Raw genomic sequence first — 451,613 nt, 5'->3', positions numbered from 1 at the left:
CTCGATTCCCAATTTCTATCGCTAGTATTTCAAAAATTAGCATTTCGCCGTTTTCCACCGATTTCCGAACGATCGAACGATCGAATTTCAAAAATCGGCCCCCTGGAGTGCCGACAGAAGTGAAAACTCAATGACTAGTCCAAAATGTCTGCAGCACTACCTATGTATAATTGACCCATCCTCCTTACTATTGAAAAACTTTAGTTCCGAAATTGCTGGCTAGTGAGCTTAAATTTGTAGCGTTCATTGTTTAAAATTCGAATAGAAATTGTAAAGTTACCTTGCAGACCTCGCATCTAAATATATTTGGTCATGATATTCTGAGTTTTCACTTTTATTAGCGATTTTATCAAGATGCAGCTTTATTGAATTATATTTGAATAAAGTTAGAATGTAACTGAGATTCTCGTATTTCAGCCCGTACAAGATTAGAACATTGAGCTTTATTGCTTAAATAATATAAAAGTTCCAGTTTTAAATAATTCACCTGATTATGATACGTTATGACCTGGTTATGACTAAAGTTCTTTGGTGAATAACATTGTGCGTGACACATGACGTCAGCCGTCGTCGTCGTCGTTACGCGTTATGTGTTACGCTGTATCGAGTTTATCATTTTTTCCCCACCTCAAAAAGTGCTCAGCGCCGCTAAAGAAGTTTTCACTTCAAAAAAATGTATGGAGCAGGAACAAAAAATCATTATTACTTAGTCAAGAAACAAAACAAACCGTAATATCTTCGCAGGTGGTTATACTACGAATTATTTGTGATTTTTTGGCATACTACATATTATTATATCCGTCACGGGTGCGGCTTTTTTTAAAATCATTAATTGTTTCTATGGGAAAAGCACAAAAACCAAAGTCAACATAATATATATTAAGATTTTTTTTGACTGAAATGGGTCTTGCCCAGTATGTTTATGCTAAGTTGTAAGTTTCAGACGATTTGAGTCGAAAATACTAGTTATGATTTTTTTTCAAACAAAATGTATTTAGCCGGTACAAAAAATCAAAATATCTCACAACAGTTGACTTTGGTTTTCGTGCTTTTTCCATAGAAACAATTAATGTTTTTTTTTAAAAAGCTGCACCCGTGACGGATATATGTAATATGCCAAAAAATCACAAATAATTCGTAGTATAACCATCTGCGAGAATATTACGGTTTGTTTTGCGGTTCTTGAGTAGGTACTTAATAATGATTTCTTGTTTCTGCACCATACATTTTTTTGAAAAAAATTCGTAACTCGACAATTTTCATTCCAAAGCGTGTAAAATTCATAGAGTCGGACCAAAAAAAGTCTGCAGCGGATTTGATAGCCCACGCAGTGCAAGTGTCATTTAAACGTCATAATTTCATAGAAGTTTGACGTTTAAAATAACACTTTCACTGCGTGGGCTATCAAATCCGCTGCAGACTTGTATAGTACGATAGCTGCCTTTTAGGACAGTAAAAAAAAAAGTGGTCGGCCAAATCCTGTGTTGGCAGGTTAATGTGTCCGACCAATTTTGTGGTACCACGTAAGAGCTACAATTTACCTCATCGAAAAATAGAATGAAACAAACGGATTATAATAGCTAAAATAAGCCTGTTGACTTATGGCTTAGTCGGCCTCACCTTAGCCGGGCAGTTTTTGCAGTCCGACCACATTTATAAAGAATAATAATTTCTTTATTGAAAATATGGTTTCTTCGCAGCTTGAACTTAACTTAATAATGCTAACTGAAAAAAGTCATAAGTAAATGAGTCCATGGAGGTCTTAGAGGGCATTAAAAAAAAAGAAAACATTTAGTTCAAATTTTATTCATAAATCTATCTACTTAATATCTAAATAACGTTTTCTAACTACCGACGTGGTTTCAGAGTAACACTTACGTTGAGATGATGTCTCACAGATGTCAAAAATAAAAAGGTTTTCATCGATTTTTGACAAGTTTTGAATCGTATATCCTACTTTTCCACTACAGATAGAATGAGGAGGCATAACTGACATTTTATCACGCCAGGTGGCGCCTCCATAGTGGAGTTGCTGTCACTGTCAAATCACATACATTGTTTCCAATAAATTGTAAACATTCTCCTTTTTTAACCGACTTCCAAATCCCAAAGGAAGAGGTTATCAATGCGGTTGTATGTTTTTTTTTCTCCACAATACTGCAATAGTGTGCGACAAATTGTGGAAATATACCTATAGGATCTCCCTTTTTTCCCAAGGACCCGATATGCATAAATCGGTGAGAAAAAGCTTTGAGTACCAAAAACTAAGGCAAATGACAAAGACCGTTTGTGTAGGCTGCAATTTAAGGAAGATAAATATTTTGGAAAGAGTAAATACACAGGTAAGCTAAGTTTTAACGAAGTAGTACATAATTTAGGGCATAATGGCTTGGCTACACATGCTGTATTCCATACGCATCATGACTTTGTGTACCTATCTGATGGGCGGGCGTATATGAAACGCCTTCTTGTACATGCAGGTGATCTAGGTATACACCAAAGCTTAGTTTTCAATCGAACACTTGTAATATAACAGGAAAAACTGCACGTGAGCCTTCCAAAATTTTAATAAATGGTAAAATACACAAGATAACCTCACATATATTAAGTGATTATCTTTGTATCAAATCAGCCTTTTTTCCATCAACTGTAGCATTCCTCCTTCGAAGCTCGGTTAGTAGAAAAAAAATTCCCACCTTTTACCAGTGGTAACTACTGGGAATAAAAATTCCCAGTAGGTACCACCAAACCGAGTTGGTGGTAACTACTAGGATTTTTTTTCTCAGTAGTTACCAGTGGTAAAAGGTGGGAACTAGTGGAAATAACCCTTTTATTGTTAATAATTACTGTTAATCATAATCATCTTGTTATTTCTTCGACTCGCAAAGGCGTTATGTGCCCTTCAAACCATTTTATCTTATACATTTCATCTTTTAATGTCCAGTCACAATGTGTGGCATCAAATTTGATGCAAGTGGATTCTGCCGCACACCGCCACATTGAATTTGTGAAAGCCATCCGTAACAAGCCATACGTCAACAGGTTTATTTTAGCTATTATAATCCGTTTGTTTCATTCTATTTTTCGATGAGGTAAATTGTAGCTCTCACGTGGTACCACAAAATTGGTCGGACACAGGAACCTGCCAACACAGGATTTGGCCGACCACTTTTTTTTTACTGTCCTCAAAGGCAGCTATAGTACCATACAAGTTTCATACGATTTTTCGATAATAAATTTTTGATGTTTTTTTTATAATTTTGGTCGGACTGCAAAAACTGCCAGGTTAAGGTGAGGCCGACCAAGACGTACGTTAACAGGCTTATTTTAGCTATTATAATCCGTTTATTTCATTCTATTTTTCGATGAGGTAAATTGTAGCTCTCACGTGGTACCACAAAATTGGTCGGACACAGGAACCTGCCAACACAGGATTTGGCCGACCACTTTTTTTTTACTGTCCTTTTGAGGCAGCTATCGTACCATACAAGTTTCATACGATTTTTCGATAAAAAATTTTGATGATTTTTTAATAAATTTGGTCGGACTGCAAAAACTGCCAGGTTAAGGTGAGGCCGACCAAGACATACGTTAACAGGCTTATTTTAGCTATTATAATCCGTTTGTTTCATTCTATTTTTCGATGAGGTAAATTGTAGCTCTCACGTGGTACCACAAAATTGGTCGGACACAGGAACCTGCCAACACAGGATTTGGCCGACCACTTTTTTTTTACTGTCCTCAAAGGCAGCTATCGTACCATACAAGTTTCATACGATTTTTCGATAAAAAATTTTTGATGATTTTTTAATAAATTTGGTCGGACTGCAAAAACTGCCAGGTTAAGGTGAGGCCGACCAAGACATACGTCAACAGGCTTATTTTAGCTATTATAATCCGTTTGTTTCATTCTATTTTTCGATGAGGTAAATTGTAGCTCTCACGTGACCCAATAAATCTGGTCGGACTGCAAAAACTGCCAGGCTAAGGTGAGGCCGACCACTTTTTTTTTACTGTCCTCAAGGTCAGGTATCCTACCATACAAGTTTCATTCTATTTTTCGATGAGGTTTTTTTTGATGAATTTTTGTCCAACGTTTTTGCCATTTGTACAAAATCTGCCAGGTTAAGCCTAGGCCGACCAAGTGCGTTGGAAGCTACTAAATGTCAGGTACAGGGTAGGTATATTCTATTTTTTGATGAGGTTTGTTTCATGCAGCCGGCCACCGGACTATTATTAAACGTCAAAACTTCTATGAAATTATGACGTATAAATAACATTTGCACTAGTTGCACTGCACTGCTTATAATGCTATCAAAATCATTGCAGAATTTTCTTGGTCTAACTCTATTCATTCACCAGTCAAGCTAACATGTAGATCAAGGCCTGTTCACTTCCTAAGAAAGTTATGTCCCCAAACAATTGCGCATGTGTGCACCTGAAGCTTCTATGTGTGCGTTGGCCTCCGAGAAAAAGTTGCGAGTAATAAAAATAAAAACAATTTTTCTACAGCAACATTGCTCCCAACTCTGATTTAAATTATCACGAATTTTATACATTATTAATCATAAAACGGGACTTAAAACGCTTAAAACTTAATTATACGCGATTCAGTTTTAAAATTGAATATTTGCTTCCAACTGTCTTTATCAATGTCCATAAAATATAATATGGAGGGTACGTCATAATAAAAAATATATTTGTCAATGACTCTGTCCAACTGCTGTGGTTAAAGTTCATAACGAAAATTTTATTTATTATATCTTTAAATAATAAATACAACGTAGCGGTACTACCACTTAAGACTGTAAGTCTGTACCTACATGGATTACAGCAATGCACGTAGAAAATGTGCTAAATGCGGAGCAACGGCTGTTGAAGCAGCCAGAGTGAAATTCACAGTTTTAGTGGGTTCAGAAGGACCTGAGTCATAATGCATCCGGAAAGCGTATTAATTAACCGTGAAGACATGTATGAATACAAGTTGGAAATCTGTGTAAAATGCCGGGCGTAAAGTGTAGTGTATATGTGTGTAAAGTGTAATAGGTAGGCATGCCTAATGTTATTTGTATTACACTGGAAACTTTGTGAATGCGCTTTATTAATGTCAATTTTTTTTATTAAGTTGTCAGGGTTTAATTTTCAGTGTATATTACTATATGTAAAACATATTTTTAATAAATAAAATTATACAATGTTATAAACATAAATATGCCTTTTATTTAAATCAATTGATAATACCACAAACAAGGGGTAATATTTGCATCTTTCATATATTTCGTGATATGAAGATAACAAATATGTTTATCAACAGAATTACTACCTACCAATACCCGCCAGGCTAAACCGGTTGTCAACTTTAGTTCTTGGTACACAACGCGGCGCTACTAGTATAAACGTATAAACGTTTGGGGACATTTTTTTGTATGGAGTTATCGTTCTTCTCCTAGTGAGTATTATATTCTTTGATGTAGATACAGGGTCAACCAAAACAGCCAAAAACGCGAGCGCAGCGAGCCCCAAATTTTTTGTTGACAATATCGCAAGGCTGGGTATCGATCTTCACCTGGGCCTAAAAGTCTGAAGTGCCCCCGTGAGGGGAACTTTCATGTGGAGTCAAAGCCGTGCTTCAGGCTTCAGGATAAGTAGTTGAGCACAGACTCCAACCTTCGGTCGGACACTAGTTTTGTGTGAGGAGAGAGATTAAACAACGATGCTGGCGGAACCGACGCTTCTATGACGTTACAAATACAAACCCGTAACGGTTCTTGCGGCCCTCAATTTACCGGATTTTTCTTTGATTTACCGGTATTATTGATTGACATTTCGGGCTTTTACCGATCAGCATCGGTAAAACTTGGGGTTTTCCGGTAAATCCTAGGTTTTACCGTACTTCGGGCTTATGTACAATTAAACGACGCATTAACACGGCAGGTGCACTTCGCCCCCCTCATCTTGGCAATGGCCGCGTAAAGCATCATCATCAGGCCTTTTATATATTTACAGATGATTAAAATAATTAAGCAGCATCTGTGATCTAGCGACAGGACCGCTCGTGGCTATATATATATATGACACAATTTTTGAACGGCATAATCGTCCACATTTCTGTCAAGTAATACGAGGGTCCGCACCAGGGATGTTGCGAATATTAGCATCCGCATCCGCGGAACATCCGCATTATTTTCAACATCCGCATTCGCATAAAATCGATGCGGAGCATCCGCATGATGCGGATGTCGACCAAGTAGGTAACAGGAACGTATTAGAGACGGCACCGCTGGCGTAAGTGTAAAGGCTCCAGTACACAGTGGTCAAGGATGGTCCATGCCAAGCCATGCTTTGCAATGCGCAACAGTAGGCCTATATCACGTAGGTGTTCACACAATGGTGCTACAAAAAAAAAAAAAAAAATTGCAGGCTCTGATTCATATAAATCTATAATAAACTGATAAGTCTCTTCATTGCTCCACAATGATGACATTTTGTGCTATTAACATTGAATCAAGCGGTCAAAAATTCAAGAAACTAAACAAACAATGGCGACTGTGTGAACACCACAGGCCACGGTACGCCACGATTCCTTTGAAGTGTGCCAAAATACCGACAACTCCCCGATTGCTCACCACGGCTGATACAACTGACGGCAGTCGTCCGCCATTGCATACCATAGCATAGCCCCCTGTACACAATGGCCAGGGTGTGGCATGGCCCATCCTTCACTGTGTACTGGGGCCTTTAGGTAATTTCGTCATTATATATAACGAAACCGTCTAGATCCCGAAAAACCGGCCAAGTTATTGTTTATTAAATAAAACACACCTATGTGACGTCCCACAGGTAAAGGTACCTTATGGCGGTTGGCGCTTACGCTATTATTAACGCCGCTCCAATATTATTGCGGCGCCATGCGACGTAAGCGCCAGCCGCCATAAGGTACCTTTTGCCGTGGAACGTCACCTATATTCTTGTTCAAATACTAAACGGTTCGTTTTTTTGTAAATAAAAAATACTAAATATGTAATATTTGACGTTTTTTGAGTACCAAATCTTGACATCCGCATCCGCATCCGCGGATGTGAGGCTTTAAATATCCGCATCCGCGGATGTCATAAAAAATCTGCATCCGCAACATACCTGGTTCGCATTAAGGCGACCCTCATCGCACATATATGTCTTATTGCTCGTTTTCGGGCCAAGTCTTGAAACCAGGACCTAACATTGGTTACGCGACCTCTTAAAAGGTGTTCTTCCACTCAACGCGGTGTGTTGCTAGGTCTTTCCATGAGTTGCAGTGCTTTATTGTTAAACGCAATCATATTACGCTTTACGCAGTCTTTAAAGCGGAGTAATGACGTCTTACGTTGCACTTGCCCAATAGCACTGTCCATTCGTTAAACATGCCCTAGCCGCCGCAAACGTCTCTGTTTGAGTAGCGCGGTCTCAGATTATAAGCGCGGTGATACTAGGAAGCTTAGCAAACTCCAGCGCACTTTCGTTGGTAACCAGTAACCCTGTCTTTCCATGTTATGTTTACTATACCATACCTACCTACTCCGAAGGCAGCGCACGTGGAAGGTGTTAATTAAGTCTTCGTTCCTGATTAGCTTACGACGTCCAGGTTTCGGCCCCCTACAAGAGTATTCTCTAAAGACACAAGTTTGGTAGACAGTTATTATGGTCTTTGTCGTAAGGTGTTTGTTATTCCATACGAGTACTCTTGCATATAGCCCTTCGGTTTGCATTATAAGAATTCAGCTGTGACCCAGTTACACCTATACAAACTCTTTAGATAGAAATAGGTTTTTTTACCTTTTATTTTAGCATAGGTTTTTTTTAACGTAGTAGTTCCCTACGGTAAGTACCCTAAAAAGGGCAGCAAAATTAAGCCTACCAAAAATAAACGAAGTATTAAACACATTGGCTGCCCACCATCCTTCACCTAAAGTGTATCTCCCACGCCCCTTACAAATTTAGTGATCCCAGCATCTGACTATACATTTATTACTGAGGTCAATAAAGAGGTAACGAGCTTTCGATTCCACTGGTGATGCTCATGGGCACACAGAGAAGATTACGTGATCCCAACGGTGATGTTCAATGTTCATGGCAGCCAACGTGTTAAAAGATTAGCCTGCCAGGCTTTCCAGTTATATTAGATATAGCCTAATATATCTAGGTGTGCATATAAGTGAAACAACGACATATGTGCAACGTCTTGTAATATATTGATAATGATAGTAAATATATTTATGGAAGCATAGATTAAGTACATTTAATGTAGGCAATGACTAATGACATTCATTTATACAAATTAATAATAAAAATATCATTTAAAGTATATAATTATGGTCCTATTTTCCCGCACTAGTGCGTAAAATAGCACTTTTCGTGCGTATGTCAAAAGCTTAAAGGGCCATGTGCTGTAAAACGTTGTACGATACACGTGCGAATAGGTAATTTGCAAATCGTGTGGATTTAAAACACTCCCTTCGGTCGTGTTTTAATTTATCGCCACTCGTTCGAATTTCCTCTTTTCCGCACTTGTATCGTAAATAACTATTCGCCGCCCTAGGCCCCAGGCCCTGTATAGCCGCCTCTTTCAATAGCACTTGAAAGAGGGTTCTATGAGGTTCATGTTGTTCTAACTAAACAGTGATAGTGATACGTTTCAGCATTAGAACATTATATTTTTCACCACACCTACTCGGAAAGGCTTTCTTAGCACTTCAAAAACTGATAGCAAAGTTGCATTTTATTCACATGTGAGGCAAAGTAATCAAATGCAAATTTTGAGTTGTTTTCTTATGTTTGCCGGTAGAACTGACTTTTATGATGATTTTGGATGATAAATATTTAATAGGTAACATTAATTTGGATTTGATTTTGTTTGATATTTTACATTTAATATTTGCTTCGGGTCGGTGTGGTGAAACATTTTGTGTTTCACTCGGGAGCAAATTTTGTTTAACCCTCGCGCTTTGAAACCCTCGCAACGCTCAAGATTCCATTTTTTTAACCACTCGCTACGCTATCGGTTCAATTTTGGAATCTTTCGCTTGCTCGGGTATCAATATTAGCACGAGCGATTGAACAACAACTTTGCCCCCGAGTCAAACAGATAACTGTTACTGCGGGGCGGGGGCGGGGGCGGGGGCGGGGGCGGGGGCCGGCTGCTCGCGCGGCGGGCGGGGGCCTGACACTAGGGCTGTCGACATGAATCGCGAATATATAACATGTTATATGTTTACCATACCATAATATTAGAATGCTGCAAGTGTATATTTGCAAGTGTAAATATGCTTAACAAATTATTTAAAAATATTAATCAATAATTATCATGATAGTATTAAGGTTCAAATCTATGTAACGGCTCATACGAGTTAACATGTTTTGGTAATGTATTTAGGACGATCGACCACCTCGATGTAGACGAGTTGAATCTTAATACTATCACGATACGGGATACGGATTTAAAGGACATTGTTGCTTTAGCACGTGGCTAGGTATAATAGAGGTAGGTACGGGAGCTAAACCGCCCGTAGGTATAAAAGAAATAATGGTTTTTGTTAAAAGCTTAGGGTCTTAGGCGTAAAAATAAGGCATAGGTATATACTATAATAGTAGATGCAAATAATCCAATTAGCTCCAGGATGGTAGTGTAATATGTGGTTCGTATACTTCGTATGCGTGCATGTGCCTCCATCAATTGGTTGAACGAGACAGATTCGAACTGTCGACCTCCGTCTGTGGTGATGTGAAGAGCATCAAGCATGCCAAACCGAGAAATCTACCAAAACCAAACCAATCTACTAAAAGTTTGCAAAGCTCACCGTTTCTACTACTGTTTTAACATTGTTCTATTGATAAATTACTTGGCTATCGGCTACCATAGTATTTGCGGATTCCTGAATTCGACGCCACTTTTATTCTACACGTCGTGGAAAATATTGCGGCGTCGATTTTGGCGTCCTTTGTGTGACGTAACACAAAAAAAAACACATACATTTTCTTCATTTTGTGTTACATTCTTTCATATTTTTGTGAATATTCCATTGTGTTACCTACACTTTTTTGCAATTCACTCGTTTACGGGTTTTACTAGTGCTGCACTCTGGCAACAGAACATTGTATTCTCTATCGCCATAATTTGTGACGTTTTCAACCAAAAGGTTAACATTGTCGGTTGTCGACGAGGCTGATTTCAAATTGAAGCTTTATGGAAATAGCGCCTTATTGACAACAGATAATAAGAACCCATTTGGTTGAAAATGATACATTTGTCCCTATTAACATAATTTAGCCATAATTTCATGAAAGCATTTTTCAGCTTTAGATGTGCATATGCAGTCATGCACATCTAAAGCTGTAAAATACAGACTTATAATTCGAAATGTAATAAGTGACTTAGGAACATATTCCGATTGATCAAACTTTAATTATTCTATGTGCGGCAATTAGCACTGTACGTAAATACATACCTATTTCGAAAATTTAACCGGCCATATGTAAGTACTTACTGCAACTACAAAACGTTGTGCGAATAGTTAAGGTGGTTCGCTTTCCATACAAAAAACAATTGCGTTATATTAAGTAATTACACACTATTAGGTACTTATGTAATTGTTTTTTTTGTATGGAAAGCGAACCACCTTAATTGCCAACGAGAGGCGATAAATTGAAACACGATCTATAGGTCAGGAAATGAATGCTCAAAAAACGTTGTAGAGGGAAATGCTAGGAACACAGTTTTTGACTCCGTAACTTTGTTTGGACTATAACTAGTCTACCCCCCAGCACCGGGGCTACAGCCGGGGACTTTTGATATGTTCACCTCCTAACTAGTCCAAACAAAGTTACGTAGTCAAAAATTGTGTTCCTAGCATTTCCCTCTATAACTTCTTATTGCTTGGCCTACTAAGGGAGTTCTACTTTTCGAACATGTATGTTTGGGACTGCTTCAAACTCGACCTAGCAGAGATACTATTTTCTTGCGCATGATTGCCAGAAAACTTCTAGCTTCGCAAAACATGCCAGATGCACTACATCTACGAGGTAAGCCCAACAGCATTCTGAATGCATTGTTATACTGCACTTTTAATGCATCGTAGGCTCGCTTCGTATAGTTAACCCACAGGCCATTCGAGTAAAAGGAATGGCAATATGCTCTAAAGAGCGTTGTACCTTGACATTACTGATATTTATTAACATAAAAGGTTTACATTTGCTCCATGTGAAGCTGTTGGAGGAAAGAAAATAATAAAACTCATGAACTTTCCTTTTCAATATTTTACTGACAGGTGAATAGGTTCTAAAAATGTAGTGCAATTTCCTTTACCTTCGTATTTTCACGGATACGTCCGAACGTCTCATATATGCTACTTGTATTTCAGTCAATACAAACAGTACTGAGGCGAGGTTGACTAAAGTAGCTTTTATACCTAACTATTCGTATCTTCCCCTGCAATTGGCGACTCACACGAAGACGTCAGTCGCCCGAGGCGCGCGACGCACGTCCGGCGCCGGCGACTCAGCAGAGACTCATTCTGGCTGCTTGTATCAGCTCCTGAAATTTGAGAATAATTATATTTAGAATATTTGTTTAAAATAATTTTATCAGTGCAACATGAACTTTAATTCACTTTCATAACTTTCCTGGCTTATTTTATATAGGCCCTACATACATAGATGTCGCTAGAAATAGGTACGTAACTTTTCTGAAAACCTAAATGTTAAATGTTTTAAAATTATGCCTGCTTATATGACCTTGTATTATCGTAGTTTATATAAACTGATATGTCGTTTTTACAAACACTCCCTCAGTGGACTTGTTGTACAAAGTAGCAACAAAGGTCTTTCAAATTCTGAAAGTGTCATTACGGGATTGTCCATATGAGTATGACACCAACGAAACGGCCAAGCCGTACTGTTTGACCAAGATGTTGGCTTTATACTGTTAGAGCTTATAAAGTTAGGAATGACAGAGTAAAAGTCTTGGTACCTACTACGGGATCTGATAACTTTTTTAGTGTAAAAGCTTTATGCAACTAGTCTTGGCAACACTTTACATTAAATGTTTTCGTGGGTTGTTCTAACCTCAAAAGTAGTAAGGTTGTCTGGAAGAGATCGCTTTTTAGCGATAAGACCGCCTGTTGTTTAATCTCTTCTTCCTGTATTATTTGTATTGTTTTCTGTAATGAGGTGTGCAATAAAGAGTATTTGAATTGTATTGTAGTATACTGTAATTGAGGTAATCTGAAAAAAAAACCGGCCAAGTGCGAGTCGGGCTCGCGTTCCAAGGGTTCCGTATATTACACAATTTTTAACAATCAGTGCCGGATTAAGATATTTTGATGCTTTAAGCATTTCTAGACCATGGTGCCCCCTCTCCCTAGGGTCATCAAGATTACATTGATTTTTTTTGGTAAATTGAGAGAAGTTCAATGCCGCATTACAGCTGAGAATGGAAATCAGTCACATCATTTTATCACGAAAATTGACAGTGCCGTTGCAGTACCTAATGTTGCAACAGAGTACCTAATACTGCTGCAGTCGCCACCCGAATGTCACCTTTATCATATCTAAGAAAGTGATTGAAACGCGAGCGAAGCGAGCGCGAAAATTTTTCGATATAAAAACGCAATATGATAGACAGTTGTACATTTTTACTTTTAGTATGGAAATCAGTCACATCATTTTATCACGGAAGTTTTAATCATTTTATTTGCGATAAAAAAGGTTATATACAAGTTGTTTCTGTAAAATTATACATTTTTAAGTCCCATCTTTCTTAACTGACTATGCAGCATGCAAATTTTAGTGTAATATATACCTAACTTAACCTACTTAAACTAGTTTAATACAAATTAATTATCAACAACAATAGAAATAAAAATACACTGTCAATTATGAAATAATAATATATCATGTATCTATCTCAAACAAAACCACTTCAATTAACATAATTTAAAAACTAGATTGTTGATTTACAAGGTATTCATTAATAGAATAAAATGTCGTAGACAGCAGCCATTGAAAAAGTGCTCTTTTAAATTTACTATTGGGCAATTCTCTTATGTTGTTGGGTAACTTATTAAATATATTGACACACATAGCATAACAATTTTTCTTAAAAGTGGCAGTTCTTTGCATTTTATTTATGACCAGCCTGTTAGTGTTCCTAGTATTTCTTAGGAATACTTCGTTGGCTGTTTTAAACATAGGCCAAGAAATAAGAAGTTATAGAGGGAAATGCTAGGAACACAATTTTTGACTCCGTAACTTTGTTTGGACTAGTTAGGAGGTGAACATATCAAAAGTCCCCGGCCGTAGCCCCGGTGCTGGGGGGGAGAGGGGGGAAAGAAGGTCTCATTTTTCGGTTTTTCTCTAATATCTTGGAAAATTTGCGTCTTAGCGACATGACTACTGAGACAAACCAAAAGCTGATAAAATTTGTTACAAGTTTTATTCAGTCAAGTTTTTCGATATCTTGAATAGTTTTTGAGATATCCGCTCTTGAAAGTTTATTTAGGGCTTTCAATTTTATCTTGATATCTACATTAGTGAAGCTGCTAGGCCGTGTTTGGTATCATTTTCGTATAAATCGGGGGTGTTGACTTCATTTTTGGTATCACATTGACACCATTCCTTAGAAAAAACATATAAACTTTAAACAAATACCTTTTTTTTAAATTCCTCTTCACGCTTAAACCGCTCAACCGATTTAATTGTAATTTGGTATACAGATATTTCGAGTCCCAAGACAGGACATAAGATACTTTTTATCTCAATAATCATCCTTTAAAGTTGTGAAATGGAGTATGGGGGGAATTCAACTTCGTCAACGAAACTGAATTCCTGAGGTAAATACTGCTTAAGATAAAGTTTGAAGTCATGTTAGGTATCATTTTCATCTAAATCACAGATGTATACCATCCTAAATTTCACCTAAACCGGTTCAGCGGTTATTGACTCCTCATACAAACTTCCACCCCACTTTTCACATCCTCAAAAGATGCTTTTGGTTATAAAAACCATCCTATGTCCTGTGTCGAGACTGAAACTATTTCTATACCAAATTTTAACGAAATTGGTTCAGCGGTTTAAGCGTGAAGAGGGATTCTTAATTTTTTTTTTTTAATTTTGGTTTTACTTCGGAATAGTGCCAATGTGATAACATAAATGAATTCAGCGCCCCCGATTTATACGAAAATGATATCAAACATGGCCTAACAGCATCACTGATGTAGATATCAAGATAAAATTAAAATCCCTAAATAAACTTTCAAGAGCGGGTATCTCAAAAACTATTCAAGATATCGAAAAACTTAACTAGATAAAACTTGTAACTAATTTTATGAGCTTTCGGTTTGTCTTAGTAGTCATGTCGCTAAGATGCAAAGTTTCCAAGATATCAATGAAAAACCGAAAAATTCGACCTTCTTACCCCCCTCTACCCCGCAGCACCGGGGACTTTTGATATGTTTACCTCCTAACTAGTCTAAACAAAGTTACGGAGTCAAAAATTGTGTTCCTAGCATTTCCCTCTACAACGTTTTTTGAGCATTCATTTCCTGACCTAACAGGTCTATATTTAACTTAACTAAGTTGACAGTACTTTGCAACAGAGTAATGTTGCTGCAGTCGTCACCCGAATGTCACCTTTGTCATACCTTAGAAAGTTATTGAAAAGGCGAGCGAAGCGAGCGCGAAAATGTTTCGATATAAAAAACGCAATTTTACTTTTAGGCCGAACCAGGCCCGAATCCTGGCATTTTGGTGCTCCCCCCTGAACGTGGTGCCCTAAGCACGTGCTTGTTTTGCTTATTGGTTAATCCGGCACTGTTAACAATGTATTTTTTATGTGAAACGTGAGTGAAATCTAACACTTTAAACTCTCGCGTTTTGTACATATATTTAATTACACAAACGGGTCTACCGCGTTTGGACGCGCGTTTGGTTGGCGTTTGTGGGTTTGTTGGGACGTCAGTCTTTCCGTGACCACAGCTAGTGCAACTCAGCTGAAACGTCGGAATTAAAGGTAAAAACAATGAAATTATATCGCGGTAGACCCGTTTGTGTAATTAAATATGTGATTGAAATCTCTTTAAAAAATCCGTAGGGGTCGGATCTAAAACTGTAATTAAGTCCGACTCACGCTTGACTGTACATTTATAATAGGTTTTCCTGTCATCTATAGGTATAGACCTATTTTATGTATTTTTTTCAAAATTTTAGACTTAGTAGTTTCGGAGATAAAGGGGGGGGGGGCGGAATGGTCATTTTTTGCCTATTTTCTTGAATAACTTCTAAACTGTTTATTCGAAAATTATAAAAAAAATATATTTGAGATCCTTACAATAAGCTCTTTAATTTGATATGTAACATGATATAATTTGAATTTTTTTTTTTATAATTTTTTCATTTACCCCCCAAAAGTGGCCCCCATGTTTAAAATTAATTTGTTTACGTTACATGTCCATATTTGGGTCACAAACTTACATATGTGTACCAAATTTCAACTTGATTGGTCCAGTAGTTCCGGAGAAAATCGGCTGTGACAGACGGACAGACAGACAGACAGACAGACTGACAGACAGACGCACGAGTGATCCTATAAGGGTTCCGTTTTTTCCTTTTGAGGTACGGAACCCTAAAAAGGACTATAATTATTAAAATCATTTAAATTAATTAAGGTAAATGTGTGGAAGACTGTCAGGTAAGACGACAAGCTCTTTCAATCCTTCAACTCTTGCACTTGTGCATTCTCTACTTACAGAAGTTTTGTAGAGCAGAATAAGCGAATCCATGTAGATGTAGTGTAGGGACGCTCGGCAGGAAGCAGGTGGGCTGTCGATCACGTGTTGCGTTCATTCAGCCCAATTCCCTAGAGTTGGAGCTGCAGCTAGGTTACTGTCCCGGCGGCATTAAGTGCCACACCATTCTCCTCGAATCTTCTTGTTTTCCTGCAGAACAGAAGAACATCTTTAAGTTCGTTTTCTTTCAGTGTGTCTTTACCGAATGTATTATATCGCGGTGCCGCATACATGAATTACATGATAAGTTCGCCTTTGTGTGTGTGATGTGTGTTCTTTCATGTTTTATGTTTCTTTTTGTACAAGGACTATACCAAACAAATTTAAGAATATCCACAGATGGCTCAAAAACAAATGAAGGGACCGGATGTGGTGTCTTCTCGGAGGACCTGAACATATACATCTCAAAACCCCTGGGTTACACTGGGAACACAATACGGGATTCCAAGCTGAATGTGTAGGAATAATGGAAGCTTGCAAAGCGATAAAAAGACGAGAAGTAAAACAAGAAAATATACTAATACTGTCAGACAGTAAATCAGTACTGTAAGCACTAGGTAGCTACAAACTTACATCGGAACTCATACTTGAATGACATCGAGGCCTCACTGAAGTGAGCAAAGAAGGCAACAAAGTAACAGTATAATGGATAAAGGGGCATAGTGGATCAAGAGGAAACGATGCAGCGGATGAACTGGCCAGGAAAGGTTCAGAAACCAGCTTCACAATAAGTTGTTGTTGTTGTTGTTGTCCTAAGGCACCCCAGAGGTGCAAAGGGCCTTCACAAGCTCGCGCCACGCCTTCCTATCTTCAGCGACCACTCTGGCCTCGCTCCAGCTCAACCCGACCGCTCGTAGTTCATTTGTGACGGACTGCTGCCAAGAGTGTCACAATAAGTACTGGACTAAAATGAACACCTGTAGGCAGACCAAAGAACAAAACTACAAGCTTACACCAAAATATTATTAAAAACACCCAGACACGTTTTACGATTACAGTGAGTTTTTTAATATTCCATTAGTAATTTAATAATTAATACAGGCGTGACATTTGTATAGTACCGATATAAATTACATTCTCATTGTTAATAATAATTTCGATATATTGCAAATTTTAACGATTAATTTTATTTATATAATTTGGATTATGTTTACAGGTATATGCACATAGAATACTAGACCAATACTAGTACTTATATGGAAAAAAAGACATGTAACAAATTGTTATCAATAAATTTTTCATTTCATTTCATTTCATTCATTTCATTTCATTTCACACCAACTACGCAAAATAGTAGGATTAATCACAGGTCATAACAGACTAATCCAGCGGTCGGCAACCTTTTAGCAGCCAAGGACCAAATAGTAGTTACCGAAGTTGATGCGGGCCGCACTTTGTTAATATTTATGACTTTATCAGACATTGTTGTTTGTCAATATTACATACAAAATAGCCTAGGAGGCACGCGGGGTGCAAGTGAGAGGTTCGCGGGCCGCTTGTTGCCGACCGCTGCACTAATCAAACACCTACATAATATGGGTAAAACAGACAGCCCCATGTGCAGAGTGTGCATGGTAGAAGAAGAAACAGTAAAGCATATTCTCCTACACTGTAGGTAGAAGGTAGAAGTATACAGGAACCAATACCTAGGGACTCCGTGCACATTGAAGGAGGCAGTTAGCGACCTGAAGACACTGCTAGGTGTCATGGAGGAGCTGGGGCCACCCCATAAACACAATTGTTTTTGCTCTTAAGTAGTAGTTTTTGATGGTGTTTGACCCATTGATCAGTGACCCAGTCTCAGTTTTTCTGATAAACAGCTGTCTTAATGGACTCACCAATATGTTTTGCAGAAACCTCCACCTTGTAGCATACACCTTGTTTTCTCAGTCAATCTCAATATAAATAAATATATTGGGACATTTTTACACAAATTGACCAAGTCCCACGGTAAGCTCAAGAAGGCTTGTGTTGTGGGCACCCAGACAACAATATAATTATTCAATATACAAATATCTGTCTCATCAAACAAATAAATTCCCTAACCAGGATTTGAACCCATAACCATCAGCTTCACCGGCAGGGTCACTAGGCTAGGCACCCACTAGGCCAGACTGGTTGTCAAATATAACCAAGATATTCTTTTGAACAAACTGCCATGTCACTGCTGGTTTCAATCTGTGCCCTTCATAATCTACATACTTACTGCTGTCTGTCTCTCATGCAGTCTAAAAAAATTAAGTGTGGGGTACAAACTTTGTGTCGGTCGAAAGTCGAAACCCTCTTGCCTTATCTCCTGATCCACCTTTCAATACTGGTCATCACTCAAGTAATTTTCCAAATTTCTGGGAATACTTCTAGCTCGAGACAGAGGTTAAATATGTGCCATAGCGGCTCCGCCAGCACCATGCTGTACAGTCCATACGCACGAGGGAATACCATGCGGACACGAAGATTTTTTTAGCTTAAGTTGTTGAATTGCGGCACTTACCTCCAACTTCGGCTTCTCCATTAATTAATATTTTTTCAGTACCTCGTACCTCTACTGAGTCTACTGTTTCTTTTATTAGAATTCATTTTATTGTATTTGTAAACCAACAAGTGTCAATACAATACTGTCAATGTCACTGAAAGATGGCACTAGAAAAAACCGATTATTTTTAAATTGTCAAGAGCTAATGTCAGAACGTCCCTACTAATTTTGACAGCTCCCTTAAAAAAAAGAATCTCTCTGGTTTTTGGCTTCCTATTATTGGGTCGTACATTATTGGGTCGGGCTTTCTCGACCTGTACCAATAATGCGCAGCCCAATAATTGAAAGCCAAGGGACTCAAATTATTGGACGCGAATTATGGGGTCGTACATTATTGCCCTGTGAAAAGAGTGGCTTCGTATTATCGCCCCGGACCAATATTGCGCGGCCCGAGAATGCTCAACCCAGGAATGTACAGCCCAATAATACGCGTCCACCATGGACGCCTATTATTGGGCTGTACATTCTTGGGTTGAGCATTATTTGGTCGTACATTAGTGGCTCCCGACTGGCACTGGCAGCTGTCAAAGATGATAGGCTTGTGAATTGCCAAAATAAAAAAAGTATGGATGCATTCAAGTTATTGAAAAGTATTGCACACGGAGCATAATGTATATGTTGAGCATCATGGTAAATAAAGTCTATTAGGATATTTTGGACTCAGTGGAGCGCAGAGCCAGGAGGATGATTGGCGACAAGAAGCTAACGGCTAAGCTTCAGTCTTTGGCCCATCGGCGGAAAGTCGCCAGCCTGTCGGTATTCTACAGGCTGCACTTCGGGGAGTGTGCCCAAGAGTTACACGAGCTTATTCCACCGTCCCCATTCTACCATCGGAATTTTAGACGCACGGCCGGTTTCCATCCTTACATGGTAGATATTCCACCAATTCGCACGAAGCGCTTTGCTTCTACTTTCCTTATGCGCACTGCCAAGGAATGGAATTCCCTGCCGGCGTCTATATTTCCGTGTTCTTATAACCCGGCAACCTTCAAATCAAAAGCGAACAGGCACCTTCTGGGCGAGCTCGCTCCATCGTAGGCCACGTCTACGCCTCGGCTAGTCTGTGGCCATGAGTAAGCCCATTCATAATAATTAAAAAAAAAAAAATTAAGACATTGGACCATTTTAGGTACTTACTATGAGTGCTTGTCGTTCTTAATATTATTGATGCGCATGAGATGCAGACTTCATAATTATTGTCAAAAATTATCTATTTATACAAAAGGTTAGTTGCTAGATATATAAAATCATATACAAAAATAACTTAAATATGTATATCTAAATATTAAAATATTTTTATCTAAAAGACCTCCGCGAGTTATACTGGATGCAAAGGTGCCCATCACACTTACCGCGTTACCACTCTCATATACATACTACTCGTTGGTTACCAGTTACCACCAAGTTACCATGTTGGATAGCGATTTTCTAGCGATGGTACATAATGCTACAAAAAAGTATGTGTAATATACATACTTTACTTTAGAAAATATTATAATTTGCCTTTTCTTTTTTATTTGACATTATTGTGTAAAAAGCAATTTATAACAATACCAAAGAACAATACGATAAATTCTTAAGCTGTAATGTGTAAAATTTTCAATTAAACTGAATGAAAAATACAATCAACTCGCGAATAACTGCGCTTTATTTCAGCATACCTACTTAATAGTAGGTACAATTTTATGACTTAACGCATACTTAACGTTATACAATAAATTCAGCGCATAAGTGCTATAAAGTTACAGTTAAATGTTACACAGTTGCTGTACAATTTTGAACTAAATGCCTTATCAAAGAGCTCAGATCGTGGGCATGTGTTTTACGGTGTAATACCATCGTCCACACAATTCAACAGATACTTCTTAACATAAACCTCATTGCAATGATATCGTCTGGCCAGCAGCAGAAGTCGCTAAGCGGACGAGGTGTTCAAAATTACCTCTACGCGCTCTTATTCTCTTAAATAAAGTCGCGGCAAGATCATTTCTGGCCTGCTTAGCAACTTCTGCTGCTGATTGTACTGATGTAGCGACGAAAAGTTTCCATTTCCACATGGAAAAATTCCGGACGTTTCTCATAGTTCTTTATGGGGAATGGGGATGGAAATTTTTCATTTCAAAAATGAAGGATCCTTATTATTTGTGATATTTTCTTGAAATTTCCAACAATATTTCCAACTTTTTGGAAAATTTCCGCAACTTGCATATCTGTAATTTAACATCTACATGTGGTCATGGGGTTAGTTAAGACTCGGGATGGCTTGTCCGAGATTTTTGTAACCTCTTTCCTCTATAAACGCGTCTTAAAACCTTTTTTTTATTACAGCCAACTATGGGCAGTCAAAGAAGCAGACTATGCGAGTGTTGTGTGACAAACGTTGATATTTTTTGCGTACAAGTTGTTAAAAAGTGTTCAACTGCACGTAGTTTAAAAGACTATCGGCCCGATTCGGGAAATGAATTAGAGATTCACTAGATTTGAAATAGTAAAGATATGTGACGTTCTACGGCAAAAGGTACCATTGCCCCGGCTGAATATTGGAGCGGCGTTAATAACAGCTTAAGCGCCAGCAGCCATAAGGTACCTTTTGTCGTGGAACGTCACATATCTTTACTATTTCATATCTAGTGAATCTTTAAATCATTTCCCGAATCGCACCGTATTGCATCTTCAAAATGTCGACAGCCAACCTCCATCCAGTCTTCTTACAATCACGGAAGGAACAACGCACTTGAAACTTTAAGGTAAGTAAATTCAAATTCAGCTTTGTTTCATTAATACTAGATATCTGAGTGAGATGGTTATCTCTAATTACTTAGTTATATGTATGTATATGTACCTATGTATAATATTTTACTCTCCAGCCTCCTGACTGCAACTACAGGAGCATGAGTACTAGGTTTTAAGGATAGGTGAGTGAAATGTCAACGCATCCATTGCATTTCGTGATTTTTTTTAATCAATTTCTTTTAAAGCTGGTCAAGCAAATCTTGTCAGTAAAAAAAGGCGCGAAATTCAAAGTTTCTATGGGACGATATCCCTTCGCGCCTACATTTTTCAAATTTGCCGCCTTTTTCTACTGACAAGATCTGCTTGACCAAGTATATATGGCTGCAGAGTTGCCGACTGTTCCCAGCAGGCGCGGATTTTCATCTACACGTGAAGTCATAAAATATTTGAGCGGCCTCGCCAGAATGGAAGGATTTACTGCTTCATTCCGCCTCGCCTGATTATTTAGTGTGCGACATGAGCCGTGTACGTATGTGAGCGGCTGGTTAAAAATGCTTTTCATTTTTTGTAGCCGCAGCCAAAGAGAATTAAGCACACAGGTTTGAAATAATTTGTATCGTAGGTACTTAATACTTAGTAAGGGAGCGCAAATTTAAAATTGTTCTTAGTTTTTTTTGGTAATGTGTTAAATGTAGGCATGTTTATTTACCTAAGTCATCAACTCATCATCATCATTTTATTTAAGAGTTAGACTCTGATCGGTCAGTATACCTATGTGAAAACGGTAAGTAGATTACGTTATTCAAGCGGTAAAGCCTACGTACGGCTAAGGCTTCCCCTCACTAAAAAGTATGGGAATTTTCAGCTCAATTGAATAATGGGAAAAAGATCTAATTTAGCTCGCTAGATTTGATTACAGACATACTTACAGACAATGGGACAGGTGAGACTGAAATAAAAGCTTGTATAGTAACAGCACCAGTCATGGGACATTTAAGAGGAAATTTGGAGTATTTATGATATTTCCCGTATACATGTAAATGGTCTACCGCTTGGCGTGTTAAAAGATGAAAGTCCTATCCTTCTTTCATGTTTTAGGCGTGTTGTATGAAAGATACAGCAATTAGTTTCCACATATTTAACAAATTAAAACTATGCTTTTTTTCTCCAGTCATGGACACCAAAGCTCCAGTAATGGGCCCCCGGTAATGGACGTGGATCCAGTAATGGCCCCCCTATAATGGACATTGCTCTATCAGTATAAAATATTGAAATGGGGAATAAGTTACGACAAAAAAATCAATTTTTGGTATAAGCTTTTATCGCTGAATGTATTTTTCTTTCCACAGCCAATTATTATTGTATTAGATCCATCGAGACAATTCTAATATACCCAAACACAATTAGTTAGGGTTTATTGCGATAAAGTTCCCATGGCCACCTCCTGTCTCCATCATCAGATTAGGTCCATGTTATCATAATATTGCATTATCATCCGATTTGCATACTTAATTACGTACTTACACAAAATTTCAACGGAATCGGAAATCGAAAAGTGGCTCAAATTCAGCTACCAAGATTGGACCCACACTAACTAACAGGGCAAGTTAAATAAAAGTTTGAAAAAACGATATTAATTTATCCGAAGTCCGAGAATGGTGTACCCTTGTTTTGCCGACAAACTTTTCATCGAATATTATTTCATCGACAACGATTCATCGAAACGTTAGTACTAGTAATATTGTTTGGCGTTATTTTGTTTCATATACTATTTATTTCATTTTTTCTTACTGCGTAGAAATACTATTCAACGAATATTACTTGATCGCTAATTCGTTTCAAAATATTTTAATTGGCACAACTACTAAACATCGCAATTCATTTGTTCGACGAATTACTTTAATACATTTTTATATGTCGTACTATACATTTATACATTTTTCTGTTGTAAGAATTTTAGATTTAGGTTAGGTTAGAACTGCAACCCCACACAGAAACGAACGGCTATCAAAGTCGGTTTAGGTTAGGTTAGAACTGCAACCCCACACAGAAACGAACGGCTATCGAAGTCGGTTTAGGTTAGGTTAGAACTGCGACCCCACACAGAAACGAACGGCTTTCAAAGTAGGTTTAGGTTAGGTTAGAACTGTGACCCCACACAGAAACGAACGGCTTTCAAAGTAGGTTTTGGTTAGGTTAGAACTGTGACCCTACACAGAAACGGACGGCTTTTAAAGTAGGTTTAGGTTAGTTTAGAACTGCGACCCCACACAGAAACGAACGGCTATCAAAGTAGGTTTAAGTTAGGTTAGAACTGCGACCCCACACAGAAACGAACGGCTATCAAAGTAGGTTTAGGTTAGGTTAGAACTGCGACCCCACACAGAAACGAACGGCTTTCAAAGTAGGTTTAGGTTAGGTTAGAACTGTGACCCCACACAGAAACGAACGGCTTTCAAAGTAGGTTTTGGTTAGGTTAGAACTGTGACCCTACACAGAAACGGACGGCTTTTAAAGTAGGTTTAGGTTTGTTTAGAACTGCGACCCCACACAGAAACGAACGGCTATCAAAGTAGGTTTAGGTTAGGTTAGAACTGCGACCCCACACAGAAACGAACGGCTATCAAAGTAGGTTTAGGTTAGGTTAGAACTGCGACCCCACACAGAAACGAACGGCTTTGTATGTATGTATTTACTTTATTGTACATAGAAATATAAACACGAGAAACACAGTTACAGAGTCAATTAAATACAACAAAGGCGAACTTATCCCTGAATGGGATCTCTTCCAGTTAACCTTTGAGGAAATGAGTAGAACAGAAGTAACGATGAATGACAAACAAAGCAAAAGTGTACAATCCCTAAAATAAATAAAATGCACGTTTTGAATACACATTACTCCAAATATACATAAATAGAAATATAACAATACAAGAGTACATATACATATAATATATATAGGTATAAATAAAAATAAATAAATACTCAACATATAATATAAATAGATATATAGATATTATTTCGAACCAGAAAAGTAAAGGAAATGAAAGAAATAGGTACTTAATCGGGAAAAACAGAATTATCTAAGTATCGGAAAGCCACAATTTTCTAAGCCTCTCCTTGAGTGATACTACAGATTGGGATTGCCTCACGGACACCGGAATCTCGTTCCATAACTTAGCGGCGTGGACAGTAAAGGATTAGGACATAAAGGCTTTCAAAGTAGGTTTAGGTTAGGTTAGAACTGCGACCCTACACAGAAATGAACGGCTTAAATTATACCTATTTATAATTTGGCCAAAATGAAAATGGCAGCCTTGTTTCGATAAGAAATATTACAAATTGAAGTAATTTTACGCGTAATAAATTTTATTAAATACATATACAAAATGAAATAAGAAAACCCGTAAAGAAATACCACGATATAAACTATATACAAAATAACTCAAGTACCAATTAAAAGTCTCCGATTTAAATTTACTAGTATCGATTCTTCGACTCAATAACTTGTCGATGAAATCAAAATACTTGAAACGTTGACTTCGAAATAACATTCGATGAAATGTCTGTCGGCAATTCAAGGGTAAACCTCCGAGAATACCTCCTGATTGACATATTTCGTAACTACATTTTACTTTTGTATTGTTTAAACATGAAATTATGGCATGGCAAGCATCATTCTGTCAATTGTCCCATCATAGGAGGTACGCAGTTTTACAGCTCCTATAATGGGATTGGGCCAAATACCACTATTTTTTTTACATCTGTGGAGTCACAACATAGTGTGTTGTATACCTTATCTCATGGTAAATTAAATTACCAAAACACATTCTAGTTTTCATCAAGTATTAATTAATTGAAATTTAATAAATTAACTCACCTCTCTTAGCGAAGTTGTTAAGAATTCGTAGTGGTATTTTTTTTCAGTGACACGACAACTTTTGGGTTGACGCCAATTTCTTAAAAAGCAACCAAGTTTAATGAAACTTCAAACTGAAACAGCTCTAGGACTCTTATTTATGATAATATACAGCCAGTGTTTATAAACTACTTTTAGATACTTATTTTAGAGGAATTATGTTTTTTTGTCCCATTACTGGTTCCACGCCCATTATAGGGTATACTACTCTTCTTCTTCCTCGCGTTATCCCGGCATTTCGCCGCGGCTCATGGGAGCCTGGGGTCCGCTTGTCAACTAATCCCATGATTTGACGTAGGCAACTAGTTTTTACGAAAGCGACTGCCATCTGACCTTCCAACCCAGAGGGTAAACTAGGCCTTATTGGGACTAGTCCGGTTTCCTCACGATGTTTTCCTTCACCGAAAAGCGACTGGTAAATATCAAATGATATTTCGTACATAAGTTCCGAAAAACTCATTGGTACGAGCCGGGATTTGAACCCGCGACGTCCAGATTGCAAGTCGCACGCTCTCACCGCTAGGCCACCAGCGCTTTATAGGGTATACTACTATATATAAATAATTAACGCCATCTTACAATTATTTTTCCAAATGACTCCAAGCGAAGCTCTATCGACTCTGGACCTAGCATCCCAATTTATTTATTAACCTTTTAACGCCATAAGGGTGTCAGAAATTATGCAAAATGTAATCCTATCACTTTGCAATTCTAAATTATATTGGGAAATATATTCCCTCTGCCTTTTAAAGGCTTAATGGACGCCAAAGCGATTCCGCATCCAGGGACAGGAACCGGTTACCTTAACCGGGGTTTTTCATAGGGTTATTTTAGAGGTGTTTATAAAAACCCCTATCATAACGGTAACCGTTTAATAAGGTAACACTTTGATTCGGTAACCGTATCAGATCGAGTTAACCTCTGTTACCGGTAACCGAAATAAAAACCCAGTCTATTCAGTTACCTCATTATGAGGTTTTTGACCTGTTCAAACGATTGTAATCTTTACGCACACTTAAATTCAACTTATTATTGAATAACCGAGGTTGGCATGGGCGGTCTATGAAGCCTCCAGCACAAACAAGTTTTTTTGCCGTTCCTTTGTTAATCTTTATACCTAACTGTGTGGTGTGTTCTTATTATAAATATTATTATATTATTAATAAAATTGTTAAAATAAATAAAGTAAATTTTTATTTACTAAAACTAAAATAATTAATATAAATAAAGGGAATAAATTAAATAAATTAGATTAATTAAATAAATTATATAAATAATATATATTAAATAAATAAATTAAATAAATTGAAATTATTCAATGAATAAAATTAATAAAATAAATAAAATAATTAAATACAAAAAAAAAATAACGAAAATAAATAAATAAAGTCAATAAAATCAACAAAATATAAATAAAGTAAATAAACTATTTTTTTAGTTCTGACGGCACATCATTAAAACTACTTTAAATGTAGCAAACCAGTAAGCAACCGATAATAAAGGTTACCATAACTGAATGAAAACCTGTTAAAAACCCTTAACAAAAACCCTATCGCGATGGGGTTTTGAGATTAACTCGGTTAAAGGTTAGGGTTACCGTTTCAATAAGCTTACCATTACAATCAGGTAACAGTATGATAGGGTTACCGAATGATAAGGTAACCGAATCGATTGGGTTACCGAATTGATAGGATTAAGCGTAAAGAGGGGTTTTCCGGTCCTTGCCGCATACAAATCATCGCCATTAAACTATTGCTTGAAGCATCCTGCGTCTTGGGCTGTTATCCATTTATTCCCTTCGTCAAGTAACCAATCAGTGGAGCCAGAATAAGGTGGACCTCTAAATTGGTTAACAAGACGTGTAATAGGAGATCAATCTTACACTGGTTGGAGTGGTTGGTTTTATTTAGATCAGGGAATAAGTCTTGTCAGGACATCCTGATGTGGGATTCTACTTGTGGACCAACGACCTTTGCAAAGGACATGATTTAGTCACTCGGCATGAGGGCCTACCGCGAACCACGTTCGACGTCTTACCTCTCGTCGCAGTTGTAAATTCGTACTTAAGAGTGACAGGGAGGCAACACGTCGAACGTTGTTCGCGGTAGGCCCGATGATTCGAACAATGCTTATAAGAAGTCATTCATTCATTCTTTTAAAATTATGGCTTCAGTCCAGTCCAGTGGGACTATTTTGCCAGTATCAATGTATTAGGAGCTAAATACGACGACTAAAAATTGTACGGTTAGTACAAGATAGTGTACGGTGAATTGAAAATTTCGATTCCCATCCAAAATTATGAGATTTTCACGATGTAGAAATTTCGAAAATTTTGGAAATTTTCCGATGGCACATCAGTTAGCTATAACCCATGACTTGACGCAGCTACGCAGTAGAACGAGATCAGAATAACTGCGCCTCGTACACTCACCAAGATCTGCCCAAAAACATGTATGTCGGGCTTAACGGTTATTCCCATAGTAATTTTTTTACGTGCAAACGTGTCCTGTAAGATCATTCAGTTTTTTATAGTCAAGCGGGGGATAATAAAAACCTTCTTCTATGGGGGTAATGGAGGGCATTAATTTTATCGTAATAATGTAACGCTTTCAGGGATGGTTTCTTTATTATTTGGGAAAATGCATGGGAAATTGTGTAGAGAAATGTGAAAATTACCTGTTTGTTACACTTTACAGGCTATCACCTACATGTAAGTACGTATCTACGCTAATGGGTACTTACTCGTATTTATAGCTTAGGTACGTATTTATAAGCAATTTTTTTTGGGACATATCTTATTAATTACGTGACAGATGTAAAATTATTTAGCATTGTTCAATTATACATTCGATCCCATAACTATTTTATTTTTGTATGTTAATTCAATGTCCATGTTAAATTTTATGTTATTTCAAAATTATTTTTTTAAACGAGTGCGTAATTTCGATTGCAAGGCGGTTAGGTTTGAGTGACTCTTAATTCTAGACACCACTTGCTGTTAGAAAAGTCATGCTTCAAAAATAATTCTGCAGTCATCATACAGATGTTCGGCAAAAAATGAAAGCCGACGTCTTCCATTATTCAAACTAGATAAACATTGTTCTGCGGTAAGCATTTTTAACGTCACATCGTTTGAAGTAATTTTCTGATTCATGGTTATGGTAAAATTATAAATGATCCGTCTACCGCTATACCTCGCTACGAAACCAACCGTTACATTATTCATCAAATAATCGCAGGTTTACCTTTGGTATAGAAACTAAAATTAACGAAAAAAATGCGTTACATTCCAACAGTTACAGCAATTACGTTTTTGCTTGGCAATTGAAAGAGATCCAGACAAACGAAGAAACTAAAATAAATCAAATTCGTTCCGTGCAATTGCCAGCCAGTGTATACAAACAATAATATTCCCGCTTAATTGCACATACGAATCTTTTCATTTTGTACAATCAACTGAAATAGAACAGTGTTAGACCAACGTCTGTCGCATCGGGACGTGTGTGTCGGACTTTAAAAAAAACAAACGCTCGTTGGCGCGATAATATTGACGCGAACGACTTGTAACTTTTTCGAAAAGGTTCTTTTTTGGTAAACATACTTAGTCGTGATAAAAATAGGATTAAAACGTAAAATTATGAGTACTTATAAATATTTATTCAGTGTTTTCGTGTGAAGACATGCGTGACAAGGTCGATTTAGCGACAATTTTAAGTGAGTGAGCTAATAAAATCCAGTGATTTGTGTGTGACAGTGTTTCAGTTATTATCATGGCCGACACAGAAAATCCAGTGGATAAAAATGAAGGTAAACGTAATTTGTCGTCGAAAATGCTATGTACCTACCGATATTCCGAAGGTCGCTTTTAATTGCCCGTTAGTTTAGTATTTTATCCAAGGCAAAGCCACAACTAAATACCGCGTGCACCGCCAACCAATAAATCTTCATTTTCCAAGAAATTGCCATTAGACGAAAGCCGTACGAAATGATAACATATTATATTCGTAAGTACTATGTTGGTAGCAGGCTGTAAAATAAAAATAACTCTTGATTACACCGTTCTTTATAACACGGCAGGATACGCTGTTCCGTGACAATAACGCTGGCTGAATAAAGTAGATATTTAAATGTCGACTGAAGTGTCTATGGCTATAGAAAAAAAAGATAAATATTTGATATAGTACACACCTAATTGCACACCTAGAAGGTACAATTTCAGGAAAACAATTGATTAAAAATCCACAGACGGACAAAAAAGTTTATTAAAAAATACCTATATTTCGTTTTTTAGTATGTAACTAAAATGTGTTTCTTTCAACCAGGTTGTTACATTAAAATCCCGCTAACACCAATTTGTTGTTTCCACCGATAACACCAAACAACATTTACCGTCATAACCGACCAATCAAATCAGTGCACTTTTCATATTGCAAGTTCCGTTCCATGGAGACTTATTCTGCTTACAGGTGCAATTAGATCAGTATTTACCGAATTTACGTCATATTATAGTTACTAAGAAAAAAATAAATGACCGAGGCCTCCATTGCCCAGGGCTGGAATCGAACCAGCGTGCTCTGCTATCGCGGCTGGTGCCTAATAAGCAATCTAAATAAGCATAGATGGCCTTACATGAAGGGCTACCAAGCTTCAACATTTTCCATGGAAAATTTAGCCACAAAAATGCGTCATGCCCTATGGAATTATAATGATGTTAAACTCTCGAATAATTCCAACGTAAACCTTGGAGATATATAAATAAATTCCGCGTAAAATCTACAAAATACCGCCAATTAAAACCCTAGAAAGGCTAAGGAGCTAATTATACTTGTAAATTTAATAATTACCAGGCCGCTAATGAATAATTTGAATGGATATTAGAATTATAGTATAAATTAGCTTGCTACGGCTTGGCAAAGTTTTAGAGATTTAATTAAATATTCAATAAAAGTAGAACATTTTGTTTAAATGTACGAGTAGGTCTCAGAATTTTGATAAACGGCGCACTTGGTGCCCATTCATAATAAAAAAATGTATGTTAGTATGTAAGGTATTTGTAATATGGGCCTTGTTGTCTGATTTAAATTTCAAAAAAAAAATCAATGGCCTCTCAAAACGTCACCGTTAATTGATTTTCAATAAATTGCGGTATTTGATTGGTCGATTGAATTCGTTACTCCTACCACCAATTATCTTAATTTTAAATTTTTAAATTTTTATCACAAAAAGACTTACATGGTACATTTACATTTTTATATTCCGCCAAACTGAGGACAGTTTGTTGGCGGATAAAACGCTCTCTATCCTCTTGTGTTCTACCCACTTAATTTACATACTTATACCAGTTATACCTTGTACAAACACTACTTATACAGCCATTTATTGCAAGGTCTGTAGAAGCCTTAAGGCAATCTCGTAGCGCTACGTCGCCGACGTCGTTGTAGCGCATAAAAGCGTTTTTACATTGTCCGACACGACATCAGATGTAGGATCCTGATCCTGATCCTACATCTGATATCGGATCCTCTGTTGCAATGATAAAATATAGTGTTTAATAGCCCTGTGTTGGGTGAAAAGTAAAACTATACCTACGTACCGAACACACATTTCCATCCCATTTCAAATTTCCCAACTGAAACCCATTTTTATTGTCATTGGACCATTCCGTATCAATGACAAACCATAGATCACTCTTAAAACTTTTTAATAAACACGCTTTTAGTTGCCAGTACACCCACAGTACCACTGGTCGAATATAAACGGTTAAACGCACGAATTATAAAAGCGGGGTCGCAATTCCCGCCATTTAATAATTCATAGAGTGAGCTCGTGTCTCTGGCCGCGTAGCCAAGATGCCGATCGCTTACGCTCCGTAGCGATCGAAACGTAACTGTCACTTTCGCACTAATATGGAAGAGTGATAGAGAGACATAATGCTTTTCGTTGTCGAAGCGATAGCGATTGTAACCTTGGCTAGGCCGGCTGGCTTGGATTGAAAATAAAAATGTTTCGCTTTTGGAATGAGGGTGCGATCATTGTAAAAATATTTGATCATTTTGATGTTGTTACTGGGTTCCCGTGTGGCTGAGATTTTGTTTGCATTGCCATACGCGGGATAATATTTTATTCAGTGCACAAATATAAAGTGAAAGTCTGCAGCGATTTTGATAGCCCACGCAGTGCAAGTGTTATTTTAAACATCAAACTTCTATAAAATTATGACGTATAAATAACACTTGCACTGCGTGAGCTGTCAAAATCGCTGCAGACTTTTCTTTGTAGAACTCTAGTTAGTATCGCCAACAAAACTTATTGGCAATAATTTTAAAAGTGTAACAATTTATGTTTTAATTTTCACGGAATATTTCATTTACTGATACCACAAAATTGTCTATAATAAGTACGGTGGAATGTGGAATGAAGCAAAGTCATACGAAGAGTAGGGTTCGGAGCTCATTTATGTACAGTCGCCATCAGATATATCGGAGCGGTCAAGGTGTTCACAATATCTGAACACGCCTCTAACGCCCTGACAATAGAGGCGTGTTCAGATATTTGTGAGCACCTTGGCCGCTCCGATATATCCGATGGCGACTGTAGCTCTTGTTCACATTTATTCGGACTACGATATGCAATTGCTGTCTTTAAATGTACATTTACCCGTTGATAAATTGCTTGTACACAAAATAACAGGGTCCTGTTTATTCTCACCGGTCCAAGACTGGATCACGTAAACGTCCCTGTCCAGTTTGACGGCTATTAATGGCACTTCAAAGGCTATTCATGACACTGACTGTATCCAAACATTGGGACAACGAGCTTTATGCGTGAAACAGGAATATCACAGAGTATGGAATATCCACTGGGGAAATCTACGAAACATGCTTCGTTCGAAAAACATTCAAGTCCAAAAAATTATCAACAGGGTTTTAAGGTTTATCCCACTCCTATTTTAGAGTTATCGATTATAGGATGACTCACGTTAGACCGGGCCGTGTCTGGGCCGGAGCTTCCGGCGCTTAATTTTCTATGACACGATAGGCGATCAGATGATGCTTTGCACAGTCAGCAGCAGAAGTTGCTAAGCGGGCCAGGTGTTCAAAATGCTCTTGACGCGACTTTATTGTTAAGAGAATAAGAGCGTGTCAAGGTAATTTTGAGCACCTCGCCCGCTTAGCAACTTCTGCTGCTGACTGCACATAGGAAACGATGCCCCGGAAGCTCCAGCCCGGACACGGCCCGGTCTAACGTGAGTCATCCAAGAGTGTAAGGGCAAAATGATGACATAATTTCTGTATTCTATAATTTGGGGAAGGCGTTAACTCTTTCAAGGGCAAACAATTTTTAAAGGTTCGGTTTAGGTTTAAAGATATTTATTCTCATAAAATACAATACAAGTCACTTACACGAGAAAGGTTGTGAGTTCAAGCCTCCTTGACGCTAAATTGTTCTAGAGATTCTGGCTAACTAGGAAAGGAAAATACAGTTATACCTAAATTGCGTCATAAAGAGTTTATTAAACTGCTCATCCCACTTCAATCCCACTTCCTGATTTTATAACGAATGATAAAAAAAGGTATATACGGACTTTTTCTATCAATTTGATTGATCAGTTAGGGTTTGATCACGTAGAAGCGTTAAGAGTTAAACGGCGTTCTTGGTAGGAATTTCTTATCGTTTGAAATTTCACTAAACATGCCTGATCGTAAAACTTTGTCGTGTACTAAAAGCGTCACTTGCACTCTTGAGTGACCATGTGTGTGCCTTATATCGTTGCAATAAGATACTCGAACGGTCATTTAATAGTGACAATGGAATTTCAAGGTGAACTTTAAAAAATATTTGTATTCTTGTTTGTCTCAGAAACTTTCCTACATACTATGTAAGTGTAAGCACGTACGTAGACCTGCTAATTTCACAGTATGGAACATCAAAATCATAATACAATACACAACACTGGCAATTTCACGGTTTACATCACTCTGATTGCAATGGGAATTCTCCAGCTGTAGTTTAATTTCAACGAATTAGTTTAATTAAATGTTAGTTTTGGATTTAGTTTCTGCTTGCCCTTAAATATCCAAGGGTAACTGCTGGTATCATAACATGACCTTAACTGCTCTATTATTAATGTAATTCAGAATCTAATTTTCTAATTTAAAATTAATCTAATTGGACAATCTAGTAATACGAAGTTGTTACCTAAAAACACAACTGAGTCCTACATTTCGAGTATAAATAATAAAGAATAAGAAACCATTTATTGCAACACAAAAAGCATACAGGTTATAAAAATAATAAGATTAAAAAATTGCGTGGCAAAAGGAACGGGCTCAGCATAAATTATGCTGCACGCTGATTTCATTACAAATTGCCTGCGCAGCGCTGATTTTCAGTCCGTCCTCTTCACTGTCACCGTCATCAAAGAATTCCGTAATATGTATATGGTTATTTCGAAATTATTGCAAAAAAATCGCTTTTGATCCCTCAGATCTAAAGCACGCGGTTGTTTTACGCGATAAATGCAGCGTTAAGCCGACCACTGACTAACAGTCCGCCGGACGATATCGGCCGGTCAGTTGTTCGGAACTGTCAAATTTTTGTTCTAATTGACAGGCCGAATCGTCCGGCGGCCTTAGTCAGTGGTCGGCTTTAAACGCAATGCGTTTGCCACACACCCATTTTACATCAAAATCTAATGAAATGACAGTACCCAACAAACAATTAGGCGACACTTAGCACTTATTTTATCACCTAAAGACATATAACGGCTGTAGAATAGCTATATACTCTAAGCTTACAGGCTTTGGTGACATCAAGGTCTTTAAGAGGTCCATGTATAGCTTTAAGATCCACAGTAGCCGTTTTGGCCGCTATAATGGATCTTAACCCTTATCTTGGCAAGGCTCAAAATATCTTAAATATAAACATTTTTTTAGTTTTTCGTCACCTATTGAGCTTACTAGACTATTAAAAAATAAGGAAAAAAATCCAGGATTTTCCAATTTCGGAAAATCATATGTATCATATTTGATACAGTGCCAATCCGTCGACAAACTAGTTACCTACTTTTTAGAAGAAAAATGCGGATTTTAATAAAAATAAAAGATGTAATGCAACAGAAATTATCATTTATTGCTAATTAAACGCAATCCAAAGCATCAGATAACTATTACACCTGTAAAAATAAATTATATCTACGAATACCTGATCACATGGGCGGAAAATTAGATCCCGTAAAGTTTCAAAAAATCCGTCAGCAAAAAGTTGAGTAAAATATGAAAAGTAAACAAATAATTTAAAAGTCAAAAAATTTTTTTTTTTTACTTTTGGGGCATTTTTGCCATGCACAGATTTTTCCGTGCTACGGGCTACGGCGTAGCAATTATGCTACAGCGTACGAATATACAGTTAAATAACATCTAGTACTTAAAAAAAAATCAAAGTTCAATGACTAAATAAGACGACAACTAATATTAAATACTTGAAACATGTTTTGTAACCCCACAAATATAAAAAAATAATAAAAACCTGTAAAACTATTTTGACGACAACTTGGCAATGTATTATATGTAATACAATCCTTTCGATATGTACATTTCCGAGTTCTTGGCAATGTATCAAATATAATACATAACAGTTTTATGTCAGCTTCTGTGTATTAAATGTTTTTAAATTCGAAAGCATTGTAAATATTTATGCACTAACAAATAGTTAATGCATCAAAATGTAGATTATGGAAAAATATATACTAATCTAAGAAATAAATGCAAAACATCCAGTGCGAACCGAAATCTGTTGTTTCCGTGGCGCCATGTTGATTATTACTAACTAATTTACAATGACACTTGTGTCCATTATTTTTTTCTATAAGTAAGGAGGGTACCTCGACTTATTGAGGGCAGAATTATTTTGTTAGGTACTACAGTGAATCTGCTAGATTTTTTTAAGTTCCATGTATCACGGGTGTTACGATGCCAAGATAAGGGTTAAGCAGCTAGTGTTATAGCTCAAAGTGAATTCTACCACCTTAACATCTATATGAGTAATAAGCAGCTGCAATTTTCACTTAAGGTTCTAAACAGGCGATAAAAACTCTTTTATAGCTCCGTTACTCGCAATCGCTTCTTAACTCTCTTGTCTCACTTACAGTCGAAAAGAGAAGTTATGAGTCACTTTTATAGATCATGTAGTCGCAGACGGGCGTTATTCAATACCTTAGTACATCTTATAGTGTTATGTTATTAGAGTCTTACTTACAACCTAAGCCTATAGCGCCATGTTAATATGACCGATGAATCGATAAGCAAAACAAAAACTGTTAATTAGAACGTAAATACTTAATAAAAATCGATACTTTTACTCAATATAGACATAATGTTAGTATTGTTGTATTTAAAACCGGACTTCACGTATATTGTGTAATTTTGCGAAAATTAAATACGGTGGACCACAATTTAAAAAATATTATATTCAGATAAATATGCAAAGGATCAGAGGCCCTTTAAAATTTTGTTAGTAATACATATAGTTATTGACAGTGTAATTAATTTCGCCATCTTAAATCCGCAGATAACACCGGCATCAGTGAACTAAAATAATTATTTGCTTTTATTTATCCGCCATTACATTTCACTTCAAGCTGTCACAGTGCAAGCTTACAAATAATAATACAAAATGGAAACATCTGCAACCAAAGCAGGCAGGGCTAAGGAAAAAATGTGCAATTACCTTCTTGAGTGTTACAAATATTGACTTTAAATGCTAATATACCATCTAAAGTTGAAAGTATCATCTATATAGCTCTACACTACTACTCAAACAGTTGGTAGTCGCTTATTTGGCACCCTTTTAAATCCTAATTTGTTAATCAACGCTATTACAGTACTACTTTAGCGCTCTTCTACTACAACAGTTTGTAGTCACCTATATGCAACCCATATAGCTCCTAAGAATTAATTAACACTATTGTAGCTCCACTATACCGCTCTTATGTCTCTTTTTTTATCCGCTAACCCTACTGTATAGCACTGTTATAAATCTTATGGTGATAAAATTTGTGCCCACACTCTAAAAAAAATTTGGTTGGCCCTATCAATATTTTGATAGTCGTAATCAAGCATCTTGATTCCATACGAGCCTAACAAGGACTTCGACATTTCAAATAAGGTAATTCTGATTGATCTTACTATTGCTATGTAACTGAGCCAACTAAGATCTTGTTCAATATATACATGAAAAAGAATTATGGTAACTAATTGACCCTAGTAAGATCAACTAAGCTTGATATTTATTGAATCAACCTACGTTACATAATTATGTCAACAAGTTAATAATAGATGCAAGGTATACAATTGTTAGGATTAATCAATACCTACTTTATTAGTTCAATCACAGATACACTTATTGTTTTAAGTAATCAGCTTTCATTGATTTATATAAGATCGTAATTGTTGTAATTAACTTAACGTCAACTAAGAAGAAACTGCTCTTAGTTGGTCTTCATTTTTTAGAGTGCAATCCGGGGTTAAAACGGGGTTATAGCCGGCTATAACTCCTATTTTTAGAGCACTAACTACACCTAAAGCGTAAATAGGCGCTTATATAAATCTCTTCTAACCCTTAAATTTAGCGCCTAATGTTAGTTGGGTAGAGTCGGATCAAGAAAAGTCTGCAGCGGATTTCATAGCCCACGCAGTGCGTCATTTATGCGTTATAATTTCATAGAAGTTTGACGTCTAAAATAACACGTGCACTACGGGGACTATCAAATCCGCTGCAGACTTTTCATGGACTGACTCTACATTGTTTTTTTATTATTATTGTGTTATGCAGTACCTAAACGCAGCGGTATGCGCACTGTTATTTTTCCTACATTCCGCTGATGCATGCGTTCAACTCTGCGTTTATCGTATAAAACAACCGCGCGCTTTGCTCAAGACTTGAAATATAAACAGAACCAAAAGAAGCTATGATTCTCGGCTTCATAAACATGGCAGTATTTTTAGTATTTCATTCGTTGATTCGTTTCTTGTTAAGGTGCGGATGCGGGTCGCTTCCAACCGGCACGTATGGAGGTCTAAGGGGGAGGCCTATGTTCAGCAGTGGACGTCTTATGGCTGAGATGATGATGATTCGTTGATATCTGACTCAGTCTATGCGACCTTCTTATTTTATTTCAGACTAGAAGGTTCTAGCAGCCTTATAGCTTGAGGACGGCTTTTACGGACGGAAACCATAAAAAATATGAGGAACCTGTAGGAAGTGTCACAAAAGTAACAGCTGACATTCGGGCGCGGCGCCAACATTGAAATCTTACACACGTTTTCTGTCATTGGCGCCATTGCCGTTGATTCTAATAAAATTCTAAGAGCCTAAACAAATTTATTTTGGTTAGGTACTGATGCGTACAAAAGGTCGGTCCCCTCATGGGCAACCAAAAATGACGCGGACAAAGCCGGTCCCCTCATGGGCAACCAAAATGATGACGACAAAGGCGAGCAGCTGCGTCAGCTACTCTCTCTCTCTCTCGTCTCTCTTACTCTAAACATGGGCCACCAACATGGGTTCCTGGCGCTTCCCTGGCGCGCAAGTACACATGTACTATAGGAGCTGCCCCAGCTATCTTTCCTATGATCTAGTACTTAGCCTTCCGTATACTCTTGACCTGGAGACACGTGGCTGCGACGACCAGCTACCGGCCGTCAAGTGTGCCATCGCTGCGCTCCGCTGACGACTCCAGCTCTCCTGCCAGCTGCGGGACGTACAGTCGCTGCCCTAGCGGCTGTGATGAGGATAGAACCCGTTCAGGGTTAGGACCACGTGACGTCGTTATTGAAAGGCACTGAATTTACTGAACTATTATATTAACTGAACTTAACTCTAGCGATACATCTTATTTTAATACGTAAACTACTGACTTGTTAACTATGGGCCGCCGCGGCATAATGTAAGACAATTATACTGAGGACAAAATGGCGGAGCTGACTTGACCCGTCAGCTCCGACCCGCGCCCTGGGCACGCGTCCACTCGCGACGAGGAATCGAATAGAAGAGCGCGATGCAACGGGGTGTATGAATGTCCATTGCAACGAATGAATGAACGAATGAATTGACTGACTTTACTTATACCTTTTAATTACATTGAGCCATGGATTCTCGTTGATTTGGCGTGAACAGGTACTTTGATTAAATAAATTGAGTTCTAATATTTTAAAAGTCTGGATTGGATTTAGGTTTAGGTGTAAACACGTAGAGTGGACTTGCTAATACGACATACCTAATGTCACGACGTCATGACAGTAACTACCTATTACATTATTTACTAGAATATTAGTACGGAGGGTAATAGACATACGGAGAACAATCTACGTATAGTACGTATGTGTCTGAAAAGTATCCATAAAAAAACCATTAATAGGAGGTGCCACAATTATACATGGCGAACAAATTTTTCACTTCGTCAATTATGTCTAAGTTCATGTCACGTCCTTGTACAACCCTAGCGCCACCGGAGAGATTTCGAACTATTATTTACCTACAGTCGCCAGCTGGACACTTTAGCAATAGTTCTCCCATAAGAGATTGCTCTCCTTACCCCGACCCTCCATATAGAATATGAATTCGCATTTGACGCTCTTACCGCTCTACCACCAGCGCTCTTCAGTGCTTCACAGTAAGTACAGGATATAAATACAAGTAGCATTAGTTCAGTATTAGCGTCTAGTTTGGTTTTTATAGCCAACATATAAAAGCAAACGACCAATACAATACAAGTGCTAACTACTAATTTGAGCGGCTATTAAGTTGTTTGAACAACAATACTGCTTCTATCAATTCCACCAGAGACCAATTTAAATTTACATTGTTATATCAAAATTATATCTAAATAATGTCAGCCGCCTGCACGTTTCGCTCGCGCCAATAAACGGAAAAGTACGAGCGCAATGCACGCGCGACTGACTGACATCATATAGATAATATAATTTTGATATCACAATGTCCTCAATTTGATGTTGAAGCAAGAAGCGAGCCATTTACGAGTATAACATTGGGTACCCGGGTGTAAACTTCTACCACCGTCCACGTCAAATTTGGCGGTGTAAAAATCAACGCTTTTCTTTTAGTTGACAGCTGTCAGCGACTTTTTAAGATTAAGTAACTAACACTTTTGTGATTTTACATTTTAATGACGTTCTCATGTAATCCATCTGTTTTTGTTTGTTTTGGAACGGTGCGGTGGAATCATATTCCGTGGTTTTTGTTTTTGATTAACAAGCCAATTAGGTACTTTACATTTACGTTGTCGTATCAATTTAAAAAAACTACCTGTTGGTAATACAGGAGGCGCTTAAAATAAGGTATACTTAAGTTATCTGATAGTATTTTCTGCGCCTTGTCTTCTTCACCTTCTGTACCTTCTAAATATATGCTTCTATTTATGATCTTTCTCACTTGTTTGCAGACTTATGTAGTCTTATTTTTAAACTCGAAATCTAAATCTCGAACATGTTGGGTCGTTTCGATTGCCGCGTCATCTGCGTTGAGCTTTCCCGTAAAATCTTTTATTAGTACCTATAGAGTCCATTCCCAGCTTACTCTTTGTGGAAGTACCTAAGTAATAGTGATGTTTTCATGGAAACTTGACGTTTACGGTGACACCTTTGTTATTGCAAAGAATGTGCAGAGTTTGCCTACTTTGCCTAGTCCTTCTCTAATAGCCTAATAATACAAATACAAATAATTTATTATCATAAAAGATGTATACATGTGCAGAAAAATATCTATCAGACTCCAAACCAGGCTAAGCCTGTATCTTGGAAGTCTGCGAGAGCGATTGACAAGACAACTATATTCAAATTTTTGATAAAAGTTATTAAGCACTGTACCCATGGGTACAGTGCTTAATAACTTTTATCATCGTATGCAACACGAATTAAAAAAGGTGCAACGAATAAATAAACTAATTAACCATCGACAGATCCCAAATGTCATCCGAACGCGATCGGTTCGGTGACATCGGCCGAGAATAGATTGCTGGCCCGCTTCCAGGCTATTCGGCCCTAGTTGATTCAAGTTCACTGCCGGATCTACGAGTTACGTGAATCATTGTATCTTATGGATTCGCAGACATTGAGATCTATTCTGTCTACACAATTATATTTGATTATACTCATGGACAACTTTAGAGACACGCAAAAAAAGGTTTAATTACTGGAATACAGCACTTAAAAAAGTAATTTTTAAATTAATTAATATTTAAAATTTTTTTGTGTTCCTCTAAATTTCTCTTCAATTTCCTTAATTCAGGAGAGCACCAGAAAGATTGGTGCAGTTATTTATGTAGGTTGATAAATAACTGCTTGATGGCCTATTTCTTTCAGTTCAATGGTTAAATTGAGGGAAATTACTGTCATAGTTTTACGTTAGCGATCACATTCACAAGCCTAATATAGCCTATAATAAATCGTCGGGTGACAAGCAAAAGTCACTAACTAACATCATTGAAATTATTGGTCAATAAACAGTGTTACAAGTGTAATAAAGTGCATTGTTGCTTTAATTTTTTGGTAGTACTTAGTGAGTTTTGCTTGTCACCCGACGAAATATTAATAATGTACCTAAACAAATAGAAGCAGAAGTTAAGACTTTCTCAAGGCAAGAGTAAATTCTAGCTGAGCGATAGCAAGCCAAATATTATTACATCTGGCCTGAAAAGTACGTGTATTTCAATTACGAACTTTTCCCCAGAGGCACTAAAATTTGAAGGGCAAATACACCCACGTATCCAATAAGAAAATTTCACTAGAGGAAAATTTCACATAAACAAAATGTAAAAAGCGAACATCTAGACACGTAGGCATTATTAAATCCACCTAACTACAGGCTCATTCGAATGTATACACTGACCACTGACATTAGAATTATGTTTGAACCATATTATTTAGTTATCGTGCGTCTCGTTTGAATCATATTATTTAGTTATCGTTATGTAGGGACGGACACAGGTACGAGCGAAATGCATGATATTTCAATGATATTATAGTCTGATATCATCAAATCACTGTACGTTCGCATTGGCCTGTTAGATAATTTAATTTATTAGGCACGGCTTCGGAAATGACTATGCTAAATAACGGAAAATAGCATAATGGTGTTGCTTTTGTTAACAGTTAATATGTTTGACACACTAATGTAATTACATTCGGATCCATCAAAAGCTGAAAAAGATTCTAGGTATTTACATTTCGTAAACAAAATTAGATAATTAATTAAATATGATTATCCTTGCGTGCATTTTCATGTTATTTGTTATATTGTTAATAATATTAAATTAACCTTGTGCTTGGTAGCCAATCTAAACACATACATATTTTAAAAAATCAGTAGAACTACAGTTTTAAATAATAAGATTAATATCAAGATTTTAAATAATATAAGATAAATATCATTTATTATCAGGCAACTAATGCGCATAGATACATACCCAAGATTCTTTAAAACTTGAAAGCATTATTGGAATCACAAAACGCCTCAAGGCACAATAAATATAATACCTAGATAGTTTTACGAGTCACGAAAGACAATACTCTGCCAACTCGTTTTGACATTACATTAGGTATTAGGTACTATTACCAAAGATAATAGATAGTATAGAGGGCTACTGCCAAAGTAAATTTTGTAGTCACGGTACATTTACTGCCATCTATCGACACACGATTAAAACTTAAAATAAAATTGAAAATGTATAAAATAATCAAAATATGTTTACGGATAAATGATTTTTAAAATATGAAATTTAAAATATTTACGGTGTCGTCAACGCCATCTAGCCGAGAATAGGCTAAAGGTGTGTGCGCCATCTATTCGAGAATGACTTTTTCTTGATTTCCGAGGCACTTTTTTTTCTTAGACTTTATTTATCTTATACGGAATTATATATATATCTCTGCTATTACTGTTTAATTACAGTAGGTAATAACGTTTTAGTTTTACTGCATAGGTAAGTAGGTACCTAAATTGGTTATTTTCTCTTTGATAGTACTTAGGTAATTATTTATTTCGTCCGGTGCTTACTTTACACACATTTGACGAACTCACACCTCATTTGTTAATAGTTTAATTTAAATACATGTTGTAGCAGTAGGTATAATATGCGGAGGTATTTCAATATAGAGCCTTTATACTATATGTATAGTATGTATTACATAGTAAAACGTAAAGGTTACCTCCAACTAAGTAATAGTTGAGAAGATGTTTTGGCGGCCCTAAAATAACAACCTTGGCTACCCTTGATTAAATATGGTTTTAATACCTATATAGCGGCCGCTCAGTGAGACGTGGTTTAAAGGGCAAGATACCTATTATATCTTGCCCTTGCAAGTCTATCCTTAAATGACGATGAATCGATAAAATTTTGTGAGGATCTACTAGAATTTAGATGAATGAGAGTTCTTTGATATAACACCGGTAACGGGGAGTGGTAGGACCAGAGAATACACTATAAAGAGAAAAAAAGAACATGTTTATACTATACTATTCAAATATTCACTGCCCTGGACTTTAGAAGTCGTTAAACTGCCCCAACCTGTACCCTCGTAAATTGCAACTAACGTTGCACCCCTTTGAGGATAAATTTCAAGATACAAAGTATCTTATGGCCAACATCGAACATCCAAACGTGCAAATATTAATAAGAAGGCTACAAACTTAATACCGAAGTTCCGAATACCATGGGTCTAGCCAAGTTGTAAATCGTTGATACAAAACACCAATTGAAACTTAAATAAGTAATGTACTTTTTGTAGTCCGCTTGTCTGTCATTCAGATATATTTTCTCTTTTCGTTTAAACGTCGAATGATGTACGATGGTCACCTTGGCCAACAATTACAATTTGCTTTATGTCCAGCTAGAAAACTATATATAATATAAGTCCGAGACCAACAATATTCGTCGTCGTTAAATCAAAGCGAGCAATCAAAATGCTAACCCTACGTCGCGTTATCCCGTTTCCTTCTGAACGCATCTGTGAAATTGCTTTCACGCAGGATAAACACGCAGAAGATCCACTTCTTAGCGGGTGCTTTCTTCTGGTACCATCATAGCTTTATTTTTAAAATAGCTTCTGCTTACGACTTCGTCTGCGCGTGGAATGATGATGATTGATAAAAACCATCCTATGTTCTTTCTCGGGCCTCAAACTATCTCAATAACATCAGTCATTTTAATCGATTCAGTGGTATAAGTGTGACAGACAGCAGTTTTAGGCCAAAAAGTAGTAAGTCACTTTAAACAGACAAACAGACAAAGTTACTTTCGCATTTATAATATTAAGTAGGGATCTAGGGATTAACCTTTTAACCGCCAAATAAGACAAACAAAATCTGGCTCATTTTGCCTCGGTCTCATAAATAATTCAAAACTTCGCGTAACTTCGTTCCGCCGGCGACACGAACACGCTCGATGAAATATTCTATGGCGGTTAAAAGTTAAGGAAAAATCTGTGTCTAGAGCAAGATTTGAACTCGTAAGATACCAAAGCTTTCTCCATCTACATAATAATAGTTACACACAGAAATAAATGCCCTTACCGATTCGAACTCGGGACCTTTTGCTTACGGAGTGGACATTCTGCACATAATTCAGTTGTACAAAGACGTCACGTCTGTCGTTGAAGTTACAGGGGTGGAAACTCGTAGACGTTATGGCTGCTATCCGAGTGTATGTCAGTAGTCGATGCGTCTCTGATTTCATGTCAAGTTCTTACAAAGTGGACTTTCTGCTCATAATCCAGTTGTACAAAGACATCACGTCTGTCGTTGAAGTTAGGGGAGTGGAAACTCGTAGACGTTATGACCGCTATCCGAGTATGTGTAAGTCGTCGATGCGTCTCTGATTTCATGTCAAGTTCTTACACAGTGGATTTTCTGCTCATAATCCAGTTGTACAAAAATGTCACGTCTGTCGTTGAAGTTAGGGAAGTGGAAACTCGTAGACGTTATGACTGGTATATTTGTCAGTCGTCGATGCGTGGTATGATTTCATGTCAAGTTCTTGTGCTCGATGTGAGCTATAGAGAATTTTCTTAATCTACCTACACCTCTGCCCAAAAAGATTAAAATCCCCTCAAAATTTTAGGAGAGTACCTATCCAAATATGGGACTGGCATGAAACTCGGCGGGATACATCTTTCCAAAATTATAATAGTCCATTTTTTCTCATTCTTTGTTCTAAGAATACTTAACTAACATTCTTAGGAAGGATGGAAAAGACTTAGCACGTTCGTTACCGTTTTTGATTGACCAATGGTTTATATAGCCCATAAATTGCGATGGCTGCTTAACATCACGCGGACCGGACGCTTGTTTGCCACCGTACTGTTGAGCGGCGTATTTCCAATATGTTCTGTATTTTGTTTGTGCTAAATTTACTACACGAGGATTTGATATTTATTATCTTTGCTTTTTTATCTGCTAACAGTCCAGTCAGTCCATGCAAACCTGCGAGGGGAATGATCAAACTATCAGTACGGCTCATTACTCGTCTAACACCAGTCACAGCTTCATCGCAATCGGATACACGCGCGTCAGTATCAAGCAACAGGTGGCGTTATGTTTATTCCTGCTGTACCGACAGCAACGATGTACATTTAGTACACAAGGATTTGATATTTATTATCTTTGCTTTTTTATCTGCTAACAGTCCATGCAAACCTGCGAGGGGAATGAGCAAGCTATCAGTACGGCTCATTACACGTCTAACACCAGTAACAGCTTCATCGCAATCGGATACACGCGCGTCAGTATCAAGCAACAGGTGGCGTTATGTTTATTCCTGCTGTACCGACAGCAACGGTGTACGTTTAATATGAAAAATCTATCAGCTACTAATAAGTGAAAGTAACTGTCTGTTAGTCAATTATCTCTATACTAAAACCTAATCAGGTGGTGGTACTAGTACTCGACATGCTAATGCCTAATAGATTACACCCTGCACCTGTGTGTGATTCTGTGTCACCTCTATTACAATGACAATGACTTAAGTTTCAAGATGACATTGACATGTACTGGGACCGCGTCGAGCACCAGTACCACCACCTTACGGTGAGTTTACATCGCGTTCTAAGACCCATTTTTTGTGTTGCTATTTAAAATTGTAATTTCGTTAGCAAAGCGATTCTCCGGAGTACAATAATGTAGGTATAGTACATTCCTTTTTAACACTTCATCATATATTATTATGATGTTAACAGTAAATCAGTAGGTATTTCTAACAACACATCAAATTTTAGATGATAATAAGTAATAATTTTGGAATCAGACACATAATAAATTTAGCCTCAATAATAAATTTAATCTAATTTAACATATCTAGTTTTATTGTAATATATTTTATTTGTATAAATTTTTAAGTTTTATGTGGTTGTAATTTACTGTAATTTAATTCAATTCAATTTATTTTAATTGTGATCGTGACAATGTTATAAGTTTTAATTTTAAATATTATTATTTTAAATTTAATGTAATTTAGCTACGATATGGATTCCATGGTCCGAAATAAATGTATTTTTTTTTATAAAAAAATATCAGTAATCACGCTGACTGTTTTGCTGACGCCCCGCATCCGTCTCCGTTTTATTTGGCCGATGGGTTTATTGCTTTTCTGCGACTGTCCGAAATAGACGAAGGTCTCGGTTAAGTTCGCTAAACCGAACTAATCCGACGTGAAAGTTCCACTTCACTGCGTTAAATGACAAGAGTCAAATGAAAAAAAAAATGTTTCTCTTATTATGAACACAGCACAGTACTTAAGTAATAACAGGACTTTGAATATATAGTGAGTTAAAACATCTTAACCCTTAATCGGTAGCGTCCATAATACTGTACATAACCTTTGAACCTCTTTTTGTATTTTTTCTTGACCAATCAATCAATCAAAACCCGATATAAACATACCTACTTGATATTTTGAGTTTAATTAATAAAGCAATTTCTTTATTCGCGGACAAAAGCTATTTAGAAACACTTTATAGCTCGTTTCTTTTTGTAAAAATAAACCACACTCAACCTTCATATTTACCTTCTAAGTTACCCTGTTATAAAGTACTTAAAAATGTCTCTCTAGATGTAACTTTCCTTTGTGTTTGTAGTCAGAGTCAGTTTAGCCCTCTTTGAAAACTAAGCATTGTGACACTGATACAAAAGAAGTAAAGAAGTACAGGGTTCCCTCTTTATTGTTATATTTTACCTCTTTGTCTTTTCTTGTTAAAACTAGAAAGTTGGTTAGTAATTAGTAAAAAAAAAAATTTTTTTTGTAAAATTTTGTAGACGAAATGTCGCATGTCTCGGTTACTGTGATGAACAGCAGGTAATTATTACGGGGCCTTCCGCTAAGCATGGTCCGTCATGCTCTTGGCCGGTTTTACTACAGAATTAATTAGCGAAGCCCCGGGCTCGTGTTGGGTGTTGGGCCCTGCTCGGCGTACGTAGTAATCTTTTTACCGGAACAAAGCAAAAAAACTCGATACTTATAGTCCGAGAGTGAAATCAATTAATGGACCCTTTCATGATTTTATTTCTATAGGCAGCAGTGATACAGTGATCCGATCATAAACCTTATTTATTTTATTTTATTTTATTTAACCAACTTTACATTGACAGTTAAACCAAACATGCAAGTTATGGGTTACAAATATAATATGTACTTAAAACTAATTATCATAGACTTATCACTAAATTTACCTAATTAATATTAATAGTTGTGGGCGTAGATATTGACTCTATATAGCGGGCTGCCGTGTCTAGGAATTTCGGTTCTGTTTGTGAAAATATGTCAAGAGTGGGATTATGTAAAATAATATTATTAATGTGGTTAAGTGCGACGTATAGTGGACTAGTGACTAGTGTCATTGGGAATTACGAATAGGGGTGAAATGCGAGGTCTGAGAGTAGTTCTAACAAATAGTGATGGTACCTTAAAATGAATATATTCTAGTAGCAATGGATTAAATATTGAACCACGTATTAGTCTAAAAAAGTATTTTACTGTTGCAAGCTGCCTACGTACTTCAAGAGTTTGATATGAGACCATTCCCAATACAAACGGCGTGGGATACATGTAGGGATAGTACCCGAGTATTTTCCAGTAGAGATACCTAATAAAGGACTTTTGGATTTTTTCTAGAAGAAGAATGTATTTTTTTTTCGTGCGGGTTCCATAAAATACTGTTAATTTCTAGTAGGCTACGTACAAATGTATTAAATAATAAGGTAATGACATGATAATTACTAAAGTATTTTGACGACATAAGGGTTATCATTAGTGATTTAAAGGTTTTCATGTTTACTACAACCAAGGCAAAACATGATAGCAAACCAAAGCATAAAAACAATCAACATTTCTCTGACAAACGGATAAGTTCGCCTTTGTACTAATGATGTACCTACTGTGTTCTTTTATGTTTTATGTAAATTTTGTACAATAAAGTATTTTACTACTACTACTACTACTACTAAAATTCGCTAATATTACGCACGGACATTGTTATCAGGTGCGTAAAGGGGGTGGGTGCTTTTGTCTGCTGCAGATTCATATAAAATAGCCGATTGAATACCTTTGTGACGAAATGTAAGTTAATTTATTTTTAGGGTTCCGTACCCAAAGGGTAAAACGGGACCCTATTACTAAGACTTCGCTGTCCGTCCGTCCGTCCGTCCGTCCGTCCGTCTGTCACCAGGCTGTATCTCACGAACCGTGATAGCTAGACAGTTGAAATTTTCACAGATGATGTATTTCTGTTGCCGCTATAACAACAAATACTAAAAACAGAATAAAATAAAGATTTAAATGGGGCTCACATACAAAAAACGTGATTTTTGACCAAAGTTAAGCAAGAAGTGGTCAGTACTTGGATGGGTGACCGTTTTTTTTTGCTTTTTTTTGTTTTTTTTTATTATAAGGCATTTTTTCATTCATGTAATTGCAAAAATATATACATATAAAATTATGTATTGAGCCAGGAGTAGTCCTATCCATGTTTAGCTCTGAGGAAAAAGTTGGGTACTTTCCAGGTAATCAATAAGGGCGATTTTTTATACCATTTCTATGCCATTATCGCCTTATTGGCAACCGACATAAGTTACCTGTTGATCCAACCCAGCACAGCAGTGTTGTTTAGGTCAGTTGTCTACATTGTTTATTTTTCAGTCCACTGAGCCAGAAAAACGTTTTGGTGATGTCTTTTTTGAAGTATTTATGCATGTAATCCTGGTTTAGTCATAAAATATTACATTGTAATAGCAGTTTACAATACAAACACTATTTTCGTGTTTTCATTTAAGGAAAGAGATTTCTTTATATGATTCCCAGTTTTGTACAGTCGACTACAAAGTGTAAACATGTCTTTGTAGTACACTGCACATAAATCTTTTTATCTCAAAATTTACATAGTTTTTTCCTGAAAACAAAATATCTATACTAAAAAGAACCAATCTCCATATTTTTATTATGGATCTAGTGTTAATGATTTTCAAAAAGAAAAACCCAAAAGAAGTAAATCCTGTTCTAAACCGATTTCTGTACCGAAATTTGTAAGTATCTTCACGAACATAAAATATTTAAAAATACATATCCACAACTGAACAGAATAAACAGGCAAGGTCCGAAATAGCTTTAAAATATTGTTGAACTGGTTGGCTCTAGATCACGCAATAAATATCCGCGATATATTACCGCATTAGCGTGCTGAATTATGTATAAATAGTCGGTATCTTTAGGTATTTAAAAAAGAGTAAACAAAATCTACCCTCAAATGGCTTCTTAAGCCAGTTAAGGGTACGTAGATGAAAACATTACATGATCGAATAATGTACGTGTAGGTAGGCTACAGACAGGTCGTTCAGTGACTGCTCCAGGTGGTTTTGTATTTGGTTGGTTAGTCAATAAATGTTATAACTACCCGAAATTCTACAAATTATTTGTTTACTTTTATTTAAGTACCTAAAAATACAGAGTTATAGGTACCTGTCGTGGTAATACATATTAGCATCACAGGGATGCCAGATATCTTCTTCTTCTTTTCATCCAGTACGGTTACCATCAGTTTGTCACTGACATAAACGCCGTCGAGAACGTAATTTACTTTCTATACATCCCGTTTGCACTAATATGCGAGTGCGAGCGAGATGTATAGAAAGTAGATTACGTTCTCGACGGCGTTTATGTCAGTGACAAACTGATGGTAACCGTACTGAACCCCTAGTGTTAATTTCATTCGATAGCGTGACGAGCGTTTGCGATATGTCTATTTTTGTATAGGGTTTAGCACAGCGCGCCAAACGTGACGTTTTGTAAACTCAAAATCCGCGTACCTACGTCAAGTCACGCTGCCGAATGAAATTTACACTAGGGGCCCGCTTCGGATTTTGAAATAGATATCCTTTAGACACCACCAAGCGATATGGTTTACGACTTCCACAGGATATGACTTAGAGATCCAATTCACATCTAATAGATATCTTACGTAAAAGTGACATTGGTTGCCCGAATTGCGCTGCAAAAGAGAACTAGTTGATATCTAAACTATACCGTATCTAGAATGGATCTAGTACGTGTCGTCTCTTGTGAATATCTTGAAGTTCGAATACGGCAGTAGGTGTACTGTTACCCTCTGCGGGGACTCGGCTACTGGGACCCGTAGGGCGCTATTTATAAAGGCTACAAATATAATGACCACCAAAAAATACTTTGGTACCCTAAATAAAAAAATCATGCTTACCAAAAAAAATTACTGAACACCAAAAAAATAAGGCCTAAAATTACAAATGTACCACCATTTTAATTACGACTGCACTTCAAATTGTATTTGAATACCAAATATATTGAATGATTACCAAAAATCATTAATGATCACCAAATCTTGAAGACCAAATAAATGCGATATTTTCACCTAAATAAACCACTATGATACCAAAAAATTTATACATATTAGCAAATAAAGTAAAATGATGCCAAAATTACTAGCCCCTCCCGCTCAACCCCCGTACCCCGCACCGCATAACTTAGGTAGGCATACTGAAATGCTACTAGAAAAGTATGTTAGGTTAGGTTTGTACTGCTATCAGTTAAGTGGGCTAGGTTAACACTGCGACCCTTACAGAAACGTATTGCTACTAGAAAAGTGGGTTAGGTTAGGTTTGAACTCCGACCCACACAGAAACGAAATTCTACTAGAAAAGTGGGTTAGGTTAGGTTTGAACTGCGACCCTTCCAGATAAGAAATGCTACTAGAAAAGTGGGTTAGGTTAGGTTTGAACTGCGAACCTTACAGAAACGAAATGTTACTAGAAAAGTGGGTTAGGTTAGGTTTGAACTGCAACCCATACAGAAACGAAATGCTACTAGAAAATTTTGCTTTGCTTTAATAGGATAGCAAGATTTAAAAATTTGGTTATAATTTTACATTAAAATGGAGTTCTAATTTTGGTGGTCATTTACTATTTTTGGGTTTTCAATGATTATTTTGGTGTCATTTTATTTAATAGGATAGCACGATGTAATAATTTGGTTATCAATTGACATTAAATTGGGGTTCGAGATTTGGTAATTATTTACAATTTTTGGGTTAATAATGATTAATTTGGTGTCATTTCCTTTAATAGGATAGTAAAATGTAATAAAATTGGTAATCATTTCACATTAAAATGGTGTTATAATTTTGGTGATCATTCATTATTTTAGGGTGGTAAAGTTTTTTGGTATTAAATTTTATTAAATCTGGTGATCAGTTAAATAGGTAGCAGCCATTTATAAATAGTCTAAATTTGACTTGTCCTTGCACATTTTAAACGTCATACCGTGTTACACCCGTCCAACCGGATTAACTTCTGATTCAGTCATGATGTTTTATTGATGTTACTTTATAATTTTGGTTCAGTCACCTGCAATGATATATTATACAATAAAGGGCGCAAACATATCTGACACGATCTTATTTTTAGAGCCATGAGAACGCGTCACATATTTTTGCGGCTTTCGAAGAGTAACATATTATTGCAGGTAACGCACAAGCGATTACAAATTTATAACTTTATTGTCAAATCTTAACGCCCGATAAAACCCTGATAATTGGTCGTCAGCTACGTGACGACGTAATAAACGTTTATGGCAGATTCGCGGACACTGTGGGCTGATACGCGCACACAGAGTTATATTTAACACTGTTCATAGGAAAATCGTCATAAATTAATTTTAAAGTTTGATGCGTGGTTTGATGCTAAATATTACGTCTTATTTTTTAAACATAATCTTGAGGAAATCTGTTTGCAAAAAATTCATGCTTACCTGTTTAGATATCTTATCTAATACATTTAAACGAGCAATTCTTGTTTATTTATCATGTATATATTTCGGGGATCTCGGAAATAGCTCTAACGATTTCGATGAATATAGGGGGGTTTTCCGGGGCGATAAATCGATCAAGCTAGGTCTTATCTCTGGCAAAACGCGCATTTTTGAGTTTTTCTTTTTGTATGTTTTGCTGGCAAAGCTTGGTCTTTTATATATTGTACAGTCAGCCAAGAATTAGGGGTTGTGCACAAATCACGCGAGGTGTTTTCGGCTAATTTTTGATCCCCCCCTTGGTGACATTTGTAGAGATTTTTGATTTCCCCTCCCCCATCTAACCTCACGTGTATTTTTATATCCGACCTTTTTTTCGTGAACCCCTCCCCCCCCTATCGAACCTCGTGTGATTTGTGCACAAGCCCAAAGTAGTCTATCACTTTTCGACTCTATCATCTGATTGATATAGTCGAAAGTGGTAGACCACTTTCTTGGCTGACCGTGACCGTACACATATAAATATAAAGCTTAATTTTTTATAAACAATCGTCTGCGAGCGATACCTACTACAAATTTTTAAATGAAAGGAAAAGCAGCATGGTTTTTGTGCAGAAAAGTAACTTGTCCAATGTGGTGATTTTTCCGTTTTTACCTTAAGACGAAACAGGAGTTGAGTTTTAAATATTCTAGGTAAATATTCCCGTCTCGCTAACGGAAGCGGCTCCTAAAACTAGTGCGATAAGGACAAGGCGAAAAATCCCGCGTAAAAATCTCAAAAATCGAGGTTTCGTACTCGACTGTTTCCTCCTCCAAAACTAAACCAATCCTAACCAAACTTGGAAATGTAAATGATTATGAAATTATCTGTGTCGGACCGTTTTGCTTTTTTGGCTAATTGATATTAGTTTTGAATACTACGCCTCTCATTGCAGCATAGTCGATTAGGCCATTTTGGCCATTTATGAAGATTTACAGATATTGACAATAAGTATTAAACTGTGTTGAAACCCACGGAGGAAACAGTCGAGTACGTTTGTATGGAGAAATAACCACTCCTGTTGGCTCTTAAGAGAGAGTTGTTTCATAATCTATATTTCTATAAGGTTGTCACAAAAAAACTAATTAGTTTTAAAACCACATAGTTATTTGACTGCTCGTGACATCGCAAATGTTACGTGTGACATGGCTGCCATGTCATGCAATTTGGCAAAACTCCACTTAAATTTGAAATGCATAAAAGAAACGATATATAATAATGAACTCCGGACACAAAAACATAGGCATTTGTCTGGGCCTGCCACATACACTGTTAACTGTACATCGGTGGACCTTGTGCCTTTTGTAATAAGGTCCACCGATGTACAGTTAGAAGTGTTGCTGTCTGTACATATTCGAGAATAGGGTCTTGGCTTGCCGTCAATATTTATAATACTTGCACTTTTGTCTTTAAGCATAAGTGTCTCACAAGTTCATTGAAATTTCAGCCTAAAGGTGTACAAAATGAAATCTATAATGAAAAAATCTGATCTTTTTAGGCGTTATTTTGATCTTAATTAGCGATACTAAATATTAGAGACTTTGTTTACATATTTGGGATCACCTCGGCTGCTCCGATATATCTGATGGCGACTTAGGGCCCCCCCACATCTAGCGTCTTTCGAGCGTCGGCGTCTGTCGGCGTCTGGTCAGCGCTATGGAAAATGACGTCGCTGCGCAGTTGCGTCGACGCTGCGTCGACGTTGCGTCGAGCAGCGGCCATAGAATTGAGGACGCCGACGCTCGAAAGACGCCAGATGTGGGGGGGCCCTTAATAGCTGCCATGTTCTCTGATTAAAAATAAAGATTGTATACCATAGGTAATTGTTTAATATATTGCCAATATTTTTTCTACCTCTTACACCATAGCAGAGGCAAGACTAGCCGTATTCGAACTTCAAGATATTTACAAGAGACGACACGTACTAGATCTATTCTAGATCGTTATAGTTTAGATATCAACCAGTTCTCTTTTGCAGCGCAATTCGGGCAACCAATGTCACTTTTACGTTAGATAGAGTAAGATATCTATTAGATGTGAATTAGATCTCTAAGTCATATCCTGTCCTGTGGAAATCGTTCAAGAGTGTCTCCAAAATCGCGCAAATGTCAAATTGGACAGGTTAGATCTTAAACATATCGTTATCGTATCTTGGTTGATGTCTAATATTAATAATAGATGTCTATTTCAAAATAAACTATTACCATAGTTGGGATCAAGATACTTCAGGTGCCACAAATATGCCAGAATGCTGTACCTTTTACATATAACTATACGTTACTATATAAATTCCTTTATCGAGAAACCATCCTTGGAAATATCTAAAAGACCAATATCGCCACCTTTACCCTAGCTATCACCGTTGAATTTTAAACCATATTGAAATGACTGTACGGTCGGAGTTGCTTTGAACTTATTTAATTTACTGCATAGTCGAAGTTTGAAGTGTTGGAAATTTAATCAATATCCGATACGGTGAGATCGAGTTTGTAAACGGAGCTTAGCTTATTTTGTGCACTCTGTATATGGGAACGTACCTACATTCTACATTCTGTATGAAGGAATTCATGTAAGATATTTCCTATATTGTGTGATCTACTGAGAAAAGTAAATTAGGTTTTCAGTGCGTTTTTGCGTATGAAATTCGTTTAAAAACATATTTTGCTATGTCATACCTATACCTAGTTTTAAACATTTCTTTTCAGTCTTAAGTCTCAAGTGAAGGAACAGGTACATGATGATATTATGATATTATTTACCTAAATGCTAAACAATGCTAGTCATTTTTGCGGTTTTTGGATTCCTGGTTAATTTATTTAAAATTGAATTAATCACTAAACATAATGTCAATGTTAATAACTTAATACCCGATTTACAGGTGTTCACGTTTATGACTAAATTGTGGTATGTGATTCAAATAATAAGTTATTTTTAGCTGTCCAAAAATTATAATACCATTTTAAAAATAAATAGGGATACCTTAATGATGCAGGCTGAAAAGAAAGAAACATAAAACACCGAGAAGAGATACATTTAAAGTTTATACACGCTTCTAAAATGGGCCGCAGGGTCTTGTATAATCGCGGGTATATTTAGCAAATGAATAATCTGTGGGCTTATGATCGTCGAGTTGTTCGCTCAATGTCATCCTGATGTTAATCCTAATAAACATATGTCCCTCTGCCACTGCATGCTCGATAGTATGAGATCCAACTGTGTTCGCACGCCTTTCCCCACTTTTCGGGCTCGTACTTAATCAACACGTAACCAATAAGAGCTGTTTCCCACTGACGTCCAGTATTTTGCAGGATCCCGATTTAGTAGTATAGGTGCTAATATAGTAACTTTCACACGAGGATATTGTTTGCGGAATCCTGCATGCATACTACAGAAAACTGGAAACAGGGTTATAAGGGATATTTAATTTGGAGTTAGATTTTATTTATGAATCATCACTTTACCTTGAGCTGCACATAAACCAAGTTGCACAGATGTCTGATCTTGTCGCGCGATTATTAGCTTGACCATAATAGGCCCGCTGAACATCAAGATGTATAAACAGGTAAATTTTCCACCACATTTCCTCAAACGTACTACGCCATTCCTTTATCTATGGGCCCGATTCGGATTTTGAAATAGACATCTATTAGATATCTTTTATACATCAACGATACGATAACGATATGTTTAAGATCTAAACTGTCAAATTAGACATTTGCGCGATCCTGGAGATACTCTTGAACGATTTTCACAGGATATGACTTAGAGATCCAATTCACATCTAATAGATATCTTACTCTATCTAACGTAAAAGTGACATTAGTTGCCCGAATTGCGCTGCAAAAGAGAACTAGTTGATATCTAAACTATAACGTATCTAGAATGGATTTAGTACCGGTCGTCTCTTGTGAATATCTTGAAGTTCGAATACGGCAGTACGAACACAGTCATACATTTAGTAATGTACTGGCCCTAGTTTATATCCAATTTTCCTGTGAATGATACTGTCCATCATCAGGTTCTAAATATCCGTTTGAAAATAGCCCTTACTGCGTTGTAGTAATATCCATGTGGATCAAAGTGCGCGGTTAAGGTGGATTAGGCAATATTTTGCTGTGAATCGTCAATAGTGGATGCTGTGATGACTGAGATTGACCGGCTCTGACTGAAATTGGGATGAAAATAAGACGAAGGTATATTCAAGTTTGTTTGTTCGTCAAATCTGTTTAATCGAAAAATAGCCACATAATATATTTAATTTAGGTATACAACGTGGGCCCGCGCCGCGTGGGTCCACTGGCCCCGAATAACTCTGTGTATGAGTATTTTTATCGATGTACAAAAATTAGTCCTGTAAATAACATTACATGTTATGCTAGCGTAACATGTAATGTTATTTACAGGATTTAATGTTAATTAAACAATGAAATACATTTTGCATTGCTGTCAAAATAACACATTTAAATAGATACCACATCACAAGATGTACTTTCGCGGTCACTTTGCACGATTCCTGGTGACCTCTTTTCCGAGCCAGTTTTCGCTGTTGTCGGCCTTCACGACGTCCAGCTATAACATCTTCCTTAGTCTGAGGGACTTTGTCGAGGTTTACCTATACAAGGATTAACTTCTATATTTATTTTATAAGTAGCATAGAGAAATATTGTAAGACAAGTCTAATGTTGTTGAACATTAGACTTTCCGGTCGGTGCTATATGTGCGGCATAGTGCTGTATTTTTGCCGGGTCAGTAAGGTTGCGACCTCAACAAGGGTGTAGGTAGAGTGCTAGGGTCGGCATATGCAACGGTTACTGCTTACCATCAGGTGGGTCGTATGCTTGTTTGCCACCGAAGTAGAAAAAAATATCCATTTATATTTATAAATTCCGAATGTCACTCCTACAATCGATACCTACAACTGAAGGTTCAAGGTTATAAGAAACATTTATGAATTGTGTCATGTATTGTACTATGGTATTTCTTCTTTGAAATTGGGTAATATTTTTGGTTTGATGAAGAGATAAGTACTCAAGTTACAACCGTTTTTAAGAGCGTGCAATATCTCTTGCAAGAACATTTTTTATTGCGGCGAATAATTAATATCTTAGCTCAAATCATTACCGTTAAAAATGTGTAAACAAAAAACTAAGTAATTTTTATTCTCCTTTAAAAAAATCATGATGTTTTTAACTCAAGACATATTTATTGGACTAAGTAATTTATTATTTTTCTTAAGCAACCGTGCGCAAGAGAGTTTTGCGTTTTGAATTAAGATATATTTTTTATCTGTGTAAGTAAACATGAGGGCTACAGAGATTCCAAGGTCACGTTCAAAGAAAGATGAAACGATGATTTGCTAGAGGAAAACGGGGAATTATTTCTTTTTAATTTCCGGCGTTACATTGTTTAAGAAAGTCGCAGATATTTCGGCATTTAGGTAATACCTACTAACTTCTTTAAGCTCCTTAGATTCTCTTATATTAAATGGAATCGTCTATCTAAAGGCTCCTCTTCACGTTGGGCCAAACGCCAACGCCAACGAGGGACGCAGCCATGCGGTAGAATGAGATAGCAATATCAATTGCTCCCTCTAACGCATAAATGCGTCCCTCGTTGGCGTTGGCGTTGGCCCAACGTGAAGAGGAGCCTTTATGTGTGTTTTAGTGAGAACATCTAACTCAGGATGCCCAGACCATAGTCAAAGTCAAATACATTTCAAACGTACAACAATATTTAAGTAGCTGCTGTCTTTTAAATAATGAATAGAATAGGTTTTTTTTAGGTTAGTTTTAGTTTTGTAGGTAGTTTTAATTTTAGGTTACGTTTTATGTTTAGTTTATGTGTTATTTTAACCGTATATTAAAGAAACTAAGAGAGAGAGAGTAAGTAACTGGTTTGGTCTGATGAATATACTAAAAACGCGCATGACATGGGATAAATTCAGAACCTACAAAAAAAACAATAAACGATCATTAGTTCTATAGTATCTTTTGAGATGAATAAAAAATTATTTTATCTACGCACATATCATTACTGCTCTAAAATGCATTCAGAAACCGTAGGAAATGACCAGCATTATCAGTATTATCACAACCAATTTTACTATGAGAACTTTCTTATCTGTGGTAGTAGGTAAAATTTGTACTTTAAAGTTATAACTTTACAGATTTTTGTAAGGTTATGAGTTTTAAATTTGGAACAGCTGTCAAAACTCAAGTGGGTGTCTATTCTAGTATCCATAGATATTAAAACAATTATCGATACGGAACGTCAATTCGGTATATTTTTTTAATATAAACCGTACGACATTTCATCTCGAGTGACATGAGAATAGGGACTTCATTCTTTTGTCTATGAATTAAAAAAAACTACGGATGCGTGACATTTGTGAAAAAAAGTTTTCATTTACCGCCATTTGACTTACAGTTTCATCTTTTAATTAGTTTTAGGTTATAAAATTGATTTGATAGTTGTTTTTAAACAAACTTTAAGCAAAAGTATCGTGTAAAATGAGTGATAAAAAGATATTTAGGAGCCGCCACCTCTCAAATCTGCGAGTTAAGTCAGACAGCAACGATGGATGTCGGTTGAAATATGAGGTTAGTGAATATATAATAGAAGGTAATAATATGTGTGTAGATAAAGTAGTGTATGTAACTGTACATAATTAGGCATTAAAACACTCGTGTGATCCTTTTAAGAAACTCACTTCGTTCGTTTCTTAAACCCACACTCGTATTTTAATGCCTTTCATTATGTAGCAGTCACATAAACTACTATAACCACATTAGTTTATCTGATGCACATCCATGCGCAATGCGCATTACCGACCCCAGTCAAAAGTTTCAAAGATATTCAAACGGCAAACATCGTTAATAAAAACCGTACGATTAAGTGCCCTATAATAATGAAAATGTGTGAAAGTCGTAAAATAATTCTCTGTAGACTTAACGGTGCTTTCCACATCTGGAAAATTGCTGAATCGGATACTTACGATTTTGTGGGTTGAATAATAGAACGATATGGTTAAGATCAAAGGGCATTATTGGTTGAAGGCAGTGCAAGACCTGTCATTATGGAAAATGGAGAAAGCCGAAATGTTCAGCAATGGACGTCTTTTGGCTAACACGAAGGATTTGGATAACATGATGTGTCAAGGGGCAAAACAATACATGCATAGAATCCTGTTTTGAATTTTAAAGTATACCATTAAAGCCGCTCTTCCTTCCCTAAGCACTTCATTAAATGACTCCATGTTAAGTCGCCATCAGATATTTCTGAGCAGTCAAGGTGTTCACAATATCTGAACACGCACTGTAATGCCTTGACAATAGAGGCGTGTTCAGATATTTGTGAGCACCTTGACCGCTACAATATGGCGACTGTTGTTTTTGTTACGGGAAAGTACCTAAATATTTCCACGGGATAGATTCGACAGCGCAACAGGTGACTAGGCACTAAAAGCTTAACTAACTCAATCTGCCATAATGACCCAATAAATAAGGAGTCGGCTAAACCAACCAAAATGAGTCCGCAATTTTATTAGTTAAGTACTTCCTTTTTATACCAAATACGTGTATAACTTTTTATTACAACTGGCTTAGTTATACCTTCTTCATCTGTGTACGAACTGCACGAGGAATAAAAAAAACTGGAAAAGTGCGAGTTGGACTCGCGCACGAAGGTACGGATACCATTACGCAAAAAACGGCAAAAAAATCACGTTTGTTGTGGGAGCCCCACTTAAATATTTATTTTATTTTGATTTCAGTATTTCTTGTTATAGCGGCAACACAAATACCTACATCGTCTGTGAAAATTTCAACTGTCTAACTACCTATACGATTCGTGAGTTACAGCCTGATGACAGACAGACGGATGGACGGACGGACGGACAGCGGAGTCTTCTTAGTGTTAGGGTCCCGTTTTTATCCTTTAGGTACTGAACCCTAAAAACTCAAAAAGTAATTCGGCGTTCGCGTTTGGTTTGGTCTGCCCGATTCGAACTTTAAGATACGTCAATTAATAGATCTAGAAACGATATGGATTAGATGCATCAGTGTCAAAAGTGAAGTTTTTATTTGAATTTTGTTCGAATCGGGCCGTAAGCTGGTTGACTAGATTTTCCCGCTAAAATGGCAACGGTTTTCATATTTTCCTTCTAGTACCGCTCCGGCTGTGCTGTAGGGAGGTTGCGTTCCGTCGCTCCCGATCCTTCATAAGTTGCGTCGCGAAATATTCCGGTTGTTTTAGTTTTGTGTTTGCGTTGTTGCGGTTTTATTGTTGTTTTTTGTGTGTTAAAATAATGAGTTTTGTGCGTTTTTGTTAATTTTTTTATGGAAATGGCCGATTTGGACAAAGAGGAGGATGTCGAAGGTATGTTTATATTTTGCCATAGGTATTTGATTACGTTGTGTTACACAATAGTCATGTGATACTTATGATCACATTTATTAAATTAAGCGACAAACGATAATTCGAAATACATACAAGCCGCAAATCATAGTATGCCATTTGTTTAATTTTTAAAGAAATTGAGATACTGGGCACCTCTATTTATTAGAATAACATTAATTAAAACGGCCACACTATGGATCACACGAGTGTTTTAATGCCTAATTATGTACAGTTACATACGCTATTTTATCTACTCACATTATTATATAAGATCTTTATGATGTGTTCAGGAACCGCATTTTACGACTATTACTGAATCGCAATTAAAAAGGGATTGAGATAGCTGTCAATCCATATTGATTTAGACGTAAGTGTATGGAAATCTGTCATTTCTAATCCCTTTCTGATCGCGGCATGATAATAGCATTGTGGCATGGTTGATCTATCGCGAAATGAGGTGGCGTCTCCAAAATATCTTGATTGCTCATTTTACACGAAAGTTTTTCTATAAGTACTTAGTTTATAAACAACAAAACAATACAAACAAATTAATACATAAACTGAACGTAAAATTGCAGTAAATGCAAACTTTTTTCACGCATGTTACGTGATCATTATTAGGGTTCCGTACCCAAAGGGTAAAAACAGAACCCTATTAACTAAGACTCCACTGGTCTGTCTGTCACCAGGCTATATCTCATGAACTGTGATAGCTAGACAGTTGAAATTTTCACAGATGTTGTATATCTGTTGGCGCTATAACAACAAATACTAAAAGTCTATTAATCCAGGGTTCAAATTGATCGGACTCCATCTTTAGAGCCTAGGAGACGGTACCCGTCTCACATTGCGAGAAGTTGCCAACGTCTCCCTTTAATGTAAATATCGAGAAGAGAATCATCACGAGAACGGACAATAAACGGTACAAGGGGACGAAAACACAAACAAATTGTAGAGTTAGACCGTAAAAAGTCTGTAGCGATTTTGATAGTCCACGCAGTGCAAGTGTCATTTTAAACGTCAAACTTCTATGAAATTATGACGTATAAATAACACTTACACTGCGTGGGCTATCAAATCCGCTGCAGACTTTTATGTGCGACTATTATAGAGTCTGGCTAGCAAAATATTGTTGACGGATATTTCCTTGCTGTATCGCCAATTGTCTATGATTTTAAAAAAAGCTAAAAGGCAGTTGTCAATTTATTCAAATTGTTTGCGGTTTATAAGGAGTTTATATTAAATAATATTAATAATGACTATACCAGGTGAGGTCCGCAAACTGCTATTTAAGCTCGTAAACAATTCCGACGATGTGCGAAGTCGACGTGAAGCGTGGTATAACGAAAAACTGCAATGTTTACAAGTCATTAACAATTTAGTAGGTTGGTGCTCTATATATTTTGATACTTTAAGTACTAGTTCTAACATTTGCCTAAGATAACTTTGATTAAGTACGTGAATTTATTAATACCAGAATCTCATAAACAGGATAAGTGTGTAAAGAAACGGATAAACTAGAAGTTCTGGAAAATATCAATAAAATCAAAACATTGGAACATAAACATGTGTGTTTGTCGTTGACTGTACTTTACATAGTGGATTTTTTTAATTTCGCGCCAAAACTTTGTCATATTTCAACAGCCAGACTCTATTAATACATTCTAAAAAAACAACTTTTTAACACATAAAATTAAAGAAACGTGCCCTGCACATGCACCACTCAAATGCGCGAAGCAGAATCGTGCGAGATTCATCACTCCTTCTTATTTATAAAACATAGTACCCCACCGCGTCTGTCTGTATGTTCGCGATAAACTCAAAAACTACAGAACGGATTTTCATGCGGTTTTCACCTTCAATATAGTGATTCTCGAGAAAAGTTTAAGTTTTTTAATTCTTTAAGGTTCACCCGTGCGAAGCCGGGGCGGGTCGCTAGTTTCGAATAAAACGTCATCTCGACTGTTTTTAAAATAGAGGTCAAGTCAAATTGCTTTGTTTTTTATAGATGTCCGAAATTTTTATTCAAATTTAAAATTGACGTTGATGTATTAATTATGCAGTAGCATTTTCACAGTTATGAAATTTGTTCTAACAAAACAGTTTATATTTTTGTGCTGATCGTAATTTGCGGTTTTTGAACTCATCATAGATGATATATACGTAGATAAAATTAATGTAGTCTGGGGAGATCCCGCAGTCTGGAGGGCGTACCTACTCTGGAAGCTACTCTGGAGAGTACCAAGTGGCCGAAGGCCGTCTGGACGCCCTAGGTACCGCTGGAGATACGAAGTACAGAAAAGATGCTCCAAATGGTCGCAAGTTCGTATCTTACCCGAAACGGTGAATTTTTCCATTTTTCCTTTAACTTAACAATTGGTTACTATTTCAACCAATCGAATCCAAATGGAACTATTGACGAGATGGCAAAAACGTGCAATTAGGTAGGTACCTAATCATTTTGCAGACGGGGATTAACCTACAGTCAAATAAATATACAAAGAAGATAATATTTTTAATATTTAAACGAGCTAACGGTTTTCCCCAAACCGCATCCTTATTACTCTTATTAGTTTATTACTGGGTGGTGATTTAAATCTATAAATACGAGTATTGAGGTGATGCGTTCGTGCGAATCAGTATGGCACACAAAGTTAACAGCTGTATTCTGAAAATGTATTAGATCTCTACTAGACCTCAACAAGTTACGATATGGATAATTTAAAGATATTTGTAAGATAGATATGTCAAATTTGACGTTTCCGCGATTCTGGAGGCCTTCTTAAACGATTTCGACAAGTTATGACTTAGATATCCAAGTCACATCTAGTCGATATCTAATGTAAATCTAGTTGATCTCTATATCGTTTCTAGATCTTGTGATTATCTCGTTTCCCGAATACGCGTGTAAGAAGGTTATGGCGGTGGGTTCAAAGTTTCAAACTCCGGCTCGTATCGATGATTTTTTTGGGAGCGAGCTGCAAAAGTGAATAGCCACTTTGTAACCATTTATAATGAGATTAATGAGCCCATGCATTGCTCGCTGTACATTCACATCATTTGTTTTTTACAAATTGCTTTTCTGTGAAGGAAAAAATTGAAGTGAAAGTTGCTTATGCAAAAAAGACTCGCTTGCACACATTGGTGTATTGGGTAATATTTAAAGCTGTGGGTAATTTATGGAAAAGGGATAACCATCAGTGAACATGTGTCAGATAAGTATCAGTCATATGGACCGTTTTTAGGGTTCCGTACGCAAAGGGTAAAAACGGGACCCTATTACTAAGACTCTACTGTCCGTCTGTCTGTCCTTCAGTCAGTCTGTCTGTCTGTCTGACACCAGGCTATCATGTCATGAACCGTGATAGCTAGGCAGTTGACATTTTCACATATGATGTATGTTTGTTGCCGCTATAACGACAAATACTAAAAACAGAATATAATAAATTTTATATTTAAGTGGGGCGTTGACAATGTCATACGATCATTGGTAGATAAAATCTAATTAAGATTCTGCGTATAAAAATACAACAACTGACCTTCTGCCCGTATCTTCTTGAATTTCACGAGTCCAAGCAATTTCCAAAAGCAACCAATATAAAATGACCTCTGTTTATTCTTAATTTATCACAGATTTGAGGTCAACTTATATTAGAGAAATGCTATTCATTGGGTATGAATGATCGCCTAATCAGTCTCGCCTTTTTACTGGCGAGTGACAACGATTGTTAGTCAAGGTGAAAATACTTGGTCTCCGTACAGCGGGCGCAGTGGACACTTCCTGGACAGTACGAGTGACAAACGAGTATTGTAAACTTCCTGAAGATTGTTTTTTATAAGGAACTAGCTTCTGTCTGCGACTTCTGAATAAACTGACATTTCCGTGATAAAAATAAGTAAATAAATATTTGTAGATATTTTTATACTGATCGAAGTACACGATATACATCATACATACATAGATAACAATGATAACATCCATAACTCAGGAACAAATATTTGTGATGAACCCATAAACTTCAAACTTCAAAAATAATTTATTCAAGTAGGCTTAAAAATAAGCACTTCTGATAAATCATAAGTGTACAAATAAAATATAGCAAACATCCATTGAATTTTAAACAAGAAATAAATAAATACAATTGGTAACAATTAATAAATTATTAGAACATCAATGTCAAAATTACACACAAACAGGGGAATAAAATGTCAGCACGAGAAATAAAACAATCACAAATATCATTAATGCTCTTACCCGGATTCGAACCCAGGACCTCCTGCTTCGTAGGCTGGGTCACTACCGACTGGGCTAGGAGGATCATGTATTCCGCCCCGGGATTCAAACCGTCGCCATATAAAACTTCTGAATCGGTTCATTTGTTTAAGCATAAAGAGGTACTTTCGTATTTCTAATAATAACTAGTAGGAGTTAGTAAGGATAGTAGGGATTAGTAGGAATAAGATATAGATGGCTAATGGTAGAGAAACACTGTTTTTTTCAAGCCAGTGCGTGATTGGAATGGTAGGTATAGGAATGTTGGCCAAGTTTATGGTATGCTGTTTTAGAAGGCTACTGTTGCGTCCGAACACAAACAACTAGTGGCACTATGAGCTGTAGACTTCGCGATAAGATTGATAAGCTTGAATGAAACATGTAAAAACAAAAAAATACTTTGTTGACTCATTATCACGGCGTACTCACAATGGTCTTAAGTGCCACAGACTCTATTTAATGGCACTCAAGCCCTATATGACAATTTCCAAACAACTCGCACAAAATTACACGAGAATCGGTTGAGATGAGAATTGCGACCTGTAGAGGAGAACATCCGGACATGCGAAACTAGATTGTCTAAGTCAAAACGGAGACCTTCGCTAGTAATATAAAATTGACATTCTGGCCGACATACATTTATCATATCTTTATTTTTTGCCCTTATAATATCACTATAATAAAATAATATAGGTTATTTAAGTAAAATCTGTGTACTTATTCGATCATTGCAATTATTATCATAATCATCTCGTCATTTCTAAAATTATTATTTGCTTCATTTGTGTGTCAAGTACATTTATAAACTACATAAAATATCGCCAGTAATTCTCGCAACTTTTCCTTACTTTTTGCTCAAACTTGTTGCTCAGTTGAAACACTGTTTCTTATCTTTCACTGTGCCCGGTCATTGGCCTTGGAACAGATTTGGCAGCATCCCAATATATTTTTGCGAATTCTAAACCCTAAACTAATCCTAATACAAAGGATTAAGGTTTGTATTTGGATAACACGACTGAAAACTCTTTGTTTTGATCGTGTCCGGGCGGGGACAATAAAATTTGCACTAGTTTTCTTGTTAAATGTCGCATCTCAATTTGGGTTTAATACTGGAGTCAGTTACGGATCGCTGCCATATATGACCCAAAAATTTTTTATTAAGCTATGAGCTTCATCACATATGATCTCTGAGTAATTCTAAGCATTTCTAGCCTCGGAGGCGATAAGAAGCGTGCGTCTAGTCGAGGAGAGCGGAGTACAAAGATGGCCGCCACCCGTCATCATACAAAAAAATCTGTTCTGGTCTTGGTGGCTACTAGGGCAAGTTTGGTATCATTTTCGTATAAACCGAAGACGTGGAATTCATTGCTGATATTTGTTTTTTTCAGTTTCATAGTAATTTTGCAAGAAAAACGTAAAAAGATAAAAAATTGGGATGGAGGTTTTTGCTCTGAGAGCTAATAACTTTTGTATAGTGGCCAAAAGTATCATACAAAAAATACTATAATAAAGCGCAATTCATGCAGCTTCTAAACATATACATGTTTAGTAATATCCTACTGCAAAAAGATGGTGAAAAAATAATTAAATGACCGCAGCGCGGGTAGTTGGACTCTCGCTAGGCAGCGTTTATCTTACAAAATGGTCGAGTACGATTATCTACGTAGGTAACTATGCTTACTTTGCTAGATTTTATGATGACGAATAAAATGCTTTCTGTATATTTAATGTCCGCAGTTTCCAGTACACAGACATAATTCTGGTATAGGTTAAAAAAATACACACAGGTATCCCCATGTCTAAAGAGGAGGGCGGCTCGCTTAACAAATAAGATCATGTACAACCGCAATTTCAGGTTGGGTTAGGTTAGGTTCGTTATTTACCTTTTATCCCTCAGAGCAGAAAATAGAAGTATGACAAATATACATAGCTGTTATGATTTCTAAATGTAAGCTCTCCGCATAATAGTTATTTGTTTTACAAGGGGGCAAAGTTGTTGTTTAACCGCTCGTGCTAATATTGATACCCGATCAAGCGAAAGATTTCAAAATTGAACCACGAGCGTAGTGAGTGGTTCGAAAAATGGAATCTTGAGCGTTGTAAGGGTTTCAAAGAACGAGGGTTAAACAAAATTTGCCGCCGAGTGAAACACAGAATTTTTCACCACACCAACCTGAAGCAAATATTAAATGTAAAATATCAAACAAAATCAAACCAAATCAAATCCAAATGAATGTTATGTGCAGGTTGAAGTTATTTATTAAAAACAACAAGTAAGTACCTATAAAATTACTTAAAGTGAGTTATAGCATGAAAATTATCGTGAAAATAAATATTTTGCCTCTTCCTAAGTAGTACAATTTCTCTCATAAATTGTGTTTTAATATTATCAGCAAAAATAAGAGCGCTATTTTATTAGAATAATTTCATTTATAATATTTCTCGGACCCAATTTTGGACCCGGGTATATCCTTAAACTACGTTCAAAAGAGGGGTATGGGCACTGTAAATGTCATCTCGCTTTGTGTGGTAGGGCACAGCACAGCGGATGTCATTCCAGATCTATCCGAGCAGAGCCCAACTGGGGAACTACGTAGTACGTACTTACCTCCACCTTACAGAAAACACCGGTCAAATAACACTAGGCCCCACTCAAATCGTTGCAAGTGCATTAAAATTAAAGTGCATAAAATTATGTCTGTATGATGAATTATGTATGGATGAAAGTATTTTATTCATCATCATAAAATCTAGCAAAGTAAGCATACCTACGTAGATACTCGTACTCGATCATTTTGTAAGATAAACGACGGTCCGCAAGATAAACGAATGTCCAACTACCCGCGCTGCGGTCATTTAATAATATTTTCACCATCTTTTTGCAGTAGGATATTACTCAACGTGTATATGTTTAGAATCTGCATGAATTACGCTTTATTATAGTATTTTTTATATGATATTTTTGGCCACTATACAAAAGTTATTAGCTCTCAAAGCAAATATCTCCATCCTAAATTTTCATCTTTTTACGTTTTTCTTGTAAAATTACTATGAAGCTGAAAAAAACAAATATCAGCAATGAATTCTACGTCTCCGGTTTATACGAAAATGATACCAAACTTGCCCTAGTAGCCACCAGGACCAGAACAGATTTTTTTGAATGATGACGAGTGGCGGCCATCTTTGTACCCCCCCTCCCTTTATTGCCTCCCAGGCTTGAAATGCTTAGAATTACTCAAAGATCATATGTGATGAAGCTCATAGCTTAATAAATTTTTTTTGGGTCAACTTCATAACTGACTCCGCTATAAGTACTATACGAGTACACGTACGTGACTTGTCAACAGTACCTTATATTGTTTGGTTTATCTGTTACAGTTAAAGTTAATTGCAGTGTCATTATGGTACAAATACTACAAATACAAAGTACAAATACTCCTAATGACACACCTCAATAGAAGAAACTACCTACATTAACCTACCCAATATCCATAGGTACTTACTAATATTATAAATGCAAAAGTAACTGCCTGTTTGTCTGTTATTTCATTCACGCTTGAACCCCTGAATTTTTGATAGGGTTTTGTACAATACTAACGTAAAAGCGACTTACACAAACGCAAACATGTCACATTGTATGAAAATCCCCATGAAAAGTAAGCCTTTTTTATTGCTCTCCAGTGTACGAGTGGATCCATTACTTCATATCATGACAGCGTCGCGTGTGACATCAGTTTATTTGCGCCGAGGACCACTCCTCGGAGCAATTAACTATAGTCGGGGAAGGGTTATGATTATGACTGTGTGGCTCCGATGTTCTAAAAACAATGTGGTATAATACCTAGGTACTGCATATCGTAAAGTGTGATAGGGGTGAATCTACTTTTTATTGCCATTCAGTGCCATAGTTAAGGTCGCTTGGGTCACTTTAAAACGCTCGTCGTAGAAAGTAATCAAGATCCAAAAGTTAGGCTTTGCGACAACACAAAGCAGTTGATTTCTCCACAACCATAAATTTTACGCTAAACATCCAGCCTTTAACATTAAGGGGCCCACAGATTACCAGTTCGCCGGACGATATCAGCCTGTCAGTTGTTCGGACCTTTCAAATTATTCTTCTAACTGACAGGCTGATATCGTCCGGCGGACTGCAAATCAGTGGGCCCCTTTAGCCTTCGTATGATCTGTACTGAAAGCAACAGAGTATTACACTAATTATTCTAAATTAGACTCGTAAGAATCGAGATCTTTCCACCTCTATACTTGTAGTTATCAGCTGCTTGATATGCAATATAGGTTCTTAATATCGGAACAACAATGCACAATAAATCGTATGCAAACAGCTTCGCACTGTAATAGGGCTTCTAAACATTATGGCTTTTAATACAAAGTAAATAAAGTTGCTTTTGGTTTGAATTGTTCTTAATAGTGACATTTAAAATACACGATGGCTCCTATCCTCATCCTCATTAGTATGGGACCGCATACATTGAAGAGATAATCAGTGATAGATCGGGACAAGAGTAAACACATATATTATAATGAAGTATAGTCAAGTGTAAAAACATGGGTGTAGACAACTTTATACTCAAAAATAGTTATGTCCCATAGTTCTTAATTCGCTGTCATAAGAGTTATGGGACATATTTTTATTTTTTGAGTAAACTCTACAAAATATACAGAATAAAATTTAAATAACACTTAGAAAGGAGAGAGAAAGGAAGTAATGTGAGCGGTTTCATCAAAAAACCTTTGTTGAGGTTTAAGTACTATCGATTTTGATATTACGGAGTTTAGCGTCTTTAAATAAATTAAGGTTAGTGATCTAAAATTGAGCCTCACTAAAATTAAACTTAATTATATGTGACGTTCCACGGCAAAAGGTACCTTATGGCGGCTGGCGCTTACGTCGCATATATAGCGCCGCAATAATATTGGAGAGGCGTTAATAATAGCGTAAGCGCCAACCGCCATAAGGTACCTTTAACCGTGGGACGTCACATATCGCAATGTAATATGGTTAATACGGGTAAATGGGGCATTCAAATTGGGGCCTGTTTAACACATTGATTAGTGATTATAAATTGATATAGATGTCATAAATTATCCTAAAGAAAAAAGTCACTAAGCCCTCTGGTGGCCGAAGCCAGAATCGAACTGGCGTCTTCAGCTTAAGCTGCTAACATCTTGCCCACTAGACCACCTGCCACCTACTGGCCAGCGGACTAGCAAAAAACTTATTCCCTAGTTACATTGATAGTAGGTAATTGAGAGATCATACATTTGCCACTAAACGCAAGTAGCAAGTATAAAACACTTTAAACTCTCGCGTTTTGTACACATATTTTATTACACAAACGGGTCTACCGCGATATAATTTCATAGTTTTTACCTTAAATTCTGACGTTTCAGTTATGTTGCACCAGCTGTGGTCACGGAAAGACTGATGTCCGTCCCAGCAAATGTAAACGGAGATATTATAAATAAAAAAACACTAAACTACTCGAAATTAGTTTATAAAAATGTTCGGGGTAGAAAAATATTATCGCTAATAAATAATAAATATATGTATCGCGGTAGACCCGTTTGTGTAATTAAATACAAGTAGTAAGTATAGTTAGTAAATTAATTCATCATCATCATCATTTCAACCTATTTACGTCCCACTGCTGAGCGCAGGCCTCCTCTCATGCACGCGAGGGGTTGGGCTATAGTCCCCACGCTAGCCCAATGTGGATTGGGGACTTCACATACACCTATGAATTTCTTCGCAGATGTATGCAGGTTTCCTCACGATGTTTTCCTTCACCGAAAAGCTAGTGGTAAATATCAAATGATATTTCATACATAAGTTCTGAAAAACTCATTGGTACGAGCCAGGATTTGAACCCGCGACCTCCGGATTGAAAGTCAGACGGCATATCCACTGGGCCACCACTGCTTCCAGTAAATTAATTAACTCGCAATAAACACAAATAAATGGCTCCAATGTAAAGGCCAGACAGAGTTTAGGTGTCCGTATTGTATTGTGTATTACTGTAATAAAAAGCTACGTAAACATATATAACAAGTTAGTTTTTATATCATCTTTTAGATATTTTATCGTATTCAATTCAGTTGTTACTAGACTAGATGAATCAGCTAATGGAATACTACATGTTACAAGAGGCATTAATTAACAGTCTGACCATAACAGACGTAATTAAATGTAATTGATAGTATCTCACTGCTGTGGTACGACGACCCGATGTGGATCTTGGTCTCTGAGGGCCTACCGCGAACCACGTTCGAAGTGTTGCCTCTCTGTCACACTTACGGACAAATTTACATGTGCAATAGAGAGGCAACACGTCGAACGTGGTTCGCAGTGCCCTCTGATCTCTGACTCCAAAGACCGCCGCTTCTCTCTCCAGCGTTAGGATATCCTGTTCTGCCATAGTTAGAGTATAGAAAGTAAAGATAGAGTGGTAACTCCATACATTAGTTTTCTTACCAAAACGCGCGTTATTTCGTACTCGATATCTAGCGTCAAATAGCGCAATTTATCAGTACTGCTATTGCAGTTGATAATACTTAGATGACTTGCAATCTGGAGGTCGCGGGTTCAAACCCCGGCTCGTACCAATGAGTTTTTCGGAACTTATGTCCGAAATATCATTTGATATTTGCCAGTCGCGCAGTCAACATCGTGAGGAAACCGGACTAATCCCAATAAGGTCTAGTTTACCCACTGGGTTGGAAGGTCAGATGGCAGTCGCTTTCGTAAAACTAGTGCCTACGTCAAATCATGGGATTAGTTGTCAAGCGGACCCCAGGCTCCCATGAGCCGTGGCAGAATGCCGGGATAACGCGAGGAAAAAGAAAAAGAAGAATACTTAGATGATTATAGATTATTATATGGTGCTGCAGACTGTACTATCATCACATATCTGTACTATCCATCTCGTGTATATAATTTTGACACGATTCACGTCAATGCAAGTGTGCAGAGCTGCAGAGATGTGTTAACAGAAACGTTTGCGTTTTTGTTTTATTTGAAAACAAAATAATTAGTACCAAAATGCAGGATTTTCTGTTTTTACCTGTTCGCAGAAAATATTTGTAATTCTTGGCAGAAAAGTGGTTAGCCAATTTGTTATGGTTTTGATGTGTTTTAACACGACACGTGCATCGTACACGCGCCAGTAACCGCAAGCGATATTATGTAATGACATGACTTCTTGTGCATTTCCATCGCACAAATCAGCGTGAGCTTTCATCAAGATCGTATCAAAACAAGTTCTCCGTTTCAATTTCTTGCATTGGAATCGGCCTCGACGTCTCCATTTTGTTAAACCGGAGCGCACATGGCCTCTAAACTCTTGATTAAATCTTTTGTGTTTATTCTTCTGGTTTTAAGGGTTGCGCTCTCTTGCCAGCATTACAAGATACAAGATATTTATTGATAAAAGTCAATGTTTTACAAGTCAGTAAATAATAAATTAATAATAATATGCAGTAGGTATTATTACTATTATTAGGTATACTTCGTATTTTTCGTTCATTCAATTCAATTCAATTCAATTTAACAATCGTATCAACTAGTTTTACAAAATATAATAGAAACGTCTTATTTCTTACTCTAACTTATAAAATAAAAATAAAACTATTACTACATTTTCGCTATCAGACATCGGCTCTTCGTCTTGCTTTCCAGTATATCTTCGTTCATATCTATCAGGAAGATCCTAAGTGACATACGGCCCGATTCGGATTATGAAATAGACATCTATTAGACATCACCAAGATACGATAACGATATGTTTAAGATCTAACCTGACAAATTTGACATTTGCGCGATTCTGGAGTTACTCTTGAACGATTTCCACAGGATATGAGTTAGAGATCCAATTCACATCGAATCATCATATCAGCCCTTTATCGCCCACTGCTGAGCATAGGCCTCTCTTCTAGTACGCCACTTGTCCCGGTCCTGAGCTAATCTCATCCAGCAGTGACCCGCAATTTTCCGGATGTCGTCCACCCAACGAGCCAACGGACGCCAGGCGCTTCTTTCATTTGAAAGCGGCCACCATTCTGTTAACATTTTAATCCAACTGCCATCACTCTGCCTAGCAACATGTCCTGCCCAATTCCATTTTAGTTTGGTAATGACGAAACCCACGTCATGCACCTTGGTGCGGCGACGGATCTCGACATTCCTTACTCGATCTTGAAGCTTGATACCGAGCATGGCGCGCTCCATGGCTCTCTGTGCTACGCGGATTTTATGCACAGCCCCCTTAGTGAGCGTCCATGTCTCGGCACCATAGGTCATGGTGGGCAGGACACATTGGTTAAAGAGGCGAGTCTTCAGGCATTGTGGAACGTTAGCAGGTTTCAGGATGTCCGCTAATTTATTGAATGCCGCCCAACCGAGCTGGATTCTCCTGGAGATCGATCACATCGAATAGATATATCTTACTCTATCTAAAGTAAAAGTGACATTGGTTGCCCGAATTGCGCTGCAAAAGAGAACTAGTTGATATCTAAACTATAACGTATCTAGAATGGATCTAGTACGTGTCGTCTCTTGTGAATATCTTGAAGTTCGAATAAGTACAGCACATACTTACAGTCCGTTTTTTTTAGCATTAGAAAGAACTTCGCAGAAGTAAGCTTGTGGTTCCAAATCCGGCACTTTTAGCGGTGATAATTTGAAGTAAATTATATGTATTGACCATGCTACATCAGATAATTCAATAATTATTAACAATTAAAAAGCCTGATAAAAACTGCACGCTTGCTTCTGTGGAGTTCTTTCTAATGCTAAAAAAAAACGAACTATAGACGTTATTGTACCATCCCAAATGTTACATGTCCAGACGACATTCTCATTAGGTTTATTATTAGTAAAGTTTACGTCGAAAACCTATCCCAGTGCTACCAAAAAGTCCTATAACCTCCATAGCTCATACGAAAGAATGCCTTGTGGAACTTAACGATTGTCTCGCCGTTCAGTTTCATTTTTAGGGTTCCGTAGCCAAATGGCAAAAAACGGAACCCTTATAGATTCGTCATGTCTGTCTGTCTGTCTGTCTGTCTGTCCGTCCGTATGTCACAGCCACTTTTTTCCGAAACTATAAGAACTATACTGTTGAAACTTGGTCAGTAGATGTATTCTGTAAACCGCATTCAGATTTTCACACAAAAATAGAAACAAAACAATACATTTTGGGGGTCCCCCATACTTAGAACTGAAACTTAAAATATTTTTTTCTTCATACCCATACGTGTGGGGTATCTATGGATAGGTTTTCAAAAATGATATTGAGGTTTCTAATATCATTTTTTTCTAAACTGAATAGTTTGCGCGAGAGACACTTCCAAAGTGGTAAAATGTGTCCCCCCCCCTGTAACTTCTAAAATAAGAGAATGATAAAAACTAAAAAAAATATATGATGTACATTACCATACAAACTTCCACCGAAAATTGGTTTGTACGAGATCTAATACGTAGTTTTTTTTTTAATCGTCATAAATCGTAAACCGCAATTTTATTATGTTACTTGCTGATACGGAACCCTTCATGGGCGAGTCCGACTCGCACTTGGCCGCTTTTACGTTATTATCTTTTCTGCCGAACCTAATTCCATTTTGGTCGAGTTCATAAACTGATTAGTTGGACATGCGATGTTACTCGTTGATTCGGTTTGTTTTGTTTCTATACTTTGTTCAGTTGTGTATTTATTTGATTACTATCCTATACGATATCTTTCGAGATTTTCTTATGAGATTGATGTACCTAGTATACCTACCTACTTACAGCCAGGCTGTTTTCCGGGCATCCACTATCTATCGCGGTTACACTAGTGATTTGCGAGCGCAACGAGTTCGCTCGCAAATCGCTAGTGTGGCCGCGCTCCCCTCAGGAACTTTGGCACGAAAGAAGGCGAAAAAGAAAAGTCAATGCCTACTTTTCTTTTCTCTGAAATAGGTACCATAATAAATCACAAAAATCTCCAAATACCGTCACACAACACGGGTGAAGGACCGATTTTGATTTTAAATTAGGTAAAGTTTTCATCTTGTTAATATTCGACCTTGAATGCTGACATAGATATCCCACGCGCAACAAGACTTGACGGATGTCTTTTCAACTTTCAAAGTTAAAATACTTATAAAATAATTTCAGGAAGTGTTGAAAAGTTCTTTCTTTACAACAACTCGAAAGTGATACATTATTAGCTGTTATTGACGTTATTGTGCACAAACAAGCAAGTACAATCGAGTTAAATAACATCTACCTATATAAGCTAGAGTCCAAAAATAATTATATTAACAAACCTCTTAAATACCGACCAAAAGTTCGTGTTAATAGATATATGAAATTTTTGGAACGTTGGTTTGTAAAATAAAGATGTACATTCGGCAATAAAAGCGTAATTTCCTGAAACTTGTTCGAACCCTATTATTATTCACACAGGTGTCTCTTTAATTAAGACCCTTCTGACAAAATTTCAAAGCTACTTAAATACGTTAGATGTCTACATGATGTTTAACTTAGGAAAATTAAGGGAAAAGTTTGTAACTCGAACATACGTGTTAGGCACATTAGGCAGCCAAAATTGCTGCTGGATAGAAAATCCTATTTATCTTATTAAGTGATATTCTTCTTCCAGGAAAATCATTATTTTTCAATATTCATATTCATATTCATATTTATGTATAATATCATTAATATTACATGTCAATTTACATATTATTAGGTACAGTATCATATTATATTTATCCACGTACCTAGTACGTGATTTATTCAACATATTATAATATACTATGTATAGGTAGTATATTATATCTTTACATTTAAAAATTCATTAAAACTATAAAATGTGTGCACGCACCCTTTTAGCATGAAATATGTCCCGGTTGACGGTTTTAGTAGTACCTACCTAGTACGACCAGTAGCTCTACTATGAGTTCCGTGAATGACAGTGAGAAGTGAAGATAGTGAGAAAGTTAAGGAAAATGTATGGAGTAATTGTACAGTGCCTCTACCGGTCACGTAAAGAACTAAAAATTTCAATTTGTACCATGAGTTACAAATGTTTTTACGCGAGTTTTCCATACTTGCCTAACTTCACACCTAAAACGCTCTCTTTCTAATTATATAATGAAAACTGAGCCAGAATTATTCTGCGTAAATACTTTACGCGAGTAAACGTGACAGATGTTATGGAAAAATACGTGCGTTTCCAACGTGACATTTCTGTCAACTTGTAAACACAACAAATACGCAGATTTTTCACGAATATCAATGCAATTTTCAACGTAATATGTATAAATTTATAACAGTATGTGAACTTCAAGCAAAACTTTAAGGGATAAATCAATTAATAGTTCGATAAAAGGCTGATTTAGTACAAAGGTAATGAGTTATACTTGACATCATATTTTCCTATTTCTACTGCTACATTTGCGAAAATCACATTGCTTACGAGCAGTTTTTGGTTTTAGGCAAGAAGCTGATTGAAAACAACATTTCCATGAAAACCCCGATTGCATCATGTATGCATGTAGAAGTTACATATGTATTAAGAATTAAGGCTCAATACAAGGAGCGGTACATAGACATGTTGCTGTTTTTGTTGCTGGGTGCACATAACACATAGTAAGAATAAGACATACCGCAAGACCTATTTTAATATTTACACAAGAATTGCTACGTATTTTATTAAGCATTATTATCTTAAATAAAATAAAACATACAAATGTTCTGTGGGTTTATTTATTTTTCTTTACTAAGTATTATTTTATTTTCCGTTGTTCAAATTATTGTGTTTGGTACCTAGGTAATCGTTTTTCATGTCAACTTGGTAACAGGAAATATAAAACTTTCTTCAAAAACTTTTGCTGGTGGTTCTGAATCTGAAAATTTAAATAAGATTTAAACACATTTATTGCCAAAAACCCGCTGCGTGGGTTCATTTTGTATTGGAAATGGGGCGCTTGGCACTGAAATATACTCGAGATCATATAGGTACTATAAAATTAAAATCGCTATTAAGGTCATACGTAGGGTCTGTGCGGAAAGAGAAGAGTCGTAGGTATAATGTATGGGCTCCCCTAAATTTCACGACTTTTCTCTTTCCGGACACTCTATTAGATAATGTTACTTAGCAGTAGGAGACGGCCGCTGTCATGATGCGGACTGAAGCGGACCATTATAATACATACCTATTTTAATATTTTAAGATTTCTTCTCATGTGTGTATTATTTTCATCATAGGTAATAAATATGTAGCCAAAAGTAGCCTGTATAATCGCGCCGTATACTTTGCTTCCTATTTTTTAACACGCAATGTCATAATTTTAACTCGATTATTAATGATGTTTACGTAATTATCATATTTTGCAATTTTTGTCTTGAATACAATTATATTTTAATTTATACATTGTTTACTAACATTGATGTGTTTATTATTTTCGTAACTATGGCAACGTCAAATCTTTAAAAAATTGTAGAATGAAGGTTGAGTCAGTAACAAAGTGACAAAACTGGTCTTAGAGCATTTAGTAACTGGAGTGGCCATTGAGTGCTTACTGTTAGGATTTAGGATTAGGGTTCCAAGCAGGAAAGAAAAGCTTGTTTTAACACCATATTGGTAATGTTTATTAATCTCAAGCAAGACTACATAGTAATGGCGTCTCATACGAGAAGAAAGAACACCTACATTTGTTTTATATTGACAACCGAATAAATCAAATATCATAGTCGTAGTAGTCTCGTAGGTATACTCTTTATTTTTTTCCTGACATTATTACTTACCCCTCTGCCGAAAAACTTGCACAATTGTGCAAACTTTTGTATGGACTGACATGGCTATTTGTACGTTACGTACAAATCATGTAGAAATAGCAATACATTTGACGTCCCCTCCCCCGCAAAAATCGGCAGACTGTTTTGTAAAGAAAATGACAGCGATGACATGTCCCTTCTAAATGCTCTTAGTGGATGGTAGAGGTAAGGAATACAATCTCCATGTAATTAATAATGAAAAAGTGTCCGTCAAAAACCTTAAGAGGGAAGTATACTACGTAATCGTCCATACAAAAAGAAAAAACGTTTTCCACTTGTAAATACGAGTATCTTCCATTCCCCATGATTTTTAGTACGGTATTGATACAATGAAAAACTAGGTTTATGGGTTTTCTTTTTTTCGCTACTCTGGAGAGATTTAGAAAAATTATAATAGCTGACAGCGTGCCCAGTTTTTGCAAATATTCTCCCATAAAGGAGTTTTCTCATAAAGTCATAAAGGATTCTCCTTACCTCTACCCTCCATATTCACGGCTACCATCAGTATATGTAACATTACTTTCTGTGCATCTCACTTGCACTAATATGCGAGAGCGAGATGCATAGATAGTAAATTACGTAGACGTGAGAAAATGTGTCAATTTTGTTATTTAGTTCTTTAGGTGAATCCTAGAGGCGCTGTATAAAACTCCGATAACTCTTGCTCTGTTTTTTAGTATACTTAGAAAGGGACAGCATCGTTTGGAATGGGGTGAAGTTAGGTACATAAGACCGTAAAGAAACGTAAAACGTGACTCACGGCACGTTTATTCACTGAAAGTAAGTGAAAATTACTCTGCCAACTGATAGTAGAGCTACAGCACAATTTTTAATCTTTATTTATAATGTGAATGAGTCTTATGGTTTGCAGAAAATACCAGAAGGCACGAGCCTTTGTATTGTATAATTGGCTTAAATTAATTTATGTAGAAAATACATATACGGCTCGATTCGAAAAATGAATTAGATCTCTACTAGACCTCAACAAGTTACGATATGGATAATTTAAAGATATTTGTAAGATAGATATGTCAAATTTGACGTTTCCGCGATTCTAGAGGCCCTCTTGAACGATTTCGACAAGTTATGACTTAGATATCCAAGTCACATCTAGTCGATATCTAATGTAAATCTAGTTGATCTCTATATCGTTTCTAGACCTTTTGATTATCTCGTTTCCCGAATACGCGTGTATAAATCTCACTTTTAAGTCTAATTTTTTTTATTATAAGGTAGGTAGGTACAAACATTAAAAATAAAAATACCTTACTACCCTACGACTTACGACTCATCTATAAAATAAAACAAAATTAAAACTAAAAACTAATACTAAATAAAATTAAAATATGTCCAAGAAATTGGGCCCCTTGGCATGTATGTTTACTTTTAAGTGTATTTTTGCCAGCCAGATATGCTGTGGGTGGTAACATATTACTCATATCTACTTATATAACAGATTTACAGATTTTTAAATTCTACTTGTAGGCATTCGCATGCCCAATGCTCTCTAGCTTATTATAGCGGAAGCAGTTATAAAGTTGACCCAAAATTTTTTTATTAAGCTATGAGCTTCATCACATATGTTCCTTGAGTAATTCTAAGCATTTCAAGCCTGGGAGACAATAAGAAATGTGTGTCTACTCGGATTTGTAATGGATTCAAACTTTCAACCCCTTTTTAACCCTGTTAGGGGATGAATTTTACAAAACGCTGAAATTACTTTTCCTGTCTTTTAATAATATCCCCAAATACAAAGATTCAAGTCCCGTGTTCGAAAAATTTTTTGATATCCATACAAACTTTCAACTCCTTTTTCACCACCTTAAGGGATGAATTTTCAAAAACGCTGAAATTAGTTTTCTTGTATATAAATAATATATCGTTTCACGAAGTTTCAAATTCCTAGCTTAAAATAAAACTTGAACCCCATACAAACTTTCATCCCCTTTTTAACCCCCTTAGGGGTTGAATTTCTCAAAATCGCTTCTTATCTCTTGTACACTTTATAAATGTAATCTAGTGTGCAAATTTCAACTTTCTATCTTTTGTAGTTTCGGCTCCGCGTAGCAAAAATCTCCAACCAAATTTACGTTTACGTTACTATGAAACTGAAAATAAAATATCAGCAATGAATTCTACGTCTTTCGTTTATACGAAAATGATACCAAACTTGCCCTAGTGCCCACCAGGATCAGAATAGATTTTTTTTAAAGATGACGGGTGGCGGCCGTCTTTGTACCCCACCCTCCCCCCCGCTTCAGGCTAGAAATGCTTAGAATTACTCAAATATCAGATGTGATGAAGCTCATAGCTTAATAAAAATTTTTTGGGTCACGTATGGCAGCGTTACATAACTGATTCCAGTATTATGTACAGTCAAGGAATTTAAATTCCGACCCATTTCGGACTTTGTCACAGTGACAACCGTATGAGGTCTCTAGCGGCTTTCATATTGATTGTCACTGTGACAAAGTACGAAATGGGTCGGAATTTAAATTCCTTGACTGTATGTTCTACGCGGAAACTATTAGGCATAGAACCGTCTGTAAGATAAATCACCTCGTTCGCTTAAACATATTTGCCCCTGACTGTACTTATCTTCTTAACAATAGATGGTGGCAGATAAAATACTTCGGAAAATTACGCTGGCACAAATGCTTCTGAAATTTTAACTTGCAAAATTTTGAATATCATATTTTACAATTTTACAATAGGATATTTGGTACAATCAATACATTAATTTCTCATATAACAAGTATTATATTTGTTTAAATTAACATTGTGACGTAGCACATTTCAAATGCTTTTACTATATTGAGCCTGCGTTATTTAGAAACCAGTTAATGTTTTCGTAAAAGTACCTAATAAAATAACAACAACACAAACTCTTTTCAAAAGCAATATTATAAAGAAATGTTCATATTGTATCGGTAATTGAACAAAAAATCCATTGTCATTTTTCCCTTGTGGAAAAGTTAAGATTTATTCTCGAATAGTAGATTTCTGAAACTTCCAGATCCTAAGGGATGGCAAATCTGCGAGACCCTTTTTAGCTCCCCGGGGTGAGGTATGCTGTAAGAATTTTGATGGCGGCAAATTCTATCATGTAAAAATATGTACATTTGCGACGTTTTCAATCAAAAGGTACGACATTGTCAGTTGTCGATAAGGTTGATTTCAAATTGACGCCATATAGAAATATCGCCTTATTGACAATTGACAATAAAGTACCCTTTTGACAATGACACTTTTATTGGATAAGGTAATTCTCACCTGATTTCGCGACCACAATGAACGCAAGTATGATGCGTGAAAAATATGGAGTGGTCTCAAATATGGATAGAGACACAGAGCCAAAAATACCTATGCAATGACTTATTGTATCTAGGCCATAAAGTCGTGTACACACCTACAAGGTGTTACTGACCATCGGGCTTTAAATCCAGGGCTCGATTCTACTCGCTAAACTGAGCTACTTTTATTATGGCATCAACCCCGAAATCCCGTATTTTTTTTTTACGTTTTCATACATTTTGTCTGATTAGATGTCGACGTTTTCTATGGAAAAGCCAAAATTTTTTCCCCGATTTTAGGGATGGTCCCATAGTAAAAGTAGCTCAGTATAGCGAGTAATATCAAGCCCTGGAATTAAAGCCCCATGGCTGACAATGGGGCTTTAATTCCATTTTAATTGTGTCTGAGACACATACTGTATATTGTTGGTGCTTTCTTCGTGTCGATATTTCAGACCATGATGATTGATGAAACATGAAGCAAACAAAACAGGAATAACATTAAGGAAATATTTAGTTACGATATCAATTAAATAGAATAGAATAGAATAGAATAGAATAGGTTTTTATTCGTAAACACACAGAGAACAGACATACATAAGAAAAAACAGTGTAAAATAAAGTGTCACGAAATGGTACCATCTCAGCATGTTGCTGGCGACTTCCAGCGCTGATCTTCCGATGAGACCATCAAGTGAGAAATATTCACGGAAGGTAACAGACAAAAACTAAAATAAAGAAACATAAAGGAAAGAAACATAAAATAAACCAAAAAATAGATTACAAACATTTTACACAGCTAATACAAAAAAGAGATACAACATGACGACATAAGTGAATACATGACAATGAGAACCGATCGAACTTGTACCATCCGGTCGGGTCATATCGTGGCGCGGCATTAAGCGCGCATAACTAGCGCCAGCGGTAGCTACATGAAATTAAATTCGATGACAGATTTGACAAACAATAAAGTGAGTTAACCTAATATAAAATCTCAATCAGTTTTTACTTCTTACAAGTTACAAAGTTGGCACACATAAACAAAAACAACACGAAAGAAACAAATATAAACATTATAATGACATGACACAGATAATAAGGATGGCGTGTCGGGAATGGTGTCGTCTCCTATGCGGAAGGAACAAAAACATTGTGGTAAGTAACAAAAATACAATACAATACAGTACAACAATAGCAAGAGTTTTGACTACAGGCAACTGGTTTCTAATCTGCAGGTTTCCTGGTTAAGCTGGTGATTGAGCATAAACTGTTTGAGCTTTGTTTTAAAACTATATATACTTTGCAGGTTTCTCACTGGAGGCGGAATGTTGTTCCAACAGCGGGACGCAGAATATTTAAAGCTTCCTCGGAAAGCGGCTGAGGCATGACGCGGCGTCAACAGATGAATCCCACAATCACGGCGTTCGCGGAGCTTGATGCAAGATAGCTTGTTGAAGAGATATGAAGGAGTTTTATAGTTCAGTACGCCAAAGAGCAAACAAGCCAAGTGTAGTTTACGGCGGTGTTGCATTTTGAGCATCCTATGGCTATTCAGATATGGGGTCACGTGAGCTCTCAACGGAATATCGAAACAGAAGCGAGCACAGGCATTTTGAACACGCTGTATGAGTCGTTTAGTTTTTGCAAGAAGTCTAGGCCCAAACACAACATCCACGTAGTTCAGCTTTGATAAGACGAGTGATTCAATTAATTGAATGCGGAGGTTTTCACTTAAATATGGCCGAATTTTATATAGTACCTTAAGTTTATAAAAGCAACTCCTAATGGCCTCAGCGGTATGTTTCTCATATCGTAGTCCACAGTCCATTATGAGACCTAAGTTACGCGCCTCATACACCCTCTCAACTGGTTCGTTCATTAGCAGAACATCCACTGAAATGCCGGCACCAGCCAGTTGCTGCTTGCTGCCAAACACAAGGTATTTTGTTTTGCTGGGATTAAGTAGTAGGCAGTTTTGTGTAGCCCATCCAGCAATTCTGGTGAGATCTTCATTTAGTTTCCCTATGGTACTGTTGATATCGGCTGGCTTACATGATATATACACTTGTATGTCATCTGCATAGATGTGGTATTTGCAATGCGTGATGTGAGATGTAATATCTGCGGAATATAATATAAACAGGAGCGGGCCAATCACGGATCCTTGCGGAACTCCTCTAGTTAGCTCAGCTTTCTCAGAAAAAAGTGAAGAACCATCACTGAGATGCACTTTTACAATTTGCGATCGGTTGGACAGATAGCTTGCAAACCACATTATAGTTTTATGGTCAAAACCATAGTAGCTCAACTTCGATAATAGCAGGTTAATATTCAAACAATCGAATGCCCTTGAAAAATCGAGGAGTACTAAAAGTGTACACATTCCCTTGTCTTGAGCATCCAAAATGTTATCAGTGACATCCAATAGAGCAGTCATTGTACTTCGTCCTTTGCGGAAACCTGATTGGACATCTGGCAAAATATTATTTTTTTCTAGGTAGGTGGTTAACTGTGAGCAGACAACTTTTTCCAATATTTTAGATAGGCAGGGTAGTATGCTTATGGGCCTGAGGTCTTTAGGCATGGTTGGGTTTGATACTTTAGGCAAGGGGTTTACTAATGCTAACTTCCAGATATCTGGAAAGGTGGATGTAACAATAGAGGTATTTATTAGGCTTGTAATGATGTCAATTGTGTATGGGAAAGTTAAGAGAAGCATATTCAAATTTATCCCATCAAAACCCTCAGCGTTAGATTTTAGACATTTAATTATTTTGATAATCTGGCTAGAATTAATAGTGTCTAAGTGAAAAACAGAGTCATTGTACTTATGGAACTCAAAATAAGTTAACTGTGATATAGTGACACCTGTAGTTCCCGGCAGCTCTAGAAAATGTTTATTTAAGATATCAGGGTTATTGAAAAAAGTAGGTAATTCTTTATCCTTTTTAGGTAAGACTGCTGATTTCAAGTTTTTCCATAAAGTTTTAGGTTCTTTTATTTTATTATTTATATTTTGTTTGAAATAAGCAACTTTTTCAAAATATAAAGCTTTATTTACAACAGATTTAAGATCTTTGTAGTATTTCTTTATAACATCACTCTGGTTTTTGTGGAAGTCTGCCGCAGCACTGTCACGCAGCCTCATCATATGTTTGATGGTGTCAGTAATCCAGGGGTAGGAATGTGTTGTAACTAGGGACGTCTTTATAGGGGCATGTACATTAAATAGACTAAGTACTTGTTGATTAAAAGCATTAATCATGTCATTTACATTTTCAAGATTTGATATTAAGTCCCATCTCACGCACTGCAAGTCCACATCTAAATCTATGTCGCAGATATTTTTAAAAGGCCTGTAGGTAATGTGGTAAGGTTTTAGTTTCTCGCGCTTAATATTAAAATTACAGATAACAAGACAATGACCATACAGGGTACCCACATGATCCATGTTAGTGCTAGCAGCCCGCAAGTCAGAGCACACAACGTCGATCAGCGTCTGGCTGGTGTCAGTGAAATGCGTAGGCTGTGACACCAATTGAGATAATCCAGTACTCGTTATGAAGTTATTGAACTGAGTGGTTTTTGTGTCGGTGCTATTCAATAAGTTAACATTGAAGTCACCAAGTATAATTAGATTATCGTAGCTACGGATTGCACTAACTGAGTCAGTTAAGGCATCAAAAAATAATTGCACTGTCTGCTGCAGCTCCACCGTTGCTCCTGACGGCGATCTGTCTCCTGGCTCACCGTCGACGAGCTCCACGGGCCGCTCCTCCAGGCGCCTGACCTTCTCCTCCAGGACATCCAGACGGCCAGTGAGACCACCAAGGAGCTCATTGAAGCGCGCCACCTCTTGGCGCAGGCCCGCAACTTCATCGCGCACAGCGCCGAAGTCCCCACGAAGCAAGCGCAGCTGCTCAGCGACATCGGGCTGCAGATCCAACGGCGCATCGCCGTCGCCGGCCCCACTCGGCTTCACCGGCGTATTGTCGGAGTTGTCACGCCGAGGGGTCGTCGCTTTGCACGCCGGGCACGCCCATGTGCTTGCGACACGCGCATTTTGGCCCATGCCCACACAAGCTTTATGGTATGATTGGCCGCAGCCGCACTTAGCGACACCTGTCGCACCAAGGGGTTTACCACAAGCCGCGGCGCAGACAACCATTTTGCTCGCTATGGATTAGAGCTGAGAAGTTCCTACGGGAGCCACTAGATGGCGCTAATATTAAAGTTGTGTCTATATAATTTATATAAAATGATAATATTCCGATTGCGGTGGTATTATTGAGAGTTTGTAAGTGTATGCCGTCGTAGTACCAAATTGTATTTCTTTAAGAAAAAGTTTCAAAGTTATTTACTGAATAAACGGCTGTATTTTCTTAATTAGCACCTACCCCCACACGCAAAAAAGTCACTTAGTGTTACACAGTAAACAGTCGCTATCAATTTTATTGCACTATCACAAGCGCGCGCGGATCACGCACACTCACACAGTTTAGGACAACACAGATACACACAGCGATGACTGCGGATGCAGGTAAATATCACGTTTACTATTTTAATCAAATAAAGTACCGCGAGTGTGACAGTGTGTGTTACCGTCCGTGACGTCACTGGAGCGTCACTGGACGTCATAAATATACTTATTCATTAACTTAACAGCCAACCCCTTGTTAAATTCAAAAATAATTACTTGACGTTCTTAGCTATGACTTATACTTAGTAGAGACTAACCAACTAATTTTTCTTTGTTTTTATGTCGGTTTAAAACCATTATCAATTTATCACTCAACTGAGACCCTCATCAAAGTCTGCCTTCGTGAACCGGCTCCTAGCTTATTCATGAAGTAATTACCGAATATAATTGTGTCGCAAATAGACTTTGTGGTTACCTATTGTATAAAGACTAACCTCATTATTTCTAAAATTTACAATGCCTCTAAATGAAATCAATCCAAATACTGACTTTTCTAACGTATACATATGTACATAATTGTTTTCCAACGTATTTTTTCGGATACGTTCGTATTTGTCATGCTACTTCAGTGAACCTCAGCACTTTTCGTACAGAGACTGACTGAAATAGCAAGATTAGAATAGAAAATTTAAAATAGAAATACGAGTAAAATAAGTTTTTTTCAAGCAACCAATGTGTAAAGCGCTGGACAGACCTAATAAAATCTGCGACACAAACCACCATAGTCCAACGTTCCCGTAACGTCGAAGACCGTGGCAAATGGAGGCGCATTGCGAGGGCTGCGTTATCCACGATAGATACGTCTCATCATACAACCACGACTACTCTGTCAAGAGCATAGACCTAGAATTCGCTCACGCTTGACAGACACCTTAAGTGTGCGAAAGGGAAGCCATCACGTATATGAACATCCCATGAGTGCGAAAGAGTCAGACTACCAATGAGAAAACGTAACCACTTTTGAGTTTGACGACGGCCGCGGACGGCCAAGAGCGTATCACGGTAATTTTCAAATTGAAAAATATACACGGATTAGTACGAAAAGTATTAAATAAAGTAATTCAGTGAAGATGGTGTCTTGTAGTATGCCGGATTGCAGTGTCGCAGGGCCAAATAATCCAAGCAAATACTCATTTCAGAGGATTTATGATATTCCGAGCGAAATTTTCATAGCGATATTTTGTCAAATTAACAGCGTAAAAAGTGTAAGAAGCCGGTTTATACAGTTCATTATAAGTTTTTCTTCCGTTCCGTGCTAATATTTTATCATATTAGTCAATGATTTAGAATCACCACGTTTCCACCCACGCCTACGCCTCGGCTAGTCTGTGGCCATGAGTAAGCCCATTCATAATAAAAAAAAAAAAATATTTTGTGTAAAAACATAAACTGTTAGTTTACGCTAGGGCTTCACAAAATGTTCATATGACAGTATCGATAACTTGTCGGTATATTAATAGCTATGTAATTATTTCTTCACAAAATATCATTAAGATATTATCTTTTATAACCGACTTCAAATAATAACGATTGTTATACTTTTTTGAAGGTGTTCATGTTTAGCGTGTCATGATAACTTCACTTTCCAATACAGTAAGAGTTACATTAAGATAAGTCTGCAACGATTTTTATGGCAAACGCAGTGCAAGTGTTATTTATACGTCATAATGTCATAGAATTTTAGTGTTTAAAATAACACATTTGAAAAAGTAGTCGATAAAGCAATCAAACATCGACAGATTATTAATATGTTGTAACATGACATCACTATTTTTGATCTCACATAGACAATTTACGCACACACTTGCATTTCATTTTTGGTCACACTTTTGAAGATTGACAGTTGTTCATTGTCATCTACAAAAAATCTACACAAGTTTAATATACAAAAAAGCAATCCGAGAATAACGTCCAAACTCCATGGCTTTAACTTGTGCTATCCCATTGATCACAAAGCAGCTTACTTTAGAAAGAGTGTGTTTTATATGTCTGTTCACACATTTAACCACTTGCCTAATGAAATTAAAATACTTGAACAACCTGAATTTGGACGTAAACTTTATAAATGGTGCCTAGAAAAATCTTACTATAAAATAAGTGACCACTTTATGTCATCGAACAATAATTAGTACGAATAGTAATATTTATTAATTTACTCATTGACATAGTACCAATCATTTTATTTGTATCACATGTAATGACACGATATTTGTATAAGTATTTAGCTGTAAGATTAGTTTTAGTATCAACATTGTACTCCGCATCGCGGTTGATTGTGATGATTCTACCTTAATAATTTTAAAATCATTGTAACTCACAATATGACAATAAAGATTCAATTCAATTCAATTCTAATTCTATGGTCAAGAGTGAACGACTGAGGAGAGAGAATGTGTAAAGCCCCTAGCTATTAGTGAAAGCGGGCTAGAGTCTGTGCGGGAGAGTTTAGAAGCGAGTCGTAGAATATCGTCACTACTTTGAAAAAATCTCTTATCTCACATTGTTACTTAATGTTGAAAGGTAGTAACTCTGTATGCATCTCATACATATATATCACAGTTTTCTTTTGATTGACCGAACAAGATACGAGTTTTTTTTTCAAAGTATTGCCGATATATTGGATCCCATACATTTCACGACTCTTCTCTTTCCGCACACTCTAGTGAAAGCAACACAGAAACTAGTTTCTGTTGCAATGTCACTCGTTAAAATTGTTCCCTTTTCGGAGCTTGTTAGACAAAGTTGACAAAGGATGAGCGGCAAACTCGAGGCTGCAACTTTTGTAATTATTTTATATTTATGTACAGTCGCCATCAGATATATCGGAGCGGCCAAGGCCTTCACAAATATCTGAACACGCCTCTATTGTCAGGGCGTTAGAGTGCTTGTTCAGATATTGTGAACACCTTGGCCGCTCCGATATATCTGATGGTGACTGTACGGCGAGATCCCGGCTGTTGCTACGTGTTCCATTTTAAGCTTATTATTCTTTTAAAATAAATGTGAAAGTAAACACAATCTTGTTTTATGATTGTTAAACAACGTTTTTGTGTTGCCATATCACTTAACTCTCTTCTTCTTCTTTCCCTTGCCCTTATCCCATGTCATGTGGGGTCGGAACAACATGTTTTTCTCTTCCATTCTCCTCTGTCTTTCGTGTCCTCAGCACTCACTCCTTTCTTTCTCATATCCTCTTTCACACAATCCATCCATCGTTTTTTATATCACTTAACACTTATCACTTAACATAATAACATAATTTCTAGCTCAAAAACAACAATTTGTTTGGGGGGCCAAATTGTTCTTTAAGAGCTAGTCTGTGACCTAAGTACTAAGCCAGGCCGGAGACTACTCAAAGGCTATGTGACTAATAGCTTTACTAATCCACTTCCACCTAGGGCTTAACCAAACTCTCATCCAAATTGAACTAATGCAAACAGATAAAGATAACGGCGATTTGAACAATGTTATGAAAGACAAACAGATTCAACAAGAATTTAAATTACTTAGCACCTTTAATGTAACAAGGTTGTAAGTGAGACGTTGCTCAAAGTGAGATGGGACTTTGTCTCATTTAGAATACGACTTGTCAGTTTAATCGGTAGCCAGCTTAGCCGAAAACTTTTTAAGCCTTTTCGCTGAAGAAAGCCTTTCTACTGGGTGATTGCAAGATTTATACAAATTGATCATGACAATTAAAAATAAACCTTATTACGCCTGGAGTAAGGCTAATTTTAAAAGTATTCTCATGGATTGAATAACAGATAACGAACTACGATAAATCTTCTAAACTGTCAAAAGCTGTTACTCCACAATCATTAAAGATTACCTAAAGTAAGGACGATAAGCACGAAGAATTTCGTACATTGACCCGCCTGTTCCTATCTCTATCGCACGTGCATAATTTATATTGCTGTCCCGCCCATATGCCGGCGGTTAATGACATTGTGCGAGCGTGCCTATTGTTTAATTATTAAAACAGAAACTGCTGATGGAGTTAACTATTATTGGGGTTTAATCTACTATAGAGTTAGTTTCTATAAAATTATATTTATTATATTTGTTATAAAGTTTTATTCGTTATATTTACCATGTCATGTATTTCCACAGCTAATGTAGCTAACCGGTGTATACTAAGATTAATAACAATAAGTGTAGTTGTATTCTAATTACGTTCGAAGTAGCTATGGAAGGTAGAGGAATACAATCTACATGTAAGTATCAAAAACTGTCCGTTAAAGGTGGCGCCACAATACCTAGAATATTTGATAATAAAAAAATTCAAACTATTGACAGCGCACTTCACTCCGTCAACAATGCCAGACAATGCCTACGTTCAAAGCTACTCTAGCGCTACTCTGGAGAGATTTGGAACTATTATTTATAGCTGACTCTTTTGCAACATTACAGTTCTGCCATAAGAGATGGTCGTCCATAGAAGTAGCATTGAAATTAGTTGTCCATCAATTCTTTAGTCTATTTTAAACAGATTATTCTATAGAGTAAACCCGTAAAATCAAGTAATAACATTGAAGAGTCCTCAGCAAGCTCGGTTCTTTATACAAACGTAGTTACGCTCTCATTTTAAAACGACTAGCTAAGTCGCTCTGAAACATTGTACTTAATAAAATAGGATAAGCTACATCTATATCTATGCTTGTAATTAGTTTTTGTAGCTCCAGATACCATAGTCCAAAAAATACAGGGAAATTAGTTTTTCATACAAAAACTAATGCGATTTTGCTCACTCATACTGTCTCACTAAGTGAGCAAAATCGCATTTTGCTCACTGTTTTTAAGAAGCAAAGTACCCTTGTTCGAACTGCTGAGGTGAAAAGAGACTTAATTTTCATTTCTTCTATTTTAGTGGAGGTTCTACTTTATTTCATCACCTCTTTTTCGTACATTTATCTCGTACATGTATCGGCGCGAGTAAGATGCACGATAACTAAATGATATCATTTGGATGTCATTCCGATGTCAGTGTACGTTCGAATAGGCCTGTAAGTCAGCAAGAACCGCTGACACTTTGGCAAACGAACTAAACATAATAGCTGACGCCACCGGTGACCGTAGATCTGGCAGCTTCCTCGCGCAAAGAATAAGTATTGCGATACAGCGAGGAAATGCTGCCAGCATCTACGGCACCATGCCGCAGGTGGATATTTTGTAATCATTTATTTTAAGTTTACTTTTATTTATTTTTAGATATAGTTTAAGTTTTGTAGGTTAGTTATTTAATTATGTTTTTATAAGTATGTATATTAAGTTCGAAAACATAATAAGTACATATGTGATATAAAGCGACTTCAAACAATAAATACCTACATGAAGTTGTTAACGTAGCAATAGCCTTTAGTACAGTCATCTGCGATAACAACGTCAGCGTGCAGTTCCCATACAAGTTGCAGTCGGGTTGCAATCCGCCTGTACCGGCCCCAAGAGTAAGTCGTTTTCATTGTTCTTAAGTACAATCGATAAGATAAGTACGTGAACGGCTTTGAATTCATGAAACTTGCAAAGTTTGTTGTTTCCCTCTCTATCTTTATACTTTAAACAGCATATCGCTATTGCATTTCTACGGCATCTATGTCGTTTCTCTTCTAGTTACATTCATTTAGTTTACAAAAGTCGTAACTCAGTATAAGCTTTGTGGTGGTTATAACCTTTTGGTATTGTGTTAGTGGGTGCCAGGTGTTTGTTCCAAACAAATATGTTAGTAGCGTTGTACATTATAATTAGTCGCTGTGTGGTTAGGGTATACGTTGCCGTAAGGGTTCATACAAAATATATGACGGTACAGTACATGACTACAATTAAATAGGTATTGACTTCAATAGTCATCTGCATAATATCTTGCACATTTCACACAATGATAATTGACAAGAAAAAAAACCGGGCAAGTGCGAGTTGGACTCGCGCACGAAGGGTTCCGCACCACAATGCAAAAAAAACAAAAACAAAAAAAAAGCAAAAAAAAAACGGTCACCCATCCAAGTACTGACCACTCCCGACGTTGCTTAACTTTGGTCAAAAATCACGTTTGTTGTATGGGAGCCCCATTTAAATCTTTATTTTATTCTGTTTTTAGTATTTGTTGTTATAGCGGCAACATAAATACATCATCTGTGAAAATTTCAACTAGCTATCACGGTTCGTGAGATACAGCCTGGTGACAGACGGACGGACGGACGGACGGACGGACGGACGGACGGACGGACGGACAGCGAAGTCTTAGTAATAGGGTCCCGTTTTACCCTTTGGGTACGGAACCCTAAAAACAATTGAGCGTGCAAAAATGACTCGAATGACACGATAATATTTGTAGATCCATAAGAACGGGTCATATATTTTTGGTTGCTTTGTTGTGATAATATTATTATTGCAGGTGACTGTACATAGACGGTCGATATAAAATTTTAGAGTTAGACCAAGCTAAGTTGGCAGTAATTTTGATAGCTTAGTCAGTGCAAGTGTTATTTAACGTCAAAATTTCATTGAAGTTTGACGTTTAAAATTGTGTGTGTACAAGACATTATTTAGCATAATACCTAGCTATTATAATATTAAAGGAATAGGTGTGTGTGAAGTGTAACACACACTACAAAGCCTTGATTATGTTAAACGACTTTCAACCAAATTCGATCTTAATTGTTTTGGCCTTGACCTCAAACTGATACGTGTACAAATTAATATTGACTTTGGGAAGTACCTCTAAATATTAACGAGGTGTCTGAACACTTAGTTAATCAGCGTGTAGCATTTGAAGTCTGAAACGTTACGGTAATAACATTACCTATAGTTAATTCTCTCACTGCACAAAACGATTTGAATTAAATATACCGGGTGTGGCCTGTACACACTGTACACGAGCAAATAATTAAAACATAGATTGTACTCCTCAAACGGTGACACTTTTGTTCAACAACTTTTAAAAATTATGAAGTAGGTATTGAGGCTCGCTATTTTGCATACAAAATAAATATTATTTTCAATGGACGCCATCGCCACGCCATATCATTATGATTAACATTGCTTGTCATGCCTTAAACATAACAAAATTCGCAATACATTGCGTCTTAGAATAAACTTTAAAGTGTATTAAAAATCAAACCACAAGTTATTTTTAAAAGTCACTGAACAAATGTTGGTCAGTATGAGGAGTACAGCCTACAGTTTAATTTTATGTTCATATTACAGGCCACACCCGGTATATCTCAATACCTAAATATAAACGGAATTGGGGACTTCATACGCTATGAATATTACAGATTCCCTCACGATGTTTTCATTCATCGAAAATCAATTGGTAAGAATAAATAATATCAAATGATGAGTGGTCTCTGTCTACCCCTATGGGAAATAGGCGTGATTATATGTATGTATGTAAGGTTTGATGATGAGTCATTGAGGCTCATTATTAAATATCTACAAAGCTTTAATTTCTGTATCATAAGCAAATTATTTAATTTATATATCATTTTGAGAGGGTGAACTTATTTATGTAATATATTTAGGCCCACTTGCACCATTTCACTAACCCGTGGTTAACCGGTTAAACCTGTAGCCTATTTTATAAAGTTACAAGTTACAATTTACAAGCGGAAGTCTCTTTCTAACCCTATGTGTTAGAACGAGACTTCCGCTTGTAAATTGTAACTTGTAGCATTATAAATTAGGCCACTGGAGTTACCATGGTTACAAGTACAATTTTACACTGGATTGACGGTTAAACCGCTTAACCCCGGGTTAGTAGGATGGTGCAAGTGGGCCTTAATATAATTATTTAAGATGCTTGTTTCTAACATTGTATCTCGTTGTCCACAGAAGAGGAAGGCACAGAGCTTGAACTCGAGGCTCTATACCGCCGGTACTGCGTGCGGTTGAAGCATGCGCTCTTCGTGTCCGCGCTCTGCGTGACGCTCCTATTCACGCTCATGTTGCTGTGTGCTGTGTGCATACTACATGCCGACGTAAGTAACTATAGTATCAGAGCTTGAACTCAAGGCTCTATACCGCCGGTACTGCGTGCGGTTGAAGCATGCGCTCTTCGTGTCCGCGCTCTGCGTGATGCTCCTATTCGCGCTCATGTTGCTGTGTGCTGTGTGCATACTACATGCTGACGTAAGTAACTATATTATCAGAGCTTGATCGAGGCTCTATACCGCCGGTACTGCGTGCGGTTGAAGCATGCGCTCTTCGTGCCCGCGCTCTGCGTGACGCTCCTATTCGCGCTCATGTTGCTGTGTGCTGTGTGCATACTACATGCTGACGTAAGTAACTATATTATCAGAGCTTGATCGAGGCTCTATACCGCCGGTACTGCGTGCGGTTGAAGCATGCGCTCTTCGTGTCCGCGCTCTGCGTGACGCTCCTATTCGCGCTCATGTTGCTGTGTGCATACTACATGCTGACGTAAGTAACTATATTATCAGAGCTTGATCGAGGCTCTATACCGCCGGTACTGCGTGCGGTTGAAGCATGCGCTCTTCGTGTCCGCGCTCTGCGTGACGCTCCTATTCGCGCTCATGTTGCTGTGTGCTGTGTGCATACTACATGCTGACGTAAGTAACTATATTATCAGAGCTTGATCGAGGCTCTATACCGCCGGTACTGCGTGCGGTTGAAGCATGCGCTCTTCGTGTCCGCGCTCTGCGTGACGCTCCTATTCACGATCACGTTGCTGTGTGCATACTACATGCTGATGTAAGTATAAAGCTATAGATTTTTGTGACATATAAACAGCTAGCAACTTGCTCCGGCTTCGCATGGGTAGTTCAACCAATTTACACAAAACCTTAACAATGTATACACGTACTTACATCTTTCTCGCAAATCACTCTATTCATAGGTGAAAACCGCTTAAAATGAAAACCGCTTAAAAATCCGTTCAGTAGTTTTTGAGTTTATAGCGAACATATATGTAAGTAACTATGACTACAGATAGACGCGGCGGGGGACTTTGTTTTATAATACCTACCTATGTATTGAAATTAAATGATTAAATGAAATGAATTCGAGGACGCCACCTGATGTCCGCGACAGAGCGTCGATGCCGCAATGCCGGTCGTAACATGCGGTTCTTGAACACATCATACAGAGCCTGATAGGCATGTGTGTAGATAAAATAGTATACTTATCGTTTTTATTATTACCCACTTTACTTTACTTTTTGTTTTTATTGTTACTTTTCGTTTTTATTATTATTATTCTTTTCTTTTCTTTTTCTTTCATTTGCTGTTGGTACAGTACGGATGTCTACCGTCTCTAATTCTCCCTCAATTGTTCAAAGGTTAACTGGAAGAGATCCCTTAAAGGGATAAGTTCGCCTTTGTACTAAAGACGAATGTTATTTTTCCTTTTCTGTTTTCATTTTTGTACAATAAAGTGTTTTACTACTACTACTTATGTAACTATGTACATAATGAGGCATTCAAATACTCATGCGATCCTTTTATGAAATTCACTTTGTTCGTTTTATAAAACCATTCATATTTTACGGCGTTTCATTATGAAATACCAGAAAGGCGTTATTTGCGTCCACGCTTTATAAATATAACACTTTCACGTTGTTGTTAAATTAGAGAATAAGCTAAAGGGCAATCACTTTAACCTCATTATCTCCAGCGAAATGCTATACATGGAAGTATTCTGTCCGCTCAATTATGACCCAACGCAAACTACCCCGCGATAGGCGGTACTTACAAACTGCTCGATTGGCAATCTCAGTACCACCGAGATGACAGTCAGTGACAAATGGCTAAATTGATTTATAAAAACAACGTTTTTTTGTAATTAAAAATATATTCATGTGTCGTGAAGTGGTGCAAAAGTTATTTTAGTTCATACCAAGGACAGTGGAATCACTTTTCACTTGTAGTAAACAGATAACTTCAGTAGAATTTGGAAAAAACATGATTTGTTTTCAATACTACCGTGCTAAGCTAAAACGTAACAACTGCATACGACTTTCATAACAACATACGACTTTTTAAATTGCGAGGATATTAGGGATGGTGTTATGCTAAATAAAGTAGACTATTTTATTAACTTGTGTTTGGTTTAGGTATTTTCTATATAATTATAAATGGAATAATAAATTCCTTCTTACAGATTTGTATTTTCCTTTTTTATTTCATGAGATGGAGCTATAAAAAAACTACCTAGTTATTTCAAATTAATAATCAAATTTGGTATTGTCATTTTACATTACTTTCCATTCAGATTCCCACAAGATGCTATTCGCAGAGAACTATGAAAAAAAGCTGTCCAATTAGAGAGACATGAAATTGAGTGGATGCCTGGCAAGATATCTAGAATATGTTCTATTCATGAGATATAACCCGTGAGATACCCGGTCTCCTATATGTAGATACATTTTTCCTATCATGCTTTCACTGAATTAATTTAACAAATACACACATTATCTGAAAATGTTGATCATTTGAATCCACCCTCTACTGTCACATATATGTAGGTTCTCTCTCCAGCCATTTCCGTCAGTAGAAAAGAGCGGCAAACATATTAACTCACATTATAGACGGGTCTAACGCGAATTATATTCAATCCGACTGATTATCGTCCAGTATCTGTATTGCCAGCATTTAGCAATATATTTGAAAAAATAATCCTTGTGCAATTAATTTCTCACTTCAATTCTAATAAAATTCTCCATACACAACAATTTGGTTTTACCAAATATAGATCCACTGCTGATGCGGGTATAAGTTTAATTAAATTTATTTTGCAAGCTTGGGAAGAGTCGCAGGATGCGATTGGCGTCTTCTGCGACCTTTCCAAAGCCTTCGATTGTGTAGACCATAAGACGTTAATTGCCAAGCTTTGTTTCTATGGCATTCAAGGACAAGCATTAAATCTAATACACTCTTATCTATCAGAGAGAAGCCAAAAGGTTGCTGTAAATGGTGCCTTGTCGTCAGATGAAGTGGTAGAGTTGGGTGTGCCACAGGGATCAATTTTAGGTCCTTTCCTGTTTCTGGTTTATGTGAATGACCTGCCTTATATGGTAAGCCGAAAGTCCGGCATTGTCATGTTCGCCGATGACACTTCTTTGCTTTTCAAGGTGAACAGAAAAAACACTGAGCTTGCTGAGACAAATGACACTCTTTCTAAAGTATTTGATTGGTTTGCTGCAAATAATTTAATGTTGAATCCAAAAAAAACCAAATGTATGAAATTCTCTTTAGTTAATGGTTCTAATCGAAATTTAGTCTCTAATATTAAACTTAATGGTCAGTCTGTTGACTTTGTAGAAGCAACGGTGTTTTTAGGAATAACCCTAGATTCAAAATTGCAATGGGGATCCCATGTAACTACACTAGCTAGTAGGTTGAGCTCAGCTGCTTTTGCAGTCAGAAAAATGAGACAGTTAACTAATGTAGAGACGGCACGATTGGTTTACTTCGCCTACTTTAATAGTTTGATGTCATACGGTCTTATACTGTGGGGTTCTGCTGCCGATATAGAAACTATATTTATACTGCAAAAACGAGCAATAAGGGCAATATATATCTTAAGAACGCGGGAGTCATTGAGAGAAATATTCAAGAAAATTGACATTTTAACGCTACCGTCACTATATATTTTCGAGATAATAATGTATGTCAGGAGGAATTTGTACAATTTTCCAATAAATACTGATAAAACAAAGGTTACCAGAAATTCGGGTAAGCTTAAAGTCTCATCCTACAGGCTAGTAAAAACAAAAAAGTCTTTCTTGGGGAATTGTACAAAGTTCTACAACAAAATTCCTTTAGAAATTTGTAAGTTAACGGATGCAAAATTTAAAACAGTTGTAACACGAGCACTTATTGCTAGAGCGTATTATAAAGTTAAGGACTATATCGAGATATATGGAAAGAAATTGACATAAACCAAAAAACGGTTAAATAATTGAAACTGATTTTATTTTATTTGGTGCTAGGTATGTATACCAATTATGCAATGTGTTTGTAATTATGTATTTGATGTTTGTTGTGATTGTTTAATTTAATTTAAATTGAATTCTGTACAAATGTACTTTTTTGACCTTCATAGGTGCATTATGTTAATGCCTAAATTGAATAATAAAGAAATTGTAATTGAAATTGAATTGAATTACCTTGATTTACCGACGTAAATCAGTTTCGTTTCGTATAATGTGAGTTAATATGTGTTCAAAACGCGAAAGTTTAAAATATTATAAGAGCGGCATATATACATATAAAATATTCTGAACTGTAAGTGGGGATTTATTGTTTCTCCGCCTGTTCAAATATTTTTGACCCGATTCGTGTACCCATGTTAATTTTGCAGACTGTATAGCCAGTCCGATTTTTAAGATCAAGTTCGCCGTACATTTACTATGGCGTACTTGATCTTAGAAAAACGGACAGACTATACCTGAACGTGACTTCGCACTGCCATGCAGATTGATAATAAAATATACAAAATACTTATTATAGCGGAATACATTTATACAACAATGATATATTTACTTATGTTGAGTTAGTCTGTCATGTCATAACAACATTTTAACTAGTTATCTTTTAATCTGCATTAAATTATTATACGTGAATTATTTGACTGGTTCTTCACTGTATGGCATAAACCTATCCCTGTCCAAGTCATATTCTAATCAAATATGAACCGCGAACTCTCAGCGGCCAGTAAGCGCGTACAGCAAGAAGGTTATTAGCGGATTAATGTCGCTGATTGGTAGTTATTGACATTATATGCATTTAATCTACACTTAGCTATGTACCATTAGTGTAATAAGGTATTGTGTTTGGGATTTAATTAGAATTAAAACACTCGGATAGCAACGTAACGGTCATGTATTTCACGGCAAACTGACATATGACATATTTTTACGAGCTACCTACATTACCAAAATACTACAATCCCTCCACCAATATTTATCCAAACCATGTAGTTATTTAGATTTAAAATAAAATAATAAGCAATAATAAATCATTGCCAAAGAAGCTAACAAATAATAAGAACATATCGTCGCCGTAGAGCGAAAAGTCACCAAATCACAAAATGGCCAAAATTGACTTAATAATGTCATCAAAATCGCATTTTTTTTCTCCAAATTTCAGTCTTATTGCGGTAGCAATAGCGATCATAGTATCAATTTTACAAAGTTAAAGAACTAACTAAAAACTCACTTGGGATGCAATATTTTAGTCGAAAAATACCTAATTCCGTTATACATTTTTAAACTTCTTGTAACTTATTTAGGAGCGTACCTAAGTCATGTTAGTTATTTTTTCCCTAAGTATTACTAAACTATTTAACCACGAAGAACCTCATTCAAAAAGTCACTTAATTTACTTAGTTACTTTTTGAATACCTGGTATGTCAAAAGTGTGAAAGCGAAAATTAACTAACTCTATTTAGTTATTTTTTATTCATAGTTGTAAGGCAATGTATATCATTTAACCAAAGCGATAATTAATTATACAATTTTAATGAGTTTTGACCTACAAAAAAATATATAGTACAATAATTAATCATATTTAATTAATTTTACAATAAAGACTGTACTGTACGTCGACGTGATTTGATTGAAATTCGCTCGCAAGTTGGTGACTTTTCGCCCAGTACCGCAGGCCTCCGCACCGATACCGACCGCTGCGACTCCCTCCGCCGCGTCGACCTGCCAGTAAGTAGTTGCGCATAAGCCGACAGTGAAGCTACTGTTACACATGCTGATTACTAGCACGAAAGCATGCCACTATTGAGCAATTGCTACTTAATAGTATGTGTGTCGAAACATTGCTAATAATGAGCATGCTCATTTTGAGTTTGCTCAAAAATCAACGGTCGTGCGATTTTTGGTCATGCTACCTGCAGCGCGGATGGAGGGGGGGAGGGGGGAGTGCTTTTAGCGCGTGTGAACAGGTTTGCTTATTGATCATGCTAGTATCTTGTTTCTGTATAGCGCTTTCAACTTGAGAGAGTAAAAAGTCAAATTGATGCGGTAGCATCCGCAAATAATTTTTATAACCCGCAGCATCTTCTATTCGCATTTCTGTAAGCAACTGAGCACTTGCTCCAAAGTCCTGTCTGCTAGATATCCAATCACGGACCCAAATCTTTCTATTTATTTTCTTTTTTTGTCGAGCTGATATAAGCTTCTGGATGCATTGCATCGCCAGCAAAAGGATGATCTTATTCAGCTTCATACGGATAGCTGTTTGATTGTCCATGGCTTTATTTGAACCGACAGAGAGCGAGAGAGCACGCTATAAAATGGCATGTGTATTGGAGTGTTTGCTTTGAGCATGCTTATTCAGGAGCAAACTTAAAACTAGCATACCTATTGCTAGCAAATGTAAACTGCTCATAAGCATGCTCGTATTGAGCATACTCAATAGCACGCTTTTTAGCATGATACTTTAGAGCATGTGTAAGTTACGTACTTGCTAGTTACGTGTAGTTACTGTTTGCTACATAATAATTGCGTGTACCGAGATTAAGTATGAAACGCGCTAAGTTAATTTTGGATTTGATAAAAAAGAAAGATGATTTGGATAACGAGGTAAGTGTTTTTGGTGTCAGTTTGTTATTTTATTGTAATTTTTTTTTATCAAAAACTGTTTATAAAATGAAATGCTATTTCATAGATTCAAGTTTAGAAGTACTTGTATGGGGTAAGCCAAAAGGAACAGGATTATGTGGAACGAATCAAGTAAAATTTTGTTATATCGGTGTGATTACTAAAGCTTGTGGGTGTGTGTGCCTAATAACAAAATGCTTTTTTATGAATATAAATGAACAATCATTTCGCATACATAAGAGCATGTCATGCACCACTTGATATTACGCATCATGCTAAATGAGGTCCAGTACGGTTACCATCAGTTTGTCACTGACATAAACGCCGTCGAGAACGTAATTTACTTTCTATACATCTCGCTCGCACTCGCATATTAGTGCAAACGGGATGTATAGAAAGTAAATTACGTTCTCGACGGCGTTTATGTCAGTGACAAACTGATGGTAACCGTACTGGTTTAAAGATGACTCATGCTAGAACGGTAACGTGCTGTGTCCGGCCCGAGAACGGTCCAGGCCGACGACAAGCGATTGTAATAGGGTGGTATTTTCTTCAGTGCGCATTGTTAACGGCCTGGACTCGTTAAGCCCTTGTTCTAACGTGATCATCCCTTAAACGTAACTTATCCAACTTAACCGCAAATTGGCTTAGTAACTAATTAGTTGCATCTATTTCAGAATTTTTTAGCTACCCTGGAAGACAAAGAAGCAACATAGACATTGGAGATTGAGGACTTATTTCAGGAGAAATATTTGTATGAGTCAGCTCCAGCATCTGCTGTGTTCAGTCCTTTTAATTTGATTTGTAGGTCAACTTTATTTGATTTGTAGTTCATTTTAATTTTATTTGTTGTTCATTTTATTTTAATAAAGTGTTCGCAGAATTTTAAATGACGTGATTTCATTTGATCCTTAAATTAAGCAGAATCCAAAAAAATATTATAGTGAGTAGTTTTTAACTAACACGTATTTTCACTTTATCATAGCAGTCATAATACGACTAACTTTACTTAGTTAAATCTAGACGCACTAAAATGTGGGCAAAAAATCAATAACTTCGTTCAAAAAATCACTAAGTCATAATTAAGGTGTAATATTTAAGGGCAAAAATTAATTATCGCCTATAGCTCCTAAATCGTTAGTGTGAATAATATAAATCCATTTTGAGCCCAAAGAATAGCAGTTTCCAATGAATAAACACATATAAAACCACAATTTCATCTTAAGATAATTTCAGTAAAAAAATTTTTAATTATTTTTTCTTTAAACCCTCATAACTCAAAAATGACCAATGAACGATTTGGTGACTTTTCGCTCTACGGCGACGATATCGCCTTCTACACCCTCCCCCATCAATTATGACACTAGTCTTAAGTTTTCAATTCTATGCAATTTTCAACCCAATTGAAAGACATAATGGTACAGTTTCGGTTGGCAGGATTCAAGCGAAAAGTTACAAAAAAAAAAAAAACCAAAACAAAAACAGTTAGTACTTAATCACTAGATAATACATTAATAACCTACTTAGTACAATCGTTTTATAATTTTAAGGTCCATTAAATTTTATAATTAACGTCCTTGTTCCTAGTACTCCTTATTGGCCGTTGTCGCCTGTTGTCAAGGTCGACTAGGCCATGACTTTCAGCCGGAGCGTCAGGCTCAACACCGTTGTCGTCCGCCTCCATAACCTCCAACGGACAATCTGACGACATTATTGTATCTGTGTTCTCTTGCACTGATTGTCTCTGCGGAGAGCTGACAGATGAAACGACACTCTCGAAAGACGTGTCCGGAGACGTGTCGTGGGGATTCGCCACTCCGCCCTCCGCCAGCTCGACAGCTTCTTGCTCTTCAGGCAGAGGTGCGTCGGTTTGCGCGTCTTCGACGTTGTCGTCCTGGGCGTCGTCGTCGTTTTGTAATGTCGGAACGTCGCCTTCGGAATCGGACTCGTTGGTGTCGTCACAGCCTTTGTAATGTAACAATTGGTCGACGTGTTTCTTTACTTTTATTTTCAAGTCCGTTATATTTACGATATACATTCTGGATCCCACTTTATTCTCAATAGTACCTCTTTTCCATGTATACTTAGTACCATTCTTAAAAAATGATTTTACTAAAACATTATCACCCCGTTTAAAATTACATTTTCTCTGCCCGCCGTATTGTTTACATTGTGAGATCTGTTTGGAGATAACATTTTGATTAGCCGAGGAAGCCAATGACAACGGAAGGCGAGGAGCTTGGGTGTCGGCGTCGGCGTCGGCGCCGGCGCCGGCGTGAGTATTAAAGTGACATTCCATTTCCAACTGCAGCTGCAATACTGTTCATTTTACTATGGAAATTGACAATGACAGCGACGCGTTTCCATAGTAAAATGAACAGTATTGCAGCTGCAGTTGGAAATGGAATGTCACTCTTAGCGTCGGCGTCGGTACCGCGCGGCGCACGCAGCAAGTCGTGTCGAGAGTACCATGAGCAATGAGCCAGTAGTACAATGAGCCGAGTTCCTATAGTCGAACAATAATTTACTTAATTTAATATTAAAACTAGACTGGGACGGATTTTGCGCAAGTATTGCCTTTATGCCTTTTTTTACGAATTTTACACTATTTTCGGCTTGGCCGTTCGAATTCGGGTGATAAGGTGCAATAGTTAAATGTTTAATTTCATTTAACGTACAAAACTCTGTAAACAACGTAGAACTAAAATTTGAGGCATTATCTGTAACCAGGGTGCGAACAAGTCCAAATCTACTAAACATGTCTGCTAATTTCATAATTACACTAGCGGTGTCTGTTTGTGTCATTACATAACACTCGACCCACTTGGAATGCGCATCTACGGCGATAAGGAACTGCCGACTCTGCACCGCGCACATGTCCAGGTGCACGCGCTCCCAGCGTGCCGGGTACGGCCACGAAACCAGCGGAGACCGCGCCGGGGCGTTTCTTAGTGTAATGCACACGCTACATGACCCAATTTTTTGTTCAATGTGCCGGTCTATATTAGGCCACCACATTCGTTTCCTTGCTTCCGATTTAGTTTTTACCACACCAAGATGAGAATCATGCAACTCATTCAAAAGTTGCTCCCGGAAAATGGAAGGTATGACAACTTTATGGCCGCGCAAAATACAGCCTACTTTTAAAGTCAACTCTGTACGACAGTTAAAAAACATTTTTAAGTCATTATCCTTCAATTTTCGTGGCCACCCATTTTCTATATAAGACTTAACGCGCAACAATACCGCATCTTTTTTTGTTGCTAAACAAATATCTTTCGCCGTAACTGGTTTCAATGAATCAGATATAAAATTTATATATGTTGCCCGATCAACTATATCTCCTTCGGGACACCCTTGTGTTTCATCCAGTGTGGCCCTAGACAAGTAATCTGCAACGTTATGCTCGCTTTTTACATATTCGATCTCATAGTTATAAGCCGACAGAAATATAGCATAACGCTGCAACCGATTTGCTGCTAATTCGGGGACACCTTTTTTGGATCCGAAAATTGATACTAAGGGTTTGTGGTCCGTTCTTAAAACAAAAGGCACCGATCTGCCGTACAAATAATAATGGAATTTCTTTATTCCAAAAATTAATGATGCCGCTTCTTTTTGTATCTGAGCATAGTTTTTTTCGCTGGGCGTGAGCGAGCGGGAGGCATAAGCGACAACGCGCTCGGAGCCGTCCGGCTGTTTTTGAGCTAAAATAGCCCCTAAAGCCGCCGGTCCGGCATCCGTGGTCAAAAATCGTGACGTAATCCGGGTTGTAGTGTGCTAACATTCGCTCACTCGCTAACTCCTTTTTTATTTGCACAAATGACTCCTCTTGCTCGACGCCCCAATACCATTTACAATCTTTTTTTAGTAACGCATACAACGGGTTTAAAATACCCGAAGCATTAGGTACGAATGCCCGATAGTAATTTAACAAACCTAGAAATGATTGAAGCTCAGATACATTTTTCGGATTTTTAGCATTAAGAATGGCTTGAACTTTATTTTTGGATTTATGTAATCCATGTTTATCGATTACAAACCCTAAGTATTCTACAGAACTCCTAAATAACTCGCATTTATCCTGTTTTAAGCACAAACCGGCGTCATTAAGTCGACTAAGGACTTGCTCGAGCCTCTCGACGTGTATTTTTCGGGTCGGTCCAGTTATAAGTACATCGTCGAGAAAAATGCAAATTCCGTCGATTCCCGAAAGTAATTTTTCGATAATTTGCTGAAAAATACACGGCGCAGAGGATAAGCCAAAAACGAGGCGTGTGTAACAATAAAGTCCTTTGTGTGTGTTTATACACGTCAATTTCTTTGATGCCTCATCGAGCTCACACTGGTTATATGCCCTAGATAAATCCAATTTCGAGAATTCTTCCCCCCCATGCAACCTAGAAAATAGGTCTTCGATACGTGGTAATGGATAGTTATCGATAAACAATGATTTATTCAAGGTCACGGAATAGTCGCCGCAAATTCGTATATTGCCGTCGGGGCGTAAAACAGGGACAATGGGTGTGGCCATATCGGAATGACTAACCTTTTCCAAAATACCTAAATCAACCAATCGGTTCAGTTCCTCCTCGACTTTAGGTTTCAAAGCCAAGGGCACGGTTCGAGGTTTAAAAAATTTAAATTGCGCATCCTCTTTTAGTTTTAGATTTATTTTATATTTATTAAACCTGCCCAACTCGTTAGAAAAAACTTTCGAATACTTATTCTTTAATGACCGGATGACGTCATCCTCGCTATTCAAATGATTACAATTCTTACTGCACAGATGTAAATCAAACTTGCTAATGAAATCTCTTCCTAACAAAATTGGCTGATCCTCTGTATCCTCGATAATAAACATGTCAATTTCCTCTGTTCTAGTTTCAAAGGTAATCGGTAATAAAACTCGGCCTAAAGGAAATATTTTGCTACCATTATAACAGTTTAATCGTACGTTGGATCTCTTTAAGGCATATTTTCCTTTAAATAATGAGTCATAAACACTAACAGGTAGCACTGAGACAGCGCTTCCGCTGTCTACCTCGCATACTACGTTTTCGCTAGCCATCGACACCACCTGCTGCATAGGCTCCCCGTTATCACATCTGATACTATATAAATAAACATCTACGATACCTTCATGTATGTCATCGGTTTCTTCGGCAATGAAGTTAAACTTTTTATCACTCATTTTACACATCCTACTTAGGTGTCCTTTAGTGTTGCACTTTTTACACGAGTAATTAATGTAACGGCACTTGTCCTTGGTATGGTTTTTGTATCCGCATACTGCACAGGCTCGTCTTGTATTATTCGAGTTGTTTGGTTGGGAGGGCGCGGAGGCCGCGCGCACCGCGAACACCTCGCCGCCGCTGGCTCCCGCCGCCTGCCTGGCCGAGCCGGTCGCTTGCAGGCCCTGCCGGGCGCTGCGAGTAGCCTGCGCCAGATGTAACGCCTTGCTAAAAGTCAGCTTGTCCACGCTCTCCGCAAACAACTTCTCTCGTTCTTTAGCGTTCTCGAGCCCGAGAACGAAACGATCCCGCAGCGCTGTGTCTAGCTCCGTCGTAAACCCGCAGAACTGTGCCAAACTTCGCACTCGCGCTGCCCACTCCCCCAGATCTTCGCCGGTCCGTTGCTCCGCTTTATAAAATTTATATCGTTCAGCAAACGAACACCTAGGTGACTCAAAATGAGCATCCAGCTTTTCAAGGAGGGTAGAATATTCAATGGTGTTCAACGTTTTTGGATACACCAAATCTTTGGCAACGCGGTAAGTTTCTTCCACAAACGTCGTAAGGAGTATGGAACGCCGCTTTGTGCCCGCTTTGTCGGTGGTGTCCGTCAAATCATTTGCAAAACACATCGCTTCAAACCGCTCCTTAAAAATCCTCCATTCTTGCGCGTTGTGGTCGAACGTGAGATTGCCGCCATAAATCACGTTAGCGCTCGCCGCCATCGTTTTTAACTATTATTCCACTAGTTTATCACTTATTATAACGCGTTAGGTACTTCTCGTCGCCAATTATTGTGTTTGGGATTTAATTAGAATTAAAACACTCGGATAGCAACGTAACGGTCATGTATTTCACGGCAAACTGACATATGACATATTTTTACGAGCTACCTACATTACCAAAATACTACAAAGGATGACTCTTATTTTGTTTACCAGCTTTGATTACAGGCTCTGTAAACGCGTCGTCTTATTTGAATGTAGGCGTAATTGTGTATGTGTGCTAATTTGGCCCGAGAATTTGAACGGTAATGTTCCTAAAGGCGGTATCCATAGTTATATATGATCGCAGATTATCTCTGAGTAACGTGCTTCCTTAGCCCTTTAACCCTTTGACCACTAAATAGATCAACGGCCTACAACGGGCTACAGCCGAATATCAACCTTCATGCGTGTCCTCAAGGCTCACAATAACGCGCCGCGCACGATAGCAGTGGCCTTCAAAAGGTTAAACGCTTATTAATTTACCTAATTACGAAACTTGTATACTAAATCTCAAGCAAACTTCCCCTAAGTGATGTTTATTAACTGTAAACTAAATGTGTGTGTGGATTAAATTCGTTAAAGACGCGGCTTGCGGCTTGCGAAATTAGCTTAAAACTATATGGCGCCATGGTGCGTATGGTGGTAAAACATAATTATGACTAAATATTTGCACGTAATTTAAAAAAGCTGCTCCTAGAAAAAGCTTACTACACTACCGATGAATTCCTCACAGGGAACAACCAACATCTGTAAACTAAATTGTAATATGACAAATAGATACTTAATTAAATTGTAAATATGACATTTATTATTTTAATAATTTAATTTGTTTGAATACAAGCATATGACTTTTCTTGATTAAAGTACTTACTTAAATTATTACAATGAAATTAAATTTAATGCACTACGTAAATACTGATGAACTATATATCTCAACTGTTGACATGTAAAATATTACTTTTCATCAATAAACGCTATCTATCTATCTAAGTACAAAATGGACGAACATGGATAACGCAGCCACGCTGGCAAGAATGGCTAAGAGCAGGAGGGAGATGGCAAAGGTGGTCGCCGACGTCCGTTAGGGCATGGCAAATGAAGAAGATTTAAGTACATAATTAATTCTTGCCTTAATGGCGTAAAAGTAACGTATTTGTAGTTCGATAAACTAATTCTGTTAATTAGCTTTGAAGTGGATGAGACTCAACGAGACCGCTGATTTTGATATCCCAACTAAAATTTTATGGTAATTTTTAACTAAAAATAAGTTATTAAATTAATTAACCAACTAACCAGCCAAATAGTTCGTTGCCAAGGCGATGTAAGTAAATGGGCACATCACATGTTTTCAATTCATACAAAAGCTCTATTTTAAATTTCACAGATTTAATTGGATATTGATAATAGGCAGTTATTCGTAACGAATTTTATTTTAACAATAATAACGTTGTCAATAACAAATTGGAACAAGATTTTCAAAGTTAAAAAACCGCTCCGCTGCCGTGTCACGCGCATCTCACGTAACTTTAAAAGTTGAGTTTCGAGAAGCCGTATAAAGTTTTAAAGGTTCAAATGCTGTTATCGTTGACGGTTCATCGTAACTTTTTTATTTTTTCTAATCTACATGTAGTAAATATGGTCACAGAATAGGCCCTTTAATTTTCTTTTCGTATAATTGAATAGTTTTCATTTTATTCGAATGAAATGGTTCCGCATGATCAACTCTTCCATACTATAGTGGTGACACGAAGTCATGTAAGTCAAGTTACATGACATACGCGTGATCAAACGTGACACGTATTACTTGACCAATATTGTCGTCGTATAAACCAAGCGCTCGGCCAGTCATGCCTAACTCCGGCAACTTAAGAAACAATGGTGATATGTATTTTGGTTGTGTCAGTCATGCAGCTCAAGTTAACTGAGTTGTGCCTGATGCCATCGGCAAACAAATGAAGTTACATGAGTTAGTCATATGCTTTTCTCAGTAAATAAAAAAGATTTTCAAAATTTTCTTTTAGAAGATATATCTTTAATGGTTTTTAAGACGATTTTGATTGGTTATCCGTAACTCACGTAACTCGAGTTAACGGAGTTAGGCGTGACACGGCAATCCGTGGCTTAGAATAATTCACGTAGTACGTAGTTTGCGAGATGCTGTAATTAGTTACAGAATTTATAATCAGAGCGAACGTTTCAGCGGGGAGCTTTAGCCTGCTTAGGTATTAAATTTCATCAAGAGCTTTCCGGACCTAAGCCTCATGTTAACTAAATAAACGCCACTAAACTGTCAGTGTGGTCAGAGAGAACAGACCAGTTCAGATTAGTAAAACCGGTCGGTTTTTGTCAAGAAATAAATCCTGGTAAAAATAATTTAAGAAAATGTCCTCGGTCTAACATAGTAATTGAAATTATAAATATTTATACTTACTAAAATGTTATAATATAAAATGCTAGTATTGAATATTAAACTAAACAACTAAATAGAATGACAACACATCATTAAAGACAATCTACAGAATTAGCAATAAATCAATTTATCACTCCGTATTTTTATTAATATGAAAGTTGCGAAGTTAGCGATCGAACTTCTTCTTATTTGAATAGGCAAGGATGCGTTTTTTCACAACTCTCTTACGCAGATAGGTAAAATCTGGAAATTTACATTCATTACAGGCCAATTCGTTAAAATCTTCGAGCAAAAACATAATTTTTGATACTGACAAATCAGTATCATATTGGAAACAGATCGAATAACTAATACACGAATTGGCCTGTGAGTGCTATTTGTAGTCTTCAAGTCAATACACTAACCGCGCATAATATACTACCTAGTAAATATTCTGCACTATCTGCTAAGAGCATGATACTTCGGGAGTAATCTCATAAACCATAATTGTGTGGGATGGAGACTTAACACGATCTGCAGCGTGACCTTAGACCTAATCCTGTTACTGTGTACTAAGCGAAAGGGCATCGGATTAAGGAAGATATGAGTGCTTGCAACTGAAAATTGTGGAAATAGTTGGGAAAGGAAAGCCGTTGCTTAAGGAAATCGTGGGTATTATCTAAGAAGGGAACAGGGTTACTGTGCAGCTGTATACTTTTTACCTGACTACTGGAATTATGATACATAATAGCAGTATATGTACATTGTATATGTCTGTGAGTATGTTTTGCCGTATATTTTACGGAAGCGTCAAAATTACTGAGTATAATTTGTGTATGATCTATTCTATGATTCTATATTACTAGCGACACGGTACATTTATAACCTTCATTCTACGTTTTTTTACGAAAGAAACCGTAGTCTGACTGTGTTTTGCAAGGACAAACAGAAATATGCGATGCTGATATTAATAGTCCAAGAGACATCCGATCCGAAAAAAAAGTTCAGATGAAATAATACAAATCAACAAATTAGGTTAGTTTGGCACAGATAAGTTACTTAAATAATTTAGCAGCAATCTAAAAAAACACTGATGATAAGTAACATTTTGCTAAATTTCCAAATGCCAAATTTTCTAAGTTTATTTTTGTAACATAAAATTGCTCGTGATTCTGAGCAAGAAAAAATTCTAGGAATCGGAAGAAAACCGGAACACAATTAAATAATTAAAGTGTCATTCTATGGAACTTGCTAAGTATGTAAACAAACCGCGATATTGCAATTGTCAAAGAATGATGAATTTACAATTGACTTGTTTACATAGCAATAGCAAGTTCCATTGAATGGCACTTTAAAGTAAAACGGCCACTGCTGAAAAACTGACTAGTCTGACTTATCTGCTCACAAGCAATGGAGCCTGCAGTAATCCGATAAAGTTGCCTGGAGACATGGCATTTGACCCTAACAGTGTTGGCATCAATCTGAACTAAATCAATCCGGATTGATCAATCGAATTGACGCGTCAATCCGAATTGATCAATCCGGATTGATCAATTCGAATTGATTCAATTCAGATTGATGCGTCAATCCGATTGAATCAATCGGAATTAACGCATCAATCCTCAATTCGGATTAAATCAATTCTCAATCTAGATTAACCATAGTCCCTAAGATTACTTTTCAAAGGTGTCCTTTTTTGGGACTTACTTACTGGACTTAAAGTCGATATCTGAGGTTCCCAGAGGTTCGAAAACAAGTTCCTGATGTCAGTATTGAAAGATGTCCTTTTTTGGGACATTTTTCGAAATTGGCCGATTACGTTCATATTCGTAATCGATGTCGACCATAGGTCCCGAAAGATGTTCCTTCCATTTCGGGACATTTTTTTAAATTATTCGTTGGCCCTTTAAAACGATATCTGAGATTTCCAAAGGTTCACATGGTAGGTAACATGTTTCCGACGGCAATACAGACTTCCTTTTTTTTGGACATTTATGGGACATTTCTTAAAATTAACATATTGCGTTCAAAATCGATATCTGAGGTGCCTAAAGGTTTCGAAACATGTTTCTGACGGCAATACCGAGAAATGACTTTTTACCTACGCTAAGGTTCCGAATCATGTTTCCGGTAATATTCCGAGATGCCCTGTTTTGGGACATTTTGGGACATTTCTTGAAACCAACCGATTGCGTTCAAAATTTATATCTGAGGTGCCCAAAGGTTGCCCAAAATGATTTATTTTTATTGAATGCCTTGCGAGTATTACAGTAAGTATCGGGATATCCCCCGGTATTCACTGTAATACTGGCAAGGCTTTATATATTAAACTTTACTTGTTATTATGGATATTATTTATTCATTTATCTCACACTAACAATCTGTCATAAAAACATAACAAGCATCAAATGAAATCGAAGGGAGCCCGAAATATGATATTTTTTTTATTGATTTAGACATAATTATAATATCGTATAGAAGTTATCTTACAGATGTATTCTCATAATTATTTTTTATCCATTAATCTTGCACACGAAAATAACAAAGTGAAATTTTTAAACCCACATAACATTGTTCTAGAATAAAAAATGTACCTATAGATATTCAATGTTAACCTTTACGACAAATAATAGTTGGAAAATTTTACTTACCGTAAGAACAACTGCGATGTCCAATCCTCAAAGTCACGCCAAGTTAATCGTATGAAACAGTCCAGAAGTAAATCCAAAAGTCCGTATAACAAGCCAACGCCAAAAGAAAATCCACAGTCCAATTTAAAACAAACACACACAGTCACAGACCAACAAACAACAAGGGTTGAAGACCGAATGTCTTATCTCTACTGGATTCAAACTGGACACCACTAGAACAATAAAAGGATTAGAATCATGCTATCTCTTTCGCACTCGTACGTTTTTAGAACTCATCTTGTTATCAGCAGGGTGGCGTAATGCAGGTAGTAAAGTAAGTACGCGGCTAAAGTGAAGAATCTAAATATTGCCGTTGAAACCATGTTTTGCACCTCAGATATCGATTTTGAATGTGCTTGCATTCACTTTCAAAGAATGTCACTAAAATGTCCCAAAACAGGACACCTTTCAATATTGCAGTTGAAAAGATGTTTAGAAACCTCTGGTTACCTCAGATATCGATTTTAAACGCAATCTGGTAATTTGTAGAAATGTCCCAAAAAAGGGCATCTCTCAATATTTCCCTCGGAAACAAGTTTCGAAACCTTTGGGCACCTCAGATATCGATTATGAACGCTATTGGTTAATTTCAAGGAAAGTCCCGAAAATGTTCCAAAAAGGACATCCTTCATATTGCCGTCGGAAACATGTTTCGGAACCTTTGGTAAACTCAGACACCGCTTTTGAACGTATTTGGCTAGTTTCGAAAAAAGGCCTAAATAAAAAGGACATTAGGTAGGTACATACAAAGTAATCGTCAATCCGAATTGACGATTGAGGATTGAGGATTGACCGATCAATTCGAATTAACGATTAGTAATCGTCAATCCTCAATCAGTAGATTTAGAATTAGTTTCGTCAATCGTCAATCGTCAATTCGGATTGATCGGTCAATCCTCAATCGTCAATCGTCAATTCGAATTGATTTTTTGCCAACACTGGACCCTAATGCGGTTAATGTACGGCTCGAGTGGGCAACTGAAAGGGCCATGACCATAGTCTAATAAGACATGGTCTTCTCTTCCCAGAGTGACACAAGCCTACGTCACAATAACATGGCCGCTATATATTGCGCTATCGCTGTCACATATGATAACGTAGGCTTGTGTCAGTCAGGTGACCTAGAAAAGACGGGAAGAGAGTACCAGGCGGAGTATATTATTATGCCATGGCCATGACGGCATCCGAGTTGGACAGCTCGCTGACGCCCGTTCGCGTTCGCTGACAGTGCGTCGGCGGGGTTGTAGGCTTAACGATGCTTAACTTTAACTGTCAGCGAAAGTGTTAAGTAGACAGGCACCAGCGATGATCATAAATTGGTTGTTCAAAAATAAATGTAGAAGTACGCTTAGTTTTATTCAATAAAAGCCTAATTTTCATCTTGAAATAAAGAAATCTAATCTAATCAACTCACATTTATAGACAACTTAAATTTATTCAATCACCTTTATTTAACGACGTTTCGACACAGGTTTCACTGGTCGTGGTCGCGGCTAACTGATGTCCCAACAAAATGTTAAAACAGAGATTTGTGCAACTACCCGACGAAAAGTGTATGGAAAAGTTTGGGGTGCACCATTTTCAATAAATGTGAGTTAATATGTGTTCAAAATGCGGACTTTATATTATAATCTAATAAAGTCCTTAATGATCATGTGCATAAGGACCATTTTCTGTTGGAATGCCGTAGGTTGGTCGTGGGGCGTACGGAGATATTGGAATTCCTGTCGCGTCCATGTTTTCATTGCTTCTCTAATTATCGAGCTGTCGCAATCTGAATGTTATTGCTGTCTCTAATTGAAAACTGTTAGATCGTTTCTTATGGTTTTTGAAGTTTTACGTTATTTGTTCTGGCGAATAACTTAGGGGTTAAATTAAGACGAAACAGGGGTGAGTTTTAAATGTTTTAGGTAAATATAAATATACCCGTCTCGCTAACGGAAGCAGCTCCTAAAACTAGTGCGATAAGGACAAGGTGAAAAATCCTGTGTAAAAATCTCAAAAATCGAAGTTTCGTACTCGACTGTTTCCTCCTCCAAAACTAAACCAATCATAATCAAATTTGGAAATCTAAATGATTATGAAATCATCTGTGTCGGACCGTTTTGTTTTTTGGCTAATTGATATCAGTTTTGAATACTACGCCTCTCCGCAATGAGAGTCCGCAAAACTGATATATACTGATAGTCAATTAGGCCATTTTGGCCATTTTTGAAGGGCTCTAGCGCCTTAAAACACAAAAATATCAAAAAAAGCTAAACGGTTCGACACAGATATTGACAATATTAATCTGTGTTGAAATAATCATTGCTCTAGCATCAAAACCCATGGAGGAAACAGTCGAGTACGTTTGTATGGAGAAATGAACTCTCCTGCTGGCTCTTAAAACCTAGGCCATCACCATCAGGCCACGCCTGCACTTGCGTGTCGACTATAGAGTAAGAATTGGGTATATTTTATGATATTAATTAGCAACAATGGCTGTCATTATTTTAAGTAAACAACATTTGAGGAACGAATGCGTGGCGCACGAACATACAATAATTACTGAAAATTTCAATTATTAAACAATTATAAAATATTGAAATCGTTTATAACATTGCAATTTCTAGCATCGAATCCAATAGGTACAGTCACCTGCAATAATATGTTACTATTCGAAGGCCGCAAAAATATGTGACACGCTCTTATGGCTCTACAAATAAGGTCGTGTCAGATGTTTTTGCGGCACTCGATGTGCAACATATTAGTGCAGGTGACTGTACCTATAAATGTAGTGCATAATTTTATTGTTTTCCATCGTATTTTCACGGAAACGTACGAGGGCGTTTTCAGAAATAAATATCGTAAACCCGATTCTCGCAGATCCTCGTGTTTTTGGGTTCTTTGAACTCAGAATCACTAGCATATTCAATTCTGATGATAAAATAAAATGTCCCAAAAATTTCAATGAAAATTGTACATTCCACTACGTCACGCACATACAAGTGAAAAATTTTTTCATACGTTTTTTTTATATACGTGACGTAATGGAATGGGCATTTTGGGACATCTATTTTAATGGTGGGATGGAGAATGCTGTCGATTCTGAGTAGAATAAGCCCAAGAACGTCCAGATGTGAAAGAATCAGGTTTTCAATATTTATTTCTGAAAACGCCCACGAACGTATCTTGCTATTTCAGTCAGTCTCGGTACAATAAGTACTGAGGTTGAATAAAGTAACAGGACAAACACGAACGTTTCCGAGAAAATACGATGGAAAACAATTAATGCACTACGTCTGTACAGTCACCTGCAATAATATGTTACTATTCGAAGGCCGCATAAATATGTGACACGCTCTAATGGCTCTACAAATAAGATCGTGTCAGATATTTTTGCGGTCTTTGTTGTGTAACATATTATTGCAGGTGACTGTACCTATAAATGCAGCAGCGATGCCGACAGCGAAATGTCAGAAACATCGGAATGCACTAATTAGTAGGTATAACTTGTGCTATGCTCCATAGCTTTCTGTTAATTACGATTTGCTAATTAGTTTTAGCTTTGCTTTGTATCTGAACGTAGAAAGGTACAAATGTAGGTAGGTAAGGAGTTAAAATCTTAGTTTACTTATGTGTGCGATAGAATTAATATTAGATTAGGGTTAGAGTTCTTTCTCCAAACATAAGTCAAAACAATGTACAGTCACCTGCAATAATATGTTACACTTCGAAGTTCGCAAAAACATGTGATACGCTTTTATGGCTCTATAAATAAGATCGTATCAGATATTTTTGCGGCCTTCGTTGTGTAACATATTATTGCAGGTGACTGTACTTACCATATAATTTGTTAGATTATAAATATGATACCGTACCTACCTGATTTATTGAAGTCCATTAAAAAAACTTTGACACTCGTGGGTAAAATACAAATTTCACATTAGTTTTTGAAGAGCCTTTGAAAAAGAACATAATTTTGTTGTAAAATATCGTCTCTGAAAAGGCAATTGCCTTTTCGTAGCATGTATGACTTTAATCACCTCAGTTTAAAGATTTGCTACGATATCCTCGGCGCGTGCTACGAATGTTACTTGCTACGACGTAGCCGCCTAGCTTTTCTCGGCGTGTTTCTTTAGATTGGAACAATGCAATTACATTATTTTAACTTCAATTGGGTTTTAATTAAAGTTTAAACGATAAAGTAGAGAAATGGGTTTTAATTAAACATTTGTATAAGCATTAGAAAGAAGATAAGCGGTCTTGAGATGTCTTTTAATTGAAAAACGCTTTAAAAAAACAGTAACTATTACTTATGAAAGCAGAAAGAATATAAATGATCATATTAGATTCATAATTGATACGTATATTTGCCGTGACCTATTTTTGAAACGTGTTTTTCAATAAAATACACATCAAGATTATTTACCTTATTTCTAATGCTAAAAAAAAACGAACTATAGAAACTTTGAATTCCTCCCATTTGCACTACGTGGGCTATCAAAATCGCTGCAGATTTTTCTTGGTCTAACTCTAGTGACAAAAATTGATAAAATATTTTTTGTTTTTTATTCACTTATCTCTGCCTATTTGTACAGCGCCAGCGCATATTTTATTTATTTAAGGGCTCACCTAAATGGATGTATGAACAAAATGGCAAAAATAATGATACTCAATAACTATTTGCCATCTGCCAACTGACATTAACACCTACACTATTTGTTCACGGATCTGTTGTGATGTGTCTAGACTCTAATAAAACACGGCTTCTATGTGAAATATGGTTCTATTTTTTAGTCTAGGTATTAATGAAGCTATATCGTCGGGAGACAAGCAAAAGTCACTAACTACCACCATTGAAATTATTGGACAATGAACCGTGTTACAAGTGTAATAAAGTGCATTGTTACTTTAATTTTTTGATAGTAGTTAGTGATTTTTGCTTGTCACCCGACGATATATGTAACATAACTAATAAGTGTTTTATGTGAACACTATCTCTTTTATCGCAATCATTCTAAATTATTCGTATCGCCTATGACAGGTAACAAGATAATCTCATTACGGTACCATCGTATAAGTACCAATAATACCTACATATATGTATACAGACGACATTAAAGATAGGTATGTTTACACTTTTACTTAATTTGTAAAAACTAGCCAAGTCAAATCCTTTATAATTTCAGGATTATCTGCACAACACAGAACTTGGCACCCATATAAGGTTTACTCGGGTAATTCCGAATGTCGAAAACTGTCGGATAATTCCGAAAGGAGACTTTTATTATGATGGAATTAAGGGTGATTTTCATCTGAATTTCGGAATTATCCGACATTCGGTATTACCCGAATACACCTTAGATCTCAATTCTTTTGTCAGCGAGTCAACAACGACACATATTCTTAATATTGAACTTTGCTCTCATTTCACATTTATGTTTTTGTTGGGATATCTTTGACGTCGACTGTACTCATCCAATTCAAAATGATATTATAGGTAATGGTACCATCGTTATCATTCATTCAGGCCTTTAGCATCTTGACAGATTATTTATGCAGCGTCTGTTAGCGAGGAACAATGTCTCTCGTGGCTGTATAAGCCAATGCGGGACCGGCATTTGCGACCGCATTTGTGGCAGCTGAAGCAGGGAGCCATGTCGGCATCATCAGGTGGATTGTGCCTCTTTGCGCGTTTTCGGGCAAGGTCTTGGAACCATGCATTATCGTGGATTTCGCGACCTTTCGCATACGTTTACCATCGTTATACGTTTGTGTATACTCACCCAATCACCCAAATAAACATTTATCAAATATCAACTAAAAGTTTAGATATTCCTCATATGGAGACACCAAAGTCAAAACTGTATTAACGCCGATAATTTGCTAAAGTATAGCGTTCGGATCGTGTATCGTGCTATGTATGTACCTAATTCTTAAAAATTATAGCTACGTAATGTATTTTTAAATAAAATATATTTTTCACCACACCAGCTCGGAAAGGCTTACTTTGCACTTCAAAAACTGATAGCAAAGTTGCATTTTATTCACATGTGAAGCAAAGTAATCAAATGCAAATTTTTAGTTGTTTTCTTATGTTTGCTGGTAGAATTGACTTTTAAATGATGATTTTGGATGATAAATATTTAATAACATTCATTTGGATTTGATTTGATGTTGTTTGATATTTTACATTTAATATTTGCTTCGGGTTGGAGTGGTCAAAAATTTTGTGTAACACTCGGGGGCAAATTTTGTTTAACCTTCGTGCTTTGAAACCCTCGCAACGCTGAAGATTCCATTTTTCGAACCACTCGCTACGCTCGTGGTTCAATTTTGGAATCTTTCGCTTGCTCGGGTATCAATATTAGCGCGAGCGGTTAAACAACAACTTTGCCCCCTTGTAAATAAAACAAATAACTATTATCCTTCAATAAAATTGTTAAAAAATCTTTCGTTTTCTCTAACTTGGAAGTCAAGTTGAAGATTTTATGGAAACTAAAACATTTCAATGCAAACGGTTTCTCATATTTTCCGTAATAAGGCCTCTTTTATTAATATTATTCTTGTTATTGCTAAAGTTTCCCAATTTAAAGCAGACTTGACGCCAAGACAAAGAAGGTCAAACACAAAACTGTCACCTCTTTCCTGTAAACCAGCGGTTCTCAAACTTTTTTGGTGACGGAACGCTTTCGGCAAGCGAAATATTTGACGGAACCCCAAATTAAAATTTTTCGTTCATCACTGAGGACCAGATACACCTATAGAAGAGCTGGTTTTTTTCTTATTATTACAAGTATATTTTCGCGGAACCCCTACAGAGGCTTTGCGGAACCCTAGGGTTCCGCGGAACACACTTTGAGAATGGCTGCTGTAGACATTCCCAAAGTTCTTTTTGCCTGACTCATAAAAGCCTGGAGTCCGCTTGACAACTAATCCCATGATTTGACGTCGGCACTAGTTTTTACGAAAGCGACTGCCATCTGACATTCCAACCCAGAGGGCAGACTAGGCCTTATTGGGATTAGTCCGGTTTCCTCACGATGTTTTCCTTCACCTAAAAGCAACTGGTAAATATGAAATGATATTTCGTACATAAGTTCAGAAAAACTCATTGGTACCTCCGGTCGCACGCTCTTACCTCTAAGCCCCCAGCGCACAAACACCTTTAATAGCCCTTAACTTTTGGGTAGTCATACGGGTCATACCCACCCAAAAGTTAAGGGCTATTATACGTGTTTGTTACCACAACCTTTCTACACTACTCTCATCTCAATCACGATCAATTGTCTAGGCTTCAAGAGTCAGTATATCATCATCAGTAGTAGTATCATCATCATCATCATCTCAGCCATAAAACGTCCACTGCTGAACATAGGCCTCCCCCTTTTTTGGGGGGTGAATGCCATAATCGCCACGCTTGGCAGGCGGGTTGGCGATCGCAGTCGAGTACACCGAATTTGAGGGACGCTGCTGCCCGTCCACCGGTGGTCTTGGACGTGGTTTAAGGACATACCCGGGTCCTGGACGTAGTTTAAGGACATACCCGGGTCCGAGGTCAAGAGGTTAGGTTATGATATATTCTAACCTCAAACTTTGTCCTTTAGTGAGACTTCGTCCTCAGTATAATGAAAACTTATCTGCTAGTAGATTTCCTTTTTCTTACGCCCTTTTCATCTATAAATGTGGTGTCTTTTATTCTTATCGAATTACTTCGATTGTTCCCAGCGGTCTATTTCATGTGTTTTGTCTCGCTTTAGGGTTCTCCGGCTCTTTCTAATGAGGACAACCGTAATTAAGTTAGGGAAGTAGAACCTGTAAGCAAGTAGAGTAATGATCATTCTTATTAGGTCTGTCGCTGCCAACTATTTACTGATTACTTACTGTTTACATCTAGATGGCGTATATAATGTTCAATGACATTATAAAACGATTCAACGATTTTATTTACCTACATTAGTTTATAAAAGACTGAAAGCAAATATACTTAATTAAAATAAAAAGTTCAGTTTTCAATTAATCCTTTTTTTTTTGCAATCGTGGACGCCTTATATGTATACTTACCTATTTCTCAAGAGAAGGCCTTTCAGGTCGGTATGCGAACAAAAGGTAACTAATCAATAATTATTTTTTTACCCGTAGAAATTGCTGCTGCAGTGCAATGTGCAGTCTGTTTTGCAGTGCTGTCAAACTGGTTTAACTTGACAGACATTCAGAAACTCTTTGAGTAACCACTGATGAAACTCACCGTACACAATGTCAAATTGGAAATTTTCAATTCAAATAGGTACCTTGGATTTTTACATATAGGGGCGTATTTTTATTTTGAAAATATGAGACTAACGCTAACGTCGCTAACGACTCTGAAGGCTATAAATCAAGATTATAGAACCGTAGTTAAGTTGATTAAAGGGATATTTACTTAGTCCACTAGTTGACAATTTGACGACATGTTATACAAATTCTCGCTTCGCGAAATTAGTCTTGTAATCATATCTAGCCCCTCTATGGTAGGGGCTTGTCAACTGATTTCTTGATCTCATCCGTATTATTGGATAATGATTGCTTGAAATATTGCCGGGTAATAAAACAGTCGCCGCATCCGCTGAACTGAGTCACGGCCGAATTTGAACAATGCTTCTTCTTCAGTCGGTCCCTCAATACTGAGGATCGTGACATCATATCCTTCAGTTGAAGACCAGGTTCCTCAATAGGGTTCTATTCCCCGCCATGCGCATGGCCTCGTGCAGTTTTAATTGCATAGGTGCAACAATGCTTATAAGATGTCATTTCCTCAACCAAAAACGTCACTTTTGGCACTGCCTGATCGGTATCGTATCGCTGTGAGCCTGTGACATCTTTTTAGCATTGTTCGAATTGGGCCGTCAGTGTGATAACCGTATAAACCGTATATGAACTGTAAAAATTGAAATGTTATAATAAAATGCTTGAATTGCTTTTTACTTTTTAGCAAGTATTTCGTCGGTCGCGGGACTCGCGGGGAGGAAAAAAAAAAACTCTAATGTATTAAAATATATAATTAGATTACCCTTCGCTTACGATTTCGTCTGCGTAAAAGTCGTTAAAAAATTTCAAACTCATTTTGATGCCATAAGGAAATGAATTTCAAAAATCTTCCTTAATGTTTCCTACCTCTAAAACATTTTAAAATGGATCCAAACCCAAGGTTCTACTTTAATGATTCAGGATGTACCGTCTGTGTACGTGGTGTACGTTGTCTGTCACTATAGTTCTGTTCTGTTGTCGTTACGCATCTAAGAATGAAGTATTAAACAAAATAGGTATTTGAAAAATTATTCTACAAGCCACATAGCGCTACAAGCATAGCTTAGCAGTGAAGGAGTTTAACTGGTGTTTTTTATGCCCAGGAAACACAAGTTATTAATTAGAGGAAGATTTCTTAAAGTCCTGCCACAGGACCGAACATAGCACAATGGAGCGGATTCATTCACTTTAGAACCTAGATCTAGGATTAAAAAATAATTGCTACTTTAATTAACTGCGGAGAAAAAGAAAATGTGCTTCAAGCTTTTACAGACTTGTTATTTGTTAACTTGAAAGACTATCTAGTTTGACCCGGGGAATTAAGTTCGACTTACACAAAATAAAGCACATACGTTTGATAAGCTCTGGACTTAGATTTTTTTAGTAAAAAAAATCTTTCGTCCGCGTCATACACACACGAATGAACGTCACAAAAAAGTTTTGATTTGAGTTTGGATTTTAAGGCAGAACACACATAGAGAAGCAAACATACATACCCTTTAGGCGGAGTAGGTTACTTTCTAATAAGAAATGTGTATGTTTGGGTGGGTATGGACGTCATTTTTTAGTACGTCACTTTCTGATGACGTCCATTTTTTAGCAATGTATCTACGATCTAACCACATACATATATGTATCTGTACGAAAAATGGATGCCAGCAACCAGATTTAGCTGTACAACGTAAATCGCGTTTATGCCCGACGCCAGGGTAAATTTACATTTCGGTACTTACATTGAGGGAAACCAAAACTGTAAAATCTTTATATCATACTTTGAAAAAAAAAAATGTTTTGGCTAAGTGTGACTAGTCCATGAAAATATGTTTTCTTTTGTTCCAGGAACTGCCTCAACAAGTCCGTTCACTGTCCACGCTCTCCGTCATCGTCTTCATTCTATCCATCGTGCTGGCGATGGCGCTGCTGCCAGCTGCGCCGGAGTGGGAGGCGCTGGCGCTCTCCGGCTCCGTGCTGGTGACGGCCTGCCTGGGCGCAGGCACGCTGATGGCCACGCACCATGCGCCGTTGCCGCTCTTCGCCCTCATATTGGTGAGTATCCATCGTGCTAGCGATGGCGTTGTTGCCAGCCGCACCGGAGTGGGAGGCGCTGGTGGCGCTCTCCGGCTCCGTGCTGGTGACGGTCTGCCTGGGCGCAGGCACGCTGATGGCCACGCACCATGCGCCGTTGCCGCTCTTCGCCCTCATATTGGTGAGTATCCATCGTGCTGGCGATGGTGCTGTTGCCAGCTACGCCGGAAAAAGTGGGACCCCATGTTTAAAATTCGTTTCTTTACGTTACATGTCTGTCTTTGGGTCACAAACTCACAAATCTACATATCTATGTGTAAATAATTTCCGAAAAAAAAGGCTGTGACAGACGGACAGACAGACAGACAGACAGACGTACGAGTGATCCTATAAGGCCTAAGGGTACCGTTTTTCCTTTAGAGGTAATAAAACCTAAAAACAAAAAATATGCATTAAATACGATTTTCTGACGCAATATTCTTTTCCACTCACTTTACCGCAATTTCAAAAGGGTAAATGTACTCTACAATTTGTACCCCAAATTTTATATTTCCTTAAATACGAGTCATCAAAAAACTAGTTTACATCCCCACTTGACCGACGTTAGGTACCTCAAAAGCCACAAACTATAATTGCGTACACCTCTATTAACTTTTCAGGTAAACTTCCCAAACAGCCAATAAATAAATCGCAACTACTTTCTCCAAATCCCTTGAGAGCTTGGGAGCGTAAGAGGGGACGCCTGTTACCCGGAAATTCAGGATAGCTCAGGCGACGGCGACAGTCATCCGGTTATTATCCGGATTAGGCCGATATAAGAGCATATTGGGTGTGTGAGGTTTGGTGCTAAATTCCGGAAATCTGAGTTATGTGCTTGTGTGTTTATGGATGTGTTGTTGTTGTACATTTTCGAGTTAGAACATTTATTGGTTAACCATCCAAATAAAAAATCGCCTGAATCTCTCACTGAACGATCTGACTTTAACCTACATTATGATTTCAGGAGCTATTTGAAAGATTTTGTTTACTCTTATATAAGTACCTAAAGATACAGACTATACTTAAACTAGTTTAAGTACTGCTAATATAAAAAATGCGAAAGTAACTTTGTCTGTCTGTCTGTCTGTCTGTCTGTCTGTCTGTTACCTCTTCACGCTGAAACTGCTGAAACGATTTATTATTATTAAGTAAACTTAATCATTCAGTGCCAAAATAGTGAGCAGGAACCCATGTTCCTGCTCAGAATGGCGTGAACGTTTATCCAACTGCCACAGTAATAGCGGGACAGGAAACAAGCGTTTTCTGGCCCGCCCGACGCCCGACAGACACTTTGACGGCTAATGTATCCAAAGTGACAGGAATGAACGATTTATTTCCCAATATTATTATCTGAATTATTAGTTTTTGATGTTAAAGTTGATTGATGAATATGTAATTGTGTTGTTTCTTTGGAGCCATTTACAAGCTTTATTAGCAGTCGATCGTAAGGGGAATTTGAACTTTAACTATCTGACCTTGAATATTTACGAGTAGATACATACTCACACAGGCCAATTCGAACATCAAAACGGGATCTTGCTCGCGCTAATACTTGTAAGGACAAATTCGAGCAAAATGGACGCACGAATGATTACTAGGTCATACTCATTCATGTCAGGTTTTATGTCAGGTCAGGAATACAATCTTAACATTGGATGCAGAACCGTAAGTCGCTTCGGTATGCGAGATCAAAATCAGATTTTTCAAATTTGAATGCAGCTCCAGTATGTAAAACGCTTATCTCTGGCGCCGCATCTGGTTCCTGTGCTAGTGTGAAAACTTGAAAAGTACCTAACAATGCTGACATTACTGTGCTCATTCACACTTGCATAGTCGTAGTAGGAGTGAAAGAGATGGTAACATGACCTCGTTCGTCAGTTTGGTTTGCGGATAAGCAGCTTATACTCATAAACGCCGCAATGTTGTGTGTGTTATGACTTAACTTTAAGTAAAGTTAAGTGCAGAAAGACGTTTTCTACATAAAGATAAGTTAAAGTAACAAATGAAAATGTTATTTCATTCCTAGTAGCTTACTTAGGTACCTCAGGTAATATTACTTAACTAAACGAGTCAGGCTTTTAACGGTTTGACATGTCATGAGCACTTTCATTATAGACATTAGGTTGGGAAATAAATAAATAGGTAATTCCCTCTGCAATAATACTTTTTAGTAACTTCACCGAATTGTTTTATCACCAAACCTCCTTATCAATCATGCATAATACTCTTTTTACGGAACTAAATTTTATTGTAAATTCAGTAGATATCAGATTTCTGATAAAAACAATATATTACTTGGGCGTAGTTGGGCACTAACGGCGAAGTTAGGCGGCGGTTAGGTGGGTTAGGGGGAAGTTAGGGACATATGTCGACGCGAAATCGGCAAAATCCGATAGAAAGAAGCTTTATGAGCGAAAAAGACTGGCATCGGCCGTGTCGACGCATCGAAGGTTTTTCCGCTCTTATTTCGCGAGCATAAAGATTTTCCTTTCGGATTTTGCCGAATGCGCGTCGATATATCTGGGGACACCCGTAGGGTTCCCTACGGTAGATAGTTTTGCCAGCCCTGATTTTCAATGAATTGCAACCCTCAAAACGGAGTTTGGCCATGACCTACCTACAGTACCTACTAAGTTAGCCAGCGAGCGATCGTACCCGCGGGACAAAACTATTCTTCTTATTTTCATCAGCGAATGGTCCCAAGGGGGATAAATGGATTAACACGCTACTAATTTTTCGTTGGCTTGCCAGTTTATGTGGTTCCTTTATTTATTTTTCGTCTTAAGTTAGGTTGTTTATAACATGAATATAAAAGTAAAATACAAAAGCACATAAAAAACAATAAAAAATACATATAAACACATTATAAAAAACCTAACCTAGGGTGCCGCCGGCAGCGGGGCAGGGCCCAAGCTGCCGGTGGTCAGGGCCGCAGAGTGAGGAACCGACGCACTATACGCGCCGTGTCCAAAATTACCACCTTCTGCATCTGTCCCTTATGTGACTTATTGTTATTTGTTATTCTTCATTCGTTAAGTACAGTCGACAGTATTTTCTTGTAATATCATGAACCATCGTAGTAATTCAATCCCTAAAAGGGGTATAGTTTATTTTTAGTGAATGCAGACTAGTAGGTACCATCGCCCACACTGTTAACTATACATCGGTGGACCTTATGCCTTTTTGTAATAAGGCCCACCTGTACAGTTAGGAGTGTTGCTGTTTGTACTTAGATAAAATATTGTAGATGCAAAAAAGATGCAAATGAGCACTATGCAAAATGAAAAAACAAAACCCTTTCGTACCCAAAAATCTAGTAAGTTGCCCATAATAACTCACTAACAACCCAACAGCCCTAATGTACCGTCCGTGGCGGGATTTATTTTTCAATTTTCCGCCCTTGGTTTTGCCTGAGCGCTCCATTTGTTACCCCTTTCAACTTCGTGTAACAGGTTCTGTGAAGAATGCCTAATACGGTTTTGCGATTCAGGTTAGGCACGACAAAAACAAAATTTTTCTCTCTTAAAAATGTTTGCTCGGAAATTTATTTCATTCTTCCATTTTATAGTTCTACAGCAAGGGAAAGTCAATCAATTGTTTCGTATTAAGGTGCCGTAGTTTTAGAAAGCGGAGTGTTTGAAAAATGGAACCGTTGGCAAAAAAATGTTAGCAATCTTAGATTAGATTGTTTTATTAAAGTAGGTATAAATAGTTAATCACTGACCTGAAGACTTTATCAAAATCAAAATCATCCGCGTTGAAAAAATACACATATAGACGGTCAAGCAAATTTTGTCAGTAGAAAATGCCGAGAAATTCAAATTTTCTACGGGACGATAACCCTTCGCGCCTACATTTTTTAAATTTGTCGACTTTTTCTACTGACAAGATTTGCTTGACCAAGTATATCTCGCTAATCGTCAGCGGTGTAAAGACTCAAGTATGACGTAAAATGATAGCTAAGATAATATTTCCCGAATTGATTAAGCTTGCGTACATTATTGATGTCCCCTACGGGACAGGCCGGGAAGTGTTCCGTTTCACTGAATTTTTGACGATGATCAAGAATGCCCGTTACTATGTGGAATACGTTACTTGCGCCCAAGAAGGCCCATCTTTATTTTTATTTTGTATTTTGTTTTTTTTATTATAATGAACTTACAAATTTGTCTGTGGTATTAGGAAACGTGGACACGAAATTTGAACTTATTCACACTTATAAGTTTGTAATTTTGAAAGTAGACAACCAAGCTAAATAACCGGGCCTTATTTGGCGCAGGTATAGTATCTACACGACTATTCTAGTTTAACTTTTTAATTACTAAAGTTTGTAACATTGTAACATAGGTACCTATCTACTTTACAACGGGGTTAACGAAACAACTGCGTTTTACATGCAAAGCGTGATTAAATGCAAAATGTTGGTAAACATTTAGCTAAGTAACTTTTCCGTGCTGTATTACCGTCAGCAAAAACTCGGCAACGACTCTCTTAACGTTAATTTAATTAGGTGGGTACTTTAAACACTCACGCCAGGGAAAAATATTATTCATTATGAGTATATTAAAAGGACAAACGTAAGTGCGTTTTGTCTTTGAGAATAAAAGTTAGCCTTAAAAATATTTTTGTTTTAAATAGGTACCTACATCTTTTATGTCAAATTACTTGAGAGTCGTAGAAGAAAAAGATACTAGTGTAAAATCGTGAAATAAATATATAGATACACCAGCGAGTGGAAAATACCTAATGCATCAAATGCGGGTGTTTCAAAGGTAAGCTGGGCTCTTCATTAAATCCTCAGAGATCATTATGCAGGTAACTAATACCTAAGGATCCGAAAAGATAAGATAGTAGTGTACTTACAAAAAGTATTTGTCTCGTAAAATCTAACTTCATTATCAAAGTAAATGCACCAAATAGTTTCCTTAAACACTACAACTCCTTTAGAAGTGACTTCACAAACACAGCTCTTGGAACAATTTCATACTTGAAATAATTTCCCATCCTAGCTGTGTATTCCTTAAGAACAACGCCAAAGAGTCGGGTGATCAACCGCCAGTATCGCGTGGCCTCGAGAACTATTTATGAAATAAAAATCGAAAATTGCTGCCTTAGTCTTAGGCACCTTTATTTTTTTATATTATGTATAATGGTATTAATGGTATTCGCCAAATGAGTGTCTATAGATCCCTTTACCAAAACACAGTCATGTTCGTTCGTAATAACCAATTTATAAAACTTGTACGAAGTATTGTTTAATATTTTTCAGTCACTTTTTTCGTCGAAGGAAAACATCGTGAGGAAACCTATGACCCAGTTTTCCCAATATTAAGGTAAACTTGACTAAATTATGCTCTAATAGACATCAGGTTGCCAATCCCAGGCTCTATGACTGACAAAAACCCGGACTACGCTAGAAGACAATCATCATCATCAATAAGTAATTAAGAAACCTCATCGTCATCTTATTACAGATTACCAGTTCGTCGGACGTTATCAGCCTGTCATTTGTTCGGAGCTGTCAAATTTTGAGTTCAACTGGCAGGCTGATATCGTCCGGCGAACTGTTAATCAGTGGGCCCCATTAGGCTCTGTTAACACTTTCCATCAGATGAAACTACTTACTCGTAAAGTTAATGATGGTATTTTATCATTGAATAATTTTACAGTTTAGACTCACTTGTTTTTAGTCACTCGCGCGACATGTTTCGGAGAGCCTAGGTTTCCTTTCTCAAGCACTAACAGTGCGAGCAGCGTTCACGACGGCCGTGTATCGCGTATTGCGGCTCGCCGCGTCGCACGCTGCCGGCGCGCCGAGAAAACAGGTTGGGGGAGGTCTTCCGCTGTTATTGTAGGCGGGCATAGTGGTGTATTTGGGCTTGGGTCACCTAACACTTGTAGCGATACACAGCACGAACTCACGAAATTATTCAATGTTTAGTATGTCTCACAACAGCTTAAATTCGATGTTATTTTAGTAATTAATTCGAAATCGAAAAGTGTACCTATTCTACTGGTAAGTGTGAGCGTTCCGACTCGCCGAGAAGCAGTAATAACTCCCCCGTCTACTGCAAGTTGCACAAGTACTTTACACTTTATCGTTACACAAAACCATAACGTCGTATCTCCGTACAATTGTCATACTAACTTAGGTCTGTTACGGATTATAGACGGGACTGTCGCAAACGATACTTGTTTCGAGTTTCTTTCTGCTGCTGACGCTATTCTTTCTTAATTGGTTTGTGTTCGAAGTTTAATTTAAAAATTGCAATAAGTTGGAACTAGTTTCGATAATGCTAGAAGTATTAAATTCAGAAATAATAATATATTGCCTTTAATAGATTGCCTAAATTATTTGCTTTTTTTTTAAATTATGAATGGGCTTACTCATGGCCACAGACTTAACTAGCCGAGGCGTAGACGTGGCCTACGATGGAGCGAGCTCGCCCAGAAATATGCTTGCTTTTTTAATAGTGTCTGTATTATAAGATCCCACCAAAAACATTTTCATGTTGCCAAGACGAAACCATAAGGCACGCACTGACAAAAAGTTATCAGATTTCTTGTAGAGCCAAGCTTCTAACTCTACAAGCCCTAACTTCACAGAATCTACAGCTTAGTCAAAATATGTCCCTTTTGCACAGTTAAATTATCTTAAAGCGTAAACTTCATTCTAAATCTGTAGTTTTTCCGACGACGCAGCCACAAGTCTGAAACAAGCGAACGATGCAAATTGAATTTGGAATGCATTTCTTTTTCAACGACTGTTTTATTTTTACTGGCTGGATACAAATTGCCAACCGCATATTCCCGTTGCTTCAAACAATTCGCCGAACCAGCATAACTGGGGCTTCAAGCCCTATACCTAATGTAGGTAACTGGAAAGCTCTGTTATACTGGATTGAGCATTTGTTTAGCCTGAATTTGGTTAGCTATTGGAGTAACAACGTTCGAAACGTTGAATCTTCAACTGTTTTTTCTCAAAAATGGACGGCAAAGTCGACTTTGCCATCTAAAAAATAGGTCGCGAAGCGCGGAGTTTATGGTCAGCCAAAAATTAAAAAGTTAAAAACATTGCAGTCTCGATTTTAGGACTGCAATGTTGCATACAAATTCCATTATTTGTCGAGTTCCAAACTTTTTAAAAGTTGAAATGGCCATATCAAATGAAGGCACAGGCCTATTAAACAGCCAAACAGATGATTCGTACCGCGACTATTTAGCTGTCTCAAATAGGTTGGCGTATTTTCGGCAGAAAAATACACTTCTATTTTTTTATTAAAAAAAAATAAAAAGGCGGCAAGGGCTTTGTTCTGTGAAAACATATACGTAAGAATGTTGTTTTTGTAAAATATTTCTATGATATTTATATTTCTTGCACCATTTTTGAGAAAAGCACTATATATGACTCGGCTGGAAGGCTACTTGCTGGCTTCGGATTCAATTAAACGGACTCCCAAGGTCGTCCGTTTAAAACGAATCCTCAGCCTGCAAGTAGCTACTTCCGAGCCTCGACAATAATGTACTATTATTCGACCGCATTGTAAGAATGTAATTATTTTCAATCTCTTGCGTTGGCGGCTTGGTTTTTATGCCATTTAATCTGTTTTTAATTAAACGGTTTTATTTAGCTTGACCCCGTATCTTCTTTGTATATATCTACATATATATATGTGCTTCAAATCTTGCAATCGATTTTTCGACCACTTCTACTCAACCGATTTCGATGAAATTTGGCATCCGTATCAAGTCCCGGTGACAATGACTTTTTATGATATTTTCAACCCTGGACCTTAAACCCTGATGCTGCAAAAACACTGCTTACCATAACCGAGAGTATTACAGACTTGCTAGTTTAACTATATTATTGTTGCTATGAAACAAATCCTTAGTGACTTATTACTGACTTCCAACTCTTCAGTTCTGATGCTGCACGGTTACTGCCTGCCTTAACCACCAGGATTTATACAGTTCTGATACTAGAATAGGATTTTAAGTATTAGGCAGGGGCACTTGCATTTAATAATGGCCTCCAACTCCTCGATCGTGATGATGCAACATTACTGCCTGCCATAACCGACAGGTTGGAGAATGTGTCAATTTTAAAGTAGTGCTCATTGTTTTGGGTAGAGGCATTTGCGCTTCATATTGTCCTCCCAACTCATCAGTTCTGTCTGATGCTGCAGGGTTACTGCCTGCCTTAACCACCAAGATTAATACATTTCTGACTTCAAAGTAGGATTTGAAGTAATAGGCAGTAGGGGCATTAGCATTTAAAAATATGCGAAGTCCCAAGTAGGTAATCATTTTAGTACGAGGGCGCTTCAAGCCTTCGACCTTACGCGGCGCTCGGCTTTTGGCCTTCGCATTTAGACATGAGCACTAACCTGCCGGACGCTTCGGGCCTTCGGCCCTACGCGGTGCTCGGCCTTCGACCTTCGCAATTAAGACACTTAACCATTGTTCTCTGTTCGAACCTGCCGGATGTTTCGGGCCTACGGCCCTACGCGGAGCTCGGCCTTCGGCCTTCGCAATTAAAACACTTAACCATTGTTCTCTGTTCGAGCACTAACCTGCCGGGAGCTTCGGGCCTACGGCCCTACGCGGAGCTCGGCCTTCGGCCTTCGCAATTAAGACACTTGAACCATTGTTCTCTGTTCGAGCACTAACCTGCCGGACGCTTCGGGCCTTCGGCCCTACGCGGAGCTCGGCCTTCGGCCTTCGCAATTAAGACACTGGAACCATTGTTCTCTGTTCGAGCCCTAAACCTGCCGGACGCTTCGGGCCTACGGCCCTACGCGGAGCTCGGCCTTCGGCCTTCGCACTCAAGACACTTGAACCATTGTTCTCCGTTCGAGCACTAACCTGCCGGGCGCTTCGGGCCTACGGCCCTACGCCGAGCTCGGCCTTCGGCCTTCGCAATTGAGACACTTGAACCAATGTTCTCTGTTCGAGCACTAACCTGCCGGACGCTTCGGGCCTACGGCCCTACGCGGAGCTCGGCCTTCGGCCTTCGCAATTGAGACACTTGAACCATTGTTCTCTGTTCGAGCACTAACCTGCCGGACGCTTCGGGCCTTCGGCCCTACGCGGAGCTCGGCCTTCGGCCTTCACAATTAAGACACTTGAACCATTGTTCTCTATTTGAGCACTAACACTAACCTGCCGGACGCTTCGGGCCTTCGGCACTACGCGGAGCTCGGCCTTCGCAATCAAGACACTCGAACCATTGTTCTCTGTTCGAGCACTAACCTGCCGGGCGCTTCGGCCTTCGCAATTAAGACACTTGAACCATTGTTCTCTGTTCGAGCACTAACGTGCCGGACGCTACGGGCCTTCGGCCCTACGCGGAGCTCGGCCTTCGGCCTTCGCAATTGAGACACTTAACCATTGTTCTCTGTACGAGCACTAACCTGCCGGACACTTCGGGCCTTCGGCCCTACGCGGAGCTCGGTCTTCGGCCTTCGCAGTTAAGACACTTGAACCATTGTTCTCTATTTGAGCACTAACACTAACCTGCCGGACGCTTCGGGCCTTCGGCCCTACGCGTAGCTCGGCCTTCTGCCTTCGCAATTAAGACACTTGAACCATTGTTCTCTGTTCGAGCACTAACCTGCCGGGCGCTTCGGGCCTACGGCCCTACGCGGAGCTCGGCCTTCGGCCTTCGCAATTAAGACACTTGAACCATTGTTCTCTGTTCGAGCACTAACCTGCCGGACGCTTCGGGCCTACGGCCCTACGCGGAGCTCGGCCTTCGGCTTTCGCAATCAAGACACTTGAACCATTGTTCTCTGTTCGAGCACTAACCTGCCGGACGCTTCGGGCTCTCAACTAAAAACATAAAAATAAAATTAAGGTAAAAAAGTTTTAAGTTAAACGGTTTTATTTTAATGAGATGTGTACCAAAAACTAGAAAATAAAAATTATTATACTAATCGGAGTTCTATACGTATATGTACTACCTATGTTTCTTTTCTGGGCAGTATTCATGCAAGACGTGTAGCAAAATGTAGTTTTCTCGAGTCTGATTCTAAACGCCACGTTTCGACACTATGTCAGTGGATTAAGTATTAATCGGATTTTTTTCTCAGACTAAAATAAAAACGTGGGGCATTGGAATAAAAATACGTTGGGAAATATAATACATTCATATATTTGGAAAAGAAATATTAGTAAACATAACTAGAAATCATTATAACACAATTTTACCTTTTTCTACGTCATACCTAGCTCAGAAAGGTCCACATTTCATTGTATATTTTTACTTTTATAGATCTTACTCAACATTTTAAAATACTAACGCCCCACGTTTTTATTTTAGTCTGAGAAAAAAATCCGATTAATACTTAATCCACTGACATAGTGTCGAAACGTGGCGTTTAGAATCAGACTCGAGAAAACTACATTTTGCTACACGTCTTGCATGAATACTGCCCAGAAAAGAAACATAGGTAGTACATATACGTATAGAACTCCGATTAGTATAATAATTTTTATTTTCTAGTTTTTGGTACACATCTCATTAAAATAAAACCGTTTAACTTAAAACTTTTTTACCTTAATTTTATTATTTCCATAAGAATGTGCGATCTATATTCCGAAAAAATGGCAGATTTTATTGGCCATTACGAAGTTGGTTTTTGGGCCCTATAACAATAATTTTGTTTATTAACAAATGACTGATGTAAACTTTCACGATAAATAAGGACGGGTTAGGGTCTCCCCAAATATATCGACGCGCATTCGGCAAAAGCCGATAGGAAAAAGCTTTATGTCCGCGCAATAAGAGCGAAAAACCGGTCGACGCGTCCGGCGTCGTCGGCCGTCGCGAGCCGAGCCAAACGACGACTTTTTCGCTCTTATTGCGCGGACATAAAGCTTTTTCCTATCGTATTTTGCCGATTCCGCGTCGACATATCTATAGTTCGTTTTTTTTAGCATTAGAAAGAACTCCACAGAAGCAAGCGTACAGTTTTTATCAGGCTCTTTAATTGTTAATAATTATAGAATTATCTAATGTAGCACGGTCAATACATATAATTTACTTCAAATTATTACCGCTAAAAGTGCCGGATTTGGAACCACAAGCTTACTTCTGCGAAGTTCTTTCTAATGCTAAAAAAAACGAACTATAGGGGAACCCTTAAGTCCCGTTTTGCAGTTTGATAATACATATTAACAAATGCACTTCGTCGAAACGAGCATCGTTTCTGATAACGATTTTGTGATGCTTACGTCGTTAGTCTCAATTAGCTATTAATCGTTTGTTTTAATCTGAATTGTAAGAAAGAAATAAAATATAAATTAACTAAGTAATTGAAGCTTGCCAAGTTTTATAAATATGGGGGTTAAAGATTCCATTATATAGGGTGTGGCCTGTAATATGAGCAAAAAATTTAACCGTAAGCTGTACTCCTCATACCGACCAACATTTGTCGTCAGCGACTTTTAAAAATAACTTGTGGTTTGATTTTTAATACACTTTAAAGTTTATTCTAAGACGTAATGTATTGCAAATTTTGTTATGTTTAAGGCATGACAAGCAACGTCAGTCACAATGATAATGGCGGGGCGATGGCGTCCATTGAAGATAATATTAATTTTGTATGAAAAATAGGGAGTCTAAATACTTCATAATTTTTAAAAGTTGTTGAACAAAAGTGTCACCGTTTGAGGAGTACAATCTATGTTTTAATTATTTGCTCGTGTTACAGGCACACCCGGTATATGAGTCAGTTCGGTACAACATTTTGATAAATATAACACGTTCGTTTAAAAAGATCATACCAATTTAGACTAATTTTAAAAATATTGACCTCTAAGAAGTACGTGGAAATCTAAAAGAAACAGATACGGGTTACGATTCGCAGTTTGCAACCCTTGCTTAGCACAAATAGCAAAAGAGTTTTGGAACCAAAGTTTTTTAGTAGGTTGAGATTACAAATGGGGCCGAGCTAAAAGTATGCTAATGGCCTAATTATGCGTACTCATGCGTAATTGCGTATGATAATAGGTTTTTTCAAAGCTTGGTAGAGGGAGATAGTAATATTTTCTTAAAATGTACTTGCGCTTTTTCATCTTTTCAGAATAGGTATATAGACTCCATTAGATAATTAACTACATTAAAACTTTGTGCAAAACGCTTTATCAATTGCAAAAAAAAAAAATGCAAATTAATCCGCATGTTTTCGATTTATCGGGATTCCTTCTTCAGCGGGTCAATCGTATCTTAAACACTCTTGAAAATTAAATTAAGAGCGTACTTAGATGCAGATGCACGATATTTGTTTAAGTTAAAAGTTGCATAAAACTTTAACTTTTACAAATAGAAATTTAATAATTTGTTAATGTGACTCTGGCTTTCGCGTATAGTCAACAGCAGATATTATATGTAACCACCTTTGCCGCCTTATATACATAGCGGTCATATATCTCTGCGTACTGTACGAGTACATAAGGATTTTACCCTGGATGGAAGCCGGCTTCCTCGCGGTTGCTTTGCTACATGAATTTATAGTAACGAATTGCAGAGAAAATCAGTCTTGTTGCTTTGCCACGTGAATTTAGTATAGAAACCTATTCCCTGTTGCAACAAACGATGGTTAAGCTTTGTGTGTTTAAGAGCCTTGTGTCTGACAGAACTGTGGATTTCAGGCACGAACAAAGACTAGATTTATGCACGTGGCCTGCACGTAGCTTAGTGGCTTAGCATTCCCCGTTGTAGCGTTTTTCATCCGGCTCCGGAACGATTAACTGCAAATTGTAACCCAGATTGAAACCATTGTCAATTGCAGCTCGATTTAAAGCGACTGATTGTTTCTCTATATGCAATCCGAATTGCTTTTTATTGTTTCGTTCTCACTAGGCAGGCTTGAAGCTCTAGGAAAATGGATGCATTGATTTTAATCCTTTACGTGTGCTTAACAACTCGTCCCGGGGACGATGTGCGAAAACCCTCAGCTCGTACTAACTAATTTCTTGTAACTTGTGAATTGTGAAATATAGTAGTAGTAGTAAAACACTTTATTGTACAAAAATAAAAACAAAACAGGAAAAATAACATTCGTCATTAGTACAAAGGCGAACTTATCCCTTTAAGTGATCTCTTCCAGTTAACCTTTGAGCAATTGAGGGAGAATTGGAGACGGTAGACATCCGTACTGTACCAACAATAATATAATATGTTTTGATAGACCAGTTCTTCCGTTGCAAATAAGCATTGTGAGGAAACATATTAACCTAAGATAATTAGCTTAGCTTAGTATCAGTCTTACCTAAATGAATTCATGCTTTTCTTAGTACCTTATTCCTTCTCCTTGCTTCGTTCTCCTCAGTGCTGAGGGTCATCACCTCCTAGACAGTGGAGCACATGATTCCGGATTGTAAATTTCCAGCCTATCCGATCCCTTGCGACTTCTAAGGCATCATGGACCTTCAGGATAGCGATTTGCTAACCTGCCGGCCTAGCCAAGGTTACAATCGCTATCGCTTCGACAGCGAAAAGCATTATGTCTCTCTATCACTCTTCCGTATTAGTGTGACAGTGACAGTTGCGTTTCGATCGCTACGGAGCGTAAGCGATTGGCATCTTGGTTACGCGGCCTGGTCCGACCATCGCGTTAGACTGCGGCCCCTTCTCTTTCCATCCACCGAACCTGTGACCATTAGCTTTCTTTCATTAGCTACCTACGTGTCCGAAGAACTCAAGTACCTTCAATAATCGCATAATATATTGCCAACTTCGCCTTTTGTTGCAGATGGTACACACAATGATGCCCATAGCGCGCTCCATAGCCCTCGCCATGTCTGCGGCCCTCACGATAGCCTACATGGGCCTCGCCCTCGGCCTCGGGCCTCACAACGCGGAGAACAAGTTTCATTTGCAGGTTTGTTGATAAATAATAATAATAATTTTGCCTATATTCGCTATGTGCACAACTGGTGCTGCCCCCATTTTGTCGGAATTTCTACGTTAAATCTTATGGAGTAAAATTAGTTCAAGCGGCTGCCGCTAGTACTAATGTCGGACATTCCATAAGATTACCTGTGTTTGTGACGATCAGCGCCACCGACTTCGCACGTTCCCAATACGTCCCACTGCTGATCAAAGGCCTCCTCTCAAGCACTCTGTTTATTGATGAGTGTTTTTAATCCCATCAAAATCAGAAACATTAAAATGAAGCTTTTATTTGACTTAAGGATGACTCACGTTAGACCGGGCCGTGTCCACTGTCCAGGCTGGAGCTTCCGGTGCTTTTTCTATGACATAACAAGCGATCACGTGATGTTTTCCATAGAAAACGATGCACCGGAAGCCCCGGCCCGGACACAGCCCGGTCTAACGTAAGTCATCCTTTAAGGACCCGTCACCAATTTAAAAAAGTGTAACATTATGTAGGTTGACCCTAGAGTAGAGAGCTATAGAATAAGAAACTTGTAATAATAAAAAAAAACATAACTACTAAAAGATGTAGGAGAAATGAGATGTTAAAGCTTGGATGAATAACAAACAACATATAATATACATAATAAAAAAGTATCGAGCTCTAAAAGTACACTTACCCACTGTCAATAAATATCTAGCGAAGCGGACACCTATTCAGCTAACCAAGCATCTAAAAAGGTTCTAACTCTACGGAGTTTAAATGCGTCTTTCGAACAAAAAGGAACCGTAATCGAGTAGGCGCTTACGCCTTTTTTAATACAGCACCAATATAAATAGGCCCATTTACGATATAAGCACCTAAACATCAAGGTCCCTTTTGCTTAGAATGACTCAAATATGTCTTAGCACCTTTTTCCAATGGGAAAGTAGTTGTGGACGCCCCATTTAACAAAGTTTGTTCAGGTCATTGATGAACTGAGGCTAACTGTGTTTAACGTCACTCAGCGAGGTGTTTGTGAAAAAGTGTACGAGTAATATTTTAAACTAAATTCAAAAGATAACCCAAGCGTTAATACACGCACGGGTGCGAATTCCGTATCGATTGGTTTTTTGAAACCTACGGTAAGGTAAACGTACTAGTGCTCGACATGCTAATGCCCAATAGATGACAGCATGCTGTCACCTCTATAGACAATGTCTTAAGTTTCAAGATGACATGTACTGGGACCGCGTGTACGTTTACCTTACCGGTCTAAGATATTTGCGGCTAGTACAAACAGTGTTGCCAACTCGGATTTTGAAAAAATGCTAGACTAATGTCTAGAATATGCCAAAATTATGCCAAAGTTTTTTGAAATACCTATTAAAAAAAAATGCTTAAATATCACTTGAAATTAGACACTTAAAATACAAAAAAAAACAAATTTGTTGCCTTTCTCTACTGACATGATCTGCTTGACCAACTTTACATAGTCAATCGACGTCCATCCGTCCAAAAAAGTCAAAATTCATATGAAAATATGAACCACATAAGGCGATGGCGCATATTGTTGCTGCCAAGTTGGTGCAAACTTGGCTTAGACTAAATTATGCTAAAAAGTATGCCAGATGCTAAATGGAAAATGTTGGTGCCAAAGCAAGTGAAAATATGCCAGATCTGGCATCATTTATGCCAAGTTGGCAACACTGAGTACAAATTAGGTACGTGGGACGGTCCGGCAGAGAGAACTCTAATTTTGCATGTTTTGGACTAACAACCATTTCATTATTAGGTACCATAAAGGACGACTCACATTAGACCGGACCGTGTCCGGGCCGGAGCTTCCGGCGCATGGTTTTCTATGTGAAAGCATCACGTGGTCGCCTGTCATGTCATAGAAAAGTAAGCTCCGGTAGCTCCGGCCCGGACACGGCCCGGTCTAACGTGAGTCATCCTTAATTGTATTTCTTACATCATTTTATCTTATACCAATTTCGTCAACAAATACGCACTTGATAAGGTAGAGTCAGACCAAGACAAGTCTGCAACGATTTTGATAGCACACACAATGCAAATGTTATTTTAGGCGTCAAACTTTTATGAAATTATGACGTATAAATAACATTTGCACTGCGTGCGCTATCAAAATCGTTGCATACTTACCTCGGTCTAACTCTATCATATTGTAAGGTAATTTTTTTAGTAACAAAGAAATAATAAAATCAAATACGCGAAAAAACGAATGCTTAGTTTAGTTTAAACAGATTTCATAGTGCATTTCGACTTGGACAGTCAGCAACGAAAAGTTGTAGGTCCGTAATTAAAATGAAAATCTGTACGGATATGATGGTCGTATTTGTCTACATGACAGCGTGATAAAACGGTGTCCGTCTTTTTCTATCCCGCAGAGTTAAAAAGTGACAGTTGTTTTATCACGTGGATAAATGTGGATAAAGCGATCCATAATAGGCTTGCTAGTGTAGTAAATAAAGGTAGTGGACCCCGCAGTAATTCCTCAGCCAGAAAAAGCTTTACAGTATGATAAAGTATCAATAAATAAAAAGTATTGTATAAATTTCCAAAGAATAATAATAATAGTATTTAAGTAAATACCTAAAGTCTTAAATCGTTAATATCTTTTTACGGAAAATTGCTCCGTTTAAACTTTCTTCTCCGGACATGTTGATGTAACGTATTGCAACAATATATGAAATATCAAAAAAAAATCCCCGCAGAAATACTTACCAATATTAACAAAATATATTTTTTTGGCGTGGCTTGGACCGGAAAATTGCTCAGTCGAATTTTTTCACTGGAATGCCATTTCATTGCTGATTTATACATACAAATTGAAAATCTAAAAAAATTACCATGTAACTATACTTTTTTTCAGAAATTGCCTTTTTACTCGCTGTGGAAAATTTCTCTATCCATTTTATTTATTGAATTAAGTTCACAGTTTTCTTTCCATTCAACTATAAAAACATCCAAAAAAATAACGAGCGTATTCAAAACTAAACATATCGGGAGCAGTGTATAGGGAGCGGGGTGTATTGTTAAAATTTTTTGAACTGATCTTGTTCACTTACCTGTACTAACAATGGCATTGTTCTATTACAATCCTATTATCCGCTTTTGTTCTCGTAGGCGCCAACCAATTTACTTACAAAATAAGTTAGAAGTACATTGCATGTATATTGAATTTTAAACCTTATTTCTTGTTGAATGGGGTTAAAATGGTCTAAAAAGATAATATCATATTCAATCTTTCGGAAAGTCACATGCACCTTAGCCACGACAGGTGTCGATGGTTGTTAAATGCAAAAAAAGTTGGGTTAGCCATTATTTAGTTAGTGTATTTTGTAGTTTATTGGTTAAAGAAATAGAGTCGTTAATCTATACTAACGTTTCAAGGCGGTTATAATCTGCTTTTACTACGAGGTGATTATCCTAATTTGTGGTTTACCACTCAATGGTATTGTATTCTTGAGACTCTTTGAGTAAACTAGCTCAGATCGCCTGATTCAGACTATACAAGGGATGACAGTTCTTTTGGATATTTTGGATTTAAGTATATACGTGACTACTTAGTATATATTTAAAAAGAAATCAGGCTGAGAAATTTTCCACTCTCAGTTTTTTATAGTTCTAAAATACATTAACTTGGGTATGCATTTTTTTTTGGATTTTCTTACCCACTACGCCAAATTATATTCTAAGATCATATAAGAAGGAAAAAATGGCAGAGCAATTTTCCGATGAAAATGAGCGCCAAAAAAGGAATTATCGTAAAAAAAAATATTCTCATGTTTGACAAAAGTTTTAGATTTTTTTCTAGTATCACATACTGATACAAATAACTTATTTGGTAAAATAATTTTGGACGGAGGAATTATTCGGTTCAATATATATTGTATTTTTACGTATAAATACCTAACTTAGGAGTGGTTTTTTTTTTGGATATTTATATGTTAGTTTCGGCTCATACTATACAATAATCAAGCAAAATTTCATCGACTGAGAAATTAATGCATGGGTCTCCATACAACAACTTGCTTCGTTTACTACACTATGCTGGTCGTCGGTACACTTTTATACCGTCGACTATAACCATTTTGTTCAATCGCCCGGGAGGTTGTAACATGCAATGTCTGTTGAATATTCATGCATTTCGCACATTTTTGTTTGCACTGTTCTGCTAAACTCAGCCATGTACATTCCGAACCGAAAATAAAATGACGTGAAATATATAACGGTAGGTAGATACTTATACCGTAATTCGTGTAACTAAAAACTTAGGGATATTTCGACACCAACTACAGTAGAACCTCAATAATTTTATAAAGATTGGTTAAATATGATCTGCTTATATAGACCACCCGCTAGATGGAGCGCACAAGTCACTACACCGTTGCATCTACATCTGCAGGAAGCCGTACATATGGCGGGTGACAGAAGCCTATGGAAGAGACTGGTCAGCAACATTAGGACATGATGTCACGATCCTCAGCATTGAGGGAACGACTGATGATGATGATGATATAGACACAAAGCAGACACACATGAAATCATTCTTTATAACTTTATTGGGCAAAGTTTAAAAAAAATATCACCCTATTCTTGTATTTTTTTTCTTGTACAGAATTTTTAGGACTGCCTATACAGATAGGCGATGAGGCTTGAATTGAAGAATTTTTCAATCGTGTACTAGTACGTTAAATGGTTCAGTATATTGGAGATAGATTATCTTCCGCTTTTCCTTATACGAAAGGAAAACAATCCTGAAGGAAAATAATATTTGTCTACAAGTTTTTCCCTAAGAAACTTAGTACCTAAGGTAGGTAGGTACAGTTGCCATCAGAGGGCCTACCTCGAACCACGTTAGACGTGTTGCCTCTCTGTCACACTTTTGTACGAATTTACAAGTCAGACAGAGAGACAACACGTCGATCGTGGTTTGCGGTAGGCTCTCAGATATATCGGAGCGGCCAAGGTGCTTTAGAGTGCGTGTTCAGATATTTTTGAGCACCCCAGCCGCTCCGATATATCTGATGACTCTACTGTTGGCTCCTTATCCCCTTTGAAGCTGTAGAGCGTAAGAAAATAAATGAAGGGCGGAAAACCAGGTTATTGTTGTGATTGTTCGTTCTTATCTCCTGGAGATGAGAGCAAAATCCAGTCCAAGTGTTCGTATTGGTCGCGCGAGGGCGGGCGGAGCGAGTTGTCCACTGAACATGACCTCGAATTCGGTTACTATTCGAAACAAGGTAGTCTACTGGACCCTTACAGTGAGATGATCAACTCGTTACTCATTAGCGAGACCGTAGGAGACCTAACCTAACCTAAACAAATTGTATGTAGAAATTGTACAGTGCCCCTAGCGGTTACCTTAGAAACTATTTTATTAACTACATGAGCCATATACGTTTTTACTATACACGCTAACGTTAACTCGATTGCTCGGGAATAGTAGGTACATAGGTAAGTACCTACTTTAAGCAAGATAACCAAGATCTTTAACATAGTTGTCAAATCGGCAATTATGCGTAGAATTGATGACCGCTGGAACTAATCCGCGAATTGGAGGACGCAGTTAAAGTAAGGCTTTTCCCCAAAAAGGTGGTCGTGATAAAATAACTGTTACTTTTTAACTCCGCGGGATAGAAAGTGACGGACACCGTTTTATCACGCTGTCACGTAGGCAACAACGACCACCATATCCGTACTGGTTCAAGTCACCAACTCGCTCCTTCTTGTTAGGCCATCGGAATAACGCCCCTAATCTCTAGCGTGGAGAACAATGGGTTTGGAGCTCGGTTGTACAGGAGACGGTTAAGTTAGACTAAAGCTCTTGGGAATCTCTACATTGTCTCTAGGGAAACTGGTTTAAAGCTCTTAAAATTGTCAAGAGCAAGACCTTTAAATTGTGCTTTGTTCTTGTTGACTTCTGAAGAAAATAGGTTAATTGCTTTAATCAGATTAACGTAGATTTGACGTGGTATATCATTGAATCATTGTTAATTATTTCATCGTTTAACTTGATTTTGATATCAATAGTATGGGGTAATAATTTTATTATCATTAAGTTATAGTTACCTAATGATAATACCATTTTGTACCATTTGGAGTTGAAACTTGGTACAATTTGAGGTATTGTGGGCCTGTTTTAAATTTAAGCTAGTTATTAATTTCTTTTAGTAATACCACTGTATATATTATATATGTCGCAGTCGGATCGTATAATCCGCCGTATTACATTACGGCTAGCCGTTTTCAAAAACAGGGGCGTTTTGAAATGCGGCGGTTTAACGATTAGCCGTATTGAATGCGGCTGAATGAGAATCCGCCGGAATGTATTCGGCGCCATACGTTCTTCAACACGGCTAGCCGTAATGTAATACAGCGAGTCATTAGCCGCCGCTTTGACAGTTTTTAGTTCCCATTTTTAACACTCGTGGCGCTGCCTGACAAACGCTGGGGTGTCCATCAAATTGAGTTTGTCGGACTGTATCTTTTCAAAAAAAAAATTCCTTCGCAACTTAACTAGACGGAGCCCCGCTTCGCGGGGCTCCTATTTCTGAGCGGTTTGCCCTTCGGGCATCTGAAGCTACCTAACGAACCTAACCTACCTACCTATTGATTAAGTGAGACGTCCGTGAAAACATTACACTTTGGGGAAAAAAGCGTAGGTAGGTAATTAGGTTAGGTTCGTTAGGTAACTTCAGATGCCCGAAGGGCAAACCGCCCAGAAATAGGAGCCCCGCTTGCGGGGCTCCGTCTATTTAAGTTGTGAAGGAAATGTTTTGGAAAAGAAACACATGTAGTGCGGTGGGACCATGGTAGAAATAAATTAAATTGCAAACATTGTCAAACTCCGGTTACGTAGGCGACCGAAAGAACTGGTCACTCTACAATGTACGATGCGGCTAAACGTGGGCCGCCTTATTGAAGAACGTATCGCAGTGACAATCCGGCTAATCGTCGTACCGCCGCATTTCAAAACGCCCCTGTTTTTGAAAACGGCTAGCCGTAATGTAATACGGCGGATTATACGATCTGACTACGACATATATATTGTTTGTAAATAAATTAAGATTAGATTCTAAAATGATATTTAAGTACCTATGCGCAGTGCAGGACTGTAGTTAAGTGTCGTTGAAGGATTGTTACCTATACGCATAAGCAATAGTCAAACTCTAGTTAGAATACAACTCAACCAGCTATCTACCTACCGTATCTCATATATTCCTAGACGTGCGAAGCTGCGAACCTTTTTAGTTCAATGTGAGCGCCTGCCGACGCGCGATAAGCTACGTGTCGTAATTGGAAATCTTTGCTCATTTGTTTTGTGTAGGCGCTTGCATGTGCATCGTGGAAGGATGTTAAAGGATGAGCTTAATATTAATATGAAGCTTGTATGATAGAGAAACTATTATACTGATCTGCAGTGTCTTCTTTATTTTCTAGGCATAGATATTGAATATAAAGAATCCGTTCTCATTCTTTTATTAAACGTCAGTGTACCTAGCTCACATTGTTACAAATTATACATGTACTCACAGTATATTCTATCTCCTTAAATCAGATTTCATAGTCAGTAGTTTCGTAATTGTGTGTATTGATTAATAATGAAACTAGAATCGACAGTACCTACCCACTAATAAGTATTGACAGAGCGTAACCGAAACATTAGTTCATTAGAGTATTCTACATCTAATATTCTCTACGATCGTACTAAAAGTTCCAAATCGTGGACATAAACTGAAGAACTTCGCGTTCAGGTTACTAAACTTACAAAAACTTTTACGACTTCTTTGCGAGTAACATCTAAATACGAGAATTTGTAAAGTCATTTAAGTTTGTTTAGAGATAAAACTTTGAGGAACAGGTAATTACCTACGTAGAGAATACTACCTGTTTATTATATTCTGTTAGGATTCGAGCGTTTTCATATTGTCTTATAGAATAGAATAGTTTCCTATTTGTAAACACACAGACAATAGACATACATAGAAAAACATAGTGACAAAAAAAGTGTCACGAAATGGCCCCATCTCAGCATGTAGCTGGCGACTGCTACTATTACTACTACTGCTGGATACTATATCGGATGTCGGATACAACCACAAAGAAAGCTACAACTATTTTATCTTTACGTATTTAGATGGTAATATTAGGCCGCGTAGCCAACATGCCAATCGCTTACGCTCCGTAGCGATCGAAACGCAACTGTCACTGTCGCACTAATATGGAAGAGTTGGCTAGGCCGGCAGGTACCTAACGCCAAGCGCGCACCACGATTTTAATTTTTGCGACACGATTTTAGAATCGCGCTGTAATTTATCGCAGAAAATTCAGTGCGCGCACTGCGATGAAAAAGTCGACGATTTGTTCATTCTCGACATGGATGTCGTACCAGTCGCTTGTCGTGAAACAATATGCAATCGCTGTATGACTTTGAGTATTTATACCACAAACGTGATCTCCTTCTATTTCTATAATTAAACGGTCAACATCTAGCGTCTCATCTTGTAACTCCATTGGAGAAGCAGGTTCCGATATGTTGACGCTTGGATAGCGAAATGCCGACTGAGGTCCCGGCTGCGATTTTATTATCGCAGTGCGCGCGGGGCCATACAGCTTCGTATGCTGCAATTCACTTTGCGACAATCGCGTCGCGCGCTGTCGCGGAAAAATGTAACAAATCACAATTTTAAAATCGCTGCGATTTTTTTGTCGCATATGCGCTCACCGCCATATAAACCCATACGTTACATTTCTGCGACTAAATTATCGCGCGACAAAAAATCGTGGTGCGCGCTTGGCTTAAGTGGGTGCTTAACTAAAATCAGGAATTTTTATTCCAACAAAATTAATATTTTTTTTTGATAAACATACCAGATAAGATTTAGTTTCTTTTGTTAAAGTTTGTAACGGACGGAAAGTAGTTATTATTCCACGTATTCATGTGATAGGATTACAGGGCAAGGAACTTTATGGACAGACAGACAATATGTCTGGCGGTGCCGTGTCTACAATGTACTCATATTTCTACTTCAGGAGATTTAGAATGCTTAGCGCATCTTTGCTTGTTTTAAGCTGGTGAATTTGTAACGTGTGCTTGTAATGTGTTATTTCAAAATCTAGTTATATGCTCAAATTAAACGCTTTGGGCTTCCTTTTCATAATCAAGGGATTGTTGAAACGATAGCCAAGTAGGTACAGTATGCGGCATTCACTGCCAGCGGCTTAACCAGCTGCGCTAAATGTTGTATTTAATTAGAGATGCAACGGATAGTTGTTTGGCCGGATACCGCGGATACTGGATATTCGGCCTGACCACCGGCCGAATAATAAAATACAATCTACATACAATTTCGTTCAAAAATTGTATGGCATTCTTCGCTACATTGACCCTTTTGGCACTGTCCAAAATACTGTACAAAATTTTTGACCCTCTTTGGTATTTTTTTCTTAACCAGAATCATTGGTTACTATTGAAAGAGAGGTTTGAACACACGACCTTCCGTGATTTCTGCCATGTGGACTTTCCATAGACTATATAAGTAAATTTGAAGTAGGTACCTACTATTATACAGCACAGATTAAATACTACCTAAACCTAACCATGACACTTGTAAAATGATAAATGACATTCGTTTACTACGCTGCATTCCCGATCCTGACAGTTTCCTCAATTTGCATGAAATGATACTTTGTATTCTAGTCCAGACACAGCTCTCTTCGAAATGGAGCTCGCGCACACTTTGTCCATTTCAACTTTACCTCTAAACTTGATTTACTTACTGTCACGGCTCTGACTGACCAACTTCATTTACATACACTTGTAAATGCATGTGTATGTAGGTTACCAAACTACGTAACCTAATCTAGGCACAAATATGATAAAAATTGGTACTAGTTAATTCATCATCATCATCATCATAATATCAGCCAGAGGACGTTCACTGCTGGACATAGGCCTCCCCCAAAGAGTGGGGGTCTAACCAAGCTGCGCCTTCCGGTACTAGTAAATAAAATATCATCATCATCATCTCAGCCATAAGATGTCCACTGCTGAACATAGGCCTCCCCCTTTTGGGGGGTATTATGCCATAATCGCCACGCTTGGCAGGCGGGTTGGCGATCGCAGTCGAGTACACTGAATTTGAGGGACGCTGCTGCCCGTCCACCGGTGGTCTTGGACGTAGTTTAAGGACATACCCGGGTCCAAATAAAATATAATTATAACTATGTACCTAAACAAAAAACTTATCACATTATATTCTGCTGCCTACTACTACTAGTTCTGAACCTGATATGTCTATTAGGGCCACGTGCTTCATGTCAAGCTATTCCAGCCATTTTATTAACGCGAAGACAAGTGCACGTGGAAATGGAACTTCTTCGCCAATATTTGCGCCATCGCTCCAGCAAACAATGAGCTCACGAAGTGCAATAGCAACATATAGGTATCTACGAGTGGTTGTGTTAGTAGTTCGTTAGTGAGAAGATAGCCGATGGGGTCGAAAAGTGCTCGAGTGGAGACCACGGACTAGCAAGCGCAGCGTAGGACGTCCACCCACAAGATGGACGGACGACCTTGTTAAGGCCGCCGGAAGACGCTGGATGCGGGTCGCTTCCAACCGGTACGAATGGAGGTCCAAGAGGGAGGCCTATGTTCACCAGAGGACGTCTTATGGCTGAGATGATAGTTAGTGCTTTTGGGAATTTTTCGCAAATCGACAACCATTGTGCCGTTTTTGCCGCTACCTCCTCCATCCTCCATGAAGCCTCGCAATGCGTTCAGGTTGCTGACTGCGTCTTTTAGTGTGCTCGGAGTCCCTAGGTATTTGCTCTCAGTGGTTGTTTAATATATGTGTGGCGTCTAGACTCCGTTGTGTACTGGGTGGTTAAAAAAACGCCTCCATCGACATCTTCTTAATCGACTTTATAAAACCGGCCAAGTGCGAGTCGGACTCGCGCACGAAGGGTTCCGTACCATAATGCAAAAAAAAAGCAAAAAAAAAACGGTCACCCATCTAAGTACTGACCACTCCCGACGTTGCTTAACTTTGGTCAAAAATCACGTTTGTTGTATGGGAGCCCCATTTAAATCTTTATTTTATTCTATTTTTAGTATTTGTTGTTATAGCGGCAACAGAAATACATCATCTGTGAAAATTTCAACTGTCTAGCTATCACGGTTCTTGAGATACAGCCTGGTGACAGACGGACGGACGGACGGACGGACGGATGGACAGCGAAGTCTTAGTAATAGGGTCCCGTTTACCCTTTGGGTACGGAACCCTAAAAAGGAGAAAATTCTTTAAAAAAAACTTAAATCGAGTTGACCTTTTCATAACATATTGCTTGATATCAAAGCAGACAGATGTGCGGATAGAGAATATCGATTGCCAAACTAATTTACCTAAAGATATCTTGAACCATGTCCTTTTGTCCAAAAATCAGGACTCTCGACCTGTGGGGTCAAAGAAGGGCACATCCCCATATTAATAACCGTCATCATACCTTCTTGACATTTCTTCAAACAAAAACGTCACTTTTGACACTTGTTTGACACTGACATATCTATTCCATATCGTTTCAATATCTAGTATTTGACGTATCTCATTGTTCGAATATGGCTGTAACTCAATATTCAGGACATATCGCCACGTAGTGGGTGAGTTAAATTATGTTATCTAAAGTTGCTCGAGGTACGTACATGATGATCCCCTTGTATAAAACACGGTCAAGTGCGAGTCGGACTCGCGTTTAACTTCTGAACTATGTTTCTTTTAATTAGAAAAAAAAGTATAATAGAGATTCTCAAAATAATCTCTTTAATTTGATATACTTATAACACGATATAGTTTAAAAAACATTAGTTTTTAATTTTCTCATTCAAAGTTTCACAGATGATATATTTCTGCTGCCGCGATAACAACAAATAATAAAAAGAACGGAACCAACCGACTCGCACTTGTCTGGTTTTTTAAACCATCGCTACTTACGAAATTTCTTCCATGTCAATAAGGGGTCATCCATTAATTACGTCACACGTTTAGGGGGAGGGAGGGGGTCAAGAAAATGTGACATATTGTGACATGGGGGAGGGGGGAGACACAAACTTTGTGACGTCACTTTAACTTTATCAGTAACCGAAAATTTATTTAAATTATTTAGTTCGCTGTACATTTAAATAACAAGTTTTTAAAACGAAAATAGTTTTTAATCGTTTAATTTTCTTTCCTAAGAGGTTTTGAGTTATAAAATTACTAATATTTATATCGTCAAAAATATTTTGATAAAATATTAACAATACTTAGGTATTTACTTAATTCGATTTGGCGATTTCGTAGAAAAAATGTGACGTCACACTAGGGGGGGAGGGGTTTTCCAAATGTGACCAAGTGTGACAAGGGGGGGGGAGGGGTCAAAAAACCTACAAATTGGTGTGACGTAATTAATGGATGACCCCTAAGCAGTTTGTCTTAAACCTCATTATTAGATAAACAACTACTCTGTTTCAGGTCCATATTTATGCACACACAAACACATGCTTTCCAAATCTTAAAATGAAATGGGGAAAAGATGCCGTGAGTCAAGTCAGAAATGTTATAAGTGTTCGCTCACGTGCGTGCGTGCAGAAGCCTTGGCATTGTGACCTTCGGACATGTGGAAGGGAAGTAAAACATTAAAGGGTCGTTATAGGCGTGAGCAAGGCGTGACAAGTGACAGTGATAACCGATAATGAAGTGGGGGGGGGGGGGGACGTAAAACACGTGGAAACCATAAAGGTACACAATGAAATCGTGAAATTCTTTTCATTCGTTTTTTGCTTTTTCGTTTATTTCGTCCGTGTCAGATGTCTAGTCCGTATCACTTTACTTAAAGCACGGAATAAATAATAGTTACTAGGTATAGAAGACTCACTCTCTAACAAAACGCCTCTGTTACGATCAGGACAGATATATTATGGCCGCTAGGTGGCGACAGCGCCACGCGCGGCTTATGGCTATGGCTAGCCACCAAAATCGGTGTGAAACGGATGTACTTTTAGCTACCTGTTGCAAAGCGACGAAATCGCGGAGTGAGCTACGCCTGCTTAATGTCCAATCCGTTCACGTATCCACTAACCCACAAGTTCAAAGTAGCTCAATCTGAAATGTTGTTATTTTCCCATACACTACCCATCACGGAACAAGGGTGTTCCAGACATTTGGGAGGCGGGTGCAAACACGTTGAGGCCATTTTGACACTTTAATGAGATGTAAGGGGTACACAGAGCGGATGCTGCCCTTGCCCTTGTCATGGGACGCACGCAGAGGCAACACCCGCCAGGATGTAAGGGCTATTGAGAGTTGATGGAATCTAAAATTAACTAGGCTATTGGGTGAAACTGATGGATAAAATACATGGCTATCCATACAATTTATTATTATTAAGTGCGGCAATCAAAGCATACATGACGTCAGTTGGCGACCAAGGAAACTTTTACTTACTTACTTAATTACTGCTTTGGCGTAACGACCCGAAGTGGATCTTGGCCTCCAACACTATAGCTAGAGCTCCCGATACACGTGTTACACGCTGACACGGGTACCCGTGTTCTTAAGCCCGCCGGGCTTAAGAACCCGAACTACACGAACCCGCCCGGATTCGGAAACGTTTACACGGGTACCCGTGTACACGGGTACACGGGTACACGGATATACGAAATAACGGATCTTATTTACCCGCCGGTTCGACCCTTCACTCTCGTGTAGCGGAGATTCGTGCTATGAAGACATACGATTGAATATGTGGGAGGTTAGGAAGATTCATTACCTACTTTGCAGTTTTACTGGATTGATTGGTGATGTCAATAATAGGTAGGTAAGTGGACTTTGTTTTAATAATCATAAGATTAAAATTAACAATATCTTAGTAACCGTTGACCTCATTGATAGGTATTTAATTTTCTTCATTGATGTAGTTTTTTAATAATTAAAGTAAACTTAAATGATTATCTAATAAAAAAGTAGATAGTTATGCTTACTGAAACTACAACGAACGGAATATGTTATATTTTCCTTTAGCAAAATCGAATTTTGCTCGCTGTTTTTAGGGTTCCATACCCGAAGGATAAAACGGGACTCTATTATTAAGACTCTGCTGTCCGTCCGTCCGTCCGTCCGTCCGTCTGTCACCAGGCTGTATCTCACGAACCGTGATAGCTAGACAGTTGAAATTTTCACAGATGATGTATTTCTGTTGCCGCTATAACAAATACTAAACACAGAGTAAAATAGAGATTTAAGTGGGGCTCCCATACAACAAACGTGATTTTGACCGAAGTTAAGCAACGTCGGGCGGGGTCAGTACTTGGATGGGTGACCGTTTTTTTTGCCTTTTTTTGCATTATGGTACGGAACCCTTCATGCGCGAGTCCGACTCGCACTTGCCCGGTTTTATCAAGTAGCATAGTACCCTTGTTCGAGCTGCTGAGGTGAAAATCAATTAAATTGGTACAACACATATCAATCACATTGAACATCCGATAAAATAAAACTGCTAAACAATCGGAGCTCCTGAACCTGAACCTTTGTTTTATTTAAAACTTTATACATTACTTCAACCTCCGCTACACGCCAAGGACAGGTTAGGCCCGCGTGTATTTAAGGTCCGTTTCGCCGTGTACACGGGTACACGGGTACCCGGATACACGGATCTTAATTACACGTGTACCCGACTACACGTGCAGAACGGGTCAGAAAACCGTGTACGTGTAGTTCGGAAACGGGTACCGAACACGTGTACACGAAACCCGGACACGACCGCGAGCCCTACATAGACCGCCATGCTACTCTGTCCAAAGCATGGCATGGTGTGGCTCGGGCTCGTAGTCCGGATGGGGGGCGATCGCGCAGTCTGGAGGGCGTACTCCGGGTCTGGAGTACCAAGTGGCGGAAGGCCGACGGACGCCTTAGGTACCGTTGGAGAAATGAAGTGCAAAAAGACCTTAGAGAACTCGGCGCCGTCGACTGGACAAAAGGAAACTTTTGGGTCTGAGAAATTGTTGCAGATTGCGCATTGAACAGTAGAATACATCAAGGCGTGTCATAAAGATTTTAATCAACCAGAACCACATTTGAGTACACTTAGGTACTTAACCTTGGTAGGTATCAAAGTTGGTATGATGATTTATGTAAATTTTCCAAGAGCTAAGGAATAAAATACTTACCAAACGAGTCAGGCGCTCCATAAAAATTAACCAACCATGACTCAAGATACATACCTACTTGCGTGTCTACGTCACTTTGAATCAGAGATGACTTGTATTAAATTTTTCATCTTGTCCTCATCCGGTTTTTGATGTGTGTCCGTATAAAAGGTCATGGTCATTTATTATGTCATTATTAGGTCATTTATTATGTGTATAAATTACGTTAAAGTAGCTGCCTAAAAAGTAATTTTGATTTCTTAATGTGTAAAAGTTCGAAAAACAATGTGTTTTTGCGTAGCGAAAGTAAGACGGCACTAGGGGGGGTATACGTAGGTATTTAAAATGTCTATTTCATCGGTTTTACGAATTTTAACGAATAAGGTGTCACTAAATATGAATGCGACAATTAAAAATAAAAGACCAAAAGAAGCATTCCATGAAATTATCTACCGATGTTCCGTACAAACGCGAGTTTTCTGGAGTTTCTTTTTCTGTAACAAATGGTCAAAAATATGGCCAGAAAAATAATTGTTGGCTTAAATCACCGAAAAAAAGTTCTAATAAATAAATAAATAAATAAATAAATAAATAAATAAATAAATATTATAGGACATTCTTACACAGATTAAGTCCCACAGTAACCTTAAGAAGGCTTGTGTTGTGCGTACTTAGACAACGATATATTTAATATATAAATAATTAAATACATTGAAAACAAACATCACTCAGGAACAAATATCTGTGTCATCACACAAATAAATGCCCTTACTGGGATTCGAACCCAGGACCATCGGCTTCACAGGCAGGGTCACTAAATAAATACCCACTAGTATGTATGTAATATATATAAATAATTAAATACATTGAAAACAAACATCACTCAGGAAAAAATATCTGTGTCATCACACAAATAAATGCCCTTACTGGGATTCGAACCCAGGACCATCGGCTTCACAGGCAGGGTCAAATACCCACTAGCATGTATGTAGTTCTAATATACAAACCAAAATAAATAAGGTATAGTTACTATTACCTTTCGATTTCCTACTTTCACCGTAGATTATTATTATTAGGTAAACTTATATTAAAATACGAACAGCTTTTGGTTAATACAAGGAAACTTCCGATTTTTAATTAGGTACATTTTTTCTTCCCAGCTATGCTGTGAACTGGCCTTGCTTATGTCAGCGAGCGGGATCGGGCTGTACTACCGAGCGTTGACCGAGCGAGCGCATCGGAACACCTTCGCTGGCACCAGGACTTGCCTGGAGCAACGCGTCAAGCTGGAGTGCGAGCGAGAGCAACAAGAGAGGCTGTTGCTCTCTGTCATACCTGCGTACATCGCTGCTGAGGTAAGTGAAATACCGATGCAGAGTTTCGGTACCAAGTGACTGCTTATGTCAGCGAGCGGGATCGGGCTGTACTACCGAGCGTTGACGGAGCGAGCGCATCGGAACACCTTCGCTGGCACCAGGACTTGTCTGGAGCAACGCGTCAAGCTGGAGTGCGAGCGAGAGCAACAAGAGAGGCTGTTGCTCTCTGTCATACCTGCGTACATCGCTGCTGAGGTAAGTGTAATACCGATGCAGAGTTTCGATACCAGGACTGCCTCAAACAGCGTGTCTGGACTGCAAGTGAGAGAAGAGGAGCTGTCGCTCTGTTTCACTGTCGCGTACGCCCAGCTGCAAAAGTGCTTAACCACGCTATGAACGGAATTCATTCTTAAAGAGGGTATGCACTTTTGCAGCTTATAGGGGTAAGACTAGATGTCTTATGGAGCATTGACTGAGCGAGCGCATCGGAATACGTTCGCTGGCAACCATGGTATAGGTACAGGGCCTGCTTCGAGCAGCAGTTCTGGAGTGCGAGTAAGTGACGTGAGTGAGTGAGAAAGTGCTGTTTTTTGTCACACTCACACACGTACGTAAGTAGCCGAGGCAGGGAAAACATTCTCGTTCCAGTTCCTTTAAGTAACTAATTATAATAAAAGTAACTTCACAAAGGGGATAAAAATACCATAGAAGTTTTCCTTAATTTATTTAGCTAAATACATGCAATCATTGAAATATAATCAACCAAACATTAAAAAAACGGCAAAGAATTACTTTATGAAGTTGGTTCGTTTCACGGGATGAAAAGTGAAAAGAAAGATTAAAATCTAACAAAAAGCGGCTTAAAAGGTCTGAAAGAAATGAGAGCATTACCTCCCCGTGTTTTCAGAACAATATTATCCCGAGATAATGAATTATAATGGGCGACATTTTGCTTTGTGAATGACAAATGTCTTGACTGTGTCCATTGTCGTACGGTAAACTAATTTAACGAATATATTTTTAAAATAATTTGAAAATAATCTACATGATAATTTGAGGCTGACAAATGTTTGAATTGTAATTATAAGATTGAATTCCGTAATGATATTACTAATGATTGTCTACGATATTGACATTGGTTTGGTCTTTGGTGTTAATTTCTCGAAATAAATAGTAGCAGCTATGTCTAGAACAATAAAAACGTCCTTTCTCAAATTCTACGAGAATTTAAAGTTCTTGTTCATAATTGTTCTATGTAAGGATCGTATGAGACGTTGTCGACTCCGTTTCGGATTTCGAACAAATTATGCACGCTATAGTCACAACTAATGTGCCTAATTTGTCCGAAACCTAAAACGGAGTCCCTAGTAACAGTGGGATTCTGAGACACAGAAAAAGCAAGGTAATTCATAAACAGGTACTTTATGAATAGGTATAGTAGTAGACCGCCCATACAACCATTTCCAGTCGCCGTTACGACGCGGTGTAGACACATCTTGTGTCGACACCGTCTGTTTCGGTCACAATTCCAGTCGCAGAGTCGTCGCCGTGTCGACACAGTTACCAGAAATGGGGAAGGGTCGACACATGACACAAAGTGACATAAAGTGTGGTCGCCGTGTGCACACATTGTTACTAGTTTGCGACTACTTTATGCCAAAATCATTCGTTCATTCGTTCATTTTGTTCCTGTCAAATGGAAACTGTCAGATGGAAAAATAGTTAAATAAAAATAAGTGACATTAATACGCCATCTCTAAAACGGATTACAAGACGTAATTATATATTGTTTGCATTTATATTACAATAGGACTTCAATTATTATGGGGAATTAAACTGCTCGAGTGATTTGATAAACTAAGTGTAATATAATCAACGCGCCACCACATTGTTTTAGTTTAGCCGGAAATGAAATTGTTTACTTCTCAGTGCTTGTGTTCATAAATATATTATTTGATGCATTTTTAGTACTTCGATGCGTATAATATACTTAGATAACAGAAATAACGCTTTACGTACTACGAAACTTGTTAATTATGATGTATAAATATTGTTTAAGGCTGAGAAATATTGCAGTTATAAAGTAGTCGCAAATGTTTCGACTTTGTGTCGACTCTGTGTAGACACATGACACGCGCTGTCAAAAGTAATAACAAAGTTACTGGATTTGCAAAATGGCTCCTTGTGTTCATTTGTTTTCAGATATTCTCAAAGTGTAAAAATGACGTGGTCAGAGATGGGACTTAATAGATTAACTGTTTATTCGACTAAGGCCCACTTGCACCGTCCCACTAACCCAGGTTTAACCAGTTAACCCCGGGTTAGTGGAATGGTGCAAGTGGCGCTAATTAATGGAATAAAAAAAGTTTATCCTCAAATTTTAATCACGATTAGTTTAGTCGACCTAACATAGATTGAAATTGAATTAATCTGAACATTAATCGAATAAATTATCGATTAAATCTCGGTTGGAAGTTGACAGGGGGCCATTTTTGTACGTAAAAATAATAGAAATGTCTTGCATGCAGATGGTAGCCAAATACTTTGTCATAAAAGTTGTCATGGGTGTCGTTTTATAGGTTTTGGGGGGCGCAGATTTAGAAAATGATGACCATTTTGGATTCCAAAATGGCGGCCATGCACTGTGTCATAAAAGTCGTCATGGATGTCGTTTTATAAGTTTTAGGGGGCCCCAATTTTGAAAATGATGACCATTTTGGAATCCAAAATGGCGGCCATGCACTATGCCATAAAAGTCGTCATGGGTGTCGTTTTATAGGTTTTAGGAGGCGCAGATTTCAAAAATGATGACCATTTTGGATTCCAAGATGGCGGCCATGCACTATGTCATAAAAGTCGTCATGGATGTCGTTTTATAGGTTTTAGGGGGCCCCGATTTAGAAAATGATGACCATTTTGAAATCCAAAATGGCGGCCATGCACTATGTCATAAAAGTCGTCATGGGTGTCGTTTTATAGGTTTTGGGGGGCGCAGATTTAGAAAATGATGACCATTTTGGATTCCAAAATGGTGGCCATGCACTATGTCATAAAAGTCGTCATGGGTGTCGTTTTATAGGTTTTAAGGGGCGCAGATTTCGAAAACGATGACCATTTTGGATTCCAAGATGGCGGCCATGCACTATGTCATAAAAGTCGTCATGGATGTCGTTTTATAGGTTTTAGGGGGCCCCGCTTTCGAAAATGATGACCATTTTGGAATCCAGAATGGCGGCCATGCACTATGTCATAAAAGTCGTCATGGGTGTCGTTTTATAGGTTTTAAGGGGCGCAGATTTCGAAAACGATGACCATTTTGGATTCCAAGATGGCGGCCATGCACTATGTCATAAAAGTCGTCATGCATGTCGTTTTATAGGTTTTAGGGGGCCCCGCTTTCGAAAATGATGACCATTTTGGAATCCAGAATGGCGGCCATGCACTATGTCATAAAAGTCGTCATGGGTGTCGTTTTATAGGTTTTGGGGGGCGGAGATTTCGAAAATGATAACCATTTTCGATTCCAAAATGGCGGCTATGCACTATGTCATAAAAGTCGTCATGGATGTCGTTTTATGGGTTTTAGGGGGCCCCGATTTAGAAAATGATGACCATTTTGAAATCCAAAATGGCGGCCATGCACTATGTCATAAAAGTCGTCATGGGTGTCGTTTTATAGGTTTTGGGGGGCGCAGATTTCGAAAACGATGACCATTTTGGATTCCAAGATGGCGGCCATGCACTATGTCATAAAAGTCGTCATGCATGTCGTTTTATAGGTTTTAGGGGGCCCCGCTTTCGAAAATGATGACCATTTTGGAATCCAGAATGGCGGCCATGCACTATGTCATAAAAGTCGTCATGGGTGTCGTTTTATAGGTTTTGGGGGGCGGAGATTTCGAAAATGATAACCATTTTCGATTCCAAAATGGCGGCTATGCACTATGTCATAAAAGTCGTCATGGATGTCGTTTTATGGGTTTTAGGGGGCCCCGATTTAGAAAATGATGACCATTTTGAAATCCAAAATGGCGGCCATGCACTATGTCATAAAAGTCGTCATGGGTGTCGTTTTATAGGTTTTGGGGGGCGCAGATTTCGAAAACGATAACCATTTTCGATTCCAAAATGGCGGCCATGCACTATGTCATAAAAGTCGTCATGGATGTCGTTTTATAGGTTTTGGGGGGCGCAGATTTAGAAAATAATAACTATTTTGGAATCCAAGATGGCGGCCATGTACTATGTTAAAAGTCGACATGGATGTCGTTTTGTTGGTCATGGTCATCATTTTCGAAATCTGCTCTTCCTAACACCTATATTTATTATTATTATTTATTTATTCATGAACAATGTGACAATTGTATTTGAATATAACTACATACTAAGTTGCTTAAATCTAGGTCCTTAAATGTAGGAATTTTAAAATCTAACATGCAGTACAATATCATACGTATTTATCTAAAATAGTTAATACCAACATTACGAAGACAAATTACTAAGGTAGGTTGTAAACTCCACTATAGAATAAAAGCACTCTTTCAGCAGCAGTGTTTTTAATTTATTTTTAAAGATAACAAGGCTATCGATGTTCCTCCACTCACTGGGAAGCTTGTTGTAGAGCTGCACACTCTGAAATTCTGCGCAATGAGTGACTATATTAAGTTTAGGCTGCAGTTTACAGTGTAGGTATTTTCTTCTAGTACTTACACGTGTCTCCCTCTCTTCATTGGTCTCGTACTCCTTTAGACTTTTGACCAAGTCAGTGAGGAGCAGAAGGATGTACAGACACGGGACAGTAAGTATTTTGAGATTTATGAAATATTCCTTGCAGGACTCAGTTTGTGGAATACGCACTATAGTCCTCATGGCTCGTTTTTGGATAACAAAGGCGTTGTTCATGTTATACTCATAGCTATTCCCCCAGCACTTGACACTATAACGAAGTTTTGATTCCACCAGTGCATAGTATATCATCTTGAGGTATCTTTGCTCCACTATGTTCCGTAAGCTTCGTAAGATATAACAAGCCGAGCTAATGGAGTTTACTATGCTTACGAGTTCGTTTTTCCACGTAAGTAAATCGTCTATATGAGTACCGAGAAACTTTACACTGCTTACGTTTTCTATTTTATCGCCACAGAACGACAGATTCAAATGGTCTCTTTGCCTGACTGTAGACCTCAAGAGCATAACGCAGGTTTTACCTGGGTTCACCTTCAGGTAGTTACAGCTAAACCACCAGTCAAATAATTCCAGCACTCGATTCGCCTTTCTGTTCAGAGCCTCAAGTGAACTAGCGCTTACAATTGCATTGGTATCATCTGCAAAAACTATTAGGCCGATATCCCGAATTTCTTTGCTTATAAATTGTATCAGGTCGTTAGTGTAAAGCACAAAAAAGACTGGGCCCAGGATAGAACCCTGTGGTACTCCTCGCATTAGTTTGATTGATTTGGATTTGATAACATTCTCATATTTACCTTCTACGTTTGTAATTTCCACAAATTGAGTTCTATTGTGAAAGTAAGATTTTATAAGATTTAAGGCCTGGCCTCTAATGCCGTAGAACTCCAGTTTCGCTATGAGAATATTATGGTCGACCATGTCGAATGCGGATATAAATCAACATCTATGACGGCTTATATGACAAAGTGCACGGCACACATCTTGGAATCCAAAATGGTCATCATTTTCGAATTCTGCACTCCCTAAAACCTATAAAACGATATCCATGACGACTTTTATGACAAAGTGCACGGCACACATCTTGGATTCCAAACTGGTTATCATTTTCGAAATCGGCACTTCCTAAAACCTATAAAACGATATTCATGACGACTTTTATGACAAAATACGTAGCCGCCATCTTGGATTATAAAATGATCATCGTTTTCGAATTCTGCACTCCCTAAAACCTATAAATCGACATCCGTGACGACGCAAGTTATCTTTATTTTCAGATCTAACAAATTGCTACAGAATACAAAGGACAAAAAAAGAAGCGAGGAGGTAATGAAACAAGCAAAAATACAGATGATTCCTCGACGCAATGGGATGCTTCTTAAATTGTGTCCAGATTTTTTTGTCATAAAAGTTTTTATTTTTCACATATTACTCTCACAAGTTCCGTGACATTTCGACCTTGTAATTTTTTAAGTAAATGTTTTTGTTTATCTGTGAGGATCTCACTAGAATGATATAATCAAGGTATGTTTATATTTGATGATTGAAATACTAACGCAAAAAAAAAGTTATATTTGTGTCTTATATTCCTGCCGAAGACTTTTATTTTTCCTTTTCCTTCTACACAAGTTTGGTCAAGTAATAAGAATTTAGGGCTCTCAATTTTATTTTGACTTCTACAACAGTAAAGCTACGAGGCCATGTTTGGTATCGTTTTCGTATAAATTCGCAGTACCAAATATAGTTATGGTATCACATTGACACCATTCCAAAGTAAAAACATGTACTTTCTTTTAAACTCCTCTTCACGCTTAAACTGCTGAACAGTTTTAATTTAAATTTAGTACACATATATATTGAGTCCCGAGACAGGACATAATAAGTTATCTCAAAAATCATCCTTTAAAGGTGTGAAATGAGGTGTAGGGGGGAATTCAGAATTGACTTCTTGAAGTTAATACTGTTTAAGTTTAGGTTTGAAGTCATGTTTTTTTTATCATTTTTAACTAAATCAAAGATGTAGACCATCCCAAATTTAATATAAATCGGTTCAGCGGTTATTGATTTCCCGTACAAATTTCCACGCCACTTTTCACACCTTCAAAAGATGATTTTGGTTATAAGATCTATCCTATGTCCTGTTCCGGGACGCAAACTATTTCTATACCAAATTTCAACGAAATCGGTTCAGCGGTTAAGCGTCAAGAGGAGTTTAAAAAAAACCGGCCAAGTGCGAGTCGGACTCGCGTATTAAGGGTTCCGTACATTAAGTCCGACTCGCGCTTGACTGCACATTTCTAATAGGTTTTCCTGTCATCTATAGGTAAAGAACTATTTTGTGTACTCAGACAGACAGACATGCGTCTGTACGCACGAGTGATCCTATAAGGATTCCGTTTTTTGCTTTTGAGGTACGGAACCCTAAAAAGTTTTTTATTTTATTTTGTGGAATGGTGTCAATGTGATACCTTAAATGGATTCAGCAAGCCAGATTTATACGAAAACGATACCATACACGGCCTAGCACCTTCACTGATGTAGATATATCAAGATAAAATTGAGAGCCCTAAATAAACTTTCAAGAGCGGATATCTCAAAAACTATTCAACATATCGAAAAAATTGACTGAATAAACTTGTAACAAATTAAATTATCTTTCATTTTGTATAAGTGGTCATGTCGCTAAGATGCATAGTTTCCGAGATATAATAGAAAAACCGGAAAATGGGACCTTCAAAGCCCCCTCTCTTCCCCCCGCTCAAGGGCTACGGCCGGGGACTTTTGATATGTTCACCTCCTAACTTGTCCAAACCAAGTTACAGAGTCAAAAATTGTGTTCCGAGCATTTCCCTCTACAACTTTTTGGAGCATTCGTTGGCTGACCTAAGTAGCTTATTGCATTTCTTTAAAAACTTTTCTGTAAAAGGTTGACGGGTGTTGGGTGTTTATATGGTTTTGGTCGATTATTATCATTTGCATCGCCCATGATGACTTACTAGAATTACTTACGAGCACACGAGACACTAATAGTAGTTTGACAAACCTTGGTTTTCAAGAGGTATTTTATATTGACATTTGCTGTCACAAATTTGCTGTCAGATTTAGTCGCAAACCGCACGCAAAGTGCACACAAATGTGTCGACACCTTGTTACGGAAAAGTGTACACACGGCGACGACACTTTGTTTCGAAACAATTCTAGACACATTGTGTGGACTCTGTTACGACACATCTGACATTTAGTTACCACTTTGATGATTCTGCGACTGGAATGGTTATATGGGCGAGCCACCAGCATTGTGTGAGTATCCGTGGGACACGGCACAAATTCAAACCCATCCAACATTTCTTCGGTCTCAATGACGGTGCAGCCCTACCTAACCCGTCTACCGTCTACCTCCACTCTGCACTAGCGCCATCTTTTTGTTGTTGTTGTTGTTCTTTCTGTTTTTTACATTTTTGATGAATAAATAATACTCTCCTCGGTACTTTATGAATTATGATGTATGAAACAGACGAATGACGTCTGTTAGACGTTTACGCTACGTCAGTTAAAGGTCGAAAGTTCATGTCAGGTCAGTCAATAGTACACAATGGAAACATTCTCGCTCCGTGCGCGGCATGTCAAGTGGATGACCGTTACCGCCCCAGTTGCAATAAGGCCGTCTGTTACCATTTGGCCAAGGTCACGCTATATGCTCGTGTGGTTAAAGACTACGGGCGTGTGTAATCGTGGTGTTAGTGTTAACTCTTGTCTATGTTGAGTCGACAAGCTGTTTATCATCACTATCAAAAATTGAAAATTTTGTAAGTTTGAAGTTGAACAGCTCGTTATTCTGAACTAACACAAAATCCCAATTTGGAAAAAAAACATTAATTTTCCGTTGAGATCCTAATACGATTTTTTTTATTACAAACGGTGAAATTGCGCTTATACAGGGTGAAATCTTAACCACCAGTCATATTTTGTGTCTGTGTCCCATAGAAATCAGCGGCATCAAATCAGCCGGACTGTATGAACAGCCAAATTATTTTTCTCGATATCGGGATTGGTGCCATACTAAAAGTTGTTCAGAATTACCTATAAAGACACTACACCGAGTATGGCTGGTAGTTAAAATTTCACCCTGTATTGTACAGAAGTACAGAATAAGGAGATGTATCTATTCACCAACTTTTGATATATTTACCAAAATAAAAACCGGCCCAATATCACGTGATGAGATCACGCGTTTAGTGACCATGTGGTTTTATGTTGTTGTAGTGTCACCTCTACTTATAATATATCTTATGTATTGGTTCGACGAACTATTTATCATCTGGTTTGGCAGGTCACGTGCACAGCTGGATTTTAAGCCCATATCGCTAAACACAAACTTCCTTTACGAAATGGATATTTTCCTATCTCCTTTTATAGAAACAGGCTGAGAAAGGGTAGAGGCATATACGACATGGGTTCCGTATTAAAGTATCAGTTTAGTTTCATCATCTCAGCCATAAGACGTCCACTGCTGAACATAGGCCTCCCCCTTGGGCCTCCATTCGTACCGGTTGGATTGGTTGGATTAGTTTTAGTTTCAGATCCTTGGAATTCTAGGTTGACAATAAAAAATGTTACAAACGAATAGCTGTTGAAATTTTGTCATGTAGGGATTGGGGCTTATGTCCTCGATTACTTACGAAGAATATTGCCAAATAAAATAAGATGCGCGACGTGACTTCAGTGGCAATAAACTATAAATGCCGTATTGCAATGTCACCTCCAAACGCTCGAAAGATTAAACTAGAAAAAACAATTCGCATAGAAAATGAGAATGAAACTCTGGTATTTATATGAGTTCTTCAATTTAGATATAAAATAAATATGTAACCACGACATATATCATTTTAGTCGCAAAATGTATATTTAAAAATGCGTATAATTTAAATATGTATAATAATTGAAAAAAGTCTTTCCCTAAGAACGTAATTATATTTGGTACCTACCTACTTACAATTAAACCAAATATTTGAACTGTCGCTGTTATCAATTATAAAATCCTAGAAATTTTGTTTTTATCTTGTAACTGTATTTAAGTAAACCACATCATTTAATATGAGCTCAACTGTATTTGCCACCAACTTTCGGGATAGTTTCCATGTAAGCGGAGTATATCTACAATATTTTAATAATTGAATTTACCAGTAGGTATCGTTTATCATTAATATTTTTATTCCTCCCGGCCTAGCACAGGAGGGACGCGACAGTATCTCGCGAGATAGACTACCCGTCCTTTTTTACTGTATTAATTAAACAGGGAGCTGCTGGTAGCCAGGTAAAATAGAAGTAGATAGAAATAAAAATGCAATGTTGTGTAAAAAAAATCTAAGTACATATTTATTAATAATTTTATTATACTAATCTTAGTATTACAATACAATTAAGTTTAAAACTAGATCAGTCACAATTGGTCGTTTACATAAAAGAAACCTGGAACTTTGCTTCATTCATTCATAAATTTAATACAAATAAATTCATGTAGGTATTGAATTATTAAGAAATGGCTTTCGATGGCAATATAATATAACCTGACGTCGAAAAGAAATGCTTTGAAATGTATATTATATTTGGAATGTTACTGTTCCTTGAAATTTGACTAAGAGATAATTATTATCAATTTCTTGAGTTTTACACTGACTACATAAAACATGTGTTCATACCGTCACATAATGAGACCGATAACTGAGAGACGTCACTCGTTTTATCGAATTTACTAAACCTCTGACCTTTTTAACAGGAAATGATACAATTTAAGCTCACAGATCTCTTAAGGCCGAAATAATTAACCACATTTACGATATCGCCAAAGCCGAATTGACCTTCGTTAAGAGTTCCGGCGCTGATTAAAAATAAGACAGCTAACTCACTGAGATAGTTGAGCAAAGTGTCTATTTATTTAAAGGAATGACACATCAAGCTAACAGATGGCACCAGTGTCTTTAGAACTTCAACCGACGCTCTAATTGGTCAAAACCGTCCACCTTTCATTGACCAACAGTAGCACATTAGCTTACTAGTATTCTTCCCTTATATCACAATCAAGTCTCAAGTTAGACTTCTCAAAATTGTTCAATTAGCAGCTTAAGTTATTCATCGTCACGCCGACTATGATTCCGCATAATCTTTCCTTTCAGCATCAGATTTACCAATATTAACGTGAATCGTAATAGCCTCGTCGTTTTCCGATTTCATGATTACATCATTCCACTGTATTTCAGCTTTCTTGCTATAATTCTCATTCTCAATTAGTATGGCTGACTTTGTACTTAGTGCTTTAGATTGGAACTCGACTAAAGCACAGTAGTCGCTTTTCCTAGATTCAGACTTGGCGTCTGCGATGTATCCTAGTTTTCTCCTCATCACTTCTACTCTGACGTGGTAATTGTAGATGCATACTTTGATGATGAACGCGCTCTTTTGATGAAGCAGAATGATCTTGTATTTAGTTCTGCAGCAAGCGGTTTTCTTCAACTTGGTTTGGAAGTTTTCTATGAGGATCTTGATTTTTTGTGAGTAGACGGCAATGATGTTGTGGGTGCCCTGGAGATGAGCGGAGAGTTCTTCGAAGGGTATGGAACAGCAGTTTGCTGTGATGGGACAGGTCATGGTGTCAAATTTGCAGTCTTCCTCATGCTTCGGTCTGGTGGCCGCTGTGAGGAGCTCTGTGCAGCCGCGTCTGTTGACAAAGAAAATATATGGTTAGTTTTAAATAATTAAAAGAAATAGGTAAGTAAGTAAGTAAGTAAATATTCTTTATTGCACCAATAATCATACAAATCATATATCATATAGTATGATTAAGTACGAAAATGTTTCTTGGTACTGGCCTATAAGTAATGAACGCATTCCTTTCTACAATAACAATTATGACGAAATGAAAAGAATATGAACCTTAATATAGTACATGTATTTTCCTTATCTGGCTCATTTTTTTTGTTCTTATGAATTGTGGAGGAAATAAATAGGCGTGCCTACTGCTAATTAAATAAATTGCAACAATTTGGGTTGGTAAAGCTAAGCTATGTTTTCATTTTAAATAGACTTTCTTTTTAAATTGCTCTCGTATTTTCTTACAATAAAATCTTTACATTCTACGTAGTTTGAGTAGTTTCGTTTAAATTAAATACAAGAAGCACATCAATTATGCCCTGTGTGTAGATGGCTACAGTCACGTAGGCTCTAGGCATGTTGAGTAACATGAGGTTATTCCACAATTTCTAGTCTTATTTAATACGTCTACGTCTTAGTTCTAGTTATGCTAATAACTTTAAGTACGTGTCTAAGACTCAATAACTTTAAGTACGTGTCTGAGACACAGTTATTAAGTCTATTTTTAGATGGATATTATACCAGCTGCTAATTATTTTATATTTTATGGTATATAGCTAATATAGTAGCACGATTATGCGGTTGTTTTCGTGAACTCATTCGTTAAACTACTAGAGTGCCCTAAAAACATCGACCTCACTATCACAATGAATGTAAAAATTTTACAAAATATAAGTACGTAATTATTTTGTCACCAATAACCAATTAAATGAGCCTTGCCCTTTTGACCTCGTCATTTATCAAAAATACATGACCAATATTTTTATCAATTACGCTGATAAAAACGATTGAAGCAAAAAAGCACGTCATTGGTTATTCCAAAGACGTTATACTTGTACTTTAATAACTTAATGGAAGTCAGTTTCCATCGTTTGGAATTAAGTTAGGTAGTCTAGAACATGAACATGACATTAGAAAAATTGCTCGCACGCTTCACTTTGAAAGTTGGTTAATATTATATACATATTAACTTTATGTTGCGTGTCAAAGTTAATGTGACTATCTGTTCAGCCGGCCTAGCCAAGGTTACAATCGCTATCGCTTCGACAACGAAAAGCATTATGTCTCTCTATCACTCTTCCATATTAGTGCGACAGTGACAGTTGCGTGTCGATCGCTACGGAGCGTAAGCGATCGGCATCTTGGCTACGCGGCCAGTCTGTATTCACCTACTATCTAAGGAATCATCTTGGTCTAATAATGTAATATGGATTTTTTTAACGGGACACGGAACGCTTAAGTATTTGCATTGAACTTTATATGTAGGTAGGTAAGTAGTTGTTGCTAGCACAAGTTCGCGTAGTCGTCTTTTACGACGCCTTTGGAAGAAATGGGTCCAAACAATTGCCTTGTTACTTATACTAATGGTTATGACTAATGCTCTGTTTACTTATTTATAGTTTAGTAATATTGGTATTAAGGAAATATTCGATTTTTTATTAGAATGATGGCGCATAATAGAGCACCTCACTGGGGGCCTGCCAATATAGTGAATAATGTATGGAAATTATAGTGTTCCGTTTCGATTTCTGCAAGCGATTGTCATCTTGGCTAGACCTCTGCTTATCATTTTCCATATTGAGCTGCTGACATTAATTGTCAAAAGAAAACCTCGTCAAAACTACTAAAGTTGGTGAGCAATTTATCTTTATTGCTCTATTTGTATTGTATTGTATTCTAAAGTCAACATTGTTACCCAAATACACCTGTTTTAATTTTCCTTCGCAAAACAACTTCAGTAATAAATTTTAATATTTACAGTTTTAATTTTCCACTCTTTCATTAGTTTCGTACAGTCGACGTCAAAGATATGTTTACATTTTTCGCCTTATTACAAAGGAGTAAGGTGCAAAAGTGTAAACATATTTTTGAAGTCGACTGAACAATACAATGGCACTGCACGGGTGGTCTTTCATTACATAATGCGCGCTTTGGGGCGAAAATTAAAGGTATACTTAATTAGAAACTAGTTTATTATTAATAGTAGCTACCTTATATTAATTAGACTAAGTATTACATAGTTCTCGTCACAGGGGATATACTTACTTAAGATATTTATGAAAGGGATACAGTTTAGACGATTTTTAGAGTTTATTAAAAATAACTCATTAAAAAACGCAAATTACAATCTAACTATAGTAACTAGTCCCAGATTCATCTATAGTTTTTACAAGAATTAAGCACGAGTAAGAATCAATTTATATATTTTTACTAAGTAACTGTATTCGTTCGTTGGTATGGCCACGTCTCGCGCAGACCGGCAAGTTACGTGGGTAACAAATGCCTGGCCATGCCGCCTCCTCCCGGTACGGGAAGAAGAGGCCGGCCCAAGAAGCGATGGCTTGATGTCGTCAAGGAGGACATGCGTGCCAACGGACTCACTACCAGGGATGCCGAAGATCGGGCAAAGTGGTCACGAAGGAGTCGGAAGGCGGACCCCGGGTCCTCGCGCCCCGCGCGGGGGCACAGCCGGGATTGACGCCAGGATGATGATGATGATAATGTATTCATACAAAATAATAAATGATTTATAAAGACAATGTGGTTCAATCAATGTATAAGTACATTGTAAATTAGTTTTCTGTTTGAATGAAAACAACGAATTATATATCTAAGCTTAACCCAATTTATTTGGCAATATAAGAGAAGTAAAATTGGTATTGGTCTCAATTTAGATGAAACAAAATAAATATGTTTCAGCTGTTAAGTAAAACAGGATTTAATTAACACGAAATGAGATTGGACTGTTTATTTATGGCTTTATATAAATTTACCATTTTAAGTCACTTGGGACCTTTATATACAGTAGGTACCGGTTAAAAGTTTACCCTTTGTTTTCGATATAAAGGAGTACTTTTGTGAGATATTATTTTGTAGTTCGGATATCGAAACTGATCCGTTATTTTCCTGAGAAACGTTTGATTAGTTGGACACAATTAACGTACATATTTCTAAACAATTACTATTCCTAAAATCTTATAGGCATGACGGGTTAGAATTAAAATCACAACGAACGTTGTACACGTAGGTAGCGATTAAATATTTGAACTGTGGGCTTATCCAAGATGACAATCGTTTGCAGAATACGAAACGAAACGATATTGTCTCTCTATCACTCTTCCATATTAGTGCGATAGAGACAGTGTTTCCTTTTGTTTCACTGTGAACTATTGTTAGACATTTTGGTTAGACCCGAAGATCCAATCGAATCGAATACTCGAATAATCACCGTAATGGGTTTGTCCATTAAAGGTTATTTTATAACATACTATCTAACGGTTTTCATGTGAATGGGGGGGGGGGGGTATTATAGCAGCAGCATTATATACGATTTCTTCGCACGGTGATTAACAATTCATTTTGTTTTCAAGTGTTTACACTTTATTTCTCGGATAACTATCTAGAAATAATTGATTTAGAAATCCCATCACGGTTCCGTAAATTTCCCATAGGTAGGTACATATTTATTAAATGCTTGGGCTCACTGCCGTGTGTATAACTTTTTAGATTAGACTCACGGCTCGATTCGGAAAATGAATTAGATTTCTACTAGACTTCAACAAGTTACGATATGGATAATTTAAAGATTTGTAAGATAGATATGTCAAATTTGACGTTTCCGCGATTCTGGAGGTCCTCTTGAACGATTTCGACAAGTTATGACTTAGATATCCAAGTCACATCTAGTCGATATCTAATGTAGATCTAGTTGATCTCTAGATCGTCTCTAGAACTTGTGATTATCTCGAAATCCGAATACAGGCATATGTTTCCTTAGTAGACATTAAGCTGCCTCAGTCTCTTGTTACAATATATTAGGTACTAATTTTTACCACCCATTTCACCCGCTTAGGGAATGTGATAATAATATCCCAAATATTACCTACTCATATTTTACTGAGCAGTTTATGCGTTATTCCTAATATATGAGCTTTAAAACTTTCACATTTTGAATATCCAGAAGGAGTTATAGTGAAAACTCTACCATTATTTTTGTTTGTTTCAAAGTCCAAAAGTCAACTTTACGTGACATGTGACTAAGGTTTCTGGCGGCCTAGCCAAGGTCACAATCGCTATCGCTTCGACAACGAAAACCATTATGTCTCTCTATCACACTTCCATATTAGTGCGACAGTGACAGTTGCGTTTCGATCTCTACGGAGCGTAAGCGATCGGCATCTTGGCTACGCAGCCTGATTTCTCGTCCCATTTTATTTCTTGAGTTTCGAGAATTCTCGAGCACAAATTCTCGAGTTGTCTCGAGTCTCAAGTCTTTTTGTATAAACCGTTTAGTATAAACTTTTTGTGTATAATTTGATAATATAAAAAAAAAACAGAAATATTGCCCCATAATTATTAAAAATACGACGAATAAACAAAATTTCTTTTCTCGTCTCGAATGAAGCCAGAATTCCCGAGTTGTCTCGAGTTCGAGAAATCTCGAGCAGAAACCCTACATGTGACCCAAATACAAACTAGCATTAGAAGAGTTAAATTTACTTAGGCGACGTGTCAATGAAGTTCATTCAATCGATAGTAACGTAACCCATAAAATCGTCATAAAACACCTCAAACAAAATAAATAAGATCGAACCTTTACAGCGTCCTAAAGTACCCTCATAAAAAAAGTTTTAAAGGTTGACGTTTTTGACGTTGCAATGATCCAGATAGGCATCAAATAAATCGTAAAACAGATTAAAAGTGCACAATTTATGGGTTGGGACTAGGCTCGCTATATAATTAAAGGTCCTTGTGGCCTGACCCTACTGTACAATTAAAGTATTGTTTTTCAGGTTTATGCTTGTCTATCTTTGCCCTGTAGCCTAAACGATTTGATGAATTTTTATGTGTGAGTTAACATTAGACTCGTCTCAGTTGGGAGAGTGACAAAAATTTATAACATCTAATAGTTTCTTATGTTAATTAGATTTCGTTATACTCTGTCGAGCAGTTTAATTAAAATAAACACTACAGTTATATTTCGATATGCGTCATCAAATTAGCCTCTAAAAGATCAAAGAACCGTCACTTTTCTTTGATTTAGAATGCCTTTTTAGGGTTCCGTAGCCAAATGGCAAAAAACGGAACCCTTATAGATTCGTCATGTCTGTCTGTCTGTCTGTCTGTCCGTCCGTATGTCACAGCCACTTTTTTCCAAAACTATAAGCACTATACTGTTGAAACTTCGTAAGTAAATGTATTCTGTGAACCGCATTAAGATTTTCATACAAAAATAGAAAAAAAACAATAATTTTTTAGGGTTCCCCATACATAGAACTGAAATTCAAAAATTTTTTTTTCATCAAACCCATACGTGTGGGGTATCTATGGATAGGTCTTCAAAAATGATATTGAAATTTCTAATATCATTTTCTTCTAAATTGAATAGTTTGCGCGAGAGACACTTCCAAAGTGGTAAAATGTGTGTCCCCCCCCCCATGTAACTTCTAAAATAACAGAATAATAAAACTAAAAAAAATCTATGATTATTATTTTTTAATACGTCATAAACCGTAAACCGCAATTTTATTATGTTACTTGCTGTTACGGAACCCTTCAGGGGCGAGTCCGACTCGCACTTGGCCGCTTTTTTAAATCAAAGATGTACTAGCTGTGACCTAGCACGAAATTAAATTAAATGGGACGAGATGTAAAATTCGTTTTTAGAACAAAATGACACTAATTTTATTTGTCGAAGCTTTTAGGTTTGAAAATGTAAAACTGTGTCATTGATTTCTAAAAAGCTATTCGCACTATTTTACTAATTCTATAAATTTTGTCCAAACATTTTCTTTGATTTGTGGCTTTTCTAGTGTTTTATGAATTATTTTTATGCATTCATGAATTACCGTGTTATAGCACAAACCACAAGAAGACATGACAAAAATGTGGATCGCGATGTTTCATGAATCTATGACTAGGTATTATGACTTTAATATCAAGAATTATAAAAAATGATATTTACCTGTAATTCCGACACGGTAGCATGAGATCATTGACAAGCCTCTGCAGCGCCAAGCAGGGCGCCGCCGGCGCTCGCAGGGCGCCCCTACACCACGCACATCGCGAGATCCGTCGAGAACAGCGCGCGCACCATACACCGCCGCACCAGGGACACACGCAGGGACCGCAGCACTGGAAAAGAAGCAATGGATTCGTTACAACTTTAGTTTTACATTGACTCAGTGTGGACGTGAATCGCAGGTCAAGATCGGCCGCTGATGACGCTTTGAGATCACACAAACAGGTGAACCAACTTTGTACAAGATCTTCATACAAGGTGGTTGGTTGTGTGACTGTTGCATTATAATATTAATGTTGCAGTTTTTTATGTGGCGTTTAGACATAAGACGGGATTAGGACTTTACAAGAAATTCTTAGTTTAGTTTTCTAATTAGGCTCTTGTTGTGCTCGTTTTAGTATGTATTTGCAAAGTCTGGGCTGATAGGGTGAGGCTGAAAAATATTTTGATCATATGAATAATATTACTGGGATGAATTTGCGTTTTAAGTCTTCATAATCATATGTAACTATTTCGCCAATAGCTTACTCGTAAAATTGGAAGCAAAAATGTCCAAAGGTTACCATTTTCAAGTAGAACTGCTTCATAAATATTCGTCCGTACGAGTTCAAGAGGAAGGTTATATTGCGAAATCAACTCTTAAGTCATATAAACAAGATTCACAATTGGGTAACACTCGAAGATGAATTCAGGCCAAGGCACCAAGTTATGAGGCATCGCGTAATACATTTGCGAATATGTACGTACGTTTTCAAGTTCAGAAGAACGTAATATTAAAAATTAATGTAATTGTCTAAAAGATACAAGATTGTTATTAACATAGAATTGATATTTACAAGGAGGAACGTTATGAAAGTGAAGGAAGCGAAAAAGGTATGTCAGGATCGTAGTTAGTGAATAAATCCGTGGTATCTGCCTACCCCTCCGGGAAATAGGCGTGTTTAAATGTATGTATGATATTTGCAAAGGATCAGTATCAATATGTCTGAGTAAAGTTCAAACGTTGCTGTGTATTTATATGTAAATAAATTATAAAGAAAATTGGTAGTACCTATAAAAGTACCTATCAAGTTCTTTAACATATACAGCCTATACACTTGAATTTAAACTATTTATTACTATATACTAGGTATTTATTTTATTTTGACTGACATTGATTATAATACTTGCTGCTGAAACTTATCTAGGCATCTAGCTTACTGACGTAGAGACAGTACAGTAGAAAATGCTTCTAGATTAGAAGCGATTTTCAAAATTATCCCGGTATTCAAGTTAAAGCACCTTATCGCGTCCTAAAAACAAACACTAGACTTTGAACTAACAATGTCACATTGGCCAAGTGATTGGAAATTGGGAACAACAAGAACAGGAAGTATTATAATCTTCGCAGCTGCAAATAAATAAAATAACAGTGACGCTTTACAATACTTATAATTAAACTGAGGATCCTTGACGTTTTTCACCCTTGAGATAAAACAGTTTTTTAACCTTGTTTTGTTTATTCCCGTACCTACACTTAAACTACTATTATTACTATCTTCATATCGTAATGAACAACAACAGTCCACTATTATGAAGATTATCCAACATCTTATTATCTTCAAGTCTTAAGGATACTTAAGTGGTGACAATAATACAATACTAGAGACACAACGCACAAAGAGCAATGCGGGCGCAAAGTGCCACTTTACGTAACTACATCGTTAAGCCAAATATGTCTAGTAATTTCTATGTTCTATGTCTATTGCGAGGTGTTATTTCGTTTTATTGTATAGAAAATAGTTTACTATTTATTTGAGGTAACAAATATATTGTGTATTTATATTTCAGAAGGAGTTTTACTCTGTAAGTTTTTAGTGATTTCCATTCATATATATCGTTGTTTTTATGATATATAAATATAATTTTCATCATAAACTGATGTATATTCTTATTATATAGGTGCTAAAAGTAAGCGAAACTTTAGAATAGGAAAACTAGATTGCCTAGTATTAATGTTAAAATCTAGCAAGTGAAAATCCGTGAGAGTTGCCTAGTCCTCCGGAAATCATGTGTAACAATATGTAAATGTAAACATGTACATGTCTTTCTTACACTAGACAATAATTTTTATTTATTAACCGGTGCATGTTAAAAGATGATGTTTTCATACATTTTTTCATAAATACTCAGTTAAATCGATGCAAAAACGTGCTGTTCTTGCACGCAATCACGATATCGCCGTCTGGTAGAATTTCCGTATTAATTCAATCAATAATGTGGCAGTAATATGGCTATTGCCTGCGCTAAATGCTATATCTTACAGATTTTACTAACAGAATGAGAAGAGGTAATATTTTTTGAGCTTATTAAGATTTCATTGGCACACTCCTTAGGTACAATATGTTGAATCGTCCAAATCGGTTAGGAGGCCAATTCGAACTTATGTATGTACCTTTTGATGTCATTTTGTTATCATTCACTCACGCACGTCACAAACTCTCTACATCTCTCGAGCTGAATACATGTACGAACATTACGAAAAAGTACGAGCGAAATTCAAATTATAAGAAAATTATATAATTTTGATGACACAAGGTAAGTTAGGATTGGTCTGACTTTATCATTGATTTAAAATATTACGCATATCATATCTTAATCTGACACGCTCGAATAACTCCAAAGAATCTCCTCTAGCGGCCTGATTCAAACTTTAAGATACGTCAATTAGTAGATCTAGAAACGATATGGATTGTCAGTGTCAAATGTGCTTACACATCTAATCCATATCATTTCGAGATCTGTTAATTGACGTATCTTAAAGCTCGAATCGGGCAGTATAATATACTATAAGCATGTCCTCACCTGTAACGGTTCCAAGCATATGCTGCACTCGGAGAAGCGCGCGAGCACCTCGTCACAGTTCGGGCATGCGCACTGCGCAGCGTGGCCCTCATCTGTTGATTCCAAGGCTGCCGGCTCCACGATCGGGAGGGGCTTGTCTGGAAATAGGAAAATGAAATTGTAAATTTAAATAGGTAACATCTTCAATATTTTTATTGAAATAAAATATTTAAAAGAGCTTGCGTCGAACAAGATTTGAACTTCCGACCTTTTGGAGCAGCAATCCTATCGCTCTAACCGCTTATCAACACAGCGCCACTTGCACCCTCTAACCTGGGGTTAATCGGGTACCCGTTAACCCAGTGTCAAATTTTACTGGTAACCATGGTAATTCCAGGTTTAACCGGTTAACCCCGGGTTAGTGGGATGGTGCAAGTAGCCCTAACAGGCCGTCATTGTCACGTTATTCGCGAAACGACCGCGCGAATAGAGCGAAATGGCAGCTAACTGATATATTAATCAAATATCGGTTTGATCTCAAATGCACACGTACGAATATATTGGCCTATTACTCGACTAGCAGATGTCTCTGGCTTAGCCAAAAATAATTTTAATATTCGACGAAAAGAGTTGATAAACAACTATTACTAAACTAATTCTGTGTCATTTTGGCAAGGACTTAGTATCAAGATGCTTAATAGTAAACAATTAAATCTAGGTAACTCGGTTAGGTAGGTAAACTAGTGTGCTAATTAATGCTCTTAATTACTCATTCATATAAAATAGCCGTAATATCTATTAAGATGCCAAAATTAAATTTATTAGCTGCCCGTTATAAATACCAACATCCATTAACAACATTCATTTATTTTATTCGTGATAATGATAAACTTAAATTACATACAAAAGTATAATAGGACGAAAAAGAAAACAAACCCTGTATTTTTTTTCTATTTAAACGGATAATACGACACATCTAAAAATAATAACTCTAAAATTTCCACATTCTGAGAAAACAGTTTAAAATAAGACAGACATAGAAAAACTTTATTTAACATCACAAACATCACATTAATGGTACATTTGAACATAAATCTAATAATGTGTATTTAGTCTAAGCATTTGAACATAACCTGTCTGTGTTAATATTTCCTAAGTTAAACCTTCCTGAGTTCGCTTGCACCGTGTCCTGTGGATTTTCTAAATTATGCTAATGAACCTAATTTACTAAAATTTTCCTTAATTTCATCCCTCGGCTCGCAACAATCAGTTTAACCATGGCCTCTCAAATTGCCAGCCATTCGCTTTGCTTAGAATATTGGTTTCAGTTGGAACAAAAAAAATATCTACGTATTTTGGGATCTGGATTTAAGGTTTTAAACGAAGACTATGGATTTTGATATTGTTACTGGAATATTTTGTGAATGTAGTAGTAATTTTTAGTGATAATAGGTATATACAGTTACTTGCAATAATTTGTTTCACAACGAAGGCCGCAAAAATACCTATCTGATACGATTTTATTTGTAGAGTCATAAGAGCGTGTCACATATTTTTGCGGCCTTCGAAGAGTAACATATTATTGCAAGGTGACTGCACCTCATCATTTGTCAATATTGTTAGTTTAATGTACCTAAACATGAAGTGCATAAAATTGTTAATAAAACAAAATTATATCCTGTGAATTTTCGAGCACGTTGTTATTTAATCAATATTTACATAATTATATAAAAATTGTTCGTGTGTGTAAAACTTTTTAACAAGTGCCATAATTTTAAGTTCTAATAATGTAGTTAGTAATTTAATACATTTAACTGTATTCACTACGGTAACGCAGAAATATAGAGTCAATTTTACGATTCCATAAGCGATAAACTAATACTGCTACTACGAGTAAGCTCATATGAAATACAAATTATGATGCACGTATAAATTACATATTTAATGAGTTATGTTTCTTTAGAATGCGACATTATGAGTTCTACGCGTGTACATACCTTTGTTTTCCGGTAGAAAATCAGCGGGATCAAATTCAACAACCTTCATTTTGATATTTTCAATAATTTATTTACGAAAATTGTATGACTAATGTCGACTAGTGCCCCCGCTTTGAGTGCCCGAACCAAACTAACACTTTAAAGAGATTTTACGTAACTGAATTAGCACTGACTCACTAAAATTATCTAAATAACGATTTATTTGGATAAGAATACAAATATGTCACGCATATATCAACGCTTGAGGAAGGAATGACTGAAAATAACTGATATCAGTTCTTTTTATAGCAGTAATGATAGTAATTATAGATTCAATTTGTTTGTTGTTGTACGCAGTTCGTCCAAATCGCATTTCTTCGTTCTCCTACTACGCACTCCGCCCATAATATGTATGATGCATCCATTTCGCGATTCGACAACAGGCAGTTCGTCCATTTCGCGATTCGTGATTACCCAGTTCGTCCATTTCGCGATTTGTCATTACGTAATTCGTCCATTAAGCGTTTTGTTAATTAAATATTTACCTTACCAGCGCAGTATATTAATTAACGGATTAATTATGAAACGCAGCCTAGCATAGTTTCAACATGAAACTATTTGAATCTATACAAAGCAAGTATACTATAGCGTTGCCACGTGCCATAGTTCGTTTTATATTTATACTATACATACTCTAAATATGTTTTCGTTGTATCACGTACACTATGATCTAATGTTTGCAATTCTATCTATATAAAGATTGATGTATATCGCTATCTAGTTCATTATCAGTACTTTGAAATGCTTTTACAAGTGCAGTGACGTAAATAGGAGATAATATGTAGTCATTTTATGTCACGTTTTTCTATTCCTATGTTGTAACTACATATATTCTGTAAAATTTATCAACAAACAACGAATTTATATACAAAATTAATTTAGGCAAGTGCGAGTCGGACTCGCGCACGAAGGGTTCCGTACCATAATGCAAAAAAAGGCAAAAACAATAACGGTCACCCATCCAAGTACTGACCCCGCCCGACGTTGCTTAACTGCGGTCAAAAATCACGTTTGAGGTTAATAATTCTTTAAGTTTAGGTTCTAAGTCAAGTTTAGTATCATTTTCAACTAAATCAAAGATGTAGACATAGATTTCATCGAAATCGGTTCAGCGTTTATTGATTTCCCATACAATCCCACACCTTACCTTTCATTTTTAAGGTATTTTTTTTGGAATAAAATCTATCCTATGTTCTTCCCTGGGACTCAACCCAAGTCTCTATACCAAATTTTATCTAAATCGGTTCAGCGGTTATTGAATCCCCATACAAATTTCCTCCTCCCTTTTCACACCCTTAAGGGATGATTATTGACATTAAAAGTATGCTATGTTATTCCCTGGGACTCAAACTATCTCTGTACCAAATTTTAACTAAATTGGTTCAGCAGTTTAAGCGTGAAGAGGAATTAAAAAAAAAGTATTCTTTTCATATTTTATGTGTTTTTACTTTGGAATGGTGTCATTATGAATATCAGAAATGAATTCGGCACCCCCGATTTATACGGAAACGATACCAAACTTGACCTAGTAGCTTAAATGATACAGATATCAAGATCAAGTTGAGAGCCCCCTCCCCTAAAAATTTACATCAAAAATCTCGGTGGCTCCACTTCTTGAATCCATCCCTGGGTCCTAAGGACCAATCCTGCCAAAGGAAATCTCTTGTTCATGCAACGCCGAATATTAGCTCCAGCGCCATCCGCTATTTATTCTGTTTTTAATATTTGTTGTTATAGCGGCAACAGAAATACATCATCTGTGAAAATTTCGAATGTCTAGCTATCACGGTTCGTGAGATACAGCCTGGTGACAGACGGACGGACGGACGGATGGACGAACAGCAGAGTCTTAGTAATAGGTCCCGTTTTACCCTTTGGGTACGGAACCCTAATTAAAAACTAAACTTATCTAAATTAAAATACGAAATTTTATTTCAATATAAATGTTAAACTGGCTTCTTCCCGCGATTTCGTGTGGTTCCTCGGGCCTCTAACTATCTCCATATCATTTAATCTGGTTAAGGGGTTTAAGCGTTAAGAGGTAACAGACAGACAGAGTTAATTTCGTTCTTAAAATAAATATTAGGTACAGGACAGTTTTATTTTCGATATTAGTAGGGAATAGATTTGAGTAGTTTCTACTAAACTTGTTACAAAATCTCGGCTACTTTTATAAAATGCAGTATATTTACGTTATTAATACATGAGGATCATCATGTCATGCAGCACAAGCTTTGTTTTTCCGGTATTATCATGTCTTTATATTTCCGACTCCTATACGAAGATGGTAATACGACCTCCTCTAGGTCGCCGGAAGCTGGTGGATAAAGATGATATTATATTGTAATGAACACCTTCTTTGTCCATTAATTGTACTTAGAATCTATTATGAACGAATATAAACGATTGACATTAAGTTTATAGTTTAGTTTACCGTAGCTATGGTATGCATGTAACATGATACATACGTGTGAAATGACCACATTATATATTTGCAATTTTTCTAGTTTGCGCAAAGCCACGTGATACACAAACATCACATTATATTACGTCATCTAACGCAACTATCACAATTAACAACGATACCGTAGCGTTATAAGTGTTATAACACACCTGACGCAATTCCGAGAGAAAGGTTTTAAGGCTAAGCTAACGGTCTACAGTTCAGGGTTGATGTTGACTTTACTTGCAAAGCGTTCGATTCGTTTAAACTAGTATAAAGTATTGAGGAGTTGAAAGAGAAATTTTGTAGGATATTATCTCGCTCTAAAGCCTGGTAAAGGTCGCGGGATGTGGGTGGCGCAAAACCAGTCATTATGGCACTCTTTGGGGGAGGTCTATGTCCAGCAGTGGACTTCCTCTGGCTGACCTGATGATGATGACGATTATCCATTACGCCTACGCCAATTCAATTATCAATTCTCCTCTCCTCTCTCGGGATTAGTAGTCAAGCTCTATGTGCTATGTGAGCATCAAGGCTCATGTGAGTCGTGACAAAATGCCGGGACAACGCTAGGAAGATGATGGTTATCTCGCTCTAATCAGTTTTTTGAGGTAAGGTACATCGCAATGTCAATATAGAGCAGCGTACTTCGATGCATAAGTGTTTAGAAAGATAATACGTAAGCGGCAGGCAATATCGTCCGGAAACGTCTACGCCTCGGCTAGTCTGTGGCCATTAGTAAGCCCATTCATAATAAAAAAAAAAAGAATCTAAAGTTGCCCAGCGGGGAAAACCTTCGTATCTAATAAAGAAGACCTATGCATCGTTGCACCTTGGTCGAGAGTAAGTGCTCCTAGGGGCACGGGACTGTGACGCTAGCGCTGCGAGAGACGCTGTCAACAGCTTCAATATACGTACATCACGTACATGTGATGTCAGCAAGCTACTGCATCCTCATATAGGTCATACTTGAGTACCACCGTCGTTGTAAAAAAAGCAACAAGTACCTTACGCGTATCCGGAGATCAGATACGACTGGTTCAACACAGCAAAATATCAAAGCGCATTTGCGTTGGTGGATATGGAGATACCTAATCAAAATCAGAAGGACATAAGTCTGTATAAGCTACGTACGTTTGACGCCGTTTTTCTAAAGGACCGTATAACCTGTTTCTCTGGCCTTTGAGAAGTTAGTGTTATAGCGTGAGCTAGGGATTGCGGTGGATAGTCAACGGTTTCGTCGGAATAACCTGTTTGCAGTGCAAAGGATAATTATAGTAGTTTATAAGTAGATTGCAAAATCTTAAGTTATTTCGATGGAAAATAGGTGCCATGGGGATCATTATCATAAACAACTTTGACTTAAAGTTCCCTTCTTCTCAAATTAGGTACACAGAAGCTTATTTTCGACTTCGAAATATACCCGCAATATAAATTATATAAGCTGCGAAACTGCATACCCACATTATGAATGAAATTGTATAAATTACAATCATGCAGTTCACTGTAAGTGCCTATTTACATCACGTTGTAAAATTTATGTCACATTATGAATGAAATTAATTCTTCATGTCATACTTCACTTCACTTACTTTACTTTTCTCTTCACTTTTGCAGCTGAGTGTGCCTACCTTATGGAATTTTCCTATGTTTCAAATATAAACATACATATTAATGCTTGACTTATTTAACATTTGGATTAATTATGAACAGCGAACAAGAACAAGAGAACAAGCATTATCTAATGTACTGTACTCGATTAATATTTCAATTTAATAGATCCAGTTTGACCGGATCTTATTCACGTGTATCGAATACACGTGAGTCGTTTTTTAACCGACTTCCAAATCTCAAAGAAGGAGGTTATCAATTCGGTTGTATGTTTTTTTTTATTTTTTTTATTTTTTTTTATTTTTTTTTATGTTTGTTACTCCATATCTCCGTCATTACTAGATCGATTTTGAAAATTCTTTTTTTGATTGAATGTATATGCATACAGATTGGTCCCGTTTTTGTTAAAACCCAGTTCTGATGATGGGATCTATGAGGAATCGAGGGAACTCCTCAAATCTTAAAGGCATACATATAGTGATTTTTGGGTTTTTATCAACAAATCAAGCATATACACCCAAAAAAGTGACATTTGATGAAGTGGAACTGCTGATGATGATCAGAACGGAACTCTTTACCGACGCATAGTTCACGGTTGGCGATTTGTCCTCTTCGTTATGTTTGTTAAGCAAGTTAAGTTTTTAAGCCACATTTTTGTCAAGCTCGAGTTCTGATGATGGGATCCATGAGGAATCAAGGGAACTCCTCAAATCTTAAAGGCATGCGTATAGAGATTTTTGTATTTACATTAGAAAATCAAGCATTTTCATTAAAAACTGTTGCATTTGATGAAGTGGAACTGCTGATGATGATCAGAACAGAACTCTTAAACGACGCATAGTTCACGTTTGGCGATTTTTCCTTTTCGTTATGTTCGTTAAGCAAGTTAAGTTTCTAAGCCACATTTTTGTCAAGCTCGAGTTCTGATGATGGGATCCATAAGGAATCGAGGGAACTCCTCAAATATTAAAGGCATACGTATAGATTTTTTTGTATTTTTATCATAAAATCAAGCATTTACATTAAAAACTGTCGCATTTGATGAAGTGGAACTGCTGATGATGACCAGAACAGAACTCTTCAATGACGCATGGTACACGTTTGGTGATTACGAATTTCGATTTTGACTTGGACTGGGACCCGGACTCGGACTCATACCCGGATCCAGTTCGGACCCGGATCCGGTTTGGACCCGGACCTGGACTCGGACCCGGACTCGGAACCGGACTCGGACTCGGACCCGGTCTCGGACCCGGACTCGGATCCGGACTCGGACCCGGACCCGGACTCGGACCCGGACTCGGACCCGGACTCGGACCCGGACTCGGACCCGGACCTTGATCCAGAAAACCACTATGATACCTTAACTAAATAAACAACTATGATTACCTACCATAAAATTAATGTAGGTATAAAGTACGATGATGCCAATCTTACTAGCCCCTCCCGCTTAAACCCCCGTACACCGCACGGCATGCGCCATTAAGTGGGTTAGGTTAGGTTTGAACTGCGATCCTCACAGAAGCGAACAAGGATTAGGTTAGGTTAGAACTGCGAGCCTTACAGAAACGAAATGCTACTTGAAAAGTGGGTTGGATTAGGTTCGAACTGCGATCCGCACAGAACCGAACTGCTATCTGAGGAGTGGGTTAGGTTAGGCTAGAACTACGACCCTCATGGCTCCTCTTCACGATGGGCCAACGCCGGCCACTCCAAGGGACGCATTTATGCGTTAGAGGGAGCAAGTGATATTGCTATCTCATTCTACCACATGGCTGCGTCCCTTGGAGTGGCCGGCGTTGGCCCATCCTGTAGAGGAGCCATTATACAGAAGCGAAATGCTAGTAGAAAAGTGGGTGGTTTTACCTCCTTTTCTACATAGTGTACCATCTACAGTAATCTTTCATCGGCCCCCATGGAAGTCGGTTTTTTTTCTTAAAAATTATTGCTTACCTTGTTAACAGTATAATTAATAAGATTAATAAGGTGCAAAAATATTAACGTACTCGTAAGTAATTATACTTGACGTCAACGTACACGTGTATATATTTTTGTGAGATAAGTATTCCTTGACCAGCATTAATATTAATTTTACTGCTGTGTTCTGTACTTTTGATAAAGCTGTGTTTTAAATTAGCAAATTTTGTTGCAGTAATGTTCTCATATCATAATTCTAAACAAAAAATTCATTGATAAATGCTAATGTAGGTACTCAGATGGCGCCTTTCGGTGGCGAACATGTTTTCAAAAGTGGTCGTTCGACAATTGAGTTAACACAAACGCACGCGAAATACCAAGTTTATAAGGTTAGGTAATACAAGGTTGACTGGAAGAGACCCCTTATAGGGACTGTTCGCCTTTGTACATTATATATTTTGTATTATTGTAATTTAGCTGTCTTATGTACAATAAAGTGTTTACATACATACATACCTATACATATACCTATACATAGAAACGCACTCTACCACAGAATAACTAATACGGTGCCATACTCTTTAGCTCACACTCGGGACTTTACACCTAATTTTATCGATGAACATTAAACTTGTTCCAGACTAGATTAAATTAACCACAATCAATACTTACGTAGTAGGTACCTACCGAAGTAGTGTAGGTCAAAGTTGATATGTCCATACATTTGATATAATTGTTTTATTTATTAAAACATATTTTATAAAAAGGTGAACCAATTAGCATACATGTTACATCGATGTCATCTAACCACAATTTCTTGTTGTTCCCTTCTAAAACAAAGTGGTCTAGCCCCCGATTCGACTGTCAAGGTTGTTCGTTACATCATGTTTGCACCAATCGGCTTACGCCATCATTTACCAACATATTAGTTCCGGAGGTAAACTCGAGGAACTAAATATCTGCTTACTAATCCGTCACTAGTTCAGTCAGATGCGACTCCCAGACATGCAAATATAAATTTGTAAAAATTTATTTAATAAAATGTTGATTTGACGTTTTAAAATTGGAATTATCGATGTTGCTAGAAACCGTAACGAATTGCCAACGGTGTTGTAAAATAATGCAGTGTGAAGATTAATTGAAGGTCAAGGTATTTAATCGACGAAAATGTTGTTGTTTTGTTTACGTTTTACGTTCATAACATTTCGCTTTTTTATAGTGCTGACTTTTTAATGGAACTTTCACATGTCATAAGGGCGTTTTCACTTAACTGTTTACCTTTATAGGCTGGTTACTAGTAATAGTCTGACGGTCAATGTCAAACCCCATATCACAATGTATTTAATTTTTACAATTGAACAATAACTCTCTCGTTCCGCTACAGATAATACCTTAAAGGTGAACAAAGGTAACTAACTCAAAAAGCTACAACATTTTAACTTGTTGGTAACCTAATAGAATTCGTTAAAAACCGTAATATTGGTTTTCGGAGCTGTCAGTTTCAGTCAATGCGTTGACCTATGCCTACATGGAACCGGTTTAGAGTTACAGCTAGGAGGAAACGTAAGAGGTGCGGTCAGTTATATGGCACATACAATAAACATAGAGTAATGCTACGACTACGTATGCTACTAACAAAAAATAATAGGGCATTTATTTGTGTGAGGAACACTAATATTTATTCCCGAGTCATGGGTGTTTTCTATGTATATAAATATGTATTTATATATATAAGTATGTATATCGTCGCCTAGCACCCATAGTACAAGCTTTGCTTAGTTTGGGGCTAGGTTGATCTGTGTAAGATGTCCCCAATATTTATTTCAACTATGAAAGATTCGACACATTGGAAATCTTACGTCTGATCTCATGGAATCCGAATATACGTACAATAAAATCGTGTCGAATCGTTTTGATTCCCTCGAAAGAGCCCATAATATACAGATAATGTAGCATCCAATTCACCCAATACTAATAATTGCGGGGTTGTATTTATTAATGTTACATTTATTTTCATAGTATACTTATTTCCTAGTACTTCATCTCATTTCGTTTACCGTAAAATGGGGTGAGTTGGGTGAAATTTGACTTTCAAACCTCGATAACATTTTATTTTTACATGTGAAAACTGAATGGTGTAGATAATAAGTGGTTCGGACGTTTGTATTTTATTTTGGATAGTTCAATTTCATAACTTTGACGATAAAGAGGAAAACCCACCTCACCCCGTAGTGCCTCGTATTTGGGGTGAGAGGGTTTTTCATACAAAGGTGATTTTGGAAGATTGTTGGATCGATTTTTTTTTATTATGCGTATTACTATAGCCCTATTTTAAATTGGAATACATTATTTTTGTAGCAGTAGCCTTAAAATCCCTTCTCACCCCCTCTCAAACCTTCTCTCCCCATTCATAACCCAACTCTCCCCGCGAAACCTACTCACCCCGTATTACGGTACTCGAAAATTTGAAAAAGAATTGAATAACTTTACTATTTTCTGGATACATTTCGAGTGTCTCTGATTTTTGACTAAATTTAAATGATGTTCATGTTATGTTACATGTAGGTTATGTACTACCTATCTATTGTATGATGCATTCAGGTCCGGAGATTGCAACAGGTTGGGACATAGGCTGGCCAGTAATTCGATATTTACTTTGCATGGGCGTAAACTCCGGTAGTGTCGCTTTGATGTCGCAAGGAATTAATGTAATGGACGTCGTTGGTCAAAGACATCCTAATAATATTATTTATATAAAATCTGTTTGTTACTCAATCATGCATAAAAGACTCAACGGATTTGAGTGATGTTTTATACTCCGATAGGTTGTAACTTGGATCAGGAATTCATGAAGTATATTTTTTACATTGGAAAACATCTTCTACCGAGGAGCCTACCAAGGAGGTATTTCTAAGGAGAAATGAGGGTACATGTCGCAAAGTATGCTAAAGTCACTTGCATTGACGAACACAACAAAACCAGTCATTAAAAAACGTCAATATTTCATAGAAATTTGGCATTAATGATAACATTACCACACTTAGGGCCACCAAGGGGGCCACCCCACACTAGTAGCGTCTTTTGAGTGTCGGCGTCTAGTCAAGCCTATGGAAAATAGCGTCGCTTTACGTCAAGCAGCAGTCATAGTGTTCATTAGACGCCGACGTTCGGGAGAACGCTAGTCCACATACACACTACACACACACTAGTCCGACTCTAGTTCAGGCATTTATTTTGCCACGTGACATTGTCTCATGGCTCCTCTACACGATGGGCCAGCGCCGGTCACTCCAAGGGACGCATTTATGCGTTAGAGGGAGCAAGTGATATTGCTATCTCATTTTACCGCATGGCTGCGTCCCTTGGAGTGGCCGGCGTTGGCCCATCGTGTAGAGAAGCCATCAGGTGTAAAAGTTATCTCTGATGTCGAGTGGACAACCATTATTAGATTATTATTATTACCAACGTCGTAAGCTTCGTATAATTTAATAACCTTGAGTCCTTGCGGATACTGCGCCAGGTGTTCTGGTTTAGTAATCCGGAGCAAATAAGAATGTTTTTGTACGGACACTGTTGTAATTTAAGTTCCTTTCTATATTTATTACACCATTTATGGTTTTCTTAATAAATTTTATAGCTGATGATAATATCATATTTGTGGCTGTCCGTCCGTTTTATTTTAAAAGGAAAAAAACCGGCCAATTGCGAGTCGGACTCGCGCACGAACGGTTCCGTACCATTACGAAAAACCGGCAAAAAAGTCACGTTTGTTGTATAGGAGTCCCACTTGAATATTTATTTTATTCTGTTTATAGTATTTGTTGTTATAGCGGCAACAGAAATACACCATCTGTGAAAATTTCTATCAGGGTTCATGAGATACAGCCTGGTGATAGACAGACGGACAGCGGAGTCTTAGTAATAGGGTCCCGTTTTTACCCTTTGAAAACGGAGCCTTAAAAATATAGTGGTATATCAAATATCAATTCACTATAGGTACATGTATGTATGTTGGAAATTAAAACAGTTATTTTCCGAAGGATATCGAGTCAATAAAACTCAATTAATAGCCAAGTCACGAAGGATATTGCATCGGAATCCACGTTTTACTCACGGTACCGCTAACGGTCATATTTCTCGAGAAACACCCACTAGTGACATCACGCGTGACGTCACAACACGAGATATCAAAGCGCCAAATTAAGTCACACACTCACACAAGTAAACACAGATAAAAGAATATCAGATGAGGCATTTCCTGAGATTTATATGACGTGTTGTTGGCACAGGGATGACGAGATAGGCAAATTTTGTGAAATTAATGACTAACTTGTTTGATGTAGGTAATTTATATGACTAAGATCAGAATTTCCTTGAATACTTTTGTCTCGCGGTTAATGTTTGCGCTGTTTGTTAAATATTTGACGAGTAAGCAATTAAATATTTATGCAACGGATAGATTTGTATTTTGGTTGTGAATAATAATGGATCATTTAAACGTTTTAAATTTGCTACGGTGTATTTAACTTTTAATGAAAATTTATTTAACAAGATTTTTAGGTATAGCCAACGCTTGTAAATAAACAATAATCATACAGTATCTTTGTGTAGGTAAGTGATCATTTTAGCTAATGATCTGTGACGTTCCATGGCAAAAGGTACCTTATGGCGGCTGGCGCTTACGTCGCATATATAGCGCCGCAATAATATTGGAGCGGCGTTAATAATAGCGTAAGCGCCAACCGCCATAAGGTACCTTTAACCGTGGGACGTCACATCTGTGTGCTAGGTTTGTTTTGTTACCTCTATCAACTTTTGTTTGTATGTGGTAATGGTATGTACTTAATGTATACCAACATACAGATGTATAATTATTTTCCATTGTATTTTCACGGAAACTTACGAACGTGTCTTGCTATTTCAGTCAGTCTCGGTACATAAAATACTGATATTGTCTGAACTAGTATGACACAAATACGGACGTTTCCGATAAAATACGGTGGAAAACAATTATGCACTACATCTGTATGATAATAATTAGTATAGGCACATGAATGCAAGGAAACAAGGAAAAAATGACTATGATACTTTTGTACCTACATACCGTACTACTTCTAACTATTACGATTGACAAGTCATGATTCAGTTGCGTGGTGGTTTGTAGCAATGAACACTCACACTTTTGAATGAAACTATGTTTTCCTGTAACGCGTAGATTCATAATAATCTGTACTCATAGATGCATGTTATTGTACAGTCACCTGCAATAATGTGTTACACAACGAAGGCCGCAAAAATATCTGACACGGTCTTATTTGTAGAGCCGTAAGAGCGTGTCACATATTTTTGCGGCCTTCGAAGAGTAACATATTTTACATATTATTGCAGGTGACTGCACCTCTTGTATTCTTTATTGAATTTCACAAGATGTTAATGCACTTCTAAACATTACTGCAAATATTGCACAAGAGATAAAATACGAACCATGAAAGTTTATTATCCTCCGATAAGGTTTATTGAGGCGTCAATGATTTTAATCAGCAAACTGTGTTTTTGTGGACAACTTAGGGCCACTTGCACCATTCACTAACCCGGGGTTAACCGGTTAAACCTGGATTTTCCATGGTTACCACGTTACCAGTACAATTTGACACTGGGTTAATGGTTTAACCGCTTAATCCCGGATTAGTGGAAAGGTGCAAGTGGCGCTTAATCATTAAAACATTGTGCTTGGTAACTTTGATTTGTTACCTACTGCGATTTTGTGTTACATAGATACTATTTAAAACCGTTAAACAGAATTGCGAAGTATAAGGGACACCTTAAAAGTAAAACTTTAAGTAAAGTTGAGTTGTCCTACTCAAAATTAAAATAATTAATTTTTACGCGGATTTTTTTGGAACGACACAGCTTTATGTTTCTTAATGAAAGAAAAAAGAGACATTATACCCAAAAGATTCCATAGCCATTTTGTCAACAAAATATTATAAATTTCAAACGAATTTATATGCATACAATGTTTGTGTACGCGTGACTGAGAGAATTCCTCTAAGTACGCCCACACAATAGCCATTGTTTTACGACAAACGTAGGTATCAATGTGAGACAAAAAGTTGCACTGTTGACAAAATTACTTGTATGTGGCTATCGTAAGTAATGATTGTAAATATCTTTGATTCATTGCATATTTACACACACATGCGAGGAATTTCAGATTTTATTTGCATATTACCTTTGACTCTAGCACACTGCAAACGCATGATTTAATTCGTTAACTATATAAATATATGACAATATATATCGCTTTTTTTTGCTTTGAAATTTATAACGCCATTGCCGCTTTACCTCAATGGGATGATTGATTTAAAATAAAAATAAATGTATTAGGTATCTCCCATTAAACGAAGCAATTGTAAAAATTTACAAGAAATTATTTCCGATCTTTCGTTAAAACGCCAAATTATATAAATTTCTTACTCTAGAATCTAAATCATGACTTGTCATAGGTAGTATTTTGACTTGATTTTATTAGATTTGTTTTAGTTAAGTTGTAATCTACAGGCTGTTACTGACCCGACGGGTTTTAAATCGGGTCCCATAGTAAAAGTAGCTCAGTTTAGCGAGTAAAATCAAGCCCTAGAATTAAAGCCCCATGGTCAGACACATGCTGTATATTCAAATGTATTTCATGTATTTGTAGGTATTTTGTATAAGTAACGTTAATTTAAATACGTAAGTATGTAGATAATGTCATAACATCGAGTCTACACATTTATATTCGCCAAAGATCGCCGAGAACACTGAATAAAAACCTTTAACAACGCTTTTGGTGCACATTTTATATTGTAGCAAATTCATTTTTTTACGAATCAGTGGATATGACATTGAAATCAATAGCGCAATAAATTAAATTTCACCGATTCTATGCGGTGTCGGTCAGCCAAATTAAAACCACGATCCAATTCTCGTTTTAGTAAATTCGGAAACTGATTGAAGTTAATTGGATTTATTGATTATTGTAATGTACTGTGTTATTGAAATGTACAGTTCATTAATTGATTATTGGGCTCGGAATCAATTTGCGGTATTAGTAGTGCCTATTACCTACGCGTTGATAACTCCGTATTCAATTTGTGATGACATTGATCAACTATACATAATTACACCATCTAAATACCGAGTCAATAAATTTGATACCTACTTTTTGATTTTTATAATTTTCAAAACAAGCTTGCTTATTCCACGGCTATTTTGGCATTTTTGCTGAGAGGCATAAAAGTTGGCTATAAAATTTTATTGTTCTAATATGCAATGGCGATGAAAAATATTTGGGCGTCAGGAAATTAGTCCTCGAAAGAATTCCTATAGATGGAATATTTTTTTCAACTTATAGATTAAAACAAATCTCGATTCAGTACCAACTTAACTGCCTACTATTGATTTTTGTAATTACCTTCGATTTCAACATTTTCTCCACTAGAAGAGTCTGACGAATCATCTTCCATCTTCTTCTCTGTGACTATCGTCACACTGTTTTCTCCACAGTCATTGTGCTGTCTTTTTTCTGTCACCGAATGGAACTGTGGACAAGAAAATATTAAATTTACAAATGCTAAATTACATGTTTACAGCTATTTATTTCGTCAATTTAATAAACCAAAAAGTCATGCGAGAAACAGATATATTTGTAACAGGTTCGGCGAATGCTTATATTGATTTCTTACTAAAAACTAACCGATAAAAAAATTATCTTATAATTAATTATATCTAACTAACTTAAAAAAATTGGTGAAATAATTGAACCACATGCGCACCCGTTGAAAATGGAAGTTCTAGGTTTCCAGATTTGCTAAGGATTTTAATTAAACTCTATAGTAGCGATTGGCAGTGCAGTTGTTACCAAAGTCAACTCAAAAATCAAATTCTCCCTTTTTTGGGCATCTTACTTGTAATAATAAAATGTTAAATTTTTTTCTAGTATTTTCTGCATAAGAATTTGGTGATACTGCCATCATTTAAAAACGATTAAGAACATTTTGCTCTCAAGGATTTATGTAAACCTAGTTAGATAACTAGGTTTATACATGACTTAAATAGGTATTTATGTCAGTAATGCAATTATGTGTCTAATATTGTGCAATGCATTTCTGATACCTTATTGAAGGACAGATATTTTTAATGAAACTGTTTCTTTTTGTGAGGTGTGCAATAAAGGGTCTCTTATATACCAATTTATGAAGGCCTTCAGACTTAGAGCATTTAGTCTGCCGATTTTTGCGGGGGGAGGGGACGCCAAATGTATTGCTATTTCCACCTACATGATCTGTACGTAACGTACAAATAGGCATGTCAGTTCATACAAAAGTTTGCACAATTTGTGCAAATGTTTCGGCAGAGGGGTAAGCTCTTAAAGGCGACTCCAGTTATTAAATGTTCTAAGCCTTCAGTTTATAATTTACGTCTATGTATTCTGAACAGCGCAAGTAGTGCAACATAGTCATCTATGGTAACGCGGTTTTGCCTCTCAGCTGCATCAGTTATGAAAGATGCGTTTGCGCAACACACTGCAGATCTAGGCTTTTGCAACTGCGATTAGTTGACGTAAGACTGCATCAACTTCATATATTTATCTACTACATACTGTGTCTTTGCCATAAATTTTATCTCAATCGGTTCAGCGGTTCAAGCGTGAAGATGTAATAAACATACAAAGTTACTTTTGCATTTAAAATATCAGTAGGGATTTTATGTAGTTTTGCAATTGTAATAAAAATTGACATGTTTTCTTTGTATATTGTGGCGTATAACTACGAGTATGACAGCCTCGTCATTTTAATATATCGCTATAAATCATAAAATTGTATATGATAACAGCTGTCAAAGCACCAAGCTACAATGGAAGGATAATAAATCATTTATTACTTAATACCTAATTTGTCTTTCCTTGTATTGACACATCAGATATGACGTGCGTGTGTACTTACGGATATACCTACAACTACATGCGTACATTATTTAGCATTTATCCTGTGCAACGTCAATGTCGTTCATTATATAGGTCAAGAAATGAATGCTCAAAAAACGTTGTAGAGGGAAATGCTAGGAACACAATTTTTGACTCCGTAACTTTGTTTGGACTAGTTAGGAGGTGAACATATCAAAAGTCCCCGGCTGTAGCCCCGCTGCTGGGGGGTAGAGGGGGGTAAGAAGGTCGAATTTTTCGGTTTTTCATTGATATCTTGGAAACTTTGCGTCTTAGCGACATGGCTACTAAGACAAACCGAAAGCTGATAAAATTAGTTACAAGTTTTATCCTGTCAAGTTTTTCGATATCATGAATAGTTTTTGAGATACCCGCTCTTGAAAGTTTATTTAGGGATTTTAATTTTATCTTGATATCTACGTCAGTGAAGCTGTTAGACCATGTTTGGTATCATTTTCGTATAAATCGGGGGTGCTGAATTCATTTATGGCATCACATTGACACCATTCCGAAGTAAAATCAAAATTTAAAAATAATTTTTTTTTTTAAATCCCTCTTCACGCTTAAACCGCTGAACCAATTTCGTTGAAATTTGGTATAGAAATAGTTTAAATCTCGACACACGACATAGGATAGTTTTTATAACCAAAAGCATCTTTTGAGGGTGTGAAAAGTGGGGTGGAAGTTTTTATGGGGAGTCAATAACCCCTGAACCGGTTTAGATGAAATTTAGGACGGAATACATCTGTGATTTAGATGAAAGTGATACCAAACATGACTTCAAACCTTACCTTGAGCAGTATTAACCTCAGGAATTCAGTTTCGTCGACGAAGTTGAATTCCCCCCATACTCCATTTCACAACTTTAAAGGATGATTATTGAGATAAAAAGTATCTTATGTCCTGTCTTGGGACTCGAAATATCTGTATACCAAATTTCAATTAAATCGGTTGACCGGTTTAAGCGTGAAGAGGATTTAAAAAAAAAAGGTATTTGTTTAAAGTTTATATGTTTTTTCTTAGGAATAGTGTCAATGTGATACCAAAACTGAATTCAGCACCCCCGATTTATACGAAAATGATACCAAACACGGTCTAGTAGCGTCACTAATGTAGATATCAAGATAAAATTGAAAGCCCTAAATAAACTTTCAAGAGCGGATATTTCAAAAACTATTCAAGATATCGAAAAACTTGACTGAATAAAACTTGTAACAAATTTTATAAGCTTTTGGTTTGTCTTAGTAGTCATGTCGCTACGACGCAAAATTTCCAAGATATAAGTGAAAAACCGAAAAATTAGACCTTCTTTCCCCCCTCTACCCCCCAGCACCGGGGCTACGGCCGGGGACTTTTGATATGTTCACCTCCTAACTAATATAGTCCAAACAAAGTTACGTAGTCAAAAATTGTGTTCCTAGCATTTCCCTCTATAACTTCTTATTGCTTGGCCTAATAATCATTATAATGTCAATAAAACAAGGAAATTGTAACAATTAAAGGCCAAATAGAAATGCCGTTTATATACTCATTAAAGGAGCAGGAAATCATAAGTTACGATTTTAAATGGTTAAAAGCATGAAACAGGTAAAGGTGTTATATAAGGGTATTAAAATCTAGATATTCCTTAATCATTTTGACTTCAAGTGCTGAAGTTACTATTACTACTGTATACCTACTGATACCTTTATTTTGAGACGGTGAACTAAATCTAATCAAATCAACGACAGGAAAATTAAACCAGTCATCTTCCCAGTTAAATTCTAGCTTAAAATAATACCCCTTAGGTGTTTCTGGCCCCATTGCATCTTTGTGGCATCTTTGTGACAGCCGTTTGCTGATTAAAAAAAACACGATACCCTACTAATAAGTGACATTCCAATTGCCTAGACATTACCATAAGTGCGACCGTTGATTATGAACAGTTGCTACGGATCTCTAGATCACGCTACACTAGTTGTTTGATCAGTTGATTCGCCTGCGCTCTGTAAGCAATGGTAATTCCTGGACAGAGCAACAGGTTACCCCCGGATGTCAGAATTCAAAAACCCTAACCCACCACTCGGCCACAAATAAACCATTATACACTGGCCTCTCAATACATGTAGCTGCTACGTATCGTTGGCGTTGTTATTCTGGCGTTTGATCCCAGTCGTTAAAATATTTTATGAATAGTCAGGCAGGTAGGTAGTTGTTTTTTAAGACTGGAGTTAAGTGTGTTTCATTACAGTTAACGCTGGGAAAGGATATGCCAAGGTAATATATAGGATTGCTTTTTTGTTTCGAAAATAAAGTTACGACTTACTCACACAATTGTACAATTCCGGTAACAGACTTCAGAGTAAAACAGAAACAGATAAATGAACCCAGAGATTCTGATAGTTTGTCTTGCGAGCCTACAAATAGACCACCTGTCGATGTATTGGCAACGAATGCTTTAACATCTATGAAGAATATATAGCTACCCATCTCGCTATGGGTAGTTAAAGTTATATTTTAGATTCAATTTCTTCTATAGAGCGAAATTCATATTATATTATAGTAAGTACGTTTTGTTTCGGATGACCTAGCACAATCAATGCAAGCTATAATAAAAGCCATTGTCTATATGCAGTCAAGTGAGACAAGTTATTAGCGCAGGCCTAGCATAATGCCTAATACAATATCCCTGTAAGCGACTAGTCCAAGAGTGGATAAAAATCATCATGCTAGTAAAGTCAAAAGGTAATTGTACAGTCGCCATCAGATATATCGGAGCGGGCAATGTCCTCACAAATATCTGAACACCGTTATCATTATCACCGTTATCATTATTATCGTTATCGTTATTTCGTGGCACTTTCTCTTTTTTATGTTTCTCTGTTTAGTATAAGTTTTTATTTTGTGTTTGTGCTTACGAATAAAATTATTTCTATTCTATTCTATTCTATTCTATCATTATCACCGCGTTAGAGTGCGTGTTTTGAGCACCTTGTCCGCTCCGATATATGTGACGACGACCGCACAGACAGGATCACGCTCATACGAGTTTTTGTTTCGTACGTGGGAGGGATGGAACGTGCCGAGATCGAGATTACGTTTTGATTAGGGATTACGCTCTATCATTTTCACTTACCCATTTAATATTATGTAGATATAGGTATATACGATGAGGTGAATGTTTTGTAAATAATGCATGATATATTCTTCAAATAACTGTTTAAAAGGTTTTTTACATCACACAATACATAGGTATACAATGAAGTGTTACCTTATTTACACCAATGAAGGTAAAAGGAAATTTCCTTAGCCGTATTTTTCAAGATATAGGTATATTATGTAGGAATATATTGGTCTCTATATTATACTTAGGGTATACTGAAAATTCCTAGACCACTTGCCACTTAAAAAAAATAAGTCGTCTTATATATCAGAATCCAGAAACTTTCAGTATGGCCCACGTATGTGTATATCTATTATTCTATATACATATGGTTTTTTTTAACCAAAAGGTTTTCGAGTATATTCTACCTTAACCACTTACGTGACTACGAGCCCCGATGCAAATTTGTTCGTCTAGTTCCACGCAACAATTTTACACATGAACATAAAACGACCCAGACATTGAAACATTATTTTTGTCCACCGCACGAATCTGAAAAAATTGGTCTAACTAGACGAAAACATGCATCATCGGGGCTCGTATTAGTTAAGCTATTCACTCAACTCTGCAATTCGTGATGTAGTCAATTACCATCAATTACCAAAGCACCGTTAATTTTTAACACAAAATATAAATCAAACATAATTATTCAAGTTTAACAAGGTCCACAATATAGTGTTAACATATACAATATATAAGTAAACTTCACGTGTTATATATAATTTTCCACTCGATTTTTCTGGTTTAGCTGACATGCGTTCAACTCGTGGTAATATAGTGATCACTGTAGGCCTAGCACATGATTGACGCGACAATATCTCAGATAGACTACCCGTCTTTTTTTAATAATGTTAATTAAAGAGGGACGGATAGTCTATGTCGCCACGAGATATTGTCGCGCAAATCATGTGCTAGCCCGGTTGGTGTCACTGGTTATGTTTGCGAAATGGTTTATAATAATTATGACGCGTGTTATAAATAGTTTGATTATGACAATTGTATGTTTATACAAACATTTATTCAGTAAATCCACAAATATAGTAAAATAAATTCAGTAATACAAGGCTGTGAAGAGAGAGGAAAAAAATTGTCAAGTAAGAGGGATTTAAAGGACATTTATAACATTGTCCCTTTACTATTTTCAATGCTTTAAAATCTCGGTTTAAAATAGTAAGTAATTGAAGATGAGAAAAGAAATCAGCATACTTTTACATATTAGGTACCTACTTAGTATGGAATTTAAACATTTAAAACTAATTACATTGTATTGTATGAAGTGAACATTGCTCTAGCATTGACTGGGTACTGAGAGGACTGAGTTAGCATTAGCTTTACGACATTCGCATCTTGTGCGTTTTGTTAGTCTAGCAACGTAGCATTGTACTTCAAAATACTCCTCATAACTTTTCCCATTAAACTTACGGATCTCCGAAACAGAACCATCTTCGTCTCCCGCCTTACGCTCCGGTACGTGTAGTCGCCACTGCAGTAACATTCGTCTTCGTCCGTCGGCACCTGGTAATACACGGCGCGACGTCTCATTTCCAAAAGAAAAACACACTTCTCTTTGCAGTTGCACAAAGACACATTTACATTCACAAATTCAAATGTGGAACGATCGTCTTTTGTTTTTGCAACTGTTCCGTTGTTGTGATTTTTAATGGAGAATCGTTACAGAAACTGCCTGGTTGTATTATGTTTTATACTGGCTTATGTTGTTTTTCTTTAATTTGATTTATGGTTTATTTTATGAAATATTTATTCAAGAAACTATTTAAAACCTTTTCGTTTGCAATTTGGTTCTTCTTTTTTTTTACATATTTGTAGTCAAAACTTTATTTTAATTATAAATTTAATTTCTCGTCCGTTTTTTTAATCCTTCGCTAGTTTTTCAACTTTTTTCTTTGCCAACTGTTTCCAACTTTCAAATTTAAGTTTATGTTCCAATTTTGAATAGTTTGAATCACGACCGATTGGGTTCTAAGAATGCTCAATACTGACGGTAACGGTTGATCAGAAAAAGTTCCGCAACCGACAATAGCCCAGAATGAGTACGTAAGCCTTTGTGTGAACAACAATGGGGAGTTTTTACTGATACTGCTTATTTTGTCTACTGGTGACAAAATTGTGTGCAATACCTAACTTATCTATTTCTGACACTACTAAATTGTACGTTTTTTGTGGTTTCGAGTCTATCAATTTCTTTATACTATTACGAAAGTACAGTCGCTTGAATTGGGGTATAATAAAAGTTTAGGTAAGATAATTGTAATAAAAGATTATTTATTTTGAAGTACGGGATGTTAAGGAAAATATGATCAGACCGGTAACGGAGAAGATGAGGAGTAGTAAGTTAGCGTGATATGGGCATGTAATGATTAGAGGTGAATGCCATATAGGCAAAATAATTAGGGATGTTGATGGACGGAGAGCAGATGGCAGATGGCGACCAGAGATAGAGGAAAATGGAAGAGTTTTCGTCTAAATGGGGGTCTCAGCTATTCTGAATCAGAAAAACACATTCCAGTAGGCACGTTTAAAATTAAAATATGATATTAGTCCCTCTGACGCTAAAATATTAGCGTGATCTTGCAGACATTGTTAAATAGTTAGTTTTGCTGAATATTTTCCGCAAATCGACAACCATTGTGCCTAAGTATTTTGCGTGAATAACGAAGTAGCGCTACTCTACCTACCCCAGCTCCTCCATGAAACCTAGCAATCTTCAGCTTGCTAACTGCTTCCTTTAGTATTTGGAGTCCCTAGGTATTTAGTTCTTGTATACTTATACCTGTTTACAGTCTAGGAGAATATAGTTTGTTGTTTCATCTTTTTCCATGCACATGCACGTCGCAGACTTTGTGTTTATGTTACTATTATATGTCTAAAGGGGCCCACAGATTACCAGTTTGCCGGACGATATCAGCCTGTCAGTTAAACGCAAAAGGTGACAGTTCCGAACAACTGACAGGCTGATATCGGCCGGCGAACTGGTAATCTGTGGGCCCCTATTCATTTTGATCCGTTACAAAAGGAAGTACGTGCATCTAAGGAAACGTGATCAGTGTGACTTCCTCGAATGAATGAAGTGTTATACCTTCCGCGCATGCGTAAACAGACTGACGGTTATCTTTTGTTTTGGGTAGGATTGCCGGCCGGCTAGCATGAAATTCGAAATGTGAATGAATGTTTATTACCTATTATCATCATATTACATCATTATCATTCATCAGAATCGGAAATGACGACTAGCGTGTACTTATAATTCATTTTGCTCTTGCTCGATATAAATCATAATCAAATGTTAGTTTTCTGCACATATCTTAGGCGTTTTGAATTAGCATCTATTTTTTGATTCGGAAAGCAGCCTTTGGTGTCAAAGCAGCATCTTTCTACAATCATCGTCAGGAAGAAAAATAATTATAGTTCACGGATTAAACAAAATAATCATGTTATTTTTTTAGTCCATCATGTCATGTTCCTGTATTTTATTTACTTGGTCTACTTCTTCATTTAAAGTAACTTAATAAAAGTGATAATTTTACTATAACCGATATTCTAGTATTAAATGTGGGGTACGCTCAATTGGGCCAATTGTGTAAATGAATCATCAAATTGATATTATTTGTATCACCTAAATAAACTGTTCTTAATGCGTACAATAATTATCATACGTTCTTATATTATCTATTGTGTATCTACCTACTTTGCAATAAAGTAGCTCGCGGGTCGACCACCTTCCGAAATAACAAACATATTATTGTTATCAGACCTATTTACATCGGAACATTAAAAAATATTGCTCCATTGTCAACATTATTTTAGGAATAACCAATATTTTTGTGTCTAGGAAAGTTTCAGATAATTAAAATATCGTTAATTTTAAAACTTTCGAAGCGGACCATATCAACCATATTTACTACATAAATTAATTTAAGCCAATTATTCAATACAAAGGCTCGCGCCATCTGGTATTTTCTGCAAACCATAAGACTCATTCTCATTATAAATAAATATAAAAGTTGTGTTGGTCGTACTACTACTATTACTACTAAAACTGTCCACCAGGACATATTTCATGCTAAAAGGGTGGGTTGCGTCAGAGGGAGGGGATGGGACTCTAGTGTGCGTAAAGCACCATTCCCAAAGATATCATTCATTGAATGCTGGCTATAATTTGTTTTTCAAAAAACACAGTTTGTCCGAATCAATTAGAATAATACCTAAGGTCGATAAGCTAGTAATATACGCCCTATTACGTATTACTTTATCGCGTACTTGCTTATCTGAATAGTCTGACCCACATCGTGACACTATCGGATGACAAACTCGAATCCATATCAGTAATGGTCTCGCAAAATATTTTGTTACAGTTTAGATCTCATCTTTCCATTTCGTCTCGAGTATTAGTGAAGACATTTTACTTGTTTGTTAATGTGTAAATATGTACTCCAAGCAGAAATTTTGGTTTCTTTACTAAAATACATAGATTGCCTTAAAATTAGTTAAAATAGTGTAATAAATAGATTGCTCTCCTTACGCTAAGTACATAAGAGTTAAGGTTACAACAATCAAGTTTTAGTTTATTTTAATAAGTTATTTTATATTCAATATGTTACACATAGATAGTTTCTTTGAAATAAAGTATGGCATATTAAACACCAATTAAAAAAAACAAGTTTTTATAAGTACCTAGGTACATATTAACATAATGAGACGGTTAATGTTTATCATTTGATTAGATACTGAGTAGTACAACTAATATTTTGTTTGTTAACGTATTTGATTTCTTGATCTTGACTTTATCTACACGTGTTAATGAAATACCGTGAAATAGAGGTTTTTCTCTAGACATTTCAATGGCGATTGCAATAAAAATTGATTTAAAACCGGCAGATTATTCAAATTTCAGGTTGGACATTTTACTTTAATTATTAAAACCGAATGAGTAGATGTGTAGATTTAAGGAAATAAGCAATATCACAAGTCGTCAAAACCCTTTTTTTCTTGTCAGTCACGCAACCGGGAGCCCAAGACTGATTTCAATTAATTATTCTGAACCTGTTATGGATTTGTTGTCAAGAGTTGCATTTCTGGCCCAGAAATGTCTCTATAATAAAATAACGCTTTGAGTAAAAATGTTTTTTTTCTTAACAGTACATATATTTCTTTGAGTTTGAGTGAGTTTGAGTTTGAGTCTTGCAATCTGGAGGTCGCGGGTTCAAACCCCGGCTCGTACCAATGAGTTTTTCGGAACTTATGTACGAAATATCATTTGATATTTACCAGACGCTTTTCGGTGAAGGAAAACATCGTGAGGAAACCGGACTAATCCCAATAAGGCTTAGTTTACCGTCTGGGTTGGAAGGTCAGATGGCAGTCGCTTTCGTAAAACTGGTGCCTACGTCAAATCATGGGATTAGTTGTCAAGCGGACCCCAGGCTCCCATGAGCCGTGGCAGAATGCCGGGATAACGCGAGAAAGAAGGGACATATATTTTTTGAGTTATAAATAAGAAGGAATACTCCAATATACCTTTATCGGAAAATACAATACAATACTCTTTATTGCACACCTCACATACTCGTAGTAAAATTGTAAAAGATAGACGCGGAAATCTTTATAATGTTTCCTTATCTAATAACGATATTATCGAGCATTTAATTTAATTCCAGCTATTTTTAACTACGTCGCAATATAAAAATACAGCCATTTCCTTATCTCTTATCAGTGTTGTCGAACAGCAAATCCTAGTCTTATCGTATTTATGCCAGTACTAATGTTTACATACAACTTACTAACACAATATGTCTAAGGAATTCGTATAGTCATCACTTGCAAAGAGTAATACCTAGTTCTGCAACGTTTGCTTAATATGTGGTCAAGTCAATCGAGGAAAATTCAACTTTATTACAGCGGATATAAGTATTATTTTACTAGTTATGGTGGACAGATTCTTTGTTTTAGGTCTTAGACACATTTATCTATATCTTTTTATTACGGCATTGAAATATATCAGACAAGTTAAAGGCCTAGCTGCACTAAAACGTTTGTAATCATGATGATCGCATGATCGCCTTCGTAAAATCTAATTGTTTAGGAAGTTTTATAGTTTACTGCTGAGAATACTTCGTCAGTATTGCTTGTATTGTCGCCATCAGAGGTATCGGAGCGGCCAAGGTGTTAACAATATCCTGAACAAGCACTCTAACGCAATGACAATAAAGGCGTGTTCAGATATTTGTAAGTGCCTTGACCGCTTCCATATATCTGGCGACTTTACTACTGTACTTAAGTCCATTATACTTACTATATAATATACGTTTTATAGTATTTAAATATTTTTTTTAAACTGGTATGTCATACGGGCGTTTTCGGAAAAAAATATTTGGGTAAAATATCACTGTCCTACGACTTTGGTATACTTTTTTACCGTCAAATACTGTTTTAAAGTGTACTACATGTATACAAAAATTGTAAAGTGATTTATTATCTGAGTATTTATGGTAAAAAAAACTGATTAAAAGGTACTTTAAAGTAAAGAAAATGTACAAAAACTGAAGAAAGGGAGATGATTTTTGAGTGTCCCATGCACACTTTGCATACTTTGGATCCAAATATTATATATCTGCCTTCTTCTAGGCCCGAACCTGGTTGTTGTGTGATAAGATCGTACCAGCCAAAATCTATTAAAAACCATATTTTTTAGCACCTAAAGTAAAAATATGAATTAAAGTTTAATTTATTGTTGTCCTTCAATATCGACGTAGTGGAAATTTCCACCAACGTCACGGAGTTTTTACCAACTTAGTAGCAAAAATCCACTAATATCATACGGATTTTTACATGATCGTAACATTATGTTCCTATAATTACCCGGTGTTTAGGTTTTACAAGGCAATTGGGCTCGAAAAAAGCTAGTGTAGGTTGTGCGTCACGATGTGCAGAAATTTGTTTTCCACAACGAACTGAATTAAACTGAAGATAAGGAGTCAATTATTGACTAAATATTTATGAATTACGTTAGATTATTATGTGTTGTATGATATCAAATAATTATAATTAAGAAAATTCAAACGATCAGACCGCTATTTCGCTTTATTAACCAACCGGCATGCCTACGTCACATCCAAAACGTTACGTGATGTATTAGTGGAACAAAAAAACGTGACGTATGGAATGAAAATGCACGGCTTACATGCCGTCAGTTTAAGTTGCCAAAATATAGTAGGTAGAGTGATATTAAAAACACACAGATAGATTTATTTCCATAAGGTACCTTTTCGTAAATGTATGGAGCAAATACTGTTATTGTTATGTAAGTTTAAAGTGGCATAAGGGGTTATAGTAGTGTACCCTATGATGGGCGTGGAACCAGTAATGGGACAAAAAACCACAAATCCTGTAAAATAAGTGTCTAAAAGTAGTTTATAAACACTGCCTGTATATTATCATAAATAAGAGTCCTAGAGCTGTTTCAGTATGAATTTTTATTAAATTTGGTTGTTTTTTAAGAAATTGGCGTCAACCCAAAAGTTGTCGTGTCACTGAAAAAAAATACCACTACGAATTCTTAACAACTTCGCTAAGAGAGGTGAGTTAATTTATTAAATTTTAATTAATTAATACTTGATGAAAACTAGAATGTGTTTTGTTAATTGCATTTACCATGAGATAAGGTATACAACATACTATGTTGTGACTCCACAGATGTAAAAAAATAGTGGTATTTGGCCCAATCCCATTATAGGAGCTGTAAAACTGCATACCTCCTATAATGGGACAATTTACATAATGATGCTTGCCATGCCATCATTTCATGTTTAAACAATACAGAAGTAAAATGTAGTTACGAAATATGTCAACCAGGAGGTATGCTCGGACTTCGGATAAATTAATATCGTTTTTTCAAACTTTCATTTAACTTGCCCTGTTAGTTAGCGTGGGTCAAATCTTGGTAGCCGAGTTTGAGCCACTTTCCGATTTCCAATTGAGTTGAAATTTTGTATTCGTAATTAAATATGCAAATCGGATGATAATGCAATATTATGATAACATGGACCAGATCTGATGACCTATTTCAATATTTTATACTGATAGAGCAGTGTCCATTACTGGGGGGTCCATTACTGGAGCTTTGGTGTCCATGACTGGAGAAAAATAGCATAGTTTTAATTTGTTAAGTATGTGGAAACTCATTGCAGTATCTTTGATACAACACGCCTGAAACATGAAAGACGGATAGGACTTTCATCTTTCAATACGCTAAGCGGTAGACCATTCACGTGTATTAGGGAAATATCACAAATACTCCAAATTCCCTCTTAAATGTCCCATGACTGGTGCTGTTACTATAAATATAGTATTTAGTTGGGGTTTTAGGATTTAAGTATTTCATCTGAATGACAGAATTTCTTTCATATGTGCTCAGAAAAATTGATTGTGTGTTACATTAATAATAATTTTATTCTAGCTATATTCTTCTAACTACTCGACCTACTAGTAAAATATTACTTAGCACCAGTGGCGGCTCGACCTAAGAAACGCTGGCAGGCGCAGGTTATGCTTTCGACTGCAGCAGTATTGCAGTACGACAATACTGCTAACTGCAAATGTCAAAAAACTGGGCAGCAACATCTATTTTGATTTTGTAGCAGTAATGCAGTCGGCAGTATTATCGTGCTGCAATACTGCTGCAGTCGAAAGCATAATTACTGCAGGAAATTTCAAAATCTGTTAAGTTAAACTATAATAATAGGTATTAATTACTAAATTATTTAATTTAGTACAACATTAAGTAGGTATTAAATTAAGTAGCTATTTTCCGCACATGTAAACCCTTCATGTAGTTCCTAAACGCGATATTATGGTCCATAACGTCACTTTGTCCTACTGTGGCTGTGATTGATTTTATTAGAATTTATATTAATATTTAGGATAATTGATACTGATTTCGATCTCATTTGCAGGAATAATATATGATAATTATTAAAAACAACTTTTTATAATACCTTTACCTTACGTTTTTTATAACAAAATGATTGCAAAGCAACAATTAAAACGAAAAATGTGACGTATTGGAAAGACTTCTTTAAATAACTTTATTGTAATACTTAGTATTGCAGTTGTTATTCGTTTTTAGAAAATTAATATTGATTTGTATTTCAATAAATAAAAACTGGTTCACTTAAAACACTCCGATCTTCACTTAAAACCTGCCTAAAACTTGTAACGTAATGGATCGTCACATTCGCTGTCATTCAGTTTAAAGTGATTTATTAGGAATATAAATAATTTATATAGAAACAAAGTAACATTTTCATAAAATATATAAATAGTAGATTTAATTCAACCCATTTTTAGTCAAAAAAAATTTTTTTTTGGTGCGTGGAATTCCATTACGTGACGGACTCTAATTCTAAAAACGCCCATACACTGCCCAACGAATTATCGATTGTATTTCCATTAAATAATAATTGTGAATCTACCATGCGGAAATCGCGGTTCAGTTAAATCATTCACACACAATAATGATCACGAACTAATTTTCAAAGTGAATGCCTATTTCGAAAGTAGTAGTATTAATACTATAACCATCCTTAAACTAGAGCATGCTGACACGCTAACAATAAGTCTAGAAACTCCCACGGTTTATCGATAATATTGAGTGTTATCTGCAATCAGATGGGCAGGTAAATGATAGCTTTCCTTTACCTGACAGGTGAGTGAGAAAGTTAGTCTAGATTACATTACATCGCGTGATATGCCATGGGTATTTTTTCGTTTTGAGAATACCTATTGAAGTTTTATAGATTTTTATATTGTTTTATTTCTACAATAGAAACAAAAGGCATATTTTATTTCCAATATCATGAGACATATGTTAAACTTTATCACTATATGAGTTTTTTTCGATTTGATTAAGCATAACAGATCTTTCAAATATATCAAAACAACAGGAAAACGCTGAAAATTTATCGTCCATTCCAAATAATCAATGTGTCATACATTGTAATTGTTGGTAACGTATACCTATGGCCGTCAAAAACCTACCTACTAGTTTTTTTCTGAATTTGGTAATCAGACTAACTACGTAAGTAGAAGGGGCCTAATTGTACTAGGAAACTATAAGTACTCACCTACCGATTTTGGATTTTCCCATTTGATATAGTCAGTTCCTGTACACACAATGAGAGTAGAGAAAAATTACTGTTATCCGGGAGTTATTCACTGCGGTATAACCCAAACACATATCCGATGTTTTCAACCAAAAGGTACCACATTGTCGGTTGTCGATAAGGTTGATTTCAAATTGGAGCTATATGGAAATAGCGCGTTATTGACAACCGAGAATAAGTACCCTCTTGGTTGAGAATGACACATATTGTTTCAAATGTAGGTAGTAGATTAAGCAAACAAATTAAACATATGTTACGTTGATAATTTTCAACATGTTTTACAATTTTTCCATTAAGACTTATTTTCACTTGTTGACCAACGTCATTTAAGTAACCTACTACTCCATTTTAAACCTTGAAGCTTCAGTAGTCATATACAGGCCAGACACTGTCATGAGTAAACACATTACTTAAAAAACATAACTAATTATAGTGTAATGATTGTAATGATGAATGAAGATAATGATGTTATTAAAATAAGTTTAAAATCTACGTCGACGTGTATGTACTACTACTATTTACTATTACTAAAGTATTTAGTAGTAGTAGTAGTAATATTCTTTATTGTGCACAATTAAAACAATATTAAATACATTAACAATTAACATAACGAGCTACAATCCGAATTTTTGCGAGACAATCCGATTATTTTTATACAAATACATAAATTATTAAGTCAATTCGATACGCAAATAATCAAATGGTCGCGTAACGTATACTCGTATTGTATAATCGAAATAGCGTAAACATTTCCCCACACCCACAAATAGGGAGATACAGACAGACAGGCGGATATTTTGGGATCAACGTTGACTCATTCCGGATGTGTCATCAGACTGGAAGTTATTGTACGTCTGTGTGTGGAGATTCCTGCAGACTTTGTAAGATTATAAGTGACGATGGGGTGCTCTATTAATAATCGTGGTATAAGTTTTTTTTTTCATTTTAAAAAATTGATACAAATTAGTCATTCACGTACTAGATTAAAATAGTTCCATTTATTTCAAAGTAGAATTTCGTTGAATAATTTTACGGTTTAGACTCACTTGTTTTTAGTCACTCGCGTGACATGTCTCGGAGAGCCTAGGTCTCCTTTCTCAAGCACTAACAGTCACAATACAACATGTTGAACGAGTGACTAAAAACAAGTGAGTCTAAACCGTAAAATTATTCAATGTTAGATTTATGTCTCACAACAGTCACAACAGTTTAAATTAGAGTAGAATTTCATTTCACCAAACCAACTACTATCTATATTTATTTACAGAATGAGAATACATATTTTCTTTTTCCGCCTTGTGACTTTTGTAGCATGGAACGACATGGAAGTAGTCATATGTATTTACAACATATTTTATGAAGAAGATATGCATATAAGTGAATTCTGGATAAACTTAAGTAGGACTTTTTTAATGCCCTTAGTTAAGGTAAATTACGAACAACTGTATTTCAATAGCAGTGCCTACTTAAATAAAACTATACCGCTGCGCTGCGCTTAGTTAGGTACCTATTCCTTTTTCCAAAGAGCTGAGGGTAAGAGTCGCCATCCCTCGTTACCTCATTGTAACTAAAAATTGACACTCACACACTACGGACCTCAAGATTTTTACTAACGACGATCGTCAAGTTCGTATCAAAACCAGATCAAATCTGTAACAAGTTGTTAAGTCTGAGTCATTCAAGAAATGACCATTCTTTTTAGAATTGAAACTTTATATACTATAAGAACTAGCAGTAGATTTTAAAACAATATATATATATCGGCATCGAAAATTTATGTTTATCCTAACGGGTAAACATAAATCTAACGATTGGTATATTTTAAATAGTTTGGTATAAAAATATTCTCAAAATTCACGAAACAATTTTTATAGTGTCAATACAATCAGAAAAGTGGCTTCGGTACTTTCAATCTTTATTTGATGTTATTAGATTTGTATTATTAGGAAATTTTCGTATTTGCACAACTGAAAAGGTTTTCCGCACCTAATAATTTGGTATTTGACATGTGAATGTCCTGTCACGAGCAAACGACTCCTAAGTGGTGCGCTCTGAATAAATATCAGGTACTTACTCTTAAAGTAGAGTTGAAATCAAATCAGAGTCTGCTTTTATAATATAAACGGCTTTCAGTATTCATAAATATTACGATGTAAAACGGTGTTTGACAGTTCGAAATGTATCATAGTTACTATACCCTCGTGAGGTTGCAAATTTTTTTTCCAGCTTAATTTTAACTCTGTCAAATAAGAATTGGGTCTATGTACTATGTGTAGGCAGCGAGTTAAAAGGTAAAATAAAATCGACATTACAATTAAGACTTATTTTTTTATGTGACTATTGTGTTTCGTGATGGTTATATTAGTTGTTCAATTTGTGGTGTCCTAAAACAATTTTGTTAGTCTATCGCTGCAAGTTTACGACGTGTTAAAATTTTAATTCTTGTACATATAAACAAAGCCCTTTTAAAGAAATGTTGCGAAACTCTGACTCAACGACTAAGGTCGTCAACAACCATGTTTTATTGCTGAAATATAGTTAATTTGCACTTTATTGCATCGTCATAAGGAACAAAATTCATTGTGTCCTTTTACAAAGAGGTCTAAGGACTGAACCAAAAAAGTTGTTGCAGTAGGTGATCTTTATTTTAATGTTAATATGTATACAAGTAGGTAAGCTATAAGGTGTATCTGTAAGGCCCACTTGCACCATCCCACTAACCCAGGGTTAAGCGGTTAAACCGTAAACCTAGTGTCAAATTGTACTGGTTACCATAGTAACTCCAGGTTTAACCGGTTAACCCCGGGTTAGTGAAATGGTGCAAGTGAGCCTAATATGATTACCTAATCTAGTTAACTGAAATAAATTAGAATTTTTTACTTGGATTTATACAAACATTTGTTTAGCACACAGTCGCAAAAAAAGTGAGTGCGTAAAAAAATTGTCGTCGTAAATGCCATAAGGGCACGTCAGCGCGTCACATGTTGTTTTTTGTTTTCGATAACAACTTTCAAATGGCGCGTCGGTCCCTTGTATTATAAAAAAAATCTGCCTGCTACTCAAAAAAATAATAAGTTTGTTTATGTTGTCTGTCTGTTTAACAATATTTTGTCAGAAACTTTGTTAGAAAACTACCGTTGGCAGAAATATTTTACATCGACTGCAATTTTCTTCAGACTGATCGAGCAAACTCAAGTTTGTCTGATGAAGTTACATTACTCTTGTGTTTATTGTTGTTACGTAATGAATTTGTATATTTTGTTGCTTAACATGATGAATGATGGCATTGAAAGATGTTAAGAAGTTTCAATAAAAGGATAGGTTGTTGTAAATTGATATGAAATTTGTTGCAAAATCGCGAGAATCTCTCTCGAATAATACCATCGGAAATTCTTTGTTTTTTGCTCATCTTTATGAGTTTTGTAAGGTACGGTACAATAGTCAGATATTAAAATTATATAATTGACAATTAATCACTTTGTCATGTCATGTACGTGTACGTGACTTCAATGGTGATAGCTGAATGATTTTTTGTTGCAATATGTGATTACTACTTAAATAATAATTTTACTAACTTTGAATAAAATAAGTTGGTATGTATAGTAAAAAACCGGACAAGTGCGAGTCGCACTCGCGCACGAAGGGTTCCGTACCATAATGCAAAAAAAAAACAAAAAAAAGCAAAAAAAAAACGGTCACCCATCCAAGTACCGACCACTCCCGACGTTGCTTAACTTTGGTCAAAAATCACGTTTGTTGTATGGGAGCCCCATGTAAATCTTTATTTTATTCTGTTTTTAGTATTTGTTGTTATAGCGGCAACAGAAATACATCATCTGTGAAAATTTTAACTGTCTAGCTATCACGGTTCGTGAGATACAGCCTGGTGACAGACGGACGGACGAACAGCGAAGTCTTAGTAATAGGGTCCCGTTTTACCCTTTGGGTACGGAACCCTAAAAATTGACGGAGATGTCATATTTTTTTGAAAAAAAAAACAGTAACCAAGGGCACTAAGAAATGTATGAATACTTTTTTTTAAATTTCTTATATGGTATACAAATGAAGAGGCGCGTCTTACTGTCATGTATGTAATTGTATATTATTTCTTGAACAGCCGTCACAAGGTTTTTCAGATTATCGCTTATACCTATATACCTACTGCAATACCAAGCTTAAAAAAAACAAATATGTACAGAAAAGTAAACCGTTAAACTAGCTCATAGTGCATAGTGATACTAAAAATATTACATTTTGAGATCCTGACTACGTCATAAGCCGCAACAGTACCTATAAATAGTCAACAAAACAAAGTACTTAAACTCCATAATTATGTAGCTGTAATCAAATAAGCTTTTTTCTCGCATTTCTCGTTCTGGGTTACAATTTCAAGGCGAAACCTTCACCTCACCGGCAAGGCCGGTCGCCATTCGTATTTCCGCGGTTTTTGTTGTTTCACAGTGCAATGACTTTAACTAAAGCAAACATCGCGAAGGACTAGCCATATCGTGTTAAACAAACAATCCACACTTACAACTATGTCGCACTAATAAGTTTTCTTTGTTATTGCGTTTAGCGCAAAGGAATGGAGTTGTAGTTTGTACTCCTAATGATAGGCATTGAAAATCGGTACGCCAAATTTTATTTTCAGTTTGTTTTTAACGCACTTATGTATTGAAAAATAATTATTCAAACTTTCGGTCAATGATTTTGAATGACCTGTTTTCGAAATTTTCCTTATCCAATAAAATTACGCTTTTTGCATTAAATTTCCAAAAAATCTGTCTTCTCTACGCATATAAAACAAAACATTAATGCCATAATATTCGATTTATTAACTCGATTGACTCTGCACATGCTCTATCTTATAATAGAAATTATATTAATTGTCTTTATTTGTTTCTGTATTCCTTGTATGAACTATGTGAGGTGTGCAATAAAGATTATTGTAAGTGTTGTATGTTCAAATAAAAACCGGGCAAGTGCCAGTCGGACTCGCGCACGAAGGGTTCCGTACCATAATGCAAAAAAAAAAGCAAAAAAAGAAACGGTCACCCATCCAAGTACTGACCACTCCCCACGGTGCTTAACTTTGGTCAAAAATCACTTTTGTTGTATTCAAATCTTTATTTTATTCTGTTTTTAGTATTTGTTGTTATAGCGGCAACAGAAATACATCATCTGTGAAAATTTCAACTGTCTAGCTATCACGGTTCGTGAGATACAGCCCGGTGACAGACAGACGGACGGACGGACGGACGGACAGCGAAGTCTTAGTAATAGGGTCCCGTTTTACCCTTTGGGTACGGAACCCTAAAAAATTGTACAAAGAGTCAAGCCAATCTAAGTTTAACAATATCACTACGTTAAACAATGTAAGTATTCTAAGAAAACCATCGACTAATTCAGCCAACTGCCACTGCCAGTAACAGCACGAATTTCGAATTTAAAATGCAAACGGTTGCAATAAACTGGCCAGTCTTGGCTCTTAGAAAATTGGATTTGGAACGAGCACGGCTTAAATAAAGGAATGAAGGATTCGACATGCCTTTGTATTGGGAATGTTTAACTGACGAAGCTTTGTTTCCTTATATCTATCTTTTTGTTTCCGTGCTCTTGGTAATTTAGCCTTACAACTAACTTAGGGATCATCCATTAATTACGTCACGCGAATTTCAAGGTTTTTTGACCCCTCCCCCCCTCCTTGTCACACTTGGTCACATTTGGCAAAAGTGTGACGTCACATTTTTTCTACGAAATCGCCAAATCGAATTAAGTAAGTACCTAAGCATTATTAATATTTTATCAAAATATTTTTGACAATATAAATATTAGTCATTTTATAACCCAAAACTGCTTAGGAAAGAAAATTAAACGGATAAAAATGATTATCGTTTTAAAAACTTGTTATTTAAATGTACAGCGAATAAAATAATTTAAATAAATTTTCGGTTACTGATGAAGTTAAAGTGACGTCACAAAGTTTGTGTCTCCCCCCTCCCCCATGTCACAATATGTCACATTATCTTGACCCCCTCCCTCCCCCTAAACGTGTGATGTAATTAATGGATGACCCCTTATTACAAGCGATCATTCAAGAAAATTAATTATTTCGCGGAATAAAAAAAAACATAGATGTCATCTTGTACAGTCAACGGTAAAAATATGGGTGTAGACAACTTACTCAAAAATATGTCCCATAGTTCTTAATTCACTGATATAAGAGTTATGGGACATATTTTTGAAATGATTTGTACACCCATATTTTTACCGTTGACTGTATTCTCTCTTTGTAAAGAGACTTTGTTGACACTGTAGTGTTAACCAATTAAAATGATATTGGACGTGTTTCATCTTCAACAGAACTCATTTTCATTGCAATTGTAGTAGGTACCTAATAAATAATACATATATTATAATGTGAATCCTATCTATACCTATAGTAATTATGCCATGCGTGAAGGAATGTTAGGAATTCGAGCTTCTCTACAATATATGTCGTCTCTTGTTAACAAACACAGTATGTAAACGAAATAATACAATTCAGAGAATGCTGCATAGATCAATCAATACGCGGGACAACATTTTAGTTAATCAACAGTATCAGTTTATTGATGATATTATTAAAAAAAGGAACTCCACACAAATATCATTATTAACACACGAACAATTAGTACCTAGATTGTTAGTTCAGTCTAGTTAGGGCGAAACATATTTCATTGTTATTATTATGAATCTGTGCATCAATATTGTTTGTTTATTCAAATAAGCCCTTGTTTCATATAACAAACTGACAATCGTAAAATGTATTTTGGTACATATTCGTTATCTATCTTACAAGAATTAATATGTCACGTAGCCAATTTGTAACTTGTTTACAAAGTTCTTAGATTGTGTTACAAATCTCGAATATTTTGTATTCTGTATACGTTCAATGTGAATCTTAAGTTCTTTGTCTCAAAATTAATATCTCAGCTCGCTTAGTATTCAATTTCGGTGCGGTTTAACTGTGTTGCGGCCTTGTTGGACAAATATGTCACATGTACTTGAATAAAATGTTATGTGAACTCGGATGTATCCTTTGTACGAATCCGCACAATGTGGTTATTAATTTTGAAGGAAGTCAGGGGCAGATGTCATTGCTTCACACAATTTTTGCTTGTTTCATATAAAAATATATAACGGAGATGTACTTATGAACCGTTATAAAAAGGCAGGTTTTTTTAAATTCTAAACCTCAGTTTTACGAAATTCCATGAGTGTGCCCAATTTTTATTTAATATGTATATTCTTTGTTAGAGTCTGTTCGGAAAGAGAAGAGTCGCGGACTTCGCGGATTCCAACTTCAATTTCAAAAACTTTTAACAATGTAGCTTTTTACTATACGTACTAATTGCATTCTTCACATAAACATAATTAACATAACCTAGTCTAGCCCGCATGACAAGCATACTCGTATATAATTTCTCGTTTATTTAGCACATCCCTTCATTTTAACGAGATAGAAGATCCGAGCGACAATTAAATTCAAACTTTGTATAATTACAAACGCACCTGTGAATTAATTATCTCGTCCGTACCATAACGAGATTGTAATATTTTTTAAATAGGTTGAAATAGCTGTGTGCGGTATGAAAAAGCGGTAGAGTAGCGGGGCAATGGAGTGGTTAATTGCTGACGCTGACATCCTGTGGGAGTATTGACAGGTGGTTGCCGGTTATGCGGCCCTGGTGGTTTAGCTGGCTTCTTTACGCTTGACAATGTGTACAAAAATATGCATTTAATAGGATACAACGCTTGGTTTTATTTAACGCGACATTTGGTTCATGATTCAAATGTAACATTATACTTGATTGGACAAGAGTTTATCTTTTTTTAACTAAAATACATAAATATAATAAGCCAAATGATGGCCAAAAGGCGTATTTTGTTTTGACAAAATTGCTGAAATGCTACGATGTTACTTGGTCAGGGAAGTAAGTGTAGCGCAAAGCATGATGGTGATAATGATCTGAATCGTAATTAAATTTAATCATAAAGTAGACTGTAATTGAAAGTTAATCAACCAAATTATGATTTAAACTAATTATCAGCCTAATAAACTTTACTATGTTGTTACTTATATAAAATTCTTGTTCAAATATGGTCGATGACTAAGTTTTAATGTAAAACTTAGCCGAGTCACAAGTCAGACATATGAATAACAAAATCTAAGTTATAATAAGGTCATAGATTTCGCATCGCCTCGAATGTGCCCTCCAGTAGGCTCCTTATTTACTTAACAAAAAATACTTTTACGCCAGTTTTCTAATGACGATACCGTCATTGATTTAGTATTAATTATCGCGTCCTTTTTATTGTGATTCCCTTCCTTTCCCCCCGTTATCGCGTTACTAGTAATCGATAACTGGCGGATGCGTGCTGCCACTTCCTCGTTCATTAATACCGTAGCCGTATCGTAATCAAGTGCACTTTAACTAGTAACATTACGACTAACATCAGCGATATACTGGCACTATCAATAAAAGTTGCATCTTCTATTTCAGATACGGAATAATTGATTATGGGCCAAACTAGAGAGATATAAGAGTTTGTACCTTACATACCAGAGCGTTTTATACATTTTCGGGTTGCCGGGTATAAAAAGCTCAGGAAAATTGGTAGTATTAGCTAAGAAAAGGCTTTGATTAAAGTAAATATGTATTTGTAAATTAAATATCAATATCATAATTTCGCATGCGCTCAGAAACGAAAATAATGAAAGAAGCATAAGGAAAACTCAACATCTGTTTCTTCTCAGCTCAGCAGTTAATAATGAAATTAGATAGTAATCAGCATTAAGGATCAATGCTTATGATCTCAATTTGCTTTGAAATAACTTGAATACTGTCAATAAAGATTGCCAGTTAGATTAAACGGTTAATGACGGTATTTTGTCGTTTTCTGTGCAATTCAAGTCAGTGTCAGGGTATCTGGACTCCTCGGTGGAAGCTAGGAGTCTACCGTGTGATTAATAGTGGTCACATCGACTTGGTATTGTATGTTGTACATAAGATATCTTATATTTAAATAACATCTGTCAAATAAATAGTATAAAAACGTTTGCTCAAGAAAGTTCACACTTTTCCCACGTGTAATCGCTAAATTCTCCCACTGCTTCTAATAATAGACGCTTGATAAGGACGTGTTGTGTCTGAAAAACTTGTTCTATCTTCGAAGAACGTCATACTGTAGTTTCTTGAGAAAACCTTCGTAGTACATTTCACAGCCCGCGCTTTCGCGGAAGGAAATCCCACAGACGTTGTAGGTATGTGTGTATGTATATAATTTATTCATCAAAAGAGTTAGGACTGCGAATGTTTAAAATCACATGACTCAGCGGCAACCATGTTTAGAGACAACAAACAGAAGAGTATTGAACGAATGATATTAAACAATAAATATTGGGTCGCTTCCAAACCAAACTGACGTCAGGCCATTCACAGGTCCTATGTAGGAAACCTTGTTTTGAGACTGTAAACGTGTTGACAGTCACGTACTGGTAACCTTCTTAATACTCACAAAACATTTTAAGGTAGTGTCCAGTATAATTGGACCTTTAGATGCTATCAGCCGTATTCGAACAATGAGATACGTCAAATACTGGATATTGAAACGATATGGATTGGATATGTCAGTGTCAAACAAGTGTCAAAATTGACGTTTTTGTTTGAAGAAACGAATTCGAATACGGCTGTATGTCACTCCTGGCTCCCGCCTAGACGAAATGACTGCAAATAGTTGTATGGAAATAATCAGGTGACGTGACTTTTCGTAACGTCTGTCATCCCGAATAAATTCCGATACATTTTTTTATTTTCGTTTGGTGTTTGTCGAAGTACGATTGTCATCTTGGATAGGCCGCCAGGTTTGTATAATTATTAACCTTAATAAAAACATTTCATGTGTAAGTGGTGAGCTACAAATATTGCTATTAGTACAGAGTACTGGTTTTCCTATTTATAATGAAGTAGTTGCTTCGGCAAGCGTAGTGAACTAACACTGCACTTAATGGTCGCATTTAAAATCGATACTCTAATAGTTATCAGCGTAGTTTACCTTGGCAAAAATCCATGACTGAGAGTCAGACTAAAATCTATTAGGATTTACACACGATTATATTGCTTATTTATATAAGATTACGTTCTAAAATGGTGTAAATGTTCATATAGAGTTGTGTTCAGTTGTGTCACTTTAGTTCGAATGAACATAAAGGCAACCATAGTTAAATATTATGGGTTTGATAATATGACTATGTACATTATACGTTTTAATCATTTCGTGAGATTTCTCACTGACATTGACATTGTTCATTCATTAAGTTAAATTTTAAGCAATTTCTGACTTAAACTCACGTATCTACTTAAAAGTATTAAATTAGTAAAAATGCAGTAGTTTCAACACTCAACACAGGAATCTTACCTTAATGTAACGAATTAATAAACAATGGATTAACGATTAAGAAATAAACGAGTAATTATAGACCGGTGTTGTTAACCAGATGATGTATTAATGATTATAATTTATGAATCAAATTAAGCTAAGAACGTGTACCTACTGCTGCCAAAGTGCTCACGCTATATGACTGCGTGCGTCAGTAACTTTATCCTATAAATCAAGTAGGTGTTTTTCAATGTGATTATACCCATTATACTGCAATTTTGCAATACAACCGTTCAATCTAATGAGTGTTCTTGCAAAACCCTTACTCATTTGCAACGGCGTATAATGAGACGTTGACGGGAAGTTAAGATGTGAATCATTAATTCTTTGTTGTCTCATCTTTGTTAACTGTAACACCATCATCCTGATTTTAACGTGATTCATGTTCTTAATTATTGGTGTCACGTCATCGTCCTCTTGTTTACTGACCTAACCTGCCAGTAATATCGCAGAACTTAACCAAGATATTCCTTCTCTTTTTTAATAAATTCAAATTTTAATTTTGACGCCTGTTTCACGAAATATTTCCGCGTTATTTCAAATATTGGTTGCAATTTATTGAGGCTCGAAATGTCTTTGAGACATTCATTTAGATGAGAGAGAAACATTGAAATTGAGAGAGTCGAGATTTTAACAGTCTATGATTTTTTGTGTTCACACTGACATACTTACTAATAATATCAATAATATTACTAAGATACTTGAATAGCGTATTTCTAATAGTTGAACTGGTAACAATTAGTCCTAGTTATTTACCAACATTTTTCTACGCATCATTTTCTAAGTCACAGCTAATAGTCGCATTATACACCTAAGCCGATAGTAGTCGTACGTGTTTTACTCGTATTCAATTTACCGGTTATCTAATAATCACTGCAGAACCGGTTTCCGTCACCGGTTTTTTTTACCTGCCCGGGCATTGTTCCTACACTGTTCCGATATAAAACTTGCTTTCTGTGGATTTTTAAAAACCACATTGTTATACGTGGTCTTTTTTCTTTGTTAACTGAAGCACAGTTATAGTTCATTGCATCATTTATTAAAAAGAACACATATTTGCACGCCTTTCTTTTCTTTCATTGATAAGTGATTTCACGTCGTCCATGCCATTATTCCACTACGCCGTACGTGCGCTTTGCGTCCTAAATAAATGCCAGTGTCGTGTATATGACCGATTTGACTGCTACATAATATATTTAGAATAGAATAGAAATATTTGTATTCATAAACAAAAAAGAGACAATTTAATTAAAAGAAAAACGTAGAAAGAATAAAGTGCCACGAAATGACAGTATATTGCTGATGAGTTTCATCGCTGATCTTCCGACGAGACCACGTCTCATAAAGTGCCCTAAAACCAATTCACCATGAGTTTTACTTACTCTTTTACGAGCGCGAAATATAAATATATACCTAACATGTAGATCACGTATTATCCTGAACAATTAAGCTTTCTTCGCACACCTAATGATCCAATCACGTCTTAACCCAGTTATACTGATCGCAATTCCAATATTGTCGGCTACCATTCCCGGAGGTACAAATCTCTATCTCATACGTGACTGTGTAGTGAAATCGAAGTGTTATTTGAATAGGTATCTATGGCGCTATTTTATACCTTAATCCTTGGACATAAGCTATGTTGCCGTAATATATATGGGGTTCCACGAATTGGTTTGATTACTAATAAAATAACTGGATTGGGCTTAATCAAGATTAAAGCAAAATTAAAGATTTGTGTATAACTTTTGGACTTAGCATAAGGACATAGGTACCTATATGACTTAATGAGTTACTTAATCAATAAATGTTATTTTCACTCTTACCGAATTTACACGTTCCATAGAAGATATTAATTATACTTACATGTCTCTATTCGACAATTAAATAACATAAAGCTGTTATTTAAAAAACACATGCATTTTTTCTTATGAAGAATATCACACGTTTAGATAACAGAAATAAAATAAATGCACATGCATGCAAATTACTGCATGTAGAGTAGTTTGATGTAGTTGTTAGTTTCTTTTTATATAATGTACATATGATATGTATTAATATCGACATAACTACAATCTAACTGATGTTATAATAAATAACACACGCGTATACATAGTAGAGTTAAATAATGCACTTGAAGTGCCTATAACTGCAATTAAATTAAAACACCACATCATTCACCAACAAAACTTATAGAAACACAATAAAATAACTCACCAGCCCCTGTATCCTGGGAAACATCGTGCACAAAAATCAATGGCTCCAAATACAAAGGCGTGTTTACACTGCACGAACACAACTGTCACTTAGCACGTCACTTATCACCACACAACGTGCGCGCGAGTCGGCGCGTGAGACGCGAGTGCGCGCGGGCATGCGATGCGAGTGAATCATGGCGGGGAGCCCTCTATCTTTTGTTTTGTTTTTCATGGCGAGTGCAGGGTTAATCCCTGTTGATTTGCGATGGAAAATAAATGAGTCTATTAGTTGATAATAGCCACGTTGTTATTTTCTTTATTAATAGCTTTTTTATGACAATTTATCTTTCGATAGGTAATCCATGGTAGATAATTATATTGTATTGTGTAGGTGAATGAATTCACCAAGGACATTTAGCACATTTCTTTATATAGTATTTAAATAAATATAACTTCGTGACCTTCTTATTTACCTACTGGCATACATGATGTATTGTTGACTGTAAGTATGTAGAGCCGAAATTTAAAAGAAGCCTGAAGTTTGAAAAATAAACATATTTTTCAAATTTCAGGCAACTTTTCAAAAGTAACAACTTTAATACGAGTACGTACATATGTTTGTTCATTGTTGTACAGTCGCCATCAGATATATCCCAGCAGCCAAGGTGCTCATAAATATCTGAACACGCCTCTATTGTCAAGGCGTTAGAGTGCGTGTTCAGGTATTTTTGAGCACCTCGGCCGCTCTGAGATATCTGATGGTGACTGTACATTCGAGTGCTTCACAAAAAACAGCAATATATATTTTTTCTTAGAAAACAACTTTAAATTATCTGCAAAAAAATCTTACGTAAAAGAATATACCTCCTCACAACCTCAATACTAAACATAAAATACAAAAGTTTGCTATACGCTCCTTTCAATCAAAAGTTTTGATGTGAATATAATACAACGAAGCCTATAAGTTACGTATATATAATATACTAATCTATTATACATTAACTAGTTTGCTTCAACAGTAAAGTCGTTTGGAATTCTACCAGCGAATTGTGTCGCGTGGAATATTTATTAGAGATGTCACCAATTTTTGGCAACTACTCGATTTTTTTTGAGTAGATTACAAACACTACTCGTATTTGGCATCTTTGGCCACTTTTTGCTAATTTCCTAAATATTACAATTATTTACTTATGAAATACTTTGTAAATACATTTACGTATAAAGACCCTTAGTTAGTACATTGACAATGCTTAAACTATTTCATTTATTGAAAAGTTAATAGCAAGGTAGAAAGTTTTTCGATTGAATACTACTGTATTTTTTTATAGGCTATATTTACTTTACTCTAACTACATACTAGTACTCTGTTAAACGAAAAATAAATTAAATTAGCTGAGATCTGGAGGCCAAAGAAGTTGTCATATAAAAGTGGTATTATTATTTTGCATAATATTCGGCATTATGGCCTCGAGAGCGTAGCTGGATATTCGGCGTTCAGTATTCGAACAAAACCACTATTTGTGGCATCTCTTATATTTATATTTATTAGATTATAAGGCAAAAATAAATAGTTATCTAGAATTCACGAAACGATAAAGTACTGTTTATAACATGCATGACGTAATTTGATTAAGTAGGTATATGTTTATTTCTAGAATTCGCTATCATTTAACCTCAATTTTGGTTGGTTTTAATTACTATGTAATATGATTCTCCAGTCATATAAGACCGAAAATAAGAATTAAGTAGTATTCAATATACTGGGGAACAAAAAACATCCAATATCATTTTTTTTTAGTTTTTTGGGTGGTTATTGGTAACGTTGTTTTCGTTCTAATAATAATATTGTAATTTTGCAAACCTATTAAGGCGTGTAGTTTTTCAACGATACTTGTTTTTGCGGCGTTGTTTCGAGCGTGTAATCTTCTTTACTTGTTTTAAATAAACGCACATCTTCTTATTACAGAAAATTAAATGATAATCATATTTCGACAGGCAAAATTTTGGTAATTTTATTTATTAGTATGGCACAAAGTATGCTTATATTATTTATGGCGCGGTGTTAATAATACTTAATTAACATAAATTAGATATTTATTGATTTCACGGTGTTTGTTAGATACTTTGCGTCTTTTTTTTATTGAAATTTAAAATTCATACCGACCACGCTAACTCTGCTTGGCATTTGCAATAATAAAGTGTTGCAAAATATGACGTTTATACAGTACTTTAAACTGACATCCCTAACTTTGTTCTATTAAAATTGGTGCAAAGTTAGCTTAGTCGGACTCTATTACTTTAATAATACCGTTTAAATGCTTACAAAGCCACATGCATGAGTATGACTAATACAAACGATAATTTTAAGTGTATGAGTAAAAGTTATCTTTGCACATGTTATTTGTGACAGTTCGCAAGTTTGCGACCGGGTTGTCTGACATGTGACGATCTAACCGTTATTGATGCGACCTAATACCCTAAAAAGGATGCAAAACATCTTACAAAGACGCAAACATGGTATGATAATAGATATTTTCACTTTTAAATTTACAAGTTTTCACTGTCGTCTATTTATGTCAATTCTACACGAAGTTTTGATCAAATATGTGGCTTTCCTTTAGGGTCCTTATGCTTCATATGCTCTAGGACCTTTCTACCAGAAAAGGGTCCTTATGCACCCTTACGGATCCTTCTCTGATTGGAAGCCACATATGGCGCGATTACACTTTGTCATACCGAAAGCTGATATAAACTTTAAGTAGACGGACACTACATTTTATCGAGCATGGGCCGATTTTCATATTCGTTAGATTTGGATAAAAATTAACAGAATTCTGTGATGTACAATGATGAAAAAAAATCGATAACAAGCTAATAAATAATCGGCCCAGATACGTATAATATAATACCATTATTTACTGTAAATAACGGTAGGTACTAAATATTACAGTTTGGCGGTGGTCATGCCTGAAAAATGAGGTTAATTTTATTTTCTTTCAGTTAAATGACTCATTTTAACTCAGAAAACAACTTGATCCAGTGATTAAAGTTCAAACAGAAGGAGCGCTTTGAGAAATTGCTTGTAAAAGTAAACTAACTCCTTATTACCATAATTTACAAGTAAATTACCTGCTAATTATTTTTAATTATGATTTTGAAAAGGATTTCGTAAATAATGTTTAATAATGGAAGTTCAAAATTTGGACAAAGGATTATATTTAAATGGAAAGTAAGGCGTTAATCGTTTTTATAATTAACACAAAATATCAATACAACAAGATTATTACCACGTGAAACATGGGTAACTTATCTAGTTTTTTACAATACATATTCATAAAAATGTGTCTTAAATATTTAATATAATTTTAAAAAGTATTCTCTATAATATACTGTACGAGTGTACGGGAAAGAAATCAAATTAGATGCATTGTGACAAACGCAGTAGCTACAAACAGCAACACTTCTAACTGTACATCGTGGACCTTATTACAAAAGGCATAAGGACCACCGATGGACAGTTAACAGTGAATTACAAAATGCCTAATAAGGTGAACGGACGTCATGACTGTGTTAACATCGCAATGACGTGCATCACGGAAGAAAGAATGAGCGCGCCGCGCTCTTGTTTTGTGACGTGCATTCATTTGGTATATTAGGAGTTATTGATAATGATATGTTGCGGATTAAGTGTTAGATAGATAGATAGATAGATAGAATACTCTTTATTGGCACACCTCAGTAAAAAGATACAAAAGAAAAATACAATTGATAGGAGTGTTATTGATCTATTAAGTAATAGTCAAATCAAATGTGCCTCCATTGTTCGTAAACCCATAGGTTAGATAAAATATTATCTAATCTCTTAGTAATCGCTAAAAGTTAGAAGTTTCGACTATCAATAATTTTATAACCATCATATAATTTACTCCACGTATGAAATGTCTTGCACAGCTAAATAGTGGCATGAACTGTCGCCAGTGGTATTTCCGGACCTATACGATGACCTAGAAAAGAGCTCGCTCCCATCTTAAAAGCCGGCAGCGCACCTGCAACCCCTTGACGTTACAGGTGCACATAGGCTACGGTAATTGCTCACCTTCAGGCGGTTTGAATGCTCGTTTGCTTTCAATATCATTAAAAAAGTTACAGACTGTTTTTCCAAATTTCCAGTTTTCCTTGTTTTGATCAAAACCACGTTTTCTGGTATTCCCTCGTTGTAATCGATTAGCGAATAATGAGTATATAAATGACGGATTGGTGTAATCACTTGCTTTGTTTTTCGTAATTCCTTGTTCTTGATATTTTTGATATATTATTCCTTGATATTTTGACTAATATTTAAATATCGGTCATGTTTTCTAAAATAAAGTGTACCTACAGAGGAAAATAATCCAGGTTTATTTTTTGTACGCGAAGTTAAAAGTAGTCTGAGCACATTTTGAGACATCGTCTTGTTTAATAAAAGTCTGGTGCATAGGTATAAGAGAGAGTATAAGGTAGAGCTATAAGAGTGTGTCAGTGTCACATATTTTTGCAGTCTTCGAAGAGTAACACATTATTGCAGGACTGTATGTACGAAAGTTTTGTAATAGTTATGACTGAATTTTATTATACCGTAGGTTTTTTTAAGATGGGTACTTCAAGAAAAAATCTCGTTATTTCTCTTAATTCCTTAGTCTCAATTCCAAATTAGGCCTAGGTACTTAATAAGGCAGAGTACAGACAGGTAGTATTATTATTAACCCACTACAAGCCTCAATAATAGCCTAATTATTACCTATTAGTCGTTTGTCTTTATCGATTACTAGCTTTTGCCCGCGACTTCGTCTGCGTGGAATTAGTACCAGCAGCTAGAGTATTAAGTACAGCGCCTGGATAAAATCTAATAGCAATTCGAGCATAATATGCTTAATTGTTTACACCATCTAACAGGCACTTCATTAATTTTCTCATTTCCACCCCCCTTTTCACCCTCTTTAGGGATGACTTCTGACATAAAAACTATCCTATGTCCTTCCCCGGGACTTAAACTATCTCTATGTCAAATTTAAAATAAATCCGTTTAGCGGTTTAAGCGTGAAGAGGTAACAGACAGACAGACAGACGTGTGTCTTTATAATATAAGTATATATATATGGATTTCGCATTTATAATATTAATAATATAGTATGGATTGTGACTGCTGTCACTCCTTGTGTTGCAGCTGTAAGAATCAATGTTCATTAAGTAAAGTTATGGTACTTACAGTACCTATGCAATTGCGCTATGAACACAATAAGTTAAAAAAGTTCATTTTTTTGGCAAAAATTTCATTTTTGGTACAAGCTTTTATCGCTGACTGTACTTTTCTTACGACAGACAACTAATACTCATCGAAACAATTCTAAAAACCCCTAACACAATTAGGTTGTGTTGTTTCATCACAGAGTTCCTATGGCCACCTCCTGTCTCCATCATCAGATCAGTTCAACAGTACCATATTATTGTATACAGAACTACATACAGCTGCCAATTTTCATGACGCTACAAGCCTTGGAAGATGGTTAAATTAGTTACCTTAGATTCCATTACATAGTTACATATACAGGTCGACCTAATAAAAGCTTGTTAAAATTTCATTTATTTCTTAATATTATATAGTTTTTTCCCCTAGATATTTTTATGTATGTATGCTGCCCTAGATAAGACATTCTTTGAAACATTTATAGAATACGGCTTTAATCTGAAATTCAGAATAAATCGATATTGATAATGCATCTAGGACAAGTGTAGTCGTTTCGCTGCGCACTCTTGTCTTGTTGCGCAATCTAATCTAGTGCAGATTACAAACTATAAGTAGATGAACACAATTCCATTGTCTCAGACGACTGTACTTGACTTAAGTAATAGAGATTAAATAATAAAGGTACCTAATACCAGTAACACCTTACCGTTTAGGTACCATGCGATGCAGTTATGCATATTATACTTGGTCAAGCAAATCTTGCCAGTAGAAAAAGGCGGCAAATTTAAAAAAATGTAGGCGCGAAGGATTATCGTCTCATAGAAAATTTTAATTTCGCGCCTTTTTCTACTGAAAAGATTTGCTTGACCAAGTATAGATATGGACATATACTTATACATTATACAGAGTTATTCAAAAATTTTGTGAATTCTAACAAACCTTTGATAATCATTTATCCCTTGTTGTGTAGAACTTACTACTTAGGGCATACGGAAAATTCCTGGACTGGCCACTTATAAAAAATAAGTCTTCTCATATACATATCCGAATCCAGAAACTTTTAGTATGGCCCACGTATAACAATTTTTAGCAACGTAAGTTTGCACCCGACTTGAATGGTTTATGGCAAAATTCATCTAATTTAATGAGAGCGTAGGTAACATCGAGTTTATGGAAGCGGGTTTGTGGCGACGGGTTCTAGTGACTCTTAACCTCTAGCCGCCCAGAGACCTATAAAAAGGTCTCCTGTTCCATTCTAATTAGAACTTTGTGTTGACAAAACAAAATTTCATTTTGCTTGGCAAGGTTTGACGTATGGGCAGCTAGAGGTTAAAACGGTATACATACCTTACGTGAAGCAGGTATTTTCCTTATTAATTTACCTTGAATATTATAGCAGATTAGCAGTTTACAAATCATAAAATTACCTGATTTGTAATTAGTGATCAGAGTAGCTAAATACAATAAGTTCTTGTAATATCGGAAGCTAGCTAGGTTATCCGACTGGCGGCTCGATTCGAAAAATGAATTAGAGACTAACTAGATATGAAATAGTAACGATATGTGACGTTCTACTGCAAAAGGTACTTACCTTATGGCGGCTAGCGCCGCGATTCGGGAAATTAATTAGGGATTAACTAGATATGAAATAGTGAAGATATGTGACGTTCCACGGAAAAATATACCTTACGCCGGCCGGCGCTTACGTTGCATAGCGCCGCAATAATATTGGAGAGGCGTTAACAATAGCGTAAGCGCCAACCGCCATAAGATACCTTTATCCGTGGGACGTCACATATCTTTTACTATATCGTATCTAGTTAATCTCTAATTCATTTCCCGAATCGCGCCATGGGTTTGTTATTGTCCTTGTATATCCTTCTATAGAATATATACCTGGTGTCTCTAGTATCAAGTATCAAGAATTAGTTAAGACTGACGTTTGAGGGCGTCTATTGAAATAACCATGACATGGCGTAAATATTGTATTTTTTTAATTAAAGTTTATTATATTTATATTTTTACCAACAACAAAGATTCAGACCATTTACAAACCTCATCAATCATCATCACCAAGTTTTTTGGTTAACAATGATTTGAACGTAATCAATAAATATTTTTTTCCAAAGACTGTCCGTTTACTTTATTTTATTCTTTTGAAGTTCAAAGTGAATTATAAAATAAATGTATTTAGTTCCTAAATTACGCGCGGGGTGAATAGTCAATAGTACTCGATCGACAAGAGCTGGGCTCCTAAATATAACGATGATGATGATACAATTTTCAAAGATTAAGGAAATCAAACAATTATTTTCTAAGAATTCAGTATAAAATTTGATGCATCGATCATCGTAACACACAAAACAGGAAAACAATAGTAACCGGGTTACATTACCTTATCTTATCTTATCTTTTGTGTGTTAACAGCCCGATTTGTTTGATTTAGGCCAGCAGTTGTACTAGTTTTATCAAAAGATTTAGATATAAGTTTAGTGCCCGCGGGTGATGGAGATAAATGATAATAAAATGGGGCATTATCTATGAAAAGGGACCTTATTGTCGATGGTACTTACGCCGCACTGCGTCGCGCGGCATTGTTTTCATATGGGAGTATCGTTAATAGTTAATGTCGTAAGCGCCATCGACAATAAGGTCCCTTTTCATAGATAACATCACAAATATCGATATCACAGTGCACCTACTGTATTCGCGATATTATGTGGCCTTCAAATAAAACTAGAATATTTATGTAATATGTTTATCATTTGATATATAGACAGATTATATAATTATAGTACCAAAGATCTATGAAGTGTATAAGATAAATAAATTTTAGGAAAAAACGTGTTTGTAATAAATAATGTTTTTAATATAATAATTTTAAATTAAAAGGAATATTATCTGTTTACGTGACAAACAACATAATGTACTTACTCGTATTTATTGTTTTTTATAATTTTTCTAGTAAAATTATCGGTTAGTTCATCTAAGGCTAAACATGTTAAGAAATTTGATTTATTTGATTACGACGCAATAATTAAAAATAATGGCATTGCTAATAAATATATATTTCCTAATGATAACATTATTACTAATTTTCTGAAGATAATAAACTGTTATTGTTTGTTGCACAAGGAAAAAAGATTGATTTGATGATAGGTTTCCTTTCCTTATTTTAAAATAATAACAAAACAGTGTATTTCTAAATTAACTTCTGTATGTATGTAGCTCCATTGAGGAAATGAAAAGTTGAACTACTTATTTTCGCTGATGTAATGAAAAGTTATAGTACATATCCACATGGGACTATATTTTTTTTTTACCTCGTGCTTTTTGAGTCTTTCGCTATATGCTCAAGTTGAGTAGGACTAAATTAGGCCTCGCTTGAAAAATTAAAAATATGTAGTTTGAAAAATATTGAAAAACATAAGTACAAACTTATAATAAGCGTGCATCTTTGTACATACATATATGTATTCGAAAAACATTACCTACCATTTTTCAATTCAGGTTATAAAAAAATGTTCTCTGAGTCGGTACAAAATAATTTGTAACTTGAGACTGTCCTTGTTTCGGGATCTCAGTTTCATGGAAAACAAAAGCGTCACAGTTTTTGAAAGTGGAAAACGACACCGTTATTCGGCGAAGTGAAGAGTCACGAACCATAAGTGGGGCGAATGACACATCGTAAGGACTGTTCAGTTTACTAAGCGGACACTCTTACACCTCTTTTAATCGGCGAATTTAAAATCAATTGACGTACAGCTCATAACAATATAATTAACAATCCCTTATTTATCAATTGCTACATATTTGTTCCCATAATAGTCAAATATTTTTCCCGAAGGACCGAACAAATTTGGAACATAGCAAGTTAGTTCTGCAATAAGGATGCACAGGCTAGTATTCACTGCGAAAAATCGTAAATATGTACAAATTTTCCAAGTTAAACGTGAACAAAATAATTAAAACATTTGCAGAGCATCATATGCTTGAAGATTTTACAAAATCCCGGCACAGAAGCGGCCCGGCCAATCCAGAAACAAAAGTATTGTCATGCGGCTGTTAAAATCAATAAATTACTTATCGGTTCGCGAAATTCCTAAGACAGCAGGCGTTAGAGTAGGCACAGATTAAAATATAAGAAGTATGTACAATAAATGGACCCATAGAAAGAAAAAAATGGACATAAGAATTACAGAGCAGCGAAAGCAATCGAAAAAAAGAAGCGTCAAACTGTACTACATTTTACATTAAGATAAATTTCGTAGCATTTTAATGAACAACGGAAAATACGTAAAATGTTGCTGTAGTACGTTACCAATGGCCCTGATGCTACCATGCCGTTGTAGAAGATCATATATTCGACGAGGAGAGTAACATCAAAATTGACCAATTCATGAAGAAAGTCCTTGTCTGGCAGGCAATTGGTTCCTGTGGCCTTAAAAAGTTTGTTCTATTTTGCGACATGAACTTTGGTTGCGACATTTACAGAAAATAATGCATCTAATAACGAGTACTTTCCGTCTTTTAAAAATAAAGGAATGTCTCCTTTAAGTAAAATGAGCCAGCTTAAGGATTTAAGGTAGTTTCCCTCCAGGGCCCGACTTATCTTTCCACACTGATGTATATCAGGTTTCGTGTCAATGCCTCGCGTTCAGATGTTTATTCTAGTAATTTGATTGATTACCTTGCATAAGGTTATCCTCATGTGCACGCAAATCTGTTTTGCATTGTTTTTTTTATTAGTAAATTATGGTTACAATATATAATAACGGGCGCGACTACGTTGCAAGGCTCAGGGCCATTAGAAATACATATATAGTTCTTTCCCAGTAGAACCTCATACTACCCTTCATCCCTTGGCGGATAATGTAGGTATTTCCATTGAACTTAGGCCCAGTTGCACCAACCACATTTAACAGACGCCAAACAGCAGTGAAATATGAAAATTCCCATACAAATAAATTTAACGAACGCTTTAACGGTGACAGATAGTTTAGTGCAACCGACCCTTAAGTATTTTTACACGACTGAAAAAAAAAGAGTGTAGAGTGTAGGTATTGTTTTTTTAAAGAGTTTGTTCAAATACTTTAGCTGCCTTTACTATACCAAACACGTGTCTAAAGTTCTAAACAAAGTACTATTTACAATACAATACTCTTTATTATCCCATATAGTTTACAATACATACACAGAAACATAAACAAAGACGAACAGATAGAGGTTATTATGAAACTACACAACGGGACTTAATCGCGTATTTAAGTTTAAGCCAGTCTTCTCCGAGACCACGGGGACAACGCCGTCCTCGAAACGTCGGAGGTAAATCTTAAAACTTAAATACGCGATTAAGTTCCGTTGTGTAGTTTCATAATGTTAAATAATCGTGAAAGTTTAGATAGAGGTTACTCTGCTAGTGTGAGCTTTGCGTAGGTTATAATAATTATTAGGTATTATATTAAGAGATAAAAAGTTGTCAGATAAGTTTCTACTGTACCTATTTACTAGGTAGTATTTCGAACGAACTGGATGAACTCTCTCATCTCAGCGCATATAGGTACGATTGCAATTAGCATGCAAGTGAAAAGACAAGGAATGCAGAAATCACATGAATTTCTGCCATCTAGCCTGTCTTCGAACTCCTCTGAGTTGTCCTCTGACAAACTGTACATTCATACTCGTACTTCGCTAATACGACAATTTCTAGGAATATAAGTGATCTTAGGAGCCATATTTAGAAATGTCACGCTTAACTAAATGAATCACCACATTACTATTCTAGACCTTAACAGAACGACAACCTACATAACCTGTTCGCAGAAAAAATAAATAATTATTCCTACATCACATAAACCACATGGGCACTATAATTAAAATAAATTCTTAGCCCTAATTCTCCTGCAAATTTAAAACAGTATTCAATTAAAAACCGTTGCTTCAAGCTGATTACCAAAGGTAACTTTAATCAACAAAAATAATTACATATACATACCTATTTTTAGTTATTTAACTAAGATTTAAACTTTCACGATTATTTAACATTATGAAACTACACAACTTAAAACTTAAATACGCGATTAAGTCCCGTTGTGTAGTTTCATAACTAAGATTTCTTTTATAATTGCGCCTGGAGGAAAATAATAGTAAAACCTTTTTCACGGTAAACATAATCCCATCAGGCGCGTAATTTTAAACAAACTTAGAATTGAATGGCCCAGAGAATCTTATGTGACTATAGTCTATTTTTAACTATAAATACTACTATGCGAAACGTTTTCTATACAAAAAACAAATTTCCATTACTTAGTTCCATACTATTTCCTATGGGCAGTTCCTAGTTAAAACAAAACAGACTATAGCGATAAAACTAAGCGCCAACAATCTAGGGTTTTACTTTTAATTACCCACCGACATCAAACTGTCAGCAGCAAACAGAAGTTTGAAAAAGTCTCATCACGCGTAGCCTAACTTTTATAGCCGGGCTCCAGACAACTTACCTATTAGACGTAGCATAATTATCATAGGGAATAATACGCGAAACTCCGCGTAGGAGGCGCCACTACCACTATCCGTCACAATCTGGGGGTCTACCGCGGAACAAGGAAATCAAAATTTCGTTTCGCGTTTCCCGGTAGGCTTCTTAACAAACCGTTTCATATTTGTCATATTTGTCTGTGAAAACTTTTTAAGGCACAGTGTGTTTAAGTTACTCTATGGTTTACTAGAGGAGCTAGTGCTGCAATCTGGCGGAACATTTCATTAATATTCTGGGTTATTGGAAACGATTCTAATTTTAACAATTTGTTAAGGGTTTGATCTAGTTTTGATACGAGTTTGATGATCTTTCTCGCTGATCGTTGTTCACAAAATACAGAGCCATACAAATGGCATCAATATCAAATTGGAAAACTCAGAAGCGGCTTCCAAGAGGCGCAACTTGTCATTTCTATTGTGTCAACGTTTTTATTTCCGTGTTAATGACAAATATTAATTACGTCATCTATCATGGGCTAGTGTAATGTAGTGAAATAATGTAGGTTGAATCTGGCTGATGAGGTTACTGGCGTGGAGTCACAAAAATAAGGGCGCTTATGTGGTCACCGCAAATCTTTGTCGATGCTTCATAACGTGCGTATTGCGGTGTCTATGGAGAGTAATCCTTCAGCCGAGCTTTCCAAGCGGATTAAGGTTTTATTTCAGTGGAAAAGTCCAGACGATGAAACGATTTGATTATGGTATTTGTTTAAAGTTTGTCTTATAAATTAAAACGAGATTGAACTGGACAGTGGCTTTCCATTAATGTTGAGTGGCAAACTTCAATCAAAGGTTTAGTTTTTAATTTGAGATTTTTGGTAAACTTTATTAAGTATACAAAGGTTCGGGTTGAATATTTAGGTATAAACGAGTACTTGTGAATTTATACAAAACCTTTGAAAATTGATTTATTGATTGATTGTTTTTTTTTATTGACCTTTTGACCCAAATATGACTCACATACGCCAAGGAGGTTAAACAGGTTACTTAACTAGATAGCGGACGCCAATTTTAGTAGATAACTATGTTATATTCCTGAGCACAACATATTTTTGGTAGCAAAAATTTATGAAATTTTTATAGCTAATACATATTATCTTCTCCTCACAACTCACAACACAATTTCCCGAAGCATTCAGAGTATCTAGTAGCAGGTAGCCTGTTTTATTTTTGGTGGCTTCACACGAAAATTGAGTAAAAATGTCTCTTGTTCCAGGTGAAACGCTCAATAATGCTCAAGATGGCTGACGCCTGCGCCGACGCGTCCAAACAGACGCGCTTCCACGAGATGCACGTGCAACGACACAACAACGTCAGCATCCTGTACGCGGACATCGTCAACTTCACGCCGCTGAGTGAGCGGCTGAGTGCGTCGGACTTGGTGAAGACGCTCAATGAGCTGTTTGGACGGTTCGATCAGATTGCTCAGGTTAGAACAAATAATACACAAAAATTTTAAAAATGGTTCGTTTTTGAATGATGACAGGTTTGGTAAGGTTTGGACAGTGTATTTTACAGGGGGTTACAGGTCAGATGGCACTTTATTTCATAAAGACCATTGCCAATTCTTAGGACAAAAAGGGAACTCTTGTGGCCTTTTAAGACACTATCTACCAAGATGTGCTAAGATGCACGTCCAGACACAACAACGTCAGCATCCTGTACGCGGACATCGTCAACTTCACGCCGCTGAGTGAGCGGCTGAGCGCGTCGGACTTGGTGAAGACGCTTAATGAGCTGTTTGGACGGTTCGATCAAATTGCTCAGGTCAGTAAAAAAAACTTCAAACTTATTAGACGTAACTAAAAACTTCGATCTGTTTCTAAATACCTACCTATTTAGGAACAGACAGGACGTTAACGTAAAAAGTTAACGTACCTACTTTAACTTTAGGCTGTCAAATCAAAGAAGTCAACTGACGCACGCGGCTACAGCTCAATATCAACCTTCGTGTATTCTGATAAGGTTCACGATGACGCGCCGCACACGATAGGCGTAGCGTTCAATTCAAAGGGTTAGACAAAGAACTTCGGTCTTTTCTTTCGGAAAAGATAAGATATGATTCAAGTCTCATTGTTTAAGACTGCGTCGTGCAAAATCAGCGAAAAAGGCAGTCACCGTTTAGTCGCTAGCGTCCACATCGCTTGATAAAAAAAATTATAATAAATATCATTATTATCCCAAAGAGTGTGTTTACAACGAATCACCCTTGAAAATTTGAAATCTTTTACAATATAATAAATACACTCATGCAAAGTTGTACCTAAAACGTGATGAACGAGTGTCAGCCTTTAGTAAAATTTGTATAAAAAAATCGATGCTCATGCTACAAAATCGAGTGATTTCGAAAGCCAGATAACTAGACTACAACGAATCAGGCTTTTCCTATTTTTCCTCTTAAAGGCTACAGAGAAATTCAATCGTAAACGTAAACTTTCGTAAAATTTCCATACATCCGCCATATCTGTCAAATTCTCCTTCTCCTCAGATGCCCGCTGTGGGCCGTTGGAAGCGGACGCGTACATGCTTTTTCCAAATTGACATTTCAATTTGTCATATATATTGACAGAAATTCATGTCCGTATACGAATGATGATACCAGTGAAAAACTGTGTTCAAAATAAATAGGGTAAATGAATAATGTCACACGGAGATCCAGAGTCATTAAAATTTTGATTTGTTTTTATTCATAAGTCATAATACTTTAAAAATATAACAAATTATTTAAAATATATACGAACACAACCAAATCAGTGTAATTAGTTTCTTCCTAATTCACTAAAAATTAAAAAAGTTTGAAGATTTGTTTTATCTAATTGGAATAAATTTTCATTGTGCTGGCATTCATATTACGTCATTTTAAAAACATATATGACATAATGTCAATATACTAGATAGACAATTTATCAACAAATTTCTTCACATTTTAACGTAAACAATATAAATTATTAAAATTTTATTTATGAAGACGAAGCAATGTTGTTCACATAATATCAGCAATAAAATTTTAAGTTTCAACCAGTTTTGTTGCTATTCTGAGAGCTATCACGTGCTTTGAAAGTTAATTCAATGATATATCATCAAGAAATTGAAACCAAGACTCGACCTGCAGTCTCAGCGAGTTTTTGTGGCTATATTATCAGTTGAAAGAACGATATTTCCATCGCAGTGGTATGGTTTACGAGTACCTATATTGGTTTCATGTGACGATGTTTATATAAATGTATCTATCAAATAACAACGTGCTTTTATTTCATTGATATTCGGTGCAAAACGAAAGTGCAGTAACGAAAAATAATTACTTATCAGAAATGCCTTAAAGTTTTTTCAGTGAACGTTTATTTATAGGTATTTATGAGGTCTTATGTCTTATCAGCGTGGCTTTGGCCTTTGGACATTTTTGTAATGCTTTGTAATAAGGTAGGTGAGGTATCTATATCCCTCATTTAATAACCTTTTTTTGAATGAATTACAATTTAATTATTTAAATAAATAAGTGGTCTACAAACATACATATCCGCTCGGTCCGCTAAAATAATTTAAGTGCCCTACATAATAGGTATATTTAAGATTAACAATCAGTAAACATCATTAATTACGCTCAAATGCTTGTTTCAGTACAAATTTGCTGAAATACTTCCGACATAAAACCTAAAGGTATAAAAGTACAATTTGCTAAGTAAACTGTCAATCTACATTAATTATAATAGATAGACTCTTAGAAGTCAGCTTACTGAAGATTATGAACAACATATAAGTACTTTCTAAATAAAATACAATTTGTTTTTCCATGACTCATGTAGGCCGTATTTTACTATAGACCATATTAAATTGAAGATGAAATTAATTCATGATAAAAGCTAATAAGGCCCGGTAATATTTTCTGTTATTCTTGAACTTCTGTTCAAGTCAGTGTTCAACTGTCAGTGCAAGTAACAAGGCCCGGTTCCGAACCAACATGGTATGGTTTTTAGGGTTCCGTACCCAAAGGGTAAAACGGGACCCTATTACTAAGACTTCGCTGTCCGTCCGTCCGTCCGTCCGTCTGTCTGTCACCAGGCTATATCTCACGAACCGTGATAGCTAGACAGTTGAAATTTTCACAGATGATATATTTCTGTTGCCGCTATAACAACAAATACTAAAAACAGAATAAAATAAAGATTTAAATGGGGCTCCCATACAACAAACGTGATTTTAGACCAAAGTTATGCAACGTCGGGAGTGGTCAGTACTTGGATGGGTGACCGTTTTTTTTTTTCTTTTTTTTTTGTTTTTTTTTGCATTATGGTACGGAACCCTTCGTGCGCGAGTCCGACTCGCACTTGCCCGGTTTTTTTTATAAAACGTGTATTTTTCAAAAGCGCTGGAATTATTATATAACTATTTTGGTATATGAAGAAACATGAACAAATGAGAAATCTATATTGAATTGATTTGGTAATAATATCCTGATTATTAATAGAACTATTTCAGTTAAAATAAAGGTGGGCCTTATATGCTTCACCTGACCTTATTCGTCCACATTTAGATCCTATAGCTATATTTGGTCACTTTGGCCGTCACTATCTATTTGATGCCGATTGTACTAACAATTAAAAGTACAGCTCATATGTACTTTTACCTGTACTGAAACTTAAGCATTTGAGCGTAATTAAAGATGTTCACTGATTATTAACATTACGTGTTAAAGAACCGTGTCCCGGTGGTGCGTCCATTAATGAATCGCATACTAACGGATAGAGGTTTACGAGTACATTCACGGAAAAATGATTATAGGTAACCCAATACTAGTGGCTTAGTTGCCGTTTATAAATCGTTTGTGTCGAGCAAAATCAGCGGAAAAGGCAGTCACCGTTTAGTCGCTAGCGTTCACATCTCTTGATAAAAAAAATTATAATAAATGTCATTATTATCCCAAAGAGTGTGTTTACAACGAATCACCCTTGAAAATCTGAAATCTTTTACAATATAATAAATACACTTATGCAAAGTTGTACCTAAAATGAGATGAACGAGTGTCAGCGTTTAGTAAAATTTATATAAAAAAATCGATGCTCAACTCAAGCTATAAAACCGAGTGATTTACGAACCGCGAGTTTTTTGTTACCCTCACACAAATGCACACTAATGGGCACGATAGACCAGTGAATGAGCTTGTTTTGTGTATGCTTTATTTCTTAGGGAATAGATCTGTTTGCTTGCAAAATGCGTATTTGTAAACACCGCGGTGTTAGACGTCGATTTTGATACCCGCGTTAATAGCCGCCTTTACCTTAGGTCTTATACTCGTCTGTCGTACAAAATATCCATAAAATCTAATATTTAGTACTTAAGATTTCGTTTGACAAGCCAAATTGAATAAAAAAAGAAAAATACTTTTAATGCAGTTTTGTTTCTTTTTTAAAATAAAGGAATGTCTCCTTTAAGTAAAATGAGCCAGCTTAAGGATTTAAGGCTCCCTGCAGGGCCCGACTTATCTTTCCACCCTGTATACCATTTTAAATTTAAGGCGTAATTAATTCCAGATGAAGGATAATAAGGCCTAAAGGGAAATTTTGTAGGCCTTATTACCCACGAACAATGTATGTGAACTGAATAGGATAAAAAGGAACTAGATTATAACATATTGTTCTCATGTTTAGCACAGTGTAATAAATAAATATTTTTTTATAACAAAAACGATCGTTATATGATAAGTACCTACAAGCTGAAATGTATGTACATTTTACCTGTGTGAAAATTGTATAATTGAGATAAATAAACTAAATTATACTTACTATATTCTCTGTTATTCTTGAACTTGTACTTGGGCTAAAAAGGCCCTCTGTCTGTGCGGGTGACAAGGCCCGGCCCCGGGCCTTAATGAACGTGAGACGAAATAGTAAATTTAATTATTTTTATATAGGTAATTATGAGTTCTTTGATTTCCCGATAAGCATCACTTACTGACTTACAAAAGTATAAATGTAGTACATATGTAGTACCTGAATTTTATTAGAGGTTTTTAAAGCCTTATTATCAATTAAGTTATAAGTGAAATATAATAAGCGTCTTTAGTTGTAAAAAAATATTACAAGCCCTATAACTAATGAGGGGATCATTTTAGATATAGTCCACTTTTTTCGAGTAGGTAAATTCGGACTATGTTTACAAACCGCATACCATCGCCCATGACCACACTGTTAACTGACAGTTCGTAAACCTTATTACAAAAGGCATAAGGACCACCGATGGACAGTTAAGAGCATCGCCGTTTGTACCTATCTTAATACAAATAAAAGTCAACAACGAAAATAATTAATTACCTAATACGTCACATACCTATGACATGACATGAACAAGAACAAGGAAAGCTATATATAAAAAGTGATTTTTCTCTGTCTTCTCACAAAGCAAAGCTTTGACAGTTTAAATTCCTCAAAGAAGGTCCGTAGTTAACACTAAACTCGAAACAGCACCTTTAAAAAAACATTAGGGGTCACTGACCTGTCCCAGTAAATTGAGGTAGTGTGTGTGAGCTGCGTTTGTGTGTGAAATGGGGTAATTTGACAGAATCTGAAAATTTACCCTCCTCGACAAAGTAATTATGAATGAATGGAACTCAGGATAAATAAACACGGAGAAATTAGTTCTAAATTTAAAATGGCGTTGCCAGTTTTTTGGGACATCCTATGGGTTGAAAGGGTGGCAGTCGCTTTCATAATTTATATCTGCACCAAATCTTAAAATTAGGTTGCCAAAAAGTGGGCTCTGGGCTCCTTAAGGATGCAACCGGGAATGCGTTAACTAAGATGAGGAGATGAACTATAATGTTATTGTAACTTACAGTAATACCACACCACTGGTTAGGAAGAAAGTTTAGTGGTTAAGAATAATATTATCAATTCAACCTCACCTTAGTTCCAAATGCATAATAGTTGTAGTTTCCCAGTTTGAGTTTCAAAATGTCCGCAAGTCAATTTGAATTGGAAGTTCAATCGCGAATTGAATGTTAGTTTAACACTTCAAATGCAAGCAATTCAAACTTGAATGTGTCGGGAAACACCAATAAAGTACTTAGGGGTTTTATTATAAAGCTTTCCAGGAATTGCGAAAATGAACTTTACATCTTTGCAATAAAGTTGTTTTTAGGACTTGACGATTGAGAAAAGTACGAACGCCTGAACATAATCTAATAGCAAGCACGTCTGCTGAGGGAACGCTAAATATTGCGAATGTATACGTTAGGCGAAAATTATGTGCGTTTGTGCAGAGTTTGGTTAGACTGTTGAGAATATGTAAGTAAATAGATTGTAATTACTGCTTTTGTTAAGGAAATACCACATATACCACATACAATTTAAAATTGTCTTGCTCTGTATTAACAAAGACAAAATGCTCGTGGCTCTTTTTTACGTTGGTGTAATCACGAATGTGTAATAGCAATAGCGCCCATTTGTGATAGACCATTTATCGTGTTTTATTATGTATTGTATAGGCATATTGCCTATCAAAAGCGACAACACGTTGGTTTATCATTATTTATTAATAAGGTACAGGTAGGGTAAGACTAACACTTGTATGGAATCCTCATACTGTTTGTCTTGCCCCGAGTAAATTAAACTATATTAAACCCCACCTTACAATACAATACAATACAAATACTAATTATTGCACACCTCCCTCAATAGAAATAAAAGCAGAGGTAGGTAAACAACAAACGGTCTTATAGCTAAAAAGCCTTATTTAATGCATTGCAAAATGTTTTAAAACCTAAATATAACTTTGCTAATCCGCGAAAAGATAACGTGCTAGTCAATCAGTGCTAACCCGTTATACTTACTTGCGTATTTTTTTAAATGCAATTAATGTGTTATCTGTGTAATATGTTGTTTGTTAAACTTAAAATTGCAAATAAATACCTATAATTCTATATTATACTATACTCACAATCGTTATAATTCAAAACTAACTACCATCAGAACAGCAATCAAAGTTAAACCACACTTATCCAACTAAACATCCCGTTTGCAAGTTAGCAGAAAGATTGAAGCCACAGCTCTATCCATAACAAGCGGTTTCAGAACTAGCGCCATCTAGCGCCAACTTTCAAGTGATTTCTCACGCTTATAGCGACATTTCACGCTGGAACTTTAAGGTTTCTGGTTTAAAGTCAATTATTTCAGTACGGCTACCATGAGTTGACATTTGACGTTTACGCTAGCGACTGCGTGAACGTGATCGCAGTGCACTAATATTGTTGCAGTAATGGCTAGCCTAAATTCAGCACTCATGGTAGCCGTACAGAGTGCGTAGAGAACATGCCAATCGTTTACGCTTCGTAGCGAACGAAACGCAAACTGTCACCGTCGCAATAATTTATAAGAGTAATACACGCGTATTCGGGAAACGAGATAATCACAAGATCTAGAAACGATATAGAGATCAACTAGATTTACCTACATTAGATATAGACTAGATGTGACTTGGATATCTAAGTCATAACTTGTCGAAATCGTTCAAGAGGGCCTCCAGAATCGCGGAAACGTCAAATTTGACATATCTATCTTACAAATATCTTTAAATTATCCATATCGTAACTTGTTGAGGTCTAGTAGAGATCTAATACATTTTCAGAATACAGCCGATAGAGAGACACAAAGTGTGTCGTTCTCGTAGCGCAAACGATTATCACCTTGGCTAGGCACCCTGGTCCTTCTCCGAAATTCTGAAAAACTTGTTTAGAAACGGTTTCCTTGTTTTGTTGTTTCACTCAATCTCTTAAATTATATACACAGCGGTGTTCAAAATTACACAGTAAACTTATATTTACGAGTGTGTAGTTATTTAATGTAATGGGATTACCTCATTGTAGCAATATTAAATTGAGGTATATACACGGGTATATACGAGTATATACGCATTTGTAAATATTATTAAATAATAACATATGCGAAGCAACCTTTTATGTCCAAGCAAAATAGCTCTGATATACAAAATGATACTGTTATTTTTAATAAAATACTTTGTTACGTTTCTCTTTCTATGCACTGTATAATAAACCCGTAATTCTGTTATCCAAGCTCCGTTGAACACTGCCAAATTGAATAACCCCCGTCTAAGACTCGAAACATAATAGGTATTACGTCCAACCAAAGACTACACAATAATAAAGACTATACCTTGGTCAAAATAAAGTGCACTCCGTTCCAGAACATCGTTGTGGATTGCGTGATGTTTGCAAGGGATTGCAATTTTGTAGGGCACTTTTTGAAATTGACTTTGCTGCTTAATGTTCGCTTAAACTACACCATATTAATAAAGACTCCCCTAGAGCACTACTGACCGTAAATAATATAGTCCGTCTTTGCACAGAGTTTGAAGTAACAAGTAGGTTAATGTCACTATAAAATAAACACTAGGTATATTCGCTTAGTTCGACTACATTTACCTACTAAATTTCCTGTGTAGGTACCTATATTTGAAAACTCTCTAGGGAATAAAAACGGCTGGGTTACATTATATTGATATAATTCAGTTCATCAATTGTGGTAGGCGATGGTGTAGCTCTGCCTTAACTACCAGCAGATATAAAAAATTTCGAAGACGGGATTTCGCTTGAAGATTAACAGTCTTCATCATATAATTGTCTCTGGTTTAAAGCAGTTGATAAAATATCAAATAGCAAACTTGAAACAAATGGCGAGTGAAGCGTTAAGATTCTAACGAACGAAACAAACAATGTCTGAAAGAAACCGTTAGCGGGTTAAAAGCTTTCATATTGATTTACTTTTAGACTGAATTAAGCGGGCCACAGACCATCAGTTTTAACTGCACAGTTTTAACTGTTCAGTCAAACTGTTCAGTTAAAACGTACGTGTGTAGGCAAAGTTTTCAACTGCACAGTTCAAAGATTTGCCTACACACGTACGTTTTAACTGAACAGTTTGACTGAACAGTTAAAACTGTGCAGTTAAAACTGATGGTCTGTGGCCCGCTTTAGACCGAAGCCCTCTTACGCGTATACATACAACGCGTCTGGCCAACTCTATTGCAACACCTGCAGAAGAGTCTTTAAGACCAAGTTCGGCCCTAGCCCAAGCTGGCCCAAGTTAGCCAGCCACATTCGGGCCCATAACAGGCGTAATCCGTATTTTTTAACCGACTTCCAAATCTCAAAGAAGGAGGTTATCAATTCGGTTGTATGTTTTTTTTTTATTTTTATTTTTTTTTATGTTTGTTACTCCATATCTCCGTCATTACTAGATTGATTTTGAAAATTCTTTTTTTGATTGAATGTATATGCATACAGATTGGTCCCGTTTTTGTCAAAACCCAGTTCTGATGATGGGATCCATGAGGAATCGAGGGAACTCCTCAAATCTTAAAGGCATACATATAGTGATTTTTGGGTTTTTATCAACAAATCAAGCATATACACCCAAAAAAGTGACATTTGATGAAGTGGAACTGCTGATGATGATCAGAACGGAACTCTTTAACGACGCATAGTTCACGGTTGGCGATTTGTCCTCTTCGTTATGTTTGTTAAGCAAGTTAAGTTTTTAAGCCACATTTTTGTCAAGCTCGAGTTCTGATGATGGGATCCATGAGGAATCAAGGGAACTCCTCAAATCTTAAAGGCATGCGTATAGAGATTTTTCTATTTACATCAGAAAATCAAACAATTTTATTAAAAACTGTTGCATTTGATGAAGTGGAACTGCTGATGATGATCAGAACAGAACTCTTCAACGACGCATAGTTCACGGTTGGCGATTTGTCCTCGTCGTTATGTTTGTTAAGCAAGTTAAGTTTTTAAGCCAAATTTTTGTCAAGCTCGAGTTCTGATGATGGGATCCATGAGGAATCAAGGGAACTCCTCAAATCTTAAAGGCATGCGTATAGAGATTTTTGTATTTACATTAGAAAATCAAGCATTTTCATTAAAAACTGTTGCATTTGATGAAGTGGAACTGCTGATGATGATCAGAACAGAACTCTTAAACGACGCATAGTTCACGTTTGGCGATTTTTCCTTTTCGTTATGTTCGTTAAGCAAGTTAAGTTTTTAAGCCACATTTTTGTCAAGCTCGAGTTCTGATGATGGGATCCATAAGGAATCGAGGGAACTCCTCAAATATTAAAGGCATACGTATAGATTTTTTTGTATTTTCATCATAAAATCAAGCATTTACATTAAAAACTGTCGCATTTGATGAAGTGGAACTGCTGATGATGACCAGAACAGAACTCTTCAATGACGCATGGTACACGTTTGGTGATTACGAATTTCGATTTTGACTTGGACTGGGACCCGGTCTCGGACTCATACCCGGATCCGGTTTGGACCCGGACTTGGACTCGGACCCGGATTCGGACTCGGACTGGGAACCGGACTCGGACCCGGACTCGGACCCGGTCTCGGACCCGGACACGGACCCGGACTCGGACCCGGACTCGGACCCGGACTCGGACCCGGACTCGGACCCGGACCCGGACCCGGACTCGGACCCGAACCTTGATCCAGAAAACCACTATGATACCTTAACTAAATAAACAACTATGATTACCTACCATAAAATTAATGTAGGTATAAAGTACGATGATGCCAATCTTACTAGCCCCTCCCGCTTAAACCCCCGTACACCGCACGGCATGCGCCATTAAGTGGGTTAGGTTAGGTTTGAACTGCGATCCTCACAGAACCGAACAAGGATTAGGTTAGGTTAGAACTGCGAGCCTTACAGAAACGAAATGCTACTTGAAAAGTGGGTTTGATTAGGTTCGAACTGCGATCCGCACAGAACCGAACTGCTATCTGAGGAGTGGGTTAGGTTAGGCTAGAACTACGACCCTCATGGCTCCTCTTCACGATGGGCCAACGCTGGCCACTCCAAGGGACGCATTTATGCGTTAGAGGGAGCAAGTGATATTGCTATCTCATTCTACCGTATGGCTGCGTCCCTTGGAGTGGCCGGCGTTGGCCCATCCTGTAGAGGAGCCAGTATACAGAAGCGAAATGCTAGTAGAAAAGTGGGTGGTTTTACCTCCTTTTCTACATAGTGTACCATCTACAGTAATCTTTCATCGGCCCCCATGGAAGTCGGTTTTTTTTTCTTAAAAATTATTTGAAGTCGCCGTCATCGAAATCGATGAGGACGACTATAGGTATATATTGATTTACTTAAAGTAGTTAGACTACAGTGCGCTTATTTAATTACCTAGGATTTGCGAGGATTGCGGAGTGTTTCAAAAGGAAAATGAAGTAGTATACTTATACAATATACTGTTTGTAGCTTTAAGGTTTAGATGAAACCAAGTCCAGTCATCATCAAGTGTCTACGGTGTGTGATCCATCAATCATAAACTTTTTTGTCTTTGACACTGAGTGACTTTTCACTTTTCAACAAAAAACTTTAGTGGTTGCCCTTTAATAAACTTTTTACTTACCTTCTTATAATTTTGTTCCTTGTTCCTAAGATAATTTTTTGAATACTGTAAACCGGCGGTCGGCAACCTTTTAGCAGCCAAGGGCCATATAGTAGTTAACGGAGGGGACGCAGGCAGTACTTTGTTAATATTTATGACTTTATGAGACATTGTCGTTTGTCACTATTACATACAAAATAGCCAAGGCGGCACTCGGGCTGCAAGTGACAGTTTCACGAGCCGCATGCGGCCCGCGGGCCGCAGGTTGCCGACCGCTGCTCTAAACGAAACATTCTTTCAAACTAAATCAAGGCCAAAATGAATAAGTGGGTATGAATTCGGAAATCTGCCGCTCGACAAAGAGAAAAGAAACGAAACGCTGTCTCTATCGGAGTAATATGGAAGAGTGGTAGAGCGACAATAGCGTTTCGATTCGTTTTTGCAAACGGTTGTCATATTGGCTAGGCCCCCTGTAGCTACGTATAAGTACTAGTAGGTATGCCTAATTATTTGTTTCAAGTACTCGGTACTTATTTGATAGGTACTTAGGTATGTACTGATCTTTTTATACTATCTACATAATTTTAAAACATGAAAAGGAGCTTTTTAATAGTTATTCGCGTTAGTTCTTCCCACGGCCATCCATCTATCACTCTGACACGGTTGACGTAGATAGTTTGTGCGGTCGATCAAGGACATTTTAAATATATTACTAGTTAATGCTTTGAGGGATAATCTCGTCAGGGATTTTTTTATCAATAATAGCTGTTGGTATTAAATGTAACTTTAACTATTTAAATTATTTATTTCAGATAACCATTCGTAATGCGGGGTGGTAGTTTGTGTTAATCGCTAATCACGTCACCATCTGCCGTATTCGAACTTCAAGATATTCACAAGAGACGACACGTACGTCCATTCTAGATACGTTATAGTTTAGATATTAACTACTTAGTTCTCTTTTGCAGCGCAATTCGGGCAACCAATGTCACTTTTACGTTAGATAGAGTAAGATATCTATTAGATGTGAATTGGATCTCTAAGTCATATCCTGTGGAAATCGTTCAAGAGTATCTCCAGAATCGCGCAAATGTCAAATTTAACAGGTTACATCTTAAACATATCGTTATCGTATCTTGGTGATGTCTAAAAGATGTCTATTTCAAAATCCGAATCGGGCACATTGTTGTTTCGCTTCCACAATGTATTTTCACGATATGCAAAAGTATGCAATCGGCTACGACGTACGACGACGATTCGGAAAATGAATTAGAGATTAACTAGATATGAAATAATAAAGATATGTGACGTTCCAAGGCAAAAGGTACCTTATGGCGGCTGGCGCTTACGTCGCAAAGCGCATAATATTGGTGCGGCGTTAATAATTGCCAACTGCCATAAGGTACCTTTACCCGTGGGACGTCACATATCTTTAATATTTCATATCTAGTGAATCTCTAATTAATTTCCCGAATCGCGGCGAGGGTTTATTTCGCCTGAAGAAATGATTTATTAATTTAAATGATTTTTTTACGCTTTGTACATACTTTTCATTAGAATAAATAAAGTAATGACTGCGGATTGGGGACTTCACGTACACCTTTGAATTTCTTCGCAGATGTATGCAGGTTTCCTCACGATGTTTTCCTTCACCGAAAAGCTGGTGGTAAAAATCAAATTATATTTCGCACATAAGCTCCGCTAGAAATATTCAGCGCTTTATTGTGATGAGGTGATTTTGTGGGTATTTTCTACCACAATACGACCACAAATCACCGTTATCGCTCCAAAGCGCCGTGTGATCCAATAAATAACTTTATTTATTGCCAATTTCCACTTGATTTGGCAATATGGACCCAATACCCTTTTATACTCGTACAGCGGCAGGTTTAATTTACTCCAATTGATTGGATCCGAGGATTATTTATATTTTGAGTAAATTTTGAGGTTATTGCAGGCTGTAATGTAAAAATACAGATTGTGAAATAAATCAAATACAACTGATTCATTCATTCATTTATTTATTCAATAACATGCATTGTGTTTGAAAAATCTTAAATCTAAGGACATTCACACAGAAAATATAACAAAATAAACATCATAACTTCCAATTAAAAATAAATATTCAAACTTAGTCAAATCGAACACACCAAATTAGGCTAATGATCGACACTACTTTATTAGCTACCTAGGTATGTGTGTGGGTCAACTATTTCATGTGGCGTTTAATTTGCTTATTTATTTAACCGTAAACTTTGATCCGATCTAACAGATTAACTTGTCTACTAATTACGACATCATTTAATATTAGGTGAATGCTACGTAGTATTTTCCTCGACTCGGTGTAGTGAAAATTTTTGTGGTTCACTCGGTAGCAAAGAGAATAGATAGTATAGAGGGCTATTGCCAAAGTAAATTTTGTAGTCACGGTACATTTACTGCCATCTATTTTCTACACACGATTAAAACTTAAAATAAAATTGAAAATGTATAAATTAATCAAAATATGTTCTCTCTGTAGATAAATGATTTTTAATTTTTATTGTTCCATACTGACCCATGTTCTTCCACTGATATGTGTTAAAATTGTTAAATATCAAACGGTGTCGTCAACGCCATCTAGCCGAGAATAGGCCAAAGGTGTGTGCGCCATCTATTCGAGAATGACTTTTTCTTGATTTCCGAGGCACGTTTTCTTCTTAGACTTTATTTATCTTATACGGAGTTATATATCTCTGCTCGGTAACAAAGGTTGTTTAACCTTTGTGCCTTGAGACCTTCAATATTCCACTTTAAATTCTAATTCAATTTTGGAATCTTTAGCTTGCTCTGGTATCAATATTAATTAGCACGAGGAGTTAACAACTTTTCCTACTTGTAAAATAAGTAGGTACTTACCTATAGTTTCTAAACTAGTACTTAATTTAAATTGAACCGCGCCAATATACGTGAGCCATTGTTAAATCGGATCGCATCGGATGCCATTTTGCACTGAAAATAAAATAACGATGTCGGTTTATAGGATATTCCTTTACATTCAATTTAATTGAAACCCTATTGTGTATGCGATAAAGCATCAATTGGAGTGCTTCGAAAAAGAACTGACGTTAACCCTTTAGTTTATTTAGCCAATACATTTTCACTGCAATTGCATATTAAGCAGTCCGCTTCAATCGGTTTCCGATGAACTGTAAATGAACTTTTTTGGAGAATATGCTGGTATGGATAATTCTTATAGACAATATTGGTATAATGTGTTAGAAGAAATATCGTAACACGGTCTACTAACACGTTTAGTAGATGGCCCATTATTATAGAAATGGCTTATGAGTTATGACTTCAGTCAAATTGACACTTAAGGGGCCCACTGATTAACAGTCCGCCGGACGGTATGGGCCTGTCAGTTGTTCGGAACTGTCAAAATTTTGTTCTAACCGACAGGCCGATACCGTCCAGTGGACTCCTAATCAGTGGGCCCCTTAGTAACGGTATGTAGCAATATATTTGACTACTTTGGTCGTTAATTAAATTTAAACACCAGGGTTTTAAGAGTGCCCCAGGGAATGTAACTATGGCAACGTTCTAAAAAAGTCTAGTCACCCATTTTGTCTTTGGGCGTAAGAATATTCCTGAATACTCTATTGTATCAATGAGCAGCATTTTCGTAGAGATCATGAGAACGTTAACCGTAGGTATTATACGGCGAGATCGTCATCCGTCGGTGTTTGACATCACTACGATAACCGACAATGTCACATCACTAGAGGTGGTCGTCCATCTTAGATTGGTTCTACGCGAGAGCGTCTTGGCATATTATTTCAGAACTATATTCTCATATTTGTGATTCCCTAATAAATCTTGTTATAAAGTGGTGTCTGGTGTTTTTACTCTTACAGCTTCAGAAGTGCGATAGTGATTCCTCGCCTACTACGATATGATTTGTCGGAAAAGTCATTCCTTGTTTCATTGTTGTGAACGTTATCGTTATATAAAATAATTACTCTGATTGTAATGAGTAAACGCATCAACACCACTCATCAGTTAGGGATTAAAATATACAAGGTCTTACCGTCCAAGACCTACAAGGATAACCTAACTAACCTACTAAACCACTGTCGGCTGCCGACGTACTGTACCTTTGCCTTTTGTTGTGTTTACTTTCAGATATCTATTTCAGTTTACTGTCCATCATAAATGAACATGTCTGGCTAAAAAAAAAAATACATATGGACAGTGTAATAAAGCTGATTCCATGATGATGATGAATATGTATTACAATATTCACAGCAGAAGATTACAAGACATAGGCTGACAGTATGGTATGAATAAAGGAAATCCTTGGGATTACAAAGTAAGAATTAAAGTTAACTCAGGTAAGAAGTCGTTGATCCAACAGATAAGAATGTTCCCTGGAACGTTCCCCGGAATGGCCCCGGCCATAGTGGTAAATATTCACTGCTTCTCTTATATGTTGTGTTATTTTTGTGATTCATGTGCTTTCAGATACATAACATAATGTGATTATATACACCTGACACATTAACACAATGCTATAATCATTTTCTAAGATTTGTATTCCGGTGTGAGAATTATATTCAAGTAAAAGCCATACAAACAAGTTTGGTAATATAAATTTAGCCTTGATTGATACTATGTGTATGGTGATATTATGCTCTCACAATTAACAATGAGTGCTACTTAATACTTTCCCTTTACAGTCTAATTAAAATAGATTCCAAGTTTTCAAAATCTCAAACCGGTAAGGAAAGTGAATTGTTGTTTCACATAAGTGTGTGTGTAAAACATGCTTATTGCAACTGAAATAATGCTTTGTTAGTATGTTTTTGAGTTGTGTAATTTCCAGAAATTTGACAGCAATGATTCTTGAAGTGAATTACCATACCGTTGAAGGCATTAGAGCGCCTATCAGCTCAGATCTCTATAATGAACCCAAATCGACATGGATAATATTTCAAAGTTAGTTGGTTATGGATGCCAGTTATATTATGTTCAGGTAATTCATTATATGCAGAAAATGTTGATAAGGGACTAATCTCTGATGTCATGGAAAATGAGGTATTTATTTAGAAATAAAATGATTGTTCATGTTTTACATGGATACTAATGGTTAGTGTGTTACATGGACTGGGTTGGTAAAATGCGCTTTGTGAATAAGCAAAAGGAGTTATTGGCATCTATTTGTAGCTGGTTAGTATTGTCTGTGACAGGTTTAGTCGCTCCATGTTTCCGGATCCTCCTCGGGCTGAATATTGTAAAAGATGTTTCATATCTCATATAACCTCATACATCCTTGCGATTCATATTAAGTTGGAGACATACTGATATATATTATAAGGTAGTATCTCAGTAGAAGTGTCAAGAAAATTAACAAGGATCATTTCTGTCTGTACATATTATTTTATTAATTATGAATAAAATGTTTATCCAACCGTTGCATACAACTAGTATGTTGTGTTGTGATTGTTTTGTTCATAGGGATGTTGGTTTATGTTTGCAATGCAAATATTTTTCACAAAATGTCATGTTATAAAATGTACCAAAGACATATATTTAAACAGACTTACCAAATAAAGAGAATGTTATTGCTATGACATTGTCAAGTGTTTGAGTTATTGACAATGATTATCTTTGGTGTTCTAGCAGTATTTTTCAGATGCATTTCCTTATAACAAAACTTGATTGCTGGTGAAGTTTTGACCATAAGTTGTAATCATATACTTGCACTTATGAATTATGATTACAGGAGATTCCAATGTTTAAATCTTATCGAAGAGATGGACATATTGAACTAGATATTTATTTACTGAGCTGAATATGACACTGGTAAAGCCAGTTGATGCTAATGGTAAGCAAGGTGAATTCTTTCAGGAGTCAATATAGACTTTGACGGTCTACATGATGTACATGTCTTTTACATACAATTGCTACTGGACTCTAAACGTACCGGTCAGTTAAATGTTAAATGGATGAATATCAAACGAAGGTAAATAGCTTGGTTAAAGCTTTCTAAGTAACTATTTTAACCCGTTCACTGCTGCTGAACATTGACCGAAGGATATCATGTCATCATGAGTTACTGTTTGAAGTTATTAATGGTTTTCGTCTGAACTTGTAGTGTGTTATGGTACTGTTTGCATTATAAAACAGTACACTTATTGCTTCTGGGTTTCATAAATCAGAAGTTAAAAAAAAAATTAAACAATAATAATTATAATGTTTCTTGTTTTGCAAACTGCATAAACTGTGGTTTATTATGTTATGAACTCATTTACCTTTAAATGTGTGCTTGCATGGCATTTAACAAAATTATTTAGTTTTGTGCAGGTATAAAATGATGTGATGAGTTACCTACACATAAAATGCACATATACAGCTGAAGAAAATCAACCATGTGTCTTGGGATTGAAAGCTTTATGGTTTAAGCATATGTGCCATTGATTCAGCTGATTGATCATTATCAATATACACTTTCATGATGGTTGAAAATACAAATTTGTGAAACCTCGGTAAGGCGAACCTGGGTAACAGAGGAACCTCGATAACATGAACTTCTGTTCAGGCTCTACGGTAGTTCAACCGTGGTATAGTAAGAGTGTTGCCTTTATTTAGGGGCACGGAAGAGGCACGCCAAGTTGCACATGATCATTTACATTGGTTGCATAGTAGCAACTGCTTACTATCCTATATTTTCCATATTAACGCCAAATGCTGCTATTTCAGGTACCGTTTTCAGATTAAGAACTGACGACAAGTATATTCTCAGAACTGAGATATAATTTTATTAGACACTCGGATTGAGAACTGAGTTATTATTTTATTTATATTACTTACTCTCGGATTAGGAACCGAGTTGTGACTTTGTTTTAATTTCAGATTTAGAACTGTGTTACTGTAGTCATACTAATGTGTTTTGTTAACGGGTTTCCCGACTAATGAAGGCAAATGCTGTTATTTCAGGTACCGTTTTCAGATTAAGAACTGGCTATATTTTCAGACTAAGACTGAGTTATACTTTTATTGAACACTCGGATTAAGAACTGAGTTATTATTTATATTTCATACTCTCGGATTAGGAACCGAGTTGTGATTTTGTTTTATTCCAGATTTAGAACTGGGTTACTGTTGTCATACTAATGTGTTTTGTTAACGGGTTTGCCGACAAAACCTAGAAAATAAACACATTGTGCTTGATTAAATATTGTAGTAACCATGGTAATGCTTGCGATATGTTATTTTATGCCACCTCACTGTTAACCATTTTACTCTAAAGGCTGGTTCATAATTCTACCGGTTGCTTCAATGTCTGCTATAGAGCTTTAATTATTGTGTGCTCTTTAAGAAAGGCTGTTACTTTTGTCTTGGCAAGGGATGCTATCCTTAAGAGGCTAATTCCTGGCGCCGGTAATCGCAACAAAGGCTTGAAGGAGCGGTCTGTTGCTTGTCACTATCTGTTATTGGTTTCTGCAGTGTAGGCCTTAAGAGGCGGTCCATTGCTGATGACATAATACTAACCTTAAGAGGCTAGTAGTTTTTGGTTTCTGCAGTGTAGGCCTTAAGAGGCGGTCCATTGCTGATGACATAATACTAACCTTAAGAGGCTAGTAGTTTTTGGTTTCTGCAGTGTAGGCCTTAAGAGGCGGTCCATTGCTGATGACATAATACTAACCTTAAGAGGCTAGTAGTTTTTGGTTTCTGCAGTGTAGGCCTTAAGAGGCGGTCCATTGCTGATGATATAATACTAACCTTAAGAGGCTAGTTGTTTTTGGTTTCTGCAGTGTAGGCCTTAAGAGGCGGTCCATTGCTGATGATATAATACTAACCTTAAGAGGCTAGTTGTTTTTGGTTTCTGCAGTGTAGGCCTTAAGAGGCGGTCCATTGCTGATGACATTACTATCCTTAAGAGGCTAGTTGTTTTTGGTTTCTGCAGTGTAGGCCTTAAGAGGCGGTCCATTGCTGATGACAATTATGTCATAGTATTAACTATCCTTAAGAGGCTAGTTGTTTTTGGTTTCTGCAGTGTAGGCCTTAAGAGGCGGTCCATTGCTGATGACATTACTATCCTTAAGAGGCTAGTTGTTTTTGGTTTCTGCAGTGTAGGCCTTAAGAGGCGGTCCATTGCTGATGACAATTATGTCATAGTATTAACTATCCTTAAGAGGCTAGTTGTTTTTGGTTTCTGCAGTGTAGGCCTTAAGAGGCGGTCCATAGCTGATGACAATTATGTCATAGTATTAACTATCCTTAAGAGGCTAGTTGTTTTTGGTTTCTGCAGTGTAGGCCTTAAGAGGCGGTCCATTGCTGATGACAATACTATCCTTAAGAGGCTAGTTGTTTTTGGTTTCCGCAGTGTAGGCCTTAAGAGGCGGTCCATTGCTTATAACATAGTACTATTCTTAAGATGCTAGTTTGTTCCTGGTATCTGCAGTGTAGGCCTTAAGAGGCGGTCCATTGTATGTGATATGAGATTATCCTTAAGAGGACCATTATTTCTACTACCGATAACTGTTTTATCTATATCGTACTATTTGTTGTTGACCTTGAGAGGTTGGCTTGAGACTTTGTTTACAAAAGGATATTTAAATGACCTTAATACTGATGATCTCAAGGTTACCTTGAAAGGGTTGCTTGCACTAATACCTTTTAGAGATTGCTGGCGCAGTTCCGGACCCAGTAGAGGTTGAGGTAGTGCCGGTTCAAGATGCCCAGTAGAACGAGTGCGTGCAATGGGCTCCGTGACAGCCTTATCGTGAAGGGCTGACTTCTACGGTCGCTGTCCCTACAAGGGCAGTGGTATTCTAGCCTGCATGTGGTATTTTAACTCGGTAATGTTTTCTTTTGTTTAATAATCTGTGGTTATCTGCCATTATTCACGATGCTAGAAAGCGGTGACATGAAGTACCTACTTCATTACGTCGCCATTAAGGGTGATTATGATGTAATTTATTAACAATATTGCTAAAGAGCGCCCATGAGTTCTATCCAATCATAACTGCATCTTTCTCATGTATTTACAGAAGTAGACCTTTTGACTGTGATGGTTATTACGGTATAATTTTATGGCTATCAAGCCGGACCTGTGATCAAAGGGTCTAACTGTGCCATTTGCGCATTAATATATCATCGAAACCTTATCATGATTATTTTGAACAACATTGTGGTATGCTAATGTCAAAGCCTGTCGATGGCGCTAGGGTGAATTATAACGCCTTGTTATATTAAGGAACTGAGGCTTTTCACATGTATGTTACAAAGTTTTGTGAATAAGAGTTTGTACTGTTTACATGTGCTGTATTGGAGGGCAACTATGCACATGCATGAGACGTGTCCCACGTTAGCCTCCCACCAGTTGAGGAGCCAACCAGTAATGAACTGGTGGAGGCTACCGCCACCTGGTGAAGGCCCAGCTTGCTGCGACTGCGTTGGCTGCGGCAGTCTTCAGTGGCGGCCTTGATAACAGTGACCTGACGGGACGTAGGTCGGGTCAGAAGATGGCCGAGCTATACGGCGAGATCGTCATCCGTCGGTGTTTGACATCACTACGATAACCGACAATGTCACATCACTAGAGGTGGTCGTCCATCTTAGATTGGTTCTACGCGAGAGCGTCTTGGCATATTATTTCAGAACTATATTCTCATATTTGTGATTCCCTAATAAATCTTGTTATAAAGTGGTGTCTGGTGTTTTTACTCTTACAGTATGTTCCCGCTTGGTATTCCAAGATTTCATTTATATCTCTTGGGGTATAAAATATGAAAGCTCTGTATGACATGCAATCTTGAAACGGGCGGAAAGTTGGCAATTGATGTTCGGAACATTCTCTGTATTGAGCTTAGTTGGGTTGGTTTCTGTTAAAATAATATGTGAAAATGCATGGTCTGGCGATTAATCCGAGGAGGTATTAAGTTTTCAGGTATTTAGTAAAGAAAAACATCCATCGTTAACAGGGGATTATAATAAGCCATTGGACTAACGTAGCGATTACAACCTAAAGCCTTTTGTGACATAAAGTCCAGCAGTGGGACGTACATATATAAGCTGGTGGTTACATCAATAACGATACCTACATTAAAAAATATGCTTATAAAAATAAGTAGGTACTATATTCCTTCACAATCATGACTGTGTGCATAACCTAAGCGAAATATGTATTTCGCATAATTTATAAATTATCTTCCTAGATATTTTAAATAAAAGTTTAACCCACAGATTTATCAAAAATAGACTGTTCCATTAATAAAACTCAATCTGTCTTTATCACTTCATCTATTAGCGAAGTTCAAAGCCTTTCATCAACCCTTTGAACTCCATTAGGCACGGCGTCCACTGCCATCAGTTTTAATTGACTGCCTCTTAGCTCTCAATTACTTGAATCTACTTAGTGTATAATTGTGCATTAGGATTCAGGCGATGCACTGTATGTTTAATACGATTTCGCCGTATGGAGCGCGTAGTCACTACGAACTATGTACCCGACAGTCGGGTTGGACCTGAATGTGTTAATTTCTAGAATTTACCGTTTGTTCACAGGAAAATCAGTGCATGCGCATCAAGATCCTGGGAGACTGTTACTACTGCGTGTCTGGCCTACCTGTGTCCCGGCCCAACCACGCATACAACTGTGTCAACATGGGTCTACAGATGATAGACGCTATTAGGTATGGTGCCGCCATTTATTCAGATCTTTGGAGTCTTTTTGGAGTTATAGAAAGCGGCGAAAAACTTGGTGTTAAAGGCAGTGCAGATATGGTCAAACCGTCTTGTTGAAATATGACAAGCAGGTCAACAACTTTGCCAGAGATGAAGGAGGAGCCTTTAAACATAGATAATCACACATTAACATGACAGATATTTGCTACGGGAATCACTTTTAATCAAGTATTATGGCCTGTGCACACCGGCTGCGTGTGCGTGACGTGCACGTGCGCGTGCGGCGTTGTAGTATACAGATCCTTATGAGAGATGGCACACCGCTTGCGTGACGTGTGCGTGTGCGGCTCCAACATTTTAGCGCGTCACGCACCCGCAAGCCGGTGTGGCTCGGCCTAATCACCGAGGAAAACGACTTAATTAGGAAAAGGTCTACGAGTATAATAAGCCTTACAAAAAAATTAGTGCAATATTTTAAGCCGGACTAATCTCAATAAAGCTTATAGTTACGCGGCATGCTACAAAGAAAATGGTAAAACCAGGATTAGTGCAAGTGAGAAATAAAGTGAACTTTTTCATTTTTCTAGGAATCTGTCATTAATATTGAAAAGTCTTGTATGTACAAACTAAAGTAGACAGAATTTCCTACAAAATAGGTTATATACATTTTTGTCCTAAAACTAACTGTATTTGACTTATGAGCTTCCCAAGTTATGACACTGCAAAAATTTTTTTATTATCATTTATAAGTAGTATTTATTTTCATCTTTCTAATGTATATAAAAAGCATTTTAAAATATTTCCGAAAGCCAGGGAATGATTTTACACGATATTCATAATTGGACTGATATGTTAAAATCGAACTTCACCTCATAGCAACCTTTTCGTAATTAGTTTGAACATACATTTTATGTAACATTATAAAAAATCACTTAAATTAATCTTATTTATACTCACATACAATTAAACACATCAAATTTAGAAGAAATACGAAAATACCCGCGTATTTACCCGCGGGTAGGTAAATATCGGGTATTTACCGGGTAAATACCCGCTCTCGGGTATTTACCCGGGTAGTTACCCATCTCTAATTGGCGCGGATGCAAGAATGTGCTCTACTGCCCCACAACCACGCCAATAACTAATACTGAATATCGCACCCCAAACGGACAGGAAAGGGCCTAAAGCAGGCGTGGCTCACTCCACGATTTCGTCGCTTTGCTACAAGTACATTCGTTCCACACCAATTTTGGTGGCTATAAGCCGCGCGTGGCGCTGTCACCACCTAGCGACCATGTCTGTCCTGATCGTAACAGACGCGTTTTTTTAGAGTGTCTTCTGTACCTAGTACTATTATTAAATTTATTCTGTCACTAAAGTGACTTCTTTTGGACAGATTCGTCCGCGAAGCGACCGGCTTCAACGTGGACATGCGCATCGGCATACACACGGGCAACGTGCTGTGCGGCGTGCTGGGCCTGCGCAAGTGGCAGTTCGATGTGTGGAGCGATGACGTCACGCTCGCCAACCATATGGAGTCCGGCGGGATTGCGGGGTGAGTTTATGCATGTTAAAATTAATTTCGGGGTTCAGGTGGATCCCATGCTATCCCTCATACTTACCGTATGTGACTCAGTTACATTTTAATATGAATTTCTTATGTATATGTTAGTTATCTACTTATTACAGGCTCATCGCTACTCGTTTCTCGCTGATCGCCGCTGATTAAGCAGCTGCCTTTTATTCGAATTTTGAAGAAACAATTAACTGCATAATCTGATGTAAAATGTAATAAGTAAAAGTTGCTCGAATATATTTCGATGCCTATGTAATACGGTGACTTTTCAAATGCTCGAAATCCTTTTATAAATGAAGGATGATGAATGTCGATGCTGATTCAAGTTCAGTTTGGTTTAATTATAACAAAAAACATCAATGTGAGAATTAAAATAATTCAATAAAACAAAACAAATGCAATCAACAATCCAATTGAATTTGCCGTGTATCTGTATATTCCTCAGAGCTGGAGTGGTCTAAGTCTCCGAAAAGCTTTGCTACATTCTCAATTTTAGGTACATAAAAATAAGAACTTAAATGGCGTGTGCGTACTATAAAATTGATTGTTTTCTATTCACGCCAGTTTTTGCCTCGTGCGGCAAAAATGGGTTTCGGTGTTAAGCAACACCTTTGTACCTGTACTTAAACATTACATATTTTTCATATTTTCCTCAATATGAGAGAATATTAAGTTTATCAGAACAAACGTCACATTCTACCAGACCACGTGAAAATAAAATATCATACGTTGAAGTATGAGAGCCCTATTGTACTAAAAAGGATGCTTAAACAAAGACGTATAAACAGACATAAACATAAACATGTCCATGTAATACTCCGAAAACAAAACCTTTTCAGCCAGTTATTTAAATTTACACAAGCAAATAGGTTCCATCACAAATACGAAAAACAATCTCTGTTAGTATTCAAATATCATCACATAGAATTCCTTCACACCATTCTTCACACACGTGTTTTACCTGAAATATGACATAAAACAGAAACACCTTTTACTATCTGTCCAGTAATTAGTTTTTTTTCCGACAGGATGCGTCCAGGGAAAAGCTTTTACGGTTAATGCACTCGGGAGAAAAGTTTGCTTTTCGCTTTAGGATGGGAAAATGCATTTATGATAAAAGCTTTGATACTTGAGCATTTTATTGTTTATAGTACGTACTTTTTAATTTGTGACCGATGTCCATGCCATATCATTGTTATGCTAAAAAAATTCAATTATAAATATTTCACTAAGTAAATAATATTTTGCTCAAGTTCTGATTGATTCAACAGAGTTTTCGCGAATCTGCCGTTTTATAAATGGCACGTATCTGATTGTACTTTAATTTACCTACAGCATCAACCAATAACCACTTTTATTTCTAGGTTAATTGATACATACCTACGTACTCGTATACAACCGGTTTGAGATCATTGTAATAGAAGAAGTGCCGACTGTGAAATTACATATAAAGTACCTCTAATTAGTTTCAAATTGTAGCTTCTAAAAATAACTAAGTATAAGTAATTATTTTAAATCACGCCATCTAAAACTCCCTTAAAAGAAAACCGTTCCACGACGATGACTTCTTTCCTAATTTAAATTGATGAGAATCGATCCCTTTCCAGTGACTCGAAGAATTTAATAAGAATAACTTTTCTTCCCTTTAGGTAAAGGAATAATGAAGATGTCCCAAGGAAAATTAAACTCTGAAGGACAAAACGATTTCATGTTATTACGCGGCTTTTAACGATGTTGAGATTTTTTGGTTATTTTTTTTTTCTTGAAGTAAAAGATATGTTTGACCTTCTTTATTTAGTTAGAGTTAAATGAAATAAAAGCACCGTGAACAAAATTTTGTACGGTGCTCTAAAAAACGTCTTCTAACATAATATAAAATAGGTCAATAGATAATGTAGGTATAGTTCGTTTAAATTAAAACAAACTTCAAAGTTTTGGGCGATAGATAGTATATTTTCTAAGAAATATAGTCTGGGTGTTGTTTCCTTATCAGCCGAGTCCATATTGTGCTGCTGGACCCCAGAGGCCGAGTACTAAGTAGAAATTAATACATATTTAAGCTTTTACGTGAGCTCCATCTTAGGCTCTGTCTTCACTTTCCATCAGGTGTGACTAGAGCCAATCGCCGATCAGTTTTTAATAAAAAAAAATAAAGTATTGTTTTCTTTTCAGTCGAGTCCACATAACAAAGGCGACGCAGCTGCAGCTGGGCGGGCGTTTTGAGGTAGAGCCGGGAGATGGAGCTTCAAGAGAGGGCTACTTGGCTGACCACAAAGTGGAGACTTTCCTGATTATACCCCCGAAGGTAAGACGTTTCAGCCAAGTCCACATATTTTGTTCAAATGCAGTTACGCTTTTAGGTGGAGCCTCAAGAGAGGGCTACCTGGCCGACCACTAAGTGGAGACTTTCCTGATTATACCCCCGAAGTTAAGACGTTTCAGCCAAGTCCACATATTTTGTCAAGTCTGCGTAGTTGCAGTTGCGCTTTTAGGTGGAGCCTCCAGAGAGGGCTACTTGGCCGACCACAAAGTGGAGACTTTCCTGATTATACCCCCGAAGGTAAGACGTTTCGAGGTAGAGCCGGGAGATGGAGCTTCAAGAGAGGGCTACTTGGCCGACCACAAAGTGGAGACTTTCCTGATTATACCCCCGAAGGTAAGACGTTTCAGCTAAGTCCACATATTTTGTTCAATTGCAGTTACGCTTTTAAATGGAGCCTCAAGAGAGGGCTACCTGGCCGACCACAAAGTGAAGGCTTTCCTGATTACCGTAACATCGGGGTACTTTAGCCCATGGGGGTTACTTTGTCCCAAAACGAAAAAAAAATTGAACTTCCCGTCACGCTGCACGTCAGGACCTATCGATGTATTTCGCGCTATTCATCGATAGATGACCGTATGGGGCGGTGGGTAGAAACAGTTTCACGTTAACAACGCTGATTGGTCAGTCCATAATTTCGGTCAGAAGTTGTTACTTATAAACTACGCGATTCTATAATGTGCAAACTTTTTCTCGAAACAAAGAAAGCAAATAAGTTTAAGTGTTTGATTGTTATTAATCGTAACAGATATGTATCTAGGATCCTAATGTGATATAAATCATAGAATTTAAGAGATTATTGTGAGAAGTATATGTTATGGAAAATCAAAGTATTCTTTGGCTATCGTTTTCGGGTTTCTTTGACCCATGGGAAAACATTTCCTTCAGAGAGAACAGCGACGCAGATATAGTCTCGCTTCATCTACTGAAGCTCTCATAACGGCACGAGATCAATCTGCTAACTAAGAAGACAATTTACTATTGACGCAGGTTATAAATCGCGATCCCAGGAATAGCAGCCAGTGGTTCATCCTGTGCTGGAGCACTGGATGAACCACAGGCTCAGGTTTCAAAGACAGATTCTCTGGATTGTAATGGAATTAATGAAAACAAAGATAAAGAACATCTGCCGCATAAGTTTAATATCTTATAAAATGATTATCCATTTTTAAGACTGATTAGTTACAGTCGACTGTTAACTAGGTGCCTACCTAGTAAAATAATTCTATAGGAAAACTAATTTTTCATATGATAATTATAGTTATACACGTTAACTATTTCTAATGACTATGATCGATAAGTTTAGAAGGTTTTTCTTTTTGTTTTGGCAAAGTTTTTATTAAAAAAACCATGTTTAATAGATTTATTACTTTGTGTTGATTAGTTTGCTTTTTTAGTGTAATAAAAACAAATGAATCTTACTACTATGTCCTTATTTGATATACATGTGTATTGTGTAATAAATTTAAACAGCTTTCTTTGCGCTTTTATTGCAAACCGTTACGTTGTACTCAATGAAAAATCGATGGCCAAAGAAACCCGCTTGAAAGCGCAACTTTGGCTCAAACTTTGCGAAAAATTAAAAAATATTTAGAGGTTGATTTATTAAGTTTTACGTATGTGCATGAGTTGATTATACCCACAATTATATACCTATGACTATAAAAGTGTCATAATGCGATTAAAATGGAAGTGCTCAAACGAAAAGTAAAAAGTATCTTGATTTTGAGACAAAGTACCCCGATGTTACGGTATACCCCCGAAGGTAAGACGTTTCAGCCAAGTCCACATATTTTGTCAAGTCTGCGTAGTTTCAGTTACGCTTTTAGGTGGAGCCTCAAGAGAGGGCTACCTGGCCGACCACAAAGTGGAGACTTTTCTGATTATACCCCCGAAGGTAAGACGTTTTTTTTGAGTTCATAACTGTTGTGACGTGGAGCCTCAACGGGTGTCTCAACGATCGCGCGGAGGATGCGACTCTAATTACGCCATAATTAAAGTACCTAAAAGAGAAAAATGCCCGCAATTTGCAAACTTTGGTGTTTGCGTTAGGCCCTAGTCTGTAGTGACGGCTGATCGCCTTAATGCGAATAATGTGATGTAAAACACTCTGTTTATACTGATTCCGCGTCGGTAGTTTTGGGGTAACCAGGGTTACCCCAAAACTACCTAAAATATTCCTCTACTTTTATATAGATAAAAGTATAGGAATATTTTAGACACACAAACGATATGAAAATGGTTTAAGATAAGTAACTGAAGAGAAGATAATTTTTACTTAATAGTTCACGGCCATAAATAAATATTCTTAGTCATAAAATGACCACCATCAGCCATACGTATTTAATCTTGAACTTCTGCGATAACCGACATCTACAAATATTTTTTTAATTAAAAGCACTGCACAATTTGACGTATTCGAACAACAATACTTAATGCAATTTAATGTGTCAAAGTACTAAACCGATCTACAGTGAAATTGCCTTGCAGCGCGTTACGTTCGCCCGAACAATTCGCATCCTTTCCCAGATTGCAGCCATTCAGTTCACACAGTCGTCAACCCCACACGACCCAATTCGAACAATGATTATGAGACGTCACAGCGATACCACAGCGATACGATTGTCAGTGTCAAAAGTGACATTTCTTTAACCTAAACGTCACTTTTGACATCGTATCGCTGTGACATCTTAGAAGCATTGTTCGAATCGGGCCGCTAGTCTGGATATTGTTCGCATCTGGTCCTAAGTGCTGTGCAATTTTAAGGGAGTTCAGTTCTACATCGTTCAGTCATACATATACGTCAGAGTTTGGAGAAAAACTACAGTCGTTACAGATATATCGGAGTGGCCAATAGAGGCTTTGTTCAGATATTATTGGACACCTTGGCCGCATGTACTTGTACGTTTGATTAGCTTGATAAACTCCTTCGGATTCCGGTAAAATTACAGGTTCGGGTTTGGGGGTAGGAAAAATTATAGGAATATTTAACACACAGGAAGAATTTGTAGCCTAAATTATCACTCACATGATCTTTATAAGTAACACTTCTCTGATCTTTATAAGTAATCATTGTTCTTTAAAGTGAAGAACGCTGGCTCTAACCGAAGTACTCATTTCTAGACTCCGAAAAGATAGAATAGGGAATGAGCGCCGTTCGGTACAGTCAGCAGCAGATGTTGCTAAGCGGGCGAGTGTTCAAAATTACTTTGACACGCTCTTATTCTCTTAACAATAAAGTCGCGTCAAGATAATTTTGAATACATCGCCCGCTTAGCAACTTCTGCTGACTGACGCCATCAAGGATTTGTTTACACTTTTGCACGTTACTCCTTTGCAATAAGGCTAAAAATAGTAAAAAAGTAAATATATATTTCACGTCGACTGTACCGTCGTTCATCTTTTATACATGAGCCAAAGACTCTCTGACGTATAACTCCCAAATCTAGATATATTTAGCCACAAAACATTGCATTTTTAATCAAGTTTGCAGCGCTTGAGAGATTTCGGTAATCTGCTGTCTATTTTGGCGTTGTGGAGGTGGAGTGTTGTGGAGATGAATTTATTCAATCAAACTTAAATGAGTTTTAGTAGCTAACTATTCTATTGTTTGTACTGCTTTTAGAGCTCTTTCCCACTGACGTTCAGTTATTTGCGGGTACGGTTTTCTGCAGGATCCCGTTTTCTGTAGTACCTATGCGTGCAGTACTTATCCCGCAAACCAAATGCTCGTGCGAACGTTACTATATCAGTGTATACTAAAACGGGATCCTGCAGAAAACCGTACCCGCAAAAAACTGGACGTCAGTGGGAAAGAGGTCTTAATATTGTGAGATTTGGGAGTTTTGTACGGTCATAGACATCAAACATGACCTATTAGCTACACAGGGATTGTTAGAATTTTTAGAATGAAGCCGGGCGGAGCGGAACTTTTAAACCCTAAATGGCTCAATAATTAATGTCGGTGACTGTACACTAGTACTTACATTCTCCAGTTTGTATAAAAAAAAACAGATTCTTAAAAGAAGTGATTTATAAAAGAAGGAACCAGTAGGTATTGTATGATGTCTACTTATAACAGTTTTAACTCTTTTGCGGCTAAACTACGGTCGTCGCCAATAATTATGGGATTCGTAGAGGCAAAGCGACTGTTTTCTGAATGGATTAAAAATACTAGTTAACAGGCCAATTCGAAAGTAAGTATACTGATTTCGTTATCGTAAAATGCACGATAACGAAATCAGTATACTCACACTCCGCTCATACTTGTCCGGACATGTATTGGCGCGGGCGAGAGGCACGATAAGTAAATAACATAATTACGATTCAAATACATAAATATAATTTCGTTGTAAGTAAAACAACGATTTTAACAATAAATAAATCAATCAATTTTGATGTCAGTGTAAAGATAAAAGATAGCTCAAGTAAAAGTATTAATTATCCAACGTTGTCGTCTATTGAAAAAATACCAGATACTGAACAATTCAGCTTTCAAAGGTTTCTCGCCAATGAATTAGACCATCTCGTCCAAAAAGGAGATTAATGTCTTTTCTCTTTGGATATGGCAGGCTCTTATACATAGAATGGGAGACAAATGAACAAAAACATGGGTAGGTAATGTTCAAAAACCGGGCAAGTGCGAGTCGGACTCGCGCACGAAGGGTTCCGTACCATAATGCAAAAAAAAAACAATAAAAAAGCAAAAAAAAAACGGTCACCCATCCAAGTACTGACCACTCCCGACGTTGCTTAACTTTGATCAAAAATCACGTTTGTTGTATGGGGGCCCCATTTAAATCTTTATTTTATTCTGTTTTTAGTATTTGTTGTTATAGCGGCAACAGAAATACATCATCTGTGAAAATTTCAACTGTCTAGCTATCACGGTTCGTGAGATACAGCCGGGTGACAGACGGACGGACGGACGGACGGACGGACAGCGAAGTCTTAGTAATAGGGTCCCGTTTTACCCTTTGGGTACGGAACCCTAAAAATGAGCGCTTCTTGGTTAATGCACAGGGTATATATGAGGCTTGATAAAAGGGTGGGTAATCTGAGGGGCAATTTCCGTACTGATAAAAACAGACATGAAAAACGGGCAATAATTAATTCTATGGGGATACAAGTGGAGCAAAATTAATTATTTTTTACGGAGCAAAGGCGGTAATGTATTTGGAGTGAGTGTTTTTAGGCTTCCGTAGCCAAATGGCAAAAAACGGAACCCTTATGGATTCGTCATATCTGTCTGTCTGTCCATCCGTATGTCACAGCCACTTTTTTCCGAACCTATAAGAACTATACTGTTGAAACTTGGCATTAAGATTTTTACACAAAAATAGAAAAAAAACAATCAATTTTGGGGGTTCCCCATACTTAGATCTGAAACTCAAAAAATTTTTTTTATCAAACCCATACATGTGGGGTATCTATAGATAGGTCTTCAAAAATGATATTGAGGTTTCTAATATAATTTTTTTCTAAACTGAATATTTTGCGCGAGAGACACTTCCAAAGTGGTAAAATGTGTACCCCCCCCCCCCCCGTAACTTCTAAAATAAGAGAATGATAAAACTGAAAAAAATATATGATGTACAATACCATGCAAACTTCCACCGAAAATTGGTTTGAACGAGATCTAGTAAGTAGTTTAATACCTCATAAATCGTAAACCGCAATTTTATTATGTTACTTGCTGCTACGGAACCCTTCATGGGCGAGTCCGACTCGCACTTGTCCGCTTTTTTGTTTGTACACACAATAGAATATTCCGTTTTATCTAAATGACAGGGGGGGCCTTCTACGAAAAAAGAAAATTAAAATTTCGTAAAAATAAAGCAATTTCGATTTACGTTATTCGCGACAAGACCTCAGCAGGCCTATGGAACTCTCCGCGCGAGCTCGGATTAATACCTACGAATCGGCTCCCGTTCACGGTAGATAGGCAAGCCAGTTGGTTGCCACGCGCGCTCACGTGCGCACGTCACCGCGCGCCGCACTGTCAATTTTTACGATAGTTAAGTACAAGCTACGTAGTAGGTGCCTACCTACTATTGAATTTCTTTAATTAAACATGTAGTGTTTATTATGTATGACAAATGTATAGTTTTAGATATCTATCTATTTGAAATAGGTAGCAATTTTTTAATTTATTTTGGTAAATGTTTATTTTAACGACAGTAAGTTAACTTTACACCGGAAAGTGCCTACTCATTTTTGCACTGGTTAACTTATAATTAATTACCTGTATTGATGGGGTTTCTATTATTTTTCTTTATAGTATAACATTAATCTCTATCTGGTTTTAAATTACACGAAGTTTTAAAACTAATTCTTTCTGGGATTATTGCGCGGCTTATAAAACGGCGTAAACACAGCGGTTACTGCAGGGACATATGACCTTTTAAAAAGACTATTTCGCAAACACTAACGCATAATTGGAATATTAGGTATAATTTAAGATTTAGCTTTCCTTTTATTTCACTCCGCTGTTTACGTAGGTATTTATTTATAATTTCTAAGCATCAGCAACCCTAGCGTTGTGCCGGTGCGCGCGGTGCGGGGAGCGGCGCGCTGAAGGTCACTCCATTGTATTTTTGTGTAGGTATCAAAACGGTAGGTATTTTCGTTTTGTTTGAGAGATAAGTATCTGTTCGTAAGAACTATTATATAATCTGTGACCTCAGCTTAACCGATTTAGTAGCGATTTTTTTAAAGTACAAGTTGTATTTTTTTAATATCTGAAATGTTATCTTTTGAAAAAATTCAAAGTACAAAGGAAACTTTAATTATTAAGGAAATGGAAAATTTCGATTCCCATACAAAAATGAGAGGTTTCCTAGATATTTCCTTGTGGAAATTTCACCATTTTGGAAACTTTCCGATGGCACAAGCACAACAATTTAGCGTTGTTAGTTACTTTCGTCAAGTAGATAATGTTGACAGCAATCAGGCGCAATAAAGGTGTCTAAGACTGGCATCGTAACCATATTAAGGCCCCGTCACACCTGCCTACTTAAAGTGCGGAGCGGTGGGTGTTGCAACATCAGTGGATACTTAATTTGTTTCAGAGTAAAAAGAGTAGTCTCTCTGCGTGAAACAAATGTGTGAGTACGGCACGTGCATGAAATTGATCCAAGTATTTTAAATGCAATGCCAATATCTAACATTAAAAACCGGGCAAGTGCGAGTCGGACTCGCGCACGAAGGGTTCCGTACCATAAAGCAAAAAAAAAACGGAAAAAAATGCAAAAAGAAAACGGTCACCCATCCAAGTACTGACCACGCCCGACGTTGCTTAACTTTGGTCAAAAATCACGTTTGTTGTATGGGAGCCCCATTTAAATCTTAATTTTATTCTGTTTTTAGTATTTGTTGTTATAGCGGCAACAGAAATACATCATCTGTGAAAATTTCAACTGTCTAGCTACGCTATATCACGGTTCGTGAGATACAGCCTAGTGACAGACGGACGGACGGACGGACGGACGGACGGACGGACAGCGAAGTCTTAGTAATAGGGTCCCGTTTTACCCTTTGGGTACGGAACCCTAAAAACTGGTTTGATTAGAACGATCACATTAGACTTTAAAAGTAATAAATAAATACGGCCTCTTCACGGCAGTATTTTTGACTTTAAATTAGCAACAAAAAGTATGTGTACTACCCGGGTTATTTCAATTTGTTGAGACGTACCTATTCTGTTCATAATATAAGTAATACTAATAGTACATTACTACAGAGGCCGGGACGAAAGGGGTTGCCGGCCGAAGACATATAGACGGCCGAGCGAAGCGAGGCCGGATAGGTCTGAGCGCGGGCAACCCCATTTCCCGCCGAGGTATGTATAGTGCTTTTCTCAAACATGCAATGAAATAAATAAAATAAAAAATCCACGAAGTTTTATTTATAGAAAAAACTAAAAGTAAACTACACCCAAAATATAACCAACACGTACCTATATCATTATCACGCGTATGTTTTACAAGAGTCGTGTATCTTTACTACCCGTATATTTTCATGTATCTTTGATTTTTTCGCCTTGTATCCGTCTGACTGTCGTTTTCGTCACATAAGTTTACATAGTCTTTCATGTTGATATCATGTTTCACATACATCGTTGCTTTATGCATGGAGTAAATAAGTATAATTTCCACAATGTTGACGAATTTGTAGTTACATTCATTTAAAATATGCCACAAAACTGCTTTTAATAAACTGTAAGCCATTTTTCTTAGTTTCTCAAATAATAAAATTGCCATAAGCAACCATATACATACTTCGTCTTTAAGTTGGCGGCAGAGGCAGCAAGTTATTTAAAATCAATTCTGCTTACGCTGCCAATTCCAACACCTACGATTACAATTAATATTAATTTCATTATTTCGTCGGAACTCATATTAAAGTAAAAAAATCAACAACGCACCATAAATCCAATAAAACAGAATGATAATTTATCAACTTTGCCTCCATAACAATTAAAAAAAAAATAGACCGTGACCGTGGCGTGTTTGAGTAGACCTTATTACCGCTAACGTTTAGACGAAATATTTTAAATGTAATTTAATTTAATTTATGTAGTTAAATTTATAATTTAAAATTATAGAATTTGGTTAATGATGTATTATTTATTAAGTTCATGTTGATTTTATACAAATAAAACTGCAAATTATAGCAAACATTGTGTTTTGTTTTTTTTTTATAAGCGTAGTGGCAGAGTGTCATTACGAACCATAAAGCAAATACTGCCTCTGGGTTTTTTTTAATGGATGAATGCCACGATGCTGTGTCACAAATATCTGTGAAATGAAAATTAAAAAAGAGGACTTTGCCGGCCTAGGCCTGCAAGATTTGTATGAAATCCCATTAACGACCTTTTGTCCTAGCCGCACCTGAAACGTCATACTTCGCAGCCTATTATAAGGAACATAACATCAATATTTCATTGCATGTTTGAGAAAAATTATTTTCGTACTATGTCGTGTCCCGTATCCACCTTGTGATCAAGACCTTAAGACATAGGCTGGATTTGAACCAAATCAAAATATTTCATATATATAATAATTTGATTTACATTGCATTTACCGTACCCGTTCACGATCAGTCGCCATCACTCTAGCGCCTCGACGATAGAGGCGTGTTCAGATATTATATCTAATGGCGATTGTACTAGTTTGAACCAACAACCCCTTAATTTTAAAAAATGCATCAGTTGCATTACTTATATCCTTTGACGCTGTGTCATCAGAGTATAAGTAATTTGTATTTACAGCGACTGCCTCCGAGCGAATTTGAGACACCGTTCAGTTTATAAATGGATTGAATGCGCACGTTAATCTTATACGTCTAAAATTAGATTCAATGCATTAGATTAGAGGATGGAGACACTGTATTATTTGATAATCATATATATTTCGGTATTTACTGTCTGCTCAAAATAACTAAGTAAATGATTTGCTTTGATGACGTCTCTGCCTCTTTTCTAAGCTTATTGAAACTAACAATGTCTGTTAGTTTATTTAATGTTATAAAGAAATAAATATATCTGATGTAGATATCCGAATTAGTTGAAAAACTAACCTACTTAGTTACATACATTATTCGTTAACACTAGGTGCAATGTTTAAGTGCCTGATAGACCAAAGACGGTATTAAGGACTGTGTAATAATAATAAAACATGTCACTTCATTGAGTTTATCATAGAATAGTATTGATAATTAAATAATGAGTAGAGTAGGTACATCTCTGACGACTATCCGAAAAAAAGTACATTTAGCAATATAAAAAGCTCTGTTAGTCTTTTAATACAAAAACTTAAACATGCACAAAAACATATTTATTGTAGATTTTAAAACTAAATTCTTTACTCGTATTGGACTATATTTTATGAAGGTATTTAGTGAGCTTTAGTCGTTAACTATCGATGTGAAGTAAGGCTGATATTGAGCAATCAATATACCGGGTGTGGCATGTAATATGAGCAAAAAATTTAACTGTAGGCTGTACTCCTCATACTGATCAACATTTGTTCAGCGACTTTTAAAAATAACTTGTGGTTTGATTTTTGATACACTTTAAAGTTTATTCTAAGGCGCAATGTATTGCGAATTTTGTTATGTTTATGCGTGACAAGCAACGTCAATCACAATGATATGGCGTGGCGATGGCGTTCATTGATATAATATGTATCAGATTCATATAATATGTATTCTCATGATCTTTATTGATTTTATTTCTTTTCCTTTTGTAAGAATTTGATATGTTTTCTGAAAGAGCTACGTATTTGTATAAAGTTATGTACTCACTGAGTATAATTGCATGAATTCTATAGTAATTTAAATTGTATTTTTCTTAATTACTCGTAATGCATGTTAATTATAAGATGTATAGTAACAGCACCAGTCATGGGACATTTAAGAGGAAATTTGGAGTATTTATGACATTTCCCTTATACATGTAAATGGTCTACCGCTTAGCGTGTTAAAAGATGAAAGTCCTATCCGTCTGTCATGTTTTAGGCGTGTTGTATCAAAGATACTGCAATTAGTTTCCACATATTTAACAAATTAAAACTATGCTTTTTTTCTCCAGTCATGGACACCAAAGCTCCAGTAATGGGCCCCCAGTAATGGACGTGGATCCAGTAATGGGCCCCCTATAATGGACATTGCTCTATCAGTATAAAATATTGAAATGGGGAATAATTTACGGCAAAAAAAATCAATTTTTGGTATAAGCTTTTATCGCTGAATGTATTTTTCTTTCCAGAGCCAATTATTATTGTATTAGATCCATCGAGACAATTCTAATATACCCAAACACAATTAGTTAGGGTTTATTGCGATAAAGTTCCTATGGCCACCTCCTGTCTCCATCATCAGATCAGGTCCATGTTATCATAATATTGCATTATCATCCGATTTGCATACTTAATTACGTACACAAAATTTCAACTGAATCGGAAATCGAAAAGTGGCTCAAATTCAGCTACCAAGATTGGACCCACACTAACTAACAGGGCAAGTTAAATAAAAGTTTGGAAAAACGATATTAATTTATCCGAAGTCCGAGAATACCTCCTGATTGACATATTTCGTAACTACATTTTACTTCTGTATTATTTAAACATGAAATTATGGCGTGGCAAGCATCATTCTGTCAATTGTCCCATCATAGGAGGTACGCAGTTTTACAGCTCCTATAATGGGATTGGGCCAAATACCACTATTTTTTTTACATCTGTGGAGTCACAACATAGTGTGTTGTATACCTTATCTCATGGTAAATGCAATTAACTAACCACATTCTAGTTTTCATCAAGTATTAATTAAATAAAATTTAATAAATTAACTCGCCTCTCTTAGCGAAGTTGTTAAGAATTCGTAGTGGTATTTTTTTTCAGTGACACGACAACTTTTGGGTTGACGCCAATTTCTTAAAAAACAGCCAAATTTAATGAAACTTCAAACTGAAACAGCTCTAGGACTCTTATTTATGATAATATACAGCCAGTGTTTATAAACTACTTTTAGATAGTTATTTTAGAGGAATTATGTTTTTTTGTCCCATTACTGGTTCCACGTCCATTATAGGGTATACTACTATAATAATGTTTTGAAAAGATGTGTCCCGCCGAGTTTGTTGCCGGTCCCATATTGGGATACCCTCCTCCAATTGAGGGGGGATTTAAATCTTCTCGGGGCAGAGGTGTACGGTTGGAGCCGGTAAAGGTTTATTTGACGTTCATAAGCGCATTGTAATATGCCTACTTGAATAAACTATTTTTTATCTTTATCTTTTATTGAAGACAATATTTATTTTGTATGAAAAATAGGGAGTCTAAATACTTCATAATTTTTAAAAGTTGTTTAGTTAAAGTGTCACTGTTTGAGGAGTACAATCCATGTTTTAATTATTTGCTCGTGTTACAGGCCACACCCGGTATAAATTCTGTAGTAACACAGTTTGCCGTCTGGTGCCCAGTCATGCAACACGCCAGTGGTCACGAATATTGCCAATTTCCGACACTATTGTCCTCCGAATATGTTTACCTGTCCAGTGTGTACTGTCGCTCGATTTAGATGGAGATTGACCGCTTCGGGATATTGGAGTAGATTGACGTAAAGTGGTTACTTTGTGGTCGTACACATACAACGCAATGATGGGATAAGAATATTGGCTTATTTTCTATTAAATCTGTGTATATGTTTGGTTATTGTAAGGGTAAATACCGTGAAAATCAAATGTACTAAAATATGTAAAAATGTTAAACTACCAATGATACGTTTGAAGGGGTCGATATAGTTTACATATTTACACGACACATTATCGGTTACATAAAGAGGTCAAAATAAAATTATGCATCATTCAGAGTTTATAAAATTTGTGGTAAAAGACATTGGTTAAACCTACCTTCTATACAGTAAAAAAAAATATATGTACTTGAAGGTTCTATTACTAGTAATATAAGCATGATTACTGCGACACAGCCTAAGTCAATACTACGAATCTACCCAACAGTATAAACACTAAACCCAATGAACTAACCTTATTTGATACCGTACCGTATCTCACAGGGTGATCTACTTATCGTCCCAACACTGAACTGCGTCAGATAACCCAGCCCTAATTCGAGATCAAAGCGCCCATCGCGGTTCGTCTTAATTGTGTCTAGTCGGAAGGGTTTACGAGGGGAGTTTCGAAGTATCTTGTTTGGCTGCGTGACTTGATCGGAAAATTTACTCGTTCTACGTGTATAGTTTAGTGTGCTTTCTGAAAGTTAGTAAAATATGTAGTTTTAGGTGCACAATTATATATTCGTAGTTTGTAGTTATCATAATAATGGTTTGATTAGCGTTTTGATCTTGTGCTTTTGCGAGTGCTCGGACTCGCCGCCGATTGCCATTTGGCAAAGCTGCTATGGAAATGAAACTATTTTCTGTAGTAGTTTATAGAATGAAGATTGGAAATTGAAGAGAAACATAATTTTAAATTAATACGATTTAAGTACTATATCTTTTCGGTTTAATGATATTTTCAATACAACAATGGAACAATATTGGAGGACCTACTTAAAGCTCCAGTGAAGGTCTTTGTCGAACATAATACCTATTGTCTAGATTTTTCCCAGAGAAAGAGCTTACATTTAAATAAATAAATATTAAGGGACATCTTACACAGATGGCCCTACATATCTATCGATCAACCTACAGGTCGATCGATATAATCACATCTTTTGAATTTCAATTTACGTTCCAGAAACCATCAGGCATATCCGAGAACGGTCGTCTATCCGTCTGCACAGTGGACCGCAAGGCCAGCATCGTGTCTTCCATCTACAATGACATTTCACCGACCAAGCCCCGCGACAACATCAGTCCTGTGCCGTCGACGAACAGCTTTGAAGATGTCGTTCCTAAAGTGCTCCGGACAGAGTCTATGAGGACGACTGTGGGAGCGCCCGGTGGTAAGATATCAGTAAAATTAATACGTCAGGTACAGTAGACGACAAAGCCAGAATCGTTTCATCCATCTACAACGACATTTCACTGACTTAGCCGCGCGACAACATCAGACCCGTGCAGTCGACGAACAGCTTTGAAGATATCGTTCCGAAAGTGCTTAGAACAGAGTCTATGAGGATGACTGTGGGAGTGCCTGGTGGTAAGATAGCACACAATTAAAATAGCCATCACAGTTAACTGAGCTTTCTTCCCGATGACTTCACTTGATTAGGATCACAATGTCAGGACCTGCTATTCTTCATGCATTTAACATAAACGATGATTTGTTATGTTATGATATATTAATTAATCTGTAAAATTTTACAGACCTTAGCAGAAGAGCATCAGTGAAAGTAGAAGGCGCTAAAACAGTAGCGTTTGATAGCCAAGCAACGAGTCCAGGAGAAGGTTTAGGCAATGGAGTGGTACCAGCCAGTACTAAACCTAAGAGCCGGAGCGGATCTATTATAGGAGCAATAAGTCCTATTATGGGAACAGGTAAAGAAAAAATATCGAAAATAATAGTCTTAGTTATATATTATTATGTATTTTAAAAGTAACTATTGATAACTGGTTAAGGTTAGATGACGTGATGGTGATTTAGTTCAAAGAAGGGTTATTCCACTAAACCAATGTTAATATAACTTAAGAAACACTATAGATTTTTAGCAGTTTATTGAAAGTAAACAGAATCACTGTGGCGTAAAAAAAGCAATAATTCTGAAGATAAGCAAACTACACTCAGCATTTATGTTAACTCTATTTTATTTTTCTTTAGAGAATACTACTGGATTAGAACTGACTTTTGATATTGAGTTGGACTCTCTACCGCCATGTGTATTCTCTAGAATGTTAAGTACTTCAACAACTATTTCGACGGAATCATCATCTCAATGTTAGTCTTGGGACACTTCCATCCCATTATTTGCATCTGTTGTGTTTGTTCATGTATCTTTATCATATTTAAGATTACTGTCTTTAGTTTAGTTTAGATTAAACATTTAGATTTAAAAGCACGATGCGACATTTCCATTAAAAAATTGGTATTCAGTGACAACCAATCGTTTGATATTATATGAATGCATAACGTACTGATCTTTGTCTCACTCTTCTTTAGATATTTTATTTGTTTTAGGGCTAATTGCTAATATTGGCTTATTATATTATTTTCCAGCTATTCCTGGTGTCCCTAGTAGATCTAGACCTTCTAGTAAAATGACAAAATACGTGGAATGCTGGGGCGCCGATAAACCCTTCGCCAACATCACCGATTCTACTCTTGCTAAAAATATAGGGATTTCTGTAAGTGTACCGAGATAACATTTATTTGTAAAAATATTTACATATGATGTTTTATTTTTATCTCCGTTTTAAAACTCTCGGGTCTTTCGAGCCCGGTCATTTATAAGGCGTGCGTGGGGATATGGATCCAACACGTAGAGGCCGTTTGGAGAGATTTGATGTCATGTAGAACACATTATTATTGTGTGTGTTATTTTTATTATTAGTATGATCTTTGTATTTTTCAGAGCCTTGCCATGATAGAACATAATTTATTGCCTCAAAGGACAACGTGCTGCGATTGCAGGTTAGTATCCTATACCATACCATAAGTAATTAGAATTTGTAATATTTTGCATTTATTTAACTACTAGGGAATGATTTTGCTTTTGACCATCGATACTTACAAGACTACAAGAATATTTTTTTTTATATTACCTAATAATATTTGTGGTGTAGGAGTATTATACACATACAATAGTACAAGCACTCATTACTCGCTAGGCGGGGTCTCAGTCCGTAGGCGCTTTTCGCCATAAAAAATGTCGCGTCTTAGAGACGCTCCTAGCATGTAGCTTCCACTGGCAGTGAATGTGTTAAACCATATTAGCCAATAATGTTTTATGATGGAAAATCACCGGCACTAAGCCAAACGCAATTCAGATTGCTAATCTCGGACATCACGTCAATGTAGATTTGTAGTACTCTATGCACAAGAACTTAGAGCTAACGATACTATTTTAACATTTCAGCAGTACCTCAGAAGACATGAACCGCGTCACACTATGGTTCACCCGTGGCAGCCAGGAGCGTCAGTACCGCAATCAACCAGACCAGCACTTCAAATATAACGTGGCTTGCGCTGCGCTACTGTTCCTGTTGTTAGCTGTGATCCAAGTACTCACTGTGCCAAGGTATAATCATTTTAGAAGTACATATCGGAAGATATGAACCGCTTCCCTATCTAGTTCAGATATGAGTAGGTACCTACTTCAAATATACCGTGGCTTGCGCTGCGCTCCAGTTGCTAGCTGGATCACAGATCCAAATAATCACTGTGTTTCGGTGAGGCCGTCATATAACATTTTAGAAGTTACTCTTTACCTCATTTACTCTAAGCTTTGTAGTCTGTGCTCCAAGCTCCATCCACCAACCAACAGCATGACCACTTCACAACTTGCGCTGAACTTCTCATCCTGTTGCTAGCTGTGATCCAAATTCTCACCGTGCAAAGGTGAGTGTCATTTTATAATATACCTCATAATACAGGGTCCGACAGCGGCGATCAGCGAGTAGCAGTGGGTGCGGAACTTCTATGCGTGCGAGTGTGCTCTTATAAAACGAACTTGTTAGGAGCATTCCACGAAATTCTACCGTTGTCCCGTACAACCGCGAATTTTTTGAAGACGTGCAGGTTTAGGAGTTTATTTTCGGTCGCAATAGACATCCATTCACATGACATCACTGGTTCACATGAACCAGTTACATTTGACCAGAAAACAGTAATTTATGCAAATATTTTACATAGATAAAATCTAAGGTAAAGCGTCATTAAACCTAAAACCTTAACACTAAAGTACGAGTAAGTATGTTTAAAGTTAATGTTACGTTAAAGCGATTTAAGTTTTAATTGCTAAAGTTAGTTTAATATATTATGTCCTGCACAGTGCACAATATATAAATTTGTGAGCAGCAATGCATTAATGAAATATCTTTTTTTTATACCACATCGGTGGCAAATAAGCATACGGCCCGCCTGATGGTAAGCAGTCACCGTAGCCTATGGACGCCTGCAACTCCAGAGGTGTTATAGTTCGTAGGTTCGTAACTGAGCCCGAGCTAATCCTATTGTCTATTGTTAAGTAAAACCGCTCGTGCCACGTGCCATCACCACCTGCATAAAAACCTGCGTACTTCGAACGCTACAGAACCAGTCTAAAATGTGTCATCGAGATGCGTAACAAAGGCGCGTTATCGGAGAGCGCAACTACACTGGTTTTTTGAGCGTTGGACTAGCCTGCGCTCAGGTGCCAAATAGAATAAGGATGACCCTTTTTTGCAGGTAAGTAGCACGTGCGGTTTTACTTAACAATAACTAGACAATAGGATTAGCCGCCGGGCTCAGTTACGAATTTACGAACTATACATGCGCGTTGCCGACCTTTTAAAAACCTGTACACTCCTTTTTTGAAGAACCCCATACACACACACAGCAGCACATCACATCACATCATCATCTACAGCAGTTTCATCTTTATGCTTTAGGATTCGATTAACTTTTATCATCCAGCGCACCATATATTCGTCTCGATCTTCGAATTCTAGATTTATTAAGACATATTGGAAGCCATCTTTCATTTTATTAGAAAAGTTATGGAACTGATAAAACATTCAAGTCTAGATCTTCATTTTAATTTTCAGTGAGGATTGTTATCTTGGAAGATTATCTTTGGTTTCTATTAAAAGCTTAGGATTATAAAAGGCTGAATGTTTTAGTCTGGAAGTAAAAGTCGGTGATACGGGGCCAACGTTATCCCGTAGATGAGCAATTCATCGGATTTAAGCGATCATAAAATCGTTGGACGCTAAATGTTCTTTTCTGACTGATTAGACACAGACTTTTCAGTTCATCTCATTTTATCGTTTACTCGATTGAGTTGATCCCTAGTCAATCGTTCTTGAAGGTTGTTTTTTTAAGGTTGCCGCCACAGCCGGTCGCGCAAAGTCGCGACCGGGCCGTAAGTTCCTCCAATCCCTTATGCCTAACAGTGAGACGTAAAGGTTAGTGATGATGATGATTTCTACACGCTATGTTGCACTAATTAAGCTTGCAATTTTCACATAGCTTAAGTTAAATCTTACAAACTCTAACAGCAAATCACGGACCGCCAGTAAATCTTAATTAGCAGCAAATTAACTGCGATAGAAATTAACTGCAGCCGCGAACACTTTACTTTAATGAGATTTATTTAGACTTTATTTAAAAGGTCTTTTAAAGCTAACGCTTCATTTATAGTGATTATGAAGTCTGATGTTCTACGGAAGTTATGACGGAGAAAATTCATTTTAATCAATATTCTTGCAAATCATTTGATTGTTTTGTTTAATGGTGACAGGGCGTTATTAAATAAGTTGATCTTACCAGTACATAAATTTTATGTAAGGTCAAAGATCAACTTATGTATTAAACATGAAAAACAACTAAAACGGGACTTAATCGCGTATCAATAAACTTAAAAGTTACCTACCTCTGACGTTTCGAGCGGGATATTGTATTCGGGGAGGGGGTTTTCCGAGAGAAAAAACTCATTTATATTCCATAAAGTTTTAGTCAATGTTTTTGTAGGAAAATCGAAGCGGCTGAGAACGAAAACGTTATAGTGCATCAACATGTAATTTTGAGAACCTTAGCCACTGATATATCTGATAGCGAGTGTACATGTACGAGCGAACACAATTTCTATATTTCCAGGGGCATCGTCCTGTACGCATCATTCGGACCGACGCTGTTCACCCTCATGGTGTTCGTGTACCTATCGTGGTACGACGGAACGTTCCCTCGACGGCCGCTGTCTGACATTCCCGCTGCTGATGACCTGTATGCTGACAACTGCACAAAACCTGGACAGGTGGGGTTCTATTTATGTTAGCATTTTTAGATATCATTGGTTCTTGTCATGACATACGGCGCGATTCGGGAAATGAAATAGAGATGCACTAGATAAGATATAGTAAAGATATGTGACGTTCCACGGCAAAGGTACCATTGCCCCGACTGAATATTGGAGCGGCGCGGCGTTAATAATAAGCGTAAGCGCCAGCCGCCATAAGGTACCTTTTTCCGTGGAACGTCACATATCTTTACTATTTCATATCTAGTGAATGTCTAACGACGCGATATCTTAAAGTTCGAATCGCGCCGCATGTCTATTCGACGTGCTAGACTTGATGTAAGTGTATGTTTATTGATCATATATTATCTTCAATTATCTGCCTAAGATAATATTCACGCGATGATTAATCATTATATCTTGAAAATATATTATACTTTTACTTAATAGTCAGCCTTTTTGTGTACATAATCTAGTTGCAGTAAAATTGTCTATTTCCTGGTAAGTATAAAAATTTCTATTTTATTTTAGTTCATCTCAGTGTTAGTTTTGAAATAAATCGGTATTTTTATACATTTCAGGTGGTGACGAACAATAGATACATCAGAATTACGATGTTTCTGGTGTCAGTTTTACTGATAAGCGCTTGTGCCGTCATTAACATAGTAAGTGCCTATCTATGAATAATAATTTCATATAGAGCTTTCAACATTGATCCAGAAGTTAACAGAAGGACATCAAATATGTAATTTCAATATATGTTACACATATAATACCGGGTGTGGCCTGTAACATGAGCAAATAATTAAAACATAGATTGTACTCCTCAAACGATGACACTTTTGTTCAACAACTTTTAAAAATTATGAAGTATTTAGAGTCCCTATGTTTCATACAAAATAAATATTACCTTCAATGGACGCCATCGCCACGCCATATCATTGTGACTGACGTTGCTTGTCACGCCTTAAATATAGCAAAAATCGCAATACATTGCGTCTTAGAATAAATTTTAAAGTGTATTAAAAATCAAACAACAAGTTATTTTTAAAAGTTGCTGAAGAAATGTTGGTCAGTATGAGGAGTACAGCTTACAGTTAAATTTTTTGCTCATATTACAGGCCACACCCAGTATAAGAATCAACTTCTTGTCGCTGTACTTTCTGTGTATGATAATTATCATTCTTATCCTTATGGATCCTGATAAAATTTTCAGTCATCACTTTGCATTTTTTTCGAGAAAAATTTTGTCAGCTCTGTTCAGGACAACGGAGGTTTGAATCGAAGCCACGATTTTTACCATCACACACTATAAAAGGTTAATCACTGAAGAATTGAATTGAAGCGCTGGTGGCCTAGCGGTGAGAGTGTGCGACTTGCAATCTGGAGGTCGAGGGTTCAAACCCCGGCTCGTACCAATGGGTTTTTCGGAACTTATGTACGAAATATCATTTGATATTTACCAGTCGCTTTTCGGTGAAGAAAAACATCGTGAGGAAACCGGACTAATCCCAATATGGCCTAGTTTACCCTCTGGGTTGGAAGGTCAGATGGCAGTCGCTTTCGTAAAAACTAGTGCCTACGTCAAATCATGGGATTAGTTGTCAAGCGGACCCCAGGCTCTCATGAGCCGTGGCAAAATGCCGGGATAATGCGAGGAAGAAGAAGACTATAAAAGGTTAATCACTGTGTGAACAGCCAGAGTCAAATCCGAATTACAATAAGAAAAACAAAAAGTCCGAGTCTTAAAAAGATTACTCTCCAAATTTTGTATTTGCGTCTAACTTCGAAAGTTATTTTTTTTTGAAATTTTATATATTTATTTATTAGTTTCAGCCGTCAGACATAGATGACCAGTCCGAATTACTGAGGTGGCAGAGGATACAGAACGACACCAACTATACTAGCGATGTAAAGGCAGACAGAGTGCGCCACTTCGAGTTAGAAGAAGCGCCGGTAAGTTTATCATGGAAATATCGTCAGGTGACAAGCAAAAGTCACTAATTACTAAAGAAAATTTAAACAAAAACCGACCTTCCTTTAGTACTAATATGGTTCATTATGGCTATGTACTTGTGGTGGTACTTAGTGCCTTGCTTGTCACCCGACGATAAATGTATAAAAGATAGTCATTATTGTCATCCAAGTCTAAGCCTAAGTTCTGTGTTGGCAGAACGTTTTCGCTTCCGCCAATGTCGTCAGGGCAAAGGTCAGGCAGTAAAGGATTATGTAGCGGAGTTAAAATAAAACCGATCTTGGAAATGCCGTACCCTAGTAATGTCAGTGAACTCCGATCATTTAATGACAACTGTCAAAACCCTTGCTCCAACTACCTACATACATAACACTTAGGAGTAAGTATCCGTATAGAATGTCCTTATTAAATGTAGCGTATCGTCGCCCACACTGTTAACTGTACTTCGGTGGACCTTATGCCTATTGTAATAAAGTAACCGATGTACTTGTACAGTTAGGAGTGTTGCTGATTGTACAATAAATTGCAATAGTTATTGATTATGAGTGGCCAAGACTAAAGCTGTATATATCTTGTTTGTAAATAAATGATTTATGAAAACAATAGCATCATTGGAACCATTGCTATCGTCATAGTCATTTTTAGCGTCTTTTTCGCTCACTGCTCAGTATCTGTCCTATTCGAACTTTAAGATACGTCAGCTAATAGATCTTGAAACGATATGGATTAGATGTGTCAGTGTCAAAAGTGACATTTTTCTTTGAGGAAACGTCACATTTGACACTGACATATCTAATCCATATCGTTTCAAGATATATTAGCTGACGTATCTTAAAGTTCGAATAGACTATATCACTTGTTTCGTTCCTGAGCTACACATTAAGAAGTGTGGATGACACAAATCTGTAAACATACTAAAGTATATTTAATCTACATTCCAGAGCTATCTCTACAGCTCGGTGCTAACCCTGGCCTCAATCTCCGTGTTCCTCCGCGTGGGGTTTGTCCTGAAGTTGATAGTGATGTGCTGCGTGCTCACCGCGCATATCGCGCTGTTCGCCTCCTCGGAGCTTTTCTACCACAACCCGCTGCAGCTTAGCGAGGAGACAGATGAGTAAGTTAAAAACAATTAATAAACCCATTTTGTCGACGGAATAATAAAAACAAATTTAGCTCAGGTATTAAGAAAAAAATATAGGTACCTACCTATTGAATTTATGGACGACTGTCCCTACTAATATTATAAATGCGAAAGTAACGCTGTCTGTCTGTCTGTCTGTTATCTCTTCACTCTCTTCTCTTAAAACCAAAATATTACATTGTAATTCGCGAAAAGATAAACGTGCTAATAGTCAATCAGTGCTAACGTTTAGTGTAACAACATTGTATGATCTTTGTTCCAATCATCGAATTTAAGCTGTTGTGAGACATACTAACACTCACTACTACTCGCCACTACTCACTACTCACGACTCACTAGTGAGTCTAAACAGTAAAATTATTCAATGATCTTTGTTCCATTGGCTGCCCATCTTGTTTCAATTTATACTTATCAATTAAATTGTTGAAATAATCTCAAACTACTTCTATTTGCAGATTCTCCATGCTCCCATACGCAACCAAAGCGGGCCTCGTGCTAGTATTCGTAGCCGCGCTACTCCACATCCTAGACCGTCAGATCGAGTTCACCTCCAGGACCGACTTCCTCTGGAAGGACAAGCTCAAGTTTGAACAGGAGGAGGTGGAGACGATGCGGGGAATCAATAAGATTCTGCTGGAGAATATATTGCCGGCCCACGTGGCGCAGCACTTCTTGACGTCTGTGGCTTCCGAGGTCAGTAAGATATAGATTTGGGAATACAATTTCAAAACTGAGTGTAATTAGGTGTTTTCATTGTTCCGAACCAAATTCACAGCTGCACCTAGACACATCGTTGTTCTTTTCTATCGCAAAAACGAATGTGCTTAATGCTTTTTCGTGCTCGCGTTTGATCAAATGTTTTGTTCATTTTACGAGCAGGAATAGTGATTTTGGAAATCGTAGTTTGGTTTGTCAAAAATGACACCATATCTAGCTTTGTGGTACGTTTTCGCGCTGACAATTCGTTAACGATAAAAAACTCTAGCGAAGGAGATTTTCTATATCATATTATATTTTCAATCCATAATAATTGCAGGAGGACCTATACCACGAGCGCTACTCAAGCATCGCGGTCATGTTTGCGTCCATCCCGAACTACAAGGAGTTCTACGACGAGACAGACGTCAACAAGCAGGGGCTCGAGTGCCTGCGGTTACTCAATGAGATTATCTGCGACTTTGATAAGGTTAGGCGAGTTTTTGAATACCTACTTTACTTATAGGTTATAGGTTCTCGCGAGATTGGTTTCGGCAACTCGACGTCATATTATTGCGCCTATTTTGCGTGGTGGGTTGGCGGCACTATTCTTGCCAAGCCAACTCAACTCTACCAAGAAGCCTAGCAGACCCTTGACGTTGCCGACGACTTCTGGGAGAGACCCGCGCGGTGAGCCGAGGTGTTGTGCGCGGTGTTCTGCCACCGCCGGGCATTCGATAATGACGTGGGCGGTTGTCTCCTCTGCCTCCATGAATACTTACTGCTGTGGCGCAACGACCTGAACTTGATCTTGGCCTCCGACACCAAAGACCGCCATGCTACTCTGCCCAAAGCCGTTTCTGTCCAGTCGACGGCGCTGAGTTCGCTAAGGTCTTTCTGCACTTCGTCTCTCCAGCGATACCTGGGGCGTCCAGACGAGTTTTTGAAGAAATTATTTAAACGTAATACTTAGTGATAGAATTGGTAACGAATACTCGGGTCTTAGTAATCCAGAAAAAAATTAATTAGTTTTTCTTTTTCAAATTCAATTTTAGTTACCGTGTTGCATTAATATATCTATTAGAGAGGTACCTATATAATATTTTTTTATTTATTATGCTATCAATGATTTGCGTTTCTATTAATTTATAAGTAGATAGTAAACATGTGTTGTTAACATTTTGCAGCTATTATTGAAGCCGAAGTTCAGCGGGATAGAAAAGATCAAGACAATCGGAAGCACGTACATGATTGCTTCAGGACTGAGGCCAGGAAAAGAGGATCAAACGGTAAGAAAAACCATAAAAAATGTATAAAATTGTCTGTGTTAATACACAGTATCACTAAACTTGTCTAATTTAACTCGAATATACCACGTTTAATCTTGCATTAGAAAAAGCATAAACGATCTTGTCGTGTCTTTTTATTGAAAAACACTTTTGAAAAATAAATCCTAGCAAATATGTAACAATTACAACAGCATAATATATTTATTATCGCGCATGAGAGGAGGCCTGTGCTCAGCAGAGGGACGTATATAGGCTGAAATGATGATGATATTTATTATATGATCACTTACATTCTTTTGGTTTCGTTTTTTAAAAGTGTTTTTCAATAAAAAGACATATCCAGATTACGAAGATTAAGAAGAAAACGAAGTATAAGCAGATTTAGATTTCTAAAGCACCCTATACTTTCGCTTTTACGACCACGATGACATACAAATTAGTAAAAGTGCGTCCATCTTAGGCCCACTACAAGTAAGTAGACTCTTACATATAACGTAGTATGTCAATAGAGAATATTAAGCGAAACTCTGTGCTGGGGGCGCCACTACCACAATTACTCACAATCTCAGGGTCTATCGTAAACCAGAATTTTGTTATCTAACCTCTCTACCGCTCTTGCATATTCGTGCGATAAAGAGACAGATAACTGAGTTTCGATTATCGCGTTTCCCGTTAGACCCTTTGTAAAAAAACCACCTTGATGTATCAATGTCACATTTCATTGTCTGAAAACTTATTAAAAAACAGTTTAAGGCACAGTTTGTATTTAAGTTACTCTATGGTTTTCGATGGGTGCTAGTGCTGCACTCTGGTGGCAGAACATTGCAGTAATACTCCCTATTAAAAACAAAAAATATTATTTTTTCAGGACGCAAAAGGAAAGGAAGAGCACACAGTGGCGATCCTAATAGAGTTTGCTTTCGCTCTAATGACAATCTTGGACCAGATCAACCGAGAATCATTTCAGCGGTTCAGGCTTAGGATAGGTGAGTCATATATTTCAATAAACAATCAATTTTTTAAACAGGCGTATCTGCGAGCGATATTCCAAATTTCCTAATATTTTTTTTCCAAATTTTTTGCCGGAAGCGTAATTTTTCCATTTTTTCCTTTAATATAAAATTTTCAATAAACAATGTTGTACAATGTACAGTCAGCAGCAGAAGTTGCTAAGCGGGCGAGGTGTTCAAAATGATCTTGACATGACTTTATTATTAAGAGAATAAGAGCGTGTCCAGGTAATTTTGAACACCTCGCCCGCTTAGCAACTTCTTCTGCTGACTGTACATAAACTAGTTTGGTATCTTAATTACGAGTAAGGTCAATTTGGCTAATTCCGTCATAGGGACTATTCCGTCTACGAGCGTATATTTCTTTGATTTTTAATCATAGGAAAAAAAACGTAGAAGCAAAAATGTTTTAGAGCAAAACATTTTTGGCCTTTGTATGGAGTTGGCCGATTTGGACGATATACAGGATATGGTCGTCGATGATCTCTACCCGAGATGGTATCAGAACAGAGCTCACAACATATATTTTTACAGTAGGTACATATGTTTTCCTCTTTTTGCAGTTAATTTTACTGCAACATCATGCTGAGTCGAGCCCCTTTTTAACATTACGCTGTTTTGTTTATACGTTCGCATAAATTTAATTTTGTTTTAGAAGTTTTTAAGATTTTATGTTCAAATGTACCATTAATGTGATGTTTGTGATGTTAAATAAAGTTTTTTTATGTCTATGTCTATGTCTAAATAACTATTTTATCTTTTGTGTTATACAGGATTAAACCACGGGCCGGTGATTGCCGGCGTGGTGGGCGCGCAGAAGCCGCAGTACGACATCTGGGGTAACACCGTCAACGTGGCTTCAAGGATGGACTCCACTGGCGTCATGGGACGCATACAGGTCACAGAGGACACCGCTAAGTAAGTACCGGTCACAAAAACACCCGCGGGTATTCAGGGTTCTCAAGCGTCGGCAACGCAACCGATTCAGGGCTGATGATACGCCTGCCGTGTCATCAATGTTTTTTACGTGTGACGTATGACACGGGAGGAGCGTCATCATTTATATGGCGCATGGCACGGCTGCCGTGTCATGAAATGATTGTTCCGCGCCACAGCCAAAAGTTTTCGAAAATGGAACACGCAACGAATCGGTTAAGTGGCTCCGATGTTGCTTATGTCCATGGGCGACGGTGACCGCTTCCTTTCAGGCGGCTCGTCTGTTCGGTTGCTGACTATCACATAAAGAACCAATCATGATGAATGTGCAGATCTCGTCAAGTCGATGATAGTGTTTCATCACCGAGTGTGTCCATAGGGACGAACGGAGAAAATATGAGATGGGGTCACAGCTATAAATGACTATAATCTGACTATAAGAGAATAAAAGAAAACCCTATCTAAAATAAATCCTTTCTAAAGTTTGACTGAACGTCGTCAAGCGAATCTATTGCCATGTTACTCTCAAAGTTTGTCTATCAAAGGTATTTATTTATATGTACTTACTAAAGAAAAACAAGCTCAATAAGTTTTTTGTCTGTCTGTCCTGAATGTCGTTTTACAAATACATGGATCGACTTATAAACGCCTGAAGCAACATGATTTTTTCCTTTAAAACAAACTTTGCTCCACAATACTTCCAGGCGCTTTTTATTAAAATTAATCTGAAATGTTGTTCCAGGGTTCTCATGAACGCAGGATACTCGTGTGAGTGCCGCGGGCCCACATTTGTGAAGGGCAAAGGAACGCTCACTACATACTTCGTCAAACCGCCCACGTCCATTGGAGGGATGTAAATGGGAGTATCAACTACATATTTCTTGGTTTTTTTATGACCTTTCAGAGAAGCTAGTATTTCTTCTAAGAGCGTCCGCGTCGCGCGGGCGGGTGCAGTTGTTGGGCGGTTGCACGCGGATGTGGGTGTAAATTGAATTTACATACAAGCTAAAATTTAGATACAAGCAAAATAATAATAAAAAACTAACTTGGACACGGCGCGGATAGTACGTCGGTTCCTCTCTCTGCAGCCCTGACCACCGGTAGCTTGGGCCTTGCCCCGCTGCTGGCGGCACCCTAGGTTAGGTTTTTTATAATGTGTTTATATGTATTTTTATTGTTTTGTAAGTGTTTTTATATTTTACTTTTATATTCATATTATAAAAATACCTAACCTAAGACGATAAATAAATAAAGAGAAAAACTAATAAAATAAAATAAAAATTAAAATGTTTATTTACTTTCACAATAATTATTGGAACCTCCTTTTAAGCTTTAAAGCCTGTTGCGGGAGGTAACGCTCCTCCTTATTATTTTTATTTATCTTATTTATTTATTTTATTTTATTTATTATCTGGAGAATTTTAACAGAATTGTGCTACCTTTATGAGTAAATAAAATCCGTCGCACGCGTCCGCGCCAGTTAGCAACACTCATATTATTTTTCGCTAACCCGCTCACCCATTCCGTGCAACCGCACCAGCTAGCATACGCCCTACCTATAATTAGTTTGAATAAATGTTGAACTAATTTTATATCAACATGATGAATAATTTTTAGTCACAAAAAGTTTGATCCGCTAAAATACATATATTAAAATCTTATTATATTATACTTCGAAAATTGTAGATGACGACGTGTGATACTCTACACCAATTGAATAGAAAAGGCATATAGTGTAAATGGAAATGTTTGTCTATTCTTCGACATAGAGATTTATTGTTTTCTAGAGTAATACTTGAAAGACAAATAACACTGAAAAGTACATGGAAAAAGAGTAATTTACAGATAATTCGTAACATTTTGGTTTAACAGTTCTCTCTTTAAATATAGACAAAGTTTTATTTTGACTGGCTTGTGTTTAAGGTTTTTTGACTTTAGTGGGTACCTATCGTCTTGGGTCGTCCCATTCGTTTTTCGTCAAGTTCTTAAATTAGTCCTATTCTGCTTTCGTCACTCATTCTACATTGAAAGCCACCGACGATTGTGACGAATGTAGAATGAGTGACGAAAGCAGAATAGGACTAATTTAAGAACTTGACGAAAAACGAATGGGACGACCCAAGACGATACCCTTTAGTGGACGATTAGCGAATTTTATACTTAAACACACTCGAAATCGACTCGAGTTCAGTTTCTGTTTTCTATGTAGGTGTATATTTTTGTTTCAAATGTGATGTTAATGAAAATAATTATACACATTTTTGTAACACATACAAGCAGTTTACAATCTGTTAATCAAAAATATATTTTCAGAATTCTAATGCATATCCAAAAATTTACAAAATTATTAACACATATTGAAAAACTATCTATTAGGCTAGTTGTTATTTAATAGGTATAGGTATTTTAAGAGTTGCTAAAAGTAAGCCTATTTAGTAATTTATTTTGATAACATTTTTAATCTGTCCTACTATTTTTAAGTAAAAGGTCCAAGACCTCATTTTCACAATTGCCAAATTATTATTTATAATTAAAAGTAACTATTACAAACCGTTATCAATACTTAAGTATAACTTCTTATTTATCAATTATCATACTAATTTAACGAATAAATATACTGTTTCTATAGCCTAGTCAGCTGGTAATGCTGGTATTTCGAAAAATTCGAAACAATGTGGTAACCTCCTACACGTAGATTTTTTTTGTACAGTTATGTTATGTATCTATAGCTGGCCAATTGGCCATACTACTAAACTAGACTACGCTTTAATTGGAATAAAAGAGAAAGATGCCTCAATTTACGAACTTCGGTGTTCGCGGTAGGCCCTCTGCACAGAAGAGAACGTGACGTTTCGGTAGATACAATATTTGCGTAGGTCTCTCACATTAGTTATTTAGTTTAAATAAAGAATGATTATAACTATAGCAATACAGCTATAAGAAACGTGAAATACAATCACTTTGTATGAAAAATTCAATTTTCGTTCCATTTTTGTTGCTCTTGATACATTAATCTTATTAAGTTTTAATTATTCCATATATTTTTGTATAATTTTGTAAATAAAGGTGTGATAAAGAATCATTTTGAAATATGACAATATTATTTATAAATAAGTTAATAAATTAAATGGCTAAAGTAGAGATTACAATTACTTTGCATTTAATAGTGAAGGTTTTATAAATATTTAGGCGTTCTGTTTTTAATTTCATTGTGTTAAGTTTATATTTAAAATACTCATTAGTATGGTGCTAAATTGTTAAGTAGCCTAATTTTTTAGCATTAAAAATTTTTGCATGATAAACATAATATGTTTTTATTTGTATTATTTTGCTAAGACAATATGTATATTGAATGTGAATATGTTAAAGTGTATGGGGTGATATTTAATTACTTTAGGTACCATAAAACCACCGAACTATAAGCCAATACTAGGTACAACTGCAGAAAAAGTTCAGTCGTAATTAAATAAGTATCCAAATCCATACCACTGTTTATCCTAAGTTTTTTGTTCATACATACCTATGAAAAATATTTTGCCGCTAATTCAAATAAAAGCCTCATCTAAATTAAGATATTCAATTAAGTTTCGGGCCATAGTTGGGACTTGGCAGCTTTTAAACTATGGTTGGGTGGATTTGCGGTGCAAACGTCATTATCAGTTCTAGCGATTATGGATAAATACACAAATATCAACGCAGATGGTTCTGCGATCAATAAAATATTATCGGCCTGATTCGAACTTTAAGATACGTCAAATATTACGTCTAAATACGTCAAAAGTGTCGTTTTTGTTAGGGTTCCGTACCCAAAGAGTAAAACGGGACCCTATTATGTACTAAGACTACGCTGTCCGTCCGTCCGTCCGTCCGTCCGTCTGTCTGTCACCAGGCTGTATCTCACGAACCGTGAGTTGAATTTTTCACAGATGATGTATTTCTGTTGCCGCTATAACAACAAATACTAAAAACAGAATAAAATAAAGATTTAAGTGGGGCTCCCATACAGCAAACGTGATTTTTGACCAAAGTTAAGCAACGTCGGGCGTGGTCAGTTACTTTGGTTGGGTGACCGTTTTCTTTTTGCATTTTTTTGCTTTATTGTACGGAACCCTTCGTGCGCGAGTCCGACTCGCACTTGCCCGGTTTTTTTAAGAAACGTCAATTTTGACACTTTTTTAGGTATCTTAAATTTCGAATCGGGCTATAGTTTGGGTTTTTTGTGTAATTTGAGTTAAAAGTAGACATTAAAGAGTTTTAGCTTGATACAAATAAAATAAATAAAACTAAAATAATATGTATTACAAACTGTTTAAAAAAGTGTTAACTCTAAATTGTATCAATGTCATCATATATTTTTAATAATAGTTCACTCTAAATAAATAAGCGATTTGAAATGCTAGTTCTGAGAGATTATAATTTTGAAAATTTTATCAATTTAATAAATATGATGTTTGATAATCATATCGTTTCATTTCAAATAATTATGTATTTTTCATATGTTTGGCACTTGAAATCAAACCTACTTTAAAGAAATGACTTAAGTAGGGTTCAAAATGGTCTGAAATAAATGTCAAAATATTGTTAAAATAAAGGGTTAAGAGTTTTAAATATAACCGCCATTTTTACGCCCACATCCCAATTTCACGTTACCTACCATTTTAGACGTGCATCCGTGGCAGCGGGCGGTGTCCGAATGAATTTGAATTTTGAATTCGGAACGATCTCGGCGAAGCTAATTGGTAATTGGTGGTTGCGACCACCTACGCATGCGTGATTTATTTCAGTAGAACCGCCTTGTGGACTATTGTTTGTGTGCGGTTTATTATTTTATCTGTATAGTTTGATTACTAAATTGAAGTGAGCATATAGTCTTTTTTGTTGTATGTTTATTTCCTAGGCCATTCTATTCTCCATCCAAAATACGTTGATTTTTAGGGTTCCGTACCCAAAAGGTAAAACGGGACCCTATTACTAAGACTTCGCTGTCCGTCCGTCCGTCCGTCCGTCTGTCACCAGGCTGTATCTCACGAACCGTGATAGCTAGACAGTTGAAATTTTCACAGATTATGTATTTCTGTTGCCGCTATAACAACAAATACTAAAAACAGAATAAAATAAAGATTTAAATGGGGCTCCCATACAACAAACGTGATTTTTGACCAAAGTTAAGCAACGTCGGGAGTGGTCAGTACTTGGATGGGTGACCGTTTTCTTTTTGCTTTTTTTGTTTTTTTTTTGCATTGTGGTACGGAACGGAACCCTTCGTGCGCGAGTCCGACTCGCACTTGCCCGGTTTTTTGAGTTTACTATGGCAGTTACCGCACTGGAGCCGATTGTGGAAATCGCATCAGTGTGATACTGATAACCGATTTCTGATTATCATAAGTATTAGAAGGTTTAAACCACATTTTAATGGGATAATAACATTGAAAAAGTGAGACATGTAATTACCTATCCAAGTAGAAACAAGACCGAAGTGATCCCATAAGTGTTCCGTAAACAAAGTTTTGTACGGAACACTAAAAATACCGTTCAACTTGAGCGCCTGTACCAAAATTGTTTGTATTATACTGTTAATAATCTTTGCTCTTACATATTAGCAGGCGCTTCAAAATATGAATACTTTTTTAATGTGGTTTGTTGATCGTTAGGTATGATTGGTATGCCTGTTTGATTTTAAGCTTAGAAAAAAATTACGACTAGACAAAGCGAATGAAAGCTTAAAACCTTACTGTGCATCATAAAAGAATACCATCAACATTATATCAGCCGAAAAACGTCTACTGCTGAAGGTCACCCTCATCCAAGGACCTTCACGATCAGTACCTATGTCCTCCGTATTGGGAGACTCTTTCTGTCCTAGCTGAAATCATTTCAGTTCCAAATGCTATTTTTAGTTCTGTAAACCACTTAACAATAATAGTCCAATACTCCAACTACCTACTAGTATATATGGACCGGTCCAATACGTAGGTAATTAAGTAAGTATTCATACCAAGATTACCAAGGTTGTTTTCGGATTTTTCATTCTCTCATTTATGAAAACATTACATCTTAGAATTGGTTCATACTAAAAATAGTCTCACCTAAACTAATATCAGTTAGCTTGGGACGTATTGGGAAATTTTGTTGTACAGTTGCACATTAATTGTAAGAACATACTTTAACCCAACTAGATCAGTCCCGCTGTCAAAATATAGATTAATTATTACCATTAGGTAATTAACGTGAGAACACTCACATTGATTCTGATTGCAGACCAAGATTATTAATTAGTGCTCGGTAATTATTGGCTTGGTTAATATTAATGTTGGGGCATGTTTGCTTAAATGTGATTTATTGGGCTGTTTCAACGAGTATACACGTAATAAATGAACGAAATGGTAATAATTACAATTGCGTTATATTATAGGTACTTGTTTAAAAGAGACTGTTGAATTTGGCACTTCTTGGTTTAATATTCCAATTAAATATTATCTACATCCCTTTCTTTTCTATCGATGGAAATAGTTATTTGTGCAAAAAAAGAGCAAAGATTCATAGGTATTTTTTCAAATGCTTATTTTTAAGCAGGTAATTACTGTGTCTCTTTTAGCACAAAACTTTTCACATTATCAGTTAGAGCATATTAGAGGGAATCCATACTTACCTCACTCAATTTTATTGGTCTACATATATTATTTAGTTACGCATACCTAACATATAGGTACCTACAAAGGGCACACACATTATTTACTTATTAACAAAGAAAACTCTCCTTATGAATTAGTCGTACCTAGAATAACAAAAAATCAAAATAAGAACACAGATAAGTACATACAATATACTTACATCCAGCTAACACAGACAAGTACATACAATATACTTACATCCAGCTCTGCTGACTGCCTTTCTGACTTTATTGTTGGATAAGGACTAACACACCACAACCACAAGGTGGACTGACGACCTGGTAAAGGTCGCGGGAGTCCGCTGGATGCGGGTGGCGCAAGATCGGTCATTGTGGCACTCTTGGGAGGTCTATGTCCAGCAGTGGACATCCTCTGGCTGATATGATGATGATGAAGGACTAGCAAGCCAAAGCTATGATTTAATAAGTAAGGCATTGTGGTCTAAGTGGGCAGTGCGGTAGCTAAACACGAACCGGCAAACCGCGCTTAGCTGTCCCTTACTGCGGACCACGGTAGCGCTCAAAGATCACCCGTTGAGAGGCGTTACATTTAAGAAGCAAGAAACTCACAGTGCAATACCTAATAATCTATTATCGGTAATTATGATTCATCATTCATATCTTCTAGATGCCATTCAGATTGATTTTTAGAAATTAATTTCATATACGAGTATCCTTGCTTTGTTTAAATTCCCAGTCATTATCCAAAAGGACTAACAAGCCAAAGCTATGATTTAATAAGTAAGGCATTGTGGTCTAAGTGGGCAGTGCAGTAGTAGCAGTAGCTAAAGACGAACCGTGGTTATATAGCTGTCCCTTACCGCGGACCACGGTAGCGCTCAAAGATCACCTGCTGAGAAGAGGCGCTACCTTTTATGAAGCAAGAATCACACGGATCTATATCTGAATCCCTAAAGTCTTTTCTCCTATCTTTGCATTCCCTAATATTGTTTGTCATAATGATCAGTTGTCCTAACACTAAAAACCCTAATTTTGATTTCCCTAATAACTGATTACTTATCCTAATGTTATTAAGCATATTTTCTTTTATGCGAAGGTCGCAGTTCTAACCCTAACCTAACCCACTTTTGTGGCAGCAAGTTCTAAAACCTAACCATTTTGTAGAACCTTACATTATGGAACATAATCGTTACGACAATTGATCGTTAGGGCATGTGCCCATTAGGACAAACCAGTTAGGGCAAGTGACTTTAGGACAAACGTTTTTAGGGATTCAGAATGACACCCGAATCACACAGTGCAGTACCTAACTACCTAATAAGATTATTATCTTATTTCAGTAATTATCTTCATATGTTCTAGATGCCATTCAGATAGTTGGTTTAAATTCCCAGTCATTATCATCCCCTCCCCTAGATAAACTTTTTCCTTTCTTTCCTATTAAAAATGTATTTCTATCTTTTGCCTTCCTTCACTTTGACCGCTTTATCCAACAAGACGTTTACTATTATTTTTATTGGCCAATGTAAATAATTTATTCTTGCTTGCTTCTACTTTCCCTCCTAATAATGGAATCACTTTCATCATTTGTTTGCAATAGTTTTCAGAAGCATATTTTACTTACTTTTCGTACTTTGAAGTAAGTTCATCATTAGTTTTGTTTTGCCTATTGTACTATCTACACCGGCACTTACTCTATATCTATTATTACGCTAAATAATATATGAGTCGATTAATCTCTCGCCCCGCGATATTTCACGGCATTGTGCCGTTTCCGGCCTCAGTAGAGTTATAACTCGCGTTGTGTGGGATATTGTTACTTGGTGGAATGCATGTGGCATGTGCAATTGTGTGTGAGGAACTGAGGACGAACAAAGAATAAATGGTTATTTTATTTTAGTTTATTAATAATTCAAACAAATAAATTTATTTATAATTTAGGATAGAAACTACTATTTTGTGGACAAGTTATACCTATATCAAAATTTGACTTTGATCTAAATAAGTAAGTACTAACTAGGCTAGACCGGACCGTGTCCGCGCCGGAGTTTCCGGTGCTTACTTTTTTATGACATGACAGTCGATCACGTGATGCTTTCCATAGAAAACGATGCGCCGGAAGCTCCGGGCCGGACACGGGCCGGTCTAATGTGAATCATCCTTAAATATACCTAATACAGAAGATACAAAAGAATAGGAGGTATATTTTTAGGATTTAAGATTATATTTGATCTATATTTAGTTCGAGTAAAATTGTTAATGTCAAGAAGAAAAACTTTTAATTTGCTTTCGAATTCTGCCACACCACATCCTCCATGGATGGGCTGCGTCTTCCGCGAAACGTTTAAAAGTCATTATGGATGTATTGCTCTTAATAGTATGCGGCATTTATCGATATTGATTTTTTGCACGAAAAAATGTCGTTCGAAATTGAGGCTACTTGTTTTCAAAACACTATTAAAATGCAGTGTTTTGAAAGTGGTTGCGATTCAAAGTCCGGGTAGTAGTTCATAATACGCCTTAAAATTATTAGTGTAAGTACTTAGATATAATAAAGGTAATAGAGCATTTTAACCAAAATTGATATAAAACTAAAACTAATACCTAAAAAAAAAAAAAACATATGTCGAATACCGACGGTTTTAAAGGCGGTGGGCGCGTGGGGTAGCATCTCGATGTATTACTTCACAGCTAAACCAGTATGCTATCATTGCTACCAGTGCATGAAATAAATATTCGGACTCGTTAACCATACTAGTGCCTACTATATTTCAGTACTAAATAATAAAAAGAACTAATTTCTTTAAGGATGTTAACGGATTACTTTCAAAATAAAAAGATCACATGAAACCGTTAAAATCTTTATTCAAGTCAAACTAGGCCGGCTACAACCCTAGACATCTGACCTAAGAAGATTTAGATATGGGACCGGCAACAAACTCAGAGGGACAAATCTTTTCAAAACAAGATAAAACAACACATAACACATCCTTTCTTTATTTCACAAAAGTAAGCTACTAATGAAACATAAGAAACCAAAATAACACTTGAAATAAAACACTTAGCTAAATGGTTAAAGAAGGCTAGATTCTATAAGCTATCAGAATAATCCTTCAGGTATAAGCCTTCAGGAACGTAGCGAGTTAGGCACGAGGTTGGCTAACGAGTACGTCCGATCTCTAGCGAGGTCCGATCAAGAAGAACTACCAGCGACGGAGCCACACTGCTCCCGCCTCGAGTCAAGTTGGCAAACCTGCTCGACCAGTCTACCAACATACCGACAAAAATACCAACTCGTGCCTACGCTCACTCAAGAGAAATCTCTCGACGTTCCAAAGCCTTCTACCTGTAATTTTAGTTCAACAACACGCCAATAGATGGCGTTACTCTCTACGCAACTTTATTTCAACAATGCGCCAACAGACGGCGTTACTCTTTGCGCAACTTTATTTATTTCATTACAACCAAATAATACGTAGCTCGACATTACTAATCGATTTTATACAGGCGTCTAAAATAATGAACTATAACGCTGCAATAAGTCTTTCTGGTGTCAGGCTCCGACATATATATAACATGATGTGGGTGATCTAGCCGAATATGTATATGTATATTAGGCTAGATCACCCAGGTCCGAACCCTGTGGAAGGGTTCCCATATTAAGGCTGGCTGCGTTCCCCCTTTGGATGGCTATGCCGATCCGTTGGGGGAGGAACGAGCCAGCCCTACGGTCCCCGGTGACCTCGAATATTTTTTTTGAGAGCTGCCGTACTAGTTTATGGGCCCCTGGGCACCACGGTCCCAGAGTTTCGGCTGCAAATGCCGCAAATATATGCCGATCCGTGAGAGCCTATATATTTGCGGAATTTTGCTGCCTCAGCAGCTGCGGCCGCCGCGCCTGCTCTTAATGATGTTGAACCGAGGTGGGACGGTGCCAGGGTGTCCACACACGTTGCGTCCCAAATAAGGGCCCGTCCCACACTCCAGGGCACGAGGGTCATTCCGTCGGGCCTCTTGCCATCGTCGCGCGCGAGGCCAGGTGGTTCAAGCATGGCTGGGACGTTGGCGCTGACGAAGGCCCGACGGAGGATGTGAGGGCGTGATAGGCGGCCGGCACTTTTAGAACACGATAAACCGTGGTGTCCAAGGCTGTCCACAAAAGTTCCGCAGGGGCAGCGATGGGGTGAGAAATTGATATTAAATATTGTTTTTGGTAACTACTGTCGCCGACTGCATTTCGCCAGGTGACAGCCGAAAACTACGAATGGCAAAAAAATACACAAACAACAATCAAAATTGTTGTATTACTAACATACCAAATCGAACATACACCTGCATTGAATAACATCTAACTGATATTATTCAGATATCGTCACTATAGCTCTGAACTTGTGGTATCTAGTGATTAGTGAGTTTTGGTTGTTACCTGTCGAAGTTCTATACGAATACATGAAAATAGTAAGCATATTATTATAGTTTTTCATATTTAACTAGTATTTTTTCCAATTTGTTCTTCCGTAAAGAAAGACTCACGTTAGACCGGGCCAGAGCTTTCGGAGCTTACTTTTCACATGACATACATACATGACAGGCGATCACATGATGCTTGCCATAGAAATAGATGCGCCGGAAGCTCCGGCCCGGACACGGCCCGGTCTAACGTGAGTCATCCTTAATAGTTCGAATGATTCATGTCTCTCGGACTCACTAACATCATCAATGTCAGCATCATGCGCGCTACTACGTACGATATCTTTGTATTGTGCCGTTTGTGCGTCAATAGTGAGTCATCCTTAATAGTTCGAATGATTCTCTCGGACTCACTAACATCATCAATGTCAGCATCATGCGCGCTACTACGTACGATATCTTTGTATTGTGCCGTTTGTGCGTCAATAGTGAGTCATCCTTAATAGTTCGAATGATTCTCTCGGACTCACTAACATCATCAATGTCAGCATCATGCGCGCTACTACGTACGATATCTTTGTATTGTGCCGTTTGTGCGTCAATAGTGAGTCATCCTTAATAGTTCGAATGATTCTCTCGGACTCACTAACATCATCAATGTCAGCATCATGCGCGCTACTACGTACGATATCTTTGTATTGTGCCGTTTGTGCGTCAATAAGGTAAGGACTGCTAATTGTTTCACGGAAGGCTGGTATTTATTGGTTGAACCAATTTTATACCGTTTGCCAGTTAGTCCGTATTCTGTTACATTAAAAAGTAAAAGGTATTATATGTTAATTCAAAGTTTATAGGCTAATTTGTTGCAGTCACAACAAGTCCCCACCAACTACCAACCTACAATCTTATCTTCCTACCAACCTTAATACTACATAGACAGAATTTAACAGTAGCGTAGCATTGCTTCGCAAATGGTACAATCGATGTCAGAAATTATGACCATATTTAGACTTTTGCACTTTACTCCTTTGCATTAAGTCGAAAATGGAAACATTATATATAATTGAATATAATATTAAGTACGATTTCCACCGAACGGGCGGAGTCGGAGCGCATTTCACGTTTGTACTGCCGCATGCCGGTCGGTTACTCTCGAATGCGGACGGATCCGGGCGGATTCCATAGCGTATGATATACAAACCTTTCATATAATCTTTTGTTTAGCCTCCATGTGTGCCCTTTTTCAAGTGGGTAGGTAGTCATTTACGCTTAGCGATCTTCTTGTTTTGGCTTGACTAGATCACTTTTTTGTTTGGTCATCATCTTGGCGAGCATTCTCGAGCTCTGTCAGCAACCAACTGTTCATCATCATCATATCAGCCTTTTATTGCCCACCAACTGTTACAAACGGAGAACTTAAGAGCCCTTTAACAGAATAAGGCTGCCCAAAATGACGGGTGACCGCCCGTGGCAAATTTATGCGTTTTCATTGAACCAGATTTAATCAAGTTCGCCTGGGCCCGAGCGGATCGACGGTTTTCTGTAATTAATATCGCCCGAATATTCAATTTACGTGGATTTATTCGACCGACCTTCTATTATAAAAACTGGTAGTTTACTTCTCTGAAACTTGGCATTTTGGGAATTGTTTCGCTGGCATTTCGATGTTTTGGCATAAATTTTGTTGGAGCACGATTTATCATGGTCTCGTTCTAAAAAAAATACAGACGAATTGATAACCTCCTCCGTTTGTTAAATCGAACACACACACGAAAAGACACACAAATGACACAAACACAGAACAGTGAAGATCTATTTCATCATCATTATCATCATCTCAGCCATAAGACGTCCACTGCTGAACATAGGCCTCCCCCTTGGACCTCCATTCGTACCGGTTGGAAGCGACCCGCATCCAGCATCTTCCGGCGGCCTTAACAAGGTCGTCCGTCCATCTTGTGGGTGGACGTCCTACGCTGCGCTTGCTAGTCCGTGGTCTCCACTCAAGCACTTTTCGACCCCATCGGCCATCTTCTCTGCGTAGATCTATTTACTGCAATCTAATGATACTTAGTGTTTTACAAAAATGTCGTATTTTTTCTGAAAAGTTGAAACGATCTCGAGTTTCGACTTAATAAGCTATATACCTACGTTTGGAAAATACAGTCAAGTCGTATAGCAGAGGACTCAAAGGACTTTAGTCTCAACCAACACTAGTTGAGGAGCACTTTCTCAATGTTACTTGTGAGTCTCACAATGCTTCTACCTCGCACTGACATTGGGCAAGCGAGATGCACTGCGTTTGAGTTGACGCAGTCGCTACCGTTTAAGGCCGCGTAAAACTCATGGTGAGGGCATATCGTCAGGTGACAAGCAAAAGTCACTAATTACTAAAAAAAATCGACCTTCTTTTAGTACTAATATGGTTCACTATGGCTATGAACTTGTGGTGGTACTTAGTGACTTTTGCTTCATTTTGCTTGTCACCCGACGATATGCGACAAATATGAACAAATTAAGTCCAATAGCACAATGTGTTAGGCAGACATTCTATGGATGCTTGGTTTTATTTGAAGTAGTTTACAAACTTGATATACGATCAAGTTTTGTGTCCTTGTAATAAGGATTATTTGTCCCTATTTGTCGGACAGAGTACGAAAGAGACTGGTATTCTGGTATTTATGTATTATGCATACCGGACTTTAGCATTATTCACACGACCATACTGATACATTCTCACCTCAGAGGTTAAAATTACCAAGCATGAATTAGCGGCCCATAAACTTCATACAACACCATACAACCATACATTGCGTTTATCGCCAGCAAAATAAAGCAGTAAATAAAGATGTTTTAACCAGAAACAGTTCTGTAATCTATTTGACAAGATTTAAAGGAAATTTCGAGAAGTGGCTTATAAGATAAAGACGTCTTTTTATCCGTGAACACGCACACTTTGAACTTGAGAAAGATGCTCATATCGAAACGGTTGTTTATGACCGCTGTAGCAGACATATGTAACTTCGTATAAGATGAATAAAGTCTAAGAAAAAAACGTGCCTCGGAAATCAAGAAAAAGTTATTCTCGGATAGAGGCGCACACACTTTTGGCCTATCTATGGTCGGCTAGATGGCGTGACGACACCGTTTCATATTTAACAATTTTAACACATAGATATCAGTGAATGAACATGGGTCAAAATTATATAAAAATAATAAAATCATTTATCCATATTCATTCATATACTTATTCATTTTTTTGATAATTTAAACGTTATAAGTTTGTAAATTTCTGTATCTATTTCCATTAATTAGTCGAATAAACACATCAATATTTAAACGTGTTTATTTTGAGTTATAGTCGAGTGTCGATAGATGGTAGTAAATTTACAGTGACTACAACATTTACTATGTCAGGACCCCTTTATACTATCTATTATTTTTGGCTGTAGTCTGAAATTGCAAAATGTATACAAATTTTTTTCCTGGGTGATAACGATATTTTTACTAAGAAGGATGGAAAGAACAAATGGAATAAGTATTAATAATATAATAGGTTGAACAAGATATACCGATAACACTACGAATTGAACGAGAGGAATGGTCGTTGTCGTTATTTAAAAAGATAGGCATATAATTCACCATTTACCATTTCAGTCCAAACACTTCAAGTATTAACTACTGGACAAAAGTAAAAATGTTATAAGTAATTAACAGTATTTCAACAAAAAATATCTTACTAAAACTCCGTTACATGTTTTAAGAATGGAAAGCCAGAAAACGAAATATTTTTTTCACCCCAAAATTAACTATTTCAAAAATACACAACTCCATAGTTTAAAAGTCCGCGTTTACCTTTGATTTGTAACAGAGGCCTGTGCAATTATTACAAATTAACACGCGAACGCGGGCCACTAAATAAACCCCAAATAACATGCCTCAAACCGATATATTTGATGCTTTAAGCGATTCACTTCACACCCACTTACCGAAAATGTACCTTATTACGACACTGTAGAATTGATTCTTGGTTGAGGCATAAATGAGTCGAGTGACATTTGGGTTCAATTGGCCATAAATTTGCGAAAAGTGCTCTGATTTTATACATAATTATTAACAAAATCGTTAAGTAAGGTTTAATCTCGATGTCGCAGTTCAGTTATATAATCAAAGATTAACAGATTATTTACAAAAAGAGCCTACAAAGTCAAAAGAGATTAATGACCGGTACGGACAAGAAATTTAATTTCAGTACCAAGTCGTACCTTGTCACACTGACAATAGTATGAGGTCCCTAGCGACTTTCATATTGATTATCACTGCGACGAGGTACGAAATGGCACGGAAATTAAATCATTACCCGCATTGATTTCAAAAGTCATCTATTGACAACCAATAATAGCTCGCATCCATCTATTTAAATTCATCTGTTGACAATCTATAGCTCATATCTTAGAGAATATAACCAAATGGAGTGGTCATTAACAGACGTTGCCCTCTGTCGAAAAAAGGCGGCCAATGGTCAACCACATGTCAATCACATGTATGGGCTGACGTTTATCTGACATGGCTATATTGACGTTACGTATACCTACATTTGATGTGCCCCTCCCCCGCAAAAAACGGCAGACTATTTTGTACCGAAAATTATAGACATGGCGTCTCCGTTGATTATATCCTCTAAGGCTCATATCGTAGAGACTACAGTTCAAAACGTCATGTGAGAAGTAGCCTGCAGCCAGCAGCGAAGGTGATACTAGCGTATTCTTACGGCCCGTAGGCCCCGTAATTCATATTTAAATTCGACTAGAAAAGAACCTGAATCTTTTCTCACTGTCACTGACCGTAAGCGTGAACGAGAAGGCGACTGTGCGTGCTCGGAATTGCGGATATCATATTTTTATGCTTACGTCAAGAAATTACCTAGTAGGTTTCAAATGGATGGAATTACTAGAGATTGAATTTTTTGGCAACTATTATGATGTAAAAAAAGCGCTACGATTTTTCAAAAACTCTGCTGGTCAACTGCACCTTAATTCAGTATATTTTGTCCGCGCTAAATCGGCGGAAGTGGTTTCATATTTTCAACGTACAAAATTTACGCTTTCATATAATATTAATAAGTGCTGCCGTAATAACTCAGCTATTTGTACAAAACCGTCTGATTATCTCAAATCATTATAACGTCCACGTTAAATCTGCCAAAGTAATCGTTTTCCTCCAAACAAGCAATTGTTCTCGCAAGATATTGATACGAAAGTACATTTTTAACCGCTTTTTAAAATAAAATAGGTTATTATCTGCAGCGCTCTTTGGTAAAGCGAATTTATTAGTTCATTCAGTAATAAAGTAAGAACTTTTTCTTGTTTCCCTTACTGAAATATGGTTCTGAGTTCCGTATGTGTAACTTCAGGGGTTCGGAACAATTGGGTGGTTAAATTATTTTTATGAGCGCCTGCTGCGACTTTTACATTAAGATTTTGTTTTGTACGGGCTAAAAGTAGCATGGTTATTTAAATTTGCTTTTTTATAGCAATGTACAAATTGCAGAAATTGTACAAATGTTCTCGGAAATTTCAGAGAAATTACATGAAAGAAACTTAGAAAGTTCTCTGCGAGAATGTTCCCATGAGAACTTTAACGTTTTGTGTAATATATAAGTTCCAGAGAATATTCTTAATAGAAGTTTCGCAACTTAAGAATCTTCTCCTCGGTGCATTGCTACAGTTTTTTATAGATTATGTGCTAAATAACTGTAAAAGTTAGGTACATACTGCACAGTGCACATTGCCTTTTCATATGCGCATTGTTGTTTTTTTACAGCGGTATTTATTAGTTGTTAAATTTCATATATGATTTATGAATATGACGATAGTGTTAAATAGGTAAAATCTAATTACAATTACTAAATGAATAGCGTGTAGTGTATGGCATTATCTTGTCATATGAAAAAATTCGGATAAAATATCCTTGTAGTTTTTAGTTGCTTACACACTAAAAATCGGCTAACATAATCTGCTTTGTAGGTAATTTCATGGATAACGCCAAAATTCAGAAATCACCAATTTTAATTTGACAAATAGGCCACAGGGGACAAATTTGATGCTTGTCAGGAAAACAGAGCAAGAGAAAAAGCGGAATAAAAACTTTTTAAAACCACAGTTCATCTCCCCTGGCTTGGACGCCTCACCCAACTTAAAAAAGGCTTTAAAATCGGCTTATTGGAGCGGCTGATCCCGTTCCGATGTTCATCTTATTTACGAGGGTGCGTACGCGCCGAACCGACGCTTTTGGGATTTTGAGATTCTGTGCAACTCGGGACGGTTCATGTTGTCTCAAGAAAAGGTTAAACATTGGGTAATAATATAAACATCGCGAGCGCGGACTCTTGGCCGAAGGGTGTGGTGTTTCGGCGGTTCCGTGGGAATCTGCCAAATCCTACACCGGATAATGCGACACAACTAAAAACTGCCGTGTCGCCGAAATAATTCTTAGCTTGTAAGATTTTACTATTGTATATATATGTCAGTCTGTAAGGTATGTATCGAAATGCTACTAGAAAAGTGGGTTAGGTTAGGTTTGAACTGCGACTCTTACAGAAAAGAAATGCTACTAGAAAAGTGGGTTAGGTTAGGTTTGAATTGCGACCCTTGCAGAAAAGAAATGCTACTAGAAGAGTAGGTTAGGTTTGAACTGCGACCCATACAGTTAAACGAAATGCTACTAGAAAAGTTGGTTAGGTTAGGTTAGAATTGCGACTGTTACAGAAATAAAATGCTAAATAATAGAAAAAGGTGACGAAGTGGATTGATTAATTTAATAGGATAACGATTTATTAAATATTTGCACATTTTTAATTAAAATGTGGTTACAATTTTGGTGGTCATTTATATTTTGGGTTTACAATTATTATTTTGGAGTCATTTGCTTTAATAGGATAGCAAGATTTAAAAGTTTGGTTATAATTTTACATTTAAATGGAGTTCTATTTTTGGTGGTCATTTATTATTTTTGGATTTACAATGATTATTTTGGTGTCATTTTCTTTAATAGGATAGCAAGATGTAAAAATTTGGTCATCATTTCACATTAAAATGGGGTTTGAAATTTGGTAATCATTTACTATTTTTGGGTTAATAATGATTAGTTTGGTGCCATTTCCTTTAAAAGGATAGTAAAATGTAATAAAATTGGTAATCATTTCACATTAAAATGGTGTTATAATTTTTGTGATCATTCATTATTTTAGGGTGGTAATAGTACATTATTGTCGAGGCTCGGAAGTAGCTACTTGCAGGCTGAGGATTCGTTTTAAACGGAGGACCTTGGGAGTCCGTTTAATTGAATCCGAAGCCAACAAGTAGCCTTCCAGCCGAGTCATATATAGTGCTTTTCTCAAAAATGGTGCAAGAAATATAAATATCATAGAAATATTTTACAAAACCAACGTTCTTTACGTATATATTTTCACAGAAAAAAAGTCCTTGCCGCCTTTTTATTTTTTTAATAAAAAAATAGAAGTGTATTTTTCTGCCGAAAATACGCCAACCTATTTGAGACAACTAAATAGTCGCGGTACTAATCATCTGTTTGGCTGTTTAATGGGCCTGTGCCTTCATTTAATATGGCCATATCAAATTTTAAAAAGTTTGGAACTCAACAAATAATGGAATTTGTATGCAACATTGCAGTCCCAAAAGCGAGACTGCAATGTTTTTAACTTTTTAATTTTTGAGTGACCATAAACTACGCGCTTCGCGACCTATTTTTTAGACGGCAAAGTCGACCTTGCCGTCCATTTTTGAGAAAAATTGATTTATTTGGTATTAAATCTTACTAAATTTGGTGATCAGTTAAATAGCAGCCAAATTGAGGTTTGTAGCACGTTTATGAATAATGGGGTTGGTCGTTTATTTTTAAAATGTAGTTTCATGCAGTTAGTAAAGTTTGGTTCATAGTTATTTCAGAAAAGAAAATATACATGGAGGTACCTATGTAGGTATAAAGAAAAATAAAGGTTTCGCTATAAATAGCATTCGACTTCGGGTTTTAATTGAGCTATGATAAAAAGAAACACAATTTTGTTTGAATGCATTCATATTTTGTATCAATCAACCAAAGTAAAATTACAATTAAATAATAACTAGATCCAGAACAGTACTTAAAATGTTTAAATTTTTGGTCACTTTTATCATCAAAATAACCTAATACATTCAAATTCCCTAATAAATAGTGTCTAAAAAATGTAAGAACCGTGGCAAATAAAAATAAATTATTTAAAGTTAAATCTGTTATTCTAGATCTTTATCAACAGGAAATAAAATTCTGACATCCTTATAAACATACATATTTCAAATAAAAGGGTGAGGCGGTTTACCAAAATTGAACTTTTGCGTCATTACAATAGAGTTCATCTCAGAGAATTGAACAAACTACTGGTTTTGAATAAATTGATCTGTCATAATCCTATTAAAGTAATACAGAAGCTCAAGCAAACTTAACTTAAATGAGTGCAATCGTTTTTGTTAAATAAAGCTCAACCTTTTTTCCTTAAAAAAGGTCTCTATTGCCTTAAAGAAAGAGTTGAAAATAAATTTATTTGATTTGTCGCTTACCACATTCTTAACTTTATATTTCTAAGTAATCATCATGACAAAGTGCCATAATTTGTCAAACTTTTTATAGAAGTTTTCGACTTTATCAGGCAAAACATAAGATTCAAATTTGCACGCTTCCCGCTGCTTGGTAATAAATAAGCATAATGCGTACCTAAAGCCATTGATTTGTTTAGATATTCTATTGTGTTGAATGCATGGATTGACTTTTCGACTTTAATAATAATTCATCCAATATCAGGTTTAACTTTGTTTAAGAACCGATTTTTTTAATAACCTATCTAAAAAGTATGTGTATAGATTTTTAGAATGACACAAAAAATCTCTTGGCACAACTTTGAAGTTAAAGCTCTTTAATAATAATACATCTACATATCTTCACATTAAATAATTTCGACTTACTTTACATGTATTATTTATATGTTATCTTTATTATTCATACTTTATTAATATAAGTAGGTACATTGATTTCACCAAACTTGCAATAAAAAGTAACCTAAAATTAAAACTACCTTAACTACCTACAAAACTAAAACTAAACCTCAAAAAAATACCTAAAAATCTATATCTAGAGAGGGCCCCTTGGGCATAGTGCCAAGAATGCTGACAGAATTTCCTCGCTGGATCACAACGCTTATGCGTTGAGCGAGGAAGCTGCCAGCTCTTTTGTCCCCAGAGACCTCAACAAGCCATTATTATTAGTTCTTGCACATCTTAACTCCTGTCCAGATTTTTGCTACCAGCAGAGTTGAAATTCTTTTATATGATAGCCTCTCAGTGAAAGAATATTCGCACTCCGTTTGAGAACGTCTTAACGTTTAATTTAATTCAATAACTGTTCCGCAATTATGACCGACAAATTTATAAACGACCATCAAACCTTAAATCCCTTCATAATTAGCAGTGTAGCAGTTAACCAAACATTATATCCGACGTATCGACAGTCGAAAGTAAATGACTTATAATACATGTGTTTCGACCAATATGTTATTATTAAATGTATCTTACACGGCCCCATAAAGACTCTCATTAAAATTGATGAGACCGTACCTTATGATTAATCCCATACATTCTATCTTACGAAAGGAATCAATGCGTTGAACGAAACGTTATTTCATTAAAACATTCTTAAATCAAAAAGTGGACGATAAATATAAAACCATTTTAGTAAAAAAGAAAGTTGAGTTACAAAGCTGAAAAATCAATTCCAAAAAACTGTTTTAATAAATTGGCGTGCTCACTGCATCAGTGCAACTTTACACCAGTCAGCCAAGTAACTGGTTACTTCTTATTCTTTATTTTAATTATGAAAAAAAAAACAAAGATTACCTCATTTTCAATCAGATCAATTCATTGTATTTTCGATTCAATTTTAAATTTTATTTTGAGTGTAGTAACTCTTTGTGCTCAAGTAACCAAGTAATAATTAATAAATACTGTTTCAGCACCTAATTACGAATACATGTGTATTAGGAGGTATGAAATTACATAATAGAAAATGAATTCAATCAGTAATTGGGTTCATAATATTTTTAGCACCATGCCAGTTTAAATATATGACAATGCGAGCGTGCGAACCAAAACGCATCGTGTGTGCGCCAAAAATGGGTGTGTGGGTGTGCTTAGTATTTTTGTCTAATTTCGGTTCGAAGTTCCTGTTACAAAGAAGTAATAAGGCATCGCACAGTGTCGCATACGAAGAAGTTCTTGACAAGTATGGTTTAAAAGACGTATACCTACAGTGAGTAAGACAAGTAAGCTGTATAAAACCCCAGTGAGCAAGGGCCTTTAAAGTAAGTGTGTGATTGCAATACGCTCGTACTAATTGTCGACCGGCAATCACTGCGTCGGCATTCGGCGACACTTCGATTTTCACTCCTCTAGGGGCATCTCTTAGGGTTCAGTTATCATTATCGAGCATTACCCATATTTTTCAATCACTAAATAATTATAAAATATTATAATTATATACATATTTAAGTCTAGGGTCCAGTCCCAGTTTTGAAAACTGGAAGGTGGTCAAGTGGCAGTCTGCAACCTGCGGCCTATCCTACGTTAAGTCTAAGTCTACACATTATTTGTAGGTTGCTGGCCTACGAGTATACCGGGTGTGGCCTGTAACATGAGCAAAAAATTAAACTGTAGGCTCTACTCCTCATACTGACCAACATTTGTTCAGCGACTTTTAAAAATAACTTGTGGTCTGATTTTTAATACACTTTAAAGTTTATTCTAAGACGCAATGTATTACGAATTTTGTTATGTTTAAGGCGTGACAAGCAACGTCAATCACAATGATATGGCGTGGCGATGGCGTCCATTGAAGATAATATTTATTTTGTATGAAAAATAGGGAGTCTAAATGCTTCATAATTTTTAAAAGTTGTTGAACAAACGTGTCACGGTTTGAGGAGTACAATCTATGTTTTAATTCTTTGCTCGTGTTACAGGCCACACCCGGTATAGGTACCACATTCGCCTTTACATACAATGCTGCCAGGAAAGCGTTTGTGCTTTGATGCACTAAAAGTGAGGGGGAGGGAATCTTCAAAAAGGGGGTATTTACCATGTATTTTACGACATCACCGATCACCTGTCATCGAAAAAGAAGTATCGGAAGCTACGTCCTGGGCCCGGACCGTTCTAGCGTGAATCATCCTTATTTGACTAGTACATTATTCTATCCCTATTTAATTATTATTTTAATTGCTACAGATCGTGTTAAGTTTTGCGCCAGCTCACTCTTGTCCGCTTTTTTACGATGAAGCCGTTAGCCACGCCGTTTAGCGCTTAATCGCCGTTTAAACTTAACGCGCAATTAGTGGCGATAAACGTGGTGCGCGTGCGCGGGACCTGGCGTCAGAATTGCGACCTGATTTGTCACTTAGCCTATCCTCCTGAGTCCCCTTTGTCATTATTGAAGTTTTGAAATTAAAACCTGTTCAGTTATTCAATTTTAATTCAATATTTGATTTGGATTAAATCCTTAGGGCTGATTTAGACGGCGCGTGACCTCGCATGCGATTTTAGTTACATTGCGGACTGTTGGTTACGTGCAATTCAACCGACAGATCAAAACCCGCAATGTAATGAAACTCGCATGCGAGCTCCCGCATCGTCTAAATGAGCCCTAAAGGCCTCAGGGACTCAGGAGGCTATATTAACGCAGTAATCCAATACCATAACAATAGTAACCAGTACCGACAGTTGGGAATGAAAGGTTCTTCGCGCAGCAAGTGAAAGCCCTTAGAAAATGAACCGATGTTGGAACAGCATCGCAGGGAACCGTTGGCTCCTTTGGACAAGGGTAACGCACGACTGCTATGCTATATAGGTAAACTTCTTATAGTTTCATATCATCTCAATTCAATCGCCTTACAAGAAACAAATAAACTTGGTCCATAATAAAACCGCAATTGGAAAAAAATATCGCCTTATCTTTTGACCTCGTGAAAAATTGACAACTCCCGGGCTAGAAGGAAATTATAATTTTATTTGGTCACACTATAACTGTCAGCCAACGATTGCCTTGCGTAAATTGTCAAGAAAGATTTCTTGGGAACCCGAGCAGATATAGCGTGAAGATTTTATGTAGTGGATTGAATTCCTCATGCTTAATACATCCTCATTTCTGAGTATCACTCTGACGGTACTCATCATTCGCTTGCCCTTGTTCCATTCACATGGGGTCAGCGCTGCATGTCTTTTTCTTCCATACTTCTGTGTCGCCCGTCATCTCATCATTCACTTGCGTTCGTTTCATTATCATCTCTCACACAAACCATCCACTTTTTTCTCGGTTTTCGTTTCCACGTACTATCTCCCTCCACATTCATTCGTAATACCTTTCTCATCACATGACTTTCATCCCTCCGATTTGCCCTTACCTTTTCAGTTATGGGTGCAACTTTCAGGGTTCCTCTTACGAATTTATTACGAAATCAATTATCAAGGCTCGTTGATAATTAACATTAAAACTGGACCATATTTGTATTATAGGACTATAGTTACCTGATTTTACGAAGAAAAACATTATCAAGGTCATTTTCATCATTAGCAGATAATATCTAGAATAGGAATTTGAAAGTTACTTCCTCAGTTCTTCGTTATTTAAAGTTAGTTTTCTCTCAATCGGTCGTTCTTTATATCCCCGCCTCTTTAGTATTTGATAAAAGACATAATTACAGCAATAACTTGCGGGCCGATGGTCGATCATGTCGCATAGTTGGCTATAATCGCCATAGATCTAGTTGGTCTCGTTATAAATCATGGAGTTTTTGCGTTCGGATACGCGTAGAAAGAGAAAAAGGGAACATTTGGTGTGGATTTTTTGTTTACCGAAAGACAGATTAATTAATATGAATAGGTATATTATTTAGGTTTCCAAGTTCCAGTTATTACTTAAATAAATCTATTTGTTATGTGCCATCTATGAAGTAACTTAATATAATATTAAAATATTTACTAAATTATTCTGTGATAACTTACTGATATTTTCGTAAACTACTAAAATAGTTCATGTTTGAGTCTTTAGAGTTATTTTGATCATATTTTTTTAAATAATCAATTTAAAAAAAAAAACAATTTATTCGTTACATTTACATGTATCTACCAGAAATATTAACAACCTTTCCCCCTTATTCTCGTTTTAACCCTTTATTATATTTGGACTAGGTCGACGTCTAAATCACAGTGTAATTTCTGTTTGTTGATAATAAAAAAACGGTTAAATTACCTACGCCCCGGAAAATTATTTACCTAGTGAAATATTGACTTTCAAAAATCGATGTTATTATGTCTTGTGGGGTATCATAGAATTATCCTATTATTCCTGTACAAAGATTTAAAATTGGTCAGCAACCACTGCAACAAAAATTTACCCTTGGCATATTTTAATTCATTTCTTTATTTGCTTGTTTAATGCCAAATATTATTAGCAATAGGATTTGTTACAGTTACCTAGTATAGGTATATCCGAACGTTCTCATAGGCAGTGCTCATTAGCTGCGCGCGCATCACGTAGCGCTATTATTGTATGGACTCCGCGCGTGACAATATGCCGATACAGTTTTGTTCCTAATGATGTCCAATTGGAACATACCTATTTGTTTTTGACCGTGGCTATACGTGAGTAATGTACGATACATCGTCAATATAAATTGGTCTATTAAGTAACGGTTGTCTCATTTAACCCATAGGTATATGCTCACTGAGCCGTGACTCACTAAAAAAAAATCTTCCAAAAGCCATTTCGATCTTACACTTGACTTCAATGTGACGTCGTTTAGTTATTCATCATTCGCGTATACATTTCGCTTGTACTTGTCCGTACATGTATTGACGCGAGAGAGACGCACGGACGAATGAGAACACAGTGACACCATTTAGATATCATTTTGATGATACTACTACTCATTAAAATGAGGATCGCCTGTAACCTCCAGGATTTTGGATAGTTCTGGGCCCGTATTTGTAAATGGCGATGATGATATGTAATTATTAATTAAATATATCTTGACTTTTTCAGTCCTTCTCAGCACTGGTGATCAAGAAAATCCTTTTTAGGAAAATAAGGGGGAAGTAGGAGGAATAAACGAGAGAACATATAAGTCGCTAGTTAAGGGACCCACTGATTCACACCAGTCCGCCGGACGGAATCGGCCTGTCAGTTGTTCGGAACTGTCAAAATTTTGTTTTAATTGACAGGCCGATACCGTCCGGCGGATTGTTAATCAGTGGGCCCCTTTACGTTGTCACATTTGCAATTACTAAATTCGGGTTGATCGTCAATCAAGACAGTTGGCGGAATTACTTAGTAACGCATTGGACCGGCAATCCAAGGATGTGGGTTCGAGTCCCACGTTGGCCAGAGTTGATCATCGTTGATTTTTTCATTGTGATTGACATCTGTATTTTATACAATTTATAGGTTTCAAAGATATTGTTACAGTTGTTTGTATTTTTCACGCAGAACGTAAGAAACTTTAATTGAAATTAAATCAATGTTCCCTAATCTGATATCACTTAATATTTTGAACATCGCTTAGGTAATATCAACGTATCAAGTTTAACAAATATGATGAAAATGAATTCAAACAGATGGCAAACGCAAAACTGCACAAACATTTCGCAAGCACAATACAGACCTTAAATATTCTAATGAATGTGAGAGAGATCAGCGATCGATATCTGCAGATATCCATCATGAGATAGACGCACCCGGTTGTCCGTCATTTGTCGTCGGATGTCAGGCTTTGGTAGGCTTTAATGTAATCGGTACAGTCGGATTAGAATTGCGTTATTCATACGGCAATAACAACAGACAAGCGTAGTCAACATGAGCACCCAAGAGATTCTTTCGACCTATAAAGCATTGGGACTATAATTTGCACTTGGAAATGTATGACTGCCCGCGAATATGGCTGATATGTCAGTGTCAAAAATGACGTTTTTTCAAACAAAAATGTAATTTTTAAATATATGCTTTAGAGGAAAATTAATAATAGCTGAAATTAAAATGGAATTTTGTGTAATGGGTCATGGAATAACGAAATACATGGACGATTTTTAATCCAGGACATTTGGGTTGATAAATATCTACTTTTGCCATTGACAGGCCAAAAACTAATTATATAATTTAGGCTGACATTTTCTACAAAAAAAAAATCGGCCTGAATCCCAATTGTTAGGCACTGGAATTTCACGTTTGATATAATATAATCAATGATTAAACAGTACCTATCACTGAAGTAATTCCTAAACAAAATAATACGTCGGACGGTACAATTCAAGCAGCAATTTCAAAATATTCAAATAAGCACAAACGGCAATACTTCAACAAATCTAACACAAATACTCGCGGTTAAATTATCGAGTGTATTCTCACGTCCCGTCACAGCTAATAAAATTTATGTCACAGCGGAATCGATTCATCGGATGCAGTCGATTCTATTCGGAATCGAATGCGTGTGAGGAAAATTATTAGGCGTAGCGGTAGGCGTGCCACCTGCCATGAGTGGCGATAGTCATCTAAGAACTCGGTAGGCGAGTGGCTGCACGCGTAAGCAATACATACAACCTTGCGTACTGCACAGTCTGCAGGTCTGCATCCATGTTTTTGAGTACTTACATTACTTATTAGAAATCTTAATGCTAGTTTTTTTGTAATTGTAATTTCGTGTATGATAAGAGTAACGGAAGATTATATTTAAAGTACATTCTGAATCAATACAAGATATATATTTGATTTTAATATAAAGATGAATTAAAATCAACAATGACAAACAACACCTGACGGATAAAGGCCCTTTCACATCCAGCAATTAGTGTCAAATTACACAAAATATGATTTGTGCCAACATTAACAATATTGTCCATAAATAAACAATATCGTTAACCGGTGTCAAAAGCGACACTTAAATTTAATTGCGCCGTAAAGTTAATGACAAAAAGAATCGTTAAAATATAAAGCAATAATTATTGAACAATCATTATAATTGACGTAAACGTATGCTCGTATTATTTTATGATCCAATTCATATTGAATAAAGTTTACGGCACTTATTTAATGTGGGCCGTTCATTACCTAAAGGTTTAACTGTCATATTCGTCGGTGCCCTTCCGGGTTGTAAAGTTGTCGACAATTTAGTATTTTTAAATCAAATATTTTAATTTGATGTGACGAGCTGACGGCAAGCAATTTTAATCTCATAAATATTGTTTATGCGTGAAAGCCGTGGTGGGAAACTAAAATAGTCTTAATTTTATTTTCGTACTAATTGAAATTTGTCATATGTCAAATAACTAGCTCTATATATGACAATCGTATGGTTTTCCGGTTAAGAATTAACCTTAAAACGCGTTTAACCCCTTTAGTCAACACCCGGCAATCCAGCGTAGTTATTACTTTACTAAGAGCAACTACCGAAGAACGTCATACGCTAGGAGCATACTTTTGAGATTAGCGAAATCATCATTCGAGTATAAATTAGATTCTTGACCTGCGTTGCATATTCAGCATAGATGATGTAGGGTAAGGGTAAGGGTCAACAAAGTGACTTATTAAAGACACACACTGTCGTATTCGAACTTCAAGATATTCACAAGAGACGACACGTACTAGATACATTCTAAATACGTTATAGTTTAGATATCAACTAGTTCTCTTTAGCAGTGCAATTCGGGCAACCAATGTCACTTTTACGTTAGATAGAGTAAGATATGTATTAGATGTGAATTGGATCTCTAAGTCATATTCTGTGGAAATCGTTCAAAAGTATCTCCAGAGTCAAATTTGACAGGTTAGATCTTAAATATATCGCTATCGTATCATGGCATGGTGATGTCTAAAAGATATCTAATAGATGTCTATTTCAAAATCCGAATCGAGCCCACATTGTTTAAACGTTCCACCATCTCTCTTTTGGTCGGTCTGAGTCCCACTAGCCAATTTAGGCGAACATTTCAGTATATTTTTCAATATAGTTAAAAGTAAAGGTTAATCGTTATTATCTCAATTGTTTACGTGATATCGGAATCAACAAGCATGTCCGTAAAAGCCATAAACATAAAAAATAATTTTAATATGTGACAGATTTTGAGGGTAAACTTGTTGATCGAACGTATTGCCCAAGAAAGAAATTATGTCAATCATTATGTTTAAGTTTTATGATGTCGTGATGGTTGACTGACTTATATTGTGTTGTGGCCTATTTTGAACCCTGTTTTAACGATTAGGCTAAAGTTTATTGCCTAGAAAGCTTGAAGGTAGGTGATTTAAGAACTTTGCAATGCATTGCAATTTTATTAATGTACCTAACATGCATTCTTAATATTACCGTGCTCAAAGCTTATTTCCAAAATCTTCAAAGATGATTTTAAGATGTACCTGACTTTGAACTTATTCTCTATCCTCCAATTCTGTATTGAATACAGCTATAATCGTGTGCAATCTTGGCAATATGAGTATTATCAACATTTTTGTCTCAATAATAAATCGTTTTAATGACGTGATAACGTCTTATAAATCGATAAACACCGTGACACTTTTTCGTGCATGTAGCATGCACGAAAAAGTGTCACGTTGTGGACAAATCTCCATGGTAAAGTTGTGGATGGATCTCCGTGGTATCTAACCTTCGAGCAACACCGGCTTCCGACACGTCGGAAGGGAGGGGCCCAAGCGATATCTCGCCGTACAAATCTTTCTGCCATTTTTCGCGGGGGGAAAGGTGCCCACAGTCGCATTTCTCACACACTTACATAAAAAATCCAATCTGTAATGACGACACAAATACATAGAAAATGACACACGTCAAAGACAAATCTTGCAAACCTCGATCTCTTTTTGTGTACGGACGAGTGACTAGTGTCACAACACGCACACTAACACATTTTCGTTGAAGTATGTCATTGTATTCTGAGAGATGTGAAGTCGGATTTGTCGCTCGACCGATCCGCAATTTGTACTGAGCGAGCAAAATCGATAAATCCAACAATTACTTGAGACTAAAATATAATAATTGTATTTAAATGTAATTTAACGTATATGTAAAAAAAATATTACATGTGAAATGTAAATTTGATGTCCCCGACCTCTTTTTATAACAAAAAACCGAGCAAACAGGCATTTTTGTGCAGCAGTGTTCACGCGCGCGTCTGGACTCGGTCTAGTGAAAAATCCAAGTGCAACTAGTTTTATTACCCGCGCTAGATTAGATTGACGCGCTAATCTTGTACCTCGGCAGAGAGGAAATAGTGCGAATGCCGCCTCCCTTCCGTCTTGCTCGAAGTATCTAACGTTACATAATGTAAGGCCTGAGTTACACTTGTAAGTTTTACTTACGTAAGTAGGGACGAAGCTATTTGTTAGAATGAGATAACGATATTCATCTCTCATTCTGTAGTATAGCCGTGTCCCTACTTACGTAAGTAAAACTTACAAATGTAACTCAGGCCTAATGGTAACGTTTATGACGTCTTATGACGTTATCACGCAAAAATATCGTCCGTAAACCGACTTTACAGACAACCATATTATTTTTATTGTTAAAAAGGCTTATAAACATAGGTATTTGAGCGGGATCAGAACGTATATTGTATGATAAATTGTATGATCAATTCAATTCCTTTAGCTTTATAAAAGTTCTAATATTCTTTTAAACAGCTGGCTCGTATTGAAATGCAGTGTGAGCGTGCAACGGTCGCCGGGTCAAAGGCATAACTCTCGCCTCGCATGCCAATGAGGGTATATTTCAAACTGGCGTGTGGTCGCTTCTTCATACGGTACTTCTATTTCTATATTTTTAATGGCATACTGGTTTTCGCTAGCGCTGTTGCAGTACTAACACTTGCTGTTGTTCTATGCGAAGAAAATTGTATTTGATCCTCACTTGCCACTTCGACATCGAGCAACGAGCATTCGTGATTCATAGTAAATCAACCAATTGCGTTCGCGTCTGAAAAGATATTGGTACGGTCAAGGAATTTCAATTTGTTCATAGTCACAGTACCAATAGTATGAGGTCCCTAGCGACTATCATATCATATTATCATATTGAATTGTCACTGTGACAAAGTACGATATGGTACTGAAATTAAATTATTTCACTGTACAATTGTAAATACATATGGTTCAGTTTTAGGCAATATGAAAATCGCGATTTCGCTGTAAAAACCAAGTCATGCCTAATTTCATGTCATAAAGATATTAAGTCAGAAGTTCCTAAAGAATCTAGACACCTTGTCCGGCTACATCTAGTTATAAGCCTGCAACGCCTGAAAATTAATAATGACAAATTTCAAATAAATTATCTTCTTATTTTCTGCCGTCTGGCACCTTGCCTAGTATGCAATAATTTTATAGAAACATACAGATGAATGTTTTAATTTTTTCAACCTTGGTCTATGGTCTAGTCTGGTACCGACCAGTTTCAAAAGGAGCATTTTTTATTGAAACAAATTTGACACTTATACTTTCATGGTTAGGCTTAATCGTTAACGTAGTAGGGTTAAAGTAAATTTAATACTATCATAAATTTTATATTTAAAAAACATGGAGACATTTTTATTTATTTTAGTTTTATTATTTTCCGCTATGGCAAACATTTTGCAGGTGTTGAATTGTATGGATTCAACATCTGCTACCACACCTTAGATTTACATACACGCGAGGAATGTGTGTACGTTCATAAATAAATCGACTCCCGCGCAGCCTATTCACTAATCAATTAACCAGTATACACTGACCCTCAAATTCATACTGAACCTTCGTATTTTGAAGTCAGGATAATTTTAGAACATTTACAAAATGTGTACTCTAAGAATAGTGAATTACCAGGGCAGTAGCTATTGATATGGAAATAATCGATAGTTAGGGTCTATTGTCATGTTTATTTCTAGAAGGCTAACGAACATGCGATCTAGTAAAACCGCAAAAGTATCAATAAAACTAAGCGTATCTTGCGACTTTTCTTGGAAACATTTAAAACTTTACCCAAATTCAAGATCAGAAAACTGGCCCAAATTTGATTTTTACTAGCTTTTTTCTCACTTGCCGTGTTAGTATTTATGAATGATATTTGGTTAGTGTGTGTTTTGACCCAAGAATTTAAGAAGCTTAATTTGACCCACTTCCCGATTTCCGATTAAGCTGTAGGTAATTCCGCAATTTATGATGACATGGAGCTGATCTGATGATGGAGACAGTAGGTTGCCATGGGAACTCTGAGATAAAACAAAAGAACCTAATTGTGTTTGGGGTTGTTAGAATTGTCTCGATGAGTTTTAGTTGCATGTGGAAAGAAAAGTACAGTCAGCGGTAAAAGCTTGTACCGAAAATTAGAAACATTCCTACTCGAATGAAATATTGCTGTACCTATTGAATTAGGAAAATTTGATTCGTACGAATTAATATTTTAACCATACTGATTGTGACATTTTTTTTAACTTATCTAATGCCTATTTATATTGTATGCATTATTATTTGCGTTATTTGACACATTGTGACTGACGTATATAGAGATGTAACTAACCCAAATCGATTGTCACAGCAAGCGATTACGATTGGATGGCACGTAGACTGATGTATCGAATTGTGACGTATAATGAATTTTTATTTGAGATTTAAATAAAGCTAGAATTATATGGTTTTCCCGCAAGGTAAATGCATTTAATACACCGACCGAGTAGGTCGCACCCATCGTCAAAATCTAAACTAACTGGGGATCTATTTTAAAGTTTATTTATGTTATTTCTGTGTCAAATTTGTTGTCTGTTAGGTGACGATAAATATATCCATATTTACAGTTAATTATCCACCTTTTCCTTACTTTTATTAAAAGAAAAATGAAAAATTCATATCGATTTACTTAGACAACTACCGAATCATAACGGTGGTGTCCGGCCAACCCTAAAATTAAAAAAAAAGACGTAGGACGTAAACGTTCGCAGTGCAATTGTTTTCCTTTGTGATTTCGATGTGCAAGACATTTTACGTTGTATTGCTGTTGTGAGTGACAGATGTCAAATAACGCAAATAACGATAAACACAGTATAATGGTTACCAGTCAACGAAATGGTGGTCTTCACCAGTCAACCACACAAAGTTATGTTAAGGGACAACATATTTTGTAGAGATCTTAGATACACTGTAGGTAGTTATATTTACGTTCGTTTTAAAAATTGTTTCCTTTGCTACAACAAACAAACAAATTCGCCTCCTCAATTCACCTTATACACTTATCATCATCGTATAATACGAAATGCACCATAACGGTGAGTGTAACGAGCCCGTGAAATATTAGCGAGGCTCGATGATGTATGGCGCATTAAGGGAGTCATTACTGCATTCCTTGATAAATGCCCGATTTTCGGCCCTATGGGAACTGGGTTACGCCATAGAAGGTGCAATACACTTAGGTTTACTAAAATCTGCTGAAAAATAAAGTAAATAGCCGAACACAAGCAAATTTTAACGAACTAAGAACTAACGTAGAGGCTCCAGTGCCTGACACAGCTCCAATAATCATAGCAATAAAGTTGACAGCAGGTGTCGATTATTGGGTCTTAACATGTTGATTATTGGGGTGTTTAGTCGTACGCTACGTTATCAAAATGACAGTTGACCGGTGATCACGTGATGCTTTCTATAGAAAACGAAGTGGCAGATGCCTCGGCCTGGACCCGGGCCGTTCTGACGTGAGTCATCCTTAAGGCTTTCTCAAAGATTTCTTTGAGTTTTCTGAAACGATCATGATTCGTCAGGCCGTCTTGTTGATGGGCTATTCCTGCTAAATAAGATTTTGCTTTTCATTTGCATGTACCTAAATATACACTTTCCGTTCTTACAAATTGGTGTATCCCACTTGGCGTTTATGTTTGACACGTCTACAAATCTAGATCTATCAGCAAACTCATTATAATGGTATTCTATACCGAACGAAAAGCGGCCGTCCCCTTAAGGCGCATGCGCCTAACAAGTTCAGTCACGCTGCGATACCAATACAATAATTTAATTTCCATCTCTCCATACAATAAAACATTTATATTGTCGCTTCCGTATTAGCCTGACGTGCACTTAGCTTTTCCACTACTGCGCAAAAACGAATCATAAGGCTTTGAAGTTTTGGTTGAAATTCCTTTGGAAGTGGGAATCATTGTCGTGCATTATTTAATGCCGATATTACTGGTGGCGTGAAGAGTGAATAGCATAGTAATAGAAGCCTAGTTATTAAGCCATGATGGTGATACTTGAAATGAGGTGACGTTATTTATGACCCGTTTTGAAGTTATTGATTTTGACTGTTTTTTATTCTGCTCCATACGGCACGACCGAGTTATGAACCCACAATTTTTAACCACCTCATACATACATATGAAAAGTTAATAAATCGAGAGTGATGAATAAATATTTCACAAAAGATAAAAGTATCTATTAAAACTACTGTAAGGTCAAAGTGGCTAATTTCGTCATAGGGGCTATTTCGTCTACGAGCGTATATTTCTTTTTTAATACAGTTGCTCAAAAAGTGCTACTTTACGTAGCTGTTTAGCGTGCGGAAAGTTGGTTATCTCGAACTAGTGCTTTTTACTTTTCCAATTTTTTTAAATTTATACTTGTTCCAATCCACGACTACTTATTGATGAGTGTTAATATTAGTTTCCTTTAAACGTCGTAATCAGCATAAAAACCTACCGTTAATGTAAGAATACGAAAAATATTACATATTTCTTATTTAATTACTTACCTCTTCATCATTATAACACGTTTATTTTTTAATATTCAATATTGAAAATTCCGTTCTTAATAAGTTGACTGAATGGAACGGAATAGCTGCCAAACGCCCATAGATATAATATACTTAAAGACGACGTCTAACCGAGCTGTCACTGTTACCACTTTTGTTTAGTGTACGATTAACAATGTTTTTCTTATTTTTTCGCAACTGTATTAAAAAACGTCGTTCGATACACGTGCGGAAATGTCATTCTTCACTCGTCCCGAGTCTTGCCAGATATCTCGGTACTCGTGAAGTAATGACATACCTTCCGCACTAGCATCGAAATGTACTATTTCAATCGTAGGAATAAAACCATTTGTTTTTGAGTTTTGGTTGCTGAAACTAAAAGCAACGTGCCTACCACTAGTCCATTTTCTGCCTGATTCCAAAGATACATATCTCTCATATAGAATCTAACCCTTTCATCTAACAGTAAAATTGCAAATTTTTGTTTTAGTTATCCTTTTCTTACAAATGCATAAGTCAAAATGACAGATAAAGACAATCGATTAAGTAAGTTGAGCCACACCGCACCGTATCGCAATGCCGTACTCACCGTATCGCTGCACAAGTTCGCATGTACTGGAAATAATTGTAACATCACTTCTGTCTGCTGGCGTTACGTTTAACATTTCTAGTTCCCACACCGTGTATGGAGCTTTTGTATGAATCTATTATTTGTATGAATAACTGTTTGTATTGATAGGCTATGTATATCTGTGCAAGTGAGATGCGTGGACTGCGGTTTGGGTTCGGTTTATTTGCCATAACTAGTCATAAGTTCATAACAATAATTGATTAATATACCTAATTTTAATTGAGATTTATGGCATTATTTTTAACGTTCATATTAGGTGTCCTGACTTCTAAGTTTTGCAAGGTACATGTCGTGTGTTTTAATTCAAAAGTGTACCTAAGAAGTAGGTAGGTGTATTACAGTTTTATTGACGACAAATATTCAGTTTAAGCTAGAAAGGACATTTTTATCCTTATTTTTTAAATGAGAGTTGTAGTTTGTAAGTTGTGCAAAAACTAGTTCCCCTCGGATAAAGTCACAATACAAACCCATTGCTACAGAGTTCCCATACAAACAATTATACGCTCTCATTTTAATACGACTTGTTTCAATTACATGAAACAGTATGAACATTTAGGTAACACATATTATCTACTTCTGGGGCCAAATTCGACATGTACAACTGTCAGATTTCGCATCCACGTCAAATCAACAGTTGATTTTATTGCATACTGAGTGTTGATTCCAACAAAACTCAACTCTAAACAAAGGTTGGTTCGGTTTGGTTTGCTTGTCACCCTAACTGTGGATTGTTAATGTCAAATTTTGACATTGTACGTATTCGAGAACTTATGATTTTTCCCACATCAACGGGAGATCAACACGATACGTCAAACGTCGCTTGTCGAATAGGGGTCCTGGTATAGTTTTCGTTGCTAAAATTTGGTACCTACACGAAATCGAAATTTTGTACGTAAACTTCTGCTCGCTGTATTTAATACTTTTAAAAATGTTGGTATTTCATAAAATGAGACTTAACGCAAGCACGTACGTCACGTCACACTATCGAAAGAAATTTACACTAAAGAGGTACAGTATTGAATCTATCTAATACCTTTAAACCAGCAAATCTTTTTTATTTATTTATATGTATATGTCGCAGTAAGATAGATATAGCCGTTATATAGTTATAACCCTAGGGATATAATTATATGACGTAACATAGTTATACGAAAGCGATTCATTACTATCTTACTAGGTATATAACTATAATACGGCTTTAGTTTAGTGATATAGTTATATTACTGGATTAAGTTTAGTGAAATAATTGTAAGTAGGAGTGCAGCGGTGCGGCCGAGGTATAGTTATATGCCGTATAGTACGTAACTACGTATTATAATCATATTCCTAGTAAGATAGTAATTGTAGGTATTAGGAGTGCGGCAGTGCGGCGGAGGTTTAGTTATATCCCTAGGGATATAGTTATATGCCGTATTATAATCATATTCCTAGTAAGATAACTATTATATATATATTTTCATGCTGCTATATATTATATTGGGGATCTCGGAAACGGCTCTAACGATTTTGATGAAATTTGTTATATGGGGGTTTTCGGGGGCGATAAATCGATCTAGCTAGGTCTTATCTCTGGGAAAACGCGCATTTTTGGGTTTTTATATGTTTTCCGATTTCCGAGCAAAGCTCGGTCTCCCAGATATTGAACCCTAAAACATTGATCTCTTAACGATCGACCGCTTGTCAGAGTAAAGAAAGGTCTGCGAGACAAAAAACAAAGATCTCATTGTCAAAACGGCCACGTCACGTTTCTTAACACATATAATTAGGTACATTGTATCCTTACAATTTGATAGCAATTTCGTATCTGTAACGCCGGTCTGGTTTTAACATGCATTGTTAGTGTCGAATGATCGACATCGGTTTTTGGTTCAATCGCTATCGGATATATCGGAGCGCCCAAGGTGCTCACAAATATCTGAACACGCCTCTATTATCAAGACATTAGGGCGCGTGTTTAGATATTTTTAAGTACATCGGCCGCTCTGATATATCTGATGGCGACTGTTCAAGAGTGACTTTTCATAATCGATTGCGGCTTGTAGCTCAATAATTTATTTCAGGGCTGGACACACATTATTGGAGGTGATTCATTGATTATTATACCAGTTACCTAGTACTTAATACAGTTTTGTACATTTTAGATACGGGAGACTATGTAATTTTTTTCTTGTTATTTGTCATAATTTAACGGAAGTCAATTAGTTACGGCTTATTGTTAACCGGGCAATTCACTGAGCATATTTATAATACCTATTAGAATTTGGCTGTGCATTAATATTTTAATTAGCGCCAATAAATTGATATTAGCTTCAAATTTGAGCATCATATTATTAAAAAACTGGCAGCAAAATCATGCCACCCAAATAAATTATATAGGGTACTTGATTTGATAGGTTGGCGACTTGGCGTCTAAAATAATAAGTTGGCAACTAATATTGTAAAGCGATCATAAAATTTGGTTGTTTATATGTGTACATATCCAGAATACCTAAGGTTCTTAAGGTACTTAAGGTTCTGAGGAGAGGAGGTGAGGGTTGGAAGGTCAGATGGCAGTCGCTTTCGTAAAAACTAGTGCCTGCGTCAAATCATGGGATTGGTCGTCAAGCGGACCCCAGGCTCCTATGTGAGCCATGGCAAAATGCCGGGATAACGCGAGGAAGGGGGGGGGGGGGTTTCCAGAATACCTAAGATACCTATATATATAACCTTTAAATACTCTATTTTTAAATAATTTAAACATGTTCATACCTAGATCCTTAAATTGACAAATTTCTTAATCCATCCTTCTCGGGTATCCAATTCGAAAATTTTTATGGAGCTAAGATCCGAATAAATCCATGCCATTCGGATTCTGATTGCAAACACTACCTATACACTACCTAATTAACACCTCAGTTGTGAACGTAAACAGTAAACATATGGGCGAAGCGGCGTTCCTTTCATGATTGACAGGCCTATTCGGATTTCGAGATAATCACAAGATCTAGAGACGATTTAGAGATCAACTAGATCTACATTAGATATTGACTAGATGTGACTTGGATATCTAAGTCATAACTTGTCGAAATCGTTCAAGAGGGCGTCCAGAATCGCGGAAACGTCAAAATTGACATATCTATCTTACAAATATCTTTAAATTATCCATATCGTAACTTGTTGAAGTCTAGTAGAAATCTAATTCATTTTCCGAATCGAGCCGTGATTCATCTCATAGATCCTTTTTTTAGGAAAACCATCAGATTCCGTACTCGTAAGTACCATCGTCCACACAATTAACTGAAATTTCTTAAACCTTACCGCAAAGACCGATGATACTTTACCGATGTTCAGGCGGCCTACTGCCGTATTCGAACTTCAAGATATTCACAAGAGACGACACGTACTAGATCTATTCTAGATACGTTATAGACTAGATATCAACTAGGTCTCTTTTGCAGCGCAATTCGGGCAACCAATGTCACTTTTACGTTAGATAGACTCACATAGACTAAGATATCTATTAGATGTGAATTAGATCTCTAACTCATATCCTGTGGAAATCGTTCAAGAGTATGTCCAGAATCGCGCAAATGTCAAATTGGACAATATCGTTATCGTATCTTGGTGATGTCTATAAGATATCTAATAGATGTCTATTTCAAAATCCGAATCGGGCCCCTAGCCAAGGTGACGATCGCTTACGCTTCGCCATCAAATCGCTTTGTGTCTCTCTAGAGTTAGACCAAAGTCTGCAGCGCTTTTGATAGCCCACGCAGTGCGAGTGTTATTCATACGTCATCATTTCATAGAAGTTTGACGTTTAAAATAACACTTGCACTGCGTGGGCTATCAAAAGCGCTACAGACTTTATAACTCTTCCATATTAGTGTGACAATTGCGTTTCGTTCGCTACGTAGCGTTAGCGATTGGCATGTTGTCTAAGGTCTCTAGTGTTGCTGTAAATAGTTCACAAAATCTTCACAAGCCATCGTTCCAAATATATCTACACGCCTTTAAGACACTGAAAACAAAATTGTGCAAATAATATTTTTGGTACTTTGCCTTGTAAAGATGTTTTTATTTCTCATGCTCTGAAAGAGGGTCATTGTTGTTCTCACTGCGTTCGAGCACCAAACTACCTCGGCAGAAATAAGTGCTTTTCATCCCTTGGTTAACAATCTACCTACAATTGTTTAACGACCGGTCTGGCCTAGTGGGTAGTGAACCTGCCTGTGAAGCCGATGGTCCCGGGTTCGAATCCTGGTAAGGGCATTTATTTGTATGATGATACATATATTTGTCCCTGAGTCATGGTTGTTTTCTACGTATTTAAGTATTTATATATTAATATATATCGTTGTCTGAGCACCCACAACACAAGCTTTCTTGAGTTTACCGTGGGGCTTAGTCAATTTGTGTAAAAATGTCCTATAATATTTATTTATTTATTTAATTGTGAACTCGACAGTACCTACAACCGATTTAAGACGCCGACGGCGTGTCAAGAAAATAGCTAATAAAGTTTGTGCCACATTTAAGGGCCAGAATTGAACCTGTCGCTATTACTTAGTATGGCAAGTTAAAGTTGGAGTTAATTTACTTGGAATCACGTACGCTGGAGTAGTAACGGCGCTGCTTCTATGGGCAATATGCGTTTAGTCACATTTATACGTTTTTAAGCATTTTGTTAAGAGGAAGCTGTTCTCTTTTCCGATTATTAAAATAATTTTGACAGTGACATTATCTACCTACTTATGGTTAAACTTAAAGATGTATCTATTGCCAACCTAAGATTAAGGATTGTACCTATCGCTTTTATTAAAAAGGGTTATATTACCTATATTTTTTTCTATAAGTAAAAAAACCGGCTAGGTGTCAAATTTCTTGGCATGCTCAGTAAGAGCATTTCATTTAATTGAGAGTAAATCATGTGCGATATTTGACACAATAAGTGCATTTAGCTGTCATTTTGTGATTGAGAAACCGAACTAATAATCAAATCAACCAAACATCCAGAAAAAAATTCACTCTATCAGGTAATGTGAATGGGTAATACAGGTTGTGTCTGATGGGGCTTTAAATCCAGGGCTCGATTCTACTCGCTAAACTGAGCTACTTTTATTATGGCAACAACCCCGAAATCCCGAATTTTTTTTTTACTTTTTCATACATTTTGGCTGATCAGATGTCGACGTTTTTTAAGGAAAAGCCAAAAAATTTTCCCCGATTTTAGGGTTAGTCCCATAGTAGCTCAGTTTAGCGAGTAAAACCAAGCCCTGGATTTAAAGCCCCATGGTCAGACACACCATGTATAATACAGTGAAACCTGGATAAGTGAGATCTCAAGGGACGAGCAAATTTGTCTCACTTAAAGAGGTTTTCCACTTACCCAGGCTCCCAGTTAGCCAGGTACAAATAAATTTCTGTCTCATTTACAGAGGGTCCCATTAATAGAGGTGAGAATAGAGGATATATCTCAGTTATAGAGGTGGTTAATAAGATATTTTGTAACTATCTTTAAATGTTTAGGTAAAATAATCCTTATCCCTAAATATTTTTTAAGTCTGTTTAAATATTTCGTTGAATTTATTTTGAATGATTTTCCAAAACATAGATTTTTTCAATTAAATTTGATACGGACTTCATTGCGTCTTAGAAATTTATTAAATGAAAGTTTGTTTATTCTTGTTCCTTATCAAGATTTCAGCTTTCGTTTCGATAGTTTTAACCACATAAAGTAACTAAATGAAACTTGAAGTCGTATAGATACAATTAAGCAAATGCGGAATTTGTGGATAGACTAAGAGTTAGAAAGAATACGGAAATAGATCAATAAAGTCCAAGTTAGAGAGGTCATAGATTGACGTTATCTCAGATAGGTAATTCAAATAAAATTCTAAAAAAACAATTAGGAAAATGTAATGTTATAAATATAGTCTCAGTAAAAGAGGTAAAATACACTCTCTGTCTCAATTATAGAGGTAAATGTGACTATAAAATCACAACAACTAATCTCAGTTATAGAGGTTCGTTTTATCTCACTAACAGAGGTAATTCAGTGCTAAAGTGTCGGGACCGCACCATGAGTCCCAGCTATAGAGGTTTCTCACTTATCCAGGTCCCACTTAACCAGGTTTCACTGTATAATAAACCTGCAACTTCCCCTTAACATTGCCTCACAATTGCCACCCCACTTCTAACACCAGCTCTATTTAAGGCTACATTAGTGTAATTACCGAGAAAAACCCACTCTTATTAGCCCAAAGGCAATTTCTCACCTCGCTCACATTTTATACAGGAATGCTCATGTAAAAACGGATGAAGTATTTCTCAGAATGTCGGCAAAGGGAGCAAAGGCGAATTAGAACTAATTTTCTGTAATAACAGGTGAGTTAGGATGTCCTCTGTGTGTAATTGAGCGTTTAATTAAAAAAAATAATGTTAGTTTGCCTATGGTAGAGCATATTGACGACCGGTCTGGCCTAGTGGGTAGTGACCCTGCCTGCTAAGCCGATGGTCCTGGGTTCGAATCCCAGTAAGGGCATTTATTTGTGTGATGAACACTAATATTTGTTCCTGAGTCATGGGTGTTTTCTATGTATATAAGTATGTACTTATCTATATAAGTATGTATATCGTCGCCTAGCACCTATAGTACAAGCTTTACTGTTATAAAAGTTTATTGATAAGGTAGATACAAATATTAAAGCTTTACTTAGTTTGGGGCTAGGTTGATCTGTGTAAGATGTCCCCAATATTTATTTATTTATTTATATTAGGTGTGAAACTAAGGGATCGCATCCGTAACTTCACGCTGCGTTCTAAAAGTCAAATTATAATTTAAAATTTTAATTTTTTACCCTAAATACACAATAGGAAGATTTTCGCCATAGTTAGGAGACATTTTCAAATTATTTTAAAAGCAAATTCAAAGTAAGTAATGCGATGTTTGAATTCAGTAACACTGAAAGCAATAGTGTGAGGGGGCAGGTAGAGGAGCCTCACAGGGATGATGGGAATGAAAAGGCAGGATCCAGAGCGATGAGGGGTATTTATTATTTAAATAAAAAGGCACCTGTAACAATACAGGTTACGTGTTAACAGATAGGTATGTATAAAAATACTTTCGTAATTCAGAAGGTTAGAAATCAAATAACTTACAATATGTGCCTTGGTGATGATGTAGATATATATCTGGAAGGTGTGCAGGGCCACAAAACGAGCACTATACTGAACTGCACGCACTTATGAATTATTACGTTTACTAATAAAAATCACACTTAAACGGTCGTGTTTAGAAACTTGGGAAGTACAGTCCGTTAGATAAAATGATGTTTATCGATCAAAGTATGTGATCGAACTGAAAATAAAAATCATTGAATGGAATTTGGAATAGGATTTGAATTTCAAAAAGGAATTTAGAATTTGTATGGTGCCAGAAATAGTATGAAGGTCGATAGTGTAACGCTTCGTTACACGCACCGTTACAATTACACGGCTTTAAAGGGTCGTCAAATATCGAACGATACTTTTAAAGTGTCATTAATAATATTTACATTAAATGAAACACGATTTTTACGATCGTCAGAATATATCGTTCCGATATGGACGATATCTCAGCATAAAAACGCAATAAAAATCAATTACAACATTGCGTGCATGTTTTATGTATTTTAATTTTGAATGTAAAAAAACTGTCAAGTGCGAGAGGGTATTTGGCAATGTTTTGTTTTTGTTACCAAGCCAAAACTCTTTTCAGAGCAGCAGTAATTTTTTGTCAATATTTTGTACTTACATCTGCGAATAAATTCAAAGCCGTATATGAAGTCCCCACTGGGCTAGCGTGGGGACTATAGCCCCAAGCCCTCTTGCGCATGAGAGGAGGCCTGTGCCCAGTAGTGGGATGTATAACATATAAGGCTGAAATTATTATTGCATAAAACATTATCTTAGTTCTACGAATTGCGAAGTCGGCTGCCACGTCAGAGGCTTAGCCTAGTGTGGGGCCACAGAATACCTATTGATATTTGTAAATAAGGTTCTTTTCAAATAAATATTATTCTTATTCTAGTACTTGCTAACTCATATAATTTTCTGTAATAAATGCAAAATATAAAGTAAAAAGTATCAATGTTGCGTAGTTTTACACTTCAGCCAAAATTGCTCAATAGATAGTATAGATACCACAAAAGATTCGACGACTAAGGGCTGAAGTAGGCATATTATAATAAGTACATATACATTATCACATAGGTTAGCAGGTTGGTTTTCAAAAAAATCTCAAACGAATATTATTATCAATACCCATAAGGGGCAACGTACCTAAGTACTACAAGGAACCCTAAAAGATACGCACAGTGAAAGCGTATCATGAAAAATAATGTGTTGGAACAATAACATTTTACAATCAGCCCGATCGATTCATTTTTGGCATCGAGTTGTTGCCCTGCTTACACTTAAGGGCGTATCGTAGAACCCTGGCGTCGTATTATTACGGGTGTGTAAGCGCATGACATTTTTGGCGGACCAGGTCATCGGGATCTCAAGATCCGTAGCAATAGGAATGTTTCCTGTGTTAAAATAAATTATTTCACACCCGTGGATAAAATAAGGCACCAGATAATTATTAAAAACGTAGAGAGCAGTTATTTTTTGACACAATTCTATTTAATAAATCGGATAGAATTAAAGAAGTACCTTGGTGACTTGAAAGTGACGTCACTTGTGCAGTTTTCATATAAATTTCATAGTGGCTAATCGTATAGACAGTTCGAAAAATAAACGATTTGACTAGTAGGAAAGTACCATATATTGTGTCTGGTCTAATCAAAAAGTACTTTTATACTGGCTGGCCGAAGCGACTGATTCGCGCTCGGCATGCGATTATAATAATAGCCCTGGTTGTTACGGCTTTTTATCCACAGATGGCAGCACCATCATACACGCATCGATTGGTCACGGACCGATTTATCTGCCGAAATCGGTTGATTGATTATTAATGCGTAACAGAATTTTTAATTTAATGTATTTCAGTGAAATCCCGGTAACGTTGTGCTTAATTTATTGGTGGTAATTAAAAATTATTATTTTTATGAGCTTGAGAATGATCTGTTTGGCCATGACTGTAAGTAATACAGATACAAAATAAGTGTTGTTTTTTTACGACGGGAAAAATTCGACACTAAAAATAAAACAAAAAAGTATTTAAAGTGAATGTATCTATATATATATATATATCATAAAAGCATATTTTCTACTCTAAAACTGGCTTCCCAACACACTGAAAAATCTGCAAAAAAAGTATTCTACAAATTTAATAGAACTCGAATCAAAGCTTCCGCCGTTTTCGATGAATACCTTCACCGACTGCTATAACCATCCAAAAATTAGTTAATAGGTACTTTGAAAAATGTGGGTTTTACCATGATTTCATATTATTCAGCGACTGTATGGTTAATAGAAATTGTAACATAATTTTAGTACACATAATCACATACCGCGAGGTTCAAACATATCATTGTTTATTCACGAAAATTTTGGGCTGCTCCACTTTATATAAGTATTGGTCATCTCGGTACTATAAGTATGGGGTCAGACAAGCATGGATACTTTTAAGTTGAAATTAAGCTATAACACTAACTGTTACATAAAAGGTCGTTTCGGTCTCGATGAAACGCATAAAATTTTATATTTTCAGTGGAGGTGGTGCAAGTTACGGGAGGATAGCGTATCTTCAAAATGAATGAGCAAATATAAGTACCAAGGATATTTAACTTAAAATAATGATTGACTTATATGTGGGTAAGGTGGGTAAGTTTTAATTTATTTAGTTTATACTTAATTTTAATAAGTCAGTGGCAAACAACCATGCAGCGATTATAACTGTCCTTTCTAAACATGCGGGTTCAAGGATATCACATAATAACTATCCACTGCGGCGTGTGACCGAATCTGTAAAAAATATGTTTGATTTTGCGAGTCACATTAGAGCGTTTCATAATCCAGACAAGAACTGTTGATGGAGTTGTCATTCCTGGATACGGGAGAGATAATATTATTATAAATTGGTGGAATGCCTCTAAAGTCCCACCGCTTGTAGCTTGCACCACCCGCTCAAAGCCCAAAGCGCATATTGTTGCTCGCCTTTATTCCGACGCTACCGGAGATCTGCTTCAACCAAATTAAGTGTCATAAATGTTAACACCCCTCGTAACGTTTAACGTTCACATTATCCTCAAACTGACCGCCCAAAAACGACCAATGTGCGGTCAAAATCAAACCGCATTTAGGACTTTTTTAAGACAAAAACTGACCAGTTATAGGTTTTGGTAAAATTTGTATTCGGAAGTGATAAGGACATTGATAAAATTGGACGAAATGGGATCGTGAGATTACTTTGTTACGTGTAATGATGATGGAATTGTTGATGAGTCTGGGACATAATAATACGGGATGGGTGGAAAAAACTTGATCATTTTGGTTAAGAAAATTATTTAAAAAAATTAGGTTAAAAGTTTTGAATTTCATTAATGCGTAGCGCTTTCAAGAAATTTATTTTGAAACGACGTTGAATTAATAAATCGATATAAGGCTAAAGAGGCAAACGATGCAAAACCAAATTACCAGCATACATGAATCACGTTCACACCGATTGGTCTATTAACCACTTGAAACAGATGTAGGATTTTTTTCTAATCTTTTTATTCATAAGTAGTTTTTGTTCTCGCTTGGAAGAAACGTCTAATTATTTTTCTGGAGGCCCTTAAAACTTATTTATTTTCATTAGAAAAAATAAAATTAGTGCATGAGAAAAGGAAGGAAAGTCAAATTATTTGCTGGAAGCTGTTCTAACTTCATTATTTCTTTGGCAAATAAATAAAAGCGTCCATGAGAAAAAAAATAGCGTTAAATATGTGTATCACGTAGGATAGGTACGTCCCCAAATGAAGAGTTATATTTCTTCCATTCCAAGAATTTCTAATGCTAATACTTTAGGTATAAGACAAAATTAACGATTACGACCCTCTTATATACCCCTTTAATCACTCAAAGGAGGTCCAACCCGTTTATCAGACTATAACCGATTCCTTTTATGTCCCGGCGCGTCGTGACAAACTTTAAGGTGCGCGAATAAATCAAGCGAGGCGGACAATCATAGCTCGATGCCGAGCGATATTGCCTAAACTGGAGGAATAAGGTTCCCACGGACTCAGGGAGGTGAGAAGAACCTAAGATTACGAGTATATCATCATCATCATCATCTCAGCCTATATACGTCCCACTGCTGAGCACAGGCCTCCTCTCGAGCGCGAGAGGGCTTGGGCTATAGTCCCCACGCTAGCCCAATGCGGATTGGGGGTTACGAGTATATGCTTGGAAACGATTTGCAAATAATTAAACAAAAAATATCGGCTTGTTTGTGAACCTTGGGAAACTCGCTTGAAATACTTATTATGTTCTATGGATCAATATTCATGGGTACTGTGGTCCTGCGACGCTGTGTGTGGTGTGGCTGCGTCCTCTTTCACGAATTTTTCATTTTAGCATAGTGATATGCATAATTGCATACTGAAATAACAGTATTGATTTCTTTCATTAGACTGAAATTATGTGAACACTGTTAAAGTATCTAATGTTATTATACGATGATCCGAACGCGTTGGTCTAAGCCAAGAACATTTATTTTGATACTCTTGATAGGTGGTAACGATTTAGATGTAATTTTTACACGACAACATGACCATCTTCACCACGCCAAACTGTGGAAGGAACAGGCGCCTGTGGTATTTCCGGACCGATACCATCAGGACTGCTCGTTTGCCTCCTATATCATAAAAAAATTATAATATTGCGTCCGATATATCTAAAATTTACCTTTCTGATACCTTTATAGTTACAGCCACAACTTTTTTGCTATCCCAGTTCTATTGTTTTTCGTATCGTAGGCAGATTGCCTCACATTTATAGTTATTGCATCAACTTTTTTGCTACTTCAATTCAATTTTTTTCGTATCTGCCTCATCCTCTTACGCCTGCTTCGTTGGCGTGACAGCAGAGAGATCTATATTAAATTGCCGCAGGGCCAAAGGCCACTTGTTGGACCCGGCCGGTAATGCTCCCATTGTGCCCGAATTGGGATGATTGACCCCCCGTGGGAGATTGATTGCGATCTATATTCATGTTTTTATTGATGACTACTAAATGATTTGCGGAATTGATTATTATTTTTTACAGCCAATTTTGTCACTGATAATTGGCCAGAATTGTAAATACTTTTAGTTAACTAGTCTATCTGGATGGTGAGTTGGTGACGTTCAAAGTCGAAGTAGATAGTCACTAGGGTTCAAGATAATAAAAAAATAATTTCAGCGAGCAGCTGACGGTTTTTTCTTCTTCCTTCAGAGGGAGAAGAAAATCTGTTGGAAAAGAAAAAACGGTCAGCTCCCTTAAACCTTATTCATCAAATTTTGAAATAAAGGAAAAAGAGGAAAGGATTAAGAGAGAAGAAGGAAATGTTCTCATTCATAAATGTTTATGACTCTATTAATTAGCCGCATATCGAATGTTACTGTTCTTTATTCCAACTTTGCTGTTTCATAATGTCTAGTCTATTTTAAAGCGTATGAACTAAATATTTTATACACTACATTGCCATTCCTCCATAAAATACTTACTAATTTCCTCGCCCATATATAACTGCCTACTAATTCGTTTAATTATCTGCCTGTGTAATAATCTCACCTAATATAGGTAGCACTTCACTATTCAAAACCGTCGACTCGATATGACTACGACATCAAAAATATTCTATCCTTCTCGTACGTCACTTGTAATGCGTAAGAAAATGAGACCGAACACTGTGTCTTGTGGAATACCAGGTTATGCTGGTGCTCTGCTTGGACCAAACGGTATGCGCAAAAAGTAGTGCGACTTTATAGGGAGAGCGGGGTGCTGAGTACGCGGTAAACAGAGTGCCTACTGCGAGCCACGTTTGACGTGTTGCCTCCTTGTCACATTTACGAACGAATTTACAAGTGCAACAGAGAAGTAACACGTCGAACGTAGTTCGCGGTAGGCCCTCTGTTCATATTGATCACGTATGTGTCATAAAATAGCAATAAATCATTGGTATTTGGTAAAGGTGCGATCAGATTAATTAAGCAGATTAACAAGCAAACTTGGATGAGCACTGCTTAAATAAGTACATAAATTTATTTGAAGATGGTAATAGAGTTTTTGTTTTGACAAATTTAAAATTCATTCATTTTACTAATGACCCTAAAAAAATTATAATCAATATGTACTTATGGAAGATTTTATATTTAATCAAGTGGTAGTCTAAATAAATCCATAACTATCAATGCTAAGTAAGGACTAATTTTCCAGTCTCAAAATAAATATTTTTATTTATTATAAACCGATTTCAAACTTAGAAGAGGAGGATGTTTTCGATTCGGTTTTTTTATCTGAATATTCCTATCCCTGAGTGAGTCACACCAGCAGACTTCTAAAAAATATTATTTTATTGTGTTCTAGTTGTCCTCTGTGAATGTTGCCCTTAACCCGCCCGCTTTGGCGACGTCAACTCACGCGCCGCATGACGTCCGCGCACGCGTTGCGCAGTACACATTATTATACACCCAGTTAACACTGTGCAAACCGACATACGCAATTAGCGAAGAGTTATGGGCCATTTTAACCTATTGATTAATTACATTTTTGTCATTTGTGAAAAGGTGTGGAATAATTGGAATTATTTAGTTAGATTTTTCTCATAATTATTTTCAAAGTATACAGTGCGGAAAGATAAGTTGGGCCCTGGAGGGAAAGTACCTTAAATCCTTAAGTTGGCTCATTTTACTTAAGGAGACATTCAAATAGATCATTGTACTCATTGTCGTCATTGAATAGACCATGTTATTGTTTCATAGACAAAAGCTTGGCTTGGATATTAAATAAATATATTATTAATCAGAAAATGTTATGACTAATAATAGTTATTTCCACAAGCTAAATAATAAATAGAAATAAAATGACTAAGAAATTGAATACGTGTATTATGTTTAGTTGGCATCATAACAGTGTTCATTTTAATATGTAAAATCAGTGATTTGTGATTTCACACATATATAATTATATTTCATATAGTAGTTTATTTATCATCAAACAGCTTCTAATTATAGAGGTATTGTATCGAAACAAAAAAAAGACTAATTCTTCAGCAAGTATCTACATACTTAGTCTGTATAAATTTTGAACACTTAAAAAGAAAGGGCAGCTTTTAGATGTTTAACAGTCTTCCGATTTTTTGGAAGAATCATGGTCTGAAGAGCCAGATTGTTCAGAAGAAACTTGATATTTGTTACTTAAGGAGTCGGAATCTTGTAAGGAACTTTCATTTGTTTCTGACTCTGATTCATTTTGATTATCTTGTGATGATTCAGGCTGAGCCTGATTAGATTCTTCTTTGGCAGCTGAGTTGGTTTGATCTTCTGTCGTTTCGTTGGCAGCGGTATCTGGTAACATTGTAAAACGAATAAATAATACCACGAAAATATTTTGTTGTACGTATCTAAAAGTGCCTCTGTTGCCAAGCATCTATTTTTAACTTTTTGTACTTTAGGAGCAAAGGGTCAAATATGCCTAGAGGGAGATAATTATAACAAAGTTTACACGTTTTTTTTTAATTGTTAAAATGATTTGCCAGGTTTCTATTTGAGACTTACCATTGAGAATGACATCCTTTTGCGGATTATCTTCAGGTTTTTCATCGTTACAGTTTTCACTATCATTAGATGATGTACCTGAAATTATATAGTTTCTGTATCATGTATTTCATATTTAGATATATAATTTACAAGATCATTTGTATAATATTAATCAAATTTACTGTTTAAAATAACTATACCCAATGGATTACCGGTTTGCTCATTTTCGTTATCTGGCGATTTTGAGTCTGATGAAGTACCTAAGTGAAATATAAAAATAACACGTGAAAATATAACACTAAAATATTATCTCCTTTTTTTAAAACCCTTGGTCAAAAAGAGGTTTGAATCGATTGTAGTTTAAGTATCTACCTTCAATGTTTAAACTTACCATTGAGAATCACATCCTTTATTGGATTTTCTTTGACTTCTTCGGGTGTTTTGTTGCCATTGTTATCAGGCACAGTACCTGTAATATTATAATTACGATTTTGATTATGATGCCAAATGGTTAATATTTTATTTTTAAATTTACAAGGGCAAAATAATATAACATTAGATAGCTTACTGGGTTCTCCAGTTTTGTCATCTGTCGATTTGGGTTTAGATGAACCACCTATAACAACAAAATTATATCCCGTCACAAAAAATGTATACAATCTTTAAGAGGTGTTAATCGCAGTGTATACAGGGTTACAATTTTTACGAATATAAATTGATTATTCTTATATACCGTGAATTATTAAGCCTACCATTAATAATGTCATCTTTCTTCGGATTTTCTTTGACTTCCACTGATTTTTCGTTGTCTTTGTCACTAGGCGAAGTGCCTGAAATATTATAATTACAGTGCCGTATATTATGCTATATATTTCAATTAAAAATAATATAAATAAAAATTTACAAATAAACAATTAATAAAATAGATTTTTTTGTTCTATTTAATATAAAGTTACCCAATGGATTACCAGTTTGTTCCACTTCTTTGTTATCTGCCAATTTTGGCTCAGATGAAGTTCCTATAAAAAGTAAAAGTTTAATTTTCTTGGTTTATACTCCGTAAACACATGCTTTATAAATTTTATTAGGTATAAGATTATGTTAAAGTCGGCTGTACAAATGCAGGAAAATAAATATCTCTTCTGTATTTCTGGGACAAAAGAGATATTTATTTTCCTGCATTTGGATCCTGTCAAGGACTGTCCCAACAACCAACCAAAATGATGACTCATGTGTATGTTCAGTTGTTAAATACCTAGTGTAACAAAGTATTCGACAAAATACACGTTTTACTTTGAAGAATGCCAAAAAACTATATTGTGGATAAATCTAGACATAACATTAACTATTCATCAAGTTATTTACCATTCAAAATTAAATCTGCAAAGGGATTTTGAGGCTCTTCGTTTGTTTCATGCGAGTCTTCTGTAGTTGTATCTTGCGGTTTCTCCGTTGTCGTGTTATCGGCATCCACATTTTGTGAGGTATTTTCACCAGATACACCAGGGTTTATTTCTTCTTTGCTGTCTTCAGGATTATTTTCATCCTGGTTAGCATTTATTGGCGATCCTGAGTTAGTATCTTGAGAGTCGCTTGAATTTAACTCATCTCCTGATGTGTTTTCTGTTGAAGCATCTTTTGTATCATTTGGTTTACTGGGTATTTGAGATTCTTTATTAGTTTGACTCGGTGTCGGTGATAACTCCTCTGGATTGGTGCCATCCTTAGTCTTGTCAATGTTTTTAGTCTCTTCATTAGTTCTATCATTTGGCCTTACCGGAATTGGCGAAGCTTCTATATTATCAACTGGCTCATTTAGTAAGTCTTCAGGATTGATTACAATTGTGTTATCATTTTCGGCTGAATCGGGTTTAGCAGAAATTGGCGACGCTCCTATTGGGTTATTCGGGACTGGTGATAAATCTTCTGTTTGTGAGTCAGTTGAAACTTTAGGTGACAATGGGGCTGGGCCTAAAGGAGTATCTTCAGGATTATTTTCACTAGTGCTTGCAGGCACTGGCAAAGTATTTGAAGCTGCTCGTCTTAATGGAATATGCACAACGTTCAGAAGTTTCCGGTTACCGCTTGAGGGTTCATACGAAAGCTGCCCAGTATATTGAGGATTGCTTGGCTTCCCTGGTGTAGAAACAGGTGAAGTTATAGGCGCAGATGCCGAGGAGGGATATAAATCACTATATGGAAGTTTTGGTGAAATCTGATGCTGTGGTGAATTTGCTTGATTTCCTGGATTAGCTGGTTGAGAATTTGGATGTCTAATTGGTCGACTGAGTAAGTATAAAATAGACGGCGGCAATGGATTTCCTGAAAAATAAAATCTTTTAAACAAACAGTACTTACGAATGATGTAAAGTCAATGCAGATGGATGCCTAAGAAGACTTTTTAATGATGTAGGTACTAAATTCCAACAATTAGTTTTTAAATATTACTTGTACACAAATAATTAAGTTATTTAGTACCTAATTTAACAAAGTCCTTGCTTAAGCAATAAAATACCTAGTTTAATAGTGACCTAAGAAAATACACATGCAATATTATGATAAAAGTTTGAATATTAAATGCCATAGATTTTTGGTCTCTATACCTGTATTTGGTGCAGTTAGTAGTGCTGGTGGTACCGGGGCAGTCGGTGGCGTTGGTGGTACGGGAAGGCTTGGGGCGACTGGTGGCGTTGGTGGTACGGGAAGGCTTGGGGCGACTGGTGCCGTTGGTGGTACTGGAAGACTTGGCGCTACCGGTGGCGTTGGTGGTACAGGCAGGCTTGGGGCAAATGGTGGCGTTGGTGGTACGGGGAGGCTTGGGGCCTCTGGTGGCGTTGGTGGTACAGGCAGGCTTGGTACTACCGGTGGCGATGGTGGCCGCGGGCGTCTAATCGGTTGTGAGTGAAGTAGGTATAGAAGTGAAGGCGGCAATATTTGGTGCGCTAAAACCAGGAAATAAATTAGTAACTTAATACAAAATCTGTGATGAACAGTGATCGTACACTTTCCAGCATTTTTGGTGCAGCGGAATGGTGTTAACGGAATTGGTATAAATAACTTGAACCCTAATGATTAATTAGCGTTAATTACGTTAATATTAACCTTAATTTACCATTTAAGTTGAAATTATCTATACCAATTTACCAAAAACACTGGAAAATGTACGATCACTGGTGATAAATCACAATAAGACATTTGCTTACTTGCGAATTGCTTTGGTGCCGCCGATACGTCTGGGTCAACATTTGCGCCTGAAACATGTAATCACGTAGATATCAAAATATTAATATATAGGTAAATAATCTGAGTTCTTTTTAACATTTTGCTATTTATTTAACTAATTAAATATGTGTGTGTATGTAAGCAACAAACTATGGAGAAATATTGTTATGACAGACCGGTAGGTAACAATGTAATTACGATGGCATTGGAAGTGACCATAGAAACTACGAGTATATGTTAAAACAATGCAAGCTGATTTACCTACTTTAGGTTTTTTAGAATCGTTTTAACATAACAAGTTACAGACACCGCAACACATTTTTTAATTAAATTTATTGTATTAATTATGTAATGTAATTATTGCAATATATGGATCTTGTTATCCGAAATAAATATGTAGGTATATTAAATAAAAAAAACCCGCAGTTTGCGCTTAAACTCGAAAAATATGTCAATACTCGTAATCGTTTGTTTATTACAATAGATTTAAATAAAAGAATCGCTTACGTATTTCTCCAACTAATGCCAGAATAAACACTATGCACAACACTTTTATAGACGCCATCTTTACCCTTGCTTCATCACACTGTCGCGATTCTATAATCCACTCCGTAACTAGCTGATACTTTTATACACTGTTAATAACAACTGAACAAACATTTGCTTTTAAATTGTTAATTCGTGGCATCGTACGTTCGAATACACATTTTCTTGAAATGGCGGAAATTAAGTGACGTAAGGTAATGAGGTTTCATACAAATATTTTGAATTACTACTTATGTGGATCAAAAGTTTTAGAGGCCTCTTCCTAAAATTCGTCTGCGTCGCGTTTTTCTTTAAGTAAGTAAGTAAATATTCTTTATTGCACCAATAATCATACATCTTACATACATGTAAAATTACAAAGAAATTTTAGTGGAACAATAGAACCCGGTAACAACAGGCGGTAATCGTATCTCTTGATGTTGCAGTCATGTAGATTTATAGTAATTAGAATATGTTCTTGATATATTTTAACATGTTCTCACTCATAAATGTATGGAAAAGTGACACAGAAGATTTGAGAATGTTAAATATTTGAACTGTAAGTCTGTAATCCATCCACATATTCAGACAAAAATAGGCGACCGGTTTAAAACCTACCCTACCTACCTACCTACAACAACCTACATTACATTAAATTAAAATTTAATACATATTATGTATGTCACAATTTAGACATCAGCGTCAGAGGAAACTACTCTAAAGTATAATAATTAATAAACATGTTTAAACTAGAACACAGCATTTCCTGTGTATGATTGTAAAATGGAATGTAAGTACATATTTGAGTGAATTGCAAAAAAAAATTACAAAATTAAGCGCCTGTAAATTAGTATATTTAGTCTTGTTAATTGGTTCCATTGCATTACGACAGTTAAGCGATTTCTATTTAATGGTAACATTCCATTTCTAACCGCAGCTGCACTCCTAGTACTGAACGCGTCGCTGTTATTGTCAATTTCCATAGTAAAATGAACAGTAATGCAGCTGTCGTTGGAAATGGACTGTCACCTTAAGTTAGATGCATGAAAGTGTGTTAGCGTATGCTATAGACTTATATATGTACGAATTAAGTACAATAAATACAATACAATTTACATAGTTAATTTTCGTACCACAAATGAATCAATTATTAAACTATTTTTTTTTTTGCAATTTACTTATTTAGATTGAATGCTAAATGGATTTATTCAGGACTTAACCCTTAGGTCTACCAGACCGATCACCATTACCACCACCACTTTTACTTTTTGCCAACTTCCTATTCATCTTTTTGTTTTATGATAAAATTATAAAATGTACAGTAAATAGTCCTTTTATGTTTATCACCTTTAGAACCGGTTTTAAAGTTTTTTTAACACTATATTTAATGACAAAATGATAAACTGAACTAATTTTAACCCGAAGTTGAAGGTTCAAATTGACCGTGAGATTAGACGGTAGCTCGGATGCTAAGTAAGAAATTAAAAACATGGTCTAGCGTGTTCACACTTGGGTACTGTCTATTTAGTGTTAAACATATAAATGATCAAATTATGTAACTTCAAATTAAAAACGTTTATATTTTTATTTAGATTGTTTAAAAAGTTTTACAAAGTTATTTTTAACTTTCATTGTAGAACTTAAAAAATCTAAATAATAAGAATAGCAGTATAAAAAGTTCAGTACTTATTTATAAAACGACGATCTACTCGAACTAAATCACGGGCAAAGGCCTAAAGGCCAAAAGCAAATACCTACATATATAATAAACAAACACATTAAGTAAATACCTTCCAAAAATTAACACGTTATTAACCTTTTATAGTAAAATAAGTACAGGCAATGTATTGTTTTAAATTTATTACAATTGATTATATCAAACTTTTTTACCTAAGAAAATTGGAGGAAGCCACTTATACCGCATATTTAGGCAAGTTTATAAAAAACAAAATTAAAGCATTGGACGCTCATTTACTTATAGAGATCCTTGGAGTAAGCTAAGGACTTGTCCACCATATTTTATATGTGATTTTGATATAACCCAAATTATAAGACTACTTGACCAAGTATTCTAATCTAAACACGCTAGGTGATGATAATTACTTTCATTCAGTAATCATTTATCATCAATTCGAGCATTCGGCAACCATCAATCATGAATGGCGCAGCACGGGAGCCGGGTAATGATATAAAACTCGGCTCAATCCATCACCAGTCTTGTTTTTAATTGAATTTGAAATAATTATTTCAATGAAAGCTACTTTCATCCGGTTCGGAATGAGTTAACAGGGTTTTTTATAGAGCGAGCTATGGACAAAGAATATAATAATACACTGGCTAGACGGCAAATATGAAAAATGTAGGTGCAAAGGATCGATTTCTCATACAGTCGCCATCAGATATATCGGAGCGGCCAAGGTGCTCACAAATATATGAACACGCCTCTATTGTCAAGTCGTTAGAGTGCGTGTTCAGATATTGTGAACACCTTGGCCGCTCCGATATATCTGATGGCGACTGTACAAATTTGAATGTTGTACCTTCATAATAATCTATTGCTTTAATATAAGTATAATAAGACATAGGCAAATATACATTGAAAAATTTAGGATAGAAAAGGGGTTTCAATCGATGTGTGGAAGGGTGGCACCGTCGTCGAACCCAAGCCACCTGGCGGTGGACTGAAAGCGGTGGCGTGTGCCTCGGATGCACATGCTGGTGCCGCGTATAACCTGTACCTTTCCGTACTGACAAAGTTGGCTTGCCAAAGTAACATGTATTTTGTATGAGGATAACAATTTATTTGTATGAAAAATAGGAAGACAACATAATTTTTTAAAGTTTTTAAACAAAAGTTTTATCATTTGAGAAGTAGGTACAATAATATGTTTTAATTATTTGCTTGTGTCACAGCGCCCACCCGGTATATTTACGGTTACAATGTAAGCTCTACTTGTCAGCTTTTTGTCACACTTAATGATAGATTGCGACATTTGCGACTAATAGACTTGTCTTATTAGGGAAACCTCATAAGTATGATGACTGGGCCACTTAATAAATGGTGACATTTTTATGTTACAAACTTGCATGGTGCAAAAAAGAAAAAAAACTGCATCATACCATTTAGTACAGTCATTATAGATTTTGATCCGTGAATAATTAGTTCTTGGATTTTTTTTTCGTAGGTCCCTCGGGGGGGTCACTGGGAGTGTAAATTCAAAAAGTAGACTGAATCAGGCTCCTGCGTATATTCGAAAAATGGTATTTTTTCCAAAAATGCGGTTTTTCTTGAATAACTCGGCCATTTTTGATTTTACAGTAAAGCCGTGAGGACAAAAATAATTTCCAAACTATCGATCCTAGAAGAAAAATTGTGAGGACCAAACTTGTAGAGAATCAAATTTTCTACAATTTTTGTCTTCACGGTTTTACTGTAAAATGAAAAATGGCCGAGTTATTCAAGAAAAACCGTTTTTCGAATATACACAGGAGCCTGATTCAGTCTACTTTTTGAATTTACATGACCCCCCCGAGAGGGACCTACAAAAAAAAATCCAAGAACTAATTATTCACGGGTAGGGTCGGTTTTTTGGATATAATGACTGTACTAATTGTGTACCCATGTACTTAGCGTCAAATGTACGTACCTAATGTTAGTTCAGATAAATAATCGCATTTATCTGCATATTTTGTAGATATCGGTCAATTCACGAACGTTGACATGGATTTTTTACGAAAATGCTGAGAGTTCAATACAAATCTTGCGCCAGCTCTTACGAATGTACCATTACGTACCCTTAATAAGATCGTGGTCAAAGTATCAATATCCACAGAGGAAAATGGGGACTACGTTTGTATGGAGGCCGTTCTCCGTTGTATGCTTATAATAACTCTCTACTCTTAAACCATGAGTGATTTTAGGTATCCTAAAGAACTCAAATGTAAAATGAAACTTCTTAATCTAAAAGTCAAAACTATCGCCGCAATCGTAAACCAAAATCATACTTATTTATGAGGTTCTAGGCGGAAGTATTAATGTTCACATCTTCAGTCTCAGTTTTAATAAGATGGAGATAAACGATCGTATAAGGCGGTTTGTGAAAGCGGAGATATATGGAATTGGGACTTTTTCTGCAAAACTGTTACTAATTGGAACACAGGCGTGGCACATCTGAAGGGGACTTGATATTAGTAAATTTTTTTTGAAATAATTTTATATCACTTTATAGATAAAATTACCAGAAAAGTGAATACCTATACATATGGTACATTTTATTTGGTCTTTGAAGTTTTGACCATGACAATGAGAGACACTAAAAAATCAAACGTCACTTTAGTATTTGTGCCCGAGTTAGCACACGTGCTAAAAAATTCATTCACTCAGTTAACAGGCATCGAAATTATTATTTATTTATTTATTTTCAAACATGTCCGGCTCATAGCGGAAACCAAACGCCAGAACATGCAAGAAATATGTCAATTCGCCGTCTGCCTGCTACACTGCCACATCTAAAAAAATCGTTTTTTCGAGAAATCGCGTCTCAAAGTTGTGAGAGTATAGTTCAGGGTGTTTAATAGGATCTTACTTCTTTAGTTTTAGGTCTATGAATTCAAAATTTAGCTTTTTTTACTCGGAATGATATAACCCTCCTTATGACCACGCTACTTTTTAAAAGAAATGTATATTTTTTAAGACACAAGGCCCGAAAGACAGGTATTTAGAGTTGTGGCCGTATTGCAGAAACGTTTTTTAAAGATTTTGGGATGCGGCCAAATTTAAACACAAAATTATTGGATAAAGGTTACCATGCAAATATAAATAAAAACACCAAAATAGTTAAAATCCCCTTATTTTATCAACTTTGATAGGAACAAGATCACTGTACGCGATAATATGTGTAACTCAACTAATCATTATTTTCTAGGACGCAACTCAAAAGCTTCATTTAAAACGTGTGCTATATAGCCACAACTCAAAAGAGCCGTCTGAGGGCCTACCGCGAACCACGTTCGACGTGTTGTCTCTTTGTCGCACTTGTAAATTCGTAGGTAAGTGTGACAGGAAAGCAACACGTCGAACGTGGTTCGCGGTAGTCCCTCAGTTCACGTGCGAACGCCGCGGGAGCAGGCGGCAGACTGGCAAGTGGTTGTATTGCAGGGAATCGTCTGACAATTTATGGTCAAATCCATAAGGCCACTTGTGAGAAAAAGGCTCTTAAAGACCTTTTTTGCTATGGCTCTCGAAATAAGGTCGTAAATTGAACAAGTTTGAATACGAATCTGCAATAATCCAGAAAATTTAATTTTTTGAATTGTGGCCGTATAGCAGGCACACGGCGAATAATTGACTTGACAAACATACAAATTCTTGACGTGTCTTTTAATTTAAAGCCTTTATTAAAACTTCTTAATACATATTTCCAATACATATTTCTAAGATATAAGAGTTTCAACAACAACAAATACAAACAAATACATACATACATACAAATTAATATTTTACAAATACACAAGACAAGTAAAAAGATACAGACAAGTAAACAAAACAAAACAATTCATAATCATCAAACATAATAATATCCACATTTTATATTCGGGCATATCTCCCAACCGCTTTAGTCTAGTCCGATAAAAAAAATTAAAAACATTGGGATATTTTTGAGCACAAAACACCCAAGTTATCATTACAAAGCTCAGCATACTGAACCGAGCTAATTAGATCGTTTAGAAATGTGAGGGCTCTCAAAAGATATTTCCTAAGCCACTCATAGGGGTCACCACGATCCACGCGCGTATTATGAATGAAACTATCATGAATGGAGTTATCTTTTATCGCGCGATATTTCTTGTAGACGATAGGTCAGCGTGCTTCAGATCTCGTACGATAAGGATAACGGGTTGTGGTTTATAGGAGAGAGTTGAATATAGTTTTAAAAATATGAGGAAGCGTGAACCGACTCGTCTGTTATGGGTTCCGTATATCACTACATCTTATATAACGTAGGCCCCCACCGCGTATTATGTTCGCGCTAAACTCAAAAACTACTGAACGGATTTTCATGCGGGTTTCACCTATCAATAGAGTGATTCTTGAGAAAGGTTTTGTGTAACCCGTGAGAAACCGGTTACTAATATTATTAATGTGAAACTTCGTCAAATAACGCTTATTTTCCTAATAGTTTGTACTCTGATAGATATCGGTTTTTGTAAAAAAAATATTAAGGACTTGGTTTCGTAATAAACAAACTATAAACTACATTCAACTAGGTTAGATTTTATCCGTAGAAAACTAGTAAGTATTAGGTATACATTTAGTGAATCTCCTCCTCTCATTGGTTGGAAAACAATCATTTTAATTTAGTGTTATAGCGACGTACTGAACCCTAAAAGTAGTCTAATGACATTATTAATATGAAAGCTGCTTGACATTATAAAAATATTTCTGAAGAGAAATAGTTAATAATAATCAGTTGATTTCTGCTGTTGTTCAAATATATTAAGCTATAGAAGAAATACTCTTAATCAGATTAAGAATTTCATACAAAATCGTGATTACTCAAGAAAAAAATGTGATCTAAGGACCACTTGCACCATTCCACTAACCCGGGGTTAACCGGTTAAACCTGGAGTTGCCATGGTTAACAGTACAATTTGACACTAGGTTAACGGTTTAACCGATTAACACTGGGTTATTGGGATGGTGCAAGTGGGTCTAAGAGGTTTATCTTATTAACCGATTATACCGATTCCCTCGCCGGCAGGAGTAACTACTCAATCTATAAAAGCCGCATAAACGTATAATAAATAATAATTTTGCTAGCATTTATTAAATTTGGAAAAAGAAACTCTAAAGTTATTCGCCTGGAGCCGGCGATGTAATCGACTAAGGAACTTTCATCGATCCATTTAAATCGGTTCGCGCCCCAAACTCAGAATTAACCTTAATGTGCCTTGATGACCGGCCGCGGTGCCAGATTTGATGCGTTCTACTAGGGACCTCATACCTTGCGACATCAGATTTTATTATTCTTTATTCAAACATTAGTAGTAGTAGAGTAAAACAGTTTATTGTACTACACGTATAACCAAAACAAAACAGGAAAAATAACATTCGTCATTAGTACAAAGGCGAACTAATAGTTAATTTAGATAAAAACTATCCTATATCCTTCACCAGGCCTCAACTGTGAATAACAATAGCTACAGCACAATGAATGCTTGCACTGCTAGGTTTTCTTGTATGTTAGCTTCAAAAAAAACCAAAAAAATCTTTATCATAGGTTAAGTCCTTCTAATAGTTAAAATTGCTATTAAAAAAAGACGATAAAATTTATTCCGATGCCACCCAATTGGACGGCTGAATTATTTTACAGTAAAAAAAATCAAAAGCGATATGCACCAATGAGAGAGCAGCAATATAAATGAGTGAATAGTGAGGATCCAAGTGGAAAGTATTCTCCAGTTAACCGATTCACTCGATATTCGTCACAGCGAATCGATTCAAGTCGACGGCGATATCATTACGACGTGATATTTTAACTGAAATATTGAATGCCTTTGTATTGGGCCCCATTACGATATTGCTGGGTACAGGCCCTGTTTAATTTCAATTAGGTACTCTCGTTTCGGAATTTGAGGGGGTTATACAGGGGGATAAAAATTGAGAAAAAAACGTACCTTGACTAAATAGCTGCTTGTGAGGTCGGCAACGCGATGCTGAACTTTTAACTCTGTATTTAACATAGTACAATCTTAATTTTATTCTTAATTTTATCATGTACGAGTATGACACCCCTTTATAGTGACAATTTAGTTTTTAATTTAAGTAGTAAGTAGTAATTTACTTTTGACTGCTGGCTGCACTACATATACAGGGTGATTCATGAGACGTGAGCAGGACTAATCCTGCACACTCAGTAACTAATAATTGATCGATCATCGTCGTATTAAAGTGAAACAAGCACACTTTTTCCAATTTTTTTTTAATTTTTGGCGAGAGCAAATTTAATTCTCTGCAATCATGGTCACCCTACAAGATCTAATTAATAAATATAAAACCTCTTTAACCGCAATGAAAGCATATTGATTACGAAGAAAATAAACTGTCAAACTTGAATGACATACAATTTGACACAGAATATCGGTAGTGTAGTATTCTAACTGTAGGGTGACCATGCATATGTCGTAAATAAATTAATAACTTTTTTTTTCAACACGACTAGAAAATTAACGTTAACCGCACTAATACTGATACGAAACAGTTGCTTATAATTTACGAAATGCGCAGTGTTAGTCCTGCTCACGTCTCCTGAATCACCCTGTATGTAATTGAAAATGCAAAATTGAAAAGAGGATTAGTTATGTACACATTACAACTATGTAAATACTTATTATTTTGAATGAATAAGGGCGCGACACTTAACTTTCAGGGGTTTAGACAAGTGGAAGCTCTTGGGTGGCAAATAACGCAGCAAAAGAAGGCCTCAACAAGGTGGACTACCGATCTGATCAAGGTTGCAGGTGTCCTTTGAATGAGCCACATGTCTGATGTACTGAAGTCCAAATGCCAGAGCCAGAAGTAAAGACGTCTTTATGATGATCAGAAAAAAAAATTACTACAAAGAAGAAGAAGTAGCAGAAAATAAATTTATTCAGGACGCTTACAGTATTGCTTAAAACTAATACGACACTTTTATCAGTGTAAAATATAAACATCATATGACGTTTATATTTTAACGAACGTCATGTGACGTTTATATTTTAACGAACGTCATATGACGTTTGTATTTTACACTGATAAAAGTGTCGTATTAGCACAGAATACGTAATAGTATTATCATACAGAACGGACACGCACCGCCCCGCCCCGACTCGGATTACCTCGCCCCGCGACTGAGTTCTGACGGACTCCTGACATACTCTCAGTTCGGCTAGCAACGCCGACGCCGCGACGCGATGACGCAACGTTCAAAATGCCGATGTATTTTGCGATGTATGGTTGTTTTTCAAATTCACGAAATAAAGAACATTTATTTTTATTATACATATATTAAAAAGTAGGTAGCGTTTTGTAATTATTTATATTTAGTCCACGCTAATTGTGTATCGACAATTCGACATGACATTTTTGGTAATTTATTGCCGCACCATACTTTAAGTAATATTTTACGGCCTTTACGGGTTACGGGTGAGTTCGCATATACGTTCAAATAATATTAGCTGTGACCTGTGAATAGAACAGTTTATTATAGCAAGGATCTAGGAGAAAATACCATCTTGTAAATTAAGTTTGTTTCTTTAATTTTAGGAATAAAAATGTTTGATATTTACGTTACGAGTACAACGATAACGCTCCTTGAACTCAAAAACATGTAAATAGGTAGCCCTAAGCGACTTACTCACACAATGACGCGTGTACAGACGTGCCGTTCTCACATATACACGCAAACGAGTTTTGATGTATGGCGTGTCCGCCCTGTGGTATTAGTTTTAAGCAATACTGTAAGCGTTCTGTATAAATTTATTTTCTGCTTCTTCTTCTTCTTTGTAGTAGATTTTTTTTCTGATAGGTCAAAGCAAAATTTTACACCCATAGATTAATATCATGATGTATCAGTGCCCCAAAAACATGCGCCTGACCCGGGTGTCGGAGTCACGTTCCTGAATCGCATGAAAATTATAAAGGAGTTAAGTGAATTCGCCGCGATCCGGCCGTAATGGCCGCCGCTAATGACAGCTGTCATCGGTTGCGCGCTGGGAAATTTACGAGCTCATAGTGATGGGACAGTTGTCGATATAATCGGAGGCAAGTAAACATATATAATACTATATAAACCAAACTGACGATCGAGATTTTATTACCATCTCTTTCAATCTTGCTTCAACTATGCAAGTGTGAATGAGAAGTTTTACGACCACGGTCGTCAGTTTGGTTTGCGGATAGTACCTATTATACGCATCTTGGTTCTATTTATTATATCTAGCAATGTATAGATTTGTGTGTATCAAAAACGTCATCTTATTGCTACCTATTTAACTTCGAAATGTTAAATTAAATTTGTCTAACTATTGTTTTATAAAGAAAACTACAATAAAAACATAACGACGGCATTCTGTATTATTTGTCTCCAAGAGAGTTCACGTGGAATTATGAACCAAACTAGGTATGTATCTGGCCTGGGATTACTTGTTCTCGTTAAGTACTGACCATAAGGCATTAAAAACATACTGTAAATTAAAATGTTTTTTAATTCAATTAATAAAACATATTTTGGATAGTGGAAATATTTTGAGTTTCAGTTTGCCTGCTACCTATGAAGAAGACAGGTATTTTGAGAATAGATTGAAATTTATTGAAAAATGTTACGTACCTATATAACGTTTGTCGAACATGTCTCGAAACATCTAGAAAAGAGTACTTTTTGCAAATAACCGCAAAAAAATAGAAAATAAAATATATTTGATTATCGTTAAATCAATTATAAACTATCGACTCTTTCCTCTCTCTCTATGGGGTGAATAAATTTGTGCCCAGCCTAATAATCATTGGGTAATGATTTTAGAAAATGACTGCATCGCACGATGCCGTTGTTTTGGTGTTTTTATTACAAAATGAAGATATAAAAGTTATTTTTACTCTCAATATATTTGGCGGCGTCCAAATTAGTTATAGAAAACGAATTTTAAATGATGTACTCATGCACATAAACACGTGATTCTTCGTTCGCATTCTATGATCCGTAATCTTTTTTTAATTTTCCTTGCGTCAGTGTGATAACAACACACTGGTAGGTACGTCTCCATATTTATATGACGTGATGTTAAATATAAATATTTAAATAAATAAATAAGTTACAGTACCTAAGCTGAACAAAGTAATATAGTTATATATATATATGTAAATACTTATATACATCCATAATGCACAAATAATTGTGATAAATACGCAAATAAATGTGTAAAAGAGCTTAGTAGGCAAGTTCACTTCCGACTAGGCTAGGATGCCATTTAAATCTGACATTTATTTAGTTATGTGAATAAAGCCATCAATAATATGCCTGAACCTACTCGTATAAAGCGTTTAGATTTAGAAGTTAACCATGGGCACTAAATCCAATGGCGCCTGCATTAAAGTCGTAGCAACATTGTAGGCTTGACGTTCATTTGTTTTTGTTCGGCACCATTATCCATCGCTGAGTTATAAACGAAAGAACTGAAAGGGATGGCTTTGTTTTTAATTTTTAAACAGTTACGTATAATTTATTGAATTTTAATATAACTGGCGGCCTGGCCATGGTGACGATCGCTTGCGCTTCGCCATCGAATCGCTTTGTGTCTCTCTATCACTCTTCTATATTAGTGTGACAGTAACAGTTGCGTTACGCTCGCTACGGAGTGTTAGCGATTGGCATGTTATCTACGGGGCCTGTTTTTCTTTTGTGCTTGATAATTGACGGTTGACCTGTAAGATATCGCTATTTAGCTACCAATAAAACTGTTAGCCTTGAAAGTTGCTTATAAAACTTAAATACCTACTATTTAATTCAAATATCAGTGATAGATCTGATAGATCCATAGTTTTTTTTTCTGAGTGACCTTTAATGTTAGAGCATAAAAACAGACAATGTTATTGTAAAAGAGTAAAGAGTCTTGTTCGTTTACGCCCCAGTTAAAGCGGAAGTATTGTGTGACGGAAACACGGCCATGTTTACTTTAAGTTCACTTCTTCGTTTAAGCCTGACTAGTGAAGTAATCAGATGCAGCTAATATTCCCACGAGCTATCTATATCAGTGGCCGTTTCAAGTTAGTGATCCTCAGCCGTATTCGAACAATGAGATACGTCAAATACTGGATATTGAAACGATATGGATTGGATATGTCAAAGTCAAACAACAAAAAGTTTGAAGAAACATTGACGTATCTGATCCATATCGTTTCAATATTTGTCGTAGGTATCGTTCGTAGGTTCGTGTCGTAGGATTTGTTCGAATACGGCTGCCTGTCTGATCCTCTCGTACAAAAATCTTAGAAAACCTCTGTTATATTTTTTTCTAACAAATATAATTTCAAAATGATAGGAAGTGACAAACAAATACCAATGGCACGTATTTAACCGGTCAACTAATTAATCAAATTTGGGTAGTATAAAAAAATAGAAATGGATACTAAAATTAATAGTTTGGCAACAAAAACGGAGCCTTAAAATATATCAATATGAGTTGTATTTTAATGCCGTTACAGCTTTTGATTATTTTTATGCAGGTACCAAGTATTTATTTGGCAACTGAATTATTATATTGGAGACCATTTATGAAGCACATTTTAAAAAGAAAACGGCTATCTATTAATTCAAAAATGAAGTTCTTTTCAATTATTTTGTATGGTCATTACACGGTCAACCTAACACGCTCTTTCTCGCTTTGCTCGTCGTCGCACCTAATCTGTTGACTCTAGCAGAACACAGTGGTAACTATTGAAATTAGTAATTAAAAAGATACAGATTAATGGTATAGTGGCCATTAGGCGTTTCATGATTAGAAATTTCGACTATAAGTATACTGACCATTACGTATTGGTAAATTAATTTGAGGTATTTTATGTAAAAAGTGACCAATATTCATTAAATTTAACTGCTTTCGTGTTAAAATACTACCTAGCTGAAGGGACATGCTTAGTTATGAATATAGTTGATTACTTAGGTGTGAACAACTAGATGACAACTAAATTTTATGATCGCTTTACAATATTAATTGCCAATTTATTATTTTAGTCGCCAACCTATCACTTTAAGTTCCCTATAATTTTTTTGGGTGGCTTGATTTTTCTGCCAGTTTTTTAAATAATATGATGCTTATATTTGAGGCTCATATATTTTTTTTGGCGCTAAAATATTAATACACAGCCAAATTATATTATTATATGCCCAATGAAAGTTCCTGTTTAATATTTTAGTTGCCCGGTTAATAATAAGCCAATACCAATCTCATTTAAGATTTGACATACGAGTGAAAAACGTTCGGGAAAACGGTGATCTTTTCTAAGGACAAATACAAAAAAGTAAAAATCGTAATTAAGTAAGTATTTAATTACAAAGAATATGTAGGTAGGTACAATAGTGTCTTAGGTGGTAAGTGACAATTGTTTGCTTATTCTGCTATTTGGTCTATACAGGTTGTACTAGCTTGCAAAAATCTTAAAACGACTACCGGCTGTATATTTTCAGAAAAGAAATATTTTACACTGTAATAGATTTTTATCAGTCAATAGTATTTTACCCCCACATACAGAGAGATAAATGTATACTTATTATAATAATAATATTGAACAATCTGACAAAAGTAACTTAAATATATCTAAATATTAAAATATTTTAATCTAAAAGACCTCCGCGGGCTGTACCAGGTGCAAAGGTGCCCATGATACTTGCCGCGTTAACGTTGGATAGCGATGGCCAAGACAAAGATTGTTTTAACTTTAGTTGACATTTTATTTACAAATAATATGAATCACCTTTGAGCCCTGACACATGTTGAAACTGTCACAGCCATAATCCAGACATTTACAACGGCAAGTATTTTGAAAACTTGTCAATTAACGAATTATCTACGCCCACCTTTAAAAGAAACCACGACACGTTAAATCACCCAACATGCCTTATAAGCTTAATGAAACAAAGGCATTATTCATATGATATTTTTTCAACCCGTACAAAATAACTTACACCCAATGAGTATTATCGGGCACTCGATACGGGCATAAAAGCCTATAAAATACAATACAACCACGTAAACTTAAAACTACGAAACTAAAACTCGTTCAAATTTGGACCTTATCACTGAGTTTTAAAAACTTGTCTGTTAAAATAACGGTGGTAAAAATATGTTGGTGTTTCCAAAAGGTCTGCTTTTCTTTGTTGAGTGACCAAAAATATGGCGGAACGATCCGTTACGTATCGAAATTTATTTGGAGATTCGAGATCTTTCGATTTTGAGGACACCGTAGACGTGACCTTTTTCACGACATTTAAAAAAAGATTGCAGTATATTGCGTGCAACTGAATATCGAGATCTTTTTTCAAAAAATATGAGGATATCCTGTAATATGTCACTGGAGTTGTACCTATTAAATTTGCCGATGACTTGAGATGTCGAAAATCTGTTGACAACCCGCTTGAGTTTTTTCATTCGATCATTTATTTTCATAATCTCAACGCGTCTACGTCGGAATACACCAGGATACTCACGTTGAGTTTTTCTTTGTCTGAAAAGTCTGCAGCGATTTTGGATAGCCAACGCAGTGCAAGTTTTATTTATACCTACGTCATAATTTCACTAAAGTTTGACGTTTAAAATGACACTTGCACTGCGTGGGCTATCAAAATCGCTGCAGACTTTTCTTGGCCTAACTTTAATAAGATTAAAAAAATAAGTTAATAATAGGACAATAATATCTACTTATCTCATACTGATACCTTTATCTTCTACATAAAGGATGACTCACGTTAAACCGGGCCGTGTCCGGGCCGGAGTTTCCGGCGCATCGTTTTCTATGGAAAATATCACGTGATCACCTGTCATGCCATAAAATAGTAAGCGCCGGAAGGTCCGGCCCGGACACGGCCCGGATACGGCCCGGTCTAACGTGAGTCATCCATAATAGTGTATCTATGCAAACTTCCTCCTTTTTTGTTTGTTTCTCTTGCCAGCAGCATAAAAGTACTGTGATTGACCTACGCAAGTGTTTTAAGGACTACTGGGTGCCCTAAACCTGTGTATTTTGTGTAAGTATCTATTTTACGTCAAATAGATATTTTCTACTTTTACTCTATTTCTCATCTTTAACCCTTAATCAAACGGAACACTTTTTATCAGAATTTGAAAACTAAGAATGGTTTTTAGGTAATTTGGGTGCGTAGATTACGAAAAATATATAAAATAATTTTAAGTGGGGGGAAAGGGGGTTTTTGCGGAGGGAAATAATTTCCCGATATCCGTTACGGAATAGCAAAATTTTAATGAAGTGGGAAATAGTTTCCCATTGTCCGATACGGTTACACACTTATTACTAGTTAGTAGCTCCCCCGGCTTCGCTTGGAATTCAAGTATGATTTTTAGTGTTCCGTACAAAACTTTGTTTACGGAACACTTATTTAACGTTATCTTCAAAGATCAAAGAAGTAAATAAAAGAAAAAAGAAAACAAAAAGAAGGCACAGATTTTTTTGTGTAACAGACAAACGGGCATATTGTTTTATTTATGGAAACCAATTAAAATTTAGGTGGAGAACAAACACTGGGAAATAATTTCCCACTTGATAAAACCTCACAATTTTTTTGTAAATCGTAAGTTCAGGAACAAACAATGGGAAATAATTTCCCACTTACTAAAACCTTAAAATCTTGGCTAAATCATATCGTAATCACAATTTTTTTCAAACAAAACATACGGAAAATAAGTCTAGTTTATGATAGTATTCAATGTATGCACTTACCTGATTTTTTTTCGCACTTAACCTCAAAAGACTAAAAAAATTGTCGTTATTGCAAAAAAAATCACGACAACTGACATTGACTTTGACGTATGGTCACAAATGGTGGCCATTAGAAAAGTGTGGCCATTTTTCAAATTCAAAATGTTACTAACATTTTAAATCTGTATGATTGGTATTGCTGAATGCTGCCATTAAAAAGATAAAAAATATTTCGTAAATTAGAATGAAGTGGGAAATAATTTCCCGTTATTTGATTAAGGGTTAATGAAATGACTGACATTAGACTGGAAATTGATTTCTATATCTCTTTATTTTATATCAGTGTATAGGCCTGCAAATTTTTTTTTTTATGCTTTTCCCGCGTTTTTTTTATGTAGTGCTAGTACCCACAGACAAAACATCCTTCAGACTTAGCATAGTCGCGCTACCCCCTCTGCCACGCATACGGTAATTTTACTCCATGTTCGAGTCGAAAGTGTCTTTGTGTGACGTCCGTGTCTTTGAACGGACCAATCACGGCACGGGACTTCGCTCACCTCGTCCCGCGCAACCCCGCATTTTTGACATCATCGGTTGCATGAAATAATTGCTCTAAACTCGGTCTAGAGGATTCCTAGTCTATGGCTAGTACCTACTTCTTACTCACTCCAAGAAGAATACACTTGGCATCTCATGTATTGTTCCTCGGTTTTCTAGGTATACTTAGGTAAATTGTTGCTCCGTTTACTAACTTCACACTGGCATTTCGCCTCTTTCACACCCAAAACAAACAAATAAGACAGCAGATCCAAATCTCAGCCATAAACTACTAAAGTGTAACGCAATGTCCTATTATACCTATATGCGGATTCAGAACAATCCTACACTATTAACACGCCGCGTCAATCACTTAACTAACAACCAACTTAACCGGTATATTTACAAGCTCCTATTACTTAGGTAAAAAGGTTGAATATCATTTGATTTAGGTATAGGAAATGTTGGTCTGTTAGTGCATGCCGCCGGTAGGGTACTTTCATGTCAATCTGCTTGGATATCAGGGGTGAAAGAGATGGTATCGCCCGCTGAATAGGATTCCACGGTCTGTAGTTAAGGTGAAACGGTGTAAATTGTGCTTGGAGATAAGGTTTGGATTGTTTCAAATTTTAAATACATGTCTACTTAGATGCAAAATAAAGTTTAATTAGATAGGCAGAACCACGACAAAAACGTATCTATTAAGAATTAAAAGTTACTTCGTTCCATTTCACCATTTTACGGACAAGGTTTGGTCAAGGGATTGACAAATGTGACGTGGTCTATATTTCATTATTCGTACTTAAAACAACTCGTATTTAAGTGTTAATTTAGTTTACATTTCAACTTGCAACGGTTGGTACAGTTGAGTTCATAAATATGTATACATTTTTCACCTTATTGCTAATCCATTGCAATAGGTGAAGAAATATTTATATGTTTATAATATAAGTATGTATAATATGTTTATGAAATCGACAGTACCTAGTTTTAGGGAGTTCAAACTAAAGGTAGATATAAATACTTAAATACATAGAAAACATCCATAACTCGAAAACAAAATAAAAATCTGTGATGAACACACAAATAAACGCCCTTACCAGGATTTGAACCCGGGACCTCCTGCTTCGTAACCTGGGTCACCACCGACTAGAAAGAGTAGAACGCCGTTAAATTAATTTATTTCTAAAACAAACACAAATCCCATCACATAGAAAGCCATTTCGTAGAATGGACGGCTAGTCACCCTATCTATGGTAACAAAACCTCATTTTGCGCTCCGAACAAATTTATTCCACTTTTTGCCGTCTTCTCCTTAAACTATAGGTACCTATTTTCCCCGCATGTCCACTCCGTGTGACCGACGAGGGCCCAACTAATTGTTTCTGAGGCAATAATTGCCTTTTCCAGACTTAATGGGGCTATTAAAGCTCTGGAGCTGAGCTTTGTGCCTGAGCTTAATTATTGAGCTTCGGCGCGCTTCTTTTAGGTCATTCTGTGAAGTAAAGTCAGAATGAAGTGTTTTTGATGGGCTGTTTTTTGCAAGCAACTACGGTTTTTGAATGTTATTTTTGGTTTCAATTGAGTGTATGAATTTTTTTTTTAATTCACTATGTAATAAAGTTTTTTTAACATATAAACTGGTATAGTTAGTTACAATTAAAGTAATATCTAGCTTGTTTATTTATGTCCAATATCATTGTTCAATTAAATTATCTTAAAATTCATTATTTATTCAACGCTAAAATTAATTAGATAACTAACCGATATTAGAACTTAAATAAGCAAATCAAAAGGATTGCTGATATTATTTTCATCCATCGTTACCTCCACAATGACGGATGCTAGAGACTCGGAGATCGGACAGATTGGCGTCAATGTTCGCAATAATGTGGACATGACTCCAAATTTGATTAAATAATTAAACATTTAATTATTTTAATTAACTTTTTACCTGACATTTAATTTTGTTCCCTAGTCAATAAATAGCACTTAAATATATTTTGATAGAAAAAAATGAGTACCTACAGAAAATTTGGAAAACATGCTGATTATTTTCTTTAATAATAAATAAAATAACCCCGCGGGGGCAGCTTGTGGCGAGCTGACGGTGAGTGGCGACACCGCGGACCCCTATTCCAGAGGGCCCTGTCATCTGGCCCTCGCCTCTGTGCTTGCCTTGATTGGCCGGCCAGAGTGGAGTCGCAAGAGCGGGACCTATGCTCCAGGTTGGAAGTGTAAAATGTCATAACGCCGGCGGCCTGCTGAACGGATCACCGGGATCTGGCTACCGCAGACTCACCTCTCGACAACCTTACAGCCGCTCTGAAGTGTTGCCCTATTGTCGCACTGTGCGTGCGGCCGTTGTAGGGCCCACTAAATGAGTAGGCGAGTCACCACCTGTCTTACACAATTTTGAGACTGATTGTCACGGCAGGTGTCCGCTAGTCTCATCCCATAGCCCGATATCCAGTCCATCCAACATTCAAATCAATAGCCTATGACCTTAGTTCCCATCGCAGCACAAAAGTGTTGCACTGCAATAGTCTTTGCACCTGGCGGGGACCATCTCCGGATGTATCATATTGTGCGCTCGGGGATGGTATCCGCCACGTGTATCCCTTGCTTTTAGATTAAACTGTCTTAAAGGGCCTCTGCGCTGTTGGCTTCGGCCCCACGCACGCCTCCCAAAAGTCCGGGACCCCATGGTCCCGAGATCTGGAAAGGACAAACAAATAATAAAATAATAAATAAAATAAAATAAAATAAAATATCGTTTATTTCAGGCTTTTAACCCATAATAAAAATACACATAAACAATACAATGGCATACTATATACAATACAATAAAAAGGAATACGAAATGTCAACAATATTAATTTTAGAACCTTACTTAACTAGTTACATCATTTCGCCCAGTTATCATATGGGACACTGGTGCATGCAATGACAACCAGTGTCCCATAAATGGACCATCAAGCCTGTCGGCGACGACTGCCAGCAGGGCGCTGCCGCTGGTGCGCACACGTCTCGCTGCTGATGTTGCTCTCTTGCGCATGGTGGCGTAAAAGCAGTCCACACGCGCCTCCGCGAACATTCCCGAGGCGCTGCAAAACCTCGGCAGATGCAGCAGCGCCCTTAAAGCATTGTTGTATTGAACACGGAGAGCGTTGTATGCCTTCTGTGTGTATTTAACTCACAGGCTGCTCGTGTAAAAAGTGGTACAATATGCACGGAACAGTGTAGTTTTGACGTTAAAAGAACAACGAGCAAACCTGCGGGCTATCATATTGGCTCGGACTGACAACGCTCTCCGCTCCCGTTTAATATCTTCGTCATCTTTAAGGTCGTCAGTTAATACATGGCCTAGATATTTGAACCGGTGAACACGCTTCAAGGGGACCCCGCTGAGACGTACAGGAGGTACCTCGGACGGACATTTAGTCCCCGCCCTAAAAATCATTAGTTCGCTCTTCTTAGCGTTATATTTAAGGCCGTGACTACTGGCAAACTGCTCGCAGAGACTAATGAGTTCGCGGAGACCTCCAACAGATGCACTCAGCAACGCCATGTCGTCTGCGTAGCTAATATTGTTGAAGCATACCCCGTCAATGTGACAACCGACATGACGGCTGCTGAGCACCTCAATCAGATCGTTAACGTACAGGTTGAAGAGTGTGGGCGAGCTCAGCCCCCCTTGTCTCACGCCACACTCCAACCTGTACCCCTCCGAAATACTCTCCCCCCATCTGACATGATTGATCTGGCTTCCATACCAAAACTGAAATATCCGGATAAGCTCTAGAGGTAATTTAATCTTGTCGAGCTTTTCCCACAGCTTATGATAGGAAACCAGTTCAAATGCCTTCGACAAGTCGAGAAAGCAGGCGTAAACGGGCGTATTTCTATCGGTATAGTATTTGACGGCATGCTTCAGACAGACAATGGCGCTTTCTGTTGAGAGTTTGGGTCTAAACCCGAACTGGTTATCATGTAGCGTAGCATGAATATTTAGATGTCTATTAAGCATGCCGTCAAACACTTTGGCGATAACGGTAGCCAATGAGATCGGCCGATAGTTGGATTTATCTCCAATATCACCCGTCTTGTCCTTAATAATCGGCACAACTACCGTTCTCATTAGCTCCGTTGGTAGGTATGAGTGTTTAATGCACAGATTAAACAGCACGGCCAAAAGTCTAGGCAGATGTGTGCCCGCATACTGCAAATGCTCAATGCTGAGCCCGTCATGACTTGCCTCTAGACATTGTCTTTATAGTTTTAGCAAGGTCTTCAGGAGTGAACTGTACTATCTGGTCTTCATTGACGAGCTCAGCACCGGGCACCCGACTATCCCTAACAAGTCCCGTGAGGGGTGATTTCATGGCAAAGTTAGACTTAAACATATTGGCTATAGACTTGTGGTCACTTATACCGTCAATGCTCACAGGGAGGCCGGATTTACCATTAAACCTGGCGGTATTCTTCCAGAAACCTCGAAAGTCGCGTTTGGAGTGCAGTTCAGCAAGACGGTCCATTTTAATTTGGTCACTATGATTTTGACACCATTTTAATTTTGACTTGAATATGCGCCTTGAGCCGCACATCTCATCGTATGTACGACCAGAAGTGGGCTTTCCATACCACAGCCAAATCTTGAACTTGTCCCGAGCCTTCCTATGTGCTAAGCCAACATGCTTGTTCCATCCCATCACGTGAACCGGTTTTTTTACACGACCATTTCGCCCACCCTCACGACCTGCCACTGCTGCCGCCCTCAAAGCCGATACCACCTGCTCAAATAAATTATCAATTATATTCCTGTGATATACATTATTACACAATTTATTATCACAGCATACATTCGGTATATCAATGTTTTCACACTCTACAGAATACACATCAATTTCACAAGGATTACGCTCACCCCATACAACATTATTATTTGTAACGCGTAATCTATGGACCTTAGGTCTAATCACACTTAGGTTACATTGTAACAGGAGTGGGAAATGGTCTGATCCTAGTATGTCATGGTTCACATACACACTGCTAACAGAGTCTAGTGCCGAGCTAGTTACTACACAATGGTCTAACCATCTAGTGGTCCCATGCGCTTCGCTCAAGAATGTAAATGTATCGGACCCCACACCCAGCCGCATTATGTCAACACAGTTCCAATTATGTTCCAAACAAAAATTGTCCAATTCATAATAAAATGGTTCATAAGGGTGTGCATTAAAGTCCCCTAATATAAACACCGCTTCAGCATTACAATTACTTACATTACTTTAATAAATTTACATTACAAGAAATCTTTGTGTTATTAATTAGGAATCAAAATTAAACCTCAGGTAAGAAAATAATTAAATGATTAATTATTTAATCAATTTTGGAGTCATGTCCACATTATTGCGAGCAACGACGCAAATTTGTCCGATCTCTGCCAATAATTCACAATTGTCAGTCCACCATATTGGTTTCCTACACTGAGGTACATTAAAAAGAACAACTGGCTTGAGCGGCAGCGGAGGCAGCAACTGAGATGATCCAACCTCCTCCAACCTCTTGCCCCAACACATAGCCTCTCACCACTGGCCGTTTCCGCTCACCGCCAGGCAGTCGTAGGTCGTAGCTGAGTCTTGTCAAATTGTCAAGATGTCTCTTCGTTGCGTTTGATTGATCCAAACCACATTATCAAAACAACCTATGCCCTTACATTAAACAAATCTGATCGCGGTACCATTGTTGCGTAGTTTACGACACGTCCTCTTAATGGTATGATTGTTCGATATAATTGGTGGGCACCGTCATAAGTCCATTGGAATTATGGAGCTGGGCTGCTGATTTGTGTAACGGGGAGTAATGAGATTGGATGAATGGAAGGGGTGCACGGAATACGATAGTAGATATTTGCTTTGCTTTGATTGTGACAGAAATGAAAGACTTACAAAAATCACGGATGTACAGCGAGGAAAGAAAAATAATTGACGGGTCTCTATTGTTTCCCAAATAGTTTTAAGTCATAATGTATTGTTTGTCCGAATTTTCGTTAGTCATAATTGGTTTTTCTCGGAAACGAGTAAGTTTTCAGGATTGCCATAAAACAAACCTAACCTAACCTAACCCATCTATAGAATAACCTTACGAAAGTCCTGAAAAGTTAACGGTTTCAGTTTTATGACTAACGATAATATGACAAACAATACATTATGACTTAAAACTTTATGGGAAACAAAGGGACCCCATAATTGACCCTTGGCCGATATGTTATTTTCTATGACAGCTGATCGCTGATCAAGTGGTGCTTTCCATAGAAAACGAAGCGTCGGAAGCTCTGCCCCGGCCCTGGCCCGGTCTAGCGTTAGTCGTCCTTAAGTTGTCGATATAGCGAAACCTATGGTAAGGTGTCTGAAAGGACCTTACTGAAAGTATTTTTTAATACCTTAAATACTTGAAAACAAGTATAGGATCTGTCGATGAGTGAGCGGCTGCCGCAGCCCATTGTAGCTTGCAACTCTAGCGTTAATATGAGCGCGTTGCCAATTTATTTCGTTCCATTTTTTTACTTCCACATGTAAAAAATATAAAGACATGGGACGCATTTTATCTCCTATTAAAATTGGAGAAGTTAGTTTTTTCTGAGTTCTAATGAAGTAAATCTTAATTTTTTCCTAATTTTTACAGTTACTGTAATATACCATTTCAGAAGAAATGTTAAGAGAAGAATCTCTTTTCTACCAAAACCCCGATTCATATGCAAATTAACTTGTATAGGCATAATGGGTACTAGACGTGCGCGCCGGTCGAAAAAAATCGGGCGGCGGCGCGCCACGAAAAAATCCACGGCGGCGGCGTAACGCCGGCGGCGTGGGATTTTCAACTTTTCAATATACGTATAATGAGAAACCAAGATTTACTCTTAAATCAACACGGGAAAAATCTCAAAAAGACTGTGTTACGTCGTTTTTTTTGGTTTATTGTAGAAATATCATGAAAAAAACATATTTCAGTATGTTGGACGTTACCAGGATCGGTGTAACTAAATAAAAAGATACGCCGCGTAATGAAAAGACGTCCAGTATTTTGGACGTTGCCGAGTATAGACTACCTACTTTACGTGCATAAGGTTTTTTTTAGTCCAATTCATGTTTTTTAAAAAATAAATATAGAATAATTGCATTTTTTAATTAGAAATACACTTACTGATAATGCCAACTTACTTATGTAATGAATTGAAGTAAACCTATTATTTTTATATTTTTGGAATAACTTTATAGCTCGTATATAGTAACATTTTACCAGTCATTGACGTCATTTATTTAGCATTAAATCAGCAATAACATCTAAGCAATCGTTTTTACAATAATGCATGCACTTATCAAAATTTTCCTAACAAATTTCTCAAATGAAATCGGGTATGTCTCTTGATGAAAACAAATCCACACACAAACAGGAAACAAACAAGCACACACACACACCACATCCACAGGGAAAAAATCCATAAAAATATTTTTTATCTATTTGGTTCATTACGTAATACGGCAAGTAATGACTTTTTAAAATGTTTTGAAACACCTAACAAACCAGAAAATTTAATAATTTTACTCTTCGCATACTTGGCAACGTCTAACATATTGGACTTAGCAAAAGTGCCGTGTTGTCAATTACAACGGGTAAAATACTGGACATTACACTTTTTACACTTGTTTTACCCATAAACAAAAAACATTTTTATGTAAATCATATTGCCACATAATAAACAGACCAGTTAGTAACCTATTACACGTTTTATTTTAACGCTGCTTAATACTGTCATATAAAAAAATAATGAAATATTGGTAAAATGTCAGTCTGTCGGATGCTTCCTTGCAAGTTCTGCGTTCTGTAGGACTTTGTCAAAAAGATTATGTTTATGTTCACACTGGTTCCCAATATTTTCTTATATACTCATACTTAAAAATAACGTATCATTCAAAGGGACAAACATATCATTCAATCATTCGAGGAAAGTAACGCTATGCTTTAATATTTGGTGCAGAATTTTTTTTCTTGGGATGTCCATTATAGTGGACTTTATCGATTTAAGGGTTAAAATAAATCAAGCAATGAATGTAAATAAAAACGGAACAGTCGGAATGCTAAAGCTAGGCACGTCGCACGCGCTTTATGTCCATTGATTTTAAATTTGTACTCTTGCGGGCTTTGTCTCGGCGCGAATTTTAAACTACCGGCGGCGGCGGCGGCGCGCTGACTTCTTATGGCGGCGGCGCGCCGCGGCGGCGCGCACGTCTAATGGGTACCATCTTTCTTCTCAGTGTAGGTTGATTAATGCACAATTATGCATTGTGTTGCGCGGCGGCAGATTTAGACTGATAGGCCGTATCGCCGGCGCACCACATACCGACACGCATGTCGATTTATGGGCATTTTCATTTTAACTTGTAGGTAGGTATTGTTAAGGTGCAGTAAATTCAGCCATTACAGTTTGGGCTTCGGCGAACTGGTAATCTGTCCTTAAAGGACATAACATAGGATCTTGTTCAACAACAAAAAAACCTTGCGAGAAATGGTCGATCTCTACTGAAACGACTCGAGATTTTCTTGGAAGAGAAAATAGTTGGTCGCATTACTCACAAAAAGAAACACAAATAAAGGAAAAAAGAACGTAAAAAAGGACCGTGCATTTTATCGCATATAGGTAAAGCTCAAGTTATTATATACAATATAAGCAGATAATAAAACAAGCAGAATTTGCCTTCAGGTAACTTCGTAACGATTGAAAAACAGTGAAACCTCCATTTACCGATTATGCGTTAAATGCCTTAACAGGGCATTTATATGTTTCACAGGTTGAACGATACTTCGATAAGGTGGTAAGGTCGCATAATATCATCATTTACTCACAGTTAAGGTACCTGCCTTAATAGTTATTGGTCACACTCACAGTGATTGTATCTAGGAAGAGATTTAAGATACAAAAAAGCTTTAAGATGTGGTGTAAAGTGTACTTGTCAATGATGTTCGAGCTTGGTGGGATGGTGGGTGGTCAAAAAGGTAATGATTTTATGCTTGAATTTGTAGGTCACAAGATAAGCCTTGAAGAATGTTCAGTTTAGATTCTTAACTTAGTCACTATCCTCTTAAGGTGTTGTGCACAAATCACGCGAGGTGTTACGGCTACTTTTTGACCCTCCCTCCCCCTTGGTGATATTTAGTGAGGTTTTTGGCTACCCCCCTCCCCCCACAACCCTCACGTGTATTTTTTTTAAATTTTTTCATTCGACCTAATTTTAAGATAAACAGTATTATATATATAAAATCTTGTTTATTTTTCTATTTTCGTTAAAGACTCGCTATTTTGAAGTGCAGAGTGAAGATTTATGTTTAACGAAACCGAGAAAAAGTATCTACTCATGTGGTACGTTTATTTTTCTTAGTTTCGTTCACTGTAGAAAAATACACGTGAAGTTTCCTTATACCCCCCTCCCCCCACGTGATCTATCGTGATTTTTTGTGACCCCCCCCACCTATCGAACCTCGCGTGATTTGTGCACAAGCCCTAACTAGTCGGCGACCGCTTTTTCATGCTAACAATAGTCCTCATTTTTCTCACTCGTGAAAAACAAATTTACTATACAATATTATTACATTACAATACAATAAATACATTGTTTTTAGGGTTCCGTACCTCAAAAGGAAAAAACGGAACCCTTATAGGATCACTCGTGCGTCTGTCTGTCCGTCCGTCTGTCACAGCCAATTTGCTCCAAAACTACTGGACCAATTAAGTTGAAATTTGGTACACATATGTAAGTCTGTGACCCAAAGACGGATATGTAACGTCAACAAATAAATTTTAAACATAGGGGCTACTTTGGGGGGTAAACCATAAAATTAAAAATCAAAGTTTTGCAAACTATATCGTGTTACATATCAAACGAAAGAGCTCATTGTGAGAATCTCAATCGTATTTTTTTTTAATTTACGATAAAATTTATAGAAGTTATTCAAGAAAATAGACAAAAAATGACCATTCCCCCCCTCTATCTCCGAAACTACTAGGTCTAAAATTCTGAAAAAAATACACAAAATAGTCCTTTACCTAAAAGATGACAGGAAAACCTATTAGAAATCTAGAGTCAAGCGTGAGTCGGATTTAAGAACAAAAATGCGGTCTAGGTTTTTTTAGGGACACAGCCGCAATGGTTTAAGTGAAACGTGATGTAGACAGCTATTGCGAAGGCCCTAGGCCGATATCCGCATAAGGCCGAAGATCCGGAGCTTCCCGAAGAGGCGTGCCTTTAGCTTCAAGCGTGAGTCGGACTGAAGATAAAAAATGCGACTAGGGTGTATCTGGCACACAGCCGGAATGGTACTTGTGGTACTGATTGATTGGGTTACTACTTACTAAGTATTGTCACGTGTTTTAAAAAGCACTATACAGGGTGGCCAAAAAATAAAGTAAGTGAATTCCCGTTGCCGACGTGCAACCCCGAAATAGCGAAGAAAAATTTGGCTGTTTCATACGTTTTGGCTGGTCCGTTTTCTATGGGAGAATACATTTTTTTCGCGATTTTGGGTCCCATAGTAAATGTTGCTCAGTAGGTACGAGTATAATCCCAAACCCTCCCTGGCTACGGGAATGCACGTATTTTTGGCTTAGGTATTAACTCTCTTCGGCCTTCGATTTTAAAACACTTGCGGAAGTTGTAGGAAGCGCGACCCGTCGGACGCTCCGAGTTTTCAGCTCTACGCGGAGCTCGGTCTTCAGTCTTCGCATTTAGACACTTGTACTCTTGTTCGGCATTTAATTTCCTTTCTAAGCTACTTTGCATATTTGCAGAGATATAAGCCACCACGCCAGAAAACTTCATCTTACATGTGTTGAAAACTTGATCGACTCATTCGGGGTTTTCAAGACGTTTCACTCACGTCATGTTACACGTACAAAAAAAAATTGTCGAAAATTGTGAGATGTACGGAACCCTTGAAACACGAGTCCGACTCGCACTTGACCAGTTTTTAAAGTCTGAGGAAACTATAAGTTTTATAATAATTGATACATATATACAAAAAATACGAAGGGGCATAGCAATAATTAATATGAGATAAAAACATTTTTTTTAGTAAATAAATTGAGAGTATCATAAAGACACTCAAGTCTCTAAGACGAGCTTCGACTTAAAGAGTTTGAAAAACTGAGTCGTGTCTTAAAGCTAAGGCCTAAAAGTTCTTGTCGTATCCTCATGGCTGAGGGATGTGACGAATGTGGACCCTTTTCACCAGCGCTCTCCAAGCCGCTCTGTCTTGGGCCCGGTGCATGCTAGCCTGCAATGTGGCGTTTGTCTCTGACGTTATTCTGTCCGCGAATCTTGATCAACACTACTATAAATCAACTATAAATAACCATAAAAATCGTACTAACTAGATAGCAAATTATAACTGGGTAATATAAAAACCGTGGGAAATAATTTCGTTATAACAGTTTCTCATATTTTATTACCAATTAGTCAAAAATAGTCTAAGCGCAACTTGCACCATCCTACTAACTCAGAATTAAGCGGTTAAACCGTTAACCCAGTGTCAAATTGGTAACCATGGTAACTCCAGGTTTAACCGGTTAACACCGGGTTAGTGGAATGGTGCAAGTGGCACTTATTCTTTTAAATCATGAGATGACAAACGAAATATCTGTATCGGTATTTATTATAGCCACTTTAAGAAAATTGCATTTGTATGTGACCATGCAATTTTGCAGCTCGCTGTGTTTAATAACGACTCGACTTCAATAGCTCCCTAAAAATCAAACACAATTTAAACTCAACCATAGTCGTGAGAAAATAGCAAAACGTGGAACTTCTAAATACGCTCCCAGGGCCCGATTCGGATTTTGAAATAGACATCTATTAGATATCTTTTAGACATCACCAAGATACGATAACGATATGTTTAAGATCCAACCTGTCAAATTTGACATTTGCGCGATTCTGAAGATACTCTTGAACGGTTTCCTCAGGATATGACTTATAGAGATCCAATTCACATCTAATAGATATCTTACGCTATCTAACGTAAAATTGACATTAGTTGCCCGAATTGCGCTGCAAAAGAGAACTAGGTGATATCTAAATTATAACGTATCTAGAATGGGTCTAGTACGTGTTGTCTCTTGTGAATATCTTGAAGTTCGAATACGGCAGCCAGATTTTATCGAGCCGGGCGATGACGAACGACGGCCAAACTGCGGATTTATTCATAGACCGCGAGAAATCGATCGCTGGCGGTCACGATCGATTGTTGCCATTCGAATCGATTTTAATGAGCGAACGGTAGTTTTGAGGTAATTATGAGGTATCGCTCTGTTAGGTCTGATGGTTGAAGATTGAAGACAAAAACAATTTTAATTTAATGAGGATTGATGGAAGGATAATTGTTTCATGACAAATATCTACTTACTTACATAGACTTATATTTACGTGCAATGCTACGCAAATTGTCACGGCTGAATACTGAAACAAATGGCCTAATTATAACATACAAAATTTCAAAGATTTTCGTACTGCTTTAGCATTACCTAAAATTGAAATTAATTAAATACCTATTTATAATTATGTATAGTGTAGATCTATGTTGATTCACGAATTCTTACTTTTATACAAAAACTTTGGGTTTTCCATAGCGTATTAAAAGCGCTGCTAATAATCTAGGTATTTTTCTACTTGATGATATTTTGCTGGCAATGGGAACGTACAGGTACCAATGTTCAGTTGTTCACTGGTATGGAACTGTCTCGTTTTTTATTTTTTTCCTTCGCTCTATATCGTATTTATAACCGGTACCGATATTGGGTCACTCCATACAATCCGGTATCAATAACGCAAATGGATATCATTTTTATTCGGGCAAGGCTCGGCGGGCGATTTTATAAATGAGCCTATTTTAAAATGTGGGCTGGTTTGTTGAGCGTGTCCTGATTATGGGACTTTAAATATCAATTGGAATTCACTATAAGGGCCAATAGCAAAGATTTTTTTTTTGGCTATTAAGTATACATATAGGTTATCTGGAAAGCTCTGCCTTGGAGCTCCATCATGTATGTATGTATGTATGTATGTATGTATGTCACTTTATTGCACATAAACAGGTTTACATAAAATGGACAAAAACAAAACAAAAATAAAAATGTTATGTACAAAGGCGAACTTATCCCTAAAAGGGATCTCTTCCAGCTAACCTTTGAGAAAATGCGAAAGGATCAGATACTAACAGGTGAAAGACAATTTAATATGGACAAATAGCACTATGAGAATTTTGGATACACATAAAGGACGACGAGAGCGAATAAGTACTTAAAAAAAAAGAAAAAAAAAACCAGTACTAGGTATACATATTAATAAATAGTATAAATACGCATAAACTATAACATACCTATACATATATATACTTAGACATATACTTACATAAAATACACATATACATACATATATGTATACATAAACATATAAACTATATATAAATATATATATATACATATAAAGTATTCAGTTCTAACTACATCAGGAGTCTAATAACCACAACTTTTTCAACTTCTCCTTGAGTGAGGCAACAGATTGCGATTTCCTTACGTCCACTGGTAGATCGTTCCACAGCTTAACTGAGTAGGCAGTGAAAGACCTACAGTACGCACGCGACTTTTTCGGTGGAATGGCTAGAGTCAGATTGGCACTAGATCGCAGACGGTGATCGCTAACAGTAGCCAAAAAACTAAATCTTTCTGATAGATACGTAGGGGATGCGGGATTAAATAACACGTTAAAGAGTAATGACAGAACATGCACATCCCTACGACGTCGTATCGGAAGCCAGCCAAGCTGCGAGCGGAAGGCAGACACGCGATCGTACTTACGCAACCCAAATATATATCTAATACAGACATTTTGCAAGCGCTCTAGCTTGTCAAGCAGTTCCTCCCTTAGGTCCACAAAAGCAATGTCCCCATAATCAAGGAGTGGCAGTAAGAGAGAGCGAGCAAGACAGATTTTAGTAGTAAGAGGAAGAAAGTTTTGCAGTCGCCTTAGAGAGTGCAGCGAAGCAAATAGCTTCCTACTGACCTCCGATATATGCGGCGTCCATGAGAGTGTCTGGTCTAGCCATCATACGACATATGGAGATGGTGCAAGCTCTGCAGCTCTTAAGTTGCAGAATTAAATTAAGAAAGATAGATCTTGAGCAGGATTAAATCTTCGATCACCTTTTTTGACTTCTGCATTTGTCACAGCGAGTCTATTACAATACGCCTTTAACCTCTAGCCGCCCATATGCCAAACTTTGCCAAGCAAAATTAAATTTTATTTTGTCAACACAAAGTTCAAATTAAAATGGAACCGGAGACCTTTTTATAGGTCTCTGGGCGGCTAGAGGTTAAGGACTCACGCAAGATCGGCCGGGGCCGGGCCGGAGCTTCCAGCGCTTCGTTTTGTATGGGAACTTGGAAAGTACCGATCAACCGTCATAAACAATGACATGTCGGAGGCCTCGGCCATGGCACGGCCCGGTCTAACGTGATCCTTTAAAGTCATCCGGGCTTTTTTCCTCTAGAGTTTTAAACTTCTAAGATATTCGTTAGGTACGATTACTTACCTAGCTAACAGTTACCAAGTGAAATACCCAAGTGATTGTAATTATTAATTAATTAAAATGTCTAAATAACAAATAAATAATTTATCTAGAGTAACGGTAATTTTTTCAGTATCTATTTTAAGTCAACCAACAAGTATCCCAGTATGTACCACCACCGATAACCGATTAATATAGAAAATTTTCGTACCTCAAAATTACCGATCGATACCGATCGAGCCCGCCCCATATTCACGCGGAGACCACCGCGGTGGCCAACAAATATCGAATGAATAATCGATTCGAATAATCGACGCACTGGCTGCAACGTTACGTAATTCCGATTTTGAATTACGAATCCGTTGCGGTCATTTGTTAGCGGCCAGGGTGTGAAATTGAGGTTATGTTTTGTTTGCGTCTTTGGCAGTTTTAAACATTATGTGACATAATGTCGGAATATTGTATGGAACATGATACAATTTTTTTAACGATTTTTAACTGAAATTTTTTACATTTTTGAGTATAAACTGGAAATTTCATAAAGATACATAATATGAGTTTAGTAAATCTTGTCCTATTTTGAGATATAGATGATTTTTGATGGTTTTGCAATGATTTGTCCGATCACATTATGGTCCTTCAGTTTGTTAAATAACGTAGGCGATAGATATAGATATGGCAATAGCAGTGCATTTATTTAAACACCCCGCGCAGCCCTTCAGTTGTGGAACTTACCAAAGTTTTCTCAGACTAAAGGACTCAAATTCAAGAAAGGTCCGTATAGGTCCTTAAGTTATAAAGTGTACTTAGGCTACAATAGTCTACATTGATCACAAAACCTAACACAACTTTTTTATTTTTTTACATGAAAAAATAATGAGTACTATTTATTCCAGTTCCATTTGAGAATTTTTCTGCTATAAATGACTTCAACTCAACAGTTAAGCTAGTTTCTCGATGTTCTTAATAATTGCCGACGCAGCCGCGTTTTCTAATTTCTTTAGTTAAGACAGCTTTTTATTCAAAATACATATATTATGTACCTATGTAGTCACAAAGGAATACCATTTCATCCGCAGAATCAATCAGTATTAGCGGCAATAACTGTCAAGCTGGGTCGGTTTCACGTTCCTAATAAGTTTCGGTTGTTTTTTTATAATTACACACCGAGTAATGCCATGCTAGCTACCCTGCAATTGTGATAAACTTATATCGACCGCACACTGTAAATATAACTTGATGTATTTTGGGTAGATATCCATGCGAAATTGAATTTTTCTACCTATTGCTTGTTGGGTCACACATCGAGCCAATGTTTTAGAACATTGGTACAAAACTCTAGTGCTTGGTATTCATTAGACTAAAGAGGATTTATGGCTGGACTAGACTAAGAGGGCATTATAGAACTCAATACAAATGAAGAAAATAGTACGAACAAAAGAACAAAATTAGCTTCGATCACTTGTTGCAACTCAGGATCAATAACATACCTACCTAATCTTTAAATATCGTAAAACCACCTAACTATTATATAGTCCAAAATATCGAAACCTCGTTTACGTGTGAATAATATAATATGAATGACGCAGTTCTAAGGAAAAATATTTTCATAAATGGTAGAGAAAAAAGTTTTGTACGGAACACTAAAAAGCACAGACTTAACCAAAAACCTTTTGGTTTTAATGCTTAATTACGTATTGAACTCGTGGACCATAGTATAACCGTCGGTTCAGGGCCGTTTTACACTACTCTGGGGCCCTTGAACACATAAGAATCTGGGGCCCTTTTGGAAAGTAAAGAAAGGGAATTAAACTTAAAAAATTTCTACTATGACTAATAAAATTTACTGTTACTGTCTGTCCTTCGGAGCTCCCTGAGAATGGGGCCCTGGGCACGCGCCCCGTATTCCCTTCGTCGTCTTCGTCCTCTTGAGTCGATTGGTTTAACGGTAGTGCTTTCCGACTACTCCCGCCATATTTTTTAACCGTTGGTTTCAAGTGCCCGGTAATACATTTCCATGAACTTACGAGCGTACAATCTTTGCCCCATAACTTATTCCTTCAGAATCAATTTTCATGTTTACACTGACCAATAAAAGCTGGTATTTGGCACCCATTACTTAGACCAAGAGGGGTTAGGGTTGCCATAAAAATACAACCTTGATTTACGCGAGAAGTTAATTTACATAATACAAATATTCTTTAATAGATAATAGTTAAGGTGCTAACGGCGGTAATGCCGCACTAGTGCGATATTTAATATTATACGAGTACGTAGGTCACTATTTTGAAATTTAAAATTTCCATAATTATGTACTTAAAATTAACTGTAAAACGTTGTACGATACATGTGCGAATAGGAAAGGTCCTATTTGTCGCACTTGTATAGTAATGTACTATTATTGTATACCTCGATGAAAGAAAACAATACAGGGAAAACAGACATTTTGACAGTTATTTATAATTTATTTAGCCAAATTTATTTGAATAAAATGTCAAAACACTTTTGTGTAGAGTAGGTACATAGTTAAAATTGCATTATAAAACATCTCAATAATTTCCCATGCCTTCTACAATCTGTTACAATTTTTCTGTTGAACAGTTTTAACGCAACGCAAATAAAAATAAAAGTATATTGCTTTACCATTTTCTCACAAGCGGCAGCCCTGCACCGCACTTTTCTACGAAAGTACTTAAAGGAATCTCGATAACCGAATTTCAATTAAGTGTCATAATAATGGCGGGAGATTTCTGGAAATTTACGCCGCATCACAGTTTCGTGGTCGTTCATTACGCTAAGTACGGGCTTGATGAAATTTCGAATGATAATTCGAGTGATTTGTTAGTAACGAGCCTTGTTTTCGTAGTGTGAAATTCTGTATTATTTTCAAGTGGGCAAATATCACAGGCCACCTGATGAGTTATGAAGTCTCTTTGTCTTGTTCTTACAAGTCGTAATTTTAGTTCTGCATTCTTTTCTAAACTTTGTATCCCTTCGAGTGGCGGACAGCTGGCAAATGATCTATGTATTAAATCGATTCACATCCATTTACCTATATAATTAAATATACTTTAAAAAATAGGTACCTATCTATTCCAACATCTAAAAATTTAAGTAAGTATGCCACATTAAAGGACAATTAACACATAATGGTAATAAGTCTCTTTTCTTTTTCTTATTTGGACGTACTTCTCAAAAGTCATGGTTAAAAGATTTGTCTTTTGGTGGTTTGTTGTTATGTGCTTCCATTCTGGTCTTAGATTTAGCGAAAATATCACCGTAAAATATTAAAAATATAATTCCCCATTGACCGAATGACTGAGTCGCCTGTTGATTAATCGATTAAAAAAATCAATGCCTACTTATTGAATTAACCGTCAATCGATCACGATTAATCTTAGCTCCTGGGCCGATGCTGGCTGCCATTTTTAAATAAATGGCTATTTCGCAATCGCACACATCACACCATAATTATATAGACCTCAAGTTAATAAGCACATTTAACGCAATAACGAGGATGGACATATTTAAAATATTTTACACTTCAAAAAATGCAAAAGTTTAATTTAAAATGACTGTCACACCGAAAGTGAAGTCGTAGTATTTTAATGAGAATATTCTACCATCATTTCATTTGTTATTAATGAAGGCAATTTTTGTATTTGATTTTATTGCCTATATTTTTGTGTTCGGTTCATGTTGGAGATTTTGTACCTACTAGTACGTTAGTAAATGTCAGTCGTAAAAAGAGCCTAAATAAATAGTCTGCTGTATTGCTGCCTTATTTATGGAATACCTCTTGAAAATTATATGTTAATATATTTTTCCTTTTTTATTGTGGGACGTACCACTCCGGAAAAAAATACTTTTTGAAAACTTTTAAGTTATGGAAAGTGAGGACATCTGAGCCCAGTCTAGAGATTCGTTGCGCTACGTGTGACAGACGGTCGTTACCTAGTTTTGTTGCAGTTCGGTGTGAGAGGCGGTCGTGAGTGCTGGAGTAAAAAACGGCCTCCCGGCGGCACCTCCGCATTTGCCTACAATTACCCACATAAGGCACCGCCGCTCCGGCGCATCTTTCATTGCGCGTGCGCGATCGAATGCATTATTTATCGGTTATTAATTTTGAGGACAAATAACTAGGCGAACAAGTTTTCTCAGTATATGTATTTCGTTTCATTCGTTCGTTAGTTTATTTTACTAATTATTATATAGTTCGTATTTTTAGCATTAGAAAAAAGGTAAACAATTTTGACGTGTCTTTTTATCGAAAACACTTTTAAAAAATAAGTCACGGCAAATACATATTTACCAATTATGAATCATATTATACGATTATATATTCTTTTGCTTTCATAAGTAAGTTACTGATTTTAAAGAGCGATTTTCAATTAAAAAACAGGTCATACAAGATCGCGTAGTAAATATTTTTCAATGCTAAAAAAATTAACTATAATTCATTATTAATTTAAACATTATTTGCATATTTAATAGGTAGGTACTTATTTTAAGGATTGTTTGAACCTAAATACCTAAATACTCAAATATTCCAAAGCAATTAAAAAAGTTACATTTCTAATGGCTCTGAGAAAATTAAGATGTCACCGTTTAAGCATATTATTATGTGCCAAATATCGTGGAAAAGACAATATTAGCACAGTCTGTTGGTTCGTGTGCAATTGTGCATGAATCAAAACCGACCGCCAAGGAAAGCAGACCGTGCGACCGCACACCGGAGTGAGATGTAGGTGTGTGTTCATAGAAAGCTATTTCCTGTTTATATATATATTTTCTGTTTAGAAATCATAGTCTGTCAAGCCGGATATGTCAGTAGCAATGTAAAACAAACTAAAGTATGGTATCCCTAGGAAACGAATAAAAAGTAGCAATGTACCTACATCGAACAATGATTAAATGTAATCAAAACAGTTCCACTGATAAGATATAAAAGACGCGCGATTTTCGAACAATTCAAACGCGCGATTTTTCAAATTTGCCGCCTTTTTCAACTGACAAGATTTGCTTGACCAAGTATAAGCGACATATATACATACCTACCTATCCTTCTTCCCGCGATTTCGTCTGTGTAAGATAAATATTTTTTGAGGAATACTATTTACCTCCATAATATCATTGCAGTTTCCCAATTATGCACTTTGCAGTAAACTTACTGTAACATAACAGAATTTTTTAAACATACATAGTTAGCATACTCATAGCTCGGCCGTATACTTGGGTTTAAACTTAGTTTACGTGCAAACAGTTAACTAATAAAGTTAACTAATCATTGTTGAGGCGGGCGAGTGATATTTAAGTAATGCTTATTAATCATAGTGATAATGAGAATATATCCCACTAATTAGTGTATCCTTTATCGCGGCGACCTATGCGGGCTTGCAACTCTAGTGGAGTTAGACGCACGTCGACCCTACAAGCTTACAACATCTTAGCTTTCGCGTGAGCACTTAACCTTAAACTTAGTTTACGTGCATACAGTTAACCAGTTAACTGGTCATTGTTGAGGCGGCGAGGGACAAATGTTAATGTGCGGGCCAATCGGCAACTTAACGGGGATAGAGTGCGCTTTGTTACTGGAATAAGGTTTATGTACAATGCACAATATTAACTTCGGACTTTAAAAAAAAAACTGTAGGTATCTATAAGTATTGACGGTGTCCATTACTATTTTAATTTTAGTTGAATGACTATACAAAAAGAAGTCAAAAATTGGGTTTAGTGCAGTTGATAATAAAGAAAGATTCTATTTAGTTTAGTTCCCGAAGAAGAAGATTTCTACTTAAATATCTACATCAGTGGTTCCAAAGTACTCTGAAACTTTTCAGAGCTGTTTTGTTGAAGGTCGGAATTTCTATGATGCGATGTCTAAAGGCACCCAAAAATAATAAAAAGATAACGATAGCATAATTAGTTCCAGATATATTCAGTGACGTAACAGACAAGCAGATGAACAGAGTCGCATCATAAGGGTTAATTTTTACCCTTTTAGTACGAAACCCTAAAAACTGTAACTATAAATTGAGATGAATATAAACCATTACAATACCCCTAAAAGACTAACCAAATACAAATAACTCATGTTATTCATAACAGGTTATGAATTTGACCTAGATTTGATATGGATTATTTTGATCTCTCAGTCAGATCAAATTTATAACCTCTTATTACAATCAAAATACGCCTCTCTCACCTATGTTCTGTTTTGTAACCAAGTAGTTGACAAGACTAATACTGCTGTCAAAGGATGCGTAATTTGTCATTACAAAAAGTTGACTACATGCAAAGCTGCTCCGTCCATGTTCGAACATGGTCTAGCGGACGTTATTCTTATAGCATGCCTAAACATTGCCCCTAAACCAGTTTGCTTACCCTCTCCGATTCATATGCACAACGGGTAAAATATTTGTACTCGTATTTATCTTTTTTTTTCATTTCCAGCTGATGCTGTAACGTACCAAAAAAAATTCCAGTAAATATCGACAACTTATGTAAAATTTAGTATTTTTAGGGTTCTGTACCTCAAAAGGAAAAAACGGAACCCGCTCGTGCGTCTGTCTGTCTGTCCGTCTGTCACAGCCTATTTTCTTGGAAACTACTGGACCAATTAAGTTGAAATTTGGTACCCATTTGTAAATTAGTGACCCAAAGATGGACATATTATTTTTATAATTTTAAAATAAATAGGTTCGAAGTTATTTAAGAAAATAGCCAAAAAATTACCATTCCCCCCTTTTACTGGGTCTTTTTGTGTGGGTTTTTTTGTTTTAGATCTTTAGGTCATATTAGATCTTGATTTATCGATATAGGGAATACTTACTCGTCATCATTTAAAAACATCTTTAAATCAGGCTGCAACCCGCCAAATTGAAATTGTTAAAAACAAATATTTTGTTAACGAAAATCTCGCAAAAAATGTAACAGTGGCAAGTCAACTGTTGCTACTATGCCTTACTATGTATTACGCCTTCAGTTCCATTTTATTAAATTTCTAGAATTTCCTTTAGGTTGACTGCTATAGTCCGTGAGGCAATCCCAATCTGTAGCATCACTCAAGGTTAAGTACCTACTTCTTTCATTTCCTTTACTTTTCTGGTTCGAATTAATATCTATATATCTATTTATATTATATGTTGAGTATTTATTTATTTTTTATTTATACCTATATATATTATATGTATGTATATGTATTCTTGTATTGTTATATTTCTATTTATGTATATTTGGAGTAATGTGTATTCAAAACGTGCATTTTATTTATTTTAGGGATTGTACACTTTTGCTTTTGTTTGTCATTCATCGTTACTTCTGTCCTACTCATTTCCTCAAAGGTTAACTGGAAGAGATCCCATTCAGGGATAAGTTCGCCTTTGTTGTATTTAATTGACTCTGTAACTGTGTTTCTCGTGTTTATATTTCTATGTACAATAAAGTAAATACATACATACATACATAGTTATTGACCACTACATAGTAACTGGCCACTCTTGACAATAAGGCTTCAAGTGGCTTGTTTCTTTCTGATTTGTTAGGAGTGGCCAATTACTATGTAGTGGTCAATATCTATAGCAGTCACCCTAGCACTATTTTGGTTTAACATAGTTGGTAGCTCGGTAACCCATGGATATAGCCAGTCTGGGGCTTCCTAACTGGTTCATAAATCAGGTAAGTAATTCTAATGATTTAAATACCACTTTATTGATGGACATACGACATCTACGTTAGATGTTTATTGCATAACAAGCATAAGGGCAATTATTGAAGTTTTAAAACAGTTTTTCGTTTAGTTGTAGTTTTTTTAGGGTTCCGTACCCAAAGGGTAAAACGGGACCCTATTACTAAGACTTCGCTGTCCGTCCGTCCGTCCGTCCGTCCGTCAGTCTGTCACCGGGCTGAATCTCACGAACCGTGATAGCTAGAGAGTTGAAATTTTCACAAATGATGTATTTCTGTTGCCGCTATAACAACAAATACTAAAAACAGAATAAAATAAAGATTTAAATGGGGCTCCCATACAACAAACGTGATTTTTGACCAAAGTTAAGCAACGTCGGGAGAGGTCAGTACTTGGATGGGTGACTATTTTTTTTTTTTGCTTTTTTTTTGTATTTTTTTTTTGCATTATGGTACGGAACCCTTCGTGCGCGAGTCCGACTCGCACTTGCCCGGTTTTTAGTTTTTTGTTTTTCTTTAGGTACAGGGTACAGGCATTATTATGTCTTGTTTCTAATCATCATGACAATAATCTGACGGCCCGATTCTAACTTTAAGATACGTCAATTAATAGATCTGGAAACGATATGGATTAGATGTGTCAGTGTCAAATGTGACGTTTCTTCAAACAAATACGTCACTTTTGACACTGACACATCTATTCCATATCGTTTCCAGATCTACTAATTGACGTATCTTAAAGTTCGAATCCGGCAGTTATTACGTCTATCGAATTAAACAAACCGTTGATAATCGTTTGCCTCTTGCTCTCATTTTGACATTTGTGTTTGTAAGAAAGACACAACATTTTGCAAAAGATTGCTAAGTTTTATGAACAAGAAAAAAGGGTTAGGTTTTCTTGTAATCAATTTGTATAAATTCAAGAACTTTTTATGTTTATTAATTTCTAAGTACTTCAAACAGGATTAAAGATATAAAATATATTGCACTTTTTACATTAATTCAACATAGTAGTAACGAAACGCAAAAGTAATATGTATAACCAACCTAATAAATACAATCTTGCCTGTCTTTACTTTGATCAAACACCTTGAGACTGCATAATACGCTGGGTCAAGTGCGAGTCGGAATAAGGGTTCCATATATTACAAAATTAGTGAACTGCTGTTATAAACAATGATTGGACCACTATGTATTCAATTGTTTTAATATTCTTGTTTCATGTGATTGTAAGTATGTATAACTCGAAATTGTCTGGATTTTGTACCTAGACAAATTTTATTTTATATACATAGCAGGGTAATTCGCCAGTAACTGACCACCCTAAACTATAAATGAATTCTATTCACCTATAAACAGAAGTCATTTTTGTATAAGGCTGGCCAGTTATTGAAATAACTGACCAGCCTTCAATAACTAGCCGCCTTATACTAAAATGAAATTTGTTTATAGGTGAATATAATTCGTTTTTAGTTTAGGGTGGCCAGTTACTAACAGGTGGCCAGTTACTAGCGAATCACCCTATTACCTGCTGTGCACATCTCTGGCCACTAAACATAAATAGTCCTTCACTTACTTATGCTACTTACAAGTAAGAAGGTAAAATTTACAAATGTGCTTAAGTAGATTCTGATCAGGGTGCCTAGCCAATATGAATAAATGCCAAACAAAAAGAATAAATCTATCGGGATGACAGACGCTACTAAAAGTCACGTGAATCCATACGTTATTTAAGTTTCAATTGACTATCAGTCCTGTGATTTGCATAGACTTAGACCAAGAAATGTCTGCAGCGATTTCGATAGCCTACACAGTACAAGTATCATTTATACGTCATAATTTCATAGAGCTATGACGTTTAAAATAACGCAGTGCGTGGGCTATCAAAATCGCTGCAGACTTTTCTTGGTCTAACTCTACAAACAGGCCGATGTAAGATGTGGTCGTCACACCCTTTGCCTACGGAACTCTTCAAAAACCATCCCATATCTTAAAGCAGCGCTCACATAAACCCCTACCACAAACCGGGCGACATTTCACGATATCGTATACGACATCGCATGTCGACACGTATGGATCCTCCATATTTATTATGAATATCCGATTTCAATTTATGGCGTGCGCGTGTTCATGGCTCGTTTTTTGCGTAGCTACTGGTTGTGCTATCGAGACATCTAAGCTTGATATGATTTGCTAAATGAATATCTGGACGAATTGTATCTAAATGTCTGTACTTAGTAAGTTAGTATTAACAAACATTGGTCGTATGAAATTTATTGGGGCATACGTACGTAGCTTTTTGTGCAATATCTTTTTTTTAAATTAACTATGTATATACTGTAGAGATTTATTTATGTGCAGGCACTTATATTCTTTATTTCCACGAATATAATTGATGTTTTCTTAAAAGCTACTTATGTACATTAATTGCTCTTTCTATTCTATTACGACGAAACACTCTGGGGTTTCCTGAAAATCAGCTGTTTTTCATATCCCACTTTGTGACTGAAGACCATCCAAAGTCGACAGTTTCTTAGAAGTTACCGTGGTGGTCACGCTTCTTGCTTTGATAACGACAAAATAAAACATACCTAACACGCTTTTTGACTATGTACTCTATTTAAAAACAAAGTCTGCGGGCCCGATTCGGATTTTGAAATAGACATCTATTAGATATCTTTTAGACATCACCAAGATACGATAACGATATGTTTAAGATCTAACCTGTCAAATTTGACATTTGCGCGATTCTGGAGATACTCTTGAACGATTTCCACAGGACATGACTTAGAGATCCAATTCACATCTAATAGATAACTATCTTACTCTATCTAACGTAAAAGTGACATTGGTTGCCCGAATTGCGCTGCAAAAGAGAACTAGTTGATATCTAAACTATAACGTATCTAGAATGGATCTAGTACGTGTCGTCTCTTGTGAATATCTTGAAGTTCGAATACGGCAGTGCATCTTGTCGTTATCGACAAAATAAGCGCAACCATAAAATTTTTGAGGAGATTTTTTTTTCAAGTTACCTATCCGTAAGAGGAAAATGTATTATTTTCTAAGCATTTAGTACATATAACAAAGTTATACTCGTACTATATGTTTAGAAAATATATAAATTTTTCTACTAAAACAAACAAGCTGCCCCGATCCACAATTAGATGGCGCTGTCGGATACTTGCTTTTATTGCTAAATTCTCGATTTACAATCGACCATTGGATACTGAAATGACATGATCAATTTATAATCATAATAACCTTGCTTACCTATTTACCAATGACTGTATTTTAATAGGGAATTTTAGACCCTTACGTCCTGAGAGCATAAATAACCCTAGGGTCTCTAGGTGTATTCGGATATATGAAATATGATTGCATTTCAATGATTATCAGCAATTTTTGAGATCAAATTATAAATATGGGCTATAAATTAAAAGACTTAAATTCAGATTAAAATTTTAAATTTTCATGAACATAATACTTTTATAACATTCGACATCGTAACGCAATGTCAAAGCAGAGCGTCTACGTAGACTCATAAGTACGGCTACCACCAGTTTTGGCATTGATATATTGGCTCGCGTCTACGTAAATTACTTTCTATACATCTCGCTTGCACTAATATGCGAGTACGAGCGAGATGCATAGAAAGTAAGTTGCTTAAACGTGAATGAATAAATATGTCATTATTAAAACTTGTGGTAGTGGTAAAGGTCAATACAAAACCAAAACGGCGAAGGGTAATTGTGGCATGCGGGCAAGTTTTTTTGGTTGGGTTTAATTTAACCTCCTAAGGCCCAGCCATACAAATGAAAAAATCTAAATTTGCCATTCAAATTTGAACCTATAGTGTAGGAAATATAGTTCATTTTGCGTTGTTGGAACATTTAACGAAACAAAGCAAAAGCGACTCTGTTCCAATTGAATAGGATTTAAATTTCATCGAACTGAATTGGTACTATAGGTAGGACCTTGGGCCTTAGGCGGTTAAAACATAATTAACAATACGTATTACCGTAAGCAACTTTCTTACTTAAATATTACATTTCAGAAAAAAATAATGTGCTTTGCATTTTACTCGTCATAAATATTATCATTTGGCGTGAGAGGTATAGCCGAGGTAAAGAGAGTGTGTTCAATGGATAGGTATTACATTGATATTAAACATGTGTTTCTGAACACGGCCCCTAGTTCCTAATTACTGGTGCCAGGAATCGAACGCGGACTCCCGCGGTTATAGGGCCAATTAGAGGGGAATAAATTGGCACCTCCCAGGCGGATGTCAGCACAAAAACCATTTGTGGGGGTAATTTGTAAGTATGGAAGGGCAATTTGTATGAGACGGACCTACAGCTAAATGATGTTAGGGTTGTTTTTGAACAGACATCAGAAAAATAAACAGTTTGGAGTCCCCCATAAATATACGTGAATGAAGTCGGTCGGTGTGGTAACAAAATTTATATTAGTTTACCCCATCCTCGTCGCCACTGACAAATAAAAGACGTATTCAACGTGCACCATTTATTCCGAGACAAAGATCCCTGGCTACCCACATATGGGTTATTATTAATGTACCCTAGATATACAACAGTTTGAATGTAAAGAAAATAAATAAGCAATACAACAATCGTTCGCACCACAAAAATATTCGCTCTAATCCGCATTTAAAGTTTTTTCGAACTTACAATATAGATACAAAATATCAGTTTCTCTTTGGTAAAGAAAAGCAATGAGAGTAATCTTGCATACATACATAATATACAAAGTAGTGTATGTAATATAATGGTTTTTGTATTATGAGAAATGTGTGCCCAATAGTGAGCAAACGTACACACAAGGTCCTGATGATAGGTGAAGCTAAAGCCGAAGTACTAGCTTTTGAAGCTCATGACACAAACACTTATGTATAATTTGTTTTTACCGCCATTCAATTTTTTATTCCTATCTTCTGTGAATCTATAAAATCTTTACCGACCCGTTTTATACTCTAAAACCAAGAAACTGTATGTAACTATGATCTAAGTACAAAGATACGTCGTTTTGCTTTTGAAAAGAGTTTTCTGGCATCTAAAGAAGGCAGCGACTAATTTCTGCGTAAGATCATGGCAAGGCATCTCACACCGCTTTGTATCAGCGGAAACATTGTCTCATCGGATGTACTAATTTACCACAGTTTTGGAGTGTGGGGTATGAGAGAAGAGAGAAGCGAATAAATTGTATATATCCATATCAGCATGTTGAGAAGTCTTTATTTGTCTTCTTCTTCTATTTGGGTTATTACATTGTTGATAATTCACCAATTCTCAATATAACATGAAACTGTGTTGAAACTCCAGAGTCGTTCAGATAGAACATTCTTATGGTAGATCTCGCTATGCATGATTTCGCACGCTTCTGGTTTGGTAGCTTAGTTAAAAGAAAGAAGAAGTTCTGGTTAAGAACCATATTTCCGGTGTCCTAAAAGCCGACAGTTCGAATCATGACCGAAATAATATAATAAAAATTCTTACCATATTTTTATTTAACTATCCACTGGCTTCGGTCTTGTGCAGTTTTAGTGACCTCCCCGTCTCAGCCTCATTAAACTTACCGTGGTACTATTTAGGTCGATTGGTGTTATATTATCCTATAATATTTATTCATTTAATTAGGTACCATTTCAGAAATAACGCTGTTTTGTTGTTGTGTTACTTTCCGAACGTACTTGAAGCGTGATGACAGCTGCTTATTTTTTTCACCATATCGTATTTTTCATAAAATAGCGGTGTGCCTAAAGTTTCCTCTTCCGCTGACTCTTATAAATTGACATTAAATTTATGAGCTGCAATGGGCGACAGACATTCAAGAATGCCTTTTTCTCACATCACGCGTAGAAACTACTCGCGCGCGCAAAAACCCATCCAATTAAAAAGATATACTGTCCCATTACTAGATCTACAGTTTATCTTTTATCATTTAATTCATATCTCACGTATAAACCAGGCTATTGATTTGCCAATGTTTTATTGTTTATCTCGTTCCTTCGCACCTATGTTTTATACGGCTAGACAAGGCTAGAGAGAAATTCCAATTTGTTAGTGGTGCTTCTTCAATTCAGGACGCAAGGCGTAAATATTGTTTTAAGACCACACATTATGGCTTTTTTGCAACATTGTATGAACAACTATCTCTTGTGGTTCTGATGTTGGTTTTAATTTTGTTGACACTGCAGGTTCGTTAAGCGGGTGGGCGACTTTCAATCTGAAGGCACGACATTTTAACGTTAACGTTTAAATCACGATTCGTGTTTTCTACGAACTTTTTTAATGCAAATTCACTTAAAAAGATTTCTGTTTGAGGATCAGTACCTCTCGCACATCAATAAAGTAATGTTTTTACTGAAGAATGGATTAAATATAAAGCAATTCAGCTTAAAATAACCTTTGTTAAAGATTCTTTTTATTTATTGTACTTATATATTTAAGTTTTTACTGCCAAATACATACAATATTTAATGAAATAAAACTCTTTATTTATCCTATACATAATACGAGTAGGTCTAGACATGTAAGTGATTCCTAGCTGAATAGTTTTTATTAGGCTGATTATTTTCAAAAATCAGGTAGTTACTGTTTGTCATATCACTAATTAGAATGCAGTACCTATTTCAGAAACTCAACTACTTGCTGGTATTATTATTGAACTCATTCATTAAATATGCTTTAAGACTTTCGAAAATTCCACATACTTTACTTTATAAGGGCACTTTTTCTCCAAATGTATTCTCACATCAATATGTATTAATGTAAATACATGATCTCATAATTCGTTCGTAATCCGACATAGTATTAAGAGCCTGGGATCGTCGCATTTATCTACCGTTTCAACATATCAAGGGACAAATATGTTTTATTTATACGGCGCGATAAATATGTCGCACGCGACATAGTAAATTGCGTTGTATAAGTTACCTTCATTCCTCTCGTTTGGATAAACCACTCTAGATTTGTATAGAGATATTCGAATTATTCAAAATATCAATTTGAGTAAATATTGAAAGTTGGTTATTGGATTTAAACCAATCTCTCTCTCTCGACCTCGTTTTATATTTTAATACATACATTTATGGGAACTACATAATCTTATTTCTATTAATGTAATTCTCAAAGTAACCCAAGTTTACACAATGAACCAGTAAAATATCTTATGTTAATTCGTTAATCATTATTTTACGAGTAATCCTCAAGTATGCATTATTTGGTAGGTATTTGACGACCGGTCTGGCCTAGTGGGTTAGTGACCTTTCCTGCGAAGCCGATGGTCTTGGGTTAGAATCCCGGTAAGGGCATTTATTTGTGTGATAACACAGATATTTGTTCCTGTGATGTGATTTTTAGCACCTCTTTTTTTTTCATTGATTTTATGTTTAAAAAGCCCAACAAAACTTCTATATACATAAACTCGATGACTTTAAAACTGCTGTAAACTATTTATCAAATACCAGTCACTAATCTACCAACATTTATTTCCTTCTTCCAGATGAATTCTCACTGAGCTTGCCCCTTGTCACAGTATCGATCGTGAAAATCGTCCAACACAGCTGAATTGCAGTTCGAAACATCACATTTGTCTGTAAATATATCACTCAACACTAGTAAATAAAGTCCATGGACAGCTAAATTGCTCTCGCTTCCGTACCACGCGGAATATCATCAGAAGGTGCTTCTTCTTAAACTTCCATTTCATTTTCAACCATATAAACTTAGATATTAAGTTTGTTTTTATGTAACCCCTATTTGGAATCAAAAATCCAGTCCCACGATTCATATTCGATTCTATTTCCAACTGCTAAGCTAGAAATCTTTTTAACAGTACTCTCTCCAAGCGATACATTCGTTATTCTTATTTAGATTTTAATTTATGGGACCCAAAGTTCATTTTTGCTTGGTCGGTGGGCTCAGTTATTTTGCTACAATTATTTAGTAGCAACGCAAGATAACTAACGAGGTATCAGAACGGTCTAAGCGGGCCCTTGGAAATGTCTACTTCTCCGCAGTACCCCTTTAGGAGTTGCGACAAATTGTTCCCATTCAATGGTTTATGCTATGTCTAAATGGACCTAGCAATTATTGGTGGCTCGCTTTGGTATTCGTTTAATGAACATTGTTTTCGATTCCTTTAATGCGGTGAATGGAGATAATGCTGCAATGATTTGTTTTAGTTGATCTTTCGGTTTTGTATAATGAGGGTCTTTGTCGGCTTTCTTTAGAATGCTGAACTAGTATGGAAGTTTTAAGTACCTAATTCTTGCGATATTTTATTATTTGATTGTTTCTCGTGTAAGTTAACTAACTCGTGTAACGTGTAAGTTATGCCCAGTAGTGATTCATGGCGCGATTCGGGAAATTAATTAGAGATTAACTAGATACGATATAGTAAGGATATGTGACGTCCCACGGGTAAAGGTACTGGCGTTAAAAGTTAAGGGTTATGGCGGTTGGCGTTTACGCTATTTTTAACGTCGCTGCAATATTATAGCCGCCATAAGGTACCTTTTGTCGTGGAACGTCCCAACTTTACTATTTCATATCTAGTGAATCTCTAATTCATTTCCCGAATCGCGGCGCCAGTCGCCATAAGGTACCTTTTGCCGTGGAACGTCACATATCTTTACTATTTCATATCTAGTGCATCTCTAATTCATTTCCCGAATTGAGCCGTCAAACACTTGCTTCGAAAATAAACTACCTACTTATTTAAATCAATGCTTCTTAACTGGTGGTAATCTACTATTTCCCTATGTCAGCTATTTGGTGATTTATTGTGAATTCTGGTTTGCAAATTTAATGTTAAAGATAAGTCAAGAATCCGAAGTACGGCAAGCATGTTGTAGATTTACTCATATTTATTAAAACCACTTATAAATTCTAAACTACGTAGGTACTTACATTAATTTTACTTCGTTAACTATAAGTTAAGTATCTAATGCAGTCATTCTCAAAGTGTGTTCCGCGGAACCCTAGGGTTCCGCAAAGCCTCTGTTGGGGCTCCGTGAAAATACTTGTAATAATAAGAAAAAAACCAGCTATTTTCTATAGGTATATCTGGTCCACCAGTGATGAACGATTTTTTTTAATTTGGGGCTCCGTCTAATATTTCGCTTGCCAAAAGGGTTCTGTCACCAAAAAAGTTTGAGAACCGCTGATCTAATGGCAGAAATAAAACCCACGCTCTCCAGTTTCAAAAGTCGCACATTTAAAATTTATAACCACAAAGGTATGTACTTATTTTCAATATTATTTAGGTACCTAATACTCAGGTTTAAAGGGACATAAAAATATGCGGAAAACGCAATAAAGCTACTTCGAGAATTTAATAACATATTTAATGTGTTAAACATGACAGGTTCAGAATTGAATTCTCACCAGCAAATGTCATAAAATTAAATTGATATTGTTGTGGTTGAAGAATCATTTACAATAATTTTAATAATTATAAATTATTGCTATAAAATAAGCAATCAATAATGATCTTAAGTAGTTGGCAATTGTGAAAATGTCATTCGCCATAAAGAAAAAATCTTCATTGTGTGGTTATAATGAGATTTCGAACTGATGTTTATTTAAAAGTTAATGCATTTAAAGTGATGATTATGACATTTAACTGTTAAGTATAATGTTTTTGCGAGACCATTGTATACAGTTTCTGTGTTTATTTTCTTTAGACATAGGGCCCGATTCGAATTTTGAAATAGACATCTATTAGACATCTTTTAAACATCACCAAGATACGATAACGATATGTTTAAGATCTAACCTGTCAAATTTGACATTTGCGCGATTCTGGAGATACTCTTGAACGATTTCCACAGGATATGACTTAGAGAACCAATTCACATCTAATAGATATCTTACTCTATCTAACGCAAAAGTGACATTGGTTGCCCGAATTGCGCTGCAAAAGAGAACTAGTTGATATCTAAACTATAACGTATCTAGAATGGATCTAGTAGGTGTCGTCTCTTGTGCATATCTTGAAGTTCGAATACGGCAGGTATTCAGGATTTAAGAGATGATATCGACTAACCCAATTATTATCTATTAACCAAACCTCAACTAGCTAATAGTCGTTTGTCCTTATGTCATTTTGACTTTTTTATTTGCAAGAAAGGGATAAAACAAAATTAAACTAAATCAGGCCCGTATAGTTTTATGAATAAGGGGTTTAATAAGTATGTGCATTATATAGTGAGCTCGTTGGCTTAGACCGCCGGTTGTATTGTATCTAGTTTCTTGGGCTTTATGTACGCGTATCGTCCGCGTATCGCGTATCGTTCCACGGGACGGCTATGAACAGTTCCTCGCCGTATATATGGTCCTAGCAAAGAAAAACCCTCGTGTCATAGGACCTACCTATTATGAACGACTTCCGGCTGTTGTAAGAAATGAATTGTATGATCAAGCATTCAAACGCCGATTAAGAGATTTCTTTGTTGGATAAACCGTTGTATTCTGTTATGAATTTATGAATGATGTATAGATTTTGACAATCCACCACAGGAGATACTATCTTGACGTTATTTGAAAATCTTATCGTTTCATTTTTAATTTGTTATTTCATTAATTATATTCTTGTGGCATCCTTGTTTTTGACGATCATAATATGTATTCTTGTAGATTAACATGCCTACAATTTATAATGTAATCTGTATTATGAAATAAATAAATCTAATCTAATCTACGAAAATAAAATATCGTGTACCTAGTTATTTACCAGTTTATTTCCAGTATTTAAAATCGATGTTTTTATATGAACTGATTTAACTCCGTTCATGTTTACTCTTAAGACTGGCCTAAATGTTATTGACCCTAGCTTTAATGATATTAGTTTTTAGGGTTCCGTACCTCAAAAGGAAAAAAACGGAACCCTTATAGGATCACTCGTGCGTCTGTCTGTCCGTCCGTCTGTCACAGCCAATTTGCTCCAAAACTACTGGACCAATTAAGTTGAAATTTGGTACACATATGTAAGTCTGTGACCCAAAGACGGATATGTAACGTCAACAAATAAATTTTAAACATAGGGGCTACTTTTGGGGGGTAAAACATAAAATTAAAAATCAAAGTTTTGCAAACTATATCGTGCTACATATCAAACGAAAGAGCTCATTGTGAGAATCTCAATTGTATTTTTTTTTTTAATTTACGATAAAATTTATAGAAGTTATTCAAGAAAATAGACAAAAAATGACCATTCCCCCCCTCTATCTCCGAAACTACAAGGTCTAAAATTCTGAAAAAAATACACAAAATAGTCCTTTACCTAAAGATGACAGGAAAACCTATTAGAAATCTAGAGTCAAGCGTGAGTCGGATTTAAGAAGAAAAATGCGGTCTAGGTTTTTTTAGGGACACAGCCGCAATTGTTTAAGTGAAACGTGATGTAGACAGCTATTGCGAAGGCCCTAGGCCGATATCCGCATAAGGCCGAAGATCCGGAGCTTCCCGAAGAGGCGTGCCTTTAGCTTCAAGCGTGAGTCGGACTGAAGATAAAAAATGCGACTAGGCTGTATCTGGCACACAGCCGGAATGGTACTTGTGGTAGTGATTGATTGGGTTACTACTTACTAGGTATTGTCACGTGTTTTAAAAAGCACTATACAGGGTGGCCAAAAAATAAAGTAAGTGAATTCCCGTTGCCGACGTGCAACCCCGAAATAGCGAAGAAAAATTTGGCTGTTTCATACGTTTTGGCTGGTCCGTTTTCTATGGGAGAATACATTTTTTTCGCGATTTTTTTGGGTCCCATAGTAAATGTTGCTCAGTAGGTACGAGTATAATCCCAAACCCTCCCTGGCTACGGGAATGCATGTATTTTTGGCCACCCTGTAGGTATTAACTCTCTTCGGCCTTCGATTTTAAAACACTTGCGGAAGTTGTAGGAAGCGCGACCCGTTGGACGCTCCGAGTTTTCAGCTCTACGCGGAGCTCGGTCTTCAGTCTTCGCATTTAGACACTTGTACTCTTGTTCGGCATTTAATTTCCTATCTAAGCTACTTTGCATATTTGCAGAGATATAAGCCACCACGCCAGAAAACTTCATCTTACATGTGTTGAAAACTTGATCGACTCATTCGGGTTTTTCAAGACGTTTCACTCACGTCATGTTACACGTACAAAAAAAAATTGTCGAAAATTGTGAGATGTACGGAACCCTTGAAACGCGAGTCCGACTCGCACTTGACCAGTTTTTTTTAAGTAATTTCCATATACCTGTTTAATGATTTCACCTTTCGGCTGAACATTCAATTAACAATTATTTACAAAAAATATGTGAATATCATGCCATTAGATTAATTAAATCGGTTCTGTGATCATGAATAACACGTTTACGAAAGGTTGCATCGTTACATACAAATAAGTTTAGTTAATACAGCGGCCGATTCCGTTTTATACAATTTGATATGGGTTTAATCTTAATCATGTATAAAGTTTAAAGTTAAATAATTTCACTTGTTTTCTTAAGTTGTGCATTAATGAATTACACCATTGTAGCGTTTCCACCATTATGTACGTATTCGACATTTTCACTGTTTTCTTTTTACTTTTCAAGCCCAAGAGTTAGTACCTACCTCTTTTGGATTGGTGCGCGTGAGATGTCTAATGGCATCTCATATAAATGTATGTAGAAATTTGACACACTACAAAACTTTCTTATGCGTCAAGATTTTGTTGTTTTAGACGGCGTGCGAACTTGTATGATTTTAGTTACATTGAGGACTATTGGTTACATCGAATGCAGCCGACCTATGAAATACCGCAATGTAATGAAACCGCACGCGAGTTCTCGCACCGTCTAAATGAGCCTTTAAGTAGGGCGCTGCTATTGTAGGGTTAAGGTTTGAAGAGGGCAAAGGTTTCCAAAGGCCATGCCCATATCCAGCCGGGTCCAGCAATCGAACCCGCATCTCCCTGCTAAATACCGTCCGCCGCGGGCGCCGATAGCATCCTTACACGTCCCTTAAATCTCGGGCGGTGACGCACCGACATATCACTCGGCCGCGCCGGTATTCTGGGCTACAACCGGTGGGAAGACGCTCCTGACTTCGAAGTCGAACTCGGCTCCGTTCGGCTCAGCATTGCTCTGAGCAATTAATAGGGTTGGCAGCACTTGACGTCCTTTTGCGTGCACGACCACAGATAAGATAATCACTTGAATTTTAACAATCCTAAATAGCCGAAAGGGATTGTGCCATATATTCGATGGGATAGCACGATTCGACCCTGAACCGCTGTCAAACTTTGGGTTTGTAGAAAGTGTCCTTTCTATACGGTAGTACTATTATTTCTTCTGTGCTAATATAATAACCGCGAAAATCGAAGTTCGTCAATTACTGCTATTTTTCTCCGTCACTCTAATTACGTCTTAATGAGATTAAAAGAGAAAGATCTTCGCAATTTGAGAATTTCGGTTTTCGCGGTAAGCTTCCTGACACAATGCGCATAACAGCAGTAAGAGCCTTGGAGATATATCGTTCTATCGAAAGTAAGGACGCTAAGCACGGATAATTTCGTACATTGGCTTGCTGTTTCCTATCTCTATCAATTGCGCTGCACAGTCGATCGGTTCAGGTTTCAAAAACTTTCGGCTTTCCTTTCCCATACCCTACCCCTATACCCTTATACCCTTACGGCCACTTGCACCATCCCACTGATCCGGGGTTAAGCAGTTAAACCATTAACCCAGTGTCAAATCGTACTGGTAACCATGGTAACTCTAAGATTAACCGGTTAACCCCGGGTTAGTGAAATGGTTCAATTGGCGCTAAGAGTTGTAAGATAACCCTGTAAGGCATAGCAAAGTCATGTTTTATGCCAAAGTATGAAAATGTGACGTTTGTTAGTAATCACACGCCCTCACTTTTTTTTATTCAAACCGGTGCAAAGTTAGCTTAGACGGATTCTACATTTATTTATAAAGTAGATATGAGCTGTAAATTGTGAGCGTCACTCAATCCACAACTCAGATTTCGTCCAAACTGTCCAAACTATACTTACAAAAACATATGTCTTTTTCTAACATTCGACATCTAACAAATATAATGATAATCAGCTACACAGACATCGTCAAATTAAACTAATGTCGATACGTTCCAAAATAGGCTTTAGGAATTCATAAACCCCACGGACACTCGCACCACAAAATTTTCTTAAACTTCGAAACTCCTGGGCTCTCTCCTTTGTTCTAACTGTGCAAAATAGAATAGAGCTCCAAGATTAAAAGATATCACATTCACATCGCCACATCCGAATACGGCGGTGCGTTCGAATGGCGGCATACCGATCTTTACTCACCAGACGTTTCCTTAAGACATCTCCCATTGAAGATAGCTATCACACCGGCATAACCCCGGAGCCACGAGGATGCTCCGCGTGCCTGCTTGCTTTATTGCTGACCTGATGCGTAATTTGTTGAATTTCTTAATTGTCTCGTAAGTAATTGTTCGGCCGTTAATTTTAACCGATTGATTAAGTTGCCAACGATGTATTGTCTGAGGAATGTTGGTATCGCGTTAAGGGAAGGCGATAAAGAGTCTGTTAAACTGTTGGTTAACAGATTTATTCAAGTGGCCTAAATAAAGAATTGCAAGATTTTTTACATCACCGTTTTCTTTTAATAAAAATCCTTATTGTTCAGTGATGTAATTTAAAAGTTGCCAACTAATTTATTAAAAAAAAATATCTAAGAGTTACTACTTATCTACAATAATGTTGCCGAAGGGAGAGGCAAACTCCTCGATGCAATTACTGTTTTTCTGTAACTTTAAAACATACATAACTTACATAAGCTTCCAACTTGAAGTAGCAAAAGTAAAAAGTCTACTGCTTACGTAACATACAACGAAAGGTTATTTAGAGATACTAATGCCTGCAAGCCTATACCTAAACTACTACATATACCAACGACGTCTGCTGAGTGACCACTGAATGGGTCGGACTGATCCTCGCTAGCATCGCATGTGGACTCGCTAATTTATAATAAAGTCGTAAGTACCTATGTATTGTAAAAGCACTTACATCGTTATGCTTCTGTCGTCGAGATAAGCTACAATTTACTACTCGTGCACTAGTTTTAGAAGTATTTTACATATTCACACATGTGCTTGAAGTAAAGAGAGAGAATGACTAAATTGTACCTATACTAAATATTAATACACTCACCCCCTTATTCATAAACGTCTTCTAAAGTTGATAAGCCGATAATAATCGTTTGTCCCTTTCCGACATATTGGTATGATGGAAGGGGACAAAGTAAACGATTAATCCGTTAAATATTAATCCGTTAGATAAATGTCATAAGAGCGTTAAGAGCAGGCGACTTTCAAACCTCGGCTCGTACCAATGAGTTTTTCTAAACTTATATACGAAAAATATCATTTGATATGTACCTACCAGTCGCTTTTCGGCGAAGGAAAACATCGTGAGGAAACCGGACTAATCCCAATAAGGCCTAGTTTACTCTCTGGGTTTGAAGGTCAGATCAGATGGCAGTCGCTTTCGTAAAAACTAGTGCCTACGCCAATTCTCGGGATTAGTTGTCAAGCGGACCCCAGGCTCCCATGAGTCGTGGCAAAATGCCGGGATAACGCGAGGAAAATGAGTGAAAAGTGATAAAATAATACTGAGTGTATTATTTTATCTCTGAGTCTGTAGCTGGCCATAGTAATTCCTAACCGACCGCCTAAGTTAAACGATAAAGCTAGTCGTAGGGATGTACCTACGTCTGTTGTAGTTAATCTGAATTAGCGATGATATATAATGGTTTTATAATAATCTATAAAAGTAGGTACCTATAGAAAACAGTCTGTATCTCGCCTTAAAATCAGAGAGAGCGTCGACTCAACAAAATTACCATAAAATATTGGCCGCCAACGCCATCTCTGAGTGACCAAGCGTACTTTTTATCTAAATTTGTCCATTTGCAGTTTTTTCCTTACCCATTTGAATCAAATAGTGTGAACAGTCTATTGAATTCAATGAGATGTACAAGAAATTAATTCAATTGATCATTAAGTGCGCGCGTTAAGGGGCTACTGTCTACAGGCGGCGTTATTAATTGGTCTGCGCTAGGTTTAAGGTAATTTACTAGGACTTCTCTTTGACTTCTATGCTAGCCAATCGATTGTGGATCTTAGCACGTTAATATAAGGTCCTGGTTTATTTTACTCAGGTAATGGCCACGTGGTGTCGTGGTGTGATGAAATTTATGAGAGTCGTGGTGTTGATGTTTAATTGTAAAAATATACGGTTTTTCTCATTATGTGCTAAAGACGGAAGCGTTAGACTTTCATCTGAGAAAACCGCCATTTATATCGGGCACTAAGTACTTATATACCTAGTGACAGAATTTACACTCGATGCGGTTAATACTCTTGCCTTAAGGGTTTAAAGACTTTAAGTATACATTTCTGACATCAATAAAAAACCGGACAAGTGCGAGTCGGTTCGCCCACCGAGGGTTCCGTACTTTTTAGTATTTGTTGTTATAGCGGCAACAGAAATACATCATGTGCGAAAATTTCAATTGTAGCTATCACGATCCATGACATTCAGCCTGGTGATAGACAGATGGACAGACGGACGGACGAACAGTGAAGTCTTAGTAATAGGGTCCCGTTTTTATTGTTTGGGCTCGGAACCCTGTAAAAAATATTTAAGTGGGGCTCCCATACAACAAACGTGATTTTTGCCGTTTTTTACGCAGGCGGTACGGACCCCTGCGTGCGCGAGTCCGACTCGCTCTTGGCTGGTTTTTTATTACCATAATTACCAAGTCTGCATTTATTGTAAAACCTTAGACAGAATGTAAACCGTACACTATAAAAAAAACATTTATGCACAATTACATTAAAGACAGTTCAATTAGGAATGTAAGTAAATAGAATAATAGCTTAATGTTCATGCACCATACAAAGGCATTACTGACACCTAGCACTTAGTTTCACAATTAACCAGTCCTCATTAAACTCAGTAAATTGTGCACTTTTTATGTAATTACTTACTATGTATACTCTAGGAAATAAACGATATTTCGTTTAGGGTTTGAGTGACGAGCTGTAGCGCCGAATGGGTTTTATATAATACAGTGAAACATCGATAATTCGATCCTCGATAACGCGAAATCCTCGTTAAAACGGAATACATATAATGCTATTTTCTTGTCTTCAAAGCCAAAAACCTCCATAAATCAAAATATTTAACCTCGACAACAAAAGTAGCCAACAATTCACTTTACGGTTATCCAGTATACTTTTAACTGAGTTTTTTAAGTCGATATATGAAGAATTAGACCTTTAAAACTAAAAAATAGACGTATATCGATGTTACGTATTAACATTTCTGTTGTATAAATACCTCAGTAATACGATTTTTCCACGAAACCTCAAGACGATCAAAAACTTATTAAGAATCTGTCTAAGTTGATAACCCTCTATGAGACGAAAACTCGTAAACATGAATTTTTTGGCATTTCTGCTATCAAGGTTCTACTGTAAGTACCAGTAATGATACAAACAATATCTTTAGAACCCAGCAATTTACATACGTCTATATCCCTAACAGATGCACCTTTACGTTTTAATCTGTCCCTTCAGGAGAATACAGTCATTGATAAATCATGAAATAAATCACTAGTAAACGCTACTGTTTATAAATTATACCCACGCGTTAATAGGGCTAGATCATGGTGACAAGAAAATTGCTAAATTGTAAGCACTGGCATGCCTAAGTTGATTTATTAACGTTTAATTTACCATAGGAAAATCTACCTAAAATATAAAAAGATAGAGCGGTTTTTAGAATGATCGCTACACCACCCAAAGGTAATTTGATGGAAAAATGTAACCGCAGAAACTGAAGTTGATATATTTCCGTTTCAGTTAGGTATTTGGGATACGAAGAAATAATTATTTGAAGTGGAAAATAAGGAATAGTGGATTATTTAGTGCTTTCCCGCAAAATTCCATTCTTAGTGTCTTTCCATGAATCTAGTATAAATATGTGTAACTGGATCTGGCACGAGGGGTGGGGGGAAATGACCGATCGGGAAGGAAATGACCGAAATATACAGTCTTATGTATCTTTCAGTAGGAGTAGCAGCGAAAGGGCTATTATTGTTGGTCCTTGTCACAGTTTCACATTTTATTTGTTCCCCACCGTAAATTTAGTATGAATTCCATAATCCTAACAACAAACATTTGAGCAACAAATAAATTCGACCAATCATAGTGTCGCATTGCGTATGTTTTGTCCCTCACGGAGGCAAGCCTATACCACTTCTGGAGCATTCCATGAAATTGTCTACCGTTGTCCCGTACAAACGCGAAGTTTCTGAAGATTTAAAGGTATAAGAGTTTCCTTTTCTATGACAAATGGTCAAAAATATGCACAGAAAAATAATCGCCTGCTTTAAATGCCGAGAAAAAAGTCGCAACACAGGAAATAAAATGCGTTTGTACGGGACAGCCCGTGGAATGCTCCTTCTAGGGGATCCTACCTTCTATGTGTCTTTCTAAATTAAATTGCGCATGCCAGTTCAAATTGCTTTCACACAATAGTGATTAGCTGTCCCGTATATTTGTGCTACTGCGCAGCCGCGTAGATAATTATCAATTATTATTAATGATATAGTACCTATTTACAAAGCCAGCTTTGTTATTTATGAGTTTCAAAAAGGTTACCTTAGAGAAAGGAATTTTTATGCTTATAGTTGAGAGATAACCAAACATATGTAAACAATGGGTAAATAAAGATTATTCCAACAAATTCAATAAGACTAAAGATACCTACCGGATTGTTTCCTCATTCTTACGGCCCGATTTGAACATTAAGATACGTTAATTAATAGATCTATATAGAAACGTAATGGATTAGATAATGTCAGTGTCCATTGTGACCTTTCTTCAAACAAAAACGTCACTTTTTACACTGACACATCTAATCCATATCGTTTCTAGATCTATTATACATTTTTAAATTGTCCTACTTATTTTCCTACTACATACGAGCCGTCCCTAGTAAATTGTAGGGATAGCAGCAGTTCTAGGTCCATACCTACGCTCACGTTAGGATTTGAACTGTTGTGAGACATACTAACATTGAATAACTTTACGGTTTAGACTCACTTGTTTTTAGTCACTCGCGTGACATGTTCCGGAGAGCCTAGGTCTCCTTTCTCAAGCACTAACAGTGCGAGCAGCGTTTATGACGGCCGTGTATCGCGTACAACCGGCCTAGCCAAGCTTACAATTGCTATTGCTTCGACATCGAAAAGCATTATGTCTCTCTATCACTCTTCCATATTAGCGCGACAGTGACAGTTGCGTTTCGATCGCTACGGAGCGTAACGCTACGTCTTACGTAGGCGAACAACGCGCGAACGCGGCGCCGCGCCGCCTGACATTCGCGTGCAAATCGCGCCGCACCGCGTTCGCAACGAGATCGCTTACGTAGGACACTTCTATGGGCATCAAAGGATTGATTTCGCCGCGCCGCGCCGCGCCGCGTTCGCGCGTTGTTCGCCTACGTAAGACGTAGCGTAAGCGATTGGCATCTTGGCTACGCCGCCAGGTCAGTACGTACGCGTACAGACCTACAGGCCTATTCGGATTTCGAGGTAATCACAAGATCTAGAGACGATTTAGAGATCAACTAGATCTACATTAGATATCGACTAGATGTGACTTGGATATCATAAGGTGACAGTCCATTTCCAACGACAGCTGCATTACTGTTCATTTTACTATGGAAATTGACAATGACAGCGACGCGTTCAGTACCTGTAGTGCAGCTGCGGTTAGAAATGGAATGTTACCATAAGTCATAACTTGTCGAAATCGTTCAAGAGGACCTCCAGAATCGCGGAAACGTCAAATTTGACATATCTCAAATATCTTTAAATTATCCATATTGTAACTTGTTGAAGTCTAGTAGAAATCTAATTCATTTTCCGAATCGAGCCGCTAGGCTCTCCGAAACATGTCGCGCGAGTGACTAAAAACAAGTGATTCTAAACCGTAAAATTATTCAATCTCACGTTAGGAGTTTACAATACGTAAGTATTAAATAAAAACCTCGACAGTAGAAAATAACCTACCTATTAGTTTTTATAACTATTAAAAGGCATGCCGTTCAAAGGATTCAAAATGATTACTCAGTTTTTTATCTCTGCATGTCAATAATTGGCAAAATAAGCAGTAAATAGCAATAGTCATGCATAGGAAACAACAAATTTAATTAGCTAAACGTTAAAATTAAGCAAGAGCACCTTCTGTAGTTCTATTACGAGTAGATATTCTGTGGCGGCAGGCAACATTGTATTTATCTTGATATCCCAATTCTAATAAATGATAGCCCATTTGTCACTTTTATTGCGAAAAACTTAAAAGTGCCAAATAATGGGACAGTGTCAACTTGTCCATTTACGTTAGAGTATATTCAGAGAGCCTTCAGTATTTTAGTGCATTCTGTGGCTGCAGGCAACATTGTAACTCGATATCCAAATCCCAATAATTGATAGTCCGTTTGTTACTTCTCTTGGAGTTAAAGTGGCAACAAATGGGATAGTGTCGAGCGTTTGGCCATTTACCTTACAGTGTATTTCATGTCACTATTTCTTCCACGTGATCATTAAAGGTGAGGTTCGAATGTCAACTGCAGCTACAAAATAATACTTTAATGGCGTCGCTGTTTCCGCCGCTGTGTGTCAATTTATTTGATACAACGAGTGAATGAATAAATAATGTGACGGCATAAAATGGATTTTATTTGACGTATGGTTTTTTTTAAATTTTTAATTATATATCCTCATGTCAAGAGCTGTTACTATATAATACAGGGTGTTTGGCACATCGTTTGCCAAATTAATACGGCAGATAGGTTAAGTCATTTGCTATCTTCTCAGGCCTAGAAATGTTTAATTTGGCGCACTTTTTTTCACTTCTATGCCAGTTTTTCGTAAATTTCAAATTTTTACTTGCGTAGTAGTAAAAAAAAAACCGTGGCCATGGATAGCAAATGACTCAACCTATCTGCCGTTTTAATTTGGCTAACGATGTACCAAACACCCTGTATAACGGGTTCAATATTTATGTTAAAGCTATTCCCATTTAACACTTTCCGTTTTGTCTAGAATAAATTTATTCGCAAACACACCCTTTTCAAATTCCTTCGACCGTATGTATCAAATTTCATTCAATAAAATTTATGTATTTCATTGTACGACTTTTGCATGTAAATTGCACATTTTGAGATTGACCAGCGTTATTCAGGCCAAAAACCATTAGAAAAAGTTCGTAGATTTTTTATGTTTTCTATGTTAATTTGAAATACGTCGGAAATATTTTGCAGTACGTTAGAAGTAGAACAGATAACAGTTATTATTCTGAGAGCATAGCCAAGATGACAATTAATTATTAAATAAGAAGAGTCGTGAAATGTGGGGAAGCCCATACCTTCTACTACTTCTCTTCTCTTTCGTCCCCAAATCGTTGGCCCCAATTTCACTAGGGTGACAGGTGCGACAATTGTAAAACATCACTGTTGCTGATGTCACAGGCATCCATGGGCTACGGTTACCGCTTACCATCGGGCGGGCCGTATTCCTGTTTGCCACCATCATTGAATTATTAAAAAAAACTTTATTATATCGGAAAAAACAGATATTTCTCTTGCTAAGTTTATGACAATTGTCACAAGGAACACTTAGCTACAATTGTAACGAAATTCCGACCTATAACTCATTTCCTGTCAAGATTCACCGACAAGTCTACAAATATGTCGACCAGAAAAATAATTCTCGTTTCACAACATAATTGTAATACATACAATTGTAGCAAAATTCCTGTCATGTTTGTAAGTATTTTTATAGAAAATATTTTATAAAATTGTAATATGTGACCTGTCGCTTGACAATTGTCGCTCGACATAATTATGTCACTGACAATTGTAGCCGTGGTGAAATTGGAGCGTCATTATTTCAATAAATGATTTTACTCGTACTTGTCGATTGAAGTTAACGTCAACCAGTTGTAGCTACACCTCCGGCCAACCCTGCTATAAATGCGGCGTTTGCTTTGTAACATCGAGGCTTATGGAGGAGGAAAATATTCATTTCATATTTAATAATTCTTTGCTTAGTTGAAGTGAACATTAAATATTGAGTCCTTATGAAAATCATCATTTCTACCATTGATTAAAATTTTTGACATTGACATAAGGTGGTGGTTCTGGTGCTCGACGCGGTCCCAGTACATGTCATCGTGAAACATAACTTATTGTCCATAGAGGGGATAGCAGGGTGTCATCTAATGGGCATTCGCATGTCGAGCAATAGTACCTCCACCTTACGAAGCAAAATAACAAATGCAAATTCACGTTATTTAGCTTAAATTGAATTCTTGTCGAGCGTGCTCAATTGAAAACCGGCAAAAACCGGAACAAGTAAAATGATTTACGATGGGCAGGCGGCTCCCGAAACAATCCGCCATTTTACACCGCGGTTATTAAGTGAGCCAAGCGCGAGAGGGTTTGATGGGATGGCGGTTCTAACATCGTAAATGAAGCAAAAAAAAACCCTACAACTTACAGACGTTTAGGAAAAACAGCTACAGATAACTACAGACACTAGAGACGGATTTTACTTACCTACTTACTAATTTGGCGCGATGACCCAAAATGAGTCTTGGCTTCCAACACAAGAGTACGCCATTTTACTCGGTCCTGCGCGAATTCACGCCAGTTTTCACTGACGCCGAGCTCCCGGAGATCTGCCTCCACTCGATCCTCCCACCGATACTACGGCGTCTAGGTTCAGTCGGTCGATCTAGGTATGCTCTCTTTACAGCACGATCTTCTTCTTTCTAGGTGGCCCAGCTAACGGAGACGATGTGCTTTGGTCTCACCCATTATATTCGGTTCGGCTCAGACGTCACAGTCGGATTAAGGTATGTAACTCTTTTTGCCTCCAATCATACTAACATTTCCCATTCTCCCATCTCATCTATTATCATGAGAGCGTACTTCCATACTCACTTGTACAAGCCTTCTGATGTTGAGGGTGTCCACGGCCGAAGATAATCGCTTACCTGCAAGCGATTCGCATGCTGGTTTGCACCGTATAGCATAAAAAAATTGGCTTTCTCTAACTCCGAAAATCTTACGGGGTCATTTTTAATACAAACTTAACACTTAAGTACCTTATAAAATACGATAAAACAAACCTAACTAAAAAAAATCCCTTAAAGCCTAGGTCCCTCGGCAAGGTGCCCATCGTGCAGGCATCATTTTTTGTATTCTGAGACTAATAGACTTCGTCTGCAATTAAGTCATAAAAATCGATGTCTTAGGCACTGGAGACTTTGGCCAGTTACTTTTTCTTTCGTATATGACATCTCAGTGTAACTGTAAATCTGCCAAATTCTCTTCAAATCCGTTAAATTTTTCTAACCATACCATTCACCGAAAACGGAAAACGCCCGTTTCTTTCAAACCCTCCCAAACCAGTATGGGCCAAAATAAAACTGATAACCTATCAACGCTGTTCTCAAGAGCCATTGTCACCATATCTCACTGAACCCTGCGCCCGCCGCTATCAGCAACCGCCTCACGTAAGTGCTTTTTGGAGGAAACCCTATTAAATTTTATGGTTCTTTTCCATACCTGCCTTGCTCCAATTTTTTGTGTCTTCGTACGTAAGAAAGTACGTTTCGGGGAAAAGCTATAGGATACTGGAAGGGACGCTTTTTGTATAAATTGATCACTTCTGATGTTGAAGCAATGTGGGCTCATATTTCCGTAGTTCTTGACGTATTTCCACCAAATATATGTACCTACTCCATTTTTTACGTTTCGTTTTTATATGCTACTGCGTAGACTGCATCGCTAATTACGGTTTATTTTTATTTTTAGGGTTTGAGCACAAACACCAAAATAGCAAAACAATCGTGAGTCATAGTCATACTTGTATTAATAATATTGAAGTGAATTCGTATTTATTAAATAACAGAGTCGTCAATTGTGAATCATATAATTTGTATTTACTGCTTATATACTTCAGATCAACCGTTTAGGTCTTCTTAGTAACATTAACATGTGCTAACGGCAATTTTCGCTTCGAGCATACATATGCGAAATACTTTGTTTATATAAGTACTAATTAATTCAAAAGTTACCTTATGACCTTTCTTGCATTGCAGGCTAGCATGCACTGGGCCCAAGACAGAGTGGCTTGGAGAGCGCTGGTGAAAAGTTTCCACATTCGTCACGTCCCTCAGCCATGAGGATACAACAAGGAAGAAGAAGACCTTTCTTGAGCTGTAACTGCATAATTATTTAAATATCGAAATTTTTAACAAATAAAAATATTTACTAAACATGAATTCAGATTGATATCATAATTATGTTAATCAGCCGCACGTCAATAAAATTGGATCAGCACGGGTCTCGAATAACTTCAACGTCACTGATTTTGCATTTATCACTCATTTATTTGATAATTCTTCCAAAAACCAGTCCAAAGATTGTTATCACGCACCTTCCAGCTCTCTACATCCACAATCTGTGGCGGTCGAACCACTGTGCACAGATCTTGATCCTCGTAAAATTTTATGTGTCTCGGACAAAGAGAATTTTGTTAATTAACTCCTTGGACCGCACAGTGGTGCGCGCTCATAGATAAACGCTTGTTATCGTGAAGAATCTTAACAAGTCGAACATGCTTTTTATTGACAGGCTTTGTTTTTCCGATAGAAATGAGATTGGACATTTAAACGGTGTGCGTTCTTGTTTTATCTGATTTTGCTTAACTGAGTAATACGACGTAACACCTTGATCTTTGCTTTGATATTATAATGTCTTCATTGCAGATGTATTCCGGAGCAGATTCTAATCTTTTGTTATTTATTAAAGTCATTTAAATAAGCAAGTCTAAACTAGCTTTGTGTGATTCAGGTTAAATATCTTCAAGTCGTTTCGATTTTCTATCAATAAAGTTACCTACTGCGACAAAAATCGGCTTTCGAATCACGAATAGCTTTCGTGTGATATTAATTTTTTTGAATGCATAAAATAATGAAAATAGCTTTAGCACAAAAGGTAATCCTTACTTCCTGTTCAAGAAAAAACAATATTTTTTTTGTCATTGTAAACGAAACCGAATTACACTCTAGACCATTTACGCAACCTTTTTATCCCATGTACAAACATTAACACAAATTAACAGAACAACTATACACGCGATCGGAATTTAAACAACAGGAGTCGATTCCGCAAAAGTGTCCTTAATTACTGCCTGTAAATGCCCACTGTTGAAAATATATACAGAATTGGCTCCTTGAGGAGACTTGGGCGTTTGTGGACATCAGAAGTGGGACCGTTAAATGCAGGGGTGACATTCCACTCGCATACATAACACCGGCACTTCAAAGGCTAACATTAACCAGTGTAAGATCATTGCTTTCTGATGTCACACGCTTCCGTATCTTAAGCTCATGTTACACTGGTTCAAGAGGGTTCAATCTGCATTTTCTCGCGTAACTAATAGAATGAATGGTCTGCGCGTACGCTGGCACGATGTTCTCGCGATAAATTTGTTATTTATGATCGTACGTGATGCGCGGAGCGCAATGTCGTCCAATTGTGTTGGGGCGACTTATTCTGGAGGGAAAGTTTGATGAGCAACTAATGTATCGATCAAAGTTAATTGCTATTTGTTTTAAATGCCCATTTAATTAAATGATAGTTATGAAGTCATTCTCTTCGATTGAATTGTAAATGAGCATATAAGTGCGCTAGAAGAGAACGAATGTACGTTGACTTAGCTCAGAGTTAACAGATTAAGTTTAAAATGGCCGGATGCATTACTCCTTGGCTGTTGGGGTGAAAGGTTCTCATTGGTGTCCGTAAAATAGAGGACGCAATACAAGACAATTGTGACAATAACATCGCACGTAGACACCTGATTGCGCGGAGCGTGATAATGACCAGCGTCCGCGACTTTTCAATAGCGTTGAGTTAAATAGTGACATTTAATAGTGAGCGGATATTGTCAACCGTTTGCTGGCTTCCACTCTGACTGCTACCGAGGGACAGCTACCAATCGTTCGATAAACAAAAATAATTCTACTTTATTTTACTAACTTATTGCTAGATAATACAAAGGATAGTATAGCAAATTGCTCGAGTAGTTTCAGTGCTCTCAAAGACACAGAGCATACTAACGTGACTCCAAAACAAACTATTTAATATTTTAACAATTAGCTATACGTACAATTTATTAGTTTTGTCTCAAAGTGAAATTAAATTTTAGAAATCCAAACTCAGAATAATCCCTCGCTCTGATTGACTCGGATTACTGAGAACGGGGCGGAGGCATTTTAACACTGAGCAGTCCGGCTAATAAGCCTTAATGCGCCTCAATTATCAGGCGAAATGTCTTAGAAATGCCCTTTTTTGTGGACACCCGCCGACAGTGACTGATCTATCATACGTGTCACTCATACTGTAATTTCTGCTGGGACATGATGTATCAGACTGCCAAAGAGAAGGCATAGGGCCGCCAAACATGGAAATTGCTCCACTGACAAGAGTACTCTTAAATAATGATGTAGGTATTGAAGTTTCGTTAACTTCATTTATAGATAAGTAATTATTCTTATTAATGTACTTCCTTACCCAATAATAAACGTTGTGTCGATATGTATATAAATAATTTCGTAATTTATATCTATATTAAAATGTATAACAACGGCCTGCCATTAAAACCATTGGTTTTCTTTGTTAGTCTAAAAAACGTAGCGTAAATTTCAGCTAGCTTCACACAGACGAGTCAAGAAATCATTCAGCTTTAATAAAAAATATCAACGCAATAAGCAGTGGTGGCCGAGTGGATATGACGTCTGACTTTCAATCCGGAGGTCGCGGGTTCAAATCCTGGCTCGTACCAATGAGTTTTTTTCGGAACTTATGTACGAATTTACCACTAGCTTTTCGGTGAAGGAAAACATCGTGAGGAAACCTGCATACCTCTGCGAAGAAATTCAAAGGTGTATGTGAAGTCCCCAATCCGCATTGGGCTAGCGTGGGGACTATAGCCCAAGCCCTCTCGCGCATGAGAGGAGGCCTCGCCTGTGCTCAGCAGTGGGACGTATATAGGCTGAAATGATGATGATGATGATGATCAACGCAATCTTCATTGTAAAATATGAAGGAAATGCTTGAACTTACAATCCCACAAGCAGCAGATTTGATCAAAGCTCACGTCAAAGTAATCACCGGGTTTACGACATTTTACATCGTTTTTATATACCACTACCACTGTTTACAATACGCACGTGTAAATGCATATTTACACTTCATTATCAAAATCAGGGAAGGGTTTACGGCGTTGTAAGTTTCGCGTATCGCTCTCAGATCATGAAGCGACGGCGGTTAAGTAGCGGTTTTTTTTACAACTTTGATACTCTTGTTAAACCATATTTTGATAAATATAAAAATCAAGCCTCCTACATATGTGCAAGTTGCCGAAAGTTATAAAAAAGTTAGAAATATCTCAGGAAACAAGGAAAACTTTCATTTTGGAAACGGAATTTCGATTGCCATCGAAAAAAATGAGAAGTTATAAAAAAAATCCATGTATTTTGTAGTTTTGGAAACCTTCCGACAGTATGCTTAGTCAATAAAAATAGGAAAATTGTGCTTCATAAAATATGTCGCCAAGATTTCGCATTAGAGTCGAGATTAAAGAACGACAACAGATTTTTCGGCCACTTACTCGTAAGTGTTTCGTTAGGTACTATCATTTCATACACCTGTTTTATTAGACTTGAATTCTATCGTAAACGCCTAATGTCCTTAATGATTAAAGAAGTCCGAAACATAGGTGGTAACTGATTTGCGACATGAACATTTTAAATTTATCCATTAATGATTAAAGAATGCCATAATAATTGCCCGAAAAAAACAAGAAAAAAATTGGAATAGGTACCTACATATAATTATGTAAAAAATATGCTGCTACTGCACAACACAACAACTGTTAAGTTTTTTTTCTGTTTCTATCGATATTAAAAAAAAAAGAACTACCTCTTAAGACCATGCAAATTACGTCTTGCTTACTTTATTGCCTGAGTTTACGGGTTTACAAATAAAGTGTCCACATTAAGATAAGACCATAACCAACTTAACGAGGGCCTTAGCCCGATTAAAAAATGTAGCAAAGATAACGAAGTTAAATTTAAATTTTAAAGTGACTAATTTAACACGGAAGAGATAGGGTTAATATGAGTTTGCCCTTTTTTATTCTTAATTTTTAAGCTTTTAACTTATGCTCATGTTGCTTATTGCCAACCGCCCATATACATACTGCCGTATTCGAACTTCAAGATATTCACAAGAGACGACACGTACTAGATCCACTATATACGTTATAGTTTAGATATCAACTAGTTTTCTTTTGCAGCGCAATACGGGCAACCAATGTCACTTTTACGTTAGATAGAGTAAGATATCTATTAGATGTGAATTGGATCTCTAAGTCATATCCTGTAGAAATAGTTCAAGAGTATCTCCAGAATCGCGCAAATGTCATTTTTGACAGGTTAGATCTTAAACATATCGTTATCGTATCTTGGTGATGTCTAAAAGATATCTAATAGATGTCTATTTCAAAATCCGAATCAGGCCCATAAGTATCTACTTAACAAATAAACTCTCACTGAAGACATTAATTAAGTAACAATCGCCCACTACCAATAAGTATAATAGTAGATCTCTTCAGTGTTGCCAACTTGGCATAAATGATGCCAGATCTGGCATATTTTCACTCGCTTTGGCACCAACATTTTCCATTTAGCATCTGGCATATTTTTTGGCATAATTTAGTCTAAGCCAAGTTTGCACCAACTTGACAGCAACAATATGCGCCATCGTCTTATTTTGTTCATATTTTCATATGAATTTTGACTTTTGTGGACGGATGGACGTCGACGAACTATATAAAGTTGGTCAAGCAGATCTTGTCAGTAAAAAAAGGCGGCAAATTTGAATAATGTATGTGTTTTAAGTGTCTAATTTCAAGTGACATTTTAGCATTTTTTTGTAGCATATTTCAAAAAACTTTGGCATCATTTTGGCATAATATACACATTAGTCTAGCATTTTTTCAAAATCCGAGTTTGCAACACTGGTTCTCGTTCTCAGTAGACAACGGAACATTTTCGATTAGTGAGCTGACAGATGTAGTGCATAATAGTTTTCCATCGTATTTTCTCGGAAACGTTCGTATTTATCATGCTACTTTAGTCAACCTCAATACTTTTTGTACCGAGACTGACTGAAATAGCAAGACACGTTCGTACGTTTCCGTGAAACTACAATGGAAAATAAGTACATATATAGGTACTACAGTCAATAGCAGAAGTTGCTAAGCGGGCTAGGTGTTCAAAATTACGTTGATGTGCTCTAACGGCCTGGCCACGACATTGGTCTAAGGCGATCGGCGGCGGCGACCGGCGGTAAGTCGCAAAAACAATAACCCGGCGACGCATAATGCATGCCACGAGCCTTGTCGCCGAGCGGCAACGCGCGCGGCGTGCACCGGGCGACCGGCGGCGGCGGCGAGCGGGGAGAGGCGCGACTCGAACGTTTGTATCGGGCAGCGCGGGCGATGCCACGACTTTAGAGCGTCGCGACCGGCCTAGTAGGCGCGACGGATCGAGCGGGGCGATGCGGAACAAAACATTTTGTTTTTTTTCGAGCGACATGGGTTTATTATTGAAATTTTAAATGTACTTTCGCGTATTTAAGTATGTTGTGACGTCTCCACACTTATTCTTGTGTAAGTACTCGTTTTTTTGGGTGCTTTATATATACAATATATAAAATACTAAACTAGATGTAAATAAATTTGTCGTCCTGTATTTAGCCCATGCACCCATTGACAAACAATGAAATATATTCTAGGCACTTTTGAACAAGAAAACATGATTTTAAATACGTCTACGTCCTAGCCGCTCCTAGTCGCTGCCGCCGCTACTGAAAGTAAGTACGTGGCATGCCTGGCGGTCGCTCGCGTTTGCCGCGCCGCCAGCCGCCCCGCCAGTCGCCTTAGACCAATGTCGTGGCCAGGCCGTTATTCTCTTAAGAATAAAGTCGCGTCAAGATCATTTTGAACACCTCGCCCGCTTAGCAACTATTGCAAACAAAAATATTATTACTTTTGTATTAGCATAGCGTCGTCATGTCACACATACCCATTTGACTACTCGAACAGACCCTAAATATTATTGGCTAATCTTTGATACAGTATGAGACCTCTGTTAAAGAAACTCGAATACATAATAATATCTTTTGCTGTATTGCGACTGTGTCAGATTAATATCAGTGACAAAGTGTTAATACTAGGTAAGAAAGAGATTGGCACGTGTGTTCCGTAGTGTTATAATATTAATTTCATACCTATTAAAGCTTTGTGGATTTTGATAGGTTAATTACCGACAAAAAGGATTTCACTGTCATGTACAGTCAGCGTCAATTATGTTGTAGCAGCTAAAGTGGCCAAATAGTTCGTCACACCGTACTAAATACAGAATGGTACAAACGTCAACACTGATTCGAAAACACCCCGGAATTTCTTAATAAAAGTTAAAAGTCGAAAGTAATAAATAACTATTTGACTACTTTTGATGCTGACTGTACATAGCCAACGAAGTAGAAAAAGTATAAAAGTCTGACTAGAATTCAAAAAAAATTATGATCCGACGTGCATTGTGCCGCTAGCGACTCTGCTATACAGCGCGCAGCATGGCATCGTCGAACATTTTAATGACGTGCAAAAATGTTTGACATACTTATAGAATTTTATTTTAGTCACTCAAAACTTTTAGTGATATTACCACCGTATTTAGAGTTCCGTACCTCAAAAGGAAAAAACGGAAGCTTTATAGGATCACTCGTGCGTCTGTCTGTCTTTCCGGCCATCCCCCCTTCCCCTTTATCTTTAAAATAGTTCTTTACCCATAGTTCGTTTTTTTTAGCATTAGAAAGAACTCCACAGAAGCAAGCGTGCAGTTTTTATCAGGCTCTTTAATTGTTAATAATTATTGAATTATCTAATGTAGCATAGTCAACACATATAATTTACTTCAAATTATTACCGCTAAAAGTCCCGAATTTGGAACCACAAGCTTACTTCTGCGAAGTTCTTTCTAATGCTAAAAAAAACGAACTATATAGATGACAGGAAAACCTTTTAGAAATATGCAGTCAAACGTGAGTCGGACCTATTTACTTAGTGACCGGTTTTTATAGCGGGAAATTGTATATTCGGTAATAATCAAAGTGGCCGATAACTGTCAGAGACGTGTCAGTCATGTGATTTTTTGAAGTCAAAAAAGTAGAGATTTTCCGTCACTATACAGAACCCTAAAAAGTCTGAAATACGCGCGTCCACGGTTAATACCGCTAGTGTCACAATAAAAACGCTGCGCTTTCTTCGTTGCGTCAGACGCCGCTCCCACATTGATTTATTGTACTTGTGCTGACACACAAGATATTTAAATCTTAAGATTTATCTTGAGACTGTAATTTTTTTTCAAGCTTTTATTTGTTTTCAGTCTTCAATCTAATGTAAGTGTGTGTTGTTTTCTAAATTCGCAAAATAGTTCACACGTTGTTAGACTTGTAATCTATATAGATCTCCAGTTTTATTCCGCCATGGTTTCAATTCGATTTCATAATAATTACCAATTTACGATTTCTTTTTATTAAAAAAATAATTTAACAACGCAGTGTTTATAAAGTTTTCCTGATCTTACTACAAATCGATACGTTGAACTTAAGCGCTGCTGGCTAGTAGCTTAGCGGTAAGTGCGTTGGACTTTCAATCCGGAGGTCGCGGGTTCAAACCCGTTAACAATTAGTTTTTTTGGAAAGGAAGGAAAACATCTTCAGGAAATAGGACTAATCCCCATAAAGCATATAGTTACGGTTTTAGGGTATACGGTAAGATGGCAGTCGCATTTGGTAAAAACTAGTTCCTACGACAATTCCCAATTAGTTGCCAAGAGTATCCCCGGTGACCATGAACCATGGCAAAACCTAAGATGAAAGATTCAAATTCCAGGAAAAAAATACAATTCAAATTTCACGATTTTCAATGATGCCCTAAAGTTTTAGTGACCTAATATTAATTACAATTAATACCTAAATTTTTCTGCGAGTCTAGAAAGAGCACATTTAATATAAAAATTCCAAGATGAGTCCCGAGACCCCAATCTCTCCCACATCCCAAATAAGGTCCGAAGATGGCCGATCGGCAGAAAGTACTAATTGCGACTCACGCGCAGCGACCGGTGTTTTTTACCTCAATTGGTCAATACAAAAAGTCGTAAGCGCCTTGAAATTCCATATAAGATAATACTAATCATAAATACTCTTTTTAGCCGAGTAACACAATACAAAAGGTTATAAGTGCTCATATGTTGCAAATATGATACAACTTTTAGTACAAAGAGGGCATATTCGGGTTTGCAACTGGATTTTCTTAAACTTGGGTTGACAAAGTTGACAGTAATAATGACATTAGTTTTGCTACGATAAAGTTGAAGCGTAATTTGGCTAACGTTTTTTTATATATAAGATTATTAATTATTAAGTTATTTTTAAAGATTCTAATAGACGTGCATGAACGTAGTCTAGAAAATAATATACTCCAGTCTTTTTTCAGCTGATAGAAATGGCGCTGATCGTGATCGGTGCCATATGTTCTGTAGTAACTGTATTTTCAAACTTCAACATTTGATAGCCAAAGTGAATGTAGAGTGAGACCGAGAAACGTCTGCAGCGATTTTGATAGCCCACGCAGTGCAAGTGTAATTTTAAACGTCAAACTTCTATGAAATTATGACGTATAAATAATACTTGCACTGCGTGGGCTATCAAAATCGCTGCAGACTTTTCTTGGTCTGACTTTAAGATAAAATAATAATAAACGTTGAATACCTCGTTAAGCTAACAAAGCGCGTGATAAAACTGTAAGAAGCGTCTAATTAATGAGGTGCAGTAGGCGATCCGCAGATAGCCTAGTTTAGTTCTAGATTTTAGTCTAACGCGAGCTGACTCACACGAGGTTGAATTCAGTACTAGCGGATAAAGAAGGCTCGGGCACCTAATTTATTTATATGGATGACTTTTGGAACGATATTATGTAAACTGAATTTTTGAAATGGCGCCGCATTTAAAATTGTCATTGATGCCACTTCTACGTCATTTATGTTCTCGATGATAAGTAAAGTTATGACATGTGATTAAAATGTCATCTGAATAAGAAAATAATTGTTTTTATCTATATCATCTAAGATCTCTCTAATCATTTAAACGAGCAATTCTTGTATTTTTATTTTTATTTTCTTGTATATTTATTTATAACGATTTCGATGAAATTTGCTATAAGGGGGTTTTCGGGGCCGAAAAATTGATCTAAGTAGCTTGATCTTATCTCTGGGAAAACGCGCGTTTTTGAGTTTTTATTTATTTTCCGAGCAAAGCTCGGTCTCCCATCAGATATTTAAATTAAAGGAACCTAAATAGGCCAAGAATTAAAAATGCTAAATCCTCCCTAGTTACTTCTATCGTCATTGACTTATTTTTAATGGCTACGATTTCCCAAGCGTAGCGTATTCTTCTGAATCATAGTGTCTTGCCATTTTTTTGGTATTATGAAGTTGTGTACAGGGTTTTATGTAGATTTGGAGTGATACGTGATATGTGATGGCTTTATTATGACTCGCACCAATAACTGCGAGCGTAATGTCTAATAACGTAACTGACAGTGCGTTTCACGTGGACCAATATCCGCGAGTGTTCTTATCATAATATATCATGATATCAATATCAAAACGTTAATAGTTTTTTTTAATCAGAATGAGGCTTTCAGTCAACCCCTTATTTATTAGGACCAATTAGATCGGTTGCTGTCTAAATACTAAATCAAAAGTATTAAAAACCAACCCCTGTGAGCCGGCGCCATCGCGTGCGTTACGAAGTCGTCGTACGCGCAGGAATTAATTGGGTGCAGGATGCGCGCGCGCAAGAAGCAGCCTACAACTTCATTCTAACCAGTGCAAAGTAGCGAACACTTAGTTAATTGATGTATGCTTCTGAAACTAGACGATGAAAAGGTTAGAGTATATCATTTAAAGTTAGTTAAACATGACTTATTAGTACAGTCATTATATCCAAAAAACCGACCCTACCCTAATTATTCACGGGTCAAAATCTATAATGACTGTACTATATCTCCGGGTAGGTATTTACCTAATTTCTTAAAATAATTTAGCCATAAATATCAAAATTATAAATATATATTACGGGGCTTGATTAAGGAAAGAGTCCGGGAGTCACGGGATAACATATTCTTTAATTTTGAACAAGCAGAAACGTCTGCGAAAGATGCTAAATTAAGCTTACAATAAATTTGGAGTGTGTTGAAGTCTCACCCAAGACAGTATTTTTTCCACTTTTAAACATTTTTTTTTTTATGATAAATGATGAAAGTAGAGGTTAAATTAATTTAATAAAAAAAATCGATCTGTATTTCTTATGAATATGATCCAGTGGTGTATTGTTATGATTTTGATCCGGTTATACATTTATAATAAAAAAACTCAATAAATAGGTATGCATTAAAGGGGCCCACTGATTAACAGTCCGCCGGACGGTTAGAACAAAATTTTCACAGTTCCGAACAACTGACAGGCCGATACCGTCCGACGGACTGTTAATCAGTGGATCCCTTAAGCCAGCGTAAAAAGGATCCATCAGGTATTTCCGATTTCAATTCATATCTCGGTCATATGATATTCGGCATATGATGATGTTATTAATAATTATTATCTACTATACATATTCATCTATCTACCTACTTAAAAAAAATTCTTTTTCACATTGTTCACGAAGGCGTGTATGAATTCGCGAAAAGAAAAAGTTTATCAACGCTCATCATTCTTTCATGTACCCTAAATTTGGATATGGTCTCTTAGGCCCTTTTTTCTCGTCTTGATATGGTCCGAAGATGAATGGTTGGTACAAATTTGGGTCGACCGCCTTTCTTTAGGTAATTGATTTTTCAGGTTCATTGCTCGGAACGCGTTTGCCCGTGTCTTCAAATACCGAAATGCAAAAAATTATAATGAGATTCATTTATTATAAATAAAACCGGGCAAGTGCGAGTTGGACTCGCGCACGAAGGGTTCCGTACCATAATGCAAAAAAAAAGCCAAAAAAACCGGTCACCCATCCAAGTACTGACCACTCCCGACGTTGCTTAACTTTGGTTAAAAATCACGTTTGTTGTATGGGAGCCCCATTTAAATCTTTATTTTATTCTATTTTTAGTATTTGTTGTTATAGCGGCAACAGAAATACATCATCTGTGAAAATTTCAACTGTCTAGCTATCACGGTTCGTGAGATACAGCCTGGTGACAGACGGACGGACGGACGGACGGACAGCGAAGTCTTAGTAATAGGGTCCCGTTTTACCCTTTGGGTACGGAACCCTAAAAAAGTTGTCTGAAAAAATATTTTTTCTTAACCCTATCTATATCAGGCCGAAACTAGTATCAGTTATAGGAAGCCTCTAGATATTGTTGGTAGGTGTAGTCTACAGCTCTCACAAATTACTGCATAAAATTATGTGCTATTTAGTCAATACCTACTAAAGTATAAAGTTGCCCCGGAATTTTGTCACGGCTTACTTAATGAGGTCCTTTCCTCCAAACATATTAGTACAGTCGCCTTCAGATATATCGGAGCGGTCAAAGCGCTCACAAATATCTGAACACGTCTCCATTGTCAAGGCGTTAGAGTGCGTGTTCAGATATTGTGAACACCTTAGCCGCTCCGATAGATCTGATGGCGACTGTACCTACATCTGACTTTCCAACCAATACGTGATGTGTCTACTGTAATATAAGTACGTAAATATAAGTTTGAATGAAATTTCAATATACCTATTTTTAGATCCATCTTCTGGGGAAAGGAAACACTATTATAATTTTATTAATGGTACCATATACCTACGTAGCCAGGTAGCCAGTTATAAAATTACAGTAAAGATGGACCTAACAGAGCTTACTGCCAGGACAGCCACATGGAGTAAGTACAGTCAAGGAATTTAAATTCCGACCCATTTCGTACTTTGTCACAGTGACAATCAATATGAAAGCCGCTAGAGACCTTATACGGTTGTCACTGTGACAAAGTACGAAATGGGTCGGAATTTAAATTCCTTGACTGTACTATGAGTATAAACTACTGTTGCTATTCTTCGATTTCTTCATGAGTCATGTCATGAATCCTTATGAAGGAAGGTATATATTAATATTATTATGTACTGAATAACCATAATATTACTTTTCGAGGGATTATTCATAACACATAGCTCCTTTAAGCTCCACCATTCGCAACTGAAGGTTAACACGAATGCTTTATGGAATCACTTGATGAATTAAAATTAATGTTAACAATCTGCGATCTTGTAGCAATCCGTCATACGTGCGGCATTTCGGGAGCCATCTTTAAAAATAAAGGTGCTGATAGTCATATAAAATTGACGACATAGCTTTTTGACAGGGAAATTACAACCTTACCGTTAAAGTTTTAAGGGTTATTAAAATGAGACCATTTTCCTTGTTAATCAATGCTGAATGCCACCTACTTTATTCGTAATTAAAATTCGCTGCATTTTAAAACTGTCTGTTCTTTCAACGAGTGTTTTTATTAATTCTATAGGTGCAAGTCATCTGTCATCCAGGATATGGCACCGACAACCATGTTGTATGATAAAGTTAATATGTAGTCAGTGCTATTTATATTGATGTATTATATAAATCATGATAAGTGATCAATTTAAAGATTTCATTATTGTGCAATCGGAGACTCATAATTTTGACTGAAGTAGTTTTTTTTAAAGATATGCCCTTAATATCATACCAAGTCATTTGACTTTTGTCACCGCGATTATTCCTTAAGTATGTACACGTTTATAAGTTTACAAGGTAACTTGAAAGATATTTAGGAGATATAGAGTTAGACCAAGACAAGTATGCAGCGACTTTGATAGCACACGCAGCGCAAGTGTTATTTTAAACGTCAAACTTCTATGGAATTATGACGTAAATATGCTACTCTATCAAAATTAAATCACTGCGCAATGCGTATGCTATCAAAATTGTTGCAGACTTTTCTTGGTCTAAATTGTTTATGATCTGGTTACAAATTGATTTCCGATACCATTGAATTAAAAACCTATTACAATGTACCTATTTTAACAGTCGACACAATTTCGTAATAGTGACTGCGACAAGGTGTACCTATCCCAAATATTGCAATATAAAACGACCTGTCAAAAAGTAATGTAAAATGACATCCCCGGCCGTTTTATAACGAAGTTCATATTGCATGTTCCACAAAATGATTGATTCACCCGCCCACCTATTTTTAAAGCGGTTGAACCTTTTTCGCCACTTCAAGCGAGTTCATAATTTTGCTAATTATTTATCTCCATACCGACACCTCGCACCGACAGTGAGAAATTTGCAACACCTACCGGATAATTTGCCTAAATTAACTTTAAATATAAGAATAAGGATGTTCCTTAATTGAAAATGCCTAAAAACAGGTACAGTCTGATTTCACAAGTACTTAGGTACCTACTTGATTCGGTCAAATTGTGTTTTTTGAAAAACTAATTATAGCCAGCCTTTTATGAATGTAGTATGATACCTTAGGGTATGGAGCTTTACGCACACTATCGTCCCTTCCCCTCCCCCTGACGCAACCCCCCTTTTTGCATGAAATATGTCCCGGTTCACAGTTTTTGAAATTTTTTGAGGAAAGTATACATTCTAGGAAAAAAGTGTCAATGAAATAATCTTTACTAAATTCTTAATAAAAAAGGTCATATTCATTTTTTTATATGATGCACCATATTCATGTATTAGCTTGTCAAAATTAGAAATAACATAGTTTTTACTTATGGTTCGAAACTCATTTATTATACACAGTGTAAAATGAGGAAACCGAATAATTTTAACAGCGTATTCCTCATATTTGGAGACAAAAATGTCCTATAAACTTTTTTGAAATTCACCTAGTTTCAGTTAAATATAATCAGGAATACGCTGTTAAAATTATTCGGTTTCCTCGTGTTACACCGTGTATAATGAATGAGTTTCGAATCCTAAGTAAAAACTATGTTATTTCGAATTTTAACAAGCTAATACATGAATATGGTGCATCATATAAAAAAAATGAATATGACCTTTTTTATTAAGAATTTATTAAGGATTATTTCTTTCATTGACATTTTTTTCCTAAAATGTATACTTTCCTCAAAAAATTTAAAAATCTGTGAACCGGGACATATTTCATGCAAAAAGGGGGGGTTGCGTCAGAGGGAGGGGAAGGGACGCTAGTGTGCGTAAAGCACCATACCCTAAGGTATCATACTATATTCATAAAAGGCTGGCTATAATTAGTTTGTCTTTCCCATACATTAGAACACAATTTAACCGAATCAACTGTATAAATTTTATTCAGAACGAAATAAAAAATGTTTAGTTAAGTTCATATACTAGAAAGTATTATACTTGTATATAAAATACTAGATTGATCTATCATAGCGATTAAAATTTTTTTTTCAGATTAAACACAAATATTTTTAATAGGTAATTAGGTACTCGTACCTAGTTGATAAGGATAGGTTTATGAGGTAGGTGGGTGCCTATAAGCAGCACACTCCATTAAAATAATACGTGTAAACTAAAGTAACATTTTACCTTAGCCTATGCATATTTTAATTCTTTTGCATATTATTATTTCATTTAATTAATGCAACAGACTGTACTTTCAAAAAATATGCGCATTTTGATGAGAGGTAACACTTAATGAGATGAAATTTAAAATTAAAATTTTCGGTTAGTATAAAAGGATGTACTTGGAGACTCAATAAGCATTCTAGGTCGATATTAAGTGTAGTACTTACGTAAGTAAAAAAAGCACCACGAGATGGTATGATGTTGTGGAGAGGGTGGTTGGCGGCAACATGCAGTGCGACCCATATGGCTTATGATCGCCCACTGTGGAGACGAGGCGCATTTTTTCATTCTAAAAATTATTTCCCTATGCTCAAATCGGATAAATAAATAAAAGTAGGTACACAAAAACCGGACAAACGCGAGTCGGACTCGCCCAGCGAGGGTTCCATACTTTTTAGTATTTGTTGTTATAGCGGCAACAGAAATACATCATCTATTAAAATTTCAACTGTCTAGCTATCACGGTTCATGAGATACAGCCTGGTGACAGACAGACAAACAATCAGACGGGCAGTCTTTATAGGGTCCCGTTTTTACCATTTGGGTACGAAACCCTAAAAACGAACTCTAGTTTTGCTAACGAATGCTAAAAAAATCCTTTTTTCTGATGCCGACGATCTATCTAGTCGGTTCCAGATCAAGTTTAACAGCGTCCTGATACGGTTATTTGTCAGTCGTTTCGTCTGCCTTAAGCGTACACCAGAAAAACTAATCCAGAAACACCCCGGTCCGTACAACTGAGTACAATAACTATAAATCCGGACCACCCATCTGTAAGAAGAAGCGGGGTAGTGCGCCAGCCAAGTACCTATAGAAGAAAAAGCTTGCTGCACTGCAACTATTCCTCGCAAATTTATTATTTTAACAACATATCTTAAAATCGCATTGCTTGGCTTTGAAGCTTATAGCTAGGAATCGATGTCTATCAGTTTGACTATTTAATATTAATGAAACAGACTGACGGAGCGTTGATTAAAAAAAACTAGCCCCACTGCGGTAACGATTCACGAGAAATTTAATTCCGCATCATTTAATTATACTTTTGTCTTCCTTATTTTATTCATAGGTACATTATATAAGGTGTAATATTTCTATACTCACATTTTAAAAAACAGTCCAATTGATAGACTGATTATTATTAATTATTTATTGATTGATTGATTATTAATTTATTATATTTTTTACTAAGTTTCGTAAAGATGCATAGTATTTCATAGGGCCACTTGTGCCATCCAGGGTTGTTAGCCACTAACTCTAGTTTAACGGTTAAGCCCGGAGTTACCAGTACAACCCTGTTAAATGTTAACCCAGTAACCCTGGGTTAACATTTAACTCCAAGTGAGTGGCTAACCCTGGATGGTGCAAGTAGTGGTGTTGTTTACCTCTGTAAACAACACCACTACTTACAGAAATACAAGCAGAGGCTTGTATTTCTGTTTTCTTTTGTATTATTGTTTTCTTTTGTTGAGGTGTGCAATAAAGAGTATTTGTATTGTATTGTAAGCAAGATTTTACGATTCTTACAGAACTTGGCCCGTCATCTACACACGTCTGATGACCAACATTACGGGAGTCGCCTAAGGCCGCGGAACCATTACCCCCTTATAAAGCTAGGGCCACACCATAAGCCGCTCTTAATTAGAGCGTACAGCGTAATGAGGAAGGCGAGGGCTGGTTGTAGGTCAAAGTGTAAGTGGCATTTAGAATTCAACCCTTACATATCCACAAAACCCACATATTACTTTTAGACCGAAAAAAAACTAAAATATAACAAATCTTAAACTAAACTTATAAGTAAAAAATGCTCCCCAGGTTCATGCGTAATGGTGACCAGAAAGCTGGCAGACCTTTTTGGATGGCCAGGCTTTTAGATATGTTGTTGCGACTTGGTACGCAATTTAATTACCTACTATAAATACTCAAACTCATGGTTTATTGATAATACATATAAATTACGATTAACATTATTATGGCTCTATTTACTTTAATCATAATAGTACAAGTTACATACGACTAAGGCTTACAAATAAAAAATAAAACTATAAATTTAAAAATACAATCCGCTCCCTGCCGTTCCCGGTGCAAAGGTGCCCATGATGCTTGCAGCATTTCCTCGCTGGATTACCACGGACAGCCTTTGCACAAGGAACGACTCGGAGCGGGGGCCCTCCCCTTTCTATCTGAGTCGACGCCCTAAATCGCAAGTGAAGCGTTTCGCATTGGCTGACCAGCAACCTGCCGTTTCTACAGAGAAAGTAATGACTATGTAGCAGGGGAAAAGGGATATATTTTTGACGATTTAGATCCGCTTGAGTTTCGGCTGCCGCTCCGCTATTTACTTTCTATTTGTTTCTTATCTTTAAATGAACAATTCTTGTATATTTATATATAAATCGACCTAGCTAGGGCTTATCACTGGGAAAACGCGCATCTTTGAGTTTTTGTATGTTTAGCGAGCAAAGCTCAGTGTCCCAAATATTCAATAATTTAATGTAGGTTCCATGTAGATTCAATTCTTAAATCGCTAGTCGCCAGTACCGTAGCCGCATCGTGATTTGTTTACGCAAACACAGATTGGCACTGGTGCGAAAGCCCGTGCCTTAAGCGCAGCTAATTACACTACTAAATTAGTTTAACGCTCTTGATACTATTTCAAACGTCTGGTAATTGGTCTTTCGTGGTCCTTTTTTGGTTTGTCTATAGGCCGTTAGAGCGCTTTACTTTCTTGCATGAGAATTCTGTAGTACCTACGAGTAAAGGCCAGCGCAAACCGGCGGAGCGCAGGGCAGATCACCGAGGCGAGGAGGATTTACGCCACGCAGCGCACACCGGCGAGGTAAAATCCCTCTGATACCGCGCGAGCGCCCGCCAGCCCGACCGCTGGCGGCCGGCGCACCAGGGAGCGCTTCACGCAGGCCGGGGGATGCCGCGGCATGCCGCCGCAAGTGCTCGATCACAAGGGATTAGTGACTAGTGTGCACAAGTTCTCCCCCGTCGTCCCGGCGCTACTCCGGCGCACTCGGGAGGCCTCGGCGCATGCCTCGGGATTCCGCGGCTTGCCGGCGCCTACCGCCGCGGTATCCTCTAGCGTGCTCCTCGATGCCGCGGAGTAAAAATCCTCCGTGATGCTCCGAGGTCGGTCTCAAAGAATTTAAATTTATACCTGAAGGTAATTAAAATAGGGAAGAAAATACATAGATAGTTTTAAACTGATCTGTGCTGCGCTCCGCCGGTTTGCGCAGGCCTTAAGACGTAGGCATAGACAGCTATATAAAATCTGATTGCAAAACTAAACGGTCGGCCCGGTTCGAACTTTAAGATACCTAAGTTAATTAATAGACCTAGAAACAATATGGAATAGGTATGTCAGTGTCAAATGTGACGTTTCTTCAGACAAATCCATATCGTTTCTAGATATATTAATTGACGTATCTTAAAGTTCGAATCGGGCAGGGTCTCTCGCTAAATATGAGCTAACATTTGGGTAGCCATTGCATCTACGATTAATACTTAACCCTTAAATGCATGATTTTTTCTTTTTGCCCGAAATTAATATATGTGTCACATAATTGTTTGCCGATTCTAGGAAAAATAGTAAAAAAAATATAATTTCGATTTTCACTGCGAAATCAGTGTTAGAAGTTGAATTGGCTAAATCATATTTATATAAATATGTAATTTTCAGTTATAGATATATGAAATTTTTAACTACCATTAGAAAGGTACACTATTTGTGATATACCTATGATAAAGTTTTCAAATATAAAATAATTACATACCCCGAAAAAACCGTTCAAAATCACATACTAAAAATTATCAACTTGTGGATTTTTCCAAGCTTGCCGACTTGTCATCTTAAAACGAATGTAATTTTTATAAATTAAAAATATTGCTTAAATTTAACCCTTAAATCATCACCCTATTCATTGACGTTTGGTATAAAGGTGCGTTCAAGATCGTAAGCCTTTTTATTTTAAAACTGTGTGCTGTCTAATGCTTTGTAGACATTTGGCAACACTATGCATTTAAGGTTTAAGTTAATAAAACCCTACCGTTACATTACATTATAGTTGGGTTTTAGCGTGCCTGAATGTGATTTAAAAGATCTTCTACATTTTAAATAATTCTAACGTGTAAGTAAAATATTATATGGGTGTTAATCGTAAAATCAGAAAATCTATGTAAAATTCTATCCCTTTCTAAAAACAAAAGTGCCAAATGATGGATAAGGACGGACGATTATCAAGGGCAAGTTAGACTTACAGGAGTTATATTACCACTGCTTTCCTTCGTGCTGTACTTGAAATTTTTATCACGTTATCCACGTGATACGTCTGCTGTAGGGCTAAGATGGTCGGCTCTTTATCATTTGTCACCATGTCTGTCACATACTAACAAATATGTAAGTGCGAAAGTGACGCATGACATGCCAAGTGATAACAATGCGACCATGATGCTGCTTCTGGTGTCCTTAAGAGTACCTTTAGATGTAGGCGAATAATATCTTGTGTAGGGCGCGAAATATTTTGAAGAGATGGTTTATCTCTACTAGAAACTGACACTCATGCTTATTCCTTGCATTTTTTTTATTCTTGTATGGTACTTAAGTATTCAACTTAAACTGAACCATTGACATCGGCAATTCCCTTGTCAGGCGACGGACGACATAAAGTCCTCCGTGCGGTGAATTTTTCATCCGGCGGCGGTCGATCTTTTTACTAGCTTCGGTTAATTTGTCCGCCGGTCCCTGTGATACCACCGCAGGTTAGTCTTGCAGCTATGAGGAGTTTTAGCTGGCATTTTCAGTGAAAAATATTAAAAAATACTTACCCGTTATTCATAAAATTTTACGGGACTGTTTTAGTTAAATAATGTTTTATCCCTTTCTCGCAATCCAACGCGGTAACGCAGCGAGTGTGATGGGCACCTTTGCGCCGGGGGTATCGCGGGGAGGTCTCTTTGAGTAGCATTTATATTCTTTATTTTATTTTAGATATATTTAAGGTTGTTAGTTTTAATTTAGTATTATTTATAGATGTATTTAGTTCATAAGTTATTTATTTGTCTTTCTACTGTCTTTTTCTTACAAATACATAAGTCAAAATGACAGATAAGGACAAACGATTTTTAGCTACTTGAGGTTTGTAGCGTATTTATGAAGAAGGGGGTTAATGTTTGTTGCGTCATTGAGTCAATCATTTTGAGAATTCAACATTGAAGTCTTTATTCAGCTTTGTGATAAATAAAACAATGTAACCTGAGAATTAATAAGTATGATAATAATTCGTTTTACAATAAAAACTATGTTCCCAGTCTTAGAAATAAATTCTAAGCTAGCCTAACTGCTGACTGCGGCATTGTTAAGAGGATTTCGAGGAGTCTGTTAATATTCAATAGTAATATTATTTCCAAATAATATTATTTCCTATGAGTAGAGAGTTAAAATAGTGATCATTTGTTAAATCTGACATCTGTTAAAAAAGAAGAAGATTAAGTTTTCACTTATTTTATACCTAGTATTCCATCTTCATGGCTGCGAGACCTACACGGCAGTATTTATCGTTCGTTTTTGCGTTCTATTTCATTTGATCATTGCGCTCCCAGGTCATTAATTAGGGAAATGTCCCTATGTGTCTGCCTGTCTGTCTCAACTAGGCTAGGGTTGGGAAAAAACCGATGTCGGCGAAGTAATTAAATTTAATTCGACGTGTACGTGGTAATTTATAGCCTTTTTGTGACGCGTCGATACAGGACGGTTTTGTCAAAGCGCCGGCTGAATTTTTATCGGCGGTTTTTGATCTAGGCGGTCTCAATTTGTTACTTTGTATGTGACCTGTTTTTATTTTGATGTAAAAGCGATTTCTGCAGTCTGTATATTTAGGTATTTAAAAGTAAACAAAATTTACCCCCAAATGGCTCCTTAAGCCAGTTGAGGGTAGATGAAAACATTACATTTTCAAATTCAATGTGTCGTTCAGTGACAGATCCAGGCGGTTTTGTATTTGGTTGGTTAACCAATAAGTGGCATAACTACTTGAAAATATACCATTATTTCTTTACTTTTATTTAAATACCTGAAGATACAGAGTATATATCGTTAGCGGCGCGCTGCGTAAGGTTCGAACTACTATACATACCGGGTGTGGCCTATAACTCGAGCAAATAATTAAAACATAAGTAAGTAGATTGGACTCCTCAAACGGTGACACTTTTGTTCAACAACTTTTAAGAATTATGAAGTATTTAGACTCCCTATTTTTCATACAAAATAAATATTATCTTCAATGGACGCCATCGCCACGGCATTATCATTGTGATTGACGTTGCCTGTTACGCCTTAAACATAACAACATTCGCAATACATTGCGTCTTAGAATAAACTTTAAAGTGTATTAAAAATCAAACCACAAGTTATTTTTAAAAGTCGCCGAACAAATGTTGATCAGTATGAGGAGTAGAGCCTACAGTTAAATTTTTTGCTCATATTACAGGCCACACCCGGTATACTTAATATAAGAGATACAACAGTAACTTACAGATAAAAATACGAGTAGAATGTGAAATTAATTTATCTGAAATTAAATACACATCGTTGATACCCATTGAACTGTCAACCCTCATTAATATTTTAATGAGCTCAGATTATGTAATCAATACAAGCCACCAGAAAATCCTACGCACTACAAACAATATTGATTTGTACTCAACACAACTTACTTTCGCATAAGAACATTCACTTTACTAAAACGTTGCCCCGATTTAAATATTTCATTCTTATTTACCTACTCAAAGATGTTTTATATGCACGTTTATCGGTAGCTCAAGAGGTAGGTGTTTGTGGAAAACAACCGCGAGCTACATATTTGTTTACAAAAAAAATAACTTTTTGTGTAACCATAGGTACAATTTTCTTCTACATTTTTTGTATCAGGAAAATATTCGCAAATTTAAGCGAAACTGATTAATTAAAGGTCGTTAGTGAGATATAGTTATAAATTAAGAGAATAACAAAATAACTTACTTTTAAGCGGCACTTAATCCTGATAAACTAACGATATGCCCGGCTGGTTCAATTTTGAGAGCTGTTCGTTGACAAGTACAACGCAGTAAAAAGTTGTAAGTATATACCTCATACCGTATGATAGTAAGCAAGTTTATGCCTCATTTATTGGCATTTTAAAATCCATACAAGTACACTATCTTCCTATTTCCAATCTGTATTTCTACTAAGAGATAAGTCAAACGAAAACACATCAATATGGAAAAGACAGCTACTTAAGAAGTTCTTAGACTATGTTCTAAAGACTTGGCCAAACAAGTGGACAGACCGAAATTAATAATTTGTGTTTGCACGTCACACTGTCTTGTGGGTTGTAGACCACACACGTAGTTAGTTACATTTTCAACTAAATGGTTTATGTTTGAAGTGTAGAAGAATGTGATGTAACGTAACAAAACTTGCGTGAGACTCATACATATTATATGCATATTTCATATAGTTAAAACAAGATTATATCATGTAATTATTATGCGTACAAAAAAATGCGTTAAAAAATAAAAATATATTTGTTTAAACCATATCCGTGTTCATGTTTATAATGTACATACTAGCAGGCCTTTCATTTTGTTTATGATAATTTTAAGCTATTACATTGTAAGTAAAAGGTATCATTAAATAAAATAAATCGGTTAAACAAAAACTTATTCACTGAATTATGGGCCATATTATAATGAGATAAAGTCCAAATTTATTATTTTATAAATCACTTTTATCTTTTACCGCACATTCAATAAACATTGGTGTTTAAAAACCCGTTTTCCAATTATGCAAATTCTTCATTAACTGTCTTGGCATATGTTTTAATAATGACAGTTGGACAAATAGTTAACATTTGTTCTAGCGCATATAATATTTGTCTTAAATGTAGCGTTGAACTGATAATTAATGTATTTGAGGTGCGAAATTTCAATATAACATAAAATATTTAGTTCAGCAATCGGCACAATATTATGTAAAATGAAATTGTTGTACCTGCAGTCAGATACAAATAAATCGTACAAGTTTTGACCAGCTTCACCAATAAGAGAAAATTTATGACAGCGGGTCACCTACCCCAAAGAATACCAAATATATAAATTAAGGTATTTACTTCTGTCTATTGTGTTTTTCTAAACTAGTGCCTACGCCAATTCTAGGGATTAGCCGTGGCAAAATAAGCCGGGTTAACGCGAGGAAGATGATGATTTTATTTATTTATTTAAACTTTATTGCACGATAACAAAATGTCCAAATGGCGGACTTAATGCCTAGAGGCATTCTCTACCAGTCAACCATGATTCACAAATATGAATATGAGTATGACTGATTTTATATATGTTTTTTTTTCTTTATGTTACCTGTGGTCAACGAAAGATATTTGCTGGATATCGCCGGCAGCAGCATACCGACATGCGGAGCGACAGACATAACAAGACAATTACTAGGAGTAAGGATATCAATTTGGTAATAAAACTCGTCCGATATCATCATATAATTCATATATTATCACACACGAGGCGAGGAAGACCCCGACAAACATGGATGGTCATTATAAATAGGGACTTAAATAAATCAAAAATACCAGCCCAGACGACACGAGACAGACAGTCCTGGCGAAGAATTACTAGGAGAGCCGACCCCAAATGATGGTATTAAGGCTAGCAAGAAGAAGAAGACTGAGGAGGCGCCTACGCGCGAGGCGATATATCGTTAGGCTGTGGATTGGTGTATAAAATGGCCTATTGAGATGACATAAAATCGAGTTGTAACCACATATCAAAGTCCCTGGCTACATATGTATATATTCCAACCACGGTATACTTTGCGTATCTAGTTGATAATTTCACCTATGTATTTCAAAGACCCGGGTATGTCCTTAAACTACGTCCAGGACTCGGGTAAGTCCTTAAACCACGTCCAAGACCACCGGTGGACGGGAAGCAGCGTCCCTCAAATTCGGTGTACTCGACTGCGATCGCCAACCCGCCTGCCAAGCGTGGCGATTATGGCATTCACCCTCCAAAAAAGGGGGAGGCCTATGTTCAGCAGTGGACGTCTTATGGCTGAGATGATGATGATCATCATCATATAATTCATATATTATCACACACTGAGGAAGCGCCTACGCGCGAGGCGATAATATATCGTTAGGCTGTGGATTGGTGTATAAAATGGTCTATTGAGATGACATACAATCGAGTTGTAACGACATATCAAAGTCCCTGGCTACATATATATTCCAACCACGGTATACTTTGCGTATCTAGTCGATAATTTCACCTATGTATTTCAAGGTAAAGTATAAATTTAAACCGAAATATTACAGATTTAAAAGGACCTTTTCTCTCCGATTTCACCTTTAACGTAAACCGATGCCTAAAGGCTTGGGTCTAAAAATTTAAAATTTATGCGAAACCGGCGGCCATGTTTCTCGGCCCAAAAACGTGCGCGTGCGCTTTAAAATAAGAACATCTCCGGAAATAAGTTACGGGCGCACTTGGACAATTTATTGTTGGCTTGAGATGGTTAGAGTCTGTTCGGCTTAACGGTGCGTGTTTTGGGGCATAAATATATAATCAATTTGAAATAGAAACTGCTTCATGTTACCGACTGGATAATTTATTGTTAGATTGATATGGTTATAGTCTGGTGGTTGTTATTACACATATAATAAAAATCGGCGATTAGACTAAAATCCGCGTGATTAAATCATCCATGATTTAATCACTTTTCAAAACAATGATTGAGAATAAAAATCTTAAGATTGATTTAGGTAATCAATTTGAATTCAATCTGATTGGTAAGGTAATGATTGAATTCGCAAACAAGTTGATGTAATTAAGAATAACATTTCCATTTTCAATATAAGTTCGAATGTCAATTGCTCGTTCCTCGCTCAGCGTATTGGCGTTACCATTCAGCGAGGAAACGCGGCCAGTCTTGTGGGAACACTACCAAGTGCCAGCGGAATAGGAGATATTTGTAGCTATAATTAAACCCCATAAATTAAGATAGGTTTAGTTTAGTTTTAATTTGTATATTATTTTTAAGAAAATAGTGTTTAATTGTTATTATTAAAGTTCGAATCAAACAATGTTTTGCCCAACTCTGGTATATGCAACTCATACCTAAGCTTGTAGCTTCAAGGATCATCGGTCAGTTTTTTTTAACTAATCAACTTTTTAATAGGTATAAGATTAGTGTTACAAACTTGACTCTGCCACTCCGGGTCTCTTCGTGTTAAACAATTAAAAGTAAGATTTTATACAGTTTTCTTTCAGTTATATTGCTGATGGAGGATAAAGGGAGGTGAACACAAATTAAGTAGCTACAAAATTCACTACACAAGCTTGCATTAAAATTTGACACTTGCACTGTTATTTAGTGTACAACTAATGGAATGAAATGGGACACCTTTATGTGAACCGAAAGATTTTTGTTACGAAATGTAGAGTAAGCTTACATGAGCTTTCTGAAATATGAATAACGATCTCGGACGAGTAAGGAGATCTGAGTCACGGGTGAAGATAACAGTTTTTGAGACAAAAATATAAATCCTGAGAAAATGAAATATACGTACGGATTGTTCGCCTGGAGGTTAAGTTCGTACAATACAATACAAATACTCTTTATTACACACCTCAATAAAAGAAGACAATACAAAAGAAAACAGAAATACAAGCAGAGGTAAACAACAGGCGGTCTTATCGCTAAAAAGCGATCTCTTCCAGACAACCTTCGTACGTTAGTTACTTGATACGATCGAGTATATTAAGTCAAATAGTGAAAAAAAACGACCGTAAAAGTTAAATACTTACGGTTTGCAAAGTTATCGTTTCTTACCAGGCGGCCTAGCCAAGGTGACGACCGCTTGCGCTTCGCCATCGAATCGCTTTGTGTCACTCTATCACTTTTCCGTGACAATTGCGTTTCGTTCGCTACGGAGCGTTAGCGATTGGCATGTTATCTACGGGGCCAGAGCGGCTACTGCGAAAACCGAAATTCGCAAATTGCGGGGATCTTTCTCTTTTACTCCAATGAAGGCGTAATAAGAGTGACAGAGAAAGATGCCCGCAATTTGCGAACTTCGATTCTCGCGGTTATAGCCCTGTTCCTCTAGTGCCATCGTCGATACAATTAACTAGTCGTTTGTAAACCTTATTATTTATACTGCAAATTAAAAAAAAAGTGTGATATTTAAACATCGCTTGGGATTAATGCAAGATCTGAGCATCCGTCAGTTAATTATTTTGACGTAGCAAAAAACGAGAACGATTTAGCTGAAATTGCAATATTTAAAATACTTGCGTGGAGTTATCTAAAACTGAGTCATAAGCCCCAAATTTAATTAATTTGTTTAATTTAATTTTGAATCCCAATATTATACATATATTATATTACCAATATCATACTTAATTTATATAGCGTCATCAAACACATAAATAGCTCCAAGTGACGGTACCTTAACTATTTCACCTTTACCTACTTTTACCACCACCACCACCACACTTTACCTACTTTTATTAGTAAGAAGGTTGATATTTAAAGCTGCCGCAGTGATAAAGTTTCATTTTAATCCGGCTGAGTTAACCTAAAAGAAATTGCGGACTACAAATAATCGCTTTTTCTAGTCCTCTTGAATATTTAACGGTAAAGGCCTTTTACCGGCTGTCTGGCGACCCTCGGTACTTCTGTAAACGTTGTCACATATGATTTGTAACGCTCCCGACGTGCTACGTGCTTGCATGAACAGGGAGAGGACAGGGTGCAAGCGCTGGTGGCCTAGCGGTAAGAGCGGGCGACTTTCAATCCGGAGGACGCGGGCAAACCCCGGCTCGTACCAATGAGTTTTTCAGAACTTAATATTATGTACGCTATCAGTTGATATACCAGTTGCTTTTCAGTGAAGGAAAACATCGTGAGGAAACCGGACTAATCGCAATAAGGTCTAGTTTCCCCTTCAGGTTGGAAGGTCATGTGCTTACCTACAGTCTGTATGATCGGCCTATTGATTATGCAACGGGTAAAGTGCTAAGATGTGGAGAAATAGAGTATGATGTCTGTATCTTTAGATATTTAAATAATAGTAAACAGACAATTAGTAAATTTTCGGGTACTTATAACATTTTTTGGCTAACCGGCCAAATACAAAACCGCCTGGATCAGACACTTAACGACCTGACTTCAACCTACATAATTTGATCACAAAATGTTTTCATCTACCCTCAACTGGCTTATTTGAGTGTATATTTTGTTTACTTTTATTTAAATACCTAAAGAAACAGATTATAGTCACAAATAATTCTCTAACCGCTAATCGCTCCGCTTATCACCTCCCCCCCGTTGCATGAGCAGATGTCGCGGGTCGACTACGTGTGTCGGTACTTGTCTGCAACTAGTCGCAGCGACAGGTGACTGCTTAAGGATTTACTATATGCATTACCGACCAATCCAGTTATGTTTGGGAAAGAAACGCGCTGTATACCGAAAAAGGGAAGGGGTAAAAATGGGTAACAGTTGAACAAGAGTGGCAGACGTGGCGGAGACATCTTGCTTAAATACAGGGAGATTAAAAATACTCAAGAAATGTGCAATAGCATTGTTCGAGCCGATATAGTTTGATATCCAAATTTCCTAGAAGATGGCGCTGTTACAAACGCAAACTAGGTAACGGTAGTTCATCGTAGAATATACATAGGTATCTTATTACCAATTCGAGCAAAATATAATAAACAATTGGTATTGGCAACTTATCTAAACAAGCATTGTAAAAAGTTATTTTTCTCAAACGTGCAATGAAATATTGATGTTATGTTCCTTATAATAGGCTGCGAAGTATGACGTTTCAGGTGCGGCTAGGACAAAAGGTCGTTAATGGAATTTCATACACATCTTGCAGGCCTAGGCCGGCAAAGTCCTCTTTTTTAATTTTCATTTCACAGATATTTGTGACACAGCATCGTGGCATTCATCCATTAAAAAAAACTAGAGGCAGTATTTGCTTTATGGTTCGTAATGACACTCTGCCACTACGCCTATAAAAAAAAAACAAAAAACAATGTTTGCTATAATTTGCATTTTATTTGTATAAAATCAACATGAACTTAATAAATAATACATTCTATAATTTTATAATTTTAAATTATAAATTTAACTACACAAATAAAAACATTTAAAATATTTCATCTAAACGTTAGCGGTAAAAAGGTCTACTCAAACACGCGTAGTTATATTTTTTTAATTGTTATGGAGGTAAAGTTGAAAAATATTCATTCTGTTTTATTGGATTTATGGTGCGTTGTTGAATTTTTGACTTTAATATGAGTTCCGACGAAATAATGAAATTAATATTAATTGTAATCGTAGGTGTTGGAATTGGCAGCGTAAGCAGAATTGATTTTAAATAACTTGCTGCCTCTGCCGCCAAGTCAAAGGCGAAGTATGTATATGGTTGCTTATGGCAATTTTATTATTTGAGAAACTAAGAAAAATGGCTTACAGTTTATTAGAAACAGTTTTGAGGCATATTTTAAATGAATGTAACTACAAATTCGTCAACACTGTGGAAATTATACTTATTTACTCCATGCATAAAGCAACGATGTATGTGAAACATGATATCAACATGAAAGACTATGTAAACTTATGTGACGAAAACGACAGTCAGACGGATACAAGGCGAAAAAATCAAAGATACATGAAAATATACGACTCGTGTAAAACATACGAGTGATATAGGTACGTGTTGGTTATATTTTGGGTGTAGTTTACTTTTAGTTTTTTCTATAAATAAAACTTGGGTTTCGTGGAATTTTTATTTTATTTATTTCATTGCATGTTTGAGAAAAGCACTATACATACCTCGGCGGGAAATGGGGTTGCCCGCGCTCAGACCTATCCGGCCTCGCTTCGCTCGGCCGGCAACCCCTTTCGTCCCGGCCTCTGTAGTAATGTACATACTATTGTTTCAATTAGTTTTAATATCGGAACCTTTTTCTTTGTCCCGGTCTTTAGAAGAATTTCATTCAGCTGTAACTTCTTGCCATTACAATATAATATGTATTAAATAATATTGTATTGTAGTTTATCAAACTAATATTGTATTGTACTTTAACTTTATCAACCATTAGACTCCATTAGTAATTCAGAAAGAGTGATTTCTGAAATGGTCTTACAATTCATCCTGAATAGTTAAGTGCCATCGTCTGACCATCGTGACTTTTCATCTTTTTAGGGTTCCGTACCCAAAGGGTAAAACGGGACCCTATTACTTAGACTTCGCTGTCCGTCCCTCCGTCCGTCCGTCCGTCCGTCCGTCTGTCACCAGGCTGTATGTCACGAACCGTGATAGCTAGACAGTTGAAATTTTCACAGATGATGTATTTCTGTTGCCGCTATAACAACAAATACTAAAAACAGAATAAAATAAAGATTTAAATGGGGCTCCCATACAACAAACGTGATTTTTGACCAAAGTTAAGCAACGTCGGGAGTGGTCAGTACTTGGATGGGTGACCGTTTTTTTTTTGCTTTTTTTTTGTTTCTTTTTTTGCATTATGGTACGGAACCCTTCGTGCGCGAGTCCGACTCGCACTTGCCTGGTTTTTTATAAACCGACCAAGAAGTGAAACTGTTCCGGATAAATGCTAATATAATTAGCCTTTGAGCTCAAACTGCACCTACAGCAGAATCGCTCAACTCAGTTTAGCTTAATAGTTTTTTAATAATTATCTGTTGACCACTGCCTGAATATTCGCAAAAACCTTCACACCTTGATTTAAATAACTTGAAGTGTAATTTGACCCCTGCCACTCATAGTAAATAAATAGTTTTTTAGGTTTATGAGAATGCATAATATAATATAAGTATCTCTGTAAGGTATTTGTAATATGGGCCTTATTGCCTGATTTAAAATGTTAAATAAATAAAAAAGTATCTTACTTATAACAGCACACATAGCGAATTAGTAACAGATTTTTTTTTAAATATCATAGTCTACATACAAGAACTAAAGACATCGATCAGCTTGCAGGGACAAATAGGTATATATGTATTTATTTATTCAAATAACCCTTTATTCCCTTTTTTAATCCTTTTTGGCTACTAAGGACGTCGTTAATAAATTTAAACTCCATATTACTTAACTCTCTTAGTGCCACTTGCACCATCCTACTAACCCGGGATTAACCGGTTAAACCGGTTAACCCAGTGTCAAATGGTACTGGTAACCATGGTAGCTCCAGGTTTAACCGGTTAACCCCGGGTTAGTGGGATAGTGCAAGTGGCGCTTAGGAATTCACGTAGGTACCTACACAAACTCACAGCTATTTGTTTAAAGTATTGTAAAAAACTTTTTGCATTTATACTAGTATACGATTTTTCTTGCTGTATTTAAAGGTGCATTGTCTAAGTACTTTTGATATATTAATTAAGGAAACTATAGGTCTAGTTACTGCTGCTCAATCTATAGATCAATGTTAATGACTGACTGTTTGTTTCTCAATAAATTAAAAAAAATTCAACACATAATTTCAGTCTCAACTATACAGAAGTATAATTTATATTTTGATATTATATTTCAACTTTCAAGATCCTCAAGATTTTCAACGGCTTAGGCTATGCGTTGTCTGTCACTATCTACACTTAGGTCGACAGTTTCTTACACAGAAAATAAGATAATATGTATGTCTAACTATATTTCATTTTTACACAATACTTGATTATGATTATAAGGACTTATACCTGTTGGTCAATAACCAAGTAAGCTTTGTGAATGTCCGCGCTGATTTTGAGCAGATGATTGATGATTATTTGATTTCTGCAGCCGGTGTCGTGCTGAGCGGGTTTTAAACTAATTTCGCGAGGGCACCGACCTCTGAGGTGCATCTTCTGGTTGAAAAAGAAGAATAATATATGTTATACACACGCACTATAGTGTGTGTTACGAATAATGCACTGTATGAGTAAGAATGTCGAGACTTATTATTGGATATGAACTTATGAACTATTTAAAGAACCCGACTTTTTAAGAAACTCTACGCTTTAAAAGCTGAAAAGTTTTTTTTAAAGCGTGTAATATTTTTATAAAAACCGAGTTTAATTTTTAATAGTAATCTAAGTCCCTATATTTTTTCCTAGCTCGAAGGAATATTTTATTACAACAGAGAACAAACAAAAACTAAAAATTTAGAAATTTATACTCATTTTTAGCACAGCTCAAACTAAATTTTCAACTTCCTCAATACTGCCTTAAATGACAGTTTTCAGTAGCTTCTAAGAACCTCTAAGAATCTCTATAAGGAAACAAATCAGTCGAAATACAATGGCGCCCGATGTTACAGAGCGCGACATAAACTAGTCTACATTAGTAGTAGTTCTATAAACCTGTGGCTATACGACCTATGCTGCCGACCGTACGCTCGTAAATACTGAGCATTGTTCGGGTATCTTCGTGTGGTCAAGGATGTATGGTCAGCAAAATATGACCTCTATAATGTTTCATTTAATCAAGGGGCATGGGTTTTGGCCTTTTAGGGCGTCAATCTTGACCACTGCTTTGAAAATCTTTCAATAATCCTACATATCGAGACTCATGACATCCTTGGCTGTGGCTTTTTTGTGTTCCACAATTTATAACTATAGTCCAAATTTCCAATAAAATATATATGTATAGTATTTTTCAAATTATGTTGTCTACAAAATATAGAAAGAGCACTAATGTATCTAAGCTCCAAAATAACTGTAACGAGTACAAATCAGAAAGGCCCGTTAAGAATCAACGTTAAAAACTGGACCATACAGTCATGTACTTAAGGACTATTATTCCTATGCCCTCGTTATTTTTTTTGTTGGCTGGATCTTGGCGGACATATTCCTAGGCATATCACGAAACGCCGCCATTTCATTATCGGCCTAGCGATATTTAGCTATATCGCTTAATGGTAACATTCCATTTCTAACCGCAGCTGCATTAGGTACTGTTCATTTTAGTATGGAAATTGACAATGACAGCGACGCGTTCAGTACCGGAAGTGCAGCTGCGGTTAGAAATGGAATGTTACCATAAATCTCAACTATTGGGGACTTGCCTGGCGATGTTTAAGCATATCGAATAAGTAGGGAGTGATACTTATAGGCAGTGAGATCGATTTTGAAAAATATATTATTGTTTAAATATTATGCTTCATTCTGCTATCTCTACACAACTGAACTACAATACAGTGTCTAGCCAATAAAATACGAGGAGTGGCCTACATAGAAAATTAGTTCCAATAGGTACTGCGAAATAAAGTACCCAGTTCATACTCCATAGTTCAAAAATGATGACTCCAGTGTTAAACATTGAAACATTTACAGAATTGAGGACGCTGGGTCTGTAATAGTCGTGATTATTTATTTTTTACACCGATAACACCACCTGCACTGTATACAAACACTTTCTAGTACGGAATGAATTAGTCTATACTATCCAATGAAATTTGAATGGTAGACTTAGACTAATTTATTCTAGGCCTTTTAAACATAAAAGTTCTTAAATCAAAAAATTTAAATCTAAATATCTAGTTAGGTACCTACCTATTTATTCTATAGTTATCGAAATTAATAGTGCTATTATTTTTATTGTTTTTTCCTTTCTACAGTTCAGAAAGGAATTTTTAACATCATTATTCATTGTCCCGGAATCCAGGACAATTACTACTTCGATAGCTAAAATGGGAGCAAACGAAAAAGCTGGGCTTTCAGACATGAGCATTTAATGACAACTAAAAACAAAAGGTAAAACAAAATACCATAAAACATAGACAAAATATATAAAAAGTAAATAACATATAAAACCTTATATCAGTCCTCGACATCATCCCCCCCGTGTAGCAAGGCTACACAACTTCATCGTGTAGTCGAGCTAACTTTCTGGCGGGCCTCCTTAATAGGCCCCCTTTTGTGGCCACGTCAGCCACTCTGACAATTCCATCTCTGCCCGGGAACACTTCAACTATACGACCTATAGGCCAAACACCTCTAGGCAGGTCGGGGTCAACTACGAGGACAACGTCGTCTACTTTTAAATTGTGATACTGCCTTCCGTTGTTTCTTCTCGGCTTTAGACTGGGCAGGTATTCTTTAAGCCACCTGGTCCAAAAGTGTTCGGACAGTCGTAGAACCTTTTGCCACTCCTTTCTTGACGAAAATACACCATCGTCTAAAACGGCCGGTAGCTGCTGTGGTGAAGAGGTACCAATCAAGAAATGGGACGGAGTCAGGCTTTCATACTCTCTATTCTCAGTGACGTAGGTTAATGGCCGCGAGTTTACTAGCGCCTCTGCCTCTAGGAGAAGAGTATGGAGTAGTTCCTCTCTGGGAGCCCTTTCTTTTAGAGTCACAAGGAGTGCTGTCTTAACTGTCTTTACAAGTCTCTCCCAACAACCACCCATGAATGGTGACGCCGGGGGAATGAAGCACCACTCTATGCGTTTGCTGGCAGCAAAGTCTTGCACGGCGTCGCTGTAAAATTCGCACAGTTGTCTGTTGGCTCCAACAAAGGAAGTCCCATTGTCCGAAAGTATCTTATTCGGGAGTCCTCGACGTGCAGCAAAACGACGTATGCTCATGATTGCGGAATCTGATGATAGGCTAGCAACAATTTCCAGGTGCACTGCTCGTGTCGTCATGCAGGTAAAGAGGGCTATCCATCGTTTCTCTCGTCGACGGCCGATTGACACTTCGACGGGGCCAAAATAATCTAGCCCGGTGTTTGTGAACGGGCGTTTGTGGTGTTCCAGGCGCACATCTGGTATGTCGCCGGTTGGTGGGATGTGGGGCGTTGCTTTACGCTTTATACAGTAGGCACATTTTCGGGCAACCATGCGCACTTCGCTACGGCATCGCAGTATCCAAAATCTTTGCTTAAGTTCGTTAATCACCAGCTCATTGAAGGCGTGTGCGGCTTCGACGTGGTAGTGCCGTATGAGTAGACGAACAGCTGGGTGACGGCCATCAAGAACAATAGGCGATGTAGTGGCGTAGTCAACGTTCTTCATGCGCTTTATACGACTGTCCAGTCTGAGAAGGCCATCTTCATCAATAATCGGGCAGAGAGGATTCAATTTGCTCGACTTGGGCAAGGGCTTAGATTCTCGAAGCAAGGCAAATTCTTCGCCGAACAAATCGGTCTGCGTCTGTCGAAGAATGGCAATTTCGGCCTTCTGCATCTCTACGGCGGACAGTGGCGGAAGCTTAGAAGAAGGGTTAGTTTTGTTTTTAGAATTTGGATTGTCATGTGCCAAAAGGGAACGAAACTTATTGATGCACTGAAATAGTAGTAGTAGTAGTAGTAAACACTTTATTGCACAAAACAAGTACATAACACAGAGAGAATACAATAAATGTGTACAAAGGCGAATATACGTGCAGTTGTACGAACCAGGCGTAACCATTCACTAAAACGTGAGGGATCTGGCACAACCGATGAAGGCTTGTCCAGATTGATGAGTCCTACATGCGTCTTAGAGGGTTTTAACTCTTCCAAGACGGATGTAGTTTCAGGTGTCGATGGTTCTTTGGGCCATTCGCTGAACGGCAGTAATAAGAAATCCGGTCCAGAGAACCACCGCGATAAATCGATGTCACGATCTTTTAATCTAGTCGCGTCATCCGCTACATTCAAACCACCTGGTACGAATTTCCAGTTGGTAACTTTGGTGATTTCGCCCACACGGTTCGCGACAAATGGTTTGAATGTCCTTGCATCACTACGGATCCAACTGAGTACTGTGGTCGAATCAGACCAAAAGTAGATTTCATCAGGTTTTATTTCGTGACCGATGCATATCGTATTGGCGAATCGGGAGGCTATCAGGCTAGCTTGGAGTTCAAGTCGTGGTATAGACGTAGGTTTCAAAGGACTCAGTCGGGCCTTTCCTCCAATGAGAGACAGCTTTACGGAACCGCTCGTTAATGTAAAGCGCCAATATGCGACGCACGCGTATGCCTCCTCGCTGGCGTCTGCAAATATATGAAGCTGTCTGTCACGAATGATATCATCTGGAAACCCACATCTGTACCAACGCGGAATTTTGACGCATGTAATCGTAGCAAGTTGTTGAGACCAAGCTCGCCACTTTTGAACGGCATGTGATTGCAGCTCAGTGTCCCAATCAATACCAGTTCGCCATGTCTGCTGGAATAAAATACGACCTTGAATAACCAGAGGAGTCAAGAGACCGAGGGGGTCGTACACGCACATCAGGTAAGACAATACCTTTCGTTTTGTTAATTTGTCTTGGTCTGGTATGGGAGAACCAGTACGAAAACTAAAGGTATCGCTCTTTGGATGCCATATAAGTCCTAAAGTCCTAACAAAAGCTTCAGGCCCTACATGTATATCTTCAACTATAGGAGCTCGTAAGTCTTCTGGTACGGCTGCAAGTGCAGCGGGTACGTTAGAGACCCAACCACGCATCTCCATGCCTGCCGCTTTGTGAACCGTTACTATGTCAGCTGCAAGTTGCGCAGCTTCTTGGACACTGTCAAGACTTCCTAAATAATCATCCATGTAATGATCACGAACGATGGCCTTTGCGGCGGCCGGGTAAGACCGTTGCAATTCCTGAGCGTTACGATTTTTTATGTATAGAGCAGTACAGGGGCTGCACACAGCACCGAAGATAACGGAAGTCATTCTGTATTCTTTTAATTCACAGTGAGGGTCATTCCTCCAAAGAAAACGTAAAGCGTCACGATCTTCCTGCCTAATCCTAATTTGTGGAAACATTTCTTTCACGTCAGCTGTCATCGCAACATGACCTTCACGAAAACGGAACAATATGTGTAGCAGTGACTGCAGGAGATCAGGCCCCGGGAGCAGGAGTGAATTCAAACTGACTCCCGAAGTCTTTGCGGCTGCGTCATGGACTACGCGCAGTTTTCGTTTTTGAGGGTGGATTACAGGAAAATGGGGTAAATACCAACGTAAACCTTTGTGTGTAACGCTTGTGTTTATTTTATCATGGTATGTTTCCTTTGGACACTCTTCAGTATAACCTTTTGACATCATGTTATCGATAAAGGCACAATAATCTTTTTTGAGGTTAGACTCTCGAGCCATTCGCCTTTCCAAACCGTGGAACCTCGAAAGCGCTTGAGGATAACTGTCAGGTGTGTTTGGAATGTCATTACGCCATAATAGACCTACTTCGAACCTACCTGATGGCAAACGTTTGGTCGTGGATTCTAAAACCCCTAAAGCGTGTTTATCTTCGTTAGAGTACACATTTTCAGACTTAGAAATACCTATGGCATCAAGGCGAAAATAATCTTTCACAAGTTCATCCATGGTGGTGTCACTAGCACTATTTTTGCTTGAAATGTGATTTACAAAATAGACGGGTTTAGACCAAATGTTGGATTTGCCGTGTAATACCCAACCTAAAGCTGTACGTGTTGCAATCGGATCGGTTTGGGCACCTTCCCTAAGCTCACGGCAGATAGTGAGATACCAATGTTCTGCGCCAAGCAAGACTTTAGGTGTAGCTTCCGATATTGAAAGAACGTCCGCTAAATCAGCCAAGTGTGAATATTTCGTAATGTCGCTTTGGCTGACAGTTTGTGCGAACAGTGACAATGAGTTTACGGCCTTAGCGTTGTTAACCGTGAACGTTTCAGAACATTGTTTACCTTTTATAGAAAAGCTAACATGTTGGATGGGCCTGTGTACTGACATTCCACAGGCTCCGTCAACCTTGATTGACTGCATGGGGCCAGTCGCTCCAATGTGGCGTGCCACCTCCCAGTCGATCATGGTTGACATGGAACCGTCATCAAGTAACGCATATGTGTCATATTTTCCATGAGGACCGCTTACTTCAACCGGAATGACTCTTAAAAACACTTGAGATTCTGGACTTAACATTTCATCGTTTGAGTGTGATCCAGTGACGTTAGAAATTGTAACAGTTTTATTTATGTTTTTGTGTTCAATAACATCGCAGGAGGAAGACGGAGACTCTCTGGCAGCATTGACTACGTGAGGTGTCGTTGCTGAATGTAGCAATGGGTGATGAAAACGTTCGCACCCGTCGACACCACATCGATCGATCCTGCATGACTTCCACCGATGTGAATTAGATACCAGACACTTAGAACATATCTTTGCTTCACGCAACCAAATCCATTTGTCATCTAAAGATAGTGACTTAAATTCCTCACACTCCGTAAGTTTATGTTTATTGTTACAGTAACGACATAGTTCATTGTTGGTGTTACGCACAGATGTCACATGAATGTTTTCACTTCGTGTAGGTTTGTGTGAAAAATTATTGTTGCCGACTGTACCATGTCGCCTACCTGACTCTGAAATAATGGCACCATTTCGCCTACCTAAACCTGAAGTAAAGGTGCCGGTTTGCCTACCTAACTCTGGCATAAATGTGCCAGACCGCCTACCTAAATCGGGCATAACAGTGCCAGGTCGTCGGGCGTAATCAAGTACTAAACCGTAACGATTGTGTTTTATAGCCTCAATATCAAGAAACTCAGACAATAATTGAATTTTAGGCACAGATCGGTCACTTTTGTACGCATATTCTTTCCACTGACTGTACAATATCGGTGTCAGTTTGGATAACACACTATGAAACAACTCTACTGAATAAATATGCTCTATCTGATCTAAGTTTCTAATTACTGCTATACAATTGCGCAATCTACAAGCAAAGTTGGTAAGATCTTTTTGATCAAAGCTTAGCTTTGGGAGATTCCGCACGAGAGTAATCTCGTGTAGCACGATCATTTCAGGGAGCGCGAACGTCTGCTCCAGCACGTCGAGCACCTGCTCGGGCCGCTCCGCCGTGTACAGCAGCGACGACACGCTCTCCAGGGCCGCGCCGCGCAGCGCGCCGCTCAAACGCACAAGATTCTCTGTAGGCGTAAACAAATGTTGAGTATCGCGGTAAATGCGCTTAAACATTAACCATTCCGTGGTCTTACCGCTAAAAGGAGTAAGCTGTAGTTTATGTGAGCACCTTTGAGAATAAAAATAAGGCTCTGGCTGATTTGACGGCAACTGACATTGTTTGTTATTTGGGTTGTCAAGCAACGGCATTGATGTCAGTGCCTTATTATTATTGCTCGTAGAGGTTTGCAATAAGTTTGAATTGTCATTTATTGGTATTTGAAATGTCACGGGTTTTTTGTAGACATCGCGATGCATTTCATGATTTTCAGGATTATGATGTACCACTGAATTTTCATGATTGCGATGTGACGCAATCATATCATTTGTGTTATTAGTATTTTGACGTGTGGTATCTCGTTCTTGAGAGAAATATGGGTTGATAGGGTTGTTTACATTATTTTGTTGAATATAACTAGGTTCTAAACCTAACTTTCTCTCGCGAACGTGAACCGTAGTAGAGTCTGCGCCCGTAGGCGGGATATTTATTAGGGCCGCATCGACGTTGTTGTCAGCGGGACGACGGCCGCTATGGTTGACGTCGCGGACCCACGATGCAGTACGTGAATAAGATTGACTGACCGTATGAGTGTTGGATCGTCCATCCACTTCTTGGGTTGCCAGTCTTGCCTCTATTTCGAGCTCTTCCACTTGCTTAGCTTGTTCGAAGAGCTTACGTTCGAAGTCAAGCCGCTAGCGTGCGACCTCCTGGTCGCGTTGTAGTTGCAGTAGCGCCTGCTCACGTTCAAATAGCTGCTGTTCACGCTCCAGGCTGCGACGCGCCAATTGGGCCTCCTCGTTCAACCTCAGTGCCTTTATTGTGGCTGATGAACGAGAAGACGACACACGCGACCTGTTACTAGGAGAAACAACATTAATGTGTTCAGCACTATTCACACGACACTGGCGAGGCGTCTCGGGGGCCTCGGGGCCTTTGGAGACGTAGGGTGCGGGCGTATCAGTGGTTCCGGTCGTAACGGTGTCCAACTTTGTGGGCTGACCGGACCCACCCGCAGCCGACGCTCCGGGCTCCTCGGGGCTTTTGAAAACGTGGGGTGCGGGCATAACAGTGGCACCGGCCGAAACGGTGTCCAATCTCGAGGACCGGCCGGCCCCACCCGCAGCCAACGCTCCTGAGTCCGAGCGCGTCTTGCCAGCACTTTTTGCTGGTGTGCTCAGCTGTTTCGTTTTAGAACGCGTGATCATGTTCCGAGAAGGACCAAAATGTCCCGGAATCCAGGACAATTACTACTTCGATAGCTAAAATGGGAGCAAACGAAAAAGCTGGGCTTTCAGACATGAGCATTTAATGACAACTAAAAACAAAAGGTAAAACAAAATACCATAAAACATAGACAAAATATATAAAAAGTAAATAACATATAAAACCTTATATCAGTCCTCGACATTCATCATAATATCAGTCTTTTATCGCCCACTGCTGAGAATAAGCCTCTCGTCGAGTTCGCCGCTTATTGCCAGTTCTAAGCCAATCTCATCCAGAAGTGACCAACAATCTTCCAAATGTCGTACCTAACGAGCAAATGAACGCCACGCACTTCTTTCATTGAATAATTTTACAGTTTAGACTCACTTGTTTTTAGTCACTCGCATGACATGTTTCGGAGAGCGTCCGTCCGTCCAGTCCATTTCTAACGACAGCTGCATTACTGTTCATTTTACTATGGAAATTGACAATAACAGCTACTAACAGTACTAGTAGTGCAGCTGCAGTCAGAAATGGAATGTTACCATTATAGGTCTCCTTTCTCAATGTTAGTATGTCTCACAACATTTTAAATTCGATTAACCACTTCTTTCGTCTGAAAGCGGCCACTTTGTTAACTTTTGTTATCATAGTACAAGTAATCCCAGCCATTACTTACGATACTTAACGTTTAAAAATAAGCAGACAGTAAATAAACACATCGGACCTTGTCATTTTAAATATCAGCGCACAACGTAATAATCAACACGGTTTAATTTGAGTACGTTTGCTGGGCGTTTCACAGATATGATCATTAAAAAAAAATTCAAACTTCATATGCATTAGTGATCACTATGACTAATAATATGTATAACTATTCGAGTATGCTACGTACAGTCGTGCAACTAATAACATAGCGTTCTATAGAATAGAATAGTTATTTACGATACCAGTGCGGAAAAAAGGAACCTATTCGCACGTGTATCGTACAACGTTTTACAGTACATAAATGGCCCTTTAAAGTTTTGACATACACACGGAAAGTGTAGCTGTAGCCATTCTAACATGTCTTGTACACTGCGCGTGGCATATTGTTGATTAAGTAAATGTAGGAACTTTTCAAAGGAAGGAAACGAAAGGAAGAATAACTCAGGGCAACAAGGCAAAAGCTCTAATGATCACTAACTATATATGATATTGATATATTTTGCTACTTACCTATAAGGTCTACCGTTTAGCTGCTACTTCTTTGTATTTTTTTCCGGCGTGCCTTGCCTCTACTAAACATGTTTAATTATTTTCAGAAACTCCCAAGCAGTAAGGTATGACAATTTCTGTCAATCGATCGCATAAAAAGTACTTTTAAGTGCCATTATGCTTGTCCTTTGGTTCCGTTTAAAAACCTAATTGTGTTGATAATGCCAATACGCCGTTATGACGCATCCGATGAGACCATCCAATAATTATGGTCTTAAGACTCATAAGTAAATAAGCAGCTGGAACTTAGTTATGAGTATTTGATCTAAATGTTCTATAGGCTCCTCTCATGGTAATATATTAATTAAATATTAAGACAATCTTACACAACCCTACTTAGTCCCACAGTAGGCTCAATATGGCTCTCGATTTGTCGGTACTAGCTAGACGGTATATGATATATAAATACTTATATGCTTAGGAAACATCCATAACTCAGATACACACACAAAGAAGCCTTTACCAGGATTTGAACTCGGGACCTCCTGCGTTTTCGTAGGCAGAGTCTCTACGGACTATGCTAGGAGGCCATAGGCCAAAGAGTCCAATGTTCGCAATAAAATTAAAGTTTTGTTATTCTAATTTTAGACACGAGTGTAATGGTAACATTCAATTTCTAACCGCAGCTGCGCTACCGGTACCGAACGCGTCGCTGTCATTGTCAATTTCTATAGTAAAATGAACAGTAGTGCAGCTGTCGTTGGAAATGGACTGTCACCTTAAATGGTTTGAGAGGCTTTACAATCAACTGTCAAAAAGTGTTGCGACTCTGTGGATTAACGGTATTTCTGTACTTAGGCATTAAGTACCTACGTGTCGCCTCACAGTTAACTCAAAGAATTCGAATTCAGGAAAACATTTAAATCTAATTAGAACAACTAATTGCCGTTAGCCAACTCATATTCAAATACCATACCACGCCTGCATTTAACATGTAAGATGCATGTTTCAATCATGGCTTGTGTATGGTCATAGTATGAAATAAATGCGAGCCGCACATATCATTGGGCCATACTAGGGTAACATATTAGCGGTGGAGAAAAAACCTACCGTACGCGGTGTGGTGTGCTCCACTTTGTACTGAATTATGGCAAGTATGATGTATTAGTTGTAAAGTAAGCTATTCTGCTATATTCACGGTGTATGCCAATTACTTGCCAGAATAAACGTTATAATGCCAAAGATAAAACTCACTGATTTAGTTCTTGATGGTCTCAATTGCTTTTTAAGGTGCCTATATTTAGAGCAGTCTTATTTTAAGAAATACTCTTACAGAATTAAGCATACAGCCAAAATATTCAACAAACTCATGTTGAATTCTTAGTAGTGAGAAAGTTTGTGGACAGACGACCGTTGTTAAGGTCGCCGGAAGACGCTGGATGCGGGTCGCTTCGAACCGGAACGTATATGGAGGTCCAAGGGGGAGGCCTATGTTCAGCAGTGGACGTCTTATGGCTGAGATGAGAAAGTTTGTCAAAGAAAAATTAAATCGTTGTGTCGTATCAACGAAATAGCTTTTTTTCTGTTTCATGCCGAGCTTCAAGAGCATATACTCGTATAATACAATGATGATGAAAGGCGGTCTCTACATTGGATGCAGATTCGCATGCCGCTCTCTCTGATTTACGAAGGACATTGCTATATCGCTGTTACGCTTATACGAGTACACTGGAGCGACGTGCAAATTCACATCAGAGTGCCTACCGCGAACACGTTCGACGTGTTACCTCCCTCTCACACCTACGTGCGAATTTACAAGTGCGACAGAGATGGAACACGTCGAACGTGGTTCGCGGTAGGTCCTCAATGTGATAATCATGTGAGTAGTGTCGGCGCGTGGCAAGCATCACGTCTAATGGCTCCTCTATACGATGGGCCAGCGCCGGCCACTCCAAGGGACGCAGCCATGCGGTAGAATGAGATAGCAATATCAATCACTGGCTCCCTCTAACGCATAAATGCGTCCCTTGGAATGGCCGGCGCTGGCCCATCGTGTAGAGGAGCCATCCACACACCAAGTGGCACACACCAACCTAACTCCACGATCCGTACTGATATAGTATCAATTCCACGCATCCAGATCACTCGCGACCAATAAATCAGAGAACGCCAAATACAGAAGATGGCTGCCATGTACGGCGTCCCGATCTTAATGTTACGCGCTCTGAATTACGACGGCGTATGGATTTGATCTGTTAAGCAATGTAAATATTTTAACGGTCGGTCTGGCAATTTGCTTAGCTTAATGTTTTACCGTACCAAAACGGAATTTCTAGTAACGCCTTGGACGGTGGTCTATTTATTAGATTTGTCGACTGGTTGAAATAGTTTAATAGTTTTAGCTGTGTATTAATTATCGACTTATAAATTTAGTTCTTGTAATAAATGGAAATTTTTTAAATCAGTTCTGGTGGTACCAGATCATTACCTTAGCATACGAATTCATAGTAATTTATTCTGAATTATTTCTCAGATTCATTAATTAAATAATGCTTTCGATCACACTGCGTCTTGTGCTTGCCTAACAAGAATATATAAAGATGTCTATTTGTCATTCGCGCAAATACCTATGTCATGTTATATCCCAGGTTTGGTCACGTGTGACGAGCTAAGTAATTATCTATAATGAAAAGAAAGTTACGGGATGATAGTGGGCAATTAAACAATTTATTTAATTGTAGAATACTCCTCCTACTGTAGAGTAATTATTTGTATTTCTTGTATAGTGTGTACACGCACTGTTCACGGCACGATCAGTATGAAATAAAACAGTCATTTAAACCGCAAAAACGAAATAACACTAAATATAAACCTTTAAACCAGCGCTCCCCAGTGGTCTGAATATGCAAATGATGCGGACGAAATTTCACAATCGAAAATTAAGTCTAGAATATTTATGGCTCAATTTTGGCCACGAGACAATGCGGCGAATTCGGACGCACTGTGCACCGAGGCATTTAAAGTATGAAAGCAGTTTCGAGAGGCCGCTAGGTTCTTATGATTAAAAAGTGTAGAATGGACACTTGGAGATAATATGAAAAACTACCGGGCAACGTGTCTCCATAAAAGGTCGGCCTCCGCTGATGTGTCAGATTAAGTGCCGTTTAGTGACTTATTATGAAAACATGGAGAAAAACTAGAAATATTACCATGTTGTTACCACGTAATCCATTTGCAGTTAATAAATTATAATAACTATAAATATGTATGTATGTATGTAAGTTTATCGATATTAATCTAATGTCTTGGTTACAATTGCATTTACTTTAAAATACACTGCTAATACTTATATCTGTTTGGCTTAGCCCATTGGTTGACAGAGAGATAATGCTTTAAGGCATTAAGTCCACCATTTGTACCATCATGTATTATTGGGCCATAATAGATAAAATAAATTAAACTATTTCAAATTTTACTTAAATGAAATGTCACTACAAGTTTTCTTATTTGATATTAAAAAAAACCACTTTATTTCAGACACAAGACCATATAAAAAGTATATAAATTATGCTAATTAAATTAAATAAATATTAGTTGAGTGCTTAATCATTTCATTCGGTATACCCCTGGCCCAATGTATGTACTAGTTTAATGTGGTTATTCAATTTAATTTTAGCGTTAAACGGATTAGCGACGGTCATTTAGAAAGGCACTAGGCTGCTGATTACTACATTAACATTGACATCGCCCATGTCAACACTGCGAATATTTATTTTATTTATTACAACACTATTAATTAAATATAAAACATTAAGCATTAGCTTAAACATAATAATACAAACTATCTCTAAACTAAATAAACTTAAAATAAAGAACCTATAAATAAAAAACCGGGCAAGTGCGAGTCGGACTCGCGCACGAAGGGTTCCGTACTATAATGCAAAAAAAAAAACAAAAAAAAAACGGTCACCCAACCAAGTACTGACCACTCCCGACGTTGCTTAACTTTGGTCAAAAATCACGTTTGTTGTATGGGAGCCCCATTTAAATCTTTATTTTATTCTGTTTTTAGTATTTGTTGTTATAGCGGCAACAGAAATACATCATCTGTGAAAATTTCAACTGTCTAGGTATCACGGTTCGTGAGATACAGCCTGGTGACAGACGGACGGACGGACGGACGGACGGACGGACGGACGGACGGACGGACGGACGGACAGCGAAGTCTTAGTAATAGGGTCCCGTTTTACCCTTTGGGTACGGAACCCTAAAAAACGTCTCCCAAGTCACTGCCGATGGGCAGTGTGCCCAGAAGGCTGGCCGCATTGCCACGCTGTATGGCAATGCTAATGCGTTGAGCAAAATACTGGCCAGCCCTCTGGTCTCTTGCTATTAACGTTGCAATAGTCGCGATACGAAATGAACCTTTACCGACAAAGCAGACCATATTTATCACCATCGTTGTATAAGCAATTTTTTTTCGTTAAAAAGTGACCACTCTGCAAACGATTAGTCGACTTCGCGCTGTTCCGTGAGAGCCCTAGCAAGTTTAATTACAGAGTCCATTTTTTTGCGGCGCATCTCGTACATGCGCGAGCGCATTTGTTATTTACGAGCGGTGCTTTTTGGGCTGTCACCACATGCGGAATGATACCGACATTACGAGGTATGAAGTCCTGGAACCACTTGTTGAAAATTAGTTCGATTTTGTTGCCTTTTTTAATGCTTACCGTACCGAAACGGTTTGTTTTCGTACCATAGTTAGTGGAGAAGACTGAGCAGGAAAGCGGCCTGGTCAGGAAAAAGGTCGAAGAAGAAGAATACCATAGATGGGTATAATTAAAGTATCATTCTATGGAACTTGCTAACTTTGTAAACAAAAGTCACTATTAAATTCATCATTCTTTGACAATTTCAATATGGCAGTTGGTTACATAGTTAGCAAGATAGAATGACACTAGACCCCATAAAATGACACTATATTATAGTAAAGTATTACAACTATCATATCAGAACCAGGAATCGAGCCCAGGACATCCATTTACGTTAGCAGGTCCTCCTATAATTTCTCCTATACCAGGCCTTTAAATAAAACAGTGACATTTTTACATCTGTGTAAAGTGTAAATATACAGAACGCTTAGAGTATATGGTAACTGGAGACGCCTTGGCTGGCATCAAAACAGTCTGCTTATTTTGTATGTATTGCTTATAATGCTAATCCAAATGTATGTTCCTAAATAATCTGTAACAATGGGCCCGATTCGCATTTTGAAATACATATCTATTAGATATCTTTTAGACATCACCAAGATACGATAACGATATGTTTAAGATCTAACCTGTCAAATTTGACATTTGCGCGATTCTGGATTCTTGAACGATTTCCACAGGATATGACGTATATACCGGGTGTGGCCTGTAATATGAGCAAAAAATTAAACAGTAGACTGTACTCCTCATACTGACCAACATTTGTTCAGCGACTTTTAAAAATAACTTGTGGTTTGATTTTGAATACATTTTAAAGTTTATTCTAAGACGCAATGTGTTGCGAATTTTGTAATGTTTTAAGGCGTGACAAGCAACGTCAATCACAATGATATGGCGTGGCAATGGCGTCCATTGAAGATAATATTTATTTTGTATGAAAAATAGGGAGTCTAAATACTTCATAATTTTTAAAAGTTGTTGAACAAAATTGTCACCGTTTGAGGAGTACAATCTACGTTTTAATTATTTGCTCGTGTTACAGGCCACACCCAGTATAACGAAAAAGTGACATTGGTTACTCGAATTGCGCTGCAAAAGAGAACTAGTTGATATCTAAACTATAACGTGTCTAGAATGGATCTAGTAAGTGTCGTCTCTTGTGAATATCTTCAAGTTCGAATACGGCAGAATGTCTTAATACTGGGCAGAAAGTTTATATTTTTGTAATGAATACTCAATCACAGTTATTTCTTCAAGCATATGTTTGCACAATACGATGTCCACATGTAACTAGGGCACACTGCCTTGTTTCCGTTTAAAGAAACAAGTCATAAATTAACAATAATTACAGAATTAAAGAACGAAGAGAAGCAATCAATTTCGCCTTAACAAAATTCCCTCAAGTTAGTGTCGGTACTGTCAACAAGAGAATTATTACAATTTATCATTGTCGCATATAATCGGTGAACATAAAACATCTTTATGCGACATATGATAATTATTGTTAAATATATGGGCAAAGAGACCAAAGTTCCGTCGGTTGGACGTGGCATTTAAAAAAGCGTAATTGTAGGGCTAATTACACGGCAACTACATAATTTATCGCCTTTAAAGAGTAGTGTAAATACTGTCAATAATTCGGAACAATAAAATGCAAGAAATGTGTAGTTACACTTGTTACTAAATATCAAGGACTTAGCTACATAGGTAAGCACTTAAAATATTTCCAACAAAAAACCATTAATTAAAGTATCGTAAATATTTATATAATATAAATAATACTGAAAAATACGATTAAAAATCATATTTACTTACTTACAATCTTGAAATTGGGTTACGAAATGTGGAATAAAATTAAAACAAAAGACGGCACCGAGCAAACGTGTACCGAGTTTCGAAAAGCGTTTAAAACAAAAACTGCCCGACGACATTCTTCTTTACAACTCTCTCTATAAACACATATGTGTAATCGTGGCATCGGCAATCGAATCGGTCGTTTAATCGAGTAAACTCGGCTCGGGCGAGTCCGAATGATTTATTGCTGTGACACGTGTTTTTTGTGCCGTCGCTTACTCGCGGAAACAATTTCGAATCATTTTATGCCGACCGCCCGATCGGCCGCCAAATATGGCGACGAGATGACCTGCTGCGCTGGTGTTTCACCTTAATTTCGGGAAAAATGGATGGATGACTTTTTCGAAACGGTTTTTGGAGATATATTGAAATTGTCTCGTGATCATCGTTAAAATATAGCGAGAAAGTAATGAAATATATAAAGGTACACCTTTACATAACAAACCATACCTATGTACGTATAGGTATGGTTTGTTGATATAGTATTCATTATGCCATCCATAATGTTTACGGTTTCAACATTATACCTAGATAATCTATTAGTATTTGTTTATCAATACTCTATGAACAAATTAAATTACTTTCTATTAAAATATTGTAATTTTTGTTTTTTTTTTCTTTCAAGTAGGTACACTACGTTATTTCGGTTTATAGAATAATCAAAATGTAAATAATTGATCTTCGTCAAATATAATATTTTATTTAGGTACTTTAAATATTACAAAACTGTCAGCGATTTAATCATTATTCCATAATTAAACTAAAATCTTGAAAACGCATTTAATTTAACCGACAGTATTTAACTTCAACATAAATTCGAGAGAACCCCAAACTCGATTTCAGCTTATTAATTTTCATGAGTAACCGTGCTCCATTTTTTGTCCGACGAAATGCACACTTCAGCCCACTGTGCCGCGTTCGATCCTCATAAAGTTTTATAGCGCCTGTCAGTCAAGCGGCATCTTCGCAGATTACGCTGACTTATGATAGGTATGTCCGCACAGTGGGCACTGGCTATGGTTTATGTGTTGCGTGGGAAGGCAAATTGGGTTGGAGAAATTATTGAGGCTGCGATCTTTATCTGTCATTTATTTCATACAAAGTTGGGAAATTTGGGAGACTTCTGCACACGCACAGTGGTCGGTTTTTTTGTTTCGTTGAAAAAAAAGGCATGGTAATTGAATTCAGTACATAACACACAAAGACTAAATGCAATGTTTTACCTAACTACAAATACAAATACAAATGGTTTATTCGCAGTAATATGGTTACATAGTATGGTGGTCTTAAGTAGGTACAAAATTGTTCTACATATTACGCCTTTTCTGGCGTGCCAATATTAAATGAAGAACTTAAAATTAAAGGACTAAATCTATCATGCAACTAACTTAACTAATATATTACAGAGTCTTCTTTGTAAGCAAAGAACTCGTTTATCCCTTCGGGTGGCAGCACCTCCGGTTGAACGGCAGGAGAAATGGCGCGGCCATTTTTTTAAATATGCCTTTACGTGGCAGAGGCCGCGAGAAGGTTCGGTCATAACAAGCCCGTAATTGGCAGAGACCGTCTCGCGGCATCTGTGCGACGCTGCATTTCGCGCCTAAAATAAAGCCGTTAAAACTATGCCTTGCTTGCTCACTCTTGCAAGATGCATTCGTCAATAAACAAGGATAGTATTCCCTAACGGTCGAATTCCCGCGTAAAACAAAGTCATGCGCCAAATTCGCGATAATCACCCGTTGAGGCCCCGCCACTTGACGTATATTTTTCCAAAATGGCTACGCCACTCAACCAGCTTGTTATGTCTGTCCGTCTCGCGGCCACCGCCACTTACCATAGAGACCTCGAGGAGGACAATGCCACTCGAAGGGTTATTGAGTAAAATACTCAATAAACGAGTAAATAATATAACTATGTAAGGTATGGGTCCCACGGACTGTAAGGCGTCACGGCAGACCTCGTCGGAGATGGCGGGACGAGCTTGACACCTATGAGAGAGACTGGTGGGAGACTTCAGGTGATAGGGATACGTGGAGAAATAAGAGGGAGGCCTTTGCCCAGCAGTGGGACAATATAGGCTCATAATAATAATAATGTAAGATACAATAAATAAATAAAGGACGTTTGCCGACTTGTAGGTTGCAGCTTCAGGCCTGATTGTCTATGAGTTTATATTTTATAATTCAAAAATGTATAAGTAGGTACTTCTATAGAAAAAGTAATTCTTACTTCAGGTTATTAGTACGTATTGAATAGTGTCATTGTTGCGATTTGACGTATCTAAGTATTGAAGGTAAAATTCTCCTTTTATTCAATATTTTGGATTTCAGCCCACACCCATCCTTTTTAATTTGATTTTGCTAATATTCCAAGCGCATTATTTTAAGTTATTAAATACCAACAAAATATAAATTGTATAGACTCCTTCGATATACCAATGCCTATATAACGGCTTTGTTTTGAGACGGTATTGTAATCAAATTATTTTAAGCAAATGCTAAAATGTGAACGCCGCTAAATGTAAAGAAACATAAAAAGCTAGTCGGTGTGAGGCGCAAATCAAACACTGTGACGAAAAGCTGAAATATATCGTGCATATTCAAGTTTTTATAACACGACAGTGGCAAACAAATGTGCGACCCACCTAATGTGAAGCAGCCACCATTCATAGATGTGAACGTAAATATCGAATTTTTTAGAGGTTTTGACATAAATTATCACTATTATCAGTTTTGTGATTTGAAATAGCTCTTGTTCATGTCAACCGCTTAATAATAGTTTGGATTATCTTATATAAATTCAATAAGTTATGGCAAAGTCATGAAAGACCTGAAATTAATTATGGTTTTATGTGATGCTGATGATGGCACTATGTACTTCTACGCGATCAATAAATTCATTAATCTATTGACATTTAGATAACACACTGTCAGGCCAAGGGAAAGATATAATGTCCCACATACGGTACTTCGGAAGGGGGAGGCCTATGTTCAGCAGTGGACGTCTTATGGCTGAGATGATGATGATGATGATGATGACATACGGTACTTCAAACATGTGCTCTATTTTCAATAGGTAAGACTGGCATTATGTATGTATGTATGTATGTATGTCACTTTATTGCACATAAACAGGTTTACATAAAATGGACAAAAACAAAACAAAAATAAAAATGTTATGTACAAAGGCGAACTTATCCCTAAAAGGGATCTCTTCCAGCTAACCTTTGAGAAAATGCGAAAGGATCAGATACTAACAGGTGAAAGACAATTTAATATGGACAAATAGCACTATGAGAATTTTGGATACACATAAACACATTAACATTATCATTATCATTTTGAACTATCAGCCTAATAAAGGGTTAAAAATGCAGAAACTCGATTTCACTTCTCTCCAGCTTACATCTCACGCCAGCGCCAAACTACACCAAAAATTTGTCCTCTCGCCGACAAAAAAGTACCTCAGCCGCAATGTCGGCGCTCTGTACAATTAATTAAATAATTAATCAGCTAATTACCCGATGATTTGCTTCTTGCGGCATTTATACGCATTTACGTCAATTTACTCGACAATCTGGATCTCGGAACGCGTTTGGACCTTAAAAGATTAATTTGGGGCTAACGGAGCATTTTAAGGGGAGCAGTTTTTGGTTTAAATACCTAGACAGATATGGTGTGAGTATGTGGAGTTTTTGAGACAGAGTACGAGTAGGCACGTTATAATATATTATTTCGTAGTGTTCTGTGTACCGGCACAGAATAAATAATAGTACTAGGTACAGAAGACTCACTCTCTAACAAAACGCGTCTGTCACGATCAGCACAGATATGGCCGCTAGGTGGCGACAGCGCCACGCGCGGTTTATGGCAAACCCCAAAATTGGGGTCGAACGGATGTACTTTTAGCTACCTGTAGCAAAGCGACGAAATCGTGGAGTGAGCCACGCCTGGTACCGGTAATGATAAGCAACACCCTTTTTTATTAAAGGATCCCAGAAAATGAGATTCTCTTCTTTTTTAAGTCATGGATACCTATTTAAGAAAAGAATGTAACGACTTAGTATCACGTTCGTATTAGGCACACTTCAATATCTAGGTACCGCGCGTATACCCACCCACATTTTTTAATTTACTTAAGTACGCCTACTGTTTTTAATACGAACTTTACGGCTACCACGACTTTGACACTGACATATACTCTGTTTCTTACTCTACTATACTCTATACTATACTCAACTATACTATACTATATACTCTACGTCTGCTTAACTTACTTTTATGAGCGAGATGCATAGAAAATAAGTTAATTAAAAAGAGTCACCTTTATTAAGGTAGGTATGATGTAAAAATATCAGTTCTGCCACGCACTGCAGTTAACACAATTTTTCCAAACAAATCTGACTACCCAAATTTATTAGCCCTAGCTTCCTTTAGTTTTCGAACTACGTGACTGCATGTGTTAGAAATCAAAACCCCGCCCAGGCGCCCTAAAAAATGAGAACATGTCATCCGTACAGTTACCACGTTATCGCACGCGCACATCGGCTACTTGTTAGTGCTATCTGATGACTGCGGGTCATCAATTTCGCTCATGATTTGCAAAAAAATGACGAAGTACAGTTGGATTGCTTTTTTGGTTTACACTTTTTTATTAAGTCATAGCGGCTACTGGATGTTAAGGATAGTACCAAATTAATGTTAAAGTAGGTACTTTAAAAGTAAGTACATTTAATCTATACCGTAATGCATCAGATAAGATAAGATTTTTATATTTTTAAAGCTTTGTTGGTACATAATTAGGTTTTATAAATGACACACGGCTCGATTTAGAGAATGTATTAGATCTCTACTAGACCTCAGCAAGTTACGATATGGATAATTTAAAGATATTTGTAAGATAGATATGTCAAATTTGACGTTTCCGCAATTCTGGAGGTCCTCTTGAACGATTTCGACAAGATAGATATGTCAAATTTGACGTTTCCGCGATTCTGGAGGTCCTCTTGAACGATTTCGACAAGTTATGACTTAGACATCCAAGTCACATCTAGTCGATATCTAATGTAAATCTAGTTGATCTCTATATCGTTTCTAGATCTTGTGATTATCTCGTTTCCCGAATACGCGTGACAAAAGTCCATCAGCTTCCCCATTTCGGGCGTACAATAATAAACTAACCTAGGTCATGCAAAAAAAAATAACATTACTTCATAGAAATATAAAAATTACAAATCATTTTTTTTCTACATAGTTCTTACGAAAAATATCCTTTGTTTATCATTTACGGTAGGTAGTTTTTTTAAGATGTCTTTTTTCACTTACTATAAAACTGTTAAAAGTCGATGATATTCCCAAAATAGAGTAAAATAGGTACTCGTAATATGTGTAACCTATAGTGGTGTCGGTTGTGTTTGGCTTGCGGTTTGTAGCTACCACTGTTTTAGTTAGATACTTAATTATACTATATTAAACTATTTAGTGCTACGTGTAATACAATGTATAATATAATACACATAATCAATATTTCTTATACTCAAAAAAGTATGCATAACTAAAACCTTATAACTGCAGTGAACTGTACATCGTGCATGTATTTCGGGATGATGATGTTTCGGAATTCCGACGATAATTTTGGAGAACAGGAAATGACATGAGATAAGCGGTGAATAAGGAGGCAATCTGGGCAGGGTCGTGGGTTAGAAGACGAGCTTCATTTGGGATTTAAAGCCGCCGATATTCCTACAATTCACGTTACGCTCTCATTTCGAAATGACATGCTAAAATAATATTATGATACTTCGCATGAACATTGAAGTATTTAACATAATGTATGGTCAGGTGACCAACTAAAACTCACAAATTACTCACTCTCCCCAGTGTCAAATTGTACTGGTAACCATGGTAACTCCAGATTTAATCGGTTAACCCCGGGTTAGTGGAATGGTGCAAGAGGCGCTTAGTGAACTTTACTAGTAATAAAACAAAAGCTGATTATTTTTAACATTTTTTTTTTTGCTTTTAGTGTCGAGGAGATGGCAGGCCTAGACGGTGATAACAGGATAATCTAAACGTATAATCTCAATGGTTGCTTAAAACCTAATCGGATGGAGATAGAGAGTGGATCTTTGCCCAGCAATGTAATACCATATAGACTATTAATATAATGTATATCTAAGCCGCTTTTTATTTTTGTTGCTAGAAATTTTAATAGAGTAATCCAAAACTCGATTCGAAATGTAATTTATTATTTATAACTGTAATAGTCCTCAAGTAAGTTTATTAATTGTTAGTTATTTACGTATCTAAACGATTAAAACCTCAAATAGATTTACAAACCTGCCCACCGCATAACGAGGCAACTAATCCAAATCAAGCCTCTATACAAATTGCCTAAAGAGCAGGAATTAATTATAAAGATCATTAGACCGGCGGTTGCGTGCCGCTGATCGATCGCCGGTTCGATTCCCGCGAAAATTAAGTCGCAGGCGCACGAACGGGTAAGCGGGAGTCACAGGGGTGTGAAACCGGTGGTTTAAATTACAAAAATATTACATTATTTGATTGGTATCAAGAGGGCAAATCGAATGTACGCTTGACATCAAAATGATATTTAAATGATGTCATATAGTTAACAATCCGTGCGTCAACTTGTACGTACATCTCGTAGGGCGAGCGAGACATACGATTGTATTAAAAACAAATGACATTATTTTGATGTCAAACAAAGAAACAAAACTTTAAAAAACAAATCATTCACATATAAATAAATTAGGTCAAATGTCTCTGATCGTGTTTTGATTCACGGTCCAATTTTCTTCATCAATGGACCCTGAGAACTGCGAATCCAGTTTCTCAGTGATTGGAGTGGTGGAAGTAGTCAGGATGAAAGATCTTAATCTTTCTTCGATTTAAAAAAAGAGGAGATGGAATAAACTCTATTACTTACTCACGTCACTTTTTCCCACGCCTATAATTGCAAAATGGCCAGCATCTACAACTCCAGGAGTATAAAAACCTACCAGAAGTACTGAAAACTGCTTAAACTGGGTGTTACAATAGTGCTGTAGATCCCAAGCTTAACATACGATATTTTCCTAGTGATCTAAAGGGCGTAAACTGTTTTTATAGAACACATCATAGGTAAATAAAAACTAAATTAGCATTAAATACAACTATATTTATTTAACAAAAAATAATTTATTATCAATAAATAAATTACCCAAATTAAAGTGCTCTAAATCAATATTACAGTCCAATTCAGGTTATAGTTATTCGATCTGTTTCCAATATGATACTGCTCTGTCCACCGACAGAGCAGTTCATGTGATCATATTGGAAGCAGACCGAACATAACTTCTCTAATTGGCCTAAAAAAATTTCATTAGTTAGTATTTTATTCAAATAATTTAGAAAGGTTATGAACCCCTGGCTCGTAGCGCGGGAGCGGCGATCGACAAAGCTAGTGTTGCACGACCGTAACCCGTGTTTTAGCTCCTTATTTATTGTTATAGCTCCCTGAACACTATCCCATACTAAATTCAATACGGAAATTTATATACAGCAATTTCTAAGCCTGGTAGTTGGTAGGTGTCAATTAGGCAATAATGTCCTTTTCGGATGTTAATTGTTTAGATTTTTAATGTCAAGTGGCGGTGAGTACAAATTAAAGTAATAGTGGTCCGACGGCCTTTGACGTGTACCGAGCTACTAACAATGGCGATGACAGTGATGTATGCAGCTCGGGTGCGCGTGACCCTCGTGGAATGACTGCGTAGACTGTGGTAACTACTAGTATTTAGTAACCAGGTAGTTAAAATATTTTTCTTAATAAGTTACATGCGCGATCTGACCCCATATGATTAAACAATAGCTACTATAGGTACATAGTAAGAAGTGTGACTATTATTTGAAATAAAAAACGCCTATTACACTCTTTTTACGACTAGCCGGGGCAGAGGCTGACCAAAAAAGCGATGGCGGGATGACGTAGACGCTTTTCGCAACGACTGGCTGGACCTTGCACCAAACTGTGAGGAGTGGCGGAAGAAAGGGGAGGCCTTTGCCCAGCAGTGGGACACAACATAGGATATTATAAAATATATTGTTGTCTCTATACTGGTTTACGGACGATAATTTTGCGTGATAACGTCATAAGAAAACATTGCCGTAACGTTACCATGGAGATTAATAATCCACAACGTTATCATGGAGATCAGGCCGCGTAGCCAAGATGCCAATCGCTTACGCTCCGTAGCGATCGAAACGCAACTGTCACTGTCGCACTAATATGGAAGAGTGATGGAGAGACATAATGCTTTTCGTTGTCGAAGCGATAGCGATTGTAACCTTGGCTAGGCTGGCTGTCCAGAACATTTTTTCGTGCATGCTACCGTTGTTCATCCAATTATAAGTCGTTATCACGTCAAAAAAAAATTCGCTAGACATAACCCAACTCCAATCTACAAATTATGTATGGAACTAGAACGCCACTCATAACTCAACTCCAATCTATCACATTCCCACGCCTAATGCTCCACCCATGGTCCACCGGCTCCTATCGTAGTCACATTTTGTATGGACCGGGCGCACGCGGCACATCAAAGGCCATCAATGTAATGAAGACGTTGCGACGACACAGCTGTAATTAGATGCCTTTATGGGCCTTCGATAGATATGATTGGGTGGGCAAAGATTAATCTGAAAGATGGGCAGGTTTGTGCCTAATTGTTAAATGCCTCTGAGAGACAGGTAAGCATCTAGACAGTTTTTTTGTAAACATTTTAGTTTTTCGTGCTTTAGTTTTCTGTTGATTAATAATAATTACCTATAGCTGTACGCAAACGGGCAATCCTGGAAAATTAAATGCAATTATGGGCTTTCTAGATTTCTTACTTTTCTTTAGAATAAAAATGAGTAAACATTATTAAAGTCCATCTAAGCAAACTGTGCACCGGTTTGAATATAAAAAAGTGAAAGACTAATATAATCGTCATATTTTCATACAAATTTTACGATAATGAATAATGATCGCATTGCCACACTTTCATTGTAAATGCCATGCAAAATTATCGTGGTCAGACTCGATATCTTTTTCAAAACTTATAATGTTAGGTACTGTAGCGAAAATACTTTCTAAATAGTGGGTGACTTTCTAAGATATATTTATACAAGCTAATTTTCTGATAGTATAGTGGTGCTTAGGCAATAATTGCTTATATGGACTTACTTATTTAACTACAGTTATTCCTTTCCATCTGATTTATTTTGTTCACTATTCTTTGCCCCATAATTAATCGTTCTGCCACGGTTTACTCTTCCGCGATCGGACTGGTTCGAGCTTATTTAGCTTTAACAAGAGTTACACGTGAGCTTTAATAATAATGTAACGTAGCAAATGAGTGTACAATATTTTTAGCGTGATAGTAGTAAATAACCACATGGAACATATGGCCAGGCCGCCTACAAAACGTTTTATTAAATATCACTTTCTACGTTTAAAAAACTCGCTGGAATCCGATTCTGTTAAAACAACTGTTATGTTATTGAACTGGTTTCGATATGACCTTGCATGATGATCGTCACTCGACTCGATTTTCACTTCATTTCGCATGCGCTAATCATCCTAAAGGTGACAGTCCATTTCCAACGACAGCTGCATTACTGTTTATTTTACTATGGAAATTGACAATGACAGCGACGCGTTCAGTACCGGTAGTGCAGCGGCGGTTAGAAATGGAATGTTACCATAAGTCTGGTGACTAATAGGCTAGATTGTCCTATAGCAAGGCATTGGGATAGTCTCCATGTTCCCACATTATAAAATAAACAGTGTTTAATTGTGTTTAATTAGTGTGTGTGCTTAAATAGTTAAGTGTTTAGTTGTTTTTAAGTTTAAAAAAATGTACAACATGGTAGTTTATGAGATATTTGTAATATGGGCCTTGTTGCCTGATTTAAAATGTTAAATAAATAATCAGCGTGAGCGATGGTAAAGACCCAACACGTAAAAGTTCTTAACTTTTTATGTTATACAGAATATTGCTAGTTCATGATATTTTTACCTATAAAAATCTTTATTCAGAGACTTTATACCAAACTTTTGTATCCGCAACGCAGGCTTCGTCAGGTAAACACAAATTTAAAATCAGCTACAGGCATCGTCACAAAAATATACAGCGATAAAATCCGCAAAGGGCTTCGTCAACTCACTCGAAAAATACATATTAATAAGAAAAAAAAACTACCTACTACCTATAAATATAGCAGATCTATTTGCTTGACATCACTATAATCAAAACAAAAGTAACCGTACAAGTGCATTGGAAAAGGTTACTAAAATCTACGCTTATATAAGCTTAATGCCAAGGCCGTTAAGATTCGTCGATACCATAATAGGACATTTTGAATATTCAAATGGTCTGCATCTAGATGCATTTTAATAGCACAGTTTTATATGCTAATCGCCTGATGAAGCGGTTACCGTAGTCAATAGACGCCTACAACGCTACGTGCTATTGAAGGACGTAGGATTGTTATCATCAAAATCATCCCACGCAGATGAACGCGCAGACTCTAGTAATTATAAAATAATAATAATTATATTATTTCTATTCAATTTAAGTGAGCAACTCATCTGGTAACTTTAGAAATAAGTAGATACGCGTATTGCTAAGTTTAAAAAAAAAACGCTGATGTTAAAAAAGTGCATATCGGCTCGGAAGTATCTTAGTCTATTATTAGTACATATAATTTATTATCTACCATTGTCAAAGACTCTATAATATTGTTGATATAATAGAGTCGTTGACAACGCTAGAGTCGTTAAACGCGTTGAAGTCTTTCATATGACGATCTG

At 36.9% G+C, this 451,613-nt stretch overlaps 5 protein-coding genes and 3 long non-coding RNA genes across 10 annotated transcripts; 3 read left to right on the top strand and 5 right to left on the bottom strand.

The window, feature by feature from the left end:
- Positions 1 to 11,214: 11,214 nt before the first annotated feature.
- LOC134669071 (uncharacterized) lies at positions 11,215 to 18,786 on the bottom strand. 3 transcript variants are annotated; one of them, XR_010098852.1, is made up of 4 exons: positions 18,307 to 18,786; positions 15,777 to 15,965; positions 12,097 to 12,191; positions 11,215 to 11,566 (listed from the first exon to the last, which is right to left on the bottom strand). It is a non-coding gene; the product is annotated as an uncharacterized LOC134669071 (long non-coding RNA). The 3 variants fall into 3 exon arrangements; XR_010098850.1 differs by lacking the exon at positions 12,097 to 12,191 and having other exon boundaries at positions 18,307 to 18,782; XR_010098851.1 differs by lacking the exon at positions 11,215 to 11,566 and having other exon boundaries at positions 11,626 to 12,191; positions 18,307 to 18,783.
- Positions 18,787 to 28,358: 9,572 nt separating this feature from the next.
- LOC134668679 (adenylate cyclase type 2-like) lies at positions 28,359 to 151,104 on the top strand. Its single transcript, XM_063526120.1, has 5 exons — positions 28,359 to 28,807; positions 92,487 to 92,632; positions 120,413 to 120,619; positions 134,395 to 134,523; positions 150,871 to 151,104. The coding sequence occupies exons 1-5, from the start codon at positions 28,771 to 28,773 to the stop codon at positions 151,102 to 151,104; spliced, it is 753 nt and encodes a 250-aa protein (XP_063382190.1). The 5' UTR covers positions 28,359 to 28,770.
- On the top strand, positions 99,089 to 100,026 carry LOC134668581 (uncharacterized). Its single transcript, XR_010098808.1, has 3 exons — positions 99,089 to 99,207; positions 99,293 to 99,357; positions 99,903 to 100,026. It is a non-coding gene; the product is annotated as an uncharacterized LOC134668581 (long non-coding RNA).
- LOC134668580 (uncharacterized) lies at positions 100,766 to 104,484 on the bottom strand. The gene is made up of 2 exons (XM_063526022.1): positions 104,365 to 104,484; positions 100,766 to 101,404 (listed from the first exon to the last, which is right to left on the bottom strand). The coding sequence occupies exons 1-2, from the start codon at positions 104,377 to 104,379 to the stop codon at positions 100,781 to 100,783; spliced, it is 639 nt and encodes a 212-aa protein (XP_063382092.1). The 5' UTR covers positions 104,380 to 104,484; the 3' UTR covers positions 100,766 to 100,780.
- A 6-nt stretch (positions 151,105 to 151,110) lies between the features above and the next one.
- LOC134669100 (adenylate cyclase type 2-like) lies at positions 151,111 to 279,490 on the top strand. The gene is made up of 21 exons (XM_063526635.1): positions 151,111 to 151,281; positions 227,392 to 227,604; positions 249,141 to 249,268; positions 250,657 to 250,815; positions 253,009 to 253,141; positions 266,415 to 266,622; positions 266,987 to 267,157; positions 267,438 to 267,554; positions 267,834 to 267,961; positions 268,189 to 268,247; positions 268,693 to 268,854; positions 271,413 to 271,569; positions 272,133 to 272,216; positions 273,382 to 273,507; positions 274,468 to 274,640; positions 275,123 to 275,360; positions 275,704 to 275,853; positions 276,551 to 276,652; positions 277,521 to 277,638; positions 278,436 to 278,580; positions 279,341 to 279,490. The coding sequence occupies exons 1-21, from the start codon at positions 151,111 to 151,113 to the stop codon at positions 279,453 to 279,455; spliced, it is 3,057 nt and encodes a 1,018-aa protein (XP_063382705.1). The 3' UTR covers positions 279,456 to 279,490.
- LOC134669092 (probable E3 ubiquitin-protein ligase sinah) lies at positions 161,062 to 214,604 on the bottom strand. Its single transcript, XM_063526622.1, has 5 exons — positions 214,434 to 214,604; positions 186,885 to 187,011; positions 171,446 to 171,582; positions 168,545 to 168,714; positions 161,062 to 162,427 (listed from the first exon to the last, which is right to left on the bottom strand). The coding sequence occupies exons 1-5, from the start codon at positions 214,455 to 214,457 to the stop codon at positions 161,857 to 161,859; spliced, it is 1,029 nt and encodes a 342-aa protein (XP_063382692.1). The 5' UTR covers positions 214,458 to 214,604; the 3' UTR covers positions 161,062 to 161,856.
- A 47,986-nt stretch (positions 279,491 to 327,476) lies between the features above and the next one.
- Positions 327,477 to 327,915, bottom strand: LOC134668579 (uncharacterized). Its single transcript, XR_010098807.1, has 2 exons — positions 327,837 to 327,915; positions 327,477 to 327,626 (listed from the first exon to the last, which is right to left on the bottom strand). It is a non-coding gene; the product is annotated as an uncharacterized LOC134668579 (long non-coding RNA).
- Positions 327,916 to 426,714: 98,799 nt separating this feature from the next.
- Positions 426,715 to 433,064, bottom strand: LOC134668622 (uncharacterized). Its single transcript, XM_063526063.1, has 3 exons — positions 431,822 to 433,064; positions 428,229 to 431,752; positions 426,715 to 428,145 (listed from the first exon to the last, which is right to left on the bottom strand). The coding sequence occupies exons 1-3, from the start codon at positions 432,105 to 432,107 to the stop codon at positions 426,715 to 426,717; spliced, it is 5,241 nt and encodes a 1,746-aa protein (XP_063382133.1). The 5' UTR covers positions 432,108 to 433,064.
- Between the last annotated feature and the right edge of the window lie 18,549 nt (positions 433,065 to 451,613).

The sequence above is a fragment of the Cydia fagiglandana genome, chromosome 11 (assembly GCF_963556715.1).
Source record: "Cydia fagiglandana chromosome 11, ilCydFagi1.1, whole genome shotgun sequence".
Lineage (NCBI taxonomy): Eukaryota > Metazoa > Arthropoda > Insecta > Lepidoptera > Tortricidae > Cydia > Cydia fagiglandana.
Note: the sequence above shows the minus strand (reverse complement) of the source record. Positions and strands in the feature narration are given on the sequence as shown.

Coding starts and splice junctions, on each gene's coding strand:
- LOC134669092 (XM_063526622.1), bottom strand. CDS start 214,457: ATGTTTCCCAGGATACAGGGGCTG. Junction 187,012..214,433: donor TTCCCAGGATACAGGGGCTG/GTGAGTTATTTT, acceptor TCTTGTCCACAG/TTCCATTCGGTGACAGAAAA. Junction 162,428..168,544: donor CTACCGTGTCGGAATTACAG/GTAAATATCATT, acceptor CTTTGTCAACAG/ACGCGGCTGCACAGAGCTCC.
- LOC134668622 (XM_063526063.1), bottom strand. CDS start 432,107: ATGATTGCGTCACATCGCAATCATGAAAATTCAGTGGTACATCATAAT. Junction 431,753..431,821: donor ACAGCTTACTCCTTTTAGCG/GTAAGACCACGG, acceptor TTACGCCTACAG/AGAATCTTGTGCGTTTGAGC. Junction 428,146..428,228: donor CTGCACGTATATTCGCCTTT/GTACACATTTAT, acceptor CTACTATTTCAG/TGCATCAATAAGTTTCGTTC.
- LOC134669100 (XM_063526635.1), top strand. CDS start 151,111: ATGTCAGCGAGCGGGATCGGGCTGTACTACCGAGCGTTGACGGAGCGA. Junction 268,248..268,692: donor ACAACGTGCTGCGATTGCAG/GTTAGTATCCTA, acceptor TTAACATTTCAG/CAGTACCTCAGAAGACATGA. Junction 275,361..275,703: donor TGACGTCTGTGGCTTCCGAG/GTCAGTAAGATA, acceptor TAATAATTGCAG/GAGGACCTATACCACGAGCG.
- LOC134668679 (XM_063526120.1), top strand. CDS start 28,771: ATGGCCGACACAGAAAATCCAGTGGATAAAAATGAAG. Junction 28,808..92,486: donor TCCAGTGGATAAAAATGAAG/GTAAACGTAATT, acceptor CGTTGTCCACAG/AAGAGGAAGGCACAGAGCTT. Junction 120,620..134,394: donor CGCTCTTCGCCCTCATATTG/GTGAGTATCCAT, acceptor CTTTTGTTGCAG/ATGGTACACACAATGATGCC.